Below are 575132 nucleotides of genomic sequence, written 5' to 3'. Positions count from 1 at the left end.
GAGCATGTGCAGTTAAAGCTGTTCTTCTGTCACCACTAAACAACTCTTATGCTGGATAGGATGCAATGATTCAACCTTGGAGGTAGTGACTTCCAGAAGGACCTGATCCTTAGAATCACACCAGGGACAATTAAACACTGGATGTCAATTTCCAGAAGTATTTGATCTGGGGCATCCCAAGAAGTCGGCCCACTAACTAGCAATTTAGGGGAGCATTAATTACAACTTTGATCCATGGGAACATCCTTCCTTTAGTTTCTGATACTGAGAAGGAAGTGATGTTAAGTAAACCCAAGAAGAAATGGTTACAGCTTGTGGCTTGTCGAAAGGAAGACAAACAATGAGCCCAGGTTCAGATGACTCGTGGCTTAGCTGATGGTGGCACAGCAGCAGGAGGAGGGCAGCTGTGGCAATTTCTCTGGAAGCCCACATTCTCACGCTTAGGCATGGGTCATTGCACGGCTTTGGTCAAGTCACCCTCTTCACTTACAAAGTGGGAATAATAGTGACCTTGAATGTATCACTGTAATGTTGTAAGGGTAAAAATAATTTTTAAAGAATTGGAAAGATCTGCGCAAATTAAATGTCATTACAACAGAAAGAGTTAATATTTAACAATTATGCAGATTGTGTGGTTTTTCATATATAGTTGTTGGTTTTTAGGGGTTATTTCTGTACTGGGGTTTTATTATCACTGGGTACTATTGTCACTAAATGAAGAGTGTGATTGCACTGCAAAATGAATATTGTTGTTTTTAATATTGAGGTGAGGGGCATTTATAGGGTCGGCCAGGCCAGTTTCGTGTTCTGCCCAGCACCGAGGCTTGACTCCTTTTCCCTGCCACACACAGAGTGAGATCGATAGCTATGTGTAAGTGTAATATTTCTCTTCTCTCGGGTACAAGACAGAGAGGGAGGTTCTTACAAATCTGGTTCCCACTAGACTAGAGCGGTACTGGGAACCCTTCCCATCCTCCTTTGTACCATCTGCCTGCCAAGCTGTCATTTGGGTCCCAACTGCTTACAATCTGCAGGCATGAATACAAGAGTTATTTATTTCTTGAAGACTTGGTTCTTTTCCTACCACTACAGTCAAGGACAGGATAGTATCTCCTGGCCTAGGCCCTTCCATCTGTCCCCCAAATCCAGAGAGGGGAGAGATCTTGCCATTTCCCTTAACAGTGCTAGCTTGGGTTAAGACAGAGTTGGAAACTTTATTATGCATTTCATGCAACACCTATTTTGGGAAGTGTATATTCTCATCTCCTCCTGTATTTGCCACCATTTTCAGACAGAACTCCTCTTCTTAAAAGACTGGATGGTAGGCAGAAATTCAACAGGACTAGCCCTTGGCCAATGCAGAAAATGTGATGGGGAAGGAAGAAATTGCTAGGTTTCTGCTTGTGTGCTGTCAGCCAGCACATGACTCCTGCCAGGGGAGAAAATATGTGAAACCTACGAGATTCCTACATCTTAGTAGTCTCTTGTCCCACAACCCTTGCCTATATACTTTCCCTTTCCTTCCTCTGGAGTGTCAGAGACAGAACATTGAGTAGAATGGAACTGCACCTTGCAAAAGTTCCTTCAGTATTACATTCAAAGAATGTTGTGTGTAATGGAGACTGCTTTGGTTGCCTTCGTGGATGATCTACGTTACAAAGTGGACAGAACGCGTGTGTCCCTGTTCATTCTGCTGGACCACTCAGTGACTTTTGATACCATGGCATCCTTCTGCACCACCTGTCTAGGATGGGACTTGGAGGCACAGTTTTACAGTAGCTCCAATCCTCCTTGGAAGAGCAAGTTCAGAAGGTGGTGCTGTGAGATACTCCTGTGGCCAAAAGGGTCCCTTTGGTTTCCATCTTGTCCCCCTTGCTATTTAAAACATGCATGGAACTGCTGGGAGAGGTTGTCTGGAGTTTTGGCATACAATGCCATCAGTATGCTGATGACACACACCTCTGTTTTTCCTTTCCATCAAAACCCTAAAAATGCTACCACTGTTCTAAATCAGTGATTGATTGCAGTAATGGGCTGGATGATGGTGAACAAGTTCAGGACAAGACAGAGGTGCTTCTGGTCAGTTGGAAGGTGAATGAGAAAACAGGGCTTCAACCACTGTTGGATGGGATTACACTACCCTTAATGACTCAGTTTGGGTGTGCTCCTGAATTCTGCCGTGAACCTGGATGCCCAGGTTTTGGTGATGGCTTGGAGTTCACTTCCACAATTTTGGTTCCTAAACCAGCTTGTGCCTGTTCCTTCCGATGTCTGATCTGGCCACAGGGATGCACACCTTAGTTGCATGCTTTGCACAGGGCTGCCTTTGAAAAATATTCAGAATCTTCAGCTGGTCTAGGGTGCTGCAGCCAGATGGCTGACTGGGGTTGGTTACAGGGAACTCCCTTGTTGAAATAACTTCACTAGCTACTTCATGGTTGGTGGTGGTGATGCAGCAGAGAGCCTTTTCTGTAGCTGCTCCCTTTTTGTCATCTTCCCTTCTGTTCTGCAAGACTGTGAAGCTTATTGAGGAAGCTGCATGAGAAATACGAAGTGAGTTGCCCTAAATAATGTGCTTGTTTTCCTTTGGCTCCTGAACCCGTAGGGTCCTGCCTATTTGGTTATTGGAAGTGAAGGGTCCGGATAGGGCCAAAATGCGAATCCAAGCAAATCCACCCTATTGCAATGATGTTAATTATTGTTAATAAGTAAACACAGACCTGCCCAGCCAATTTTCCCAGCGCTGCCCCATCTGGCTCTCGAAAGGCCAAGGGAATTTGGCTGTGGAGGCGCAATGAGAACAAAAGGTAGATTGTCGCAAGCAGGGCTCTGCAAGATGCTGGCTCCCCCAGGCGTCCTCCCCACTCCAAAGCATTTCTGCTGCTGCCCAGCCATGTGGTTTCATCTCTTTTTGTGCCAAGCCATCTGGACAAGAGATTATAGGGTGGCGCCCATGGGATGGCCTGCCGTAATTGTGTATAGCTCATATAGTCCTAATAGATAGGCAGATCTTGGAGGCCAGTTAGGTGTGGCTTAATCTAAGCCTGCATTTAGCCCCGAAAACCATTTCCCCCAGTGCCCATGGTCAGTCCTGAAGCATGCAACTTAGCTAAAGAGTGTGTGAGCTGTGAACCAGGAGATTTCTGATTCAAATCCCACATCAGCCATGAACTCGTGAGGCAAGCCATTATCTCTCATCCTCAACGCCTGCTACCAAATTGTCAATACTGAGAGGGTAATACTACCCTTCTTTATAGGGTCATTGTTAGGTTTACAAAGATAATATATGGGAAGCATTGTGAAATGCTCAATGTGATGATATAAGTGCTATTATGAAGAATATATTTTTGAGTACTGGGAAAGAACTTTAACCCTCTCCAGTGTGTAAACAAAACCAGGCCTTGCATAGAGGGTGCTTAGAGATTCAAAACGTTTTCCACGTCTGTGTGGGGTTGATGACTGGAAGTATTATTAAAATATTACTCTGCCTGCAAAATATTATTTTCACTGTCAGAGGCAGAATGCTTATGAATTCCAGTTGCTTGTGGGCTTCCAATAGGTATGTGACTAGCCTCAGTGAGAACAGGATGCTGTTGTATATTTTGTCTTGTGCATACACCTGACCTGAAGATCTCCCCCCACCCAAAAAAAAACCACCACCCACCCACCTAAACGCACAGCCAAGCCTGCTTTATTCTGGTCATTTGATACCATTTCTCCCTTGTTAAGTGCCTCGTTCCACCATCACTGGGAGAGAAGCATGTGATAGTGGGTGTTTTTCTTGTGACATCTACCAGTAGTTTCTACCCTACGAAGGGTGTGTCTTGGTAACAGCCCCCTGTAATTGCAGTCCATGGCATTCTTTTCAGACCTGTCACAGTACACCAATAACTGTCCCTGCTGTAAGGGCATCATCTGAGTCAGAGCTTACTAAGAGCTCTGGGCCCCTTTTTTTGGATTTGCATTGAGAGAACCTCTAGGCAGGTACAGAGAGGAGTTCCTGGCCTCCATCTTAGAACCTGAAGGGGATGCTGAGTGGGTGAGCTGAGCCCTATATGTGTTGCCTAACAACTCCCTACATCTCTATAGAGAGCCCAGTCCCCCAAAAAAGTCTGGAAGTGGAATCCAGCTCCAAAAGGCTAAGGGCCTTGCTGTTTGTGCTAATAGGTTACGCTGGTGATTTTGGGCCTGTAGTGTAGCTTGATGACGGCAACGTTGCTCTTTGGGAACTGGAGCTCCTGTTGCGCCACCGTGAAAACATATTCTGCTGCGCCATAGACCAAAAGCAGGTTCGGCTGCGTGTTTACTTGGAGGTGGTTTGAAACAGGGCACCTGAGAGAGGGAGGAGGTAGTGAATGGCAGAGATGGAGCAGGCCGCCAAAATGGGTGCCGTGACTGACTTCCATGACCCCACTCTCTCCCCCGCTTGCCCCCACATAACTCGGTGAAGCGGGGTGGTGCGGGCGGCAGCTTCTCGAGCTGATTCTCCGCTGCCCCAGGGGACAGCATTTAAAACTACAGTATATGCTTCCCGAAGTCTATAAATTTTCATTTGCAGCAGTGGCGACCCACGCCAGTTGCGGTGTGAATGCTAGATGGGAGGTTTTGTTTTTTGTTTTCTTTAAACACAATTGAGTGAAGCAAGAGCAATGGCAAGATCTTGTTTTCTTCCCGCAGTCACTTTCCCAAATTTTACTCTGAGAACCGGTTGCCAGGCAACCGGCTTTAACATGGCAACACACATAAAGGCGGCAGGAGCTGATGTAGGCCCCATCCTCCATCTCTACATGTCAACACACATTCTGTTCCCACCTCAGAGAGGATTCTTCTCCGCCCCTCAGCCCTTCCACTTGTTTGAAACGGAGCTCCAGTGGACATAACTGAGCAAAAAAGCCAGAAGAGGCAGTTCCTATCTGCATTTTCAAAACACTCTTAAATCCGTGAAGTTTTATCAAGTTTACATGCTTGTTAAATTCCTCTTCCCTCCCCCTCCCCCCCCAAAAAAGGACAAAAGAGGTTTCCTCACCACATATTTCAGTGAAGCAGAAGGGGAGTAGTTTCAACGCAAAGTCAAAGCAGCAGTACCTTGAAATACCCCAGGGAAGGGCCCGGGTTCAATGGCAGAGCATCTGCTTTGCATGCAGGTCCCAAGCCTTATATATGAAAGATCAAATAAAAAAACATTAGGAGATAATTTGTAAGATTTCAGCTGCCTAGGGGCCTCCACAGGATTTAATCCAGCACTGGTATAATTTAGTAAAAGGTAGATTTCTATGGTCCGAAATTATTCAGAAAATACTATACATGAAATGAATTTTTGTGTTGTTTATCGGTACCCATATATTATAAAGCTTTTATTGGGGAGAAGGGCAGGGTTGTTACTGTTATTCTACATCAGGCACATCCAACAGGTAGATCGTGATCTACTGGTAGATCACTTGATGTCTGTGGTAGATCATTGGTAGATCACCGGCTCCCCCCAAACAAGCTCAACAACTTTGGCTCCCCTTAAAAAAAGTTCAACAGTGTTGGCCTGCACCACCAAAAAACAGGGCTTTCCTTCCTAAAAAAAAAAAGCTCAACAAAAAAGGGGTTAGATCACTGCCAGTTTTTAACTCTATGAGGTAGATCGCAATGTCTTGGGAGTTGGCCACCCCTGTTCTACATGTTCAGTTTCCTTGTGAGGAGAACACTGTATTTTTCCGTCTATAAGACGCCCCCATATATAAGACGCCCACTATTTTGGTGGACTCCAAATGAAGAAAACACCCCTCAGCACTACCGGTGTATAAGACGAGCTCCAATTTTAAACCTAGGTTTTTGGTTTAAAAAAACCCTAGTCTTATACACATAAAAATATGGTAATATCAGTTTACACATTTTCAAACTGAGTATGAGAGAGCAGCTAAGTGTGTTAGCACCTACACAACTAAAACAGCACCAGCTGCTCAAAAGCGAACCGTATATGCTTGGAGCCTTCCCTCCCCCCCCCCAAATATAATAATCCAGGATTGCCTACAATCCTCAGTAAACCTCCCTTTCGGTGACTCAATTCTGCCACACCACTTCTCTAAGCATCCTTCCACCAGCCAGCAGAACAGGTGGGATGGGACAAGTGGCCATAAACCCTCAGAAGTTATTGACCAAACATCATCTTGCTATTAATGCCCATGTCAGAAGCATTTCTAGCTATTCATTAAATGAAAGCCTCAAGGAAAGCTCATTTTCTATGTCGAAAAAATGATGCTTAAAAACAATAGGGTTTAATGTACAGCAGGCATGCAAAAAATAATAATAAAAGGATCGTAAAACCAAAGTCTTGAAAGAGAAGCGAGATGTTATTTATGAGTCTCGCCTTTTGCTTTGTCCCTAATTTCCTGGCTTGTAGGATTCTGGAGCTGCAGAATGAAGCTCAGCTGTTCACGGGAAGGTCACCTGCTGTCAGACACCCATGAGGCGGATCTGGAGGGGGGGGCTTTTAACTCTCTGCCTCCCAGAGCTGAGGAAAAAGGCAGGCTTGTTCTTTGCTCAATATTTAATTTTTAAAACAGAGGGGTGCGCATAGCTGTCAACTCCCGGATATGAAAGTAAGGGCGCTGAATAAGGGACTTTCCCGCAAAAAAGGCAAAGTTGACAGCACTGGCCGTGGTGGTGATAGGTTTGAAATTCCCTGTCCTTTTGACCCTAGGCAAATTTGAGGCCTGCCACACTGAGGAGTTGTGTTCTTAGGTATAGTAGGTCACTCTGTCCACGTTCAGAGGTGCTCGTTTCTCCGGCCAGCTTGTAGAAGCAAATGAAAAAAGGAAAACAGGGTCAGGAGATGAGTTATAGGGAGTTTAGAAGTGAAAGGATGTGAAGTGCAGTAAAGTTCAACTTTTTCTTGAGCATTGGGGGCTAGTTCCTTTCCTGACCTATCTGCTTCACCTCTGCTAGCCGTAATACCACAATTGCCCGGTGCACTTGCTTTTTGGCTACTCAGACTGAATAATCTGGCAGCCACATTTAAGACCCTTAGTGTCTCACACAGGACTCTGCTGGAGGCTGCTAAGACATGTAGTAAATACATTGCCCAAGATGGAATATTGGTGGTTGGTTCAAATTTCAGCTCAGCTAGTGGTAGATTTATCATTCAAATTATAACAATTGAACTCTCTCCTCTCCTAGAGAATCTTACCCAGGAGTCCTGTTCTGACGTCTTCCAGCCATCTCCCGTGTGTGTGTGCGTGTGCACGCATGCTGGTAATTCAAGGCCATTTGCTTGCCTGTCACCTGTGTGTGTGTCACACCATTCCTGCCTCTCCCTCTCCCTCCCTCCCTCTCTCCACTGGCAGCTCTTTTCATCTGCATGGATGCTTTCTCCTGCTCAGCCATGCAGAGGGAGATTTTATGAGGCAGGCAGCCAATGCTTGGGCTATGGACAGTCTTAAATTAACCGATGTAAACCCTGTTGCTCCGCACGCCCCTGAGAAATCACTCCTGCCTAAACACTGCCTCTTGATGGACCGCAACCGAGACTGCAGATTCCTCAAGCACCTATTCCCTGTGTCTTAATAGCATCTGACCACAAAAAGGGCTGCACTCGTTTCGTTATCATGGCATAGACTGAGAGAAACTCAGCCTCAAAAAACCTTTTTCCAGTTTCAAAGCTCAGTCTGGGGACAGGTTGTGAAACACTAGAGCAGGAATAGCCAGTGTGGTGCCCTCCAGATATTTCTGGACTTTAGTTCCCATCAGCCCCAGCCAGTGTGGCCAATGGGCAGGGATGATGGAGTTGCCGTTCAGTGTCTGGTGGGTGCCATGTTGTCTACCCTTGTAGTAGGTGAATGGTGTGTTTCCTTTGGGTACAATAGTTGGCCCCTGACTCATCTGGGGTCAGAAGGCAGGACATTTCTGCACCCACCAGATAAATAAAAATAGAAGAATCCATCTGAACAAAGCTTTTCATAAGAAGAGCTACTTTGGGTGATCTGGTGAGGTGGGTGCAGGAATTCAAGTAGATTAGCATGCATTTACTGTGATCTAAAGTTTAAAACGAGCTTTGTTTATTTATTTCCAGTGTTTTTGAGTGTTTAGAGAAATAATAATAATATAAGTATTATTATTATTAGTGGTAGTATTTATTAAGCATGTAAGTACAGTATTGTGCAGTCATAATACTACAAATTAGCATTCTAAGTCACAGAAAACAAGAGAAGAGAAAGAGAATAGAAATACATGTTCCATTAACAAACAGCTGTAGTGACAAGTGGAAAGATATTAACAACATCTGATTCTTTTCACTAAATTCTAACTTATTTATTTCTTATTTTTTAAAAAATTTAATAAAAAATATAGTCTCAAAGTATTCTCATCAATGCATATGTATTCATAGTTTTATGTACCTTATTGCACCAGTATTTAATAAAAATATTCCATTCTTCAGCAAAATTCCATTCTTCAGTAACCAAGATGGTGTCCTCCAGATATTGTTGAACTCCAACTCCCATCAGACGCAGCCCACATAGCCAAAAGTCAGGAATGAATTATTAATTTTTAAATTTCTATCCAACCCTTCCTCCAAAGAAGAAAGTTGTAGCCCAACAATATCTGGAGGATATCATGTTTACTACCCCTGCTGTAGATGGAAATTGGGAATAACAGGGATAAACCTAGGTGTCAGGGACTGGCTGGATGTATAGGAGTGGTGGGAGGCACAAGCTGGGGAACCCGCAAGGGAAAACCCAGAGGAGGAAGGCTCAGAGCCAGGGGATTGGTGGTGGGACACTAAGGAGAGGTCAGATCGAGAAGATGGGGAGGAGGAGTTGGATGCTGAAGAGGCAGCAGGGTATAGTGAGCAAGAAGAGCTGGTGACAGGGAGCAGTTCAGACTCTGAGGCTGAAGCAGACGAGGGGAGTCGATATGCTGTTGAATAATCCAGGGAGTCTCCTGCTGCGATAGGCTCTCCTCCTGCCTGATCTCCAATAACTTCCTGAGTAATGAGACTAGTGCAACAGAGGCCAGAGGTGCTCAGACACAGTTTGAAACCGCTTGGGGAACTTGGGGAACATCCTGGAGAGGAGGAGCCTTAGAGAGGGTGGAGGTCAGGTATTAGTCCTGGCAACTGCTCCATAGGGGCAAGAGATGCCTTCTTGCATATAACCCATAATTAGGGCTGCTATGTGTCTGGATTTTCCTGGTCATTATCAGGATTTCAAGGGTGGAATTGACTTCGGGGGGGGGGGTGGATTTCCCAGATGCGGTGCTTTGTCCTGGATCTTGGTGTTTCAGTTCTGGCTTTTACTTTTTTAAATATGGCAACCCTACCCATAATCAGAACACCTAAGAAGAGTTTGCCTTCGTTCATGTGAACACAATATCAATCACATATGTAAGGTCTGTGGAGCATTAGCAGTATACATTGTTCGAAGTGTATTTTTATCTGACAAAACATTGCAGAGTGTGCTCTGCTGTTCAAGGGCTTTTTGATTTAGTTCAGCTTGTATGGAACACTTTTGGCTAAAAACTGAAACAGACGTTTAGTTTCCATGGCTGCAGCACATTTGGGGGGGTGGGATGTGGTTGGCCAGCCGCATGTCGTAGAAACACATTGCAGAAACACAAGTGATGAAAAGTGTCAAAACAATTTCTCCCCGGAAAACTTTAATCCTTTTTTTAAACTTAACTTTTGTCTTTTTTCAACAGTTTTGCAAAAGACACTTCTACAGATCTTGTGGTGGAAAAACAGAGAGGAGCACCAAAAACAGCTGTGCAGTAATTAGGTGAGTATAAAATAATGTTGGCTTCCAACTTTCTGTTCTTGATTTTGCTTAAAACATTGTTTTTATTCTTTCTGATGGTATTGACTAGGGTAGATAAAAGCACAGCAGTTTCAGGTTTGTTTTTAAGGCTTTAAATAGGAGCAACTCTTGCTAGTTACCTGCCTCCAAGTGGTCTGCTTGAACTTTGCATTGAAACATTAAAATTCAGCTGAAATATGGAACTTTTGATGAAAACAGTAAAAAATATTTAGTAATGTGCTTACCATATTTATAGCACTCCCTCCAAGTTTCTGGAGGTGGTATATATATTTCCACATTAAAAAAACACACACAGGTAAACAAGTTTGAATATACATAAAACAAATAAGTGGGTATAGAAAGAATCATTACACTTTCATTATATAGTCAGCTAGACCATACAGATGTCATAAAGTTCCCAGTAGTAGGTCTGCATTATCTTGTAACTTATTGCACCAAAAAACACTCAACGTCTCCACCAAAGGCTATCAAGTTGTCATCCTTCTCCAACTCTTACCCTATTAGTTAACTTGCCCTTACATGCAATGCCCCATGCGTTAATAATCTATTCTTCCAAAGTTGGTATTCTCACCCCCCCCCCATTGTAATAGATAGTCTCACTGTTTTATCCTCACAATAACCCTGTGAGGTAGGTTAGGCTGGGAGACGGTGATTGGCCCAAGGTGACCTTCATTGAGTGACCTTCATGGATGAGTGTGGGTTTTAATCTGGATCTCTCTCTCTGGTCTGAGTTCAATGCTTTACCACACTAGCTTGGCTATGTGATTTAAACAAAAAAGCTGCTGACTATGTGTCTATAAATTCAAGATGGCTATCAACTGATAAAATCAAGCATTATAAAGACTGAAAATAATCTGTACGCACAAACCATTAATAACACAAGGGTGAAATGCTCAGACCTTGATTAGCCTTCTATGTAGTGCTTTCCCTGTGTTTCAAATCTACATGGGGATTCTGCCAACAATAATAAAGAACACTGGGGCCACAGGAGAAAAGACCCTGCTCTGTTCTATAGCTCCTGCACAGGGAGAATTTGAAACAGGGAGGTTCTCCCTAACTCTTGAGCTTAAGCATTGGCTAAGTTATCATTATAGCTATTTTACAGATAGACTATAACTAAGGCATATCTATATGTGCTGATACATATCCTGGCCGTGTTTCTGCTCTACTGATATACTGTACAGTACATGTCTAACAGTCATTGCATCACCCCAGGGAACTGCAGTTCTCCAAGTGTAGTTCTCAGCTGAAATTACACCATAAATATGTGTGATATAGATATATATGGAGGGAGGGAGAATTGCTGAAGGTGGTATAGTGAATCCAGTGGCATTTTGCTGCAGTTTGCCTCCGATCACATTGCTCCACCTAGGGGCCTGTGTGGGCCCTACTTTTCCTTCCCACCAGTACCTGCTCTGCTCTGCCTCTGCTTGGCCGCCGTTGCCACTAGGTTCCCCTGGCACATCTCGCTTGCACTGCTTGCTGGGGCTTGCTGGCCCTGTTGCTCATCCACCTTGACATTCCGGTTCCCCCACGCCCTTGCCTCATGGGGGCACGCAACCACCTGTTCTGCTTGGCTCCGTTCACCTTGCAGGAGAGGAAAGCCCAGAAGCCAACAAAGGAGGCTGAGGCAGGGACAGGAGCTGCCTCAACCTGCTCTTGGTTGGGAGATGCCGTGGAACGGCCAGGGAAACAGTAACAGGGGGAGGAGAGCTGGCAAATGGAAAGGATTATCCAGCTCAAGCACATCTTTTCTCTTTGTCAGAGCAGAAAGGATACCAAAGACTAGAAAGTGAGCTTTGTCAACAGTGGTGCCCCACAATGTGGAGTTTCCTCACTGAGATGTTTGCTGTGCTCGCTCCATTATGATCGTTAAAAAAACCCGTAAAGAGGCTTTCTGAAAACTATGGTTGCTACTGCTGCTGCTAAGTGTTTGTGAATTTGAGTTCTGTTGTCTGAACTGTGTTCTGTGAATGGCTTTGGGAGCTCTGATGGCCACGTCAATAAATCTAACTCCAAAATACAGTGCAAATAAGATCATATTTGTGTGGGGTGAGCTGTTAGGGCAAACCAGCACATAATGCTCTAGAAAGTAATGACTCTTCTACCCACATGGCTCTAAATTCCCCTGAAAGCGGTTAATTTATGCAGGGAGTTGCAGGGGATGTGATGTCTCAAGCATATCTCAAACTCCTACCCTATGAACTGGAAACCTTAACCCATAAATTCCTGATGAGGGTGGGGGAATGACCCTTAAAAGCTTATACCACCTGGAATGGGAGGGAGGGAGGGAGAATCAGAGTCAGCTGCTGTAAGCTCTTAAGGGCTCCGACCTCTTCAAACTTAAGAGTTCAGAGGGGAATTAATTTCAGACCAGAGGGAAAGAGTCTAATGCCACCTGCCTCCTCCAAGATACTGTGGGTTGTTGGAGGTTCAGTCAGGCACACATGGCTTTGCTTTTGTTTGTTTTCCTTTTAACTGAGGCTCTTCTTTTTTTTACTGTCTACCATGAGACAGTGAGCATCCTCAGTCTCCATAAGGATGTTTTAGAGTTTTTATTTTATTTTATTAAATTATTCCACACCTGCATGTACTTGGGGAAACTCACAAGTAGGCTAACTAGGTGCAGGACTACCAAGCAGGTAGGGGACCATCATCACTGGGTACCTGGGAAGGCCTACTATACATTAAGAAAATTTTGGTGACCTACACGCTAGGGGGATTTTGCCCATCAAATCTGAAGAACCAGGCACTGCCGTCAAGTTCACTATTGAATATAATGAGAATAATAATGGTGAGATGATGACGTCAACCAGGGATGGGGTACACCCAGCCTTCCGGATGTTGTTGGATGCCAACTCCCATCAGGCCTGGCCACCCTGGCCAATGGGCAGGGAATGATGGGAGCTGTAGTCCAAATATATCTGGATGGCCACAGATACAGATTAGCAGAATCATCCTTCCATTGAACAGTGTGTGAGTTAAAATCAGTGTTTTTTTTCTGAAAGGTGTGATTAATAAATCAAGCAGACAATGATCTGGATTAGAAATGGCCACAACTTTATTGATTACAGATATAGGTGGATTTTTAGCTCAGGCATTGGGTGTATAGCTGTTCCTGCTGCCCCCTCCTGACAAAAAGAATTTAATTATTTAATTTTAAAAAGGTAAGGGGAATTCAGTTTCCCCGTGTTCCTGCTCAAAAAACCCTGCTTAATATGACTTGTATGTTTGCAAGGATTCTTGTGGGGAGGTGTGCCTCTCTGTAAGCTGCAGGATAGCAGTCGGATGCGATCCTGTGATGTGTAGGTTTTGCACTCGTTGCAACATTCCTCCCAGGTTAACCTCTATACGAATGAATGTGAGTGCTAAAATCCTTCCCTATGGCTGTTGACTGTAGCCAATTTAGCTGCATAAACCCACCATGGATGCTGTTTCTTGGTCATGCTTGCTGGAGTGTGACAGAACGCTGGAAAAGGGGCCTTGGATGGCAGGATGGATGGATAAGTTCTTTGACCAAGACTATATATACTCTGAAGCAACCTTCCTCAACCTGTTGTTGTTTAGTCATTTAGTCGTGTCCGACTTTGTGACCCCATGGACCATAGCACGCCAGGCACTCCTGTCTTGCACTGCCTCCTGCAGTTTGGTCAGACTCATGTTCGTAGCTTCGAGAACACTGTCCAACCATCTCATCCTCTGTCGTCCCCTTCTCCTAGTGCCCTCAATCTTTCCCAACATCAGGGTCTTTTCCACGGATTCTTCTCTTCTCATGAGGTGGCCAAAGTATTGGAGCCTCAGCTTCACGATCTGTCCTTCCAGTGAGCACTCAGGGCTGATTTCCTTAAGAATGGATAGATTTGATCTTCTTGCAGTCCATGGGACTCTCAAGAGTCTCCTCCAGCACCATAATTCAAAAGCATCAATTCTTCGGCGATCAGCCTTCTTTATGGTCCAGCTCTCACTTCCATACATCACTACTGGGAAAACCATAGCTTTAACTATACGGACCTTTGTCGGCAAGGTGATGTCTCTGCTTTTTAAGATGTTGTCTAGGTTTGTCATTGCTTTTCTCCCAAGAAGCAGGTTTATTTTAATTTCGTGACTGCTGTCACCATCTGCAGTGATCAAGGAGCCCAAGAAAGTAAAATCTCTCACTGCCTCCATTTCTTCCCCTTCTATTTGCCAGGAGGTGATGGGACCAGTGGCCATGATCTTGGTTTTTTTGATGTTGAGCTTCCTCAGCCTGGTGGCCTCCAAATGCCAATAGGGGTTGGAGCCAGCATAGCCAATGGTCAGGGGTGATGGATGTTGTGTTGTAGCGAGCTGTGGGTGGCACCAGGTTGCAGAAGGGTCTTTTGAAACAGTAGCTTCCATACTGTGGCACTGCTAGGGCATTCTACCACAGTAAAAGACATCTTAGTTGGGTGGTGGGGGAGAGGGTATGACACTCAGGTGTGCATTGCACCCTGACTCTAGTTGTATCCTGTGGGTAAGACTGAGGAAGGTGCCATTCATGGTGCTTTTCAGACTACCTAAGCTTTATCATGAATTTCAAAACTGGGCGTGTGCACGCTGTTCTCTTTACAGGTATGGGCAAGTTGTAAAAACATGTCCTTTGTTAACATGTTCAAAAATCAGGAAGGATTTTAGGGGGGTGGATAAGTACATTTCCCCATCCCCTGTCTGTCTCTGTGTGTTTCTGTCTGTCTGTAGTTTTGGCGTGATTCAGATTTTAGTTTTCCTTTTTTTTGTCATGGATGCCGTTTGGAAAATATTTAGCCTTACAGAAGCAAAAAGGGATTGCTGACAATGTAATGGTCTTTTATTGTATACGTTACACTGAGGGCTGGCCACACACGCAACCCACCCAGAAGTTCTCTTGGGACAGCCTCTTTGGAATACATAGGAGCTATGTGTTGCACAACCATGCAGTAAATAATTTCAGCAAAGGTTGTGCAAGGATAACTTGCAGGAGGATTGCAGCACTGTATATTTTTAGGTATATATATCTAAAACGTTTTAAGGGAACGGCTGAAATGGCAACTTGTGAATGTGCTGAACGAGTGTGTGCGAACACATGCATTATACGATTGGAGTTGGTTTCCCTGCCTGAGTGTACATTTAATGGCAAATGTACATTTGGCGCTGTGTGCATTGGCGGTCCAACCAGGGTGTGTTTTTCATCAACATTATTAGTTTTCATCTTATTAATTCTTAATCTTGGTTGATTATCTTGGCTGATTGTCGGATTGCACCACACTGACGGAGGGCATTGCTTCACAGTTGTGATGCCTGCAACCTAGACAGGGCCACCCCAGGTCTCCGTGAGTGAAAGTGTCTGGTGTAGGTTCAGCGGGCTGTCCATAATGGAACGCCCAATTCCTTGTGCAGAACAGACCTCCTGGTATCTGCAAAAGGTCCTCTCTCTTGCAGAGTACAGTGCTTGATTTGGTATATAATGGATGAGGCGATATTTTTTAATTATTATTTTTAGGTATCTTTGTCCCAAGCTATATAGGGCTTTATACCCTAGAAGCAGCACTTTGAACAGCTCAGTAGCTAATTTGATGGTGTGTGCTCATAAAGGCACTCAGGCAATTATATGTGATCCTGCTTCCAATAATGTTTGTGCCTGCAAAAGTTCCTGGGCAGACATACTGCTTTGTTTCTGGTCAGTGTGTGTATCTTGTAACTTCCTGCTGAAATCCTCAAACTTTTTATATACCACAAAAGTGCCCAACCCAAGATTGGTGGAGGTTTTTTTTTTTCCTTTGCAGGTGTGTTCTGCAACACGGCATTGACACAGCAATAGTACATTAGTGATGGATTTATACTGGACTGACTCCACATCATACTGCTTTATTAGTTGGTCCACAATGCCCAATCCTACCACATTATTGCCACGAGGGGGGGGGGGAGGGGAGGAACTCTTGCACTGCAGCACAACAAGCATTCCAGAACACCATCATGAGTGCAAATAATCATGACCGCGTAATAAAAAGGGCATGGGGGGGGCCACACATTCCTGTTCATGTTTCGGCCCACTTTTGTTGCTTTCCAGGATGCATTCCAGACACTAGGCTGCCCTCATTCTGCCATCTTAGAATACTGTAGCTCTTATCACCATTAGGGATGCCCTATCTCTCTTTAAATCACAATGCATTCGTGGTTTTCCGCACATCCTGTTGCAGGCAGTTCCTCAGGTTCACCTGGCTGGTTATTTTGCTGCCACTCCTTTTAATTGAGTGCACTTTTATATTGCAAGGAAGGAAGGACCTACTCCTCAGAGATTACCAGCTTCTAATGTTTGATTTCTCCCCATCCCCACACCTCTTCTTTTCCTTTTTTTTTCTTTGGGGACCTAACCCGTGTGAGCAGCATAATGCAAAGCAATCGCTCCAGGCTTCTCAGACTGGTCCATGGTGATGTCTGTGGCCATTTAAGTATTGCTTCATAGCATAGGCAAACAGTAGAGAACTCACTGTACCCTTGGCTGTTGTTTGTCTGCTAGTGGCTCATAACCCACAACCAGGTCACGACCTCAGGACCATTTTTCTGAGCTTAGTGCAAAATTTGTACTCTCCTAACCTCTGAGGCCCTGGCTCTGTGTAAGCGACTGCTGTTGCTACGAGCTTTTGGAAGGAAAATGCAGTAAAAAGGAACTCGGAAAGCTGATTCATACTGAGTTGGACCTACTGGTTCACCTAGTTCAGTATTTTCCGCAATGGCTGGCAGCAATTCTGAAGTATGGTAATTGAATTCAATGGTGCTTCCTCCTAGGTAAGAAGGGTTAGGAATGCAGCATTATTCACTTATTTGTTAAATGTGTTAAAACCAATTTAACAAATTTGATGTGCAGATTCCTCTGTGGCTCCTACTGTATGAGGGCACAAACACTTTCCAGAAGGGAACACGTTCTAATTAAAATGTTTTAATAGAATAATGATAAGCAGGACTTTATCAAGGCTGCCCTAAGTAGGGCAGATAAAAATGTCAGGTATTATGCCTCCAATTGAAATGCTAGTTTGAACATCTTAAGATGTAACTATGTCAATGAACAGTCCCCCCCCCCACCCAAATAGCACTTATTCATCTTGCCCCCGAGTATGTTGCCCAAGAGGTATGTTGAAAACAGGCACAGAAAATATCCAGTTAAAAATCAAACTATAATGGATAAAACAGATCAGGAACAGTATTAGCAATAAAAACAACAAAGAGTCTTGTGGTATCTTTAATACATTTATTAAGGTATAAACTCTCATATACATTTTAATGTATGTGAAAACTTATGCCATAATCAATGCATTTGCCTCAACACTATTCGTTGCCTTTTGCTGCCACAGAGTCACAGCAACCGTTCTGGAAACTGTTATTCAGCCATGGTTGTGGGGCGGGGGACAGGACCGACCCATCCCTAGGAGGCAGCAGGTGAATTGTGTATGGATGCCAAAGGCACAGATCTCTTGCCAGTTTCATTTGTGAGGGTAATCTCACAATCGTTGAGGTGTAAAGGAAAATAAATACTCATAATACACAGACACAGACACAGACACAGACACAGACACACACACACACACACACACACACACACACACACACAAACTTGAATATATCTTGGTGAAAGCCTTTAGACTTTGACGAGTATCTCCCCTCCAAAAAAAACCCACTCCACTGTGCCTTTCTGAAGTGGTGCCCCTCCTTTGGTGGTGGTCCCACAGTTGTGGACTGTTCTGTCTTGCAAAGCCCTCCGTGCAACACCATCCTAAGCTTTAGAAGACTGCTGAAAGCCTAGGCCTTCCACCGGGCTTTGATGGATAATTATGCAACCTTCGTGCTCTGTGCACTGGGGCTTGCGCATGTATGTGTATAACAATCATATTTACGTCATTTAAGAGAAAGCTGTTTGGAGCTGCCATCCAGGGTTTTGGAGCACAGTGTCATCAGCATGTAGGTGACATTCAGCTTTATTGCTCTATTCCCTCTGAATCAGGAAAGGCTGTGCAAGCGCTAGATCGGTGTTTCCAGTGATGGATTGAGGCAGACTCCTGATAAGACGATAGTGCTGTGCTGTGGTGTGGTGAGGCCGTTCTCATGCCAAGGAACTTAGAGAGACTACCTGTTCTGGATGGGGTTGCACTTCTCCTGAAGGAGCAGGTGAGTTTTAGATAACTCACCCCGAGGCCCAGGTGGCTTCCCTGGAGTTCTATGACGAGCTCCAGCTGGTTCATCAGCTATGGCCATTCCATGGACCAGGATAGCTTGGCTTTGGTAGTCCATGCTCTAGTAATCTCACAGCTGGACAACTGTAATATATTTTACATGGGGCTTCCCTTGAAGACTGTCCGGAAGCTGCAGCTGGTGCAGAATGGGGCTGTTAGGCAGGGCAGCAGGATGAAGCACGTCAGCAATCCTGGAAACACTGCACTTGTTGCCTGTGAGCTCTGGGCCCAATCCGTGGTTCTGTTCCTGTTGTACAAAGGCCTGAGCAGCTCAGGGCCCCAATACTTAAAGGAACACCTCCATCTAATATCTACTGGCCTGTGTTTTGAGATCTGTGGGGGAGGCCTGGTTGGTGCTGATGAGTATGGCTCGTGGGGCAGCAACTCATGGCAGAGCTTTTCCCCATGGGTGGGGCCTCTTCCCTGGCACTCCCTCCCCAGGAGTGCGTCCATCCCCAACACTGATGGCCTTCAGGTGCCAATTGAAGAAGACATATCTGTTTGCTTGTGCTTTTGAAGCATGAATATTGATTGGCATTTCAGCAGCTGGTGTTCTTTTTTTTTTTGCATACGTTTTGGTTTTAGAGGTGCTTTTTCTATGTTTTAATTATTGTACAGCTTGCATTTCCTTCGTTGTTCACTGCCCTCGGCTCCCACAGGGAGAAGGGCAGTCTAGAACTGAAATAACATACAATAAATAAATAATATCCTACCTTTTGGTCCTGCAGGGTCCTTACATTATTTCAAAAATAATATGCAGTTAAAATTGTAACATTAAAATCGGGGGTGGAAAAAAACCTTCCATAAAGCAACCTGCAATTATTACCAATTAAAACCTTTTAAAAAACCCAGAGCCACTTTAACAGATTAGAACAGAATTCAACAGCATTGTTATGATTTTATATGTGGAGCTTAGTGTTGATGTGGTTTTCTTTTTGCTTTGTGACAATATGACTTACTTTGTACTGCATGCTAAGCATGTGAAAGCAAATTACGTACTTTAGATGTCTTCTGCCCCCAAAACCCATACAAGATAACATCTATTAACAAACAAACTCAGGAGTCCAGTGTTGACATTTGGTGGGAGCACCAGTCCATGTTAAGCATTTTTTAAAGGAAAGGTTGAGTCCACCTGTTTAGATATTACCCAGTGGCAGATCACACATTTTGTGCGCACATTATCTCTGGTTCAGTCCTCAGCATATTTCACTAAAAGGATTGCTGCTGGCAGCAGGGCTGCACAAGATCTGCACATGGTGCCTGACACCATGGAGAGATGATGTCAGTGCCAGAGAGTAGACAACACAGGGCTAGAATAGATAGACCAATGAGAAAGGGCACGTAGCTCGGTGCTAGAGCATCTACTTTGCATGCAAAAGGTTCAGTCCCCAGCATCTGCCTGAAACTTTGGAGAGCCACACTGCCAGCCAGTGTAGACAGCAGAGAGCTAGGTGGGCCAGTGGTGGTATTGCATGGCACCTTCCTGTGTTCCTTCCTATAAGGCAGCTGAGCTTCATATGTGTATTCATTTGTGTATTGATTAATTCAATTTATTTCTTGCTCTTCCTCCCTGAAGGGTGCCCTTTCTCTTATGTATTCAGAAAGGAGCCCTATAAATATAGACATAAATAAAGTGAATAGGGTGTGTGAGTGTGTGTGTAGTAATGGGGCTTGCCAGCTGTAGTGACATTCAGATGCATATATTCCCGAGTAGGAAAAAGGCAGACATTCAGGGTCACACACACTGTTGAATAAAGGTGATTTAGAACTCTTTAAAAAAGAAGAAACCACTGCTATGAAATTATCTAATGTAACCAATACAGTATTTATCCACCAGGGCAAAGAAAAGAGTCTGAATGTATCAGAAATAACCAAGAGACTTGTGAGCCCTTAAAGCAGGCATAGGCAAACTCTGGCCCTCCAGATGTTTGGGACTACAATTCCCATCATCCCTGACAACTGGTCCTGTTAGCTAGGGATGATGGGAACTGTAGACCTAAACATCTGGAGGGTCAGAGTTTGCCTATGCCTTCCTTAAAGACTACAACATTTCTTTTGCAATGAGCCTTTCTGTAGGTTTTCTTGAAGATAGATTTCCCTCGCCCACCATTTAAAAAAGCATCCTGAAATTTAAAAGTTTATACGTTGTTGGTGTCTGTGCGTGCAATTTCCGCTTGAACCCATTAAACACACACACACACAGTGGCAGAGAATAATTAAATAATATGAAATTGAGTGTGCAATAGAATAAAAATATTTAATAATTCAGCCGGCGTCAACGACCCAAAATAAATCATCTGACTTTCACTCCAAGCAAGTTGAGGGCAATGTTTTGCATCAAGATGCAAATAAAGCCCCGATTAATCTTGCAACATTGCCCAACCAGCCTGATTTCTCACCATCATGCTTGTTGTTTTTAGTTGGTTCCCCCGCCCCCCGCCCTCGGTTATAGTCCAAGATTAAGGTGCGGATTTTTGGCTTCCTTGCCCCCGCGTAACAAGTGCAGGCAAAATTAGCGGGTGGGTGAGGAACCGGCGCAAGGGCGGGGGAGGGGCCGGAGGAGGCGGGGCGGGGCTCGGCTTGCTCCCCTCTGGAGGAGAGGCGGCGAGGGAAAGAGGCTGGCTGGCTGCTGCTTTGCGAGAGAAGCCTGCCGACTGGCGACTCCGCCTGCTTCTTTCCAGGCCAAGAGGCACGAAGGAGGAGGAGGAGGGGGGTTCCTGCAGGAGGTGGCGGGGGCGGTCAAGCAGAGAGCCTCCCCCATGCAAACTCCCCGGCAGGCAGGCAGGCTTCAGCCCCCGCTCCTGCTGCCAGTAGCTGCCTCCCCCGCTGTCATGAGCATCCATAAAGGAGGATCCCGCTCGCAGCGGCGGCAGCAGCCTGGCGAATAAGGGCGCGCGCGCGCAGGGCGCACGGAGTGGCAAAGGCGAAGGAGACGAGGCAGAGGCTGCGGGCTGGCGGAGGAACAGGAGAGATTCAGATTGCAAGCCGGGACGCTCCGTCGGCTTCGGGAAAGCCCTGCGGGGGCCGAGGACACGCGCCTCGCTTTGCTGGACGCACAGGTTGGGGAGGGAAGAATCTCTCCAAAAAGGGGATTTACGCTCGCCACGTTTCTGGCGCGGCCGAAGAGAAGACTGGGCTGGACGGCAATCCACCTGTCTGCCTCTCACCGCCTACCACTTCAGGAGGGCCGGGCGTCAGGACGCGAAGCCACCGGAGGCGCCTCTGGTCACTCCCCCTGCAGGACCCCGCGCCCCCCGCCCCCTAAAGCCTTTCCACGCTCGGTAAGGTGGGCCAGAGCAGCGCCCCCGCCCCTCCTCCCAACGCCGGACACGCTTCCCTTCTCCAAAGAGGCAGCTCCCTGCCACCTTCTTGGCCAGATCTTCGCCCGCCTTCAACATCTGGCATAGCCATGACTCTCTGATCGCACGTCTCTCCACCCCCGCCGCAGGCACGCAGAGTGCTCCGCCCCTGATCCCCAATTTTGGCGTAAGCTGAAAAGGGCACATTGGATCACCCCTCGTCCTGGGGCCCAGCTGAGCCCCTGGGTGCCCCCACTGCCGTCGGCGGGATGAAGCCTTTGGAGAAATTTCTGAAGAAGCAGGGGTCTCACTTGGCTGCCCGGGCTGGCCCCGGGGCTGGTGGGCAGCTGCCTCGCAGGCAAAGCGTCTCCAAGATCCTGCTGCCCGGATTCCTCAAGGAGCCCCCCGAGGAGCCCCCCGAAGGAGGCACGGACACTGCTGGTGATGGGCGATGGCTGGAGCTGCGGCCCCCCGATTCATCTCTGCGCTCCCCAACGTCCTTCTCCTCCGAGGAGCTGTCCCCAGGCGGTGGCGGAGGAGGCGAAACGCAGCTCAGCCCTGAGTCTGTACCCACCTGCTGCTGGGCACCGCTGGCAGAACCTGAGAGCCCCGATCGACTGCTGGGGAGACTTCTGGAGAGGCTGGGAGGCGACCCGACAGCCCCCCATGGGCATGGCTGTGGTGCAGGTAGGGGAGGAGGCTGGGACCCTGGAACAAGAGTGGGAGGTGCCAAGCTAAGGAAAGGAAAATTCACAGTTCTAATATCAGGGGCTGATAGTGCCATAGGGAAAGGCAGCAGCAGTGGCTGACATTTTTGCACAGAATACAGGTGGATGTAGGGACTGGCAAGGCTAGGATCAGATGATGAACATGCCTTTACTTGGGCCCTGGAAGTTGGAATCAATTTATCTGGCTTGATAATGCCAAGGTTTGATAATGCCAAGGTTGTAGGTTTGATCCCTGTATGGGACTGCTGCATATTCCTGCATTGCAGGGGGTTGGACTAGATCAGGCATCCCCAAACTTCGGCCCTCCAGATGTTTTGGACTACAATTCCCATCATCCCTGACCACTGGTCTTCTTAGCTAGGGATCATGGGAGTTGTAGGCCAAAAATCTGGAGGGCTGAAGTTTGGGGGTGCCTGGACTAGATGATCCTCAGGGTCCCTTCCAACTCTAGAATTTTATGATTCTGTGAATCAGTCCCAGAACATGTGGCATAATACAGGAGTGTGTCTCTGAGCATGTGCAAAGTGCCCTTTCCTCAGTAACTGAATCCCGTCTCCCTCCCGCTTCTCCAGAATCCAAACTGAGCGAAGAGCTTCCAGGTGTGATTTCCAAGCAAGCATGAACCTTCCTGTTACCCTATGTTTGAGAGGGTCTGAAGGGCCTCATTTTTAGGGAACAGAATCAGGTAGCAGGATAATGGTCTTGGAATGATCAGACTCTATCACCTTTCCATCATAATCAGCTGGTATCATCTCCGTTTGGGATCTTTGATCCGGAGAAATAGGTCCAGCATGGAGGAAGAATTTTTATGGGTGGGGGGTGGGGCAGTGAAGGAGCGGGGAGGGCAAGAACAAAGTGGGGGGGGCTTCCCTCTCCTTCACCCTTGTGATTGCACCTGTTTAAGGGATGATGGCAAACATAGGAAGAGCAGACAGACTGCTGATTGCACTCTCTGCTGGCAGGAATGCTGCAGATGGAGCCTTTGCGTTGGGCCAGGGGTGGAGAGCCTGTGGTCTTCAACATGTTGCTGGACCGCAACTCCCATCATCCCTGACCATGGACCGTGCCAGCTGGGGTTGATGGGAGGAGGAGTTCAACATCTCCTAAAGGGCTCCAGGCTCCATATCCCTGGTGTAAGGGGTACTTGTGATTGGGGTTGGGTGGAATTATGATGTTGAAGGGTTGCCTGCTCCTGGGGTTGCCTAGAGGAGTTCACTGGAGACTATGTCACAAGATCAAACTTTGGGGGGCTTAAAGGTGAAAGTGGATGCAAAAGAGCTTCTGCCACAAGGTGAAGTTTCCAGTGACAATTATAACAACAACAACAACAACAACAACAACAACAACAACAACAACAATTTTATTATTTATACCCTATCCATCTGACTGGGTTTCCCCAGCCACTTTGGGTGGCTCACAGCTAGTTGTATGGTAGGGTTTTGGGGAAGAAGGTCTGGGGTCAAAGAGAAAAGACATCTAGGAATGGGTAAAGGAGGTGAGTGGCTTTTCAAGAGCTTAGTACTGGAGCTAGTGGAGTTTAAAGAGGATGAGCTCTCAGCTAGAAAGTGCCAGGTCTGTTCGATCCTAGAATCATTGACTAGCATCAAGCAACGCTTAGCTTCAGCCCCCACTTCTATAGGAATAGGAACAATAATCTCTGGTCTCCTTTGCTGTGTTTTTGTAAGGTTAGTGAATGAGGATACAGTATGTAGGGTTTTGAACCCTTTGGCAAAAAGTGCTATATAACTGCTAAATATTTTGTAATGATTAATTTCGCTGTAATTAGGTTTTTGTTTTTAAGTACAAAATGTATTACAGTACAAGCGACTATTCTCACATCTGTCCTGCCTCGTGAGAGAGGTTGATTTTTACTGCAGGCTTGTAAATAACTGCTTGACAAGTCACCTGTGGTGAGTAAGAAACGCTTCTACAAGCATCCCCAAACTGCGGCCCTCCAGATATTTTGGCCTACAACTCCCATGATCCCTAGCTAAGAGGACCAGTGGTCAGGGATGATGGGAATCATAGTCCAAAACATCTGGAGGGCCGAAGTTTGGGGATGCCTGCGCTTCTAAGTGACCAGAAAGGAATGTGTTTGTAGAGATGAGAGAGAGAAGCCCTCCCCCCCATCTCTTTCAGACCACTGAATGACTAATAATAGGACTAATTTGAAATGTGGAGTTGTAAACTTTGTGATCTGAGTTGCAAGGCTATTTTATCCTTGTTTTGCACATGAAGGAACAAGGTTGAGAGAAGGAGTCAATTTCTGAGCAGGCATTTGAACTCAGGCTTGTTCACACATGCATGTACATCACCACTGGCAGCCAAAAGTGTGAACTGGCTCCATTGCAAAGCGTTGTGTTTGAGGTGATGCAAAGTAACATCAAAGTTCTTTCCATTGCATTAGATCCATGATGGTTCATTCACACATGGATTGTGGTCATTGCTGGATGCTGCAGCCCTTAGTTGATGAATATTGGAGAGAGAGATCTGAAGTGGCATTGGGACATTGGCACAGTTTGCACGTAATGCTAAGGCAAACCATGGCTAACTGTGAACAAGCAAGCGTGTGGGTAGTCAGAGAGAACTCATGGCCTCTTTGCTGCTTCCTAAGCCTTATTTCTGCTGCACTATGCAGAGCTAAGCCATGGTTTGGTTTAGCATTAAGTCTGAACCTGGGTTCATGGTTTGTCTTCCCAGACTGGTGCAACGCTGTGCTAAACCATGGCTTAAGTCTAGGTAGCATGGCAGCAGCAGGATTGAAGGAGGAGTGAAGCCGCCACATTTTTTGCTTTGGGCACCTGTACATTTGTTTGTTCACGTCAAGCCATAGCCAAATAAAAACCACAAATTTTGATGAGAATGCATTAAAAAAGAAATAGCTATCTGTGTGTGTAGGGCTTACCTTCAGTGTTTGGAATATCAAACCTAGAATTATATTCACAGATGTGAAACTCTGGTGGTGAAATTTAAGAGAAATAGTTAAAAAAAATTTTTTTGATGTGTTTGTACTGTGCAAAGCTCTTTAAAAAAAAGGTCTGTACATGAGCCATGCATTAAAATGCTACCATCTTCCTTACTTGTCTGTAAGGTAACAAAAAGTTAAGTATTGTCAGTATGTTTCTGTGTGTGTGTGTGTGTGTGTGTGTGTGTGTGTGTGTGTGTGTAACAATTTTGACATTCAGCTGCAGAGTAGGCATTCTTGGTATCCAACCATTATTTGTGTTTGCTACTTGTGGTCCCTTTGCCACAAAGTCTTTGGCACATGCACAGGACCTGGGAGAAGGGAGGCCTCAATCTCTCACTTCATGCTTTTAGCATACTTACGGTAGCTTAAAGGCCCTTAGAAGTGTCTCCAAGGCAGAAGGAAATAAGGACTGCCTTTGGTAAACAGAAGTAGTTGGACTATAGCACACTACACCAACTCCCTAATGAAAGTATCCTCCAAGATACTGGGGAACAATTCTCCATTTTTTGTTGAGGAGAGCCAGACTTTCTACTCACTGTTTAAAATTTTTTAGGAGTGTATGAATTTTAGCAGTGAGATCATTTTTCTGGCTGGATTTTTCATGCCTAGTACTTAAGCTCAGAACAGTTGTTGCAGGCAAGAAAAGAATAAATATACAAATTCTTTCTGGGCATGTGCAAAGTGCTTTTGGGTTGTGTGATTGACTACACATCTGAGACTAGAACGCAGAGCTTCCAGGTCAGATGGCACAAAATTTTCAGGCAAGGGTGGACATGTAAAAAGGTACATGTATATAGGGAAATGATCTATAATGAATTGGAAAAAGGTTAAAATTTTCTTTCCACGGAAAACCAGAGTCCTTTTTGTTGGGAATAACCCAGACAGAAATTCCTAGGTGTCAGAAAAGGTTATTTATGTATACAACGACTGCGCAGAGGAGAGTTAGTTGCTCCGGCACCCAGAGCAGCACACATGTTGTGCCCGCGGGGGCGGGGCTAGCATTCCGGGGGGGACGGACTGCGATGTCACACACCCTGGATGACACCCAGGGTGGTCAACACCCACCGCACCCCCTTCCTCCACCACTGCAACTGTGGCCTGTATTTTGTTAACCCCAAAACTGAAAGTGACCGAGGTCCCAACTAAAGAGGACTGGCAACATAAGTTGACAGAATATGCAGAACTTGCAAATCTAACACATAGAATAAGATAACAAGAAGAACATATATTTAAAGAAGACTGGAAAACATTCATAGATTATATGGAAAATAACATTATACAGCTGAAAACGCTGGCAGCATTAAGATAAATTCAACAAAGTAAATAATATTTCATTGATGTGAAAGTGGAAAACTGATTTGAATGGCTATAGTGAAATATGCAGGAATATATGATGTGTAAAATGAACCATGGAAGGAGAAGAAGGTAAGGCATTGGATATTTTAAAGTTTGCAAAATATTTATTTTGAAAGGTACAATTGAAAACTTAATAAAAATTATTACTACATATTAAAAAAACAAAATTTCCAGACAAGCTTGAGGTCTCCTCTAGGAGATTGGCCTGTGGGTGGTGAATATTTCAAATCTTAAGCGGAAACTTGCAGGCGACTGCAGTTTAAATGGACCCAGTGGCGGAGCATATGTCTGCGCTGCCCAGAGCTGCGCTGCTCCTGAGGGGGGTGGGACGCAGAGGGTGCCTTCCCAGGCGTGGGATAGCTGCTCAGGTGCGTCCTGCAGCCAGGGGTGGAGTAAGCTGCTGATGGCTGGCATTTGGCGCGCTGCCTGCCTGCGACTCCAAGCGTACCCTGAACCATTGGGGGAAGGGGGGGGGAGGTCTGCTGTTTGGCCGGCAGTGCTGGCAAAGCAGTGCAGTTCGTCCTCTCTCTTGCCTGCCTCTTCCAGTCGGGAGCGCAGGGCAATGGCACGCTGCCTGCCCGCAACTCCCAAGCGTACCCCGCCTGAGGGGGTGCACCAAATGTCACCCCCCTCAGGGATGACACCTAGGGCGGACTGCCCCCACCGCAACCCCCTTCCTCTGCCACTGAATGGACCATCGGGGCAGTGGAAATCAAAGTTGCCTGGAGTGGGTGGCTACATGCATAGGTCCTTCAGGTACTGTTTGGGCACAATAAAAGATCAGGTGGGCACAAACTGTATCAAGCCAGATGACTTGGAGTGGACTTTGGTTTCAAGTCTTCTGTTGTATGTAACACAGATATCATAGGCTCCAACTCCCTGAATTTCTCTGTTAATCTTTAACACCACTCCAATGCTAAGTTTAGTTAGTAGGAAAAGGAAAAGGCAGAAACGGCCTATGCTCTGTCTGGGAAAGGATGCTCATTAAACAGAGGCCCCTTTCAGGTGTTCATTTTCTACCTGTTGGTGGATTTTTTTTTATGTCGCAGCAGCGCTCGGCTTATGCCCCTTCCTAGTACTCAGCAGAGAGTGTATTATTCCTTTCTTGAGTTATGTGTATTTGAAGCAGAGGACTGCAGGAATCCTGATGGTACAAAGGTTAAAACAAAAAGGACACACTCAAGAAGTGAAAGTGAGAGCTGTATTGTGTACTTCAGACTCCTACATATGGAATAATTGCTGCTTCAGACTTTGATTGTATTGCATTATCCTGTGGGTGGAGTTATGCACATCAGGTGGAGTGGAACAATATTGAAATAGTTTCCTGTTCCCAACTTGTATCAGAGGTGTGGGCAATTTCAGGAGAGCTTACATGGGGAGTTTCCTTGTGATATTACGAGAGAGAGAGAGAGAAGTTGAATGTGAGAGCAGGGGAGCGCCACTACATCCTATCCAGCCACCTGCAAAAATCCAAGATTCTGCTTTCTGCCAAGGCACCCAAATGCTTTCTTTCTAGCCCTTTGCCAAAAAAAGAGGGAACACTATTCTCAGCTGAAATACTTTTTTTACTTTCTGGTAGCCACTAGTCATCAAAAGTCTATTAAAGATGCATTGCTTCATGACACAATGAGGGAATATTTTAAGATGCTAGCTAAGCCAAGAGCTACCTCAATTTTAGGACAGGAGTGCTGTGGCGGAATTGTACACACCCACCACGCAGTTCCACAGCGCCCAGTGACTTAGCTGAATGTGTGAAGTGCATCCCTCGAAAAGTATTTGGTTTCAGTTGGCATTGAGTGCTATGAAAATTCTCTCTCTGCCAGTTAATCCGTGCTAGCTCCTTCACACATGTCTGTCTTGACGCTCCCATTGACAAATCCAAAATGTATATGTCTGTACAATATATACAAGAGAATGTTCTTTCCAGCGCAGTGCAATAGCTTCTTTATCTTTTAGAAGTGTGATACCGTCTGCTGAGCATAGGGGGCATATGCCATGATTTATTGGCCCATAGATGGTCTTTGTGGCTTTAAAGAAACTCTGTGCATCGTGAGTGTCGGCTAAGTGCTGGATCTCGAGCTTTTTTTTATTCACCAGGTGTTTTTTAGTTCTCTGGTTCTTCTTTGAACCTCAGCCTTAGCGTTGACATAGGTTTTTCTTCTTCTTAGTAGCACAGGTTCTATCTCTTTGCCAGATCTGAACGGCCTTCCTTTTATTGTCAATCATGCATTCAATCTCACTGTCATTCTCATCAAACCAGTCCTGGTATTTCTTGGTTTGGTATCCAATAAGAAGAAGATACAAGAGAAATGCTTAACTGGTGACAATGACCCTTTCTGGCCTTCTGTTGCTTATTCTTGCTCCTTTCTGCCACTTGCCTCGTTCCTCTTCCACCCAGACCTTGGATTGTCCTGTGAGCTAAAACCTCTACTTTGGCTTCCAAAACCAGTAATGGTGCTTTTTATTGCTCAGGTTGATCCAGCAACTGCCCTGAGCTGTAGACGCAGCTCGGCCTTAGACACTGCTCTCTCCTGGGTCGTTCGCAGCCCCAGCCTGACCTTGACATGACACATTCACAGCTTGAGAGAGTGGGCAGGCAGCATTAGTTTTTAAAGCAGTGTCAGTTCCCCTCAAATTCAAACAGCAGCCCCTAAGCTAGCAATAAGTGTGTGTGTGTGTGTGTGTGTGTGTGTGTGTGTGTGTGTGTGTGTGTTTTGCTGGCTACATTCCACCTCCTGCCTTGGTGGAGACAGGTAGAAATTAAAGAGGGCTGAAGCTTGGGGGCTGAGAGGACTCTTCGGTTTACTATGCATATATCCACTTTTCAAAACTAACACATGGATGCCCCTCCAGTGTGCGTGTACGTAAAGCCAGGGATTAGATTTCCGCGAAAAGAGGCAGAATTATTTGAAGATGTCTTTTTGAGCATTTAGCGGATAAAGCTTGTTTTGAAAACATTTTCTCAGCCACCATGAGAGCTGGAAACTTGCTTTTAAAAATAGCAATAATTACAATCAAATCTGAGATTCTGCAATACTGTGTGATGGAAAGGAGGGTGGGAAGATAGCTTTTTTTTTTGGCCTTGTGGGGAGGCTGTTAATTAACTAGACTAGAGCATTGATCTTCAGGGATGAATCCTGTGTAAAAACAGCGCAAACCCTCCACCCTAGCCCAGGGCTCTCAAATTGTGGTAATGGTGAGTATAAAAAGCAACTTTATACATTGACTCAGACCAGTGGGTTGTCTAGCCCTGCAGTGGAACTGCTGGTAGCCTATCTGAAACCCAGTTTTGCAAGGCAATGGGCAGAATCCCCCCCCAGCCCTAACCAGGGCCCTTTAACTGGAAATGCTGGGAGATGAAAATAGACTTCCAGGAAAGCAAACTTGGCTCCCATGAATAGTGGGATGAAAGGAATTGAGGGTTCCATGCTCAGTTTTAAAGCACCTGCAATGTAGAGTACAAAATACATAAATTCACCCTAAAACGGTAGACTCCTGTGGACAGGAGTCTGTACTGTTTGATATTTCTGCAAATCAGCAAGTTCTGACCATCGGGTGCACGTGTTCAGAGAAAACATGGTGTGGTGAACAAGGGAGAAATGGATACACCCAGCAACAGTGATCACAATTGCAGTGGGGGAGGGGAAAAGTAGAATTTCTCTGAGCCTGTGCAGAGTGCTTTTCAAATCTTTGCTGGCGAAACACAGTCTGCTCCTCCTATGCATTTTGGATTAGAAGGAAGTGGGGGCTTCCGGGTCATGGTGGGTGGCTTTCAGAGAGGATTGTGCCCCAGAAGGGCTCCTTTCAGAAGCCTAATTGCATTCCCCCCCCCACAGAGTCTCCCCTTTCTTCCCTTCCTCCCCCACCCATTGCTGTGGGCACCCCTTCTCCTCCTCTGGCCGAGGGTGTGGAGTGCAACCTAGAACTCTTGGCTCCAAGACCTCTTGTTGTTAATTTATTAGACTCCAGTCGTCCCTGCTCCCAGCTTCCCACTCCAACCACTGGAGACACAACCTCCTTTTATGTTGTTTCCCCCTTAGGATATAATTATATGCCCTTTCTCTCTCCCTCTCAAAAAGAAAGGCAAGGCTTGTAGGCTTCTGAGGGCTGGCTGAAATGTTTGCACAGGCCTGCCACGCCTGGGAAAAGAAAGAAAAAAAAACACGAGGCTTGCTTTTTCCTTCCTTTATTGTTGCGCATCCTTGCTAATTGCAGGACCACCCCAGCCGCAGAGCATGGCTCCCCATTGTGGCAAGGATTTCCTTAATCCTCTCCTCATTGCGCTGCCTCCGCCGCTGCTGCCGTCACTTGTCCAAGATTCCCTCCCCGCAAAGCAGCCCAGAATCGCTTTGATCTGAGCTTGACATCCAGGCCTGTGCCTCTCTGCTGGAGCCAGGAGGATTTCCCATGCCTCACTGCTTCTTTCCCTCCCGGTGGCTCACAACCCACATCACCGGTGAAAGAAGGGTGGCAGCTTCCCTCATTCGAGCCAGAGAAGGCAAGCAACAATCTTTTTGCTGAATCAGGCCAGAGATGCATCTGGTCCAACTGCACCCTGGTCAGCTAATGTCCTTGGGATGCTCAGAAGCCAGGCATGATGGAGATCATTGATTTGCCCCCCTCCCCATGGTCTAATAGGAGACAATTGGCCTTGGGGCATCCATTCCTCACCACTTTCCTTTTAAGACTGCCCTGGCTTCCTGCCCTCTCTCGCTGTCTCCCTCTCCCTCTGTGCCATAAGCATCCATTTCTCATTTCCCGAGCTCTCCCCTCTCTGCTTCTTGCATGTACTTCCTTCATCAGCACCAGAAACCACATTGCCTTGCCTGTTAAGCCTGCCCAAGTGACTTGGCCCTAAAAATCTATATTAGCTTGCCCGTCCGAACATGCCTATCTGTTCGTGGACAAAAAGCCCAGCTTTGGTGAAGTTTCTGGAGGCAATTCTCAGTTGTTAGGGGCTGCCCGGCAGGATGACTATTAACATGCCTGCCATATTCCCCTTCCAGTTCTCCCATGAACTCATCCCCCACCTCCTCGCTTTGCCCTCTTTTCCCCAAAGTCTGTCTGTTCGTTATATCCAGGATAGCCTTTCCATTCATTGAGCTGTTTCCTTCTCTTCCTTTGGAGGTCTTTCCTTGAGATCCTTTTCTCCAGCAGAAGCTTTGCTGAACTACTTTACCTGCATCTTACCTACACCGACTCTCCCTGATCTCATGCTTGCTGCTTATTTGACCGTCTGTGACTGCTCCTCTCCCTACCCTGCAATCAGACTCGAATATAGGCTGTGCACACATTAATGGTTTAAACTGCAGTGAGGTCGTTTCTTCCCCGTTGCTTTTCAAGTCATATTTGCATGTTGCTGTGTACACACACACCAGAGAGGGGGCAGGGGATGTCTTCACCCCATGTGCATTATTTGTTTGGTTTCCCCATGCCTGCAACCTCCACCCCTGAGCTCTTATTCATGAAGTGGTCACCCGGGCATGAACTGTCATCTGCACATAAGCAGTGACTGTCCCAGATGTACACACCTGAGTTTAACAGCAAAGCGAACGTACCTTGCATTTTCAAATTGGATGAAAGCTGGTTTGAGGGGGAAATGCACCAAGCGGCAGTATTTCTCAAGAAACTACATGATTGGTATGGATTGTGGCTAATGTCATGTGTACATGGTTTCAAGAACCCCTAGTGGGAGCGCAGCGGAGTAAGAGTAAATTGTAATGTGCACACAGCCATAGATTGCAAGCCACCTGGCACTCTGTTGGGGCTATGTAACTATTCAGGAGTAAAAAAAAAGGGTGTGTGTGTGATTGCTCCCTGACTGTTATCTAGTCTGCAGATGGGGGAGAAATTAATTTATTATTATTATTATTATTATTATTATTATTATTATTATTATTATTAATACCCCACCCATCTGGCTGGGTTTCCCCGGGCACTCTGGGCGGCTTCCAACAAATACCAAAATACATTAAAATATCACAGGTTAAAAACTTCCCTAAACAGTTTGCATTTTAATGTGAAACTACCTGGTTCACCGTTCTCAAACCAATGCACAAACTGAAATTTGCAGCCACTGCCAGCACGCTCCCCCCTAGTAAAATGTAGGAAAAAACAAGGCTATATTGGGGAAAATGTGCACAGAAATGTATATGTTAATGAAAAAATGTGAAAAATGCAAGAACGTGTATATTAGTTGAAGAACATGCAGAAGTTGCACAAACTGAAATTTGCAACCACCGCCAGCATGCACCCCCCCCCAGTAAAATGTAGGAAAAAAACAAGGATATATTATGGGAAAATGTGCACAAAAATGTATATGTTAATGAAAAAATGTGCAAAATGCAAGAACGTGTATATTAGTTGAAGAACATGCAGAAATGCATACAAATTTTCATGCAGACTTTTAAACAAACATTTTTATTGAAGATTTCTTGGTTTACAAAAGCATGTGCAATGTCTCTTTTTTCAAGTTACATTTTCTACAGATCAGTTTCATTTGTTGAGACATTAGTATTACATTAGGAAGAAAAGGGGGAAAGAGGTTGAGGAGGGCATGGTGAGTGGGGGTGGGGTCAGGTGGCAATGTTTCCATTTTCATGCAGACTTTTTAAAAAATGTTTGCAACCAGATGCAGAAATGGGCCAAGCTGAATTTAAAACTGGGAAAATGGAGAAACTGAAACTGACAGGTTCACCTATCCCTAATCCAGCCACTGCTGTCTGTCTTCATCTTTTCCTACTCCTCCTTGGACCCTGCCTAATGCTAAGCATTCGTCTCTAGGCTTCTGTGCCCTGGAGGCAGCTGGCAGCATGCTGTTCCTTGCAGTGAAGGGGGTGACTCTGTGACACTTATTCTTGCCTGCTAATCCCTCCCCTGTAGAGCAGTCTCGGGAGCCTGTTGGCTTGCTCTCCAATCTCTGAGTAGTTTCTGTGCCAGAGTTGGCTGGGCACTTCAATGTCCTTTTGCTTATTAATCACATTGGGCTGGCATTGCTGAGCTAAGAAAGCCAATATCCAGGGCTGTCGCCCTGTTCTGTGATTTGCTGTCAGGATTGCTGTTGCACTTGGCGAATCGCTGTCCCAACCTCACGTCATTCCTCCTGCTTCATCTGACTGGCCATCCTTCTTGCCTGTGATTTTACACATAAACCATCCCAGACCGTTAGATTCTGCTGACCTGGAACCCTGAATTCTGTCATGTATGTAAGCTCTAGTTTTTTCGCAATTCATGTTTTTCACTTTTCGCTAGAGCCAGAGCCGCTGGGGGGGGGGGGTGACAAAAAAAATTCCACATCGGGTACCACCTGGGCTTGCTACGCCTCTGCATAAAACATGGGGGAAACCCACCGCTGGATTGCACTGCTTTGTATAGCTCATGTGACACAGTAGCTAAGAGACTGAGCTGTGAGTTAGAAATAACTTCCTTCTCTTGGCGGTTCACTTCCTCAGGCTCATCCCATCCATCTCCTGCCTAAGGATAATAATACTGGCCTGCTCCACAGGGCTGACCACTTTAAATCACTTTTAAAAATACTAAGTGTTATTAACAGTACTCCTTTGGTCATATTGTGCCCATTTGCACAGACCGTTCCAGCAAAAGGTTGTATGGTGGTATCTCTTGTTTTGGCTCTGGTGGTTAACATTTAAAGCTCCCAGCTCTGTCACAGGCTGAAGCCCAAAGGACCCCTGGACTTTGTGGCCCGATCTATAAAACATTTGGGCTGCAAATTGCAGGAGCATTTACACCAACATTCCCATAATTATTTTGGGTGGGGGAAATTGTGCTTGAATGTATTTAGTTAGAGTCACCCAGTGAGCCCCAAGACTAAATGGGGATTTGAAATTGGTTGTCTCCTCTTCTCATCCAGTATTTAACAGTTCAGAGCCCAAATTCCTCTGATGAACATACTGGTATACTGGAGGCAAACACAGACAATGGCTGTCTCTCATCATGCTGTCATGCTTGTGAAGGTCCTCAGATGATCTGGGTATGCCTTGATTGCCAGACTTAGATGGCTCTTTCAGTCTGATTTATGGAATCAGATCAAATCACATGTCCTTGGGCACAATATGAAAATAAAATGAAGACGCTGGGTGAACTTTTCTGGGCGATAATTTCCTCCATCATTTCACAGATGGAAATCAGGACAAGTCTGCTTGCGTCATTCCTGACTCTCACACCATGGCTCACTGTGCGAGTCTGTAGTCCTCATGCCTCACACCCCCCCACACCTCACTTGCTTTGTTAATTTACAATAGCCTGTCCTGTGCTGGTTTTTTTATGCAAAAAGCAAAGCAAAAACAATATGCAGGCTATCAAATGTATTTAAATAAACGTGCAAAGTGGGCCTGCAGGAGTGAGAATGTTATACCCCCCCTCCACACCATTTAGGTTTCCCTCCAGCTCATGGAAGGCGACTGTTATGAGTTTGTGGGTGCCAGACTCCCCTAAATTTCTGGGTCCAGTAGTTGTTAGAATTTAATCACGACTTGGGGAGTTGAACTGGATGCCAGACTCCTAATTCATGGACCCAGCTTCTTGTGTTCAGGAGATCATCTGGGAGATGGGCTATTAAGAAAGCCGAGGAAATGTAATGTGCCATTAAGAAAGCAAAAGCTCTGGGCCAGGTGGGTGGAGCCCCTCCATCATTTCAGAGTTAGTTAGGAAAAGAAAGCCAGGGTTGAGAGTTGGCTGTTATGTGACCTAGGAGACTAAAGGTTGCAGGCTGGAAAAGATAGCGGGCAGAGCATGGACATAGAATTTTTAAAAAATCATAGAATTTGATTTCTGCTTGACTCCAAGGCTGCAACTATGGGAGAAACAAGACACATTTGAGGTGCTGACGCTGTAAATCCCTCCATTGTAGGTTCAGGTTGTATATATGTGCAAATAAACTATATATCCTAAATACACCACAGCCTCTGCTGTGCCTCGTTTCCAAATGGAAACACAAACCCTGGGTGAGTGCCAGGAACCTTGCACCTGGAATCTAGCACCACTCGGAGATTGGGGTGGCGTTCAACAGCAGCCTTCCATATCCGTCAAGGCTCCTCACACGTTTTGGAGCCTTGATTTTTCAGAATTCTAGAATGCATGGGGAGCTTTCAGGAGTGCAGAATGCTCCGTACTTCAGAAGGTCACCTTCCACGGCTCCCTCCAGATGGCAATAATGTGGTGACATTGGGGAAGCCTCACAGAACAACCAATAAACCAAAGGATATGTGGTGGACAGTCAAAAATATCCACCACTGTTGTTGTTTAGTCGTTTAGTCGTGTCCGACTCTTCGTGACCCCATGGATCAGAGCATGCTAGGCACTCCTGTCTTGCACTGCCTCCCGCAGTTTGGTCAGACTCATGTTGGTGGCTTCGAGAACACTGTCCAACCATCTCGTCCTCTGTCGTCCCCTTCTCCTAGTGCCCTCAATATCCACCACTAACACATTGTTATTGCATCAATTACACTGTGCGGAATACACCCTAAAAACCAACCCCAGTCTGGAGGGCCCTAAAATCTTGTGAGGCCAAAAACAGCACGGGGGGACGTGCCAGTTTTATGGCTGCTCAGACCACCCTTTTGGAAAACCTCGACCTGCTTCCTGGTGCTGCCCTATTGTTGCATCAGACAAGACTCCCTGTTTAAAATCTACTCCTGTAGTATAAAACCCTTTCATTCCTTCCATTATTCTGTATGCAGCAAATGCCGTATTGGCCTGAATATAAGCCACACTCCCCGCCCCCCCCCAATTCCGACCATGAAAACCTTACCAAAATTATCCAGTATGCACCCAGGATCATGGGGCAAACAGCGCGGCAAAGTGGCACTTGCCCCGTGCGTAGTCCCCCATCCTCTCCCCCAAGGCTGGGAAGGGAGAAGGCGAGGAAGGGAACGGGTTATATTTGGTTATTTCCCCCCTCTCCCCCCCCCTTGACTTTTGAATGTGCAGCTTATATTTGGGCGAGGCTTATATTCGGGCCAATACCGTAGTGGGAAAGTGACAACATGTAACCATTAGAAAGATCCCATCGGGGTATGTTCATACAGGGGAAAGTACATGTCCATTTGAGAGCACTGGCTGCCTCTTTCCAAAAGCATATTCCTACCATAACACTAGGTGAGTTATTCCCAAACAGTGTGCTGCAAGATAACAGTTACTGTATCATGAAAAGGCAAGAAAAAATGTAAGGCTTGATATCTCTCTCTCTCTCTCTCTCTCTCTCTCTCTCTCTCTCTCTCTCTCTCTCTCTCTCTCTCTCTGTGTGTGTGTGTGTGTCACCCACGCCTACACCTACATCTGTATCACTGCATGATTTGCTGCTCTGGTCTCAATTATTTCCAGCCATCCTCTGCTGTAAGTTGTTAATATTCTGCCCCATCTCTGCATCAGGTATGGGGCCAGCTCTGCTGTTGGCCAGATTGAGGCAACTTGTTTTGAGTGTCATGAAAGGACAGCCATGTACCATACCAATAATAACGTCTTAATTATTTTATTTTTACTGCCAATGAGAGGGAGAGGTCCTTGTGGACTTTTCTGCCTCAGTTTCCAAAATAACTCATTTGGCCTGTAGTATTATGTACTCTAACATGGAGGTGGGGACACAAACAGCATTTGCTCCCCACTCCCAACCGACCCTCAAACAGCAAGATTCCTGGGCCTGTCAGGTGTGGTCAGATCATTCAACCAACTCACTCAGAAGTCTTTTCTAAGGGCTGGTTGTTCTTACTACTTTTTCACCACCTGAAAGTAAGCTCATGAGGGTACAGTAGAGAAAGGTGCCTCCAAGTATAATTCAGAAATGAATTAAGCCTTGGTTTTCAGTTTGGGAGATGATAGACTTGGCTATCTGCACGTCTGACTTCTTCCTTCCCAGCAACTAGTAAGAATGAGCAAATGTGACAATATCGGTTTCTCCTAGTTTCTAATTTTTTCAAGTCCAGTTCTCCACATTTCCACATCAGTACGCAATATTTTTTAAAGTCCTCATGAAAATTTCATTAGCAGTGTGAATGTCTCCTGATATACAATTTTTTGTACGCAATTTGGCCTTACATGCAGGTTTTTGCAAATCACTTTTCCCATATGCAATCCATTTCTCTATGTTATTTTCACTAATGTGTGCATCGTTGTGCACGTTACCTTTCTGGAGAAACACCCTGCAACATTTGGAGAAGCAAGATTTTCAAAGAACCGCTGTGTTTTGGTTCGTGTCTAGTTTTGGAAAGAGCTTAACCGGGTGGATTCGCCTTTAAACGCAAAAACTGAATCAAATTCCTCTCCCAGCAACAAGTCAGTTTGGCTGCCACATTGGTGCTTAGCTGACTAGGCTGAAGTGGGCATCAGCGACGGGGCATTCCCTTCTCTGTTGCTAATCTGCACCCTGGCCAGTTTGGCCTGGATTCTTGCCTCGCTCAGGCTTTTATCATCCTTTCTGGGATACTGTCTGGTGCAGTGGAGAGTGGATCTCTTTCCCAGCGTCACTCTCCACGGACTGTTTCTCCCTTTCCAATTAATTAAGGCTTAGCTCAGTAGCAGGCAGTTAGCCAGCTTGGCAAGCCCACTGGATTGCAGGGTTTGTGATCAGCTCTGCTGAATGAATGGTGTTTAGCCGTGGCCGGCGCTTGCCTGAGACCTTCTGCCCTTCCTAGGGAAGGCGCTGGACCCCTCTCCACGCTGGTGAGCAATACTGAAAACACCTTTTAGTGGTGTGATGACTATGTCAGTGAATGTCCTGTGTGAGTGCCTGGAAGCGGTTGGAGGATGGATGGCGGCTAACAGATTGAGGTTGAATCCTGACAAGACAGAAGTACTGTTTTGGGGGGACAGGGGGCAGGCAGGTGTGGAGGACTCCCTGGTCCCGAATGGGATAACTGTGCCCTTGAAGGAAAAGGTGTGCAGCCTGGGAGTCATTTTGGACTCACAGCTGTCCATGGAGGCACAGGTTAATTCTATGTCCAGGGCATACCCTACCTGCCTGCAGACTGTCTTGCCAGAGTGGTGCATGCTCTAGTTATCTCCCGCTTGGACTACTGCAATGGGCTCTACGTGGGGCTACCTTTGAAGGTGACCCGGAAACTGCAATTAATCCAGAATGCAGCAGCTAGACTGGTGACTGGGAGCGGCCGCCAAGACTACATAACACCAGTCCTAAGAGACCTATATTGGCTCCCAGTACGTTTCCGAGCACAATTCAAAGTGTTGGTGCTGACCTTTAAAGCCCTAAACGGCCTCGGTCCTATATACCTGAAGGAGTGTCTCCACCCCCATTGTTCAGCCTGGACACTGAGACCCAGAGCCAAGGGCCTTCTGGCGGTTCCCTCATTGCGAGAAGCAAAGCTACAGGGAACCAGACAGAGGGCCTTCTTGGTAATGGCGCCCGCCCTGTGGAACGCCCTCCCATCGGAGGTCAAGGAGATAAACAACTACCTGACATTTAGAAAACACCTAAAGGCAGCACTGTTTAGGGAAGTTTTTAATATGTGATATTTTAATGTATTTTGGTATTTGTTGGAAGCCGCCCAGAGTGGCGGGGGAAACCCAGCCAGATGGGCGGGGTATAAATAAATAAATAATAAATAAATAAATAAATAAATAAATAAATAAATAATAATAATGTCTCTAGCCAAAAGGCCCTTGTGTGCACTGTAGCAGTGGGGTGTTGGTTCACAATATCTCCTTTTTATTAAACTGCAGTAACTATGCATTGCCCCCCCCACCCCACCATGTATCTCTATCCTTATGATCGCTTACAAAATCAACTCTTTAGAAGATGTCCTCAAGCTCTCTTGGCAGGAGTTAATTAGCGGCAGCATGGGTGACATAATTGCCATAATTCGTTTTTGTAGTGTTTCTCAGCCTATTGAAAGTGTTGTTTAATATATTCTATTTCTTAACGTGTGTGTGTGTGCGCGCGCATGTAACCTCTGACAACCTCTGCTGCAGAAGGAATATTAATAGCAGAAATCTAAATGATTAAGAATACCTTTTATTATCTCCTGAGTTGCACACCAGCTGATTGCCACACACACACACACACACACACACACACACAGTATAAACACATATCAATGGCCAGTTCAGAAAGCAACTATCTTGTGGCCAGGTGGACATAGACTTCTGTGTGCGCTGACAATGTGCATAGCTGCAGTGCTTGCAAAATCTTTCCCGAGCTAACTGGGTGCTGCATTTGATGCACCCAGTATTGGGTGTCTGGGTGTGTGTGCACGACATCATGCACATTGTGTGCGCGCATGATGACTGTTGCCTCCTCCCTATGCAACATTCGCATGCCAGGCTGTGCTGGTTGGCCTGGGACAACATCCCAGCAGGCCCTTCTTATGTTCTCATGATTTTCCCCACTGGAAATGCACACCCACTAGAACAGAACAATATTTTTCACTGGTACAAAATAAGGAGCTGCTACTTGTTGAAGAGGAGCTGTCAGTGAAATTCTGGATGTCTGGACATTTTGAAGAGCCCCAAACGGGGCCAAAAGGCGAGTCAACTCTACATAGTTAGACCACAATATGGCGGGGAAGAAGGCTAGCACCCTGCTTTGTGACTTAGGGTGCATTCAGGCAGAATTTCGTTTTGTTTTTCTGAAGTTTCCTTACCTGGTGATGTCTGGAAATCTAGCGGAATCTAGTGGAGGTTTAACACTTTATTTCTTTGTGAATCACTTCCAGAAAAAAAAACAAAAAAACAAAATCCATTTCAAACCCTGTTAGCCTGGAAAATCCATGGGGATTTTCCATTATGATTTTCCCGCCATTTACACGGATCACGATAAAAATACAGGGCGGTATCCTGGTGTACAGTTCTTTCCTGACATGGGTGAATCCTGGGGGAACAGAAGCACTCATGTGCATGAAGGGTGGTGGAATGCCCAACGACGCCTGCTGCTATGTCACGCCTGGTTTGAGTGACATTTAGTGTGATGTGGCAGTAGATAGATAGATAGATAGATAGATAGATAGATAGATAGATAGATAGATAAAAAGGCACAGTTCCATCATGCAACCGGTACTGCAGTGTAAATGCAGCATTAGAAACTGTGACATATTAGAACCAGGCATGCTAGCACAATAACCTCCTAGTCTGAATACATCCTTACTTAGCACAGTGATTAATCCAGCCCACCCTGAGGCATTCTGCTCCTGATATAGAAGCTTGTGTACGTTTTAACGGTTTATTTAGGGGGTGTCAGCCTTGGATTAGAACTCTGTTGCTAGCAAAGGACAGCACAAAGGTGGCCAATTAACTTCCTCTTCTTCTTCCTCTCCCTCTCCCTCTCTCCTAGTCAGACAGTTTTGATTGTCTGGGAGCCTGGCTCTGAAGATCCCGCTGTCTTTTGATGTCTGGCTGATGCAAGGGATTAACATGCTGGCCTCCTTTCTCTGTCTCTTCCCTGCCCCCAATATACTGAAGTGAATCCAATAGGATTTTCTTGCTCAGGAGGGCTATGCTAAATTTGCCAGGAAGCAATAAGTTCACACTACTCCCTTTCCCGTGTGTGTGTGTGTGTGTGTGTGTGTGTGTGTGTGTGTGGTGCTGTGCTGTGCTGTGCAGAGGAGGTAGAGATATGGACAAATTAAAACACATGCTTTTAGGCCAAGCACTAGCCACAATCAGGTGGTGTTGTCGGGGAGAAAGATGCACAAGAGCAAACATCCCAGGTGTCTCTGACTGGAACCTCTTCTTATTGTTTACTTAAGCAACCCATAGTTTAATGGTAGGGAATATGTTTTGCATATAACTTGACACCGCATGTACACACACACACACACACACACAATCTCCAGTAGGAGAACTGAGAAACAACTCGGAGGACAACACAGGAGGGATAGAAAGGTTATACATCGGTGTCTATTCCTCTCCTCTTCCCTGGGAATATATAGGGTTGTGGTGGTGAAACATTTTCAGCTTGAGGGCCACATTCCCTCGTGGGTAACCCTCCACATGTGGCCTTGGCCAGAGGCAAAAAATGGATGGAGCAACAGGTGCAACTCTTACCTGTGTATTCCAGCAGCCAGGCACAACTACACCAGTCTCTTCATCCAGACAAGCAAGAGATAATATCATAGTGTGAAGACACATTCCAGCCAGGCAGAAGCACTTGAGGGTGCAAAGCTGGGCCGGTGAAGAGGTGTGTGCTGAGGATCGGATAGAGAGGCTGAATTTGGTCCCTGGGCCTGAGGTTCTCCACCTCTGGTGTAAAGAAACAAGAGCATACCCTCCAACATTTCTCCAATGAAAACCAAGACGTCTTATTCCATCGTCATCATAATTTTATTACTTATACCCCGCCCATCTGATTGGGTTGCCCCAGCCACTTTGGGCGGTTTCCAACATATATAAAAACATAATCCTATATAATAAAGTCCCTGTGTCTCTGCGTCCAAGTTGTCCCGTGTGTCCCTGGGTTACTGCGCATGTACCCCAGGGACACAGGGATTGGACAGAGAGACAGGACGCACACATGTGCGCGCTCTCCCCCCCCCACCTACCGTTTCCCTGCGGCTGCCAACCGCCGCTCCGGGCTGGACTGAGCGTTGGCGGGGGGGAGCGCGCACGTGTGTGCGTCCAGCAAGGACAGGTCCCGGGGTTCGGAGAAGCGCTGCGCAAGCGCTTCTCCGAACCCCAGGATGCCTCCTTCCTGTCCGCGGCTTGGGGAGAGGAACGGAGGAGGAGAAAACAGCGCTTTCTTCTCCTCCGTTCCTGTCCCCCTGCCGCTGACAGCAAGGACAGGTCCCAGGGTTCGGAGAAGCGCTGCGCAAGCACTTATCCGAACCCCGGGATGCCTCCTTCCTGTCCGCGGCTTGGGGGGAGGAACGGAGGAGGAGAAAGCAGCGCTTTCTTCTCCTCCGTTCCTGTCCCCCTGCCACTGACAGCAAGGATAGGTCCCAGGGTTCGGAGAAGCGCTGCGCAAGCGCTTCTCCGAACCCCAGGATGTTCTAGCGCCCGTTATTGAACGGGCTGAAATACACTAGTAAAACATAAAGCATTACAAAAAAACTTCCCTATGGAGGGCTGCCTTCAGATGTCGTCTAAAGGTTGTATAGTCACTTATTTCCTTGGCTTGTGGGTTGCATACCACCACCATAGCTGTCAACCCTCCCTTTTTTGTGGGAAAATCCCTTATTCCAAACCACAGCTGTCAACTTTCCATTTTTTTGCTGGAAATTCCCTTATTCCAGTGCCATTTCCTGCTGCTATCCTGGATTGTTAGATATACCATAGACTGTCCCCGGGACAGGTGAAGCTGCTTATCCCTTATTTTCAAATCCGAAAGTTGACAGCTATGAACACCACACCCTTCAACATTTCTCTGATAAAAATAGGGACGTGCTATGGAAAAGAGGGACATTCTGGGATCAAATCAGAAATCAGGATGGCATCTATAAATCCGGGACTGTCCCTGGAAAATAGGGACACTGGGGGGTGGGGGTCCTGCAAAAGGCGTGATATGACCTAACCCTCATCTAGGCTTTAGCAACTTTGTTCTCTGAAGGAACATTCTCTCCGGCCCATGGTAAAACGATGTTTTCATTTTAAAAAAACCTAAAAAGGACCTTGATTGAATGTCTGTTACCTCCTACACTCCATCTTAAGTCTCTTACTAGATGCAAACATGGGTGGTTTGAACACAAGCCAAAAAAAGCTACCTCCTCCTTTTTTAGCTTCTCACTTTCAGCTTCATCATGCATCTAGCTGGATGAAGAATTCTGGAGAGCTCACAAACTTGCATATGGTTTTCTAACATTTTGGTTGGCCATTATATGGACAGTGAGAGAAGACTCAGGATGGTTTCTGATAGAGGGGAGAGAAACAGACTGAGGAAAACATGAGGAATCAGACTCTTTTCAGGCTCAACCGCTAGATGCTTTGTTTCTGATTAGCATCCTGCTGATACATTAGCCAAGCTGTAAGATAATAGCTTTCAAAATTAGTGGAGCAAATGTTCTGGGAAGAACCTGGTCAATTGTTAAAAGAACTCTGCTGCTTAATTGTTATCAGATCTTTCCCCCTCAGGCATTTTAAAGAGGAGGCAGCTAAGGCCTTATTACTTTCCTGTTTTACAACAAAAATCAGTTGGTTATAGGTGGGGGTGAGGGGTAGTTATTATATAGGTGGAGGAAGATGTAGTTAAGCTTTGGTTTTTAGTCTCCTTGTGGGCGTGATATGTAGACTTAATATTAACAGAAGAATTTTAGGAATGGATGGTTAGGGAGGTCTTATGAACTTTGGTGGATTGATTTGCAGACTTGTTCCTTGTTAAAGGTCCCTGGTTCACTTAGGTATTCCCTAGCATCTCTGGGTAGGGTTGGGAGAAGCCCCTGTCATAAACCCTGGGAGGCCACTACAAGGCAGTGTGGACATTCATAGCTGCCAAGTTATCCCTTTTTTAAAGGGATTTTCCCTTATGCTGAATAGGCTTCCTCGCGAGAAAAGGGAAAACTTGGCAGCTATGGACATTACTGATCTTCATCAACACCTGGAGCCAAAAGGTTCCCCACACCTGTCCTAAAAGTTGCTCTCTTTGATACCCTCACGTGAAATACACAAGAGCTGATTCTGGTTCATTCCATGCTGCCTTACATAGACACTATTTTGCCACATGTTCAGAGACAACCTGTTCCAGGTGTGAGGCAGGAATAGTTTCCAGGTTTGGGTCACCACAGCACACCACTTTTCTGACGGCGTGAAGAAAGAGCTAACAGGAAAGCGGGAAGAGATTCCATTTCCCTCCTCCGTATTTGAGATGAAAGTTTTTGCAGCACTGTCTACCCTGAAAGCCTCCTCTGTCCCCAGTGCTGGGATACAGGAGGCGGGTCCTTTGTAACCAGTTGGATTGGGCCTTGTTATAAACTCCTTGTGACCATGCTTATCTGCCTACGTGCCCCATCCCGTTACACCACTGAAAAGGAAGGGTGGACTGAATTCCTTGTCAGTGCTGTTGCCTTGCACTCTCAGGGCGGGACAGCAGTATAATCCCTCTCTTTCCTCCCTTCCTTGTCTTTTCTCAGACCTGCTGCTAGACGACATCGTCCTCACCCACTCGTTGTTCCTGCCCACAGAGCAGTTCCTGCACCAGCTGCACCAGCAATATCCTTTCTGCGTGATGTTTTGGAACGTCCCATCATGGTTGAAGGGTTGGGGGAAGAAGCATTGCGGGGGGGGGGAATGCATGCCATTCTGACACATTTACCTGCAGGAGAAACTCTGTTCGCATCACCTCATATTTCCCGTTCTTGGTTTCCGCTGTTCGACGGGGTTATATTTATTAGTTTTCTTATGTAAGAAAGGTTCATACCTCGCATTTCACTGTGTGTCTCAAAGCACCTTGCAGAAGAAGAAACAAAACGTGCAAAATGTACAGCACAGATTTTTACATTAAAAAAATAGAAAACATTAGAGCAAAGTTATATAGTGCAAAGGCCTTCTGAAATGGAACTATCTGCAATGTAACAGTGATGGTGCCTGCCAGTTTTCTAATGGGAGGGAATGGGCAGAATGTGCTAGTGCATAAATTTGGCTTTGGAGAACAAATTTAACCTCTTGAGAGAGTGAATTCTTATTGTTGTTGTGCGAAGTCACCCTTTCTGGTCCAAGCAGCACGTTATAGCATTTAGCAAGACGTGTGGGGGAACCACTAATCCACATATTTTCCAGTGTGTGTTTTGGTAACGTGTAGTGGAAATAAAATATATGATGTCACAGCATCTCTCCACTTCCTGCTTCGCTTTATTGGCTGCTGCTTGAAGGAAGCAGGGAAATACCAGCATAATGACATCACGTGGGGAGATGTGTGTTGATGGTGCCCACAAGTCCCCACTAACTTGCGCTTTGGCTCTTACCCTAAGCAGTCTTAACAGGATTGCTTTGAGGATAGCGTTAGATGCCACAGTCCTAGATCATTTCCCCATGTATGTGTCCTTGAACTTTTTGGAGTTTTGGTGGTCATGGTGATGGGAACCATACACCTAATAATAACAACCTTATGAAGAAATCTGCTCAATCCCACATCATTTGCCAGGCAGATTAAATCTCAGCCTCTAGTGTGTTGCATTTTGGGGTCTGCCGATCAATCTTCCGCATGTTTACTCGCAACTAAGTTCCTCTTCCTTAGGGTGTATAGGATTGCAGCCTTAATCTCTCTCCTTTAGCCTCATCTGTCAACTTCTCTTGTCACACAGAGCTCTCGAGAGAATAAGACAGCTCTGAAAAAATAAACAACCTGGGTGGACTTTGTTAATTTCAGCCAACAGGTAGCAATTAATCTGCTCCTCCCTGTTAACAGCTCCCACCACCATCACAAATACTGGTATTGATAGATGGAAGGGGGTGTGGATGTGGGTGTGCGGAATGTGACCTTCTCTGGTTCTGTGAGTTTCTAGTGATGACATACTCACAAACATACAACACTGCGTAAAAAATCAGCCCTGTTTATTGCATTTCCTTAGGAGCGAATTGTACATGACATTTTTGTCTACTCTTATCAGCCATCTCAGTTACCCCTATTTGTTTGTTTTCCATCTCATCTCTGCAACCACAAAATCTCAAAACTTGCTTTCTTTTCCCCCCTCGTGGAAACAGTTGAACTTAAATAAACTGAGATTTTCAGGCTATGTAGCTTGCAGGGACAGCCATTGTTGCTTTCATTTACATTTACATTTCTTCCAAAGAGCTCGGATAGTTTACATGGCACTTCTTCCCATTTTTGTCTTTCCTCACAACAACCCTCTGAGGTAGGTTAGGCTAATGGAAAGTGACTGGGCCCAGGGTCAGGTGGTGAGCTGGATGTCTAGGATGGGGGTCTGAAGCAGGTCTCCTGGTTCACGTTTGAAACGTGAACCACCACACCACAGACATAAATTGAGATTCTCCGTATTCTGAATTCTGCACCAAAAGATACCAAAGTCCACAGCCTCCTGGATGGCTGAGGGATATGCAAACTTGCCATCTTGCTGTCTGGACCCAGAATCAACCCAGCCCATTCCAAACCTCTTCATTTAGGCTGTTATCCTTTCTTCCAACCACTCCCTTCTGTGGCTGCATCCCCAATATTTTCCCTTGACTTCCATGTGGTCACCTTCATGACAGCGTCAACAATCCCATCACCGCCATGTTGGAAGGAAGGCGAAGTCATGCACCGAAAGCGAGCGGTTTTGGTTATTTTGCTTCACTTCCTCGAGACGTACAAGGGGATCTTGCAGGAGGAGGAGAAAGCAGGCAAAGTTATCAAGGTACATCATACAACCCCTACCCTACTCTTGTTAGAACGAGAAACTTGTTAAGAAAAGAAGAATAGCAACAGACTGCAAAGTATTATTCCAGCCACAGCTCCCCCACCCCCAATGTCATTTTGCCTTGCTTGGTGGCAAATAGTCCTAGATCCAAGGGGCCCCAAAATAGAAGGTTCCCCCTCATTTTATAATCAGAGCATGATGGCTCAGGCCACTTTCTCTTTTCTCCTAGGACCTGTATCTGCTCATTATGAAGGACTCCTCCCTCTATCACAAACTGGAAGATGAAATTTTGAAGCTTCATCAGCTTGTGGAGACAGTTGAACTCAAGTAAGGGGAGAGTGGGGGAGTTGGAATATGGAATGTAGAATTTCACCTGCATGGGGAAACCTCTCAGGCTGCTTTTCCCAAGTGCATTATGTTACTCCAGGAATTCAAACTTCGACGTCAGTAGTTGGTCTCCTCATGCAACCACGATCCCTCTCTATCTGGAGTTATACATGCATACAGTGGTAACTAAGTAGAACGTTTGAACATGGTGTTTGGTGGCGTGCGGGGCCAGAGCCCTCCTCTGTGGTCCTGCGACACACACACACACACACACACCCCTACACACTTTATTTCTTTGCTTAGAGGGGATGATGTAAACCTCCCCAAAGGTTGCAAACTAAGAGGTCATCTCCTTGGAACCAGAAATCAAGGAGGGCCATGCTCTTAACCACTATGCTACACCTAGTTCTGAATAGTGGAAGCTATCATGAAGCCGAGGTCATCACAATGCTTGTTACCTTGCAACACAAACAACCTACTTATACCTTTCATGGTACTGATGTATATAAGAACATCGAAAGCTGACTTAGGGTTTTTCCACATTTACCTTTCGCCCTGTGCTTTCCAGGTCCAGGAGACAACTCTTGGGGTAAACGTTTAGACTCTTCTAATAGTGGCCAGCTGTCTAATAGTGGGTTGTTACAAGCAGCAGCCTACTCTCACGCAGTAGCGGAGGAACCCTCTACGGCACCCAGGGTGGGACGAACCGCCCAGTGACACACACGCGGTGACCGTATGGGCAGCCATGCGTACTCCATACGGGATGCCGCACATGCGCACTCCGTATAGGATGCTACTCACGTGTGGTGCCCATATGGGCTGCCTCTCGCACTGCGACCGTATGGGATGCCACGTGTGTGCACTCCGTACGGGATGCTGCATATGCGCGGTCTGTATGGATGCCACGTGTGAGCAGCGCCCATACTGACTGTGCATGCCCTCGGCCGCTCAACAGCTGGGGGGAGGCAGGGGCCATCTTGTCACTCCCCCCAGAGTGGCATCCGGGTCGGGTCGGCCCCTCTGCCCCCCACTTTGTACACCCCTGCTCTCACGACGATCTCCCTGGCCAAACTGAAATCCCTAAATCAGGATTGGGGAACCTGTGGCCCTTCAGATGTTGTGGGACTCGCAACTCCTATCAGCCTTAGCCAGCATGGCCTAGTGGTTGGGGATGGTGGGAGTCAAGCCACATCTGCAGGACCCCTGGCTCCCTGCCTCTGCCCTAAATGCTCCTTAGAAACTGCACCCAGAAATTTGGACTCCTTAACCCCTCACAGAATGGCACGGATGCCCTGCTCCTCTGAAAATTTCCCACATTCTGGCCCATGTTGCTTGCCCCTTTTCTAGCTTCTAAATCTTGCCTTCTTGGTTGCAGGGTGACTGAAGAAAGCCACCCCCCCAGCAAGCAAGTCAAACCCCTTTTCAGGCATTTCCGGCGCATAGATTCCTGCCTCCAGACACGGGTTGCTTTCCGTGGTTCAGATGAAAGTGAGTATTAAAGGAGATGGGGGCGTTGGCAGCGGTTGTGTTGGGGTTCCCGCTTGGATTGTCTTTAAAAGGGCTGAGGAGTGCAGCTGCAGGCATGGTTCTGCAATTCCACCCATAAATCCTCCCCCACAAATAATAACTATAGGAAGCTTTGGCAGCACACAAATAATAGAACAGAATCACTTCAAAAGCTTGAGTGAAAAGGTAAACCTTTATCTGGTGCTGAAAGCATCAGCCGGACCTCACTGGGGAGAGCCTTCCACAGACTAGGAACCGCAGCTGGAAGGGGCTGGAGGGGGCTGGAGAAGAGCCTCTGGGAAGCCCCTCAAGGTTGTGAAGATGAGTCGACAGAGGGGATTGAATCCCACAGCGACAGTAGGCCGAATCCCCTCCATATTGCAGGATGATGGTTATTTTTAGTTTCCCCCAGACTGAGTGTATTTGTTCACCATGGCTGTCCTTTGCTGGCTACAGATTCCAACCTCCAGCCTCTCGGCTCTGTTTCTTTCTAGTCTTCTGCCGTGTTTACATGCCAGACCACTCATATGTCACCATCCGCAGCCGCCTCTCGGCCTCCGTGCAGGACATCCTCGCCTCAGTGACTGAGAAGCTCCAGTACTCAGATGAGCAGCCCACCCGGGAGGAGGCTCTCATCCTGGTGGCAGTAGCGTCCTCAGGAGGTAACTCTCCCGAGAGCTGGGGGGGGGCAAGGCAACAAGGGCAGAGCGACAATTCCCAGAGCAATTTAAGGATCAGTCCCTCTTCCCAGGGAACTCTGGGAATTGTAGCTCTGGGAAGGGAATCCGAGTCTCCTAACAACCCTCCACATTCTGAACAACCTATAGCATCCCAAACAACTATAGTTGTTTAATGTGGTATCATAATGCTTTTCAATGTATGTGTGAATGTGGTTATAGTCCAACAATATCTGAAGGGGCCATGGGTTCCTGACCCCCTGCCCTAATAGAATCCTGGCCACATTGCACTGTGAGAAAGTGCACTATTTCCATACGCCTCAAAGAAGTGATCTACGTGCCAGAGCGGAAGGGGTGTTTTGGGGTGGGGGTGGGGCAGCAAGAGTCCCTGTCCAGTTTGAACTTGAGGGAAAACCCTTACAGACCCTGAACATAAACAAATATATATATAAACAACATTTCCACAATATAAACGATAATATGCCTCTGCTTTGAGATATGTTACTGCTATTGCTCCAGATTGTTCAGGAACTGTTTCTTTCCTTGGTTTTTGCCAGAGAAATCTGTGCTACAGCCCAATGAAGAGTGTGTTTTCACCACCCTGGGGATAAACAGCCATCTCTTTGCCTGCACTAAGGAGAGTTTCCCATCGCTGGTGAGTGAGCTTCTTTCTTCCGCTCTGCTCCTCCCTTGGCTGGCAGGGACTTTGAGGGTGCTGTGATACGTTTCTTGGTGTAAGCAGTAGTTTAGAGGTAAATTTTGATGTGCAGGAGCTCTTCATGACAGCTCCCATAGCAGTATATTATGTAATACCCAATTTATCAGGCTCAGCTGACAGTCATAGAGCATGTTAGGGATGCGGCTGGTGCTGTGGTCTAAACCGCTGAGCCTCTTGGGCTTGCCAGTCAGGTCGGTGGTTTGAATCCCTGTGACGGGGTGAGCTCTTTTTCTCTGTCCCAGCTCCTGCCAACCTAGCAGTTCAAAAGCACGTCAGTGCAAGTAGATAAATAGGTACCGCTGCAGTGGGAAGGTAAATGGCTTTCCCGTGCACTCTGGTTTCTGTCACGGTGTTCTGTTGCGCCAGAAGCGGTTTAGTCATGTTGGCCACATGACCCGGAAAGCTGTCTGTGGACAAATGCTGGCTCCCTTGGCCTGAAAGCGAGATGAGCGCTGCAACCCCATAGTCGCCTTTGACTGGGCTTAACTGTCCAGGGGCCCAGGTGGTGCTGTGGGTTAAACCACAGAGTCTAGGGCTTGCCGATCAGAAGGTCGGCAGTTCAAATCCCTGCAATGGGGTGAGCTCCCGTTGCTCGGTCCCAGCTCCTGCCAACCTAGCAGTTCGAAAGCATGTCAAAGTGCAAGTAGATAAATAGGGACCGCTCCGGCGGGAAGGTAAACGGCGTTTCCGTGCGCTGCTCTGGTTCGCCAGAAGCAGCTTTGTCATGCTGGCCACATGACCCGGAAGATGTCTGCGGACAAACGCCGGCTCCCTCGGCCTATAGAGCGAGATGAGCACCGCAACCCCAGAGTCGGGCACGACTGGACCTGATGGTCAGGGGCCCCTTTACCTTTAACTGTCCAGGGGTTCTTTACCTTTAGTTAGCTAGCAAAGGATGGTGTATTGATAGTACTGTATGTTGGAATTTGGCTGAGGAGACCTGGGTTCACATCCCTGATCAGCCAGTTGGCATGACTACGGTCCTATGCATAATTACCCTGAGAGTAAGCGCCATTGAACTCAGGGCCGCGTACTTCTAATTGCACAGATTCAGCTTGTAGAACACATTGAGCTTTAATGAAAGGCCTTCAGCCAGCTGACATGCAACCTTTAGCTTCTAATTAGCAGTGCAAACAACCCTGCAAAGAAGTGTTACCAATTAAATTGTAGGGGGGAAGCAGGAACCCTATCAAGGAAAGGGGGAAAAGTGTTCAATCCCTGCTTGATTATTTCCCCCCACTTCCTCTGTCCTAAACCATCACTAGTAAAATCTGAAAGCCTTGTTATTACCTCATTCGCTTTCCAGAACCAGGAGGTCCCCTCAATCACCCTGGTGGGGTCTGGTAGGTGGCATTGTCTCTCTTGCACTGAAAAAGATCATAGAGGTTTCCCTGCCGCCCCAATTCCCAGCCCCTGCCCCACCGTGAGCTTCTGTGCCTCTGTGGGATCAGGGAGCTGCAGTTGGCAGAAAGACACCCCCCCCCCCCGCTCTAAAAACACCTTCCAGGTTTTCTTGGTTCTAACACACACATTGGAATCTATCTCCCTGCTCTCCACAAACTCGGACTTTCTCTCAGGTCCCTCTCCCTGAGGAAATCCAGGTGTCGCCAGGTGACACGGAGATCCACCGGGTTGAAGCCGAGGATGTGGCGAATCATCTCACAGCCTTCCACTGGGAATTGTTCCGCTGTGTCCATGAGGTAACAAAACCGAATGTGCCCCGTAGCTGGTGAGCAGGGAGGAACCTGGGTGAGGGAGCCAGATAGGAAGTCTGAAAATGTTGCAATTTAAGAAGGATGTGCATGTGCTTCAGAAGTGATTGGCAGGTAGGTCATAGCTGCCAAGTACCCCGTTTTCCCCAGGAAACCCCCGTTTTTACTTACCTTTTCCCGGTGGTCCCCCGTATCACTTCGTCTCCCGTTTTTCTCTGTTATTTTGTCCTGCCGGCTTCAAAAGTAGCTTCTACGCATGACCGGAACTGCATCGACGCAACTTCCGGTGTCGGCCCGCCCATCTATGGGCACAAAAAATGGCCGCCGCCGACACCGGAAGTCGCGTTGACGCACTTCCGGTCATGTGTAGAAGCTACTTTTGAAGCCGGCGGCGGACATTTTTTGTGCCCATAGAAGGGCAAAGTGACACCGGAAGTTACGTCGATGCAACTTCCGGTGTCACACGGTTGCCGGTCCCGGATTCTGCAGTCCGGGACTTGGAAGGTAAGAGGTAGGTTAGGTGCCAATGTTACAGGCTGGATGCCCTAATTCAAGGGGGTGAAGAGTTTGTTTCAGCATGAGGGCCGCATTCCTTCATGGGCAACCTTCAAGCAGGGGTGGGAGTGGGGAGCAGTCACATGACGATGGTGGGCGGGGCAGAGGCAAAAGTGGGTGGAGCAACAGTTGTGAGCCTTACCTTGGTTCAGCAAAGAGGTGTTTCCTTACAGCCACGCACAAGGCAAAGGCATTTGAGGAAAGTGCAGAGTAGGGCTGGTGATGGGTGTGGCTTGGGGAAAGAGTCCTAAGGGCCAGATAGAGAGGCCTTTGGCCCCGGGGTTCCCTATCCCTGCCCTAATGGGGTGGAGCATTAGGCCTGCCTTCATATTCAGAGCAGCCGCAGATGAAGGATCAAACTGCATGGGATGTTAATCGCATGGTTTGCCCTCAAGTGCACAATTCATGAGACAATTGGCATGTCAGGAAAAGGGATAGCTGTCTCCTTGGCCGCTAGCTTTCTACGTGGAAGGAATTCCACCACTGCCCCATTGCAAGGAGCGTTCAGTCACGGGAGCCCCTCACCCCTCTGAAGTGGTGCAGCCCAGAGACATGGTTTGATCATCTCAATGAGAACTAGGTCCTCAATTCTATTATTCTTATGTTCCCTCTGTGTAATCTCCCCTCTGCCCCTTCTCCATCCTTGATATATATGAAAAGGACTGAAGGATAAAGCCACTCATTTTAACTAGATAACTGGTGTTGTGGTTATAAGGCAGGGACACTCAACGTGTCCCCCTGTCCAGTGGTGCTGAACTACAATTCCTGTCACCTTTGTCTACTGGCAGTACTGGCTGAAACTGATGCAAATTGTAGACCAGTAATATATTTTTTGGGGAGGGGGGGTCACCACATTGGCTACCCCTGCTGTGTAGAGCGAGGGGTCCTTTCCATTCACTACAGGCCTGGGGAGGGCTACAGGCACGCAGGCTATTAACTTCTGCTCTGGCACCCTTGTTTGTAGCTGGAATTCGTGGACTACATATTCCATGGGGAACGTGGTCGGCGGGAGACAGCCAACCTAGAGCTGCTGCTGCAGCGCTGCAGTGAAGTTCAGCACTGGGTGGCCACGGAGGTGCTGCTGTGCGAGTCGCTGGGGAAGCGGGCCCACCTTCTCAAGAAGTTCATCAAGGTGGCAGCCGTGTGAGTGCCGCATCTTAACCTCTTTCTGTCCAGGGCCCGAGTAGAGACAACCTGAACAGCTTCTCTTCTTTCCCACAATGTGTTCTGAAATATTCCCCCCCCCCCCTTTCCCCAATTAATGGTGGTGTCACTAAGTTACGGAGGTGTGTAAGAAGCTATGCAGGCTAGAAATGTTGCTCAGGTGTACCTTTGGCTTTCTGATATTTGAACAGGAGCTGGTCACACATTTTCCAGCATAATAAGGACTAGGAACTTTACTAAAGCTGAGGTTCTGCACCTGCTGCGCCTTTTCTGCACTCCTACAGAATCACATCGCACACCCAGCCTCGAGTTTACAAAGTAGCTTGCAGTAAGAGACACAATTTGAGAAGTCTCTTTAAGTGGCTGCTACATAGCATGTATTAGAGAATGTGTGCCTTACTTGCATGGGGTGCCAGTTTCAGTTCTGTCCTAAGTGGGGGCTGTTCTGATAGGGCAAAAGGGGCACTGTGTCATCAACCTCAGTCTGCTTTAAACCAATCCCTGCCTTCCCTACCTTCTTCCTTAGTCCCAGTGTTGCCCTTGTAGAACTCAGCAGGGAGGAGGGTGGGGACAACGCTATACTTAGTTGGCTCTGCCTGCTATTGGCTCTGGCGCTGCCTACTGTCAGTCTGCCTACTGTCTTCCTCCTCACCAACCCCAATGGCCGCCACTGCCTGTGCAGTAATTTGGGCTAAATGTAGTTGGGTTTACCAGCTTAAATCTTTCCCCTAAGAATGGACTATTATATTTTATTGAGCAAAAGTGCCCCACACACCAGTAGAGTAAGTTACTTTCAAAGAAGCCTTCAAATTCTGTTTGCCACCCCCTTTTTCTATCTGAGGCTCCTGTATCTTTAAGGGCTGCATGATAGGCAGAGAGCCATCACAGGGGGCATTTCCAGGCACAGAGAGGCAACAGTGGGGGGAAATTCACTTGCCTATTCCACTGCTGCTCAAAGCATTGGAGCCCTACCAAGAAAAAGGTGTCAAATCCCACTCAGAAGAATTGTAGCTATCTGAACCCACAATCATCTACCCACTGCTTCCAAGTCATCACCGTAGTTTTGGTAGTGGCAGCGGCATCAAATGACTGAGGTGGTTTTGGCAGCAGCAGTGAGAAAGCAAGTGGCCACCATTGAGAGCAGGTTGGAGTGCTCTGGGAATGCGAAGAGGCACTCCAATTTCCTCCAGTGTTTCCCAAGGGCTGCTGAAACACTGGAGAGGATCAGAGTGGTTCTTCCTGCTTTCAGGGTGTTCCACCAGCCAGCCATGGTGGCGGCTTTTCTCAGCTTTGCTACAGAACTTGCCACCCATCCCACCATAACTGCAGTAGTGGCGGCTTGCTCAGGGCCACTGTGTCTGTGTGGTGAGTGTGGATGTGTTTATATGGGGAGGATGTGCTATGCATGTTTGGCATTTGTGGTGCATGACTTTGTCTGTATGTGTGGCAGCCATGCCCACCACTTGGACATGGCCCTCAGGGAGTTAGGGAGCTATCAGTGCAATCCTTGGGTTGAAAAGGATTTACTTTGATTAACACCTGGAAGCATTAGCTTCATTTGCCTTACTACTTCCTGCTTAGCACACTGGTGAATTGCCCCTTCATTTCCCCACAGTCTGTCCTGTTCCTCATGTGGGTGGGTTAATTCCTGAGTTTCTCTTACCTTTTGTAACAAAGCAAAGGATGGTCATGAAAATAAGACTGTAATTAACCTATTTATCAGCAGTAGTTACAGGTAGGTAGCCGTGTTGGTCTGAGTCGAAGCAAAATAAAAAAATTCCTTCAGTAGCACCTTAAAGACCAACTAAGTTTATATTTTGGTATGAGCTTTCGTGTGCATGCACACTTCTTCAGAACGAAGCTCATACCAAAATATAAACTTAGTTGCTATTTATCAGCAGATAGGCATAGGAATGGATTGATTAAGGGGAAATTAATCAGTAATAGCTTGGCTGCACTCAAGAGAAAGCAAATTGGAAGCAGAAACTGCACAAAGGAAGCTTCTAATTAAAGCTGTAGGGTGTTTTTGCTGAACAGGATTTAACTTCTGAGTAAATGGTATAGAAATATATTGATCTGGGGGTCTGGCTTTGTCCTGTTATATTAAGTAGCCTATTGAACCTCCATTTTCATTCCGTTTCCAGGCGACTGCATAAAAGTTAATGCCTCAGCATTACTCAAGTCCCTTGTCTGTCAAACTGCTTATAACTAGGGCAGGGCAAAATTTGTGTTTGGAATTGATAATGAAGCATAAAGTTCATTTGCATAGGCTTGGTTTGCAAAGTTGTAATCTGAAACCTTTGAGGAAAATGAATCCATGGAGAAGGAAATGTTTTGTTAAGATGTGCAATTGTTTGCAAAGAGGCTATAAGGAGCTTCCTTATTCTGAGTCAGACTACCAGAGTGCAGTGTCAGAAATCCGTGGGAGACAGGGCTGAACAAGAATTTCACTGGATGAAGATTGGGGTGGGGCTTCAGCGCCCTGCAAAATAGAGGGGAATTGCAGAATAAGTTGTGCAAATGTACTTAATTTATGTAATTTTTACATGTTGTAGAATTCAGAATTTTAATACTTGTTTGTTTGCTTCGCACAAAGTACACATGGCCCCAGCCATGTTCCTTCCCCAAGCTCAAAGCCTCAGGGTGGTGCCTGTCAAAACAGATCTGAGCATGGTGGCATTTGGTGATTAAAAAAATAAATAAATCTCAAGACTCTTCTTCTAACTGTATTCCAGTGCAGGATTATGGCATTGCTCTTTCCCAAGTGTTTTGAAAACATTGGCTGCACTAGCATAGGACACTAATCTATGGTTTGCTTCCCCATGACTTGTTCAACAAACCACAGATTTCACAGATAAGCAAACAAGCCATGCCTTGCTTCTCTAAAGCTTGGCTTGCTTCCCAGTTGCTTTTGCCTTGTGGCTCTGTAGCTTGGTGAGTGTATTGGGGGTGAGGTGGGGTGGGGTGGAAGTAGCCAAACAAACCATAGTTAAGCATAGTTTGTTAGGGGTCAGCCATGCCAAGCCATGGTAATGACCTCATGGTTTGTAAGCCAACCACACACCATGGCTTCACATTATGACTTGTAGCCAGAAATACAAGCCATCATTAGGCTGCTGGATTGACTTCAAACATTTGGACAAGCCATACTTCAGCTAAGCACACTGTGGCTTTGTGTTATGTATGAACCTTTATGGGCAGCCGTTTCCTAGTCACTCTTTCCCACCAAAAGGAAGGGAAGAAAGACAGACGAAAGAGAGAGGGAGACTGAAAGAAGATACTGGGGAAAGGGGGTGGGTTAAGAGTTTAGTATGGGGGAGAAACCATGAGGCGGTATAGCCAATGGTCTGCAAATGCAGGGAAGAGATAGTGTGGGGCTTCGTGAGCAGAGGCTACAGGTGACCACCTTCCTGTGTGGTTCCATATTCCACGTACTGTAGTCAGCTTTTGGTCACCTTCGAGCTCTGTGAATTCACCCTGAAATATTCATGTATGCAGATGCCCAAAGTCTGTGCCTTTGCATGGCAAAATTGCTGCTACTTTCCCCTTCCTTCCCATCTTTGCTCTGGTCTTGTTGTGTTCAGCTGCTGCTGGGAATCCCTGTCCGCCTTTCCCCTGCACGCTCAGGCTGCCTCCCGCCTCCCCTGCCTCCCTGGGCGCAAGTGGCTGGTGAAGTCACAACCTTGACACCATCACCCAGAGTGTCTCTAACAACCCACGACAGCTGTATTGTTGCTTTGGCTTCCTTCTCAGCATGCTTTCTGTATTGAGGAGTGGGGAAAGGAAGCCAGAAAGGCTGGAGGCTGGAGTGAGGAGCTGAGCAGAGCCATGTACTTGGAAGTGCGTTTGGTTAAGCTTTCTGGTCTTGAATACTATGAATCAGAAGTGCTTGGGTTGTAGAGAGGCCCTGTGGCCTCCTGGTTTTTATTTTTTGCAGTGGCCCCGTTTTGCTACAGGTGGTGGGAGCTATGGGTTGGGGCTTGTGGGTTTCCTGAAGGGGAACCACTCCTGCACCCTCCATAATTCGGTTGCTACTGTTTTGCATTTGCTTTCTGTCCAGAGGATGCTAGGTGATGGATGCTGAATGTAGGAGCAAAGTGGCTGCTGTTCTAGAGAGCTAACAATGGTTATCCCAGCAGAGGTTTTTGGAAGCTTGAGCTTTATCAGTGTCTGACTTCTTACCTGCCCCCTTTCTCCCCGCCCTCCCCACAGATGTAAACAGAACCAGGACATGTTGACATTCTATGCCGTGGTTATAGGGCTCAACAACGCACCTGTCAGCCGTTTGCGTCTCACCTGGGAGGTAAGAAGAATCAGGGAGCCTGATTTGTTCATGTATGTATGTTGGGGGTGGGTGGGTGGGTGGGTGGGTGGCGGGGCTATGTGTAATCCTGCCCAACCCCATCCAGATTCTGCAACTAAGCAGTTCCATTTCTACAGCCAGACCCCCAAAATCTACACATTGGTTTGTTGGCTATTTAAAACACCAGCAGCTGGTTTGGTGGGGCGGAGCTGTCCTCTTAACATGGCTGTCATTGTAGCTTACCTAGGCAGAGTTGGGGTGAGGCCGGGCCCTGGTAAGGTCAGGGCAGTACCTACTCTGCCCTCAACCTCATCACTGTCCTGCCCCACCCCAGCGTCATTTGCCCTCTCCCCACTGGCTGCTGCTGGGGCGGGGAGGTTGTGGACTTTATCCTACGAGATCCGACAAGAATAGGGCCTTGTGGCAATGAACAAACATAAAACACGTGTAATATAATAAGCACCTTAGAAACAATGCAGAAACGCTGGAAAACCAAAAGCACTTCTGCAAAACCAGGGAACTCGAGATGAACCAGCAGGAAAAGCAAGGCTTCAGAGACACTAAAAGGATCTAATTGTGGAAGCAGCTATGCTCTTGTGTATACTTTAGAAAAAAATAATTAAAAGCGAATAAATGCAACACTGTATGTTAACACCCCAAATAAGAATAGATTCTCAGAAGCCAAGGTGGATCATAACAAGGCAACACTCACAGCTCTCAGGTTGGTATGTGTTGGTTGGGTTCAGTTTTCCAGAACACACACACACACACACACACACACACACACACACACACTTTAATATCCACCCACACTCCTTCCTCCTCTCTGTATTTCCAGCCCTTTTGCAATTGCCGTCTTTCCTGTTTGCCAGGAGTTGTGGGTGCACGTACTTTTATGAAAGGGTTTCCCGCTCCTTTCCTTTCTTGTGCTCCTCCCTAAAAATTCACACATAATCTCTGCCATCAAACTGGGTCATCATCCCTGAGGAGGGAGATAAACAAGGAGCCGTCAGGCTTCTGGAAGCAACAGGATCCTCCCCCTGTGGGAAATGGTCCTGATCCCAGCTAAACATAGCTGGGCATTCAAGAAGCATTGCTGCCTCCAGCTGTGGAGGCAGGTCATCGCCTTCAAGGCTAGTAGCCATTGATAGTGTTATCTTCCATGAATTTGTCTAATCCTCTTTCAAAGCTATCCAAATTGGTGGCCACCGCTGCCTCTCTGAGTGAATTCTATAACACAAAGTGTTAGGTAAAGGTAAAGGTACCCCTGACCATTAGGTCCAGTCGCGGACAACTCTGGGGTTGTGGGGCTCATCTCGCTCTATAGGCCGAGAGAGCCAGCATTTGTCCGCAGACAGCTTGCGGGTCATGTGGCCAGCATGACTAAGCCGCTTCTGGCGAACCAGAGCAGCGCACAGAAACGCTATTTATCTTCCCACTGGAGCAGTACCTACCTATTTATCTACTTGCATTTTGACGTGCTTTCAAACTGCTAGGTTGGCAGGAGCTGGGACTGAACAATGGGAGCTCACCCCATCGCGGGGATTTGAACCGCCGACCTTCTGATCGGCAAGCTCTAGGCTCAGTGGTTTAGACCACAGCACCACCCGCGCCACAAAGTGTTATATTGCCTCAAATGTGGACAAGCCTGTGGAAGCAAGATTCAGCAGCCGCTCCAATCATTTTCTGTGTATGGAATGGGGAAGGGACAATTTTCTCCTTTACCTCAGGCGGGGAAATGTGTTGGATTGGCCCCGTCACCATATTATAATATGCTTTCTAAGCTTGGGTGTCAAGTGAATATATTCTTGTTTGGCTAGGTCTTTACCGGTAGCTGTTGCACCGCCAAAGCCAGCACTTAAGATGGCTTGTAGGATAATATCTGTATTTACCATGCCACTTTGAGGGCGCAGCCCCAGCCAAATCTAAGAACATTTAAAGTCTCGTTGATTTCTTTCAGAGAGAGTTAGGCAACTGCTTTCTGATGAAAATCAATGAGACTCAAAAGAGCTTAAGCGTTCACTTGGAGGCCGATAGCTGTGACAAATGAATGTCACACGAGCTCCGTGTATAGGGGCAGAATGTTTCTGAATGCCAGGTGATTCTGGAACATCGTTTGCAGAGCTTGGTTGGGGGCTCCAAGAGGCATCGGGCTAGCAGGCTGCTGTTAGAAGCACAACACTGGACTCAGTGGGAAAGGATGGATTACCATATTTTAGCATAATAAGTTGAGGTGTGAATGAGCTTTTGGCTCAGGGCCGGCCCTGTCATTAGGCAGAGTGAGCTGGCTGTGTCTGGTGGCAACTGCTGGGGGTAGAGGGGTAGGCAGGAGCAGTGAGGTGTGCCACACAGCCTGCCTTGCACCCTGTCAATTCAATCCAGCTGTCAGTCTGGTTGGTGTCTGCACACAGAACTGGGGCAGGATGCTATTTTCTCCTTCAGGCAAGTGCTTTTGCCTATACATACACCCCCTTTTTGCTCTCTTCCTTTTTACACGAGCCACCAAACAAATCAATAATTTCCCCACTGATTTTAGTTTCCCGTTTTGCCCAAACTCTGTGAAGCACCCAGTGAACTTCCATTAACAGGTGAAACATAAATATTGCAAATAAACAAATAACAGCAGCAGCAGCAGCAGCTTTGGAGGATCATAAACCATGGCTTGAAGTAGATTTAATAGCCTGGATTGTTCCAAAGCTGTTTCCAGGCTTCAGTGAAATGTGAAACTGTAGTTAATGGAAGAGTTTGTGGTGTCTTTGCTCACTTGCAGGGAGGTGCAAAGGGGCTATATAGGCAAAAGAAGACCCATTCATAAGGGATTTGTCATATATTGGCATATTAAGCCAAGGTATCATCAAACGTCATCAAAACCATCCGATTCACAAAGGCAGTTCTTAGGTTTTTCTGGATTATGGTCATGTTTGTTTATTGCTTACTTAATCGTATTTATTTATAAAAGCATTTCCGTACCTCAGTATCATAAAGTATTATACATAACATATACAACATTAAAACGTAAGGAACTATTCAAAACAATACAGATAATCATTAAAGTGACTGGCTAATAAGAAGAAAGAGAAGTTAGCTGCAAAGGCCTGTTGGCATAAGAAAAGTCTTCAAGAGATGCTTGGAAGTCAAAAGCGAGGGTGCCTGTCGCATCTCTGCTGGAAGTGTGGTCCATAACATGGGACCATTGACACTAAATGCCTGGCTTCTGGTTGAGGTCTCTATAACATGGGGGACAGTGCCCCTGCAGGTGCTTATGTTGCTTAAAAATGTATGTATGTATACCCTTGGGTGGCTTTTTAAAGTGGAAATACAGTATGGAAAATGTTAAAAGATTTGGGAGAAAAAATATTTCACAATCGCTCAAAACATGTTTTGGTGCCGGGGAGTCCTGGGTTTCCTTTCCCCTAAACTGAGCCTGCCACACCCTTGAGGGCTGAGGGCAGTGCCTGCTGTCGGGCAAGTCGCTGCACATTGCATGTGCACATTCCATGTGTACTCCCAGACATGCTGCCCATCGGGGTTAGTTCAGCACCAACACCTAGGCTGACTCATTGCATGAGACAAATCATGTTTGGCACATTTCCCCAGGTTGGTTCATCCACTCCCCAAAATATGCAACGAGGTTACTGTGAGGCAAATGGGAGACAGGCCTTCCATAAGAACCTAAGATGAGCCTTGCAGGATCAGACCAAAAGCCTACCTGGTTCTGCATCCTGCTTTCACAGTGGCCAGTGAGGTGCGAATTAGCCCTCTGCTGCTAGTGTTCCCCAACAAGTGGCATTCAGAGACATGGTGCCTTAACTAATACTGAAGGCAGTATATAGCCACAATGACTGCAGTGGGCATCGATAGCCGTACTCTCCGTCAAGGGCGTACCCACCACGGGGCAAGTTAGGGCAGCTGCCCTACTCTAGAAGCAGGGCTGGTGGGCAGAGGCGGAGTACAGCCCGGCGGAGCGCGAGTTCGCCATTCCCGCCGCACCGCGCCGCACCCTTCCTCCAGCTCCCTGGCGCGCCCTCAGGCAAGGCCAAGCGCGGCGGGGAACCAGAGAGCGCGGTGCGGCGGGCGGGAACGCTGAACTCGCGCTCCGCTGGGCTGGGCTCCGCCTCCACCCACCAGCCCTGCTTCTAGGGAGGGGCACAGCCCGGCGGAGCGCGAGTTCGCCGTTCCCGCCCACTTTGTGGCCCCTCCCCTTCCGTGCCTTGGCCCCTCCCCTTGCCCCCCCCCTAGTTTTGATCCTGGGTACGCCCATGCTCTCCGTGTAAATTCATCACATACATGTCTGACTGCTCTTAATACCAGGCATAACTGTGCAACATTGAGGCCATAGACTTGTTATTTACCCCCAATCCAGATCCATGGAATGCAGGTTTTCCAGTCTCATTCTGGAACTGGAATTTTGGACTTGAGCTCAGACCCAGAGTTGAAGCCTGTACTGCAGCTAGCCCAACTCAGGACCTTCATACGGCCTGCCCCGATGTTGCACACCCCTGTTAGCTCCTTGGAGGAAAAGAAAGTATTGTCAATCTAATAAATAAATAAGACCTACCGAGTCACTGTTTTGAACTGAGTTTTTTTCATTTGCTTTTTTTCTAGAAGCTTCCAGGGAAATTTAAAAACCTATTCCGGAAATTTGAGAACTTAACGGTGAGCCTTTTGCACTTCCTCTGTTTAGAGCTAGAGTAAAGTAGAGGCCCACACACACTCTAAATATTCTCTGCTTTAACTATTTTCTGTCTAGCGTTAAGCAAACCCTTATCTCTCCTCTTATGGTGCCTCCTGACTGTCACTGTTTTGTGGGAATGAGTCACATGTGGACCAGAACTTTAGGTTTGTGCAGTTGAAGTGGATTAAAGTTCTCTGTTCCAGAAGCTCCACAAATCCATTTTTTAATAAAAAAATAACAATAGACTTTTGCTGTTAGGAAAGTGATGTAGAAATGCATTGAAAATGTGAGATTAACCAATAATTAGCGGGGAGACCTATAAATATCCCACAACCAAGTGATGATGGATGCAGGATGAAAGATCACTGTCATGTAACTTAGGGTTTCCATATTTCAAAAACTGAAAATCCAGACACACAAGTTGTGTCAAATTGAAGTTTTTGAGCTAGTTTTATGGAAATTCACCACAATATACACTTCCGACATGGGTTGCCACACGTCCAGATTTTCCTGGACACTGTTTCCGATGGCCGAATCCCGGCTATGTCCAGGAAATTCCAGACGTAGGGCAACCCTATTTAACTACCCTGTAAACAAATCAGAAAGAATGTTGAATCAAGATCAGACATAGTCTAACAACCTTGTCAGCTTTGTGCAAGCAAATGCTAAATAAAGAGGCCTTATTTTATATAATATTTATATTTCAGGATTGTGATAACAATCACTGAGATACCTCTAGCATTTTTGATCCAGTTAGGAAATATACTATGTAAATACAAAGTTGTATTGCTATTCCATCCCCAACTATCAGGATAAGGCATGGGTCTTTTGCCCTTCGATGATCTCAGATCTGTGGTGTGAAATGACCTATCAACCTACTGCTATCCTCTAGCAGAAAATAACTTTTCTGCTTCCTTAATGCAGCAGTTTCCAAACTGGGGCTCTTTGGAAGCTCACTGGAACTCCTTATGGAGAAGATTGGGGACAGTAGAGAAATTCCCTAAAAGATAGGCCCACTACTTCTGATCTTCTCCTGCACAACATGCAGTTGCGGAAGATTTCTAGGTTTGTTCTAGGTTACAGTCTCAGTACAAATGCAGCGAGAGCAGGGAACCTGTGGCTCTTCAGACGTTGTTGGACTAAAACTCCCATCCGCTTCAGCCATCGTGGCCAGTGGAGAGTTGCCTAGTGTGAGTCCAGCTTCCTCATCTCTGAGGTAGGGCAGTGAGCGAAGCCCAAGAGGCCTAGCGCAACTGAAGTGAGTGTCCCCCAAACATGACCTTGCATGCTCTGCCAACCATGTATTGGTTCCACAGCATGCAAGTTAGTGTGAAAAGAGTTCTCTGCTGGTAGGGAGATTTGAAATCACTGCCTTGATAAATTAACTAGTCAGGGAGATGGGTTTTCATCATCAGGGGTCACAGATAAAACAAAGATTGTGACCATTCCCTTCTCCTTTCCCCCCCGAGTTTCCTTTTCTCACCATCCTTTTTTATTTTAAAGCCCGGTGTTTCTAGTCCAGACTTTCTTCATATTTAAAAAATAATACTTTAAGAAGTCCCAAATCTAGATGCATCTCAGTTATCTGAACTTAACAGTGTTAATTTTTTGGTATTGTGGCCCCAGCTGTACTTCTGTTTTTCTGTGTCTTCCTCCAGCCAAGAAGCAACAGCATCTTTTTCTCTCTCTTTCGCCTTGCAGGACCCCTGCAGGAATCATAAAAGCTACAGAGAAGTCCTCTCGAGAATGAAGCCCCCCATGATCCCCTTCGTTCCCCTCATCCTAAAAGGTGAGTGACACCCTGGGGAGGGGGGCGTGTAGAAAGCTTTGTCTTGGATATCCTATGGTAGTCGGGGCTTAATTTGAACTAGGGGCAATAATAATAATAATAATAATAATAATAATAATAATTTATTATTTGAAAAAATCTGGCTGGGTTTCTCCAGCCACTCTGGGCGGCTTCCAACAAAAATTTAAAATACATTAAAATGTCACACATTAAAAACTTTCCTGAACAGGGCTGCCTTCAGATGTCTTCTGTCAGGAAGTTATTTATCTCTTTGACATCTGATGGGAGGGCGTTCCACAGGTTGGTGCCACTACCGAGAAGGCCCTCTGCCTGGTTCCCTGTAGCTTTGCTTCTCACAGTGAGGGAACCGCCAGAAGGCCCTCGCTGCTGGACCTCAGTGTCCGGGAAGAACGATGGGGGAGGAGGCGCTCCTTCAGCTAAACTGGGCCGAGGCCGTTTAGGGCTTTAAAGGTCAACACCAACACTTTGAATTGTGCTCAGAAACGTATTGGGAGCCAATGTAGGTCTTTCAGGACCGGTGTTATATGGTCTCGGCGGCCGCCCTCAATCACCAGCCTAGCTGCCGCATTCTGGATTAGTTGTAGTTTCCGGGTCACCTTCAAAGGTAGCCCCATGTAGAGCGCATTGCAGTAGTCCAAGTGGGAGTTAACTAGAGCATGCACCACTCTAGCAAGATATAATGTACCTCTGCAGGAAAGACTCGCTTGCAATGTTCCGTCACACTGAAGTGTGACCAAGAAAGAGAATCCTGAACCAGTCTAAGAAGATGAAAGGGCAAAATAGAGCCAGGCTCGATTCCCAATGAAAGGGGTGACCATGTCTGACTCACACGCCAGAGGTGATCGCGAGTGTATACTCTCTTTCATCCCTATACATGAATGTTTTCTGTTTACTCCTGTGGGAAAGATAGATTTGGGGTTTGTGTTGTGATGAGTTTTTAACCAGCCATCACTGAATGGGATAGTGAGTGTGTGCAAGTGCACACACGGTGTGTTTCAAACACTTCACCTCCCCTGTCACATGAGTCCTTGCAGTTTATAAGCCCTCCCTACACTGTATACAGCCGCTGTCATAAGAGCATGTGCAGAGTTCCCCTTTCTCTCATTATTTAATTGCCACAAACCATCCTGGGTGCCTGGGCTTGGAGGGAAGCGCTTCCAGGCCATAGTTACAACCAGGCACCTTTTAAAAATTAGAATTTAACTGTTGCCAGGCTACCGCTCCTCCTCTCTCCTCTCATAAACATTTCCTCTTCTTTTCCCCCCTTCTAACTCTCAGATCTGACATTTTTGCATGAAGCTAGCAAAACCTTGTTGGACGGACTAGTCAATGTAGAGAAGCTGGTAAGAACATCCCTCCCCTCCAAGTCTTTTGCCTCTGCATGTTCTTCTGTCTTCAGTGCCGTGCACAATGACTTAATCTCTACAATGGGAATAATAACCAGAGAACCGGGAGGAATCCAAAAGCCATCTATTCCAACCTGTTGCATGAGACAATCTGTACCCCAAAGCAGAAGGCTGTGGAGTTAAATAGGAAAGCAGTTATCCGTATGATAAAGGATCGGGCAACAATTGCAGAAATAGGGACGGGAATAAGCTGGAACAAGGCTGAGTACCTGTTGCAGAAATGAGAGGTTCATCCCCAGAGACACTCCTGAGGGCAGCTGCAGATGTTTATTTTCAGATATGGGGGGGATACAGAAATTGAAGGCAATCGAAGATAGGAGGTGTTGTAAAGAATTGTCTGTCTGTCTTGCAGATACCCTTTCATCTCCCTGGTGATAGTATCGAATAATACTGCCAATAATACTGCCTGAGCCTCAGGCTCAGGGGTCAGATTTGACCCCCCCCCCACCCAGCCTTTTTTTACCTGACCTCTGGGGTTTTCCCCCAGCCACCCTCCTCTCCCCCAAGGCCACACCCACACCCCTCCCTTTTCCTGTCCCACGCCCTCCTGACATGAGTCCTTGAGCTGTGATAATGTTGTTGGCTTGGCAAGACAAGGTGTGTGTTTGTCTGCGTAGAAACTAGAAACCTCTGGCTTTTGCCCAGCTGGAATGTTGCAGACTCTACAAAGCTAAGAGTTATGTCTGTGGTTCCACCCCCTTTAGCCCCGGGGCCCCACTCACCACCACTGGCATGGTTGCCCATGGAGGAAAATGTAGCCTTTAGAATGGAAAGCTTTCCCCACCCTTGTTTTAATGGTAGCAGGGAAATATGGCCTCTCCTCTCCGTAGAACAGGCATCCCCAAACTGCGGCCCTCCGGATGTTTTGGCCTACAACTCCCATGATCCCTAGCTAACAGGACCAGTGGTTGGGGAAGATGGGAACTGTAATCCAAAACATCTGGAGGGCTGAGGTTTGGGGATGCCTGCCGTAGAACATCTTGCCTTGCATGCAGAGAGGTCCCAGGTTCAATACTGTACCCAGCAAATACAGGAAGGGCTGGAAGATAACCCCACCTGAGATTCTGAAGGGCCGCTGCCAGTCAGTGCAGACAGTACTGAGCTAGATGGACCAATATAAGTCAGCCTCCTAGGTTCTAGTAAATTGCATTTATATGCTACCTCCTTTGGTTTTGAGTTGGTGCCAGATTTCCTGCTGGGCTCTGGGGTATGTGTTTGGCTCCACTTTTGCCACGCTTATAGTGCAGAAGTTCCCCTCTGGATGACGGCCCTGGAGAAGCAATGCCAAGCTGCTTGTGAAATGGAGCAATTTGCAGACAGCCCAGGACGAATGCACCGCTCATGCACTGTGGTTGCACCAATGGCACGTTGCAGAAATTTTTTAAAAAGAAAAGAAACCCCCAAATCAATCAGGAGGAGCCTTTTGTGTTTTAGCTGTGTGTCCGGAGGCCTTCCTCTCCCTCCCCATCCTTCAGGGGAAACTGATGCGATTTGTAGGAGACTGTGGCCCTCCTCCTCCTCCTGTTGCCCCTTTCGCCCATTCGCCACCCCTTTCCTTCTCAAGCTGCTCACCCAGATCTTTAGCATGAATTTTGTCCCTGCTGCGTGTATGGGAAAGAGGAGAAATGGCATGGCAGGCTTTAGCATTGAGCTCTGCTGGGCAAATGCAGCGTGACCTTGTGAGGATCTCCGAGCTGCTCAGGTGGTCTCTCTCACCCCACCCCCACTGCCATCTCCCCCTCCCCCCCCGCAGTGGTGGTGGTGGGGATTAACTAGCGGTTGGTTGGTCCTCTGTATGGTTTCTAGCCCAGTGGGACAGTCGGGTTGCCATGGCGATGGCTTCACAGAAGCTCCTCCAGCTCTCCTTGTCAAGAGACGAGTGTGCGTCTGTGCATGTGTGTGCGTATGTGAGATCAATGCTGGAGTTGGCCCAGATTCTCCTGGCCTCTAGGGAGGAGGGGATTGGGGGGTGGGGGGGGAGGGATGAGGCTACTCAGCTGAGCTCTAATTTCCTTCCCACCCCCACACTGTGCAGAACACAGAATTATTCCTGTGCTGAACGTTCATATCCTCCAAAAAAGTCATATAATTATTAATGTATTCCAAACAAGGGTACTGTATTTCTACAAAAGTGCTTATTTTACAAAATGTGACAATTTATCTACTTTTTCTTTGAACCTGTTTTTTTCGTGTGTGTTTTTAAATAGGTGGGGTTTTTCTGGTAGGGGGAAGAAACTGGATAGTGAATATGGGAGAAGCAGCAAGGAATTCTTTAGGAAGAAGGAACAGAGAGGCTATGTGGGAGGATAAGGGATTAAAAAGAAAGAAAGAAGGGAGTCATGCAAGGCAATGGCTCTCCGTTCTTAGGGTGCTAGAGGCACTTTGCTTATAGCTTGAGCAATGAGAACTAGAAACCTGATGTGTAAATCATAAAACTGTAGGTCTTCAGTAGTTCAAAATATGTGTTGGACAGCTTCCAGGAATCCTTTTTGCTGGGGAATCGTAAGAACATAGTTACTTTGGCTGTGGCACCTCAGTAATTCCCCTAAGCACAGCATTCTGTCTTCAAACAACTAACTGAGTCAAACTTGTGCCTTAGACTGTTAACAGACCATACAGTGGTACCTTGACTTACGAATGCCTTGACTTACGAAGGTTTCGACTTACGAAGTCGGCAAACCCGGAAGTATTTTTGCCCCGCACGCGTTCTGCGCCTACGCAGAAGCGCAAAATCGCGCAAAATGGACGCTTCGACACCCGAAGGTTTCAACTTATGAAGAGCGCCGCGGAACGAATCGCCTTCGTAAGTCGAGGTACCACTGTATCTACTCCTGGTTAACCCCCAGCATTTGATAGCCAGAAGTGGGGCTTCATTTAAATCAGGGTTTCACTGGAGTTAAGTTGGGAACCTGATTTTCTGTACCAAGGCTCAACCTGTAAAATATGTGATGCAGAAATATAGAAGGCTGACTTTGTGGGTATGCAAACCCCTTATGCCCTTTCAGTACTGGAGGGATCACAGCCAAACCTACCCTCCTCAGTATATCTTAGCAGCTGAAACATGGAAACACGGCCAGTTAATCCCAGCAATATATATGCGTGTGCACTGAGGAAGACATCTCTCAGGAGAAAAATAATATTTTACCAACCATAAATAGTCATATTTGTTGCAGAGGAAATGCAGTCCTCTTTTCCCTCTCCTAACTTCTTTTACAGTTGTGTGTACTGCATGAATATAACACAGAAGATAAGTAGATATGCATAATTAATTATGCTTTCCAGCAGTTTTCCTAGAGCAGACATTAGGCAGGCCGGCCTGTAATTTCCCAGATCAGTGTGTTTTTCAAAAGGATTGGCCGGTTTTCCAGGCCCTGTGCAGCAAGACTGATCTTTGGGACAAGTTACATATTTCTGTAAGGAGATCAGCTATGACAACATTAGTTGTCCTCCGTGAATAATGCTCTCAGCTGCCAGGAGCAGAAACTTGCTGGTTGCAAAGTTCTACAGAAAGGAGCCATTGGTACAGGTCAGAAGCAGTGCACAACAGCACTGTCTTTTTACAGCAAGCCAGGTGCTGGCTCTCACCTAGCAGGAGAAGCAGCAGAGGGAGAAAAGCCCGTGATTGGGTTGGGGTGGGTGGGTGGTTAGGCAGTGCCTGTTTACATAGGCATTCTCTTGATCTCTGTACCCGAGCCTCCTGCTTTAATTAATGTGTTGTTTTAATGGGATTGTTTTATTGTGTGTTTTGATTATGCACGTCTAACTGGTTTTTGTACTTAGTAAATAGCTTAGAAGCCCATTTTGGCATTAATGGGTTTTCTTTATTTGGTGGTGAGGCATCTCCACGTCCGCCTCCCTCAAGAACTCTGAGAGCACCATCCAATTCTCTTCTGCACATTGTAGGGATTGCTTGGGGTAGGTGAGTGAGACAGTCTTTCAGCAAAGCTTGTCCACTGATCTCCCCATTGAGGAACCCCCTGACCAGCTTCTGAGGACCCTGTTGCAAGAGAGGTTTTAAAAAAAACACAAACAAATCACTGCTTTAACCACTGGGTGTTGTAGAAAATCACAGCAATTAAATGAATCGGCTTCAGAATACAAAAGTAAAATGTGGTTCACACCCCCACACCCCATTTAAAATGTTTTTGGTTTTCTTCACACACACTGGACCAGGGGTAGGGAACCTGTGGCCCTGCAGATGTTGTTGAACTACAACTCCCATCAGCCCCAAGTAGCATGGCCAGTAGTAATGGGTGTTGTAGTCTGGAAACACCTGGAGGGCTACATCTTCTGTACCCCTGAAGTGGTGCAATGAGTGAGGGTAGTGTCTTGGTTTTTCTCACCTTCCCCCACCTTTTGAAAGGTTTCTCCCCGTCTTCCCCCATTCTAAACAACAAGTTAGGAGTGTCTTCTTTTTTTCAGACTTATTAAATTTACTCCTTGGAATCTGGTGGCAAAAGGAGCAATATATCCAGCAGGCACAATTTCAAATAGCTTGATGGAAAATAATATCGGCATAAAACCTCTGCCCAGTGGAGAGTTTTTCTCTGAACCACTTAAATGGGGTGGTGTTAGGCTCCCTCTACTGGTGCAGAACTGTAAAGGCATTTTCTTTAGTCTGCTGAAAAGCCTTCGTCTCTCAAAGCCCTTATGCATATAAAAATAACTGTGCAGAGATTCAAGTTTTCTGGCCAGCAACTAATTTTACAACAGCTGTGCTTTGAGGAAAAGATAGGCCATCCTCAAAAGTAGACTGCCAACAGGTTCTTTTTTCCAGAACCACCTCTTTCTCCTCTCTTTGCTTTTGGGTGGCAGCAGTTCTACTGCTACTATTCAGGGGGCCAGATCTGCCCTTCGGGCCTCTATTTGCTGACCGCTAACACAGTACAATTTTGAGGCAGTTAATGCATATTAATAACAAAGTGTGATTTATTTCATTCACTGAAATCCCTATCCTATTGGAAACTACAGGCCGATTAATGCAAATGAATAATTGAAATTATATACCCTTCAGTATATTTAAAAAAAGCAATTTCCTTATTATACTAACTCTCCCCTACTGAGAGTTATTCCTGTGTATTCCATGAAAATTATGTTTTACATTTCACCCGGGAAAGCTAAACTCTGTGACCTGTATAAATTCTGCAAATTCAGAGCAAAAGATGTGCATTTTCTTAATTTGCAGAATCTATTCAGTTTTTCCACCTTTATTCTCTGGTTTTGTTAGTCATGCAAAGTGGCCCAGAGCTATCCAGTCCCCTAAATCCAAACTCTCGACAAGTAGAAGTTTTAATCAGCCTCCTCAGCATGTTCTTCTTACATTTTTATAACGGACCATTTGGACACATCCATTTTTTTCTCCTGTCCAACTCACATACTAGGTGCTTCTGTGGCTGTGAAATCTAGCATTTTCTCCGTGGTGTTACTGAACAGATGGTAAATATTGATGGAAGATGTAAAGCAGTGCCAGGTCATTTGTTCATTTATGACATTTATATTTAGCTCAAGGTGGTATGTGAACATGGTTCTTCCCCTTCCCCTTTAATCCTTACAACCACCCAGCGCAGTAGGTTAGGCTGAGATAAAATGACTGGCCCAAGGTCACCCAGTGAGCAGGGAATTGAACTCTAGTCTCCCAGCTCCTAGTCCAACACTCTAGCCACTGCACAGCACTGCTGCTCTCTGTTTTAGATCTTAGCTACAGTAACACCAAGGTTCTTGCAGAATGGGATTCCCAGCTGCAGATTTGAAGGTCTGGTGCCCTGGGACAATGAAGCATCTCTCTCTCTCCTCCTCTCTTATGCAGCACTCAGTGGCAGAGAAAGTTCGGACAATCAGGAAGTGCCGGAGCCGGCCCCTCTGTGAGTATCCATGCCCCCACTAAGGATGCGAAGGGAAGCCAATGCAATTACTTCACTGCTACTCTTTTTTGACAGGTGTTCAGTACCAGCAGCATGCTAGGTGCTGCAGAGCAGTACTAGCCTGCCTGTTTGGTATGGCAACCCACAAGACCAAATTCACTTGGTATGGTGATCCATTGTTTTATTGTCACATGAATAGGTCTCCAGGAGCTGTCAGTTTTCTGCATTATAACTGCGAGTTTGCCTATTTCATAACCCTTACTTGAGGCATCTAAGCAAAAAAATTAATCAATGTGTTGATTGTCCAATCTGTTGAAATATGTGCAGTACTTTAAAAGTTATTCACAGTTATGTTTATGGGAATAAGAACACCAACCATCAGATTGGTCCAACTGATATGTCCAACTATGGATATTTGTGATAGTTTTGTTCATAATAAAACCCATTTTAGCAACTGTTGTGGGGGTGGGGTGGTGAGCTTGCCTTTTGCCACTGAGTCGTTCTGTTGGTTCTCAGACATCATCCCAGATCATTATGGACACATAGGATAAAGGTGTTACAGTCGTACCTTGGAAGTCGAATGGAATCCGTTCCGAAAGTCCGTTTGACTTCCGAAACGTCCGGAAACCAAAGCGCAGCTTCTGGTTGGCTGCAGGAAGCTCCTGCAGCCAGTTGGAAGCTGCAGAAGCCCCACCGGACGTTCAACTTCCAAAAATAGTTTGCGAACCAGAACAGTCACTTCCGGGTTTGCGGTGTTTGGGAGCCAAAACATTCGAGAAGTAAGCTGTTCGAAAACCAAGGTACAACTGTATTTCTTATTTTTGCTAACCAAATCTCGAATCACACTTGGCTTGACTATTAACTAACCCTGGCAGCAGATCTGTGGATAGCTTACCATAAAGTCCTCATAGAGGGAGTTGCTTTGAGTAGTTATTATTACTCAAATGGCATCAAAGGTTGTAATAGTCACTCAAAACAGCTCCCTGTAAACTGTAATTGGCTCTGCCACCAGCTGCCAGTAAGCAGTTCCCAAGTGTTAAGGTGTAAAAATTTAGCCTTTCTGATGTTCAGTTACAAGCGTCAACGCAGTATTGTAATAATCCAACAAAACAAAAAATTGCACAAGGTATTCATCATACTTGTTAAAAATCGAAAACAATAATTACTTAGGGTGAAGCTCCCACTCACACAGGCTTTGTGAACCATTTGCGGGTCACAAGCCACAAGTTGGAAAATGCTGCTGTAGAGAACATAGAAGAAGCATGGTCTTTTCCCCAGAGAACTTACAGTCTACTTAAAGCAGAATTGCGGAATCACAGAATTGTAGAGTTGGAAGGTACCCATGAGGATCATCTAGCTCAACCCCCTGCAATGCAGGAATCTTTTAGCCCAACTTGGGACTCGAACCCACAACCCTGAGAATAAGACTCTCATGTTCTACCAACTGAACTAATCCCAGGTGCTTACAAACAACAACAGAGATGAGGAGATTTTGGGGGTTGGCGAAGTTGTCACGAGATTTCATTTGGCATCGATGCCCATATATCACGTTTTAAGTCCGTCTTTGCAACTTTGAAGAAACTTGCTTTCACTTTAAATATGAGTTGCAGATTTCCTTAAGATTCTGCACCCCACACTCAGTTCCATACTTGAGCGATGCTGTAGATTTGCCAAAATACACATCACCCTGGGTTTGTCTGGCCAGCTGTGTTTTGAGTGTCAAAATCCTCAGGATACGAGCGTCAAACAAATGAGCAGAAGTCCATACCCGAGGTACCTATCTATTGTTGGGTGGTACCATTTCATTCTTCAGGCATGGGAATCGTGTGCAAATGCTCCCATCATATTCTCATTTCATGTTACAAAACTATCATGTCAGAGAGAGTCAGACATGAGTCTTCTGATCCACAGGTCTTGGGTGTGGAGGGGAATTTTACGTGGGACACACATTCATTCCCCTGCCTTCAATATGAAATAATTCGGGACAGCAAGATCTTATCAGGTGCGGCTAATGCTGGACTCCTTAAGGAACAGATGGGGATTCTGTGGCCCTCTGTGTATTGGACTACAGCTCTTAAGGTCCCTGTGTGAGAATGTTGGGAGATTGAATGCAATAATATCTGGCAGAATATCAGTTCTCCATTCCTGCTTTAGAGTATCTGCTTATGCTAGGCATGATGGTTGTGTTTAGCTGAGAATGGTGTCTCTTCCCGAATGACTGTCTTCTCCTTCCTCCCCCAGGTCTGGAAATGGAGTCATCTCCCCAACAGCTGCAGACGAAAGCTTACGTCCGGCAGTTCCAAGTTATTGACAATCAGAACCTGCTCTTTGAGCTCTCTCACAAGCTGGAGTCAAACAGCCAATGAGGCAGCTGCCCACAGGGCAGGCGTCACTAGCAAAGAATGTTTACTCTGCGCAATACTCGAGCACTTTTTGGATGTACAGGGGTTCCTCCTTAGGGTCTGACCTTGTTGGAGAGGAGAGCACGGAGTCGCCAAATGGCAGGGATGGCTAAGCTTGGTGGGGGTGTCCCGTCCAAGAAATCCTGGTGACTGGGGTGCAAAATCAAAACGGCACCTTGCCTTCCTACGGTTTGAGCTTGGGACACAATTCGCCGCAGAGTTCTCCTGCCAGGGCTGGCCCTGAGATAATTTTGATGCCAGAGATTGAAAATCTAACTAGCACCTTCCTGTTCCCTTGCCTCTTCCCCAGCAGTAAAAAAGCAAACAACTATATAAGTAACCGAAAAATGTGCTGCTCTTTTAACCGTGCCCCCAAATCTATTGCCTTTGCCTATTGGCAGAGCTCTCTTGGTCTCCTGTGCAAGCTTCATTTAAGGGAAGGGAGACTCCGCCAGAGCATCCCGTGAGTGGGACTTGCGCAGAAGAATCTCCCAGGGAGTATTGGGGACCCTTATCCCCCCATCTGTCCGTTTCCCTCTCTGCCACCTGGAATGGCGCTCCAAATTGGTTGCCTGAGGTGACTATCTCACTTCGCTTCACGGCAGAGTGTAGAGCGGTTTGGAGGACTGAACCCAAAATGGCCCGAGGAGATGGAACAGTGTTTTGTGGAGGTCAAGACAAAGCAGGATATCTTGGATTGCTTGTGGGACAACTCACACTAGCGGCCAATGCCCTTTCCAGCAGTTTCCCTCCCCACTATAACTGTAATCGAATAAGTCCTTGAAAACAAACAGTTTATGAATCAGAAAAATAAGCTTCCGGTGTCATGAGTTGGACGTAGTAGAGTTGCCAGAGGCAGTGTGTGCAGAAACGTCAAGAAATGACAGTTTTCTACCTTTCATTTCTCCTATTTCTACACTATTATCAGTGGGCATTTTTATTTTTGTATTAGAAAGGTTTGATGTGGAAACTATTATTATTATTAAGAATAAGAATAATTCACAGGAGACTCTCAAAAGTATTTTTATGGTTCTGTTCTAACAGAACGTTGCTTTGTTTTTAAAAAGCTAGTCCAGGTAAACTGAAGTGGGAACATATTTCCCCCAGGTATTCTTAAAATTCAGTTTTGATTGGCTCTGACAGATAAGACAGTATTCAACGATTTCCATTCTTTGGGATCTGAGCCACAGGGACTTAAAACAGGCACTGAAATTATAAGGCTGTCATACTCGTAGTTCCTTATTGAGGCAGAGCCAGTGCTGTGTAATAGTTAGGAGGCCAGGGTTCGAATTTCCACTCAGGCTCACTCAGTGACTTTGGGTCAGTTACTGTCTCTCAGCCTAACCTACCTCACAGGGCTGTTTGTTGTGAGGATAAAATGGGGAGGGGAGAACCACCGCCTTGAGCTCACTACAAACTGAACTGGCCTAAAAGTCATTTCAGGCCCCCACAGTACTGTGGTTCTCTGACAGGGACCTAGGGGTAAAGATTTGCCTTAACAAAGAATCCTAGTCACTTCCCCCAAACTACAATTTCCAGGATTCTTTGTGGGAAGCCATGACAGTTTTTAATTGTAGTCTAGATATACAGAGTTTCTGGTTTTGGCTGCTGTCCGAATGTTTTTTGTCTCTTCCTCTTGAATTGGGCTCTAGATATAGGTCACTCTTGAGTCCTGGGATGTGTCTTTCAGTAACTTGGAAGAGCCTCGGAGAGGCAGGGAGATTTCCATCTCAGGATAGGATAGTGGGGTTTCCCCTCTCTATAAAATCACAGGGATGTTCACAATAACACTTAACTACATTGTCCCTTGTTATTCCCAGAGTTTTGATGGTTACACAGTGATAAAACAATTTTTGTTCTCACTTCTCCAAAGTGCCTTTAAAGGATGCAATGTGTCGATTTCAATCTATCTTCACGTTAATCTGGAATAAACTATCGAGATTAATACAAGACTGGGGAAGATTTCCATAAACTTTGATGGAAACAGCATGTTGGAAGAGGGAATGATCTTTTTCTGTGCTCCCCCTCCAATTGTGTGAACAAAAAGTTGATTTGAAGTGTACTGTACGAATAAGGTCAAGTGACCTCAAGAAAAGACTTCAATTCTCAAAAGTGTTGAATTTAATCCATGCTGGTAATTGTGAGATCAGAACCAGAGATACTGTTTATTTTGGATTATTTAATCTGGGACAACTGGATAGAATTTAGTGGACCCTCCCAATAGGTTTTAACCAACTTTCTGTGACACAAATTGCCAAACACACATATAGGCCAGCCCTTCCCACATAGAGAATTTGTAATCCACCCTACAGTTGATTATGAGGGTCAGCAGTGGGTTGCAGTGGCATAGTCCTGCTATCTTGCAAAAGTACTGAACCTCCTAGCATCTTTCAAGAAACACAGGTGAATTATTTATCTTCGTTATACTTGGAGATCTCTAAAAAGTTGCTTTGAGCTTAGGGAACCTCTGTGATACAAAGGAAAAACTCTTGGTCTTGCCCAGTCCTCTAATTTTTGCATGGAAGAATCATATCTCAGGGCTATGTCCCAGAAGCTGTGTGTTCCCCCTGGAATTTGTTTCCAGTGCCATGATCCAATCCTGGAAATGTGAAGTAATAATAAGAATGCCTCTGAGCCAGTCCAGAGTGCATTGTCCACACTACTGAATAACCACAGCCCATTCCCACACATTTCTTGATTAGGGGGCAGGGATTTCAGGGTCAAAAGAGAAAGGCGCCTGCTTCTCTTTTTAGAAATGGACTGCTTTCCCTACCATGTTTCTAACAGCTTTAATATTAGGTCAAAAATTGATATCAAAGAGCAGGTGTTGTAAAGAATTTATCTCGTTGTTGTTGATTTTTTAAAATGGCTTTTCTCTTTGCTGACCTCCTCCCTTCTCTTTGATAAGGGTTGTTTTTATTTGTGTGTCTTGGGGGGGGGGGTTGTTGCCTCTTTCACAGGGGTGAGGAACCTGTGGCAATCCAGATGTTTCTGAATTTCATCTCCTATATCATTGTTGCTGGCCATGTTGGCTGGGGCTGATGGGGTTCCAGCAACCTCAGGATGCCACCAGGTTCCCCATACCTGATCTAGTGGCTTTCTGTTCAGGGACTTTTCATTTCAGGGTCTCTCGCTTTTGTCTATATTTCTTTTTCTCTCTCCCGGTGAGAGTTTCAGGTCCTAATGCGAGGATGTGTATATATTTATATATATTTTTAACAAGACACTCTTGAATTGTACATTTATTTTTTAAAGAAGAGCCTTGTATCATTGGACAATTGTACAGTGAATTTTCTACTGTTGGAATGAGGGGATCGCTTGCCTACACAAATAACCCTACAAGCTTCCGCGAGGTGGAATGTAAGATGTATTGTGTTGTTCTGGGGAAGCTTAGGTATTTTTTTGGGGGGGGGGAGGTCTGGCTGTTGTTGATATTATTCTTAATAATAATTATTGTTGTTATTGTTTTGGTACTGCAGCACTTGGGTGAGAAGCCAATGGTGGAAATAAATAATTGTGAAAAATAGAATCAGTGGTTGTCTTTTGTACAGATTATTATGTAAAATTCTTTTATATAGTCTCATCAATGTGCGTGGCTCTGTACACAAGCCATGCAATCTAAAAAAACACAGATACAATAAAAATGAGTAGTTTAAAATGCAAAATTCACTGGAATGCAGTGAGCTGGCAGCAATATTGTGACTTCTTCATATGAAATGTGAGTGAACAAAGGATGGCAATTTCAGACGGGTTGCTTCCACGTTAGAAGTTTACCTATGAGTTGATAATAGAACATCCATCTTTCTTGTATAGAAATCTGTTTGAATTTGAGTGTGACACTAGCTTCTGGTTTTAACCCAGAAAAGGAACTATGCCTAGGTATCACTGCTGTGCTTCTAAGCCAGGCATGTCAAACCTGCGGCCCTCCAGATGTTTTGGCCTACAACTCCCATGATCCCTAGCTAGCAGGACCAGTGGTTGGGGAAGATGGGAGTTGTAGTCCAAAACATCTGGAGGGCCGCAGGTTTGACATGCCTGTTCTAAGCACTCAAAGAGCCCCTCAGTATGAGAACAACTCCAGCACAACAGGGAATCCTCCTGCTTGCAACTATGGGCTTTTAATCAAGGCCTCTGTCCTCCAGCCTTTCACAGATGCAAGCCGGGCAGGCTAGCAACACCCCTATTCTCATACCAAGACCAGTCTGCTGCATTCATTGAATGAACAGCCCGTCTTTCATTGTTTCAATAATCATGATGGTGCTTATTCTACAATCTGCTATCAACTGTTGCAAAAAGCCACACCATAGACAAATCCATAGAACTGTGGAGTTGGTAGGGGGCTTGAGGGTCATCTAGTCCAGCCCCCAGCAATGCAAGAATCTTTTGCCCAACCCCCAAGCCTGAGATCAAGAGTTTCATGCTCCACCGACTGAGCTAGGCCAGCTGTTGTTGTTTAGTCGTTTAGTCGTGTCCGACTCTTCGTGACCCCATGGACCATAGCACGCCAGGCACTCCAGTCTTCAGGCACAAAGTAATGGGCAGCATAATACCCGCTGTAGTTTATACAAAATATAAGGCACCTTTTAGGGGACGTTATCTTCCGTTTGCCAGCACGTCGGACCGGGTGATCTTTTGAGATCCCTGTGATTTCATGACTCTTGTCCATCGGCGTGGCTACTTCGATGTGGTTAGATGTTTCTAATTGACACAACGCCTCCGGACTACATTGCAGGGTTGTCGTGAGCCACCTTCCCCGCCTAATCCTGCAAGGCCTTTTAACCTGCAAAGTGGAAAACAATCCAGAATTGCCGCAAAACCCCGTCCAACATCTATCCTACACTTTAAAACGGTGGGGCGGCAGGGAGAAATCCCCTTCACGGGCGCTGGAATTACGAGCCTGAAAGTTGTGAGTCTTATCGATTTCGTGTTTCCATTGCCCTTCCCAACATGGCCGAGCGCTGCACCGATTCTTCTGAGGTCTCTCGGACCTTCTTAATATGGCGACCCAACCAGCCTCACTTCCTCCCACCTACCCCAAACGGGAAAAGGCGGAGCCACGTTGCGCGTGCGCGTTGGCCCCGGGGAGTGCTCTTCGACGCCATTTTGCGTGGCCGCCGGGCGGGCACACGGCTGTTTCCGGGTTGCAGGCCCCGGAGCAGAGAAAGAGAGAAAGAGAAGACCAGAGAGGCAGAGGAGCTTGTGGGTAAGCGAAGAGGGCTGCGAAATCCACAACAGGGGGAGGCTGGTTGAGTGTGGGATACGTGGCCTCCTTGAGAAACCTTTGGCCGAGCGGGCGGTTGAGTGGGTGGGCGGGCTGCGCTTTGACATTTAACCCGTGTTCCTACGGAGGTCACGGGGCTGGGGAGTGGGCGAGCAGGGGCGGGGTGGAGAGAGGGGGCTCGGCGGTGAGGGGCCAACGGGATGACGGGAGGAGGGACTGGGAATAGGGGGGAGGAGGAGGAGGAGAGGGGTGGGCCCCATTGGCCTGTTGTTGAAGGGGGTGGGTGATTTGGTAGGAGCCCCTGTGCTCTGGGGGAGGTGAGGGGGGAAAGAAGAGGGGTTTCTTGGGTGAGCAAAGGTAAGAGGATACTAGGTGAGTGCTGGGAAGAAGATACTCGACTTTGATACGTTGACTAGGAGAAATCAAGTATAAAGAAAGGGGCCTGGAATGAGGAGGAGAGATTGGAAAATTGTATTTAGATTCCCCCCCCCCCAATGTCGCCGCTTGTTTAGGTACTGGGGCTATTTCAAGCCAGGGGTTGGGAAAGAGGAGTGGGGGTGTGTACAGGCTGAGGGTATTGGGAGGGTTGCGCAAGCGAGAATTTATGGGAGAGGTGGGTCGAGAGCATTGCGGGGCTTGGTTAGCACGGTTTGAAATACTGTAGTTGGTGCTGAGCTGGTGCTTTCCGGGGAAGGGGTGTGTTGCAGCGCCAGAGGTTTTTGTCTGCGGGTGGTTGAGGATTTAGACGTAAGCTGAACAGGTGAAGCAGATAAATATGTGGTGGCTTATGTATCTGGGTGATACATTGAGGGTGAATAAAATGGGAGCAGGTGACAAACTGTCAGGAGGGAGGGAGGTTTTCATAAACTGCTGTGAATTTTGTGAGGGCTATACATGTATATACTTCGCTGCTGAAATGGTGGCATTGAGAAGTATCTGTGGAAGGGGGCTAGGTTATTTATAGGGTGAGTGAGGGTGTGGCATTGAGGAAACTGCCCTTTTTCTTCCTTATTCTTCTAAGTCGCTGGAAGTTGAGGGTCAGACACAACAAGAACAGGTGACGAGGAGGGATACGAGTTTCTTTGGAGTGTCACCCATAATATTTTGCTCTTAAGCTCCAAATAAGGTACTTGAAACTTAGATGTGCACAAAGATTGAGGGAGTTTTAGTATGTCCTCTGAATATGAGCTGAATGCGCTTGGGATCTGACATGCTTACAGGCAAACTGCATCCGCTTACTTCCCACAGTCCTCTATTCCTTTTTGCTCTCTTCCAAACCAGGGCCTCTTCCGGATTATATGTTGTCTTTCCCTTTGCTGTAAATGGCCGTTTGGGCATATGCTGGGTGTGGTCTCCTTTTCATTCCTCCTTCAGAGGTATGTGTTGTCAGTCAGTGAATAACCTTAGTTCAAGGATCTGTGCACTCACCTTTCTGCAGGTGGAGTTGCCTTCCTCAGTTGCTTTTCTTAGAATGTTATCAGTGCTTGTCTGACTGTAGTATTTGTTCACTAAATGTGTGGTTTTCAAAACTCTCAACATACTTGGAAGTGGAGAGTGCAGAAATACCTGCAAGTTAGGTGGGGTGGGATTATGTATTAAGACAGCATACTGGCATACAGCTTTCTCACTGAACAGTTGTTTACATATACCTTTTCCCCATAGAGCTTTCTCTTTCAGTTAGATTCCTCCTTCATTGCAGTCCTTGCTCACTGGGGATCATGTTCTGCTTCGGTTCTATGGTGGCCTGCTGGAGTAAAATGATGGATTTGGGCAATTTATAATTTTTCAGCTTCCCTGTATTCTAAATTGGATATGCCCTTGGCTTTGCAAAGTATTGTGCATTTTAAGACTGCAATGTAAATTGTTCCTGTTGCGGTCAACATTGCATGACACTCCTAGTTTGCATGTCTTGCCCTCTTAAATGTATTGCTATTTGCATGCCTGTGATGGGTAACTGTCATTCCAAAATGTGTGGAACCTTCTTTGAAGTTTTATAAAACAAGACAGATTGTACAATTATCTGTCGGGGATTACTTTTGGTACAGGATAACCTGTAAACATGAGAAGGCTCTACTGCAGAGATGGGGAATCCAGTGCTTTCTAGACGTTGTTGGACTCTCTAATTCCCATTAGCCCCAGTCAAAATGGTCAGTAGTTGGGGAGGATGGGAGTTGTAGTCATGAAAAGCATCAGGAAGGCTCCATGTTCCCTGTTCTGCCCACCCGGCTAATGTAGTTTGGTCCCAATTCTGGGTTTGATTCTAGCACCTGCCTGCCAGAGTATTGCTGACCAGTGACACGGCCTTTTCAGACCCTGGAATGCGCTCCTTAGTGAGGTGTGTGCTCTCTCATTAAACTGCTTTTAGATATTTTTTTTAAAAAGTTTTGCCATTACTGTGTCAGCCGTCCTGGGATGTAAATCCAATAAATAAAATAAACTGTATTTGGAATAATGCATGTGTTCTGGAATAATGCATGTGTTTCTTTTCTGAGCAGTAACTACAGTATCTCCTTTCTACATTCTGCTTTCTCTGTCTGCAGTCTTGTCCTTGTCCTTTCCATTTCCCATCTTCCAAAATCTGTTGTATAGAGAGGCTAGTCCTCCTTGTTTCTGATTACAGGCAGAAGAGTGGAGGAAGAGACAGGCCTCAAGGTGATTAAACTTGATTGTGGGGTTCTGGCCAGTGTAATTGGTACAACACTGAGAAGGGAGGCCAATTATTCCAACAGGTCTTTAAGAACTGACTGGAAAAGGGCTTGTGCTGTGATGTTTTGTTTTCTTCCTCTTCTTCTTGTTAGCTATATTTTCAAATACCGGTATATCTTTTTGTAGTATTTCAATTCTGTAAGTGTGTAATTACTTTTAATGTCCATATTTTCTATGTTTTATCCTGTTTTATTTCTAAGGCACCTGGGGAAAAGGCAGGATAATAATAAGAAATACTGTGGGAAGGATCCATTGGATAGGGTCATTTCAACATTACCTCATTGAGATGGAAGCAACTTCTGGAAAAGCAGATTAGCTCCAGTAATTTTTAAAGCAGGGGTCAATAAATTTGTGGCCTTCTAGATGCTGTTCACCTGGTCAGTGACCAGGGATAATGGGAGTTGTAGTGTAGCAACATCTGGAAGGCCACAGGTTCCCCCATCCTGATTACTTTTGGCATGTCACTCACAGTCTCTGTTTCCCCTGTGATAAAAGGTAAAGGTAAATGACCCTTGGATGGTTAAGTCCAGTCAAAGGTGACTGTGGGGTTGCGGTGCTCATCTCACTTTCAGGCCGAGGGAGCCGGTGTTTGTCCACAGACAGCTTTCCGGGTCATGTGGCCAGCATGACTAAACCACTTCTGGTGCAACGGAACACCATGACGGAAACCAAAGCACACGGAAACACTGTTTACCTTCTGCCGCAGCGGTACCTATTTATCTACTTGCACTGGTGTGCTTTTGAACTGCTAGGTTGGCAGAAGCTGGGACAGAGCAATGGGAGCTCACCCCATCATGCAAATTTGAACCGCTGACCTTTTGATCAGCAAGCCCAAGAGGCTCAGTGGTTTAGACCACAGCGTCATCCGTGTCCCCTGTATAAGTCTCTGTTTCCCCTATATGCAATATGGGAATATTGATTATGTTCTTGCCGATAGCAATAATACGTAAAAATGTGCTTCCTGGAGAAAAAGTTTATTAAATACCATTTTGGCTGGTATTGGATGATATTCCGTGCTCGTGCTACGCAGAGTAGACCCATTGAAGTTAATGTATGTGACTAACTGGTTCATTAATTTTAATGGGGCTAATCTCACCCAGAACTTAGTTGAATACAGCTCATTGTATCCATTCAATACGTTACTAATTGGATTTATAAAATAGTTCATTTTTAGAAAAAAAAATTCTGCGGGAAAATATAGCTGTTTCTGCGGAATTATCCACCTCAACGTACTGCATTAAATAAGCTTGGGTTGTTTGCTGTATTAAGTGTGATACAGCAGAACTGTAACTTATGAATGCCTGAGGGATGTTAGCTTTGCATGAGGTACCTGTAAAATATTACACCAATCCAAATCTTCAAATTATACAGCTTGTTGTACACCTTCCCCCTTGTATTGGCTCAGGGCGGATAACGGTACTTGACACGAAAGCAAGTGAAACTAACAAAACAATATTCTCACTAAACCAGTGACTTTCAGACTACCTGGGGAGCCCTGGGTTTCCTTGGAAGCTTATAGCAGCGATTTCTCAAAGAGTAAATCAAGACTAGCAGAGAGGCTTCCCCGAAAGGCAGCTTACCAACCACTGCTGATTATCCCTTAATACACATCTGCAAGTGAGTATTGGGTGTGTTTCAGGCGCTCTCCTATAATGACGTCCTACAAGCCTGGGAAGCGCTTTCGTGGACTGAGGATCTGTTCACATCTTTCAATCCTCTGCAATGTGCAAGGTTTCTTGGGGGAACGGTGGCAGACAGGTCAGTATGGAAGTGATTTACAGAGATGTAGAAAGCTTGCTAACTACTACATTGAGCCAGAACTAGCATTGATTATACCAACAAAAAACTAACCCTCAAATAAGACTACTGTAGTACTTTCCATCTCTTACTGCGTAATGTTTCATGTGCTAGAGCCTGCATCATTGGATATAGAAGGTGCTTTCTGCATTGTGGATAATAGTCATTTATGTAAAGGTATGCATAGGGAACAGTTGGCTTACAGTGTAAGGTGATTTCTAGGTAGCTTTCTTTTAAAATAGCTGTGGTACCTAGAAAATAATACGTTGCTGTTAGGTAAAGCTCAAGTAAACGGTGGAGTTGGAGAAGGTGAAAATCCTGATGAAGCCTCTTGAGCAGCTCCTTAGCATGAGCCTAAATTAGAAATATACCCGGTAAGTCATTAATGGAAAAGCTATGGTTTTCCCAGTAGTGATGTATGGAAGTGAGAGCTGGACCATAAAGAAGGCTGATCGCCAAAGAATTGATGCTTTTGAATTATGGTGCTGGAGGAGACTCTTGAGAGTTCCGATGGACTCCAAGAAGATCAAACCTATCCATTCTGAAGGAAATCAGCCCCGAGTGCTCACTGGAAGGACAGATTGTGAAGCTGAGGCTCCAATACTTTGGCCATCTCATGAGAAGAAAAGACTCCCTGGAAAAGACCCTGATGTTGGGAAAGATGGAGGGCACTAGGAGAAGGGGACGACAGAGGATGAGATGGTTGGACAGTGTTCTCGAAGGTACCAACATGAGTTTGACCAAACGACTAAACAGCAACAACAAGAAGTCATAAATATATTGAGGCGTATTAGGTAAGGCGGATGGTAACTTTTCAGGAAGCACTGTTGTATGTCAACCGTAACAAGTTTGCATAGTGTAGTGATGTGTGTGCTCATTTATCCACGAATGTAATGTGGATATGTGCATGAGGATTAAGCACAACAGTTCCGTGGCGGTATGAGCTGTTCTGTGTGGAATGATCATGGTTGCCTGAAATCCATTCACATGGCCATCTAGGCATGTCATGATTCAGCATATATGGTGGTGGTTACGGTTCTTCTTAGGAATTTCCGAATGTTAACCTCCTTTATAGCACTGATTTTTGCAACCCCTGGCCTATGAATTTTTGGTACCGGACAAAAAGTGTCAAAGGGTTTTTGTGGAGTGGTAATTGTAGTGCTGCCTCGTATTGGTAGACAAAATCCTTAAGAGTGATGGTAATTTTGGGCTCAGGCCTGAGACTGAGGGCAGTCTGTGTAACAGCCTAGTCTGGGATTACATTGATGGGTTTGGATCACTGAGTAGCTGTGTGTGAGGGAAATGAATTCACAAGTTGTGAAAGAGTGACTCAAGGTCACCACACACTTATGATACGTCAGGTTTAGGGCGGAAGGATGGGCCACAATGCCGGATAAGTGCTCTTCTCGAGTAAATTGTGTGGCTTGATAGGTTAACGTTATTTAGAGCATTTTGATTCCTTTGGCACTTTCTCAAGTTTTAATCAATCTCCTTCTTGAGGAATATGAAGTGGATGTTTCATTTCCTCCTGTGTTTGGATATATACTGATGACATCAGAATAAATTGAGTAAATTGATCCAGTGAAGTGTTTACATCTGGCTTGCATCCTTTATTTTAAGGATAGCTTTAGTTCTTATAAGAACAAGTATGAACAGCACTGACTGATTGCATTTCTTCCCTGTTCTGTAATTGTAGGAGAAGGAGTCATTATTTGAATTATTTCAGTTTAACAACTGCTAATGTAGTTTAATTCTTGTTGATTTCAGGGGGGGGGGAACCACTGTATACTCCTCCTAGGACTTGGGAATGCTGCTAGGGACTGCATGTCTATTCTCTGCTATCAAAAAATATGTGCCTTCACACTTAAGGTTGGATGCCTTCTCCTTCGTGTGCTGGCTTTTCACAAGTGTGGAGCTTTTATGAGCGAGTATTCAACCTTTTCTCCTCTCCTTACGTTCTGTTCTGAAATATACAGTCTGCAAAATGTGCTTTCTGAGATTGGGTCAACAAATGTGGCAGAATAAGGTGGACTTTTCCACTTCAGAATGCTGGTGGGGATAACATTTTTTGAATGCTTCCCCCCACTCCCTGCAAATTGAAAACAAGCAAGTTTTCTAGCCTAGCTCCTTGCTTGCTATTCTGTTTTTATATTTTCAGGGATCTTTTCCCATAGGAGAGCATAAAAAATGTGACACACGCCCATACAGCGCACACAAGATACCTGCTGTCCATTCTACTGAATGAATAAAGGAGAGATTGCTGTTTGAAGAACATGTCCTTGTACCTTGGAACAGTTATTTAAATGTTGCCAGAGTATAAAAAGTTAAGTCTGCTGTGACCCTTTTCAGGGTCCACCATAAAGAGGGAGTAATAGCGTCGTCCTCTTCAGAAAACCAAATGGAGGAAGGCCTTGCTTGACTGAACACAAGCAGCCTTGTGAGGAATACATTCCTGCGTATAAAGAATGCTTAAGCAGAAATTCTGTGCACATCGTAATCCATGCAGAAGTATCTAGCACCGTTTATATTCCTGCCAAAGGTAGTGTGGGAAATACCGTGTATAAATAATAAACACGTTTGAAAAGTCTGTCCTATTTTGCAGATTCCTTGTAGATCTTGGAAAGGGTCTTAATGTAAAATACGGGAACGATGTGAATGAGCAAAAATTTTAGAAGTGAATGAGCCAGCTTTTTTGCTCCGTTTTGTCGCTGCCCTAACATTTTGTGTAAAAGGAGACGAGGCAGTTAATAGCACTAAATTTGGAGTGGGTGAAGCAGGTGCTGCTTCCTTGGAGTGTTACCCTTTCCCCTCAATATTTGGTTTAGGGTGTCCCTTGCAAGATGCTGTGGGTTTTGGCACCTGCATCCCAAAGTCCCCATTTAACCTTTCTCAGGCCATGCTTGAGAAGCCATGTCTGTTCATGCGGCACCTCTACCAGCCCGTGACAATGCTGCCAATCCAATCATCCCTTTGTGTCGCAAGCTGATTCAATTTAAGCCACAGCGGTGCCCTACTTGGCATGTTCAGATCAATGTGAGAGCTTTCTCTTGGGCCCTGCCACCTTAGCTTGTCTCCTACAGCACTTCCATTGTGGGCTGGTTTTGTCTTCTGGCTTGGAAGGCCCATCTTCCTCATGTTTCTAGCATTCCAGGTCTGTAGGTCAGCCTTTCAAAAAATAAAGTAAAATTGTGTGTTTTTAAGAAATGCCAGATGGCCCCCATGCTTTTACCTAGATGTTACAAGGCAGTTTCAGGTAAGGATCCAGTCAGTTACTTGCCCTGGGCAAAAAGTTAATGGGAAGACTGCTATGACCTATTCATGTCTTATAAGTGTTTTAGCTCCTCTTACTATGCAGTTGTAAGAAATTTGCCCCAACTGTCCGTTCAGATAGCATTCTTAACACTTTCCATACCACAGGCTTTGGGGGAGAAGGTCAGTGATATGTTAAAATACTATAATGTGTGTTGATTTTGATAATTGTACTTCAACTTACTAATGCTGCTCCTTTTACTGGTTTGCATATGCACTAATCACATTACCATCACTGTTTTCTGGCCTTGCTGTAGCTGCAGTGTTCTTAAAAGAATGGTTAGCATGTGCCTGGACTACAGGATTGGTACCTGGGGAGGAGGGAGGTGTACCCTGTTCAGATATTTCAGATAGGGAAGGAGCAGATATGGCAGAGGGGGGCAAACAAGCCATTCCAGGGAAAGGGAGATCAGAGACATAAAAGTTGCCCCGCTTTCCACTACCTCCCCCACCCTCCTGAGTTACTCTATCAACAGATGTTGCTGTTAAATCCCAGGTTAATAATAATAATAATCATCATCATTACATCATCATCCGTTCGACTTCCAAAACATTTGAAAACCAAAGCACGGCTTCTCATTGGCTGCAGGAAGTTCCTGCAGCCAATCAGAAGCCGCTGAGGTGCCGTCGGACGTTCAGCTTCCAAAAGAACATTTGCAAAGCAGAACAGTCAGTTCCGGGTTTTGATCATTCGGGAGCCGAAATGTTTGAGAACTAGGCTGTTTGGCTTCCAAAGTACGATTGTGTTGTTGTTGTCAGCAGCAGTAGCAGCAGCAGCTAATAAAGAACATAACATTTTCTAAGCAATCTACAGATGACTAAAAGATAAGACCCAGACCAAAGGTCCTCAACATTAAAGGAAGAAGGAATAGAAGAGAAAAAGAAAGCAATGGAGTTTATATATGGGATCAGCTTGGTCCAGGAGATGGGGGCATATGAAATCTCCAGTGGCTCCTGTTCCCTGGCCAGGAGCAGAGCCCAGGGCATGCCTGCTTTTTTATTCTAGCACTTGATCCTGGCATGAATTACCAAGGCATGGATAGACAAGCTGGGAGGTAGTGTTCTTTTTCAGCTCTGTCTACTTGGTTTCTTGGTGCAGCAACAACAGACTGGAGGGCTCAGGAGGGGCGTGTGACAATCTTACTCGGCTACAAGTGATCGCCAAAGAAGAAGAAGTAGTGATTCATAAGGATGTAGTCTTCATCTCTAGAGAAGCCCTAGGTTTGAGTGTTTGTACCTGGTGTTGAGCAGTTTGGTTAATTTCAGTAAATGCGAATTCTCCAGAAGAGGCTGCCTGAGGACATTCTCAACAGAGGTAGAAATACATTCCATTATGCTGACCACATTGGCAACATTTTGCAGAAGATGTTTTTAATATATGAGCTAATCTTACAGTGGTATAATGCCCCCAAATATTGCAAATTCCCCCTGCAATCAGAGTCATTTGCGGCATCTCCTAGGTCATTTCCCCAACACTCTTTTAGATCACGAGACATAAATGTTCTGTATCGTTTAGATGTCCATCCTCTCACGTTAACAAACAACACTTGAAAGTACAAGCTGTTCAAAATCTTTGAGAGTGAGGGCAGCTTGAGTCTTTATTTCTTGTTGTGATATAAAAGAGGTGGTTTGTTTCAGCACCAGCCAATTACAACCCAAGGTTCCAAGTTTCTCTTGCAACACCCTTCCTCCAAGTGGCTCAGAGTTTCAAGTAAAATTCATTTAAATGATATAAACCTTTTCCCTACCCCAGCCATAACAATACTGAAGCATGTTCTTATTAAAAGAAAAAAACGCATTTTTATCCTGTATTTGCATGCCCATTAAAAGAATAGCATCTATTGGAATTCCCATATTGTGTGTTTCTTCCATTTGAACCAATACCTTTCATGTATTGCTAGTTATTAGGAATGTAGCCTGCCTTAACTCTTTGGCTTCATAATACAGGTTAATTTTGGGTGTCCCCCAGCCACCTGTTTTGCCTGTTTCATACAGATTAGATTTATTCACCCAAGCCTTTTTACATCCATATATTTCAATGGCCAAAATTTGGGCTGAAAAATCTACAGGAAGAATTTTGAAAAGCGATACCGGTAATAACGTAGGCAGACAAGCTTTTTTTTTCTTTTCTTTTTTTTACAGAAGCAATTTTTCTCAGTATGGAAATATTAAAGGAAGCCCACCTTCTAAAATCACTTTTAATTCTTTTTCTACCATCAGGGTGAAGTTGGCCAGAAATAGTTTCTTTGGGTTCTTGGTTACCCAAACTTCTGAATATTGGAAGCTTTATGACTGGTGCTTCTATCAAAGCTATTGCCTCTTTGTGGAATACAGAGATGAGTTTCACAAACGACACCGTACAATATATTTGTAACTGTTCCATGCTTATACTTGGATTTCATAAGTCACTTCAAATATAGACTGCGAGGGTATGCATAAGCGAGCAGCTGGGATTAAAGCAAAATTCATCTTGGTTTATCTAAATCAGAAGGCAGTCCACATATGGTCTTCAGAAGCATACTGTTGCTTTCAGTTCTAATGGCAATGATTAGCATTTACCTTTAATAATAAAACATTGGGCATTCATAAAAAAATTCCTTCAGTAGCACCTTAAAGACCAACAGTTTATATTTTGGTATGAGCTTTCGTGTGCATGCACACTTCTTCAGATACACTAGATACATTGGGCATTCATTTATCTTTAGAGTGTTCATATTTATTTTACCACAATTCTGTTGCCGTTCTGCAGCCTGGTGACTGAGGCAGAGAGAAAGGACTTGGTGAGCTCATGGTAGATGTAGAATTTTGTTTGGGGACATCATGGTACATAGTTCAGTCCCTTAGTCCCCATATAACACCAGCTCCTGAGGAGGGAAGTTCTGTAATTGAGGACTGTCAGTGGGATGGCTCTTGGCATGTCATCGCTGTCCAAATGTGTTGTTTTAAGTGGCATTCAGAGGATGCTCTTGGCTGATCTTGGTAAGGTATAGGAAAGGCATAATCTCCTGGCCCCAGTCATTTAGCTGGGTGCCTTTATGGGAAGTCTCACCCTGTGCTTTCAGACCTCAGTTGGCATTGTTAACAGGTATTAGCAATTTGGGGATTTGAGAGTGCTTAGGGTGAACAGCAAGCACTAGGAAGAGGTTAAAGCAGGTGTAGGCAACCTAAGGCCTATGGGCAAACAAGCGGCCCACAAGGGTCGTTTAACCGGCCCCCGAACCAAGCCGCCTGCTCGGCAAGTACCCAGGCGCTGCGCTAAAGTGGTGCAGCACGGTGACTCGCTTCTGCGCTGCCGAAAATCGCGTCTGCACATGCTCAGATGCCGAAAATCGCGTCTGCACATGCTCAGATGCCAGAAATTGTGTCTGCGCAGATGCAAATGCCGGAAATCGTAGCCGCGTGCGATCCAGCCCACAGAGGGATCTCTGCTGGAGTGAACCGGCCCAGGCGAGGAAAACCTTGCCGACCCCTGGGTTAAAGCCTGCTCCCCATGTCTGAGAGATCACTGTCCCCATGTTGCTACCAGCTATTAAATAGCTGTTAATAGCTAAAAGAGAGAGGAGGCGTTTTACCAATACTGTACAGTTTTGCTGCGTTTATCACTCCCTTGCTGCTGCCATTCACAGAAGGTTGCATTGTGGGAGTAAACATGTTTGCTTGGTTCTGTTTAGGGCATATGAGGCACGCAAAAGGCGACCATCGTTAGGAAAGTAATTGTCAATATCGTAAATGCTGGGCAGAGAAAACAGCATCTTGTTTCTGCAATAATGAGGGCGATTATATCTGGCTCACTGTGTTTCTGGGAAGTTAATGAGCCAGGGCATCTGTTATGATTAAATCACTTCTATTCCCACAGTAGCAGTGCTATAGCAAAATAAAAATAAAAATTCCAACACAAGTCACTAGTAAGCGTCAACGTGGTGGCATAGTATCTTTGTGGGTCATCTTTGGCACCTTCAAGGCTGATCAGCACATTGAGATACAGGCAACCCTCCCATTTACGCATGTTCACTTTGTGCGTATCACGCCAGACCTGGAAGTGACATGAAAACATCACAAAAGGGGCAGAATGGAGTGTTTGCATACCTTTTCAATGGTGTTTCAAATATACGCGATTTCACTTGGTGCTTTTTGTAAATTCTAAAACAGGGGTCAGCAAACATTTTCAGCAGGGGGCCGGACCACTGTCCCTCAGACCTTGTGGGGGGCCGGACTATATTTTGACAAAAAATATGAACGAATTCCTATGCCCCACAAATAACCCAGCATTTTAAATAAAAGGACACATTCTACTCATGTAAAAACATGCTGATTCCTGGACTGTCCGAGGGCCGGATTTAGGAGGTGATTGGGCCACATCCGGCCCCCAGGCCTTAGTTTGGGGACCCCTGTTCTAAAACCACTTCAGATCCTTCCCCTCCACCCCAGTAATCATGTGCACAGTTTAATAACCAAATTTTCACGAGCCAAAAGCAGAGGAGACTGAAGGAAGTTGCTCCACAGTTGCTTGATTCAGTGTTTTGCTTAGGAAAAAACCCCAGTGTTTTACTACATACAGCAAGCGAACCAATGGGCCAAACTCCATCAGTCAGTCAAGGGTTTTTCATGCTAGGCATAGCTCCGGCTATCTTTGCCAGCTTACATGTCTTGCAGCACATGCATTCCCAGAGACTGCGTGATTAATTGAGTGCTTGCTGCCTTTGGACCAGTCACTTCCCATGCTTTGAAACTGTCACACCGCCCCCATAACATTGTAGTCACATCATGGGCATGTACATCTTTGCATGCTTGTAAACCCAAGTGTGTGACTGCACACTGGGATGAGAGTTGGAACAGGAATGGAATCGGAGAGGCAGAGCTTCAGTAGATGAAACAAACTAAATTGTGTTCTATGACTTCTTGATTGAAAGCTCCTATCTTAGGTATGTTTTATTTTCCATCCAATTTTATTCCCTTTCAAGTAGTTGCGAGGATCTTTTAGTACTTCCATCGTACAATGCTATGAACTTTTTTTTTTTAAAGGCATGGCTGAGTGGTGGCAAATATCTAGCCTTGGGTGTACATTTCTCTGATTTGATTGCTTTCATACTGAATATGTTAGTATCAAGCATTTTTATTCCTAAATTGGAGATCTGAGTAAATAAGGGGATCTGATATTCCAGGCAGAGAAAAGAAGCTCTCTGAGGACAGCTGCAGGTTGGGCTAGACTGCCTGTCCTTTCGGCACCAGTGAACTTGTAGACATTGACCACAAGTAATGAGGCAGAGGGTGCATAGATTCTGGTAGCACGAAATACTTATAACAACAGCTGGTTGGGGCAGAGACGTCTGACAATGAATTGACATTTGTTTAATCGGGTTGCAGTTCTAATAGCTAGCCTGCTCTAAACAATAAAAGGTAGAGGCGCCTGATTTGCAAACAAGTGGGGACGGGAAGAAGGAAAATAAGCAATGGAAAGAAGCGTGTATATTCTTGTGGAGTATCGCCCAGCCAGCTTTAAGGGAGACCGACTTAAACGTCAAACAACATATCACTGGTCCAAAAAAAAGGACTTGACATTAGGGAGAGTGTTTCCATTTCATTAATGGTGTGAAACATGGTGGCAACACTTCTCCAGGTTTGTCTCTTTGAAGCTCAGTCACTTTGCCAGAGTTTCGGGTGCTTGGTTGCGCCATCTCTTGTCAACTGCTGCTGTCTTACCAGGCAGAGCTGAGATTTCCAGTGATGACTTCTAGACAGCCTGTCGCAGTTTAAGGAAGGTTGGCAGGTAACCACTAGACCAGGGGTCAGCAACCTTTTTCAGCTGTGGGCCGGTCCACCATCCCTCAGACCATGTGGTGGCCTGGACTTTTTTTTGGGGGGGGGGAATGAATGAATTCCTATGCCCCACAAATAACCCAGAGATGCGATTTAAATAAAAGCACACATTCTACTCAAGTAAAAACATCAGGCGGGCTCCACAAATATCCCAGAGATGTATTTTAAATAAAAGGAAACATTCTACTCATGTAAAAACATGCTGATTCCTGGACCGTCTGTGGGCCAGATTGAGAAGGCGATTGGGCCGCATCTGGCCCATGGGCCTTAGGTTGCCTACCCTGGCACTAGACAGATTGTCTGTGGCAAACAGGAATCTTCCTTAGAAGACCAAGTAGGAAAACATGAACGAAACACTTCCTCCTTCCCCCCCTTTCTTTTTTGGGGGACCACAAGTAACTAGCCAAGGGTGTGTGGAGGCAAACAGGCTGGCAAAACATCCGATAGGCTGGTGATTTTAATGACTTTATTTGCAAGAACTGTTTAAGGATGGGTTGTGAGACCATCTTTGCAAACTTGGATTGTATGCTGTGGGGTGCTTTGTTGCATTGTGTTTCACCCCCAGTGCATTTATTGTATTATTCTGTCTATAAGACGCCCCCTATTTTTGAGGACTCAGATTTAAGAAAATTGGGGGGGGGATGTATCCATGTATAAGATGCCCCCTAATTTCTGACATTATTTTTAAGGGAAAAACCTAGTCTTATACAATAATTCTCTGTTCCTGTACAGTCCTGTGTTTGTCATTGCTGTACTTAGGGAAAGGACAGCAAAACGATTTTTCTAGAGGAAATGCTCCTGCCTTCCACCTAGCCTGCGTATCTCTTTCCGTGAAAGTTGAAATTGGAAGCACCTAATATTTTCTGTTCCCTGGATATTTGAAGCCAGAGATAGGCAAGGTGGGTCCTTCCAGATGTGATAGTGGACTGCAGCTCCCATCAACCACTGCCAGTGTGGCCAGTGATCAATGATGCTGAGAGTTGTAGTCCAGCAACATCTGGAGGGCACCACTTTGGGAATCTATGTTTTAGGGGAAATAGCTGATGCAAGCATCCTCTTTCACATCTCTGTATCCACGAAGGTCAGAAGCATTTCTTTAAAAACAAAGTTTTTTTCTTCTTCCAGGTTTGGAACCTGCAGGTGCCCTAGAGCATATCCAGAATAGATGTGTGTTCTTGCAGCTTCTGTTAATTTCACGTATGGGAAACGTTCTTAGTGGATCATGCCTTTCGACTGGGAAATGCCTACTTTTCACAGCTGTCAAGTTCTCCCTTTTTTTAAGGGAAATTCCTTTAGTCTGAATAGGCTTCCTCGTGAGAAAAGGGAAAACTTGACAGCTATGACTTTTGCCTGCTCTTAGGGGGGTGGGGGGGGGTGGAGATGCCTGGAGTTACGGTCTTGCAAGCTTTTTTTCATTCAGTATTGGACTTGCTTTTTGGCCAGTATTTTAAAAAGCTTCACATCTCCTCTGGCAGAGCTGGAGTTTGGCAAAGGTATCCGGTCTCTTAAGTACTATTATGAATTGCCTTGCATGAGGGTTTCAGGGGAGTCAGCTTTCTTGGCAACTCCTTCTTGGTTGGAGTTCATCAGAACTCCATTCCTCTGCTTTGCCTCAAGCTGCTGCAACTCCCTTCCTTGGGCAGGCAGGTGCTGAAACCGGGTGCATTCCACTAGCATTAGACTGGCTTGTCTGTAATAGTTCCGACTGGTAATTGGATGTCATTGGGCTTGTGCTTCTGACAGGTATCGGCATTGTGTATCTAGGGTGAGTCACACCACTTCTTCCTGTATCTGCTTCGTCCGAAGTATGTCTGTGGTGACGTGGTGGCGGATGTTTCTGCCTGTCAATCAGGTTATGCAAAGCCTGCTATAGCACCGCCAGCTAATGCAGTGCTGTATTAAAACTGAACTGTTGTTCACTTTTCCAGGGTATAGGTTGGCCCGCACTTGGACGTGTCAGAAGCATCCTTGCACATTCTTATTCCCAGTTATAGGATAGGAACATGTCAAATTCTTTTAATCCCCTCCCCCCAACCAGACTTGAAGTGCTTTCGATCCTGGGAATTTTCCAGGCTCACTTACTATAGTTGTGTTCATGAAATATATTCACCGAGGGACGGTTTTCATTATGAGTCAATCTGCTCTACAAATCGAAACCAGTTTTATATCACTTAAATGGTCACGGCTTCCTTCGGAGAACTGTCGGAACGGTCGATTTGGGAGAGTGTTGAGTATGTTGTTAAGAGACCTTCGGTCTCTTCACAAGACTATAGTTGCCTGGGTGTTTCCTTGGTTGGGAACTGTGGCAATTAAATGAGTTTCTTTCAAACCTGATTAAATTTGTAGTATACCTATGTTCAGAGTGTCACTTTTTAGGAGGCTATTTACCGTACTTTTCCATCTGTAAGATGCCCTCGTGCATAAGACGATCGCCAGCCCAATTGCCACAGCGTCAGCCAATCAACACCACCCATTGACGCAGCAACCAACCACACACACAATAGCTGCTAACAGACACAGCAGCAACCAATCAAACATCCACGCTATTCACTACCCATCTATAAGAAGACCCCAATTTTTTAGCATGATTTTTCAAGAAAAAAATATAGTCTTATACATGGAAAAGTACGGTACCTCTGTATGAGAAAGGGTTTTAAAAATAAATGAGAAATCTGGGTACCGTAGCTAAAATGCTTTATATTGTACAGAGGTATGAGCACCCTTGACTTCTACCTGCCACTCTTTTCCTTTATCCTTCCATTTCGTTGGCTAGTTCCGTGGCTTATGCAAAAGATGGTAGAGAGCAGCTCAGAATGCCAGCAATGTTAAATGACAGCACAATATAAAAAGGTCCTTCCTTAATCTTATTCTGTGAACTGCCCTGAGACCTCTGGGTATAGGGCATAGTGATGTTAAATTTTCGAGAATATTCTCGATTAATGAGCATATTAGAGAATTTTAATTTAAAATAGGAGAACATTCATTTTAATGCATTAAAATGATATAATTAGTTATTATGCATGTTCATTCATGGGTAAACGTGTTTAGATGGCAACCAAAAACTGTACAGATACTTTTATTTAGTGGGGCAATGCATTGAATTCACATTTTTTTGCACCAAACTTGAAATTGAAAATTCAACGTGAATGATTCATGTTAATCACTAAGCCTGCCACTAACTTACACTACTTACACTGGCAGTATCACAGCTTGACTTTTTATTTACTAGATTTTTAAAATGTTGTAAAACTGGTTCTTACATTAGAATTTACAGTTTGTGGAGAATATTCTTCGGAGAATTTTCCAGCAGAGAATATTCTCACCCCACATCACTAATAGGGCGGTATATAAATTCAATTAATAATAATAATAATCTCTGTTGATAATCCAGTAAAAAGTGGGGTGGCTTTGTGTGTGTGTGTTTGTGTGTGTGTTTGTGTGTGTGTGGAATATTTGAGTTGTCATTTTTATTCTTAAACTGCATTTCACTTTTTCAGTTAAGGCAGATAATTTTGATTTACCTGTTGTCCTCCATGTGTGCCCCTATGTTGTCTTGAATTTGGTCTGTATTGCATGTGTGTCTCCTGGGTCTGCGGCTTCAAAGCTTGCTTGCAGCTACCTTCATTTCCCCTCGCCTTTAAAGCATTTTAGTTCTTATCCTGGTGTGTTAATTATTATGTAGTGGTGCTCCTGCTTCTATTGTGTTTATTTTCTCAACTGCCTTGCAGTCATCTTGCATGAAATACTCTTTTTTAATCGGCTGAATAAAATACATTCCTCAATGGCATTCTCTCGTGACAGCTACGGTAGTGAAGTGGGTATGAAACTGCAACAATGCCCACCAGGTTCCGTCACTGCCTCCTGCTATTTCATTTGCTGTTGTTTCTCCTTTGTAACAGTTTTCTGTTTCACCCCTGTCATTGCAGGTTTATGAGTGACCAAAAGTTCTTTTTACGCTGAGTCGGCAGGGCGTGGGGCAAAGATGCCTATACCTCCTCCCCCTCCCCCTGGACCACCCCCACCCCCAACTTTCAATCAGGTAGGTGGTCCTCCTGTCCCTGCATGCTTCCCTTCTGTCCCCATACAAAGAGCCCTGCTGAAAAGCATTCACAAGAACTACTCCTATGCTTAGCTTCCCTTTCTCCAATTAACCTGGTTGCCGATCTTCTCCTTTCAGGCTAACACAGACCCTCCAAAACTGAACAGGGATGAGCAGCGAGGGAGGGGAGCCTTGCTGCAAGACATCTGTAAAGGGGCCAAGTTGAAAAAGGTGACCCAAGTCAATGACCGGAGTGCACCCATCATTGAGAGTAAGCATGGGGTCTGGGGCAATTGCAATAAGATCTTTTGCTATCTAATTGGGAAAGTTCTCGGTGATCTCCCCCCCCCCCCAATTTCCAGATGGTGCTCAGCCCTTCTGTTGAGCGTTCACTCTTAAAAGAATTCAGCATCAGGTATGGGAGGAAAAATGGCCTAGAATCTCTACGGACAGAGGCATCAGGTGAGGCAGGTGGGGAGGGAGAGGGCTGTGGCCCATAAGATTGCCCTTGGAGTGAGGCTTTTGCTTACATTTGTCTGTTGGATACGCTGTGTGCTTGATCTGGCTTTGTGCTGTATGAGGAGTTGGGGAAAGACAGAAGGGCCGGAAGGGGAAGACTCTTCCTCCCCGTGCACTGCCGCATGTGGCTGGGTTCACTCGCTTGAGTTACCTGGAGTCATTTGCTGGCATACGCCGTGAGTCATTCTCAGCCTGCCAGCCTATTTCCCCACTTAACTCCTGAGCAGAACCTCAGAACTGACTGCCCTGCTCAGGTCACTTCTCAGCAGGTACCTTCTGTGTTGAACTCACTCATAGCAAACTGGGTGGTCTGGATTGCATACCGTCGTGGAATCATAGAGTTGGAAATGATCATGAGAGTCATCTAGTCCAACCCCCTGCAATGCAGGACTCTTTTGCCCCATGTGGGACTCAAACCCACGTCCCTGAGATGAAGAGTCTCAGACTCTATGGACTGAGCTGTCAATAGCTCTCTCCCTTGATCTGTTGGGGGAAAGGCTCTGCAGTCAGTCCCTTTGTTTTGTGACTGAGGCCATCGTTCCCTCTGGCAGCGTAAAGCATAGAAGCCTCCTAGTTTGGCAGCATGAGTTCCTGCATGCCCCCCCCTCTGTATGCCAGCATAAGAAGAGCCTTGCTGGATCAGACCAAAGGTCTAATCCAGCATTCCCATTGTGGCCAGTTAGATGCCTCTGGGAAGCTCACAAGCAGCACTCTCCTGTCTGCATTTGTAGTTGCAAAAAATGTTCTCTTTGTTCTCTGAAGAAAGGCAGGAAACTACTTCCTAAACTGCACAGGTCCCAGTGGTGCAAACGCTTGAAATAAAGTTTTGCAGTTAGCAGTAAAATAGAACTGGCAGCTGCACACTTAAATCCTTGGAAACAGGTGTCTCTAAATCCTGGCGTGAAGGTAAATGCACAGCCTATGATGTATTTGTGCTTAGCTCTTTAGGCAGCAGCCGCTGTCTGATACCCATGTGATCTTGAGCAGTAAAGTTATTACCTTCTCTGCTTTCATACTGCCACTTCAGGAGGAGATGACTCCAATATCATTGGGTCTTTGCCTTGCCCACGTGCTGAGAAGCAGCATCTTGAGTAAAAGAATATGGTGGAAGCTGCCTATGTAAAGCCCAGAAGAGAAGAACCATGGCTCAGTGTAGTGTAGAGCAGAGTGTCTCTTTAGGGCATCTCTCGTGTACAGTAGAACCTCTCCTTACGACCTCCTCTACTTGGGCCCGATCCAAGTTGCGACCACGGTAAACCTGGAAGTAAATACCGGGTTTGCCGCAATCCGCGTATGCGCAGAAGGGGCTGCCACCATCTGCACATGCACACAACAGTGCTTCTACCAGCGACCCATGTTGCCTAAAGGACGGGCCACCAGAATGGATTATGGTGGTAAGTAGAGGTTCCACAGTACTTAGAAAGCCCCAGGGTCAATCCCTGGCACCTGCAGTTAGAGCTGAAGGGAATTCCTGCCTGAAACCCTGGAGGAAAGCACTGCCCGGCGCCATAGACAGAACTGAGCGGCTTGGATCTACGGTCTGTCTCAGAATAAGGTAGTTCCCTATGTTCCTAAGGCGATATTTTTTAAAAAATGTGTTTAGAAACTAAATAAATAATCCAGGGGCCTTTTTCTTCCAGAATCCAAGGGCAGTGGTGGCTACAACTCTGGCGCATCCCCTCTGCCACCAAAGGGCGGCCTCTTCCAGGGTGGTGTCCCCAAGCTTCGACCTGTCGGAGTAAAGGACAGTTCAGGTGAGGACCACAGAATATTCACAGACTGAATAAATAATGATTTGTGAAATACCAGACATTGAACCTTCTGTTTGAGTAATCAGGCACCCTAGCTCCTGAACTTGGTTTTGAGAGCAAGTCCACGCCTTATTGAAATGATCAGGAAAATTTATGTCGGCTTGTAGTGGCACTTAATGCCTGTGGAGCTGAGACTAGTGAGGCTTAATATCAAGGGTGGAAACCATGTCTCCTCCCCCATCTGTCTGCCTGTGTGTATTACCGGTGTATTACAAGACTGTATGCTTCTACGTGAACTTACTTGGACCTCTAGATCTTCTTCTGAGGTTCCCCTTTGGATACTCTGGCCATCTAAGGTGAAGCTGGTGGTGGCCAAGATAGGGTTTTTGAGGGTAGGGGTGAAGGGCACCCTGTCTATGGAATGCCTTCCCCAAAGAGACATGTTACCTCTGATAAGTTTCTGTTCTGAATTTTAAAATTGATCATTTGACTTGATTATTTAACCTGTTGGCTGCTGTGAAAATCCCTTGGGGTTGAACATTGTCATTCAGTTGCTGTCATTACACACACACACACACACACACACACACACACACACACACACACGTGTGTGTGTGTGTGTAAAATATTTGTTGACCTCCCCTTCATATGACTACAATATAAAATAGTATTTAAAAAATGGAAAATAATTTTTAAAAACTGACCCAATGGAGAAAAGTATAAGCAAGTGAATAGGGCCTGGAAGAGATGATAGAAAATTACCAGCAAGGAGTCCTGCTGAATCTCTGCTGGAAGAGCATTCCACAGCAAGGGACCAGCCACACTTAACACCTGACTTGTAGTTGAAGCCAGTCGGGCTTCTGAAACATGGGGGGAAAGAGAGAGAAGTTAAGGGGCAACAAGGATCTTGAAAGCTGGGAATCCAGTGAGGAAAAGTTGCACTGGAAAGTAGGAGCCGCATGTGGACGTAGGGTTGGCCAAGGATAAAGTGCTGGAAGTGAGGACTTTCACAGTGCTTGGAGATGAGGGGTGGTTGGTGTGCTGTTGATGCCGGGAAGGCCAAGTGGGTTGAATAGGCAAGGGAATCAGAGGACCCTTGTTCAGGAAGCTGTAGATGTAGGAGGTTAATGGACAGAATAACAGAATTTTGCACCCCTAAATGAGTGAATTGTCCAAAGCTTTAACTGCCTGCCAGGATTACATTGGCAATCAAGAAGTCGCCCTTTTCTTTCCCCTGATTTCCCATCTATGCCCAGCAATTAAAATTTGACTTGCGTCGTTCATCCCTTCTGCTGTGGGAAACATTTGTGTCCAGACATCTGAACACCTCCTGGTCATTTAGAATATAGGCTCTGCATGAACAGTACATCACTGGCTGTGGTCTCAGTACAAGGACAAACGTCGTCAGTTTCCACTTAATTGGATGGTGGTTTTTGCCAAAAGGAGTTGGTTTATATTGGAAGGAGATGTTGATCTATTTCGCTTCTCTAATAAGCAACTCTGTGCTGGCTTTCCTTGGTTTCAGAAAGTCCCTCTGGGAAGCAGTCCCTCCAGGTCCCTGGGTCCAGATCAGCGGCTCCGCGGCCCCCAGTGTCTGCAACCAGCAGTCGGCCCCAAGATGACGCTGACCACAGCCGGGCTTCCCCTCCGGAACTTCCGCGCATGCAGAGACCTTCCTTGCCAGATCTCTCGCGGCCAAACACCGCCAGCGGCACCGGCATGAAACACAGCTCGTCGGCTCCGCCGCCTCCGCCCCCGGGACGCCGAGCCAACGCACCCCCTGCCCCTCCTCCCATGCACAGCAGCAAAGCACCTTCCTACAACCGCGAAAAGCCCTTGCCACCAACGCCAGGACAGCGGCTCCCAGGGAGTCGGGATGGACCGCCGGCTCCTCCCCCTATCAAGCCGCCCCCTTCCCCAGTGAATATCCGAACGGGACCAAGCAGTCAGGGCCAGTCTCTGGCGCCCCCTCCTCCGCCTTACCGCCAACCCCCCGGTGTACCCAACGGCCCCGCCAGCCCCACCAACGAGTCCGCTCCCGAGCTTCCGCAGAGACACAATTCCTTGCATCGAAAGACACCCGGGCCTGGGAGGGGTATGGCTCCTCCCCCACCCCCTTCAGCCTCCCCTTCTTTACAGAGCAATCGGCCCCCACCTCCTGCCCGTGACCCTCCAAGCCGGGGCGCAGGTAAGAGCATCTCCTAGCCCTTGTTTATGAAAAACTGGAAGTGGTCTTGGCGTTGACAGCCTCTCGTTAATCTCTCAAGAGAAAAAAATGCCTTCTTGTCCGTAGTCTCCGATCTTGGTGCCAGGATGGGTATGCGGTGGGTTTAAGAAGGTTAGGAATGGGCTGGTATCATGCTCTGTAGCATAGCAACTACGAGCGAGCTGTGAATTAGGAAGTTTTCAGTTTGAACCATACCTTTGCCACAAACTTGCTAGGTGTCACCTGGCCAAGCCACAAATTCACAGTCTCAGTTGTCCCCAAAGGCACACTCTTCTTCCATTGTCTCCCAAGGCAGACGGATGCCAACAAAGAGTTGTCACTTCTCCTAAATCTGCGGGTGAAACATTTGAAGGCTTGAAAGCGCTCTACAAAGACAGGGATGATGGTGTGGATGTGCAGTTTCCGCCGTTTTAAGTTGTGGCCAATTTTTGGCCATAGGCCATGCTGGCTGCGGCTTGTGGGAGTTTTGAGACCAACTCAGCACCCAAAGGACCAGCTTCCCCATCCGCATCCCAGGCCTCTTGTGCAAAGGATACTGCCACCATAGCATGTTAATGATGCTTGGAAGACTAGAATATAAATTCAATTTTCACATCGAGAGTCTTTGCTACCAAGACATGTGGGATCGAATTTAGTTTTCTGTGTTGTGCAGAAGAGTATGCCTTGCCCTCGAAACAGATGACTTGCTAAAAAGGACCCCACAACTTCATAGTTATTAAAAAGCTGGTCATTAATGAGTAGATGCTCGTGCTTTTCGGAACAGCGACAACAAAAAGCAGGTATTACATTCGTGCCCAACTAATAAGCCAACCCGTTTAGTGTGGCGTGTTTGTTGCTGTGGAGCATGATCATCTGAGCAGCCTATTTTGTGCCCAGATCATGACTCCCCATGGCAGCTGCAAACCCTCCAAAAAGAAGCAGAGAGGACAGTTGGTGCAGGGACGTGGTGATCAGAATGCAGCCATTTTACGGTCACTTCAGCATGCGCACAATACTCACCAAGGGCTTGGTAGCCTACAACTCGCCATGCTAAGGGCCACATAGGTGAATTAGCCTCTTCAGTAAGTAAGAAAATTCCTTAACGGAGTTGGGATATCAGGGGGGGGGGAACCCCCCAGAATCCTATATAGCAGGTGCAAGAAAAGGACAAGGCTGTCAAGGGCCTGCAGAGCCAATGATGTTGATGGAAGGCCTAGGGCTGTTTGCTTGGCTACCTAGGGAACTCTGCTTTTCCCTTTTGTTTTGGCTACTAAGCTAGCTCATGAAATCGTGACCTGGGAAATTTCCATTGCAGCCCCTCCACCGCCGCCACCCATGATCCGAAATGGCGGTAGAGATGCGCCTCCGCCTCCCCCACCCTACAGAATGCACGGGACGCCAGACCCTACGAGCCGTGGGAAACCCCCACCCCCACCCACCAGAACGCCAGTTGGACCTCCTCCCCCTCCCCCACCCATGAGAAATGGACACCGGGACTCTATTTCCACTGTCAGGTCTTTCTTAGGAGGTGAGTGGAAAGAACTTGCTGTTACCTTAAATTATAGGTGTCAGGTGCATTTAAGTTGGCTTTGAGACATGCGCTGGATTCAAAGGAAAACCAGCCTGCCCAGAATTACGATACTTCTGCTGGTTTGGCTGGTATCGGTTAACTACAGTGGCATTAAAAAATACTGTGATCGGCCAAGAAGAAGTGTGTGTGTTGGGGATGAAACTTCAGTCGTACAAGCTTAGGAAGCAGCTCTAAAATGAAAGACACTGGCATAGACGTGTTAGCATAGACTGCAAAGTCATACTATGGCTTGGCATGAATGAGTGACCCTGTGGGTTCCCAGATAAGAGATTGCTGTAGTTTTGCTCTTCCTTTCTTCCTGCTGATGCTGCACTGCAGTGAGCTGAGCCATGGTTTCCCCTAATGCTATGTCCAAATTTGGGTTCATGGCTTTTCTTGCTCTAGACCAGGGGTCAGCAAACTTTTTCGGCAGGGGACCGGTCCACTGTCCCTCAGACCTTGTGGGGGGCCGGACTATATTTTGAAAAAATATATGAACAAATTCCTATGCCCCACAAATAGCCCAGAGATGCATTTTAAATGAAAGAACACATTCTACTCATGTAAAAACATGCTGATTCCCGGATCATTCGCGGGCCGGATTTAGAAGGCGATTGGGCCACATCTGGCCCCCGGGCCTTAGTTTGGGGACCCCTGCTCTAGACAAACTCGGCGTGTCCAGCCGCAGAACAAACATTGCCAACATCTCATGGTTGGTCTGAAGCAAAATAGACCAAATGTCTGAAGCTAAGCCAAACTGTGGCTTCACTTCTAGCAACCCCGAAAAGGATCTGGGAACTTCCTCATTATCCTTCGTTGGGTTTGGCTTAGCATGTGTACAGATGGCGTCACTCTCTCCCTTTTGGTGTTGGCAGCTTGTTAAGCATCTGATGCTTTGAATTATATATTCACTGGATGTTTTTATTTATAGTCTGTACCGGTTTATTTTAGGTACATTTCATTTTGTATAGAATGCCCAAACTGCTACTTGGAGAAGCAGTGACACAAACTATATATATATATATATACAGATAGATCTATAGGAATGTTGAAATGTTGACACTCATGCCCATTCTGACACTGCACAAAGCTCTTATTACCAGGTGACTCTGACTTCCTGGTGGATTCTGCCCCCAGTCTGTCATCTGCATATAATGGTGACCAAAATTTGGCACCTGGAGAGAACTTTCAGGGTGGGGCTGCTTCAAGTTTTGCCATTTTAGCCATGGTTCCAGCCTCAGGGCTTTATGGATGCAAAAAGTAGGGCAGTGGGAATCCTTCAGACCAGAAATGGTTTTCAGGCCTTATTTTCCTCCTTTTCTGCAGATGACTTTGAATCTAAATACTCCTTTCATCCAGTGGAAGATTTCCCAGCGCCAGAAGAGTTCAAGCACTTCCAGAAGATTTATCCCAGCAAAACGAATAGAGGTGAGCACTGATTTGGCTCACATCTGCTTATTGGTCTCCCAGGTATCTGGCTGATTGTTCATAAAGCAAACTATTTTCAGCTCCGTGCTTGAAAATTTGGCAAGTTGTTATAAGCAATTTAATTCCATGGGGCTGAGAATATGGCTTGCCAGCATTACGAGTGAGATTATTTTATTTAAAATCATCAACAATTCCTTCATTCTGCTTCTGGACCTTTTCAAATTATGCAAACTATGCAGTCTTGCATACATTTAATGCTGGTTCTGATTTAGACTTGTCCAAGTTCATTGTGCTTTTGTGAGGAAGAGGGAATGCAGGAGGTAGCTACAAGGACGCAGGAGCAGCTGCAGAAGCAGACTGGCTGGGGAGCCCCGGGGGTGGGAACATGATGACTCACTGCTCTTCATGGCAAAGGATTTGCTGGAATGGGCTGAACAAGATGCAGAAGCCCAGCTACCTGGAAAACATGAGAACGAGGTGCAAGTTTGAAGTGGCACAACAGGTTAGCTTGTCTGGCTGTTAATCGATCGGTGGTTTGAGCCCACCCAGGGATGGCTGTGGGCAGGATTCCTTCACTGCAGGGGGTTGGACTCGATGTCCTTTGGGGTCCCTTCCAACTCCAGAATTCTATGATTCAATATGATTCAGTTTTAATTTTTTTTTCTCTCGGCGTAACTCAAATCTGCATCATGCAATGGTGGGGAACTGAATTTGGCTAGCGCGGCAAATTATTATCTTCCCCCATCCCACGTGGACCAAGTTTTATAGATTGACAGATCCACCCACCTGTAAGTCACCTGATGTCACAGTGGTGCCAGGTCATCCTTTTTTCACACAACAGGTCTTACAAAGCACTTTACAAGGGATTTCAAAACACTTGACTGTCAGCTGATAGCCTGGCCTTGCTGAGCACTTTGTATGGGGCTTTGCAATCCCAGCTGATCAGTAGTGCCTGCAAAGCCCCCTTCAGCTGAGCTAGGTTATTACTTGCCCTGCACTTGATGTCATATGATGTCAGGTGTAGGGCAGGTGGATGCAGCTTGGCAAAAAAAAGCCTCCTGGGCCAAACAAAAAGCCTCCTGGGAGGCTTGGTGGGTCTAATGAGGTCTGCACCTGGAAGTTCCTCGGCCCTGGCAAAATGACTACCTAGGGATAGTGATAGCAGTGTGGAAACTTCATATGGATTATTGGGAGGTTATTGATTTTGTTTTGTTTTGTTTTGTGTTTTGTATCTGATTTTCTATTGTGAACTATCCTGGTTCTCATTTTCTGTTGTAAACCATCCTGGGATCTTTGGATGAAGGGTGGTATACTTACTACTACTACTACTACTACTACTAATATTACTAATAATAGTAATAAATATCTCTTTTGCTTTGTGATCAGCATCTTTGTAGAGCCTAACTTCTTATGGTGATGCATCTGTGGCATTAACGGTCTTATTTCTTTTTCAGCTACACGTGGGGCCCCTCCTCTGCCTCCCATCCCAAGGTGAAAAACAGCAGCTGGGCATGGTTCCACAGCACCAAAAAAAATGGACCTGTGTTCTCTGATTTTCCCCTCCCTTCCTCTCCCTCAGAAACCTGCATGAAAAATACATTCCTGCTGTTGATTCCCCCAACCCCCAAACTGTTTCAAGAACCCGGACAAACCTACCATTACTCACTTCCATCTATGCATTTCACACCTGGACTTAAAAGGACGTCTCTTGGCACAGCTGGGTGAGAACCCTTTCCTGCAGATCTGTGTGGGTCTCCCCAGTTCATAAACAACTACTGTTCAAGATCAAGGGTCCAGTGGATATTTCCCGGAAACGCAAGCCAAACAGGACCGTTTTGGATCTCTGGGCCAGTGTGAAGCAACTGATCTTTGCCTAGCTTAGGGGAGGGAAATGCCTGCGAAATGGGGAATTCTGGTTTTTTTTTTTTAAAGAGGTGAGCATTAGAAGGACTGAAATAGCTATTCCATTTTTGAATGCAGACACTACATACTAACGCGTTAAAATTGTGGTTAACTTGAAGAGAGGAGGGGAGGAAATCAGTATAAACAGCATCGCTTGGAGCAAATTCTATATGAGGAAAGCTATACAAATGTAGCAGCATCCATGGTAGCACAAGTGAAATTCAGGGTGCAATTTACACTCCATCGCTGCAGCGCTCCTTGTCCTGCAGATCTGAAGATGTCCTCTTTCCCTTGAGTGTCGGCTGCTAGCAATCCAGTACAAGCCCCTGTGACTCCTAATCATGCCGATTATAATCTGTCGGCCGCTACTGACACATGTATGGCATTGCCAAGGGCGCAAATGTCGCGGCCATGCAGGGCAGAGTGCACTTTAGGCCCCAAGTTGTTGTTGTTGTTTGTTGTTCAGACTGTGACATTGACTGTCTTGCCTCTTCAGAAAGATCACTTCCTACTGTTTCCACGAATGAAGTCACGGCCCCATCTTGTCTCCTCCAGCCATGGGTAGCTTTGAGAAGGAGTTGCCCTATGTATTAATGCCCTCTGGCAGCAGGCGTGTTTTTGGGGTTTACCATTGTGCTGAGGGTTGAGTGGGTCCCGGCTGCCTGCCCACCCTGAGGCACCGGAAGGAAGTCAGATGGGGAAGCATTCAGCTCTGGTTATGAGTGGTATCCTATTCCAAGCAGCGGCCCCCAGCCAGTGTGTGCAAATGCAAATGCTTAAACGGTAAATTGATTGCTCCTAACTCGGAGTTGATCGTTGTGACGGTTAATAACCGACTCCAGCAAAGTAGCTACTATGGTTGGGGGTGACTAGAGAGCCCCCTTCACGCAGTATATTTTGTACACAGAATATCATGTTCTCGGTGCTTCTTGCACATGAGGAGGAGGAGAGTTGCCATCTGTGCACATGACCATTGGGTGCTTGTTGCTCCTCCTGTGGAAGTGTCGCCTGTGCAATCTAGGTGTCTTGGTTGTAGCACGGAAAACCTGGCCTGCCATCGGAGGGAGATCTCATAGTGCTTGTCTTGGGGCTTGAGGTCAGAGCAGTGGCATTCTCATTTGCCTTTTTACCAGTAAGCAAGAAATACACTCCATTTGTAGATTGCACATGTTCTTCTTGGTGTGGCTTTGTCTCCATGCGTAGTGGCCTGTTCGGAAATCACTGCTACACTGCTTCCCAGAAGTAGATGCATCCTGTTCTGTGCTGAACACTATTGATCCTGAAACAGGCAGAATTCCTGTCATCTTCTTGGCCCCTGCTCTTGTTTATACTTGATGCAGATGGTTATAACATCAGACCTAGCTAGCTAGCTGGTTGGTTGATATATTTTTTTGCCTTACACAGTACTTCTGTCATGTGATTGGTACCAGATTTGTTATAATTATTGTGTATATTTACTCTTGAATAACTTGCGGGTTGGGAAATACGTGTTATAATCATAAATATTGATCTATTTTGTATGTTGTAAAAAGTTTGTAATATAGGATCAAGGTAGGCTTGCTGGCCATACACTACAAAAGCTCCCTCACCTTCTACTTAAACTTTTTTTTTTATGATGATGGAAATTCATCCACTTTTATGTTAATGACCAGGCAGTCCCTCATGTTGAGGGCTAATGCTTGGTTGGAGGAATTTCTTTTTTCTTCTGGAGGAAAATTAAGTCTTACCCAGCATAGCTTGCTGGGGAGAGAAGTTAAATGCACTGTGCATTTTTGATGTGTGTGTTTAATTTTTATTAAAGATTATGTTCGCTATAATGTTAGCTTCCCGTAGATAAATCCTTTGTGAAGCAACTGTGAAGGGGGTTCCTAAGTTTAAAATGGCAGTGGAATTAAAACTTCTTAAATGAGGCACCTATGTTATACTTGCACGTTCTGGGCCAAAGCACTGCTTTCTTCCTCCTTCCTTTTTTTCCATGTTAGGTCTGTTTTTATTGCCTTGGGGGGACGGGACAGGTTGGGGTTGGGATGGCTTTGCATTTCCTTATTGACCAGGTGTGTTTGTACAAGGGGAAACTGGCACACAGAGAGACATTTTCCTATTTCACCCTGTCCTAAAACCTCAGACCAGGTTTATATAGCATTTTAAAAACCACAAATGTGAAAGTCGCATCACCCACTACCAAGATGAAAACCTCAAATTTGCTCTCCCAACTCCTAGACTCTGCCAAAAAGTATGTGAGTTTTGCTGAAGGTGGCAGACATACTTTATGCCTGGAGACCCTTAGCAGTTTTGTTTTTAGCAAAATCAAGCAATGAAGTTTCTTTCCCCTGGGCTTTACCATTTCAGGCTGCTGATGAAGGAATCACATAATTGAATACAATTCCTTATAGAAAAAGTTTATGTATGTTAAAAACCATGCTCAGCCATCTTCTGGCATGGGTTTTTTGTTTGTTTGTTTGTTTTCAAATAGAGGACCAAAGCGTGTCTCTTTATGTATACATATTGAAGAACAGTCCAGGATAAGCTTTTATTGTTCCGAATATTTCCTTCTCTGAACAAAGATTCAGGAATGGTGATCAAGATACCAGTTTTGATTTCATTTCCACAGCTGTCCCTATTGATACCGCCCCCCCCCCCAGGATTAGCTGCAAGAAAATGCATAGCGGCCTGATTCGCACATCATATTAAACCATAGACTGTGGTTTAATGTGAACATGCAATGTGCTACCAGGCCCTGCTGAAATTGTGGGTGGTTTGCTCCTGCACTCCTGGTGTTGCTATGGCTTACCATTACGTCGAAACCCACGGCCATGCTTTGTTTTACTCCAAACCACCAACGATTGGTAATCAAGGTTTGTTCTCGGCTAACCGCTTGTGGGGTGGGGAGAGAAACCACGAGCCTGGGTTCAGACATAACACTAAGCCATCATTTAAACCGTGATTTTAACTCTGGCTTAATATGGAAAATATGGACAAGACCAATCTTAAGAGCTTAATGCAGGTTGCAGCTTTTAGGTCTCATCTGTCTGGTTTCTTGAAACAGTTGCCTTACAGATTTGGATGCTGGGTTGATAGCGCATAGCAGCACAATGCAGGCACGCAGGAGCCTCTATGTTGTGAAGCTGTGAAAGACACACATGCTGCCAAGAATAACTGCACCATATTGGAGATGCAAATTCAGAGGACTGGCTGCCTGCAGCTCTGAATCAGTAGTACTGTGTGTGCCATTATTCCATGGAAGTGCAGGAGATGCTCACATGCCCTGGTGCAGAACTCTTTTCTGAGAATGGACCTGGACCATTTTTTGGGAGTAAAAAATGGTTCTAGTCCTTTGTAGCCAACAAGAGGTGTTTGAAAACGTGTGGGCAGTGCCTAGTGGAATATTAACCAGTGGAACAGCTGGAGAAGCTTACTGGTGGTCAAGGGAAAGAGAAGCCTTCGTCGTTCTGTGTGGTTCATTGACACTAACACATGACCAGCAGCATTAGAAATAGAAAATGGGGCAGAAACAGAATCATGCAAATTGGCTTAATTTGTATAATAGGTTGTAGAATTCCACATTTCTTGGTATAGGATTTGAGTTATCTTGGCTCAGTTCTTGTGTGTGCAGAGAACACCCAGCCCTTCTCTTACTAGTCTTCCATTGTAAATGAAGTGTGAAACTGCATGAGTGTGCCAGGGCAGAGGCTGTTGTGGAGGGTGCAACACGCCCATTGTTGAATAGAAAGATTTCAGAGTTTCACTCACTGTGCCTTATCCTCAGGTGGCTCCCATTGGGGGTTTGTGTGTGTGGGATATTGGTCAATCTTTAGTCTCTTGCAAGCTTATATGCACTCTGTATCCTATGTTAAGCTTTGGTTTAACAGTATCATTACTGTTAAGTGAAGAAACACTACTGAGAGCCACTTCTTGTGGTTTCAATAACGAGAATTTTGGTCTCTTGCACTGTTACTTTGCTTCAAGTCTACCCTTTGCCTTTAAGATAAAACTGTCCTTTCGTTTGCCCCATGTCCTTTGCTTTGCTTTTGTAAAGGTTTCGAAAAGCTTCATCCAGACTGCTTGCAAGTGAAGAATCCCAGGATTCTTGAGTCGTTTGCTGTGAGCAGAATCATGTGGGGCATCTTTCATCGTTAGGGTTATAACATTCTTACACAATTTGCTTATCCCATTACAAGATAAGGAACTGTGAGAACTTTTAAGATGTTCTTGATGTGGCATTTGGAGAAACCCTTGGTGTTTTTAAAAACCTTTGGTTTGGTGTTTGTTTTTTTGCCGTTAAAATGGTCAGAATGCTTTGAGAGAGTCTTAAATTCCATGAACTGTGAGCTATCACAATAAGCACAGACGGTTTTGGTATTCTTGTATGAATGGAGTACGTGATCAGTTTTTATACTAAGCATCCCTCTTCCTGAATTTATTTCCTAATGGGAGCTTCAAAGAGCAATTCCTGCCAGTTTCCTCTTAAGGCTTATTTGCAGAGGGGCAGTAGTTTAAGATCTGAGTTAGCAGCAGCAGCAGCTGTATGCCCCTGTTTCACAAAACTGCTGGTAGAGGGCTTGTGAGAAGGGTTAGTGCAGGCATCCCCAAACTGCGGCCCTCCAGAAGTTTTGGCTTACAACTCCCATGATCCCTAGCTAACAGGACCAGTGGTCGGGGAAGATGCGAATTGTAGTCCAGAACATCTGTAGGGCCGAAGTTTGGGGATGCCTGGGTTAGTGAATAACTGTGCTACGAAACTTACCTCGAGACTTCCAGTACAGCACAGTATCCTGCCCACTCTGCAGAGCATGTTTGTTTTCGAAGTCAGCTACTCTCCCTCCTAACTCCATATCATTCATCATACAGTAATCCTATCTTTGTTTTTAATGAGGAAATGACTAGTCCTCGTCATTTCCGTAGAGATGAGGGTTTAACACATGAAGGTGGTATCTGCTGAAGCCTCTTGAGAGGCTGGTTGAAGAGAGGGTGGAGGGATTTTACTCTTGCTCCCAACCTACTATGTTTGATAGTGCCTCCTTCTCTTTTACTATTTCAATACTTTGCAAGACACTGTACCTGACCCACAGTAAGTGGTGCTGTCTTTACTAAAATTGTAACTGCGTCTGCTAATGCAGAATTGAGTCTGTGTCCATGATCTAATAAATTAATTAAATACAAACAGTGGTTTATATAATTTGTTCTCTGCCTGAAAGATGCATATTGCTAATTGAACGTGTAGAGCATGAGTAAGCACAATGAAGCTTTTTAAAAAAATACTGATAATCTTTATCTGTGGACTCAAGGCTACTTGAAATTTCACAAATATCTGACTAAAACCCTTCAGAATTTCCAAGCACTATGCTAGATATGGGTGCCTTGAAAGAAGCAAAGGAAGGGAAACAAACATATTTGCTTCCCATTCACTGACACCTAGCCCTTTTCTCCCACAGGTCAAGGTTCTGATTCCCACCCAGTGATCTAGTCTCTCAGGTTATCCTACCTCACAGGGTTGCTTTGAGGATAAAATAGGGATGAGAACCTTATACACCACCTTGAGTTCACTGAAAAAAGGTGGATATAAATAACAAAAATGCATGTATTTATTACATGGTACACCCCATTCTAGTTCCATGCTCTCTCTCTCTCTCTCTCTCTCTCTCTCTCTCTCTCTCTCTCTCTCTCTCTCTCACACACACACACACACACACACACACACACACAACCTGCTTGAAATGTGAGACTGTGAACAGAAAGACCCCAAGGCCTCAAAAGCATACCTAGGGGTTGGTGAAACCGTCCATGCTGAGCTGAGGGCGTAAAAATCATCTGTCAGACTCTGGAATTTATTATGTATACGTGTGTGGCAACGCAACAGCGCTACAGTGATGGAGATCAAACATGGGAGACGCTTCCCATCCTCACACCGTGGCCCAAAGTGGTGCAAACTTTTCACCCTTCTCAACCTCACTCAGGAAGCTTTGAGTACTTGGGTTGCGTAAAATGTAGTAAATTATAATGTGGCTATAGTGGTATTTTTGTGGGGTGGGTTGCCGATACAATTCCTTGTTAAGGGCACAAGGGATCCCAGGTGTGCCTCTGCAAGACCTGGACTGCGCCCTTTCTTTCAATAAATTGATTGAAGCAGCGGTGTAAGATTGTTTAGGGCTCATTCACCAAGCTGCTTTCCTGACTTGATTGGATGTAAAAGGGCTACTGAGGGGAGAAAGGATTGGAAGCAGCTCAGTAAGGAGATGGAACCAGGGTGATGGTGCCTGTCTCAATTCCTTCTGCTCCGCTTCTTAGGTGGCCCTCAATTATGTTACTGCAATTGAAATACAAAGCAACTGTTAATCCACCTTTATAGTGTATTCTAGTCAGTGCTATGCAGCACATAGAAATGTATTCCTATCCCTCATTTGGGGAAAACCTTTCATGTGCCTCACCGGCCACAGAAGAGGGCTTAGTAGTCTATCTTTAAAAGTGTGTTATTTCCTTTGCTCTTCCATAAGCCGTGGAATTCAAGAAAGCCGCAGCCACGGAATTTAGTGTGCGTCTGCTTCCCCAGCCTGCAAAAACAAAAACGCCGCTCACGTATTTCCGGACAACATATCCCAGCGTACTTCTCCCAACATCTCGCTTCGATGTTGCAGCAATGCTTTCTGGGGATTGGAGTCCGCTGATGGGGCAAACGAGAGCTTTGAGGGCGGGGGAGAGAAAAGGCTTTATCAGAAGAAGCCGCCTGAGTCTTAACTGTGGAACTTGGCGGCTTTGGAAGCCCCGCCCAGAACGCGAGATGAACGTTCCAAAATGAAACCGGAAGTTGGATCCCCTGTGCGCTGTTTCGCCCCTCGGAAGGAGGAAGGGAGGGAAAAAACCAACACCAGGTCCCTATAGGAGAAGCCCGAGCGATACGGGAAAGAAAGCGATTGGTTGGAACGCCCAGGGCGGTTGCGGCGGGATGTAGTTGGGCCGACGGAAGGTTTCAGGTTTGGCGCGGAGAGCGACTATTGGCTGGGCGGGTCCGGTGCGCGCGCTCTGGGGAACCAATGGGCGGGCCGGAGCCGGTTGGCCACGCGCGGGCAGGCGGAGTTGCTTCATTTAGTCAAGCGGGTTGGTTGCGGGAAGAAACCTCGCGCCCCTTTGGTTCCGCAGGTTCGGGTTGACGGTAGGTGCGCATGTTGGCGCGCGAAAGAGGCTCCGGCTGTAAAGAGGCGCTTGGAACAGAGAGGGGTTTCGTGGGTTGCGCGGGGAGCTGAGGGGAGGCGAAGCGGTTATTGCTGCTGTTATCAATGAAGTAATATTTTTAAAAAAATAGGGAAAGGGCAGGAAAAAAGGGGGGTCGTCTGTGAGACGCCCGGCTGCAAAGGCTTCTTATTTTATAGCGCTGCGGCCCTAAGGACACGCTCGCCAAGGAGCAGGATCCGCTCAATTTGCTTCTTCTGAGGGGTGTGAGACCCACCTGGCTCACTTTTTCGCTTTGGGGTTAGAGTCATTTAGAGCGGTAAAGCGCGAGTGGGGATATTAAAACATCTCCCCCGAATCCACTCCCATTCTGACTCAAAGCCCTCTGGTTCCTCCTCCCCCCGCCCGCCGTAATTAAAAGTTGGGAGATCTGATCACAGATCTCATGGGCCACCTTGTCCTTCAGTGTGGCTTTTGGAGACTGGCCAAAAGTTACTGAATAGTGTTTTTTTTTTTTAAATGGCGGGATGGGTGGTTGGGATTTGAAATTGCATTTCTTTTCTTCCTGTATTTCCAACACTTTTATTTTTGAAATCAGCAAGTGGACACCCCCCCCCCAGGCCTCGTAATTCTGGAAGGAAGGTGGGAGAGTGTAGAGAAAAACAGGCAACTCTGGCATCAAAATTTACTGCCAGGCCCTTTTAAGGAATGGATACTAAGGGCTTTTCTTACTCACCACCTTCTAATTTCGTTCCAGAACTGGTTGCTTAAAACAGTTAGAACACATGTGTGCTGTATAAGCTTATCTGTTTGGTAGCCTCCCTCACCCCATTGTGGAGCTCTCCCACAGTAGGCATTTCGTAATTCTAGCCTCAGCATTTATTGGAAGCCTGTAAAACTGCTTGGTAGCCTCTGGGGGAGGGGTGTCAGAGTTGCGTTGGAAAGCAATATTTTTAGGGAATCCATTAGGGGCACTAATTATATTTCAAAAATTATTGATAGGCCATCATTTGGGGGCATAAAGCACTAGGTGGCTCACACATCATAAAAAAGTAAAGATTCAAATTGCTTAGTTAGCAGTATTAATAACCATTAAAAAACATAGGCTACAGTACTTTGTACAGGTGAGTATTTTTTACGCAGTACGCCTCTGCTCCTGGAACAGAGAGTGAGGATCCAGCAGGAATTTGGGTTTGGAACTATTTCAGCCAACAATTTTTGTTAGGTGGTGAGTAGGTTTATCACCTTGACAGTCCTCAGTGTTTCACCTTGAGCTGACCTTCAAGGTATAGGAATGGGTGAGGGGCATGTTGTGAACAAAGGATGGGAAATAAAGAGCTTGTGCTGGGGTGAGCATGATGAATCATTAGGGGCAAGGGCGTCTGGCAATAGTGAATAACTTGCTAAAAAGAGAGGTGTGGGTTCATAGACCTGTATGGGAGCCTAGCCCCTGAAGCCCAAATGTGAGACTTAAGCTGCTTTTGGTGAATAAGAAGGGGAAAGTACTCTGTTCCATTCAGGTCTTTATTTTGTTAATCACCTAGTGGGAGGAAAGGGATTGCTGGGGGGACAGGGTAGTTGTAACTGTTAGAGACTATTTGTGAAATTTAAAAGTGTGTGTGTGTGCACACTTAACTGAAATCTCTTTCATTTGCTCTCTTTGGACTCTAGTGTTCATCATGCCTTCTACCAGATCTCAGTCTGAAAGCCAGAGCACCATCAAATTCCCTAAGCGGAAATCGATTAGGAGGTGTCACAAACCTCTAGAGAATGGGGAGGCTTCGAAGCTGGACACAACCCCACTGTCAGTTTCACCCCAGAAGCAAGTCTTGCCTCTCAGCCCTCGTAAACGGCTTGGTGAGTTGCCTTTCTCTTCATCCAACCAAAATATCCTAACACGTTCATATAGAGAAAGCCTGCTCAGCCATTCCGCTTGGCACTACTAAACCAATGAATGGGACTTTGCTAAGTGACGCCAAGATTTTCGCAGATTGAACACCAGAGCTAAGAACACAAAGCTGCCTTATACAGCTTCAGACCATGTATCCCAGTATTGTCAACACTGACTGGTAGTGGCTGCAGGGTTTTGGACGGATCCTACCTGGAGTTAGTGAGTGGAACTGAGACTTCTTTTCTTGCAAAGCATTTGGTCTATTTCCCATAACTCGAAAGATAAAAAGTAATTCATGGGTAGGCCTGTTTGTGTACTGCTGAAGACTCTGCTTGAAATAATTGCTCTGCTCAATAATATTCCCACAGACAGGCTTATATACAAAGATTGAAGTGGTTGTTTGTATTCTGAACCCAGCATTTGGAGCTTTTGCAGTAGTAAGTTGGAACAAGTAGGGTTGATGCAGTAAGTGTACATTGCAAAGGGTCCATAGGGAAGGAGCAGGCAGAGCACAGGAACGTTCCTCTGAATAAGGGGGCATTTGACAGGCCCTGCTTCTGCTTCTTCTAAATGATGCCTATGATAATAAGAGCTCTGAAACTTTAAATGAAATAACAAAATGCATCTTAAAGGCATCATGTTGTATGGCAGACATGAACTCTGTTAAAATAGAGGACAGACAAACTTGTCTTTTACATCTGGGTTCTTGTTTGTATTTCACATTCATTTTCTTCTGCTGCTGCTTTCTTCTAAACTTGGCATGGTGTGTCTTTGTTTCCCACAGGAGATGACAATCTCTGCAATGTCACCCATTTGCTGCCTTGCACCCCGAGTAAGCAGGGTAAAAAAGAGAATAGCTTTCCACCCACTTCTCCCAAGGGCCAGGCTTTAGTCTTCAACGAGTGTTCAACTCCCAAATCTCCAACTAAGGGTAGCAATTCGGTTCCCTCTCCCTTTCGTGGTGGTCAAGAAACCCCTAACACTTCACAGCAGCATCGCCACCCAAGGAAAGAACTGGTGTGTACTCGACTCTTTAAGCAAGAAGGTATGTAACAGCATCGTGTATGGTGGAAGAACTGGGTACTACATCTTCTGTGGTTGATTTGATTTTTAAAAATGGGTTTATAAAGAATTCAGTCTCTTAAGAGCTCAGAATCCAAAGCCAGTTCATTGTTATTCCCACAAACTGAGAAAACTTAAGGCATGGCTGTGTCATAAATTCAAAATGGTTTTCAGACTTTTTCAATTGTTACATAACCTGTAGGCAAGAGCTGCTGTGGTTCCATGGAAGGGGTTGGAATATTTCTCACCATTCTCAGCAACCTCATAAAATTACAGTTCCTAGGGTGCTTTGAGGGAAGCCAAGGAATATAAACCATTGAAATTGGTGGTTTAGATGTGATCACATAGGGGCTTGGCATACTGCTTTCCATCTTTAGTCATTTATTGCTGGTCAAAATATTGCAAGTAAGTTTTATTAGCAACGTTAATGTTAGAATGGCGTCCTTTCTTGAACATGCTTATTTGATTCTTATGTCGGCAATCTTAACAACTACAGGCAGTGTTCAAAAAAGCAAGGCAATGCATCAGTAGTGTAAAACAGAGCAGTACAAGACTCGCCTTGCTTGAATAGGCAAGGGTCTATATCAAGCATCCCCAAACTTCGGCCCTCCAGATGTTTTGGACTACAATTCCCATCTTCCCCGACCACTGGTCCTGTTAGCTAGGGATCATAGGAGTTGCAGGTCAAAATATCTGGAGGGCCGCAGTTTGGGGATGCCTGGTCTATATAGTCTAGCAATCTGCTTTCAGCTGCAGCTAGCTGCAACTATAGAACAGCTCAATAAAAGGTACTTTTAAAAAGAGACAGTAAAAGTAATCTTTTATTTACAGTGGAACCTCTGTTTATGAAAGCCTCCGTTTACGAACACCGCGGACCCGGAAGTGTTTACATCCGGGTTCCGTGGCATTGGATGCGCAGATCGCGCATGCGCAGAAGCGATCAGTGCATGCGCAGAAGCGTGCCTTCGGGGAGCGAATGCCTCCATTTATGAACGCCTCCGTGGAATGGATTGCGTTCGTAAACCGAGGTTCCACTGTATTGTAATAGACCTCTTCCTAAATCCAGTTCAGTTTTTGTCTACTGTTTCGTCTGTTAGAAGAAAGTTGTGCAATTGGTATTTGTATAGTTTTTGTTAGGTATACTGAGGTGTTTTTTTGTGTGTGTTGTTGTTCTAAACTTCTCTCCATTTTGTTTATACAGGCACCTGTTACCAGCAGGCAAAGAGTCTCCTGCACACGGCTGTTCCGGACCAGCTGCATGCAAGGGAGAAAGAGGCAGGTGTTCTACATAGATTCCTGAGGGAGCATGTCTCCAGGGAGATCCCAGGAAGCCTTTATATCTCTGGAGCTCCAGGCACTGGGAAAACTGCCTGCCTCAACAGGGCCCTGATGGACTTGAAGGTAAAACTGCTGGATTTGAATTTGGATGCTGGTCCTCTTTCAGACTTTTGCTATGAAACATGATGCCGGTAGAACCATTGCCCAGCTCTGACAAATGGCATTTAACATTACATGATACACCTTTGGGTCTACTCTTCTTTCAGAATTCTCCCATATCCCATTAGGTGTGGGGGAACTATGTGAATTTGGAGCCCAGTGAGAACCGTTTCCTGCAATCATGCTCCAATTCCCATAAAAGACTTTTTGCCTATATATCTTGCACTTTTAACATTCCAAAGCAAGGTTAAGGAAGCTTTACTGTGGTTTGTATTTGGCCAGCAAATCATATCCCTGGTTTAGGATGGGTATAGGAACCTTGGTTTTGTGTTAACTACAGTTTGGTGTGGTAGCTGAATTGACAAACCATAGGGACAACCATTGTTTTGTTTCCAAAAGTAGGAGTGAACTTAGGAAGTGCTGAAGAAGTGGGGAAATGAAAGCAGACAAGCAACTCTAAACCGTAGTTTAGCTGAACATTTGGATGGTCAAACTGATATGAGGTTTAAGCTACAGTTGGCATAGACCAGGCATCCCCAGACTTCGGCCCTCCAGATGTTTTGGACTACAATTCCCATCTTCCCCGACCACTGGTCCTGTTAGCTAGGGATCATGGGAATTGTAGGCCAAAACATCTGGAGGGCCACAGTTTGGGGATGCCTGGCATAGACCATGCTTTGGTGTGCTGCCTGAATTGGAAATATTTTGCCCCTACAAGAAATATGTGAACACGTGGCTATTCCATGGGTTTCAAGGACCTGCCTTTCCAGGGCGGTATGCTTATAATTTGTGCCTGATGTGGGCAGCTTAGCAGTTTTGCCTAAGAGAATATATCTGACCATCCTGCATGCTGGATTATTGGTCCCCAGGCACAAGAAAGTTGTCTCCTGTAATTTCCTGTCCTCCACGGTTTCCTTGCAGGTACTTCTGCTCAGTGATGGTCTGTGGAATTGCTGTCTCTCTTTTGCACTACTTGTACTCTATTGCAAAGTTCGATTTACTCTAAAACACTCCTTTGTCTCTCTGGCAGATGGAGCTCACTGGGTGTCAGACCATAGTCCTAAACTGCATGGCCCTGAGAAGCTCCCAGGCTGTGTTCCCAGCAATGGCTGGACAATTGGGCCAGGCTGGAGCAGACAAAGCAGCCAGGGGTGACGTGATCAGAAGGCTGGTGAAACGGTTGACATCAGAAAGTGCACCCATGGTGTAAGTACAAGCCGTTTCTGGTGGGAGGGGGGCATTCTTAAAACTAGCCAGTTTTGAGCAAGTCTGTCATAGGATAGCCATAACCTTTATCGGACAGGCATCCTCACGTCACTGTTGTGTTTTGAGTGGCAAGGCAAATTTTGTGCTATAAACCTTTCATAAAAGTCTCTTTATGAGGTTTTGAGAAATATGGGTTTAGTGTGAATGGTCATTCTAGTACTTCAACAGCTATAATATCTAAAACCTATTATACTGGGCACTTTCTCTTTGCTATGCACTTGGTGCAGTATATGTGGCTGAGCCGTAAACCTTGCTCTCAGAGAGAGTTTAGCAGTGTCAATCTAAAAGCCCATATTTTGATAACAGACTGGGGGGGGCACTTAGTCTTTTGGATAATGGAAAATTTGATTCTGGACCTAAGAATTTGAGAGATTAATTCAGTCTTCTGCAGGGCTAGAAACATCATCTGCTTTTCTTTTCTTTTTTTTAAAAAAGAAGGTAGTGATTATAATTTGAAATATTTTACCCCACCCTGCCTAAATAGCATAGGGTATCTGGCATGAGAGGTGCATTTTCAGCCCTGTGACAAGGGTGCCATGGGGCTACCTGCATTTGATGGGTGTTTGGATGCTGCGACAGTGTGGCAGAAAAGATGTTCTTAACACAGCACATTGCTGAGGTGGTGTTCACGTGCTCATGTCTTTCATTTTCACAGTTTGGTTGTATTAGATGAGATGGATCAGCTGGACAGCAAAGGGCAGGATGTGCTGTACACGATGTTTGAGTGGCCTTCCCTCCCCAACTCCCGGCTCATTCTCATCGGTGAGTGTTGAGAGTTAATGACGCCCAATCCTATGTTTCAGGAGAGAGGAGAGCATGACTTCAGGACTGGCATTGTGGGGTGGCTGGCACAGTTGGAAATCTTCAAGCACCCACACGCTGACAGCCACAGTGCCCTCGCTACTGCCGCTGTCCCTCCCATTCACCTGTCCTCTCTCTGTGGCCCAGAAGACACAAGTTTCTGGAAAGCAGAAGCAAGCCACCACCTTCCTAGTCACCTGTCTGAACCCGCTAGTTGGAGGCAAGGATTTTACGCAGACTGGACCCATCTTAGCTACATGAATATGGCATGTTGAAGGCAACAAGGCCAGTGAACGCCGAGGGAGGAGGAACAACAGGAGGCAGTGAGGAGCGTGTGGACCTGCTGAGGACATTTGGCCTGAAGGCCTCCCCAAACCAGATCAGGCACTTGCTCCAGTAGGATTGTACCCACCTCACTCCCTTTAGTGGAGGAATGAGTTATTCGTTAATCAGTTCAATGCATCCTTTGACAGAAATCGAACATCTGAAGGGAGACGGGAAAGCCACCTGAGCAAGTTCCCTGTACAAAATCCAGGACCACCCACCCACCAGCCTTCCATTGACTAGCCTATGGGATACAGACCTAGGGCTGAGCAATTGCCTGAAGCCCAGGATCTCCAGGTGGCTTAATGGAACGTGCAAGTTTATCGCAGCATGCCACAAGAAAGTAGCTAATACTTAAACCAGGCATCCCCAAACTTCGGCCCTCCAGATGTTTTAGACTACAATTCCCATCATCCCTGACCACTGGTCCTTTTAGCTAGGGATCATGGGAGTTGTAGGCCAAAACATCTGGAGGGCCGCAGTTTGGGGATGCCTATATGAGGTCTACAGTTCTCCATCATATTCATTGGCTAGGCGTTGATGGAATATAAGATCTTTTCGTGAACTTCTTTTGTGAGTCTGGGGGGTCCCTCAAATGCAGAGCAAAGTATGAGGAGCTATATTTCAGACAGCAGGTGCAAAGTCAGCATTCTAGGTGAACACTTCAAGCTGTATGTGAATTCTTGTTTTTGTTGTGTTATCTCCTTTTTTAAGAGTGCGGTTCCTTCATTTCTGAGGCAAGCTATATGAGTGGGAAACTATGTGGTAGGAAGGATAAAAAGGTATGGAAGAATAGAAATTGGGTGTCCCCAAGGCCTCTAAGTACCTTTTCTCATTGGTAGGGATAGCCAATGCTCTGGACCTCACAGATCGCATCCTGCCCCGCCTGCAAGCCCTTCCCAAGTGCAGGCCACAGCTCTTAAACTTTCCCCCATACAACAAAGACCAGCTTGCCTCCATCCTCCAGGAACGCCTTAAGCAGGTAAGATCTCAGAAGCTGAGTTCCAAAATTCCTGTCCTGTTGTTGCTGTTATTGTTATTGTTGTAAAATTTGTATTCTGCCTTTCATCCGAAGATCCCAGGGCGGTTTGCAATAGAAAAATACGAAAAGAGAATAAAAAAATACACCTAAATGACCTGTAGAAGGCACAATCACTTCTGCTCTGGAACCCTGCTAAATATTTTATTATCTTAACATGCAAAATATCTACCTCTCCTGTGCCTTGGCCCTAGGGGCGCTTTCCAGGTTCCCTGCGTTTGAGAACCAGCCCACTTTCTTCCTTGAGGAGCAGTGGCTACTTTGTCAAGTGAAGGAAGGCACAGAATGCTAGTAATTTCGGGGAAATGAGATGCTGCTATGCCATAAAGAGTTACAGCATATAAAAGAGTGAAACGGTGGGGTTTTGTTTTTTAAAGATAAAACTGACAATTCAGTAATAAGAGGGTCCAAACCTGTGGATCAGGGAAAGCCTGGGCAGAAAGGGACAATGTATTTACAATACATCTGAAACCAACTGATGGATGATGACCTTGAACATGGCGTGGTAGCAGATCGGCAGTCAATTAAATTCCCTCAGTTTTCATGCAATACATGCACATCCAGGAGCTCCATTCAGCCCCCCTGCTGCAGGATGCTGACATTGTATTTACTGATAAATCAGTCCTAGCCAGCCTTCTTGTTTGTTACTATGTCTCTATGCCCCTTCCTGGTGGCGACAAATAAGGTCAGAAGTCAGGTGATGGGATTAAGGACTGTGAGTTGGACAAAACAAGAGCTCTTGGGCTGTTACAAAGGAGCTGCCTTTACACATACCCCCAAAACCCTTTTGGTATTTTCTTACTGAATCCAGGAAAATGTTGCACAGCAGAGCTTCCAAGATTGCTCTTGTAGCTCCTGTTTTCTTCTCCTTGTCCCTTAGGTGTCAGGGGAGCAGGTGCTGGACCACGCAGCCATCCAGTTCTGTGCTCGGAAAGTCTCTGCCGTCTCTGGGGATGCACGCAAGGCTCTGGACATCTGCAGGTGAAGAATATATAGCACTCCTAGAAACCCAGCTAATTGCAGCGCATGTGGGATGTGATTTAAAGCTTCATTATGCTGTTTGGTCCCCCTGCCTGGGAGGTGGGGGAGAGGGAGGGAGAGCCTTCATGCCTTTGTGGTGAGAGGGGAGGGTGCTTCCTGTTCCTGACTGTGTTAATGTCTGGAAACGTTCACAGCCCATTACCTATGAAGGGTGAGAGGAATTGGTCCTCCCTGCTGCGATTATAGATTGGTTAATTACATTTGGATTGCAAAAGGCTCTCATTAACAGTTCTCAAGCAGACATCTTTATGGTGCTTAGAAGTACTTCCTTTTCCCTTGCAAGTTGGCTTCCTGCCTTCCTTGACCTTGTCCAGGCATTTGCTTTGTGGCTGCCTCTTCCTCTGTTTGACTGAACAATTTTGGGGGGGGGGTAAAAACATGTACAGTCATACTTCGACTTCCGAAGGTTTCGACTTCCGAAGTCGACAACCCTGGAAGTCTTTTCGCCGTCTGCGCACTTTGACATCCGAAAACCTCGACTTACGAAGACTGCCGCGGAACGGATTGTCTTCGTAAGTCGAGATACCACTGTACTTTAGCACAGGCTGATGATAGACATGACCCCTTGGCAGAAGGAAGGGCAGGACTGTTACTTTTCAGGGATGTTGGCACACATCTTTCTCGCGTCTGTGTGGAATAGAGTTTAGCTGCTCATAGGTTTGGAAAGGAAATAAGACCATGGTAGGAACCTCCCTGCCAGACCTCAGAGGTTGGCTCATCAGCTCATTTGGGAGGAAACAGTGGCCGTCTTTCTTGGGCCCAACATATATGATGTCTGGTGCAGGAAGCGTCAAGTTTGCAACTTGAAACTTACAAGCCACAGTTAAGAGATAGAAGAATCGGGAGTGGAGGCCCGATTCTTGGATTGTAGCCCTCCTCCCCAAGTGCCAAATTCTATTGGAAGAAAAGGGTCGTGGACCACATACCATGGTATATGCAGCCATTACATACCACTTGCTCTTGCTCTCTCTGACATATCAAAATGGACCTGTCAATTTTGCAAGTAACAGTTTCCTTAGTATCTACAGCAGAGCAAACAGGTGTGTGTGTGTGTGCGTGAGAGAGAGAGAGAAATACCAACCAAAGAACATAAGGGGAAGTCACTGCTTGCCTGAACCGTGCTCAGAAGATAGAATATTTCTATATTCTGAGCACGGTTGAGGCTTTGTTGCTGCCTGTGTGTGTCTTTCACTTTATGGTGGAATGTGGTTGGCAGACCAGCGACTGGGAGCGGCTGCCAGGACCATATAACATCAGTCCTAAAAGAAGTGCATGACTCCCAGTACATTTCCAAGCACAATTCAAAGTGCTGGTGCTGACCTTTAAAGCCCTAAACGCCCTTGGTCCTGTATACCTGAGAGAGCGTCTCCACCCCTATCGTTCAGCTCCGAGGTCCAGCTCCGAGGGCCTTCCAGCAGTCCCCTCACTGCAAGAAGTAAAGTTTCAGGGAATTAGGCCAAGGGTCTTTTCAGTAGTGGCACCCACCCTGTGGAATGCCCTCCTATCATATGTCAAGGAGATAAACAATTATACAACTTTCTGAAGACATCTGAAGGTAGCCCTGCATCGGGAAGTTTTTAATGTCTGATGTTTTGTTGTGTTTTTTATATTCTGTTGGAAGCCACCCAGAGTGGCTGGGGCAACCCAGTCAGATGGGCAAGGTAAAAGTTGTTGTTTATTATGTTCTTCTCCCAACACCTTCCAGCTAGGCATGTTAGATCCCCACCTTTGCATTCTTGTAAGAGGCAGATTATCCTTCCACACAATTACAATTTGGTCTGTTGGTACATTGTTTCCATTTGCTGGGCTTCTTATAAAAGCGTTGTCTCTGGCAGATTTTAATTTCATTTTGACTTGGCCATAGGTCATAACTATCAACACAAAGTAGTTTGGATGCACAAACTTCCTAAAATAAATTACATTTCTTTTAAAAAAAATCAAATACATGAATAATCTTGTAAAATACTGAAAACCTGTAGGAGAAATACATAAATTCATTAAAGTTGATACAAAACCTATCAAACAACAGATTCCAGGGGAGCATTTAGCCAATGTTAAGATCCCATTGAATTTAATGGGAGCATTAAATATATTATCTTTCCCTAAAATAAATGAAAACTAGAAGAGTTTGATTTGTCTGGATCATTCCCTTTGACGTATGGCAAAGCGGGTACCCTTAAAAAAAATCCCCCAAAAGATGTCCCAAAAAGTCCAGCAACTTTGACCTTAAAAAAATGTTGGGAGTATGGCAACCCTAGTTAGGGTGTCCAAACATCTTTAGTTTTGGCTAAGTTTTATTTTAGCTTAGTCTGATTTGAGTATTTGTCAACTTAAACAGATTTAACCGTGCTCCGCACCACCCGTGGGGTGCCCAAATTAGACAGTGGTTGGCACTGGGGCTTCGGGTTGAGAGCTGCCTCCAGCATCGCTTCCACTACAACAAATAGAGCGTTAGTCTCATTAAGAAGCAAGATTGTAATGAGCTCCCATTAATGGGCCATGCATGTGCCACTCCAGGTCTCCCATGTGTGTGTGGTGGGGTGGGGAGTTTGCTTGCATAGTTTTCCCTCTTGTGACTTTTCAACACTGCTTTGAGAGCAGGATTGGGGTGAGAAAGACAGAACAGCCACATGGTATGATAAAATTACGGACTGGTTAGGTACCGTACCTTCTAGACAAAAGCCTAGAAACACAGTCCTTCTAGACTGTTGGTTTTCATTGATGGGTCAGGACCCATAACCGGTTACATCAAGGCACAGTCTCCTCCCTTCTTCTCTCTGTCTTTTTGGGCAACTGCTTTTGAAGATACGCTTAATCGAACCATTTGCTCCCTACCTCCATAGCTGTAAAGGGATGGGGAAGCAGGACAAAATAAGGACACTCAAGCACAAGTCCTTAAAATGCTAGTTTCTTACAAATGAGCCGCCAGAATGGAAACGGGAGAAGCCTAACGGAGCTGCTGAAATGGGCCAGGGGAGGCTGGCTTGGCATATGCTCCACCTGTCATGGAACTCCAACTCCCAGCAACCCTCGCCAGCATGGCCAGTGGTCAGGGATGATAGGTGGCATAGTGATCAGCAACCTCTGGAGGACCACAGGGTACGCTGCCCCTGGAATGGGCCCTGCTTTCCATGCCTCCCACTGTTGCCGCCTGCTGGAATATCTGCTGCCAGATGGGAGATGATTATTACTATCATTACTATTATTAATAATATTTAAAAGTGTTTCCCCCCAGTCATACAAAATAAAGTGGGAAAAAGTGCTGTATCATATATCTTCAATATTGTACCAACCATATTCCGTATAACCTTGTTCCAAATAGCAATATATTTGTCCAAACAAACCTGTGTCTATAAGCAGTCTGTTCATATGTTGTGAGTGCTGCCTTGTCTTCCATCCATCGATTCAAGGGGACTAGATGAGAGTTGAGGGATGGGTAGCCCAATGGAACTGGCCTTTCAGTGGACAACCTAATGAGAAAATCTGGAGTAGCCCTGTGTTGGGGGATTGATAAAAAGCATTAGCAGGGAACTAACGCCTTTGTCTGAAATGTTTCTCTCGTCCTTAGGAGGGCCATTGAAATTGTGGAGTCAGATGTGAAGAGTCAAACTGTGCTTAAACTGCTGCCTGCCTGTAAGTAGCTTTCCTCCCCGCTCTTCCCCCTGAGCAGGTCCTAGGCTGCTGTGCCGTGCTGTCATGTTTCATTAAATGCTTTCCTGACCCTAGTTGGTAGCATTTCTTCCCAGGGACTTGTTCAGGCCTTGCTGAGGGATGTGGGGGGCAGCGGTGAAGGGAGACAGAGAGGAATGTGCAGCTGGCTGGTACGGGAAAAATCTTCTCCCTTCCAGCAGTCAGCCCTGCAGAGGGAGGCGAACACCTGCTCCTTGTCTTTCCTGCACTGGCTTTAAGTGTAACTCGAGCAGTGCAAATGCAGGTGTGAATCTACTACTACATCCAGGGAGCGGGGAAACAAGCGATTTCGGTTTTCAAAGCATCTCCCAAAATGAACTGAAAATCTGTGCAACCTAGGGACATTTTGCTCTGAATTTGCAGTGTTGCAATAGCTTTGGGTCCACCTTGCCTCATCTTTTTCTCATTTGCTGTAATGTATAAATGGCACAGACACCTGTTACTTCTGCTTCAGAATGGGCAGGATTGAGAGCAGAGACACTGTTTTAAGTCTGTGCTATGCGAGTTGGTCTGGGTCTGGTCATTTCCTGAGTATGTGACTGCCTAGGAACTCTAGCTATGTCACTTTGAACTCTTTGGCCAAAAGACAGCATATAAACACAAGAAGATTGTATACATTACAATAATCGTATGGGAATGAAGCTTTGCCTTTTGAAGATACAACCCATGCCAGGATCTTCCTGTTAAGCTCTAACTGCACTGCCTTACTCTCCATTCAGCTGCTCACTGTCTTCTTTCTGACTTATCCCGTCCTCAGGCAAATCGTCTTCTAAACCAGCCACAGACTCAGCAGTACCCCAGCGGGTGGGACTGGCCCACATATCCCGGGTGATCTCTGACGTGTACGGTGACCGTTTGGCCTTAGGTGAAGGCCGTGGCGATGCCAATACCTTTCCCTTGCAGCAGAAAATCTTGGTCTGTTCTTTGCTGCTCTTAACCAGGCAACAGAAAACCAAAGAGGTCACACTGGGAAAGGTGAGTGTGCAGATTCTCTCTGGCCCCCCCACCCCCACCTCTTCAAATTGCCACTGCTAGTGTATTATGTCAGTCTTACTTGGCAGGGGGCTTTGCTTTGAATAGCAGCACAAGAGTTCGTCTCTTAAAACTAGAGTCCTCAGGAGCACAAAGGAAGATGTGCACAAGTAGTTTTTCTGAGTCCTACCATGGACCCACTTAAACATGTTTGGCTGTTTATGTGGGACGTGCAGTACACAAAGAACTAGAGTCCCCAAAAAAAACCCTTCAAGGGAATTGGCTCCATCTCCCGTTCTTGTTTTTTGTTTGTTTTTTAAGCCCATGGGAGTTAATGAGAACTGTTTGCTTATAGACGTAAGTTTTATGTATGAACTGAGTGGAAGATGACGGCTTGGAATGTCTTTTAGTAGTGTTTGGTGCAGCATAGGCTATATGCATTGCACCCTAAAAACCTCTGTCTTGTCTTTGAGTATTATTCTGCCCATCCTAAACTACTGTGGGGTGGAAGGGTTTTGTGTGTCTGGATAGTTCACTCGGTTGGAGCATGGTGCTGATAACACCATGGTTGCAGGTTTGATGCCTGTACGGGACAGCTGCATATTCCTGCATTGCAGGGGGTTGGACTAGATGGTCCTTGGGGGTCCCTTCCAGCTCTATGGTCTGCCCCCCCCACTTGCTGTGGCAGCGTGGGTTGTAGTAGCAGTGCTCATATGCCAGAGGTGTGGAGCAGCACTTGTGTATTGTTTTGCCAGCAACTTTGGCTAGGCTGTGCGGGACATGAACAGGAGACCTATTATTCATTTAGAAGGCACAAAGAGGGATCTAGCTAGCCCCGGGGCACTTGAAGGAAGCCCTAGAGAGCAAGTTACATTATGCACACTTTTCTGTTTCCTCTACTCAAAAACGCTGTGTTTTATTCAATGGCATTTCCTCCTAGCTGCATGAGGCCTACAGCAAGGTTTGCCGCAAGCAGAAAGTAGGAGCCGTTGGCCAATCAGAATGCCTGTCACTTTCGGCTCTCCTGGAATCCAGAGGCATTGTGGGTTTGAAGAAGACTAAAGAAGCGCGTCTGACTAAGGTACTACTGCAGACCTACTTTTGCTATGGCCTGGACTCCAGCAGGGGTGGGGAGGGCAGTATCCAAGGGCCCCTTCGCCCCTCAGAAAGGGCCATAATCTGGTGGTGGAACACATGCTCTGCATGCTGAAGGACCCATGTTCCATCTCAGCACCTCTAACTAAAAGAATCCCAATGCAAGGAGAGCCACCACCACTCAGAAAGGACTGTCTGTACTATGGTAGATGAACCCAATAGTCCCACTCCATATGCGGCTGCTGAATATATTTGATGGGGCAGTTTGCTAGTAAACGTCAGAACTAAATTGTGTGCCGAGATCCGAAATTTTTTGCGTCCCTCAGCAAATTACAACAAACCTTTGAGAAAGGGGTATGTGCTTTGCCATGGAAATGCATGGCATTGGAATTAGCCCCCTGCCTTTTAAAGTGGTTTTACTTTTATTTATATCAGTGTTTGCCCAAACCTGGGTCTCCAGCTCATTTTTGGACTACAACTCCCATCATCCCTAGCTAGCAGGACCCAGCGGTCAGGGAGGATAGGAACTGCAGTCCAAAAACAGCTGGAGACCCAAGTTCGGGAAACACCAATTTAGATTAAGAATATATTCTCTCCCTAAGGACTAAGTGTGCAGCGTTTCCTTATTTCATTGGTCCTCAGCACAGTCACTGGAAACATGTTGATTCCACCACTCCAGTATAGTGGGAGAAATAACACTGAGCAGTGATGATTTGCCCCAGCAGTTCATGGTCCCAGCCTCCTGTGGAAAACTTTGGGTGCCAGGCTGCTTTGATGCCTGAAAATTCCCTGCTGGCTTCCTTGGATGCATCTGTCTCTCCCTCCTCGGCCTGCTTTAGGTGTGTTGGTGGGAGAGCTGCCACATCTTTCTTGCTCTCCTTTGTTTGAGCTCAGCAGGAGAGCCACAGCGTCCAGCCCCTCCTGTCAGTCTGACAAAAGAGGCTGCACCCTTCTATAGGAGGGAGAAGTGTAGAAGCAATGGAGAATTAAATGTTAGCATTCTTGCACATAGGTGTGCCCAAAGGGGGGGGGGTGGAGCAGAAGCGCAAAACCCAGAGGTTCCTTGCCAGGTCAGTTGACAGGAGCAAGCCAGCAGAAATTTGCCACCGAGTAAGCTGGAGATAACTTTTTTAGCAAGACAGGATCTGCACAGGAGTGTCCAGCCTAATGAGCACAGCAACTCTGGTCTTGCCCTCATGAAGCAGATGCCAAGACTAAAGGTCCCTGCCTCCCCATGGTCAGCAATGTCTCCTCCTCTCCAAAGTTTTTTTCCAAGCAATCAGAGACTCCCCACTTCATGCCTCTCCTGGTTCAGGGAGACAAACGGGGGTGGGGGTGTTGGGGAGCTTGTCGCAGCAGGTGGGAGAGACACCCATGCCTCTTCACAAGCCTGACTCACCTCTGCCTCTTGGCCTCCCTCCTCTCCTGCTTCAGCTTCTGCCTCTGATTCTGGACTGCTCTCTGCACAGACACTTCCTGCTCCCTAAGCCCTGTTATCCCTTCACCTTCTGAAACCTCCTCTTCCCTCTGACCACTCAGCATTGTTGCACCATCACTCCCTGGGCTCTGAGTTTTCTTCCCTTGGGGTTTCCCCAGGTGGGTTCCTCCCACCACTCCTCTGCGTCCAACCAGGCCCTGACATCAGTTGATCTGCCTGTGTAAGATCTGCCAGCACCAGTGCAGCTGTGAAAAGACTCAGGAGCATCACAGGGCACTTTTGGGACTGTCATGGCATCATTGGCTCTGCTGCACCTGAGATAATGGAGGTCCCCCCCCCCCCAAAAAAAACCTTAGCCCTGAGCTAACGAAGTTTCAAAAAGGTGGGGAATGCTTGCCGCAGGATGGCATATTATCTATGCAAACAATGGAAATCCTCCTGTGGAGCAAGGAACTGTCAAGAGAAGAAGCCGTGATGGTTGAATTTTGTTTGATGGCCAAAATTGGTTTGTTCTGCAGCTTAAGGAAGAAAGCATGTGCTGGATGAAGGAAGTATAAAGATATAAGACTCCCATTGTACCTGATGGTTTTGGGCCCTCCTCCCTCTGCCCACAAATGTTCCACCTCTAGTGGTGCAGCAATAAAACAGCTAGCACATTTGCAAAGCTAAGCAGGGTCTGGTATGCTTTCAGATTGGATGGCAGGCTGTGTGTTGAGATTCTTGCCTTGCAGGGGTTTGGACTAGGTGGCCCCTTGGGTGTCGCTTCCAAATCCTATGATTCTACGACCTTGGGAATTGGCAGTGGGGGAAATTCTGCAAGAGTCGCTGTACGATTTTGCTGCCGTTGCAATGCAGGCTTTGGGCACTGGGTGGAAGCGGAGCTGTTTGGATGGCATTGTATATAGCAGATGTGCCTGTATTCCCTCCCCTCATCTTCCCATTACGGAGGCCTAGTGATTTCCAGCGTCCTACAAGGAGTGGCCTCCTGTAGAGACCATGCTTTTTGCAACGATGGATGCTGACTACCAGTTTCCAGCCTGACAAATCCTTTTCTTCCCAGGTCTTCCTGAAGATAGAAGAGAAGGACGTGGAAGATGCCCTCAAGGATGGAGCTTTGGTTGGAAGCATCTTGGCTGAGGGAATTTAAGAGTTCTTGCTCTCACCTCCCTTCTTGCACAGAATGTTCCTAACTAATGGACCGTAACTTCTTGCCAGAAACATTTCATGAGACATATCAGTGGGTGGACAATTATGATTATCCCTACTCCTCCCCCCCACCCCCGCCGGCCCCAGCAGCATCAGTGTTATAAAGATGCCCTGTCTATATTTCCAATGGGTGTTTTTTTTTAAACTGCAAGGTATCCTAAGCGGTGGATGGAATGGAGCTGACTCAGTTAATTTTTAGGAGCTGGACTTCCACCCTTCGCCTAGGTATCTCCCCTTTCCTACACGTCCCGTTTTCTTTTTATGAATCCCGGAGGGAGAAACACATGCCAACGGTGTTAACATCTCTCCCTCCCCCCCCCCCGCCCTCCACCTGCACACGTACTGGGGCTGCTTGTGTCACTCCTGGGGCGTCTGCCTGTCTTAAGCACCCAAGATGAAAGAGGATGAAGGCTGTCAGCAAGAGAGCCCATTTGCCAGAAACAAAAACCATTAACGTCACAGGAGGAAATAAGGAGGCAGCAGCTTCTCTCGCAGGCTCCTTTGAAGTCAAGGCTGTTTCCGCGAAGCAGATGTCAGTCATGCTGAGGCTTAGCATCTCAGGAGCTGCAGTGGGGCTTAGCGAGAGAGAGAGAGAGAGGCACACAAACCTGAAGTCTCCAAGCGTCTTAGCGTTTATGAACTGTGGATGCAGCCTTAGAGCTGGAGCTGGTTGCGGCCTGGGGCAAAGAGCTGGTCTGTTTCGTTTCTGAGCCACTTCTGCGAACTGCCGGCTGCTTAGTTTGATGCCTTTGTGTGGAACTCAAAAATTCTTATAGTTAACATGAAATGCTGCCATGGGTTTCCACGCTGCGCCCCGAGTGGCTTGCAGCCCTGGTGAGGGAAATTTCAGAACATCTCTTTCCCACCCCACCCCATGAGTTTATAGTATTTGAGATGTACTGAAATGTGTATTTACAGCCAGATGTTGGTTTTTTAAAAACAGATGGATTATATTCTCAATGCTTTTTAAATTTTTAATAGATTAAAACAGTCCTGATTATGGTTTTGATGTGTGGCGTGTGCGTTTTGTTTAGTTGGGGCTCAGATTCACAACTTTGTGTGTTGGTTCCTTTAGGCAATGGGGTGGCGCAGATTCTCTTGCATAGGATTTCTAAGTTGCATCCTTTGTGTCGTGTGGTGTGCTGCGTTCCCCAGTGGTGGCTTCGTAAGTGAGGGAGCACCCAGTGTTAATCTCTTGTCCGTTAGAGCAGGGCTGCAATTATGCTTCGAGTATCTTCAAGCAGCAACCGCTCAAGATTTCCTATACACAAGCGTGCACGTTTCGGGGGGGTAATTCTACATTGGCATTCATCTAGAAATGCAACAAGCCCTGTGGATTGTGGTTTAGTGCTCACTAGGCTCTTGTCATGTGTCGCCTTGAATGTCACGTCACAATGTACTTGCAAGTAGTGCCTTTACGTATTCCGTATGCCGCCCTTGTCTTCTTCCAGATTTGTGCTTGCATTCAGCATCTGTTGTGGTTGGTTATGTCTGACTTCAAAGTGTGTGTGTGCGAGTGATACAAAATATTAGGAGCATTCACCCCTTTGCAAATATTCTAGCTAGCCCCCAGGTATGGTTGAACTGCCAAGGACCTTCAATTTTATCCATATTGTCCCCTAAGTTTCCATGCTGCCCGGTACCCTAGTTTGTAGAACTTTGCTTACAGCTGAGTGGCAGAAGCCGGGAGACGTACGACATGCATTTTTTGTAATTTTTTGGCAAGTCAGAGTGGCTTTGGCAACTTGCTTGTTCAAACACAGCAGAGTGGGTTGACTTGACCCATCTGCAGCCCTGATGGCTGGCTCCTGTAAACCACAATGGCATCGGGTGTTAAAAATCCGTGACAGTGTTAAGAGAAACCAGCACAGTAATAAAAAAGGGGGGGAGTGGGATTTTGTGGCTCTGTCTCCTAGTCTAACCCTTAGGTGGTTAACCCTTTGCAATACCCTCTGGAATAAACTGCTCAGGCCTATCGCCACCAAAGTTCAGTATTGCAGACCTGCGAGATTCCCAATTTTCTTCCCCCCTCCAGTTTTAATAGCTGTGCTGTCCTCTATAGGGCCTAGAGAAGCACACTGAGACTTTGGGCTCCTAACGTTGTTAGTAAAGCAAGATTGTGCACCACGGCAAGCCAGCTTTCAAAGAGTTAAAGGCCTAGAGCATTCACGGCTAATAGAAAGCAGGCTTTGGGAAGGATTGAGAGCAGATGGGCAGCTGCATTTTAAATCATATTTTGCTAGCTACTAGGACCTTGAAAGCGAGACAGCGCTTCGTACAGCATGGGCATCTATTCTCCACCCCAGGGCTGTATGTATTTTGAGTGAAAAGAAAGCGGGGTGGGGAGAGCCGGCAGATAAACAATGTGATGTTTTTTCCATCTGGAATTCATGTTTTCAGTCTATGGGGTTGGGAGTGGATAGGAAAAAAGATATATGAAAAGTGCCCCCAAAGACTTGAATGAATGTTAGCAGGGTGTGTTAGCTAAGGGAGAGGAGCACATGGGTTCAGTGAAGGCCCACTTTCTGGGAGAGACTTAATTTTCTAGTGACTTCTCAGGACATGTTCAAATGTTTTTGCTATGGGGCAGGGGGGAGGGTTTTTCTGTAAGATAACACACAGCCAGTGTTTGAAATTAGCCAGGCTAATTTTGCAACTGGTGCAGGTCCAATTCCGACCATCTCTGGAAGCCAGGTTGGCGACTGACATCACCATCTGGCTAGCCTCTCCAGTGTTCTTAAGCAGGTGAGCTTATTCATTCCATTTATATCCCACCTTTTTCTCCAAAGAGTGCATGGTTCACATACACACACACACACGGTCTCCTCAGTTAATCCCTACAACGACCCTGTGAGGTAGGTTAAGCTAAGAGGGAGGAGTGACTGGCCCAAGGTCACCCAGTGAGCTTCATGACTTGAGTGGGGATTTGAACCCTGATCTAGTCTGACACCACTATACCGTACTGGCTTCCTAAGTACTTCTGCTATGGAGCAGCTATATAAATTAAATGGGTAAATAAATATGGGGAAAGCAAAATGTCATTTAGAGAAGAACCTGAATTTTCTTTTGTACTTGGCTCTTTACTCTCAAGGCATTTGCATGAATTCACCATAAGTTTGATTAACCTTTCATGGAAAACACTGAAAGTCCCAACTCTGTTGCAGCGTGTCTGCCCACATCAAGAGACAGAAATCTCCCTGGAAAATTAATTGCAGTGGAAACCTAAGCAGGACTTCCCCACAAACCCTGGATGGGGTGGTCTTGCTTCTGTCCACTTTCTGCTTGTTTTCTGGGAACAAGATAGCAAGTGGGATCTTCATCTCTCTTTCCCTCTCTCTCTCTCCTCTCCCCCCCCCCACAACATCCAAAGCCCTTAATTGGGTTCTGAATCACATCAGCTTGCTTTGATCTCTCAGCCGGTTCCCACACAGCCTCAAGAACAGCCTCATCAGCAGTTTCTAATGAGCGGGGCTGTTGGTCTTCTCAGGCCCTGGCTTCCCCAGTAATGAAGCTGCGAAAAAGAAATCTAGGGCTCAGACATGCCTCTGGCCGTAGCCTCGGCAATCCAAGTGTAAAGTTTGGAGCGGCTCCGTGTCCCCCTTGTCGGAAGGCAGCAGACAAATCAGGTTGCTCTGAATTCCTCCTACCTTGGTTTACAGCGGCTGCTGGTGTGTGCCGTGTCGTTCATGCGAGGTCAAGCCCTCCTGGTCTGCCTTAATCCAGAATAAATGCCCATCGCCCAATTATTTGCTCCCAACTCAATAATTTACATGAGATCCTGCAGCCTACTCAAAGGCATGCATGGAGATTGGGAAGAAGGGAGATGCTGCCTTAACATTTGTTACCCTTCCTGTGAGTAGGACAAGGAGGTTAAAGGGCAGCTAATCAGTGCTTTAGGTGTTCACCATTAACTACAGGATATATTGGAGTCGCTGATGAGTTGTACCTGCTGGCTACAGCCCTGCTTGGGTTATCCATACTGTGGTCACATGACTGCAATGTGTCACTTTGCCTTTGAACGCTTCTGTTTGTCCAGAATAGCAAGACTGTTTAATGGGCTCTTCGTGATTTGAACATATTGGGCCATTAGCATCTGCGTTGGCTTCCACTCCTGATTCAAAGTGTTGGTCTCGGTCTCCCGTGTACTAAAGAGTTTGAAAACAGGTTACCTGAAGAATCACTTCCCTCTTGTATATACAGTACCTCATGTTACGTCCGCTGCGGGTTAACGTCTTTTCAGATTGCGTCCCATGCCGAAGTCCTGGAATGGGTTACTTCTGGGTTCGGTGTGCGGGCATGCGCAGAAACGCTGAATTGTGTCACGCGCGTGCGCAGATTCGGCACTTCAGGATGCGGCCTTTTCATGTTGAGAACGGGCCTCCGGAACGGATCCCGTTTGCAACCACTGTACTCGGACCCTGAAATCAGTGGCCCTTCCATCTCCACCATGTGAGGTCTCCCAAGGAAAGGTCCTTCTCAGTGGTGGCACCCTGGTTATGGTCAAGACAGCCTTCCCCAACCTGGTGCCTTCCCAATATTGGACTGCAACTCCCTTCAGCCCAGACCATTGGCTAGACTAGCTAGACTGATGGGAGTTGTTGGCCAAAACAACTGGTGGAGTCAAGGTTTGACAAGTCTGTGGTGCACATTCCCCAAAGAAAGACATGCTAGGCATTGCATTTGTGGTCTTTATAGTACCCAGTGAATACCTTTCCCCCTTCCTCCACCTGCCCACGACTTGCAAATTTTGTACAGGCAACCTTCCCACTTTAGCAAGAGTTACATTCCGAGGTACCATGCACGTCAGTGAAATTGTGTATATTCGAAACACTATTGGAAAAGCCTGCAAACACCTGGTTCCGCCCTGTTCCATGATGTTTAGGGGTCACGTCCGTGTTCGGCGCGATGCACGTGTGTGCAGTCACGCACATATTGAGCATCTGTAAATGGGGGCGGGGTTTATCTGTATATCTGTGATGGCCAACTTGGTGCCTTCCTGTTGTAGTTGGACTACAACTCCCATGTTGGTCAGGGGCTGATGGGAGTTGGAGTCTTACACTCTGCTGCTGGCAAAAAGATGTGTGCTGTTTTTATTCAGGGATTTGTAAGCCACCTATTTATAAGAGGGTGAGAGAAATGGCTCCAGGGTAAGAGACTGGAGCAGGAAAGGGAATCTAGGGTGAGAGACTCATCAGCCTCGTTTCTCCCCTGGGTGTGGCCCCGGAGGCATCATTTGAGGCAACCTGGGGTGAGAGTCTGGGCAAGTGAGTATGGAGTATTGGTCACTGTGCCTGAGGGGCGCAGGGGTTGCGGAGTGATGTGTGCCTATTTTAAGAGCTGCTGGTCCCATGGATTTTTTTTTGTCTCCAGATTATTGCACTCCTTGTTGGAAACAGAACGTCCCTTGACTGCTGTCTCTTTTTGTTTTATCACTATGTGCCCGGGTGGCAGAGGGGAGAGGATTTAGGGGTGCCTTAATTCCAACTGTTACAGGCAGGAGAAGAGATGAGGTGGGCAGGCAAAGAGAAGTGGTAGAAACTGGATGGGATTCAGAAGGTGCCTTCTGCACAAATTGGGGGCCCCACCAATCTCTCCTTTATTATTGTTGTTGCTAATAAAAACTTGCCAGTTGAAATAAAGCATGTTGAATTTCATCCCAGAAGTTAATTCTGAGCCAACATAAGGGAGATGTTGGGAAAACTTTCGGGGGGGGGGGGGGTTGCGTTAAGGGAGAGGACCAATGCGATCTTTCCCCAGAGATAACAAACTTAAACTCACCTCATTTCAAGTTGGAGTTCAAACGCAAAAATAAAAATAAATAATCTTTTTTAGGGAAAAAACAATCCCTCCATCTGCCAGACATTAAAAAAAGAAAGGAGCTGAATTTGATTACTAAAAGCCCAGAGGGGGAGAACGGGCTGAATCCTTCCTTTAACAAGAAGTGCCGAGGGTGTGGTTGCACGGGGTTTTTGGTGATTGTTTTTATTGCGTCTGTGTCCCAATTGCTGCAAGATCTTGAACTGGATCCACGCTGGACCTTAAGCGCAATCATGCGGAGATCGGAGCGTGATGCACGAGGCCCCCTGACGGCTTAACCAGAGGTACGTGGATGGGAAGTTCTGACCCTGAAGGAACTTTTCCCGTCTTGGTATTATTTTCTATAACGCTGCCAACATGGTTGCATGCGGTGCTTTGCACAATAAACGAAAGGGGGAAAAGGAAATGGTCCTGCTTCGTGGAGCTTGCACTCCCAATTTTGGCTGGGAGAGAGATGAAAGGAAGAAGAATGAATGGAGGAAAGGAAGAGAAACTTGATACCGTAGAGAGGACTCTTCCACAACTGGAATATTTTCATAAAAACCCATTGTACCAAACCAGTTGAAGGGATATTCCCTGTGTATACATGTTGTTGTTGTTGTTGTTGTTTAGTCGTTTAGTCGTGTCCGACTCTTCGTGACCCCATGGACCATAGCACGCCAGGCACTCCTGTCTTGCACTGCCTCCCGCAATTTGGTCAAACTCATGTTCGTAGCTTCGAGAACACTGTCCAACCATCTTGTCCTCTGTCGTCCCCTTCTCCTAGTGCCCTCAATCTTTCCCAACATCAGGGTCTTTTCCAAGGATTCTTCTCTTCTCATGAGGTGGCCAAAGTATTGGAGCCTCAGCTTCACGATCTGTCCTTCCAGGGAGCACTCAGGGCTGATTTCCTTAAGAATGGATAGGTTTGATCTTCTTGCAGTCCATGGGACTCTCAAGAGTCTCCTCCAGCACCATAATTCAAAAGCATCAATTCTTCGGCGATCAGCCTTCTTTATGGTCCAGCTCTCACTTGCATACATCACTACTGGGAAAACCATAGCTTTAACTATACGGACCTTTGTCGGCAAGGTGATGTCTCTGCTTTTTAAGATGCTGTCTAGGTTTGTCATTGCTTTTCTCCCAAGAAGCAGGCGTCTTTTAATTTCGTGACTGCTGTCACCATCTGCAGTGATCAAGGAGCCCAAGAAAGTAAAATCTCTCACTGCCTCCATTTCTTCCCCTTCTATTTGCCAGGAGGTGATGGGACCAGTGGCCATGATCTTGGTTTTTTTGATGTTGAGCTTCAAACCATATTTTGCGCTCTCCTCTTTCACCCTCATTAAAAGGTTCTTTAATTCCTCCTCACTTTCTGCCATCAAGGTTGTGTCATCTGCATATCTGAGGTTGTTGATATTTCTTCCGGCAATCTTAATTCCGGTTTGGGATTCATCTAGTCCAGCCTTTCGCATGATGAATTCTGCATATAAGTTAAATAAGCAGGGAGACAATATACAACCTTGTCGTACTCCTTTCCCAATTTTGAACCACTCAGTTGTTCCATATCCAGTTCTAACTGTAGCTTCTTGTCCCACATAGAGATTTCTCAGGAGACAGATGAGGTGATCAGGCACTCCCATTTCTTTAAGAACTTGCCATAGTTTGCTGTGGTCGACACAGTCAAAGGCTTTTGCATAGTCAATGAAGCAGAAGTAGACGTTTTTCTGGAACTCTCTAGCTTTCTCCATAATCCAGCGCATGTTTGCTATTTGGTCTCTGGTTCCTCTGCCCTTTCGAAATCCAGCTTGCACTTCTGGGAGTTCTCGGTCCACATATTGCCTAAGCCTGCCTTGTAGAATTTTAAGCATAACCTTGCTAGCGTGTGAAATGAGCGCAATTGTGCGGTAGTTGGAGCATTCTTTGGCACTGCCCTTCTTTGGAATTGGGATGTAGACTGATCTTCTCCAATCCTCTGGCCATTGCTGAGTTTTCCAAACTTGCTGGCATATTGGGTGTAGCACCTTAACAGCATCATCTTTTAAAATTTTAAATAGTTCAGCTGGAATATCATCACTTCCACTGGCCTTGTTATTAGCAGTGCTTTCTAAGGCCCATTTGACTTCACTCTCCAAGATGTCTGGCTCAAGGTCAGCAACCACACTACCTGGGGTGTACGAGACCTCCGTGTATACATAGACATAGAGTTCATAGACAAAGTTCAGGAATTAACTTTTGGAATTTACTGCCACAGGATATAATTCTATGTGTATACATAGACATAGAATTATATCCTGTGGCAGTAAATTCCAAAAGTTAATTCCTGAACTTGCTACCAATACATTTCAGTGAATTGTCACATGCGTTTTGGTAGTGAGAGATAGCCCCCCCCCCAACCCACCCACTTCCATTATTCATTTTTTTCTATACCTATAGCCTTCCTTTCCTCCAGAGCTCAAGATGGCACACACGGTCCGTCCGTCCCCAATTTTATCCTTACAACAACCCTGTGAGCTAGGTTAGGCTGAGAGATGGTAACTGGTCCCAAGCTCACCCAGTGAGTGCTGATTTGAGCCCTGATTACCCAGGTCCTAGTCCAGGCATCCCCAAACTGCGGCCCTCCAGATGTTTTGGCCTACAACTCCCATGATCCCTAGCTAACGGGACCAGTGGTCAGGGATGATGGGAATTGTAGTCCAAAACATCTGGAGGGCCGAAGTTTGGGGATGCCTGTCCTAGTCCAACACTCCAACCACTGCACCAATATTATTTTCTTTGCATCATTTCACTGATGTAAACCTCTGCCTTCCTGTCTCACCCCAGTAATATTTATCTGAATCCTAGAGCTTAATTGGGAAAGTTCCCGGCCTTCCTAATAATTTCAACTGCCCCTTTAACAAAATTTTGGAGAATTGTTGCATTTGCCCTTCATGAGAATATATCCTGGGTTGGGTCACCATAAGCTGTACCAGCTATTCTAATTCCCTGGGGAAATCTATCCCGGGGGGGGGGGGCACCCAGGTTTGCATGGATCTAGGAGGGTGGCTTTCAAGCTTCCTGCACCTGCTGCAGAGGAATCTGCATATTGCAAAGATTCTGGGTGCATGCAGGGGACAGACACAGCATCAACCCGGATGAAGCATAGGCCAGGCTCGCTTGGTGGTCTCATTGTCTCACGCAACCGCCTCTAGAGCAAGCCCCATTTCTGTGACTGTGAGCTGGAGCTGGAGATGTTGGTGAAGGGTTGTAGCTCAGCCGTAGAGCATCAACTTTGCATGCAGAAGAGTCCCAGGTTTGATCCCCGGCATCTCCGTGTAGGGCTACGAGGGTCTCCCGACTGAAACAACAGGGGGGGGGGAAACTGGAGACTTGCTACCAGTTTGTTTTGTCAATACTACGCTGAATGGACTAATGGACCGACTTGGAACAAGAGATTTTCCTATGTTCCTAAAGTAACCGATTTTTCTCGTTGAGTTTCAGAGGAACTCAGGTTTTACCGGAATACAGTAGGAAAGCCACTGCTATGAGATCATATGTAGAATGAAACTTGGGAGGGAAAGCCCTAGGATTCTCAATAATCAATGGAGCCCTGCGTAAAGTGATTCATAATTAAGCCCCTGTTTTGCCCGATGAAGTATGCGCTGAGCAACTCTGGTATTTGCAACAGTCCTAGAGGGCCAATCTAATAAAATAGATGGAGCTGTGCATAGAACAAGATACAAAGGAAAGATGTTGCACTGAAGATGCCGGAGCCGGAAAAGACAAGGCGCAAAATGCAGAAAGTTCTACAGCTGGAGCTTTAATAGACTGCCATCATCTCATGCTTCATCCGTTTCACAGAACAGGGTAGACAAAGAGTATTTTCCCATGTGCACCTTTGTTGCTTGATGTCTGCAGCAACAAGTGGGGAACTGCATGGGCGAAAGGAACCGTCCCAGAAGGAACTTCCATAATACAGTGAATGCAGCATCTCACCCAAAGGGTGTTAATAATAATAATAATTATTATTATTATTATTATTTACACTCCGCCCATCTGGCTGGGTTTCCCCAGCCACTCTGGGCAGCCGCAACAAAAGATTAAAACACTGGGCAGCCGCAACAAAAGATTAAAACACTAGTGATTAAAAACTTCCCTAAACAGGGCTTCCTTCAGATGTCCTCTAAACGTCCGATAGTTGTTTATTTACTTGACATCTGGTGGGAAGGCGCCACTACCAAGAAGGCCCTCTGCCTGGTTCCCTGTAACCTCGCTTCTCACAGTGAGGGAACCACCAGAAGGCCCTCAGGGATGAACGATGCGGGTGGATCTCCTTCATGTATACTGGGCAGAGGCTGGTATTAATTAATTAAGGGGCAAATAGTCCAAGTTGCTGGGATTTTATGTAGTGACTAAGCCACCAATAAGTCCTCCCCCCAAACAGCCCCCCTTACTTCAATCTCTCTGTCATAAACTCCCATTGTTTGTAACATAATTTCTCTGTTTGCAGCCCTAAAAACCATCACACAGCCCTCCCAACTGTCTCATGTAAACACAGAAAAAAGTAGAACAAAAGCTACTTTAAAATGCAATAAAACTGACAACAGCATAAAACACCAGTTAGCCTTAGGCAACTTGTGCTCTTTCTTAGGCCCCCACTCCATGTGAAATATGACGGTAAAGCTGACCAATATTGCAGGGTTTGTTTTTTTAAAAAAAAAGAGTATATTACAAAAAGACAAATTGTACACAGACCTGTGTATATTGTTAACTGTAACTGAGTGATATGCATGCATGTGTGAACTAGTTCCAGTTACAACTTATGCGCTAAGTTAAAATACAGAAGTGTGCAGAACCAGCTGACGTAGCTCAAGCTACCGCTTGCGAAATACGAAGTTAATAGGGCTGCAGTGAACTCTGGTAAAGAAGCACTTCAAACAATTGCTTCTAGTTTGAACTTAGAGGTGTAGGAAGTTGCCTTATACCGTGTCAGACCTTTGGCCCATCTAGCTTAATATTACACACACAAACAGGCAGCAGGCAGCTAGGGTTTCAGGCAAGGGACATTCCCGCCCTACCTGGAGATGCTGGGGATTGAACCTGAGCCCTTCTGCATGCAAAGCAGGTGTTCTCCAACACAGCCCTTCCCGCTTGCTTAAAGGTAAAGGTACCCCTGACCATTAGGTCCAGTCGTGACCGACTCGGGTTGTGTGCTCATCTCGCATTATTGGCCGAGGGAGCCGGCGTATAGCTTCCAGGTCATGTGGCCAGCATGACAAAGCCGCTTCTGGCAAACCAGAGCAGCGCACGGAAACACCGTTTACCTTCCCACTGTAGCGGTTCCTATTTATCTACTTGCATTTTGACATGCTTTCGAACTGCTAGGTTGGCAGGAGCTGGGACCGAGCAACGGGAGCTCACCCCGTCGCAGGGATTCGAACCGCTGACCTTCTGATCGGCAAGCCCTAGGCTCAGAAAAGGCTGAATTGTGATTCTCCTTCAACGTGCCCCCCTATTTTCCCATCACCGGTGAACAGGGTGCTAGAAAAGGGGATAAACTCTCCCCCACCCAGGCAGCACAAGGTGGGACAGGATTCTTAATTAAGACCCTTCCAAGGGGGTAATCCTAACTCTCTGCTTCCTCCTCTGTTTCAGTGTGGAATTCAGCAGAGGCGAAACTAGAATGAGTTTGCTCTTCCTGCCATTAGCATTGGCTCCACCGCACTACTGCGCTTAACCGCTTCTGCGGTTCTTATTTCGGCGTTCCCAAATAATGTTTATAGATGGTGTGGTGAATTCCCAGGGAATTCTGGGAACTGTAGGTGTGTGTCGTGGACTGCCTGGACACAGAGGAATGAATGGTGGGAGGAACCAGTTGGGGAACCACTAAGGGAAGAAGGCTCAGAGTCCGGGGAGCTGTGGTGGGACAACAATGAGGGGAGAAGAGGAGGAAGTGTTGGAAGTTGAGGAGGTAACAGGGCTTAGTGAGAGGGGAGAGTTTGTGGCAGAAGAGTGGGATGAGGGGGACCAAGAGTCAGGCTGGTGAAAAATCATAGGTGTCTCTCTCCTGCTGCAACAAGCTTCCCTTTACCCTTGTCCCCCAGAACCAGAACAGGTTGGAGGAGAGGTTGGCTGCACACATTCTCCAATTGCTTGGAATAATAATAATAATAATAATAATAATAATAATAATAATAATAATAATTTATACCCCACCCATCTGACTGGGTTTTCCCAGCCACTCTGGGCAGCTTCCAACAAAGAATGGGTTTCTGAAAAATAAGTCATGTCAGACTAATCTGATCTCATTTTTTGACAGAATTACAAGCCTGGTAGATGAAGGGAATGCTGTGGATATAGCCTATCTTGATTTCAGCAAGGCCTTTGACAAGGTGCCCCATGATATTCTTGTAAAGAAGCTGGTAAAATGCGGGCTAGACATTGCTACCATTCAGTGGATTTGTAACTGGCTTACTGACCGAACCCAAAGGGTGCTCATCAATGGCTCCTCCTCATCCTGGGGAGTAGTGACTAGTGGGGTGCCACAGGGTTCTGTCTTGGGCCCAGTCTTATTCAACATCTTTATCAATGACTTGGATGATGGGCTTGAGGGCATCCTGAGCAAGTTTGCAGACGACACCAAATTGGGAGGGGTGGCTAATACCCCAGAGGACAGGATCACACTTCAAAATGACCTTAACAGATTAGACAACTGGGCCAAAGCAAACAAGATGAATTTTAACAAGAGAAATGTAAGGTACTACACTTGGGCAAAAAAATGAAAGGCACAAATACAGGATGGGTGACACCTGGCTTGAGAGCAGTACATGTGAAAAGGACCTAGGAGTCTTGGTAGACCACAGACTTGACATGAGTCAGCAGTGTGATGCAGCAGCTAAAAAAGCCAATGCAATTCTGGGCTGCATCAATAGGAGTATAGCATCTAGATCTAGGGAAGTAATAGTACCTGTGAGGGACAGGGGATATCGCGAAGTCCCTCCCCTCCTAAGTTCAAGCCAATCCCCGAGCACAGGGGGAAGCAGAGAGAGTTCCGATTCCAGTGGGGAAGCAGGAAGTCGTGTCCGAGGCTCAGGCAAGGTAGAGGAGCCAGGGTCCCAGGTGGGACAGGAAGGGGCGAATAAGGGCGGGAGACCCATCCCCCCAACTCCGGAATTACGCAGAAAGAGGAGGGGAAAGAGGATGGGTCTGCCAAAGCTTTTGTGTTGGAGAAAGACGCGCCAAAAGCCATTAGGAGGTTCTGAAACCGACTGACCACATCACTCCGTGTAAATAGCAATGACTTGAGCACTGTAAATACGCAGCACCAATAAAAGAATAAAATGCAGAGCTGCGTAGCGTCGTTACTCTGAAGTAGTCCACTCCGGCCACTGTGACAGCAACCTCCTAATCCTTTTTGGGCTACTTTGGAGTTGCCGGGATGAGCGTGTCAGAGGCGGAGAAATGGCGGCAGATCGCGGAGCAAGCCCAGCAAGAACTGCAGCAGCTGTCGCTGCAGGCGCAGGGGGAATTGAAGGCAGCTAAAGAGGAGACTAAGAAGGTCCAGGATGACCGGCTACAACTTGCGGAACAGGTGAGAGCGCTTCAGGAAAAAGAGCAGCAATTAAGGGCGGTGGCGGTAGACCTCCAAAACAAGCTGGATGCAGAGAAAAACAAGGCGGGAGGGGCACCCCAAGTCCAAGTGCTGCCAGGAAGGAGAGCCGGGACCCTAGTAAGCAAGTTCAATGGAGACCCGAGGGAATTTCAGGGCTTTGAGACTGAGATTGTGTATGCTCTTGAGCTGCACCACGATGAGTTCCCTGATGATGAGCACCGGGTAGCGTTTATTGTGGAGCACCTTACCGGGGCAGCCAGGGAGTGGCTAAGACCGTTAATTGCAACAAGGAATCCTTGCATGAAGAATGTCAAACTATTTCTAGAAGGTTTGAAAACGATGTATTCGTCCGATAGTCATATGGACCAGACTAAGGAGGAACTTCATAATTTACGCCAAGGAAATATGACAGTTCGCGCGTATTGGGCGAAATTCACCATGCTGGTGCACAGATTGGGGTGGGAACTAGAGTCCCCCCCAATGCAAGCGGCGTTCTACTTGGGGTTGCATGAGGAGGTGAAGGATGAGCTCTCGAGAGGTCCAAAGCCCAGTAATATGGATCAGCTGAGCAAAGCGGCTCTGGCGGTGGGGGTGAGACAGGAATCCCGGTGGAGCGACAAGCAAGCAACGCGCGCAAAGCGGGCTTGGTTCCCACGGTCGCAGGAGAAGCCACTCCCCCAACAACCCTTTCAAGCCACGCCTGGGGCCAGTCAGGACCAGGAACCCATGCAGATTGATAGCGCGCGCGGGCTTTTCAAACCCCAGCGGCGCCAAGACGCAAGGAGGGAAGGGGTGGGAATTGCTTTCTCTGCAACTCCCCCCAGCATCTCGTCAGAGACTGCCCACATCGCAGGGAGTGGCAAGGAAAGGCGGGAACGGTTGTGCCCTCCCCCACTGACGCAGCACCACAGCAGGGAAACGGGAAAGCCTGGCTGCAGGAGACAAGGGGCGGCAGCCAGGCACAGTCAGCAGACAACAGCCCCAGCCCGCCCACCCGCACAGAGAGGAGCAGAGCCAGCCCACCCCTCCCAGAGCAGGAGTGGTTCTAGAAGTGACGCTCACGCTTCCAAATGGCTATCCCCTGACAGTCCTCGCCCTAATTGACAGTGGGGCGTCAGCGAACTTCTTCTCGAGAAACTTTGCAGAAGAGCACCAGATCCAGCTTCTGCAGCTGGATTTTCCTCTGCACGTGGCAACCATTGACGGCAGAGAGCTGCTGGGAGGGGCCATCACTCATCAACCCCCCCCCCATGAGAATGACGGTTGGGAGGCACTCAGAGACACTGGCATTCAACGTCACCACCATCTCCGACCCCCCCATCGTTTTGGGCATGAGCTGGCTGGCGCGCCATGACCCCTCCATAAGTTGGCACCAGAGATGCATCACTTTTGGATCGGACTTTTGCCTGGAACATTGCATGCAGCACCAACCAGGGGAGGGGCCTCCGATAGCCACGGTGGCCACCATGCACGTCAAAGGGGGTGAAGCGATACCCAAGCCGTACTGGGACCTGCAGGAGGTCTTCAGCGAAGCGGAGTCCGACCACCTACCCCCACACAGGCCTTTTGACTGCCAGATCAACCTGGTGCCAGGGGCAACTATACCCCCAGCCAAGCTGTACGCCATGTCAGACCAGGAACTGGAGGATCTGCGCGCTTTCATCGACAAGAACCTCAAGCGGGGGTTCATCAGAGAAAGCAAGGCAGCAGGGGGCAGCCCGGTCTTCTGGGTGGACAAGAAAGACACGCAACAGCGCCGTCTTGTGGTGGATTTTAGATGCCTGAATTCAGTGACAGAGCCAGTGGCTTTCCCCATGCCCAGAGTGGATGATCTCCTGACAGCGGCACGCAGGGGCAAGATTTTCACCAAGCTGGACCTGAGGGGGGCGTACAACTTGATCAGGATCCGGGAAGGCGATGAATGGAAAACCACGATGTTCACGCCTCTGGGCTCTTTTGAATATCTGGTGATGCCCTTCGGGTTGCAAGGGGGCTCAGCATGCTTCCAGGCCTTCATGCACCACGTCCTGGGGTCCCTCCTCTTCAGGAAATGCTTGGTCTTCCTGGATGACATCCTTATTTACTCCAACGACCCAGTGCAGCACGTGAAAGATGTAAGGGAGGTGTTGCAGCGCCTGAAGGAGAACCACCTGTATGTGAAGCTGGAGAAGTGCAAGTTTCACACCAAGGAGGTGGACTTCCTGGGCTACAAGCTGTCAGACAAGGGGCTGGCGATGGACAAGGACAAGGTGCAGGCCATCCTGGACTGGCACAGCCCCAGGACGCGCAAAGATGCCCAACGCCTACTAGGCTTCGCCAACTTCTACAGGAAGTTCATCAAGAACTTCTCTCTCGTTACGGCTCCCATCACTGACTGCCTGAGAGGCAAGCAGAAGTTCAGGTGGACACCAGAGGCGCAAGCAGCGTTCGAAAGCCTCAAGAGGGTGTTCGCCTCAGACCAGAACCTGTTCCACGTGGTTCAGGACGCGCCCCTACGCGTGGAAACAGATGCTTCTGATAGAGCTGTGGGCGCCATTTTGTTGCAACTGGACGCCAACCGAGAGTGGAGACCCTGTGCCTTCTTCTCCAGGAAATTGACTCAGCCAGAGCGAAACTACACAGTTTTTGATCGGGAACTTCTGGCGATCCACGCTGCGTTCCAGCACTGGAGACACTTCCTGGTGGGCGCCAAGCACCCCATCCAGGTGTGCACAGATCACAAGAACCTGGAGTTCTGGAGAACTGCCAGGGTGCTCAACCAGCGGCAGATACGGTGGGCAGAGTTCTTCTCGAACTTCAACTTCTCCATACACTACATCCCGGGAGAGCAGAATGTCAGGGCGGATGCCCTCTCCCGCAAGCCGGAGTACATGGAGGAGGAGGCGCCACCGGCACCCAGGCACATTTTCCCCCCGTCAGCATGGTCCTGCGGAGCAGCAGTGGTGAGCGAGGCAGAACTCACAGCACTGACGGCAGCGGATGAATTTGCCAACCGCATCTTCAGAGAACTGAGAGGGGGGGGGAGCAGGCAAAAGACTTTGCAGAACGCAGGGGGCTGCTTTTCTACAAGGGTGCACTGTACCTGCCCACCACCCAGCTTAGACGTACGGTCCTCAAGCAGATGCACGACAACCCGACGGCGGGTCATTTTGGGAGGGACAAAACCACTCACCTAGTCATGAGACACTTCTGGTGGCCAGGGGTGCGGGAAGATGTTCGAGACTATGTACGGGGCTGTGACACCTGCCAGCGGGCAAAGGTGGTCAGAGCAGCGCCACCGGGATTGCTGGAGCCCTTAGCCACGCCACACAGGCCGTGGGAAGTGGTGTCCATGGACTTCATCACAGATCTGCCTTCTTCCAGGGGCAAGACCGCAGTGTTGGTGGTGGTGGACCTCATGTCCAAAATGTGCCACTTTATACCGTGTGCCAGGGCGGTCTCGGCAGAAGAGACAGCCAAACTGTTTGTGGATCACGTATTCAGACTGCATGGATTACCCTTAAGGGTTATTTCGGATCGTGGCCGCCAATTTGTTTCCAGGTTCTGGCGGCGGCTCATGAACCTCCTGCAAGTGGAGGTCAGCTTGTCGACGGCTAGACACCCGCAGACCAATGGACAGGCGGAAAGGGTCAACGCCATTCTGCAGCAGTACCTGAGATGCTACGTCAGCCAGAGGCAAACGGACTGGGTGGATCGCCTGCCACTGGCAGAATTTGCCTACAACAATGCGGTGCACGTCTCCACAGGGGTGTCGCCCTTTAAGGCCAATTACGGGCGTGACCTCAGATCTTTCCCTGAGAGGGAGGGGGAGGAGGAAGAGGAGGGCCCACAGGCTGAGGATTGGGCAGAGGAACTGGAGACGGTGCACCAGCAGCTCAGAGAACACTTGGAGAGAGCCAAGGAAGCGTACAAGAGGGGGGCAGATCGCCACAGGCGACCGGGGGAGGTCATTAGGGTGGGGGACAAAGTTTGGTTGTCCTCGGAGGGCCTTCCCATCAGAGGGCGATGCAAAAAGCTGGCGCCCAGAAGGTTGGGCCCCTTCACGGTCACGCAACAGGTCAACCCGGTGGCATACAGGCTGGCACTGCCAGAGGACATGAGGGTGCACCCAGTGTTTCATAGATCGCTGCTGTCGCCGTACAGGGAAAGCAGCAGGCTCCGAGACAGCGAACAAACCCCTGAGGGAGGGGGGGAGAGGGAAGGCAGGGAGCAACTCAATGAGGCCACAGCCATCCTGGATTCAAGGTGGGGGGTGGGGGGCCTGGAGTACCTCATGGCATGGGAGGATGCTCCACCGTCCCAGAATGAATGGGTCCCAGCCACTCAGATACAGGAGGAATTCCTGGTAGAAGAATTTCACGCCCTTTTTCCCCATAGACCCAAGCCCTGGCACATGGAAAGGGAGGGGGAGGGGGAGGAAGCACGGGAGAGCAGTTCACCATGGCGCTGGGAAGCGGAGTTTGAGGAACCAGAGGATGAGGTATGGGTGTCACCGAGATCCACCCAGTCAGAGGAAGGAGCAGATTGGCAGAACATTTTTACCCCCACCAGCTCTGACGCCACAGACTTTTTGGGATTCCCGTCCTCCCAGGCGGAAGGGGGGGGCTTGCAGGACTGGGGGGAGGTGTTCACACCAACGGGCTCGGAAAGCACTGAGTTCTTAGGCTTCCAGTCGTCACCGACACCTGGGGGGGACCTGGGGAGGGGTGAAGGAGAGCTTGGGAGGGGGGTGGATGTGAGGGACAGGGGATATCGCGAAGTCCCTCCCCTCCTAAGTTCAAGCCAATCCCCGAGCACAGGGGGAAGCAGAGAGAGTTCCGATTCCAGTGGGGAAGCAGGAAGTCGTGTCCGAGGCTCAGGCAAGGTAGAGGAGCCAGGGTCCCAGGTGGGACAGGAAGGGGCGAATAAGGGCGGGAGACCCATCCCCCCAACTCCGGAATTACGCAGAAAGAGGAGGGGAAAGAGGATGGGTCTGCCAAAGCTTTTGTGTTGGAGAAAGACGCGCCAAAAGCCATTAGGAGGTTCTGAAACCGACTGACCACATCACTCCGTGTAAATAGCAATGACTTGAGCACTGTAAATACGCAGCACCAATAAAAGAATAAAATGCAGAGCTGCGTAGCGTCGTTACTCTGAAGTAGTCCACTCCGGCCACTGTGACAGTACCACTGTATTCTGCTCTGGTCAGACCTCACCTGGAGTACTGTGTCCAGTTCTGGGCACCACAGTTCAAGAAGGATACTGACAAGCTGGAATGTGTCCAGAAGAGGGCAACCAAAATGGTCAAAGGCCTGGAAACGATGCCTTATGTGGAACGGCTTAGGGAGCTGGGTATGTTTAGCCTGGAGAAGAGAAGGTTAAGGGGTGATATGATAGCCATGTTCAAATATATGAAAGGATGTCATATAGAGGAGGGAGAAAGATTGTTTTCTGCTGCTCCAGAGAAGCGGACACGGAGCAATGGATTCAAACTTCAAGAAAGAAGATTCCACCTAAACATTAGGAAGAACTTCCTGACAGTAAGAGCTGTTCGGCAGTGGAATTTGCTACCAAGGAGTGTGGTGGAGTCTCCTTCTTTGGAGGTCTTTAAGCAGAGGCTTGACAGCCATATGTCAAGAATGCTTTGATGGTGTTTCCTGCTTGGCAGGGGGTTGGACTGGATGGCCCTTGTGGTCTCTTCCAACTCTATGATTCTATGATTCTATGATTAAAAGCTTCCCTAAACAGGGCTGCCTTCAGATGTCTTCTAAAAGTCTGGTAGTTGTTTTTCTATTTGACATCTGGTGGGAGGGCATTCCACAGGGCGGGTGCCACTACTGAGAAGGCCCTCTGCCTGGTTCCCTGTAACTTGGCTTCTCGCAGTGAGGGAACTGCCAGAAGACCCTCGACACTGGACCTCAGTGTCCCGGCAGAACGATGGGGGTGAAAAAGCCCTGGTGAGGAGGTGGGGAATGTCAGTTTCGGCAAGTGGTTTTCACAGAGGAAGACCACCAGGAATGAGCTGCTCTGCTTGTTAGGCTTGACACTCAACCAACCCTCCGGAAAATGAGTCCCCCCCCCCAATAAAAGAGTAAACTCCTCCTTTGAACTGTGTGATTACTGATGCTCCTGTGACCAAGGAGTCTCCGAACAAATCTCAGCACCTGGGGGGAAAGTCACGACTCCTTCAGGTGGTACAATGCTGCTCTGCTCTGCAGACGGGGCCAGTTAGAAATCCCAGCAACCCCTAACAGACGACAGTGCCCCGAATTCTTTTGAGGAGGAGATAAAAGTGTGTACATGGCTTAAGATGATGGCCCCAGTGACTCCTGCGTGCACCTTAGGGCGAAGAAAGTGTGTGTTTTCTTCAAAACTGCTGTTCTTCCTTGTATGCAAATTTATCAAAATTCAGTTACAGAAATCTCCCACTGACTAATCCATGTTTTAAATAGGTATCGGGCAGTGGAGGGCTGGTGCCCATTAAGACTTGCAGGGCCAAGGGCATGGAGCCCACTAAGTATTGTTCTGCCTGCTGAGTTTTACGAGAGCAAAACTGGGAAGAGGAAGCTGGCATGCAGAGCCAACCCCTGAAAATCAGAAGGCAGGCAGGCGAAGGCTGGCTGAGGCCAGTGAAGCAGGGCCCCATTTGCCATATTGGGCTATAATGGTGGGGCAGGGTCCCCTTTGCAATAGCTTTCCACTGACAGTGCTAAATTTAATTTATTACTACTAGTACTACAGGAAACCAGGTAGAGGGCCTTCTTGGTGGTGGTGCCCACCCTATAGAGCGCCTTCCCATCAGATGTCAAAGAGATAAGTAACTATGCAACCTTTAGAAGACACCTGAAGGCAGCCCTGTTTGGGGAAGCTTTTAATGTTTAATTCTGTTTTTATAGGATGACCCACTCAGATGGGCAGGGTACAAATATATTATTATTGTTGTTGGGTATTTTTTTTTAAATAAACCACCATGCCAATACGAATTTCATTTAAAAAAACGTTTTTAAACCATTGGAGACAACCAAAAAATGCTGAAATGGTGCTTTGTTTCGAATTTGTGTGAGCTCCTCCCACCCGTTACTCCACCTGTGAGACCTGGGTTCAAATGTCCCCACTCAGCCAATGAAGCTCCCTGGGCGACGGCCACTCAACTCTCAGCCTAAGTTACTTCAGGGGCTTGTTGTGCGGGTAAAATGGGGAGCAGAAGAACATTATGTGCGCCGCCTCGAGCCCCCTGGAGGAAAGGCGGCGTCCGCATGCAATTGAATAAGCAAGTAAGCCTTCGGATTCGCTCCGAGGGGCGAATAATGCGCGGAGCGGCGGCGTCCCTTCCGAGGTGGATCCCGCCCAGAGGAAACGCCGCTTGCTCCGCTTGCCTCCTAAGCCAGCCTGCAAATTCGGTTGTAGTTGCAGCAGCAGCAGCAGCTGCAGCACCTCCTCCTCCTATCGATTTCCGACTCTGGATTGTGGCAGCGAACTTTGGACTCTCCCTTGCCCTGCCCCGCCGCGTCTCTTCCCGAGCGACCTTTGGCGCCGAATTGGAAGTTTCCAAACAAACCCGGCGCGGCGTCGTTTCGCCGCCCCGTCGTCGCAGCTGTGGGGAGCGCAGAGGGGCCTGGGCGAGGGAGAGGAGGGTGTTAGGACCCAGAGGGAGCGGACTTCGCCTTGCAGCGTGTGCAGACAGTCCATGCGCTGAGCGAGACAGAGGGGGAATCCTGCCCGCCACCAAAGGAGGGCTTCCCCCAGGACCTGAGGAGACCCGGCTCCCTGGACCCGGATAAGGTAAAAAGAAAGCTCAGCTCTGTGTCTCTCGCTCCTCTCACATGCCAACCCTCCCCGCTAAAATAATATATCCCTCGCTGCATTAAAGGTACAAAGAGAATGCTTTGCCATTAAAAAAAATGTTTTAAACCTTGCTTCTCCCCCCTCTTGTCTGATATTAGCTTCCACAGCCCACAGGGCATCCCCTATTTCCAGTCCGCAGATGCTGGCCCTGCAGAGACCTCTTCCCGCTTAAAAGTTGCGCACGGGAGGTGAGTAGCTGAATCGCTCCACTTTTGCGTCAATTCCCTCTCCTCCTCCCCTTTAAATTCAGCCATGGAATCCCCTTTCAGCAGGGAATCCGATAGATCATCCTCGGTTTAGTTGGGATAATGTTTTTGGGGATTTCCCCTCCTGGGAACTCAGGTGTGTTTGGTGTTGAGAACTTTGCTTAGCACCTATAGTTTTTCCTAAGGTTGGTGCTGAGAAAAACAAGTGTCCAGGCTGGTGGCAGTTATGGTGGGGAGTTGACCTTAGAACTGGGTTCAAATGCCGCTCGTCCATTCATGGTGCCTTGGGGCAGCTCATGGTCTCTCAATAGACTGGGGTGGGGATAGTAGCCTCATGCACACGCTTGGGAGGTACGGCAAGATCGGTGTTCGAAACTCCCATATTTCTGGACGCATTTTGCGAAGTGGAATTTCATTAGCACAAGCAGTTTCTGAGCTCTGGGCTCAGTACTGCGCCTAAAATTTCAGATTAAAACTGCAGAATGGAAGGAAAGGGGGACCTTTTTCTGCCTCCCCACTTCCAGCTACTCTCTGAAGACTGGAGAAGAGACCCTCTTAAGAATAGGGGGGGTGGGCAGGGGAAGGACTAGACCCATGTGAAAAATGAACATCATATTTTAGCTGCAGTTCATTCATTTTCAGCTTTATATTCTTGCTATAAAAAAGCATGCCTAAACATTCCGTTGCTGCTCCCATAACCCAGGTTTAAGGTGCCATTTAGCTCCAAGCTTTCGTATCTCAAGTTTCTAACACTGGAAAAGATGTACCGGTACATTAAAAAGGAAGAAAAAAAAATCATAGGAGTGGCTAGCCTGTAGCCCTCTAGGTGTTGCTGAACTACAGCTCCCATGAGTCCTAGCCAGCATGGCTAGGGTTGATGGGAGTTGTAGTTCAAATGTGTCTGTAGGGTGACAGATTAGTCACCCCCTTTCAGATGGGGAGCTTGAGGCCAGTGTCCCACATGGCAAGTTAGCAGCTGTTGATCAAGCTCCCATGACCAACTCCTAAGCTACTTAGACCTCACTTGAGCCCCATTTGCCCTATACAGTGGTACCTCTCAAGACGAATGCCCTGCAAGACGAATTTTTCACAAGACGAATGCGTCTTGTGATCTGATGGTGACTCGCAAGATGAATTCGTTTTGTGAAAAATTCATGTTGCGAATCGCGGTTTCCCATAGGAATGCATTGAAATTTAATTAATGCATTCCTATGGGCAAAAAAAAAAAAAAGAAATTTCAATGCATTCCTATGGGATACTGCGATTCGCAAGACGAATTTTTCGCAAAACGAATTGACTCGTGGAACGAATTAAATTCGTCTTGTGAGGCACCACTGTATATGTTTTAAAACACTATCATACAATTTTTAACAGTTGTGGATCTTCTCCCAGAGAACCTTAAGGGGGCTGAGAGTGCTTAGGAGACCCCTGTTCCTCTTACGGAGCTACGATTCTCAGAGTTCCCTGGGAAGAGGGATTGACTATTAAAACACTTTGGAAACTGTAGGCTAGTTCTGTGAGGGGAATAACAGTCTCCTATCATCTCTCAGAAAGCTTAACAAACTACAGTTCCCAATATTCTATTATTATTTTTGGAGTGTGGGGAGAAGATCCACGACTGCTTAAAATTGTACCGCACTGCTTTAAATGTGTTGTACAGGTGGAGGCCTGCGTATTTTTATTGGCTGTGTTGAATGGGTTCAAATCCATTTCTCATCATAGATTGCTGATGCCATTGGGCAGGCCCCCTCTGCTGGCCTCAGTCAGGGCCAGCCCTTCCATTAGACAGAATGAGGTAGCTGGCTCAGGTGGCAGACGTTGTGGAGGCAGAGAGCAGCACTGAGGGGTTGTAGGAAAGCGCTGTTGTGCCGCACCCTGCTAAACTAGCCCGCTTCCCTTAGGGGTGGTCCCCATCGCCAGTGTTAGAAGATTCAGCTGCTAGTTCGGTTGGCTTCTGGATGTAAGATATGCAGGAGGGGGAGCAGTGCTGCAACCTTCACCTTTGCCTCAGGCAGCAAAATGGCTTGGCTCCAGTTACCTCATCTGCAAAATGCCCGATTAGTTATGCCCCACTCTTTGTAGGGTTTTTTGCAAGGCGACCCAAGATAGAGGTGCTAAACACATTGCCCAATAAAAGTGATTTTTGTAGATGACTCAGCCTCGTGAGATGGGAAGGCGAGACACACAATGTCTGCAAGAAGTGCTGACTTATACAATGGCCTGGTTTGTGCTCAGTGTGTGTACTCCAATTTCCACCTACACACCCTGGCTTCATACTCTGCCCCCCCCCACATACAACCCCCCCCAAAAAAACTAGCACCATATTATTTGTAATGTTTCCCAAACTCACAAATTTGTACTAGGGGCTTCCTAGCAGGAAAGAAAAATCAAAATAATCCCCAGGAGTCAATAAAATAATAATAATAATAATAATAATAATAATAATAATAATAATAATTTATTATTTATACCCCGCCCATCTGGCTGGGTTTCCCCAGCCACTCTGGGTGGCTTACAACAGAAAAATGAAATAAAATAATCTATTAAACATTAAAAGCCTCCCTAAACAGGGCTCGCCACCACCGAGAAGGCCCTCTGCCTGGTTCCCTGCAACTTGGCTTCTCGCAACGAGGGAACCACCAGAAGGCCCTCGGTACTGGACCTCAGTGTCCGGGCAGATATTATTATTATTATTATTATTATTATTATTATTATTATTATTATTACTACTACTACTACTACCAGTATGCCACCCATCTGACTGGGTTGCCCCAGCCACTCTGAGTGGCTTTCAGCAAAATAGAAGAACACCATAGGGGTTATTCTCTGGTAGTACTGGTTGGAGTTGATGGAAACTGTATTCCAAGGCATCTAGAAGGAACGTGGTTGCTAAAGGAATGGCTAAATAATTTGGGACTTTTGGAGTTCTGGGGTTAGGGAGAGGCAACAGCAAATAATATGAAGGGAGAACAAGATGAAATATGGGGGAGAAAAAAAGAAAGAAGGAAGGAAAGAGGGAGAGGCCTTGCGCTGGGTGCCTTCAGCAAGTAAAGTGAGAGAAAGAGAGAGAAAGGGCCTTTTCCGTGGTGGCACCTCTTCTCTGGCTTTGAAAATATCACAGAAATGTAGTACTGTAATGTGAATCCTTCTTCAATTCAGATCTTGCGTTCTCTAGGAAATGTCATCTGACGTTTTGCGGTTTATAACTGCCGCTATAAACCAAAGTCCATGATTGTAATATTTTGTGGTTTGCTGTTATGTAAAATATCAAAACACAGAATGTTGGCTTCTCCCCACAGAGGCATACCTGGTGCCTTCTTTATGAGCATTCTGGTGCTAGACTTTTTTTTAAAAAAAATCTCCCAGTTCTTACTTAACCAAACACAATCAACTATGATTTTACTGTTTTGAACCACTGTTTATCTGCTGTGTAACATTTTCTTTGACCATCTGGTTTTATTGTCTCTTCTTAATTTATTTTTATTTTTTTTAATTCTGCAAGCAATTTTATGATACGGTTATTTTATGATGTATTTCCATAGTATTTTATACTTCTAGGTTTGTGAGCTATACGGAAAGCAGTGTTATTGGGTGAGCGTATGCAAATTATAGTAAACGGATCAATTTTCTCTCCCTCATAATGCAAGAATCCAAGGTCACCCAGTGAAGCTGCTGTTTCTCCCCCAGGATGGCTAAAGTGAAGCTTTTCTTTCTGTAACTTATATTCTTATCAACAGCTACCCTGAGAAATGGTGAAGGCCCCTGCTTAAGATATCCTTTCTTAAGGATAATATAAAATTGTACCAGTGGCTATTTGCTATGGCAGCTAATGGAGATTCCATTGCAGGAACATCATACCTCTGAAGCCTAGATGCTAAGGACAAATAGTTTTTTTGGGGTGGTGGTGGAAGAAAGTCAGTAGCTGAGAATACATAACTGAAAAACTTCAGTTGTTTGGGGTGGGGGGTGTTGGTTGAACGGGAATGTTGAGGGTTGGCTTTTGGCTTCACCAATCTTCTCTTTCCATAATTTTTTGCAATGTCTGCTGAAGTCTGTGTTATGATACTCTACCTCTGTGACGTGTAGATAAACCTGTAATAGTGACATGAGCTTGTGGTTCTGATCAGAACATCTGGTGTGTGTCTTTTCCCTAAATTGTTATGATCGAAAGCCTCCATCTTCTTCTTACCCCCTGCTTCTATCATATTTTGAGCCAGCGTGGTGTAGTGGTTAAGAGCAGTGGACTTGTAATCTGGTGAACCGGGTTCACGTCTCCACTCCTCCACATGCAGCTCCTGGGTGAACTTGGGCTAGTCACTTCTCTGAAGTCTCTCAGCCTCACTCACCTCACAGGGTGTTTGTTGTGGGGGAGGAAGGGAAAGGAGATTGTTAGCGCTTTGAGACTCCTTAAAGGTAAAGGTAAAGGGACCCCTGACCATTAGGTTCAGTCGTGACCGACTCTGGGGTTGCGGCGCTCATCTCGCGTTATTGGCCGAAGGAGCCGGCGTGTAGCTTCCAGGTCATGTGGCCAGCATGACAAAGCCGCTTCTGGTGAACCAGAGCAGCACATAGAAACGCCATTTGCCTTCCCGCTGTATTTATCTACTTGCATTTTGACGTGCTTTCGAACTGCTAGGTTGGCAGGAGCTGGGACCAAGCAACGGGAGCTCACCTCGTTGCAGGGATTCGAACCGTCGACCTTCTGATCAGCAAGCCCTAGGCTCAGTGGTTTAACCCACAGCGCCACCTGCGTCCTTTGTTTGAGACTCCTTAGGGTAGTGATGAAGCAGGATATCAAGTCCAAACTCTTCTTCTTGGTTGGGGGGATGGAGGAGATGGTAATGGCTCCTTAGAGAAGTGGGAAGAACCTACAAATCAGAGCTCCTCCAACTTCCACTCTTTAAACATAGGTCACTTCTAGGCAATCTGTTTATCGACCAGTCAACCCGGTTCGTTTGCATAAAGTTTGCGGGAAGGCTAGACAGCACTGGCTATTTATTGAACCTCCGGGGAGGTTAAGCAATTGTTATCTCACACTTTCCAGTGCAGTTTTCCCATCACTTGACATATTGCAGAAGAAGGAAGGTTGGGATTTCTTTGTGGGGGAGTGAGAGTGGGCTTGTTGTGCAAGGATGCCAAATCAGCTTTAATTGCTCAACCCGAATTTGTCGGAATCTGACCCCCCAAAGTAGTGACAACCTGGAAGCGCACTGATTCACTTCTACATGAAAAATCACTGGATTTCTCATAGCTTTGCCTTGCCAAGCAAGGTGTGCCGTGCTTCGTCACTATGTGGTTTTAGGTGGCTGGTGAAGACATGTTTTCAATGTTGTTCTTTTTTTTGGCGCTTGGTTGTGTTTGAATTATTAGCGTGGATGATTTTGAGGTGCTTTTTAATATAACTGGGTGTCCCTTGTAAATTGCTTCACATTTGAAATATTGTTTTTGGTGCTTTGACTTGCCAGCTGTCTTGAGTTCCCTGGAAAGGAGGCAGTATCATAGCTGCCAAGTTTTCCCTTTTCTCGCGAGGAAGCCTATTCAGCATAAGGGAAAATCCCTTAAAAAAAGGGATAACTTGGCAGCTATGGGCAGTATATAGGTTCGTTTTTAAAAAAAATTATTTGATGCTTGACTTATCGCAGTTGTCTATGTGTTTGTGAAGGGACTCTACAGAAAGCCAGAACTGTGAGTGATGGCCTCTTTTGACCCTGTTTCTTCACTCTGCCAAGTGACCTGTGGCTTCATCAGCTTACACAAACAGAAAGTCCACTTCTCAGCATCCTTTGTATTGTGGTGGTTGCCACATGTGCGCATGGAGGGCCTTACCTGCGCCTCCCCCCCCCCCCCGCCAGTCCCTCCACCCTTGCAAAGTGGACTAGCTACAGCCAGCTCCAAACTGTTGTTTTGTGGATAGTGTGATGGTGTCTGTGTCCTGCCCCAGCTGGCTGGGAGGGTGCTCCTGTGCATTTATTTATCCCTCCGCTGACAGCGGCAGAAGCTTCCTCTCCTCCTCCTCCTCCTCCTCCTCCTCCTCCTCCTCCTCCTCCTCCTCCTCCTCCTCCGTGTTGTCATCATCATCCTGCGAAGCCACAAGCTGCTAGCGGCAAATCTGGGTCATGAAGATGGGGGGAAGCAAAGAGGCCTGGCTGCTTTTGTCAGTGGAATATAGAGAAAACATAAGTGATAGGGATGGCTGAGAGTGGGGAGCCTGGAAGGGCAGCTGTTATCATAGAGGCAGCGGACCTGTGGCCGTCCACATGTTGTGGACTACAACTCCCATCATCCCTGACCATTGGAGATTCTGAATAGGGCTGCCTTGAGCTGTCATTTAGCAGCCAGATGGGCGGGGTAGAAATAATAAATTATTATTATTATTATAAAATTATTATTATAATAACTTCTGGAGGGTCACCAGTTAGCTATTCCTACAGAATTAATCCCTTCCAATAAATGTACATCCCACCATGTACTGAGGGGAATTGAGAGTTCAACAGCTTCTGCAGGTTCCACAGGTCAGCCAGGGGGCCTGTTTGCTGATTAGAAGGTCAGTGGTTCGAATCCCTGTGACAGGGTGAGCTCCCGTTGCTCGGTCCCAGCTCCTGCCAACCTAGCAGTTCGAAAGCACATCAAAATGCAAGTAGATAAATAGGAACCGCTACAGCGGGAAGGTAAACGGCGTTTCCATGTGCTGCTCTGGTTTGCCAGAAGCGGCTTTGTCATGCTGGCCACATGACCTGGAAGCTATACGCCGGCTCCCTCGGCCAATAATGCGAGATGAGCGCGCAACCCTAGAGTCGGTCACGACTGGACCTAATGGTCAGGGGTCCCTTTACCTTTAACCACCTGTTGGAAGACTCAGAAAAGACAAAGGAAAGTACTTCTTTTTCCCCACTATGCAAACTTAAAACCATGGCATTCACTCCTATGGGACGATGTGATGCCCACCAAATTGGATGGGTTTAAAAGGAGATTGGAACGAGTTTCTGGATGATAAGGCTCTCATTGGCTACTAGCGATGATGGCTTGATTCCATCTCCACTTTCAGAGGCAGCATATCTCTGAATGCCAATTGCTAGGAAAGCGTTAGTGGGGTTAGTGCAGTTAGGTTCTGTAGAGCCTCCCATAGGCATCTAGTAGGCCACTGTGAGAACAGGACGCTGGACTAGAGAGGCCTTTGGCCTGACTCCGCAGGGCTTTTGAAGTGTCAGGCATAGCTCTAGTGGCTTTAGCCCAAACGTAGCAGAGTTATCCTGCACAGCGCAGAAGCTAGTTGAGGTGGAAATGACTAGTCGGCTAGACACAGAATAACTATTTACAGGATTTATTAAAAGAAAATAAAAGCAGCAGAGTTTCTGCATACAAAGCAAAGCAAAATAAATCCTCTCTGTCTCTCTCTTTCCAACCATACGCAGCACTCCTACTCCTAACACCCAACAAGAAACAACTGTGCTAGCATTCCTAGATAACAGAGTTCAGTGCTGGTCATTAACCAATCAGAGAGTAGTTTCCAGGCCAGGCAGACCTTGGCTTTCTGCCAAAAGTAAATTGACACTGCCTTGAGTTAATTGTATGAAGCAAAAATCTGTAAGTTTCCCATGAGAACCAATTAACAGAAACTGAACATTTTTGTACATGTTTTATGTTATTTAGCAGCTCCCGCAGTCCCAGGGATCCACTGCACTTGCCAAATAAGGGGGTCTTTGACTGCCTCCCCCCCCAAAAAAAACCCTGCAGTCATTTGTGGGATTTATGGTAGGGGACATATTTCTCTAAGACCTGAATTCAAGTACTGTACCCCTTTGAAACCTATAGCTTTCCACCTTGGCCTGCACCAAGAACATGCAAGAACATACAGGGAGACGGACAAAGTGATTTTTGTGTGTGTGTAATTCCAAACCATTGTCAGCCATCCAAACACCTCTCCTTCGCATGTCTACGTGCACGTTAATTTTACACCACCTTAAAACTCCAGTAGACAGGTATGCAAGCCAGTGCAAAGCATCCAGGTTAGGATAAGTTGCAGGTAGGTAGCCGTGTTGGTCTGACGTAGTCGAAACAAATAATAATAAAAATAATAAATCCTTCCAGTAGCACCTTAGAGACCAACTAAGTTTGCCATAGCTATGAGCTTTCGTGTGCATGCACACTTCTTCAGATACACTGAAACCTCTTTTAGCCAGGTCTTAGACTGAGTGGCCACATTCCCTCCTCTTGCATTGCTGTTCTCTGCTACTGTTTTGTTTGTTTCGGTTATTGCTTCATTTTGTAGTTTCATTCTTTGATTTCAATATAATTAGAACTTGTGTAAATTGGGGGTGGTTTTTTTTGGGGGGGGGGTTGGTAACCTGTCCTGGGGACCTTTTGGCAAAGGGTAGGCTTACAAATTTAATCAATAAATGGCGTTGGCCTGATGCATTTGGCCAGTTGTACGTTGGCCTTGTGCTGCCATTGGGGACAGGATGCAGCTAGGGTTACCCTCAGTGTGTGTGTGTGTGTGTGTGTTTATTCTGCCCTAAGTGAATTAAAATCTACCCACCGCTTCCCCTGACATGTCCTGTCATATGCCTGGGGGGCCCCTGGGACTCTCCCCAGAACTCCCCTCTTGCTAGCCCTCCTTCCCACTTTTCCTGAGTGCTTTTGCCTAGCTGGAATATGTCCTAGAACACCCAAAATGTATCTTGCGTGCCTGGACAGAGGGGAGGATGTGACTTTGTGCAGCAACTAGCCTACTGTTGTACAAAGGCAACTGTGCCTCTGTGGCCATCCACCAGTGCTGAAAGCTGGCCCAAAGCGAAAGCCCTCAGCGCTGCCGATAGGACGTACTTAGCTCTTCTGTATATTCCTGTTTCCATAGGACAGAGCCGGCATACTGAAGGCTTGTGGGCCACCCCCATCCCCCCTGCACCTGGTTCACTAGCAGTGGCTGACTCAGAGGTGGCCTCTCCCATGTTGCCGCTCCCAAGCATCACTTGGGTCCACTGCTGCTAAACACAAGGTGCTAGTTTCTGAGCTGGCAGAGTAGGCGTCCATCTTTCAGTCTTCCCAGCTCTGGAGAGAAAGACACCTCTGAGGCCTCTGGACTCTGCAGGAGCCCTAGGGACGTTCCTCCCTTCAGCATCAGGAAGACTGAAGGATGGCTGCATGCCAGCTCACAATCGGTATTACTATCTTGGTTGCGTTGCATGGAGTGTGGGCTGTGCGGTTTCACAAACATATTCCCCAGAAAGCCTTACAGGTCAGTATTCCCCACCCCGGTCCCCTCCAGGCCTTTTTGGACTATAGATCACAGCAGCCTGAGCTGGCTGAGAGAGATGGGAGTTGTAGTCCAAAACATCTGAACTCTATTCAGTAGTTGAAACTCTTAATGGAGCTTTCTTCTGCTGCTGGTTTTCAAAACCGAATGAATCTTTTTCTGTTGCGCTGCCTGTCGCTGAGAAAAGCAAGTCAATAAAGCATTAGCAATAGTTTCCGCCAGAAAGTAAGACAAAGTTGATTGTGAAAAAGAGTCTTCTGTCTTGAAACCTTTCTCCAGTAACCTCCAGCTGTGTCTCAGTGGCTGCAGCCATGGTGGTATTTGTGCTCTGAGTGGAATAAGCTGGGGTTCCTGTGGGCCACACTCTGAAGATGTGTGCTCACGATTTCACACGTTTCAGAACTGAATCCTGGCTCTGGATGTAACCCTCATCTTGAGCGTGCCTGACCAAGCTCCGTTGAAAAGGCTTTCTGTCCGAGGCAGCGAGGAAAATCCCAGTTGTGGTCCTTGCTCTTCCGTGGCTTATTCGGGCATGAAACTCGCCAGGCGATGCTGTAGCAATGAAGGGATGTGTACTGCTGCAACGGGGGCTGATCCATTGAGGCAAAGGGAGCCCTGCCCCACCCACCTCACGCTTGATTCCTCCAAGCCCATCTATCTCCTTACTTCCAGTAGGTTTCCGAACACAATTCAAAGTGTTGGCGCTGACCTTTAAAGCCCTAAATGGCCTTGGTCCAGTATACCTGAAGGAGCGTCTCCATCCCCATCGTTCTGCCCGGACACTTAGGTCCAGTACCGAGGACCTTCTGGCGGTTCCCTCGTTGCGAGAAGCCAAGTTGCAGGGAACCAGGCAGAGGGCCTTCTCGGTAGTGGCACCCGCCCTCCCATCAGATGTCAAAGAGAAAAACAGCTACCAGATTTTTAGAAGACATCTGAAGGCAGCCCTGTTTACTTAGGGAGGCTTTTAATGTTTAATCAATTATTTTATTTTATTTTTCTGTTGGAAGCCGCCCAGAGTGGCTGGGGAAACCCAGCCAGATGGGCGGGGTATAAATAATAAATTATTATTATTATTATTATTATTATTATTATTATTATTATTATTATTTATTATTCCAACCAGTCCAAAAGGTTGTCCTGGCTGCCAGCTTCCCCCCCTCCTTAATCTTGCTGTGGAACTCAACAGGCAGGAAGATGAGGATGGGGACGAAAAGTAGAATTGTTTGTGTCTTGTTCTCATTAGCTCAGGTTCTGCATTGTTATTGGCTGTGGCTCTCTGGCCTGCCTGTCTCCCTGCCTTCTGCCCCAACATCCCCAAAGAGCAGCAGCCACCGCTGATGGTCAGATCTCAAAGAGTGGTCCAAAGCGAGGAGGGGAGTGTGGCTGAGCTGGGTGGTGGCCTTTTTTCCCCCAGCTCTCCTCCTTCCATGACCCACTTTCCCCTCTTTTCTGTGCCTGAGAGTGTGTTGGAGGGGAAAGGGCTTGCAAAGTCCTGGCTCTTTCCACCACCTCCTCCTCCCTTGATGTGGAGCAATCCTCCTCTCGCCACTAGTGCTAAGTGGAGGCTGTGTAGAGGGTGTCCTCTTGGGTGCCAAACTCCCTTCCTTGGAAGGTCAAAGCTCTGCGTCTTCTTGTGATAGAAAGAATGAATGCGAAGCGGGAGGGGAGGGATGAGATGCCAGTTATCCTGTCCTCCTCCCCCCCACCCTCCTGCTCGGCTGCCCGCTTCTGTGTCCCTGTGGTTTCAACCGACCAATTGAATGTCTGTGTGAGCTAATCAGATCTGACAGCTGAGAAAATACTATGTTGGCTTTTAAGGCCAGAAATTGACAGAGAGAGTGGGGAACGGGTGGGGTGGGAGGCATGGTACGAAAGGAAATGTATGTTTTGTGTGCAGACTGATCTTAAAGGGGGAAGGCTTGCCCTGACTACTTGGTTATAGAATGCTATAGAGCAGGCATCCCCAAACTTCGACCCTCCAGATGTTTTGGACTACAATTCCCATCATCCCTGACCACTGGTCCTGTTAGCTAGGGATCATGGGAGTTGTAGGCCAAAACATCTGGAGGGCCGCAGTTTGGAGATGCCTGCTATAGAGTCTACCTTTAGGTGCTGAAAGTTCGAAGGAGAGGAAATTGGGTTTGGATACTTGGAAGGCGAGGCCCTGCGCTGTTTCTGAGCCCAGGCACCACTGCCTCCTGCAGTGGGGAGTTCCAGTGGTTTACAAGAGAAGCATCCCCTCTCAGGTGGGATGGGTGCTGGGCAGCTGGTGTAGGAAGGAGGTTGGGCAATAAGCAGAGAGTTGAGGAACAAAGAGGCTGTCGTGGAAAGCACCTCTTTTCTCCTGCATTCAGGTCACTGCCATACCGTACATTGAAAGTTCACGGCTTCCCTCAAAGCATCCTGGGAACTGTAGTGGCAAAGAAATATAGCAATTTGCCTCTGAGGCTTTGCAAGAAACAGGCTTTCCCTTGCTCATCAGTTTCTTTTATATCATTTAATCTGCCTTCACCCAGAGGTGGGAGGACTTCAGGCTTGTAGGATCTACTGTTGCTTTTTTTAACTAGACCACCAAGATCCACCAACCAGTGCTTGTTGGAGAATAAATCCATTTAGAAATAACACATTCTGAGCCCATGGACTTGTTCTGAATATCGGGATGGAGTAGAGTGCTCAGTCTTTTCACACCAAAGTCAACTCCTGGTTTTCCCTCTATACACACATGCACACACACTTCATTCATTTCAGTGTGTTATTTGGGAAATTTCACAACAATTTGCATTGTTTCTTCTGGAGCAGGAGTTCTCCTGCTGCCTGCTAGAGATGATTTCCGAGGTGTCTCCTATTGTTGTGCATAAATACACAGGTTATTTATTTCCCCTCCAAGACCCGGAGGAATATAGTTATCTACTATCTGTGTTTTCTTGTGCAGCTAGAATAATAACCAAATCATGCTTAATTATTTCCTTTCTAGTGAACTGACTGGGGAAGTAAGATCTCGACCTTCAAAATTGCGAGCCTTGCCAACCAAGGCTGTCTCTTTTAAGCTAGAAATACGCAAAATAGTTGTCTCTGAGCATATATAGAGTGTTCTTCTATTGAATCGGACACCAGCCACTTGGACATTTGGGGGAGCTAGACTTGACTTGCTGATATTAGGGAATTGAGCTTGATAGCGGGATTTAGCCCTGGCACATTAAACCTAGTAATAAAAGAACATAAAAACCTGGACTGAGAGACAGCAATATCTGAAGGTGCGGGAGAAAGTGGGTTGGTGCTGTGATAAAGCAGAGTTGCCACTGGGTGTCGCCATTACTCAGTATAAGAGAGAACTGTTTTGGGGTAGACACCCTGGGTGTGGACAAGGGTGAGAGCGCAGTGTGTGCCGGACACAACCAGCACCTACCAACCAACATGCGGTGCGATGTCCAATTCTTCATGAGTGTTGTTTGGGGTTCCATGGCCTCCTCAGGCCATAGTGGACTGAAACCCAGGCCTGGCTCCCCTGTACCAGGGCTACCCCTCCCCTTCCCGCTGGCAAACTGCTGATGTCTCGCTGACCTTTCGCCAACTTGGCAATGAGCAAAGGTTGTGGCTTGGAGCCTGATTGGAGCGGGGGCCCTGGGGAGATTTCCTAGCCAAGGATTAACTAATGGCTGTCCAGGTGGGGGAGGGGGGGAGCCCTTTTTCAAATAGGACCATCCAGTATAGCCCCTCTTTCCAGGAATGTGAGGCTTTCTCTTCTACCTATCAAAATTTCCTGGGCTTTCAGAATAGTTTGCGTTGAATCACTTGCTCTCCCCCCCCCCCAAAAAAATTTCAGCCCTTACTCTAGCCCAGGCATCCCCAAACTCTGGTCCTCCAGATGTTTTGGACTACAATTCCCATCTTCCCCGACCACTGGTCCTGTTAGCTAGGGATCATGGGAGTTGTAGGCCAAAACATCTGGAGGGCCGGAGTTTGGGGATGCCTGCCCTAGCCCAATAGATCACATTTGCTTTCCAGGGGATTCGGGAAAAGCCCCCTCCATTTAGGTTCTCCCAGGATCATGAAGTTCCAGTTTTTTAAATTATTATTTATTTATTTATTTATTTATTTATTTATACCCCGCCCATCTGGCTGGGTTTCCCCCACCACTCTGGGTGGCTTCCAAAAAATAGCAAAATACATTAAAATATCACAGATTAAAAACTTCCCTAAACAGGGCTGCCTTTAGGTGTTTTCTAAATGTCAGGTAGTTGTTTATCGCTTTGACCTCCGATGGGAGGGCGTTCCACAGGGCGGGCGCCACTACCGAAAAGGCCCTCTGCCTGGTTCCCTGTAGCTTTGCTTCTCGCAGTGAGGGAACCGCCAGAAGGCCCTCGGCGCTGGATCTCAGTGTCCGGGATGAACAATGGGGGTGGAGACACTCCTTCAGGTATACAGGACCGAGGCCATATAGGCTTTAAAGGTCAGCACCAACACTTTGAATTGTGCTCGGAAACGTACTGGGAGCCAATATAGGTCTCGTACTGGGAGCCAATGTGGTCTCGGCGGCCGCTCCCGATCTAGTTTTCTAGATCTGTTTCTACAACTCTACGTCCTTGGGGGAAGCAGAAGTATTGTCCCCAGAATCCTTCGCTCTGTCCCCCTGGACAGGTATTTCCAAAGGTGACTTTGCTCCCAGGGCCCTTTGCTCTTACCGATTCCACCTACTCCAGAGCACTCCCAAATCCCAGCTCCTGCATGCCTCGCTGTAATCCATTATTCCGCTTCTCTCCCAGAGCTGCCGGGAGAACCCAGGAGGAGTCCTGGCTGCTTCTTCCCTCCCCGGATGAGCTGCGCGCGTTCCCTCCACACCCTCCACGACTAAGCAGATAACACCCCCCCAGTGGCTATTTATAGTCTACGGTCCCTAGTGTGTGTGTGTGGTACGTGCTCGGCAGCATAAGAGGCTGCCACGGAGGGAGGGAAATGTGCGCCAGGTTCAGATCAGGATTCTGGCCTCTTCAAGGAGCATGGCTTGTGTGCCAGCTGCTTGGCACATCCTCCAATCCTCCATCTCGTTGCTATGGAGACTGGCTCTGCCCTAGGGAGTCCCCGGGCGGTGCAGTGCCTCTTGTGGGGTGAAAATGGGGGGGGGGGGGAGAGAGGCAGTGGACTGGGGTTGGGGGTGCCGAACACACACTTCCTTTCCTCCAAGACATACTTAGTGAGACAATGTTCCTGAGGTGTGTTGACAGTGGCCACTAGTTAGGCCGAAGAGGGCCCTGCCCCACCACCCTCCGCCCGGCCTGAGACGCCCTCTTCCTTCCTGACGTTCTTGCTTATATCTAGTCCAGGGGGTGGCACTGCTTGGCAGCTTTTAAGCATCAGGGTTGCCCCCTGTGGAACTGTGCAGGAAGGAATGGGATGGGGAAAAGAACTGCAATGAGTTAGTTGGCTGTGGCTCTAGCCTACTGCCATAGCTGTCAAGTTCTCCCTTTTTTTTAAAGGGAGATTCCCTTATGCTGAATAGGCTTCCTCACGAGAAAAGGGAAAACTTGACAGCTATATGCCTACTGCTGGCCTCTCTGCCTGCTCCTGTACCATTGGGCATCAGCCCCCACTGTACCTTAGGAGTAGGTACCGGTAGATAAATCTATAGGTTTCATAGATAGCAGCCTTTTTCTTTGGCATAACAGCTTTACACTGAGTAGGCAGGGGTACCGAGGGCTGGCAAAGAGAGTCAAACGCGAAAGTGCATTGGCAAGATGGGGAAACGATTGTTTCAGAACCAAAGCAGCTTTGGGGGTGGGGGGGTGGGGTGAGATAAAAGAACATTTTCCCATCTCACTTCCTGCTTTTAGCCAACAGGTTTAAGGGGTGGGTAGGTGGGTGGGGAAACTCAGTGGCAGAGCACATCATTTCAATTAGCCCCTGGCATCTCTCGTCAGACAAGGATCTCGGGTAGCGGGGATTTCTTAAAACCCCCTTTTGCTGAGACCACTGCAAAAAGTACCTGACGCTACTGGATTACGCGAACCAACGGTTTTTCTCGTTCCACTTGTTTCCAAATGCAATGTTGACCCCAAAGGACAGGTTTTCTGGTGTTGTCATAACCTGATAGTTCCTACTCACATCATGCCATCCTAAAAACAACACTACTTGGGAGTAGAGGGGGAATCTTGCTACAATGGCACACATTGGAAAGGCCCAGTTAACATTACCACAAGGTTTTGTACATGGATGCAGAAACATCAGCTGGTGGTCAAACTTGGGGTGGTTAGAATAGACTGAATATATTTTGCCACTATGCAATTACCCTAACTTAGCAACCAGCATGGTTCTGGGTGCAAACTGGAAAATGGTAGTCCAAAACAGAGTAGGACAAGGGTATCTGAAGGACCATCTTCTATCTTGGATCTGCCTGCCTGCTGTTGATTAGAGGCCCTGCTGTAGATTGTGGAACACCTTCTCAAGAGACATTTTGCTTGTAGCTTATTCTTTTCTCTTTTAGGTGCCAGATCAAATTTGTTTTATTCCCACAAGCCTTTGATAGCCATTCTGGTATATAGTGGTTAAAGAATGCTGGACTACGACCTGGAAGATCAGGGTTCAAATCCTCCCTTAGCCATGAAGCTCACTAGGTGACCTTGGGCCAATCACTTTTTCTCAGCCCCAAACCCTACCTCACAGGGTTGTTGTGTGGATAAGATGAGGAAGGGAAGAACCATATATGCCACCTTGGGCTAATTGGAGGAAAGGTAGGGGTATTAATGGGATAATAAATAAATGAATGTAAAATTTGACATCCTGCTTGTTTTTTTTTTTACTCTGCTGCTAGACTTGCGTTAGACTTCAATTGTTCTTTTTCTTTCTTTCAAATATGTATTTGGGTTAGGTAAACGTAAAGGGACCCCTGACCATTAGGTCCAGTCGTGACCGACTCTGGGGTTGCGGCACTCATCTCGTGTTATTGGCCGAGGGAGCCGGCATACAGCTTCCAGGTCATGTGGCCAGCATGACAAAGCTGCTTCTGGCGAACCAGAGCAGCACACGGAAACGCCGTTTACCTTCCTGCTGGAGCGGTCCCTATTCATCTATTTACACTTTGAGGTGCTTTCGAACTGCTAGGTTGGCAGGAGCTGGGACCGGGATTCAAACTGCCGACCTTCTGATCGGCAAGCCCTAGGCTCTGTGGTTTAACCCACAGCGCCACCCGCCTCCCGTATTTGGGTTAGCTGTTGTTTACGTATTTTGAACTGCCTTTTGGGGAGAACTAGTGGAAAGGTGAGGTGTAAATATTTTAAATAAATGAGTAACAACCAGGGCAGCTTATTATAAGGAAATAAAATGGAGCCATGAATTAGTGCCACCCTCAGAGTTACTACTATTGCAGCCAAGCTTCTGGCCCTGTGCGGTTCTCCTTCACTTTGTTCGCATTTCCAGACTATATTGCAGGTGTGGAGAATCTCAGGGCCACATTCATTCCAAGGCAGCTTTTCAGGGGCCACATGCCCAGCACTGGGCAGGGCCAGAAGCAAAAATGGGTGGAGCAACCAGCGTTCATTCATTCATACCGTACATCCCTCTCTACCCTCCATCCCTGCAAGTGAGAAATATCATCAGAATTCAAAGAAAGAAAGCTCTCAAGGGGGTTGCAAAGCAGGGTTGGTGAGGAATGTGGCCCAGGTGAAGAGGCCTAGAGAGCTGTACTTGGCCCCCACCCCACCCCATTCCCTATGCCTTCCTACCATGCTGTCTTTACCTCTTTGCTTTCAGCCAGCCCCTCAACCTGTTCTGCGCAATTGCTGTACCCCCAGAGCTTGCTGTATTAGGAAAGTATGTATTTGCTTATTATTGTGGAGTGCTCTTCAATCTTGTTCTCCCGTCTTATTCTTCCTTGCAGCTGCTGTGCCCCTTGAGGTGGATTGTTATTTTCTATTTTAAAGAAAAAGTTGCTCGGAAGTAGCAGTCTATGTGCAAGGCGTTCCTGAGGATCCATAGCAGAGGAGGGTGGGGTTTTGGGGGGTTTGTTTTTAGTGCAGATTCTCAGTGCCATCTGACTTACCTGTTATTATTACACCACACTGCCTCATGTCCACTCCCCCCCCCCCGGCTCCATCTCCCTCCATCCTCAATTCTCTCTTTGGTTTTCTCAGCTAGTCAAGTTCTTGCATGTTGGCCAAGGCTGACCGCTCCATGTATTTGTTCCAGATTAGGAATGTCTTCACTCCCCACTCCCCAATAATTCCCAACACTGATTGCAGCAGCAACAACAACAGGAAGAACAATAACAATTCAAGTTCAGGCCCAATACCCCTGCCACCTTCCTATGTCTAGACAGGGCCTGAGGGGGCCTAGGAAATTCCTCCAAGTCTTTTTTTCAGCCAGGCTGACATCCAAAACCCAAGCTCTTGGGAGATAGCAGGCTGTAAATTTAAAATGAATTAAATAATGAATTAAACAAAACTTCAAGTCGGTGGGCCTAGGTACCTAGACCCTGCCCCTAGTCCTAGCCTCCTCTCCTGAACTTTAGATCCTGTTCTAGTTGATGATAACACTCTACAACCTTGCCTTGCAGTTATTACCGTGTCTACCCCATTCTCCTCAGAGCTCCAGCAACGCCCACCAAAGCCCTCCAAATTGTGGCGGCAGTGGGAAGGGATCTAGAATATCTGATACATGCACAGCCCTAGTGTGTATATGGTGGAAGGGTGTGTATTGTGTAGGGGTTCTCTTTGTGGCCAAGCCTGGTGCAAGCTGGCTGACCGCAGGGGGATTCATCTTCCCGCCATCCCCTCGGCTCCCGTTTCTGCCGCAGTGCGTGAAAAATCGATGGCGCAAATTGATTCACTCCCGCCGGCGGCAAAGCCCTCCCACCCCACTCCCCCCTTCCCACGGGAACCGTTAATCAATTCCCTCACCAGAAGCTCATAAACAACTGTTCCCTGGAGGGGGAATATGTTGTGGGCTGGGAGGGGGAGGAGGCTACGGAGAAAAGACTTGCCTTGCCCCACAAATTTGTGTATGGATCAAGAGGCTGGCTGGTTTGGTCTATGAGGCACAAGCCTAAGTGGGGGAGCGGTGCTTGGGCAATTGGGGTGTCGTGTGTGTCCCTGTGGTGAAATTGATGGATATCTGGAGCCAGTATCCAAATCACGGTGGTAGAGACAGACAGGCCGCATTCACATCATATATTGAAAGCGCTATAAGACCACTCTAAACAGTCCCAAAGAATTCTGGGACCTGTAGTTCATTAAGGGTGTTGAGAGTTGTTAGGAGACTCCTATTCTCCCCTCCCAGAGCTAAAATTTCCAGAGTTCCCTGTGAATGCCTCCCTTGTTCTCTTATGATGGCAATGGTGCCCACCTGAGAGGTGTCGGAACTGAGTTCCAGTGAGTTCCAGCTGCAAAAAACCCCCCCTGCTCAGCACCCTTGGCAAACTGCAACTCCCAGAATTCTTTGGGGGAAGGGCCTTTAATGTTTGGAATGATATCATCACAGTGAATTGAATATATGTTATGAAAATGATCTTAAGAGACTTCAAGCAGCTCAGTTGTAGGACCGATTGATTCAAAGGATAATTGGAAAGGGTCCTCAGTGAGCAGCACATGTCAAATAGCAAGGAGTATTTTGTGTGGAAAAGCACTGGGAAAGACGAGAATGTTTGGCTGTTGTACTAGACCGAAGTCAGGGCTAGGAGTTATGCTGTTCTGCTCCTGTCTTGTGATGTTTGCAAGGCACACTGTTGCCTCTGGCAAGGATTGAGGAGCCTATGAGCCTGAATTTCAGCCTGCCTCTTCTGGGCTGTTTGGTCCCCGATTAAGTGGGCAAGAATCAAGCGCGACCACAGAGAAGCTGCAAATGTGCTGTATTGACTGCCAATATTCCGTATTCTGGGTTTGATTTGTAGCACAGTGGCCCCCAAATCCGAGTACCTCTGGGCTACGTCATGCAGAACTGTGACTCTCTGCCCACTTCTGGGGCTTCAGCCTAGCAAAAACAGGCCAAAAAATCTATTGGGGAAAGCCCTCTAGCTGTTGCTAGGCAACACTGAAGTTGTGCCTCTCCCTTACCCTCTGCAACTGGTTGGTAGACCCCCACTGTGATCATGGTCCTCTGTCCCCCTCTAATGGTGGCTACTCACCTGCACAGAGAAACATGCAGCTGCCTCTCTTTCACAGTAGTTAATAAACAGCAAGCTATGGCCCCCTAGTTCCCTTGGAACGGCCCTCGCTGTGCCTCCACAAGACAGCTGTGGCCCCCTGTCCTTCTGGGTTGCTAGGCCAGACACAGCAATGCTTGTCTTTCTATACCTCTGACTGTGGCTTATCTCGGTCTCTCTCTCTTTCTCTGATCTCCCTACAGCCTCCACAAATCCCTTATCTAGACCCGGGCTCCCAACTCCAGCCGCCGCGATGGCATCTGCGCCACGCCAACCTGCGCCCAACCTCATCGCGTTCCGTGCGAACGCAGAATGTGGCGAAGGTTGTTTCGGGTGGAGTGAAGAGCTCTGGCCCATCTGCCTCGTGGGGGAGGAATCCCCGCATCTCCCCCCCTGCCCCACCCAACAAACCACCTTGCAGTTTCCAAGAGTGCCCCCTTGTTTCTCCGCGCCTCTGCCAGCCTCTTCCTCTCCATCCTGTCCTCCCCTGCCCTCCCCTTACATAAGCTGCACGTGGCGATGTCACCGGCTTGGCCCAGATTTCTTCTGACAGCAAGCGTTTTCCACACGGCTGGGCTTGTGCTGCTGCTGGAGGAGCGGCGGTGGGGGATGGGGACCCCGAGTAACCCCCTTCAACAAAGGAGAATCTAGCTCCCACCCCTTGCCGTTCTCCAGTGAGGAGTCAGTTCCTGGGGCTGCGGTAGTGCTTGTATGTGTCTCCTCCTAAAGCAACGTGTGCTTCTTTCCTTCCTGTGATATTGCGATATATCCAGATTTGGGGGTGTGGGGGACCAGGGCTGGCCCATAGGATAGGAACAGGGAGTGTTTAGAAGGATGTGAGTGCTTTCAAACTATTGACTTCTCCTACTGCCAAGTCTAATGGGTGGCTTCTTTGGAAGCCATCACTCACGACTTTGCAGGACGGTAGCAGGAGCAGGTCGGTATCAACTTCCCATATTGCTCCCAGCTGGGCCACAGGCCCCCGTGCTGCAAAAGGGGCAGCGGGTGGGCGGGGAGGACTACTGAGGCTCCCCCTCCCCACACGCACACTTTTGTGTTCACTCCTTGTCCCTGCAAATCTATTCCAGCTGGTTGAATTGTGTTTGGACTCCAGATGGAACCAGGAGTTGCCAGTTGCTGGCGGAAGTCGGCAGGCTGTGTTCCCTGGCTAGCTGGCTGGCTGGCTGCAGGAGACTTGACAGATAACGTTCGGGGCTGATGCAGTCCTGTACCCCCTCCAAGGAGCCTCCCCTGCTAGCTTTGGTTGGTCTCAAGTTCCCATCAGGAAGCTAGAAGAGGATGAGCTGCTGCAGCCAATCAGATAATTTCAGCTCTCAAAAGGGGGGGGGATCACTACGGTACTATATTCTGGGCTAATTGTGTCAGGCATGTGATCCCTGTCCTTAATTTGAGTGGGAGCAGTGTTGTGGAACTTTTGTGCGTGTCAGGGGGTTAGCCCCAGGGTATGAGGAATAATTGTAAGGGGAAAGAATGGCCTCTGAGCATGTGGAGAGTGCAGTTAAGTATTCATAGCCAGGACCCTACATGGTTGAGGTTTAGGAGAAAGGGCCTTTGAGTGGGAGGGAATAGCTTTCAGAGAGGCTTGGACCCCAACAACTCTTTCTTTTCCCTGATCCAGGATTTGGGGTTTTTTTCTGCTGCTGGTGGAAGAATTGTGTGTGTGTGTGTGTGTGTGTGTGTGTGTGTGAGTGAGTGAGTGAGAGAGAGAGAGAGAGAGAGAGAGAGAGAGAATATGAGATAGACACTGGGATCTGTTAACTGTCTGCTTACAGTGATCCCCAGGCAAGTAACATATAGTTTGGCGAGGGTCATCTCGGTCCAGTCAGAGAAAACTGGTTGCTGTGTGCAACCCTTTATATTACAACTGATGTTTTCTGAGGAAAGACCTTTTAAAAAAACAAAACATGACAAGACAAAACACACCTTAATTTCAACCCTTCACCTCCGCCTCTGTCCAATATCTCCTAGATCACAGGGATGTGCTTGCCCTGGGATTATTGCTGGCAGGGTTGGGAAGGGGCAGCAACACACACATCTGGCAAACATTTGGACCATTCCTAGATGCTGAGCACATGGTGTTGATGGATGGATGGGCCTGGGGAGGGGGCTTGCATTGCAGAAGGGGATATAGTGTATCTGTCTGTCTCTGCTTGTTCATTTGGGATCTCTTCCCCCTGGTTTCTGGGAATAAGCCCCATTCCCCCCCCCCAGCTGTTTCTCATATTGGGAACCCCGTGCAAAAATATGGAGGGTACAGTCTCTGGGGCAATGGGGTCCTTTCTGTATATTTGTTTCAGTCTCTTAAGATGTACTAAAGCACTCTGTCCTGGTAAGTAAGGCTTTTGAGCTCTTAGAAGGAAACAGAACTCTGTACCAATTTTCGCTACGAAGGGAGAAGACAGTATTCTGCGTTCCTTTACTCTTTCCACTGGCATCCGTCACAAAATGGAAGCTAAGCCTGTCACATACCTAAGATCATATTATTATGCAAATGTTAATCAGTTCGGAATAGCTAACACATTTTGGCTCTCTGTTTGCAATCAGTAACAGAGTTGGGATGCACAAAATCCACAATTAAGCCTTGTAAATAGCCACTTGCCCGATCACCTATTGCCGAGTAAGGATCTCATATGCTACTCAGGACTGGTTACTTTTAGGGCCACCAAGTCGTCGCTCTGTACTTACATGTAGAATTTCAAGTGCGCTTCCATACCTAGGGAGTACATGGTATATTTGTGTGAAAACTTGCCACTATGTTCCATCCAAACTAGTGAGTAAGGGATACCTGTTTGTGGGGAGCAAGTAGCAATGCAATCATGTTAGTTTATCAGGCTATCCGCTTTAAAATTTGCACTAAAATGCTATTAATTCAAGTGTGCTATTGCAAAAACACCTTAATGCAGGTGTAAAAGCTTTTTAGTGCAAATTAAGAGAGATTTAAAACACCACTTAAAGAGTACTTAACAGTTTCCTGAAGTGGAGATAGGCTCAATCACACAAAATGTCACTGCACATGTGAGAAAAGGTTTAAAGCAAAAACAAAAAAATGGAGAGTAGCGCTCAGTTTATTTATGTCTGCAGATGTCAGGTTACCATTCCATTCTTTTTTTAAATTGACTGGTACAGGTTGTAAAAAGTGTGAGTAAACGAAGAGTGAATATTCCAGAGTGCAAAAGCACCCAAGGAGGTGACTGGGGAGGGAATCTTTTCTAGAGTGGAAGAGATTTGGTTCCATTCTTCTTCCAGGCAAATCGCATAGGCAGACTGGCTGGTAAGGTTTGCAGGCTGGGCCAGTAAAGTTTATGGACTTATTTGCAAGTAAAGTCCATCTTGGGTTCGTAAAGTTCGTGGCCTTATTTGCAGAACTGCCGTAAACATGCGCAACAGCAGATCAACCCTCTTACCTTGCTTCTTGACCACACTGATTGGGTGTAGGAGAGCAATTACAGGGTGGAAGAGGCAAAGGACATGCTAAGTGAGAGCTTCAGTATGAACACTTAGGAGGAATGAGAGCCAGGAATGAAGTGCAGAGGACAGCGTAGTGTGTTAAAAGGCATGGTGCTGATGGACACCAGCATTTTCCTTCCCAGAGGCTGGTGGTGAGCCAAGAGTCCGGGGTTCCTTCCTCTTCTGCTCCAAGACAGCTCTTTTCCCTCTTGTGGGCTCACGAAGAAGAAGACAAGCCGTTCTTACGGTGGTTGTTCTTCCAAAAAATATTTTTCATTACAGTATTATTGTTTTCGGCAGGGGCTTGGGGTGGTAGTTACTTGAATATAAAACAAGGGCTTTCTGAAGGCAGGAATTCTTTGCGATCTGGATGGGGAGAGCATGCAGTGGTAGTGGGGGGGACGGCGTCAGCTTGGGGGGGGAGGGGGGCTGTTCTAGCAGGCTCTGCTCTCCAGCCAGCTGCCCTCTGCCTGGGCCCCTCTGCTGGCTTCAAAGGGTCCCGGAGGCCCCTTGCTTTGTAGGAAAAGATAAATCTGCCACTCTCCCCTGGCTTCATTGGGTAAGGAACTTGAAGGCTGGGCTCTATCAAGACTGACAACCCAGCTTGTAGGGGTATTAGCAGGGTCTTTTAATTGGCTGATGGAAGAGTGGCCCATTCTGCTGGGATCCAGTTGCTTGTGGGACGAGAAACCAAGCATTGAGGGAAGAAGTTGAAGTGGAGCAGATCAGTACTGGGTGCAGTTAAGTATGCACCAGGGAGGCTAAATGAACAATCAGGACACTATGCCTTCAGGGAGGGGTAGATTCAGAAACTGTACTCTACAGTCTTAATACTGGATAGTATCCTAGAAAGATTTGGAGGGTTGCTAAGAAGATGATTACAGTACATTTAAAAGGCTAGATTAAAATTGTCCATGCCCCTCTGTTAGATAAGCTGGTGCATCTGCCTCTGAGCAGTGAGAGCGCCATAATTTAAGAGCATGGCTATTGCAGTTGCCGCTGAATCCATCTGAACCTGTTTGCTGTGATTTCCGGGTTTGGAGAGTTTTGTGCCAGATCTGAAATTTGTTCTAGGGTGTGCAGACTTCAGAATTTCACCTGCAGAAAGCGAACTGCAGTCCTGATCTCATGCTTATAGAGACGCGTTTGCTGTCAAAGGGGGAATCAAACATATTGAGACCCGCGTGACTACATACCGTGTTTCCTTGTCTGTACGCTCCCCCCCACCCTGCACCGCCACACACAAAAGTTTTCCCCCCGTTACATTGCTGCTTCTTTACAATAATAATTTCAGGTTCTGCAAGCATGGTGAGTTATGTCATGTGAAAGCACACTTTGCATGGTTTGAGAGAAAGCTCGTGTCAGTCTGATACGGTAAGCGCCTGGTCCCTTTGGAACTGGAGATCTGAACTACAGCGCTCATCCTAGCTTGCAAAAACAATATTCAGAATATATGAATGCTGTATCTTTAAAGGCAACTCTGGATGGGCAAGAGGGTTTTGTTTTGTTTTTTTTAAAAAAGATTGCCTTTGGGTTTTAACACGTGACCATTTCTTAGCAAAGGACCCGCCATTCCTTCCCTTCCCACTGCTCATTTTAAATAAAATGTACCGTGTTTTTCTGTGTATCAGACTAGGGGGGGGGGTTTAAACCAAAAAATTAGGTTTGAAATTGGGGCTCGTCTTATACACAGGTAGTGCTGAGGGGTGTTTTCTTAATTTTCTTATACATGGAAAAATACGGTACATACTCTGATCAATATCGCAAAGGAGGAATAGATTTTGAGGAAGTCACACTAAGTCGGTGTCAGAGGGCAAGTGGACAATTAAGTCCTGCTTCTTAGCCATGTGCTGCTCAAGCCTTCCTAGTGTCCAGAGTTGTCACAATTTGCCGTGGTGAACTTTGCTGGTCAATGAATACTGTCCAAGGCTCCTGCATGCCACCCCTTGAGCTGCATTTGGCCAGCTGTGTGCATCAGCATGGAAACCTAGAGCAAAGTATGTGGAAAGGCAATTCAGATAGTGTATTAGCTGCAAACAGAGGAAGGAAAAGCAGCCAACTGCAAGAATCATGGCGGTTGCATTGCGTTCATCTTGTTCCTGCCTTTGTGGGGCACGAGAGGCAAAGGAGGGCGCAGTTGTGTGTACACCCAAGGGGAAGAGGAAAGAGTGGGGTTGCATGAAAGCACACCTTGCTCTGAAGGGTCTTTGTAGAGTAAACGAGTGTTATAAAGGGGAGTAGAGGGGTTCCCTCATTAGCTACCCAGCACTAACACGTAGCACAGAGGTCGGAGGGCATAGCCCATCTGTCTTGCCTTGAGCACATAGGGGTATATGGGTTGTCCCTGCCTCCTAGTTGGATCAAGACACACCTTGGCAAGGGCCTTGCGCCTTTCCTGGCAAAGATCTGTACCTCCCTAGCGACTCCTGCTGTGCGCTGCGAAAAACCATTACGCTAGGCCTGAATTCCTTCCCAGAACTGGGGAGGGGAGAGCAGGGGGAAATAAAACCTAGGAATCCTAGCTCCCAGACCCCATCCTTGTAATGCAGGCAGAGGCACTCTGGTTTGCTGGCCACAGGAGCCAAATGGATCTAGCAAAATGCTCCCCTCCCCAATCTTGGAAAAGCATTGCTGTTCCTCATCAAGATGCAAGATGTCCATTTCAGACCATCTCATCTCTGTTTCTCTCTCTCTCCCTCTCCCTCCCCCTCCCGCCCATCTTGACGCCCAGAAACTCCCGCCTGGGACTCCAGGCCATAAATCAGGCCTGGACTGAAGGGGGGGAGGGAGACTTTCCCCTCCTGCTTCTCTTCCCCCTCAGATCCGTTTCCGGTCCCTTTCTGGCAATTAATATAAATGGACAGCAAGGAGCTTGGCAAGTGAAAATGCAGCCTTTGCCAGTGTGTGTGTGTGTGTGTGTGTGTGTGTAACTGGAGTTTTGCTTGGGAGGGGGAGTTGCTCCTTGTGCAGACAGTTTTCTTCTGCTTCTGGCAAGGACAGCCAGACCCACCCCTTAGTGCAAGCTAAGTTTTGGCTTTGGGATAGCTTCAGAGCTAAAGACCCAACAAAATTGATTTCCCATACATTTTTTGTTTTAAAGGAGAAACAATGCTTTTGGTTCTGATCCTGGGATTATTCCCATTTTGCATGATCCTAATTAGGTCCCCTAATGAGGGACATGGGTGGCGCTGTGGGTTAAACCACAGAGCCCTACGGCTTGCCGATCAGAAGGTCGGTGGTTCGAATCCCCGCGACGGGGTGAGCTCCCGTTGCTCAGTCCCAGCTCCTGCCAACCTAGCAGTTTGAAAGCACATCAAAGTGCAAGTAGATACGTAGGTACCACTACAGCGAGAAGGTAAACGGTGTTTCTGTGTGCTGCTCTGGTTCACCAGAAGCGGCTTTGTCATGCTGGCCACATGACCTGGAAGCTGTACGCCGGCTCCCTCGGCCAATAATGCGAGATGAGCGCGCAACCCCAGAGTTGGTCACGACTGGACCTAATGGTCAGGGGTCCCTTTACCTTTAACTAGGTTACCTTTAGGCCCCAAAAGGTTGGTATCTAAACTTTATTTTTTAAATGAGGATATAATTAGTTGCGTCAGTGTTCATTCCTGGAACATTGTGCTGGAGAAAAAAAGAGGACTACCTTTGAGAGCAAGTCTTATTTTCTGCCTGGTTTAAGAGATTCTGCTGTTCATTCTGCTCCCGTGTTTATCAGGCCCAACAGTGGGGCATTAGGCAAAACTAGACTCTACCCCAGTGGTAGGGATCCTCAGGCTCCCTCAGGGGCTGAATCTTGTGCGGGGGGGGGGGAGAGTGTACTGCCCTAAATCCAGCGCTGATCATCCTCTGTCCCCATAAGCCTCTGTTCTGTGACACGCAACTCCTTTCCTCCCAGGCTCTGTCCCATGAGAGTCTGAGCATCAGGTGACCTGTCAATCTCAATAATGTAAGCATTTCCACAACTTTGAGAGCTAGGTACAGTTCTCTCCGATACCTGATAAAATTTCCTTTTTAGAGGAGTGGTGGGGGACCCCTTTTGGGGGCCTTATCAACGACACGATACAGATGTCCAGTGGGCAGCGTTTTGTGAGCTCAGGGAGTTTGGCTCCGTCTACCCACTGCGAATGACCGAACTGATCACTAATACAGTGCAGAGAGATGTGGCAGAATTACTTGCTCTCAAATAGAGGCTGATTGGATGGAGTCAACACTAGAGCAATAAATGATGTGGATGCAGCAAGCAACGCCCTCTGTGGATCATAGAATCATAGAAATGTGGAGTTGGAAGCGACCACGAGGGCTATTTGGTCCAATGCAGGAATCTTTTGTCCAACGTGGGGCTCGAACCCGCAACTCTGGGATGAATGTTTCAGTTCACAGAAGCTTGCAATTAATTAATCAACTAACTTGTGGCATGCTGGCAGCTCCCTCACAGCACAACAGCATCCCTTGACTTACAGGATATGAATTTTGGATAAGCAGAGATGGGCATCTCTGACAAGTTTCTGGTAGATACCCAGGGACTTGCTGGTTGTTTAGGATTCTGTAAAAAAAAACACCAACAACCCACTACGCTGGGCTGAATGGATTTTCGTCTGCAAAACACTTTTTCTTAAATGTGTGCATAATTCAGGATTGGGTTAACACAAATTATGTCTTAAAGTGTGAAGAGATTCTGAGTATGCACTCTTGCTTTGTAAATTAAAAACCAATCTTGGGGATTTTATTTTTTAAAAAACAAAGCATGTGGACCACCTAAGACTGAAGTCTGCCATCTCTAATGTAAGAGTCTTAACTTCTTGGGCTGCAGAGAAATGAATGCTTAAAATAAACTGTTGGAGTTCTCTTAGAAAAAGACGCCACGTGGATTTTAAGCCTGGGCACCATGACCTCAACTGGACTTAATTGAATTCATTGATGTCCCTGCACGATTGCGAGCCTACAGCTGTTTCCCAGTGAACCGGGGATAGAGAACAGGTACCTGCTCTGCAGACATATGGCTTTAGTAGAGCTGGGCTTTTAGATTCATTGTTCCTTTAACAGAAACTCATTTCAAAGTTCAGCTTTCCCTTCAAGTACGGTACTACCTTGGACAAAATAACCAATATAGTTGGATCTTTTATTTAAAGTTGGTGTGCACTTTGTTGGAGTAATGTTTTGGTTATTTTTACTGCTGGATTTGATTTCTTCCATGCTTTTATTTTATTATTCTTATACTTATGTCGTACCTATACACAGTCACTCCTTTTTATCCTTCGAGGTAGGTTGGGCTGAGAGATTGTGACTGCCCCAAGGTCACCAGAAATTCATGGCTGAGTGGGGGATTTGAACCCTGGTCTCCCAGGCCCCAATCCAACACCCTAAACACTCTTTTCTTTGGCAATTTGATTTTCTTCTTCTACAAATGCATTATCTGTGCTTCTCCCCACACAGCTCATACACATGCCATTCACAGGTACCTCGCTTTCCAGGGTTGCATATAGCTCAGTTGGTAGAGCCTGAGACTCTTTAATTTCAGGGTTGTGGGTTTGAGTCTCATGTTGGGCAAAAGATTCCTGGGTTGGACTAGATGACCCTTGGAGTCCCTTCTGACTCTATGGTTCCTTTTGCAGCCTAAGCAAGGCTCTGCTGTGGAACCTTACAATTTTCCTTTTTAAATAAAAGCCACCCTCAGGCTGCAATCCTGTCCTCATGGAATAAGACTAGTTGAGCTCCATGGGGCTTCCTTTTCAAGTAGGCATGTATAGGATTGTGCTGTTAGTATCAGAACCTACAGAAGCAGCGCAAGAAGAGCATGTGCGCTTCCTCATTACCAGTGCCGCACAGGTGACTTACCTGCGGCACCTCCATGCACTAAGGATGGCTGGAGCTGGTGGGAGTTTGGAGTACAGCAACATCTGGAAGGCCACAGGTTAGCCACCCTTGCCAGAGGGCATTTACCATGGTGGCTATTTCTCACTTTTATAGCTTGTTTAACGCAATAGAGCAATGTGAATTTAATTATTAGTGCCGGCATCCTCAAAACATCCCTGGGCAGAAAAGTTAGCCCAGGCACCCCCAAACTCGGCCCTCCAGATGTTTTGGGACTACAATTCCCATCATCCCTGACCACTGATCCTATTAGCTAGGGATGGTGGGAGTTGTAGTCCCAAAACATCTGGAGGGTCAAGTTTGGGGATGTCTGCATTAGCCCTTGTTTTACAGGGAGGGGAAATGGATGCTGAAAGAGGGATTTCCTCCAGTCTACACAGGGAGTCCACAGCAGAGATGGGATTCGTAATCCCTGTCCTCCTACATTCAAATCCATCACTCTTGCCGCCCCATCCTTCAGTTACCTGGTTCACAGATCAGCCTCTTAACAGCTGCCCACCATCTTCCCTGGCACCCCGCTCTTTAGAAATGTCGCGCTCCCTTTCCAGAAGTTGCAACTCCTTCCTTCTGCGCGCTTTCCCTGGGAGTTAAAGGCAGTGCGCAGGGCTGCGCTGCGGCGATCCTCGAGAGAGAGCAACGACCGTGTGTCCTCGCGAATCAGGGCAGCGATTCTGCAAATCCCCACCCACCCACGTTACATGAATTAGCTCCGCTGCGGGGCTGACTTCTGAACAGACGCGGGCAAGGCTTGCACCGTGCGCCCCAGCTGTGGGCATGCACATTACAGCCTTCGGAAGCCAGATCCGCGGAAGCCCGCGAGTGTTGCTTCCGAGTAAGCGCCGCCAGTCTCGGCTGAAAGTTTCGCTCCCCCCTCCCTCCCCGTCTCCCAACAAAGCCGGAGACACTTCAAAGGGTTACTTCTGCTGAACCGCCAAGGGCAGCTCTTCCACCCTACCCCGCCCCCCGCATTCTCCTCCCTCCCGTCTCCCGCAGCAGCGTCATTGGCTGGGAAAATGGAAATGGGAGTGGCCCGGCCCCCCTTGGTCTCCTCCCCCTCGGTCTCATATCCTCCCCTCCCCTCCCCGCCCCATCCCTCAGCCCCGCGCTCCAGTGTAAAGTTTCACCCAAGCACATGACTGGCTTTAATGGCTGCTGAGCGCCGGGGCGCGCGCCCTGGCCAGCACAACGTTCCATTGCCTCCTCCCCTTCCTCCTCCCCCCGCTGCTCCGTCCCAGTCCCCGCACGAGCAGGGCTAGCAAGCAGTTCGGTGCGACTTTGCAAAGCTGGACGCGCAGGGTTGCCTGTCTTTCCTGGTCTTCGCGGGAAGGAAGGCTTCGCTTCTGAGTCTATCGCGCGCAAAGGGGGTCGGGGGTCGGTGGAGAGTTTCGTGCGCGTCCTGGAAGCCGAGAGGACGACCGAGGGGGGGAAAGGAGACCTGCTTCCAGGTAAGAGATCCAGCGTGAATACCCGCCTCCCTTTCTTTGGCAAACTTTGCTCGGGGTGTGTTTGGGAGACGGTGGGCGTAAAAAGGAGGGTTGCTTGCGTTTTCTTTTATGCGCGTTAAGTTGAGAGAGGGGGCAGGGAGTCTCCTCTTCCCTTTCTTTCTTTCTTTCTTTCTTTCTTTCTTTCTTTCTTTCTTTCTTTCTTTCTTTCTTTCTTTCTTTCTTTCTTTCTTTCTTTCTTTCTTTCTTTCTTTCTTTCTTTCCTTCCTTCCTTCCTTCCTTCCTTCCTTCCTTGTTTGGTTCCTGCTAGATTCCGATCGAAGTCTAGGATTACACTGCAAAACCCCAGCCGCTTTCCTCCTGCTCCCTCCTCCTCCTTTTCCAAAGTTGTGTTTTGATTCGGAGAGGATCGCCCGTCTTTCTCTCTTTCCCCGTCCCTTGGCACCCCCTCCCTCGCCAATGACATCTCTCATCCTCGCGTCACCCCTCTGAACTGCAGCCGTTGCGCTGAAATCAGATGCGCTCCCCAAAGTAATTTTTAAGGGGCACCCTCCTGGCGCAAGTTACAAGGTCCGGAATTGCTGCCTTAGTTTGGTGAGCAAAGCTGCGGGCCTGATATTTCGGGGTGCCGTTTTGAGGGGTGTGTGTGTGTGTGTGCGGGAATTATTCAATTTCAGTTCCAACCCCCCCATCCTTCTCTCCATGAGGCTGCTTAATAAAACCAACTGTTGCTTCCAGTAGCCCTGGCCAGCTGTCACTGGGGCTGTCCGCTCCCCCCCCCCAGGCCACCGCCTGCGACAAGGGTGGAAGGGAAGAGGTTTCCCTCTGGTCCTGTAAAGCCCCACGTTCTTCTGGAAAAGCACCCCTATCCCCCCCACCCATTTTCTATTTTCGTCTCTCCTACTTTGACTTACTTTCTGGAAGAAACGTTTCATGTGTAAATGGGGGGGGGGCATGCTCTGGTCATATAGGCATCCCAGGGTTTAGGTTGGTGGTTCTTCCTGACTTTCTCATCACTAAATGCTTTTGCAGCACCTCCCATTTAAGGATTTTTTCCTGTTGTTTTTTTTTTAGAGGGGGAAGAAGTCTTTGGACGGGTTGCTGCACATTCTTTTTAAAAAAATCTGTGGGCCTTGTGGATCTTTCTCTCTTTCCGGAACTTGGAAGAAAAGGCTGATATGTTTGCTCTGTGCCACGTGTGGGTGTGGTTGGCGCTTCTGGTGCCTTCAGAAGTCAGCTTTGCAGTTCGCTTTATATTATTAGTGGGTGGCGGTGTGTGTGTGGCGGCAAACCCAACCACCACTTCAGTTTCATCGCCGCCATCCCCTTTTCTTTATTTCAAGATAACTGTCGGAAGAAATGCCTTGGGTCATGTCACCTCCCTCGGCAAGATTGCAGTCACTGTCCTTTGCAGGGAATCTCGGTGTCCAAATAAAAGACAGCGGAGCCAGCGGCGTCCGCCTTGCCAAGCTGCCAGCGGTTGGTCGACCCGTGGGTGGAAAAACAAGACCGTGGCTTAGCTTTCAAGAGGACGTTTCCAACTCGGTCTGTGTTTTTGCAAAGTCTGAGCAGTCTTGTGGGTGTGAAATTGGAGCCGTGGCTCTTGCATTTTTGTGCCCAAGTCTCCATAGCTTGGGAGATCCAGTCTTGCGGTGCTGCTGCTGCTGCTGCTGCTGCTTTGGGACTTGGTGGCCAGTTGGGGAGTGATTTTTGTGTGCATCTAGTGCCCGATGGTTGGCATTGTGCATGGCCCAGGCCCACAAAGAGCGTGCAAGGTGGCTTTTGCAAAGGGTGTGAAGAATAGCTTCCTTGGTGCCTGGGTGGTGCTTTGTTTTCTTGAGGTGCTCAGCGGTAGGGTGCAAGCTTGAGGCTGGTACCAGTTGACTGCTTTTCTGTTTTAAAGAAATGAAAGAAACCAGACTCTGGTTGGGTGCTTAGCTGTCATCGGGGAAAGGTAAACCCTTAAGAAGGGGAGCAGCCATCCATTGAGATGAATTATCAGCTGGCAGGACTTCAAAGTCAGGAGGAAAAAGAAAAGCATGCATAGTGTGTGGACATGCCTGTGCCTTTTTTTTTTTTTTCCATATCAGCCTTGGAACTTTGCTCAACTTGGTTGTTAACTATATAACACATCCTAGTGCGTTGAGAAGTCCAAGTTCTAATCATGCTGCGTTTCCCTTTCAGCCCTGCGCACTCTTTATCGTGGTTTTTTTTTTTAATCTTTCGTTGTGTTTCTTAATAATGATAAAGCTTAGGACGTATGCAGTGCTTCAGAGCGTTCAAAGTGCTTCAAACCATGATCCTTGCAGCAGCCCTGTAAAGTCAGTTTTGTACCTATGTGGCAGATGGGGAGGGAGGAAGAACGCAAGCTTGCCTACCAAATTCTGTCTGGAGATCTGAACCAAAGGCACCTTGCATTCTTAACCACTTTCTGAGGAATCCTGAGGTGGAGGGGCTTTCTTTTTTGGGGTGTGTGGGTTGGAGCAGAAGGGACGGATCCAGTGGTTGAAGAATCAGTACAGTGGTACCTTGGGTTACAAACACTTCGGGTTACAGACTCCGCTAACCCGGAAGTAGTACCTCAGGTTAATAACTTTACCTCAGGATGAGAACAGAAATCGCGCAACAGTGGCACGGGAGCAGCGGGAGGGTCCCATTCACATTAGCTGAAGTGGTACCTCAGGTTAAGAACAGTTTCAGGTTAAGAACGGACCTCCGGAACGAATTGAGTTCTTAACCAGAGGTACCACTGTACAGTACTTCTATCAGGCATGCCAGCTTGCTCTGTCCAAGGTAGGAGATGGGTTTGGAGAGGATTTTCTCCCTTTTCCTTGCTTCCTGTTTTTTGCTTTTAACCGCTCCCTCGTATTGACATTCATTGGGTTGGGAATCACTGGGCCAGCTCCAGGGTTGATGTGTGAACGGGTTTTTCCCCCCATTCTGAGGTGCATGTTGGGAATTCAGGGCCTCCCATTGTCTGCTGCCAACACCCAAACCCTATTGTTTGTGCCCGTGAGGTTTTTCCACTCGAGTTCTGGATGCGAGTGCTGCCCCATTGATGGCATTCCTTTCCACATGCTAAGTGGCACTCAAACTGGATCTTTAGGTCCCTCCTAATGTAGCTTTAGGGACCCAGGTGGCGCTGTGGTTAAACCACTGAGCCTAGGGCTTGCTGATCAGAAGGTCGGCGGTTCGAATCCCTGTGACGGGGTGAGCTCCCGTTGCTTGGTCCCAGCTCCTTGCAACCTAGCAGTTCGAAAGCACGTCAAAATGCAAGTAGATAAATAGGAACCGCTACAGCGGGAAGGTAAACGGCGTTTCCGTGTGCTGCTCTGGTTTGCCAGAAGCGGCTTTGTCATGCTGGCCACATGACCTGGAAGCTATACGCCGGCTCCCTCGGCCAATAATGCGAGATGAGTGCGCAACCCCAGAGTCGGTCACGACTGGACCTAATGGTCAGGGGTCCCTTTACCTTTTAATGTAGCTTTACACTGCATTCTACAAACTACATTATAAAGAGCTCTTCTGCTAGTTCTATTCCTCTCCCATCCCGTTCTTCTCTTTAAAAAGAAAGAAAGCCTTCTTTTCTGTTACTTTTCAGGTAGTTCGATAGGACCCAGAAGAGTTTGAAACGATATGTTCTATATATTTTTTTATTCCATGTGTGTAGAACAGAGTAAAGCAGTAATCTTCCAGGTTTCAGGGATCTCTTCTCCAGACAGCAAAACATTTTGCTTTTTTGTGTTTCGTTCTTTAAATGAAAATGACCGAAGGGGTGTTCGAAATAAAACACGTACCAATGGAACTGTATACAGTAGTGCACATTGCACGAAAACCTTCAGAGTCATATTTGGCACCTGAGCTCCTAAGGAAGGGCCTGCATTTAGCTGTCTTGAATATGCGAGACCCCAGTGGGGAAGCAAGTGCCTTTCGAATCAGTGTGGCTTGCTTCCTCTTAATCCCTTCTGAGATTGCAAAAGAAACCAGCTCCTTGTGTGTTGAGCTGTGTGACCTTGCGGGATCAGTTGAGTTAAATGCTCACAATTTATGCCAGTTATGCACTTGGTTCATACCATAAAGGCAAACAAAAAACATGAGGCCATCAAAACAGCCTTGTGGACTGGTATCAATGGTCCGTCTAGTGAGTCTAGCACTCTTGCTTCCAATGGTGTGGCTAATAGCTAGATACTCCTTGGGGGAGCTCACGAGGAAGGCAAGACTGAGATGGCCGTTCCTGTTTGTTCCCGATGCCTTTTGATTAGAGGAATAGTGCTCCTAAAGTTGGATGTTCCATTTTCAGCTTTCATGGGAGGCATAGGAGTAGAGTGCGAAAATACAAGCCTGCCCAGGCTGCGCAGAAACACAAACCAAATTGGGAATGTCCTCTTGAAAAATAGAAGAAGCCGCTGTTTTCCATGATTTTGTCTAATCCTCCTTTTTCTAAAAGGCGTGTTAGTTTGTGGCCTTCATATGTTGTGGAAATAAAATCCATCAGCTAATTAATTATACGCTGTATGAAGAAACACTTCCTATTGCTTGTCTGACAAGTTTGATTGTGTGTGAAGAATATTCTTGGAAAGAGAGGTCCACAACTTCTTTCCAGAAGACCCAATGCCAGAAGGTTCATATAGGGCTGCATTTACGCCAAACATTTAAAGTACAGTGGTACCTCTGGTTATGAACTTAATTCGTTCCGGAGGTCCGTTCTTAACCTGAAACCGTTCTTAACCTGAGGTACCACTTTAGCTAATGGGGCCTCCCGCTGCCGCTGCGTGATTTCTGTTTGCATCCTGAGGTAAAAGTTCTTAACCCGAGGTACTACTTCCGGGTTAGCGGAGTCTGTAACTCGAAGTGTTTGTAACCCGAGGTACCACTATACATTGCATCCACGCATAGAATCCTGGGAACTGTAGTTTACCCTTCACAAAGCTATGCTTCTCAACTTGCGGGGTTGTTTGTGTGCCACCAGCTCCCTGGGTGCAGAATCTCTATCCCCTCACCTCTTTTCCTAATTTTTATTCAAACAGACAGACAAAAACAGCAAGCTAAAGGTAATAATAAAGTCATAAAAGCAGGGAGAATAAAAATACAATATCTTAATTTAATAATAATCGTACAAAACTTTAAAAAGAATAAGTGGCATAAAGCAGTGGTCATCAACCCCCGGGCCATGGACCGGTACCGGTCCATGGATCAATTGGTACCGGGCCGCCCAAGGAACATTAAATACAATTAAATTAAAATTATTAAATCAAAACAATCTAAATAAAATATAAACAATCAACGTCCCCCCCCCCCCAGCGGGCCGCAGTAAAATTACCAAGCGTTGACTGGTCCACGGCGATAAAAAGGTTGGGGAGCACTGGATAAAGTATATTCCGCGGTGAAATACAAGGTTCACATTTGAACCAAACATACCAAATATTAATGAATGTTGCCAAATAAACTCAAATTCAGTGAGATTGGTTATATAAATCACAAACGGGGCCACCAAGCAAAAGCAAAGTTGGAGGGGTCTGCCATCCCCCCTGCTGGCACATGTTTTATTTGTCAGGATTTTTTTTCCAGAAATGACAATGAACATGCCTTTTTTGAAACCATAGATCCATAGACTAACAAGATGTGTCCTCGCACCCTTGAGAGATCGCTAGGCGAGCGGCAAACAACAGGTACAGAATTAATTATTGAGAAGTAAAGTCAGCATTGGCACTGTCAGAAATGGGTAAGAGGCACAACTTAGTGTCCAAGGTGACCTGCTTGTCAACAATAATACTAATCTCTGTTACAACCTCCTTCCAGAACTTGTGTACATATTTACATCCCCACCACATATGCAAATATGTTCCTTGTGCCTTACAACCCCGCCAGCATAAGGGGGGGGGACCAGATCTTACAATATGAGCTAGTTGGAGCGGGGTTTAAAACCATCCGTAGATGACCCCTCTTCTGCTATTTCTCCATGGAGATTGCATTTGTTGGAATTATTTTTGGTGTTTGGGTGTTTAAACCCTGCCCTTCCTCCATGAAGCTCAAGGGGTGATACTCTTATCTTTGTCACAAGGCAGGTTAGGCTGAGACGAGGTGGTTTCCCCCAGGGCGGATGTTGTCATGGTGTGGAGAGCTGAATCTTAGAATGAGACATGGGAAATCAAAGCCCACCTGTAGCCTGGTCATATTTTGTGATCGCTGTGCTCTGCAGGTGAGGGCCTCCTTGCAGGCGCCATCTTATCAGGAGGTCTGTTCCGCACAATATAGGAATCAGGCCTTCAGTGTTGTGGAACCTTCCCTTGGGAATTCGCTCCTGTTCAATATTAGATGAGTGCCATCTCTGTTGCCTTTTTGGCGTCTTCTGTGAAACCCTTCCTCTCCCAAAGAGGCTTTTAAGTAGAGATCTTTCCCAGTCTGCATCTGGATTGGACTGGTGGTTGTTTTAAGTGTTTTGTTGTCTGTGTGGTTGCTTCCCTGGGCTCCTTTGGAAGGAAGGTCAGGGTATTCATTTAATAAACTATGGTAATGAGACTGTTGGGTTGCATGGGCAAGTGTCTACAGATTCCTGTGTAATGCCTTCAAGGTGTGTTGAGGTGTGTGGGTTTGTTTTGGTCATGTGAGAGGTCATCGTGACATTGTATTAAGTACTACTGGGTTATTATTTGATCCTGCTTGAACAGATGTTCCCTCCTGCCACACACCCCCCCTCTCTCTCTCTGTGTGTGTGTGTGCAATATCATGATGTGGCTATTGCTGCATTTAAGAATTGAAAGGCAGTGTCATATAGTGGTTAGAGCAGGCATCCCCAAACTGCAGCCCTCTAGATGTTTTGGCCTACAACTCCCATGATCCCTAGCTAACAGGACCAGTGGTCAGGGAAGATGGGAATTGTAGTCCAAAACATCTGGAGGGCCGAAGTTTGGGGGTGCCTGGGTTAGAGCATCCGGCTAGGACCTGGGAGACCAGGGTTCAAATCCCCATTTTGCCACTGGGTGACCTTGGGCCAGCCACTGCCTCTCAGCTGAACTTAAATCACAGGGCTGTTGTCTACACAACACCTTGAGCTCCTTGGAGAAAAGTAATAATAAATGTAATAATGTAATAATAAATGTAATAATATGTAATAAAAAATCAGTAGAAACAAAACAAAATAAAACCTGCTCATCTCTGCATGCCAGTGCAGTACTCCATGTGTCCCGGGAGCTGCTGTTTTGCATTCAGAAATCTGACTCTTTCCTGTTGGTGCTGTCTGTCGGCCAAAATTCCTATACAAAGGCAATGGGACTGAACCCCTAAGTACCTCTCTGTTTGTAGTTTGTTCCAGAGACAGTCCTGTCTCTTAGGACCTTTACTACTCTGTTCCCTCCCATATGCAGATCTGAAAGGGGATGCCCCATGAATGAGCAGGCAGCGTAAACAGTGAAGCAAGGAAAAGAGCTATGAGGTAGGACCAGTGAGAGGAATAAGCTATGTGTTGGGTTTCCCTGCCTTTAAATAGGGATTTGTGGTGAGGTTCCTCTGGGTGCATCCATCTGCTTGGGTGTAAGGGGGAATAATTCTTCTTTAGCTTTGGGAGGTTCCAGAACAGGGGTGCAGAACCTGTTGACGTCCATATGTTGTTGGACTGCAGGTCCTGTCATATCTTGACAGTTTGCCCTGCTGGCTGGGGCTGATGGGAACTGGAGTCCAGAAACATTTTCCCTGTTCCTGGTTTAGAAGGCACTTTACTCCCATGCCAACCTGCCAGTTTCATAAGATTATTTGCTAAAGCCTATCTCCCATTCGTGGTAAGAAACAACAAAGAACAATGAGGGCTTTTTGCGGGGGGGGGGGGCAGAAATACCCGCACCTGTGGAATGCACTTTTCTTAATGAGATTTGCCTAGCATGGCTGTCTTTTAGACATCCCTTTTTATTTACACAGGAATTTTAATATTTTCAGTCAGGTGGCTACTAGTCTGTTGTTGTTGTTGTTGTTGTTTGTTGTTGTTTTAAAAAAGGATTGATTGGCTGCTTTGGTGAATGTGTTTTATTGTATTGCTTATTTTTTTTGTTTTGTACACCACCCTGAAATCTGATACGGCAAAAAGTGCTGTAAAAATAAAAAATTGGCAGAGGGGGGCTTTGCCAGTCTGAGTGGCACACTCAAAACAATGTCTGTGGCTTGGTTCTCGTTGAGGCAGGAAACCCGTGTCTAGGAGGGTGGCCACTTAATGCTGCCTCAACAAAGAGGAAATGTGTCACACACACACGCGCGCACACACACACACACAAAAGAGGACACATATTTGCTTGGAGTTTGCATGTGCTAATGTAGGTGCCAATTTGTTTGTTTGTGTCATTATACCTTACCTTTTAGTCAAAAATCAGCACAAGTTTGCAGTCTAGAAAATCTAGGCTGTGAATCTAAATCAAATAACGTAGAGATAAGTACCACAATTTACCGTAAATACAGATGCAGCGCATCTCACTGCAGCAGGGAAGCCCGTGATGAGCCGATTCAGTCTACTCACTGGTTGCTGACTGTTGATGGGTAACTTCAAGGCCCCTCCTGCTCTCCCTTCTTCTGGCTATTTAGCTTTGAAACGGACCGGACAACCTTTCACACAGAGAACATATTTACACCAAAGGCCTTACCATGTGAAGAGTGGGCAGCATGGCCACCTAGGTTGTTGTTCTTCATTCTGCAAGTGGAGGGGATCATGACACAGTATTCCTTCATAAGGAAGCCAGTGGTGGTTGGTGCCCATTGGGGCAGAATGCCTGGAGGCCAACAGTAGGGGGAGCCAGAGCCAATGTCCAGCAGAGCCAGATAACTCTAGTTTTCTCCCCTGCTGAGTTTTGCATGGACAGCACAGAGATTGGGGAGAAGGAAGCAGACAAGCAGAAGTAAGCTGACCCAGGGGACTGGGTGAGTGCAGACTGAGGCTGGTGCGGCTACCACCACTACTACTTCTCCTCCTCCTTTTCCTCCTTCTCCTTCTATGGGAAAGAGTGTCAATCAAATGAAGACATCTTTGAACAGAAACACATCATGACACCTGCTCCTTCAAGGGCTGGGTGCAGTGTTAGAAACTCATATATACAGGTGAAACTCGGAAAATTAGAATATAATTTATTTCAGGAATGCAACTTATTATTTTTTTATTTTAATTTTTACAAATGCTTTCTTTTGGAAATTCCACAGTAATAAAACAAATAGTTACAATAATACAAAAATAAACATCACTATTACATTTCAGTACGTTTCTGAGCACAATTCAAAGTGTTGGTGCTGACCTTTAAAGCCCTAAATGGCCTCGGTCCAGTATACCTGAAGGAGCATCCCCACCCCCATCGTTCTGCCCGGACACTGAGGTCCAGTACCGAGGGCCTTCTGGCGGTTCCCTCGTTGTGAAGCCAAGTTGCAGGGAACCAGGCAGAGGGGCTTCTTGGTTGTGGCGCCCGCCCATCAGATGTCAAAGAGAAAAACAGCTACCAGATTTTTAGAAGACATCTGAAGGCAGCCGTGTTTAGGGAGGCTTTTAATGTTTAATAGATTATTTTATTTCATTTTTCTGTTGGAAGCCGCTCAGAGTGGCTGGGGAAACCCGGCCAGATGGGTGGGGTATAAATAATAGATTATTATTATTATTATTATTATTATTATTATTATTAATTACATTCCATTTATAATTGACCCGCCTAACAACAAATAATTACAATTACAACAAATAAAGGCTTGACATATCTTGCTTTGCATGTAGTGCATCTATCTCATATATATTGGTTTCACCTTTTAAGTTGCATTACTGAAATAAATGCACTTTTCAACGATATTCTAGTTTTCCGAGTTTCACCTGTATATGTATATAAGCTAATCGCCAAAAGCCACCTTTAAACTCAGGCTGCTGTTGGCAAAACAGAATGTCTGGTCGCTGTCCCCCCCCCCCCCGATGTTTATTATTCATTTTATTTCTATGCCGCTGTATATTTTAAAGAAATACAAAGTGGTTTACAACACATTAAAACATCAAATTAAACAATCCAGAATAAAACAAGTTCAAGCTTTGAGGAAAATATTTCAGATCCTTCTCTTAAGTGGCATTTTGCTTTCTCCATATTTATTCACCTACTTAATTTATATAGCTGCCCCATAGCAGAACAACTCTAGGAAGCCAGTGTGGTGTAGTGGTTAGAGCAGACACCCCCAAACTGCGGCCCTCCAGATGTTTTGGCCTACAACTCCCATGATCCCTAGCTAACAGGACCAGCGGTCGGGGAAGATGGGAATTGTAGTCCAAAACATCTGAGGGCCAAAGTTTGGGGATGCCTGGGTTAGAGTGTCAGACTTGTTCCTGAGAGACCAAGGTTCAAATCCCCACTCAGTCATGAAGCTCACTGGGTAACCTTGGGCTAGCCAGAGCCTCCTAATCTACCTCACAGTGTCGTCGTACTTTTTGGGAGAAAAAGGTGGGATAAAAATGCAATAAGTAAGCTCTTCTGCTTAAGAAAGCTGGAGGGCCCAGCCAGATGGAGACGTCAGTTGCCAACCTGCCACCCAGAGAGCTCCACGTTGTTGCAGTTGGACCCTGCCAGGTGCAAAACCACACCTTGACACCTGAGGAATTTATCCAACCATTCACAGCAATCCCCACCCCACAGCCAGTCCTGAATAACGAGGACCCACTGAAACGCTGTTCACATAATTATGTATGTGGGTTTCTACTCAGGGGACAGGCCACATACCCATTAGCATTGAACTTGTGAGCCAGCTGCTGTATGGCAACTTCCGCAATTTCTTGAAGCCCTGAAATCTGTGGCTGAGCTCATTGTGGTTGCCAGATGAGTTCTGCAAGCTTCTGTGTCACATGATGCACCCATCACTCTCCCAAGTGGGTGTGCAAAAAAATACGTATGCACATATTAAAAGTGACCCCCGTTTTGTTTACGTGGACCAAATCTGAGTTGCCTGAAGGATCCATCCCCATAGGGCAAGGTGACAGATTAGAACAGCCTTCCCCAACCTGGTGCTCTCTGGCCATGCGCTGGTCCAAAATCTATGAAGAGCACCAGGTTGGGAAGGCGGGATTAGAGTATGGTCAAAGCAGGCATCCCCAAACTTCAGCCCTCCAGATGTTTTGGACTACAATTCCCCTCATCTCTGACCACTGGTCCTGTTAGCTAGGGATCATGGGAGTTGTAGGCCAAAACATCCGGAGGGCCGCAGTTTGGGGATGCCTGGGTCAAAGCATGTTGGGCAGCCCCACGGTCCAATGAGGTCGTAATTTTTTATTCAAGCAATTTTCATCTTCGTTTGAACTAAAAATGAAGGAGAAGCCATAATTCATAGGGCATTTCTTTCAGCATGCCCTTTTGTGTTAAAAATATTAAGACAATGCATCACACAAGTGTCTTTAACGGGGGCTCAGTTGCATAAGAGCAGCATTGAGCTCCCATCATTTTTTTGTTTGTGAAAGGTACAAAGGAACGGCATCTCTCCTTGACACAGTTTCCATTTTCTTGTTGTAACTAAGCCTGTTTCTAAATGCAGATTTTTTAAAAATAGCATTTTTCAAAGCCCTTTTTATGTTCTTTGAAACCTGCTTGTGGAAGATTGTAGCTGTTCCCATTTTACAGACTGAGGGTGGAAAGAGTGGAATGACTTGCTCGAAGCCCAAGAAAGCGTATTTAGCAGAGGTGACCTCCTAGGGCAGTGATGGCCAAACTTGGCCCTCCAGCTGTTTTGGGACTAAAAATCCCACCATCCCTGACCACTGGTCCTGTTAGCTAGGGATGATGGGAGTTGTAGTCCCAAAACAGCTGGAGGGCCAAGTTTGGCCATAACTACCCTAGGGCTTCTAGGTCCTGCAGCTCCAGGTAGACCTTTGTGCATTTTTTTATCCATCCTGAGGGATTTGTTGGAATGAGGTCTCTTTGCTGTGCTGTTCCTGGAAGCCGATTCTCTTGCTGTCTCCTCTGTTCTGCGGAGCATGGGTTGGTCACCGCTGAGCTTACCTTTCACCTGAGTTGCCCATTCTTCTGTTTGCTTAGATCAAGGGTTGCCAACCTTTTTAGACCACACACAGAGACATCCTGATGCTGTTTCTGTTGATAACAGCAACAGGGAGCATTCCTGCAAACCAGGAAAAATATACAAGGTGTACACGCCACGCTCACTCTCATTTCATTTTGAAGGCACCTCCACATTTTGCCCCATAACTTTCTTTTCATGTGGACTAGAAACTTGCCCCCACAAAAAAAAAAGAATGCTCAGAGTTTTGGCCACCTGCCAAGGAGCACCAATGAAAACCTTCTTGGCTTTTAATGCTGGCTGGGGCCAATGGGAGATTGACAGCCAACAACACCTGCAGTAGCAGAGGCTTCCCATCCCTGCTTTTAAACTTGGAGGAGCAGGAAGTTCATTCGTTTTATTTGTATGCTGCTTTTCCAGAAATAAATATGCTCAAAGTGGCTTACGGCATAGGAAATGGGAATGCATTTTGAAACCCAAGAAGCGGTGCAGAAAACAGTTTCGCAATACAGGTAACAGCAAAATAACACAATAACAAATATAATAACATACCAAAAATATTTCAGTATTATAAATATAGCAAGATAACATAAACAGCACCTAGCATCCCAATAGCAAAAATAACAGGGGAGTTTTACAGTTTCACCTTGGTCCTAGAAGAAAACCTTCCCATGATGTTGCTCTCAATTACCTCTTCCCAAGGGTTGGGGTAGCTGCAAATGTTCATAGAATCGTAGAGTTGGAAGGGGCCTGAGGGTCATCTAGTCCAACCCCCTACAATGCAAAAACTTTTGAGTCTCATGCTCTACCGACTGAGCTATGGTGGTAAGGGGTGGGGTGCAGGGAATAACCAGGTTGGTCCAAGCCTCTTCAAAGACCCAGGCAGGTCCCTGCCTTCCCATTTCGTGGCATTGGACCTCTGTAGCTGTGAACGGAGTCCAAAGTTCCGTGTGCTTTCAGATCTGCCTCACTTGCTTCCACGACATCAGGGATGGGGAGTGTCTCTCTCCCCGCCCCCGCCCCCCCATGTTGTTTTGCTTCAACTCCCATCACCCCTGAGTCAGAGTCTTACAAATATCTGGAGGTTTGCAGTTTCTCCACCCCTAAGCTCAATTCTTTTGCAGAACTGGGGACTTCAGTGATTGCTTTTTGAACTGCAATAACCAGGACAAAAGGGAAAGCAATTGGTCACTTCCCTTTTTTAAAAAACAAAAACAAAAAAACCCCACACCAAAACACACTCAAAACAGCTATCGCCTTTGCAGCTGTCTGTTGATAGGGTTACAGTGACAACAACAAAAAGGAACACTTGTTGGGTGCCCTTGGGGAGTTTGTGTGCACGTGGGCCATGGGCCTCAGCGGAAGAGAAGGGGCAGGACGGCTTGGTGCTCCCTGCTGCATGTCAGCAGGTTGGTGTTTTGCACCATGTCCAGTTCTGCCAGCCACCCAACTGTGCAACCGCACCCAGCACAACTTGTTGAGTTCTCAGTGGGTCACATAGGCGGCAACTTCCGGATAAGAAAATAAAGGAAAATAAGGGATCAGTGTCCAGACATGCGCAGAAGCGACTTCTGGTGTCGGGCTGCCCGTGTCCACATGTCTGGGCACCAGAAATCGCTCCTGCGCATGCTCATGCATGCGTAGAGGCGATTTCCAAAGCCAAGTGAGTGAGCAGCCAGTCAGGACCCGAGACATGGCTGCCGGCGCTGGCAGGAGCTGCAAATCTGGGGGATTTACGGGATATTTTTCAATTCGGAAGACCAGCGAGGAAACGGATTTAAATCCGGGGGTTTCCCGCGAAAAACGGGAGACTTGACAGCTATGGGTAGGTCAGTTGAGGCGACGATGGGCGATCCCCACCTTGTGGTTTTGTGGTCTGCCTTGCAACCATGAGACAGCGAGAGTGAGAATGGATTTGTGGGGAAAGCTTTTGCTGTTGGTTTTTGCCTTCTTAAATACTGTTTCCGATAAAAGGCACCTAGCCACTGTGAATTTGGCTGGAAAGGGGATGAAAGCACCTTGGCTTGACTTAAGTGGGGTTATGGAGCTCTCTGAACGGGGCAGTACAATTCCTGGGTTCTCTTCCCTGTGTTAGTTGTGCAGAGCCCACCCAGCTCTTCCATCGATCTGGGGAAAGTGCCGTTCCAAGTCCCTGGGTCTGTATGCAGGCAAGGAAAATGGCTGGCACTGGGAACTGGGACTGAAGGTCAGCGTCTGTGACTCTTTGCACAAGGGGCGAGCTAAGAATAGCGGAGTCCTGACGTCACAGTCTGTTTAGCGGAGGCCTTTCCCAGCCCTTGGCTGGGTACCTGCCTGGCACTTCCAGGTCTGATGGGCAACAGGGAGTTGGGAAAGGATGCCATGTGACTCTGGTGGTGTAGGAAGTGTTAACTGTTAATAGCTCGGTCAATCCTCTCCTTGGAGGACCCAAGACTGGGAGAGCTTTAATGCTTTGTTTGGCTGGCTTAAGTGAAAGTGGTTTTGTGCCATTGTTTCATCATGTGCCACTTTCCAAGGAAAAAGCCCGCACTGACTTGTAGCTGCCTCTGCCCATGGCCAAGCTGATTTCAAGTATGCCCTGCCCCTTAATTTGACTTTCAAGCACACCACTGCGAACTAGTGGAGATGTGCTGAAAACCAGACCCAGCCTGGATTCACCCTGCCAACAGCGCTGTCTCCAGTTTGGAGTGGGGTGTTTGGACAACATGGTCTAAAAAGCCTCTACATCTAATAGTGGAGTGGAAGAAATTGCAAGCCAAGAGAACATCACAAGAGACCTTGGGTGTGTGTGTGCATTTTAGCCCTCTGCAAGACTAGCAATAGTGTGAGCCTGGTCATGTTGCATTGTGCCCTGAGCGCTCTGGTGCCATTGCAAAACTTCTGTGGCTAGCATATTTATTTAATAGATTTATACCCCACCTCCCCATGCAGTGAATGTGGTGGCAATTATCAGTGGCACAGGTCTTGGCTCAGTTGGACGAAGTTGCTTTGGGTTGCCCTGGGCAAGATAAAGCAACTAACAAATTTAATTAATTAATAATGCTTCTGTTCAGGCCAGTCCCCTTGCCAAGTGAGAACCAAGGTGGTGCCATTGCTTCCTGGCAGGTGGACCATTTAACAAACCAGTTTCCTGGCAGTTGACTAGATTTTCTGACCTCTGGTGCTGCTGGCGATGGCTGGCTAGGCTTAGGATGGGCTAATGATCTTATTGAGGCCGCTGTTCGTTGAAAATGAGCAAAAGAGTAGGGTTGTGTTTAAGAGGGCCAGAACCCACAGTTCTTAAAAGCCATTTGTATCCGGACTTAGACAAGTTTCTTTGTTGTTTGAGTAGGACAGCTTTCCCCAACCTGGTGCCCTCCAGACCACAACTCCCACCAGACCCCTGCCAGCATGGTCAATGTCCAGGGAGGGTGGGAAGGCAAGGGATGTGGGAGGGGGCACCAGGTTACAAGAGTCTCCACCCCTCTTCTCCACCCCTCTTCTCAAGTGTGGGCTGCCCAGTTCTAGGGGGAAAGATGACTTCTAGAACAGTTTAGGGTGTTCCAAGCTATGGACTGTGAATTTCATTTGGGTAGTCCCCATGTGAAAAACACATGGGGGAATTTTGAATCCTATCAAATTCAAATGGTAATTCAGCATCATACAGTTAAGCCTGCAACTTCCACGCGTTTAACTTGTGCATATTCTGCTCTAGGCGCTTGGTAATTCTTTTTATTTATTTATTTTAAAAAACGGTGAAAAGGGGGTGGACGTCTAGGGGAAAAAAGACATCGGCAATCTTACCCCCATTGCACCCAATGTGTTTTGACTTTGGCTTCAGGTGAAATCCCTGCAATTTAATCCCCCCACCCCCACCCCAAAAAGGTTGCTGGCTTTCTGTATAAGAAGCAATAAAAAGACAATTGGAACTCCTGCTGTGCCTAGCACAGTGCATTACAATTGCTACAACAGGTGGTGGTGGTGGGGGATGTAACATAGTCCTCCAAGAGACTCAGGAATGTTCATGTGGTCAGTAGAGGGGAATGCTTGGGAACCCCCATCTGAAAATACAGAGCAAAGGGGAACTCTGGGAAATCCCCATATCAGCATCACCGGATATCAACACAAGGGTATTCTCCCATGCCTAGACAAGTGGAGGAGTGAGATATTTGTCCTTGAGGAACTCTGGCAAAAATACATAGCATTGTTTGTATTGCTTTGTGTAAAACAAACAACAGAAACAGAGGGAGGAGTAAAAACCCTTGCTCTGCTCCTCAAAAATGATAATTCATTGGTGTGTGAACTGCCTAATAAGTTCTGATTAAATTTTTAACAATCACTGAGTACTCAAGTGATTTCATTTTCAAATATATTCCATGTTAAAGGAAATGAAAAAAGCTGCTGAGTGGACCAAATCGTGTTGGTGTCTCTTGATCTAGGAAAGTAGCCTGCATATTCTTCTATCTGCTTTTCTCCTCCCCTGCCTTTTTGTTTTTAATAAAAAGAAAAGACATTGAGAAGGGGAAAATATGCCTGAGAGAGTTTGTGTGCAGGTTTGCTGCTGTTTGCGAATGACTCCCCACCCCACCTCCACCTCCACCCCACCTCCAGTCTCGAGTTTATTGGATTCTGAGCCAAGTGGCACCCCTGCCTGTTCCCTGGCATAGGAATTTCGCCTGGAGACTGATACACAAGTGTAATTTACTTCCCAGTTCCCGCCCTGTCTTTTCCCCTTGGGACTTTCACAGCCAGGGCTGTGGCTGATGTCTGTATGACTGTATATGCAACTCTATTGATCTCTCTCTAGGAATCGGTTGGAGAGGGAACTCACAGGGTGGCGGCTTGACCTGATGGGGAAGCAGTTCTATGTGAGGCGGAGTTGAGAAGAGAGAGGGAGAGAGAGAGAAATGGAAGAACTCTGTCCTACCCGAAGGCAGGCACCCCCAAGCTTCGGCCCTCCAGATGTTTTGGACTACAATTCCCATCTTGCCCGACTACTGGTCCTGTTAGCTAGGGATCATGGGAGTTGTAGGCCAAAACATCTGGAGGGCCGCAGTTTGGGGATGCTTGCCCTAAGGGCTTGTCAAAACATTAACTTCTGCGTGGACCAGGCCTCTTAAATTTGCACCTCTAAAAACTGCAGTCTTATCTTGGAAGTCAAACAGTCTAGTTCTCGAACGTTTTGGCTCCCGAACGATTGAAACCCGGAAGTGACTGTTCCGGTTTTCGAATGTTCTTTTGGAAGCCGAATGTCTGTCCAGGGCTTCCGGGGCCAGGAGCTTCCTGCAGCCAATCAGAGGCTGCACTTTGGTTTTCAAATGTTTTGGAAGTCGAACGGACTTCCGGGACAGATTCTGTTCTCTGTTTTAATGAGCATGAAGGACCTCACTGCAGGGATGTGGTACTCCAGATGTTGCCGGACTTCTCCCATCTGCCTCAGCCTGTGCGACCAGTGGTAATGGATGATGGGAGTTGTAGTCCAACAACATGAGAGCACTAGGTCCTCCCTACCCCTGCTTTCAAACAATGTTGACTGCAGAGATGGGCTTTGCTTTGGGGGCAGGGTGGATTTGATTTAAATCAAACTGATTTAAATCACGATTTAAATCACTAGTCAGGAAGGCTTGATTTAAATAATAGTTTTCTACATAAAGACTAATTCTTGCTGGTATAACTTTAATATGCAAGTAGATGAAGATTTTTAGAATAACAACTTTTCATATTAGTTTTTTATCCCCAGTTTAATAGGTTAATCATTCATATTTGGACAACTTTACTGTTGTACTTAGGAAGGAGAAAAATAATCATTACCTTAATAATAACAATTTAAATAAATTTATTCAACTGAAACAATAACATTACAGCATATGTTATTTGCTTAAACAAACATCCTTGTTTGTTAACTAATTTGGCTAAACAAAAACAAAATATATACCCTGTTTCTCATATTTTAAGACATACCCATAAAATAAGCCATAGCAGGATTTTTAAGCATTCAAGGAATATAAGCCATACCCCGAAAATAAGACATAGTGATAGGCGCAGCAGCAATGCCGGACGCGGCAGGAAGAGGAGGAAAAAAATAAGACATCCCTTGAAAATAAGCCATAGTGTGTTTTTTTGAGGAAAAAATAAATATAAGACATGTCTTATAATATGAGAAACACGGTATATTTTAAGAAACTTAGACTGTCAGCCCAGCCTACACATGAAAAACTTAAATACTGTCCACTCGAAACAATCAGAAAAATATTGTTTCTATTCTATTCACTGAACTTCTTGAAACTTAGCACTAAAGGGGTTGTTTCTGTATTCATAGGTTTGTAGAACAATAGGATTAAGGTCTTTTTCTCAACTCTGTTCATGTTATAACATTTTTGCTGTGAAGAGGCATGTGATCTCTGTTGAGTCAAATTCAGTTTTGAGAACTGCAAAAGTAAACCAAGCATTTGTGATAATATCTTGTAGGCAGAGAAACTGCCCAATAATCTTACAGAAACCTCTGGAAGAGCATGACATTGTGAATGGATTAATGGAATTTATTTACCCAAAAAATTAAACATATACAACCTTATTCTACATAATTAAAAAAACTAATCTTTATTTCATGATGGAATAACCTTTGGATGGTAATATATTTTCCTCAAAAAGCATTTTATTTTAAAAAAATCCGATTTAAATTAAAAAAAATCCGATTTTTTTGATTTTTTTTAAAAAAATCATTGATTTTTATCCACCCTGTTTGGGGGCAATGCCTGGTGAAACCTCAGAAGCTTTCCATTGATCACAGCCTACCTTTATCCTCTAGAGCAGTGGTGGCCAGCTTCCAAGAGACTGCGTTCTACTCTCAGAGTTAAAAACTGGCAGTGATCTACCCCCCTTTTGGGGGGTTCAGGTCAAAGTTCTTGAGCTTTTTTTTAGGAAGGAAAGCCCTGTTTGGGGGGGTTCACATAAAAGTTGTTGAGCTTCTTTAGAAAGGAGGAAAGCAACATTGAGCTTTTTTTTAAGGAAGAAAAGCCCTGTTTTTGGTGGTTCAGGTCTTTTTAGGGGTGCAGGGCAAAGGTGTTGAGGTTTTTTTTAGGGGAGCCAAAGTTTTTTAGCTTCTTTGGGGGGGAGCCACTGATTTACCAGTGATCTACCACAGATGTCCAGTGATCTACCGGGCAGATCACGATCTACCTGTTGGACATGCCTGCTCTAGAGTAAGTGGAATAGTTTAAGCAAATAAATGAATTGAGGTTTTGTCTCTGTCTCTGTCTCTGTCTCTCTCTTTCTCTCTCTCTCTCTCTCTCTCTCTCTCTCTCTCTCTCTCTCTCACACACACACACACAAAAAAAAAGATTTTGTGAAACACAGTAGCATGGAATGTAGCATTTGACACAAACTTCAGTTTCCAGAGACTCTTAGATTTCATTTGTTTAAAAAAGAAAGCAAGTTCCTTGCTGTTAGGGTTGCAAATATATACTTTTTGACATACTGTATAAGATTGCCAGGCTTTGTGTCTTAAGCATCTTGCATAGTATACTTCCCCTCCCCGTGATTAGGAAAATCAGAGTAAAGTCTTCAGAATAAAGAGATGTGTTTACTTAATCATGTAGTCGGGTGAAACTATCTGCTTGTCATAATTCCAGCATTCAAGCTGAGTTTTTTTGCCCCTTTTTAGATGACTGAAAGCCGCTTAAACAGCATGTCTAGAATGCCTGCAGCTTTAGACAAAAGATTTCGTTTATTCAGATATAATTTATTTTCTCTACAAAATCGGAATGTATCAACCTTAAATTTGTATTTGTTTCAATCTGTTTTAATTGCTCTTTTTCTACTTTTTGTGAAATTGAAAATTGAAAGAAAAACATGTGCAACCGGAGCAAATGTACATGTTCACATATGCCACAGATTTTAGCTTTTCTTGGAACAATTTGGCATTGCAGTCTGTAAAATCTTAGCATAACACAGAGGATCCACAGCACTGAGTATGCCCTACCATCAGTGTTTGAAATTAGCCAGCCACATTTTGCACCGGGCTTCCGACTTCTGCACCGGGCTTCCAACTACTTGTCACCAAGTGATGATGCCTGGATGCCAGAATGGTGCCTGACAGCTCTGCTGTCTGGAGGTGCATGCCTGGGAACCATAGGATCTGGACTGTTTTCAAACACTAATGCCCCATCCTGTAGAATTCTGCCAGTTACATTTTACCTGCACAATCGGAATGAATTGTGCAGTAGGGTGGGTCATAAAAAACTTTTTTTGGGAAAATGTTTCCTCCCTTGATCTTATATCAGGCGTATGGTATAAACATAGTCAATTGCACTATTTCAAATAGTACAATTTATACCTAAGTAATTAAGTATAATGTGAGTGGTGTTTTATTGTTTAATGTTTTTGTTTACTTGTTTAGTATACCATTTGCTTAATTGTTCCATATAATTTGTTCAAAACCATTGGTTTTTCATGTACATTATCAACATGTTTTATCTTAAATAAATAAATATTGCAGAAAATAATAGTATGCAGCTATTATTGCTCTACATGAAACCTAAAATTTATGTTTATTAGTTCACAATTTAACATACTGAGAATAAATGAGTCAAATTCCTATATGTTTTCATCACTCGTAGTGAGGCAAAATTTCAATCTGTAGGAGGAGCAGGGTCTAAATATTAACCGATTTGTCCCAAATTTGAAATTTGACTATGTTTAGACCATACGCCTGATATAAGATCAAGAGAGAAACATTTTGCCAAAAAAGTTTTTTATGACCCAGCCTATTGTGCAGCCTTAGCAGGAACAGTCACCATTAAGAAAAAGAGATCGGAATAGGCCAGTTTATATGTGGACTGTCCCTGGATCAAGTGGCTTTTCTTCTTTGTTCTCAAAGCTCTTAACCCAGCTCAAGGTTACCACCTGAACCATACAGATGTTTAAACTGAGAATCAATCACAGCCGGTCCATCATTTGAAAAACAAAACTTCCGAGCCTTCGTGCCCCAAAATGGCAACTTAGACATTCCGTTTTGGCAACTATAACCTTGGTTTAAGGAGCCATTCGGCACCTAGCTTCTGTATCTAACTTTCTAATGCGGCCTACCCCCTGTACACAATGTTGAAAAGTTGCTGGTCTCTGCCCAAGGAAGGAGCTAGTCTGCATTTAACAAACAGCGTTCAAGGAATGTCATCTGGTACTAGGAGTTGGTGGAAATAAAGTCATAGCCAATGTAACAAAGTGAGGCTGGTGTGTGTGTGTGTGTGTGTGTGTGTGTGTGCGTACAAGTAGCTATTGGAAGTCTGCTGCATGCGCATGTATTTCACACGGTTATTCCAGGTGGCCTCTTTGCATTTTCAGCTTTTTCTTTCTTTTCTAATGTCAGAAAACCAGAGGCTCTTTTTTTCTTACGGTCATTTGTGCAGCAAATGTTCCGTAAGACATAAACACGCATTCCCATATTCTAGCCAATGAAAGCAAAGACACTGGGCAGATTTTTGAGCACTCGGATACTTTTAACAACTGTATTAAAATGTTTGCTTTATTGAGATAATTAACTTTTAAACACACGAGACTTATTTGCATTTGCATTTTTCTGTTTCACATTAACTTCTGAGGGTCCCCGGCTTTCAGTATACATTTGGTTTTAGTACCTCCACTAGTTTCTCAGAGTAGGCCCCAGTCTTTAGTAAGGACTGAGGTGATGGCGGTTTAATGATTCGTGAGGAGTGACATCAATGAGAACTGATTATCGTTTGGCAGAAGCTGGACTCAGTGAGTGAGATCAGTCCACTAATAAGCCCTCACACTCAATTCTGATATTCCAATTTTTTAGTAATAATTTATTACAAGTCACTTTGTCCATATATCTCAAAATGCTTTACTGGCATACCATAAAAATAGCTAAAAATAGTCTTAAAGCTGGTCCAAAAACCATATGAAAATGCATTTAAAAGTTATACAAAATGAACACCTAAGGCAGAGAGCTTTTTATCCAGCTGGAAAAGCTCACTGGAGCAAAAAAATTTTTTTTTGCCTCCAGTTGTTTCCAGAAAGTACAGAGAAGCCTGTCTTATCTCAATAGGGATGCTGTTCCACAGAACACGGGGAGGGAGCCACAGTGAAAGCCATCCCACATTTGATATTTCTGGGACTTGAAGTAGAAACTCCAGAATTCAATGGTTGACAGGGTATCTTACAGTTTGCTTGTGAAACATGGACCACTTATAAACACCATCTCCAACTCCTCGAAAGGTTCCATCAACGGTGTCTCTGAAAATTTTTACACATCACTTGGGAAGACAGGCGAACTAATGCCAATGTACTGGAAGAAGCAAAGATCACCAGTGTCGAAGCAATGATTCTTCAACATCAACTTCGTTGGACTGGTCATGTTGTTCGGATGCCTGATTATCATCTTCCAAAGCAACTATTCTATTCCGAACTTAAAAATGGAAAGTGTAGTGCTGGTGGTCAACAAAAGAGGTTGAAAGACTCTCTCAAGGCAAATCTTAAAAAATGTAGTATAAACACCGACAACTGGGAAACACTGGCCTACGAGCCCTCCAATTGGAGAACAGCCTTTACCAAAGGTGTCATGGATTTTGAAGACACTCAAACTCGGGACGCAAGGGAGAAACACCCTAAGAGGAAGGCACACTTGGCAAACCCTCACCATGATCAACTCCCGCCTGGAAACCTACCGGTATGTCCCTACTGTGGAAGGACGTGTGGATCCAGAATTGGCCTCCACAGTCACTTACAGACCCACTGTTAAAGTTGTGTTTATGGAAGACAATCTTACTCAGCTACGAGTGATTGCCAAAGAAGAAGAAGAGGGTGATCTCTTAAGGAACCTGGTCCTGAGCTATTTGGGGCCATATACACTAGTACCCAAACTTTGAACTTGCAGGTTGGCAGCCAGCTTCCCTTTTCTTGTTAGGTATTCACCTCCTCTTGTTGAGAAGCTGCCTATTGCAGCGGTTGGTAAATTGGGTGAGAAGGCTGTGATGTTAAAGTTTCTGTTCTCTCTCTGTTGCTGTCCTGGCCTGGCCCAGCCTGCCTTCCTATAGCTGTTCCTCTTTAGGTGGAATGAAACCACCATGTGGGTGACATCAGGAAATGTTGCGTCAAGGCTGACGGCTGATTCTCGTCACTCGATTCTTTCTTTCTTTTAAAAAGGGAACTTGGGCTTCCCTGGGAAAATTGTGTTACTGGGGTTGGTGTGTGTGTGTGTGTGTCAGAGAGAGAGAGATTAAATCAGATATTTGTGAGACAATTAGTGGGGACATTTCTGAGTATCATGCTTTACCCTCGTGGCTGGTTGGTGAACATAAAAAGTAAATGTTACTTCGAAAATGCCATATTTAACTGGGTTACAGTGGTACCTCGGGTTGCAGACCCGATCCATTCTGGGGTGCCATTTGCACCCCGAAAAGTCTGCAACCTGAGTGGCGCATGTGCACGTGGCGAAACCCGGGTCACTTCCGGGTCCGCTGCGTTCGTAACCTGGAAAAACGCAACCCGCAGCAGACGCAACATGAGGTATAACTGTAGTATTTTCTGGAGCTATTTCTTATGTGAGTACACACAAGAAAAAGTACCATGTACCTGTGGAACTCTTCGCTACTAGATGCTGTGATGGTCATTACCTTTTTTTTTTTAAAGGATAAGAAACATACAGCGCTGGAAAACGTCACACAAGACCTTGGGCAAGCCACTGTCTCTCAGTTTAAGCTACATTTCAGGGGTTTGTGAGGATGAAATAAATAGATGAAGAACCTTGGCCATTGTCTTGAGCTCCTTGGAGGGAAGATGGGATGCAAAACGTTGATAATACTAGGGTGGTGGTGGTGAAATTGGGGCCCAGAATCTCTTCCTGCTTCTCTGTGCACAGCTAGTAGCTAGAGGTTTGTTGTCGATTTCTAGGAATTTGAACTATCTTTTCACTGTTTTTTGTGGGAGAGTGAGGGAGCAACTCTGGTGGCTGCTACAACTAACCACGATCGCCAGAAGTTTTTCAGCGACAAAATGTTTGTAACTATTGAATGATGTGGGACTCTGCGAGGATAGTTGTTGGCGGGATTCTTTGCTGCTGCTTGTGGATTTCCTTGGCACTTCATTAACTGCTGTTGTAGGCACAAAAGTCTGACCTGGGTGGATTCTTATCAGTCTAATTGTAGCCATTATTTCACCGTGTCCCTGTTAGATGTGTCGTTGCCTTTTCTTCATGCTCTTAATGGCAAATTAATTTTTTTTACTTTTAGATTTGTACCCTGACTTGGCATTTCATAACAGAAAGCTCAGCGTGTCTTTCTTTCTTTCTTTCTTTCTTTCTTTCTTTCTTTCTTTCTTTCTTTCTTTCTTTCTTTCTTTCTTTCCTTCTTTCCTTCCTTCCTTCCTTCCTTCCTTCCTTCCTTCCTTCCTTCCTTCCTTCCTTCCTTCCTTCCTTCCCTCTCTCTCTCTCTCTCTCTCTCTCTCTCTCCCTCTCTCCCTATTTAAAAATAACATTACAAACAAAAAATGCAGCAAAAATACAAGAGTTAAGCAATTTCTGGGGGAGCAGTTACATTTTTTTTGGATCCAGCTAAGTTATACTCAGAGTAGACCCATCAAAAACTGTAAAGGGACACCTGATCATTAGGGTCCAGTTGTGACCGACTCTGGGGTTGTGGCGCTCATCTCGCGTTATTGGCCAAGGGAGCCGGCGTACAGTTTCCAGGTCATGTGGCCAGCATGACTAAGCCGCTATTTATCTACTTGCACTTTGACGTGCTTTCGAACTGCTAGGTTGGCAGGAGCTGGGACCGAGCAACGGGAACTCACCCCGTCCCGGGGATTCCAACTGCCGACCTTCTGATCAGCAAGCCCTAGGCTCTGTGTTTTAACCCACAGTGCCACCCGTGTCCCATCGAAAACAGTAGAACTATGTTAATCATGCCCACTAATTTCAGTAGCTCTGCTCTGAGTGTGTGTGACCCCATCTGTTCATCTAAAACAGGTGTGGATGATTTTTGGCTCTCTAGATGTTAATGAACTACAATTCCCATAATCCTTGGCCATTGGCCATGCTTGCTGGGGCTGGTGGAAGTTGCAATTCAGCAACATCTAGAAGACCAAAGTTTTCCCTCACCGGATCTAAAACAAAAGGCCACCCCCTCCCATCTTTTTCTCTTGTTACATCCTGGGTAAAAGTCGGACCAGAATGTTGGAGAAGTATGTTAAAGAGGAAGTATACCTTGATACATCAATTCTGGGTTGGTGTTTACCTTTTACAGTATTCCCTCTCTAATATCCCCTTCTCCCATAAGTAGTCATCTGTAGGTAAAAGGGTTCCACCTCCTTACCAATCATGGTCTAAAATTATTATAATTGGCCCGATGGGTAAAGGGTGTTAGGGGGCAATTTGTCCTCATTCCGTGACTTCGCACATGCTTTTCCTCCTCCCCTCCAAAGAAGTCATAGCTTTGCAAGAGGGCCTTGGACCGATTTCCTGTAATTCTAATATGTTATTCTAATATGTTATTCTAAAATGATGGTTTCTTGGGACTTCCTTGCATATGGGTTGCTACATCGCCACACGAGTGTCACAACCCAGCAAAACAACAGGGATTTCAGTTTAAGGGTAGTGTAGAACTGAACAGTGGATTTTCATGACCAGAATCACAATTTCTTGACTAGGGCCTGTTTTGGTGAGGAGGATCTCATGCAAACCATTAACGGATCCTGTCATTGTTGATGCCTGCTGAAGGAAGTGTCCTTTGGTCCAGGGCATTCTGGAGATAATGTTTTGTATACGACTGGTACTTAAATAAGGAACATCTTCATTTTCCTGGGAATGATAGATCACTTGGTCTCTTGAGAACCAAGCAAGATCCTGCTAGATCAGGCCAATCGCTCATCTAACCCAGGATCCTCTTCTCACAGTGGCAGATCAGCAGTGTTTGAAATTTGCCACCTGGCTATCAACCACTTTTCAACAACCTCAGATATGCTGATGACACAACCTTGATGGCAGAAAGTGAGGATGAGAATTAAAGAACCTTTTAATGAGGGTGAAAGAGGAGAGCACAAAATAGGGTATGAAGCTCAACATCAAAAAAACCAAGATCATGGCCACTGGTCCCGTCACCTCCTGGCAAATAGAAGGGGAAGAAATGGAGGCAGTGAGAGATTTAATTTCTTGAGTTCCATGATCACTGCAGATGGTGACAGCAGGCACAAAATTAAAAGACGCATGCTTTTTGGGAGAAAAACAATGACAAACCTAGACAGCATCTTAAAAAGCAGAGACATCACCTTGCCGACAAAGGTCTGTATAGTTAAAGCTATGGTTTCCCCAGGAGTGATGTATGAAGTGAGAGCTGGACCATAAAGAAGGCTGATTGCCAAAGAATTGATGCTTTTGAATTATGGTGCTGGAGGAGACTCTTGAGAGTCCCATGGACTGCAAGAAGATCAAACCTATCAATTCTTAAGGAAATCAGCCCTGAGTGCTCACTGGAAGGACAGATCCTGAAGCTGAGGCTCCAATACTTTGTCCACCTCATGAGAAGAGAAGACTCCCTGGAAAAGACCCTGATGTTGAGAAAGATCAGGAGAAGAGGACGACAGAGGACGAGATGGTTGGACAGTGTTCTCGAAGCTACGAACATGAGTTTGACCAAACTGCGGGAGGCAGTGGAAGACAGGAGTGCCTGGCGTGCTCTGGTCCATGGGGTCACGAAGAGTCAGACACGACTAAATGACTAAACAACAACAATTGACCACGTGCGACCAAGTGAAGATGCCTGGACACCAGGATGGTGCCTGACATCTGCACGATCTGGAGCTGCATGCCTGGGGATCATTGGATCTGGACTGCTTTCACGCACTTAATACCCCACCCTGTAGATTTCTATCCATTATATTTCATCAGCAAAATCAGAATGAATTTCAGGGACCAAAATGCTTTTTCTGTGCAGCCTGAGCAGGAGCAATGAAGAACGTTATATTTAATTGTTGTAGCTTGTCTTCACTTACCCCAGCCTACTTCCCTGCTCACAGTTGTGAAGAATATCCCCACATTATGAATGGTCCATGCCACCATTAAGAAAAAGAGGTAGGGACACAGGCCAATATATATGTGGACTGTCCCTGGATCAAGGGACTTTTCTTCTTTAAGTTCTCAATGTTCTTAACCTAGCTCAGCTAGCCTGATAAAATCATCCTGTGAATATAATTATCCTGTGAATTGCCCTGAAACTTGTGGCTATGGGGCAGTATATAAAATTAATTCATCTTCATCATCATCATCATCATCATCATCATCATCATCATCATCACAGTCAGTCCTTCATTTGAGAAATAAGACTTTAGAGCCCCCTTGCCTGAAAATGGCAACTAGACATTGTTTTGGTGACCGTAACCTTGGTTGAAGGAGCCAATTGGTGCCTAGCTTATATTATTTTGAGTTTCTAACACTGCAAACCAGATGCCTATGGGGAGCCAGCATACAGGACCCGAGCACAACAATGCTCTCCCCACTTGTGTTTCCCACCAACTGGGGTTCAGAGCACACTTCCCTCCAACAATGAATGTAGAATCTAGCCGTCATGGCTAGTAGCCTTCTCCTTCGCGAACTTGTCTAATCCTCTTTTAAAGCCTCATGCTACTCCTGTGGGGTAACGGTTGCGTGCCAGCATGTGAGCATGGCAAGCTGATCGGACAGATCTTTGCCCCCAAGCATGACAAGGGAAGGAGCATACAGGAGTCCAGACAGGTGCCCTCCTTGCTGTTCCTTCTTACGTACCTAGGGGGGATGTAGGTTCACTCTTGTAATACAGCTTGACATGGATATGGAGCTGAGCAGCTCTCTTTCCCCCTGCCCCCCTTTCCCTCCCATCACTTGGCCATTGTGACCTTTAAATGGGAAGGAGTAATACTCGGCTCCTCACGCACCTGGGGGAGGCCTGAGCCAATGTGGAATGTTGCGCGAGTCATTCCTGACTTGCACCTTTGCAGCAAACTGAAGGGATGGCAGAGAATCCAAAGGCCATCACGTCTAACCTCTCTTTCTAAGATCACATGTCGGCTCCCATCAGCGTTAAGACACACTGCCTGGGCCACGTTTTATCACAAGCAAGGAGCTCTTGTCCGTGTGCAGGGATGTGCATGTGTGAACAGAGGGAGGAAACCCAACAGATTGTATAGTTCCTGGCGGCTTGTGTGCAAGCGAGCTGAGCGGCACCTAATCGGATAGGAAGTAACTAGGATAACAGAAATAGCCCCAACCCTTACTTGCCAGACCGAGACGATAAGATAAACAAACGACGCTCAACTGTACTTATTGCTTTAACCCACAAAAAAGAACCACCCCACCTTCAAGCCCGGGTGCCAATGGTGTAGGGTGTGTGAACCTTTGGGGAAAAGGGATTTCTGTAGAAATATGAATCGGCATTTCAGGCAACAAATAATGGTTGTTTGGAATGCAAAACTCCCTGTGGACCCCCAGCCAGCACCGCCATCCTGGGGTTGGTGGGAGTTGTAAGCCACTTTGGTACATTTTTGTGATGCCGTGGTGTGTGTGTGTGTGTGTGTGAGAGAGAGAGAGAGAGAGAGAAGGAAAAAAACATCTGGAAGCCACCAGGTTGAGTGAGATTATTTATTGCTAGATACATGATTTTGCTGCTAGATACATGCAAGTTTCCTGCAGAAAGTTGTGGAAATCTTAAAAGGGTTTTTATTTGTGTTCTCTTTAAAAAAAAATTGCTGCATGTCTTGACTCTTAATACTGTTTTAAAATATCAGGCTGCTTTCAAAAGAGGGGGAGTCAAAAGATGGCATTCACAGCTCCACCGAGGCAGACGTTTAAGCAGCGCTCTGTATTGGGGATTTCCCCCTTGAAGGCTGGTACTATTTACATTTTTCATGTTTCTGGAAGCCGAAGGTATTTCCAGTGTGTGTTAGCGAGCGCAGAGGGACAGCAGTTTGCTGTAATTAATCATAGCTAATTTCCAAATGCATTCTGGAAAGGGGGAGGGGTACCCTCCCTTCACCCCTGCCATAATTAAGGCCAGTTTGCACCATATGTCACCAATAAAGAGACTTCCTCAGGTTAGCTGTTCTCTGTCCTTTGAGCAGGGATGTCTTGTCTGCTCAGTTCTGCTGTGGTCAGAGAGAAAGAGAGAAGAGAGCGTGTTGGTCTTTCCACAGTACCAGTGAAGCAATATTGGGGCTGGTGTTGGGGATGGGAATGGGAAGCAGTGTGTTTAATCCTTCCTGGAAACCTCCCATGCCCCCAATTCTTCACTGGGTGCCTTCTCTAGGCATAACTTCAGAGCAAACGTTTCCAACATGCCCTTGCCTCCTAACCTCATCTACTTGGTTGCAAGCAGTGCTTTGTTAATCTCTCAATCTGGGGTAGTGGTGGGGAGAGAGATTTGCTCTGAGATAAAGTCTTTAAACCTAATGATAGTTAGGGCTGAAGACTGGGGGTGGGGGTGTGCGGAGTTGCTTCTTCACCCAGCTGTTTCTTCTTCTTCTTCTTCTTCTTCTTCTTCTTCTTCTTCTTCTTCTTCTTCTTCTTCTTCTTCTTCTTCCTCCTCCTCCTCCTCCTCCTCCTCCTCCTCCTCCTCCTCCTCCTCCTCCTCCTCCTCCTCCTCCTCCTCCTCCTCTCCTTCTCCTTCCTCTCCTTCTCCTTCTCCTTCTCCTTCTCCTTAAATGTTTTCATCCTGCCACTGGCAACAAGCGATATCTCTATGTCTCCAGGCTTTGCTTTGCTCTGGCCGATCCAAATAGCACAAGAGGAGGTGTTGAACAAGCAAGTTTAGCCTTTGAAGGAATCAGGTGGGGGTTGTGGGTAAGGATGTATTGGAAAATACGCCGTCTGGCCCCCCAAATGATAACGAGGCATTCTGTTTTGGCGACAGTAACCCTGGTTTAAGGATCCATTTGGGCCTAGCTTATATATCTGAGATTCTAACACTGCTTGAAAGTATAGGGGGAGAATACCCAAGAATGCTAGGAAGTTTGATGGGGAGAGTGGGGTTTCCCAGTGGTCAGGGGGCGGAGTTTGCATGTCGCATAGTTTTGTGCAGGTCCCCATGGTTAGCGAAAGCAAGAATGCATTATTCAAAACAGGGGAACACATGATTTTTGTACATTGGCTGCAAAATTCAGCTTCTGTGGAGCAGACTTTAGGCTGCCTTGGCACATAGCATGCCCAGCAGTAGCAGAGGAGGAACAAAGAGTTGCCCTTGGGCAACTTTCCCACGCAATTTCCACACGTTAAAACAGTGATGGGGAACCATCAGGTGTTGTTGGACCTTGGCTCCCATCACCCTGATCATTGGCCAAGGCCCTTCCCCCACATCACCATGATAATCAAAATGGCCATGCCCAGAAACTTCCCATTTTGATTATCCCACTGCAACCCCACCTGCAACTTTCCTATACCTGTAGCCTCATTCTGCTTTGGGTTCCTGACACATGCGAAACTTTCCATTTTTATGCAGGGTTGGAATGGGGCTGCAAGCATCCAACAGCGCCGGATTTAGGATGGTGTGGGCAGCTCCCCCACATAGGGTGCCACGTAGAGGGAACGCAAAACTGAGAAGGTCCTTAATTGAGAAGATCATTTGGTGGTGCCAAATTTTGGCCTTGCTCAGACCGCCCCTTCTTCCCCCTTTTTATAGTGGAAGGATGAGGAACAGGAGGGACATGGGGTTGGCAGTCAATGACTTGTGCAAAACTTTCCAGTGAGTCGGAACTCTGCTGAATATTACTAGTATCAGGAAGAAGAGGTGCAGTGAGCCTGGGAGAATTGGGTTTTCCCCTGTCCCCTCTGATTTTCCCCTGGCCCCTCTGGTTTCTCTTGACCCCCTCCCTCCTCAAGTCACCAGTGTACATTTTCCAGTGAATATGTGGCAGAGAATAGACATTAGAAGCATTTATGAATTGCCTTTATTCCCCAAGGCTACGTACTACAAACACACATTTTTATATATGTATATACATATGCAAAGAGGAAAAGCACCAATTAAACCACAACAATGCAACAGAGCGATAAAAACACCATTTAAACCGTGACAGTACAATAGGTCGATGGAAACACCAATGAAACCATAGCTATAGGGGGGGAAAGTTAGTAACACAAAGCCCGGAAGGAGCTGGCTGAAGAAATTAGTGCTTTCTCTCCAGCGCGCATTTCATGCAACTCAACTCTGTCTGAGAGTTGGGAAGAAGAGATCATTTCGAAAGCGCGGTATCTTTGCTTATCATCGGAGGGTGGCATTTCTCTGCCGTCCTCTCCGCGCTGGCGGGCGCAATTGCGCGCGGCGGCGCGAGTGGCTTGGTGGGTGCGGAGCCAGGCGGCGCTGCCTTGCGCGCCGAGCCTTCCCGCCCGGGGAAAGGGCACGGATTCGGAGCGGCACGACGGCCGCCGCCTTCCCAGGTGGCCCCGAGCGCTGGTATTTACGGACCTTTCTCCCGCTGCCCGCCACCGCTCGGCGTCTCTATTTATAACCGGGAAGCTGCTCCTGTTGCCATGTCGCTGGTCGGCTCCCAGGCAGATTGCGCCGCCGCGGAGCGCTCCTCTCCTCCAGCCTTCTGGCATCTTCCTCCCCAGCCCGTTTCTACGGAGGGGAAATGGTTTTCTTCCCGCCCCCACGCCAAGCGAGCCAGAAATATATATATGATATTCCTAGCCTTTTTTGCTTTCTCTCCGCCGCCTCCGCCCCCACAACCGACGAAGAACTGGCGGGGGAAGTGTCAGCGGCTCTGATTTAAAGAGGTGGCCGGGCGCCAGGACGCCTGGGTTCTCTTTCCCAGCTATAAGAAGGGGAATTGGGTTTTTAAGGGGGGGGAGCAGTGAGCAGGGGAAGGGACTTGGCAGCCCGGACCCTCTGAGTAGCTCGGTTGTTTTTTGAGCGGATGTTGGAGCAAAAACCATACATTTCAGGGTGTTTTCCTTCTCTCCAACACCAAGTCTTTATCACACACATTTACCTCCAAAAAAAGGTAAAGGTAAAGGACCCCTGACAGTTAAGTTCAGTCGAGAACGACTCTGGGGTTGCATAGGAAGCTCCTATTACCCAATGCAACTCTCCCCACTTCTAGTTTTTAAATGCAATGTCTTAAACAAAAAAATCTAGTATGTTGAAATGTCTTTCGCACCCACTGTCCTTGATTTTTTAAAAAACAAAAACAAATAAACCCTTAAGATCTCATTGTTTGATAGGTTTGGGGGCTAGTGGCAAACTTTCAGTGACTCATTGGGTCTCACGTGAAGACATATAGGAACCTTCCCCCCCCATTTTATAGATGGGGGATGGAGTCTGTTTAGAACTGTGACTAGCCTAGTAAGCTTTGCATCTAAGGTTATCTGAATTTGTGACTCCGCAGTAAAAGTCCAAGACTTAATCCCTCTCTGAAGTAGGGTTACCATATTTCATAAAGTAAGAATCTGGACACAAAAGTTGTTGAGCTTTTTTTCTTTTTTTCTTTCTTTTTAACAAAATCTCAAAAAAAAGACAACTTCTGACATGGGTAGCCATATGCCAGGATTCTCCTAGACATTTCAGCGATTTCTACCCGGACACTGCTTCCGACTGCTGTATTCCGACTGTGTCCGGGAAATTCTGGACGTAAGGCAACCCTAAATATGCACTTTTCTATAGTAAACTGTGAAACATCCCTCTTTGAAACTACAGGAGGCTGGTCCAGGATTTGGGGGTGGGGTGGGGCATCAGAGACCTAGTTTGAGTGAAGCAATTAACCCTTCCATTGGTTCCCTTCCTTGTAACTGTTGTGTCTTGAGCAGAAACTCCCCCTTTTTTTGCAAGCCTTCTTTGTAGCAACAAGGACTAGAAGCATGCATATCTTAAAGGTAGTAAATAAAGCTAAGCATGTTCTCAGTAGCCCTGTGGTCTTTTGGCTTGCATGTTATGATTCTCAAATGGTCTCATAGAACTGAGTTGCTCTTAGAAAATTTGTCAATTTGGGGTGTGTGTGTGTGTGTGTGAGAGAGAGAGAGAGAGAGAGAGAGAGAGAGAGAATGAGAGAGAGTCTCCAATCTTGTGTATGCAGAGTTGCATTGATCCTGCTGCATCTTTCTATTCCCCTAGCTATTCTATTCCCCTTGGCGTCAGAGTGTTTTTTTTCTCTGGTGTGATCTTGAAGTAAATGAGAACTGAGTGAATAAAGTGCCCCGCATTAACAAGATGTAGGCAGCTCGGCTATCCCCAGAGAGGGAAGGAGTAATTACCTGTCCATTCCTCCGCTGTGCCCCCCCTCCCTGTTCTCCTCTTTCCCCCTCCCCCCCTCCCAACCGGCCACTGCGCACCCACACGGGCAGCAAACCGTAATCACTTTTATGGTGACAAATGTGGTTATTAAAGAAAATGGGTTAATCCGCCTCCCACTGTTGGAGGTGGCTTAGTGGGGATGGAGAAAGGGTGTGTGTGCGCTTCCTCCCAATATCAAAGGGGGCAAGCAGAGTGGATGGGGCAGGGGGATCAGTGAGTGGCCAGCTTCATTAACCCCCTTGGTATTGCAGGCCAAGCGAAAGGGAGGAGGGGATTGTGTTAGTGCTTCAAAGAAGTTCACCTCAACGGTTTTCCCGCACGGTCCCTTTCTCTCTCTTCCCCTGCGATCGCATGCCTGTGTGTCCTGAGTTCTTGCCTGTCTCCCTTGCACATTCTTCAAGGGAAAGGGGAAAAAAAAATCTTGCCGAAAGGAAGCTCTTTAGAAGGGGGTATTTGGGTGGAGGGCATCCCCCCTCTCCTCCTAACACGTTAACAGAGCCAGCCGGTTGGGCGATTGCACACAGGCTATGTGTTTTGGAGGAAGGATGTATGAGTCGGCAAGGGACCTGAGAGCCAGGCTTGGATGGAGGAGGTTTCTGTGGTTTGAGGCCTAGGCCCTGCCCTGCTGCTGGATATGGGGTGGAGGCCAGTCCTGCCTGTTGCACAATTCAGCCTCGCCTGTTGTTGCAAAGTGCATCTTTTCCTTCAACAGTTGTGCTGTGCACATCTGGAATTTCTAGCCCGGTGAAGACCAGCTCAGAGGCTTGTGGCCAGTGCCTGGTGATTTACCTTAAGGGGGAGAGGGGCTGAACAGGATTTCCAGTGGGGGTGGGGTGTAGCTCTTTCTTCTCCTCCCGCCCTTCTCCTGACTATGAGAAGCAGGATAAATTATGCAAAATGTGAAAACATATGCAACATTGCTTTGCATAATTTATGGCTATGGCCAGATTTGGCTTTTCTGGGCTGTAGTGTCAGTACTTCATCTGGACACTATCTGGGTCAACTGCTTTGCTATTTAAAATGTGTTTTGTCCAGGGTTGTCGCTGGGGTGTAAGAACCATCCCAATTGTGTCAATTTTAAAATGTTGCTGTTTTTTTAAAGTCACAAAGGGCTAAAATAGGAGTGCGTGTGTTCAGGTGTTATAGTATACTTGTGCAGAATTATTTGCAAGTCTACATCAAGAGTGTAGCTTTAAAAAAGCCAGGCCACCTGTTTTATTTACCCTGTCTGCACACATCTACCTTGTGTGTTACTTATATGGAAAAAAATGCCTAAGGAAGGCATGCATTCTCCATTACTGAGGAACCCTTGTTATGAGATGGGACCACCTTTTGTTCTGGGCTATTTGCAAGAAGGTCAGTTTTTGTGGCCATATAGAGTTCTGGTCCCCAGACTGCAGTTCCTAAAAAATTGAACTTCCCCTGAAAATCCAAAAGTTGTCCACCCTTGCTTTTTATTTGTTGAACCACATCAGCCTTTGTCAACCTGGCACCCTCCAGATGCAGTTGGACCTCTAGTGTTGTAGCCCAGTGACATTTGGAGGGCATCAGCTTAGCAAAGTGCTATATATTGAATGTGTTAATATCTCTCCTTTTCCCCACCCCTGTCCCTGTGCATTTCTGACTGGGTTCCCTGCTCCTCGACGTCTGGCGAGGCTCGAAAAATATATACAAGCATTCTTGGGCATGTCTACACAACAGATATAAACTGGTTTAGCTTCCATGGCATCATTCTGTTAAAAGGAGAGGGGATGGCCTGATATCTCTTTAACTCCTGGCACACTTCCAACATTACAATCTCCAGGGCTCCCTCGGGATAGCTAAGCCAGTTTGAAACTGGTTCAAGCTTGAAGTGCAGAAGTGCACGCCGAGTCTCTTAACGCAGGGCTTGTCCCTTGCGGAAGCTGCACAATATGCCAAAAACCTTGGTTTTTATGGGGTTCTTTTTTGGGGGGGTGTCAGGCTGCAGTAGGAGAGAGCAAGAAAGCACAGCAGAACCCCCCCCCCCCGGTAAAAGCTGCTTTCTCCTTGCCAGCCGAAATCCCCTTATATTGCTTGGTTGCTTTTCCCCCCCAAGATACACACTATTATAACCCCTACCCTTCCAAATAGCCATAGTCTTCCCCCCCTCCTTCCGAAAGCATGGAAGGATGGGTGGGGCCCCGCCACCTGTCGCTTGGACAGGATGGCGCGTCTGGGCCTCCTCTAGGGTAACCGGAGTGGCGCATTCTTAGCGTAATTTTAGCTGCTCAGGCTGAGCTGCTTCAACAGGTGGAATTTCATTTTGTCGTTGAAAAGCCTGTTGTTGGGAAGAGGGTGTGTGTGTGTGTGTGTGTGTGTGTGTGTGTGTGTGTGTGTGTCTGCCTGTGCCTGCTTGTATCCTCTATGCTGTGGTTGGGGTGGGGTGGGGGTGGGGGTGGGAGAAAGAAGAAATAGATATGCAATTTATTCTGAACATTAAGACCCCAGGGTAGGGGTGGGGAGAAGCAGGGTTGCCTCCGCTTCTGTGGCATGTTGGCACCCAACCCTCTTCTCTCTCTCTCTCTCTCTCTCTCTCTCTCTCTCTCTCTCTCTCTCTCTCTCTCTCTCCTGAATTTCCTAGAAATGTAACAGCTATGGTGTGTGTTGCAGGATATCTATAAGCTGCATACTGTAATTCCAAACAAGACCCAAGAAGGGTCTGAATCATAATGTACATAATTTCTGTTTGGTTTTTAAATATATTTTGAAATGTATGCAAAAGCACCTTCAACTGGGCAGGGCATTTTGCAGCAAGGTTTGCTTGCTTTTAGTATGAAAAACGGCAAATGCAGGTGGCATCTTGGGAAAGAGGGCTTTATCTCGCACCCGGAACAGAGTGTCTCTTCTTGGATGGCACCTGTTGTGAGTGGTGGGCATCCTTTGTAAAAAGCTGATTTATTCATATGCAGATTTATGTCTTTCTAACCAATCAACCAAGGCTGCAATTCCTTAAGCAAATTTACTCAGTCTTACTGAACTGAGTGGGATTTCTGTGAGTAAACATGCAAGACTTGAGTTGTAACATTTAACTGGATAACACCTCTAACTTTTAGAATTATTTTGTCAAAACATTTTTATGGTCCTATGTCAGCGAGCAATAGTCCTTAGCTGCAATGAAAGTGGGTACATTTCCCCTGTTGTATGTCTCTTACAAATATTATGACTTTTATAGATACACACGGTGCTTTTTTTCTTTAAAAAAATGTTTAGGGTTACTCTCATTTTCCTACTCATTGAAATACTGTACTGCCCCTCAATGAGGCCAAACTTAGATTCACAAAATGTTTAGGAGTATGCATACCCCTGTGTCCCCCCCAGGAAAAAAAGCACTGCATACACAGACACACACACACACACAGACACACACACACACACACACACACACACACACACACACACACACACTTCTTTTATAGGCTTAAATACATATTTTGAAAATTTCGGTTGTACCTGCAAACATCTTAATAATTTACTTCAAAGTATTTATAACTCCCTTTCCCACTCCCTTGTCCCCAGTGCAGCTTATTCTGTAAAGCAGTTAAGCAGCAATAATTAATTAAGTAGTTAATTTAAAATGTTAAAAAATTAAATAGTTATGAACAATATAAAGCTTCATTAGCAATATTTAAAAAAAACCAAAGCAAAACCCAATACTTAAAAATAACAAGAACAAGAAAACTGCAACAAGAAGAAGCCAAATTATTTATCACATGTTTGGGAAAGTAAGATAATTTCCTATGAGGATGACAAAGCAGAGCTCCTGCCTCCATTCATTTTCTGCCTTGTCCATACATCCTCACCTAGACAGCATCTTAAAAAGCAGAGACATCACCTTGCCGACAAAGGTCCGTATAGTTAAAGCTATGGTTTCCCCAATAGTGATGCATGTATGGAAGTGAGAGCTGGACCATAAAGAAGGCTGATCACCGAAGAATGGATGCTTTTGAATTATGGTGCTGGAGGAGACTCTTGAGAGTCCCATGGACTGCAAGAAGATCAAACCTATCCATTCTGAAGGGAACCAGCCCTGAGTGCTCACTGGAAGGACAGATCCTGAAGCTGAGGCTCCAATACTTTGGTCACCTCATGAGAAGAGAAGACCCCCTGGAAAAGACCTTGTTGTTGGGAAAGATGGAGGGCACAAGGAGAAGGGGACGACAGAGGACGAGATGGTTGGACAGTGTTCTCGAAGCTACGAACATGAGTTTGACCAAACTGCGGGAGGCAGTGGAAGACAGGAGTGCCTGGCGTGCTCTGGTCCATGGGGTCATGAAGAGTCGGACAAGACTAAACGACTAAACAACAACAACATCCTCACTGCAACTTTGCCTTTTAGTTGTGGCTCCCATCCTTCTTACAATGGGTCAAGGAGAAGACAGAGTCAGCAGGCAACCTGGTTTTTCCTTTTGGGGTGCTGCTTATCTTTGCAGGATCGTAGTCATACATGGTGGTTTACAGAGTCACCTAAACAATCGTTTTCGAACAGGGCAGTTCCTGCTCTTTTTCTCTACAGATGCGTAGGCTGGATTCTTGTGCCTGGAGGCTGAGTTTTAACATCTAGCACTTCCCAAGGCTTTTTTTTTAATTGGAAAGCCTCTACTTCCCACCTCTGTAAAACTTGAAGCTTTGGTATCTACGAATGCCTAAAATCTGCAGGGGTGTGCCTTCCTTGCCCAGGGCCTGTGGTTGTTTATCTGCATCAAATTCTGGCATGACTGAACGAAAAAAGAAGGGGGGGAAAAAGAATAGGAAGGTGTTGCAATCAAAGGTATCTCAGTTGCTGAAGGTGAACCCATGTGACCTTTTTCGGGAGGAAGGGATAATTGGTTGTGGGGAATGCAAAAGTAATTAAGGAATATGGAAGTCAAAGTGGGCAAACTGATTCCTCCTATAGCTCTGTCTCTCTGGCCTAAGGAAAAGCAACACTGAGCCCTGTAAGCTGAGCAAAACAGAAAAGTAGTTCTGTAGTGCAGTTTCGAAAGAGGGAGGGGAGATAGTTTGGTAGCATCTTAAAGATCAGTACACTTAATGGCACAAGCCTTCAGCTCGTATCTGCTGTCCACTTCATCGGTTGTATGAAGTAGTGAGCCTGAGTTATAGGTGTATTTACACAAGGGTTTTCGTTTGTTTTTGCTGTGGGGTGGGAGGGTTGTGAACGGTACAGAAAGCGAATGTGTAAAGCCCAGGCAGTGATAACTGGAGATTGAAAGTTACATTTCAAATAACTTACTGTATTTTATGCTTGTGTGTTTCGGTTCACACAGGTATCCTAAAGCATTCCATCATTTTATGTGGGATCTCTTGATTAATTAATTAGTTTTTCTCTCTCCCAAAATGTCAAGTTTAGACACACAACACTTGTACAGACAGGGGCACACAACCACACGCTTCCTTCTGTGCGCACAACCATCTTGGGTTACTTCGTGCCTAGCTTAACATTTTAAATAAGGGATCTGCTTGGTATGCCTGCTGAATGGAGCGAGGATAGGGGAGGCTTACAGACTCCACTTATTTACCCCACTGGGGAAACTGAATAAAGCGAGCTTTCTCACCCGTGTGTGTGTGTGTGTGTGTGTGTGTGTGTGTGTCTGTCTGTCTGTCTGTCTGTCTGTCTGTCTGTCTTCCAAGCAGATGCCAACTTCCTCAGTCCTCTTGAGGTACCCAGCGAAGTCAGGTTCCCCTTCTCATCCTTTTACCCTCCTGTCCTGTGAACCAGTTGTGAGAGCCATGTGCAGAGACCTCGCTGGGTGGTGGTGGGCAGAAAATCCGGAGTGATTCATGCCCTATTCTCTCTCTCGGTCACCCTCCCCCCCCCATTCAGGAACATGACTATGACTCAAACATTGCCGCTCGAAATGCCACAGAACTGTGGGGCACATGCAATAGTGTCAACTCATTTTCCTGATCTACCGGCTCATTTTTTGCTTTCAGGCGTTGGTGTCCTCTACTCATAAACTGATGGCATTGTGGCCGTGCATCTTTTACCTCTTTCACATTTTGGGGTGGGTGCGTGAGCCACGGGTGTGTTTCATTGTTGGGGTCCTTGGATCTTTGGCTCTCTCTTCTCCTCTCCCCACACACTGGCGACGGTCACGTGTGAGCCCAACGCCAAGAGCAAGAAGGGAAACCGCAAAACTGCGACCACACACCAGATTTTCATCATACTTCCTGCCTTGTCCCCAGTTCACACTTACCAGGAAGTGAGCGGCCAGGAAAAGGGGGGAGCGGGTTTGGCGGCGAAGAGGATGGCACTGTCATAGCAACAAGTTTATAATAATTATTGCGGTGTTAAACCTGCCTTATCTTTTGCCAACTGAATACTCAACTTGCCAAATGGCCTTTTCAGCTCTGACCTACGTGGGTCCCAGGCTCACAGGCAGTAGCATCAGAACCCATTTATCAAGTGTAAAACAGAGAAAGTGGTGAGAGTGCTTTTGGGAGAGTGCAGAGTGCCTTACCACAGCAGCTGGATGCAGACATGTTGGTTGGAAATCAACCTTAGTCAGGTTTTCAAGGTGTGAGAAAGTAATATCTCTTCTTCCCCACCATTTACCAGAGGTTGAAAACTAACCCTTGATCTTAGTTTGCTGAAGTGGGTTGAGGTTATCTACAACAACAACAACAACAACAACGTTATAATTTATACCCCGCTCATCTGCCTGGGTTGCCCCAGCCACTCTGGGTGGCTTCCAACACATATAGACACTGCTTTTTTTCTGGGGGTACGCATACCCCTAAACATTTTGTGAATCTAAGTTTGGCCTCATTGAGGAGCAGTATTTCAATATGAGTAGGAAAATGAGAGTACCCTTAAACATTTTTTAAAGAAAAAAAGCACTGCATATAGAACATAATAAAACATTAAACATTAAAGACATTCCTGTACACTGTACAGGGCTGCCATCAGGTGTCTTCTAAAAGTTGTGTAGTTCTTTATCTCCTTTGACATCTGATGGGAGAATGTTCCACAGGGAGGGCGCCACTGCCGAGAAGGGACCATGGTGGTTGCTAAAGGGAAAGACCCCAGGGCACACGCTTGTCAGGCATAAAAGGCACTGTTATATCACTTCAACAGCCCTGCAGAATTCTGGGAACTGTAGTTTGTCAAGGATGCTGGGAGTTGTAGCTCTGTGTGGTCAGCACCCATCACAAGCAACGCTTCCCAGGAGCAGCGGCGTAGCTGGCCGCTCGGGTGCCCGGGGTAAGCCACCCGTTGGGCAGGGCACACTGCACAGAGCCTCACTGCCACTTCCCCTCAGCTGTAGGGCAGCCGAGGGAGAAGCGGCGGACAGATACAAGCCCCATGCGCAGAGCCTGCAGGTTCTCGAGCCACCGCGTCATTCCCAGAAGAGATACCTGGCTTGGGTCCACTGCAGGCCCCACATTAAGTGCCTCCCCCTGCAGTGTGGCGCCCAGCGCCCTTCGCCCCCTCTGCCCAGGATTTTCCGTGGCTGTCAGAAAGGTGTAATCATGCTTTAGATTTGTGGTGCAGATGTGAGTAGGGGACACCAATGCCCGAACGCAAAAATGAGCCGGTAGAATCCCAGATGTGAATCCCAGATGCACGAGGCCCCCAGAGTCCTGCAAAAGAAAGAGGAGGAGGAAGCAGCTGCTGTTGGTGGTGGCACAAAGCGAGGAGCTGATATTGTGAGGGAAACGGATTCTCTGCACGTCAGATGTGCTCTCACAATCATTGTAGGTCATCCAGGGTGCCGATTGCTGGCATTGGCCAAAAGAGTTCTGGGGCTTGGCGCCTGTACCAAAAAGCAAGCCAAGTGGCTCGAGGCTGAGATTGGTGGGCCTTGTGCGGCTCGAGGTTATAATTTGCTCTGTGGCCCCAGACCCTATCTTCACCTGGGCTGGTTAATTCTGTCCTCCCATAGGCCATTTTATCAGCGTCTGATAAGCACAGAATCGGGTGGATGTCATCCTTGGAACCAACCTCTCTGCCGGGTTATGAGGAGAAGTGAAACTGGGCATCGCTGGGAATCGAAATCAGCAACGGGGAAGTTGCGGGGTGGGCACGCTCTGGTTGCAGGCCTGACAGGAAGTCCTTGGTTGGTGTCGTGCTTAGGGTGTGCCACAGCTTGTTTGTCTGGCAGCTGCTTTCAGGGCTCACAGGCCTAGGGTATGTTCTGATGTCCCAGTGAGAGGCGTGTGTGTGTGTGTTAGAATTTGCCTCTGCAGTTCTGAAGTGAACCTCTGACTTTCTGAGCACATGGTCTAGCTAGCTTTTACCCTATGCTCCCAATATTTTTAGGCCAGATTGAAAAAGCCTTGCAGCTGAATCCTAAACACATACTCTTTCATAGGGGCCAACTCCTTGGGGCCAGGGGGTCTTCACCGCCCCCCATAAAATATTTGAAGGTGCTGCCCCACCGCCCCGCTCCCAGTTGATGGGTATTGCATAATGGAGAAGGAGTCCTTTGGTATCCATGCAGCCAGAAAGTATCTAATAATTTCAAGTGTGCTGCTTTACTTTGAGTCTTTGTATGGTAGAAATTTAGTTACTGTATTGGGATCCCCCCCCCCCGGTTATTATAATAATATTGGCAATGTGCAGCGGCAATGTGCACCAAGTTACTTCATTTGGTACCCATGTTCCAGTAGCCCCAGCAATGTAGAAGGATTCACAAGTTCCTCAGCTGGTCTCTCCTTGAGGAAAAAAAGATTTTAAAAATTGCTGGTTGTTGAAGTCACTCTTAAACATTTTGGAACAGAGATGAGTGCCATATGAAACCAGTATTTGCCAGACTGGGAAGTAAATACCAACCATTTGTCTTTATGTTTTAATTCCCCTTACTAGGCCAACACCTGGGAACAAAAACACTGATTTCTCTCCTTTTTCCCCCCTTCCCTTTTCTTCTTTCTTTTCTTCTTTCCTCTTTGGGCATACACAAACCCCAAAGTGAATTATTGCATCCTTCATGCTTGGCTGCAGCTCTGCTCCCATTCTAGTCTCTCATCCATTACCAGGGTGGCAAAAGACTTCCACAGATAGACCTAGGCATTAAGCAGTCAAGCTATTGCCAGTAAAAGTGTGTGTGTGTGTGTGTGTGTGTGTGTGTGTGTGTGTGTGTGTTTCAACCAATAAAAGGGGTGATATGATAGCCATGTTCAAATATATAAAAGGATGTCATATAGAGGAGGGAGAAAGGTTGTTTTCTGCTGCTCCAGAGAAACGGACAGGGAGCAATGGATTCAAACTACAAGAAAGAAGATTCCACCTAAACATTAGGAAGAACTTCCTGACAGTAAGAGCTGTTCGGCAGTGGAATTTGCTACCAAGGAGTGTGGTGGAGCCTCCTTCTTTGGAGGTCTTTAAGCAGAGGCTTGACAGGCGTATGTCAAGAATGCTTTGATGGTGTTTCCTGCTTGGCAGGGGGTTGGACTGGATGGCCCTTGTGGTCTCTTCCAACTCTATGATTCAATACTTGCAAAAGCACCAGATTTTCAACATGCTGATCCGTCAGCTCTCTGTAGATTTGCTGTCTGGAGGATAAAAGCAGGTGGAGGAACCCTCTAAAACAACTCCCCACTGGGCTGCATCCATAATTTTTCACCAAAATGTTGGTTCCACCTGAATTCAAGACTGGCGTTTCTGAGTTCTAATTTCTATTTGATTTCTGAACTTTTGGAGGCCTGCCTGTTTTTACAAGCAGAGGTTGGATGGGCCATCTGTCATGGGTGCTTTTGTTGAGATTCCTACATTTCAGGGGGTTGAACTAGATGGCCCTTGTTGGGGGGGGGTCCCTCCCAACTCTACAATTCTATGATTCTACATATTTAGAACTTGGACACACTTGGACCACAGGATCAATCATTCCCACTGGCCAAGACTGCTATAACTTGGGGCATGAACAGCCCTAGAAACACACAAGATATGAGAGAAGGTGATTCTGACCACAATTTAGGCAGTAGCAAATGAGTCAGCCGCTCTGCCCTACTGAGGGCCTGAGCTTCCTGGCCACGAAGCTGCTTTCAGTCATATTTTTTTGTGGAAAGTGCCAACAGGTACATGATAAAGCCTTCAAACTTTACATCTGACTCCCCTCTCCCACTCCTAAAACCATAGTAGTATGCCTGCAAGGGAAGTTTCCATAGACTACGTAGGTATATGACTCACCTGGAAACCACACTCACAGCAATGGAGCATGGGCGAATGTCTGGTTCTGTGATTTCCTCCCCTTTCACTTGGTGATGGGCAAGTTGCTAGTTCTTATGAGAGCAGAGGAAACCCGTGGGCAGTTTTCTGTAAAATTCTTAGAATCAGAAGGATGTGAGTCTTCAAATAGTGGCTGCTGTCTTGAAGGTAATACTATGCACAAGAACTTTAATTGCCTGTCTGCCTGCCCCTGCATACCCATGCCAATCATCATTTGTGGCATATGAACAGCCAGATAGAAAGACAACACTCTCATCTCAAACCAGTTCACCAAAGCTTTCCCCACCAGCTTATGTGGAGGAGACATTTCCTGCTCCTTGCAGGTGAGTATTTATTTAAAAGTCTGAGCCAAAGCATGGTAGAATGCCATGTAATGCAGATCCCAGCCTTATGGACTCATTCCTTCCCTGTGATGGCTCTGAGGTCTCTATAACCTCTTTCGTGACATTCTGCAAAGTCTTGTGTTTTGGGGAGGGAGGGAGAGAACAACTTAAATATTTCACCAGTGTGAAACAAAAAACGAGAGTCACTGCATTTGCCAAAATGATTCCAACTGCAGAATCTGGAGTTCCTGGGTTGAGAGGGGTGGGTGTGGGTGTGGGTGTGGGTAAAAATGAAGAACTCTACTCCTCAGGAGTGTGAAAATCAAGGCACCCAGTGGCTCCTGGCACCTCAGAAAAATGAGTCCAACAGCTGGCATCTAGGTTGTGGGCAGAGGGCAGGAAGCAGGTTTTTCCTCCTCTTTGGAGGAACATAGAAAATGTTGATAGCCCCTGCTGCATTCCTGCCCTAATCTGTAGACAAGGCACCTGCATGCAATGCATTGTGGGTACAACTAGCAGTGCTGGAGTTGCCTCAACACCAAACCACCACTTGTAGTTGGTTGCAACTGTGAAAACGTTGGAAGTTCCAGAGGGGTGCGCATACCGTATGATTTAATGTTTCCCCAGGCGTAAACATTTCAGTCTGTTGCAGCAAAAACAGCAGAGTTTTGTGGAACCTTGAAGACAAATTTATCATGGCATAAGCTTCTGTGGACCAGAAGTCTGCTTCATCAGATGCACGGAGTGTTATTCTGGGATGGCAGGCACATATACACATGGTGGAGGCGAGGAAGAGAGAGGTTGGGGAAGTGGAATGTAGACAATCGTTGGCATCCGTCTGCCTTGGGGGACAACAGAGGAGTGCACGTTTGGGGCTGAGGTCAAACTGTTGGAAGGTTGCAGTGCCTGCTGTGGCTGTAGAAACCGATGCTGGAGAGACATGTTTTGTTGCAGCTGGGGCAGATGAAGGTGTCCAGTTGTGCTGTTGCAGATGCACCATGGCGTTTCTTTTCTCTGCGCAACGACTTAAATATATGTAAAATGATTACCACCCACAAGGCAGTGTTGATGGTTACGCAAACCCTCCTGGCATTGGTGAGAAATGGGGGCATTTATTTGGGGACCTGCGCTTTTGCCAGGGTCCTAGGACAACGTCTTCGTCCTCGCTCAAGAATTGTGGAGTGTGGATATTTATTTATCCAGAACATCTATAGACACATGCCACATGAACCTGCATGAGTTAAAGCATTCTTTGTGGCAGTTCTGACCACTCAGGCAGCCAGAGGTATGGCCACACTGAGCAACAATGGTGGAGAACCTGTGGCTCTCCAGCAGCTGTTGGGCTCCAACTCTCACCATCCCTCCTCATGGTGCCATGCTGGCTAGGAGCTGCAGTCGCAACAGCTCTTCGAGAGCTAAAGGCTGCCTGCCTCCGACCTGCAACCACATGGAAGCCAAAGGGATGGTGGAGTAGCAATGTCAGGCTTACTTCTTAGGCAGAGGCCACAGGCTGGTTGTCCATGCCATTTGAGCTGGCACATGGAAAGGTTTTTTAATTAAGTGGCTACCAGCATGTGGAATGAGGCTGTGCATTTCCAGCTTCTCAAAGGCCGCGTGCCAACACCAGCAACTTCATAGAGTGTCCCAGGAGGAACAGTTTGGGAGTGGTGTATGCGTGCATGCAGTATTTTGAGAGGAATGGTAAAAATATCTTAGGACAATTCATGATTAGGGAAGAGGGGAATATGCCCCCTCCCGCAATGGTTGCTTCTATGGCATGGTGCCCCAACGAAGCGTCTTTGCAATTGCTTGGGCCCTGTTGGGGTATCTCCTTTCTTCCAGGTTGGCCTGCAATCTGCTTTCTAGCGCCAGGCGAAAGACACACTGCAGCCAACTCTCCTGCTTGGCCAAAGGGAGGAAAAGTCTGTCATGCAGCAGCCCTCCTGCCCCAGGCCAAAAAGTAAACCTTTGACGCCCTGGGAAAGGGGAGAGTTTCTCTTATGGAAACAGTTCTTGTCATTTCCAATGTGTGATCCAACCCCATCCCCCTTTAACTGGGAGTACAATCCTACACACCCCTTGGAACTTCTTCATTCACCTAATGAATGATTTAAATTTTCCCCCACCAACTCTTCTGCAAAATGTTTAATTTCTCCCTTCCTTCTATAGACATAAAAGTGCAAGGCTGTTGTCAGGCTGCAGTTTGTTTGGCTGCCAATAGGGGGCTGCACCAACTCCAGCCCAACAACAGAATGGCAGGCAGGTGAGCAAGCAAATTGGGGGGGGGGGTAGGCTGCCCAAGCAAGCTGCTCAGTAGAAGGGAAAGCACTTCGGAGGGGCTGGGGGAATAAGTGAAGGGGGTGGGTGAAGTGTAAAGGGAGTCAAGTATAAACAGAGGAGGGGTTGGGTTGGCAAAGGGGTAGGCAGGTAGGCGGGGTTGGCAAATAGAGGGAGCAGAGGTGGCAACCTAGCTTATGATGGCATTGGGACACTTACAAACGATTTCACTTTCAATACGGTCCGTGCTTGCGCATGGTTTGGGACTGGTGCGCTACTTCATTTTCAAATCAGTGCATGTCCTGTAATTTCCTGCTGGAGCCTTGTAACTTCTTATACCACAGGTGTTTCGGTTTATTTTTTTCTCCTCCCACTTTTATTGCGCTGCAACGCAAGAACGCCCCTCCAGACGGCAATAATGTAGTAACACTGAGAAAGCATCGTGGAAGAATTAAGAAAGTGGAACCCAGTCTTAATCCACCTGCAATGCACTCTTGCTGTGTCTGTGACATGTTGCAAAAGACCCTCAAATAAAAAGCCCAGACTGGAATGTCCCTTGGTGGGTGAATCTTGTTTTTTGTTTAGTTAATTTTTAATTGAGATTTTTCAACATAAGATACAGTTAAAGCTCAACTAATCTAAAGAGAGAGAAGAAACAAACCAATAAAATTAAAAATAAGAAAGGAAGCAAAGAGAAAAAGACAGAGAGACTGTGTATATACAGTGGTACCTTGGTTCTCGAACTTAATCCATTCCGGGAGTCCGTTCGACTCCTGAAATGGTTTGAAAACCAAGGCGCGGCTTCCTATTGGCTTCAGGAACTTCCTGCACTCAATTGGAAACCACGTAAGCCGCGTCAGATGTTCAGCTTCCAAAAAACATTCACAAACCGCAAGCACTTACTTCCAGGTGTTTGCACACACTTTCAGGTGTGTGGCGTTTGTGAGCTGATTTGTTCAGGAACCAAGCTGTTCGAGTACCATGGTACCACTGTTATGCCAAACTCTCTATCACAATTATATCTTAACCCTTATTCCACACACCGAATAGTGAACCCTCCCAGCTCTCACCTGGGAGCTTCCCCCTCTTCCCTCAGCCCCACTCCCTGAGGCAGCCCCTCTGGCCTGCCGCTCACGGAAGTCTCTCCATCCTCTGCCCTTCACCTTCCTGTGTGTATCTTCATTTATCCCCAAATATCAATCTTCAAAAACCAAAACATACATGTAAATAGAGTTAACCGAGAGCTCGCGTTAAAAGTCACAGAAAAAGCAAGACTAGGAGAGAAACGGAATGTAAAAGTCAGCCTTGTGATTCTCTGTCTGCCAATTATGTACATACAGTAACAGTTATTCAAAATATTTAAAGTACAGTGGTACCTCGGTTTAAGTACACAATTGGTTCCGGAAGTCTGTACTTAACCTGAAGCGTACTTAACCTGAAGCAAACTTTCCCATTGAAAGTAATGGAAAGTGGATTAATCCGTTCCAGACGGTCCACAGAGTACTTAACCTGAAGCAAACTTTCCCATTGAAAGTAATGGAAAGTGGATTAATCCGTTCCAGATGGGTGCGCTCAGTACTCAACCTGAAGCGTACTTAACCCAAAGTATGAATGCAATTGGTTCTGGAAGTCCGTACTTAACCTGAAGCGTACTTAACCTGAAGCGAACTTTCCCATTGAAAGTAATAGAAAGTGGATTAATCCGTCCCAGACAGGTCCACGGAGTACTTAAACTGAAAGTACTCAAACCAAAGCGTACTTAAACCGGGGTATGACTGTACACACTCCAGAAGGAGATTCTATCTGGATTAATAAATGTCCTTAGTGGGCAAATTTGTGTTGGGGTTGTACTTGGGACCGTGCAGACGATGTGAGCAGAGCTCTTTTGGCACAGCAGAGTTGGGAACTGGCCAAGCCGGCTATGGGGCCACAGTCTGTTGGAAATTCTCCTGCATAAGCACCGTTGACATTAACAGGAGCCGTGCAAGATCGCCTGTTCGTTTCAGTGGATCCCGAGAAGGAGAACTTCCCAGCGGGGCATGCTAAAAATGAATTGGAAGTATGCTCATTGGAAACGACGGGAGCTGTCGGAAGGCCCATTGCAACAAACATGGCAACTGCAAATGCCCATTGACACGATGAGTCTTGATTGAAATAAAGGAAAGCTTTAAATAAACCAAGGAATTGATCGCTTTCTCAGTGCGTGGTGCGTTGCCATTTCATATTTTCTGCCTCTGGCACCAGAATGTTGTGGTCCTGCCCTGATGGGCTGTGTATATACATAAAAAATATTAAGTGTGCAGCAGCATGATAGAGTACGGCTAGGGCAGAGAGGACCCCCCCCCTTCTATTCAAAGTCTTCTATAGGAATCAGCTTCCTCCATCTGCTTCCTTGGGGAGGGGGGGAAGGTAGGAGACCTTTTATTTTGTTTTTCATTAATCAGCATTTCCCTTAGTGGTCTGCACTCCATTCTCTCCCTCCCCCCCCTTTTCCCGGTGATTTATGGTTCGGCAGGGGCAGCAGGTAGCCCAAACCTCCCGACCTCCAACTCATTTGTCTGGAGGGGCTGGGCCACCTGTCACCTCCTGTCAAGGGAGAGCAATAAATGGTCTCCCGTGGTAATTACCCACGGAGGGGAGGGGTGGAGATTGGGTGGTGGTGGTAGTCGGGGCTGGCTGGGCGGCAGAGACCAAGGGGAAACGGCACCCAAGCTTTGGGGTGCAGGAAGAGAGTCTTCTGTGTGTGGTGCCTGAGACCAGGGAGCAAAGATTCCTGACCTCTTCTGGATTTCCCTCTCAGATTTGGCCAGAGCTGTGGTCCTGTTGCTCTTCTGCACCTCCTCCCCATTCCACCTATCCCCCCCCCCCTGGATGGAATGACAGAATGAAAGGGATCTTCTTTCTCTTCTGGTGTGACTGTGAGGTGGACTTGCTTCTGCAGACGTCGTTGGAGGGGGAAGTTCCTGCATGGGCGGAACAGCAGAGTATATAGGAGAGCAGGGTAATGTTTGCTCACCGAAAGCTCTCCTCTCAATGCCAGTTTGCAGCGCATTGTCTAACACTTAATCCTTCTCAGTCCTATAGAATTCAGTGAGGGGTAGGCTGCTGCCATGTAAAGTCAACGGGAGCCACGTGTATTGAGAGAGAGTGTGTGATCAATATTCTGGATCAAGAGCACAGCAGAGCAGAGAGATACCAAAAAGGCAAATCTGATGTATCAACTAAAATAGCAGTGGGGCTTAAGTTAGACTAAACATTCGGGCCCCTTAAATTTTATATATTTTGCACTTGGCGGCATAAGGGGTGTGTGTACAGGAACATCAGAAGTTATCTTTTACTGAGTCACATCAGTCAATTGCTCAATATTGTCCACACTGAAAGCCTCGTGTGTGTGTGTGTGTGTGTGTGTGTGTGTGACCCCAAATATTTCTACAAGTAAGGTAACATAAAGGTAAAGGTAAAGGGACCCCTGACCAGTCGTGACCAACTCTGGGGTTGTGGTGCTCATCTCGCGTTATTGGCCGAGGGAGCCGGCGTACAGCTTCCAGGTCCTGTGGCCAGCATGACTAAGCCGCTTCTGGCAAACCATTTACCTTCCTGCTTGAAGCGGTACCTATTTATCTACTTGCACTTTGACGTGCTTTCAAACTGCTAGGTTGGCAGGAGCTGGGACTGAGCAACGGGAGCTCACCCCATCCCGGGGATTCGAACCGCCAACCTTCTTAACGGCAAGCCCTAGGCTCTGTGGTTTTTTTTAATAGAATCTTAAGAGTTCGAAGAGGCTCTGTTATGGTTTGGTGCCTCAAGTCCTCTCTCTCTCTCTCTCTCGTTTTTAGAAACAAATTCACATGTGTTGTCTTAATTAAAATGCACAGATTAACTATGTTTGCTAGACAACATCTGAACCAATGTAGTATCTTAATAGCAGCTAATCATGAAGGTCGTGTACTGCCTCGAGTATTGGAGAATACAGTTGGGAGGGTTACAGCACTCATGCCCTGCTTGGGAGCTGAAGGGGCACTATGGGGTCAGGATGCTGTCCAAGATGGGTCTTTGGATCGGATACCTTCCAAATCATGATGAACTGCAACTCCCATCAGTCCCAGCCAGCGTTGCCAGTGGTTAGGCCGGGTGATGGGAGCTTTGGTCCAGCAGATATATAGAGGGCTCCAGAATCTGATTTGCAGGGAAATGCAATTCAAGATACCGTACTTAGAATTGGGTTTCCTTGCATTTATCTTTGGAATAAAGCAAGAAGATGATCCCTAGCTGGTGCAAAACGAAAGGGGTGTTCTGGGCAACCATTTCTGCACAATTGCCAGAGGTTCCCGCCAGTGTGGCTCAATAGTTAGAATGTTGGACTAGGACCTGGGAGAGCAGGGTTCAAATCCCCACACAGCCATGAAGCTGAGCTTGGGCCAGTCACCATCTCTCAGCCTAGCCTACCTCACAGGGTTCTTGTGAGGGTGAAATGGGGAGGAGGAGGAGAGCCATGTGCACCAACTTAAGAGCTCCTTGGAAGAAAAGGTGGTTTGTAAATGTAACAAACACGAACACACATACAATGCCAGTGCCTTGCTCACTTTTCACCCTTCTGTGTTTACAGCTCCAGTTCTGACGTTTGGAGTGGACCTGTTTGCCTTCCCCTACATGCCTGCTTTGGAGGGCCTCACTCAAGGAGATCACCTTTGAAGCCTCGGTGCTTGCTTCTTCTTGCGTGAGCGGTCAACCCGTGGACGGAACGTGCTGGGTGCCCCCTGCCTGGCCCCTCGGAAAGGGAGGCTGCACTGACGCCGAATCGAGTCGTTGGCAGTCCTGGATAAATAAGACTTCAGTTGCAATTGCTCCCTACTCAGCCCCTATGTGAATCCCTTTGCCCGAGGATCAGGCCTGCGGAGTGTACCTGCCATGGCGAGCAACAGCAGCTCCTGCTCCACGCCGGGGAGCGGGCATCTCAACAGCTACCCAGTCCCACACTATGCATTTTTCTTTCCACACATGATCGGGGGTCTTTCGCCTCCGGGAGCTCTGCCAGGGATGCAACACCAGCTGCCGGTCAGCGGGTACAGCACGCCTTCACCAGCCAGTAAGTACCCTACGCTCAAGAGTCAGGGGCTTGTGGGCGCCCAATATGTGCAAAGAGAGAGAGATGGGTTCACTTGGCGCCAAGGCAACATGTTTAGAGCAGCGGGAGCCAGTTTTGAAAGCTGCCATGCTGCATTTCGTAGAATGCACCTTTCTTTACCTGTCTTAGTTTGATGTTTTCCCGGGAAAAGCTGGCTCTGTGAGTTTTCTAGGAGGGACAGCTTTAATTTTGGGGTGGGGGTGGCGAAGTAAGCTTATGCCACGCTTGCGTCACCAACACGCACACACATGGGCTGTGCATGCAGAAGGTCCCAGGTTCAATTCGCCAGCATCTCCAGGCAAGATTGACAGGTGTCAGGGTGATGTGAGGAGAGCTCTGCTGGACACCCTGATGCATTGCTGCCTTTCAGAGTAGGCAATACTAGCTTAGATGGGCAAGTAGTCTATGACTGATACAAAGCAGTGAAACTTTGCACTCTCTGGCCTCCAGAGCACTTTTGCTACTTTTTTTAAAAAAAATGTTCATGATTCTGGGGTGAGTGCACTGTGAGGAAGACAATCAATAGTGGATCTGTAGCTGATGAGGAAACGTGTATTTCTTTAAAGTTTTTTTGACAGAAGAAGCGGATAGCCCCCCTGGCATGTTAGGAGAGAAGCAAGGTCAATTCCGGTATTCAACTTAGCGGAATGTCGGTCTTCAGAAGGGTAGCCCTCCAGATGTTGCAGACTACAACTCCCATCGTCCCTGATCATTGGCAGTGCTGGCCGGGTTTGATGGAAGTTGTAGTTCTCTATATTTGGAAGGCCAGAGGTCTATAGTGCAGGTGACAAAACAGAGCACATGCTGTGTCTTATCTTAAACACTTGTTTTTACTCTCCGTAGAATGGTCTCTTCTTGGCCATTTCTTTTGGTTGGTTGTAGCATTCTTCCCCTTCATCCAGAGACCCTGTGAAGTTGTGTCTTGTTGCTGCCAGGCCTCTACTAAATTTGGCATGAAAACCTAACACAAAGTTTTTGAAGCCTGGCGCACTTTCTAGCTTTTGAAAGGAGAACACTTAACACTTAACATTTTGGAGTTCTAATCTCTCCCCCCCCCCCCGGTTTTAATGTTTACCTAAAAATTGAGATTATAACAGTTGAGCTGTTTCAACATTCCGAAATTAAATAACAGCAAGCTTTGCCAACTTGCCCATAAAATCCACAGTCATGTGACTTGACACACGCCCAGGCTCTTCTAACATGTTCAGGAATTTTTTATTTTGACTGTGAAGCGTGTTTGATACACCATTTAAGTTTTGAAAACAAGGTTCTTTGGGCTTCTATCCAAGTTTCAGCACCGAGATACAGTAATTGATGTATTATATGCATATGAAAACTTGGGCAGGCAGCCCTGCTAAACATCTCGACACTCCCATGAGTACATATCTATTTATTACATTTTGCACCCCACCTTTCCTCCAAGGAATGTGAACCGATGTTGTGAACTGACAACAACCCTTCCAGGTAGGTTAGACTGAGAGTCAGTGACTCGCCAAGTGAGCTTCGTAGCTGAGAGAGGATTTGATCCTTGGGTTCCTCCGCCTAAACCAGTGCTATAAGACAATGGTTCCCAATTGGTAGTCCGTGGACCCCGGGGTGGTGGTGGTCTGCGTAACCCACCCAGGGGTTCTGTGGCACATGCCCATCAACTGTATGGGACATCTCATTCTGGAGGCGCCCCAAAATGTGCAAGATCGCGGTGTCCGAAAACGTGTGTTTTGGGGCACCATGGTGTCTTGCGGGTCACATGACTTGCATGGGATGCTTGTCCCAAAGGACCCACCATCAACTGTTGCACGACAATTGGACACTTTCAAAATGGTTTCCCCCTGTATGTAAGTTAATAGGTGAAAGAAAGCCAAATTTGAATTTGTTGTTGTTGTTCTCCACTCTTAGATACTGCTTGCTCCTGGGCTACATATGGAATACCGAAAACCTGCTACCTTTTATATGGTTTTTCTTTTAAAAACAACAACAACAAATTCAAACTACTGCACAAAGATATAATCCCAAAATGCATACCAAGGCAAGCTCAATTCTGAGACCAGTAAATATTGTGCTTGGTAAGAAAGGTAATATTCACTTTCTGGTTGCAGAATTCATACTGTTGAGAGTCATGGAGAGAATAAAAGACATGCAGACTTGGAAGCCCTGTTTCCTGACTCCTAGAAATCTTGCTCGGGGATTCATGCACCCTGTCTCCAGTGCATTAAATTTCAAGTGGCATTGTTTTCCGTCTCCTATCTTCTGAAGCCCTTAAAACGTAACGCTGAATTTCTTGGGAGATGCTAGCTGCTCCTCTCAATACCAGGCCTCTCACCTGTGCAGTAAAATTATGGAATACACCTCAGAAAAGGGGTGCAGAGCAGACTTTAGTTCTCCTAGATTGGCTTTGTGGGGTGATAGTGCTGCCAACCCCACCCTGGGACAACCGGGCAAAACGCGCTTGCTTTCTATGTCCTCACAACTGACTGCACCATCTTGCTTGCTGTGTGTTAGACACAGTGCTCTGCTGTGGAAGGAGGAGTTGGGGGTGATCTGAACAAAAGTGTGGAAGGAGATGGATATGGAAATGAGGTCGAGAGTGAAGTCTTGAAATTCAGATTTGTTTACCAAACGGATTTGGTATTACCAAACAAACGGTGTGTGTGTGTGTGTGTGTGTGTGTGTGTGTGTGTGTGTGTGTGTGTATATATATATATATATATAAGATCCCTTTAAAATTTAGCTTTTAATTTAATGTTGGGTTGCCTAGCAGGTTCCGTGCTCTTGCGCCCAATTCAAGGCTGACAACTTAATCCTCAAATCGCTATCCTTGAACACGGAAAACTCAAGTCAGCCATACAAAAACTTTGGAACTGTGAAAATATTTCTGCTCTCTGCGTAATTGCTTCCTTCTGTCTGATTGCTGTTTTTCCTTGTCTCGTTTCCCACCCGACCTCCCCCCAACTTATCCCTATAACCATCAGAACTAGAAACTTAGATCTCATGCAAGTGTCATGGGAATTATATATATTGTGTGCCTCTAAGCTCTACACCTGTTTTTCTTAACATGGCCCAACGCCCAGTAGACTAGCACCTCCCTCCCCCTCCCTCCAATCCAAATAGGAGGTAATAGATTTCTTTGGGGTCCTGCCATGAAGACTTGTGAATAACTAAGCTTTGAGGTATCCTTGCACACAGCATGTGGGTTGAAAACTACTAACAAAACATCTCTTCCCTTCAGTATGATGCTGCACCCACTGAACCTCCCCACCCACCCCTTCCAGCCCCCCAGATTTTGGCACATGCTAGATCTCTCTCAATATAACTGGTGATGCAACTTGGGAGAAGCTGTAGAGCCGGAGGGCAAGGAACATCATTTTGCAACTAGGCAGGAAATTAAAAAAAAACAGGAGTTGAGTGAGCTGCTGCTTTGCCAGCAAATCAAGAGGCAATGAAGGAGCCCCCCCAGTCTTTATATGCTTTGAGGCAGCTCCTGAGCTCTGCTCTTGACTATTGCATCCCCTTCCATATTTTAGAACTTACGGCTGTTGTTAAGGAGTCTTCTTTCTGAACAGAGGGTTGTCTTCCATGTGCCCTGACGCTTTTTGCTGGGCGGTAGTTGCCGCACCACATTGCCTCTCGTTTGGGGAGATCTTTTGCTTTTCAGCACCAGGGGTGTTTCTAACAAATGTTGTGTGGTTCAAACAATGCAGTGGTTCCCTAGAATTCCTTTGATTGGGGAATCACTACTCTTAGTATCTTGGATGAAGAAAATGCTTCTAATCCAAAATGTTTCTCATGAAGAAAAGCGTGGATATTTAGCCAATAACTGAAGCCATTTTTGTTTTGCGTTTTGGGGTTTAGTGCTCCACAAGGTTCTCTGAAATTTTCTGTGATCCTTCCAAGTCTTTGGACCCATTTCCTTGTACATATTGTTATGGAAATCACGGGGGGGGGGGGAGGCACATCTTTAAAGTTGTTAAATGTTATAAATATTATGCATAAATGTATCCTTTCGACTTGACAGCTCAGGGAAGTTACCTACGGTAGTTTTAAAAATCATATAAAATCAACTCCAGTTTCCTCCATTCCAACGCTATTTTGCCCTTGCTCCCAAACTCATTTTAGTATTAGTAAACTAAAAAAAATATTTTACAGCACTAGGCTTTACGTTGTTTCTTGTTCATCCTCATAGCAAACCTGTGAATGGGAGGAGACAGTGGTGGTTCCAGTTTACAGATGGAGAAAGATTACGTGTCCAGTGCCACTCTGCAGGTTTATAGGAGAGGCTGATGTTTGTGTCCCCAACAATCCATTTTTTCAGTCTTAAGAATATATACAGGGAGGTTGTGAATAACCTTAGCTACAAATCTGCAGATTTTGCAGGAAGGAAAGCAGAATCTTGAAACCTGTAAACTTTATAAGTATTTTTTTAAAAATTGCTTACTTTAAATAGTCTACGCTACTCATTATGGGATGGAGCAAGGAACTATGTGGGATATTGAATTTCAAATTCCTGATGCATGGAAATCTTGCTCAGCCTTCCCCTCCCCTCCAAATAAAAAAGTGTTACCAGGCATCACCTACACCTTTCCAAGCTTATCTTTGCAGTCTTAAGGACTAGAAACATCTATTTTTCAAAAGGAAAAAGCTGTCGTCATTAGGAGTGAAACTTCATGTTTTTGCAGACACTAGGCTTTAAAAAAACAACAACCAACCACAACTTTCTAAGCAGTATAAAGTTCAAGGCAAGCTTTGTATGGTTGATTTCCTTTGGAGGGGAGCCAGGATGTACTGTGTGCGTGTTTGGTGTTCTTGTAAAAATGTTGATTGCAGGCTACAAGGAATCTTAAGGATGTATCCAATGCAGAATTGTTGCAAGCCAAGCATCCTACAATCTCAGAGCAAACTTTGCTTGTTTCTTTCAAGCTCTGCAAGCCAGTTGTCATTATTTTTAAATACTACTATTTTAATCAATATTTTTAGTACGTATTTATTTAAAGCACTTTAAATACTGCCATTAAATTATAAATTTCCAGGGCGGTTTATAATTGATCTTCTAAGACACAATAGAACATCACTCAATATACCGTCCATCAACAGTAAAACAGTGTCAGCAAAATAAGAGATTCATCAGAGGTAGACAGCAGGGGGGGGGGAGTGAAATGGTCTTTTCTGTATCTAGCTGGAGCTTTATAAAAAAATTCCTTCAGTAGCACCTTAAAGACCAACTAAGTTTATATTTTGGTATGAGCTTTCGTGTGCATGCACACTTCTTCAGATACACTAGAAACAGAAGTGTCAGACCCTATATATATACAGAGGGTGGTGGGGGTGGGTGGGAATGGGAGATGGGCTGATGGGAGTGGTGAACCTGTAGATGGGTGTTAATGGCTGCTGATGGCTGCAATTAGTCCTGGGCTGAGGTGCTAAAGAAAGCTTGATCATGCATAATGAGATAAGAATCCGATGTCTCTATTCATCCCAGGTGCTTCCATGGTTTTAAGCTTGGTAATGATTTCCAATTCAGCAACTTCCCTTTCCAGTCTGTTCCTGAAATTTCTCTGTAATAAAACAGCTGCTTTGAGATCTTGTATAGAATGTCCTGGGAGATTGAAGTGTTCTCCTACTGGTTTTTCAGTCTTATGGTTCCTGATGTCAGATTTATGTCCATTTATCCTTTGGCGTAGGGTTTGGCCTGTTTGTCCAATATAGAGAGCTGAAGGGCACCGTTGGCATTTGATGGCATACACAATGTTAGAAGATGAGCAATTAAATAGTCCTGAGATGGTATGTTGGATGTTGTTGGGGCCAGTAATGATGTTGTCGGGGTGTATGTGGCAGCAAAGTTGGCATCTGGGTTTATTGCAGGATCTGGTACCAGTGTCCATGTTAAGTCTGGTGGTTGTATTATTGTGGGTGAGGAGTTGTTTAAGATTGGGTGGCTGTCTGTAGGCAATGAAAGGTGTAACTAGCTTGAGCTTTGTTTACATTGGCAAGAGTCTTCCCCAGCCCTAGCTGGGTCAAACCCTTGTATCTTTTGCAAGCAACCTGTTGGGCGCAGCTTATTCCATATGGCTAGCCAAGACATATTGCAAGGGTATTTTAGTTGCCCTTGCAGAAATTAGCCTTCTTGTTTGCTGACTCTAAGGCCAGCCAATATTCTGCCTGCAATATGGGAATGACGCTTCCCTTCCTTTATAACAGGCATGTCCAACAGGTAGATCGTGATCTACCGGTAGATCACTGGACATCTGTGGTAGATAATAATAATAATAATAATAATAATAATAATAATAATAATAATAAATTTTTATTTATACCCCGCCCACCCCAGTCAAAAACCGGGCTCAGGGCGGCTGACACCAACAGAACCACAATAAAACATAAAAACAATTAATTAAAATACAGATTAAAATACAATATTAAAATTTAAAGTGCAGCCTCATTTCAAGTAGGCCATAAATCCAAGCCATGAGGGAGAAAAACACAGGGGTCAGGCTGAGTCTAACCCAAAGGCCAGGCGGAACAGCTCTGTCTTGCAGGCCCTGCGGAAAGATGACAAATCCCGCAGGGCCCTGGTCTCCTGGGAAAGAGCGTTCCACCAGGTTGGAGCCAGTACTGAAAAGGCCCTGGCTCTAGTAGAGGCCAATCTAGCCATCTTATGACTCGGGATCTCCAGAATATTATTATTTGTGGACCTTAAGATCACCGGTAGATCAGTGGCTCCCCCCAAAGAAGCTAAAAAAACTTTGGCTGCCCTAAAAAAAGCTCAACATCTTTGCCCTGCACCCCTAAAATGACCTGCACCACAAAAAACAGGGCTTTCCTTCCTAAAACAAAAAGCTCAACGTTGCTTTCTTCCCTAAAGAAGCTCAACAACTTTTATGTGAACCCCCCAAAACAGGGCTTTCCTTATTAAAAAAAAGCTCAACAACTTTGACCTGAACCCCAAAGGGGGGGGGGTAGATCACTGCCAGTTTTTAACTCTGTGAGTAGATCGTTGTCTCTTGGAAGTTGGCCACCCCTGCTTTATAAGGTTGCTGCAAGGATTTACTGACCAATGCAGTTGACGTGTTTTGAACATTTAAATTACAATATATAAATGGTAAGAATTCAGTTGTGGTGTTGGCGTGTGTTTGGAGCGTCCTGTCTGCTTTGGAGACTGGGGCTTATATATTGCAATGATCCTGGGCATGCATAAGAAAACTCTGCATGTCTTCTGCATGCAAACCCACCCATCTTGTGCATGCCCCTTTGTGGCATCCCCAGCAGGGGGGGTGGGGTAGGTTTTGCTCCTAACACAGTTTTCACCCCAAAGCTCTGTGTTTTTACCCTTCCCCAGTGGGTCATTCATGTTTGTCGGAGGAAAAAAATAAAAGGGTGCCCTTGGGGACATTGTGGGGGTGGGAGGCTACATATTCCTTGTGAACCCCAACCAGGAAGAATAAAAGGAGACATTCAGTGTTAATCAGGCTTATTGTAGGGGCACATCAGCATTTCTATGCTGAATAGTACCAGCCAACAGAATTTGCCCCTGGAAATCTGCATTTCCCAGAGGAGCACAGGTTTGCTTCATTTTAGAGCTAGGAAGGGAAGTGTGTTTTGGCATATGTCTTGCTTACGGATTTTGTGGGGTCCTTTACTATCTGCGTCCATGGCAGTAAGTGGTACAGCATTAAAACTGCCAACACATTCGCAAAGCTAAGCAGGGTCCGTTATGGTTTTTCAAATTGGATGGGAGACCTCATGTTGGGATTCTTGCATTGCAGGGGGTGGGACTAGATGACCCTCTGGATACCTTCCAACTCTACAGTTCTATGAAGAAGCTGTATCTCTTGCTAGTCGTTTATTTTCTCTCCCTTTCCTGTTGTTGTTGGGTTGGTGTTGTGCTTTTTGTTTGTTGTTGTTGTTGTTTTTTGCTATGCCCTGTGGGGTGAGAGGGCCAAATGGCATATCTCCCTGTTTCTACAGGATGGGAAGCATGGAGGAGCCTGTCTTTTGGATAACCTTGGAAAAATAGCTTGAATGGAATTCATCCCTCCTCCATCTCCTCTTCTTCTACTAGCTTGAATAGAATCCAGCCCCCCCCTCTTCTTCTTCTTCTTGTTCTTCTTCTTCCTCCTCTTCCTCCTCCTCCCCCACCTCCTTTTTAACATTTATCTTTCACTCCCTCTTATTTTTCTCTATCTCCTCCCCTCTCCACTTTCCAGGCAAGAGAGCCCTTTTTATAAATAACTTGAATAACAGGAAACAAAGGTTTAAAAGGAATAAACAAACCTCTTGACATATACTGAGGCCAAGGAGGCGCAGTTTGGGAGGGGGTGTTGGTGGGGGCTGCATAGTTCAAGTGAGAGCCTGCATTGATCACTCACCTCCGTTGCCCTCTGTTTGAGGGTCAAGATCCCTTGGTTCTATTTCAGCAATTTGCGTATAGAGTTGGGAAGGCGGGTAGGATCCTCATCCATGGGTGCTTTTTCTGTTTTGATGTTGAATTTTAGTCTGTCCAGTTTGCGGCTGGAGTAAGATTTCAGGCGAGGTATGGGACCAGGAAAATTAGCGTGTTTGTGTTTTTGTGTATGTTTAAAAACTCAGCTTTCGGTTAAGTGTTTTGTTTCAAGCACAAGTGCAATTTAAAAATAAACAAAGGCATTGACAAAATAGCCTTGATGATAGTAATAGAGTTTAAAACGTTGAAACTAAAAGCAAAATAATTGTCAGGACAACATCAATGTCAAACCGTATACAGTACATTAAAGCAAACTGTAGAACCAGATTGATTTAGTTAACAGAACAGCAAGCACACGGACCGAGAAGGCCAAATCTCAAAATTGGTTAAAGTGATTTATAAAATAAAATAAAAATACTGCTAAATGCAGGTCGTTCTCTGCTTTCCAGGTTGCTACCTATAAAGACCTCTGGCATAGTCAATAAAGAGGTGAATTCACATTTTGTTAAGTGCATCCCTATGATATTTAAGCATGCACTTGAAAACGTGAAGTGTGACTGTCAGGTGTGGATACATGTAGGGTTTTAAAAACCTCATGTGTTATGTGCATTCTCTTCTTGAGGAAATGCAGCCAATGCTTAAATCCCTGTTGGCTGAACCTAGAACTTGGGTTTCTGTTCGTTCTGTGGGAAATGCTATGTTCTTCAAACCTCATCCACACGTCTGCTTGCCCTGCCTCTTTCCCTCAGGGAAAATTGGATCAAATGTCAATCAGGTTTTCTCCAGGTTGATGTTTGCTCTGATTTAGCAGGAAGGAGGAGGCAGGGTGGCAGGGCAAAGGCAAAACTGCTTGGGCGGATGGCTAGAAAGCACGGGGCAAGTGGAAGGCTGCCCTGACCCTGTTTTTTAGGCACAGGAGAAGCGGGAGTGTGGGTAAGCCCTTTCTTGGTAACAGCTGATACTTAAACCCGTTTGCTCTGGCGTGAGGTATGGAAGCTAGTCCCTTTTCAGTTCTCTTGACCGTCTGCTTCCCTCTAGCCCACTTTAGTTTGGACTTTATAGTAGAAGCTGCAAACCTACCAAGCAGCTTCTAGGATTGCATCCCAGGGAGAGCCATGTTCAGTGAATGAGGAGGCCCAGAGTGGGTGGGTGTGAAATACATTGGCTGATGTGGGTACCCCTAAGTTGGGCTGCCTGGGACCTGCGACATTGGATCTGAGACTCCCAGGGGTTATTCTGTCCTCTGTGCAGCCGGACACCTTGGGAACATGAGCTTCTGCATGTTCTAGGGCTTGGCACTGAACTTTGATATATCCTGGCTGTGGTTGATTTTGAGAGTTTTTTTTATATATTTTAAACAAAGGGATAGTGCCTCAATCTGCATGTTCTCATTAGAACACATTGCGTAGAATTCATGTAGTGCTGGTTCTCAAGTACAATATGCAACAGGCAAGATTCTGAGGACTGTTGAAGCAGCGTTGGCCTGTAAGCACTAAATAGCCTCAGGAATTTCAGTGCATAACTTAGGGGGGGGGGAACAGTGCTTAAATTAAGTCTAGTGTGCTGCAGAAGACCACAATTCACATGCTTCCTAGCTGCTCCCTTTCACCCCGCAAATGCCATTAGACTCCCCTCCTCCCAGCCTGGAATCTCAGGTCATGGAATTCTCTCCGAGTCCTGGCTCCCTGCCCTTCTCTCCACCTACTTGCCTTCTCTGTCTAGCACATTCTTAGCATTTGCTCAGTGGGGCAAAGTTCACCCACCTCAGCTTTCCCAGAGCTGACAAGACTGGTTCCTTTTGCCTCAAGGTTCCAAGTTGCGCTGGCATGGTGCCAACGTCTTCTGGGGCCCAATATGTACTTGGGGGCGTTTTTGCATGTGCAGTTTCAAAACTGAGAGGTTGCACAAATTAACACCTTCTGCCCTGGAAATCACAATGACTGGTTTAACTAGGTGACATGAATGCACTTTGCACATGCTCAGAGGCTCTGCTTTCTATCTCCATTCCCATCATTCAGCCCAGACACTGTGATTCAGCTCCAAGGGCCTTCTGGCAGTTCCCTCATTGCAAGCACAGTAGTACCTCCAGTTACGTAAACTTCAGGATGCGAAAGCGGCAAACCCGGAAGTATTTGACCGGGTTTCACTGCACACGCATGCGCAGAAGCAGTCCTCAGTTTGTGGAAACCTAGGGATCCAACCGGATCTCCGGAATGGATTCCGTCCGCAACCGGTGGTACCACTGTAGTGAGGTTACAGGGAACCAGGCAGAGGGCCTTCTCGGTAATGGCACCTACCCTGTGGAACGCCTTCCCATAAAATGTTGAGTTAAGTAACTATACAACATTTAGAAGACAACTGAAGGCAGTCCTGTGTAGGGAAGCTTTTAGTGTTTAATGTTTTATGATGTTTTTATATATGCTGGAAGCCGTCCAGAATGGCTGAGGCAACCTACTGGTAGTCAGATGGACAGGGTACAAATAACAAATAATCAAACTGTTGTTGTAGTTGTAGTTGTTTCAGAGCCTTGACGTTAAAAATTGGATTGCAGGTGGTCTTTATAGCTGCTGCTGCTGCTGCTTCTCCTCCTCCTCCTCCTCCTCCTCCTCCTCCTCCTCCTCCTCCTCTTCTTCTTCTTCTTCTTCTTCTTCTTCTTCTTCTTCTTCTTCTTCTTCTTCTTCTTCTTCTTCTTCTTCTTCTTCTTCTTCTCTTCCCTCCCTCCCACAGGTGTGCATTTGAGTTTTGAGGAGCCCTGAATTTCTATACCACTTCCCTCTACTATCTAAGGGGAATGGTTAATATCTGAGCTTTCTGTCCGGTCATTTTGGTCCTCTCATGTCTTCTTCCACACTGGTGGAGTCATGAGGTGCTGTCAGTTCAAACCTCAATAGAAACCAGGACTTCCTCCCAGAACATCTTTTGGATGCCGATGCCCACCTTTAAATGGATGAAGTACCAGTTTAGAAAGCAGGATGGGATCGGGTGCAGTAGAATGTCAGTTCAAAAAAATGTCCTTTTCCTCATTTAGGCCATGTCCCCAATAGTTGGGCACCTGAGCAGGGCCAACCCAAAATATTTTTCCACCTGAGGCTGAAGGGCAAGATGTGTCCTCCTGCTCCCAACCCATGCACAGAAGCTGCCAGTCTGGACATTTCATCAGCACTGGGGACTGGGCAGCATCTTCCAGGGAAATAGCTGGGGGAAGGGTTGAAGGGGACACCTGCCACTGCTTCCCTCCCCCCCCCAAAAAAACCCAGCATCTGTTGCTGGAGGTAGCTGCCCCGCTTCCTAATAGTAAGCAGCAAATCCTAGTGAGGCCTACCTCCACCCTTTATCAGGCACACCTAGGCCTCTCCGGCCTAATGGTGAGGGATGCAAATCCAAACACTGCTCATGCCGCAATAAAGTATTTCGTTGTTTACATCTCTTCCCATCCTGTTAATGTAACCCCCCCCCCAAAAAAAATCACTCTTGGAATCCGGAATCAGCGTTTTACAAAACAGTCTGCACAGTCTCTCTCTCTCTCTGTGTGTGTGTGTGTGTGTGCGCGCACACATGCAAATTTTACACACAAAAATTGTGTAAACTCCCTTCCATCTAAGGGAGCTGCTGCATTCTGTGTCATGTTGGAAGTACCGTAGCTTTTCCTAACTTGTGTTTATGGCTTGCCATGGAAGAAGGTGGTTTTGGGTGGTTTTTTTTGCGTGTGTGGGGTGGAAGATAGTAGGGGAAAGTAGATGTCATTTCAGTGCAACACCTGATTCAGGCCTTGTGCCCCCCCCCCTTTGCCCCTTCCAAACTGCCTTTATTTGATAATTGCAGTGTTTATGCCTCTGCCACATTAACGGCCCGGCTGGATCCAGTTAATACGGATGTAGTGAAGTAGGCCTTGTTTTAATTAGCAGCGAATAAGGCACAATAGCAGGTAGGGGTGGTGGTTGGGGTGGAGGGGAAGAGAGGAAAAAGTCTGGTTTAGCTGGGTGCTAGCAAGATGCGAGACAGTGGGGCATGGAGAAAGAGGTTTATCACTTCTGGTGAGCAGAGGAGGAAGTCCTTGGAGTGGTGCTTGCCCTAAAATCCATTCTTTGTTGGTGGGGCACATGATTTTTATACATAACATGCCTTTCTGGGAACGGTGGTGGTGACCCATCAGCCGCAACCAGCAGGACCAATGGTCAGGGATGAGGTGGGTGTTTTTTGTATTATTATTATTACTATTATTATTAGAGTTTATATACCACCCTATACCCAGAGGTCTCAGGGCGGTTCACAGAATAAACTCAAAATATAAAACCACAAAATACAGAATCAAAATAAAAACAACAACTTAATAACACCCCCCAAACCCACATTGTAAATGGGTTTGTATAGCAACACCACAGGTTCTCCACCCCTAGCATAGGGGCAAGACTCCTAGATTCCTGCCCAGTGATGGGGCTGTTAGAGCTTGCTAGCACAAAATGGGTGCCCTGTCCCCCCCACCTCCAACCATTAATTACTCAGGGTATTTTCCAGATTTTCCTGTGTGTATGTTGTTTTGCTTCTTGCAGTTGTTAGCTTTGCTCGCATTTGCTGTGGGGAAATTGTGCTTGAACTGCATGCTGGGAAAGAGCGATGCACTTCCTCCCCCCACATTTCTGGTAGCCCCCCTGTGCATCTTGATCTGCAGAAATTGAGCAGGGAGAAGGAGCTTCTTTTGTCAGCTCTCCCTCCGTGCTGGACATTCTTCACTTCAGTGTGTCAGGCTGTTGTTAAAAAGTCACAAGAGTCCGGCCTGGGCAAAGCATTTGGCAACCTCACAACAAGCACAAGGGCGAAATGTGGTTGGGTAAGTGAAGCGGGAGCTTTCCGCCCTACTTTGCAGACTTGGTTTTGTGTAATTTTCATCACTGGCTGCATGAAAGAATGGAAGATAGAACTTACTGTGCTCTGCCCATTTTAGTAACCAAATTGCAGCAGCCCCCCTCCCCAAACTTCTGCCTTAGGACTTGCATTATGTGTGGACAGGATGTTCTGCCACTGGACTGGGCTAGCGTTATCCATATAACATGGATAAGAAAATATGGCTTTCCCCCACCCACCCTGTTTTGTCCAAAAGGCCAGCATCGCTAAGAATTGGCAAAGAAGCGCTGGGTTGAAAGGAGGAATTTTTAGTTTGGGGAGTAGTTCAGCAATGGAAGAGGCTGATCCTTTCCCTCAGAAACAATAGGTTTTTGTTATAGGGCATTGATTTTTAGGGGAAGGGGATGAGGCCCCTTTCTATCCCAGGACTTCTGTTTGGTTTCCTAGTTTCTGTCCTCTTACTTTGAGGCCAGGGTACTGGGAGGAGCCTGATGGTTAGTGCAAGGACAGTCCTGGGCACTTTCTGTGTTGAGGTCCGAGAAAGCTGGACTTTCAGATAAGGGCGAGCATGTGTGGAATAAATGGGAACCAACACTTATAGGGTTTTGGGGTGGAAGAGGATGGAGACTAGAGGCTGGTGCCTTTGAGAAGGGACAGTAGGATCCCAGAGCTTGGAATCTGGACCTGGTAGTACCGGTATCTCTTTCTCTTAAACAACAGAAGGGAACCCTCTCTTGTTCTAACTGCTTTGGGTCCTGATACAGCACGTGTGTGCACAGAAATGGACACCCCCTCCCCGCTCTCATAAATTGCCACGTCTAGTTCCCCAGGCCCCCCTCTCTTCTCCCCCCCCGCCCCCAAACTCCCTTACATACACTCTCTCTGCTTCTACCAAATTTGGCCTTTGATGCAAACTTCTGGGGTCATGGCTTGAACCATAGAGCTGATTAAAAGCACATGGGCTTTATGATGTCTCCTCTCCCACCTCACAAAAATTCCTCAGAGTGATTTCTTCCTCCTCCACAGCATTGTGATTAGCCCGATCCTGTTTTCACCAAAGCACCCCTTTCTTCCACCCGCCACCCCACCCCCTGCCGCCGCCCATATTAAAGTCTCCTTCATGACCCAGAGCATTGGTTCTCTCCCTCTCCCTCTCCCTCTCCACCCCCACCCTATCCCTTCACCAGTGGAGTGGAGGCCCTCCTTGCATTCTGTTACTTGATATATTTTTCTGCTGGGTCCTCTTTTCCCTCTACAACCCCCCCCCCTGAACTCCATGAGGGCAAAGAAAAACTTCCAAGCAGTATGGAGACACTGGTTAAATTCTAAGAAGGAGCGCTGCACCTCCTGTCTGTTTTGAAAGCCTTGCACCCTTCCCCATGGCTATGCAGTGGGTGGGAGGGAGGCCCTCTGCCCATGCTCAAATTGCTTCGAATGTAAATTTGAGCCCTGCCCCAAAATTCAGGCGAGCAAAAAGCCATTTTTCATAGGAAGGTGATTGGGCCTCCCGTCATTTCCTTATTAAATGAGTGGAAATAAGGTCCAGGGTCGGGACCGTGATGAAGGTCCAGTAAAAACAAAAGAGAGGTGCCAGAGTAACACACAACAGAAGAATTAAAGAATATGGGAGGGGTGGGTGGAGAAGCTTTAAAAGAAAAGAAAAAAGCAATACTGTATAGAAATTTGGCATCTAGCAATCCATCCAAGTTTCAACTGAAAGTCTTTGGGAATTAACAGAACCCAGAAGAGGTATAAGCAGTATGTGAGCTGCTGCTGCTATTATTATTATTATTATTATTATTATTATTATTATTATTATTATTATTATTATTATCTTATATAAGAGGCCAGGCATTCCATAGCATTTTAATACGTACAAGCAGTATGTGGGACATTACATGCTGTCTATGAGTGTATGTCAATGGAATGGATTGCATGTAAAGGAAAAGAAAGGCGGTTTCTCAATTGCTTTAAAACAGGTGTTGCCAACCTTTCTGGAATGTATGGGGTATTAGGGGACGGGTATTACCTCTGATGGCGAACACGTGCTCCTTCTGGTCCCCACCCTGCACTCAGTTCTCATCTGTTACCCCTAGAAGATATCACCATGCAACAATGACCAGGTGAGGGTAGTAGACAATGGTTCTCAAACCCTCGGTGAGTTGGGACTTGCCCCTTCATGCAAAGACAGGCTCCGGGCAGATTGAGCAGACAAGACCCATAGTGGGTCCAAGGGTCAAGAAGGCAGTTTCTGCACATGCTGTAGAGGGAAGTGAGGGGCAGATGGGGCTCGTCCGCCTGGGGAGGGAGCACATCCTAAACCTCCGCTGCCTTGTGGCTATACTCATTCATGAGAAAAGCTTCGGGAGTAATAAATAATAATAATAATAATAATAATAATAATAATAATAATAATAATTTATTATTTATACCCCGCCCATCTGGCTGGGTTTCCCCAGCCACTCTGGGCGGCTTCCAGCAAAAAAATAAAATACAATAATCTATTACTGTAAACATTAAAAGCCTCCCTAAACAGGGCTGCCTTCAGATGTCTTCTAAAAATCTGGTAGCTGTTTTTCCTCTTTGACATCTGATGGGAGGGCATTCCACAGGGCGAGCGCCACCACCGAGAAGGCCCTCTGCCTGGTTCCCTGCAGCTTGGCTTCTCGCAACGAGGGAACTGCCCTGCTTCCCTGCTAAACAACTTTGGGAGAAGAAAAGGCTACACAAATCCAGAGAGGAGTCGCTTGTATGCCTCCTTCCAGCAACTCCTGCAGCCAAGCTGGTGCCACACATATTAATTACTCTGCTTTCCTTTTGGACGTTTTCAAGGGAGAAAAAGGTAACCGTCTTCACACACACCTGCCACAACAAGGTGTGGGATGGACTCCGAATTTTCAAGGTTGCCAGAGGAAGACCTCAGAGGCAGTGTGACGCCCGTGGGCGCTCTTTTGACTCAGACTTGATTGTCACAAACTGCAGATGGGGTGGTAGATCTGTTCCTTGATTGTAACAGGCAGTAATTAATTGTGCAGTAGAATGTTCTCCATACAAAACCATTCCCTGTGCCTATAAAAGTGAGCTGGAACCCTTTTCCTGACACCATAGTTTCCTATGCACGAGGTTTTACTTTGTGTGTGTTTGTATTTAGGAACATTCAACCATGCAAGCCTGCTTACCTGCAGTCTGCAATGCCACAGTCCAGAAATGGGGTTATTTTTGAGGGAGTTTCTGCCTCCCTCTATTTCCAGACAGGAGGGGTGGGCATAGAAAAGACACTTTATTGTTGCTTCACATGTTGTGGGCCAGCCTCCCCATGCTAAAAAAACCAACCTTATACTGTCTGCATATTACCTCAGCTTTCGTTGGTGTGTGCTATGCAGCAGAATATATGTGTGCCATCATCAGATATATAGAGAAATGCCACGTGAAGGAGCCCTGGGGTTGGGGGTTTTGTTTTGTTTTTTTGGCCCTGTAGCTTTCTACCACGATACCTTTGCATAGAGAGGCATTTAAATCAAAGTTATTAAAATGGTCTGGTCAGGTTCTTTTTCTCTCTAAATAAATGTAATGTTGTTGTTTTTTAATCCAAGGAGCTCAGAAAGGTGGCCTAGGTGCTTCTTGTCCCCTGCCCCTCGTATCCTCAAAACATCCCTGTGAGATTTAGAGAGGTTTGGGGAATTAGAGTTCGTTAAGCTGTGAGGTAAACTGAGAGAGACTAGCCCAAGGTCACCTCATGATCTTCTTGACTGAGTGGGGATTTGCGCCTGGTCTGTCTCCTCCAGACTAGCCTGACATGTTTTTCTGCTGGGGTTCTTCACTTGGTGGGGTCTGTGCCATGATTGTTTGCTTGACAGCTGACATGGGTCTTTCTCCCTGAGACCCACCTTTTTATGTTGTGACTTAAGCGTTGCTATCACTTTGAGGACGGACCGGAAGCGGGCAAGGCCTGAATGCTCAGGTCCATTTCGCACATTACGGCAAATACCGTGTAGAGCATCCCTGATCACTGGTCCTGTTAGCTAGGGATCATGGGAGTTGTAGGCCAAAACATCTGGAGGGCCGCAGTTTGGGGATGCCTGGTGTAGAGTGCACAGCACACATTTAACAGCAAGCCTCACCCTGCCCTGTTGTCTTTCTGGAATATGCATGTTTTCATATAAACCATGCAAAGCTGCTGAATACTTCACCCCACAAACACCCGTTTCCTCTCTTCATATTTCACAAACATAGATATATGCTTGAAACCAGGCATCCCCAAACTGCGGCCCTCCAGATGTTTTGGTCTACAACTCCCATGATCCCTAGCTAACAGGACCAGTGGTCGGGGAAGATGGGAATTGTAGTCCAAAACATCTGGAGGGCCAAAGTTTGGGGGTGCCTACTTAAAACAAATGCTAGATGTCCATATAGAAACCATAACATATGAAAAGTCTCTCAGTGTGCTCCGGAGATTTGATTGTGGGAAACCGAGATTTAAAGTTGAACTGGCTACTTACTCCTGTGGGTGAGGCCTGGCCACAGTTTTCCATATCTGTAAAATGGGAATCGTCCCAGAATTCCTAACAGGAAAAGCAAGAAGTTTCTGGCACCTTAAAGGCTGGCCTAGCTATTGTGGCATGAACTGTTGTAGTGTACAGCTTGCTTCATCAGATGCATTACAAAACTGCTGTGAGACGAGAAAAAATAATTTATTAAATTGTTTTGCACAATTTAAAGGCTTCTAATAAGTGATACTGATGCATACAAATGACGGCGCATGTTTTGAATTCGGAGCTCGGTTTTTTGCCTGCATCCTCCACCCAATGTTCTGAGGAAATCTTACCATTTCTCTTTAAAAATAATATCACTAAATTTCATGAGGAATAGGGTCGTTTTGGCAGTAGCCTCACACCTGTGGAACTCTATTCCAGTTGAAAAACACAAAGCCCCATTACCGCAGGCCTTTAACGGGACTCTAAAGACCCATTATTTACTTACCTTACAGCCTTCTCTTAAATGAAGATTTAAATTACATTGTTGTAGTGTCTAATTATTTGTCTGCTTTTCTTATTTTCAGTGGGCTGAATGTTGTTGCTTTCTGTCCCGCCCCCCCGCCCATTGTTTTCTTACGGTGCTATGTTCGTAAATGTTGTTATTGATTTTCTAATGGGAATTTATATGTAGGAAGATTTTTTTAGGGGGGGTGCTGATCCTAAAAGGTGGTCAAAAATATTTTTAATAAAATCCCCTCCCCCACTTGATTTTTTTTTCCGTTTTTTTGTTTTTTGTTTGCCCTGTGCTGACAATTGAGATGGAGGAGGAGAATCCACACAGGCTGTTTTATCCCTTCCCATTGTTGCATTCCTTATTTAAATTGAAAGATTAGTTTGGCGGGGTGTCTTGAAAGGGGGGGAGCAGTTAGGGGAAAAGAAGAAGAAATAATGCCACCAAGCCTTGTGTGTGTGAAGGAGGGGGAGACCCCCAAGACCTTAATTATGCCTTTAAATCAATGTGTAAAATAAATTTAGCCCAGAGCGAGTAACGCTGGGATGATAAAACTCTTTGATAAAAACTCCACGCTCTGCACAAATGACAGAGGTGGACAAAATAGCACCACCCCCACCCCAAATAAATAAGTAAATAAAAATGCGGTGCTCTTTTGCCTTCACTGCTCCCCTCCCTCCCTCCACGATGCCCCAGGACTTTGGTGGTTATTAATGGTGTCTTTTGTTCAACCTATAGTGTTCCCCCCCTCACTTAGCACCACTCCCCCCCACCCCACCCCCCATTCCAGCGTCTGCTTGCCTCTGGGCCCCTGGAAGCCGCCCGATCGGTAAAAAGTGATAAATACAATAATCTTGTCTGCTTCTGATTAAATTTATTCCTGACAGCATCGTTTATCACAAGAGGCCGGGATAATCACAAACATGCTGCGAAGGGTCTGCATAGTGTGTGTGTGTGTGTGTGTGTGTGTGTGTGTGTGTGTGTGTGCAGGGCAGGAGGATGGGGGGGTGTGTGGTTTGGCAGACTGCCTTTGCTGGGGGTGTGGTGGGGTTAAAGCAAATGAGAGTGGGAATTGGGGTGAGTAAGACCTGGCAGGGCATTCCGTGCCCTCCAGTGTAGTGGCGTGGGTGAAACTGGGTGAAATTAAAAGTCAGTGGGGCAATTGCTGCCAAGGGGAACACAGCGAGGGACTCAGGTTGTTAAGTTCCTTAGCTATACGGCTGCCCCTTCCGGATGAGGGATGGTTTGCAGCTCACATTTATTTTCCGTGTGCATGCCCGTGTCGGCAATGGAAAGGGGAACCCACATCTCCAAACACTCAGGAGCATGTGCTGAGGACTTAGTTGTTCTGTGGCTCCATGGTGTGTGTGTGTGTGTGTGTGCAAACCCCCTTGTCTCGTCAAGTGTAAATTGGCCATTTGGAGAAGGGGAAGATAAAAGATCACTGCCATCCCAGCACTCTCACACAGCGAAAAGAAAAAAAGAAATCTCCTTTCTCCTCGCCCTCCTGCTGGTATCTCTGTGCCACAAACAGGGAGCAGATGTGCTGCTGCACAAAGGTGCCTGCAGAGCAAATAGCTCTAGGGCAAAGGAGAAATGAGGGCGGCAGGCCTGCCCCTTATAGGTATAAAGCGGTGGGGTGTGGGTGTGTATGTAGAGACGACGACAACAACAACAACAACGGGGCACCACTGGCGGGACACCACTGCCGTAACTAACCATATCTGCACCCGGTGTGCAGCATAAATTGTTCATTCTTTGTATAAACTATAAACAAGCCAAAAAAATAATAATGAAATTTGCTATATACAGTCTTGTTTTTCATTTTATTGGCAATCATAAACATGCATGAACTCTTAAAATGCATATCGTGCACAATGGAAACCATAACTTTGGTTTTGCGTCAATAGCAGCAATCTGCTGGTGTTAATACACCAGTGGGACACCCTAATATAGTAAGGGAGAGGGAGAGGGAGAGGGAGAGGGAGAGGGAGAGGGAGAGGGAGAGAGAGAGAGAGAGAGAGAGAGAGAGAGAGAGAGAGAGAGAAGGCACTGAACTTGGCCCTCCTTGCAGCACCCTCCTCCCCTTTCTGATGTTAGAACCTGGCTGAAGGAAGAGCATCTAGAAGGAGAGGAGAGGGCCAGGGAGTTATGGACGTAGGAGAGTTAGCACACTCCTTTCTCTCTTTCAATCGGGGTCTCCTCTTCCTACGTGACGGGGGCAGACATGCATTTAAATGAGATGGGTCTGCTGCCATAATGTTTGGCAGACCCATCTCATTTAGTTTGGCCTCCAGCTAACCCTGAGGAAGTGAGCCAAGCTGTGTTTGGTGGGCGGGGGAGAAAGATTTGCTCCCCTCCTTCAATATAACATTGAACTTGATCACTCAGAGGTGCTGATTTGTCAGTAGATTCCTTCACACAGTGTTCCTAATGGAATACATTGTTGGAAGGTCTGGGGATGATCTGCTAGCATGAATGGCCTTTGGGGTGGTGGTGGGGAAAGGATTAGATGAATTCATGTGGAGATAGGAAGCTGTCTATGCCAGGTTGGACTGTTTGCTCATCCAGTCCCATAATGTCTACTCTGACTGGTAGTGCCTCTCCAGGATATCATGCAAAGGTCTTCCGCATCACCTGTTACTTGAGTCTTTTGACCGAAAATGGTGGACACTCCACTTGGGGCCTTCTGTATGCAGAAGGGCTGCTTTACCACTGAACAGTGGTCCGTTCCCCGTTGTCTTCTCAGTGGCTAATGAGCATCATACCTGGAAGGAGCCTCTGTGTTCAAAGGCAGGTATACCTCTCAAATACCAGGTGCTGGGACAAGCAACAAGGGAAGATGCTTGTCCTCATGCTTTTTCTGGGCCTTCCTGAGACACCTGGCTGGCCACTATGGGCAACAGAATGGTGGAATAGTTGGCCCGATGCAGCTGGCCTGCTTATGTTAGAGGGCAACCTCCTATCTCTCCCCCCCCCCTGACAGTTGAATGCAAACAAATTGGGGGGGGGAGCAAAACTCACAGGGGTGACTAGCCAATCGAACCTATGTGGAAGTGTCTGAGAATTGGTCAGACCCAAAGCCTGAGCAAAATCCCTTAGGGAAAAGATCCCCCCTCCCTCCCTCCCTCCCATAGCTGGCTAATTTGCTACATGCATGCCTAGTCCAGTTCCCCCCTCTTCCTCACTTGTCATCTCCCCTTTCTTTCCTTTCTCCTCTCTCATCTCAGTCCTTGTCGAAAGGAATTCTAAATCATCTGAAAACCTGAACCTTGGGGGCAGAATAAATTATGCAAAGCTAATCTATGAAGTAGCTGTCGTTTGGATAACGGCTGCACATTGAATTGGGGGTGTTCTGGAGGAGGGGGGAACAGTTGCACAGTATCAAGGCGGGGCGAGGGGCGGGAAAGAGATTTCAAGTTTCTAGGCGCCGGCTTGAGTTTTCTAGGTGCCTAGGAATTTTGCTGTTTGCTCTCTATAAATTTGAGTAAGGGTGGAGGGGGGTGGGGAGATTGTTGATCAGAGTCAGAGGTCTGGAAAAAGGCATGACTCTAATCTCATATTTATTAATCAGAACTTTTCATCAAACCCTAAAAGCAAGTTAGCCGGCCTCATGGGTCTGTGTGGATGTGAGAGGTCTGAAGGATGCGGGGAGCGGGGAACTAAAGTGAATTTTAGATGTTGCATTACAAGACGGAGTGCAAGTGTAAACGCACCTCATACCTCTTGGTTTCCACTTTCTCACGTATCTCTCAGTATCTCCCAGTCTCTTCCTTACGTGTTACTGCTGTCCGTCCGTCTGTCCCCACCAACATTTTGTAAAATTTGTAGCAGATGCGAGTTAGGAAATAGTGTGACTTAGTTGTTCTGACATCAGTACTGAATTGAGGAGGGGGAGGGTGTGTGTGCACGCATACACACATGTGTGCATGATTCAGGATATTTTGTTTGGCAAGTTCGCCCAATGCTGCAAGAATAGGGGTGCTTGTAGGTGGAGCAGTAGAGGAGATATTAATTTTCTCTTCTCACCTGCACGGTGGTCCTTGGTTTGAATCCAGGCCTTTGCACAGTTGCTATTTCCGTATTGCAAACAACCGAGTGCATTTCAGTAATGTGTTGTCTGGTCCAATCCCTGGGAACCTGGAAAACCAATTTTCCGCCAACCCAGGGATTGTGGCCTTCTAGATATTTGCTGGACTACAACTCCCATCATCCCTGATCATTGGCCATGCTGGCTGGGGCTGAAAGGATTTGGAGTGGACAGCATTTGCAGGGCCCCAGTTTCCCCATCCCTGCTCTTATTCCATCCATTGGGAATTTGCACCGTGGAGAGTAACCACGAGGACACAGAAAAGGGCATTCTTTGGAGATGCGGAGAGTGATACATAGTGGGGGAGTTAATTTATTTAAACTCATTACTCTGAAAGCTGTTCCTCCATCAAGGCGCAGTGTCACATGCCAATACAATATTCATGTGCCACTTAGGGAGTCCTGGATATTCAATGCTGGGTTTGTGAACAGGATCCTTTGGCCACACTGGGGTGGGTGACAGTGGCTATAACCCAGCTGTATACCTTCTGAAGGGTTAGTGGGGGGTTTGGGGGGGGAGGGGGGAGAGATTCCAATCAGCCTGGATAAATCTTTCACCGCATCGTCACCAGTGGTGACGGGTGAGCAAATGATCCCAGCTGTCTCCATGCTGACGGCAACTCTCTTCTCCGCCAGATTCGTTCATTAAGATCCTCAATTATCGATAGGAGCCTGGGATGGAAGGCCTGCCGCACCAGTGCTGACATAACGGCCTTTTAATAATCCTCACGGATGCTTGAACTTCAGTGGGGGGTTGGAACAGGCTGGATGCTTCCTCCATTAAAAAAAAATCAAAATAAAAAAACGTGGGTGGATCAATAAAATCCTGCTCTGGTGGAGTAACACAATTTTGAAAATGGGGGCAGAGGGATTTCCCCCTCCCTTCCTCACACTCACACCTCGTTTTAACAGCCTCGATTGTATATGAAGAAGAAGCCACTCAAAGTGCGCTGACAGAAAGGTTGGGAACATGGATTTTAATCTCTTGCGTCTTTTAATATGTATTTATTTCTTCATTTATTTTAATGTGATATAAACAGTATTGCACAAAGAAAAAGAGAACAACAAAAGACAGCACTGAGCCATCGGGGCAAATGATCATATTTTGCAGAAGAAGAAAAGTTAGCTCAAGAGTTCCGGCCGTTGTCAGGCGATGTTATAAGTGATGCTCATTTGTGTACAAAATAAAATTAGAAGGCAGCAAAAAATAAAGTAAAAAATGGTGTATTTGTGCTTTTCAATGTTTGAAGGTAAAGTATAACCTTTCCCCCAAATAGCATTATTCCAAACATTCTTGTACTAAAACATAAGGTCCAAGTCCTGTAATGTTTTTTTGTTTCGGTGTGATGGACAAGCATGCATGAAAAAAATTCCTAGATCTTACAATATATGGTAACCCTCTTATTACTGTGTCCAGAAACAGGAGAGCAAAAAGAGGAGACAATTGAACCAGCTTCTTAGTAACTGCAGCTATTACTTTGAAAAGCAGGAGCCACAAGGTACCCTGTTTCCCTGAAAATAAAACATACCCATAAAATAAGCCATAGCAGGATTTCTAAGCATTTGCGCATTATAAGCCATACCCCGAAAATAAGACATAGTGATAGGCGCAGTTCTGGAGGGTGCCAAGGAAGAGGCGAGGCTGGACGCGTAATAAAAAAATAAGACACCCCCTGAAAATAAGCCATAGTATGCCTTCTTGAGGAAAAATAAATATAAGACAGTGTCTTATTTTGGGGAAAACACGGTATCTCTACCTGTGGGCACTCCCACCAGAGGTGGATGTACTTGCCCTTAGCACCACCGTCTTACCAAGAGGTGGGAGGCATAATGGGCGTCACTCACAGTTTTGCACCGGTGGGTCCTATGTTTCTGTGGTTTTCCTGGCATGGGCCAAGACATATTTTATTGGCCAACCAGACCATATTACATTCCAAACACCACCACCTACATTCTCACCTGTATCTCCTTCCCAAGTAAACTTTAAGCCCAATGTAGATCCTGTGGTGTAGGTTAGCAGTTCCGTAAGCTGCAACTGAATCGTTACCATATGCTATATTAAGGAACAGGATCACAGGTTTTGTAAGAGATGTAGTGGCCTGGGCACTGATAAACAGCCCATGCTCGGGCCAGTAGAAGCTCTTCCTGGGTAACGGGAATTTCTAAAGTCATGCATGTGAAAATAGCCCCTGTTTCTCCACATTAAAAGAACCTAGCATATGCAGTGTCATTTGTACCAGAATGGTGATATTAGGGGTGAACATAATGGCTTCTTTCCACTTCTGAAAATTGTAGGAAGTAAAAGAACTATAAATATTCTGCAGCACCATCTTAGTTATATTTTTAAAAGGTAAGGCCCAAATGGAGTCATTTTTAAACATTTCATTTTCTAAACCTATTCATTCCCCCCCCCTTATTCTTCAGCATTATTTAGCTCATTTGGAATTCCCCAGATTTTTTTCAATACATCTTTAAAGCATAGCCACTGTCTTTTACGTTGAAAAGCGCAATCACTTACTGTCCTTTTGCCACAATTTAGGAGTGATCTGAGCAAGGTGGATGGGGAAAACCTGAAGCAAGTCCAAAATTTGTGGGATAATTTTCGTGTTCTTTTGCTTTTATTCAGTTAGTGATTGTGGGAGCGGATTATGGGAATATTAGTTACTGTTGAGAAAGAAATTATCATAGAATTAATAACTGTGTAGCATTGGCGGTTGGGTGCATGTGCTATGAGTTGGCAGGCCTCTCGATTTAACCTCCTCTTGTTTGCAGGATAGTTTTAGGCAAGCCATTCTGCCAGTCCTGTTACCCCACATTACAGGTAACAATACCCGCCAACCTTTCTGGGTTATTGTAAGGATTACTGAGACAATATATGCGGAGCATTTAAGAGAAACACACAGCAAGTCAATTGTAAGCATTATTAGGAAAGCCTTCCCCACTCCTTGGTCAAATGGGGGTGTTTATGGTTGGACTTGAGATAAGCAGCTCCCTGCTTTGGAGAACTTGACATGTCTCGTTGTTCTGGTTTTGTGTCGCTCAATCATGAGCTTCCCTCCTCCCTCCCCCCAAGCACTCCAGCTGTGGCCAGATGAGACTGCAGCTGCTTTTTTGATTTTGCTTGTCTTGGCAAGTGGTTTTGAAAAGCTCTCCCTCCACTTCCATTTATCCAGTGCATTTTTTTGGGGGGGGGGAGCGAGCAGTGAGGGGAAACAACTCTGTATTGAGAAACCAGGCATTGGCAGGAGGGGCATGTATAATTTATGTTTAAAACAAACAAAACAACCATTAAGCGGTAAAGTTATGCCTATTCTGCATCAAGGAGAGGTTGGATTCTGTGATTGGTATAAACCAGGCTTCCTCAGCCTTGGTCCTCCAGATGTTTTTGGCCTACAACTCCCATGATCCCTAGCTAGCAGGACCAGTGGTCAGGGATAAAGGCGAATTGTAGTCTCAAAACATCTGGAGGGCTGAGGTTGAAGAAGCCTGGTATAAACTTTTGCACATTTGTATAAGACATCCTAGTTCTGCTAGTGATGGACAAGGGGCCGAGAGCTGTGTAGGTTTCTGAAAGCCTGTCCCTGGGAAACCCAGTCGTTCCCCCACCCACACTCCTAAGTAGGTTTCCTCAGCTGTTCCTTATTCGCTGTCAAGACTGTGATCTCAGAATCTTGAGGGCTAGAATCTGGCTTTGGGGATGGGGAAACCCCTAAAAATCGAGGTTTCGAAGACACTGAGTTCTGCATCCGGCACTGAACACTGAGCTTCTGCAATGTAATAGTCCAGGGTTCCTCAAATTTGGGTCTCCAGCTGGTTTTGGACTACAGTTGCCATCATCCCTGACCACTGGTCCTGCTAACTAGGGGTGGTGGGAGTTGTAGTCCAAAAAACAGCTGGAGAACCAAGTTTGGGAAACCCAACTTATAATACACATGGCTCTAATTATGAGAGAACAGCTAATCACAGTACAGTGATGCCTCACAAGACGAAATTAATTTGTTCCGCGAGTTGTTTTGTATTGCGAAAATTTCATTTTGCGGTTTTCCAATTTAAACAAATAAAAAAATTCATCTCGCGAAGCACGGCCATAGAAAAATTTGTCTTGCGAGTCAACAAAAAGATCGCAAAACGCTTTCGTCTTGCGAGTTTTTCGTCTTGCGAGTTTTTCGTCTTGCGAGGTGCCACTGTATATTGGAAAGATCCACTCTGAAAGAAGGCAATGAAGCCAGCTAAGAGAGAGCAGTCGCACACATGCCCTGTTCAGGTGACTTGGAGAAGGGACTACCAGCCCGAGAATCACAAGAGAAGGGACTACCACAAGAGAATCATTGGAGAAGGGACTACCAGCCCGAGAATCACAAGAGAATAGAGTTTGAAGCCTGTGCTGCTGGCTGCGTTCAACATTTCTGAACAAAATTAGGTAGGGCTTGAACTGTCCTGAGGTTGCTCACAAGTTGCTGTGCCAGCATATTGTTGCAAATATGGAACTGGAAATCAGAAGGGGTTTTTTGTGGGTGGGTGGGAGGGGGGCAGTCCTGTTGAAATCTAGTTGAACAGGATTCCCAGTGGTATGGCTTAGATTCTCACCTCCTCTAGGAGATGCAGCATTTGTGCATATATGCAAATTTTCGCGATTTATTTGGGTTGTAGAAGTTAACTACACAGCCCAGGGCTGCCACTTACAGATTGAGTGTCTCAAACCAAGCTTGATTTCCCCTTCTCCCTATGCTTTTTTACCCCCCCCCTTCATTTCAGAGATGTATTTCAGGGTGGCAGGGGGCTGAAGGGCTGATGAGATTGCTTCTCTTTGTCCTTTTGGCTGAGTGATGGGAATTGGATCTCTGCCATATCATTTCCTTGGCTTTCTCCTCCTTCTGCCCACCCCCCATTCCCTAGTTGTGCTGGGACTATGTTTCCAAAGAGATCCTGGGAGTGGCTCTACCTTTCTGTCACCTGGTGATGGTTGGGTGGGGAAGCCGCCTTCACTCTCCTGGAATACTAATTCCCATTTTATTGGCATTGTAATGAGCTTTCTGTTAAAGACAATTGCACTGTTTGGATTTGGTAATCAGTTTTTCCGCCACTCGTCCCTTTGCAGTTATTGTTGTATTTTCTTTATTCCGTGCGAGCAATTTCAGTTCCGTGATGAGCTTAATTTTCCTTTCCTTTTTTAATTGCTTATTATGAGATGCCGTCCTTCATTCCAAGAAAAAGAGATGCTGCAGGTCAGAGGTAGCTGGTGTGGTACCCTACAGGTGCTCTGGACTACAACTCCCCATCATCTCTGACCATTGGCCACGCTAGCTGGGGCTGATGGGAGTTGGAGTCCCTCGGTGTCCTTGAGAGCTCCCCATTGGCTACCACTGCTGTAGTTCAAAGGGATGCCACTGCCTCCTGATCTGAAAGTCTCGCCCCTCGTGCAAAATCCCTGAAGCACGATGCCTTTGGGCATATCTATACTAATACAAATTTGTATCTGTTTTATTCTATTTTAACTGGCATGGCTGCCCTAGGATCCTGGGATTTGTAGTTGGGAGTGGGTGCCGAAAATCCTAGTAGCGATTGCTGCTGCATGGCTTCCAGCAGTCACAGAAGGAGAAGCTATGCAGGGAGTGGGAATGGCCTGGATCACATTATCAAATCCTGACTTAATAAGCCAGGATGTACATGAACTCTGTGCACCCACACACTGCCTCTTTGCCCAAGCAGGGAAGCCAACCAGAAAAGCCACAGCTTCCTCTTAATGTGCAAACTGGGAAACTATGGTTAGAATCATAGAACTGTAGAGTTGGAAGGGACCCCGAGGGGCATCTAGTTCAACCCCCTGCAATGCAGGAATCTCAACACGAGGTTCCCCATCCAATTTGAAACCATACCAGACCCTCCTTAGCTTTGCAAATGTGCTAGCAGTTTTATTTCTGCACCACTAGGTATCCCATCCAAACAATGGCTTCCAAAACAAGCCAGGATTTGTAAGCCCGTTTTAAACCATCACATCACATTCTGTCTTGTTTGGAAGCCATTAGCAATAGTTTCCTGGTGCCTACATAGTGCAAAGCTGTGGTTAACTGTGACTTCGAGGGAGGAGCAAAGGGGCTGTGCGAAGGTGCCTCTGTAGTGACTCTGTGGATAATAATATTTATTATTTATAAAGTGCCTCAGAGACTAGGTGCTGTACAATAATTAAATGAGCAAAAAGCAAACCCTGCCTGCAGGCATACAGTCTGAGAAAGACAAGACCGTAATGGAGGGGGAAGGGAGACATAGGGAAGGGGAAGAGGAGGAGGAGGAGGAGGAGGAGGAGGAGGAGGAGGAGGAAGAGGAGGAGGAAGGAGTAGAGGTCACAGTCTCCAGGGAAGAGGTATGCTTTCAAACTCTTGTTTAAACAGTGGAAAGGAGGGAGAGGTGCAGATGTCGGGAGGTAAAAACTAGTTACTTTAACTGCATCCCATCGGGAAACCAAAGCCAATGAAGGGAATCTAATGCAGGAGAAGTGGACAAAATAAGATATTGTGGTGGGGGGAAATGCATTCTGGACTTGCTCACGGATCCTTTAAGCCACTCTTGCTGCGTTTAAGGGTTGAGCTCTGACATTGAAAACAAATCCTGGACCTGTGTCCTGTTGCAAATCATGCCCGGAAGAAATGCTTTGAACAGGTCAGGTTGGATAGAACTTGTGAGTACAGTGGTGCCTCTCAAGACGAAATTAATTCGTTCCGTGAGTCGTTTTGTATTGTGAAAATTTCATCTTGCGGTTTTCCAATGTAAACAAAACAAAGCAAAAAACAAAACAAAAATGCAAAAGAAATTCGTCTTGTGAAGCACGGCCATAGAAAAATTTGTCTTGCAAGTCAACAAAAAGATTGCAAAACGCTTTCGTCTTGCGAGTTTTTCGTTGCACGAGGCATTAGTCTTGCGAGGTACCACTGCAGTTTAGTCCTTGCCCTCATTTGCTGAGCCAAACCATGACTTGGTGCGAACAGGCAAAAAACGTACTGGAGAGGAGATTGGGACTGCTTTGTTCCTCTCCAGCTGCCATGGTTTGGCTTAGATCAGGGGTCAGCAGACTTTTTCAGCAGGGGGCCGGTCCACTCAGACCTTTGAAGGAAAAAATGAACGAATTCCTATGCCCCACAAATAACCCAGAGATGCATTTTAAATAAAAGGACACGTAAAAACACGCTGATTCCTGGACCATCCACGGGCTGGATTTAGAAGGCAATTGGGCCGGATCTGGCCCCTGGGCCTTAGTTTGCCTATCCATGGCTTAGATGTTGCCTAAACCCAGGTTTGCGGTTTTGCTGTCTCCAGATGAACCAATAACTGTAAACTCTAGGTTACAGCATTGTGTGTGGAGAGCTAAACCATTGAGGTTGAAGTTCAGACAACACACTAAGCCAAACCATGGTTTAGCTCAACACAGTACAGCAGCAAAACAATGGGTGGAGAAACCAAGTGGCTGCAATCTCCTCCCACATGTTGACTCATTCATACCAAGCCATGGTTTAGTAGTGTAATATTATGTACAAGGGACCCAGGTGGCGCTGTGGGTTAAACTACAAGAGTCTAGGGCTTGCTGATCGGAAGGTCGGAGGTTCAAATCCCTGCAACGGGGTGAGCTCCCGTTGCTCGGTCCCAGCTCCTGCCCACCTAGCAGTTCGAAAGCACATCAATGTGCAAGTAGATAAATAGGGACCGCTCCGACGGGAAGCTAAACGGTGTTTCCGTGCACTGCTCTGATTCGTCAGAAGCAGCTTTGTCATGCTGGCCACGTGACCCGGAAGCTGTCTGCAGACAAACGCTGGCTTCCTCGGCCTATAGAGCGAGATGAGCACCGCAACCCCAGAGTCGGACACGACTGGACCTAATGGTCAGGGGCCCCTTTACCTTTACCTTTATTATGTACAAACCTGGGCAGTGGGACTTACTTTCTTCATGATGTGTAGAATGAATCTTTGTAAATGGGGTGGGTGGGGAGAGAAAATTTTTCATACTCAATCCCTCAGTCTTAAGCAGACACCCCCAAACTTCGGCCCTCCAGATGTTTTGGACTACAATTCCCATCATCCCTGACCACTGGTCCTCTTAGCTAGGGATCATGAGAGTTGTAGGCCAAAACATCTGGAGGGCCACAGTTTGGGGATGCCTGGTCTTAAGGCATCATACTTAGAGTGTTATCCATGTTGTCATTGTAAGAATCCTGTGAGTTTGGCTTGGCCCAAAGACCAGCCAGTGAGCTAAATGGCTGAGTGGGAATTTGAATTCAGTTTCCCCTGTTCACACTCTACCACTTCATCTATTACTTGAAGGAATGGCCCTCTGTACATTCCCAGATTCTTAACTTTTTTAAAAAAGTAATTTAATATATTCCATGTCCATCATGCTTGATGAAGACTGTTGTGTCTCTCAAACAAGAACGATGGAAACATAAAGATAGATCCCTATTTGCAAATTATGGACATTTCTGGGTTTCACACAGTTCATCTAAAGAATGAGCTACTTTTGCTTGTATTAGGTTCAGACAAAACTATGATGATAGTCTTAAACAGCTGCAAGAGATATTGCCTTACTGTTTACCTGTAATTAATTGATCAGATAATTGCAAGCTATTTAATTGATTAAGCCTTTAATCACCAGGTCTATCACAACTACTGTGGGCTACTGCACATGTTATAAAATCCCTGTATGGAAGACACATCCACACAGTGGTAACTAGTGTGTACAGATCATTACATCAGAATACCTTGCAGAAGGGTGTTGACAAACATTGAGAAGCCTCAGTTGATTGTGGCTGCCCAGCACATGTAAACCTGAGTAGACAGTGCAATGGAAAAAAACCAAGTGTCAGACTGACCTCTAAGGGCATTTCTAAATCACAGTTATAAACTGGTTTAGCAGTCATCCCCTCTCCCCGGAGGAACCTGGAAACTAGGGAGCTAGAGGTCACCAGCAGGGAAATAAGTTAGCATGGTATCAATTCTTAGGGTTTAACATTTGGGGAAAAAACTAAACAAAACCAAAGCCACGTTATGACCCAAGGAGTCTTTGGGAGAAGCCGTGGCAATTAAAGTGATCTAAAACAGACATGCATTGGTAGGTTAGGTATGTGCTTGGGTGTGAAGTATCTCTGGGTGGTGTGTGTTGCAGGGGACAATCCCCCCCCCCCATCAGCCATTCTCACACAGAATAAAAATTTCTTTCTCTCCGCCTTAGGGAGAGGCCAAAAAACAAAACACAAAACCCACTGGTTTTTTGTCCCAAAGCAGGTTGGTGCATCCTGTGATTTGCCCAAACCATTTGTAACCTACCAGCCATAATATCGTGTTGGCAATTCCTTCCCCTCTTTATTTATTTAATACGATTTATATACCACTTGATTGCAAGAACAAACCTCAGAATGGTGGTGGTGGTGGTTGCAGCAGTTCCATATAGGCAGCCGGTATTTTCTGCTTGATGGTTCACATGTGGCGGGCAACCTGTAGCCCCTGACGCCACCTGCAGCGCCGTCTTAAGCGCCCCTGTCACCATGGTGCGCCGGATCTCTCCGGCGCCCTTCCGCCCCGTTTCCCAGCGCGGTGGGCGGGTGGGCGCGGCGCTGCTGCGTGGCGGGCGGGCAGGCACAGCGCGATCTCTCCGGCGCCCTCCCGCCCCGTTTCCCAGTGCGGTGGGCAGGTGGGCGCCGCGCGTAGCTGCGCAGCGGACCGGCGAACCGGCCGGCCAGCGGGTGGGCGCAGCTCGCGGCGCCCTCCTGGCGGGCTGGCGCCATGGTGCCCTGCGCCACCGGGGGTCTACGACGAGCCGGCCCTGGCCACCTGAACAGCTGCCCTGTTCACCTGGCTCAGCATCTATCCTGCCTTTTCATTATCTTCCTGGCTTTTTAAAGACTCATTCCCTCTTTCTATGCAGTTTCAGAACAACTGGGAGCGAAAATACTTTTATTTGATTAACAAAACGAATTGATCTCCCCACCCCACCCCTTCCCCCAACCTTGTTGGGTGGCTTGGGGAAAAGAAATGACTAGTCTTCTGCCATATTATCTGTGGGCAAGTGTGTGTGGCACACAAAAGTGTTTATAACATGCAACTTGTGCGGATTCAGCTTTACATGCTTGGCCAAAAAATTACATAAAAAATTAAAAAGGGGGAGTAAAGAGAGTGGGCATCTGGCAAGACAGACTTGGGCAGTCCTGCCTGCCGTTGCGGCCAATGTCTTTAGACTAGTCACCATTTGGGCTTTAGACGTGATCCCTATAACGTATGGTAATCTCCACGTAAGTTGAGGGCTTACTGTACCCTATTCATGCTGTGGAGCAGCAAGTGCAGAGGGCGGGGGGGGGAGGCGGAGGAAGAGCTCTCTTAAAAGGGGGCAACAGTTCGGCCATGTTTTCCGATGGACAAATACCTATTTATTTACTAAATTTTTATACTGCCCTTCATCCACAGATCTCGGGGCGGTCCACAATATAAAAATGCAACACAAAAGCACAATGTACATGATTAAAGCAAGAGTAAAATAAAGAGATGTGGCTGGACCACTAACCAGAATTTATCCAGTTCTGCTTGTGCGAAATGGGCTTTTCTCACCCTTAAAGACTTTTTAGGGCTATCCTATGATTGCACTATGACACAGGAACAAGCAGCATTTTTAGTCCCTTTTTTTTTGTTCGTTTGTTGATTCTGCTCATAATTTGAATTTTTTTAAAAATTGTGGGTATAAGACGAGCAAACATTTATTGTACATGTGTTCGCCTCTTGTAGATTCCCCTAACGAAAACAAGACACTCAAACACACAGAAAACGGCTTATTAAATAATTGCTGTGATTGTATCGGCTTGGCCCCCATGCATCTCTTGTGGAGGGTTTTTTTGGTTGGGACAGTGGGTATGAGTTCGGTAGTTGGCAGTGTTACTGTCCCAGAGAGAACAAGGCTTTGAGAGCAAAGTTGAGGTTATACTCTTGACAGACACAGGGTCAAGGGTTTTTGTGTGTGTGTGCCGTTCTAATCTGGGGGATTTGGGGCTTAGATGGGAGACGTAAGGGCGGGTGCATGTGATGGAAGTATGAAGCTTTGAGGGGAAGATACCATGCTGGTGAGACAGCGGTCTCTGGTGTCACCGTGACTTTGTCTGTCTCTTTAGGCTGGGGGTGGGTGGGTGGCGTGACCATCTAGGTCCATAGACTCTGCTGGGCGGGGGAACTCTTTAATTTGCAGGAACTCGGCGGAGAAAAACTCGGCCGGCAAATCCTCGCAGCCCTACCCTTTACCCCCGCCGTCCTCTTAGCTCACCCCCTTGCCGTCCCGTCTCCCCCTCCACCCTCTGGGCCTGGAATTGAGTTAGTTCTCTGGTTCCATCCGCCCTTCCAGGTCAGCGACACTTAAAGCGTCGCCAGTTGAACATCTGACGTGATCCAAGCTGTCAGCTGCATTCAGGGGGCGTTATTAGTGAATCCCTTGTGCCGGACAGGCTGTGGGGGCTGTATGGGAATGTGCGGGGGCGGTGGAAAAGCAGGGAGGGGGGCTCGCGCAGCAGACAGGCGGCAGTATGTATGTGTGGATGGGAAGGGCATTGGCAGCTGGCTCTATTTTTATCTCACTTCCCCCTGGGCAACAGCCAGAAAAACTGGCCTGTTGGCAGCGTGTGAGTTTCCTAAATTCCCGCAACCTGAATCTCTCTCCCCACTTATCCATGTGGGGTGGGTAACTGCAGACAGATCAGAGGCAGCATAAGACTCTCCCCCAGAGCAACTTATTCCTACTCCTCCACCGGGTTACTCAGCATCATTAATGCTGTGCCTGGCACTGGGGGGGAATAAGAACATAATAAGTGACCGAAAGGTTCATTTGGTCTAGTGTTCTTCTGAAAACCAGCCTGCTAGCTGCCTCGGGGAAGCTCCTAAGAGGGGTTTGAAAGCAACAGCAGTCCCCTGCTTGTCTGGTATTCAGACGTATGCTTTCTCTGAACAGGGAGGGCCTATATTGCAGTTAAGAGCTATTTATATACTTGTTCTCTGTGAATTTGTCTAGTCTTGGGGGGGGGCGCTAAGCCATGTGAGCTAGCTGTCATCTTGTGTTAAGGAATTCCACAAGTGATCCATGCTTTGTCCAGAGAGCTTATAACCTACGCCAGGGGTGGGGAAACCTCAGGGCAAGGGCCAAATGTGGCCTTCCAGGCCTTTGGGGTTCTTCTCCCCAAGCCACATGCCTTACGTTGCATCATCCTCGAAGTGTTTTTGTGTGTGGCTGAAATGTCGCCTTGAACGCTCACAATGCCTGGGTAGAGAGGGGTGTGTGAATGTGTGCAGAAACTAGCCTACTGTACAAGGGTAAGATTCATGTTTGTTGGCCCGGCCAACATTGATTGGCATATGGCCCCTGGAAAGTTGTCCAGAAGGAAATATGGCCCTTGGTTTCCTATCCCTGATCTGTGTTAAAAGAGGCAAGAGATGGGAGGAAAGAGGAGAAATGTGGGTCGTTCTAAATTCTTACCCTGCATGTACATGTTAATGCATATTAGCTGTAATTCATGGGTTGCAGGGGGTTGGACTAGATGACTTTTGGGGGGGGTTACTGTAAGGGTGTTGTTGCGGCTACTCTTGAGTAAAGACGCCCAAGTCCGCTCTGTCTTTAAGAGTTTAATTGTGCATAGTATTTACAGTGCAGAGATAGCAGAAAACGTGACTTCTCAGTCACTTGCAGAATCCGGGAGTGGACGTTTCCTGTTGTGTGACCAGCATAAGAGTTTGGGCACCCCGAGATGCCTCCTCCCGACCTTACGTTTGGTGGTGCGCCTTAATTCGGGCGCCGGAAGGGGCTGCCTATTCCCCTCCACCTGTTGGTCAAGGCGGTGCAACGGCTCTCCAACATCGCTGAACCCTGACACCTCCGTCCCGCTAACTTCCTGATTCCCCTCACCTGACCCACTGCTGCTGCTCTCACTGGACGAAGTGCTGGTCAGCAAGAAGGGGGGAGGCTCCCTGTAGGAAGGTCCCCTGACAGGTACACTTCCCACCCTAGAATTCTGTGATTCTATATCGAGTCACTCTGATTTTTCTGCCTGCTCCCATCTTGCCCCCCCCCTCCCCAGTTCACAATTTGCACCTCCTCATGCTTTTGTGAGTTTCCAGTTGCTGAGGGAAGGGACTTGGAAGCTCAGCTTTGCACTTCCCGAAATTGGGACAGGCCGGATTAGAGAGAGAGAGAGAGAGAGAGATTGCTGCAACTTGTTACTTTTAAGGGATGAGCCTGAGCAAAGCCTGGACAAGGGTCCACCTTGGGTGCCCAGGGATGTGGAGGAAGATTGGAAGTTCCCACCCCCAACTTCATTCACTTTGGATATCTTGGTAAAGTTGCTTTTTCCACCAGCCTGAAGAAGGTGGTTCGTTTTGGGAGGGGAGGGGGCTTAGAGGAATGTCGACACAGCAGCCACCCAATGGGGAGGAAGGCAGAGCTTGGCGCAGCTCTGGCATGGGAAAGTAGGTCAAGAGCTTATCAGGCTGCGGTAGAGTCGGTGGAAAACAGCGGCTTGGAATGTGAGGAGGTGGGGAGATTCGGAGGGCAAAAATATGACAAGAGATCTTGGGGAAGGTGCAGGGAGGGGGGGTTCTTGAGCTTTTATGGGGGGGGGAACAGTCTTCCCTCTCTTCTTATCACTCACTTTTTATTGTTTTTAATTTCTCTCCCTTTATTTTTATTTTTCAAAAGCAAAAGCCCCACCCACTGGCAACTGGCTGGATGGACCTGTTGAAGACCTGGCATTAGTTTCTTAGGCCCTTCAAAAATAAAGTTGGTGAGGACAAGAGAGAAGGCCTTTTCAAGCCTCTCAACTAAACTATGGGCTTTTTTGCAGCAGCCTCCATTTCCCCTTAGTGGAAAATAATGATGTCAAAATGATGGCCAGGCTCTCAACACAGTTGCTACCACCACTAGTTGCTATGAATGTCTGTGTGTGGCTTAGGTGGGAAAGAAAGAAGCCTTGTTGCAAATACAGTGATACTTTGGTTCCCAAACGGCTTAGTTGTCGAGCAAATCAGCTCCCAAACGCCGCAAACCCAGAAGTCAATGTTCCGGTTTGTGAACGTTTTTCGGAAGCCAAACATCCAACACGGCTTCCGATTGAGTGCAGGAAGCTCCTGCAGCCAGTCGGAAGCCGCGCCTTCGTTTTCGAACGGTTTCGGGAGCCGGACGGACTCCAGGTATGGATTAAGTTCGAGAATCAAGGTACCACTGTACTCCTAATGGTGAGCCCTGTCCCTGAGAAGCTGTAAGATAATTTATCCTCTCCTTGGATAAATTTAGGGGAATGGTTTCCTTCACCAACTTCTCTGCCAAGAAATAAAGAGTGGAGAATTTCAGGAGACCATTGGTCACCCTGAGAGAGGGCTCTGCTGCTCTACATTTTATACCATTCATTTGTTAGTTTACAGTTGTAAACCATATTGGGTGCCTTGGCAAAAAGGTGGCATGCAATGAATAATCCCCCACCCCTCAAAAATTTCCACACAGCTCTAATCACTTTCTAGTTCTGGTGTTTGAATTCAGGATTTCTTGAGCTACCCAGATCCTTTGCTCTATCACACTAACTGCATCTAACCTCATACTGGGTGCAGGGCAGAAAATAAAAGGGTACCTTTCCCCATTTCCAGCAGTAAACATATAATGCTTTTTAAATAGCTGACAAATCTGTCGCCTTTTTGTCAACGTCTCAGGAAAACCTGGTTGCATTTTGGACTAAGTGGATCTTCTGGTCTAATCCAGAAGGCTCGTTTTGCATTCTTAAGATCCGCCTCTTGAGGCAAGACATCTGGCCCTGCTTAATGGTAGAGCCGGCCCTGGGTGTGTCAAGCCTCAAATCCTTCCCATTTCTGCTAAGTGAGTAGGCACCATGCCTTCCTCCATCAACTGGATTACATGTAGTTCTCTCCCCACCTTCCCCCACCTCCCAGCCAGCCTGCCTCCCTCCTCTGTTCCCTGCCACGGCTGTTTTCTTGCCACAGCAGAAGGGGTCCAGCCAAGCGTGGCCGATAAAATATTCATCTCTCTCACTCTCTTACAAGGCTTAGAGAGTGCCGTGAACTGAGCGTCCATTATTCAGGACCTCCCATGCATTGCATGATTGTTGCTGGGCAAAGAGAAATGAAAAGGGGGTAAGGGGGGAGATGTTTGCCTCTTAATTAAGGATGGAATTGGGCGAGAGATACACGGGGAGCATTTGTGGGACCATCTTGTAGGGGGTGCAAAGGAGGCATTTCTAGAGCCACACTGGCTTCTGGGCGCAGCCTGGCAGAACCGAAGTGTACCTAGAATTCCCTTCACACTCTCTTGTTCAAAGAGGAGCTGGAACTAGTGGTTAGATGCAAGGCTATAGCTGGCCGTAAGCTGACAAAATCCGGTTTAGTATTGCGCTTATTGCAGAGTCCCTGACCACCAGCTTCTCCTTCCTACATTAAATGTACAAGGGTTAAACACCAGGGAGTGACAATCATAGAATTGCAGAGTTGGAAGGGACCCTGAGGATCATCTAATCCAATCCCCTGCAATGCAGAAATATCTGTGTCCCACACAGGGATTGAACCCGCAACCATGGCATTATCAACACCATGCTCTAACCAACTGAGCTATCCAGCTGACGACTTCAGACTTATCCTTTTCTTTTTTTAAAAAGGTAAACCTTAACGTTCCTTCATACTTAGGAGTGTGTCATCTTACGGGCTATATGTGTCCAAGAGAAAGGAGAGGACTACATTCCAGCAGATGTTTATAAAACCAATATTTCTGGCTAAATCCCTGCTTAGAAAGGGGGAAAGTGGAGGTCCCATAATCTTAAGTTCTCCTATTGACAGTGATGTCTGATTCTAGGAGGGAGGGAGAGGGATGGGAGAAAATAAGAGCCCTGCTGGATCAGATGAATGCCCAGCTAGTCCAGCATTCTGTTCTCATAGTGGTCAACCAGATCCCTCTGTGAAACCCACAGCACAACGGCACTCTTCTGCTCACGAACCCCAGTAGCTGGTTTTCAAGAACCACACAGCATCATGCTCCACAGATGCCGGCCACTTCTGCAGGAACAGACTGTGGGAAAAGATGGTGAGAACATAAACTTTGTCTCGTGGTGCTATTACCTATGTATGGGAACATGCACACCATTACCATAGAGATGTGTTTAGTTACAGGTAGGTAGCCGTGTTAGTCTGAGTCGGAGCAAAATAAAAAAATTCCTTCAGTAGCACCTTAAAGACCAACTAAGTTTTTATTTTGGTATGAGCTTTTGTGTGCACGCACACTTCTTCAGATACCGAAACACACATAGAGATGTGTGTTTACTTGTGGTTTAAATTGTGGGGCAGGTTAGCCAGCTGCTGCTTGCCACCTCAAAGGATTAGTACAGGGGTCCCCAGACTTACCGGGCTTTGGGCCGGTGCCCGCCGTGCCGACTGCGCGGAGGGCAGGGGAGTGCGCGCGCAGCGGGCCGGAGGGTGGGGGAGTGCGCGCCCGTGCGCATGCGCACACACACTTACTGGCGCGCTTCCCGGTCGGAAAAAACGCCAAAAATCGCTTGTGCGCATGCGTATGGGCCTCCCCGACCCGGAAGTGCACCTCCCCCGACCCGGAAGTGCACCGGAAATGACCTCTTCTGGGTCGGGAGAGGCCCATACGCATGCGCACAAAGGATTTTCGGCGATTTTTTTCCGATTTGGAAGATTGCCGCCGTGCTGCGCGCCGTAAGAGCGGGCGGTGGGGGTCGTCGCGGGCCGGATTGGGAGGCCAATTGGGCCGCATCCGGCCCGGGGGCCGTAGTCTGGGGACCCCTGGATTAGTACATGTTCTGGGTATTGGTTTTATGGCGGCAGCTAGAAGCATTCCCAGCTGCACTCTGACCCACCAGAAGTCCAGCTCAGACCCTTCCTTTGGCTTCTGAGATTTTCTCCAGGCGATGCTGAACCACTTCCTACCTTCCCTTTGAGCACTAGAACAGCCTCCCTCAATTTGCTACCCACTGGTTGTTTTGGACTACAAGTACCCAGCCTGTATCAAAGCATTTGGAGGACACCGTAAGAAGATAAGAAGAGCCAGTGGCCCATCTAGTCCAGCATCCTGTTCTCACTGTGTCCAGCTTAGGTGCCTGTAGGAAAGCCGTAAGTAGGATCCAAGCACAAGAGCACGCTCCGCTTCTGGCTCTCAGCTGCTGCTGGTACTCAGAAGCAATGCTGCCACCATCCATGGAGGTGCACCATAGCCATCATCATGGCCTTGATTTACACCAAGAGTGGGGAAGGCTATATAGCTGCTTCTTTTTAAAAAAGAAGAAAAGAAAAGCAAGAAACAGAAAACACAGGGATGAAAGCTGATTGCACACGAATTCCATGCAACGGTAGAATCATAGCATATGTAACCCTGGGCATTTGTTTGGCTCCTTACATTTTTGCCCTCCAAAATAGAAGACTAGGAAGAAAAGAAGGCAAGTAAAACATTACTAGCAATCTGCTCTCCTTTTGTGCCCACCCACCCCATCAGCACTCCCTCCCTCCTTTTCCTTGGGGGTCATTTGCAGCACAGTCCATTAACGCTTTCTGTCCGCACCCCTGCTTTCTTTTTTGCTGTCAACACCCTCCATTCTCATTTCACACTTACAGCACTTGCAAAATCCCCTCCAAGCTGCAGTGGTGCCACCCGCTTATCTCCCCAGTCCAACAATGGAAGGAAGAAGCAAGAGTGAAAGTGTAGTGGACTATAAGGATGCTATTCGGCTAAACCCAACAGAGCTCGACTAGTTTTGCAGGCATTCTGTACGTGCTCTTAGATCTTTTGTGGCTCTCCAGGTGTAGTGATTCTTCACCAGTACAACCCTTTTCCACTCTCAAGCTCCTCCCAGCTTTCCCAGGTCCCTCTCCCTTCTCCATTTCTATGAGAGGCATAGATCGGGCTTTTCGGGTTCCAGGCACCTGACAATGACCTTTATACTTTCTTGGAGGGAGCAGAAGACTCTTGGTTGCACACATGACTCAAACTGGTCATCACAGCCAAACCCTCTTTGAGAATCCTGGCAGCAGGTTATGTGAACATGATTGTCTGTGGCAGTACCTCAGTGGTCTCAAAAACATGACATTTTTTGTTATTTTTTAAAAAAAGAAAACGTTTAGTCCTCTTACGTGTAACAATGTTTGCATAATGTTGGAGAAGCTCAGGTGCTCCCCTTTCTATCTCACCTACCATCCCCTAAGATGTGTGGCAATGGGGTTGTGTTTACAAATCCTGCACAGAACACAGCCAGGGGTGAGGATCATTATCTTGAAATCCGCAAGATTTGTCGGCTCTTAAAAATTGTATATACCGGTACCCTGCTCCTTTCGAAATCCAAGACAACTAAGCTCATACATAATAATAATAATAATAATAATAATAATAATAATAATAATAATAATAAGTGCTAGCAATAATAAACCTTATTAGCAGTAAGTAAAAACCTATTATTAACTTGTCGAATTGCAGCCTCGAACCGTGAGGTCTTAAAGCCAGTCAGCCAACAAATACTTTTTAGATCAGATCCTTTTAAAAAGCTTCCAAGGTTCTGACTGCAGTGAGCCTCCCTAGGTAAACTATTCCAGTATAGCTGAAGGGGTTCATGACTCGGGAGGATGGCCATTTTGAAGTGGGGTGATTCATTTCTTGGAAAGCGGCTGTTTTAATCCAAATGATTCAGTGGCAGCGTGTTTTCCTTGTTCTGTGAAGCGGTGCGGGCTTAAAGGTGAGCATCATCCATTGACAATGGCAACCTTTGCCATGGAAGAATATGGTGTCCACGCTCATCTTGCAGGGGGGCGGGGGAAGATAAATGACGCACAACATTGCAGGCACTTTAAAAGTTGACGCTTCTCAGAGCGCGAGAGAATTAACATTTGCACTTGCGGTGATGCTATGTCAGCGTAGGCACCGAAAGTTAGAAAAGCCATTTATTTGTCTTTTGTGTATGCCCTTGCACAAAAGCGACCTTAGTTTTGTCTTGTATATTCCTAAGACTTGAGATTTCTGCCATCTGAAATAGGGCCTTATTCTTAAAGAGCCTCTGATATTAGTACTGAAGTATATAGACTTTTTTTAAAAAAAAGAAAACCCTGGAGGGAAAAAAACACATACATACGCAGCCGTTCTGCTTTAGTATTACAAAACTACATTCCCCATTTTTAAAAAACTTTCCCCTAGAGTGGGTGCAAATCGGTGGTAGGTTTCCCTCTGCTCTTGATTTCCACCCTTTTCTCCTCTGCCACCCCCCCTTTCACCTGCTTTTCTCCCTTTTGACGCAGAGTTAAAGATTAATTATAGCTGGTCTTCCCCAGCTGGGTTGCTGAGCGGATGGGAAATACCCATTAATAGAAGGATAGCTTTTTATCATTCTGTCAGCGGCTGGTGGTACAGGACGACCTCAGGATTCTCAGCTTGGAATTCGTTCGCCTTTTAAAAAGGGGGCTTGCCGAATTGGATAAATGAGTTTCTCTCTTTTTTTGTGTGTGGGGTGGGGTGGAATAAGGGGGAGGGAGAGAGGGGAGGCTGACGGAAGCGGCAGGAGGGGAGAGTCCCTGGAACAAAAGCCAAAATATTTCATCAGACCATTCTGGGTTTTCTTTTTCAAAAAAAAAAAATGCATAGGGAAAAGAAAGAGGAGGAGATGAATTGTACATGACAATAGCCCCCACAATGCATTTGCTGACCAGTTCCTACTTTTAGTTAAATATTTATCCCAGGCAGGGTGTGTAGCAAGGATGGATTTATCCGGATGACGAACATTTCCTTCAGATCTGCACAAAGAGAATCGCAGTCTTTTATTTTCCCTCTTGGTGTATGAAATCATTGGAACGGCCTCTTATCGGGGGTGAATTGTGGTGACGGAAGTCTTTGGTTTTGCGAAGTTAGCTGTTTTCGTTGTGATAAATGCCGACTGGAGTTTTCTTTTGCTCTCCTTGGAGCGGTGTGAATATTCCTTGGGGGAAAGTGTCTGGAATCCTTGGTGTCAACACCACTCTTTGGGGCTGGATGGAGGTTCAGGTCTCAGATACAGGACATCTCAAGGCCCTCTTGAGGGCTTTATTGAGACATTTTTTGGTGGTGGTACGATGTTTAGAACAATTTTTTTAAAAAACCACCAGAGTGTCTTTATAAACATAGGAAGCTGTGTGTTTTATACAGAATCAGGTGGCGCATCCATCTGGATCAGTATTTGTCTACATGGACTGGCTGTGGTTCTCCAGGGTTTCAGGCAGGAGTCGTTCTTTGTCCCACCTGGAGATGCCAGAGATTGAACCTCAGACCTCCTGCATGCATGCAAAGCAGATGCTCTAGCACTGAGTTGCAGCCCTTCCCTGAATCTGGAGAAACATTCAAACCCAGCAGAAGTAGCCAAGGAGCAATTGCAATTCCTGCCCGCCCTCTGTTTTTAGGTATTTCTGCATTCTTAAGTAGAGCCTGCTCGATATTCTCCCTGAGCAGCCACAAGTCTCTTGTATGTGTAAAATGGGAATGGTGGTCCAACCTATGACTCAAGAGATCCGATGTACTTTGTAAACGCTTGGGTAGGAGTTGTGTGTCTTGTTCCTCTGCTTGTATATATCTGTCCCCATAGTGTGGGCTAATCTCTGATTGGGAGGGAGTGCAGGGTATCTGTAGCCCACCAGAACGGGAGGGACAGGTGGGCAGAATAGCAGTTTTTGCCTTTTTCAGTTCTATATATGCAATTCAAACGGGAATGCTGTGTATGTCTCAGTGGGCACAAAGGTTAATGGGTAACATGCACATCGAGTGCAAATGAGTTGTATCCTGCCCCTTTTCCTGGCCTATTGCTTGCTCCAGGTCTGTAAAAAATGGAGTTTTGACACAAGGGTGCGAAATTTGCCCACCATCATTTGGGGAAGTGAGACGCAGCAGAGAATTTTTTTTTCTATGCCACTCATCTCTCCCAACAGATGGTATTGTTCAAGAGAGTGTTTCTTAGGCAATTTGGGGAAACATTTTCATGAGATGGAGGGAAAGAGGCCATCTCCAAAGGGATTTTAAATTGGAGGCATCTAAATCAAACACATACCTTAGAGATGTACTGGGGTGAGTGGGGCGGGGGACACACACACACACATTGATTCTAAAGAGATTTGGTGTCCTTTAAAAAAAAATGTTGATGGATTCCCAAGCCCGGTTCACACACTTGATGACTAACAGCTGAATGTGTGAACGGACCTGGCTGAAAAGCGTTATGTTTGGAGATGGTATGGAACAGGCATAGGCAAACTCTGGCCCTCCAGATGTTTTGAGACTACAGTTCTCATCATCCCTGACCACTGGTCCTGTTAGCTAGGGATGGTGGGAATTGTAGTTTCAAAACATCTGGGGGGCCGGAGTTTGCCTATGCCTGGTATGGAACTTCTTTCTGTACAAACGTCTTTCTGGTGCGTGTTGGGCCTGTGTCGGCACACATACATGTGCAGGTCATTGCTTGATGTCAACAGCCACCAAGCAACGAATGCATGTGTACGAGCCAGCCTGTAGGTTTTAGCGTCCCAAGCTTTGCAGGCCATGGTGATGGCACCGTGATTGCCACTCAAAGGCCCTTCATTTAGCATGGAACCCTCACCTGGCCGGCTGATCTCTAGAAAACAAATTTCACCTATCTGTTGTTGGCTCCTGTTGCCGCTGTCTTTCCTCCCAACATGCGAGCTTTAGGACACAGAGCACCAACAACAGATTGAGATCTTTGGCTCTGAACTGGCAATACGAGCTTAGCTTGTATGATTGCTAGGCACTTATATGAAAGAGAGAGAGAGATCTCGCTGCCTGCCTCTCTCTCTCTGATGCTCTTCTTCCTCCCCCCACCTCACACTGCTGCTCCAGCTCCAACCGCCTCCACCCAGCCATTCTCTCCTTTCATGCTTTTTTAAATGTTTTTTTAAATTTTTGCTGCAACGACCTTGGTTGACTAAAAGCCCAGAGCGAATTGGAGCGAAGCTTTCCCTCCTGCGTTTCACACATCCGGGGTCAGGATTTTGACTTTGCCCTAGTTTTAAATCTTAAATGGAAAGCTCAAAATACTTTTATCTTTGGTGTGTGTGGGGTTGTTGGAGGCTTGCGGTGTGTGTGTGTGTTGTGTTTTTTTGCAGCGAGGAGAGGAAGAGAGTGGTGGGACTGAACAGATCCCCTCCCTCGCCTCCCCTCTTCAGGTTCCCAAGCTTTATAGGTTGGGGGGGAGGAAGCATACAAATTCCTCCAGACGCTTTATATGGATTCCAGAGTGATTAAATGACAACATGAAAAGGGGGTTCTGAGCAGATGTAGGGCAGCTGAGATCCTGGGAACTGAACTCCTGCAGCTCGGCTTAGCTGAGCATTACAGGGTTTTGTGGTAATCTAGCTGATGGGAGATTAGTGAAACTGAAGGGATTCCCCAGTTCCCCCAGTTGCAAACCAGTAGCCAGGCAGTCATGAATTTTCTGGTTTCATTTGGTGGTGGAGCTGGTTAGAATAATTTTTAGTCCCAGAAGCTTTGGGGATAGTATTTGGGTAAGATGCTCGGGAGAGATACACATGACCCAGTGCTTTAAAAGTCTTGCAATATCCATTCTCCCATAATGTGCCTATTATACCCTCATTGTTCTCAACTGCAATCTGACTGGAGGGCAAGAGTGCCCCTGAACATACACAGTGGGCGCTTTCTCTGACTTAAAGACACCACCACTTTTCTGGGGAATGAAAGGTGTAAGCATCCCAACCCTGAGTCTTCTGTTAGCAGCATCTGTTGAGAAATACGCCCATCTTTTGCTATTACGTACGTAAATGCGCTAGCTGGAGGCCTCAGACCCGAACAGCACCACCAATGGTCCAGTACACCCAGTTAAAAGCAGTGCCCATTGCATGACTACCTTGTTCCTACTTAGCCAACCCAGTCAGGGTCTCTTAGCTGCTGAGAGTGTTTTCTCTACGGAGGGATTCAGATGACCGGAATTCACGCAGTAGCCCTTTAAGAGGTTACCTTCCATGCTTGTATCTCCATGGAAGACTTGCCAGCAGTAACCTGTGACCATGCGTAAAGCCTGCCATTAGGAAGCATCAGATGAACCTCTGCATACACTGAAAGGACATAATAGGATGGGTCAAGCCCTTGCTGACATGCACACCAGACATGCGCCCTGCTGTCTGCACATTTCGGCAGCTGTGTGAAGGGTCTGTATGCACATAACGACACACACCTGTAGGCAGTGCTGTTTTTTCCAGAAAAAGGGGTGCTGGAAGGAACCCACCATATGAATGTCTCCCTTGTTCTATTAGAATGGCAATGGCACCCACCTGAGAGGTGCCAGAACTGAGTTGCGGCTGAAAAAAAGATGCCTACATGTATTATCCCATTCTCACGGGCCCTGCCACACCCTCATGTGTTCTCTCAACCTATGAGGGGTGGTAATGTCTCCTCTTGCCACCCTTTCCCCCCACAGTGGCTCATAAATGCCCCAATGGCTGGGTCGGGGATTCTAGAGCTTGATGCTTGCCTAATGGGGGACTCTGTGTCAAGCACCATAGAGAATATAGAGGTGTGCAACATCTGCCTCTTTGCTAGACAGGTAATTTGCGGCTTCTGGATCCGCCAAGTCTGATGTAAACACTAGAAGACCGAGCTTCCTCTCTTGCTTGGTCAACAGAACAGTACCTTCTGTGTGATGTACTTCAGACTCCCAACAACCAATCTTGGGGATCCTGGCTCAGAGAAAATCCCTTCAGTGTCTGGATTCAGGTATAGCTATAGCCTAGAACAGGTGAGCACTAATGGTGGATTTACCTGCATGGCTGGAGGCTACAGACTCTTACCTCCCCTATAGGAAGCTGTTAAATTGTTCCTGGTTTCCTTAATCCTCCCTCATGATGTGGGTTTGGGGCACAGAGAATATAATCTCTGCTTTCAGATCTTAAGGGGTGAAGTTGGTGTTGGTACCCTGCTGAAACACCAGTGTGTGGCAGGCCTTTTTATTTTAACCTATCCGTTTCCTAGCGTTTATTTATTAGCTGACTGTAAAAACAATTATAATATTCTGCAGTCACACCTGGCTTTGGCTAAGCATGGGTTTGTTTTATCCGTTGTGAGTAGGAGACTTTGGTTCTCCTCTAAAAAATTAGCTTCAGGAGGCAGCTTTGAAATTGGCAAGATTAAAAAGTGGTCTAGAACACAGTACTCTCTTCATGCTTAGCCCCCCCCCCATTTTCATCTTTATATTGTTTTCCTCAATAATAGGGGGCTCAGTTTATTTTTCACTCCCTATGATGTGACCTATAAAGATGCTTTTAGAGGGATTAGTGTTATGAGACCCCCAGAGAGCAGTTTTTTAAAAAAGGAGTCTAAGGCTATTTGAATGTATTAGACAAGGTGTTTTTTGAGGGAATGGCGAAGCCCTGACTGATGTGTGTTGTGCTGTCTGCTTTAAATAAACAAGTAGGAATTCTGCACCGAGAATTCAGTTCTGTGATCTCTACATCCTACATTTCTAACCATGAATGACTGTTTTTGGAAAGCTTTTTTTAAAATAAATGCATGCAATTCTTTCTTTTGACTCAGAGCAGATCTGACTCCCAAGTTTGAAGGAGACCCTTAGTAAGATATCCTCTGGCAGGTGCCCCCAGGTGAATGAGCAGTGATGGCCACCCTCCCTTTCTCTCAGGTAGCAAGGAGCCCTCTCCCCCATGCTACTATAGCAAGAGGGCAAATGGTGGTGGTAGTGATTGCTGCTCCTGGTCAGCAACTGTTGAAGCTGTGTGTGACTGCCCCATGTGGTGGATCACGGAACTCTTAGAGGCAACCATCTCAGAGGAAAGCCTTCTGGCCTGCTGCACGTGCAGGCTGGCCATTGGATCTTCTTGGGCAGAAAGGCTTTCCGTTTCCATTGAGCTTTGCTTGAGCAACATAAGTCTTCCTGAGCCTCTGGGACATTGCTGTATATCATTGGTCCTGCTTCTTGGTTTTGTCCTCTAGTACCAACTGTGTTGGGACATGGGTGGCGCTGTGGGTTAAACCATAGAGCCTAGGGCTTGCCGATCAGAAGGTCGGCGGTTCGAATCCCTGCGACAGGGTGAGCTCCCGTTGCTCAGTCCCAGCTCCTGCCAACCTAGCAGTTAGAAAGCACGTCAAAGTGCAAGTAGATAAATAGGTACCGCTCTGGCGGGAAGGTAAAGGGCATTTCCATGCGCTGCTCTGGTTCGCCAGAAACGGCTTAGTCATGCTGGCCACATGACCTGGAAGCTGTCTGTGGACAAACGCCGGCTCCCACGGCCAGTAAAGTGAGATGAGCACCGCAACCTCAGAGTCGTCAGGGGTCCCTTTACCTTTACCAACTGTGTTACCATGTCATCCAACAACAACCTGTGTGGGAATAGGGATATTTCTACTCTGGCATCGTTTGGACTCCTCACTTGGTGAACATAGTACAGGAGTTAGGATGTTGTCCCCACCCCACCCTGCAAAAAAAAGAAATTCTTATTCTTCTTGCATTTCCTGCAACCATAAAGTTCATACTAATACCCACATTGGCTTGGAGATACACATGATCTGAAAATGCCTGTCTCCCATGTTTTTCTACTTGGTGTTAAAAATATTCACACATCCTCACAAATAGGTGAGAAAGGCTCAAAGGTGCCATTCATTCTCATGCGCTAAAATGCCATTGAAGTACCTTTCCTTAGATTAATGTGAGCCCTGAGTCCCACTGTCCCTTCTCATTTAGGAAACTTTTGCAATAGTCGTCCAACTCCATCATCATAATTTTTCATAATTTCTATAGCCCTTTCCGTATATAATTCTTATTTTTGTATTCGCCCCATGCAGCAGGTTAGGCTTAAGGTTCGTTGCTTTTCCATAGGGCTACCCTGTGTGTCTTACCATTAAGGCGGGGTTTGAAGTGGGCTTTTCGAGGTCCTAAACCCAAGGCTTCCATCTCCCTACACAACCAGCCCCCTCAACCCACCTTCTTGAGCAGTAAGTTGGAACCAGCCATTTGTGGGACATGTTGGTCTAGGAGACACAGCAGCTGACCTGAGTTATATGGATGTTGTGGTGCTGATGCGACCACATTGTGCCACTTTCCCCAACCTGAGTGAGACCTGCTCTACATGTGTAGCAGAGTGATGCAGTAGCGGGAACTGCACCACTTTGGCTTGCGGGCAAGGGCTAAAGTGCCATATGATAATTAATTCCCCACAAGTAGAAAGCTAACACGCCAGGGAGAGTGTTTCTAGCCTAGCCTACTTCCTGCTTTGCTAATTTCACGCTTGCAAGCCTCTGCCAAGTTCAGCTTCCAGTGACTGTGCATGCTCAAGCTTCATGCACAGAGGGAAGGGATTTTTTTTGTAAGACTGTTCAAAATCCTCACCGCCCCCCCGTAGTTGGGCAGGTGGTATGAAACCGCTGGATTGGACAGGTCAGGTATAAAGGCTTTCTGCCCTTGCTTTGCCAATAGATTAGTACCTTTTGCCTGCTACGGTTCAGATTCCTAGCTTTTGTTTGAGGAACCGACCTTGGTCCCGAGGCGGAAGTCTGCATCCTCCAGCCATCGACCCTTTTCCTAAATACAGTAGACTGGATTTAGAGCAAGTTAGCCATGTTCTAGTTCCATTGAAATCGCCAAGGCTTAAGTCAGTCATGACTCTTGTTCCATGGATTTCAGTGACTGACTTGCTCTTGTTCCAACCTAGTACAAACACCTTGGTTCTCAAACTCCGAGAACCCAGAAGTGTTCCGGTTTTCGAACGTTTTTTTGGAAGCAGAACATCTGATGAGGCTGTCGGCTATTGTTTCCGGGGCACCTGCACCAATCAGAAGTTGTGCCTTGGTTTTTGAACATTTCAGAAGTCAAATGGACTTCTGGAACTGATTAAGTTTGGCGCTTTTGTTTTTGCTATTTATTTTGTGTTGTGTTTTTTTTGAGGCTTTTTCGATTAATTTGTTTTTGTGACTGTGTGGAACCCTGTTTAGCTACTGATTGATTGTGTGACTGCAGAAATGGATAAAAGCCCCCCATCCAAACAATGTCTATCATCAGTTCTGGTAAGATTTTTTTAAAAAAATTAACTGGTCCATGGCATGGGGTCATGAAGAGTCGGACACAACTAAACAAGTAAACAACAACAACAACACTGTTGTTTTATAGTTTTATAGTACTATTTATAGTACAGCGGAACCTCGGTTTACTACTACCTCCGTTTATGAACGCTTCGGCGAGCGAACGTCGCGGACCCGGAAGTGTTTACATCCGGGTTCCGCGGCGTCGGATGTACAGAAGCGATCTGCACAGCGTGCGCATGCGCAGAAGTGCTCTATCGGCGCTTCGCGCATGCGCAGAAGCGTGCCTTCGGCGAGCGAATGCCTCGGTGAGCGAACGCCTCCGCGGAACGGATTGCGGTCGCAAACCGAGATACCACTGTACTATTTTATACACTGTACTATTTTATAGTACAGTACATTGATTATTGCTTTCGTTTTATGGATTAATGGTCTCGTTAGATAGTAAAATTCTTGTTAAATTGCTGTTTTAGGGGTTGTTTTTAAAAGTCTGGAACGGATTAATTCGTTTTGTATTACTTTCTATGGGAAAGCGCTCCTTGGTTTTGGAACGCTTTGGTTTTGGAACGGACTTCCGGAATGGATTATGTTTGAGAACCAAGGTACCACTGTATTCCCTGTCCCTAATCCAAAATCTTACCCTCCGCTTGCTCAGTTAACCAGAGGCAATTGCTACTCAGCTCAGGCAACCAAGTACGCCTCTTGTTGCACTCCTGCATTAGCTGCCCTGATGACAACTGCAGAAGGGATAGTAATTAGAAGAGAATGCTCTCTACGTGTTTTCGCTTGTGGTGTACCTTAGCTCCTCGTTTGTCCTCATGCCTGTTTAAAACGAGGACTGCCAAGAGTAGACACAGTCCAAGATTGAAGCCAAGTCAAGCACTACTCTCCATCCTCTCCTCATTGCTGGTCGGTGTTATGATTACTTAATGCATCTACCAGCGCTTCCCTGAATGCATGGTGGGAGGGGTGCGGGGCGGGGGGGGGACCCACAAATTCATATGTCTTCTCAGTCTCACACACAGGGGAGGATGCAGTTTGCGTGGAAACGTGAGCAAAGTGTGCAAGCTGTCTTTGTCTTGCTGGCTCTTGGAGGTGGTGCTGGATGGAAGCACTGGGCTGGGGGTGGGGGAACCGGTAGCTGAAATGGACTTCCAAGCGAGGCATTTGGTATTCGTCCTTCCTGGGAAGATGGCTGCGTTGGAAGCTGTAGTTAAGACCCTGAATTCCTACTCATTTCAGTGGGAAAATTAAGTGTGAGCGTAGTTCTCTTCCATTGTAAACAAGGGGTCTTAAAAGTGCTTAACTTTGGCTGGACTTCACCCATCGTTTTAATAGCAGGGCCAGCAGTTAGTAGGTTTCTCAGCATCGCTTGTTTTATTTATTTCCTCTCTTATTTATCTCATGTCTCATCTTTTCTCGTTGTTCCTTCTCCTCCTCATTTTGGTATAGTCTATTATTTCTCCTCTTCTCATATCTACTTTTCTCTGCTCTTGTTTTGGCTCCTCTCCTCTTCCTCTTCCTTTCTCTTTTTTATTTATGTACTCCCCCCCTCCTTTTTCATACATATCTCTGTGTTGCTCTTTCTCATGTGTATCTTTTCTCTCCTCCCATATTTAATCTCTCTCTCTCTCTCTCTCTCTCTCTCTGACTTGTGATCTTCCCCCCTCTTTCTTATGCTCTTTTTCTTTCTTTGTCTTTTCCCTCCCTTTCTCTTTCATCGCAGTCTCTTACTAAATGAGTCAAAACAGACATTTGTCATGTTCCCTACAGGAAGTACTGGGGGCTTTTGTTCGAAAAGCTGCTGGCTAAGCAGAGCCTCTGACTTTCTATTATTATTTAAACAGGCCCCACTGAGCTTTTTTCTCTTGAGCGCATGGAGCGCACACATGCACATGCAAACCGCCAATTTCTGGCAGGGTGGGAGGCAGGTTTGAAAACTCAATCTCTGAAAATAAGATTTCAGTTCCCATCAAATTGCGCGTCAGACTGTACACATTTTGAAGGATCGGAGAAGAGCACATATTAGATAGGCTTTATTCATTTATCCTTTAAAATTCTGCACTCCTGGTGTTCGTATAGAACCATAGAATTGTAGAGTTGGGAAGGACCACGAGGGTCATCTAGTCCAATCTCCTGCAATGTTGGAATCCTTTGCTAAATGTGGGGCTTGAACCCATGGCCCTGAGATTGTGTCACATGCTCTACCAGCTGAGCTCAATATTGACCATAGCCTGCATCCACACATTCCTGGTGGAGTATTTCCATTGAGGTTATTTAAGGGCAACACTCTTGCTTTGGCACAGTTCACACATGCTGTAAGTACAGGGAGAGAGAGAGAGAGAGAGAGAGAGAGAGAGAGAGAGAGAAGAGAGAGAGAAAGAAAGAAAGAGAAAGAGAGATTGCATTTAGTTAAGTCTTGTAAGGGTAAGAGCTCTCCCTGTCCTCTGCTTTTTAGAGAAGGTTTACAAGCCAGGATGGGCCTTACTCTGTGTTCCCATGATGAACGATTAAATACTCTTTAATAAAGAGAGCAGGTGCATATTCCACTTTAAGCAGAACCCCATGTTAATCGTGTGTGTGTGTGTGTGTGTGTGTGTGTGTGTGTAAAAGCCAATTATTCCATGGCTCAATAGAATTTGTGATGGAAATGAACAAATTGAAGTATTTTAATTGTCTACATTAAGAGTTTAAACTAATGACTTTTTTATGACAGCTAAGAACCTTTTTTTTAATATACTAGTATAATAGATTTCTAAATCATATTGTAGAATTGCGTATATTATCATTAATTTGATTAATGTAATCAACCTTATTAGTCCCTCCCCCCTTCCCCCACTCTCTCTCTCTCTCATTTTTTCGGTACTGGATTTAAAGAGAAATTGTGAGCTCCAATTCTGCATTTTTTTTGTTCTTTAGAATGCCCTCCCCCCCACTGTAATTTTGAATTTAAAAGGGAAGGTTCTTTTGGTGAGGGGGAGAGGATACCACCCCCCCACACACACACCAAAGAGGACCTCGTATGCCTGCTCTTCCTTCAACTTACCTTGTGGGGTGGGGTGTTGTTGTTAAAGCATTTATTAAGCAGAAATATGCCACCATCGCCCCCTCTGCAGTGAACACGGCCTCGGTCCCTCACCTGAAATTAATGTGCTGATTTGGAAGTCCAAGGTCCAGTGGAACCATTAAGATTCCTTTGAGTAGAGATGCATTTGTGGCTCAAAATAATAGCTGCCAAGTTATCCCTTTTTTAAAGGGATTTTCCCTTATGCTGAATAGGCTTCCTCGCGAGAAAAGGGAAAACTTGGCAGCTATGCTCAAAATGCAGGCTTATTTCAGTGTTTGCAGTGCTAAAGAAATATGGGTAAGGAGCCCTTTTGAAACATTCAGGGGGCAAAAGCTGGAGCTGGGGGGAGGGGAGGGTTTTGAATGTATTTTATAGTGGGTGGGGGTTGATCCCTGACCTTATCACCTTTTTAAGGGTCCTTTTTGAGAAGGGATGACAGGGCTTTCAAAGGCTTGAATTGCTCCCTATTTATTTACCTGTTACTGTTTTACCACAGTGCCATTGTCCTGTCAGAGAGAGAAAATAGCACCAAAGTGCCCTCTTCCCAGGCATTTTCTTAACAGTGCTTACCATAAACAGCAGCAACGCCCCCCCCCCCCAAAACCCAGGTTGTATATCTCATGCAAGCACTTCTCTCTTGAAAGACGATTGGGGGTTGGGGGGAGGGGAATGTGTTGGGGGGGGGGGAGATCTCAAGCCTTGAAGGTTTGATTAGAAAGAGTTTGGGGTTGTTGGGAGGGTTGTGTGTGTGTGTGTGTGTGTGTGTGTGTGTGTGTGTGTGTGTGTTTGCCGCACATTTGTAGGGCTGTTTATAAGTGCTTCCACATTGCATCAAGTAGCTTTTGACAGAAAGCCCTGGGGAGTCTCCTTATCAGTGATGAGGAATGGCTGTTATTTTCTAGCTGTGTTTTTGTTGTTGTTTAAACATCCAACTTGGGTTTCTTTTGAATTTGAAAGTGATAAGAAAGTGTGATCCTCTTCTTTCCAGCCTTCCTCTTGATGCGAATCCCTGAGTTCTTGACAAGATGGCTTAACAGCTGCCCATCATCGTATACTGTGTAAACCCAATGCTTAATTTCTAGGGGAAATGTATGCTTTTTATCCTTGAAAGCCATTCTCAAATTTAGCCACCCCCCTGTTCCCCTGATTCGGGGGGCTTTCTCTTGTTATTGTTGAGGAAGGTACTCTGTTGAGGTGCACTCTGCATGCGCTCAGTGGCGTTTTTCATCTGTTCTCTTCTCCTATGATCCTGGGTTGCACCTTGGCATTTAAAATAGGGCTGAGCCTTGTTGAGCATGGCACATATCAAGGCCTGCATATAGCACTACCCAGAGATATGCAGCCAAACATTTGTGGAACGTTTTAGATATACAGTATCAGGCATCCCCAAACTTTGGCCCTCCAGATGTTTTGGACTACAATTCCCATCTTCCCCGACCACTGGTCCTGTTAGCTAGGGATCATGGGGGTTGTAGTTTCAAAACATCTGGAGGGCCGCAGTTTGGGGATGCCTGGTATACATGAACCAAATGGCAGGGACTAAGTCACATGATGAGAACCTGAACAGGCTATGTGACTTAATCCCTGTCATGTGATTTAGAGAAGGACTGTTTAGTGGGAGAGCATCTGCTTTGCATTGAGAAGGTCCCAGGTTCAATCACTGGAATCTCCCAAGTAAGGCTGGGAGAGAACTGTCTGGAATCCTGGAGTCTGTGCAGACAATTGTGAGCCAGATGCACTAATTGGTATAAGGCAGCTTCCTCTGAGTCTGCAAGCATTTTTATATGCATAATTTTATTTATATGGAATTTTATACCCTGACCTTCTGGTGCTTACCCACGGCAGCTAACAACAATTAAGGCCAACCATAAAATATAATAACATTAAAATGATCAGTGTTTCCCAACTTGGCTCCCCAGCTGTTTCTGAACTACAGTTCCCATCATCCCTGACCACTGGTCCTGCTAACTGGGGTTGATGGGAGTTGTAGTTCAACAACCATTGGGAGACCCACGTTTGGGAACCACTGGGCCAGATGATCCTCATGGTCCCATTCAAATCTGCAATTCTATTACTCTGTAAAAAGCAAAACTACAATAGAATAAAAAGAGACAAATGTAGATCTTGTTCCATTCCCTCCGTTTGCATGGATATCTAGAGTGAAGGAGATGAATTCCTGAACACATCTTTAAATTATGTGCAAGGCAATGCCGGAATCTGTGTGGAAAACATTGGGCTATAATTGGATATGTGATGTTTGGTGGCCTCTGAAAACTTTCTATGGGAGGATGCTGTCGTTCCAGCTTTTGTTCAGGGCCTGCTGATAACATTTAGCATTGGAAAGGAGTTTGGTCTGTGGATCATATTGGCTAAGAAAACCTGATGGGGAAGGGAAAGTTGTCCAAAACACATGGCTTGTGCTCACTTCCTCAAGGCACATGGGACTCCTTTGCTTTATGTGTTTGCTTGAGCGTTCCATACCTCTTCTTGTGTCAACTGAATTATGTGCCTGATTTGTGAAAGATCCTACCTTGCAAACAGTAAGCAAAGAAAATTTTTGTTTCAAGGTATTTGGGACATTTCTGAACAGGTGAATATTTGTGCAGAAGCTGAGGAGTAAAGTACTGGGCAGGTAGAAAATGTAATGTATACAGAGCAAAAGCACTGCACTAATTTAACTCCAGAAGGCTTTCTCCTCCTGCTCAGACCACTCTTGTTTGTACAATTCATCTGTGACCCTGGAATGCAAACTTGATATGCATTCTTCTTTTTCTAGAGAAGACTAGATCAGTGCCTAGTTCTGCTGACAAATCTTCTCTCAAAATCCATGCCAGTAATACGCAGGGCTGCAAAAAACCTGTCTGTGAATATCTGAATTCTAAGACAACCTGTCAATTGCTCGTATTAATCATGTTATTATTTTAATTTCTTACTTTGAATAATTTATTTTCCTTAAGCTAGTCGTGGGTGGGAGCAAGGAGCATGCAGGATGAGACTGGTGTTTTCTCTCCTGACTGCTACCCAGGACCCACACTCTGGCTTCACCAGGCGTTGCTCGTGGACTTAAGACTCAAATGGTGTGCTCTTGCTTTATCAAATTGGAGAATCTCAGGTCCTGACCAGTACCCAATTCTACCCCTATGCAGAATTGCAAAATAGGTATTGCTGTGGCTTTAAAGTCTGCTGTAATCTTCTCATATGCTGTCTGTCTGTCTGTCTGTCTGTCTGTCTGTCTGTCTGTCTGTCTGTCTGTCTGTCTGTCTGTATCTATCTATCTATCTATCTATCTATCATCTATCTATCTATCTATCTATCTATCCATCCATCTATCCATCTATCCATCTATCCATCTATCCATCTATCTCTATCATGTCTCTCCCCTGTAAAGAGGGACAGGCTGTGGCTCAGGGATAGAGCACTGCTAAAGCTGAAAATTGCCCCGGAGAGGTCCTGCTGGTGTAGATAATGGAATCATTGAATTGTAGAGTTGGAAGGTACCAGGTACCACAAGGGTCATCTAGTCCAACCCCCCTGCAATGCAGGAATCTTTTGCCCAACGTGGGGCTCGAACCCACATCCCTAAGATTATGATTCTCATGCTCTACCAACTGAGCTATTCCATGGTGATAGTGAGCTAGATGCATCAGTGATGTGACTTGGCATCAGGCAACTTCCTATGTCCCTGAGCTAAGCCACTGTTTTCATCTTTCCCTTTGGGGAAGATTTTGGGACTGTCTCAAATGGATTTATTTAAGTTCACACGCCCTAGAGAATTTTTTACACGCACACCCCTCTCCACCCAGTTCCTAGAGCAAGGGTCGCCAACTTCTTTGCCCCAGTGGGCATATTTGCTAACTGGAGAACTTACCATCCTACCACCCCCCACCCCCCCCCCCGGCTGCTGAAACCAAGCACACACCTCACACTTTTTCTGTGGACTACAGAAGGATGCTTCTTCCAAGCCAGTTTTGGTAGGGGGGGGGACCCTGTGGGCTCCAGGGAAGGCCTTGTGGGAGCAAGCCTGCCCTGGAAGTGAAACATCTCAGATCAGGGAAGGGAAACTTTCAGGCCTACAGTGTGCATGCATGTAAATGCATGTGCTCGAACACTGCAGCACCTCTAGAATGGCCTGCTGCCATTTCACATGCTCCTTTTGGAAGAGTGTGCAGCAAGCAGCTGATAACATTATGGGGACAGTTGCGCTTTTCTGGAACACCACCCTTTTGAAAACCACACGACCAGATCCAAGCTGTCAGTAGGGGAAATTCTTTCTTGGTTGCCCAAACACCAGATTACTGTGAACCGCTTCCCCTCTTGGTAACTGCCTATCAAGATCCCAAATGTTGCTCAGTTCATCTGAGCTGTAGCTGTTCTATTGGGGGCACAAGCAGATCTGTGAGATTAAACATTTCTAGGAAGCTTTCAAGTTTCAGTGGAAAAAAGTCGGTTCATCAATTCCCCAGCTTGGTGTCAGAAACCTAGCTATTGGGAAATAATTGAATAGCATACAGCAGGCAGAGGAGGACTTTTGGAAATATGTAATGGTTGTGTGTAGATCTGGCAGCAATCGCTGGTGTGAGAATAGGTGTATGCATGAATATTAGTGAAATGTTGCAGGTTTTATGTGCTTGCATACGTTCTTGAACGTGATGTTGCTCTGTGGAGAGCCAACGTTTTGCTGTCCTCTGCCTGCAAAGTCGCAAACATGTCTATACAACTCCAAAGCTGCAAGGAGTAGAAACTTGCTACTTCTTTTAAATGAGAAATGTGATTTTCCATCGGGGCTGCTAGAATCTATGCTAGAGGCCACATTCTGCACCCCTGCTCTCTCTCATGCAGACTTTAAAATTCCTTTTCACTCTTTCGCTTTCCTTTCATTCTGGGAGTTCTCATTTTGAAGTCTTGCACATTCTAAAAACAGAAGCCAGTGCCAATGAAACAGGTGAACAGATGTTGCATAGTGGTCAGAAGCATGCGCTGTGAGCTAGAAATTCCCCCGTTTTAATCTCTGCTCAGCTCTAAATCCACTAGGTGTCCTTAGGCAAAACCAGACTACTATTCTGTACTGTGGGGATAAACATTCTGGCCTAGGTTACAGAATGGTTTTTAATGAGTCACTGTATGTAAATAGTTTGGAGCACATAAAAACAATTACATAAATCCTTTTTGCAAGTGTATTATCCCCCCCCCCCGCCAATTTCTCCTCAAACACCAGCCTGGCAAAGAGACCCGTGTGGCTCAAAAGCTTGCTGCCTACATTTCAAACCCTTGGTGGCCTACCTAAAGGCAATTGTTTGCATTTCCCACTTTGCAGGGCTCAGAGTGGCCACCGAGGTTTTCTATCCTGTTTCATTATTCAAAACATTTTCAGCATCAACATTTCCGCAGCGTCTAGTTAGCTGGCAGGTGCTCTGGGGCCAGCTGGGATTTGAACTCGCAGCCTTTGGCAGGTCTGGCGTGTGTGTTTTATTTCTTCCTGCCTTTCTAATGGGTATGTAAGCAGGCTTTTCTTCCCCTGTGTCCCCTCTCTCTCGGGCTGGCCCCTTCTCCACGGCCCCCTGAAAAACAGGGCATCTCTGCCTCCGTTGTTGCTGGTGGGTCTGGCTTTTGGCTGTGCGGTGTGGCGGCGGCGGCATGCCGGTGGCAGCCCTTGGCAGGAGGAGAGGAGGAGGAGGAGGAGGAGGAGGAGGAGGGGAGCGCCCCCGTGATGTCACTGGGAAGGAGAAGGCCTGCGAGTGGGTCATTTGGAGGTGAAGCTTTTTTGCAAGGAGAGTTCAGGCGGAGTTCAGCTGCATAACATTACGCAAATGAGGGGCGGCTGGAGGAGCAGCAGAAACCTCCCTTTCGCAGAGGGGTGATGCAGGCAGAAGGGGCCGCACTGGCCGCTGCCTTGCCACAGCAACCGGGAAAGAGGGGGCTCTCCTCCTGCTTGCCCTCCACTCCAGGGATGGAGAAGGCACACGAGGAGGATGCCGTGGCCACCGCGCCTTTGTAGCTGGAGACAGCTGCCGGAGAAGCATTTTTCTATGCCTGTCATTTCCCACCCGCTTCCATCCCTCCTCCTCCTCCCCCTCCTCCTCCTCCTCCTCCTTCCCCCCTTCCTTGATTTCATTCATTCATTTTTCTCTCTCTTTCTCCCCTCCTCCTCCTCCGCCTCCTCCTCCTCCCCCAGCCTGCGCTTTTCCGCAGTTGGCTGGGGCTGCGCAAGACACAGACCGCGGCAGGTAAGGAAAGAGTTAAGCCAGCTGAGAGGCGACTTTTCGTGTCAGGGAAGATTGTGCGCTGCCTTTAATCTATCAGTCCTGTACATCACACACACCACGCGACGTGCGCACACAGCGCCCCTCTCTCTCTTTCTCTTTCTTTCTCTCTCTCTATTTTTCCCGGGGAGAGAACAGACCAAGCAAGCAGCTCGAGAAAAATCCTCTTCCATCTAAGGAGACTCGAGGGTTCCAGGCCTCTGGCATCTCCCCAGGCATTGAGAACCTGGCAACACATTTGTACAATTCAGTTCTTCTTATTTTTCTTCCCCCTCCACCCTCTTTCTGTGGCGGGGTGGGGTGGGGGGAGGACAGAGGCAGAATTTTGATATATGTAGATAGAACCCATGAGCACAGTTTCTGTGCATTGTGTTCAGTCCTCTTGCCAGACAGGAAAAGCTATTGAATCCTAAGCAGGAAGTCTTACTTATTTTATTTTACTTGGGTGTTGTTGTTTTTTAGTGCGTGAGTGTGTAACTTTTTCTTCCCTTTTTCTGGAAGGAGTTGCTGCAAAAGAATACTCCCCCCCCTCCTTTTTCTCCTCTTCCCTCTGGTTAGTTCTGGGAAGGAGAGGGGGAGAGAGAGAATCATGGAACTGAGCAGGAGGAGGATTTGGGACCAAAATGCTCTCTAATACCAGGGAACGGACTTCTTCAAAGAACACTGCTTTTTGGAAAGGCTTGGATTTTATTGTTGTCTTTTTTTTTGAAAGGAAGAATTCCATTTTTCTTTTCTTTTCTTGGATTTATAAATATGTTTCTGTCTTGAAACGGGAGAAGCATTTCAGACTGGACTGGCCGGCCTGTTTCCCAAGGGATACGTTTGGAATAGAAGATTGAAGACTTGAATATTATCTTTTGGTGTGAGTGTGTGTGTGTTGTTGGTTTTTTTTTATATTAAAAAAAAAACTTTAAGCAAAAACACTGGTGGCCAACTCAGCCTGTTTGGCGGATTCCCCAGCCGCTTTTGGATTCCCTAAATACCTCCCCACTAGGGATTGAGAGAGAGAGAAAGGGAGAGAGAGAGATCAGAAAACAGAAAACAACAGACAAACCTCCCCTCATCCCTCTGGATTCATCATCATCATCACCACTGTAGGATTTTGCTCTTTGGTCTTTCGTAAACCAAACTTTTCCTCTTGCTTCCCTCCTTCCCGTTCCCCCACCAGCCCCCAACCCTCTTACCCTCTTCTTCCGCCTGGAGAAGATGTACGAAAGTGTGGATGTAGCTGGTTTAAACAGCAGTCCTAACCCCTTCTTCATGATGGATTTTTACAACCAGAACCGTGCATGCTTGATCCAGGACAAAGGACCCGGGAATCCCAACAACCCTTACAGCACCCCTGTCCGAAACCAGCATTGGAACAGTTCCAACCACTGTACGTATTACGAGATCTCTCCAGGGCCTGAACCAGCTGGGGTGACAAACCCCCACCGCCCCGTCCATTGCCCTTCTCCCCCCTGTTGCCAGCTTTTGATCTTATTAAGAAAGATCAGAAGCTATACCACGAGTGGTAGTGGGGAGCTGGGTAACCTTTGAAATTTGAAAGCCTTGGTTGGTTTGTGGACTGTGTCAATCCCCACCCCTGTTGTGATAGAGAATGGGTGGGTGGGCTTTAGGATCAAAAGCTGGGACTGCAGTGTGCGTCTGTAATGTGTATGTGCTGCTGCTGCTGCTGCTATACATTGCATGTTGATATCTTTTTTTTTTACTATGTGTTTTTTGAGTGAGCCAGGTTCTTCTAAGGCGTGGGGCTTCCCCTTCCACGTACTCCCTTGAATGCTTTCAGTTTTTCGCCTTTGGGTTTCCGCTTAATCTGTGGGTGTTGGTAAATATAGCTAATTCTACGTTGGCTGGTTGATTGTGTGTGCCGGTTCTGTGCAAAGCAAAGCCGTCATTGCCCATAAGAAAAATTCCCAGACACACAGTGAGAGTTTTGCCTTTGGGCAAGGCCCCCCCCCCAATCCCACCACTTTTTCTTTTTTTTCTTTTTAAAAAAGAGTGCTCATGTTAGGGGCTCCTGCCTTACTTTCCGGAAACTCAGATCGGAAATATTGTCATCCGTGTTCAGAACAGAACAAGGCAAAAACTTCCAATCTGTCTCTGCTCCACATAAACATTTTCGTTTGCTTTCTTCTCTCTCTTTCTTGCGTCTCTCTCTCCCCCCCCCCCCTCATATTCCCCAGCGGTGGATAACGCAGTCCCATGGCCTATTTAATTTCTTCTATCTGTTGTTAAGCCACTGTTTCTAGGTAACAGTTGGGAACCGCATTTGGATGGGGTGGGGGGGTGTTCTTGTGATTTTTGTTTCCGTAAATTTGAGCCTGTTTCTGAAGTGGAAGGAAACACAGCAGAGGTTTGCTGTGTCAAATAATCCCCCTCCCCTCCTCCTCCCCTCCCCTTCACACCCCACCCCTCCAGCTGGGTGTTCAGTTCCCAGCTCCTGATAAGGTCTCTGACAAAATCCAATTAACTAAATAGTACACCAAGCCTTTTTAATCTTTCTATATATACATATGTGAACGGCCTCTCTCTGTGGGTGAGTGAGTGGTTGGTGAGCTGGGGGGGGGGGCGGTTTGGAGAGAGCGAATGTTGGCATGGAAAATAGACCGAATTTGGGGTGTGGATCCTTCAGGACCTTTTGCAGAGTGATGCCTTTAAAAAAGTGTTGCATCTTCACATCCCCCCAGAATGGACAAGCCTCACTGTAACCACAGTTCATTCTCTGCAAAAAAATCCTCAATTCCCTGTGTCCTCTCTCCCCATCCCCAAATCCCTTTCTGGTCCAAGTAAACCTTATTGTTCTTCCTAAACCTCTCCCTAATTGCTATCCCAGGCCCCTTCCTGGAGTGTGTGGATTTAATCTCTCTGTTATTTGGATTTGAGTTATCTGTCTTCCCTTCCTCCCTTCCAATTTCTCTCCCTTTAGTTATTTTCCAGAGAATTATGTGTAGGATAGGGTAGGGTTGCTTTTGAAACTCTAGTTTCTCTTGCAAAGGATTGGGGGGGGGGCTGGACCCTTGTGCACTCCCACCTGGGAAACAGTGCAGAGGGTGAAATTTGCAGTGATTATTATTATTATTATTATTATTATTATTATTATTTTAACCCCAAACTGCATAATACTTAGATATACTGTCCTGTCGGTTTGAAACTTCAGAGATGGCTGCCTGGGCCCGAACAGACAAACTTCTCAAACTTTCTCCTAGTAGAGAGCCACCCTGAAAAAACACCATGACTTTCATGACTCCTGTCACTTTTCGCAAAAATGGTGACTTTAATTTAACCCTTAATGCACTTTTAACTTCACTTCTGCTCTCTTATCTGGAGAGGAGTTGAGCAAAGAAGGACTAGGATCTTAGGTGGGCATTATTAATAGGGCGGGGGGGGGGGCAGGCTCACTCTAGTTGCCTTCATCTCTTGCAAACTGGGCAGAAACGAGAATTTGCTCCTCCTCAAAAGTGTGGTGTGGTGTGCACATAAACAACAGGTATGAATAATAAGTGCTTTGAGGATTTACGTACATTCTTTTGGGATCAGTGATTGCAATCAGCAGGAAAGGTTTTACTCGCCTGTGCCAAATCATGCTAAGGGGGGTGGGGGGGGGTGGGAAGGTTCCATTTCTTAATGCTTCCTTGGGGGCAGGGAAGAAGGGGGTCTTTCTGCATACAGAAAATCCACTTGTGTGTGAGAGAAGGCTTCTACCTTAACATTCTCAGTGCCGTGTTCTTTTACTATGGGAGGGAAGAGGGATTCCACTGGTTGTCCTCTAATGGAGAGCATTCAGGTGCGCACCTCCTCTGCTTGCGGTGGAACAATCCCATGGGAACGTGGGCTGCTTGATTCTGCTGACTTTTTCAACCAGCTCCCAGTAATTCATACGCAGCAACCCTGAAACACAGGCCAACATTATTATCCCCATTTTACAGATGCAAGGCCTAAAGCTAAGAGATAGACACTTGCCACCCATGAGTTCAGGGCTCAGGTGAGATTTGAACTAGGGACATCCCCAGCAACTGATGTGGGACACTGTGGTGTAAAATAATAATAATAATTTTATTATTTATACCTTGCCCATCTCACTGGGTTCCCCCATCTACTTTGGACAGCTTCCAACCCAATAAAAACACAGCAAACGCCAGACATAAAGAACTTCATGATACAGGGGTGTCTTCAGAAAGTTGTGTAGGTTATATATTCCCTTGACATCTGATTGGAGGGCATTCCACAGGGCGGGTGCCACTACCGAGAAGGCCCCTCTACCTGGTTCCCTGTAACGTCACTTCTCATCTCACAGTGAGAGAACCGCCCACATGAATGCTATGGCATTGCTTTGCATTTATACTTCTGTTCTTGCAAACACAGATCAAGGCAAAACAAGAATGAGACTCTTAATCTCAGGGCTGTGGGCTCGAGCCCTATGTTGGGCAAAAGATTCTTGCGTTGCAGGAGGTTGGAGTAGATGACCCTCGTAGTCCCTCCCATCTCTACAATTCTATGATTCTATGAATGGGTACAACGTGGTTAGCAAATCTTACAAGGCCCAATGGAAACAGGAAAGAACTACACTGGTTAGAACTGTTGGTGGCTGAGTTAATATCTCTAAGAACGGAATCTCCTGAGCGAAATCCAAAGATTTCCATTGCCCCTCCTCAGCACAGTTAGCCAATGCAAGTCTGTATGTAACCTAGCTTATATGTTGCGTGCCATGTGAATATTGACTCTGCTCAAAACATTTATTGCCAGGTCTCTTCCCCACAGTAATATTCTGTGCAGTGACATCACAAAGCTTCTTGCCAACTCTGGTGAAAGGCACGCAGAGCTCCCAGGGCAGCTCTGCACTTTCCTGGGGGCTGCTGGCTTGCAGATGTGGCCCATGGCTGGGTAGATGCATGCAGCAAAGCGTGTGAAGAAATTACCAGTTTCTGCATAGGGTGCTGTCGCAGGGAAGATTGTCTTTTTGTGTTGTGCTGTGGGGGTGTAGAGAGCAGTCATCATTTGAACCTGCCCTGAGATACAGTATTGGATAAGGATGAATACTCCAGTAGCTAACTATGTGCAGTATTTTTAGTTTGCATGGTCTTTATGCTGTTGCTGCTGCTGTCTTCGTTATGGACAAATGGTAGTTAGGGAATTGCTCCTTCCAACAAGAGGACGTGGTTCAGAGCCCACTTCCAGCGTGACTTAGTGGCCTGTGGACAGAATTCTGGGATTGGGAGGTTAGGGTTCAAATCTCTACGGAGCTGCGGGACCAGGACACTGTCCCTCTTCCTCCTAGGCTATCCCATTTATCTCTGTTTGTGTGTTTGCGCCATGAGCTGTGTTTGTATTGAATCACTGAGGCGGAGATGTGATTGTGTTTGAGTGTGTTAGATAACACAGGCTCATAACAAGGTTGATATGAGGATAAAACGGAATAATCCCCCATGAGCCACCCAGAAGACCTTGGTGGAAGGGCAGGGTACAAAAGCAGATAATAAGTAACATTTGCGGCCATCCTCCCCTTTCATCATGTAGGAAAGCCTCTGTTCCTGTTTTATGCATATTTTATATTTCTTCATTGAAAAATAAAAAGTACATAAGGGCAAGTGCGCAGAGTAAGGTAAGACTTCTTTTGTGTGTGTGTGTCTTACCTTACTCTGTTCCTGTTTTATAAATGAAGAACTGGGGCACAGCTAAGGATCAGCTTCACTATAATGCAGGGACGAGGAATCTGTTCTTGGCACCTGCCTGTCTTGAGAGACAATGGAGTTCCTCCTCTCTGGGGCACAAGCCCTCCAGATATTGTGGGTCTCCAACCCTAACAACTCCAGCCAGTATGGCCAATAATCAGGGCTCATGGGAGTTATAGTCCAGCAACATATGGAAGGATACAGGTGAGCCTTTGGCCAAGGTGGAGCCTGAGCTCAGGTTCCTCCATGAACCAAGCCCATCAGACTAACCACTGTCTCTCATGCTTACACTGAGAGATCAGTCCATTCCCTCTTTCATGCCCCACTGCAAAGTTGAGAAGATGGGGGTTTAATCTAGGAAGTGGCTTCGCTCTGCTCCTACATCCTCATGTCTTGTGATGAGAACCTTTGCACTGTAGTTGCCCTGTCTTTAAGGGCAGTTCCATGCTTGAAAAGGCCCATCCTTCCAATTCCAGGTTGGTGCCACACCATAGAAGAAAAGGAGGCCCTCCATGGCTCCATTTTGCTCTTCTAAGTCCCTTTTATTTCAGCCACCTTTTTCAAAACTCCGAGACTGGAGCAAGTATGCATGCATGCGCACTGAGAGAATAACAGGAGTGCACACACAAAGAAACCCAAGGAGCACACACACACACACACACACTGAGGAATGTGCAAACAGAGGAACATATGTCTGGATAAGAACATATAGCTGAAAAGCCACACCCTCGAGCAGCTTGCGAAGCAGCTAAGCGGAGAATGGCAACCACAGTAAAATGCAGAATCCAACACGCTCAAACACAGTCACATTTCTGCCTTGATGATTCAACACAAAGTAAATACATGGCTAATGTTGCATCTACACACACAGGAAAGCTCTACACTGCTGTTATCACTCGCCTCCCTTTTCTTTAAACACAGAGGGCACAGGACAAGAGAAAATGCAGATGCACAGAATAGCTGTGTGTGTGTGTGTGGTGATGGAAGAGAGGCAGGAAAGAGGAATTTAAAGGCCAATATCCGGCTGCTGCTTAACATCAATGTCTGAAATTCCTAGCTGGCTTTTCTCCCCTCTCTCCCCTCCCTCCCGCCCCCTACCTTCTTTTCCCCAAAAGACTCTCTCTCCCCCCCTCTCTCCCTCCCCCTCTCTCCACCCAACTCCTGTTGTTCTCCAAAGGGACTTGGCCACATCCATCACACAACCTGGTCTACCTGTATTTCAAGCAAACCTGAGCTCCACAGGGCTCCTGCAGCTCAGTGGCTTCCTGGGGGGTTCCCTGTGAGCAATAGTTTGCCTTCAATCCTCATGGGGGCTCATTAAAGCTTTTTGGAGCTACTTTGTGAGTAGCCGCTCTCCCCCCCCCCACCTTGGGGCACCCCACCCCACCCAAATCAGTGCATCCACCTTTTGCTTGGTTAGAGAGTTTTCTTTCCTCCCCACATTTCTTCAGATTCTGGTTTGTTTCCTGGTTTGTTGAGTCTCTTCTCTCGCTGCTTGTAATGTCCTTCTTACCTTCTCCTGGCAGACCAGGAGGGTTTCCCCCCTCTTGGGGATAATTTGCTTTGCTGTTTCCATGCCCTGACACCCCTGCCTGCTGTTTGTTTTGGAATGGGGGGAAAAACTGGCACTATGAAAACAGCTTTCAGAATCTCCGGTATTATAAGGTGTTTGTGTCCGAATACATTCTAGGGGTGCCTATGTAGAATGTCAGGCTTGTTGGGGTGTGTTGTGTTGATACCTTCATCCCCAGCCCTCCCTCCAAAACCCAGCTGGCTGCTTCCTTTTGGGAATCTGCATGCTTGGCTTTCATCCTTTTCTTTTCTGGTTCCTGCCTTCTGGAGGTGGGGTGTGTGTGTGTGAAGAGGAGGATGGGATCGGCAGCAGGGGAGAGCTGCAGAACCGGAAGTCAGGGATGTCTGCAAAGGGGTTATTTATAGCTGAGGCTGGCTTTCCTGGAGCTTTGAGTGGCGCAGAAGGGAAATCTCTGGCAATTCCGTATGGCTCGCAAGGGAAATCCTTTTGGCGTAGATTTAAATGGGAGAGGGCGTTCTGCATCACCAAAAGAGGCGGCGGGCTCCTTCGGAAGCCTTGCGTACTTGTTTTCCAGGCTGGCTCTGGTTTTCCTTTCCTTTTCTCCCCCCCCCTTTTTTTTTGTTTGCAAGAGGGCACCTTGTGTTTAAAAGCACCTCCACCAAGGGCTAGAAAATATGCCAGATTTTTAAAGAGACGGCGCCCATTTCCCCCTGCGTACAGGCAGCTTAAGACTCCGGGGTTTTTACCAAACGAATTCATCACCCCAACATTTGAATAGGAAAGGCATTTATTTATGCAGTTCCACATAACTTTATAGACCAAACCAACACATGCACCATAACCCCACAGGTACAGATGAGTTCAGATGAGGCCATGGGCCAGAGTTTACAGACATGGAGCTTTTGCCATCATCCCTACCCGCCACTTCACACATGTCAGTAGCTCAGTGGGAAGCTGCCACCCCAACCCCACTGTTAGATCTGGATACCCTAGAACAGTGGTTCCCAACAGATGGTCCGGGGACCCCCAGGGGTCCGTGAGCTATGCCAGAGGGGTCCTCAAGATGCTATTAGAATAAAAAATATATTAAATATATTTCGTATGATAACAGATTTTTTGTTTTGGCCGCTTCCTGCATGAGCAGAGTCTAGCGCAAAACTAGAATTAGATAGAGGCAGTAGTTCTGCTGTATGCCGTTAGGTGGCGCTTTACAAACACTACTGTTTTGCAAAGAGGCAGCGCGCGCATTCTACTAACGCCCACCTCCCCAAGATGCTTTGCGCGCGCCGGCTTCATTTGTGCGCTACTGCGCAGGTCCCCTGTCTTCTCCATTCCCCTCCCTCCTCCCTGGCGCGCGCTGCCTCTTTGCAAAACAGTAGTGTTTGTAAACAAAGCGTTGTTTTTCGCGGAAGCTACAGTTCGCGTAGTTAAAAATGGACCGTTGGTTACAAAGTGGTTCGTTAAAACGACAAAGGCCTACAGATGAAGAGGAAGAACTGTAAAAAACGTATAAATATAAAAAGACTCTTAATTTGGCTCTCACTTTTTAATTTTAGGATTAGGAATTAATGGGGGTCCTTGTCACAATAGCGGCTCGATGAGGGGTCCTCGAGAAAATTTTGTTGGGAACCCCTGCCCTAGAAATAGAACAGTGCCTAGAATGATCAAAACAGTCCAAGAAGGTAGCCCAAGTCTTACTTCAAGGAGATCAGAATTCCGCAACTGAAATAAGCTTTGTGCTTTAAGCAGATTCGGCATAATGCATTATGTTTACAGAGATGAGATTGCGAGGCATGAACCAATCATCAAGAGGGCTGGAAGGCATGGAGGTGTAGGGCTGTCAATAATAGGGCAAAGGAAGTGCACAGGTAGCCAAAGCATAAATTCTTGGATAGCTTAGTTGGTTAGAGCGTGGTGCTGATAACGCCAAGGTTGCAGGTTCGATCCCTGTATGGGGCAGCTATATATTCCTGCATTGCAGGGGGTTGGACTAGATGATTCATAGGGTCCCTTTCACCTCTGATTCTATTATTCTTGCAGCCCCGTGTTCTGAAATTTTACTGCACGTCTTCAAGCTTATTTCCAAAGTCACCAGGACTAGAATTTAGTTGTGTTAAATCTGGTTCCATATCCCGGGTTCTATAATTTATGCGTTTTTTGATGTGGTGAAATAAAACACATTGACTTCAGCTACAGTTCAGATTCTGAAGATATGGGTTCAAATCCTTTCTCAGATACAGACTTGCTGCGCTCTCGCTAGTAACTTGGTCTGTAAGGAGGGAGTCAGATGATCATCTTTTCCCAACGGGCGTTAATATTTGCGGTTACTGAAGGGTTGGGACTAAATGAAATTAGTTTGTCTGTCTAACAAGCAATTGATTCTCCAGCCAGCACTTACTGGGTGAGCTGTGACAATATGACCAGTAGTCTTGAACTGAAATAATAGCTGAGCTATGAAAACAAAGGGAGAGAAATGACATATCATCAGTGGTGGAATTGGGCAGAGTCAAACAGCTATGGAGTTTCAGAGGAAGATTATGGAGTTCTGGCAAAATGTTTCATTTGCATTCCTCATAAGGTATAATTATCTCAGCCTCAGTTCCTTTAGCCATAAAAAATGGGCACATTAAATGACTACTTCATAGGATTGTTGTGAGAGATGAACTAAGATAAAACCTGCAAATGGAAATTGTAATAGGAGCAAATCCTGTTCCTTTCAGCAGAATTGATTTATGCATAATGAGATAATAATAATAATAATAATAATAATAATAATAATAATAATAATAATAATAATAATACAGTGGACCCTCTAGTTACGTACCGCTCTGGATACATAACTTTCAGGTTACAAATGCGGCCTTCCGGGATTCGCCACACACGCATGCACAGAATTGCTCAATCGCGCCACGTGTGTGCACAGAAGCGGCACCTCTGTCTACAGACTTTTTGGGTTGCGGATGGACCCCTGGAATGAATTTAGTTTGTATCCAGAGGGTCCACTGTAGTAGTAGTAGTAGTAGTAGTTTTTATTTATTTATTTATTTAGTTCTTTTTATCCCTTTTTAAAGAAACAGCACAATATAAGCCACAATAATACAAAATTAAAGATCAAATACCAAGGAAATAAATAGCCTTAAAAAAAGAAAGAAATGTCTGCAGGATAATACCTTACTAGCTATGTGTGGCTATTACAATGCAGGGATCAAAGACTGACCCATTTCACAATTCACAGTAAACCATAGTTAATGGTTTGCTGTGAATGTAGTGATTGCTCCCACTCCTTTCCTGATGGAAGTGGGATCAACAAACCACAATTCCTGGCTTATTGTTCTGTCCAAACCAGATATGGTTGCCTTTTGACTGTAGGTTTGAACATGTGGTAATTTAGCTCAGCTAATCGATTTTATTGGTGTGGGAAACTTCCAAAGCATATTTGAGAAGGCGCCATGTACCAAGTTGAACATTTCTGAGTAAAATTAAAACATGAAACTATTGTAGTTTTTTTTTATAAAAAAAAATAGCTGTCCAACACAGATATAAAAGAAGAAGAAATATAGTTGGGCAAATAAACTTTACATCAAGTTGTAGAATGTTATTATAATTTATTACAGCAGGTAAATTGTTCTATTGAGGATATAGATGAACTCTTGAGTAAAACGAAATTGCCAGAAATATGAGAAGATGATAAACAAGAACTGGATCTTCCAGTTTCCGAAGAAGAAGCAATTGAAGCTGTTAAGATTTTGAAAATTAATAAGGCACCAGATCTTGCGTCACTTCAGAATAACGCAGAAAGATTTATAATATATTCGCCTGCCAATTAACTGAAGTTTTCCCAGAATATACTACAAAGGACAGGATATTGAGCACATGGTAGAGTTCGTGTTTTTCTTAATTTGGGGGGGAAAACCTTAATCAGATGAGTCACGTCAACTTCCATCCTTGCTCAACATCATACAGTGGTTTAGCGGTACTGTTTTGAAGTGCAGGAGCTCATCATGTCACCTCCCATAGCTACACCCCTAAGGAGAATCAAATTATTCAGCCTCAGGAGAGTTGGGTGATCTCAGGCCACTCACTGTCTGAGCCTCACGTACCTAACAATGGGATCATATGCAAGGCCAGACCCGTCCTCCAATTCCCCAGGCTTACAACACTGTCAAATACTGCTCCAGTAGATGATGTCATTGCTCCTCATGTGAAAAAAACAACTGGCGTTAAGCTCCTCCTCATTCCTGCTCTACTACACCACTGTTGATTTTATAAAATGTTGATGTCCGTGTTAAAACTGCTCAATGGAATTATATCTTAAGTATAGATATAGAAACCAATCAGGCTTTTTGAAGGGGAGGAAAAACTAGCCTATAGCAAAAGGTTTTTGAACATTATTATTTACAGATGGCAATAATAATAAAGCTGCGTTACATCTCACTGCTGCTGAGAAAAGGCATTGGATAAGGTGGAATGGACATTTTTTATCCAAGGCCTTGATCTTAGTCGTCATCAGACCATACAAGTAAATGAATTCATCTGATTTGCAAGGTACCCACTGTAAAAGTTATACCATCAGACAAAATCACATTAGCATACGAGACTAAGGAGGCCTTTCCATAGTCTTCACCCTTAACTCTAGTATTAGAGAGGGCTCCCTGGTGCAGTTTTTAGCAGGACCAGTTGGGTTGCAAGTCAACCAAAGACAGGTTAAAATAACATAACTTGCATAAATGGTTTGTGCTAGGAATAGCCTCTCCTCCAGTCATTGCAGATTGCTAGAAAGCTTGGCCAGTGGTCAGGGATGATGGGAGTTATAGTCCAGTATATCTGGAAAAGTACCATATAGGCTACCCCTGGTGTGTATGCAAAAAAGCAAGGCAAGATTCCCTTCCAAGTCTAGTGGTTTTCACATGGTCTGGCAATTCCCATACTGACAATCTTATCGCAGTTCAGAGTTGCAGGAGGGTGCTGGGCTTCACCTTGCTACACCAGAATGCTCCCAAGAATATTGGCTGTGGCAATTTGTGCTCTTGTCCCAGAATTCTCTGCCACTGTAGGGATTCCTTTGCAGGCAAATCAACATGGAAAGGTCCCGGTGGTCTGAAAGCAGAAAGTTTGTAAATCGCAGGAAGTCCTTCCTAGCAGCATCCTATCCCTCAAGGCCATCTTCTGTAACCTAAAACAAATCCTCACTTTGATAACAAAGAAAGCTCATTGTCTCTGGAGTTAATTTTTTGCTCTTATCCCCCTGCGGTTTGACTAGATCAGTGGCCAAGGTGGTTTGTTTTAATAACTTGGAAGACTTCAGAAGGTTTTTGGGGGGAGAATGTGAGTGTCGGGAAGTGCTCCCAACCCCTTCCGTCTCCATGAAATGTTTTAACTACCATACTTGAGAACTGGTGTGGGAAGCAAAAGGGAATTCTCCCCAGTAGCTTTGAAGTAATTAAGGACTTTGGGGTGGGTGGGTGGGTGGGTGGGTGATCTTTTAGCTGTGTTCTTGCAAAGGGAGGGTCTGTGAGAAATGGTCAGTAGGGTTTTATTTTTAATCGAAGTTAGGGGGGGCTTCTGAGGAGGTGGGGGTGGCAAGAAGGGTGGGCAAACTTGGGTGCCCTCCAGGTGTGGGGGGGCAGTTGTCCCCTGCAGTTGAATCCAGATTCTAAAAGAATGTAGGTCTTTCAAGACCGGTGTTATGTGGTCTCGGCGGCCGCTCCCAGTCACCAGTCTAGCTGCCGCATTCTGGATTAGTTGTAGTTTCCGGGTCACCTTCAAAGGTAGCCCCACATAGAGCGCATTGCAGTAGTCCAAGCGGGAGATAACTAGAGCATGCACCACTCTGGAGAGACAGTCCGCGGGCAGGTAGGGTCTCAGCCTGCGTACCAGATGGAGCTGATAAACAGCTGCCCTAGACACAGAATTGACCTGCGCCTCCATGGACAGCTGTGAGTCCAAAATGACTCCCAGGCTGCGCACCTGGTCCTTCAGGGACACAGTTACCCCATTCAGGACCAGGGATTCCTCCACACCTGCCCCACCTCCTAGGATTCAACCTCAATCTGTTAGCCGCCATCCGTCCTCCAACCGCCTCCAGCCACTCACCCAGGACCTTCACCACCTTCACTGGTTCTGATTTGAAAAAGAGGTAGAGCTGGGTATCATCTGCATACTGATGAACACCCAGCCCAAACCCCCTGATGATCTCTCCCAGCAGCTGCATGTAGATGTTGAAAAGCATGGGGGAGAGGACAGAACCCTGAGGCACCCCACAAGTGAGAGCCCAGGGGTCTGAACACTCATCCCCCACCACTACTTTCTGAACACAGCCCAGGAGGAAGGAGCAGAACCACTGTATGACAGTGCCCCCAGCTCCCAACACCTCGACGGTCCAGAAGGATGTTATGGTCAATGGTGTCAAAAGCCGCTGAGAGATCCAGCAGAACTAGGAAACAGCTCTCACCTTTGTCCCTAGCCCACCTTGACAGCTGTCTGCACTGAAATGTAAAAGTGAGGACTGTTCAGTTTTTCAAATGCTTTTAGGTGGATGGTGACCAGGCCAAAAAAAAAAGCCCCCTCACCGTTTCATTACGAGGAAATTAAAAGCGCTATTTGTAAGGGAGCAAATTCTCTCTCTGGGACCTGTGGGTTAGCTATTAAAGAAAGGCAGCTTGTTTGCATGTTGGATGGCTCTCTGTGGGGAAGTGTGAGGAGACTCCTCACCAATTGATGGGATGTAATAAGGTTGCTGGTGTCTGCCCTCCCCACCCCCTTAGGTCTGTAGTGGGAAATCTTGTGTGATGAAGCTTCATCAGTTTGGAAGCTACTAAGGAACTGTTGCACAGCTGATTTAGAGCTTAGAGCAGGGGTCCCCAGACTTACCAGGCTTCGGACCGGAGAGCGGGGGAGTGCGCGCCCGTGCGCATTCGCACACGGTCGGGGAAAAAAAACGCCGAAAATCGCTTGTGCGCATGCGTATGGGCCTCCCCCGACCCGGAAGTGCATCGGAAATGACCTCTTCTGGGTCGGGAGAGGTCCATACGCATGCGCACAAAGGATTTTCGGCGATTTTTTGCCAATTTCGAAGTTCGCCGCCGCGCCGCGCGCCACAAGAGCGGGCGGCGGCAGCGGGCGGCAGGGGTCGTCGCGGGCCGGATTGGGCGGCTAATTGGGCCGCATCCGGCCCGGGGGCCGTAGTCTGGGGACCCCTGGCTTAGAGAATAAGCAGTTCTAGAGGTATCCCCAAATCCTATCATCTAGTGAGTGTGCGTGTGTTGGGGAGGGTGAAGAGTTAATCACTTTTGCATTGGTCATATAGTAGCATAGTGTAACCTACCTACCTACCTCTCTCTCATTTACTGTCTCCCCCAGGGGCGGAGGAAGGGGGTGCGGTGGGGGCCGACTGCCCCGGGTGTCACCACTGAGGGGGGTGACAGAATGCCAAGCGGCACTCACCGCAGGGCCTGCAGCACACCAGAGCCACACGGTCCGCCTGCTGCCTCCCCCCCCCCAAGCTTTAGGGTGTCTGAGTGGGAGGAGGCAGGCAGACTCCGGAGGCCCTGCGGTGTGCCCTGCCTCTATGGGTGGCTTGCCCCACCCCTGGGCGCGCCACCCCAGGCGGCTTCCTCCACTGCTGGTCTCCCCAATCCCCACTCCCTTGTTCAGGTTCATAAGAGTTGCCCTGTTTTGTTTGTTTGTTTGTTTGTTTGTTTGTTACATTTTCAGCACAGTTATAGCCATGCTTATGCAGAAGGAAGCAAAACTTATAGTTCCATTAGGAATGATTCCCAAGTTTAGGATTTGATGCAGTAGACAAGGCATCCCCAAACTGCGGCCCTCCAGATGTTTTGGCCTACAACCCCCATGATCCCTAGCTAACAGGACCAATGGCCGAGGAAGATGGTAATTGTAGTCCAAAACATCTGGAGGGCCAAAGTTTGGGGATGCCTGCATTAGACTGCCATCCTCTCTTGGTGGAAGTGTTCGTTTTTAGATCTCCCTTGTTTCTAGCACAGTATGTTTGCCAGAAAATTTTGAATTTGAATAACTTGCATGGGGTGGTTTGCATCAGAAAAATTGGGGGGGGGATTCTGATGCCCTAGACTGAGATACCTACTTTAGCATGTCTGTTTTACTTGTATTTAGTAAACAAAGCTTAACAGTTTTGAAACTGCCAAACATGCCTAATATTGCATTAACAAGTGGCATCTGTTCGCTGTTACTAATGAGCTTATGAAACGGGGGGGGGGGGAATTCCATCCCACATTGCTGCATCTCTGGTTTGTTTGGGAATCTTTTATATAATTTATTGGTTTAAGAAAAGGACATATGTCGTTGATTGAGCTTCTTATAAAATAGCAGTGTGTGCAATGAAATAACTATTTCTTGAAATAATCAAGTAGTGCTATTTCTCCGTTTTAAGAACACTATTAAATGAAATGAGGTCCGTTTAAAATAAGGCTGTCCACCCAAATGGAAAATAAAAACCCTGGCAGCAGAAAGGTGTTCTCCATAGTTATGGAGCACCTGCCAAAAGGTTTGGCCACATTCACACCATACATTTAAAGCACTACAACACCACTGTAAACAGTCATGCCTTCCTTGAAAGAATTCTGGGGGCTGTCATTTGTTAAGGGTGCTGAGACCCACATTCCCCTCACAGAGCTACAATTCCTAGAATGGTTCAACAGCCAGTCCCTCCTCACAGGGAATTGCAGCTCTTTGAGGGGAATAATAAACAAGGGGATCCCTTAATAAACAATAGCTCCCAGAATTCTTTGAGAAAACCCATGGCTGTTTACAGTGGTATCGTAGTGCTTTAAGTGCATGGTGTGGGGCATGCGCAGCTCTCCTGGAAGTTCTTGAAAGCTGCTATGACTCTAGACCAGGGGTTTTCAGTAATGGCGACAAGCTTGCCCACCACTGCCTATCTTTCCCTGCATTGCACGGGAAAGTGCTGGGTGTGCTCAGTCTAGCACACACACTATTTGTACAGGGCGGTGGTGAACCTTAGTAGGCCTGGCCAGTGCATGGACTCAAGAACACTCGCCATAATCCTCTACAACTTGCATGTGCGCCCAAGCTCTTTGGCAGATAAGTTGGTGTTGACAAGGTGCTCTGAAGCACTACTGAAAAGCACTGATCTCTAGAGCAGTCTTCTCCATCCGTTGGCTAATCTGGCTGGGGACTCAAGATGGAAGAACTCTGCTCTAGAGCACCAGCTTAATCATCTTTCACCCTCACCTTAGATCACTTTCTCACTCTCCCAGCCCAACCCACGTTCCAGCAATGGGGTGACCAGTCCTTTAGGTGGAATGGCTGCAGCTTAGTGCTGGAGCACAGCCTTTGCATCGAGAAAGGCCCCAGGTTTGATCCCCTGCATCTCCAGATAGGACAGACTCCTGTCTGCAACCCTGGAAACTGGTCTGAGTTGCCTATATACTGACCCAAGATGGGTCAGTGGTCTGGATCTATATAAGCTAGCTTCCTATTGTTATAAGAATTTTGAGGTCACACATCCTATATAATAATATGCAAGTGTCTCTGCGTCCAAGTTTTCCCGTGTGTCCCTGGGCTACTGCGCATGTGCCCCAGGGATTGGACCAGAGACTTAGAACGCACCAGCCAGACAGCGCGTCGGGGAAGCGAGTGTGGAGGCTGGCGGAGGTGAATGGGGGGGGAGGAAGGGCGCCTTTGAGGAGCCCGGTCCGGCTCCCGCAGCCGCCGCCGCGTCCCCAGAGCCCGATGCCACCATCTTTGTCCGCCGCCGCCTCCTCACAACGTTCCCTGGCCCGTGAGAGGAGCGGCGGGGCCGCAGACTTCCCTCCCTCTCTGCGCTCGCATGGAACGGAGCTTCGGAGACCTTCTCCGAAGCCCCGTCTCATGCGGGAGGTGCGCGGCGAGGCAGCGGGGGGGACGACGGGAGAAGTGCTTCCCCCCCCGCCGCCGCCTCGCCGCGCACCTCCCGCATGAGACGGGGCTTCGGAGACCTTCTCCGAAGCTCCGTCCCATGCCGGCGCTGCACGAGAGCAGCGTTCTAGCGCCCGTTTTTAAACGGACTGAATTCCACTAGTATATAATAAATGTTCATAAATGTACCAATCAAACAGTACAGGAAGACAGGCCTGAAAACCATTTTGACTCTCCCAAACGGACCAGAATTAAAGTGATATCCATCTTGTTGCAGGAATTTTCCCCACCCCACAGAATCACACGCACACATTTCCACATGACTAGCAACTTGGGAGCCATAATCCTGTAAGCCGGAGGCTCTGCCAACTGGACATTTCCTCATCAATGGTGCCAGATTGCTAGCCATCTCATTCACAATGGAAGACTCCTCCGAACAAAAGATAGTGATCAACTTTTAGGAAACTGTTAATTTCTCTGTGTTTAGGAATTCACACCTGGGAGGGGTGAGAGGAGGACTAGGAGAGGTGTCAAAGGTGCTCAGATTTCTACCTTGAACCCTCCCTTTTTGTGAGGTATTGATTATGTAGCTGTGGTGTAGGAATGATGTATTGGGGGTGTTTCTGGGTGATGGGGAAACTGATAAAAGTGGAGGTTCTCTTTTGTTCTGGGTTCATTCCTTGTTCTCCTGTGTGAGGGGAAGGACCCTGTTGCAACAGCAAAAATAAAGGCTTTGCTTCTCAAAATTCTCTGGTTGGCCTCTCCGACCGATGGAGAACCCAATAAGGGCTCTTGTGTACCCCATAAGGGAATAAGGGCAGGTTTTTGCTTATAGCACTATGTCCCTATGAAAATGCTCGAAATGAGGGTTTTGAGCTGCAGCTCAAGCATGCTGATTAAGCAAGAATACAAACAAGTCTCACACACACACACACACACACACACACACACAGACGGTGTTGGGAATGAGTTGCGGAGACATTGGTGATGATCCTTTACCACAGGGTAGATCCATTCATTTTTCAAAAGTGAGCATATGCTGTTGTTTTGTTTTGATTGCATGTCTTGCGTCTAAATGATTTTTTTTTTAAAAAAGTAAATTAAAAGGGGGAGGGGTGCTGGAAGGCCCAGCTATAGACTTGGACATTATCCCCGCCAAAGCTGCAAGGGCCATCTGTACTTGCTCAGAGGCACTTGCTCCCAAGAATTTGAAGACCAAGCACTGAAAATAAATTCCTTCTGCTGAAGAATCAAGCCCTAGCCAGGGCAGGACTTGATCCTGTGAAGAAGGGTGGCTTATAAAGGCATGGAGTCCAAAGACCTTTCCTCTGCTTGTGTTATCTGCTAGCTGCTGTTTGTCGAAGAGAGCACTCTGTCTCTTTCCAGCCAGCGCAGGAATTCAAAGCATGCAGGGGCCCTTCGCTGCCGGAGATCTTATCTTCAGGAAGCTGCACACAGTTGTTGCCTCCCAGCCACGCCCTGAGATGTAGCTGACAGGAGCCTGAAAGGAGGAGAGAGAGAGAGAGAGACCCGGGCGCCCTGCCTTAGAGACTGATCCAAAACACAAGGGCTTGGGTCCTCTGCCTTTCCTTTCCCGACTCTCTTCTCCCTACTGCATTCTTTGGAAAGGGATTTTAGCGTAGTTCCCAGGGGGAATGGGACACACAGAGCTGTCTTCAAAGTCCCACCTTTGGCTGCCATGTTTCAGTCACAGCTCTTTAAACACAGAATGGAAGTCACAGTGTTTTGTTTTTAAATGGATGGCTTTTAATATTTCCATTGCTTCTTGTTGTTTCTTGGTTTTACGAACTATTGCGAGGACTTCCGTTGAATAGCAGGGTGCAAATTCTCCTCATAAGCATGTAAACAGAATTGTTGGGAGAGGAAATTGGGTGGGGTGGGGGTGGTGATACCTTGATTCCTTTTGGAAACTGAAAGCGTTTATCAATCTATGATTAGCAGAGGTTCACGGCAGGGGTGCCGACTTGAACAAAGTACTGGGGGCCCCAGGTAAGCCCTGCCCCACATAATTGATCACATTATTTGAATGGCAATACTCATCAAATTTTATTTGGGGGGGGGGAGGCAAAAGGACAAAACTCTTAATATAATCTGCCCTGAACAGTGGCTGATAAATACTTCTAAATAGGTAAATAAACTTCTGGGGACTTTCTTGCAAGACTCACTGCCCTAGCTGCCTTCCCCTTTCTGTGCAGTACGGGCTCATTTGGATCCAGGCAAAGCCCAGGAACCTTTTGCCAGTACTGGGAGTTGAAGCGAGATACTAAAAACAGTAACAGTGAAGAAGTTGGTGCCATAGAGCATAGCCAGAGTGCCTACACAGCCAGCTCTCTCACAGTCGTGATCCAAGGCCAATGAAGCATTTACTAGTCTCAGTTCCAGCCCCAAGACCTTCTATATCTTGGAGATCTTTCTCCCCCCCCCCTTTAAAAATGTGGGTCGCTTTCTTGTCCCCCTTCCTTTTTGTATCCTGCTATTTGTTCTTTATCTTTTTTGGGGGGGGGTTGTGGTAGGGGTTGTTCTTTGAGATCGTAAGCCTGTGGGCAGGACTTTCTTGTTCTGTACAGCACTTAATTTATAGGTGCTTAATTAATAATGACTATCATTTAAAGTAAAGCACTGGGTCTAAGCAAGCCAGTTTTGCTTTCTCTCTGGCTTGGCTCCAAGCCTGCCAGTGGGTTATGGATTAAGTGCGGGGATGACGGACTGTGCAGGGACTGCTGTGCCGAGAGAGGCATCTGTTGACCCAGCTGGGAGATGTGGAGTTCCGGCAGGGACATGGTTCCTATTTATTCAGTGGCATCCTGCTGGCTCAGAGGTGGGGTTTTGTGTGTGTGTGTGTGTGAGAGAGAGAGAGAGAGAGAGTGTGTGCCGGTCAGCAGGAGTCCTCCCCCTCCCTCCAGTGGTGATGTCTGGGGTGTGTCTGACCGGGTTTCCTGTGCAAAGGGCTCAAGGAAAGGAAAGCCATGTGGATTCCAGGCTGCTGAGTGAGGTGGCCATTCCTCTTGGAAGAAGGAAGGGAAGGTTCCCTTAGAAGCTGCACTAGAAACAGATTTGCAGCTGAGCTTTCTCTTTCAGTGCTTATTATTTGTTGGGACGAAAGCAGAGTGGGTTGAAGCAGAGAATGTGGAGAATCCTTCAAGAAAAATGATTTCCACATAATGCACAACTTCATTTAATTTGTTGCATTTATAAAGGTAAAGGGACCCTTGATCATTAGGCCCAGTGGCAGGCGACTCTGGGGTTGCGGCGCTCATCTTGCTTTACTGGCCGAGGGAGCTGGTGTACAACTTCCAGGTCATGTGGCCAGCATGACTAAGCCGCTTCTGCCGAACCAGAGCAGCGCACAGAAATGCCGTTTACCTTCCCTCTGTAGCGGTACTTATTTACCTACTTGCACTTTGACATGCTTTCGAACTGCTAGGTTGGCAGGAGCAGGGACCAAGCAATGGGAGCACACCCCGTCGCAGGGATTCTAACCGCCGACCTTTCTGTTCGGCAAGCCCTAGGCTCTGTGGTTTAACCCACAGCGCCACCCACAATGCCTTTATAGACTGCCCTTTTTCCAAGTGCATTGGATTGGGAACCCTTTTCGTCACAGGGTTCCTGGCTACAGGAAGCTTCCCAAGTGTGTTTGTTTTGCTGTTTGGTTGGTTTCTTTATCAAAACTATTTCTCTGCAGCCCTTCTTTTAAACATCATAAGGCGATGTACAAAAATGCATTAAACTTACTTACAGAAGAAATAAAACAGTGTGGCCAACATGAGGTTGAAATAGACATATTTAGTTGTTACTATTATGGCCAATAGTCTGTTATCAATGGACTGTGCTTCGAAACCTCCTTCAGCTCTTCATTGTAAACATGTGCAAATCTGAACTCCCACTATTGTCAGTGTCCTCCACCCAAAGTTTGATGGCCCCTCCAGATTGGTGGGGGTTCCTGCTACGCTATAATGATGCATTAGCGGTGGATTTATACAGGGCTGTCCACACACCTTTCCACTGTATTGGTTGTTCTGCATTGTGTCATTGCACAATTGCCATCTGGAGAGGGCATCCTTAATGCTCCAGTCAACAAAAGTGAGGCCCTGCCCTCAAGATCATTTATGGTATGAAAAGTACCTTTGATAGAAAGGTATGGGACATGTACTGATTGGAAACAAAGCAGTATGACTTCTCCAAAACTTTTAGCAGGCACAAACGATATTGAAAGCAGGATTGCGTATAACTACCCTGATACCATCATGAGCACAAATAATCACAAATAAAAATTGGACGTCCGTAGGCCCTGAAACCCTTGCATTTTCCAGGCAAACACATGCATGGAACTTTGGGGGCAACCATGAGCAATCATGCTAAAATGGATAAGTGGTTGGTGCTAAATGAATACTTGATGTTTATTATTACTGTTATTTTTAAGGTTTGCTCAGATGTATTTTCCCCTCCTCCCCACCCTGGCCAAAAAAAAAAGGGTGCTCAACTGAATTGGATCCAGCAGCTATGTCACGTGCATGACTGTGGATGGAACATAGCAGGGTGAACATCTAGGAAAAGTGCCATATCCCCTATAGTGTGGGAAGTCGATTGCAGTTTTGCTTGCGGTGGGAGAGCAATAATTGATTAGCGCCAGGAGCCACCCGTCTGGAAGCAGCTCTTGTCCACATTCCGCAGCGCACCATACTTGGCCTGCAAATGAGTTTTGCGTTTCGCAAAACCTCTTTGTTTTGCTCTGTTTGGCAGGAGAAGAGTGTCCCAGCACCCCTCTCCTACCTGCCAACAACCACACTTAAGTATACAACCAAAATGCTCGTTCCATTTTTTTTTTTGAAATATGTGTTTGTTGGGAAAAGAAGGAAGGTCCTGTTTCCTCCTCACCCCCCACCTCCTGCGACATGCCACTGCACATCAGAATCTTGTCAAATCCATACTTTGCCGGTGCTTGCTCTCTGCCAAGGAAGTTCTTAAATTATATAAAAGAGGCGATAAATTATTGACACCTCTCTCCCCGTCACTTTAATGGATCCGCTTCCTCAAATGGGAGCTGTGATTTATTCAGTGTACAGGCCTGGAGGAGGGGGAGGGTGTTCAAAGCGAGCCACTACTACATGCCGGGCTTTGCTGAGCATTGAAAATGCCACATCCCGGGAGCACAGCTCCCATCCAAATGGTTTGTGTAAATTAAAACTACCGTTTTGGGATGTGAGGATGCAAGCCGATATTTTCAACCCCAAAGGCCTGTGAGTTTTGGGGTCGACTCTTAAGGGTTTCAGGAAGGATCTTTTCCAGCCCCCTTACCTGACAGACAGGAGATCTGTAGCTGGAGGTGTGTTGTGTTGAAATGGCAACCTTGGTGGTTCAGAGGGTGCCTTGTGCTACTTTTCTATTTTTCTCCAGGTGTGTCCCCAAGCCTGTATTTGCTTTGGTAACATTTGCAGGGGAGAATCGATGGGTGAGAAGGGAAGGTGCTTTATTTTTCCTGCATCTTATCAACCATCCTTTGCACACACACACACACACACACACACACACACACACACACACACACACATTTCCCCTTAGCTGCTTAATTTCAGAGCTATCACTGGCATGTGGCATTTGCAGGGGAGAGCCAGCAGACAAGGGGAGGATTATTTCCCCCCCCCTTGGTTTTATGTGGTTTATATCCTGTCCTTTGGAGAGATCTTTCCTCTTCACAAGCCTATTTCTCCCCAGCATTTTGAATCTTTGGGGTAGTTAGTATCTTTGGGGATCATTTTCACATGTTAACATGAAGAACATCAGGATACCACCCAACAGTTGCTAAGGAGAGACATGGGTGAGCCTTGGACCATGTGAAGCAATGACTAAGAGAAGAGGAAGAGCTCTTTATTGAATAACCGCAGGCACCTCCCATATCTTTTCACAGTATCCCTTATGGTACAAAGGAATCAGTGGCTGAATGGCCAGCGGTCATAGGGAAACCTGTTGCCTCACACTTGCGAAAGAGAATCCTGGGTATTAGGGGAATGTGTGTATTGTAGTAGGGCTCTAATTGAAAGATTAATCCACAAAGGCCTCTGTTGATTGATTAGTGGGGGTCCAGTTTTGATCTATGAAAGCAAATTTTAATGGCGCTGTGAATAAAGGGCACCCTTTGGATGCTGTTTTGGGTCCGCTGTGTGCCCGTAATAGGGAACGGAGAAATATTAAAGGCAGCTCTTCCTTGTGTAACAGTGGGTGGCCACTTCTGTTGAATCGCAAGCTCTCCCCACACTCTCTCCAGTATCTTACAAAGGAACCTCCATTGATGCTTTTTTTGGTCCTATGCAACTGCACTTAATTAACGGATCTAATCGATTCATTTATAAAGTGGCACATTATTAATCAGCTAAAGTAATTCCTTGTCATCAGTTGACAGCCTCCTCTCTGATATTTCAGAAAACTTTCGGCATGGCCTTGGAGAAGCAGATTTGTTTCCCCCAGCCACAATTGTATCATGAGCTCCTATTTTCCTCTGCTAAACGTTGAAGTGTGTGCAAATACAGCACTTGAGGAGCACTGGCAGAGCGGGAGCCTTTGAGGAAAGAAAGCGTTGTGACCCTATTGAACGCCTTGGGAAAACAGTCCTAAAAACCAACAAGTATATGCTAAGTCTACGAATGAGAGCCTTGCCCTGTAAAAACACTTCGTTGCCTCGACTTTTTCTTTATATATATAAGAAAAGCTCCTCCCATCTCCCACCAATTTTTATATTTCATTCCTCAATGTGAGGTGGTGGCCAAACAACTGTGGGGAAGAATCCCTGTTGTTGACTCACTTTGTCAAACAAAGGTGTGCTCTATAAACACAAAGGTAAAAAGCCCTATTTGAGGCCTCTCAGGATCCTTTGTGGAGAGAGTGTGAGAGGCAGGGGGGGTCACCTCCTCCCGGGTTTCGGCCTGAGCTTTGCCCTACTGAAATCAAGGGAAGTAGAGACTTGGGAGCAAGGGGTGGACATCTGACTTCATATCAGGTATGCAAGAAAACAAAAGGCAGAGCTGGGAAAGTCTATTTCTGTTATCCCTAACAAACAGCATTTCTCATTTAAGCTCCTGGAAGAACAAATGCCTTTAGAAACTTGGGAACCTACTGAGTCAGATGATTTCAGGCAAGCAACTTTTCCAGCCCTGTCTTTTGCAAGGAAAGCATGTTCTGTACGTCCAGGTTAAAACACTTCTTCCCTTCTGTTTTCACCTGGGGATGCTTGGTAGCAGTGCTGTAACTAGTTAAACCACAGAGCCTAGGGCTTGCCGATCAGAAGGTCCGCGGTTCGAATCCCTGCGACGGGGTGAGCTCCCGTTGTTTGGTCCCAGCTCCTGCCAACCTAGCAGTTCGAAAGCACGTCAAAGTGCAAGTAGATAAATAGGTACCGCTACAGCGGGAAGGTAAACGACGTTTCCGTGTGCTGCTCTGGTTCGCCAGAAGCGGCTTTCATGCTGGCCACATGACCTGGAAGCTGTACGCCGGCTCCCTCGGCCAATAAAGCGAGATGAGCACCGCAACCCCAGAGTTGGTCACGACTGGACCTAATGGTCAAGGGTCCCCCCTCCAAATCTGGGAGCTCGTTTCCTCCTAACAGAGCTACAATTCACAGTAACCTGAACAAATTATAGTTCCCAGGATTCTTTGGGAGAATGTGCTTTAAAGGAGCATTGCATATTGTGGCACCTGGACTAGTTAAGAATAGATTTGCCCAGCGCTCTTGAGCAGGAACAAAAACCTGCCCACCCATGGTGTCCAGTGTTAGTGTAATTTCTTTCCCCATACCAGAGTTATTCGGTGGTGGAATGCAATGAACTAGGTAAGGCTGCTGACCTAGGGACAGTGAGGAGCTATGACAGGGCCACTCTGGTTTGGTTTGCCAATAACACCAAGAACAAATCAAAAGTGAACCCGGACGTGCAAACAAATGGTGGCTTGTTTCCCCAAAGTTTAATTTGTTTTCCATCTTCTCTTGCCTCCTGCCTTTGCAGTTTGATGAGCATCTGAGGTGGAGTGGCCAAACAATCCGCAGCTAAGGTTCATAAGTAACGCCAAGCCGTAGGTTCATAAGCCGAGGTTCATAAACCAACAACAAACCATGGCTTCATACTGTGGTTTGTTGGCAGCATGCAAGCCATAGTTATGTGCAAACCTTTCCCAACAGCTTGATGTTAAGCCATGGTTTTCGTAGAACACATGCTTATTCCCATGGTGAAAAAGAAAAAGGATTCTACAGTTCACTAGTTTACTCATACGTTTTATTTATTCTATTTATATCCTGCCTTTCTCAGTTGGTAGAGCATGAGGCGTCTTAATCTCAGGGTCGTGGGTTCGAGCCCCACATCGGCCAAAAAGATTCCTGCATTGCAGGGGGTTGGACTAGATGACCTTCACGGTACCTTCCAACTCTGCAATTCTGTGATTCCTTCAAGGAGTTTTTAACAGTGTCATGCATAATTCTCCCCAGTGAGCTTCATGGATAAGTGGGCATATGAGCCCAGGTCTCCCCAGTCCTAGTCCGACACTCTTGGCAATTACAGAATGCTCTCGGTATATTAGAAGTTTTGCAGCCCTGCCTAGATTGTACATGGGGCAGGTGCCCTTAAAGTCTCCCCTTCATCACATTATTGCTCTTTCTCAGCCAGTGGATTTTGCTTCATGACCACAAGAATCTATGACTTCTTTTATTCGTCAGGCTTTTTAGTGTCCCCATGCCCCATATAAAAGCACATTGAAAATGAAGCTGTTAAAAAAAATCAGCCACATAGGTTTACCCCTTGCCAACGAAAGCTGATGCAAGTAGGAAAAGATTTTAAAGGTTTCCAGAGGGGCAACTGCGATTTTATCTTGCAGCAAAAGCAAACCAAGAGCTTCAGGGGGCTGCAAAACGTATAATGGCATAAGCTTTCATCATATGATGTTGGCCTGAATCCATGACATCATACAACTGATGATCTTTAAGGTGCCACAAGACTCTGATCTTAAAAGGGGTTCGGGAACCAGTGACTCTCCATAGGGTGACCAAGTTACAGAGTTGTAGGGCAGGAGTGGGGGCGATTGAGGATCTCTTTCTGTATGCCCTTTTTGTCTGAATATGATGTGAAAATGGATTAATTCAGAGGATGTTCTCAGCAGATTTGAGAGGCACATATTGAGTTGGGAAATGCCATCATATTATTGCCTTGACTTCTCTTTGACGTGCCACCGTCAAAGTTGAAGCTTGCATAGAACTCGGCTCATATTCTTTTCCACTTGTTTCTTGTTCATTTCTGTTTATTGCACAAGGAGGAATCCAGGTGAGCTGGTTTTAATCTTGGAGGGCTGTTGTGATGTGACTTTTCAAAAATTATTATCTTTATTGCAAGTATAACAGAAGGAAAAAAAGAAAGAAGCAACGTCAGCTAACAAACAATAAGAAAAACCCATCAATCCTAATTCGAACGTGTATATTAACATAGGCAGTCTGTGTGTCCAAATAGATATCCAAACAAGATTGATTATAATATATTTGTAGAAAGGGCAGTAATGGATGGGGGTTGCTTATCCTTCCAGCCTTGCAATACAAGTCTTTCTGCAAACATAAGGGCTCTCAGGATTAACTTTAGTTGCTTGTCCCCACATTAGAGGAATATAATTTAAATGTTTGTGAACATCAGCAAACACCAAGGATTTTTCCAAAGCAGAAATAACGTGAATAACAGTTTCTGACTCAGAAGAAGACACTTCAGGTCCTGCCTACATCATATGCCTCAAAGAGGCACAATCGCCATTATACCACCAGCATCTGTCTGAACCAGCCAGTTTCTTCCTGTGAGTCCCCGGAATTTAGGATTCCTTCACACTTTTGCATGTGCCATGGCCTAGAAAGTATATGTCTATATGAAATAGGCAGGTGTGTGTCAATAAGGCACATGATCCTGAATGTTGGGTACATTTGTAGTGTGCACATGTGATAGAGAAGTCATCCGCCTTTGTTTTTGTCCAACTATATACACTCGCTTCTAGTCTTCATTTGAGATTACAAACAAGCCGCCATTTAAGCCAAGGACCAAGAAAAGCCTGAAATTCAAAACACGCCGACCAATTCCCCTTAAACAAATGTTTTAGATATATACTTATTATTGGATAATCTGACAATGATCGGTGTTTCACCAGCCCCTATTCTAATTAAGTATTTTACTGTTTTTCCAATATTTTGTAATTGGGGATTTAGAGAGTGGAAGAGAAAATTAAGTCTCAAATGTGATACATTATGGGTTTTTTTCTGAAAGCAGATAAAAAGACGAGTATTACCCAACAAACCAATAAAATATGCTGGGAACATTAGCAGGCTTTTGAACACCAGTGGCAAAACCCATGCCTCACAAGTGGAAGGTGTCTGGTTTTTCCCCTGGGATCTCCGTGAAAGAATCAGGAAGGAGGACAGAGACAGGGGCAACTAGTCTGACCTGGTATAAACCACACTGGTGTTAGATTTTCTGAGGGGTGTTTTCATGGAGATATCTTAGTACATTCTTGTGATAAGCTGCCTTGGTCTAAAAGGGTAGGGAATTAAAATATTTAAGAGTACAACCACTGTGAAATTATCATGTGGGAGTCCCGTTGAAATTTAACAAGGGATACATTAGAGAAGGTTTTGCTGGAATGTGACATAAGTAAAAAAAACGCTGGAATGTGACATAAGTAAAAAAAACGCTCTGTCCACTATAGGCACCATCCCAGTGCAAGGAAGGGGTGGCTCAGGGGTGGCCACCGCAAAGCCTAGTTTCTCCCTCCTTGGTATCCGCATGTGGGCAGTCAGCATGCCAGGTCAATTCCGGAAAGGGGGCACTTTCTGCTCCATCAAGAAACATGAGCTCCAACATGGGAGGCGTGCCCAAGCCTCTCATTCCCACACAATCTTTGTTTGCACAGTGGGTAGAAGAGCAAAACAGAGCTCTCTGTGGATTCTTCCAGTTACAAGTACAGTGGTACCCTGCAAGACGAATTTTTCACAAGACGAATGCGTCTTGCGATCTGATGGTGACTCGCAAGACGAATTTGTTTTGCCAAAAATTTGTCTTGTGAATCGCGGATCCCCATAGGAATGCATTGGAATTTAATTAATGTGTTCCTATGGGCAAAAAAAGAAATTTCAATGCATTCCTATGGGAAACCGCGATTCGCAAGACGAATTTTTCGCAAAACGAATTGACTCATGGAACGAATTAAATTTGTCTTGTGAGGCACCACTGTACTGTACTGGTGGACTAGATCACTGAACCAGGCAGAGGGCCTTCTCGGTAGTGGTGCCCGCCCTGTGGAACACCCTCCCATCAGGTGTCAAACAGATAAATAACTATATGACCTTTAGAAGGCAGCCCTGTACAGGGAAGTTTTTAATGGTTTATGTTTTATTGGGTATTATTAGTATTGTTGTTGTTGAAGACAGGAGTGCCTGGCGTGCTCTGGCCCGTAGGGTCACAAAGAGTCGGACACGACTAAGCAACAACATTATTATTGTTTGTTTGTAGCCCATCCATCTTACTGGGTTGCCTCAGCCACTCTAGGTGGCTTCCAACATACTGTATATAAAAACATCATAAAACATTAAACCAGGCATTCCCAAACTCGCCCCTCCAGCTGTTTTGGGACTACAGCTCCCATCATCCCTGACCACTGGTCCTGTTAGCTAGGGATGATGGGAGTTGCGGTCCCAAAACAGCTGGAGGGCAGAGTTTGGGGATTCCTGCATTAAACCTTCAGAAGGGTCCCTATACAGGGCTGCCTCTAGATATCTTCTAAAGGTTATATAGTTACTCATCTACTTGACATCTGATGGGAGGGCGTTCCATAGAGTGGGCGCCACTACCAAAAAGGCCCTCTGCCTGGTTCCCTGCGTTTTGTTGGTAGCCACCCAGAGTGCCTGGGGCACCCCAGTTAGATGGGGTAGCATATAAATAATAAAATCATCATCATTATCATTAATACCGTATATTCCGGCGTATAAGACGACTGGGCGTATAAGACAACCCCCAACTTTTCCAGTTAAAATATAGAGTTTGGGATATATACGCCGTATAAGAAATACGACCCGGCGTATAAGACGACCCCCGACTTTTGAGAAGATTTTCCTGGGTTAAAAAGTAGTCTTATACGCAGGAATATATTACTGCGTCAGCTTCATTCTGTTAAAAATCTTGCAGAATCCTACCACTCTCCTATAGCACGTGAAACCAAATGCAACTTTTCTTCAAAAAGAATTGTACGGATATTTCTGTAGTGAAAGTGCATTGTAATATTGTTCTGTGTGTGTATGTGTATGCTGGAGCAGATTGGGGTGTGTGGTTGTGCTCTTTTTCTGTGAGGTATGTGCTACAAAGCCATCTGCGTATGTGGTTCAGATCTGTACCAGAGTATGGGCGAGACTAGTCCGTTCCTGCATTATCGGGCCTTTCTGGCCCAGGGAGATAATAGGTCCAGCAAGATCCGCCACCCCCACCCCACCCCCAGCACTCCCCTTGACTCCTCTGCCATGACCCCCCCCTCCTCTGGCGTGTCCATTGTCGAGTGCCATGGCCCTCTCTGGCCCCACAATGGCTGCCTTTGTGCAGCTGGTAGCTTGCCTCTTTTGTCAAGTGCCCTTTTTAATGCCTCGCTTCCCCTCCTCTTGGCCTCCAGGCAGCTCTGCTGATTACCTCCACCTCCCTCATCACAGTCTAGTCCCGGCTGTTTTCCAGGGGGCAAGTCAGGGGAGATCACGTCCCCCACCGTCCATCCTTCTGGGGAGAGGGAGGAATGTCCCTCCATTACATTACGTTCCAGAGTTGTCCTCCTTTACACAGTGGATAATTAACTGGCGGAATGATGTGGCTTAAAGTGGCTTTTTCCGAGAGGATGAGAGAGAGAGAGAGAGAGAGAGAGAGAGAGAGAGAGATTCATGGAGGGTACAAATCTATCACTGGGCTGTTGCAGCTCCGGCAGAAACTTTCTGAGTTAGCTGCTCATCTGCTCCAGCTTCTCCTTCCCTATGTTTTGTGTCTTAGCCTGGCTTACAAATACAAACTCTACATTGGGGAAATGGGAAAAGCAGCTGGAGCTAAACTGCAGTTCTTTGTTTCCCGGAAGACCTATAATATAGTCAGGATGGATCCAGGAAGCTGTGTGTTGTCTCATTTGAATGCTGGTTCAGTTGGATTTTTGAAACCACAGCTGATGGGGAACTGATCTTTTTTACGCTTCCAATGGAGGGTGGACAGGTGAAAATAGAGTACTGTAGAAGTCCTGCACCTTTTGCTGTTGTGTCAGCCTATTGTCCTGCCCCCAAAGTCACCTCTAAGGCAGGTTTATTTTGCGGGGTGGGGGGAGAGCATTGTCTCAATCTGTTGGCACATTCTGGAAGCCCAGTCTTAAGTTTTTACAGTGATGCAGATTATCTAAGCTTTTAAAAAATTCAAAAGCCATTTTGGACTGTGTTCTCTCAAGGGAGTTGTGGTGGGCACTGCTTAATTTAGAGCAGAGCTGCTCTAAAAGGAAGTCATGGCCCTTAACTCTTTAAGGAGATGGGATCGGACTTCAGAGGCGAGGAGAGGGCATTTCATACATGCACAGAAGCACTCTTTTATTAGCTTGTACCTGAAAAAAGGGCCAGGGACTAGGATGGGAGCATGTGCTGCTAAATAAATGTGGCTGAACGAAGAGGGGTGGGGCTGTGCGGGTTCAAGATGAATAGGGCCTGCAAGAAATTGTTTTTACTTGCCCCCCACCCCACTGCAGTACGCTGGAAAAGATGGGGAAAACCTTTCTGACCCTAAAAAAGTGGCTCTGCACACATGGCAACAGCTCTCTCTCCCTTTTTGCAGTGTGGCCTGGGGAATTGTGACAGGTTTTCTTGCAAACATCACCCCCCCCAAAAAAAAATGTTCTGCTGGCTACATTGGGAGGGGTTGCCGGGGACTGTGACAGGGCAAGGGGGCAGCATGCTCCCTGTCTTTCGAGAGAGATTCCAGAAGCCCTGACCTCCCCCCCGCACCTGCAGTTTTCACCAGAGAATACGACCTCTGTTTGCTGCCTTTGGGTGGGAGGTGGGCACCCTTGGCTCTGGCCCAGCAAGGGCATGTCGGAGAGCAGTTAATTTGCGCCTCCGTGGGCATAATTGGGTGACCCGACAGCCGTCCTGTTGGCAAGGGGAACAGTCATCTCGTTGTTCTAGCTACTGGCTTTCCCTTTTGTCTTTGCCCCAGGCGATGGGGGGCTGGGAACAACCCATTGTGAACTGTGCATTCCCTGTTCTGGTGCCTCGGCCGGCTTTGCAGGAGGTGTCCAACCCCCCCTAACAGACCCTTATGGCAACTGCCCCGTTTTGACGAATAAGGGATTTAGGACAAGCTGGGTGACTGGGGCCAAAATATATTGACAGCGAAGGACGTCAAAACTTTCTACGGAAGCCTGAAACGAACTGAAACTTTATAGTAGGCCGTGAGATGATGGCCAGCTTGTATAGCAAAAGGGATTTGCTAGGAATGAGAGTGTCTCTTCCATGAAACTCTTGCGGGACTTGGGACCATTCTGTAGAACAGGAGAGTGCTGAGGTAAAAGCATATTATTTATTTATTTACGTTTATTTCCCACCTTTTTCTCCAAGGTGGTATACATGGGTCGTTGTCCCCGCCCCCTGTGAGGTAGGTTAGGCTGACAGGCAGTGACTGGGCCAAGGTCACCCAGTGAGCGTCATGGCATGGCTGAGTGGGGATGTGAACCCCGCTCTCCCAGGCTCTGGTCCGACACACTAACTACTATACCACACTGTCTTTCATACAGAGGCAAATAACCGTGCATTCCTGTAGAAGGGACACGATAGCTTGCAGATTTTTTTTATTGTTTAGAATAAAATGCATATATTATCCCATACACACACACACACACACACACACAGAGAGAGAGAGAGAGAGCGCTGCAGGAAAAAGCAAAACTTGGCAGTGTCTAAAAGTGTTTCACGATTAACTTGGTAGCCCTAGTGCAGGACGTGTGGCAGAACTGCAGATGTTATAAAGCAGGGGTGGGGGAGCTTATTCAGGGCAACAAATGTGACTCCTCTATCTTTGTACAGGAGGCTACATTCCTGTCAGGCAAGAGGCATTATCACAGGTCAAGGAGACCTTTCAGCACAGTAAAGGGTGTGGCCTGGGGAGACTCCAACAAGGGCGGGATGGAGAGGCAAAGAAGGCCTCATTCAGACCCCTGCTTTGAAGAAGCGTAGCTTTTAAAATTACATATACTGTACCGGTATATATATGTTCCAAGTCAGGGACATTCCTGGTGATCTCAGATAGTAGCCTTCAACATTTTCAGACCCTGGATACACCTTTTAATGCCATGTGTGCATCTGGGGACCCACTTCTTAATTTGACATAGTGTGTGCTGGTAGTGCTGCTGTTGTGGCCAGGCCCAGTTGTGGGTCTCAACCCACCAGTTGAGGGCCAGTGTTCTAGGGTGCAAACAGCACCACGGGGACTTCTAGATGCCGTTGGGACTCCCAACTCCCATCAACCCCCACCACCCCCACCATTGGCCATCCTGGGAGTTGGAGTCCATATTGGCTGCATAAGAGATGACCGAGGGCCAGCCGCGCTTAAACTTGTTTAAATGTAGAGGCGTCATGTACTGGGAGACATAAGTAGGTGTCATGGCCGAACAGGAAATTGAGGCAAGCAGGGCGCCACCACTGACTTTTCTAAGCGGAACAAAGAGGTCTAATAATGCTAAAGGTCGGAAATGGTTGATTTCTGAATAGGGCTATATGGAATAAATCTAAACTGTTGCCATTCTTGAATCATGAGAGTTGGGTCATCTAGTCCAACCCCCTGCAATGCAGGAAGGTGCAGCTGACCCTTACGGGGATCGAACCTGCAACCTTGGCATTATCAGCACCACACTGAGCTACCTTAAGCCCTGACAGTTAATACCTCAGAATGCAGTCGCTGTGTGTTTCCCTCAGGTTTCCTGGGTTTGTTCTCCAGGAATAAGAGAGCTGAGTAGCCGGAATTGTGTGTGTGTGTGTGTGTGTGTGTGTGTGTGTGTGTGAGAGAGAGAGAGAGAGAGAGAGAGAGAGAGAGAGAGAGAGAGAGAGAATTAATAGGGCTCTGGGAGCTTAAATGTTCCCCTTCCACTGTACCTTCCTAGACTCGACTCGACTTTTCCATAGCTAGAAACATAGCATAGCCGCCTCTGCTCCAAAATGTTCTGCTTTTCCCTTCTCCTGAAGACTCCATTGCCCTCTGAAAAGCACCCTCTCCCTCTCCTCGCAACAAACCAGCTCCCTTTCCCAAAGTCAGAAGCAGGCCCCAAACCCCTGCTTCCAACTGAATGCTAATTTATATCTTCAGGGAGATTCATGTGGTAAATATCTTTTCCTGGATGGTACCACTTCAGACTGAAGATGAGGTAATTGCAAAACAAAACTAGAAACCTTGCATATACAAAATAAGCATGAAAGGGGAAGTAAAAATGTTTCAGCTTGCCCTGTTCCCTGATGTGCTGCCTTTCTGTGTGCAGGGAGTGAGCGTTCTAATATACCCCACACACTCTCACACACTTCCACCTGAAGTTGTACAGTCCAGGAAAAGCTTGATGATTTGATTCTGCTAAATGTTTTACTTGGCCCTCATTAGAATCCCGTCTTGGCTTCCTGCCTGGTTCCTTGTTTTACTCATGAGTCCAACCCAACAGACTCTTTGCAGACTTGAGGAAACAACCCAGGAGTCCAGGTTACGCTGACTATAATGACAATCGTGATAAATGAGCAACTTTGAGTCAGGGCTTCGTCTCGGACCCGTTTTCTGTTCAGCAGTGGAACAAATGAAATAACAAAGGGTGTTTCTGAGCATCTGTAGAGTGCCCCTCTCTCATCACTGGCTTAACCACAACCAGTTCCCTAAGTATCTGGGATTATGAATAAAGGGGCTTCCAGGAGAGACAGTCTCTCCCTTTTGCAATTCAGCACTGGCTCCAACCTGCTGGGCTCTCGGCCTTTCTCAGAATTAGGAATAGAATCCAGCATTTTAGTTGCTCAGATAGCCATGTGCCTCTGTGTCTCCCCTGTGGTTGGCTTTGGGCCACACTAGGTTGTGTGCATGCATGTGCACATGCGTGCGCATGTTGGAACAGGGGTGGGAGGGGGAATCGGCCTTGTGAGACCTTGCATTTGGGGCCATCAGGGTGAGGACGTCATGGGCCGTGAGTTGGTGCAAAGTCCTCGGGGTGCATTCCCCAGCTGTGAGCCTCTTCCTGCGCAGAGGCCCCACTCAAACGAAACCCCTTTCATGTCTAATCTCCTGGCATGCGCCAGCCCTTTTGTTTGGCAGGCCACATCCTGGCTCCATTCCCTGCAAGGCTTTTTTTGTGTGTGTGTATGTGTATGGGGCTTTTTATTTTTTTAAAAAAAAAAGTGGTCAAGAAAGGGGGAGCTAATCAAACCCATCCTTGGGGGACTGGCCTGGAGGCCTTTCCCATCTGAAGGCCTGCTCACCCTGCGCAGGGCCAGGCCTTTTAATATCCTGTCTGACTGGTTTACTCCGGACTCCGGCTTGAAGAAAAACATCGGCAGACATCCTACAGGAAAGGGGCTGTGGGTGTGCAGCCAAGCGCCTTAACCTTTTCATGCCTGGGGGAGCGGAAAACACATCGCACATGTGCTGGCTGCGCTTCTTTTCATTGCTGCCCTTGTTTTGCGACTGTGCCCTTGCAGGTCCGCGCATTTGCACGGCACAGCTTCTCGTCTGTTTTCATTGACAAGCTGCTCGGACCCACCCTGCACAGTTTGACAACTGTGGCAAAAAAAGAGAGAAAAGAACCCAGCATTTGGTTCCCAGTCTTCCCTCCGCTCTACTCTTCTCTAGATCACAGCCTCTTCTCCCCTCTGGAGAAGGACGGCTGGTCTTGACCCCATGTCTTGTACATGCCGCCACACACACAAACACCCCTCTGGTGAGCTGTCTTGAATCCAGGAGTCGTGGGAACCAAAACATTTGAACAAGGTTGTGCCAGGGTGGAGGTGAGATCAGTAAACTTGTGTGTGTGTGTGTACACACACACACACACAGAGAGAGAGAGAGAGAGAGAGAGAGAGAGAGAGAGAGAGAGAGAGAGAGAGAGAGCACATTTCAAGGAACTGGAGACTAGAAGCTTGGAGGGTGGTTTTCCTCTTGAGTCCACCTCTCTGCTAGTTCAGATTTTCCTTAAAAGATTCCATGTGGCTTGTGGCATACAAGTTGATGGGGGTGCATCTCAGGACCTGTCGCCATGTTACGTTGGATTACAGTTAGTTTTTACGCTGCTTTCCAGCCAGGACAGCCCCAAGGCTGCACATGCAAGTTAAAAGCGAAAAATAAAACAATAAAACACCAATTAACAAAGAAGACTTATCGAGAGAGGGGGGGGGAAACAATAGTAAGCCCTGATAACATCTTAGAGAAACAGAAGCAGGATGAAATCGGGGGCCTTGCGCAATGAACACAAGTTGTTGTAAAACTCCAGATGGCAAGATGGCCTTCAGCATCCATTGGGAGGAGTGGAGGGAAGAGTCTGTAAACAGACCTTCCAAGGGAAGGAGGTTCCACAGCCTAAGGAGCCACCATGGAGAAGGCTCGTCCTTTGTACAATGGCAGGACACGGAGCAAAAAAACCCTGCAAATATCTCAATGGTCTAGCAACCTCCTTTGGAAACAAGAAGTCCTTCTGATACCCTGGATGCAAGTTGCTTTGGGATTTGAAACAAACTGGGAGCCAGAGTAGTTCAAAAAATAGAAGAGCAATGGCTTCCACTTGGTGGACCCCAGGGAAAAAGCACTTGGCACCAGTTGTAGTTTCCAGACATACTTCCATGTAGAGCTTACTAGTCTAACCTTAGATGTGACCAAAGCATGAGTGATAGTGGCTGTCTTCTTCAGGAAGGGCTGTGGTGTTGGTTTGTTTTGGGGTTGTTCTTTAATTGAGGCATTTTTATCCCACCTTCACTTCCATAAACTTAGGGCATGTTTACATTAGACTGGGAGAGAAAGGGGGGTGGAGAGAGTCTGACTGTCCTGTCACTCAGGAAGCTTCATGGCTAAGTAGAGATTTGAGCCTCAGGTCCAGTGCTCTAACCACTACACTAGGGGTCAGCAAACTTTTTCAGCAGGGGGCCGGTCCACTGTCCCTCAGACCTTGTGGGGGCGGACTGGACTATATTTTGAAGGGGAAAAAATACGAATGAATTCCTGTGCCCCACAAATAACCCAGAGATGCATTTTAAATAAAAGCACACATTCTACTCATGTAAAAACACGCTGGTTCCCAGACTGTCTGTGGGCCTGATTTAAGAAGGCGATTTGGGCCGGATCCGGCCCCCGGGTCTTAGTTTGCCTACCCATGCACTACACCAACCTGGTTCCACCTCCCCGAGCTGTGCAAAAGTACTTCTGGCTACAGCCACCACTTGAGCATCCAGGAGCACAGGATAATCCCAAAACATGTGCCAGACTCTTGAGAAGGAGGATCATCCCATCCGGAACAGGATAAATACCCATCATTAGGTGAGCTTCCCTGCTGGCCAGCAGAACCTCTGTCTCGCCTTCCATTGTTTCGCCTTCTCCTGTCCCCAGCTTCCTTTAGGCACCTTTTTCATTTTGCCTGCTGAAGGATCTATATAACTCCAGAGCTTGCGTGACTTTTATGCCAACAGATGTTCGATTCAGTAAAATTAAGCTCACCTTGTTCTGCTGTTTTTTTTGGCAAGAGGGAGCTCCCTCCTTAACTAATCCTGCAAGTTGGAATCCCTCAGAATTTTGGCTTCCCATTCCATTTGCTGTAACCCATCTCAGCCCCCTGCTTCCTTCTCTGAGATGGGAATAATATCCAGGCTTTTAGCTGCGTCCTGTTATAACCAGCCTAGAACTGCTTCCTTCTGCATTGGTGGCTAGGAGTCCAGATTCCCAGACTTTTTCTTCCTCGAGGGATCATCCGTAGGATATATTGCATTTTAAATGTCTTCTAAAAACCCTTTTCTACCTTGCGTCACACTTCTGCCCCATTTCTAACCAGCACCGAACATCTCTTTTGTCGCAACTGCGTTATCTCCCCCACCCACCCACCCACAAAGATGTGTGACATACTTTATAGGGGATTCCCTGCCTCATATCACAGGCACAAGATTGCACTATTGTAGTCAGTGTTAATTACCTTGGAGCAACCACACAACAACTATTCACACCCCTTTTGCCCTAGAAGCAAAAGAACCTAGAACCCTGGTTATTTTGCTAAACTCCATTGTTACGCAGATATGCACTCTGCGAAAGCACAGAGGCACTTTGGTCCGTATAATAACACTGTGTGTGTGTGTTCTGGCATTAAATTTCAGGTTTTGTTGTTGTTGTTGTTTTTAAGACAAGTGTCCGGATTGTTTTATCGTCCTCCTTCCCGAAAGCAAACCCCCTTCCCTTCCAGATCCAGGAATCCAGCAGCCTCACGTCACTACTGCACTGCCTCTCTTTCCCCCTCCCCACCCCACCACCCCACCCTGTTCTGTTGAGCTGCTGCGCCAAGCATGTAAAGCTCCTGGGATTGGCTGTGTCTGGCTCAATCCTACATCTTATTTCTCTGGCCTGAAAATGTCAAATCGCATATCGCTGTGGTGCTATCCCACCCTTGCGGAGAGCATGCTGGAGGCGGCTTCCAAAGCTTCCAGGCCTTCGGGCATCCCCGTTTGGGGTTACTCTTCCCTACTGGGCTGTCCTGTTCCCACTTCTCAGTGTTTCTCAGGGAGGGTATCTTACGTAAAGGCATTACGCTTGCAAAATCTGCCTGCTAAAATATGAGCAGCTGAGCAGCATCCCTCCAGGACAGAGCGCTGGGGCAGCTCAGGCTCCAATCCTGCTGTTGAAACCACAGAATGGTTTTCCCAGGAGGCCAGCTGACATTTTTACTGGGATTTGCCTCTGATTAGCAGCCGTTGCATGATCTGTGGGGGCCCACCCCACCCCAGATTTCTAAGTTCATTCAAGACGAAACCCCAAATTCAGTGCAAAGGATAAAAATCGATAACCAAGCAGCAATTGTTTTAGAATACTGTATAATCTTCCGTGCATCCTGCATTAGTATCCCTGCAGAGAATTTGGAAGGTTTTTTTCTTTTCTTTTCTTTAGGGCAGTTAATAGTAGGCAGAACCAAGTAAGATATTTTTGTGAGCAAATGTCTCAAGAGCACATACCCATGCTCCTTCCTTGTCTTGCGCCTATTTCCCATCACGTGGAAACGCAAATGTGTGAATGGACCATGTCACAGATCAAACGGCATGGACAGAGCTTTCATTTCTCCTCACATCACCTTGCATGCAATGTCCCCCCCCCCCCCCCCCGTGGAAACGGTTCACACATTCAGTTCCAGCCAAGCACTCAGTCCTCAAACATAGGGGAGACAAGTGGTGTATGAACACAAGGCCCATAAGTGGCATTATGAAAGTGAATTGGTCGGGTGATTTCATCATGTAGATTCCAGGCAGACTCAAAAATAAAAAAAGGCCGCTTCTTCTGCTTGCGTATTTAGGCCCTGAGAAGCTCACCTGATTTCTCTTTCTCTTTTTCTGCAGCCATTGAAACACAGAGCACCAGCTCGGAAGAGATTGTGCCCAGCCCTCCTTCACCGCCCCCACTGCCCCGAATCTACAAGCCCTGCTTTGTGTGCCAGGATAAGTCTTCTGGCTATCACTATGGGGTCAGCGCCTGTGAAGGATGCAAGGTGAGAACGGAAAGGGCAGCTGGGAAAGGATGAGACCTACCGTATATTCCGGCGTATAAGACGACTGGGCGTATAAGATGACCCCCAACTTTTCCAGTTAAAATATAGAGTTTGGGATATACTCACCATATAAGAAATATAACCCGGCGTATAAGACGACCCCCGACTTTTGAGAAGATTTTCCCCGGGTTAAAAAATAGTCTTATACGTATACATTGCAGGGGAAAGACATTGGGGGGGGGTGCCAATTGTTTGGGTCCTGTACAGTTTTTTAGCTGCCAAGACAGACCACAGGCCAAAGAGGGGCCATGAACATGGAACTCTTGAGAGAGGTACTGCGATCCTGGCTGGCGTGTCCCCCCCCCCCCCCAGGCCTTGTTGCTAGGCCCCATTGAAAGTCACACAAACACCCTGTTTCCCTGTTGCTACCACCTTCTCCCCAGCTATATATTTTATAGTGTCCCATAATAATTTGAGGCCACTAAGTTTAGGTTTTGCCCCTATCCCATAGGTATAGAGGGACAGAGCAGTGTTCATGCAGAGGTTAGAAGCCAAGCTCTCCATTCTTCTAGGCTAGGATGAATTTTTAGCATTATCGTTGTCATTGCTAATATTATTATTGTTAGAATTTATCACCTGCCCCTCACTCTAAGGTCCCGGGGTGGCTTACAATTTTAAAAGCCTCATTGATATTAAAGCACAATATTAAAAATAGTGCAAAACAACTTAAAATTACAAAAAACAACAAGAAGATGAGTCCTGAAAATATTACATCTCAAGTATCAAGAAGCGTGTCTTCAGCAGTCTTTGAAATTCCCCAGGTGCGTTTTGCTACTGGCATGTGTCCAATTGCCCCCACGTGGAGATTTCTGGGCACTAGGTTGGCAACCACAGTTTAAAAACCTCTGCCCTTAGTCCATGGTTTAGGCCATTTCCACTGTGTGCGTTTTTCCTTCTTGCATACTGAGACAGGCAAATTGTTATAAGTTCAGCAATGTAGTTGAGGTCATAGGATTGTAGTGTTGGAAGGGACCCCCAGGGTCATCTAGTCCAACCCCCGGCGAATAGATATTCCATCGTTGTGCCTATAGGGTTGCCATATTTTGAAAAGCAAAAAAAAAAGAGGACACACTTGCCGACTTCTACTTTTAACAATGGATTGTTAGGACGACCTTCATTTTACATACCCATGAAAAAGAGGACATGTCCTGGAAAAAGAGGACACATGCCAACCCTTATTGTTGATAGTTCTGGTTCTGCTTGTAACATGAGGACAGCTGGCATGGGCACAAGGGTGTGTTTTACTGTATTCATAAGAGTTGTGTTCACTCTTCTTTTTCAAAATTCCCGTTTATTCCTGTCTTTCTGCTAAGAGGATGAGCTCCAGTTGTTCTACCTGTGTGTGTGTGTGTGCGCACACACACACACACACACACGCACACACACACACGCACACACGGCCTCACTTGCACCGGGCTTGGCAGTGTGACCCTGCAGATCGGGCTGGAAGAGATCAGCCTGAGCGGGCAGGCGCTGTGCTATGTGCTCGGTCCCCACCAGCAAATCCCTTCCCTCTGGCTCATTAACACGAGGCCCTTTGTGCCTCTGGTAGCCTGGAAGAAAGGCCTTTCTCCTTCCCCGCCAGGAGTCTCCTAATCTCATTAGAGGGACGTGGCAATGTTGTCTTCGCTCCCCTCTGCCATTGAGTAGCCGGGTCTCTGCCATGGCCACCCCCGAAGCAATGAGCCTCAACTTCTGACTGCGTGCCTGTCCCACTTGGTTGCAGGCTCTCTCTTTTTTGGTTTAGCACTTAAGAGAACTGCTGACATTTGGTTCTCTTGAGAATGTGCAACATTGGGCTGTTTATATTCTGCACCCCAGTGTACTTTCACAGAGGAGGCGACAATCCTGAGAGTCTTGGGTTTCTAGTCTTCATGTGTAGAACAATATTTGCCCTTCCCTCTTACTCTAAAGGCCTACATTCTCTGAAGCCCTGACTTACTATAACATCAAATATATTCAATTTGCTTAGTTCTGAGAGTATAATTCAGGCTTCCTGGATTTCTTTGAGGTGGGGGCAGCAGTAGTGTGAGGGTAAAGGTAAAGGGACCCCTGACCATTAGGTCCAGTTGTGACCGACTCTGGGGTTGTGGTGCTCACCTCGAATTATTGGTCAAGGGAGCCGGCGTACAGCTTCTAGGTCATGTGGCCAGCATGACTAAGCCGCTTCTGGCGAACCAGAGCAACACACGGAAACGCCCTTTACCTTCCCACCGGAGTGGTACCTATTTATCTACTGGCACTTTGACGTGCTTTCGAACTGCTAGGTTGGCAGGAGCTGGCACCAAACAACGGGCGCTCACCCCGTTGCGGGGATTCAAACCGCCGACCTTCTGATCAGCAAGCCCTACACGACTCTGTGGTTTAACCCACAGTGCCACCTGTGTCCCTGGTATACCTAATTGCAAATTCAAATGTATCCCTATTGTGTTTTATGACTTCCTTGATATTATATGTGAGCTGGAACTGGTCTATGACCGAAATAATAAATTCAATTCATTTACTTCTGGTAAATGGGCCACCATTAGCCTCTAGAGGAACATGTCCCGGGCTTTTTAGACTCGTCTCCCCATGTGCTATCTGAAACCAAAGGAGCATATTGGTTGCCAGATGTGAAATATATTGGCATTATTTTCATCTCTCCTACCCCACTACTGTGCCCTGGGCAGGGCAGCTCTTAACATTTCAACAGCAGAAAAGGAAGAGCCTGTGGGGCCCTCTAGAGCAGTGGTCATCAACCCCCGGGCCATAGACCGGTACCGGTCCGTGGATCAATTGGTACCGGGCCGCCCAAGGAACATTAAATACAATTAAATTAAAATTATTAAATCAAAACAATATAAATAAAATATAAACAATCAACGTCCCCCCCCCCAGCGGGCCGCAGTAAAATTACCAAACGTTGACTGGTCCACGGCGATAAAAAGGTTGGGGAGCACTGCTCTAGAGGATGTTGGACTCCAAGTCCCATCAGCCCCAGCCAGTGGTCAAGGATGATGGGAGTTGTAGTCAGTGGCACCTGTGGGGGCAAGGCTGCAGGTTTCCAACCCCTGCTGTAGTAATTTTTTTTTAGCATGTGCAAAGCGCTTCATGTGCATTCTTTGTTTGTTTGTTTGTTTACTCACTCACTTGAAAGGATTTATACCCTGCTCTTGAGCCAGGAAAGCTCACTCCCAGAGCGTCCTTGCAAATCAATAAGAATAACACAGCCCCTTCCTTCAGACTTATGATATAAAAAGGCAGGACATAGAAGCAGGGTGGTGTTGGGGAAGGACACACACACACACCATCCGGTCTCTGGGGAGCCAATCACACGGCAGCAACACTGGCAGAGCCCAGTGGGGGGCTGAAAGTGAGGGAAGGAAGGGTCTGCCTTGGTCTCATGCCTTGCTTCCCCCCTCTTCTTCTCCCCCCCCCTTTTACAGGGCTTTTTCCGCCGCAGCATCCAGAAGAACATGGTGTACACCTGTCACCGCGACAAGAACTGCATCATCAACAAAGTGACGCGGAACCGCTGTCAATACTGCCGCCTGCAGAAGTGCTTCGAAGTTGGCATGTCCAAGGAGTGTAAGTGGAGAGGAAGCGAAGCTGCTATGCATCCTCTTAAAGCAGTGGTGGGCAAACTTGGGCCTCCAGCTGTTTTTGGCTACAATTGCCATCATCCCTGACAACTTGTCCTGTTAGCTAGGGATGATGGGAGTTGTAGTCCAAAAACAGCTGGAGGCCCAAGTTTGCCCACCACTGTCTTAAAGTAACAGGTCCTCACCCCCACCCTGAATGCCTTTCCACATTCGAAACTCACAAGGGCCATTGAGCAAAGTCAACGGGTTGGGGAGATCCTGATTCGAATCTCCACGAAGGCTGTTGGCCATCCTTGTTGGCCAATCCACAGGCTGTGTCTCCCTTAATAACAGTAGAGCGTTTTCATATCATAATTCAAACCAGAGTGCTGCTGAGAGTCCCCTGTGATACGGAGGTCGAAGGGTGAGGGCTATAGTAGTCCTGGAAAGACTTTGGAGGAGGAAGAGGAAAGAGAAGACCTGATATGGAACAGAGTATGTAACAGGGGCCATTGACATAGTCACTTGCAGCAGGAGAGAAAAAAAAAGAAAAGAAAAAGGCAAGGGAGAGGAGAGAGCCAGGAATTGTTCATTTTTGAAAGTCAGATTTCTAGTCCTCAGGATTACAGAGGCAAATTCAAAGTTTTGTGGTTGTGTTGGCGAAAACTTCCAGGGTTTAGCAAAGAGAGGGTCGTACCCAGTGCTAGTTGTACTCAGAGGAGACTCAATCGAAATCGGTGACTCTAAGTTAGTCATGTCCCTTAATTTTAAGGGGCCTGTTCTGAACAGGGTTTGCGTTGGCTGCAACCCAGAATGTCTGAGCCGTGCATGACTGCTACACCTTCCTTGAGGTTTCAAGGCATGGTTATGGCTTCCCTGCCAATGCGCTCTCTACTTCCCACTCGGCCGTATCTTTCCTCCTGCACGACATCTCTTGTGGAAATAATAATAATAATAATGCAATGTTTGCATTTAAAAAAATAAATAAATCATCAAATTGACCAGTGCAAATATAGCATGTTGCAGTTGTATGGATATTTAGGAATTAGGTCCAGTTTCACATTTTGGGGGGGGGGAAGGGGAAGGGTTCCCCATTCTCACTGGTTCTTGGAGGGGGGAGCTCACCTCTCCTGCCCAACATGACTGCCCTCGCCCTCCTCCAACCTCCCCCCAAAACAGCTGCCATTGATATGGAGGGATTTTTCCAGCTTTCACCCCAAAGGGATGGTGCGTGGAGCTCGCCCCTCTGCTTTGTGCTAATTTTGAGGGTGTTTCCCCGGCAACCGGTGATTAATGATGTCAGAGATAAATGACGCAGACAGGGCCCTCCTGGCGTCTGCAGTGCCTAGTTGTCATGGCTCCCGACTGTAATGGGGGCGGGGGCGGAGGGAACCCCACTTCGCCATGACAACTCCAAGGGTGAGATTAATAAACCCTTGGGGTGGGGAAATAGCAGATTGATCCAGTCGAAAGGGAGGGTTGGATGGGTGGGGAATCGGTGGTTGATCTGGGACATTGGCGACCCTGCCCTCCCCAACCCCTTTTGCCTTTTAGGTGAGAAACAGGATAATGAAGAAATAGGGTAATCAGGGTGGGGTGGGGCAGGTATTATTCTGGCCTAGTCCCGGCCTTGCTCTCCACCCATTTTTGCTGAGTAGCAATATATAATCCTGGAGTCCCTTTTTAATGACCCACAGCCCATCTGTCGGCCCTGGAGATGTTGTAGAGAAAGATGACTTTGCTGACCAAATAATAGCTGGCGGGAGGACGACTCTCGTTGAATTCAGGTACAGAGCTAAGGCAGGGCAGGAACCGATGTCTTCATGAGATGTAGAACCACTCTTTTTTCCAGGGAGGAAGGGAATTCAAGTACAAACCAAACTGAAATGTTTGTTAGGGAGCGGGCGCAGAAAATGAGGAACGCGGGGGCACCTTTCCCAAAGCTGCTTTTAAGATGCGCCAACAACACACACACACACACACACAAACATTTCTCCTTGTGCCAGCTGCTTTTTCTCCCCCCAGCCCCTATGTGATGATGGATGCAGTATTTCCCCCCCGCCCCAACTGCTTGTCTGGACTGCGCTTTATTGAATTTACCAAGCAGACATGACTGATTTCCGAATTATCCCCCTCCCTCCCGCCCCCACCTCCTCCCTCAGGCAGGGCGGTGAAATGTACCAGCCCACTGTGAGCGAAAGACTCATCTGGCGTTGCCACCGCCTCACGATTTGTATTTATTTTATTAATATATAGATATGTGTGTGTGTGTGTTTTAAGGAAAAAGAAAAGCCCAAAAGGGCGCACACCAACCATACATTCCCACATGACTTCCTCCAGGAATTATCCTACTATGGAGTCCTGTGGAAGGATATAATGCCACAAGAGAGACAAAAAACAAAACAACGTACACAAAGCTTTGTGCTTGCCTTGATAAATCCCTTCCACGCAGACGCAACGCCACAAATCTGATGCATGTGGCCACGTCTTGTTGAGCAGCCCTTGGGTCTTAGTTCTGTAGTTTGTGAACAGTTTTTTTGTTCTATGTAGGTTAATTAAATTAGTTAAGAAGCTCTTGCTTGACTTTCTTTTGTCTGCTTGAATTTCTAACCTCTTCTCATGTTTAGGGTTCCTGGCAGGTTAGAGAGAGAGAGAGAGAGGGAAGACATGTAGGAAACAACCCATTTCAGATACCTTGGCACAACACAACAAACACTTAGTGATCCGCTCCCTTTGCTAGCTCCCCACCCCCATGTGCCAATAAACAGCCTGTGCAGAGAAGGTTGTGGACACTTCCTTAAGAGATTTGGGTGTTGGCGAGTTTCCAGTGGTAGAGAATTCCACCCCTGCCTGTCCTCACTGTCTGAGTTTGCAGAGTGGATGGTCCTCATGAGGACTATGCCCTTGGTAGGTCTTAGGGAGGAAGACATTTCAGGAACTAATGGCTGAAAGTGGAGCAGGACAAACAAGACGCAGGTTAGGATGGCAGGCTAGCTTAGGTCTGGAGGGTGGCCTGTCCTCCCTTCCTTTGGTGGGGTTGCACTCCCCCTGAAGGAAAATCCTTGCAATCTCATGTTCACCTGGACCCTTCTTTTCTGTTGGGTAGATAGATTTTTGTGTGTTGTGTACGCATGTGCAGGGCCTTATCAGTGGTGATTCTCAAGCTCTGTAACATGTGCCTCAAGAGCAAACACCTCAAACTGTTTGCTTCTTGACATTTCAGCTGCTGGTTAAAGTTTCTTTTTTTTAAAAAAATAATATTTTTATTGATTTTATAAAGAATTCATAAAAGAAAAGAATTAAAAAGACAATATAAAAATAAAAAAGATACAAAAATAGAAATAAAAAATAGCAAAAAGGACGTAAAAACAAAAAAACAAAAAATGATAATAACACATTCTTGTTAACATCTTATCATTGACCTCCCCGCCCCTCCCTTTCCCGATTCTTATTTTCCAGATCTTTTATACAGCTTTCGTAATACTTATACAAAATTAAACATTTACAATTCTTATTCTTCCATCATTACTATTTCCTTTCCAAATTTAAGCACCCTCCTGACTTCTTCTAATTATATCCTTTAGCCTCTATTTACTCTCTAGGAAATATATCGTGTTCCCAATCCTCCCTCTTTTTAAATAATTGTCATTCTTCTTGGTTTTTTCCCCTACCTCTCCTGGGAGCAATTCCCTCAAAGCCATCCCCAGATCCGTATTCCTTAAACCTTAATCCTTAGACCTTTCCATTTCTTAAACCTCATTGACCGTCCTTTGATTAATACTTCATAAAAAATAATACATTTTTACCCCACACCCTCCCTGGACCTCTCCTTCCCAAACCGCTCTCCCCTTTTCCTTTTTTGTTGTTTCTTATACTCAATCTGTTTCCCTCCCACATCTTCTTTTCCTTTGTCCCCCAATATCATCAAACTTCTGACTGGATTGTGTCCCCCTTCTCTCACTAGGGAGACACAGAACCAGTCCCAATCGTCATTTTCTACCACATCTTGATTGTCTCTGACTGGGGCCTGGTCTCCCTCTCTCACTGGCAGACCAGAACCCCAGACTTTGTCCCAGTCTGGAGAGTCTTGCATCCAATAGAGTTCTTTTTCGGCCACTCTCACTGGCTGCTCTTCATCCGACTGCTCCTTTTTTTCTTCTTCTTCTTGTAAATTTCCTCCGTGATCATCTTCTTCTTGCTGTTCTTCCTGTTCTTGTGGTAGGAAAGCTTCCACTTGGGGTTGTAAAGTCCTTTTGGGATAGCACAGTTCTTCAGTCATTTCTTGGATAAAATCCAAAATCTGTTGTACGGTGATCTCTTCCCCCTGCATGTCGGTTGTTTTGTCTGGCTAAGTCCTTTATCTTCTCGTATTACAGCAGGAAGCATATAGTGTGGTTCCCAGGGTGGTGCTAGTGTCCTTTGTTTGTTATGTTTACAATAAAAAAAAAGTCTCTTTTACACCCCACGGCCAAGATTTCTTGAGTCTCAGAGTCTCAAAGTCTCAAAGTAATACAAAATCACGCTATATTGTAACTATACTTCCAAAGTTCTCCGTTGCTGATACATTCTTTCCCCTCGTTTCCTCACTAGTTTCTCTGGTAATGGCTTCCAGAGTCCCGCTCCCAGGGTCCCGGGGGGAATCGTTTAATCTCACAACGTCCTTTGCAGAGATCTAAAATAAAATACTCTCTTCCCTCGGCTCTGCCCTAAGGGAAGGGTTCAAGTTAACTTTCTTAGAAGAGTTCGTATCCTTTCGTAAACACGGCTGCAGGCTAGTTAGCTGCTGGTTGGAATATCGGTAAGGGGGGGAGCGACCTCCGTTCCCTTGTAATTTAAACTCCCCTCCCGTGTCCAAATTCAAATCTCTCAAAGCCAATTCTTCTTTCTTTTTACTCACGGTCAAATTCTATTTTTGGAGGTATCTGCCGCTCTCCTGTCGTCGGATTGGAGCTTTCCGCCATCCAAGTAGCACTGGACCCAAGGCTCCATCGCGTTCTCTCTGCTCACGGTGCCCCCGAATAGAGGCTTTCCGGGCAGCGAATCGCAACTTAATGGGGCACAGCTGGGAAATCCAAGCCCCCAGAACGCACAATCTGGGGTTCTACGGGTGGTCGCGGCGCTCGCGCGACTCACCCCTCCCTTGGTGGCGGTGGGTGTCTCGGCGCCCGAGACGAACCCCGCCGAGCGACAATGGCGGCAAACCGGAAGTCCAGCTGCTGGTTAAAGTTTCATTGCTCATGAAGAAGACTCTTTAACGGTGGCTGGTCATTTTTTATACCGACACACGAAGCACCTCTCTCTCTCTCTCTCTCTCTCTCTCTCTCTCTCTCTGCTTTGTTCTTTGATAACTATTTCTAAGCATATATGTGATTTTTTTTCTTGAAATTACTTAAAAAAACTGATGATTGAATGTGATCTCAGGTGCTGCTTTTTTGGCAGCAAGGGAAAAAAGGTATAGAAGTGCTGAACTAAACAGACTGATATTGGAAGTAAGAATATAATGGTTAAATATTTCTGGGAGCAAAGAAAACCACACTTAGCTGGATAAATGTGTGGTTTCTGTTGCTTCGGCTGCCAGTCACTGAGGTCTGGAAGGGATGCACACACATGTGGGTATGTGGGCACACACACATGCTCCATAGATGCCAACTCCCAGATTGAAAAATCCGGGATGGGCACTGGAAGCCGCGCTGCGGTCATTTTGGAACTGGGCAGAGCAGCACCGGAAGTCGCTTCTACGCATGTTCTGCCCATTTCCAAAATGGCCACAGCGCCAGAAATCGCTTCTGCGCATGTCCAGAGACTCCAGACGGTAAGAATCCGGAGGATTTACGGGGTTTTTAAAAATCTGGGCTGCCAGCGGGAAACAGCTGGAAAAACGGGGGTTTCCCGGGGAATACGGGGGAATTGGCAGCTATGACATGCTTTTTTGCACATATTGCATGCACACACATCCATCATGAGACCAGGTTGTGTTTTCCTAGCTTCCCAGGGGCATGAAAAGCTGCCACATAGTAAACAAGATGCCTCATGGCAAGTTGTGGCATCAAGTAAATGATTTGGTGAATGAATACATTCTGTTTGCATTCCAGGACTGACGAAGGTAGGATTGGGAACGGATCCAATTTACTATAGAGGCAGGTAGGGGAGGTGTCTCCCTCCTCTCCTGCAACATCTAGTTGCGAACCAGTGTTAGAAACTCAGCTATATAAGTTAGGCGCCAAATGGCTCTTTAAACCAGGGTTACAGTCACCAAAACGGAAAGCCTAGTTGCCTTTTTGTGGTCCAGACAGCTCGAAAGTCATATTTTTCAATACAACTTTTTGGCTCCTGAAACCCCATTCTGATTGTGCAGATAAAAAGATCATGGGTAGAATTTTACAGCCAAATGCACCTGGCAAATTCCGAATGCTGTTGTGATCACTTTCTTGAGACCTCAGGAGCTATTTGATCTGCAGGCCCGCTTCCAGTTTGCACACTCGTTCTCCGATGTGACACACAGTGGCATGGATTGGGAAGGCTGATCTGTCAGTGGAGCTAGGGCAGGGTGGCCAACTGGTAGAAGGGTGCTGAGAGATGGCTTTCGGCTGAGGCATTTTTGTTGTATTTGTGTGTCTTTGTTTCTTGGATGCCTCCCTCGCGGAAGGGCTGCAGCTCGGTGGTGGGAGCACCCTTCTTCATTTGCAGAAGGCCCCAGGTTCAGTGGCCACCTGTCTTAGATGCTTTAGTTGAGATTCCTGCATTGCCGTGGGTTGGGGGTCCCTTCCAACTCTTTCATTGAATCCCTGGCACCTGCAGGTAGGGCTGGGAATACCCCCTGCCTGCATTAAATCCTTGCAGTTTTGTTGACAGTAACTGAGCTTGATGGACCAGTGGTGTCACTAAGTATCAGCCATCTCCTTTGGTTTCCATTCAAGTGCATTTCTTTTTCTTTTTCCATTTGTTGTTGTCGTTACATAATGAATCACAAATAATGGCCATGGCCAAAGATGGAGGAAGGGTGGGTGGGTTCTCCCTTAAGGGCTCTTCTTGATTTCTCACTCTCTCGGAAAGCGCCGATCCTCACTTTGCGATCCTCTCTTCTTTGCTTGCCCTCCTCTACAGCCGTCCGGAACGACAGGAACAAGAAGAAGAAAGACGCCCCCAAGCAGGAATGTTCGGAGAGCTACATCATCACGCCTGAGGTGGAGGACCTCATAGAGAAAGTGCGCAAAGCCCACCAGGAGACCTTCCCTGCCCTCTGCCAGCTGGGAAAGTACACCACGGTGAGTGGCAGCCCGAGGGAGGCAGTGGGAGGGGAGGAGGAAGTGTGAGCTGGAAGTGTTGATTGGTGCAGTTGGCGGGGAGGTGGGATCCATAGGCAGTCAGCTGGTGTGGGGTGGGGAACCTCAGCTGGGGCTATGAGAATTCTGCACTTAGAATTGTAGCGTTGGACATGGAGCGCGAAGGTCTCATGTAGTCCAACCCGCTGCAGTGTGGAGCTCGAACCCATGACCCTGAGATTAAGTGTCTCATGCTCTACTGACTGAGCTGGACAACTCCCTGAAATTCTGCTACAAAAACAAAACAAGCCATAACTCTGCAACCTTGATCAATTTTGCTAGTTGAGCACCTTGGTCCTTGCTGGTTTGCTTTCCATATTTTATCCCTCTGAAACTGCCTTTTGCAGAGTCCAGACTAATTGTCCGTCCAATCCACATGGAGCAGCTCTTCAGAAAAGGTCTTTCCACATCACTTCCTTCATGATCCTTTTAACCAGGGGTGGAATATGAGATATTTGCAATGGCCCATTCTGTCTTCCGCTAGCTGGACTACGCAGCTCCACACTCCTTGCTTCTGAGTTTCCCCTGGGCGCTTGCCACATTACTTAGGCACCTCTATCCAGCCACAAGGGCAAGGAACCTGCTTGTGTTGTTTTATAAATTCATCCTGTCTTTTAGTACAGTGCCTACACAAGGCAGCTTCCAGGACTGCTCAGGTGAAAGCTGAGTCTCTCAAGAGGAGCTGCTTAGTTAGGCCAGCAGTTCAGAAAGATGGCAGAAAACAAGTCCCAGCCCAATATGTGCAGATGTGGCACTCATGAAATGTTCATTTGCATTTGTAACAGCTGTCCAGAGTTGGAAGATGCTACTTTTAAAGATAGTCCCCAAAATGACAGAGAAACACAAAACTATAATAAATTATTCTCCTTACCTGCACCTGGATTTTATGTTTTCATGCATTGTTGTACAGTGGTACCTCGGTTTACAAACTTAATCCATTCCGGAAGTCCGTTCTTAAACTGAAACCCGTTCTTAAACCAAGGCGTGCTTTCCCTAATGTCTCTCGCCGCTGGTGCCCTTCCACCATTCGGCTTCTGTTCTTAGACCAAGGTAAAGTTCGCAAATCGGGATACTACTTCCGGTTTTGCGGAGTTCGAAAACTGAATAGTTCGTAAACAGGGCTGTTCTTAAACTGAGGTACCACTGTATAGTATAGTCCAGACAGTGTAGCCGGAGAATCGATTTCTTCTTAATCTGCCACTTCAAGAGAGAGAGAGTGCGTGTGTATTGGGGGGGGGGTTGGAATCCAACCCCCACCTTTTTTGGCCCCAGTCTCAAATGCATTCAGCTCTCCCTCTTTTCTTTTCCTTTCTGTCTTTTCATGTGTTTCTGGTCTCTTCTCCTCCCTGCTCCACAGAACAACAGTTCGGATCAGCGGGTCTCTCTCGACATCGACCTGTGGGACAAGTTTAGTGAGTTGTCCACAAAGTGTATCATCAAGACAGTCGAATTCGCCAAGCAGTTGCCGGGCTTCACCACACTCACCATCGCCGACCAGATCACGCTCCTGAAAGCCGCCTGTCTAGACATCCTGGTGAGTCCCACCCCTCTTTCAGACAGCGGCAAGTCATTGGAATCCTTGAACCTGTAGGGCAGACATCTTCAGCCTCTTCAGAACCAAAGACCATGCATTGGGGGACCCTTTTCTTTTTATCATTATGGTGGCCGTGCTGCCATTACTATCCACCCTAGATCAGTCCATGGTCCAGCAGTGGGTCCCAACACATTAGTGCAGTGTCTCCCAAGCTTGGGTCTCCAGCTGTTGCTGGACCACAACTCCCATGATCCCTAGCTAAGAGGACCAGTGGCCAGGGATGATGGGAACTGTAGTCCAAAACATCTGGAGGGCCTAAGTTTGGGGGTTCCTGCTATAAGGGGGTAGGGGAGCCTGAGTACATGAGAATTGTGGAGTTGGAAGGACTCTCAAGGATCATTTAGTCCAACTGCTGCAATGTAGGAATCACAGCTGAAGAATCCTTGGCAGGTAAGCTATCCAACCACTGCTTAAAAACCTCCCTGTAAGGAGAGTCCACAATCCATGCCACTGTCGGAACAGCGCTCTCTATCAAAAAGTTTTTTCCTAAAGTATAGCCAGAACCTCCTTTCTTGTACCTTGGATCCCAAACAACTTGGTACTCGGATGTTTTGGCTCCCGGACGCCACGAACCTGAAAGTGAGTGTTCTGGTTTGCGAACATTCTTTGGAACCCAAACATCTGACAGGGCTTCTGATTGGCTGCAGGAGCTTCCTGCAGCCAATCAGAAGCTGCGCTTTGGTTTCTGAACGTTCTGAAAGTCGAACGGACTTCTGGAACGGATTCCGTTTGACTTCCAAGATACGACTGTAGGTTGAATTGATTGGTTTGGGTCCTCCTACCCTCTGCAGCAGCAGAAAACAAGCTTGCTCCATCATCTGGTTCTCATCTCCTAAAAAAAGCACACAAATGAACCCATATCCACCACCTCATAGTAACTGATGCTTTGCGGAACGTGGAAGACATTGGGAGCCTATGTGTGTGATGCATGCCTCTCTCCCGCATGCTCCTTCCTAGATCCTACGGATATGCACGCGCTACACCCCAGAGCAGGACACCATGACGTTCTCGGACGGCCTGACGCTCAACCGCACTCAGATGCACAATGCAGGCTTCGGGCCCCTCACAGACCTGGTCTTCGCCTTCGCCAACCAGCTACTGCCACTCGAGATGGATGACGCCGAAACAGGGCTCCTCAGCGCTATCTGCCTCATATGCGGGGGTGAGCACTGTTAATGGGACTGAGAGCAGGACCGAGTCCTGGACTGATGTCCTCCGTTCTCAGGGTTTGGCTAGTGGGTGTGTATAGTCATAGTCGTAGCTCTGCACTGTGTGTGTGTGTGTGTGTGTGTGTGTGTGTGTGTGTGTGTTGTCCCTCAAACGCAGGCATCCCCAAACTTCAGCCCTCCAGATGTTTTGGACTACAATTCCCATCATCCCTGACCACTGGTCCTGTTAGCTAGGGATCATGGGAGTTGTAGGGCAAAACATCTGGAGGGCCGCAGTTTGGGGGTGCCTGCTCAAACGTGAAAAGGGAACAAGACCTGATAACGAAAAAAAAATTCCTTCCAGTAGCTCATACCAATAACAAACTTAGTTGAAAAACTTTTTTTATTTTGTTTCGACTACGTCAGACCAACACAGACCAACACAACCTGTAACTAAGACCTGATAAATCAGACATAACTAAAGTTTTGCAAAACCACAACTTCTTCACCCTGGGCCGCCCAGAGTTCCCTCAGAGGACACATTGATAGTTAAACTACTCGTGAGATTTGTAGCTCTATGAGGGAAATAATGGTCTCAGCAGCCTTAACAAACTACATTTCTCTTGACTGCTTAAAGTGGCATGATGTTGCTTTAAACATTGAGTGCCGATGGGGCCCGGGGGGGGGGAACGGGCCAGATTTTCCTAGAATTCAGATTCTAGGATTCTCCTTGCACTCAGAAGTGTTAAGTCCAGTTCCCCAGTGTTGGTTTCTTAAATTGGTTTTTGTTGTTTCCCTTGGGCGAGTGTTCCCAGAAGTGAATATTTGTAGTGATGGAAGCAGTCCAAAACTGTTTGCTTGAAATGAGAATCGCTGAAGGAAGACCTAATAAAAACCCCAGTTTATAACGGTCATTGGAATCCTGTAGCAAACATTTCCCTGAACCATTCCACCTAAATTTCTGTGACTTATCTCCCATCTTTCTTTAAAGCAAAACAAAGTAACTCCTTGGTACATAGACCAAACATGTCAAGAGTCTGGTCTCGTTCTCAGCCTTGATAAGCTATTTATTCATGTGCGGGGATTTTTTTAATTGAATTTTATTTTGCCAAGAGAGCACTAATGCATGTAAAACTCCCTCATCATCTTGCAGCCTGAAGTAATGTTAAAAGACCAGGAAATCATTTGCCATTTGCAGCTACTGAATGTTAAAACTCTAAAACTTGAGACTCAGCCATGGAGCTTTGAGTCAAGGCAAAATTATACAGTGGTGCCTCGCAAGATGAATTTTATTCGTTCCGCGAGTCAATTCGTTTTGCAAAAAATTCATCTTGCGAATCGTGTTTTCCCATAGGAATGCATTGAAATTTCTTTTTTTGCCCATAGGAATGCATTAATTAAATTTCAATGCATTCCTATGGGAAATCGCAATTCGCAAGATGAATTTTTCGCAAAACGAATTCGTCTTGCGAGTCACCATCAGATCATGATTCAAATTCGTCTTGCAGGGCATTCGTCTTGCGAGGTACCACTGTATTCACATGAACATGGATGGTTGTAAGCCAGCCCTCCTCCACAGGAGGTCTATGAGTGATGTTATATTTATTTTAGAGCAAAGTATTTGGGTGCAAACCCCCCTCCCAAAAAGAACTCTAGAAACCCAATCATGTCTGCTCTGGAAACCGGAACCACTTGGATTTACCTGCCATTGTTACTTTCTGAAGGTGCTGAGAATTGAGGCCCCCTGTGCCTTTGCACCAAAATACTGTTTCTGAGGTTCCTCTGAAGCAAGGGGAGGGGAAAGGGCCATAACAGGGTCACTTGTTGCAGTGAGATAGTTCTTGAGCCTTTCTTCACCTGATATTAAGTGCCTGGAAACTTCCATTTCACTGTATCTGAAGAAGTGTGCATGCACACGAAAGCTCATACCAAAATAAAAACTTAGTTGGTCTTTAAGGTGCTACTGAAGGATTTTTTTTTATTTTCCTTCACCTGATATTGTTCCTTTAGAAACATTTTTGTTGACTACAATCTGCGAATTATCGCAAACCCTTGCACATCTTCTATTTTGCCAGGGCCTTTTCATTAGGGAACATCCCTGTCCAACAGCACCATCTGGTGGCAGGAAGTTAGTTTGGTGGGAGGCATGAAACAATGCACTTTTTTTTAAAAAAAAAGCTTTTGATGAACGAGAGAAGATTTTTGCAAGGCTCGGCAGCGGGGAGGAGAGGTGGTGTTGCCTTCATGCGCTATGAGGTTCAGAATATTTTCAAACACCAATGCTAATGACTGAAAGGTTAGAGGAAGCTTGTTCCCCACATTGGTGACAATGCTGTCATGGAACTCACATGCACTGACTTTTACTGTGTAGGGAAGAGTGCGAAAACCGCATGTGCAGTTGCAATCTGTAGCTTTTAAGCATGCGCCAGTTGCACACCATGGCAATCTTGCTGTGTGCAGGCACTGGAAAGTCACAGCTTTCCCTAGCAGGTGTGCCTTTTTGCAAAACAGCCCCATGGTGCGATCATCACATGCGGCAAGCAACATGTATGGTGGTTTTTTTGTGGGTGGTTGTGTCTTTTTTAAGAAGTGATTTGGGTGTAGGAAACCCCATTGTGGCCCTCAAGTGTGAGATGTACCCCCTTACTCTAAATTCATTTGTGGAGCCTGGGGCTTAGAACAAGAGAAGGACATCGAAAACTGAGGAAAACTGGGGTCTCGAAACGCAGCAGCACGTGTGAATTCTGCATATGGATGGAAATTTTCTAGGCTTGTCCGGAACGCAGTGGTTCCCACGTGCTCGCAAATGGTCTTATGATCATGGTGTGTGTGCTTCTTTTCCACAGGTGTGAAAGAAGAAACTGCAGCCATGTAATTTCTGCCTGTTGTGCATCTTTTTAAAATGCAAAGCAATTTGGAGGGAGGGGAGGGAATAATGCCTTTCATATAGTCTGAGAAGTGACGTGTGTGTGTGTGTGTATCCATGTATTGTGATGCATGCATTGATAAATACAGTACAACACAAATTCCTTGTTAGGTTCATAGACAATGGCTCTTATTAGGCGCGTTTTTCTCTTATTTTTTTTGTATTCTGTGTGTTGTGCATATGTATTCTGTGCCCGTTGTTTCTCTAAGTGCCTCCCCTCCCTCTGCTCAGATCGGCAAGACCTGGAGCAGCCGGACCGTGTGGACAAATTGCAGGAGCCACTGTTGGAAGCCCTGAAAATCTACGTGAGGAAGAGGAGGCCTAGCAAGCCCCACATGTTCCCCAAGATGCTGATGAAGATCACGGACCTGAGAAGCATTAGCGCAAAGGGTGAGGGCAGGGCTCCGGGTTCTGCACAGGGAGTCTCTCTCTTCATTTTGAGATGCGCACTGGGGACTTGAAACGTGCCCAAAATGCCTAAAAACTCCCAAGCGTGAATGCAACAGACAGGTATTCAAAAGCATCTGCTTGAGATTCCTTGCAGCTCCCCCACAGAGTGTGTGACTGAGGGGCAAAGCTTGGATTTGTTGCAAAGGATCAGCCCATTATTGCATGGCAAGGAGGGGAGGCTCAGCAAAGAGGTGATGTGAGTTATGTTCCCCACCCACCCAGTCATGGAGTGGCTGGATACAGAGGAGTTGGGGGGGAGGAGGCACCAGCTGGGGAACCCCTAAGGTGAATTCCCCAGAGGAAGGAGGCCCGGAGCCAGGGGATTGGTGGTGGGATGACTGTGAGCAGCCAGAGGGAGAAGAGGGGTGAGACTGGGAGGAGGAGATGTTGGAAGCAGAAGAGGCAACAGGGTTTAGTGAGCAGGAAGAGGCTGTGGCAGAGAGCGGGCTGGAGGCAGGCTGCTGAAGAAGCCAGGGCCTTTTCCTCTCCTGCAAGTACCCAGCTCCCCTCCTCCCGAACCAGAAAAGGTATGAAGAGAGCAGAGAAAAGACAGGCATTGCATCAAAATCTCAGATTGCTTGGGAAGGACCCAGGGGGAGGTGTCTTACAGAGCTGTGGGAAGGCGGGGAACTTCAGTCCTCGCAACTGCCTCCTTGGGGCAATACCTACTGGGAAGAGTTTCTGTGTTCACTAGGCCTAGTCTGCTGAGCTGCTCTTTGAATAGAGAGTTGCCTTGGCACCTACCTCTGGCATTAAGTCGCCTGTCTGCCTCGCTCCCCCTGCAGGTGCCGAAAGAGTGATCACACTGAAGATGGAGATCCCTGGATCGATGCCGCCGCTGATCCAGGAGATGCTGGAGAACTCAGAAGGCATGGACACTTTGGGGGCCTCGGCGGGAGCCCCGTCGCGCATAGGAAGCCTCGCCCCTCCGGGAAGCTGCAGTCCCAGCCTCTCCCCCAGTTCCAACAGAAGCAGTCCTGCCACGCATTCGCCATGACCGCACCGGCCACTGGGACAAGCTGCTTGACCCCCACCCTGCCAGCTGCACACTTTGGTCTTTTGCTCCCTGAGGCCGGCCTGGACAAACGTCTGAGGAGCAGGGTTGGGGCAGTTGGAGGGAGGTGGGAGCCGTGGGACAGCTGGCCGCTGCAAGTGGTCTCTCCTCCCTCCCCCTCCACGGCACTGCGTGGGCTGCCGTTGGGCCCAAGGGGGGTGGGCTTACACGTACTGTTCCATGCCAGCACGCTACCCTTCGTTCAACGGTTCCAGCAAAACAGGGTTCCACTTTTGCAATGAAGACCCCCTATTTGTGGGATGCCCCCCCCTTGGAGAGGCACAGATCAACTGATACAGGAAGTTCTGGACTCTGCAGATAAAGATCAACGAGCCAATCTGAAGGACAGAAGCTCAAAATCTAGGAGCGAGACTTTACATACATATATATATCTATATATATATATATTAAAAGAAAACCCAACTGATTACAGAAAAATTCACCTCCTATGTGGCACGCATCCCTCCCCCCCCCCTCGACACACACACACACTCTCACCCTTGTCGTGCACACATTATACACCTTCACTAAGGAGTTGCCTGCTTCTTGTTGCAGTGAAAATGAAGTGGTGTTTTTTTTCTTTTTCTTCCCGGTTGAGTTTGCATTTCAGATGTTTCAGGGGAAAGGGTGTAATGTTTTCTTGTTTTCTGTTTCCTGTTTTTTTATTTTATTGCTCCGTTTCCATCCTCTTTACCCTGCCTTTCCCCACTCCTTGTCCACCCCCCCCACATGCCTAAAAAAAACCGACACCAGCAAATAATTAAAAAAGAAAGAGAGAGAGAAGTAAAATTAGTTCTTCAGGGTTTTTCTTCTACACACAGAGAGGAGGAGGAGGAGGAGGGAGAGGAGGATTCATTCATTTAAGAAAGAAGAAATATTATATATATAAATATATATATAAAATATATAAATACATTTTAAAAGAAAACTTTGTAAAAGTTTGGAATTTGGAGGATTTCTAGGAGGAGGGTGTGGCAAGGAGAAAATCAGAGTGGGTGGGACACAGATTCTCCTACGGGCTGGGTCATACAGTAATTTTCTTTTAAAATGCTAACACCGTATTATCTAGCCACAGTTGAGTACTTTTAAAATCCGTGTGAGATAAAAGGTACTTAACTTTGGCTGGGTTTGTGTTGTTTGCCTATGGGCTTCTTCTATCAATGGACAGAACGTTTCTTCAAGAAGGCACTGAAAATATTTGCGGGGGGGGGCGGGGACAAGACTGGGTTATGAATGCTGCGATAGAAGTTCCTTTGAGCAAAAGGCCTCCAGCTTTCTGAAGGTAAAAAGGTAAAGGGACCCCTGACCATTAGGTCCAGTCGTGACCGACTCTGGGGTTGCGGCGCTTATCTCGCTCTATAGGCCAAGGGAGCCGGCGTACAGCTTCCAGGTCATGTGGCCAGCATGACAAAGCCGCTTCTGGCAAACCAGAGCAGCGCATTGAAACGCTTGGAGCAGTACCTGTTTATCTACTTGCACTTTGACGTGCTTTCGAACTGCTAGGTTGGCAGGAGCAAGGACCGAACAACGGGAGCTTACCCCGTCGCGGGGATTCGAACAGCCGACCTTCTGATCTGCAAGCCCTAGGCTCAGTGGTTTAACCCACAGCGCCACCCGCGTCCCTTTCTGAAGGTAGGGGTGTAAAAAAAAAAAACCCCAAACCCAGCATTGTGCACTGTTTCACGTTTTCACTAAACAACCCCCCCACAACACCCCACCCCCCAAATCTTAAGATTACCTTTTATAAGAATTGTCACAAAGCGTTTTGTGAGGGGAAATATCTCTCTGTTCCTGGGGCTCCTTTCACTTTGTTCTTTTCTGGGAAGAATAGTTTGTGCCTGCCCCCCCTTTTTTTTAAGGCAGGAGGGATAAAAGCCAGCCAGGACTTTTAAAGAGCCAATTTGAGAGGCTTACACAATCCCAGTAAAAGTGTGGGTCCTTTTCCCTCTTCTTTTAAACCCGCTTCACCCTTGTGCCACATCACAAACCACTTGACACCACACCTGGGTAAAGGCAGGGTGGATGGGGGCTGCTTTTCCAGAAGAGCAGCGCTAATTCTGCCATCCCTATGCCCAGGGCTAGCTGGCTCCCATTGGACTCAGTGGGATTTGCCTTTGAATAGACACAGCATTGCCCTGTAAGGCTGCCGTTCTGTACACCTGGAATCAAGCCCCATTGGGCCCAGCCACACTTGCTTCTGAGTAGATGTGTATAGGACAGCTATCTAAAAGAACAGCCCTCCTGCTGCTCAGAATGAAGTCCTGCTGGGTTGAGCAGGACTTGAACCCAGGTCACTGGGTACAGAATGGCAGCCTTCAGACCTTTGGGGTTTGTAGAACTAGTTCCAAGCTGCTCTGGATCCTGGCCGAGAAGTTTCAGACGAAAGGCAAGGAAAACTCCCGATTTATCTGTAGATTCAAAACAGAAATTGTCACCACACTTAAGAGGAAAGAAAAATGTGACTGGCTCCATGTAAGGATGAGGGATTTGGGTGGGGGATCGGAGAAGGGCCCACACACAAAATTGTTATTGATTTTTGTGTCTTTGAATCTACAAACATAAAATTGGGGTGAGGGTTGAAGCAAGAACACAGACACACACCCAGTGCTCCTTCCTCAATTCAAAGAACATGTGCTGCACACCTCTCAGATATGTATATAAAGCTGTTATTTCATATAAAAAAATACCTGTGAGCTTAAATCCTCCCATAATTGCTGCATTTGGTTGGGGGGCAGTGGTGAGTGTGAGAAAGAGACAAAATTATTTTGTTTGTTTATTTAAACAGCTGTTTTCTGAAAGTGAATTAAGTTTGCTCAGCCAATGCTTAAAAGGCCCTTTTTATTTTTTTAAAAAAGTGGGGGGTTAGCCAAGGCAGTCAAATGAATTATGGTCGTTCAGTAGAACCTCCATACACTGAACCAGCGTATCTCTGAATAACAGCTGCCAGGGACAATTGGCGGGGTGTGTGTGTGTGTAAAGCTTCAGGCCTTGCTTACGAACTTTCAGAAGTATCTGTAAAAATAGAACACTGGACTAGATGCACAATTTTTTGCATCCACCAAATGCTTTGTTCCAGCCCTGGTACGGCCACATCTGGAATGCTGTGTGTGGTTCAGCTCAATTCAAGAAAGAAGTTGGCAAGATGGGAACGATATAAATCGACAATGACAGCAACAACAAATAAAGTGTGGTAGGGAAGTTGCACCCATCCAGGTGGTTGTTGTTAGACACCTGCTCCCATCTAACAAATACCGAGGGCGCACAGGCAAGAAAAATTGTATGCAGCCTGACAAACTGAAGTTACTATTATGTCGACTTTGCAGTCTCAAGAAAACAGGCCTCTAGTCCTTCCACCTGTATATCCGGAGGGAAAGGTGCTGATGGAGAAAACACCCTGACCACACACACACACACACACACACACACACATGCAACTTTGCATGCAGCAGGAGATAGTAAGCGGAAGCCTCTAACTCAAGAGTAAGTCCCATTGAGCTCCGTGAGACTTGACTTCTGAGTAGGCACATCCTCAGATTACACACTGATGCACAAACACACCCCAATTACTTGTCGGCTTCTAATATATTGGAGGCTGATTACAAGTCAGTGCAATGTGATGAAATTAATTTCAACTTCACATGTGCATCAAAAAGGTCTAAATTGACTGTAACTGCAATAGCTACTTTGATCACACGGAGAGAGAAATCCGCTCATGGACAATAATCTGCCCAGTTTTATGCTTTTCACAATGAAGAATGCCAGCTCATCGTTGGGAACTCTTAGGGAAAGGGCGGAAAATAGCCAATGTTTCAATTTGGAAGGCTGCGAAATTATAAACGGTCTGGAGTAAGTTAGCCAAGAACTCAACACCATGCAGTGAAATTGAGTGGCAAGGCAAAAATATAGATATTCCAACGCACCATGCAACATCTGATTAATTTAAGGGTTTTATATGCACAGTATGTAGTGATCACCAGTAGATTAGCTGGCTTTTTCAGGATTATTGTTTATTGATAGCTGGTTACAGTAGTTAAGAATGGAGCCTCCACATCTAGAGATAGTATACCTCTGAAATTGCCGGAAGCAAATGGGACCCAAATCTCCATTATGTCATTCTTGCAAACTTTCCAGAGCATTTGCCTGGCCACAAAGGCAGAACGGTGGAGTAAAATGACTTTGTCCTCGGCTGAGCAAGGCAGTTCTTGTGTTCCAAAGAGATACTGCCTGGTGAAGTGTTCTGTGACACTCCAAAGCTTACGCAGCCATTTCAAGCCACCTAGATGGGTCTAAAAAAAAAAGCTCCGGGATAATGACTTCGGGGCTAGTGTCACTTGGCTATCCGAGGAAGCTGGAATTCAGATGCTAGGAGCCAAATTTTTGAAAAGCAACTCTCTTAAAAACAGAAACTAAACGTGTTTGCCCTAGATTGAGCAAAAGATGCTCCAGGGCAGGCATCCCCAAACTGCGGCCCTCCAGATGTTTTGGCCTACAGCTCGCATGATCCCTAGCTAAGAGGACCAGTGGTCAGGGATAATGGGAATTTTAGTCCAAAACATCTGGAGGGCCGAAGTTTGGGGATGCCTGCTCCAGGGCATTCCCACTCCTCTCAGATATTTTAAAAAGCAAGGGCTTCCAGGTGAGAGGGGATGCTCGATCTTGTGCATCTTTGAAAATTGTTTAAAAAACCAGGTTTCAGCAGAGGCTAAAGAGCAGAACAAATACCATATTGGTTTGAATACAAGTCTCACCCCCCCCCAATTCTTACCATGAAAAGTTAAAGTGCAGCTTAAATTCATGACCTTACAAAAAATGGATTGTACGATATCACTGCTGAAACAGACAGAGGGGGTGAGTGCCTGCGGAATTTTAAGGGAGCGGCTTATATTCGGGTATTGTCTTTCTCCCCCCCCCCCCCCTGAATTTTAAAAGGTGCGGCTTATATTCAGGCCAATACAGTATAAATATTTTTGCTCCAGTATAACCCGAGTTCTGTGTCCCAGCCCCCTGGGAATTGCATTAAGTCCACTTGAGAATGCCGACGCCCCACTCTGCTTTACACACATCCAGCCCCAAATACTAGACACTGGGTCACTGCCAGCTGAGCTTTTAATTGAGCGTTCACCCCGAGTTGTTTGCACAAAGCTTGCAAGGGTGTTAGCCAGCGAGTTAAGCAGCATGCAGATAACTTTGCGGGGAGGTTAGCCAACGCATCAAGCAATTGTTGCTTTCCAGTGCATCTCCTTACTTAAAAGGGAAGCGGATTTGCTGCACGAGAGCACCAAATCATGCGTAAGTGCACAACCTGAATCTGCCGGGTACGTGATTGAATCCCATCCCAAAATAGTTTACAGCTTGAAAGCATTCTGGGCTAGGCTCCTGCTGAGAGCAAGTGCTCCTTGACACAACTCATTGTTCAATTGCAAACTGTCTGCCGCCCTGGGATCCTATGGAAGCTTTCCTCTGCAATGGCATCTATTTGCCTAAAGTGAATTCTGCCCCCAAGTGGGGCAGGGCAGCGAGCAAAGAAGGAAGAGCAGAGCAGTGATGGCTCGAGGCGAAGTGGACCTTTAAGAGAAGCAGGTGGCTTGACAGGTGAGGAAGAGGGAGGCAGATTGAGGCGGAGGAGCCTGAGCAAAAGGGCTGGATGGAAGGAATCCAGTTAGAATGAGGCAAAAAGGAAAGGTAGGGTGAGTAAGGGTGGCTGATTATGCATTGCCAAGAAAGGAGGACATAGATTTGCATTAAATGGTGTATGAGTATTGTTATGTACAGATGCAATTTTTTTGTAATAATTACTGTAATAAGTCAAGGATGGTAGAGCTTGTGGCACTAGACCAGTGTTTCCCAACCTTGTGCCTCCAGATGTTTTGGGACTACAACTCCCATCATTCCTGACCACTGGTCTTGCTAGCTAGGGATGATGGGAGTTGTAGTCCCAAAACATCTGGAGGCACAAGGTTGGGAAACACTGCACTAGACTAGATGCTGCTGGTCTCCAGCTTCCATCAACCTTGGCCAGCACGGACCATGATCGAGGCTGAGGGTGCTTGTCATGCGGCAACGGCATACAGGAGGCTACAGCTTCCCCACCCTTGCTATAAATGGAAAGGCAGTCCTGTACAACTCTTGCCATCACCGAGAGCCAGTGTGGTGTAGTGGTTCAGAGCGGTAGACTCATAATCTGGGGAACCGGGTTTGTGTCTCCGCTCCTCCACATGCAGCTGCTGGGTGACCTTGCTTCTCTGAAGTCTCTCAGCCCCGCTCACCTCACAGAGTGTTTGTTGTGGGGGAGGAAGGGAAAGGAGAATGTTAGCCGCTTTGAGACTCCTTCGGGTAGTGATAAAGCGGGATATCAATTCCATCACCAGGAAGACTGCAACCAGGTGGCCTGTTCGCCAGCTCAGTTTGCTGTGCTGCCCAGGTACAAATTGGTACAGCCTCTGCTCTCCCTTCTTAAGAGTTCTTTGCCCTTTGAAATAGAGGGCTTCTTCAAACAGATTTGCAAAGTAGGACACTCTGCCACTCCAGAGGTCTTCACCACTGGAGAGGAATGAAAAGCCTGGGGTGGAGGTTGTCTAGAAAAAGGGGATAGGATGAGGATTGTGTTTGCCTTGGAAAAGGTGAGGTGGCTCATGACATTCTAGAGGACCAGAGCTGACACTGTTCACCCTGGCTAATTGGATCTGGCTGTAATGACGCTGAGCAGATTGATCCCATTAGTAAGGGGAAGAGATCAAAAAGCCCTTCACAGCCTCACCAGAAGGCAGCAGAAGAGCTCTGGGGGGACACTTTAAAGGACGAACACATTATCTTGTGACCTGAATTTCCATAAACGTCCTGAAAGGTGAAAAGCAATCTGGGAAAGTGGCGACTGGGGTGAGATTTGAATCAAGGGCTTCCTCGGGATCAGCTACACTAGCTTACTCTTGTATTCAAATGTGTTGTGCCTAAGCATTCTCTGTGTGCCAGTGCACAGCCGGTGAATTATGCCAGTAAGTTGTACTCCCCTTCACCACTCAAAAATGAATAAATCATCCCTTCCTTGCTGGCATCAGCCTGCAAGCATCCATACAGCAGAACATTGGGCAACCAATGTGGCTAACTATATGTTGCATTGTTTGAGGATACATCCTATACATGTGACCCAAACAACTCTCTTTTGAGAGAGAGTGTGACATACATAATGGCAACGGTGCCCACCCGAGAGGTGCCGGAACTGAGTTCCTGGTGCAAAAAAAAGCCCTGCTCCTACCTACTTTACACTTAATGCATTGGCAAAGGAGGCGCTAGACCAGGCTTCCTCATCCTCGGCCCTCCAGATGTTTTGAGACTACAATTCCCATCATCCCTGACCACTGGTCCTGCTAGCTAGGGATCATGGGAGTTGTAGGCCAAAAACATCTAGAGGACCGAGGTTGAGGAAGCCTGCACTAGACTTTAGCAAACAGAACCTCAGCTCACCATGAATTTACTAGACTTCCTAGTCACTGGAAGGACAGATCTTGAAGCTGAGGCTCCAATACTTTGGCCACCTCATGGGAAGAGAAGAATCCTTGGAAAAGACCCTGATGTTGGGAAAGATTGAGGGCCCTAGGAGAAGGGGACGACAGAGGACGAGATGGTTGGACAGTGTTCTCGAAGCTACGAACATGAGTTTGACCAAACTGCGGGAGGCAGTGGAAGACAGGAGTGCCTGGCGTGCTCTGGTCCATGGGGTCACAGAGAGTCGGACACGACTAAACGACTAAACAACAACAACAACTAGACAGAGAAACAAAACTCTGCTGCCTTTCCAACCAAATTGCTCAAGGTGGTTCACCCTAATACTATTATCTTTTATAAAATAATACATTTTTAATTATTATTTTCTTCCTTTAACAACATTCTCAACATTACAATGCCAAATAAAACTTTCCGCTCTCCCGAACTTTCGACTTCCTTCCCTCCCTCCAACAGGTAGTCTATTTCAAATGCAATCGCGCAATTTAAATCTTTATCTGTAGTCCACATTGTAGGATTTATTTCAATCCTGCTAGTGTCTTCGAATACACCCTAATACTATTATCATATACAGTGGTCCCTCGACTTATGAACTTAATCCATTCTGAATGCACATTCGTAGGTCGAAAAGTTCGTAATTCGAAAAGCAGTTTCCCATAGGAAAAAAATATTCAGAAAAATTCGTAAGTCGAGGAAACCGCATTTAAAATTCATAAGTTGAGGAAAGCGCATTTAAAACCGCCAATGGTTTCCGTTCTGAGGTAGAAAAATTCGTAAGCATGCAGACATTTGTCCCATTCGTAAGTCGAAAATATCGGATGTCGAGTAATTCGTAAGTCGAGGGACCACTGTATATATTGTGGCTGGTAACAGGGACGCAGAGGGTGCTGTGGTCTAAACCACTGAGCCTCTTGGGCTTGCCGATTGGAAGGTTGGCGGTTCGAATCCATGACCTGGAAAGTTGTCTGTGCACAAACACTGGCTCCCGCGGCCTGAAAGCAAGCTGAGCGGCACACTCCATAATTGCCTTTGACTGGACTTGACTATCCAGGGGTCCTTTACCTTTACCATTGTGGCTGGTGGATGTCCTCTAACTCCTGTCCCCTATCACCAGCTCACCAACCTCCTGTCCGCTATAGAAGCAGGGGCTTTCTTGACCTTACCAGCCCAGGTAGTGGGGCAAACCTCTCTGCTCTTCTACTCAGAGAAGTTTTGGATGACAACCCCCATATCACCCCTGACCATTGGGCCACTTTGGCCGGGACTGCTGGGAGCTGCAGGCCACAACATCTGGAAGACTAAATGATTGTGTTATAAACTTATGAATTGACCTTATTCTCAGTCAGTCTGTACTGGTCTAGCAATGCACAGCAAGCTCTTATATTGTCCACCCTGACTGACAGCAGCTTTCCATTTTTTGGGGGGGCAGCATCCCCAGCCCTACCTAGAGATCCTGGGGATTGAACCCGGGATCTTCTGCCTGCAAAGTGGATGCTCTATCACAGGCATCCCCAAACTTGGTCGTCCAGATGTTTTGGGACTGCAGTTCCCATCATCCCTGACCACTGGTCCTGTTAGCTAGGGATGATGGGGGTTGCAGTCCCAAAACAGTTGGAGGGGTGAGTTGGGTGTGTGTGTGCCTGCTCTATCACTAAACTACGACCCTCCCCGCAGTTGAAAGTGCAGAGTCTTTCGACATTCTGCTACCACAATTCATTTGCGCCACTAAGCTTCCTTCTTGTTGGCATTTCACACACTACTCGTCGGAAATTAGTTGTGTGTTGTTGTTTTTTGAAGCAGACACGTGAAGTGCATTTAAGATGCACTGCCATTTGTGTGCATGCAATCACCCCTTACCAAGTACAGTAGTAGTAGGGAAGGCTTTCTTTGAGGTGGAAACTTTCGGTTCTGGCCACCAGGTGTCAGCAGAGGGCCAGCTGCAAACCATGCATTTGCAATGAGAGTAATAAAAGAGGGGCAAATGCCACATTTCCTATGAGGGAAGGGGAAAGTGTCAGTTAGGTTGAGATTCCAGAGGATTGCTGAGCAACAGGAAGAAGTGCGGGGGTCGGGGGTCGAAGGGACAGGATGCTCAGAGGCAATGAGGTTGAAAGAAGGATGAGGAGTAGGCAATAGACTGAGAAACAGATACCTGAAGGTAATAATAATAATAATAATAATAATAATAATAATAATAATAATAATAATAATAATAATTTATTATTTATACCCCACCCATCTGGCTGGGTTCCCCCAGCCACCCTGGGCGGCTTATCACAGGCCTTATCAAGGTAAGGTAAAGGGACCCCTGACCATTAGGTCCAGTCGCGAACAACTCTGAGGTTGTGCGCTCATCTCACTCTATAGGCCGAGGGAGCCGGCGTTTGTCCACAGACAGCTTCCAGGTCATGTGGCCAGCATGACTAAGCCACTTCTGGTGAACCAGAGCAGTGCACAGAAACGCTGTTTACCTTCCCGCTGGACTGGTACCTATTTATCTACTTGCACTTTGACGTGCTTTTGAACTGCTGGGTTGGCAGGAGCAGGGACCAAGCAACAGGAGCTCACCCCATCGCGGGGATTTGAACCACCAACCTTTCTGATCGGCAAGCCCTAGGCTCTGTGGTTTAACCTGAAGGTAGTGCAGGTAAAAAACAAGACAAGACAACGACACAGGGAACTGGGATGACATGGGCTGATCAAAGGGTGATGGCAGCATCAATTAAGAAACCTCAACACACACTTATAGCTCTTCTTATAGTCTTATGTTCAGAGCAATTGGGGATGTGTGTTTATGTGAATGGGACTGAGATGTAAAAAGACTGGTCCTACCTAGAACAGACCGGCTGAGGGAGCATGTAGGCCAAAAAGAAAAGAAGATTGGTCTGACAAAAATGCATAAAGAAACCTATCACATCTTTGATTGCAGGCTGGCTGGGTGCCAAATCACCCCTAATTTCATCTGCAAATCACATTTTCTCTTGGGGCGTGTGCGTGCTATACCATTAAAGCACATTCAAAATGCACACACACACACACACAGACAGACAGAATTAAGGAATTCTGGGCCCTGTTAGGGGTTTTCTGGGAATGGTAAAGGGTGGGGGTGGCGTAAACTACAATGTCCAGAATTGTGTGAGGGAAAGAATGTGCTTCAAATGTGCTTTGAAGTCAGAGATTTAGTGACCTGGGGTGGTGGGTAGGTTGAAGATCATTCCACAGAAAGATCCATATCTCCCGCATCCTAGAACTGCCCAATCAGTGCAAAAGGGAAGCTTTTTAGGCACTGCGGCCTACAAAGCGAAGCATTTAGCAAAACTGAAAAAACACGGTGCTTCTGTTTAAAACACAACAACGGGGGCAAGATCTGTTAAGTATAATGGAACTTTGTGGTAAACACCACTCGAGATTGCGACTAAACATCAGGAGAAACTGTCAGATTGTAAGAGTTGTTTGACAGTGGAAAGAACTCTTTTGGGAGGTGGTGGACTCTCCTTCCTTGGAGGTTTTTAAGCAGAGACCAAATGGCCATCTTTTCATGGGTGCTTTAGCTGAGTTTCCTGCATTGCAGGGGGTTGGACTAGATGGCCCTCGGGGTCCCTTCCAACGCTACGATTCTATGAACCACAAAAGTTGCAGTCCAGATCATTTGCCCGTCTATGTGCATGGAAAATAGATCTAGCTGAAAGGCACCCAGGGATACCTGCATGGATAGCTGCAAAACATCCCTGATTATTATTCCTGTATTATAAGATTACTGTATTATCTTATAGGATTGTACAATTTGAGAAGGGATGTGGCAGTGAGCGACCGTGGCTGTGACTTTCACGAAGGTACCCTGAGCTTCTGAATTTGCCAATAGACCCCTGTGTCTACACAAAACCTTGAGGGCAAGAAATAAGGGGTTAATCGGGAGAGGTGGAAGATGAATGGGAAGAGGCTCCACATCCCTCCCTGTTTTTGTTTTTCTTTCTCTCCTCTTTTTTTCCAGCCACCTCTGTGGCCAGGGTCCCATCCCATCCGCAACAGGAAGCAGGTGATAACAAGCATTCTTGGCCCCAGGCCACCAGCCTCTCCCCCACCACACTAGCGTGGATGCCGCTGCAAACCCCTGGGCAGATCCCATCTGAGCAGATCCCAAAGCATAAGGAGAGAGAGAAAGAAGAGGAATTATTTATTACTAGAGAAACAAAGCTGCTCCCGTTGCCGCTTGAGATTCAGAGCCACCCAACCTCTTGGTCTGCAAGCTCTCCTACTCATCCTTTCGCCTGTCGAAACAGTGAAACAAGCTACAAGATCCAACGTTTATATCCAAGAGACAATGTCAACTTTGCAACCATTTGCAACGGATCCCGTTAATGGGTAGAAACAATCCACTTAACAGGGATTATCCTGCAACTAAAAAGGTACGCGGGTGGCGCTGTGGTCTAAACCACTGAGCCTCTTGGGCTTGCCAATCAGAAAGTCAACGGTTCGAAACCCCACGATGCGGTGAGCTCCAGCATACCAGTGCAAGTAGATAAATAGGTACCACTGTAGCAGGAAGGTAAACAGCATTTCCGTGCGCCCTGGTTTCCATCATGGTGTTCTGTTGTGCCAGAAGCGGTTTAAGTCATGCTGGCCATATGACCTGTCTGGACAAACGCTGGCTCCCTTGGTCTGAAAGCGAAATGAGCACTGCACCCCATAGTCACATTTGACTGGACTTAACCGTCCAGGGGTCCTTTACCTTTACCTACCTATCCTATGATCAGAAGGCTGGCGGTTCGAATCCCTGCGATGGGGTGAGCTCCCGTTGTTCGGTCCCTGCTCCTGCCAACCTAGCAGTTCGAAAGCACATCAAAGTGCAAGTAGATAAATAGGTACCACTCCGGTGGGAAGGTAAACGGTGTTTCCGTGCGCTGCTCTGATTTGCCAGAAGCAGCTTAGTCATGCTGGCCACATGACCCGGAAGCTGTATGCCGGCTCCCTCGGCCAATAACACGAGATGAGTGCCACAACCCCAGAGTTGTCCGCAACTGGACCTAATGGTCAGGGGTCCCTTTACCTTTACCTTTTACCTATCCTGCAACAGACAGCTCTTTCCCTTCATCAGTCAGCTAGGGCTTAATATTTGCAAGGGCTCAGACACCACAAGAGCCCGTAAGACACTGCAGCCTCTGAGCAAGAGCAACATGGCCCTCCATAGGGCTTTTTCCTCAGGTGCCGTCACTGCCTCCTATTTGACACCTGATGAAAACATTTCTGTTTCGATAGGCCCATCCAGACACAGCATTTGATTACATCTGGTCTTGCATTTGCTTTGAGCGTTTTAACATTTTCAGCTGTGTGTTTTCCCCCCAGTTTTAAAATGTTTTAAATACTTTTTCGATTAATTTTACCTGCAGTTTTGGTCATATAAGTGTTTGCCACCCTGGGCTTGTTTGGGAGAGAGGGGTGTCTGTTTTAGTAATGATTTCCAATAAGCATCCTGGTAAGGTTAACCCCCTCTACACAATCCTCATCTAGGAACTGGTGAATATTTTATCATTCTGGTTTCTCTCAGATTCTTGATTTTCCCAATTTTGTGTCCACTTCTCTACATTTCCACACTGGTTTGGATTTTTTAAAGTCCTCATGAAGATTCAAACTTCTCCTATGTGCACAATGTACACATTATTGCAAAGTAATCCCCACTAATACAGTGTCATGTGTGTTATTTTCACAGGTGTACGCATTTTTAAGCACACTTGACCCTAGTATATGCAGTTTTGCACACCTTACTTGGCTAGAGTAAATGTAAGGTAAAGGTAAAGGGACCCCTGACCATTAGGTCCAGTCGTGACCGACTCTGGGGTTGCGCGCTCATCTCGCCAAGGGAGCCGGCGTATAGCTTCCAGGTCATGTGGCCAGCATGACAAAGCCGCTTCTGGCAAACCAGAGCAGCACATGGAAACGCCGTTTACCTTCCCGCTGTAGCGGTTCCTATTTATCTACTTGCATTTTGACGTGCTTTCGAACTGCTAGGTTGGCAGGACCAAGCAACGGGAGCTCACCCCATCACAGGGATTCGAACCGCCGACCTTCTGGTCAGCAAGCCCTAGGCTCAGTGGTTTAACCACAGCGCCACCTGGGTCCCACAGAGTAAATGTAGTAGATGGCAAAATCCACAGAAGTGCAAATTTCAAAGGATCGTCGTTTCCGTTCACAAGATTCAGGTCTAAATGTGAACCGAATTGAAATTCTCCCCTCTTCCTTCACTCAGCCACATCATTTCGTCGTTTTTTGGATTCCTCACCCAAAGGACGGCAGCAAACTAAGCTCTAAGACGACCTTGACACCTTCATACACCTGAGAGTTGAAAGGCTTCAGAGAGGCTTCCTGGGGTGCTCAGTCTCCTGAGTTCCTGGAGACTGAGGCTTGGGTCTCAGACAGAGGAAACCACTACTGTACTGTATATCAAATCTCTAATGGTGGAGTTACTGTTATAAGGGGGGGGGGTGTTCTCTTTTTATTTCAAAAACAATTGGACAGGGAAATAGGGTCCCAAGAGAGGATGAGGAGGAGGAGGAACATTTGCCATGGGAAATGTTAAAAATAGTCTGGATAAAAATGTTTCCGGGCAGGGAGAGGGTTTTGATGCAACACACCCAAGGGTTTTTGGCTCCAGGGACATCACCCTGTCTGCTGGGAGCCATACTTACTTCTGGTAATGTTAACACTTTATGTGGAAGCCCGCTAGCAGGATATAAATATCCATTCGACACTATATTTTGCAGGGCAGCAGGGCAGAACCTTTTCAACCGAGGGTCGTGTTCTCTTCTGGGCAGCTTTCTTGGTGACACATGTCAATGGTGGGTGGGGCCAGAGGCAAAGGTGGGCGGAGCAATGAATGTAAATTTTACCTTTGTACAGTAGTATAGCTTCTGTACACCATGCCACTCTATCCTCTGCCCAGGGAAGCAAGAGGCATTAACAGAGATCAAGGGCACATTCCAGCAAAGGCAAAAAAAAAAAAAACCAAACACCCAAGGAGGGTGTGAATCAGGGCCAATGAGGGATGTGGCTGGGGAGGAGGTGTGGCCTGGGAAGAAACTCAAGGGCCAGGCAGAGAGACTTGGAGGGCCTGAGGTTCCCCTCCCCCAATTTTAGACCACACTTTTCTATCTTTCTGGTGTCTGGTTCTGTTGGGATAGCTCATTCTGCCTGGCCAAATGGGATGGAAAGGTATTTAATGCTAAAGTGACTGACAAGCTCCTGGAAGACAGAAGCACAACCTATGCAGGTATGGTTCTTAGCCACATGACTGTCCCACCTTTCGCTCTGGCACAGCAAAGGTCCCACCACCTGACGACTGCCTCTTTCCTGGAAGGCATAATATCCCTACCCTGTGCGAGCGACCGTAAAAATGCCAGCTATCCCACCTCCTGCTTCAACAGAATGCCCTGGAGACATTCTCCTGAACGGATCAATTCTTCCTACAAAGAGATTTACAGTCCCTTCTGGCCTCAAGAGCTGCATCCAAGCCATATCAATGTACCTGGCGTTCATCTAACTGTTTCCAACTAACTAAAACATAGTTCTTTTCTCTCTTTCAGAACACACAGTGGCTCGATGGTACACCATCTTAGCAAGAAAAAGGAATCCCCTTTTATTGCAATCTCCCCAACAATCGGTCCAAGCCCAACAGCACCCCCAATTGCATCTGGCCTCACACTTCTGTATAGTCAGGTTTGCTGCCAAATCTTTGGCCCATTCAAGCAGGAGGTGGTCATCTGGACAAAAGTTTTGTGCATTGCCGGAAAAGTCATTGTCTCCCCACTTCCACTCCTTCCGATGCGTGTAGCATCCTGACTCATTTCTTAGGGGTTTCAAGCCTATGCATCCTTTGGAACACACTATAAATGAAAGATGCCAGCCCACCCCACCCCAATTCCCCGACACATACACGAAAGCAAAACACGAATCCCCAAGGATTGGAGCAGGTCTCCTTTACAAGCTAGAACAGATGATCCGATATCAGGTCTGTTCTACTAATTTGGGCCAGGCTGCAAACACAGTTCATAGGTGTGATTATTCCAGCTGGAGGAGTCCAGCTCATCCAGGGAACAACCAGCTAGGCAGAGGAGAGAGGGAGCTCCCTGGCCTCACACGGTCAAGTCAGCTCTGGCAGAAGAAGAGCGAGAGGACCGGCTGCTCTTCGTGGAACTCTTATGGTGGAAGTGAGCCTTGGGCTCATAGTGATTGGGAATCCCACCATGAGAAGGCATCCCATTGGCACCTCCCTCTGCTGGGGCCAGGAAGTGCTGCGATTTTTTCTCTTGCTTCTGATTGGACCAGTTGTCCTGCTGTTCGTAAGAGGCAGTGGTGGGCGGGGCAATCGTGCGGCGCCTCCTGCAGCGGTTCTTGAACAAGAGGTGGGCCAGCTCCACCAAGCTGAGCAAGGCCGAAACCAGCCCCACCATGAAGTAGAACTGGATGAAGATGGTCTTCTCGGTTGGCCGAGAGACAAAGCAGTCGATGAGGTGAGGACACAGGTGATGCTTGCAGATGTACTGATACCCCACTTGGAAGCCGTACAACATCCACTGTCCGACCAGGAAGCCCATCTCAGCCAAGATCCTCACCACCACGTTGACAATGTAGAAGTTCTTGATGTTTTGGCTGCGCTGGCTGGGCTGGGGCCTGATTTTTGCGGGGGCCTTTCCCCCCGCCCGGCTGGCATCCTCCTCTCCCTCTTCCATCTCCTTCTGGTTGATCTTCGTGGTCTGGTGCATGGAGTAGATGACAAAGAGGACCGCCGGGGCAGAGAGCACCACAATGTGGAAGACCCAGAAGCGGTAGTGGGAGATGGGGAAGGCCAAGTCGTAGCAGATCTGCTTGCAGCCAACCTGCCGCGTGTTGCACTCAAACTCCTCCTGCTCGTCGTCGAAGACGTCGCTGCCCACCGTGGCCAGGATCAGGATGCGGAAGATGAGCATCACCACCAGCCAGAAACGGCCCACCATGGGAGAGTGCTCCTGCACCGCGTCCAGAAGGGAGCTCAAGAACCCCCACTCACCCATGGCTGCTGCAGCAGGGAGGAGAGGAAGGGAAATAAATCAAGAGGTCAGCTTCACTGGAGATCCTTCCCGGGACTGGCGATCTTGCTAAAGTTTGACACACATGCAGCTACTCCATGAGTCTGGGGAGGTGATGAAAGTGTTCACTTTTAAAGCCAGACACTAAGTGGGGGAAGATTGGGAAGCCTGGCTGACAATAGGCAGCTGCAGGAACAAAGTTGGGGAAGAACTTGGAAGGCTGGTCCATAGCTCAGTGGTAGAACATCTGCTTCCCATGCAGAAGGTCCCTGGTTCAACCTGGAGTATCTCTTTGTATAAGGCTGTCTTCTCTGTCTGAAACCTGTTTGCAGTCAACGTCAACAGTACTGAGCTGGACGGGCCAATGATTGGAAGCTTTGATCATCTAGTCCAGCAGAAATGATAACTAAAGAATCCCTGAGAGATAGCCATCCAACCTCTCTTTAAAAACTCCAAATCATTGGTCCATCTAGCTCAGTACTGTTGACGCTGACTGCAAACAGGTCTCCAGGGTTTCAGATAGCTGTCTCGTACGGGGATCACACCTGCAATCTTGGGGTTATCAGTACCACACTGCAACTGACTGAGCGATCCCGAGCATCTGCTTGGCATGCAGAAAGCCCCGTGCACAATCCCGAACATATCCAGACCAGACCACTGTCTGAAATCCTGGACAGCTGCTGCCAGTCTGTGCAGACCAAAGCTGTGGTCCTCTGGGTGTTGGCGGACTACAACTTCCATCACCCCGGACTGCTGGCCATGGTCTCTGGGACCGATGGGAGCTCGAGTCCAACAATTACCATGGAAGATGGAGCAGTGGTTTGACTCAGTACAAGGCTGTCCTCATGATGACTTTTATTCTTATGGCGCACTGAGCCTTAACCAGCAAGCGCAGAGCATCTATACTGGAGAGGTCTCCCTGCCCCCATGTATCAAAGCAAGGCTATTTTAATTCTGTGAAAGGGGTATGACCTTGGCAACACCGAGAGAGCTTGGGGGTTTGCTGGTGGGTGTTTTATGTCTGTTGCCAAGTTATCTGGAGAGGGGAGAAGATAAAATCAGACAGCTCAAACTGGTCCAGGCCAGCTGGAGTGTGCAAACTTCTAAGGCGACAGTTTGGTATACCAGCCGGGGACGGTCCTTTCCGCTGGGGATTGGGCAGAAAGACACAGCCCTTAAAGAAAATGAATATACTATCTTGTATTATTTGTCAAATGTCTAATAACTTAAGGACACTTAACTTCAGAACTAAACTCTTGCACCTGGGAAGACTTGCTTTTAGAACCATGTAAAGATTGCACCGCTCTTGGAAGATTGTGTTTCTGCGTGAGTATGCCACCTGTTTGGAATGAGCCATACCCGGAACAGTAACTCATTCAGAGATAAAACAGGCAAGCTCCTCTGAAAGTGGGTGACTCTGCTATGTCTCTGCATAGCACATGATCTGTTGTAGCGCAGCAGGGAAATTATCCACTGCCACCTAATTAACAAACACCAGAGATACAACAGTGATCTTGGCACACTGTTTGGGGAACTGCTGATACAGGACTAAGTACAGTACAGCTTCTATTTTATTAATTAATCTATTTTGGAAATAGGGGAAATGCCATAGTTGCAGGGATGGGGAAAGTGTGTATGTGAGCGAGTGTGTGTGTGTGTGTGTGTGTGTGTGTGTGTGTAGGGGAGAAGAAAGATGCCACTTTCTGTTTGCACTGCTGGTATTTTAATAGCTATTTGACAAGCAGAAACTCAACAGATCTATGCTCTTCCCCAGCACTGAGATGCAACGATCAAGAAAGCTCTATGCGTTGAATTGTCAGCTATTGTTGTTTTTAAAGGGAGAGGGAAGCTGAACATTCTCTTGCAAATTTCTCTCCCCTTCCTTGATAAAAATAATAAATGCATTCTAGATTCCTACCACCTTCCTTCTCTTGACTTCTCTCCCCCCCAAAAAAACACCCCATAATACTTTACAGAACCAAGGCTGCAACTTTACTAATTTAAAACCAGTACTAGTCAATTAAAAATCCTAGTTGCGGATTTTACATCATTCTCCTTCACTACTACAACAACAAAAAACCCAACATTTTATAAAGATGGCTCCAATACCTATATTTAAATCCCCCTTTAGCCACGAAACTCACTGAGGAACCTTGGACCAAGTCACTATGTCTGAGTCTGGCTTATAGAATCATAGAACTGTAGAGTTGGAAGGTACCATGTGGGGGTCATCTCATCCACACACCCCCATGCAGGATTTTTTTGCCCAAGCTGGGTCTCCAACCCACATCCCTGAGATTAAGATGCTCTAGCGACTGAGCTATCATTGGCATCCTTGTTGCGAAGATAAACTAGGTCATAAACTGGGAAGGGGAAGAACCATGGAGGTGGGATAAAGAAATAGAGAAATCAGGCAGGCAGGCAGGCAGGTACCAACTGAGATTATTAAAATAAAAAACAGAAAGGCAAAGAATGGAGCCTGTCATGGACTATTTGAAAAAAAATACTTTAGTCAAATGAAATCGCGGACAGGGTTCGAGATGAAAGCAGCGTTCGAAAAAATGATAAAATAATAGAGAAACTTTTGTGATAGGCAGAGATATAACGCAGTAGAAAAGATCTGAGTAAAAACACCTTGGAGTTGGGAAGTCAACTTATGAAACAATGTAATAATTCCATAGGATTGTGAAAACGTTTGAAAAATGTAGTAAAAAATTATACAGCAAAAAACAAACAAACAGAAAAGCTAAGGGGTTTTGTTTTTGTTTATTAGAGGTTTCCATCAGAAACTTCTTTTTAATGAAGTATGTAAACTTATGACGGCGGTGATCATTATACACATTGATTCTTACTCATTTGCACAGCACATATTTTGCAGTTATTTTCCTATTTAGCTAGCCCCCTTCCCCATCCAGCTCTCAGTCTCCTAGAGGCTAACATCCGCACAGGGTTCCAGTCTCTCCACCCCAGCCCCAGATGTTCCCTTCCTCTGGATAGTTCCCCTGTCCCCTATTTGTCTACCCTGGCAATGCCAGAGGCTGCAGAACAGGGCAAAGAAATCTCCCCTGAGGCCACGGAATAAACAATTGCCTGCAATCTATTGTGTGGGCAGCAGAATAAGATAGAAAGCTAGCAAGCTGCCTTACACCCGAGTCCACCTGATTCAGTACTGCCCACACTGACCAGCAGCTGCTCTCCAAGGTTCCAGGCAGGACTCTCTCGCAGCCCTTCCTGGAAATGCAGGGATTGATCATCTTGGGACCTTCTACCTGCAAGGCAGGTGTTCCGTCACTGAGCTATGGCCCTTCCCCCCAGGCCTCCTTTGCTTTCCTTATCTGTGCCTCCGACAATCTCCGTCAGGGAGAAAGATGCAGAAGGGGCCACAGGCCGAGTAACAGGGCGGCCCTCAACACCTATGCACAGGTGAGCGCATGGAGGGTCACAGTCCAGGTGGAGAGATGCTCCTCGCACCAAGGTAGCACACTGCCTACAGACTCTCCATTGCAGCTCCCCTCTCCAACCCCCTCTTCTTCCGAGCATAGGCATAATTTAACATGCATTTTCTCCTCCTCCTTTGTGTCTTATCTTACTCTGTGCACCTGGAATTATGTACTTTTTATAATAAAGACTTTTAAAAGAAAGAAAGAAAAAACACCATGCAAACCCACCCCTGACTTTTAGGTAGGTACATTTTCAACAGGTTGTCCCTCCTGCCAGCCGTCTACCTCGTATTTGGGTCCCCAGAGACATCACCTCTTCCTGCCACCTGTAATGGTGCCTACCTCTCCTCCTGCTCTTCTAAGGCAGCTTAGCTGGCATCCCCTCGCTCTGCTCTCCTCCCTGGACTGGGCTGGCTTCAGCTCTGCCTAGGAGAGGGGCATAGGGACAGAGGGAGGGAGAGGCAGGGCTTCCCCCTGTAGCTCTGCTGGGAAGCTTTTAAAGCGACAGGCCTGCCCTGCCTACTTCTGTGCCAGGATCCCTCTCTCAGGGCTCGGGGGGGGGGGGGAGGGAAGAGATGGAGAGGCCTCTCCAATCCCACTGGCTCTGAGGAGAAGCTGGAGCAGAGGCAGTGGTTCAGGCGTAAGGGACAAGGGAGAGGCCTGCAGTCATTTGACACACTCACCCAGTTTTTTTAAAAAAACACACACAAAGATTTCAAATTTACCAATAGAATAATCCCAATTTACAGTTCAACTGAACAGCAAAACGCTCCAGGTCAGAGCTACGGGGAACCAGGCAGAGGGCCTTCTCGGTAGTGGCGCCCACCCCGTGGAACACCCTCCCGTCAGATGTCAAAGAAATAAATGACGACCTGACTTTTAGAATACGTCTGAAGGCAGTCCTGTACAGGGAGGCCTTTAATCGATGTTTGGTGCTTTGCTGTACAGTCATGCCTCGGTTTAAGTACGCTTCGGTTTGAGTACTTTCAGTTTAAGTACTCCGCAGACCTGTCTGGAATGGATCAATCCACTTCCCATTACTTTCAATGGGAAAGTTCACTTCAGGTTAAGTACGCTTCAGGTTAAGTACAGACAACACAACAACACAAAGAGCACTTTTCCAACTTCCACTTCTGTATGTTGCATTCAGAGCTCAGACACTCATCCACTAGGCTTTTTTTTTGTAGTAACAGCCTTTAAATAGCACAGCACAGGAGTGTATAAAGTGTTGGCTGAGTCTGTACAGTCCCCCATCTCCATCCCCACCCCAGTGGAAAATCTGACAGCTCTTTCGACACTTGACTGCTTTCCAATAAACACTTTGGTCTAACTGATATGGGGCCCTGGAATGTCATTTTGATGTTTGGCGCTGGGCGGAGGGCAAGGGGGCCACACCAACAGGCCTTGTCAGAAAGCATCAACACTCTGCAGCCCTACACTTTAAAATGCTGAAATATCCATGCAAGCCAAAGAGAAATCAAAGTATATCTAAAGTAAAAGTGGAGGCCCTGCCTCTTTTCCCAAAGGCACCCACACAATGAGGGGCTCATCTTCCAGCATCATAACTTTTATATGCCTGTTGTCTTTGTCCATGGATTTTTCTTGGCAGGGATACTGGAGTGGCTTGCCAGTTCCTGCTCCAGGTGGATCACGTTTAGTCAAAACTCTCCACTACAACCTGTCCATCTTGGGTGGCCCTGCACGGCATAGCTCATAGCTTCTCTGAGTTATTCAAGCCCCTTTGCCACGACAAGGCAGTGATCCATGAAGGAGCCCTGAGTGCTCACTGGAAGGACAGATCCTGAAGCTGAGGCTCCAGTACTTTGGCCACCTCATGAGAAGAGAAGACTCCCTGGAAAAGACCCTGATGTTGGGAAAGATTGAGGGCACAAGGAGAAGGGGACGGCAGAGGACGAGATGGTTGGACAGAGTTCTCGAAGCTATGAACATGAGTCTGACCAAACTGCGGGAGGCAGTGGAAGACAGGAGTGCCTGGCGTGCTCTGGTCCTTGGGGTCACGAAGAGTCGGACACGACTAAACAACAATTCCCAATGAAGACATATTCCAACCCCATTATTCCTGGACTATGTGCTGTGAACGATATACATTAATATTTGCATGTGAAGGGAGGCTCCTCGCTGTGTCTCTGCATACTTCCTTGCTCTGCCCTTGCTTCCTTCCAACTTGCTTCCACAGAAGGTGGGTAGTAACCCATGCTTTTTTTCTAGGGAGCAAAAGTGACAGTACTGCGTACCCGCAAGTACCCCCAGGGGGAAAGCACTGGTAGTAACTGTGCCAATTTGTAGCGTCGCGTCAGGTGCGAGCAATCAGTCCCAGCGCAGAGAACTGTAGAGCTTTGTACCGTCAAGAGTTGCCTGCTGTGTCCCTGCATGAGCCACTGCTCTGAGCTAGCTTGCTTCCAATCAGGAGACATGCTTACAAGTGCAATTTACGCATGGGCAGGAGAGGGGCAGAAAGACTGTTCTGCAAACAGAACAGTTTGAGGGTATGAGAACATATGAGGGTATGAAAGGCTTGTACAGTAGCTCAGTGGCAGAGCATTTGTTTTTGCATCTACAAGATCCCAGCTTCAATTGCCAGAACCTTCAGAAAGGACTGGGCAAGATTGTTGTGAAGTTCTGGAGTGTCATGGACAGATAGGTATAGACAACAGAGGGACAAATGGCTTGACTTAGTTTAAGTCAACATCTAACAGTCCCCTCAAAGGATTTTTTGAGAGCGAAAAATGTGAAGCGTGTGTATCAGACATTTGGGAAGCAACTGCTTTAAGTAGATGCGAATGGCAAGGATATAACTTGACAGTGTAGGATGGAATTCACCGACAGATAATACCGGTATTTATGGAGCAGCAGGTTTTGTGTATCCCACACCAATTCCTCCGCACTGTGATCTTTCCCACCACGGAAGACCCTATTCAAAGCACTCCTCTTTCTCTTTCTATTCTAGGACCTCCAGGAAGATGCCATACTTAATAAAAAAAAATCACTGCAGATAAGAGTTAGGAAATGCGCACTTCAAATACATTTTACTGTTTCAGCCAGCCACACAGAGAGGAAAAATTTGGAGAACTATTGTTTGGTTTAATTTTAACTGCCCATCACAGTAGATCAAATAAAAGCAAGTTTGTTCGCATTCAACTTGTGTGTTGGTATTACAAAAATAAAAGTGTGCAATTATTTCTAAATACATTTAGACACCCTAACTGATTTTTGCATTTGTCCCTAATATCTGGCACGCCTATTAAAAGTTAGAGAACTATAATCTCTAGAGTCAAATTGTACAGTAACTTTTCCATTTTATATATCTTTTTCCAGTATTTGTTGGCTCACGAGCAACTCTACCACAGACAGTAAAAAAACAACACATTTTATGGCCTGAAATTTCCAGCAGTTTGAACAATACACTTTTATTTATGTTACACTTATCAGTAGTGGACTAACACAGCACCTGATAAACCATTTTCTGACACATTTTCTCTTAATTTCCATGCATGAAGAAAGAGTATGGCTGATCTTCCAAAGATGTTTCCACACATACTTGGAGAGGTATATTAACTTCCACACCTAGAGTCCACTTTCATTACCGTATATCTTTCATTTTGCCAGTTCACCCTCCTCCTATTTTATTGTCAATATCTGCTATTCCAGAAATAGCATGACTCTCAAAACGTGTTGCATGGAACCAGAAAAAGCAACATAAAGGTAAAGGGATCCCTGACCAGTTGTGACCGACTCTGGGGTTGTGGCGCTCATCTTGCTTTATAGGCCGAGGGAGCCGGCATACAGCTTCCAGGTCATGTGGCCAGCATGACAAAGCTGCTTCTGGCGAACCAGAGCAGCGCACGGAACCGTCGTTTACCTTCCCGCCGAAGCGGTACTTATTTATTTACTTGCACTTTGACGTGCTTTCAAACTGCTAGGTTGGCAGGAGCTGGGACTGAGCAACGGGAGCTCACCCCGTCACGGAGATTCGAACTGCCAGCCTTCTGATCTGCAAGCCCTAGGCTCAGTGGTTTAACCCACAGCGCCACCCGCGTCCCAAAAAGCAACATACAAGTACTTTATTCCTTCCTCGACACATTCCCTTTTCCACCCTTGAAAACTGGAGCCAAATGCTTTGCCAAACAAAGGCAAAGGGAGTTATTTGTCAAGGATCAAAACACTAGTACTGTACTGTAGTGGAAAAAGCCTGGAATTTATTCAGCAGCAGACTTCTCATACACAAGGATAGAGAACCACTCCTTTACACAAGAGTAAACACAATAATAGACCAGTGGTTCCCAATGGGCAGTGCTTTTTCCTCCTAGGGGTACTCAAGGGTACAGTACTGGCACCTCCCCCCCCCCAAAAAATGTTAAAGTGTGGCACTTACTGCAACACCTTCATGGTGAGTACTGACACCTTCTTTCTATAAAAAAGCACTGCCAATTGGTGGCACCGTTCACATAATAAAAGCTACCAGATACCAAAGGTTTCAAAAGTAGGGGGTCCATGGTTTGGCTTTTGAAAAACAGGGGGGGTCTCCAGTACTTAGCCAACTGGGAAGCACTGGAATAAAGCAGGACACAAGAATAGGGCAGACTAACATACCAGGCCCTCCTTTTTACACAAGGATACCAGGCAAACAATCCCTTCTTTAAACAAGGACAGAACATACCTGGCAAATGAGTCTCTTCTTCCAGGTGCTGGGAACCCCATGTAGAAGCAGCACCTCAGGAGACCTCAATCTGGCCAGGCTATGCAGCACCCACGTCAGTTTAGGCCTGCATCAAAGCTCCTCCATCTCTTGCTTAAACCCTATGGCTTTTGTCTGCCCCAGTCATGAGGCTTAATTGCTGAGCTCCCTTCACCTGGCTTGATTGCTAAGCTCCCTTCACCTGGCATTTGGTAGGGGGTGTCTCATGGTCTAGGCCAAAAGTAATTAGCCTACAGCAGTGCTATCTAGACAAGGAGCACCCCTGCAAGCAACTTGAGTCATTACAGCTGGGCTCAGGAGAGTGGGGAAGTCCAGCTTCTATAGTGACATGGAGGGTTAATTGTGCAAGGCCACAGAGACCTCCTCAGATTAAGAATTCATCTTCCTCATTCCCAGGACACCAAGCAAAAGCCAGAGACGTTTCGTCCTCCTACCTGCAATGTTCTGTTCTAGTCAGGAGCAAGGCAGCCTCAGTTACTGGGAATCCCCTTTCTTGAACAACAGGACAAAGGAACAGTGTCATTTCCCCCCAGGGAGGGGTTTTGCTCATTGAAGCCTCTTTGTGGCAAGCGGAACATTCTGGAGTCACCCATAAGGGGCAGTGAGAGCTCAGAGGCTAGGTGGGTGCCAGGAGGAAATATTGAAGAGTATTGTGCCCATGGGCAACATGCTGGCAATTCCTGCTCTATACCACATCCTTTTCCCATTAGAAAAATAGGAGTAAAATAATTGGAGAAGGATATTGTTAATAAGCTCAGCTCAGGCCTTCCCTGCCACTGATAAAAGCTAGGCTTGAGACAAGCTATCAATAAGTGTAGCTTATTGCAAACCACTGTCCTAAGGAATGTTACCTTAGAAAGCTGAAGTGGCAATTTTCCAGATGCTCAGGCATCCGTTTCCCTTGATGTACTGTATGAATCAATATTGGCTACAATAAGCAACATTGCAAAAATCCAAGACAATACTTGACTCCCTTAAGAGATTTCTGACTTGACAAGATACATTTGAAATTCTGAAACTTTTTGGCACAATTAGTGTAACATTTGAGAATTAGTGTAACATCTGACAAGGATTTCAAAAATGTTCCTGGTCCTGGAGCAAAGGACGACAAAGTTTCTACAACAAAAATATTTTTTTGGAATGCAGGAGTGCCAGAATGCAGCACAGCCTAATTTCTATTGAAAACACAATGCACCTTAAGTAACAAAGGGAGAATGTTCATTTTAATATGGATCTAGGTAATAATAATAATATATTATTATTTATACCCCGCCCATCTGGCTGAGTTTCCCCAGCCACTCTGGGCGGCTTCCAACAGAAAACATTAAAAGCTTCCCTAAACAGGGCTGCCTTCAGATGTCTTCTAAATGTCTGGTAGTTGTTTTTCTCCTTGACATCTGGTGGGAGGGCGTTCCACAGGGCGGGTGCCACTACCAAGAAGGCCCTCTGCCTGGTTCCCTGTAGCTTGGCTTCTCATAGTGAGGGAACCACCAGAAGGCCCTCAGCACTGGACCTCAGTGTCCGGGCAGAATGATGGGGATGGAGACCCTCCTTCTGGTATACTGGACCAAGGCCGTTTAGGGCTTTCAAGGTCAGCACCAACACTTTGAATTGTGCTCGGAAATGTACTGGGAGCCAAGGTAGGTCTTTCAAGACCAGTGTTATGTGGTCTCGGCGGCCGCTCCCAGTCACCAGTAGAGTTAATACCATCAGAAGTGACTGGCTTGTGTTTAATAATGTGCATTAAGACCCTGACCCAAATGGTTCTACATAGGGCACTTTTGCATACATGAACCTTTTGTACTGGGGAAATGCAGTCGCTGGCCTGAGGTTTCTGCATCCCTGCTTGGACTGGGGTTAATGGGAGTTGTAGCCGAACAAGTCTAGAGTCACGGGATCCCATCTTTGGCTTAGTGTTACAGGAACATGCTACACCTCCCCACAATGTATTTTCCTTTAGCACAAAAAAACCGGTGATTCAGAAGTAGCAGAATTTCTAAGTAATGACTTCCAAGGAAAAAAAACCACATTTATTAGGATAAAAATGATAGTGAACAGTGCCAAATATTTACAGGGACAGACACAATGTTAAAACATCAAAAGGCAGACATCCCATTTTTGAACAAGGTGCTTTCAGTTCACAATAGCTCGTCGTCCGATTCCTCAAGGTACTGGACAACTTTCCTGGCCCGACCCAATCTTTCACGTGCGACAGTTGGAACAGGCGAGTCTTCATCTGAGCTTATTTCAAGGGAAAATGTCTCATCAATCTTCTTGGATTTCTGCAAAGGGGGAAAAAAAGTGGGCCTGGTAAGCTCTCATAGGTATTATGTGGGCTCAGGAATGGTCACAACTAGCCCCTCCTTATGGAACATGGAATGCATTAATGCATCAGTTGTGGGGAAGAAAAACTTTTAGTGCTCTACAAGCACCCTGACGGATAGACTAATATTCCTGGTTTATGTAGGAGAAACCACTTCAGCCACAGGCCCTAGGGCACTTCATTCCACAGCACACCAGAAATTAAATGCTACATATTAAGGGTGTAGTTTCCTTGCAGAGCACTGCAGGCTCACCCCATGTTAACTTGTTTAGGGCACTCATAAAGCAGTCACCAACACATACAGATGCACACTTTTAGCTAAGACTTCAAGGTGAACAAGACAGTATGAGGCCCATTTATGGTTGATAAAAATGATTAGAATTTGTTATAGGTTATGGAGAACACCTGTATCTGCCCATATGCCAAAATCCACCTCAGTGGCACCCTAAAACTATGGCACTCTGCCCCCCCTTCAATTCTGGCATTTAGGTATGCCTTAAAGACATTCTCCTTCCATACTAAAGGCAGCAGCCCACCGCACAAATATAAGATGTGGGACACCTGCCTTGTCAGTAGTACATGTAAAAAGGATCAAGGGAACTTGGTAGATCACAAGCTTGACATGAGGCAACAGTGTGATGCACCAGCAAAAAAAGGGGGGGGGGAAAGAAAAGCTAATGCTATTCTAGGCTGCATCGACCAAAGTATAGTGTCCATCTTCAAATATCTAAAGAGCTGTCACATGGAGCAAGCTTGCTTTCTCCTGCACCAGAGGGTAGGAACTGAACCAATGGATTTAAGTTATGGATGCTTCAGTTGAGATTCCTGCATTGCAGGGTTTGCAATAGACGACACTTGGGGTTCCTTCCAATTCTATGATTCATGGCGATCTTTAACTGGCAACAAAAAAGATGGAGAGTAATTTTAGAGAACCAAAATGGGGGCAAACAAACCTTAGTCGCTGTAGTTTTTTTAAGAGCTGGGCCAAAGTCAGAATCAGAGTCGTCAGAGCTAGAAACCTTCCTTTTAGCAGGTTTCTTCATCTTGGCAGGTGCACACTTTTGGGAGGCTGCTTCATCCGTGCTGGACTCCGAACTCTTAGCTGCTGTTGCTTTCCTGGGTTTTGCAGTTGCCTTCTTCTTAGAGAAAGCATCCATAATAGAAGGCTGATTGCCTAAGAGCAAAAGAATCAGTGAAATCTCTGCTGTTTCTTTCCCACAAAAACCTGGATCTACCACAATGTTTTCAAGCCATTGCTTCAGAAGCTCATTCCAGTAACTGTTAAGGCAGTGTTAATTGCCAACAAAGGGCTAGACTATAGTTGATAAAACCGAAGTATAGCCACCATTTTCAAATGTCAGCCGAGGCTGGAAACAACCATGTGCTTCAACGACAGGAAAGAAACATGGCTATTTAATTGTGTGAGCAACTCCACAATGGAACAGGCTCTACTAAGTAACCTGTGGAATCTTGGCTTGTTCACATTTCGGCTTATTAAGATAAAGACATGTTCAGCCAAAAATGGTTACTTAATCTCCAAGAAAAAAATTGATGTGTTAACTTCTAGGGGCAGAAGAAATGTTTAATAGAGGCCTGATTGGTTTCAGAATACCGTATATTCCGGCGTATAAGACGACTGGGCATATAAGACGACTCCCAAGATAACAATTCTCATGAAATAAACGAAGTAGTAACTAACTATAGAACTAGAATAAAAAAATTCCTTCAGTAGCACCTTAAAGACCAACTATGTTTATATTTTGGTATGAGCTTTCAGTATCTGAAGAAGTGTGCATGCACACGAAAGCTCATACCAAAATATAAACTTAGTTGGTCTTCAAGGTGCTACTGAAGGAATTTTTTTATTTTGCTTCGACTCAGACCAACACGGCTACCTACCTGTATATAGAACTAGAGTAACTAATTTGACTTCCTCTTTTCCAAACCCTTAATTTCTAATCATATCAGTGAAACCGTGAACCTCCATCATGCAGTCTCTGCTTCCACCTATGCAGTGTTAGCCAGAACCAAACACCTTTTGGGGCACTTATAGTAATGCCACTGAATACTCACCTTTTAACATACAGACATCAGTAGTAATCTTACCTTCAGCTACCTTTGCTGTTTTCTTGGCTGGAGCTCTCTTTTTGGGAGCAGGCTTGGCTGGCACATCAAGGGTAGCAGGCAGAGAAGAGGCTGCTGTAACTGGTTTGCCTGCATCATAGTCCTCAACGTGAACTTGAATAAAGAAAAGTCCCCACTAAGCTAACATGTCCTAAACATCATGAATTCTATACTGAATTTTTAAGTTTGCACAGAGAACAAACCAAGCCACTTTTAAAAGACTGTAAACATCCACGGGCAAGGATAAGAGAGTCTCTTTAGCTCTGAAACAGGGAAGGGGAAAGACTATGCAAACGTTGTAAAATGCTCCCAATGCCAGACCCATGGACTGACTGCAGTCCTCTTGCTATCTCTCTGCACCTCCCTAAGGGAATTCCAATTACAGCCACACTATTGGATACAAATATTACAGCCCACTGCAACGCACCAATATAAAAATCTCATGCAAATATAATGATGGAAACAGAGAAAAAAGTATCTGCCAGCTAGAAGTATAGCAGGTACACTATAGAAAATGGCAGTTAAAATGGTAACAAAAATGGCCCCTCTGTGATACTGCAGAAATGTGGTCCTCCTGAGTTAATAAAAATGTAAAAGTAGCCCTCAGAGTGATTTAAGATGAACATGTAGATGAACATATTCACTGCTTCTTTACAAGGCAGTAAGCCAGAGCTTTCCAAACTTTTCATGTTGGTGACACACTTTTTAGACACGCCTCATTTCATGTCACAGTAATTCAGTCTTACTAGCAAACTAGAGGTTAAACCCCTTTCCAGCCCCAGGACAAGCGTGCAACACACCTACACACTGCAGCCAACATACTAACGTGTCGTTATAAACAGTTTGGAAAGCTCTGGAGTAAGCAAAACTACCAAATATTCCAAAACAATGTGACAAGATATACCTCAAGGTTTCAAAATCCCTTTGTTTACAGAACTTGCAAAGACAAGACACCATCCAGGGAAATACCAGCACAGACATAAATATGAAAGAATTAGGCGGTTCTTTTGTATGCAGATGGAATTTCCTTCTCATTTTTTAAGTCCTTGCAATCTATCATATTACAATAATGACCACTGCTCTTAACCTAGGACTGCAGTGATTTTGGCAGCTTCATGCACTATCAAAATCCCATTAAATCTAAAAATAAAAAAGTATGTGTGACGATCACCCTAAAGTCAGGCCCGGTATAGAAGGGGTTAACAGGTAATGACAGTTAGACCCCTAGGGGCGGGGTTAGGAGGACTATATAAACCCACCCCTGGGAGGTTGAGTGGAGTTGGAGTTGAGGGAGTTGTGTGGGAGGTGGAGGAGGTGTGGCTTAGAGACTGAGGGTGAGGCATTAGGTGGTAGCTAAACAGAAAGGATAGAGTGTTTGACAGTTTAGTTATTAAAGGTTAGACCTATTACTGGTTGGTGGCAGCGGTATAATAAAGTGGTTTGTGCAGGAATCAACGGACCGGGAAACATCTGGGGGTCCTGTACAAGTGGAGACAACCGCCACAGTATGCTTTTTTCAAATTCTGGTGATACCACACTTTTATTCCATACAATTTGAGGCTTTTAAAAATCTTGCAGAAATTGCCCAGCAAATGCTTCTTGCATGAAGTGAGAAACAGTAAACCATGGGTAGGCAAAATTAAGGCCCGGGGCCCAGATCCAGCCCAATTGCCTTCTAAATCCAGTCCGCGGACAGTCTGGGAATCAGAGTTTTTACATGAGTAGAATGTGTCCTTATATTTAAAATGCATGTCTGGGTTATTTGTAGGGCATAAGAATTCGTTCACCCCCCCCAATATAGTCCGCCCCCCGAAAAAGGTCTGAGGGACAGTGGACTGGCCCCTTGCTGAGAAAGTTCGCTGACCCCTGCAGTAAACTATCTACTTTCAGCTGGGGGTGGAGATACAAAAATGAGAAAGTCACTTAACGGCAGTCCCATATTGCCGGTAGTCATGGTAACACCAATTTAATCACATGCAGCTATGGTATGATCTTGTTACTTTTACGCACTCGAACATTAATTTTTTAATAAAGAGCGATGCCTGGCTGTGTTAACAATAGATGTTAAACTTCAGTGGTACTTACTGGAGATGGTGCTCTGTACCCCTTGTGGTTTGATGGCTTCTTTGCCTTTTCGTCCCGTGGCTTTCCTAGAACACATAATACATACTATGGTGCAAATTCTCGCCATTTCCATGTGTTTGCTCCCTACGGTATAGAAATAAGACTATATAGGACTGGAAGGACAAATAGCATGGACTGTGTTCTTTGTATTGAACTGACAGCACACCCTACACACCAGACACCTCTCACTTTTTCATTTCTTTGTTTGCTTTACCCCACTATGAAGAGCTTTGTGGTAATGTGGCCAGTGCAAATAGCTTGCCACCTTTTTGAGATGGGACACGGGTGGAGCTGTGGTCTAAACCACAGAGCCTAGGGCTTGCCGATCGGAAGGTTGGGGGTTCAAATCCCCGTGATGGGGTGAGCTCCCGTTGCTTGGTCCCAAAATTGCCTGCCAGCAAAGCGAGATGAGCGCCGCAACCCCAGAGTTGTTCGCGACTCGACTGAACTGTCAGGGGTCCTTTACCTTTAACAAGAGTTACAATTTTTTTGTGTTTGTACTTCACTCACATAGAAATAGTATTCTGTTTTGCGGCTGGAACCTCTGAATTTTCATCAGATGCAGTATTCTCATCCAATTCTTGGATGTCACCACCAGTGTCACTGGGGTTTGAATCTGCTGAAAGAAACGGAAGAAAAGTAGGCTGCAACCTTACACATGCCAGCTCAGTACATGCTGCTGAGTTTGGTGGGACTTACTACTAGATAAATGTACCAGTATGTAGGACTGCAGCCTTAGAAAATGCTGTCAGGTAGAATAAACTTTCTTAATCGCTTTCCAAAGCTCCAAACTTTCCTTTTTAAATAAAAAAATTAAACCAAGGATATTTAACAAAGGCAATTTAATTATAGCAAGAGTACAGCATCAAGTAAAAGTTCCCACATCATTTTTAACCACAAACCTACCTTTCGCTGAGCGGCTTGACATGTTTTCAGGAGACAGCACAACCTCCATATCACCACCACCACCACTGCCCTCTGATTCAGAGTCAGACCAAGAGTTTTTCTTTGTTTCTTTTACTGGCTTGAATGGCAGTGTGGATTGTTTCTTGGTACCTTAAGTTAAACAGATTGGCTAAATTTTAAAACAATGTATGCTGTGTCCAAGAGAAAAAAGTATTGAGCACTCAGACAATGTATCTACACATTATTATTATTTGCTTAATACAAATACCCAAACAATCTTTAAAACCTAAATGAAGCTTAATCTACTAAAGAAAAGCTCCCAAAGAAAATGAATGACACTTGTGAGCAGGTGCTACCTGGTTCTGTTTTAAATTTCTTTGCCAATCTTTGTTTAAGAGACATTGGTTCCTTATCACATGCTGGTGCATCTTCTTCTTGACTCTTATTAGGCTCAGTTGTTTCACTCTACAGGTAAGCAAAGGGGATAATTGGTCACTATACGTACAACGGATGACAGGACAAATGTATCAAAGAAAGCGGGAATATATACATATGCATAATACACTTTAATAGCGTGCTCATGCACACATACCCCTTAACAGAGGCCAATATTCTGTTACCTTGATTTTCCTTTTTAATTTCTTCTCTGCACCTGCTTTCATCTCTTCAGTCACACGGGGGGTGACCCTCCGGCCATGTGGAGAGGGCATAATCTCCTGCAGCTTCTTTACTTTCAACTTTCCTCCTTTCCCTTTGATGGTCTTGCCTGCAGTCCCAGCCATCTCATCCTGTTTTTCCTTGTTTTCCTGCTCCTAGAGGGGGTAGGTAAAACGTGAGCTAAAGAACCAGAAGGAAGAATGGGCAGCATGGGGATTTTAAATCTCAGTGTAACCAAAGCCCAGCCCACTTCCAAAGGAAGCAAGCAAGCAAGCTGCTCATATCAGCATAGGCCAGAGGGCAATTGGCACTGGGGCAACCCTTGGCCACTGTCAGCCTCAGCAGCATTCTTACTTGTGGAGTTTCAGATTCTTTGAGATGGCAGAACTCTGCTGAAGGCTCACATTCTTCCCATCCTTCATAGAAATTACTGCTGTGATGAATCCAAATAGGCTGCAAACTGAATAATTGGCCAGCTACTCTTCCCAGAGTTACTTACTTCAAGAGCTTCAACAAAGGCAGCAAGATCTTCTCTCCATAAGTCATTAGGAGCTTTTCGTTTCAGGTTTTCCAGTTCTATTTCCTAATAAGAACAAGTGAGGAGGAAGAAATATTTAGGAGAAATAGCTGAATGCGTGTTTGAGTCTTCAACAATGTCATCTCTCAAGTTTCTCCATAACAGCTCTTCCACCTACTTTGTCACCCCTTTGCTTGCAGAGCTCATCCTTCTTTTCCTTTGTCAGGTACCAGAGTGGCATGTTCAGAAGGTAGTTGAAATCTGGGCCAGAGGCTGCAGCAGATGCAGTTTCCTTATCACTGTCTCCCTCTTCATCAATCTCTTCATTGCCCTAGAATGGAGAAAGTTGATCTGTTTGCTGAGGCTGCTAGCTATCCATGGCAATGTACCTCTTGCCCAACACTTTATTTTGGACTGAGGAAAGCAGTAGTAATTGCCTGCTCTCTAAAGGGGATACTGAACTCACTAGCACACACACACACCCGGGCAAAGATAGAATTACCGCCACTGCATCAGCCATGTCTACTGTACGGCTGCCTTTCTGCCTTAAAAAGGCCAGTCATTCTTAAGACAGTGTGAAATTCAGGATGAAGATTTATTTGGGATATTTATAAAGCACACAGGGCAATATACAACAGGGGGGAAAGCATCACACATAAATAAAAACTAAAAACATTAATAAGTATCAAAATTCTGATTAAAATATTGCCTTTTATTATTCAATATTGTAAAATTGGGATTTTTTTACTGTAATCTGCCCTGTGATCTTTGGCTAAAGGGCGGCAGAGAAATTTAATAAGTAATGCTCCCATTATTTTCGTGCTGCAGCACCTGCCATGGCAGTAGGGTTGGTGGAATCCCCTTTAAAGGACATAGAATCTGCAGTCACAAACAGCTAAATTAAAAGGAAGAGATTGAAGATACACTACCTTCTGCTGACTCTCCTTCCATTTCTTTACTGGATCAGAATCATAACCCCTCTGGATAAGGACCTGTATCAATTCTTTCTTGGGTTTATTCTCTAGGGGAAAAAACCACACACGCATTTTCAGGTCACCACATGGAATGAATGAAACCAGTTGAACAAACAACCAAAAATCAATGGGTATACATGTATCAGTTTAGCAATCTGGGCACTCTATTAGGAAAGAGCAAGGTCAATTTGCATACCACATACAGAAAATCAAAATCAAATTGACTTAACTTCATTCTCCCGTCCCATTTTCAGTTGCCTTATTCTCAAGGCATAGTTCATGTTTTATCACTTCAGGATGAATTTGGTTTTAGTTCATTTGGGGGGGGGGGTTCCACAAATAAACACTAGCATATGGTTTATTTCAAGCTGCAGCTTTAGAAAATGAGTTTGAGTTTGCCTGCCCTAGCCTCAGAAGAGGAACCAGCTGCCCTACCATCTTCAAGAAAAGAAACCACTCATGGTAAGCTCTGGCAATACCTACTTACCAATCACTATTTTGCCTTCTATTTTTTCAAGGATAAAGCGAGCCTGGTTGTTCAGTTTTGCAGATTCCGCACTCAACATCCCAACAAGCCAGTCTTTCCTTAAGCCATAATAGCGCAGCCTGAGCTCATAGAATTCCCGCAGAATATCCTCTGCAGCCTCATATTTCTTCAGGCACCCAACGTGGTCAAAGAGTACCTGGAGCAAATAGCAAGAACCCAGAAGTCTGTAACCTGCAAACCTATATGGATCAAGGCTTAGAAGGCTGCATGGAGCTCCTTTGATACTTGCACTTCCCTACCCACTTATCACATACCATGTTGTTGCAGGAAAGAGGTGTCTGAAGTTTGAAGACCTTGTGTAGACCAGCAGCCTCTGCCTCCACCAGATTCTTCTCACTCATTTTTACGATGAATTTGACTGTGGTATCAGTGTGATACTCTTTGTAGTCTGTTATTAGGGGGGGAGTCTTCTCAGTGCCATTCAGCATAGGCTCCAGAACCTGTTCTTTATATACCTAAGGGTGGGGAAAGCAAGAGGTCAGTACTTTGTAAAACCCCCCCCCCCAAAAAAAAATCAGGAAGGCTCAGGAACCTATGACTGTTGTTCTAGGAGCATAATAGAAAATTAAACATATCACCTGGGTCCATGTTCGAACAGGAAGTTCAGAAATTTCAATGGTGGTCGAATCAAGAATAGACACCTCCCCGTTGATAAGGTACTGGTTTTGTCCCAGCGCATCTATTGTCCCCTTGAAATTTTTGTAACTCGGAAGCTTTAAAAAAAAAGAGAGGAAATAGTAACAGAGTAAGCCAAACTGCACTCAATTTTGCAGTTTGTTACAGTGTGACCTAACTCCAATTCAGCAAAACCAGCTCAACCCCTTTGCAAATTTGGCCAGACAAGAGCAGTGTTGTAGGAAAAGCAGACAAGAGCAGAATTGCTGCTGGAGGGTTGTACTTGTACAGTGGACCCTCGCTTTATGTTACCCTCGGGGTAACGTAAACTTCGGGTTGTGAAAGCAGCAAACCCAGAAGTATTTCCCTGGGTTTTGCTGCTCGTGCATGCACAGTTGCGAATTCCTCGGGATGCGGCCAGACCTCTGGAACAGATCCCATTCACAACCTGAGGTACCACTGTATAGGGGAGAAAGGAGCAGGCACTGGATTTTAATGAAGAACAAGAGGGACTTCTTCAGAATGCAAAGGTTACTCATCATTTTATAATGTTCAAGACTGTGTCACTAAAACTTGAGGAGTAAACTTGAGGAGTAAACATTCACTATCAACTTGCAAGGGCTGAAATCTAATGGCCCACAAATTGAGGTGCTTAAGTATCATGCTAGAAAGCAACAATCTGTCCTTGCCCTGCACATGCCAATTAGCATTTCTCTTATGATCAGCCCTATTTCACTCAGCCATCAATACATTTGCATTACCATTGGAAGCGGTTCATCTCCATCTAGCATGCGCCGAATGTTATTCACCACTTCTCGGACATCATAGTTGGGAATCTTGCATGACCAGCCAGTTCCAATGCCCTCAGCACCATTGATTAGCACCATAGGAATGATTGGAATGTACCACTCAGGTTCAACCCGTTGGTTGTCGTCATACAGAAATTTCAGCACACTGTCATCCGCTGCTGGGAAAGCCAAACGTGCCAATGGGCTAGAAAAGAAAGTGGCTTGTGCTTAAGCAGTTCTGAGATAGGAATCCTGGAAACAGGGAAAGTGCCAGGTTGGGAAGGATAGAGGACCATCTTGCTAAACCTCCTGCTGTAGGGCATGCTATATCAAGATTATTATAGAAATTAGACTTAGGAACATGTTAAAACCACCATTTTAACTTTCAAAACAACCCAGGCAAAGCCAAGAAAGCACAAGTTGGACAGCGAGTTTCTAACCTGAGCATTGTGAAGATGTATCGAGGGCTGGCAGAGTCTTTCCCACCATGCAGCCTGGTGCCAAACTGGCCAATGGGCTGAAGCAGGTTGAGGTTGTTGCTGCCCACAAAATTTTGAGCCAAATTGATAATGGTCATCATCAGTGAGTTCTGGAACCAAAACATAACAAGCCAAAGCTGAAAGCATCTCCTTTTAAAATGGGGACAAGGCCACTATCCTGGGACTGAAGAAATAGTGCTGCAAAGGCAAGATTACACTGGCCACAACCATCAACCAGAAGAACAGAAACTGACAGAAGCTTTCAGCATTTGTGCATGCTGCTCAGACCGTTTGGGACAGAGCAGGGTTAACATTTAATAACATCAATATCATTATAACTATAAAGCAACAGCAAATACAAGTCTGATTATGTCAACACTGAGCAGTAGGACATACTGTTTGAGCAGTAGGACTACTGCTTCCTTGCCAGCTGATGGCCATTACTTGCCCAATCACCACCCTTTTTTCCTACCTCTCCATGGTGGTAAGAGGACATCTCAGCTATTGATCCAGCCAACTGGGCAACCTTCACCTCCCGCTTGTCATTTCGTTTGAAGCATGTGAACAGAACTTTCCTCTGACCTGGTTTCAGCCCTGAAAAGAATGACAAGCAGCTTGCTTCAAGTCAAGCAATATTCTTTCCTTTGATAACCACCACCTCTCAGTTAAGGCAAAGGATGCCAGTTCACCACTCAACAGATTCCCCTGGAAACTTTCTTGCTAGTTTAGTGCCTATAGACAAATGCTGCTCCCACATTTTAGTGGTTATTGCTATATTTTTTAATTTTGTTTTTATTCTTGTGATGTATTTTGTTTTTTTACTGTACAGGCTGCTTTGGATAAATTTGTAGAAAAGTAGGATAAAATAAACTGAACTCCCTCCAATGCTGCATCACTTTGAATACTTAGGTGCAAACGGAAGTGCAGTAAGTTATTTTTGTTCTTTTACCACTGGTTTTCTATACACCCACACACCCCTTATATCACAGCAAATAATTAAAGTAGTTTACATTTTCAAATACTCTGAATTCTGCTTCAGGCAGAAGTGTTCAAAATAAAATTGTACTTTTACACCTGCTGTTATTATAATGTCCCCCCTGCTCAACCTGCCCTTGTTGCCTGGGTCTGCTAATAAAATAATGACAGCTATGTTTATAAGGGGAACTATGTTTACAACTTACCATCAACCAGTGATGGGATGGATCGCTCATTGTCAGAATTTGAGAAGAGGACAAGTTCTTTGTTGATAAAATCATTGTAGGTCAGGTAATTTGTATTTTTGCCATATAAGTAAACCTACGAGTGACAAAGCAAGATTAAGTTATCAAACCTTCAAAACTGCTGCCTCTACTATAGTAGCCTTCAAGTGTCATCCCCATCATAGCATAAATGAAACAATATACTCTGATGCAAACATATATAGGTACTGAGAACTGCTGGAAAAGGGCAGATTCAGAAATGCAGTCATCATTTTAGCTCATCACTGCTGACTCCCAAGTGAAAATGTTAACTGCCTGCATTGAGGTCTTATGTTTAATATGACAACTGCTGTGAAAAGCTTGGTCTGTGTTATCAGTTTAGGCCTGCAACTGGGTATTTGTTGTTGTACAGTGATGAACATGCATGCAACAAGAGGGCACAGGGAGAAATTGCAAGAAACTTAAATTGTTGTATGCTAGCAGCACTTTAGCCCTTCCTCCTTTACTTCCATCCTAATCCATTACCACACCATAAAACAAGCTTCTTTCTCCTTACCCTTTCACTGAGGGACAAAGCAACACACGGTGTTAAATGTGACAGTTTTTAAAGCAAAAACACAGATGGATCTGATCAGGGCTATGGTTACATAGTTTAACCCTCCCTCCTATTAACCAGCTGCAATCTTAAGAAAAACCATCAATCCCCCCCCCCCAACTGTTATTTGCGTTTGGAAGCAAACTTTCATTAGCTCCAAAGCAGTGAAAAGAAAAGTGACGGCTCTATTGTCCTGCATTTTACCCACAGTGCATTAACCTCCTGGCTAACTACTGAAATAATGCTTGACTGTCAAAAAACCCTAGCCTTTTAAGAAGGTGCCTTATATCTGGTCTGTTCCCTCTGACTGGTAACAGCTCTCCAGGGGTCCAGGCAGAAATCTCTCTCAAGTTTCCTGCAACCTGCCAATGCTAGGGATTCATCCTGGACCTTCTGCTTATGAAGCATGTGTTTTGCCATTGAACTAGTCCTTCCCCAAACCACGTTGTGAGAATCCCATACTGCTCTAACGGCAACTCACATCTGGAAGGCCATGAAGCTTCCTCTGCCTTCGATCTTGCATGAAGTTTGTCAGCCACTCCTTTCGGTCATCAACCTTTTTTTTGCTAAAGGCCTAGAACATTAACAAAATAATTAACTCAGAGACTAGTCTGGGATGAAGAGTGAGAAAAATATTGACACTTATCAGTTTCCACTAAATTACCCACAGGCTTAGGTTGCCAGTCTAGAACTCTTTCTCAGAGCTGGACAGTACCTAAGTCCACTAAGAGGAGTTAGTAAAGTCAAATTATTGACTTAAATCAAGAGGCATTCAAGATCCGGAATTCAGGAATATGGACACATACAGTCAGACACCATGGAAGGCCCTTGAGTTAGAGGGCTTATCTACATTGCAGCCAACCATAATGCAAATATGTGCAGCTATGGTAATTGAAGGGGTGGCTAACTCACTCCACTGTCAATTAAACTGCCATAAAATCTTGAAGTCACTCCCTGCCCGCCCAATGCTGGGCTATCACATGCCAGAAAGACATTTTCCAAACTTTGATAAGTCAAACACCACCAAACTTTGCTGGTGTTGAATGGTGGGAAATGGCCAGATTCAGCTACCAGAAGTTTCTGAACATTTGTTTCCAGGTTATCTAAAGTGTAGTGATTTTGTCTATTCTATTTGACTCTGGAAGCTTCTCTGTGTGATGCAAGCTGGAAGCTTCTAGCTGACACACAAGATTCTATTCTGCCTAGAAACAAGCAGAAGGCTCCTGATGTTTGGATATTCCTTCAGAGAAGCTGAACAGCTTGTTTAAACTGGTTCTGTTATTCACATGTCATGCTGACCATAGTAATAGGCCAGAAGGAGCCTGGTTTTCACCATTTCTCTTTCCTTCTGATGTGGTGTTCTTTACATAGTATGCTTAGTGTTAAGGTTTTAGACTTATTATAAGTTATTGTAAGTTTAAGTTAAATCTGCTGCAACTGGACTTCTTAATGATAGTGCTAATCCAGATGTATCTGATTTGTGACCATTATGCACATTTGCCTTCAGTAGCAGGAAAGCTCTGCTGGATAAAATATTTATTGCCTCTGGTCTTTTTTTAAAATCCTGCAACATGTCTAAGTCTTTTTTTACTCTAACTATACATTAGAATCTGCTCTGGATCAATATTGAGCAGAATTCTTGACACATTTGTCCAGGGACATATAAGATAGTTCCAACTTTTAAAAAGAGAAAGGGTTATTTCTGGTAGGATCACTCAACATTTTAAAAGCAGATAATGATTATTGCCGAACTATTGTGCAGGTGTAATCCCGAAGCAATAGAGGACAGGAGCAATTTTGTTACCAGAGTAATCGCAGCATCATCTTCAGGGCCAGAATACTTGAAAGGTATTCGGTGCCTTGTCATCTCTGCAAAGTACTCTTTCGCTTCTTTTGCTGTGCTGGTACCCAGACCTAGAGAGATTAATGACAGATAACACCACTAAGATCCTCAAATAAAACCTAGGCAATTTAACAACATTCTCCACTATGTGTACAAGTCTCTCTCTCTCTCTATATATATCTTGAAGCAAAGCACAGTTACATAAATCTGGGGTGGCTAACTTTTCTCACATATTGTTGGATTCCAAACTCACATCATCCTGATCATTGCAATGCTGGTTTGGGTTGATAGGAAACCAACAGCATTTGGAGGATGACAGGTTAGCCACCTCTGAGATAAAAAACCAAACCAAAGGCTGCAGTTAGTATCCCATAGCTATTAGGTGCCATGCTATGCAGTTTATTTTCTTTGTATAATCTACAACTGCAGTTCAGGTCCAATATTAAAACAGTGCATCAACCCAATATAGAGCACTACAAAGAGGAAGGAGAAAGCTGTTTTGAAAGAATTGCAGCAGGGAAAGTGGTTTAAGTACAACAGCAGGATTCCTTTTTCATGTATGTCTAGTGTAAGCTTATCATAACTCTCTCTAGCAGACACAAAAATGTTAGGTAAGTACCTTATTTGTTGAAACTTTGGCAATCAAAATGCCAGTCCATACAAGATATAAAAATATATTAGGTTTCTAGTAGACCCCAACCCCCAGGATAAGGGAGTTCCAAACAGAACACCAAGGTTACTACAGGCGGAGACTATTTTGGGTGAATCCAATTGTTGCATGACCAGCAATGTGAGGGTCCTTTTGGACGAAATGGAGGGCGAAATGGGGCAGGCTTATATGTGCTTGGCTGACATGTGGGGGAACCCCCTCGCAAAATGGTCACTGCTTTCAGCTGACCTTGGGGTTGCTTAGGGTAAATTAAGTGCTCCAAGATATCCCTTTCACATTCTCTGTCTTTTCTACATAGAAACTGGAAATGTGGTTATAGATAAAGCCCTTCAATTGCTTTTTCTTCCAAAGTTTACATGGAATATTTCATGTTTCCTCGGAGACTGTTTACTAGTCTTAACTATCTACGGTAGCACAGTGTTTCCCAACCAGTGTGTCTCCAGATGTTTTGGGACTACAACTCCCATCATTCCTGACCACTGGTCTCTAGCTAGGGATGATGGGAGTTGTAGTCCCAAAACATCTGGAGGCACACTGGTTGGGAAACACTGATCTAGCAGACACACAACACTTCCCACATGATTCAAGTTAGGTAAAGGTAAAGGGGCCCCTGACCATCAGGTCCAGTCGTGTCAGACTCTGGGGTTGCGGCGCTCATCTCGCTCTATAGGCCGAGGGAGCCGGCGTTTGTCCGCAGACAGCTTCCGGGTCATGTGGCCAGCATGACAAAGCTGCTTCTGGCGAACCAGAGCAGCACACGGAAAACGCCGTTTACCTTCCCGCTGGAGCGGTCCCTATTTATCTACTTGCACTTTGATGTGCTTTCGAACTGCTAGGTGGGCAGGAGCTGGGACCTAGCAACAGGAGCTCACCCCGTTGCAGGGATTCGAACCGCCGACCTTCTGATCAGCAAGCCCTAGACTCTGTGGTTTAACCCACAGCACCACCTGGGTCCTTCAAGTTAGCTGTGTTAAAAAAGTTTTAAATCAAACCTTTGTAGTACTTGATCTTCCAGTTTTTGTAGTTAGGATTGCTGGCTTTCCATTCTTCATATTCAGGAATGCTATAGAAAGAAAACTCCTCTTTGTTTTTGGAAACCTAGTTTGAAGTAAAAAGAAACAATGGGAAGGCATTTTAAGACCTAAGATTCTAACCAGTGGAATTTAGGGGAAATGTTCTCAATTGGCTCAAGAGGTCACTCAGAAAGGGGGGGGGGGAGAGAGAGCAAGCTTACCTTTACAATGGGAGTAATGAACTCTTCCAGGAAACGGTGTCTCAGAAGAGATGGCCAGTTATGGTGTATGAAGTTAATCAGCAAGCCTTTGATGTGAGAACCATCTTGATCCTAAAGTGTTTCAGAAGACAAATTTTAGCCACTGGCAATGTGAAAGTAGAACTCAAGAGCATGCAGCACCCATCTTTTCAGTGACCAATGCTAGCCAACAACTGATCATGATTACCAGCATGATCAAACACTTGGCCTTGGACTAGTTCTAACTCACTATGGTTTAGTCAAGGGACCTTCTTACATATTCAGCTGGATCTGTACATTGAAATGATTAAATAAAGGATAGCAGGTCCAACGTAGCAAAAGGTGGGTTACATGATGGAACAACTCTGTTGACAGGTGTTTAAAACACTCCCCGAAAGGGCCCATCTCCAGTCTTCCTTTATGTTTCTTTTAAAGGTGCTCCATCAGACATTTGGGGATGTAACTAGAAGTGTGCATTTATTGTTGCTTCATCTTTTGAATTTTCATAATAAAATCAACAATTTAAATTTGTTTTATTAAGAAATTTTGAGTTATAAAGCAATACAGAAGTGTGGTAACTAAAGATAAGTACTGCTGCATGCTGATAGCTCTTACCTGTTGTTCCTAGAAGGTGAGTGCAGGGTAGGGACCAAAGGTGGACAAAATTACCCCAGGAGGAGCATGACATGTCCCCCACCAGAGGTTCTACCCCTCTCCTAACACCTCATACACCCCCAACCCTTAAATAGTTATTATCAGCCACACATGCAAACAAAATGTTTCACAGTACTGTTACTGTTGGCAGAAGATGTTTGCCTATGAGAAAAAGACTGACCTGATCTGTCATTATCATTATTTTCCCATAACGCAGACTCTTTAATGATTCTTCATCATCATAGCTCTTCTTATATTGCAGGCCAACTATCTTGATAATGTTGTTGATTTCAGCATTCTCCATTATCTGAAAAGGATCAGTTTTTCTCATTCAGTGTACGAACTATCAACTTATGGACGCTGCTGCCCATATAGGCAGACACTGATATCTTGCTTTTAAACTTGGCTCAACCCTTTTTTTCTAAAAGTCTGACCTACAATGGGCGAGTTGAGATCCACTAGTGGGTTGCAATAAGAGCACCACCACCAGGCAAATATGTGGTTGGAGATGCCTGGTCTAGACTGCCATAGGTTACTAGGCTCGAAGTGCTTAACACATCTTAAAAGCACTTTAACCAAGCAGATTTTGCACCTCACAATCCAGTGAGCATCCACTGAGCAGAGCACAAGTTGCCCTTGTCAAAAGCTTTCATTGTGACAAGGTTTGGAAATGCAATCTCTTTCCTGATACAATTTAGAAAATAGTTGACAGCTTTTATATACAATACCTAAAGCAAATCAAGGCCAAATAAGATCCATGATGGAGTTTGCAAAATACTGCCAACTCACCTGTTTGTGGGAGGCTTCCCGAACATTAAGCAGCTTTCCACGCAGAGGAAACACTCCAAATTTGTCCCTGCCCACAACTCCAAGACCAGAAACAGCTAGAGTTTTAGCTGAATCGCCTTCCGTCAGAATAAGGGTACAGCTGGTAGAATTCTTGCTCCCTGGAATGAGAATTGAGCACCTTAATCCAGACAACTCCATTTACCTATATGCTCATCCTGTTTAATCAGAACTGGCTGTCAAGTTTCTGATTGCAAGAGTAGATCTGTCTCATGTTTCAGTCAGGCACAATTAGCAAAAGCATACAGTATTGGGCAAGATAGCAGACAGCAGCTTTACCCATGATGAAAGAGAGCTCTATATGCACAGAAGGAAGGATTTGGCTCTTCTTCCACAAACAGCACCTTATGTGGACGCAAAGCTGTCAGTCCTTTTCTCTCTTCATGTCCTTAATCATAAATCAGGCCAGTTGCCACCTACTGGTCAGGAATCTGGGTTCCTGTACAGAAGGGTACAGTGGAACCTCGGTTTATGAACACCTCAGTTTACGAATTTTCAGTTTACGAATGCTGCGGACCCATCTGGAACAGATTAATTCACTTTCCATTACTTTCAATGGGAAAGTTCGCTTCAGTTTATGAACGTTCAATTTATGAACAGACTTCTGGAACCAATTACACCCATGCTTCGGGTTAAGTACGCTTCAGGTTGAGTACTCCGTGGACCTGTCTGGAACGGATTAATCCACTTTCAATGGGAAAGTTCGCTTCAGTTTATGAACACTTCAGTTTTAAGTACTGTGCGGACCGTTTGGAACAGATTAATCCACTTTCCATTACTTTCAATGGGAAAGTTCGCTTCAGTTTATGAACAGACTTCCGGAACCAATTGTGTTCATAAACCGAGGTACCACTGGATTTAACTTCTTTAAAGTATCAAAAGGCTTTTATGCTTGTAACCATACTGAGATACATACCAGCATCATTGGCATCATCTAGTTTAGGTATCCCTTTAATTTTAGTGTGTTTTACAGAAGAACATTTCTTGTTCAGCTGAGCCTGGGCTTTAAATCTGACCCAGTTCAAAATGTTATCCACTATGCCACAACTGCTTACCTAGAAAGAAAGAAAAAGCTGTCTGTAGAAGCAAATCTGATACAGAACATAAGGCTGAATTCTTTTTTGCTTCTCAGTTTGTTTTGCACCCAATTCCAGCTCAAGACCTCTCCAAAACAAACAAATGACAGCACAATGCACCTCAAAGCACTTACCCCCTTGACAAACTTTTCACTCAACTTGCATGTTGAGCCGAAGCTCTTTGCTTGAAGGGTCATGTTCTCCTTTGTTTGGGAGTCAAAAGTTGGATTTTCAATCAAGCAGTTTACAAAGACCCACATGTGATTCTTCACCTAGAATTAGATGGAGGTGTTATAAACCACAAATGTTTAGTTTATTGGACAACCTCATCTCTCTAAACTTCCCCAGCTGCAAATGTGATATGTACCCATGTTGTTAAGTTGGCTAACTTGGCATTCAGTAGAATCTATTCCCAGGTTATGAAATTGTCTTCCAAAAGAAGGATAATCAAGTTTATTTAAAAAGTGATGGCAGGGAGGGGTGTCTAAAGCAAGATGCCTTCAAACAAGATAGATCATCATGACAGAAATAACTATTGCGTAGGAAGCAGCATTTTTACCAAGTTGAGCTTCTCAGGCACAGGTACAAAAGCTGTATCAGGTAAGTTTTATACAATAATGTTCCATTTTCTTTATAATAATTAAAGGTACAAGAGGCCCATCTACCTTAGCATCTAGTCATGCTTTTATTTAAGGATTTTTTCCCCTGTTAAAACTATTGCCTAATTTGCAACTAGAATTGTAGGGTGCTGTAAGAGAGCAAAGACACAAACTTTCGAAATGAGGTCTAAGAAGCCTACACTTAAACAGGGAAATCTGAGATTTGTACCTGGAAAGGCTTCACTGTAACTCCAACTTTGTTCTTTTTCTTTACCGTGTCAATGAGTTTGGTGATAAGCTGGTCAGCAACATAGTCTACATGTCTACCACCCTATAATGAAAAGGAAATCCAAGAATTGATAAAAGTTTTACGGAGAGCCTACCACAACTTATCATGAATATGCAAGGAGTTTGGGGAGTCTTAAAGTGTGTACCTTAGCAAGCAGGATTTGTATTCAGAACCTTTAAAATTAGAGCTCCTGGATGGAGTCAATTCCTGCTGATCAGCCTGACTTGAGTTCAAGCTGGACTGCAAAAGAATGATTGGAACATACTCCCAATCCTTTCCTTTGAAGGCCACTCATCTGACTTCATGGCAATGTCACGTGACTGACAAGCGGAGAGCCTCATTAACTTGTCAAAATGGCCTATGGGGGAGCTCAGGATCTGGTCCACAGGTTCTCCACCCCTGCTATATCTAGTAATTAATTAGATAGAGAGGTATATTGGCTGAGGAATAAAAGCTCCAAACCAGCTGCAAGAATGGATCTGGCCTATAAGTTAATGGCCCCAATAATATTATGTAATACAGTAAAAACATTTACAATGCTTCTATAATAAATCAAGGAGACTTGTTAGGTTTAAGGTCTCATTTCCAAATCCAATAGCTACCATATTAGATTCTCACCCCCTTCAACGGATGATTTGTTTACCTATAATTTAGCAATAACTGTTTAGCCATAAACAAGACAGATTCAATATACCCAGACTACAGCACTGTAGCTGGTTACCTTTGTTGTAGCAATGCTGTTGACAAAGCTGACTTGCTGGAAGCCCTTTTCACTCATTGTTACACAGACTTCCCACCGATTATTCACTTCTTCATGGACTACTTTCAGTAAATTGCCAGTTTCATCCACCTTGTCCTTTATATACATATCTACATAACTGCGGAATCCGTTGACCTGTAAATGAGATAGGTATGTTGCAATGTTTGCAGAAAGCTTTTGCCTCATTTGTTAACATGTTAGGTGAAGCTGGCTATAGACATCCAATTAACTCTAAAACATTTTAAGACTGGTTTCCCCAAATCCCAACCCAACACCTCATTGCCAAAAAGCAGAAGAAAAACAGTGAAAGTCATTCACTCACGAGTAGCTTCTTTCCATTCAAGAAAACTTTGACACCTTTACTTGATCCTGCAATATCATAAGCTCTCCGAGACATTAGAGCCACAATATCTTTGTCCAGTGTGGTCATTTTAAATTTTGACAGATCGGGTTGGAAGGTGATACATGTGAAGTCCTCACCATCAAAGTACTTCAATTTCATCTCTCCAGCCTTAGACATATTATTAGTCCAAGTCTGAGGAAGAAAACAGTTTACAATTTTATGTACCGAAACAACTAGATGAATTTCTTTAGCTACAGCTGATAGTTCCTAATCAAGCATATAATTTTTTTGTGGGATCTACTTTTAGCTTAGTCACTTTTGCACTTTTCAGTTAAGTACTGAAGATGTACAAGCACAACAGTTAAAAATACAGACCAGCTGATGCCCAAACCTCCACAATATGTGGAGTAAATTTAGAAGTTGTTTTAATGTGCACATGCACGTGTCCATGTATGTACCCAAAGCACATTTGAGCCCAGCATCTTAAAACTGCACAATACATATCCTTACAAGGTTCTATGTACCTGCTTAAAGTGCTTCTTATATTCTCCACATGCAGTTTCCACAGTAAATTTGGTACTGAAGATGTTGCACAGTTTTGCTCCATAACCATTTCGGCCACCTAAAACAATGTATAAAACAAATCACGTTACTTACACACCATGAAGCTTTGCAGACTTTAGGAGGTATACAGTCCGATCCTAGGCATGTTTACTCAGAAATAAGTCCCACTGAGGGCACTAGAAGCTTACTCCAAGCAGGTACACAAGGCCACAATCCTAAAGATTTACTTTTTTCCCCCAAGTGGGATTAAAACTCAGCATTCAAACCTTAAATGGAGTGTTCCCATCTTCCAACAAGAAAGCCCACATATGTGGCCCATTTCTATATCCTTCCCTGTAATATCAGTACAGTATTGTTCTATGCCACTAAGGGTTGGTACCATCAGGCACTTTGAAACTTCAGTTCCCTCATCTATACCTCAACTCTTGCCTTTAGCTCAACAGTAGTAAGTTAGCATAACTTTTCCAGTATACTGATTTCAGGAAACAGGGGAACTGCAAAACACGGGTTACATATTTTTAAATAATGCATATTAATTCAACTCTTCCCTTCAACCACTCTTCGGCACATAATGAAAGAGACAAAGCTGTAGTAAATAGACAGGTTTTTCCACTCCTTAAATGCCTGCCTTATTTCCAATGGAGACAAGAGTTAAGGTTTTTCAAAAGGGCTAGTCCCTTAAGACATAATTTCCCAGCTGGTTAATATTTTCTATTAAGGTTTTCCTCTACCTGTGACTTTCTTCTCATCATCATCATAATTGCTGGAGGTTAAAAGCTGTCCAAAAATAAGAGCCGGCACATACACTTTCTCTACTTTGTGCTCTACAACAGGAATCCCTTTTCCGTTGTTCCACACAGAGATTGTGTTATTCTCTCTAGAAAAAGAAACCAAACGCTTTATGAATCAGGAACACAAAAAACCACCCTGTTAATGGAATTAGCTCCCTATTCTACACAAGCATTAGTAAGCAATGACTGTCTGTCCACTACTCCAGAAATTTCTCATCTTTAAAGACCCCAAACAAGATTCTTATTCACCTTATGATTTTCAGCTGCAAACCCACTTTTCGGTTCGTTTACAAATACTGTACAGAATTCAAAACTAAGCCCATCATAAATAACTGACATGAAAGTCATATTTATATACAAATTCTGCAAAAATGAGCAGACAACAGGGGGCAATCTAAGTCTGCAATTCTTAAAATAGTTTACTAGAAAGGATTTGAATAGGACTTACGGGTCAATCATAACTTTGATACATGACATGTTCTTATCTCTCTGCTTGTTATCAGCAGCATTGACTGGGAGAAAAAGAAAACACGAACAAAGCTTGTTAGTAAAAAATGAAGCACTTAATGATATTTCTTAGCTTGGTATTAAGAACCAGTCCCAGCAATCACAAGTTTGTAATTGTGTCATTCACTACAGTACTGCAATTCCCATTTTATGGCTATGGTAGCAACTTGCTAAAGCACAGAGCTTATTGATAAGCCAGAAAATTCACCAAGCCAACTTAACATCAATTGCAATTCCTCTGTAATTCAATCCACTGACAATCTACTGAGACTAAAAGATGTTGCTCTCACCATACCTAAGATTTCGTCAAATATTTTATAAAGGCCAGGTACGAAGGTAACATCCCTGCAGTTCAGTCCAGCATCTTCATCAAACACCCACATTTGCTGAAAAGATAATTAAAAATAAGATACTCAGTAAAAAGCAGATACTTTTACTCTGCTCATTCAGTGAGCACAAGAAGTCAGAATTGTCCAGTGATTCCCATCAGCCATGTGACCTGATTGGAAGTGTCCTGAAATGCCATGACCTTTGAATAAAATTGTGGAAAAATCACCTTCTCAACTCCCCAAATTAGAACAGTCTAAGCTCTGCTTTGTGATACTAGAATTTTATCTGCAATTAGCAAAACAAAGCAATCAGAAAAGCTCCCTCTCAATCAATCCCTACCTTAACTCCCCAAACAAAGAGCTTTTTACCTGAGTCACTTCTTCCACAGAGCCAATGTAGGTATCAGGCCGAAGCAATATATGCTCCAGCTGGCTTTTCTTCTGGTATATTCTTTCAACAGATAACCTCTTTTTTGAATCTCCATCCGTGATCTTACCCACTTTAGGGTTTGCATCTACTGGCTGAATGGAAGCAAAATGAAAACATCATAAGTCACTGCATAAATGAGCTAACTTGGTGCGTTTATGTAACAACAACAACACTAGGATGGAAATAAAAACACACAAGACATGAATTTACCACCAAGCTAGTTTTGAAAGAAGGAATACAAACAGATATTGTAGGCATCTGTCTCAAGAGACAACGGACTGCACATTTGGGGGTGAAGTCAAACTGCTGAGTTAGAAGCACTAAAGTGACCTCCGCAGGGAGCAAATCTGGTCAGTGTTTATGGAGGTCCTGGGCTGACCAGATCACCATTTTATTTGCATGCCACCTTTCCAGTTAAAACAATGCTCAAGGAGGCTTACAATATGAAAAGATGTACATAATTTCAAATATAGCAAAGTAGTCATAAAAATAAATAAAACACATTAAAAACTACATAACCAAACTGAACAATTCCCACATAAAAATATGACTAGACCCTCTCTTCATCTTGTTGGAAGGAGGCAGACAAGGCACCATCCAGCTTCATTAGGGACTTGTGCAGTGCAGGGTTTCGGCTAGCCTTTTCTTCTCCCAAAAATATCCCGCAAGGCAGCAGAGGTTTAAGACCAGAGTTTTCCTTCTCCTAGATGGGCTTCATTCCCAGGTTGAGAAGCCCCAACTGCCTCTCACTTCCTTCTACAGCACATGCAGAAACCATCTTCCTCCTGAGCCTGTCTGCAGGCAGGGGAAGACCCCCTCACCTATTTAGCAGGTCCACCAAAGGTACAAACCCTCCCCTAACATCCCATACACCTGAAACTGAGCTGAGAAATGGGATTAGAGATGTGTTTTTCCGGAAAAAATTCAGGGGGGGGGGAATAGATTATGGAATGTTTTATTTTAACATGATGAATAAAATATTTTAAGATAAGGGGTTCAAATATTTTATAAATCATTTAAAAAAAACATGTATGGTATCAGATTATTCTAATTTCTGTGAGGACAAGCAAGTCCTAGGTTACAAACTGAACTCTCCAATGCAAGAACAAGATACATTTCTTCCTTTAGGAGGTACTGTTGTCACCAGAAAAGAACAAGGTTTCAGTTTTGTTTTTGCATACGTGTGGTATGCATTGGTTCTGTGAAAGGGTAAAGAAGCTTGTTTCAATACGAGCAAACTTTCAGTTTTTAGAAGTCCATAAAAACTTTGATAATGACAGACATAACAGAGTATATGCAGAACCAGAGACTGAAACTGATCATTACAGCTCAGAAAATGATTCTGATTAAATTTCATGCCCATTCACTGAAACTTAGTCCCACTTCCTTCTTCAGTTCTTTTTATTAGAATGTTTTTTTTAAAATACTGTGGACAGGAAATATGAATAATTGTTATTTCTGGATTTTTAAAAATTGTTTTGTGGAGTTTTTTTTGTTCCATATAAACTAGTAAACAGTTCAGGTGACTGTTGCTCCATTTGTTACAAATAAATATTATTTTAAAAGTAAATTCTGTTTGTAATAATTGTTTGGATACACTAAATTTTTACTAAGCTAGTTGTGATAATTTTATGCCCATTAAAATTGTCATAGAATCATAGAGTTTGAAGAGACCACAAGGGCCATCCAGTCCAACCCCCTGCCAAGCAGGAAACACCATCAAAGCATTCCTGACAGATGGCTGTCAAGCCTCCACTTAAAGACCTCCAAAGAAGGAGACTCTACCACACTCATTGGCAGCAAATTCCACTGTCGAACAGCTCTTACTGTCAGGTCTTACTAACAGTCCATAGTTATATTTTATGTTTCTAAAGCAACAGAATGACTTTCAATCTGGAAAGGAAAAAAGAAGTGCTAATGTAGCATTTTTTTCAATTTTTCCAAAAATTTTACATCTCTAAATGGGATAAAAGGTTGTGCTCGCCTTTTACAGACAACAGCCTGAGATTCAAGTCATCTATCTCTGAACATCAGACTGTTCAGACAAAGAAATTTCTCCATGTCACGCCTGTGATATTTGGCTGGCCACTCTTAAAAAGAGGAAGCTAGAATAGATGGATCTCTGATGTAATCCAACAGAGCCATTAACATAGTCTTACATATTGGGATGCTAATCTCTACATTCAAACGAGTTTATAATATTTGCTCTGCCTAGAAAGAAGACCTATTATGTCCAGCATCAGCAATATACTGAAGCCACAGAAACACCCACAATCAAAAGTTGTAGCGAATTTGGGTAGGAATTTGCCCTCCCATGCACAAAAATTATTGAAAAGCATTGAAAAAACTCCATGAAGTGAGGTTCTGTACCCCCTCCCATGAGAAGCCTGTCCCCACCGTAATGCCTCTGTAGGATAGACCTCAACCAGTATTTTTTTGAGGGGGGGGGGTTTGGAGATATAAGAAGGAACTGCAGATCATGATGGGATTGTTGTAACACATATTAAGCTCAAATTAAAAAATAGGAAACGATAATTGGAGGCATCTATGCGGACGGTGGGGTTTTTTTTAAGATAGAGAAGTAGTAAAATGGTTGGGATTAAGAATGAATTAGAAGGGTCCAGCGCTCGAGGGCAGAGGTTAAAGGCCGCCACTAATTAAGGCCTGTTTAATTTCAATGGGGCTGTCCTGAATGAAAACCCCCTCAGTCGATAGAGTTAAGTGGGGCTGGGAAGACGGTAAGATGGCGGGTGTGTGAAATAAAGCTTTTTTGGGGGGGGACTCACCTTGAGCGGGGAAAAGGAGTCTTCCAAGTCCATGGTGGACCCGGTCGGAGCGAGGGGTGTCAAGGAAACAACAGAGCTAGCGGGGATTGTGGGGGTGGGAAGCCGCCGTTGAGAGGGGAGCAGCGGCCGAGTACCTCAACACCGAGCGCTGTGAGCCAAGCGGCTGCGAATGAGGCCCGACAAAGGCGGCAGGAAACGCTTCACATAGAGAGAGAGAGCGCTTTCGAAAAGCTTTGCCTCAGCCCGCTCAAACGGCCGCGACCAATCCCCGCCAGCCTGCTCTACCTGCCGGGCCAATCGCCATTCGACACAGGGAAATACGTATTACGGAGGCGGGGAAGGAAAGTTCGCGCAGCCAATCCGAACGAAAGTCTGAGCGTTCAAACAAAAGAAGAAAAAAACACCCGAAAAACACCACACCGCTCGTCAAAAGCATAAACTGTTATCTCCCAGATTTAAAAGCGAGGGCGGGCGCACCGCTCAGTTCCACCAATAGACGTGAGGAATGGCGTTGACGGGCGTGGTGCTGGGCCAACGTGCCCGACGCCAGCGCGATGGATTGAATTGCACGTTATGTTTTGTAGGCTCTTGTTAAAAGTTATCGTTCTTCTTCGTTAATGGTTTGTTAGATGTTTGCTGGCACTCAGCATGTAACAGTGCAATGATTTCCCCCCTTTCTCCCTCATGCATTTAAAGTCAGTGTGGCGTAGTGGACATGGAACCTTATCTGACTTGGGCTCATAGCTGTCAACTTCTCTCTTTTTTAAGGGAAATTCCTTTATGCTGAATAGGCTTCCTCGCGAGAAAAGGGAAAACTTGACAGCTATGCTTGGGCCACAGTTACCTGAGGCGAGCCACAAAATGGTGCCCCCCCCACCTCAGGGGAAGAAGGGGGGAAGGCGGAAAATGGAGGGAGGAGACGAGCTGTGCCTCCTATTGTCCAAAAGGGAACTGTAGAGGCGGCATGGAGGGGGAGCAAATTGGCTTCCAATGAGTGCACCACAGCAGCAGTGGGTGATTCATTTCTTGGAGGCTGGATCTGGTGCCCCTGTGGATCCTGCTGCCTGAGGCCGTCGCCTCACTTTGCCTCATGGGTGGGTCGGCCCTGGCCTCTGTTATTGCCTTTTGGCCTAACTTGCTGAACACCATACATATAATCTTAAGGTAAATCATCCCCACCATCATCGTGTCTTATGTCATGATGGACGTTTTCATGCCATTCTGAAGCCAGTTACTGTTTTCCCCAACTCCTTATTCACCAGTAAAGTTTGAAGCAGCCTCATTGTTAAACTTGGTAGGAAACTAAAGGTGCACCCCAAAATTTGCTTTGTATGATTTGTCTTGGTGACTGGGAAGCTGCCCTGTTGACTTCAACAAAGGAATCCTCTCCATTCAAAACCACTGTAGTTTTTGTTTTGGAAACGCTCATTAATGTGTGGTGACCAAAAAGAGTAACTCTGGGTATGCTAAGCTTTAGGTCTTCACAAATGATACACACATGCATATCTCCAGGAAAGCGTCCTCTAAGTTGCCTTCAACCTGTTTGAATTCAGGACCCCCCTTCAAGCCAAACATGCATTTGGGGACCCATTTCTTACAGCTTTTTTTGGCCATACATTTGCATGACGGTAGCACTGCTTTTGTGACCCACCTTAGATCAGCCCATAACCTAATAGTGGGTCCTCCTGACCCACCAGTTCAAGACCACTGCTCTAGGAGATTTGTGTCTTGCCCAATATTTCGTTCCTTTTGGTGTAAGACACTGGACTTGTCCACACTTAGCTTGTCTCACGCCTAGAAAGCCAAGACCAAGTGGTTTTCTGTTTGCCCCACCACTTTCCCTTGGGAAAACTCACTCTTTATCACTGAATGCACGGAAAGCCCAATTGATGTGTGTTCTGATTCAGCAGTAAAGAGTGGGTTTTCCCAAGGCAAGTGTGGACAAGCCCACTGTCAAGCATGGCTCCATCATGCCAATATTCTTCTAAAAGAATAAGAGGTATGCACACCCCTCAATAAGCTCTGGGCTACCACAAATCCCCAGGAGAGACTCCCCTGTGAGACTCCATTGAACAGTATTTTTATGCTGTTTTATGGTTGTGTTATGCATTAACTTTGTTAATGGTGCGCTATAAAAGTCCACAAGTAGTTGGATGCTGACAGTTAAAAAGACATGGCACAGAAGCAAAAGAGAATGACAAACGAACAATTTTTATTTCACACCGGACCTTCTCCATCATGGAGACTTATTACAGTGTGAAAAAACATGTCAAAAGATGGATGGAATTAAACCCCCCTCTAACCAACTAAGCTATCCTTTAAAAAAAATCGTTGAAAAATATATTGTGCTAACATAAATTAACCTCCTTTTATATATTGTAAACAAATGTACAGTCAGTAAAATGACTTAAAACAGGAGTGAGGAAACAGAGAATAGATTCAAAAGTTGAAGGTGAGAGGAAATAGGATTGTAGGGAGGAAATTACACGTCCAAGCTGCTGGGACGAGGGAACTGAAAAGAGGACGTCTCCAGAAGTTTCCAACAGTTCTACTAATGTTGTTAATGGTGCATTGTCTCAGAGAGGGGGCCTACTTTGAAGGCCTGTAAGGTATGTATGTTCAAATATTTCTCGCTGTCTGATTTCTGTGACCATTCACCAAACTTTCTGGTCACACCGTGTATAATAAACCAAGCTTTCTTTGTTTCTTCATGCAGGAGCTTCTTGTGGGCATAAGATTAAGGGTTAACACACATCCATAACAAGCACACGTTGTAACTCCAGCAAAAGTTCCTAAACGTCTCTGCAGTGTGTATATGAGCATACTGTACATGAGTGCTGATGGTGCACATTTACGTAAGTCCAGGTACACACATTGTAACAAAGCAGAAGCCCCATTTGCACCTGCCTGCGTGAGGTGCTGATTCTACACATCAGCACACATGACAGCTTGCTGAGGTGCAGGCGATGCATAGCTTTCTTTCCTCTCAAACATTCTTTCCCAGCTGGGGTGGAAAGATGGGTACCTGCATTTTCCACCTCATGTGTCTTAAGGGTCAAAGGCTTATTTCATTCATCCTGATCCAGCCTTTGTAGCAACTGGCTCCTTCTGCTGTTCCTTGCTGATCTGAAGCTGCGCTCATCTCAGAAGGCATTTTCCACGCATAGAACAACCAGGGAGTCTGAGCAGCTATGTGCGTCCGCTGTGAGGAACTTGCCTCCGGCTGGAGGTGAGGCAAGGCCTTTGGACTGGCTGGAGGCTGTTCGCCACTCCTGACAGTCTTGATTTTCGGCCTGGTGGCCTCCCAGTTGTTTGACACCATGCCAGACTGCCTTCTGTCTCCTGAACATACAAACAGCAGGGACATACAAAAGTGGATAGCTGACGTCAACTGCATGGCACAAAAAAGCACCCATCCGGTCTTGTCTCAATCCATTATTCCCAAGGGCCAAACTAGCCACAATGGCCGTGGTTGCATGTGCTTAAATGTTGAACTATCATACCAATAGCATAGAAAGAGGTTGGATCTGAATTTAACAGCAAAAGGGAAGCACACCCTAGTGTTTCCTGCAGATTCCATTTACACCTCCCAGCAGTTCCTCTGCCCAGGTGTTTTTCATAGATAGGTAGACTCTACACACACGTTAAGAAATGCTGTGAAAATGCTTTTTTTTTTAAAAAAAAAAAGTTTTGAAAAATATTTGCCATAGTTCACAGTCGCCATCTAGTGTCACATTTGTGAATTGCACTTTGCAGCACACTGAAAACGTTTTATTTGCAGCTGTGTAGCTGAGTCCATAGTCATGGTTCCTTCCATTACTCATGGTAAGTGGAGAAGAAAAGCACATGGAGAGACAAGCTGTGGAGCAGGGGAGGTACGTAATAGGCAAATGCAGGTTCTGAACTCCTCACCTGTGTGCTTAATAAACCTTCCCCAGAAATTTAACATGTTTGACAAAGTTGACCTCATTACCCTTTCTGGGCCTCCTGAATATTCCCTACCCAGATATTCCCCAATTAGGTACAGTCCCATTTATAGGGGAACTGGTGAATATAGTTTGGGATGCCCTGCTTTCCATCCCATACGATCACATATACAGATACTTTCTCTCCCCACATGATACTCACCACATAGGATCCGTCATGACATTGCGCCCACTGAAGGTGTAGATGGGGAACTTTGGGGAATTGAAACGAGCAGCACTACTGAAGAGCGAATTCCAACTCTTTGCCAGCAGCTGGCCCTGCAACAGAAAGAATGCTTTTCAAGCTAGAAAAGAGTCAACAGAGGCTGCAGGCCCCACAACATTATTCTACAACCAGAGTGCCTCAGCCACAGCAGCGGAAGGCACAAGAATCCTGCCCTTCCCAAAAACATCATCACTTATCCATAAGAATTAGTTGGGCAGTTGCTAAGCAAGCACCACATGCCTTTTTTACCAGGTACCAGTGCTCTCCCCAGAAAAGATGTCTGCATCAAATTAAGAATTCAACAGGATGTTGCTACTAGCCTTAAGGTTGACAATAGGCAGGCTCCTGTCAGTTCTCTTCACGATGGAGACTAGGCTTTGAGTGGGTGATGACAGGAAAGCCCGGAAAGTTCCACGCAGCTTCGCCTCCTGTGATTGCCGATAGCACCGCAGGTCAACGCCACCAATCCCATTCATGCCACCGGTCAGGGGGATGTTGAGGGCCGCTAGGCGGAGCTAGAAAAATTAAGGGATTTTAGTTAAACACCTGACACCTAAGGAGGACAACAGGGTGGAGTAGATCAACCAGAGGAGCGGCGTCAATCAACCAGTCAGGTTCTTGTTATGGCCTTGCCAGGTTTTGCATCATATCTTCAAGGGGGCCTCCAGAACGAAGAGATTGCTACAGCAAGGTCTACCAAAAAAGGTAAAGGTAAAGGACCCCTGGACAGTTAAGACCAGTCAAAGGCAACTATGGGGTTGCGGCGCTCATCTCGCTTTTCAGGCCGAGGGAGCTGGCATTTGTCCACAGACAGCTTTCCGGGTCATGTGGCCAGCATGACTAAATTGCTTCTGGCGCAACAGAACACCATGACGGAAACCAGAGCACATGGAAACACTGTTTACCTTCCCGCCACAGCAGTACCTATATATCTACAGTGGCACCTTGGTAGTTGAACGGCTTGGCCCTAAACAAATCAGCTGCCAAATGCCACAAACCTGGAAGTGAGTGTTCCGGTTTGTGAACGTTTTTCAGAAGCCGAACGTCCAACGCAGCTGCCGATTGAGTGCAGGAAGCTCCTGCAGCCAATGAGAAGCCACGCCTTGGTTTGCAAATGGTTTTGGGAGTCGAACGGACTTCGGAACAGATAAAGTTCAAGAACAAAGCTACCACTGTACTTGCACTGGTATGCTTTCAAACTGCTAGGTTGGCAGGAGCTGGGACAGAGCAACGGGAGCTCACCCCGTAGTGGGGATCTGAACCGTCGACCTTCTGATTGGCAAGCCCAAGATGCTCAGTGGTTGTTTTTTTTTTAATATTTATTAAAAAAATTCCAATCAAACCAAATTATATATTCCAAATTATACAAATTATCCAATAATCAAACAAATCCCAATGTTATGCCTAATTATAAATTATTATTATTATTTAGCTGACTTCCCATGCTTTGAGATCGGATGGAATCCTAATCATCTCATATTTCTACTGCATTTCAAAATATTACAATAATTCCCTTAATACATTCTGATGTTAATCCTTCATTATTTCAGCGGTTTAGACCACAATGCCACCCGTGTCCCTCCCCACCCACTGCTGCTAAATTCTTTGTCTGAGACAATCACTCAAAAACAAGAAGAAAAAGGCAAGCTGTTGTGCCAGCAGCTTGTCTGCCTTACACTCCTCTCCTGTTGAACTTACTGAAGGGATCCTCTGGGGGATGCTAGGTGGTACAGTCTGGACGGTTGCTTGGCTCTTGTCGTTTTGGACCTAGGAAGACAGGATACATGGTGAAACAAAACAATTATTTAATGTGACTCAGCTTAAACTCAAATACTGTGTCGAGCTCCTAGAATGCATGCGCACATAAACTGCAGCAGAGTATAGCCACCCCCAGACACCATCTGCCCCTCCTACTAGCTATGCACGGAGTGCAAGAGAACTAGGAAGGAGATGAAGGTGCTAGCAGCAGAACCACATGCAGCCTATTCCCAGTAAGAGTTTTCTGCCTGTCCGTAGCTGTGATGGGGCAGTTGTTGAGAAGAATTAAATAGACCCGCTGAGGCTGGAGTAAGGGGTTGTTGGTGTGTAGAGGTTTCATCATTACTTTATCCAGCAGTTAACTATGTTCTTCTGCGAGTGCAGAATGGGTATACTGTAATATTTTATGGGCTTTCGGTTTCTTTGCGCTCCCCACTTTCATCCCTTTAACTTATGCCAGAGCAAAACTCAGGAGACCTGCTGAACAGGCAATGGCAAAGCATTAGAAGTTGGAAGAAGTCCACACCTGATTTCTCTCTGTAGACACCGAAGGGTCATCTCCAACCAGTAAAGACTCTGAATCCTCCAGCTGATCAAGAGACAATAGAAACGTAACAGGGATAACTTAAGGCTGGACCGAAACGTGTAAAAAAAGAGCATTTGTTCTCATGTGCGAAAAGTTTTTTTTTTAAAAAAATGCCATCAGGACAAGCATTGCCCAGATAGCTCAAGCAAGCGAGCCACAAAAGCATAACTTAATATCATCCTGATTTTTAAAAATAAAGAGAGTAGCTGAGCAGCCCTCTTGGATCACGGCAAAGGGTCTAAACAGTCCAGGGAATTGTAGAGCAGTCCTACCTCCTGCTGATGCAATAAACCCACTACAACACCATCCCTGGTAAGTGGCTGCCATTCTCCTGTTTCATATAGTGGCCAACCAGATGCTTGTGTATCAGATATTGAGCGAGTCATGCACATTAGTGTCCCAATGTTTTCCTACCAGAAGCCTGCTCCATCCCTTGGGGGTTCGGAAGAAAGCTTCATTCCCTTCACTGACGTAAACCAAGCTGCCTTCAGGAATGGAGGAGGCCGATTTGAACAGCAGCTCTTTTGACTTGAAGATCCACGTGGAGTGCTGGAGAGTAAAGAAGAGCAGGTGTCTTTATTAAAAGCACACTTACCCTCAACTGGTGGAAGGCTTTGCAATTCAGCGATCAAGAAACCTGTCGGTTAAGGCTATCTTGTGCTGCCTCTCAAGCTCCACAAAGCCAGGAAACAGGAAGCTAAGGCCGATGCTTTAAGAAAAATGCTGCGACATCAGTTGTGCCACACCACAAGCTGGGCTCGCTTAAAATTTGCCATCCGTGTCCCCACGTTCTTCTTTGGTCTCTCAGGCCTCAATGAAGTGCCTGGACCTACAAAGATGCTCCACATTGTTTTGGCCTTATGAAATACCTGAGCCTTGCCGTATTGCTACAGGAATCCTTCAGTGAGTGAACTGTCTATGCCTGGGTGGAGTGTCTGTGGTGTGTGTGTTTCTGTGTATGTGCTGGGGTATATAACCAGTTTTTGGACTCTGATATACATCTAGATATAGGCATTACCCGCCTTTCCAAAGATCACAGATGCAATTACTCAGGGCTTTGCTTAGCCCTGGCCACAAAGCGGAGGGAGCTGCTGATATTAAATGGTAATAAAGAGGGGGTCACCGAGGGGAAAATACTCACTTCACAAAGTTTGGCGGTAGCATCATAGACTATATTCTAATCTCAAGATGTGCTGGGGTATGTGGGGTAGCAGTATGTGTGTGTGGGGGGGTGTTGTGAAATGTGCACATCATGTTCTTGGGGGATGTGTGCGGTGCCCACAATAACTTATCAGGCTTCCAAATGTGACCACAGCCTAACAGGCTGGTGTCTCCTGGTCCTTCCCACAACTAAAACAGGCATTACACATCCTATTCGCTAGGTGGCTCCCTCTGCAAACACTGAAGAACGGTCAATGAATATTGCTTCACTATTTATACGGCACACACATCATATTATTTTACCAACAGTGGCTATTACAGGCCTTAATGGGGCAATAAAACCATAATAACATTTGAAGTGCTCCTCAGAACGTCATGAAACCAATGAAAACATGTCTTCAAGGAGCTTGAATTACTTTCATAGCTTCCCACCAAAATTGGAAACAAATATATGACACGATTGTATAAAAATTGGAGTAAAAAGGGTCAATGTGTCAATTTTCAGCACTTTTTAACTTACTGTATTGTTGGCAATTTTCAGTGGATTATTTTGAAATTTGGCACAAGGCTAGACTTTATCAGGTGGATGATTTATGCCAGGGGTCCACAAACTAAGGCCTGGGGGCCGGATGCAGCCCGCGCGAGCCAATTGTGCGGCCCCCGACAACCCCCGCCACCGCCCGCTCTTATTGGCACGCCACAGTGCGGTTGCCCATCTCCGGCACGGTGCCAGAAACAGCTTGTGCGCAGGCTGGAGGGCGAGGGAACGCGCTCCCATATGCACGCACACAAGCTATTTCTTGTGCCGCGCCAACCTGAAAGTGCACCGGAAATGACGTCTGCACATACGCAGAAGCCATTTCCGGCGCCATGCTGCACCAGAAAAAGTGAGTGCGCGCGCATATGGGAGCGCGTTCCCCCACCCTCTGGCCCGCCGCGCGATCAGCGCCGGAGGAACCGGCCCAAAGCTGGGTAAGTTTGGCATAGCTGCCAAGTCTCCCGTTTTCCCCGGGAAATCCCCATTTTCCAGCTGTTCCTAGCTGAAAAAATGGATTTTTTTGTTTTTCCCTGGTTTATTCTGGTGCGGCGGCCATTTTGGAACTGGGCAAAGCAGCATCAAAAGTCACTTCTGAGCATGCTCCGCCCAGTTCCAAAATGGCGGCAGCGCTACTTCCGGTCTGCTATTTCCGGCCCGGCCCCTTATTTCTCTGACAGCAACTTGGCAGGTATGAAGTTTGGGGACCCCTGATTTATGCCATGCTTTACATTTTCAGTTCAACTATTGTCATTTTGATAAGTTACAGATGTTTTAGGTTTATATTAGCAAAATGTATTGTTTGGTTTTTGCTACTCACCTTAACGAAAGGGGTACTCCCGAGCCACTTCAGTGACGCTTGGATTATAATTGTAGAATCTAGTAGCTAGTAACCTAACACTTAGTAGCTGTGTATTGTTTGAGCAGAATTTATAACTTTTGTTCCACCTGCAACCCCTGGCTTTCAGATAAGAAGCATGTTGTCTCAGGACAGAGAAAAACATTTCTCTGATAGCTGAGAAATGAGATAGCTGAAGGAGATTTCATTGAGGATGTGAAGAAATCCAGATTATTTGAAGTGAATTTCTAAATCTCATGTGTAGAGGAGCTGCTGCTGGTGGATAATAATAATAATAATAATAATAATAATAATAATAATAATAATAATAAATTTATACACCACCCATCTGGCTGGGTTTCCCCAGCCACTCTGGGTGGCTCCCAACAGAAAAAAACAGAATAAAACATCAAAGATTAAAAACTTCTCTAAACAGGGCTGCCTTCAGATGTATTCTAAAAGTCAGGTACAGTAGTTATTTCCTTGACATCTGATGGGAGGGCGTTTCACAGGGTGGGCGCCACCACTGAGAAGGTCCTCTGCCTGGTTCCCTCTGCCTGTACTGTACTTGTTCAGTTCTTTACCCTGGACTAACTATTGGAGGGAGTATCAGAAAGGAGAAGAATGAAGGTGACATACCTTAAACCCATACTGGTTTTCATTGGAAGAATCCTTCAAAGACAGCCCATCATCTGCACAGCAGAAAAAGGACAGAATGATCTAACCAGCCACCATCCATCCCTTTGTGGCAGGAAGCAAATATTCCGTCAACTGTACAAGAAAAAGCTCCCCGCCCACTGCCCCCCCACCCCAAAAGAGGAGATTCTGTAAACAACATCCTGAAGTGCTGCATATTAATGGTTCTAAATTAGAATGGCTGGCAGACAACAATTCTTCCTTACTGACTGACTTGGCAACACACTCACAGCTCCAACTCCAAGACCAATATGCTGCCAGTGGTGGAAAGAAAAGACAGTGGGAAACACCCAAACAATCCACATTGCATGCAGTTTCTCTTCCCTTGTAAAGGTGGTAAAGAAGGGACTGGGCTAGGGCTAAACGTCTACTAGAAGCCTATATACGCAAGTCCTAGGCTAATATTGTGTCATCCACAGGCTGCATCTAGCAAAGAACCGGTGGAACAACAGAGAAAAACCCTCTGCAGACTACATCCTCCCCCTTCAAGTGGCTGCTGGTTGGCCATCTCCGATAGATATGCAAGCCACATCAAACCGCAGTAGAACAGATACACAAGAGAAATCGCACATTATTAGCCAGAGAGAAAACGGCTCGCACCTGAATCCAAAGATGGGTCCTGGCTCAACTGGAAGAAAACAAAGAGCACAGAGATGAGCACCACATTAGCCAAGTTATAGAGACAAATGGAGTGTGCAGAAAACACCTTGCCCCCCAGTTTGGGGTGGGACTCAGTGAAAAATGGAATCAAAAGGTTTTTTAAATCAGCCTCCTTGCTGAGGAAGGGACCCTTAACCCACAGGGCTGCATCTTACATGTGGGTTACATCTTACATGAGCTTCTACCAAGTTCAGGGGTCAGCAGCATCAATTTTGTCTGCAGACCAGCACTGCCTTGCCTGTTTACACACCGTCTGTTGTACCCAACCATTTTTGTAAATTTTGGTTGTGGTTCACCTTATGGTACTTTGTATTTTAAATTATTGCAAGCTGCTTTGAGTCCCTTTTTTATTTTTTAAAGAGCAATTCATGAATGAAATGTATTTGCCAATTATGCAATAAATACCACCATTACTACTACTACTAATATTTCAGCCAAGGCTGCTGCTACACCAGAACCAACCATTTCTGTTTGTTCCGCACAGGAAATATTCCTTTGGCCTGTCCTCTCAGGCAGCTGAGTCTTGGATTGCTGAACAATGCTTTTGCTGGTGCCTGGCGCTACTTGTCTTTGCAAGACGTATTAGAGAGCAGCAAAAAAGCAGCCATTTGGCCCTGCCAACTCACCGGTTGCTTGCAGTGCCTCCTGGGTGGGATAGGGATCACCCTCTGGAAATAGACAGATGGGAGGCGGGAGAAGGAAAAAACACAGGTTAAAGAGGAAAGGGGGATAGCTTTCAGTATTAGATACAAAATCCCACAAAGCAAGTATTATAAGAATTTTTAGATAGGGTTGCTTACGAATTTTCCCGTTTTCAATGCATTCCTATGGGAAATCACATTTCCAATGGCATTTTTCGACTTATGAAGGCGCCTTCGGAGCGGATTAAATTCGTAAGTCACTTTCATAAATGTACCAAGCAAACACATATATAAATATATAAACTACATGTCTGAAACCCATAGGAAAAGTCCTAAAGCCATTTTGACTCTTTCAGTCACCTCAAATATTTCTCTACCACAGGCACGTCCAACTCCCAAGAGACTGGAATCTACTCCCAGTATAAAAAAACTGGCAGTGATCTACCCATTGTCATTGGAGGGAGGAGGAGCGTGCGTAGGGTGGGTGGATTGCCCAGAGTTGTTGAGCTTTTTTGGGGGTAGGATTGCCCAGAGTTCTTCAGCTTTTATTTGTTAACTTTATTAACAAATAAAGTTTGTTATTTGGCAAACTTTTATTTGGCAAACTTTATCTAATCCCACAATCGATAAGGGTCCCGTGATCTACCAGGATCAGTAGATCACAATCTATTGGTTGGACACGCCTGCTCTACAAGGTCGAAGGAAACGCAGAAACCTCCCCATTCTCTCATGTGGCTGATCCATCTCCCCTAACATTGAGGTGGGTTTTTGGGGGTGGGGTGGGGAATGAGGATCACTTACATTAAGGTAAATAACTCCTGGTGGTCCAGGAGGGCCTGGGGGCCCAGGCATGCCAGGATTTCCTGCGGGGCCTGGAGGACCCTAGAAGAAGCAGGGAAGGGAACAGAGACACTGGGTGTTATCTGCGTTCTGAAGCTGAACTTTGCAAACACCATTACATTTCACAGCTTTACGTCTGAATGGGCTGGCAAATAGCTTGCCTGCTTGCACAACTGTTTCTTGTGCAAGACTCGGGTGGACTCCAGTGCTCTAAGAAAGTCGGCCTGGGATCTTTGGTTCCATACAATGCTCATTTAGTCTGGGGAGGTGGGTGGGTGGGTGGAAACTGGGGCCAAGGGGTCGAATGCAGAGCCCTCTGGGGCTCTCTACCTGCATCCCATCACCAAGCCTTTCTTGGGTGCTTTCGCCTGGCTGGACTGTGCCTTGAACTGTGATTACTCCTCCTGCTAGCAGGACCAGCCTACTCATGAGCCTAAGGGCAGCAAGCAGATACCGTAGCTGGGATGGGGCAGCAGATCCGGCCTCCGATGAGCACACTGCTCATGATCTTCTCCCCCGCCCCCCACTGTACACTCGCCGTCGCATGTCCATGCGTGCATGCGACAGCGGGCGCCTGCCAGGCAGGTGCATGGTGGGTGCACATCAGCATGCAAGCAAGCAGCAGCAGAGGGGAGAGGGGCAGCAATTTGTGTTTTGTGTTTTGCCTCTAGCGTCCTGGCCTGGCCTGGATGGAGGGATGGTTTGCATGCGTGTGTGCTGAAACTTGTGATTTTGCATGGCTGGAATGTATCCTCCTGTTCAAAGGTAGGAGTCACATCCATTGCTCCACCCACTTTTGCCTCTGGCCACACCCACCACATGGACCCCATAAAGCTGCCACGAGGGAAGCCAGCCCTCAGACTGAAAAAAGCTCCCTACTCCCAATTTAGGCAAAAGTGCTTCTTTTTATCTGTTCTGTTCTGTTGTTGTTTTTAAGGAAAAGGCCAGAAGATGGCACATTCTGAAGGCAAGATACAATTAAAAAACAACAACCAAAACCAAACCAAGGTCTGTTGGAGAAGATGAAACGGCTGGCTTACACGGCTGGCAATTGAGCCATATATCTCAAGGTCTCCTTTGCCATTCTGGAGGAGGAGGAAAAAGAAAAAGATGCCAACTCAATATCCTGGTATTGTTCACGGGCACATCTTGCCCACCCATGTCATTTTTACTTAATACATAATCCTCACACACCCCTGCCTCTTCTCCTATTGACTGCAGAAATTCAGGATGTTTACACCCATATTTTGGAACCCAACCACCATTAGCAAAGGCTGAGAGAGTCTCCTGACACTGCACTTTTGGCTCTTTTTGTAAACCGCTTTGAGGTTTCGTTACAGTCAACCGGCATATAAATCTTGCGACATGAAATAGTAAATAAATAAATAGGCCAGTAACGGTGGCAACATTTTTTTTTCTAAGCCATGCCTAAAGATTAATATTGGCATCGCTTTGGAACATGCATGTATCAATATGATGGAACTCTTGGGGATGAGGAGAAGCAGTGGGACATGTTCAAGAATTGTTGGTTGATTTTTTGGGGGGGTGTTTTTTCTACAACCTGTGTGCACCCTAAGAGGAGATCCTGGGGAAACGCCTCCTTCAATATGGCCCATGACAATCCAGACTAGCACTGAAAGCCCACTAAAATACATTTCGCCCTACACGGGCTTCCGCTTTTGTTTTTTGTTCCTCTATAGGCAAAGTCTTGTACCAGATACCAGCACAAGGTTCCCCTTAGATGATCCTTGGAGGAAACACTGCCCTGTGCACTCAGCGATCCTAAATGGCAGGGTGGGGGCAAACATTTTTCAGTGTACCTCTTGGTAGGTAAAAGGTGTCCAGGAGTCAGAGTCAGCTTCTGTTGCTCGAGGGCAGTTGCAGCAATCCTGGGTAAGAAAACACAATGAAGGGCGTTAGAACAAGTTAGAAGAAGAAGAAGAAGAAGAAGAAGAAGAAGAAGAAGAAGAAGAAGAAGAAGAAGAAGAAGAAGAAGAAGAAGAAGAGGAAGAAGAATCCATCACAGTGCTTTGAAGATGTGGGCCCTCTTTGCACAACTACGTACCCGTTCTCCAGGTTCTCCTTTTTCACCCTGCAAGGGGGAAGAAAAGAAACCAAACGGGAGGTCAAATTGCAAATCACCACGACACACTTATAAGTACATCCAGGGACACAGTGACAAGCTTATTCATAAGCTTATGTTATAACCAGGAACAGCAGCTCTCAAGCTAAAGAACGACACTCCTGGGGATGGTCCTTCCCCCCCCACACACACCCAATTTCGGGAAGAAAACAGGGTGGTTCACCGACTCAAAGGAGACTTCAATGAACATGTGGGCAGCGCTGCCTGAAGCTGATGGTTCGGGAGGACTCTAAATCACCCCACATTTAGAATCTCTAGGTTCAAAACAGGCCTTTCTTTGCAGCAGCTTCCCCTGCCCAGCGTACAAACTTGCACTGCTAATTCTGTTGGGGGTGTGATGAGGCTAACAGGGTTATTAACTGCTGCTTTGTCCCAGCTCCTGCCCACCTAGCAGTTCGAAAGCACGTCAAAGTGGAAGTAGATAAATAGGTAAACAGCGGGAAGGTAAACAGCATTTCCGTGCGCTGCTCTGGTTCACCAGAAGCAGCTTAGTCATGCTGGCCACATGACCCGGAAGCTGTCTGCGGACAAACGCCAGCTCCCTCAGCCTATAGAGCAAGATGAGCGTGCAACCCCAGAGTCATCTGCGACCGGACCTAACGGTCAGGGGTCTCTTTACCTTTACCTCTGTCCCCTACGTTTCATTGCAGCTCTTTGCTTCTGAAAAGATTGTAGGGGAATACATGGCTGGAGTAGTAAACAGGCTTTTGCCACAACCCAACAAAGCAGATCTAAAGTTGCAGGCAACTTCTCCGCACCTTAAAGTATGAACTCAGGACGTCTGTGGCCTTGTAGTCAAACACCCAAAAGTTCTTACAATCGGCTATTTTATACTGCTCTTCACAAGGAGAGAACTCTCATTCCTTGGAGGTTTTTAAGCAGATGTTGGATGGCCACCTTGCATGTCTGCTTTAGCTGAGATTCCTGCATTGCAGGGGGTTCGACTAGATGACCCTCAGGGTCCCTTCCAGCTCTGCAATTCCAGGATTAATCCATGATTAACTGATTAGAAAGGCCCCTGCGGGCATGAAACTAAGGGCTTAGCTATACTTCCTTTTGCACTGCACTTTCCCGGCACAGGTCTGTGCTTTAGAACTCTATGTAGGAGCAGGGAATTTTTTTCAAAATTTGTCCCGGCACTTTCCCATTTTACCGCTGAATTGGAGCAAACCTTGCTGCATTTTAAAGCACTAATGTGAACATACGCAAGAGGCAAGGCAGAAGCAGAGGAAGGTGGAGGGAAAGGGAGAGAGAGCTGGACAGACACCCAAAGTTTGTAAGTACCATTTTTTAAATTTTTATTTATTTTAAAAGAAAAATTTAAGCCTGGAGTCCCTCACCTCTGACTCACACCCGCTCTGCTTTTGATATTACAAGGCAAAGCAGAGACCAGAGAAGCAGGGAGAAGATAAGACGGCAGGAATATAAATGCTGAAGAGACAAACAAAAGGATTTTTTTTTCCTGGAGGAAGAGACACGTATCACGAGAGGATATGAGCAAAAATAAACACAGCTACAAACAAGGATGAATAGAATTTGCGGTCATGAGTTCCCTGGGTTTCCCACTTTTCCCATCCTTTCAGCTCATGATAAAAACTTTGAGGTAGGCTCAGTAAGCGAGGGCTCCTACCGCATCCTTCTGAAGAAGGGGCATCAAGGAGAGGCAGGCCACCACCCATCTCTCCACTCTTCCCCTTGTAACTGGGGGGCGGGGCGGTGAAAGTGAGGAAGTAAAAGAATTTCCAGGGTATCCAAAGTCAGCTCTAGTCCACAACCTAACTACATGCCATTGTCTTTGCAGTGGTTGCCCACACACAGAGATATTGGATGCCCTGCCTGCTGGTATGACAGGGATGGGGTGGTGGTGGTGCTGTGGTCTAAACCATTGAGCCTCTTGTGGTTCGAATCCATGTGACGAGGTGAGCTCCTGTTGCTGTGTCCCAGCCCTTGTCAACCTAGCAGTTCGAAAGCATGCCAGTTGCAAGTAGGGCTGGGGAACCTGCAGGCATGGGCGTACCCAGCGTGGGGCAGGGGGGCAGCTGCCCCCAGAAGCAGGGGCGGCGCAGCCGTGGGCGAGAGCGGCGCTGCCAGCGGGCCTGGTGGGCAGAGGCAGAGCACAGCCCGGCGGAGGGCGAATTTGGCGTTCCCCCCCCACCGCACCACGCCCTCCCTCCAGCTCCCCGTCGCGCCCTCCGGCAAGGCCAAGCGCGGCGGGGAACCAGAGAGCGCGGCGGGAAGCTGGAGGGCACGGTGTGCGCACACACACATCCACGCGTGCACACTCCTGGATCAGAGTGCACTTTGGGTTTCGCAGTGCTTGAGCATGAGTTCCAGCTTGTTAAATAAAATGAAGAACTGTCCTAGACAGAGGCGTGGGGCGTGGGGGGGGGCAGAAAACCCAGGAGTTAAATGTGTGCCTTCAAGAGAAGACACATTGCCCTTCTGCTGTGGCTTTAATTATTATTATTATTCTGATCAGAATTGCTGGATTATCGGGAGGGGGAGGAAGAGGGGAGAGAGAAGAGGGTGAAGGAAGGATGTCAAATCTCTCCAAGGCCTTAAAAGCTTTTCTTGGGGGTCTTGAAAGCACCCTCTCTAATAATGGGTGTCATTCAATTTTTTTTTAAAAAAAGATGGGGAATTCTAAGCTGACATCTTTTTTTTAAAAAAAAGGCTTTGTGACAATCTTAGTGTGAGGCTCCTAATGGCAGACAACAGAGGAACACTTTGAAGTCTGCAAAAAGCTTCGCGGCGCCTAGGTGAGACCGGAGTCAGTTTCACCTGGGCTCTGTAGCCCCGCCCATGTTCCCACTTTGTGGCCGCTCCCCTCCCGTGCCTTGGCCCCACCCCTTGCCCCCCAGTTTTGATCCTGGGTACGCCCCTGCCTGCAGGTATCAGGTTACAACCCCCATCATCCCTCCACCACTGACATTGCTGGCTGGGACTGAAGGGAGTTGGAGCCCAAGAACATCTGGAAGGCCACAGCTTCCCCCCCCCCCATCTCTGCCATGCCGCTTGATAGGCTTCATAACTCACCTTAGGACCTGGAGGCCCAGGAACTCTTGCATGAGTGTTGCACTACAAAGAGAGAAGAGAAGGGCATTGATGCAACCCATAAGCAAAAGCACCCAACAACTGTCCACGCACAAGTGACAAATCCTTCGGTCCTGTGTTCTTGGCAGACTTTGGGGTTTACAGGTGAAACTCGGAAAATTGGAATATCGTCGAAAAGTGCATTTATTTCAGTAATGCGCCTTTTTATTTTTTATTTTTCTTTTAATTTTTACAAATGCTTTCTTTTGGAAATTCCACAGTAATAAAACAATTGTTTACAATAATACAAAAATAAACATCGCTATTACATTTCATTAATTACATTCCATTTATAATTGACCCGCCTAATGACAAATAATTACAATTACAAATAAAGGCTTGACATATCTTGCTTTGCATCTCATGCATCTATCTCATATATTGGTTTCACCTTTTAAATTGCGTTACTGAAATAAATGCACTTTTCCACAATATTCTAATTTTTTGGGTTTCACCTGTATGTGCCAATTAAGAACAATTTTTGCACATACCTGTTTGTATTTTTAAAACACATGTATAGTTTTCAACATCCATTCATCTTCCCTTAAGAAAAAAAAAGGATTTTCTCCTCTCTTTTTTGCAACAACTGGGGGAGTGGAAGGCGGAAATGGAAGGGGCAAGGAAGAATAAAAAGCAGTCCCGCATGGAGGGGCAAGGGCCCAAGGAATATGGTTACCAGAGTTTTTTCAAGGAATCTGGGGGCACATTTTTCTTTTGGAATTTCATGCTTTTTTTTTAGGAAAGGGTTACAAGGGAAGAGTTCTTGACCTTTTTTTAGGGGGGGGACCCCAAAGTTGTTGAGCATGTACCTTGACACATGGCAGGCGGAGAAGCCCATCTACAACACACAAACACCAAAAAAAGAGGTTGGTGGTGGGGGAGAGAGATCAAGTAAAGGCACTCACTGGTCTTGGGAAAACACACATTAAAACACACACACAAGGCACCGGCTTCCCATAACCGGGAGACCACTGGAAGGCAAGTGCAGTCTTTATGGAGATTTAACTGGCGTGATGGTGTCTCATTACCAGAGGTGGACATTAATTAAAATCCGGGGACATTCCGGGGACAGATTTTGTCCAGGGACAGATTGGTGAATCCGGGGACTGTCCCCGGGAACCGGGGACATCTGGTAACCCTACAATAGGAAGCAACGGAAGCCTCGTAACTATCACAATTCCAGGTTCCATTTGGCTTCTAAAATGTAACCAGGATCACCCTATGCTTTGGCAGGCTCATGTCTGTGGTCATAATGTCTTGAAAGTTTCTATGAAAGTGTAAGTTATACACAAGCTTGCCTTTGGGGCCATCTCACCCCACTTCTGTGGGATAAGTAGCCTCATATAACCAACACGCTTAAGTCTAATTAATGCACGAAGGCTTTAAGACCATAGAGCAAGCTGTCTTGCCAGGCTTGGCTAGGTCACGCCTCCTTACCTTGGGTGGAAGGATTATCATGTGAACCCTACCTGTAAGGAGGTCTAAGTTGGATGCTTCAAACTAAGGCTGTGTGGCTTAAGCAAGCTATCTTTGGGTTTCTATACAAATAATTTAGAAGCTTTTACCACTTTGGAACCTACGTTTTACTGCCTGTGTTTTCTTGCCTATGTATGGAAAAACACATGAATATGACTGTTGAAGAGATTGTAAGTAAACCACTTACATGTGGTCTCTTTCTATGCCAAGGGAAGAGGGACCAGAAGCGGTTTAAGGTAGCATGACCGGTATGGTCACACTGGGCTCTGCATTGCAGGGGGCGCTAAAACAATGCTTTAGAATGGAGTGCAAGAAGCAGGGTGTGTGCAGAATTTTAGTGTTGCACATGGTGCTACTGAAATTTGAGAGCCCAAAGTTTGCCACTGAGGGGAATTTTGGAAGCAACTTAGAAAGGATTCTTTTTAAGATCTAATAGTCTATATTTCCACTCTTCACTTTGCTGCACATTTTGCGATTTTAAATCTCTGCTGGGTTCCTCTAACCAAAGAGTACTTGGCCCAAACCTGGATCTAGGCATCCAGGGAATACTTATTTGATGTTCTGGGGAGGCCCCCGGTGGATCATGCAGACGGAAGTTAATTGAGAGAGGGGAGAGGAGGAGGAGAGGAGGGCAGATCGCCCAGAGTGTCTATGCTATAATTTACAGCCAGCTCCTGCTGGGCTAGCGCCTGCAAGCTGAATGCACAGTTCTGTTAATAATAATAATTTTTTTATTAAAGGCACTCCCATCCACCTGGACATTCAAACCCTCCACCTGCCACCTGGATGGAGGGCAGGCAAACCTGGGGACTTCGGGTCAGACCTGGAGGCCAGGCAACCCTAATGCCTTCATATGGCTTTCATGATCAGATGGAAGCTGGTTTGGGGGAAGAAAACATGTCAGAATGCAATGTTCCTCAAGACACTACAGGACAGGTGTGGATTGTGGTTAGTTTCGTGTGTATTTGTTTTCACAAACCAGCGGTGGGAGAGCACTGGATGCAAAGTAAGCAGGAATGTGTACATAGCCTTAGTGTGCCATAAGTATGCAATCCCAGATGGGTATCAGAGAGCATGCTAGCTCAGAGCAAAGTGCATTTCTACTGACCTGATTCTCACCAGGAGGACCCATGGGCCCAGGTACACCCTGAGGCCCCATTTCACCTTTCACACCTGGATTGCCAGGAGGGCCCTGTAGGCCGACCTCACCTTTCTCACCCTGCAAGAATAAACCATGAACATTATCACAAGTCCTAAAACATAAACCATAGGTTTGTAAACGTACAATGGTACCTCGGCTTCCGAGCATCTCAGAAACCGAATGTTTTGGTTTTCGAATGCCGAAAACCCGGAAGTAATTGCTTCCATTTTCGAACACACCTCGGAAGTTGAACAGCTTCTGCTGCATGTTTTTAGTTTTCTCAACGGAAATTGCAGACGGCCCTTTGCGCCTTGCTTGTCGAATGTTTTGGAAGTTGAACAGTCTTCCAGAACAGATTACGTTCGACGACCAAGGTACCACCAACATTTTTAAAATTATTTTTATTATTTTTATAAAGAGAAATGTAGGCTTGGTGTCCCCTCGCCTCTAACTCACACCCACCCACTCTGCTTCTGATTCAAGGCAAGCAGAAACCCACCCAAATCACTTTGGAAATTCAGGCATTTATCTACCAGCTAGCAAAATACCTGTCATTATTACAGGGCATAGGGAGGAGGAGGCCTGCAAGTTTGTGTCCCTGTTCCTGCCCATCTAATTTAGCTTTCCCTTCTATCCTGCCCTTCTCTGCCTCCATTGGCCCCGGAATGCCTGCAGGCCCTGTGGATCCTGCTGGGCCAGGCTGGCCTGGAGTACCTTGTTGACCTTCGTGCCCTGGAAGGCCAGGGGGTGAGAGTCGCTGGCTGAAACCTGGGCTGGGCTGCAAGCGGAAAGTGTGTGAAACAGGGCAAGGACCTAATTGTCTATCTAGAGAGTTTATTTTAGCATTTCAGCTCAAGCTTAGAGAGGGATCTTTGCTTAAGAGGCTGCAGGGTGGGTGGGGACACAGAATCTCCCTTCCCTTCCCCCTCAACAACAACAACAACAATAATGGTGATTAAAAATAATAATAATAATAATGACCTCCTAATGAAAGTTTCAGTCCAAACCAAATAACATCACAGCTACAGGTGAGGAGAGAGAGAGAGAGAGAGAGAGAGAGAGAGAGAGAGAGAGAGAGAGAGAGAGAGAGAGAGAGAGAGAGAGAGAGAGAGAGAGAGAGAGAGAGAGAGAGAGAGAGAGAACTCCTGCGTATCGTTAAGTTCAAGTTAGTCAAATACAATATGAAACATAGACTTTTTTAAAAAAAAATGGGGCAAAGTGGTAGGGATTGGAGAGTGGTAGGAGAGAGATTTAGGGAGTCTTGATACAGACAGGTTGCTATGATGCCCCCCCCCCATTTATGGTTACCTATTCAGAAGGGTTATGGGTGGAGAGATGCTCCCAAAGTGCTAGAACCCCAAACTTAGCGGCCTTCCTGCTATTAGGCTGCACACCTCTGACAGTTCACCCATGATCCCAGTTTCAGTACTGCTTACCTTTGGCCCGTCCTTCCCTGGAGGCCCTTCTTGTCCCGGAGGCCCTTTCTGCCCAGGGGTGCCTGGTGGTCCTGGTGGCCCCATGTGTCCTGGAAGTCCTGGGTGCCCTTCAGGGCCCATGGCTCCGGGAATTCCCTCTGCCCCCATTGGCCCCGGAACACCTGCAGGCCCTGTGGATCCTGCTGGGCCACGCTGGCCTGGTGTGCCAGGGAGGCCTGGAGTACCTTGCTGACCTTCGTGCCCTGGAAGGCCAGGGGGCCCTTGGGGTCCTTCCTGACCAGGGTATCCTGGAGGTCCAGGAAGACCTGGGTATCCCATTGGACCAGGGGGCCCCTCCATGATGCTGCCCTCCTAGGAAAAATGACAAAAGAGGCACGAGCTGTATTGCTGATCTTTTAAGAGGCAGGAAAAAAAATATCATTCGGCATCTTTGGGAAGTTGGTAATGCACTTGTCAAGATTTCTGACTTCATAGGAAACCAAAGCTAAGATCTAGTTCTTCCCGAGAGGATATACCTGTGTCTGAGTTGGATAACTTCAGATGGGAGGTGGGAACAACGCAATAATATTTCCCTCCACACAAAAATGATAAATGCAGAAAGCTAGCATGTAAGGGAGGAGGCTGGCACAATGTGCAGGGAATTTCTTTGTACAGATGCCTATTCAACCATGAGAGCTCCCACCTGCAATCTGTAGAGTCTTGATAAAAGCTTATCGCTTCAGTAAGAACTAGGTTTAAGAGATAAGCAAGACACGACAGGGCTGCAATTCCATGTCTACCTTGTGCTGATATAATGCATGTGTGAGTGCCTTAGGGCCAAAGCAGAAGAGAAGCTGTTCCCCAAAAATAGCAGCTGCATGAATGGCTTTTTTAAAATAAAATGAACAGCAGGCGTTGGGAACTTGGCAGGGAGGACTTTAATACTTTCCCCCTCCTGCAGTCCCAATCTGGATTGGACATCTCTCCTATGCCTGGAAGAAAAGCTCCAGTTAACACAAATGGAAACTTTTCTTTCCATGCAAATAGCAGCTGCTGCCTCCGCCAATCCAGATTGGGACTGTAGCATGGGCCAAAGGGTTAGAAACCTTCCTGAAAGCCTGAAAACCTTTGCTCATAAAGTTGATGATACTTCAAAGGGCTGGAAAAAGATTTTAACACACACAGCCCGGATACCCCTCTGGCCCCTGTGCTTCCAAAGTGTTGCCATCTTCCGCTGTGGAGCAATCACATATTGGCACATTCTGGTTGCCCAATTAAAGTTGATTTGGTGCTGTTGCACAACAAACACACTCCCCTCCACCCCAAAAAATAATCAATCTTTTTTTGTGATAACCAAAGTGATGGGAAAACACACAGGAAGGTGTGTGGTGATATATGCTTGATGTGATGTCATAAACCCCACCCTACCCCAAATAAATCAGAATGAGTGCTCAGAGCTGTCTAACCTCTCCACAAACTTTGTGGAAGCCAATCAGGATGAATGCTCAACAAAGAACTCATCAGGAAGTGACCTCAGTTCTCTCCCCCTGGCCCAGTCTCACCTTTTCATTTCCACCATTGGCACCACCACATTCTGGTGCTCCTGGAAGGGACTGGCCTGGTGACCCCGGGGGTCCTGGAGGTCCAGGTTGGCCTGGATTGCCTGCTAGCCCTCTTTCCCCAGGAAGTCCTCTTTCTCCTGGAGGACCCTGGTCACCTTTGTCTCCCTGCCATAGGAAAGAACATGGGATGAGAGACATGTGCTGTGGATTCAGTCAACAGTCAATATCGACAGCAAAGGTCTGTGCTGATTCTCCTGCTGTGCAAAGTGCTTCCCTTCTCTCTTAGAAACCTCTGGAGTCCTGGACTTGATTAGATGGGCAGACTGGAGCCAACGCCAGCAGGCAACTCATGGCCTGCTTTTGGCACACTTATTTTGAATGGCTTCTGGGAGAAGCTTATGCACACATATTTTGGGAAAACTTAAATGTATGGCTGGAGATGGGGCCATTGTTGTTCCTTTAGGGACAAGTCATCTTAACTGGATTCCACAGGACTCTTGGAGGTATTTAAGCAGAGGTTGGATGGCCATCTGTCATGGATGCTTTAGCTGAGATTCCTGCATTGCAGGGGGCTGGACTAGAGAGCCCTTGGGGTCCCTTCCAACTCTACAATTCTTCCATAAAGAGTGAAATATTTCTCAGCTCACTGTAGGCAAAGAGCATAAGGAGAGACCTGCTGGACCAGGTCAATGGAACATCTGGTCCAGCATCTTGTTCCTATGAGGAGCCCACAAGCAGGACCTAAGTGCAATAGCATCCTTCCCACTTGAGATTTATTTGGGTTGCTGTCTAGCAGCTAGAGTCCCCATAGTAACACAGCATCCGGCCAACCAGGTGCTGTCCTCCAGATGGGACTACAACTCCCATCAGCTCCAGCGCCAGGATGCCCCTTAGTTGAAGGCTGGACTAACAGCTCCAAACAATAGATCAGTACAGCTCAACAGCATGAACACTTCTCAGCAAGGAGATACAGAGATGGGGGACAGTTGCAGCTTTTGGATGCCTGGTTAATGTGGCATCCTGAAAAGGCACAGATTCTTTGGTTTGGGTGGGGGGAGGTATCAATCATAGTAGTATAGATGTGGCCTTCTTTATGGCTGGGGAAGCCCAGTAGGTTTTCATTTGCCTTATGCATGTTCTTCAAGACGGTGTTTGAAACTGCCTTTTGTAGACTAGACTGGCCTGGGGGAGAAAGCTTAGATGCGCACCTTTGCACCACGAGGGCCTGGTGTTGCTGGACAGACACACTGGGAAAGATTATGCATCTAAGGAAAACAGAAAAAGTAGTTAGCGATAGATCATCTCTCACCAACGGAGCACAAAGAGGAAGGTCATAACTCATAGAGCAGGCATAGGCAAACTCTGGCCCTCCAGATGTTTGGGACTACAATTCCCATCATCCCTAGCTAACAGGACCAGTGGTCAGGGGTGATGGGAATTGTAGTCCCAAACATATGGAGGGCTGGAGTTTACCTATGCCTGTCATAGAGGCACTTGCAGGATTTCTTTTTCTTTATGTAGAGCCAACATTCAACCAAAAACAAAACCCCACATTGATAAAATTATTAGTCCCAAACAATAGCTAAAGGGGGGGGGGGGACACAACCTCACAAGTGCAAGAAATTACATCTTTTCCCTATTCCATTTCATCAGGATTCTGGTGTGCAATCCTGCCACAGCCAAGATGCTCCCCTGTTGCTGTGAGCCAGAGCCTTTTATCAGCTTCAGCTGGTATGTTTGTAGCAGGTCTTCCTAGCAAAATGAGGCAGGGCCTCTGCCCTTAATGGCCTAGTCACATACAAATTGGATGACTGCCCTCATTTGCATGTCACACTAAGCCAACACCAGTGCTTAATTGCAAACGTGTCTGTTCCCCTGCAGGTGCAATGCATAGTACAAACAAACCACAGTATATTGTGTTGTACAAACCCAGATCATAGTTTGTTTGAAGCAAACAAATCATGAGTAATACTGGAAATAAGGGAAGGTTTCTTCTTGGCTTATTTCGGGCTTGACTGCTCATGCTTTGTGGGAAGCAAACAAACCACAATTCATATGGTTCATATGGAGAGACAGCCGTACCATGGCTTCTTTGTGCTACAGGAGTCACCCAAAGGATCATGATTAAGCCATGGTTTAAAACAAACTATGGTTTAGTGTGACATGTGAACTAGGCATCTGCCTTTGAAGATGTCTCAGAAACTCCAATTGAATCAGAATACAGGTTATAGATTAATCTCTTGAGTCAAACCATGTTATTTCTATATTTAATAAGTAATATATCAAGCTATCTACATTTCTTTCTGGGCTCACCACAAAGTGCTACTGTTGACCTATAAAGTCCTAAACAGCCTGGGATTAGGATTAAGTAATACTGACTTTGAGGTGGTCAGTGAAAACAGATGTTTACATCTTTCCTCCCACAAAAATATTTAAGGTTGCACGTTTCAGCTCCCTAAGGGCTCTTCTCTCCTGGATAGAGTTACATCAAAGATGCTTGCTGGGTAGTTTCCTAAAGGTAAAGGGACCCCTGACCATTAGGTCCAGTCGCGGACGACTCTGGGGTTGCAGCGCTCATCTCGCTTTATTGGCTGAGGAAGCCGGTGTACAGCCGGTCATGTGGCCAGCATGACTATGCCGCTTCTGGCAAACCAGAGCAGCACACGGAAACGCTGTTTACCTTCCCGCCGGAGCGGTACCTATTTATCTACTTGGACTGCGCGCTTTCAAACTGCTAGGTTGGCAGGAGTAGGGACCGAGCAACGGGAGCTTACCCCGTCGCGGGGATTTGAACTGCCGACCTTCTGATCGGCAAGCGAAGAGGGAAGTTTCCTTACCTGGTGAAAATATGTTTTCTATGCACATCTGAAAAGTCTGTGGGTCCTCTCCACAGCTCTCTTTATGAAGGTGTGCCACTGAACTACGGTACAATTATCACTCTGTGAACACAGTGGACAGCCAAACTCCAGACTACCTGTTCTGCCACAGGGTCCTCTCTTATGATTTGCTGAACAAAAGGCATCAAATGTTTACTGGCCTTCTGGATACAACATGTATTTTCTAAGAGACATCATCTCCATCTAAAATCAGGTCTCCTCCACAGAGCACATCCCTGCCCAAAAAACATACAGTACATGCATGCATCTTCTTATAATGCAGGAAGACCCAGCAGCTACACAGTGCACACATCTGTCTGCTTTCAAAATGCCAGAAGCAAGAAGAGGCCAAAAGAAGCCTAGTGGGCATTAGCTTTATGGAAAAGGAAGGAAGGGCAAGGCCTCTAAGGGGTCAGGGACCAAGGAAAGGCCCAGCAAAGAGGAAATGGGAACAAATGGATATGATTGGTTAACAGCTGATAGGAGGGGTGCCAAAGGACAGTGTGTCTATGGGATGGCTTGCTGGGACGGAAAGATGCCAAGCAGCAACATGCTCTCAAGAACTTGGCTGGAATTTGCCCCGTCAGCGTTTCCCTTTTTTACCCCAATAATGGAGGCAGTGGCTGTCTTGGGAGGGGAAATGGATGAGGTTTCCTCTTTTGTAATCACCTGTCAAAAAGCCAAAAAAATAAATAAATTACACATTTAAAACTTTTTTCACCAGGTCAGGAATCTAGGGTTGCCATACATCCGGGAATTCCTGGACATGTCCTCTTTTGCAGGTCCTACATGCCCATCCGGGGGGAATTTTACATTTTAAAGCAAATGTCCTGGATTTTTTGTTTTTTTTTAAATGTGCTTGGGTGGCTCTGCTTCAGGCTCAGGTTCTGGCAACCCAGGCTCTGGTTTAGGCTTGGCAGTGTGATTGCACTAAAAAAGCTCAACCATTTTTTGTGTCCGGATTGTTACTTGAAATATGGCAACCCTAATATAGACACACCTCAAGGCCTCCAGGGCCATATCAGAGACTTTAAAGCAGTCTCTCTCTCTCTCTCTCTCTCTCTCTCTCTCTCTCTCTCTCTCTCTCTCTCTCTGTCGTGTGTGTGTGTGTGTGTGTGTGTGTGAGAGAGAGAGAGAGAGAGAGAGAGAGAGAGAGAGAGAGAGAGAGAGAGAGAGAGAGAGAACTCACCCCCACCTTTCTAAATCTCCCCTATTATTTCATCCCATCAGAGTTCCTTCCTTCTGGATCATTTCCACCTAATTATTCCAGACTTTAAGAAAACATTCTTCTTTCCCTCTTTCCATGTAACTGTAGAACTGGGAGGACAATATTTTATCTGACAATATATTATCTTACTGGGTGACCTTGGGCCAAGTTACATTGTCAGCCTGACCTACTTCACAGAATTGTTGTGAGGATTAAAAAAATGAGAAGGAGAACCACATATGTCATCATGAACTTTGCGGAAGAGAAGTGGGAAATAAATGTCACAATGTTGATGTAAAAGAAATAGTGCTGCCATTCTAGGCCTCTCTGTCAGGCTGCCATAATTCTCTCTAGGCTCCTTCTTCCACAGCGACATTGACTTCTTGATCGCGACCTGCCTCCATACCTCTTTTGCCACAGAGTCCCCCCTGACCACAGTCTGGTGAACAGAAGGAGTCGAGAGTTGCGGTTCCTCCTGAGATGCAAGATGACGACAGTTAGGAAATCGAATAACCTCCCTGCCATTTTACATTGCTAAGGCTCATTGTTACTTTCCATGTAACTGCAGATCTGGAAGGGACAGTATCTGACAAAAACAAGGCTCCATCTGCAGTACACGCTTAAAGCAATATTATAGCACTTTAAACAGTCATAGCTTCCCCTCAGAGAATTCTGGGAACTGTAGTTTGTTAAAGGTATTGAGAGTTGTTGGGAGACTTGTTCCCTTCACAGAGCTTCAAATCCCATAGTTCCCTAGGGAGAGGAGCCGATTGTTAAACCACTTTGGGATTGGTAGCTCTCTGAGGAGAATAGGGCTCTCCTACAGGGATCTCCCTGGAATTCTTTGGGGAGGCCATGACTGCTTAAAGTGGTATGGCCTTCGGAGGTTTGCCCAGAAGGGAATGCGGCCCTCAGGCTGAAAGCTGCCACCCCCGCCATCTTGAGTGTATTGCTTTGCAAAGTGAAGTTTGTGTTAAAATGTGAACCAAACCTACCAGTAAACCTTACCTGCAAAACATACACATATACTTTCCAGGAGGTTGGTATTGCAAACATTGATGGTTCTGCTTTTCCTGGTTACTGTCCCTTTAGTTGTTTTCCCCATTCCCCCCTTCTTCCATAGTGGCAATGACTTCTTGATAGCGAACTCCCTACATACCTCTTTTGCCACGGAGTCTCCCCTGCCCACAGTTTGGTGAACATCAGGAGTCAAGACATGTGGGTCCTCCTGAGACACAAGACAATGACAAAAATCAGATAAACTCCCTGCCTGTTTACAATGTTAAGGCGCACATTTGTAAGGAAAATGTAGTAAGACCTATCAAGATAACCATTCATATCAATCTGGGATTTGATGAGGGGCGTGTTGGTCAGAGGTCATAGAGCTTGGTCAGAGAGTCAAGGCCTGGCATTGACTAAGCCAGCATGACTAAGCCGTTTCTGGTAACCAGAGCAGCGCACGGAAACACCGTTTACCTTCCCACTGGAGCGGCACCTATTTATCTACTTGCATTTTGACGTGCTTTCACACTGCTAGGTGGGCAGGAGCTGGGACCGAGCAATGGGAGCTCACCCCATCGCGGGGATTCGAACCGCCGACCTTCTGATCGGCAAGCCCTAGGTTTAACCCACATCGCCACTCGCCACCACTCATAGAATCCTGAAAAATACACCATATTGTTTTTGAGCAAAGCTGTGTCTGTCAATGTCTCAGTGTAAATGACTGTGTCAAGTGAGTGGATGGGCCTTCCAAATAACCAGTACAATGTCTTTCAGTATATCTTCCTAATTCCCCAGGGAGGTCCTGAAATATTTCAAAAAGCCCTGGACAATATACCTACAGAGCAGTAGCTGAGATTAACTGTATTGGTGATGCTGCCTCACAAACATATGCCATGGCAGGTGTGGAGGACTCCCTGGTCCTGAATGGGGTAACTGTGCCCCTGAAGGACCAGGTGCACAGCCTGGGAGTCATTTTGGACCCACAGCTATCCATGGAGGTGCACGTCAATTCTGTGTCCAGGGCAGCTGTCTATCAGCTCCATCTGGTACGCAGGCTGAGACCCTACCTGCCCACGGACTGTCTCGCCAGAGTGGTGCATGCTCTAGTTATCTCCCGCTTGGACTACTGCAATGCGCTCTACGTGGGGCTACCTTTGAAGGTGACCCGGAAACTACAACTAATCCAGAATGCGGCAGCTAGACTGGTGACTGGGAGCGGCCTCCGAGACCACATAACACCAGTCTTGAAAGATCTACATTGGCTCCCAGTACGTTTCCAAGCGCAATTCAAAGTTTTGGTACTGACCTTTAAAGCCCTCAACGGCCTCGGTCCAGTATACCTGAAGGAGTGTCTCCACCCCCATTGTTCAGCCCGGACACTGAGATCCAGCGCTGAGGGCCTTCTGGCTGTTCCCTCACTGCAAGAAGCCAAGCTGCAGGGAACCAGGCAGAGGGCCTTCTTGGTGGTGGCGCCCGCCCTGTGGAGCGCCCTCCCATCAGATGTCAAAGAGAAAAACATGTACCAGATTTTTAGAAGACATCTGAAGGCAGCCCTGTTTAGGCAGGCTTTTAATCTTTAATCGATTATTTTATTCTTCTGTTGGAAGCCGCCCAGAGTGGCTGGGGAAACCCAGCCATATGGGCGGGGTATAAATAATAAATTATTATTATATTAATTATTATTATTATTATGGATTTACCAAACCAGGAAGGCCATAGCCCTCTATTGACTCACTTCAGTCTTCTGAGGATGCGCCTTTGTAACAGTCACCGGAGGCCACCATGATTTTTCCGTCACTGGCTTTGCCTGAAAGGTGCACAAAGGAGCCGTTAGTAGACATTCTGGGAGGTTTAAAGAAAAGCATTTTCTAACTTGGCGAAATGAACGAACTGAGAATTCTCTAAATAGAGCATCTCTGATGATGGTTGCTATTCAAGACCAGCCCCTTTGATTCTATCCATACTGCAGGTTAAAACTGGCTTAACAGTAATTCAGTCTGTCTCCACAAGGAACCTTGGGAATTGTAGGTCTCTGAAGGAAAGCAAGGATTCTCTAACAGAGAATTTTCAGTGAGTGCCTCAGCAAAAAAAACAAAAAAAAGCGGGACTCAAAATGGTGGTTCCCTGTTGCACTTTAGTGCTATATATTCACCACAGCAACCCCACACACCAGAAGGCAATAAACTATGTATGTTTACTCAGAAATAAGTTCCATTGAATAAAGGACTTGCTTCTTCTGGTTTCCAAAACGGCGTTTCTGTGCGCTGCTCTGGTTTGCCAGAAGCGGCTTTGTCATGCTGACCACATGACCTGGAAGCTGTACGCCGGCTCCCTTGGTTAATAACACGAGATAAGCGCCGCAACCCCAGAGTCGGTCACGACTGGACCTAATGGTCAGGGGTCCCTTTACCTTTACTCTTCTGGTTACTATCCCTTTAACTCCCCCCACCCCCTATTCCTTTCTTTCTTTTTCCAGAACAAAACCCCAAATGCACCTCTTTTGTCTCAGAGTCTCCCCGGATTGTGGTTTGGTGAACTAAAGACATTGAGGGTTTTGCATCTCCCTGAGATAACAAGATGGTGACAGTTAGGAAATCATATTTTGTAAGACGCCAACTAAGACGCCAAGTCTCCTCCTCCTTGCCACTGAGCAGGCCCCCCGCCCCCCAAACAAAGTCCTGCTATCTTCTTATGGTGTAGGAAGACCTAGGAGCTACACAATGAACACATCTCTCTGTTTTTCAGAATGGTAGCCGATTCTTTAATTTGTTGCTTTCTTCACTCCTGGCATAGGTTTTGGCCCTTTGCTTAGTCGTTTGCAGAGGTTTTCCCATGGAATGCCGTTTGTTTCGATTGAACTTTAAAGAGCAGGTTTCCATGGAGAAACACCTGGAGCAAAAAAAAAGAGAAGGCGCTTGAACACTGAGCTTTTCTAAAGCATGGGCCATTCCTGGAAAGAGCAGAGATGTAGATAAGCCCTAAAACTAGGTAGGTAGCAGCTGCCGCGTGAGACGGCCTTCAGGGGCAGATGAAGATCTCTAGATTACAACAACTCAGTTGCTACAGAAAATAACAGAAGCGTACCAGCCCAGTTGACACCCCCTTCCCCAGTGCTGTTACTAGGCTGTGTAAAAATTCATCATCTTCATCCTCAGTGCTGCCTTCAAGGATGGTTTGAAAGGGAAAATCCATGCCAGGAAACACTTCCTCCTTGTCAGCTGCAGAGGTAGCCTGGGAGGGGAAAAAATGGAATTTGTGGGCACACCACAGCCTAACATAATGTTTGTGGGATAACCAGTCTCATATAACCAACATGCTTCAGTCTAATTCAATGTTTCCCAAACTATGTTTGGTTGTTTTTGGACTACAACCCCCATCACCTCTAGCTAGCAGGATCAGTGGTCAGGGATGATGGGAATTGTAGTCCAAAACCAGCTGGAGACCCAAGTTTGGGAAATGCTAGTCTAATTAATGCATTGAGGGGTTAAGACCATATATATGAATTTTGAATCCCTATAGTCCTCTTCGGGTTTTTCCCCCTCACACAATTATCATGTGAGGGGGAATAAGGCCCATGTTCCCCAGCACCCCCGATTGTTTTGTTTTTTAATTTTGTTTTTTTATTAGCAAACAAAAGTGTAAGCATAACAAAAGGGGTGGGGTGCGGTCTGTAACGAAGGACAAAAGTACAGCACAGCTACAACTGGATAACAAAGCATTCACTCATACAAAGATTCACTGTACAGATAATAAAGATTTATAAAGATGAAAGCATTCTCCACCTGCGAGATCCATTATAGCTGAGAATAGAAGTTTGTTGTTGAACTATAACCACTTCTGCAGTGGAAGATCTGGAGAGTCTATGGGGTGGGGAAAAGGCTCCCCAGGACAGAGGTTCAGTCCTCTTGGCATGTGAGGGGCTGTGGGGGCAGCGATGGCAATGAGAGGCAGTGAGGGGCGGCAGGGAGAGTGCTCTCCCCACTTTCCTATTCATACGGTGTTAATAACATGGGATTGGGAGAGGAGAGAGACACCAGAACTGGGCTTATGCCTAACTGATACTAACCACAAAGCAAGCAAAAAATTCCAAATCATAATCAATTCATCTGTATGCCACCTTTTCACATACACACAAAACCAGGGGTCAGCAACCTTTTTCAGCCGTGGGCCAGTCCACCGTCCCTCAGACCATGTGGTGGGCCGGACTATATTTTGGAAAAAAATAATGAACGAATTCCTATGCCCCACAAATAACCCAGAGATGCATTTTAAATAAAAGTACACGTTCTACTCATGTAAAAACACCAGGCAGGCCCCACAAATAACCCAGAGATGCATTTTAAATAAAAGCACACATTCTACTCATGTAAAAACACCAGGCAGGCCCCACAAATAACCCAGAGATGCATTTTAAATAAAAGCACACATTCTACTCATGTAAAAACACGCTGACTGTCTGCGGGCCGGATTGAGAAGGTGATTGGGCCGCATCCGGCCCATGGCCTTAGATTGCCTACCCCTGCACATAACTGTGCTGAAAGTGACAATCAGGGCAAACCAACAGATTGCAAGAATAATTTAATAATAGCAGCAACAACAGTAATAATATAGCAAATGTAGCAGCATACAAAAATCCTAGAACTTAAAACGTAGCAACATTACAGATGACACTAAAGGCTCAGTACAGTATCTTGTTGTTGTCAAACAAGCCTCACCAACTTAGGGAATGACCGACGATGCTCCTAAAGATGATCTCAGTGACTGAGATCAGGAACATCTGGTTTTTTAATTGCCTTGTTCTTGGTACTGTTTTGTATGACTTTCATAAAAATTCCAATTTTTATTTTATTTTTACAAAAGAAACCACACACAAACCCCCCAAACCTCTACTGGGATATAAGGGTTAAGGCAGGCATCCCCAAACTTCGGCCCTCCAGATGTTTTGGACTACAATTCCCATCTTCCCCGACCACTGGTCCTGTTAGCTAGGGATCATGGGAGTTGTAGGCCAAAACATCTGGAGGGCCGCTGTTTGGGGATGCCTGGGTTAAGGCAACCCCTGAGATACCCAGGGCTTTAAGTTGTTCAGGGCTTTGTAAATCAACACAAGAAGCTCGGACCACTCTCAGCAGCAAGTGGGCAGCCAGAGGAGCTGTTTTAACAATGGTGTCACATGTTCTCAGGTGGAAGCTCCTGGTCTGGCCATTGTATTCTACACCAGCTGTTGGGGGGCACCAGAAACTACCCATTTGACAGGATTTTTAAAAAGGCAATGCTCAGAACCACCACCATCCAAAACAGGCAAAGCACCACACTTCCTCCAAACAAATGCAGGTGAAACTCGGAAAATTAGAATATCGTCAAAAAGTGCATTTATTTCAGTTGTTGTTGTTGTTTAGTCGTTTAGTCGTGTCCGACTCTTCGTGACCCCATGGACCATAGCACGCCAGGCACTCCTGTCTTGCACTGCCTCCCGCAGTTTGGTCAAACATGTTCGTAGCTTCGAGAACACTGTCCAACCATCTCGTCCTCTGTCGTCCCCTTCTCCTAGTGCCCTCAATCTTTCCCAACATCAGGGTCTTTTCCAAGGATTCTTCTCTTCTCATGAGGTGGCCAAAGTATTTATTTCAGTAATGCAACTTAAAAGGTGAAACCAATATATGAGATAGATGCATGACATGCAAAGCAAGATATGTCAAGCCTTTATCTGTTGTAATTGTAATTATTTGTCGTTAGGCGGGTCAATTATAAACGGAATGTAATTAATGAAATGTAATAGCAATGGTTTTTTTTGTATTATTGTAACTATTTGTTTTATTACTGTGGAATTTCCAAAAGAAAGCATTTGTAAAAATTAAAAGAAAAAATAGTAAGCTGCATTACTGAAATAAATGCACTTTTTGACGATAGTCTAATTTTCTGAGTTTCACCTGTCATCTAGAGTTAAAAAAACCCGCAGCAGGAAACATTCGTCGCCGTCCCCGCCCAGACAGGCAACACCATCCCAACCAAGCAGCCCAAATAAAGTAAAAAACCCACACTTAAAAAAGTAATGTTTAAAAATTAGGAAGAGGACGGGCACTTTTCAATGGAAGACACCATTAAACAGAGCAGCATCTCCTGGCAGCCTTTTGAAACAGAGGACTCTCCTCTGTAAAAGCAGGACACACAACCCTTGCTTGGGCTGGTCCCTTTCTAGCCATTTCCCTTTGGCCAGTTAAGTCCTGTAGATGTACTGAATCCAAGGATTTGTTGTGTCTGACAGGACCTTGGTTGCTGATAAAATGGAGAGAAAGGGACCGAGAGAGAACAGCAAGCAATGGTGTGTCTCAGGGTGGGGGAAGCTGGCCTTGGGACTTTGGTCTGCCTCTTCCACATCGGGAGCATGCTCAGATGAGCAGCCGTCTGGCCTGAATTGCCATAAGCCTTGGGAGGGAGAGCAGTGCAAAGGAGGACGATGTACTTTACAGGGAATGTGCGTGGAAATACAGCTGCACGTATCTTCCTGAGCTGCCGCTCACAACCCCTAGAACTCAAGAATTGCCTTGTTGGATTAGACCAAAGGTCCGTCTCGCCTTGCCTTCTTCTTGCAGGCAGATGCCTCTCTCTAAGCACTTTGGCTATGAGCACAACATGGTGGTTAAAGGATAACCGATCAGCCTGTTTATGTGCTACGTTACATTTGCGCATGTAAACATTCCCCATTTCCTCGGACTACCGGGTGGCAGGGCGGAGAGACCATAGCTCAGAGGTAAAACAAATGCTTTGTATGAGAAGATTCCAGGTTCAATCACAGAATCGTAGGACTTTAGAGTTGGAAGGGACCTGAGCATCATCTAGGAATATGCAGCTGTGCCATACAGGGATAAAATCTGCCACCTTGGCGTTATCAGCACTGCTCTCTAACCAACTGAGCTATCCACTCCAGTGCTGATTCAATTGCTGGGTATCTCCAAGTAAAGATGGTGAAAGACTTATTTCCAAAGCCCTGGACGGTTACTGCTGGTGTAGATCAAAGATGGGGAACCCCGGCCTTCCAGATGTTGACGAATGACAACGCCCACCAGCCTCAGCAAACAAGAATGGTGGAATTTGTAGTCCAGCAACGTCTGAAGGGTCAAAGGTTGCCCACACCTGATATAGACCAAGGATGGGGACGCTGTGGGCCTCCAGATGTTGTTAGACTACAGGTCCTCTCCCTGGGGAGATAATACTCAGCCAGACGAATCAATGGTCTTGCACAGCAAAGAGCAGAATCTCCATGTTACACTGAAGTGGGTTATCACTTTTCAAGTTCCTTATTTCCATGCCAGTTCCATCAGTGAACTTAACAGAGGAACTGTTTGATTGCTGTGTATCCTTCAGGTTTTCTTCATTGCTCACGGTCAAGGGCTCCCTCCCCTCTTTTATAACTGAATGGAATGAGGAGGTGGTTGCTCCTACAGATTAATTATTACATACAGGATTGCAATCTTGTATATACGCCCCTTCTCAGGTAGTAATGAGACGACATGTGCTGAAAGCTGCAGCTTCACGCAAAGGCATGCAGCTTTCAGGTCACCAATCACTGAATAGTGTTCATGGATATACTTCTAAAATCTTTTCTGCTCAGGGAGTGAAGGACTTGCAAAATGATGAAACTTCTCTCTCTTTTTCCAACCCCAAACCCCCCATATATTCTCCCATTCTTGCAGGTGAAGTGTGAACATGAAGCATATCCGTAATTATGGAACGTTTAATATTGCACTAGACCAGTGGTGTCCAAACTTTTTGCAGAGAGGGCCAGATTTGATGAAGTGAAGGGCCGTGGGGGCCAACCAATGTTGTTGAGCCTTTTTTGAGCTTTTTTAAGGATTGAAGCTGCTGAGGGTTTTAAAGGATTTTACCCCAGGAAATAAACTGACACACGGGCTGGATTAAACTGGATTTGGGGGGCCGGATTAGGCCCCCAAAACAGGCTTTGGACACTAGACAAATTCTTACACAAGTGTTTGAAAATGAAAACGATAGGGTTGTTGGTCAAGATTCTGGGTTGTTCTTTTAGCAAAAGCTTGTTTATGCCCTTCTGGAGGCCAGAATATACGCAGGGTGATCTCTCTGGGTACAATTTTATTCTTATTTCCGCTACACACTCACCCACTCACTTGTGAATTCACACATCCAGATTCAGAAACAAACTTATTTCGCACGCAAAGTCAGACACATCATCTCCAGCTAGTGCAGAACGTTGGCTATTGGCCTGAAAGTCCTCAGTTCAAATTGTGCTACGGACATGAACACACACACACACACAAAAAAAATACATTTAAAGTGCACCCACCCCAAACTCTGGGAACTGTAGTTTACCCCTCAAAAAGCTACATTTCCCTGAGGCCAGGGCTTTTTTTTCCCCTTAAAAAATGTTTACTCTCATTTTGACTCAAGAAAATCACTATTTTATAGTTCAGATCGGGGAAAATAAATTCAGTAAATGGACAAAAGTACAAAGATTCACAAAATGTTTAGGGGTATGCATATCCCTGCGTACCCCCAGAAAAAAAGCACTGCCTGCGCCCATAGCAAAATACAGTTCCCAGGATTCCACGTGTGTGCGCACACAGAGGGCATACAACTTGGTAGCCATAGTTCTCTTCTGTCAACCTACAATACAGGGGGGATGATAGATTATATTCCGTAAAAGATTACGGAAATTACGCAAAACACTACAAGTGATTTGAAAATGCTACATAAACGCGAAGTGTTATTTTGTAAAGTGATTTAAGGTGTTTCTTTTTCTTTTCTTTTTTATCATCAAGAGGTGTAGAAATTTTATGATATAAAATATATAATGAATTGCTCCTATTACTGCCAGGGTTCGAAATCCCCACTCGGCCATGAAGCTCACTGGATAACCTTGGTTACAGGTAGGTAGCTGTGTTGGTCTGATGTAATCGAAACACAAACACACAAAATACCTTCCAGCAGCACCTTAAAGACCAACTAAGTTTTTTATTTTGGTATGAGCTTTCGTGTGCATGCACACTTCTTCAGATACACTGAAATAGAAGTCCCCAGACCCTTATATGTAGAGAAAGGGTGGGGAGGGGTATCACTCAGAAGGGTGGTGGAAATGGGTGATTGACTGACTGATAGCTGTTGACGACTGTAAACGACTGCAAATGGTCTTGCATGAAAAAGCAAGGGGTGAGATGGCTGAAGATCGCTTTATCATGTATAATGAGATAAGAATCCAACGTCTCTGTTCAAACCAGGTCTTTCCATGGTTTTAAGCTTGGTGATAAGTTGGATAACCTTGGGCTAGTCACTGCCTCTCAGCCTAACCTACCTCACAGGGTTGTTGTGGGGATTAAATGAGGAAGGGGTGGGGGAGGGAATCTTTTGTGGCACCTTGAGCTCCTTGGAATAAAAAAGGTGGGATAGAAATGCAATAAATAGAAGTAAAATGAAACAAATATGCACCCATATAAAATGAAACAAATATGCACCAAACACACGCCTTTGCAGCTGCGCTCTCCCTTCATAATGATTTTACACATCCGTCACAGGCACACTGTCACACTGTCAAAACCTTGCTTTATTAGGAAGCTTTGGGGAAGCCAGAAATCTAGGAGGTGAAAGCTTTATTCTGTATAGAAATATAGTGATGTCTGGGGAACGCCTCGACTCTCTACTTGCCACACTGCTCTTAAAGTGGCGCTGTGGTCTAAACCACTGAGCTTCTTGGGCTCGCCGATCGGAAGGTCGGCAGTTTGAATCCCCACGACGAGGTGAGCTCCCATTGCTCAGTCCCAGTTCCTGCCAACCTAGCAGTTCGAAAGCACACCAGTGCAAGTAGATAAATAGGTACCACTGTGGCGGGAAGGTAAACGGCGTTTCCGTGCGCTCTGGTTTCCGTTGAGCCAGAAGCATTTTAGTCATGCTGGCCACATGACCCGGAAAGCTGTCTGTGGACAAACACCGGCTCCCTCGGCCTGAAAGCGAGATGAGCGCCACAACCCCATACTGTAGTCGCCTTTGACTGGACATAACTGTCCAGAGCTCCTTTACCTTTTACCTTCTTAAAGGCATAGGGGCCTTCCCAGATGAAAAACAAAACCAAACCCTGCTCACTAGCATGAAGATCAGGGGTGGGAAGCCTGTGACCCTCCGGAAGCTGCTAGAATATAACTCTTGTCATTTTTAGCCACTGACTGAGGCTGATCTGAACCAGCGCCAGACAACATCTGGTGGGCCAGAGGTTTCTCATGCTGCAGTGCAGGGACAGGGAACCTGTGGCTTTCCTGGATGTTGTTGGACTCCAGTTCCCAGAATCCCCATCCAGTATCTCCAGGGGTGTTGGGAGTTGTAGTGCAGCAACATCTGGAGCGTCCCAGATCCCCCATGCCTGCTGTAACAGTTTGATGGCCTACAAGCTCTCTCCAGTTCTAGAGTTCTGCTAAATTTGCTAGATGATTCGCAACGAACATGGGTGCTAGACATGCCCTGGCCTTACCCAGCCATCCCACGGCATCTGCTTACCAGGCCTGGTGTTGTTGCTTCAGAGGAGACCGCCACCTCCTCTGTAAATGTCCCTGGTGTGTCCCAAAGGATGGGGGTGCTCAGGACCGTTTTCTCAGTGGGTTCTTCCACATCTGCTTCCGTGGCTGGGAAGGCAAAATGAAACCGGGTTAGGAGCTTACCACCACATCAGAGCGCCCAAAATGTAAAAGAAAACCGCTCTTGTTTCCGACATTTGTTTTCCAGAGCAGGGGAGTCATGGAATCATAAGAGCTGGAAGGGATCACAAAGATCATCTAAGTCCAACCCCCTGCAATGCAGGAATCTTTTCACCCAGCATGGGGCTCGAACCCATGGCCCTGAGATTAAGAGTCTCATGCTCTATCAACTGAGCTATCAGGGAAGAAAAGCCAAAGTTAGGAGAATGCCATGTTTGTTTTATTTCTTATTGCTGCATCCAATTGTGAACCGCCGAGACCTACAGGTATATGGTGGCATACAAATTAAGTAAGTAAGTAAGTAAGTAAGTACATCCAATTCTTCCTCCTTCTGTGCTCAGGGTAGGGCTCACAACAACCTTGTGAGGTAGCTCAGGCCAGAGACCAACCTGGCCAATACTGCTCTTGAAGCATCAGATCTAAACAGAAATTTGAACCAGTCTCCCCTGTCAGAGTTTAGCATGCTATCCACCACACAGCACTCTACCCAACTTTCCCTGGCAAGGCTCCTGTAGCTTTCCTAGCGGCAGAAAAGGCAACAATTCAACAAGCAGACCCCATGTGCTGTGCAACTCTTGGGAAAGCTGTGCATCTCACTGCATCTCCATGCAAGGGAAAGCAGCACCTGTTGAAATCCTGCCTGCCACACAAACTATATGGTGGTCGCTCTAACCCCACGCAGCTGCAGTCCAAACACCTCCCGTTGCAAACTCCTAAGCCCTTTCCCCCATCTGTACCACCTTGCTCTATTTACAACCCAACCGAGCAGTTTTAACTGACTCCAAGCCCTCTCTGCTCCCAACATTTGAGATTAACCTTTCTGGAGCCTTCTGCATTTCCAACCCCTTCGACGCATAGAAGAGCAATGGAAAGCGGGGTGGCAGGAAGCCTTTTGCACCTACCTTTGGGGGTTGTTGGCATCATTGCAGTTGTGGTTTCTTGGTGACGCCAAGACCACCAGTACTGGGCAGCAGTGAGGGGAGCCAGCCCCGCCAGCACCAGGAGGATGCAGAGCCAACGCAAAGACGGGGCTCCCCTGAGGGCGCCCATTGCAACTCTGCAGTTCTATGATTCTGCGATTCTGTCTGTGTCCTTCCCAGCGCTTCCCAAACTCAAGCACACTCTCCTCTCTCTCTCTCTCTCCAGGCCAACCTTTGGCACTTCTGATCCAAGCTCTTATCTGCTTAGGATGCCCGCCCACCAGGCGCTCTCTGCCAATCAGCTGGCATATCACACCACAGCACTGCTTGGTACTGCTGAAGACACTGCCCAGAAGCAACCAGCATTGGACGGTGGCCACAGATACCTCAAAGCCGTCTCCTTTTCTGGGGGAAAAGGCAGGCAAAACGTCAACATGGGAACGTCAGCTCTCTCCATCAGCATGGTGCCTAGGCTCTGCGTCCACAAAGGCAGTAACGGTTCTGAATACCAGTTGCTGGAAATTGCAGGAGGGTAGAGGGCTCTTGTGCTCAGGTGCTGCTCTTGAGCTTTAGTTATTTGTTGCATTTATAGCCCACCTCTCCTCGCACCCGCCCACCTACCCAGGGGCTTAAGGTGGCCTACATGGTTCTCCCCCTCCTCATTTAATCCCTACAACAATCTGTAGAATCATAGAAGAATTAGAAGGGACCCTGAGGAGCATCTAGATGAACCCCCTGCGAAGGAGGAATACGCAGCTGTCCCATGCAGGGATCGAACCTGCAAGCTTGGCATTATCAGCACCACGCTCTAACCAACTGAGCTATCCAGGCAGATGTCACACACAGGGGTCGGTGTGCCTTTAAACACCACTGCACCAGAAGCCGGGAAACATAGGGGAAAGCTCACATTTCCTACTAGTCCACCAGTGCTTAAGGCTTTGTGGACATTTGTGTTAGATGAGTTCAACACATTGCATCAACTTTTGCCAATGTACTGGACTACAACTCCCAGCAGCCCCACCCAGAAAAAGCGTATATTGCTGTATCCCAGCTTGATATTTTATGAGAATGTGGTGTATAGATATAAAATAAATAAGAGTCCACAACATCTGGAGGGGGCCAGGACGACGAAGGCTGCATTGCATGATTGCTATTTTTTTTTCAAAACCCTGAGACATCCATCATAGTTTGGCGAGCTGCTCTAAGTCAGGGGTTTAATAAAACACAGAATTAAAGGGGAGCCCTAACTGCTTCCCTGGTACCTAGGAAAGTAAAAAGGTAAAGGACCCCTGGACAGTTAAGTGCAGTCAAAGGTGACTATGGGGTTACGGCGCTCATCTTGCTTTCAGGCCAAGGGAGCCAGTTTTTGTCTGCAGACAGATTTCTGGGTCATGTGGCCAGCATGACTAAACCGCTTCTGGCGCAATGGCACACCGTGATGGAAACCAGAACACACGGAAACACTGTTTACCTTCCCGCCATAGCGATACCTATTTATCTACTTGCACTGGCGTGCTTTTGAATGGCTAATAATAATATTATTTATACCCCGCCCATCTGGCTGGGTTTCCCCAGCCACTCTGGACGGCTTCCAACAGAAATATTAAAATACACTCATTTAAAAGCTTCCCTAAACAGGGCTGCCTTCAGATGTCCTCTAAAAGTCTGGTAGTTGTTTTTCTTTTTGACATCTGGTGGGAGGGCGTTCCACAGGGCGGGTGCCACTACCGGTTGGCAGGAGCTGGTGCCACTACCGGTTGGCAGGAGCTGGTGCCACTACCGGTTGGCTAGGTTGGCAGGAGCTGTGACAGAGGAACAGGAGCTCACCCCGTTGCGGGGATTCGAACCGCAGACCTTCTGATTGGCAAGCCCAAGAGGCTCAGTGGTTTAGAGCACAGCGCCACCCGCATCCCTAGGAATCTGCTTTATAGTAAGTCAGACCAATGGCCCATCCAGCTCACTACTGTCTACATCAGGCTTTCTCAAACTGGGGTCTCCAGCTGTTTTTGGACTACAATTCCCATCACCCCTCACCACTCGTCCTGGGAATTGTAGTTCAAAAACAACTGAGTCCCCAGTTTGGGAAACCCAGAGAGAAATCTCTCCAGGGTTTCAGGCAAGGCAAGGGTCTTTTCCAGGGGTCCCCAGACTTACCGCGCAGTGGGCCGGTGCCCGCCGCGCCGACCGCGCGGCGGGCCGGAGGGCAGGGGAGTGTGCGCGCAGCGGGCCGGAGGGCAGGGGAGTGCGCGCCCGTGCGCATGCGCACACGGGCGGGGAAAAAAATCGCCGAAAATCGCTTGTGCGCATGCGTATGGGGCTCCCCCGACCCGGAAGTGCATCGGAAATGACCTCTTCTGGGTCGGGAGAGGCCATATGCATGCGCACAAAGGATTTTCGGTGTTTTTTTGCCGATTTTAAAGATCGTCGCCGCGCCGCGCGCCGTAAGAGCGGGCGGCGGCAGCGGGCGGCGGGGGGCGCCGCGGGCCGGATTGGGAGGCCGATTGGGCCGCATCCGGCCCGGGGGCCGTAGTTTGGGGACCCCTGGTCTTTTCCAACCCTACTCGGAGAACTGGAATGAACTGGGGACCTATAGCATGCAAACCACGTATGCTCCTTTCAGAGTGAGAATTCCAGTCCTCACTGTTCTTCATAAAGGGCTGGTTTAACAGAGAGAAGGTTCACTCACATTAAAGGGTCTGTTTGAGGTTTGGGGGGAATCATGGTGAGGATTTCTTTCTCACAAAAGTTCAAGGAGCAATGCAATATTTGGGGTTGGGGCAAGAGAAAAAGAAGCGGTGTGGAATGGGATCAGTGATGGGTGAATAGCAGGTTAGAACCGGGAAGGGGGTGGCTACCCATCACGGATGCTTTAGTTGAGTTTCCTGCATTGCAGGGCGTTGGACTAGATGGCCACTGGGGTCCCTTCCTACTCTACAATTCAACGGTTCTAATATTTAGTCCCCCAAAAGTTCATCTCCCTGCCCTTTGCCCCTGTCAATGAGCATGTTACCCTACAGACTAAACACCATCCCAGTGGGTGATAAAGTTTTGATGCAGTGAGGGTGCTTGTTTGGGTTTTTTTTGCAAACAGCTCAAGGCTGCCTGACAAACTCTTCTGTCTTCTGAGAGGAAGGGCAGAGGAATTGGGGAAGAGTTCACTCCAATAACTGTTTAAGGAAGAGCATATTTCTTTTGTGGAAGTTTCTTCAGTGCATGGCAAAAACATATCCCACCTCTCTCTTTCTTGAAAAACAAAATATTAAAAAGAGCAAAGAAAAACCTAAAAATACCTGACACATATATCATTCCAAAAATGCCCCAGCAAACATTATCTTACTGCTGCCCACCTTCATGAACATGGACTTCTGTTGATTAAATTCAGAGATCACAACTATGTATTCCATATTTTTATGCTCCAGTAATACATGTTTGATGGCAATGTCTTGTTTTCTTCTTCTTCATTTGTCGGCAGCTGAAAATAAATCCAGTGTTTTCTAGCATCTCTTTGAAACATCTTAAGACATAATCCCAACATAGTGTTGTGATTTGGGGTGGGGAAGGGGGTAGGGTAGGCTGTATGCTTGAGTTCCTGGATCCAACTGGGATTCAGTTGCGGAAATAGCCAGGCATGTTTCTTGGTACGAGCCATTAAGGTAACAAAGGAAGTGACTGTGTGCTAGAGAACAAAGGGGTGGGGTCTTCTCCCCCAACTTTCTGGTAGTTAGAAAGACAAAAGGCCAGAGTGCAGGTGTGAGAGCTAGAAGCAGGAGGAAGCAAGCTGGGAAGCCAGAGAGACAGAGCCATGCCTGATCTCTGCTTGAATCCAAGGCTGTGGGAGACCAGGCACAGCAAGCTTATGTCCCCCAGTGCAATGTGAAATCTGCCTAGCACCTACGACAGCCTTGCCCCATTCTCGTCTGCTACCATTCTCGTCCACTCCATTTTAAGAGTGTGGCAAAATGCAGACTTTGTGCCTTCAGCATCAAGCCAGCTTTCTCTCTCTCCCCACCCACCGCCCTCTGCTTAACATCCAGCCTGGTGAAAAGTTCCACACCCACAGGCGTTTCATTTGGGTATGCGCCCAGGGATTTTAAAATGGCTTATGTTTCAGTGAAGGAAAGACAACAACAAACAAGGAGAAGGAAGAGGCAAAGAGGCCAAAAACACACAAAACAACCGCAAGAGCGGTCAAGAAGCCCAAACAGGAGCTTTTTCCTGCAGAGGAGGAGATCCCTGCCAAGCTGACCAGAGGAGCGCTGAGGGCAGGGTAGTTCCTCTTCCTTTAATGCTCTGGACAAGCCTGCACTGCAGAAAATAACCTCAACAGCCAGGGGGTTGGGGCTGTTGAGTAGGGTGGCAGACTCATGGCGCCTTGCAGTTTGCTGGTTGACCCAGGGTCTGTCACTATTAGCTGATCCACACCCCTCTCTGTTTGCCCTGCTAGGGAAACCCAATCTTTAGTTTTGAATAAGAACAACTGGCAATCAGGTTTTTCCGCAGATTGCTTGGCTCATTCCGATTTAGTGCTAAAGAGCAGGTTTTCTGGGGGAAAGAGGCAGGGCAGAGGCAAAACCACCCAGATCTGTGCCTACAAAGAGTGGGCAAGTAGAAAACCGCTAAGATCTGCACCCACCTTGTGGAATGCCCCCCCCCCAAAGGAAATAAACGACTATCTGACTTTTAGGAGACACCTGAAGGCAGCCCTGTCTCGGGAAATTTTTAATGTCTGATGTTTTACTATTTTTTATATATGCTGTAAGCCAGATGGGCGGGGTATAAATAAAACAATAATACAACCACCACTACCACCACCAATTCTCAGCACAGGACAAGCGCAAGTGTGGGAAAGACCTGCATCTCAGCCTAATTCAATTTGCAGGGTTGTTCTCAGACTTAAAATGGCAAACGAAAACAAAACCCGCATGTCCCCTGGCCTGAGCATTTTCAAGTAAGTGTGAGATATTGATGTATTAAATTATGTAACTTATTTGGGCAATGTCCTCGTCATTTACATTTTAGTTTTGATCCGCTAGTCCAGGGGTGGCCAACTTCCAAGAGACTTCCAAGAGACTGTGATCTACTCACAGAGTTAAAAACTGGCAGTGATCTACCCCCTTTTGGGGGGAAGGAAAGCCCTGTTTTTGGGGTTCATGTAAAAGTTGTTGAGCTTCTTTAGGAAGGAGGAAAGCAACATTGAGCTTTTTTTTAAGAAGGGAAGCTCTGGTTTTGGTGGTTCAGGTCATTTTAGGGGTGCAGGACAAAGGTGTTGAGTTTTTTTGGGGGGAGCCAAAGTTTTTTAGCTTCTTTTGGGGGAGAGCCACTGATCTACTGGTGATCTACCACAGATGTCCAGTGATCTACTGGTAGATCACGATCTACCTGTTGGACATGCCTGCGCTAGTCCATTCTGTTTCAATTTTCCCTCTTCAATAGTTCCCCACCCCTGCCACTGCTTGCCTCCCCAGTCCCCCCCCCTAGTTATCAAAAGTTGTTGCTAGACATGGTCCATTTTTGAATTTGGCTGACTAAGCGGGTCCGGGAGGTGGTGGTGCTGTGAGGCCTTGTCAATGGGTATCACTCTCTCTGGGGCAGGGAAAACAAGGCCTTTTGGCAGGTGGAGCATGTCACACCTTAGTGCTTCAGGGCTGAGGGGTGCTCAAAGCATGGGAAATGGGGTGGGTGGGTGTTGACGTCTGTTGCCAAACCAGGCCCAAAAAGATTTTGGCAGAAAATTATTTACCGTTGCCATTTGTTTTCACATTCCCTCTCTGCCTTGGTGCCCTCATGTGGACACCTGTGAAAATGCAGGAAACGGAAATGCAGAAAGTGTGTTTGTCCAATACCCAGAGGGGTCTAGCTCACCCCTGGGATATTCCCAGACCTCACCTTCTGCTCTGTCAGTCCATAGCACCCCTGAGGTGTATTAACTTGTTCTGAAGGAGAACTAGGAATCTTGGGGCACATTTAGACATCACCACTTAGAATAAACACAACGCTTCACAGATTTCCAAAGCACGCTTACCTAAGTGAAACAGCAGCAAACGCTGCTGGAGAGATGGCAGAGAAAACCTCGAACTAAATCTGATTAAACACAGACTAAAGCACATTTTAGGCCCTAATTTGTGGAGATAACTGTTTTTCTGCCCCCATTGCACTTGCAGCGATTTCCGTTTGTTACCTTCTGGCCTCCTGAAGAAGTCCTCTTCTTCCCGCTGTGAGACTCTTTCCAAATAAAATTGCTTGCACCCGACCCTGCCTTGATTTTACACTGAATGGAACACCAGTGGAGACATCATTCACATCTGCTTGTCCAACGTCTGTGGATATTATTTTTCTCCATTTGTGAGGCCTGCAGATGTGGTCAGAATTCTTTAGAAGTATACAGCTGACCACCTGTGTGCACTTGACCATTCCCCATTCTGGCTGGTTAAAGTAGCCAGAGAAGGTCTGGCCAACTGGACTGAAAATGATATTAACACTCCCTTGTGGGAGGGAGTGGTCCCTTTACAGCATCTTGTTGCATCTGGTCATTTTATAATCTTCTGCGCTTGCTCAAAGTGCTTGCTTGACTCAGCTCTGGGAATCTCTAGATGAAAACAATTATCTGGGACTCTTTTTTAGCGTCGCTTCCTATCTGGTTGCAGAATTCAAAACCACCATGCCTCTGGTGCACAGATGTTAGCCCAGCCCAGCTGGCTTTCTTTTCATTTGGATGCCGTTTCTGAAGCTTGCACTCCACCTGCTGCATTCTTGGCCTGCCAAAAGAGACTTTTGTTAATTTTTCTCTAACACATTTCTAAGTGTTAGGCTATTGCAATACAGTCATACCTCGGTTTAAGTACACTTCGGTTTGAGTACTTTCAGTTTAAGTACTCCGCGGACCCGTCTGGAACGGATTAATCCACTTTCCATTACTTTCAATGGGAAAGTTCGCTTCAGGTTAAGTACGCTTCAGGTTAAGTACTCCGCGGACCGTCTGGAACAGATTAATCCACTTTCCATTACTTTCAGTGGGAAAGTTTGCTTCAGGTTAAGTATTGACTTCCAGAACCAATTACACTCATAACTTCGGGTTAAGTACGCTTCAGGTTGAGTACTCCGTGGACCGTCTGGAATGAATTAATCCACTTTCCATTACTTTCGATGGGAAAGTTCGCTTCAGGTTAAGTACAGACTTCCGGAACCAATTGTGTACTTAGACTGAGGTACCACTGTATATAATTTCTCTCTAATTCTGAGGGATGCATTTTGGCCACAGTGCAAGAGGCACTGGAAGTCTTTTTGTCGTCCTATATGGTTCTATCTATGTATCTCAAGTAGACATACAGTACATAGTTCTCCCCCCCTCCCCATTTTATCTTCACAACAACTCAGTGAGGTAGGCTAGGCTGAGAGTGAGTGACTGGCCCAAGGTCACCCATTGAGCTTCATGGACAAGTGGGAATTTGAGCTCTGGTCTCCCAAGTCCAAGTGTAACCCACTAACCACTACAACACAGCGACTCTTACATTTCGTTACATTAGGAATAACTGAATGGAAACCTTTTAAGTAACACAGAGTGGCTGGGGAAACCCAGCCAGATGGGGCGGGGTATAAATAATAAATTAGCATTATATTATTGTTACTCTGAAATATGAATTGCTTACTGGACTGAGATGCTTTATGACTCTTAAGCTTTTGGACTGCATAACTCTTCAACTTGAAGGAAAAAATGGGGAAATGAACATACCCTCCAACATCTTATTATTTATACCCCGCCCACCTGACTGGGTTGCCCCAGCCACTCTGGGTAGCTACCAACACATATAAAAACATAATAAAACATTAAACATTTAAAAAACCTTCTCTATACAGGGCTGCCTTCTAAAGGTTGCATAGTTACTTATTTCCTTGGCTTGGTGGTCGCTTAACCCGATACCCTCCAACATTTCTCTGCTGAAAATAGGGACACCCTAAGGAAAACCAGGACATTCCAGGATCAAATCCAAAACCAGGATGGCTTCTGTAAATCTGGGACTCTATCCCTGGAAAACAGGGAAACTTGGAGGCTCTGAATTAATCAGGGACACCCTGATTAATTGCGGGCACATCTGGAGATTGCTGAGCTAGTGGGGCCTGCTCACATCTGTACCCAAAATAAGGAGTAATCTTTAAAACCTCATGAGGGCGCCATTCACGAAGACTTGAAGGCTGGCAGTGTGTAAATAATATATGATACATGAAAAGCAGGTTATCACATAGATACCAGGCATGAGTTGTCTTCCCCGTTGTGCCTGCCAGTTGGATCGATTGCTGGCTTGAGGTACCGTATCAGATTTGGCTTGATCAAGCAAAGAAGAAAGGGAAATCACTGGAGAATATTTTGTATTAATGGAAGGTCATAAGGAGGGTTGGAACAAGTTATTAAACTGAGGGGGGGGGAATGTAAACTTGGCGGATGAGAAAGAAGTTACTTTAAAGTGACTTTAATCTCTCCCCCTCCACAAAAAAAGCCTAAACAGTCTTTTAAGAAAAAGCAGGATGGAAAAGCTCAATTGCAAAGTGAGTGTGGCTTAAGTTTTGCTTTCGGGTTGAAGCTGGTTTGAGGGGAAATGCACCAGATAGCAGAATTTCTCAAGAAACTACAGGGTTGTAGGTAACGCCATGTTCAAATGCCAGCTGCGGGAACTCACTGGACCCAGAGGATACGGTAAGGCGCACACAGCCTAAATAACTCTCGCTGGTTTCTTCCATATTCCAACTCTTAATTAGCAGCAAAGGCAGGCAAGGTGATGATCACAGGCTCTTTTTATATGAGGCTGAAGTTGACATTATGCATCTTTTGCTCCTAAAGAAGGTAGAGTCATTTGTGATGCAAATGTGCATTTTGGACAATGCAGGATATACATTTAGTTCACAAAGGAAAAGCCACTTTAAGCCTTATGTATGAAGACACTGTCAATAGCTGCACTTCAGCTTTGAAACATTTGAATTCCAGGTTCTCACTCTGTGATTCAACTGTTTTAAATGTCTGGTTTAACAAAACAGGGTGGAAGGAAGGAAGGAAGGAAGGAAGGAAGGAAGGAAGGAAGGAAGGAAGGAAGGAAGGAAGGAAGGAAGGAAGGAAACTTTGCCAGTGCCAATCTTACGTATGCTTGATCAGAGAGTAAACTCCTTTGAATATATTCTGAGTAAATAGGCACGAGATCAGACTGTTTCACATGATTATGTGTTTTCAACCTGTTACATACCCTTGATAAAAGTAGGCACGATATCATTTCCTAGTTGGATCAATTAAAGTTATGAAAGGCGTATGCAAGCTTGGATTTTTTATTTTTTATTTAAGTGCTTATTAGTTTTTCAGAAATGACAGTAGACAACTCGAAGAAATAACAGTGGAACAAAGAACTTAGGAAAGTGTCAGTCAGCTGCACTTATTCTAACAAGAGAAATTCTGAGAACGGACCCACTATGAGAGTGCCTAATTTGACTACAGAGGCAAGAAGTCATGTGTTAAGCAGGTAGGCTTGGCATGTGTTGCTGGGTGTAAAAACACACTGCTATTGTTCATGAAACATATGAAAGGGAACAAAGAACTCTGTGTTGGACAGAAGAGTTCTGCTGAAGTCAGAAGCTCACATACACCTGTAGAAACCTACGGTGGTCTATAAAATCAGGTCTCACCAGGTTTTTGTCCTGGAATTTATTTTCAAAGCTAGAGCAAGTGAAGTAGCAACACAGAACAGCCCACGTTTGAGTTTTGAGCAGCATGCCTCTCCTTGATCACCACCAGTTTTTATACATCTGAAATGGTCACTAAGGTCACTTAGCTCAGAGACATAACTCCGAGTCAAGTTTGAGCCCCCAGGGAACTATGGTTTTTTTAATTTTTAAATGAAGTATCGTCATTATGAGAGATTTTTATTTTAGCTTATCTATATATCATCTAAAGTTCAAATCACACAAACATGTCTGAAGACACCCCCCCCCCCAAGGTGGTGCAATTCAGAGTAGGCAAACAGTGGACTTGAAAAGAATTAATAGAATCATAGAGCTGGAAGGGGTCACGTCTACTCCAGATCCCTCCAATGGAGGAACCTTTCACCCAGCATGGGGCTCAAACCCACAAGCCTGAGATTAAGAGTCTCACCTCCTACCAGCTGAGCCATCCCACAGTTGCTCCATTACTACTTCTCACCTTTCTTTATTCTTGTCCCAAGCTGGGGGAAAACCCCATCAGGTTGTAGCAGGGGTGGGTAACCTTCCAGACATTATTGGACTCCAACTCCCATCAGCCCCGACCATTGGCTTTGGTGGCTGTGGCTGATGGGAGCTGGAGTCCAGCAACATCTGGGCAGCCACAGGCCCCTATCCCTCGGCTACAGTGGCTTGGAAATGTATGTGTTTGCCCTAAATGGGAGGTACACAACCACCCCACAAGTTTGCACAATGAGGGAAAAGGTGGAAAGAGTGACTATCCTCTCTCTGGAATTATCCAGTGGACAAACACAAGGAAATGGTGCTCGCTTTAGTGCAGGGCCGTCTTGAGCAGATCGCGCGCCCTGGTGCTGAGGGGCGGAGATCGCTCCGCCGCCCGCCCCGCCATCGCAGGGCGCAATTGGTTTCCCCCCTTCCCAGGCCGGCGCCCAGCTTACCAGCCCCGCGCCATGGTGCACTGCGCCACCGGGGGTCTACGACGAGCCGGGCCTGCTTTAGTGTTTAAAGCAGTGTTTCCCAAATTTGGCTCTCCAGTTGCTTTTAGACTACAACTCCCATCATCCCTAGCTAGCAAGAACAGCGGTCAGGGCTTATGGGAACTGGAGTCCCAAAACAGCTGGAGACCCAAGTTTGGGAAATATGGCCTTCAGTGATTTACTGGCCCCCAAGAACCTCCAACTCCATCCCTACTGACCTTCTTGGGGGTTAAGTTCAGCAGAGGCGAACCCTCAGAAGCGAAGGGAATTGTGGCTTCCTCTGTGGCAGCCCCTAAATGTTGCACCCCCCTCCCCACAGAGATGCATCTAGTGTCTTTGTTGTATAGCTTTTGCTCTATGCTGAAGACGTGTCTCTTTACCCAGATCTTCGACACTTAAGGTACAGTGGTACCTTGGTTTAAGAACAGCTTAAGAATGCTGCAAACCCGGAAGTAGGTGTTTTGGTTTGTGAACTTTGCCTTGGGAGCAGAGCATGTTCCGCTTCCTGTTGAGTGTGTTCCATTTGTAAATTGAGTCCCCCGCTGTTATGGGAAAACACACCTTGGTTTAAGAACGCTTTGGTTTAAGAACGGACTTCCGGAATGGATTAAGTTTGTAAACCAAGGTACCACTGTACTTGCTCCATGGGACCCACCTCTTTTGCCGAATTTCTACTCTCCTGTTCCAGCGGGAAGGCTTTTGTTTGTTTTCTTTGAACTGTGCATTGCATTGTTGTAACCCACTCTGGGACCTTATGCTGAAGGACCAGTAAAGGCCCTTACAAATATATAATAAAGAACTGCTTCTTTATGAATACATGATTGTCTTGGAGCGGCTTCAGACATTCTCGCAAAGGAAGCAAAGCACACGTGTAGTAGATCGGCCCATCTGGTTCTCCGTTTTCTGCTAGAATGCAGGAGATGCACAAAGTCCCCACCTGCATGCGCCTCATGTGGAAGCAAGGAAAACCAATGGATACGTTATTTGCGAAGTCCCCTTTTCTCTTGTCCAGGTAACCTGCAAAAACAGGAATCGTCCATTTTCTGAAATATCTGGCAATGGCCACTAGCATATATCAACCACTAGACACCATAGCTGCTAAGAATGGAACTTCCACAGCCAAGCGCAGTATACCTCCGATTCCTGGATGATTGGAATAAACAACAGGAGCTGGCCGTCCCTTTTAGAGCCTGCTTGTGAGCTGGCTACTCTTAAGAGGCTAGATGGATCCATCATATCACCCAGGCAGCGGTGCCATCGGGACAGGACTTTAGGGCAGGCACTGAAGGCCCCACTCAGCAGAATGATCGGGAGGTTCCCCAACAAGCCCACCAGAAGTGGCCCACCACATTTTTAAATAAGCAAAACAGAATTTTTTTTTACAGCCCCCTTCCTCTTCCCAGAGTCCTATTAAAATCCAAAATCTAAAATTACCTAACCGCAACACCGGACCCAGCATGACCATTCTCATGTTTTGAGCCTAATTAATGCAACGCCTGTGTGGCCACAACCTCAGACAAGGCATGCATAATATAATTGTGGCATTATTCTTTCTCTCTCTCTCCCCCCACCCCCAGCGCAGCCTCCCCACCCTCCCTTTCACAGAGAAACCAAAACAGGCACTGGCAAAGCGCACTCGTAACTCACCAAAGTAATAGGAGAAGCATGGCTGGAGGGCTGCTGCTATTTTCCAGTCCCGGCACAGGTTTCCGTCTTTGCAGCAGCTGCAAGCTCTTTGTGCTTCCTTCCTCAGGGCAAATGAGGTCTTTTCTCAGCTGTGGGGCAAGCTGCCTTGGTTGCTGCTGCTGCTGCTGCTGCTGTTCTCCTTTGCCTCTCCCTCCAACAGGGAGGTGTGGCCAGAGAGTGGTATAAAGTCCAAAGAAAGAGCTTCTCCCCCCTTCAGTACAGAGTCCCCCTTTCTACTGGAGATCAGATTCTCTGCTCTGCCAGCAACACAGTTATTATTTGTATTTTTGCAATCGCCTTGCCTGTTGGCCCCTTGCTGCCCTGTAACACCTGCCTGCCTGCCTGCCTGCCATGCACTCGGGGACTGCGCCCATCACTCTGCTGCTCCTGGTACAGGTGGGCTTTTCGGTGAGCCTCGACGCCATCCAGTGCCCGCCATGCTCCGAGGAGAAGCTGGCGCGCTGCAGGGCGCCCACCGGGTGCGAGGAGCTGGTGCAGGAGCCTGGCTGCGGGTGCTGCGCCACTTGCGCCTTGGCCAAAGGAATGCCCTGCGGGGTCTACACGCCGCGCTGCGGCTCTGGGCTGCGATGCTACCCGCCGCAGGGAGTGGAGAAGCCTCTGCACACACTCATGCACGGCCAAGGGGTCTGCATGGAGCTGGCTGAAGTGGAAGCGATCCAAGAGAGCATTCAGTCCACAGGTAAGTAGGGGGGGGGGCATCAGGCTCTCAGGCACACAAGCCTGGCAGGCAGGTCTACTGGCCACACCAGTTGTGGCGCAGAGGAAATGCTGTACTATGGTTTGTATGTGGGGAAGGGTGGATTTGTTTAGGGGTACCTTACCTTTGTGGGTAACGGCTTGCGTTGGCAGTCTTCAAGTTGCCAGCTCTGAAAACGGGCACAGCCATAGCTATTGGCCAGTACCTGGAAGGAAACTGACACCACATCAACAATCGCTGCACCCTTGACCAATGCTAGATTTAACAACTTCACACACTCTCTTGGGACCCTTAAGAGAGCTTCGTGCTGCATGTCAGGCTCACAATATGCTTCTTGGCTGCCAACTTGTAACACAAAAATAACCTGCGCGCATGTTCAAAACGACAAGTGGACAAACAAACAAACAAACAAAAAACTGTTGCAGGTCGAGTTTCCAAGGGCTGCAGTTTACCTTTCGCATTGTCTTCTGTGGCAAGGGAAGTGTGCTCCCATGTGCGGGTAGTGATGGTGGTGGGGAGATCATCTGCGCTGTGGCGAAAGATTTGAACGCGCATTTCGTATGTTCTACTGTTAGTGCTGCATGGTTCGTGGGTGGTAGTCCTTTTCCTATGCGTGAATAGTTGGGGGATAGAATGGGGCTGAAAATAACTGGTATTTCAAGTTCCTTTTGTTTATCTCCAAAGCTCTCTCGGCATAGGTTTTGGCACATGGGAGAACCAGAGCAATTCAGGCAGGAGCTTGTACTTTTGCAAACGGGAGCCCTTCAGATATGGCAAATGGGTTGTTGGCAACATGTGGCAGTGGTCCGTCCCCCCCCCTTCGTTTTAACTTGCTGGATTGTACGCATTTCAGACGTGATGCTGGTCAAACTTGGGATGGGGAAAGAAAAACAAATATTAATACAGCCTGTCTGCATTTAGCTCGGTCATTAGAACATGAGACTCTTTAATCTCAGGGTCATGCGTTCGAACCCCATGTTGGGCAAAAGATTCTTCCATTGCTTGTGGTTCTCCTAGATCAGGGGTTCCCAACAAAATTTTCTCGAGGACCCCTCATTGAGCCGCTATTGTGACAAGGACCCCCATTAATTCTTGATCCTAAAATTAAAAAGTGAGAGCCAAATTAAGAGTCTTTTTATATTTTATATTTATATGTTTTTTACAGTTACAACAGAGTACTCCATCAGTATACAGTTAGTTTTAATTTTCAGTTCTTAATGAGATGAACCACTTTTTAACCAACGGTCCATTGTTAACTACGCGAACTGTAGCTTCCGCGAAAAACAACGCTTTGTTTACAAACACTACTGTTTTGCAAAGAGGCAGCGCGCGCCAGGGAGGAGGGAGGGGAATGGAGAAGACAGGGTACCTGCGCAGTAGCGTACAAATGAAGCCGACACGCGCAAAGCATCTTGGGGAGGTGAGCGTTAGTAGAATGCGTGCGCTGCCTCTTTGCAAAACAGTAGTGTTTGTAAAGCGCCACCTAACGGCATACAGCAGAACTACTGCCTCTATCTAATTCTAGTTTTGCGCTAGACTCTGCTCATGCAGGAAGCGGCCAAAACAAAAAATCTGTTATCATACGAAATATATTTAATATATTTTTTATTCTAATAGCATCTTGCGGACCCCTCTGGCATAGCTCGCGGACCCCTGGGGGTCCCCGGACCACCTGTTGGGAACCACTGTCCTAGATGATCCTCAGGGTCTCTACAATTCTATGATTCTTTGACTACAGCAAGGCATGGCTGTTTAAGCAATGGCTTGCACCTCTCTTGTTTAGTTTTTCCACTGTTCATTTTTAGGTAGTGTGTTCATTACTTACTAATGAAAATTATTAAAAATATATGGGGGGGGGCAAACGCTGACATTTTGATGCTTACAGCGACACTGTGGGTACAAAGAGCAACTGAACCCCACAATATCTAACAGGAGGCTTTTCCAGCCTCCCGATCCACCTACCCCCTCCAGTACTGAACAAGAAGGTGTTTTGTCACTTTATTTGAAGTTGTTTCCTAAAGATCTCCTAATGGAGATCAGATGCGCCTGTGTAGATTTCAGCTTCCTTTTCCTTTCAGCTACAAAAGGGGAGGTGTGCAAAGCAATCTTGTACACATCTAATTCAGACATACTTAAATTCAGTGGGAAGGGGTTCCCAGGTAATTTGCATGTACAGAGAATTGCAGCCTAAAGTATATAAGGGGTAACTGAAGCTGCAGCCTGGGAGACGCAGGTTGGACTAGACAGCTCTTGAGACCCTTTCCAACTCTGCAGTTCTATGATTCTATGTGGGTTTTGTTTTTTAAAGAAAATCCCAGTGGTTTTTTTATTTCCACACAAATAATCTCTACTTCAGTGTTAGCATAAGTCCTTCACATCTAATTGCCCCAGTAACAACTGTTTCAGTGCACTGATCCGATATGCAAACATGCCAATACAAAACCTTTCTCGAGCATAGGCTGTGCCAAGAAGTTACACACAACACGCGTCAAGGGCATGTAAATAGTATTCAGCCATGACTGTTCATTGCCTCTGACCTGGAATGTCTTGGTGTGCTGCTAGTGTCAATCAGGACCACCTATTTCAGCCGCATAGAGCCACATCCTTAAAGAGAGAAAGAATGGAAGGTCGATCTTGGAGATAAAGTGAGGAATGATTTTTTTTTTCTTTTGAGACTGGGAGGAAAGAAATTTCAGTGAAGAAATTTGGTTTTTTCGAAGCAATGCACAAAGCTTCGAGATGCACAAAGAATGGTGTTAGAAGTCATGTGAGTGATATCTAAATGTTTCACTATTGTGCAATCATGTTGTAAAAAACAACAACACCAGTGCACATACTGGTACAGAAAGGTGTACCCACACCTACATACAGGGGTGCCAACTTGAATAAAATATTGGGGGGGGGCAAGAAAGCCCCATCCTTCATAATCGATCACATGGTGTGGTGCATGCACACCATTTATAATAATAATAATTTATTATTTATACCCCACCCATCTGGCTGGGTTTCCCCAGCCACTCTGGGCGGCTTCCAACAGAAAAATAAAACACAGTAATCTATTAAACATTAAAAGCCTCCCTGAACAGGGCTGCCTTGAGATGTCTTCTAAAAGTCTGGTACGTAGTTGTTTCCCTCTTTGACATCTGTTGGGAGGATGTTCCACAGGGCAGGCGCCACCGCCAAGAAGGCCCTCTGCCTAGTTCCCTGCAACTTGGCTTCTCGCAACGAGGGAACCGCCAGAAGGCCCTTGGTGCTGGAGCTCAGTGTCCAGGCAGAATGATGGAGGTGGAGACGCTCCTTCAGGTATACTGGACCAAAGCCATTTAGGGCTTTAAAGGTCAGCACCAACACTTTGAATTGTGCTCGGAAACGTAATGGGAGCCAATGTAGATCTTTCAAGACCGGTGTTATGTGGTCTCGGCGGCCGCTCCCAGTCACCAGTCTAGCTGCCGCATTCTGGATTAGTTGTAGTTTCCGAGTCACCTTCAAAGGTAGCCCCACGTAGAGCGCATTGCAGTAGTCCAAGCGGGAGATAACTAGAGCATGCACCACTCTGGCGAGACAGTCTGCAGGCAGGTAGGGTCTCAGTCTGCGTACCAGATGGAGCTGATAGACAGCTGCCCTGGACACAGAATTGACCTGCACCTCCATGGACAGCTGTGAGTCCAAAATGACTCCCAGACTGCGCACCTGGTCCTTCAGGGGCACAGTTACCCCATTCAGGACCAGGGATTCCTCCATACCTGTCCCACCTCCTGTCCCCCAAAAACAGTACTTCTGTCTTGTCAGGATTCAACCTCAATCTGTTAGCCACCATCCATCCTCCGACCGCCTCCAGGCACTCACACAGGACCTTCACTGCCTTCACTGGTTCTGATTTGAAAGAGAGGTAGAGCTGGGTATCATCCGCATACTGATGAACACCCAGCCCAAACCCCCTGATGATCTCCTTTGTGGGGCCTGGCCCCCTTAAATATTTTAGGTGGGGGGGGGGCTGAAGAACCCTTAGCCCCTAGGACAGGCAGCCCCAAACTTCCGCCCTCCAGATGTTTTGAACTACAATTCCCATCATCCCTGACCACTGGTCCTGTTAGCTAGGGATCATGGGAGTTGTAGGCCAAAACATCTGGAGGGCCGCAGTTTGGCGGTTCCTGTCCTAGGAGTTGCCTGTATATGCCCAGAAAGTAAAACAAACAAACAAACTTCGGAGGGGGTGTGGGAAGAGAGGAGAGGTAATCAAGGCGAAGCCTGACTCTGTACCCACTGGAGTGGACAGGACATGGTGGTGAGATGTTTGGTGTGGAGAAGGCACTGAAAGGATGCAACTCATTCTATGCTGTGCAAGGTGCGCTGCGATTGCAGCATTCAGCAAATAGTGGGAAATAAGAGACTGGTTAGTGCCAGAAGGTTCCTGTCTGGAAGCAACCATTGGCTGGTGTTCTAAGAACGTGCATGGCTGCAAGACAGGTTCTGCAAAAAGTGCCCTGGCCTAATCCACCTGGCCAGCTCTTCTGCCTTTACGAGCAGCCAGAAGCTTGACAGGCAGCCACTGGCAAGTGACACTTCCACAGCGTAGAAAGGCAGAATATCATCTCCTAAGTGCGACTGATCCATCCGCTAAAAAGCACAGCTACGGGGCTGACATGAGAGTCAGTTGGCAACCTTGGATTATTTAATGGGCTTTAAATGTGCTACATTTTCAGTGACATAAAAAGAGACACCATACTAAGGGATCTCGTGTGGTGTCCCTGGAGTCCTGTGTCCAGTTCTGGGCACCACAGTTTAAGAAGGCTTTTGACAAGCTGGAACGTGTGCAGAGGAGGGTGACCAAGGTGGAAACCAAGCCTTATGAGGAACGGTTGAGGGAGCTGGGTATGTGTAGCCTGGGAGAGAGGAGACTGAAAGGCATATGACAGCTTTCTTCAAATACCTGTTGCACGGAAGATGGCACAAGCTTGTTTTCCGCTGCTGCAGAGGGTAGGACCCAAACCAACAGATTCAAATTACATGAAATGAGTGCCTGAATAAACGCCAGGAATAACTTTCTGACAGAGCTGTTAGACAGTGGAACGGGCTACCTTGGAAGGTGGCGGATTCTCCTTCATTGGAGGTTTCTAAACGGAGAGCATATGGACATCAGTAATTCCTTCAGGGGGTGGACAATAACCTTTTAGTTCCTTCCCAACTCTACAGTTCTACAATTCTGTGTGTTTTTCAAAAACCCACAGTGTTTCTATTTTTTAAAAAAACACTGTGCAAAATGTTGATACACAGGGGTACCAACTTGAATAAAATATGCAGGTCCCAGGTAAGCCCCACCCTGCATAATCAATCACAAGGTAAAGGACCACTTTACCAAAGCGGTACCTATTTATCTACTTGCACTGGTGTGCTTTCTGCTAGGTAGGCAGGAGCTGGGACAGAGCAACGGGAGCTCACCCCGCAGCGGGGATTCGAACCGCCAAGCCCAAGAGGCTCAGTGCTTTAGACCACAGCGCCATCCGCATCCCTCCAATCACAAGACCACACACACACTCACACTATTTGAATGGCAATTCCCATCAACTTTTGGGGTCTCTGCCCCCCTCAGTTTTTTGTGTGGGGGGAAGCAAGGGGACCTTGACCCTAGGAGTTGGCTCCAATGTCTGAACTTCAATTTCTGTAAGCTGCCTGCTGGAAATCTATGCTCTATAGATATCCCTGCCCTTTGGCCTGACACCTATAAGAAAATAAGCAGCTTGACTGGGGTGGGGGGTACAGACTGCAGACCACCTACCTGCCTCTGGGCCTGCAAATACCAGATCCATTAACTCCTTCCATCTTGTCCATAGCTCTGCTGTGCTATCAGGTTTGTTGTGTTGCTCTGTGTGAAGGCCACGGTCCACCAAACCTCTGACACCATGTGTTGTCGTGTCCTGTAAGAACTCTCCACAAGCTGTGTTAATGCAAATTCAAACTTTATTCTTGATGAGGCTTGGGAGCCTGCACCCAGCAGTAACTAACCAGGCCAGGCCACCCCTCTGAGTCAGCTGCTCTCCAGGAACTGGCTTCCTGGGTCATAGCGGTTTCTTTTTGAGGGCCCACACATACTAGATGTTTAATTGATAATGCATACATCCCGCTCAGAACATTTCTTTTTCTAAAATCACTGTTGGCAAACTGGCTCTCTAGTTAAGTTTTTTGTTGTTGTTTTTTTAACTTGCCATGGACATAGAACTAGTTGTAAAGCATAGATTGGCAGGGGAGGAAGTGTTCAGTTGTGTGCCTTGCAAATGGAGGAGAATATGCATGGCCATTTAAGGTAAAGGTAAAGGGCCCCCTGACCATTAGGTCCAGTCGTGTCCAACTCTGGGGTTGCGGCACTCATCTCGCTCTATAGGCCGAGGGAGCTGGCGTTTGTCCGCAGACAGCTTCCGGGTCATGTGGCCAGCATGACAAAGCTGCTCCTGGCGAACCAGAGCAGCGCACGGAAACGCCGTTTACCTTCCCGCTGTAGCGGTACCTATTTATCTACTTGCACTTTGACATGCTTTCGAACTGCTAGGTTGGCAGGAGCTGGGACCGAGCAACGGGAGCTCACCCCATTGCAGAGATTCGAACCGCCGACCTTCTGATCAGCAAGCCCTAGGCTCTGTGGTTTAACCCACAGCACCACCTGGGTCCCATCTAGCTCCTCTCAAAATACCATTAAACTCGGATCCTCCAAGAGTCTCTATTTTCCAGGGACTTTTCTGATTTAAAGATGCCGTCCCGGTTTCTGATTTGATCCCTGAATGTCCCACTTTACCTTAGGGTGTCCCTATTTTCTTTGTAGCATTGTTGGAGGGTACGGAGTTATCCAACCCCTGAGCCGCCTGAAGGCAATCTTGTATAGGGAAGTTTTAAAAAAGTTTTTTTATATATATGTTGGAAGCTGCACAGAGTAGCTGGGGCAACTCAGTAAGTGATGTGGGGTATAAATAGTAAAATTATCATTACAGAATGGGAGGACGTCCCTATTTTCATTGGAGGGTATGTAAGCTTAGACTCTGGCTGTGCACCATTGATGGAAACATACACCAAGTGTTGCACAAGTGGCAAAAAATAATAAAACTTGGTAAGCTATTGGGAAGCCAGACGAAATTGTCTGTATGCTGTAATTGCAGTGCACCTTACATACCACAGAATGCATTGCATTCATTTCAGGGTCGTTCTCACCATGTCCTGTCCACTCCAGTGGGTGGGATTGATTGCCAAAGTCTCTCTCTCTCTCCCCCCCCCCCAGATGCCCACCTCCTTTCCAACCTCTTTTATTCATTTATTTTGCCAAGTGCGTAAAGCTGAAGTTAAATGTGCATATGTTGCAGCCTTCCTGTACTTAACATCTTGAGCTCCTTGGAACACGTGGAAAGCACCTTGAGCTCAACCTTGTTGTCGGAAAAGTGAAATGCAAATACCAAACCAAATCAAGATCAGACAGGATGACCCTCGTGGCCCCTTCCCAACTCTACCATTCTAGTATAAATCAAAAAGCAGACCGTGGCAAAGATAAGAGGCCTTGTTTGCAAGGCAGATTTGTATATGAGCCATTGGGTAGGAAATGCAACTCATTCCCTACCGTATGTGTGGCCTGGGGATCAGGTAACTGGGATCACTTTCCCCTTTAGCATGGCCTGGTGTAAGGGCCATCAATCAGGATGCAAGGAGATTTAGGGGGGGGGATTGACAACAGGAGGTTGCTAGATGCTCCTACTGTCTGCATTTTATCAAGGTCACTCCATATTTCCTGGTACTTGTCCCTGGCAAATTGCTGTCTCTGTTATGCCTTGGGGGAAGGGATACCTTTAAAAGAACGTGCTGGTGGAGGGCTCACATGTACACTATCTTAGTTTCTGCCAACGCACCCTAGAGTGTTAAGGTTGCTGGATGTGTTCCGATTCTGCAGCGAGTGCCATCCGATCCATGGCAGGGTGGAACATTATATTAAACTTTAAGCTCTCACAGTTCCAACTCCAGCCCCAAACCCTGACCCCTACGGCCAGCTTATTAACACAAACTGCTTCAGATGCAGTGGCTATCCTACCTTTCCAAGTGTCCTGATTTTCCAGGGACCGTTCCAGAATTATGAAAGCCACCCCGGCTTCCGATTTGATTCTGAAATGTACCCATTTCCCCCACCAGTGTTGTCGTCGTTAAGCTCAGGAAGGAGGGTGAGCCGGCCCTTGTCCTGAGTGGCAGCAAGGGAGCATCCCAGGGCCACTGCTGATGGCCTCCTCCCTTGGGCAGCTCGTAGTGGATATGGAAGCGAGGCTGCCGCCACCAAGGCCCAGCTCTGCATGATGCAGCAGCTCTGAGATGCAAACAGAGAGCAGGGCATGAAGAAAGGGGAAGAGGAGCACAGCACAAGGAATCTTGAATTATTGTTTTAATGCTTTGCGTCTAATCTGACCCCTTTCTAAAATGTATTTATGGTGTGTGTTTTTATTTTGGTAAATCTGCACATAATAAAATCAGGACTAAGGGGTTTTCTCAGGACAGTGGAAGGCATGTGTGCTGGGTCCTGTTGCTGTAGTGTTGGTGGCATTCAGTGGATTTGTAACTGGCTGACTGACCGAACCCAAAGGGTGCTCATCAATGGCTCCTCCTCATCCTGGAGAGTAGTGACTAGTGGGGTGCCACAGGGTTCTGTCTTGGGCCCAGTCTTATTCAACATCTTTATCAATGGCTTGGATGATGGGCTTGAAGGCATCCTGAGCAAGTTTGCAGATGACACCAAATTGGGAGGGGTGGCTAATACCCCAGAGGACAGGATCACACTTCAAAATGACCTTAACAGATTAGACAACTGGGCCAAAGCAAACAAGATGAATTTTAACAGGGAGAAATGTAAAGTACTGCACTTGGGCAAAAAAGAAAGGCACAAATACAGGATGGGTGAAACCTGGCTTGAGAGCAGTACATGTGAAAAGGATCTAGGAGTCTTGGTCGACCACAAACTTGACATGAGTCAACAGTGTGATGTAGCAGCTAAAAAAGCCAATGCAATTCTGGGCTGCATCAATAGGAGTACAGTGGAACCTCGGTTTATGAACACCTCGGTTTATAAATTTTCGGTTTATGAACGCCGCGGACCCATCTGGAACGGATTAATTCATTTTCCATTACTTTCAACGGGAAAGTTTGCTTCAGTTTATGAACGCTTCAGTTTATGAACAGACTTCCGGAACCAATTACACCCGTGCTTCAGTTTATGAACGCTTCAGTTTAAGTACTCCGCGGACCTGTCTGGAACGGATTAATCCACTTTCCATTACTTTCAATGGGAAAGTTTGCTTCAGTTTATGAACGCTTACTCCGCGGACCGTCTGGAACGGATTAATTCACTTTCCATTACTTTCAATGGGAAAGTTCGCTTCAGTTTATGAACACTTCAGTTTATGAACAGACTTCCGGAACCAATTGTGTTCATAAACCGAGGTACCACTGTATAGCATCTAGATCAAGGGAAGTAATAGTACTACTGTATTCTGCTCTGGTCAGACCTCACTTGGAATACTGTGTCCAGTTCTGGGCACCACAGTTCAAGAAGGATACTGACAAGCTGGAACGTGTCCAGAAGAGGGCAACCAAAATGGTCAAAGGCCTGGGAAACGATGCCTTATGAGGAACGGCTTAGGGAGCTGGGTATGTTTAGCCTGGAGAAGAGAAGGTTAAGAGGTGATATGATAGCCATGTTCAAATATATAAAATGATGTCATATAGAAGAGGGTGAAAGGTTGTTTTCTGCTGCTCCAGAGAAGCAGACACGGAGCAATGGATTCAAGCTACAAGAAAGAAGATTCCACCTAAACATTAGGAAGAACTTCCTGACAGTAAGAGCTGTTTGACAATGGAATTTGCTGCCAAGGAGTGTGGTGGAGTCTCCTTCTTTGGAGGTCTTTAAGCAGAGGCTTGACAGCCATCTGTCAGGAATGCTTTGATGGTGTTTCCTGCTTGGCAGGGGGTTGGACTGGATGGCCCTTGTGGTCTCTTCCAACTCTATGATTCTATGATTCACCCGTCTTCTGATAGGAAATTATTTGCGGGGGGACGACAAAAAATGGGGGGGGGTGTTGAGGAGGGTCAGTTGCGGAGTGAGGAATTGAGATATGTCCCTATTTTCATTGGAGGAATGTCAGAGGGTATAGGCTACTGTAGATTCAGGGTGCTTCCAGGCTTTCGCTCTTGGGGGTGGGGCCTACCAACAAATTCAGGCCCTGCCATTATAGCTGATGGTGAAGTCTTGCTCAAGAAACCCGTTTCCCTCAGCAATCAGACTTTTGCCAAAAGGCAAATGCATAGCTGCCAAGTCTCCCGTTTTTCGTGGGAAACCCCCGGATTTTAATCCGTTTCCCGCTGTTATCCCGAATAGAAAAAAATCCTGGAAATCCCATGGATTTCCTACCTGCCAGGGAGGCTCCATTTCGGGTGCCGCTCTGCCCATGCCTGGGCACTGGAAATCGGGCCGAGCGGCACTGGAAGTTGCTTTTACACATGTACAGAAATGCTGCTGATCCTGCATTTTTCAGCGGGAGACTTGGCAGCTATGCAAATGATGGGGAAATGCCCTTGGCTAGCACTTTCTTTGACACGACGTCATCTAACCACCCTCCTTGCAAAACAGATCGCGATAAATACTCGGTAAACAGGTGGTTTGGAAGCACTCTCAGGGTAAAATAAATAGCACAGCATACGGGAATCAGAAAAGGGTTTCATCCGAACTGCGGGTGATTTGTGCGGTCTCTCAGGCAGTAATTCTTGGAGTGAGGCTGTGTGCCCTTTACTCTGCATCTGGCATGCTCCCAACCACAGTTTTGCAGAACATTAGCCACACTCCACATCCATCCTGTCACTTCTTCAGGAAATGCCGCCTTTTGATGCATTTCCACCTCGAACCGGCTTCAAACCGAATTGAGAGAAAGAGCCACCTCGCTGTGTTTAAGCCAGCAATGCGTGCACAGCAGTTTTAGTTACAAATACACAGGAGGCGCTCTGTGTTCATTTGTGAAATATGAGGGAGGGTGAGGGTTACCACTTTCTGGGGTGTGTACATGTGCCTCAGAGCCAGCCCAGGATATTTGGCTGTGTGAGGCAAGAGACAAGCTGGTGTCACCCACTCTCCTTATTCCTCGTACAGATGCAAGCCAGTTGAATCTGAATTCTGGCACTGGCAACACAACAACATCCTCTATCCACTTGAGGGCAATAGGCCACTTCAGGGGACAAAGGGCAGGCCACACGGCACACACCTCTCTTCTCCAAAGCCTTCCCACTGCCACTCGGCTCTGCAGCAAAGGCCAACCAAGGTGGCTGCTTCACTCTGCTTTATGGGAGGGCTGGTCCTGTTGGTATGCTTCTAGCAACAGCCTGAACCTGCAGAAATTTCACACCCACACCCACACCTCAACAGGGTAGAAGGTGTCGCTTGCTAAATTTCTGTCCTGAATCTCCCAACATTTAGTTTCTTTGGATGTAATTAGTTAAAGAACTTAAATGTCTACATCCAGGGTCCCGGATTAATTTGAGCCTAGAGAGGTGAATTCAGGGCTGGCCCAAGACATCTTGCTGCCTGAGGTGGACAAAATGGTGCCTCTCCCATTCCATGTAGAGAAGTAGACTGGAGCAGCAATTGATTTTTAGTTCAACACTGGTGATGGGATAGCACACCTGAGGGAAGGAGGCTCACTTAGGGGGCTCTCCTTCAGCATCTCATTGCCCTTCCCTCTGTATCTGCTACCCAAGGCAGCTGCCCCACTCTGCCTAACAGTAGGGCCAGTCTTGTGTGGAATGTAGGGATGGATAGATCTATCAATTTCTGTTCTCTCTCTCTCTCTCTCTCTCTCTCACACACACACACTCTCTCTCTCTCTCTCACACACACACACACTTCCAATGTTAAATTCAGTTACCCACACTTCTGCAGCAATTTTTGATTTATAAAAATAAATCACGAAAATTTGCCAGCATATTAGTGTGAATTTCACCTAATAAACAGGTTTTTGTATGCAGTTTTCAATAAGGTAAACACTTTTGCAAGGACTTTCCCCCTATGTAACACATTTTTATGTATGCATTTTATCCACACTTTCCCCTAATACAAACATTTCTGTAAGCAATGTTTGGTTGGAGAACTGCGCTGCAAAATTCAGAGTAGGGCGAATTTTGAAGGATTCCTGTATTTTGGTTCACATATTGTTTCGCAAAGTGTGAAATAGTTAGGTTTACCTTGGGCATCATTGAGGTCATACTATTTCAGACTCAAGCTGGGATTCCAGCAATGGTCTCCTCCACTGCAACTCCTTTCTCTCACTTCAGCATACTTTTACTTCTAGATTGGGATACTGAAGAGCCTCAAACTCTTCAGGGCAGCTGATGATCTTAAAAGATTTAAACCAGAGGGCTGGATCCAGAAGTGGCCAAACCACCATGGGACATTTTAACAGATAGAACTGACTAGGGAATGTGCCTCTCTAATGTGGTAGTTAACTGAAGACGGAAGAAAAGGATGTGATCTTGTACATCAGTGGATCTTCCCATGATTTTAAATACATATTTAACCCTCCTCTTCTGTCTTCTACCCATAGCTGCCAAGTTATCCCTTTTTTTAAGGGATTTTCCATTATGCTGAATAGGCTTCCTCGCGAGAAAAGGGAAAACTTGGCAGCTATGCTTCTACCTTCCATGTTTCCCTTATGTATCTTCACTTGCTGCACCATTCAGAAATATGTTGGCTGGCTCATTGGCATCTGAATTGTTTTAATTAAATAATAATAATCCCCTATTCTTAGCCAGGACTTCTGCATCTTTTAAGAGCAGGATGACAAGCAGAGTTCAAGAGGTGACATTTCCCATCACTTCATTTCCATCAGGGAAAAACATCTTCATAAAGGCATGCAATTATTTAAGACTGACCAAGAATGCTTCCTGGTATTGTTCTCTAGACAGGGAAAAACCTAACATTGCATTGACAGCACACCTAGAGACTGCAGCTGGTTTTTTTAAATGAAAAAACTAAATTAATGTTCACCAATGTAGAAGGTTATGAATCCTACTGAAATTAGAATTACTTCTGAGTTAATAAGTTTTGTATTGGAGTACTAGTGTGACCTCTTGAGGATTTATTTTGTCTCCTTTTTGCTTCCACTGATGGCTTTTAATGTGTGTCCTGGTGAGCTGAGGATGCATGATGGGGCGGGGGGGGGCACCTCATGACCATTTTGCGCTAGATTCAGCTCCTCTTACTTACTAACACACATTACACCAGATGAAAAGAAATGTGCTGTTTGCCTCTGAATCTTTTACTGGCAGCTGGCCAGAGGGCTGCAAGTCTTCTACACAACCCCAATCATTCAACACAATAAATCAACTTCTTCCTTTGAGGAAAAAATATATAATTCAAATGGCTGCCTTTAAGTACCCTTGAGTGTAGATATGTGTGATCAAGGGCTTTCAAAAAGTCTTCATGGATTAAGGATCCAGGGAGTTGAAAGCATACAGGTGGGGGCAGAGGTTAGCATCCCGAGAATCGATTCCTGGCTTTGTAAAACTGTTTCTAGTTGCTCAGAGTCTTGAACGTATGTGGGCAATGCCTGGTGGCATCACAGAAACGGGGGTGGTTTCTTGATGTGATTTCCACTAGCCAGGTGGGGCTTCAGAGCCGCGCCAAGCTCCACACCAGATGGCAGGATAAGAAATGCACGAACATTTGCTTAGCTAACACACTTTGTACAAGTCACAAACGCAGGGTCACTTTGGCACAGGCTTGCCTTGTCGAAGATGCCATCTTGCCAGTAGCTCAAATAATTTGGCCTAGCATCTGAAATCACTGTGGAACCGTTTCTTATAATGCAGGCATTGTGAAGGCCTCTGTTGGCTCTTCACCCCCATGACTTTTCTTGATGACACTGTATTTCCCCATGCTAGATAGCGTGCGGGCACATATCTTCCTGATTTTTGGCTCGAAGAGAGCAGAAGCCCAGCTGGTTCTCAGACTTGAGTTATCATGAAGGTTTTGTTTGGTTCGAATCATGGCATCCCAAAGGATGCAACCCTGGAAATCGCAGCAGGAAACTGGCTTCCCTGCCTCCAGTGGAAACTGGGAAGACAAGGCATCCGGGAAACAGCTGAGGCATCATAGGACCACACTTTCTGTGAATGAAGGCTGCGGAAAGACTTCCTCCATCAGCGGACAGGAAAAACTTTCCCATTACTTGTTGGGATTGAGAAGTGAGCTAAACTGCACATTGTGGTAAGTCAAAGTGGCTTACCATGAACGAGCAACTGTACTCATGCACATGCCATGCTTCTGAAAACAAACCAGTGTTGTCTTAGCATTGTGTGGAAATCATTACTTGTGATTTCTCGCCAAATGACGAGAGCTAAGAGCAAACTTTGATTTTAACCGATTTTGACTGCCAGTTTTACCTATTTCTTTTGTGCTAAGTGTTGCATTATCATTATCTCATTATTTAAAACAATAACAAATCAATAATAATAACAACATAGAACAACAATTAATATTTATTTGTGTGTGTATAATCTGCAATCTGCCCTAGGCTCAGGAAAGATGAAGGGTATGATAAAACTTTCTAAATAAATAAAGTTGTGTGCTTGCTTCCCTTCCAGTTTGTCCTCTAAACTGAACAATGTAACGTGCTTAAGATGTAAGGTCCAATTAAGACCTGCAAACTGGATACTATCATTATTATTATTTTATTAAAAAACATTTTGAGGTGAGGTGAGCAGAACTGTACACAGTATTCTAAATGTGGTTGCACCATGGATTGATATAACGTCAGTTTTATTTTCAAATCATTGTAACGATCTGAGGAGAAACCAAGGTACCTTGGTACCTTGGTTTCTTCAGATCGCATAAATCTTTTGCTTTACTAAAGATTTCTGTGGAGAAATCATTGTAACAGGGTTGGCAGCTACCATAAATTCTCTTCCTTCCTTCCTTCCTTCCTTCCTTCCTTCCTTCCTTCCTTCCTTCCTTCCTTCCTTCCTTCCTTCCTTCCTTCCTTCCTTCCTTCCTTCCTAATTGATACATGTGTGAGGGGATAGGTCTATTGGTGGCTCCTACTTTTGAGAGCCAAGGACGTGGGTGGCACTGTGGGTTAAACCACAGAGCCTAGGGCTTGCCAATCAGAAGGTCAGCGGTTCGAATCCCCGCGACAGTGTGAGCTCCCGTTGCTCAGTCCCAGCTCCTGCCAACCTAGCAGTTCGAAAGCACGTCAAAGTCCAAGTAGATAAATACAGCGGGAAGGTAAACGGCATTTCCGTGTGCTGCTCTGGTTCACCAGAAGTGGCTTTGTCATGCTGGCCACATGACCTGGAAGCTCCCTCGGCCAATAACGCAAGATGAGCGCCACAACCCCAGAGTCGGTCACGACTGGACCTAATATTAGGTCAGGGGTCCCTTTACCTTTTTAACCTTTTGAGAACCAGAAGATTGTATTCTAGAGTCTAACAACAAGAGAGATTTGCAGACATTTCCTGCGATGAACATCCCTAGGATGTCCGGCTGCCACACAAGACAGTGTGCTCATCTAGAACGCATACCTGAACTTTACATGGATGAATGGGATTCTCCTGGACCAAACTGCTGATTTCTTACTTGTATTTTCTACCCAGCAGACACTGCTGGGTGAGTAGGTTAATGTGTAGCCCAGAGAGTAAACATTTTTGCCTCGGGTGTCTCCTCACTACCAGGAACAGAATCTCCTGAAATTGTTATTTCTGGCTCTGTCCTTTGTAGGGTGACAAAGGGTAATCGGTGCCCTTGGCAGTGGTGGTGAGGAAGGAGGCAGAGATAGGAAAGGAGGAGGGTGCTGGGGGAGGGAAGGAGCAAAGGTGGTTTAAAGGCACAAGTTGGCAAGAGGGTTGTTTTTCTAGGAATTTTTTTTTTAAGGCCCGTGTTTTGGGAAGAAGGTTCTTTGTCTACCTGTTGCTGACCCAAGTCTGATGTAAAGGGGAAAGTACTTTGTGTCACTTTCGTTGGCAGTAAGCAACGACAACCAATTAAGATTAAAAACATGCCTTTAAATGGGTATTGGTGATGGCGACGGAAGAAGACATTAGAAAATTCTGAAGGATGGGACAAAACACAATCTCCGCCTCATACCTGGGACTTTGGTTGCTAGGCAACAGAAAAGCTACAGTGCTTCTCTTTCCATCTTATGGTTTGCCAAGTAAAAAAAATAAGAAAAGGAAGCCCCAGGATGGAGTGCTCCATTCATTTTAGTTGCCAGGCAAAGAGCCTACAGCTAACTGGGTCCCCCTCTTGTGGTGGTTACTAACCATTGTAAGTATTATCAGGTACAGTGGTACCTCTACTTACAAATAACTCTACTTACGATTTTTTCTACTTACGAATAGAGCTCCGTCCGCCATCTTGGATGCGGTTTAGATAGGATTTTTTCTACTTACGAATTTTTAGATAGGGTTGCTTCGACTTACAATTTTTTTCTCCCAATACATTCCTATGGGATTCGACTTACAATTTTTTTCTACTTACGAATGTGCGTTCGGAACGCATTAAATTCGTAAGTAGAGGTACCACTGTATTAGGGTTGCTTCTTTAATGCAGGGCTGAGGAACTAGCGGCCTTCTAGATGATAAAACTCACACTTACCTCAGCCCCAAACTATTATAGTCAATGACATGGGATGATGGGAACTGTAGTCGAGCAACATTTAGAGGGCTGTAGGTTTCCACCCTTGATGTACCGGTAGTAGAAGGCACTGAATTTTGTCTTTTTCATGGTGTGGAAACCTGTATTACCAATTTGGTTTTGTGCTTTTTCACAAATACTGTCTCTCTACCGCCCCAAATGTGTTTTAATTTCCCTTTGTCCTTCCCCCTCAGCCAGGCATGGTCTCCCTTGCTGGCTTTGATGAAACAACTGCTGACTTGTTCTCTCTACTCTGCCTCCACTTTCATAATCAAAGGCTGAGGCCTTTCTGTTTTCCCAGTGAATATTAGCCAAATCTGCCTAGGCCAAAACTGTGATGAGATATTAATAATAATAATGTTTTTTTTAAAAAAAACCCCCAACAACTACTAGATAAATAAATAAAGGGCAGGTGTGCTGGTGGTGCTTAGCCATCCAAACCAGATGGGCAGTCTATAATAATAATAATAATAATAATAATAATAATAATAATAATAATAATAATAAATAAATAAATAATTTATTATTTACACCCTGCCCATCTGGCCAGGTTCCCCCAGCCACTCTGGGAGGCTTCCAACAAAATATTAAAATACAGAAATCCATCAAACATTAAAAGCTTCCCTAAACAGGGCTGCCTTAAGATGCCTTCTAAAGGTCTGGTAATTGTTGTTCTCTTTGACCTCTGGTGGGAGGGCGTTCCACAGGGTGGGTGCCACAACTGAGAATGCCCTCTGCCTGGTTCCCTGTAACTTGGCTTCTCGTAGCGAGGGAACCGCCAGAAGGCCCTCTGCGCTGGACCTCAGTGTCCGGGTAGAACGATGGGGGTGGAGACGCTCCTTCAGGTATACTGGACCAAGGTCTACTAGCAAGGAGTCTACTACTCAAGCAGCAGTTGTTTAGGGAGATGATTCTGCGTGGGGTGGTCGTATACATGTAGCCATAAATGTCATCTGAGGTTGGCCACGGGATTTTTTGCATTGTCGTAGAAGAAACGAGTATGATGTTCAGATTTTCTGCTGACACTGTAAAAGGGCCAAGTGTGGACCATTTGGAATCTGCAAAGACAACTGAGCCACTTGCCAGTAGTATGTCTCTGACAGGAATGGCCCATCATTCAAGATCTTGCAAGTCTGATAGTTGTTGAGGGAATTTCATGCGGTGCCAGTTTGACATGTCTCAATGCTGCCAGGCTTTGAAAATACGTTTTTGCCAATTCCCTCCTCCTAAAATACATGACTCCTTTTGCTGAAAAGTTTCCTCGGACTATAGAGCAAGATGAGCGTGTAACCCCAGAGTCATCTGCGACTGGACCTAATGGTCAGGGGTACCTTTACCTTTAGGTAGCTTCCTGCTTGGGAACCACACTTTGCAGATCCTCCAAGTGTCCCTATTTTCCAGCGATGTCTGGTATTTAGAGAAGCCGTCCCGGTTTCTGATTTGATCCCGGAATGTCCCATTTTTCCTTAGGACGTCCCAATTTTCATTGGAGAAATGTTGGAGGGTATGGCTTTGGTATTTTTTTAGAAAGCAGAATTTTGAGTTTCTGAAACTCAGCACGAAAAACCATGTTAAAGCCAGCATCTTCATGTGGACCTCCTATCTTTGCTGGGAAAGAAGCATGCAAATTTGCCAATTCCAAAGAGGCCTCATTCACAGCATTGCCAACTTTGTTTTGTTTCTGACAAGGGCTTCTGTGCCTGTAATGGGAAGCAAACCATTAGCTGGTGCCGTTTTTGCCCCCTCAAGTGCATCTGCATGCCGGGAGAAATTTCATTTGGTGAATTTACATTTTCCATCTGTTAAAGGCAGAAGAGCTGTGTGAGGGGAGGAAAGGCGGCAATGCTAATTATTCAGACAAAAAATGGCAAAGCAGTATATTTTGTTACAGCAGTTAAAAAAATGGTGAGCTACTAATTCAGTGGTACCTCCGGGTTACAGACACTTCAGGTTACAGACTCCACTAACCCAGAAATAGTACCTCGGGTTAAGAACTTTGCTTCAGGATGAGAACAGAAATCGTGTGGCGGCAGCGCGGCAGGCCCCATTAGGTAAAGTGGTACCTCAGGTTAAGAACAGTTTCAAGTTAAGAACGGACCTCCAGAACGAATTAAGTTCTTAACCCGAGGAACCACTGTAATTGGAGTACAGAGTACTGGATTTGACAGACATATGGCATTTTTTGGTGTCGGCCACCTTCACGCAATATACGGTATATTTATATGAAGGGGAAAGGCCCTGTTATAAATACGAAGTATTTTGGCTTTTTAAAAATTGTCCTATGTAACTTGGTGACTCCATATCCGGGAGACTTTTCTGAAACCACTAGACTTTATACATTTGGTCTACGAGGATTAAAATAAAGGGGGGGGACACACACACACACTCTAGTGACTAGTTCTTTTTAAGCTCATACCTATATCCCACCTAGGTAGATTGGTTCTGTGACGCCAAGCCAGAAAACTGTTATTTCTGCTCTTGAATCCAAATAACGTTGCTTAAAGAATTGGCATGTGAGACTGCTGACTTTTGCAGCATGAGGAATACTGACAAATTGGGAATCGGACCTTTGTCATGGTGCAGTCTAGGAAATTAGCTTTTCCTTCCAGATCTGCATCTGTGATCAAATTTCCTTTCCCAGTGGCCAATTCCTCCCTCCTTCCCCTCCTCCTTTCCACGTTCCAGTGACCTTACTTTAAAAAGGTTCTGTTTGTATCTGGCTTCATTCAAAATGTTTTTATTTGCTCCCATTTAAATTCAACACCCTTTGAGATTGAGAGAGAAAGGGAGAAACTTCGATTTTTTGCAGAACAAGCCAAGACCACTTCCTCTGCCCCAAGCAGTTTCCATAATGGGCACCAGAAACGCAAACATTTCTGCATGTTACGCAGTTTGGTCAGGCTGGGGTTTGGGGGGGTGCATTTGAAGCTTATCCCACAATCCCACAAGGTATGTAGCCACTCTTTTTAACCTACCCACTGTTTCTGCAGCCTGACAAGCTTTGTAGTGTAGAAGTTCAGCAACAAGTTAAACTCAGGCTAACTTCTAAGGCTAACTTCTGTCCTCCAGCATGTCAAAAGCCACCACATGGATTTAACCTGGCCTGGAGTTGTTTCGGCTGCTAAGGCAGACCCTCCAAGTATCCCTATTTTTCAGGGATAGTCCCGGATTTACAGAAGCTGTCCCAGTTTCTAATTTGATCCTGGAATGTCCTGCGTTTCCTCAGGACACCCCTATGTTCATTGAAGAAATGTTGGAGGGGACACTGTGGCTTCCCTGAAAGGCTCCTGGTAATAGTTGTATACACATGAAGCAGAGGAGTTATTGAGAAACCCTTAGCCTGGCTTTCGGCACTATAATTCCCAGGTGTGTCTTGGCAGAAGGACATAAAAAGGAAAGGCAGCCGTGCTGGTCTAAAAAACTCCAAAATCCACAGCTGGGAAACAGCATTATTTAGAACCAACCAAAAATGCCGCAAAATACTGAGGGAGCTTTCATATTTCAGAGGGAGGGAGGGAGGGACCTTTCGATCATTTGACATTTGCAAGCGTAGGCTTTGACAGGCCTCTTGGCTGGTATTCTGGAGGGCAGCCCTTCTTTTGAAGATTCCTTTCCATGGGAAACAATGAACAGAAGGGGGAGGGGAGGGCAGGCCGAGAAAGGAAACAGCAAAAGAAATTTTACCAGCTACTTGTACCAGACTTTAACCCTGAGGGGAAGCGGGCGACAGCAGGGCAGTCCTGTACCTCTCTTTCAGTGCATCTCAGAACAGGGAAATTGATTTACAACAGACATGGCCATCATTTCAGTTTCACCTCACATCTCCTCAGGAATGCTTACTTCTCTAAGAAAAGCCACAGCTTCAAGTAAGACTGGGGTTGCTTCCAGATAGGACATCTTGTGTTGCTCCTGCCCACAAGTGTTTTTTACCCCCAGTGCACACATGACATTGTTGCCCTCAAATGCCAACCCATAGGCCGCTTTTAAAACATGAAATCAGGATTTCCCCTTGTTGCTTCATGTCTGTAAAAACCGGGCCCTGAGGTAGTAGAGTTGAGAATGTCTTCAACCTAAGAGAGAGAGACTGTGTAGACCAGGCACCCCCAAACTTCGACCCTCCAGATGTTTTGGACTACAATTCCCATCAGCCCTGACCACTGGTCCTGATAGCTAGGGATCATGGGAGTTGTAGGCCCAAACATCTGGAGGGCCGCAGTTTGGGGATGCCTGGTGTAGAAAGTTTCAGGCTAGATTGGCCTTCTCCAACCTGATGGCCATAGTGGGTTAGGCTGATTGAAATTAGGAGACTAGGAAGCTGCCTTATCCAGAGTTGGACCATTGTTCCATCTAGCTCAGTATTGTCTACACTGACAGGCAGCAGCTCTCCAGGGTTTCCCAGCCCCACCCAGAGATGCCAGGGACCAAACCTGGGACTTCCTGTATGCAAAGTTGATGCTCTGCCACTGATGTATAGCTCTTGTCAGCCAAAACATCTGGAGGGCACCAGGTTGGGAAAGGCTAGGCCGAGCCAGATTGTGTGCCCAGGGAAAGATACCAAGCTTACTTCACACCTAACCAATAAACAGGTTACATCCCACTTCTGGGATTGCGTTTAACCCAGAATAGAATCCCACACTTAGTTTTAGTCTGGTTTAGTAGAAGGCAATGATCTGTTTCTCCTAAAGTTAGAAACCTCGGAAGAACACAGATGAAGCTATTTGATAAGAAGAAACATAAATTCAAGGCACAACCAGTGCTCAGTTGCCTGAGGAGCCCTGTTCTTGGTATATCTTCCTTTTTTTTGCCTCTCAGTTTCCATTTGCTCCACACTGAAATCTTCAGGATAAAATGGGATACCCGTCCCTGGATAATCGAGGGTTGTCAGCTGTGTTTTTCTTCCAATGACTTCTAGACGCATTATTTCAGGCCTACCCTCTGCGGAGCTAGCCTACCTCACTCAGACAGTGCTAAAAACATGTCCTGTAACGTTCAAAGGCTTCCACAGAGGGGTCCCTGTTCAGTTTCATTCAAAAGAGCTGGCAAGAGGCCTGGGGTTCTTCTGGCAGACAGTTTTGTTTCAGTCTGCCAGGGTTGCTCATCCTCAAAGCAAAAGCGCCACGGAACTCTCTTCGTTTGCAGAGATCGATAATTCGATGCAGACCACAGCGGGCGTGGGAGCGTGTGCTTCGCGCCATGACATCTCGACCTTGCAGCTGCAGATAAGTTCAGCAGGAAGAGCGGAGGAGAACACGCGCGCGCGCGCACACACACACGCACACACACACACACACACACACACACACACACACACACGTACTGGGGAGAAATAATGTTTACTCTACCAAAATATGAAGCTTTAAATGCCCTGGCTTCACAGCATCCTGGGTTTGCTTCCCCTTTCAAGAAATGTCAAACTAAGCAGATGTGCTCTCTTGACACTCGCCTCCCCGTCTGCCAACATCTGGTTATTCCACCGCTGGAATCACATTTAACCCAGAAAGCTTGTTGCCAAGACTGTATGCGGCTGAAATTCGCTTTTGGTTTTCCCCCCTCCCACCCAGCTCCCCTTTCATGTTGTCAAACAAGCTACGGTTTGCAACTTGCCAGGACTAAGCATGGGGTTCCTTGACGCTTACCTGTTCAGACTGTGGTGCAATGGTGGATCTCCTCAATGGCCAAGGAGCCTGGCCATCCAGGAAACCAGGGCACACAGGAGGGATAGCTCAGTTGGTAGAACATGGGACTTTTAATCTCAGGGCCGTGGGTTCGAGCCCCAGTTTGGGCGGAATATTTCTGCATTGCAATAGGTTGGACTAGATGATCCTCGTGGTCCCTTCCAGTTTTATGATTCTATGATCTATAACCTGACCACTGAATGTGGAAACATCCTACCCTGGCTCTCTGAAAATATGGCTGGTGAAGAAATGTCGTATAAGGGGAGTGAAGCTACCGATCTGACAACAGAAAACACAGAGAGCTCACAGAGACAGTCCCCAAGGACAGTCAAAAAAACGCAGGCAGCAGAGTTGGTCAAGATACACCTGTCTTTCTGCCTGTGTGTGTATTTGTGTGTGTACACACACATGCATATACTGTACTTACCAAAAAGTAGCAGTACATTGCATAAAATCAAATTTATTAGGGTTAGCCTGACTGCCATGCTGAATGCATAGTTTCCTGGGAGTAAAATGCACTGAACTCTGTTGTGTTTACTTCTGGCTGCATAAATTCGGCCTGCAAGATACTTCAAGCTTTGACAAAAGGTCTCCAGCCCGTGGGTGGCGCTGTGGGTTAAACCACAGAGCCTAGGGCTTGCCGATCAGAAGGTCGGCGGTTTGAATCCCAGTGACGGGGTGAGCTCCTGTTGTTTGGTCCCAGCACCTGCCAACCTAGCAGTTTGAAAGCATGTCAAAGTGCAAGTAGATAAATAGGTACTGCTCCAGCGGGAAGGTAAACGGCGTTTCTGTGTGCTGCTCTGGTTCGCCAGAAGAGGCTTTGTCATGCTGGCCACATGACCTGGAAGCTGTACGCTGGCTCCCTCGGCCAATAACGCGAGATGGGCGCCGCAACCCCAGAGTCGGTCACGATTGGACCTAATAGTCAGGGGTCCCTTTACCTTTACTTCCAGCCAGCTGAATTGCAAGCTTTAGCTTTGAATTAGAAGTGCAAACGCTCTCACAAAGAAGCGCTGTTATTTTAAACTGCTAGTGCGAAGTCAGATCCCTGTAAAAGGAAAGAAGTACTGTATCTTGCCTCTTCTTGATTATCCTCCTCATTCTCCCATTTCATTATCAACTTTTTATTTGTATTTGTATTCTTTGTATATTGTATTGTTGTTTTATTGCTATGGCCAATGGGATTCATCCATTCGTTCCCATTTCATCTATGCTAACCTGCCACAAGAGACCTGAAAGCCCCATTATCACCTCATTCCCTTGGCAGAGTAAGAAGGGTCCTTCAATTACCCTGATGATCACACAGATAATGCCATGCCCCTGGTTTTTTTGGGGTGGGGTGGGGTGGGAATAAGTCATTGAACTTTGCTGCTTTGTGTTCTCTTTCCATGGAGTCCTGCTCCTGTTGTTTTCCCCCCCTCAAGGTAAAGGTAAAGGTAAGGGGACCCCTGACCATCAGGTCCAGTCGTGTCCGACTCTGGGGTTGTGGCGCTCATCTCGCTCTATAGGCCAAGGGAGCCGGCGTTTGTCCGCAGACAGCTTTCGGGTCATGTGGCCAGCATGACAAAGCTGCTACTGGCGAAGCCGAGCAGCGCACGGAAACACCATTTACCTTCCTGCCGGAGCGGTCCCTATTTATCTACTTGCACTTTGATGTGCTTTCGAACTGCTAGGTTGGCAGGAGCTGGGGCCAAGCAACAGGAGCTCACCCTGTTGCAGGGATTCGAACCGCCGACCTTCTGATCAGCAAGCCCTAGGCTCAGTGGTTTAACCCACAGCGCCACCTGGGTCCCTAATTGGAACTATACTGCTTCCATATAAGGAGGTTCTCCTCTGTTTTTATGGGGTTTTTTTCCTGTTTGTTTAACAATTCTAGCCTTATTTGTAATGCTTTCCACAAATTTACTGTGGACAGGCAGGTCTGTTATTTCTTGAAATACCCGCAAACGCTTAAAAAGCAAACAGACTGCTGTTAACTTTGGCCACTTTCCAATTACATTGCATTACTTAATAGTTCAGGATGAATAATCAAACCAGTGGTTTTCAAACATTCTGCCTTCGGGAAACCTTTTCCAGATCGATTTCCACATTGATTCTGGGGAGTCCTCTGCAGAGTCATGCAACAGGTCATCATACTAAGCCACCACATACACATCATCAGCAGAAGAAGAGGAAATGCATCACCAAAAAAAGAAGTCAAAAGGATACCAATTTACATGAAATTTGCATGCAGTGATTCATATGTATAAATGCAAATGGGAAAATAACTAATTTAAACAGAAATGCAACACATAGCGGGAGAAGGGGGAACTGTGACCAAGTTGTTGATGGGCAACTTCAAGAGCTCTGCTCTCCTTTCTTAGGGTTCTATTACACCAGACAGCCCTTGAGAGATCTATCCTTTGCATGACTAGCACTGTGCCCTGGAATCCACTCAACTCAGAGAGAGACAGTGTGGTGTAGTGGTCAGACTGTTGGACTAGGACAGTATAGGTTCAGATCCCCATCTGGCCATGACTATGGAACAGGTACTAGGTAGCACCTTTAATAGTGCCTGTTCTGCAGATCAAAGTGAATAAGTGGGCATAAATGCTAAGAGTACACCACCTTGAGCTCCCCAGAGGAAAAAGTGGGATATAAATGCGAAGAACAAATGACAAAATAAACTTTCTCTGGAGGGGAAAACTCTTAAATTTCAGACAAGGTGTCTTTTAGAAAAAAACTTCTCCTCCACCGCTCCTGCTCATATGACAACCGTTCCCAAAGGACATCAGGGTTCCTTAACAGTTTCTGAATTAAATCAACCAAATAAAAAAAGAGGAAAAGTAGCGACAGATACCGGTAGGCTAAGCTAAGCTGATCTGCCCAAATCCACACAAGGAAATCTGTGGCACTGCAGGGATGTAAGCCTGCTATGCCCCCAGGCAGCCTGCAAGCACCACATGCCAATCTCCACTCAACAGGGATCTGCTTCAGGGCCTTGGTGGGAGACCGCAGTCTCCTTTAAACTTCAAGCAGTTGTTTCCCCGGCACAGTGCCTTCTGATTGCTATGGTTTAAGAGGCACATAAATAGAAGTAGGGGAGGGAGGGAAGCAGGTGATGGCTTTTACAATGGTTACCAAGCTTTTTCTGGGGTAGCTGCTGAGCACCCTTGACCTACAGCCAGTTGGGAAAGGTGTTTGTGCCAAAGAGGCTTGTTGATAAAAGCGCCCTTTGGCCAAATTTGCCCTTTGCCTGAAAGCAGTGGAAGGGAGCAGCCACACCATCTGGAAGCTGGCTGCGGAGCCACCTGCACAGAATCCAGAGAAATACGAGCATCACTCTGTCAGGTCCAGTATTACCTGCTCTGCCAGGGAAGGAGTCTCCAAGTTCTCAGAGATCCTTTTCCGCTCTGCTGATACATTACATAAAATTGGAGATGCAACTTGGGATCTCCAGGGTTCGATGCAGAGGCCCTGCCACTGAGCTGTGGACCCTATCCATATGGAGTGCATATGAAGCTACCTTATTCAGATTTGAACCATTTGTCCAACTCGCTCAGTACTGTCTGCTCTGGCCGGCTGTGGCTCCCACAAAAGGGTCTTTCCCAGCCCTGCTGCCACCCCACAACCCATTTTAGCCTAAGATGCTGGGAGATGACCTGGGACCTTCTGCACTGATCACTGAGCTAAGCTCATTCTTCTGCAAATCACCAACTTCCAGGTTGCCTAGACACTAGGCAAGGGTAGCCAATGTGGCACCCTCCCAACATTGGGGATCTGCAACTCCCATCGTCCCTGACCATTTGCTAATGGACGGGGCTAATGGGAAATCCTGCCCAATAGCAGCTGGAGAGCACCAGGTTGGCTACCTTTTGGCAATGAGAATACAGTAAAGGGACTGGTTGGCAGGGCCGACCCTATCATTGGGCAGAGTGATGCAGCCGCCTCAGTCAAGGAACGTTTGGGACAGGGAGTAGCAATGATGTCTTGGAAGACAAGGTTTATGTGTGTGTGCCCCGTAAGCTTAGTCTGTTGCTCTCAGGCCTGTTGTTGTCCTGCAGTTGAAGTAAGGTTCAACTGCTGCTCCAGCTGGCTTCTGTGTGTGAAATTTGGGGTGTGGGTTTGTGGGGCGCCACCCTGTCCTTAGCCCCGGGCAGCAGCATGTCTTGGGCTGATCCTGCTGCCTGGTTAAGCCTAAATCAGCTTTAACAAGATGTTTCCTCTCCCTCCACGCCTCCACTTCTCCCAAAGCCATCCAAAGCAGCTGCCGCTAAGTGTAACTGATGCATTCCTCAAGTTGTTTTAGGGTGTTGCTTCCTTACCCCTCCCCTCTCCTCTTAAATGCTTTTACCACTTCCTATATTTAGTGTTTTTAATTTTGCTCTTAAATTTGAGCAATTTCGCCACATTGCACGAGCGCCAGTTAAAAGCTGCCTCCCCCCCCCAACTTTTTTTATTATTGTTCAGTGATCTAAAAGCAGAATAAGCAGTGAACTATTCATAAGCCTAGTTCTGACAGGTGAGTTCTTTGGCCAATTCTACCACATTTTTGCTTGAGTTGAAGGGATTACATCTGAAAAACAGACAGATGTCTTCCAAGACTAGAGAAATATGGCCCTCCTTTGCTGCAGCTTCCAGAAATTTATACCCCACTGAAGTCAAATCCAGGGTTCTCTTGTTGGAACCTTTCCAGCACCAGCTTCCTCTGCATCTGGTTCTGGAACCAAGGATCAGCAGCATACTCATTCTCAAGCAAAGAACGCCAACCAATTCCCGCATCACCGTTGTTTTTTTGTCAAGGCGATTCGTATCAGTTCCTGGCTCTCTAGTGTACATGTTGCTTCATCCTCGACGCTCCTTGCGCAGGTCCCCTGCGGCAAGTCCACCTCGATGAACACCTCTTCCATGGTCTGGTACCAGTGGCCCCAGGGGGGGTCGGTGCACGGCACCAGCCCGCTGCGCTCTTCAAACGGTGCCGACATCCACTCAGCGGGTGTCTCGCCTCATTCCCCCCACCACGACCCCAGCTCCCTAAAAGCCGCCTTTTAAAAACATTGCAGGGTGCTAAAATGGGGACTTGTCTGGAGAGAAATCAGGGCAGAGAGTGCAGCAGGACACCACCGCAAACACATATGGACACCTCCGCGAGCACATATGGACTCACCCACCAAAAGCGGGAGATTGGGGGGGGGGCCACCAAGCCAACAATAATGTTTATGAAAGCCTGTCGCCTGTGTTGTTAACTATTCAGCTTCTGCTGGGAATCTTAACTCTTTGGCTGCTTTTTCATCCTTAGTTGAAATAATGCACGATGGTTTAATTTAAGATAGATGGTTTTGTGCCAATTAAATTCAACAAACAGAGACACAGACTATTGTGCTAAAATGGCCAAGGATAGAGCTCAGAGGGTTAAATGTGGCCAGGCTCCTCAATTTGGCCCTTGGGACCCTCGCCAGCTGCTGTGCCTTTCTCTAGGCTATCACCCCTCACCAGTCTTGCTTCCCACCCTCCTTGAGTGTTTTTGCTGGCCTGAAATGCGTCCTTGAATTCGGATAATGCTTCTTGCTTGTCCGGTTGGATGACAGAGAGGGAGGTTTGGGTGCCTGCAGAAAGCAGCCTACTATACAACAGTAAAATTCACCTTCATTGCTTTGCCTTCTTTTGCCTCTGGCTGCCATTGGCATGTTGCCCCAGAAAGGATGCCTAGAAAGGAATGCAGTCTTTGTTTTGAAAAAGGTTTCCCACCTTTTGTGTGGAGGGAAATGAAAGCTCATCCAGGTGAGGAGGTGAAGAGGCATGGTGCCAGAACCTGGCCTCCCAAAATGTCAAAACTCCACCTCTTCATAGGCCTCATCTGCACTATACATTTAAAGCATCATCATACCACTTTGCATAGTCACGGCGTCCTCTGAAGAATCCTGGGAACTGTAGTTATTAGAGGCTGCTGAAAGTTGTTAGGAGAACCTTGAAGACTCCCCATCTTTGTAGGAGGCAAGTCAGAGGAATTAAGGCAGACAGTGGTGACAAGAGATGAAGTTCAAGGCTTAATAGCCAAAATTTAAAACTGGCAAATCACCAGGTCTGGATGGCATCCACCTGAGCGTTCTCAAAGAACTGCAATGTGAAATTGCTAGTCTTCTAACAAAATATCTAACTTGTCTCTCAGATCAGCCTCCATCCCTGAGCATTGAAAAGTAGCCAATGTAACGCCTTTGGGTTAGTTTAACCTCCGGTTTGCTAGTAAAACTGAATTGCGAAATGATGCGGGTTTAAAAAGTATATCACCAACATGAAAAACTTGGAAAGTTCTGTTGTACAATGTCATGTCAAGCGATTGCCACCCTATGATTTCCTGTGCATTTTTTCATCACAGAAAGTCTGTGGGTTGTTTTTTTAATTAAAAAAGAAAGAAAAGAAGTGGGTTTGTTGGGCAAAAGTGCAAAATCCACTTTAATTTCATAACTTGAATTTGCCTGTATCCGCTTGAATCCCAGCAATAAAATAGCAACAGGAGCCTAGAATGTAATATTATTAGTTGCTGGTATGCAAGACTTTTCAAGCTGCATCTAATTCAACTTCATTATAGCACTGGTAGTTGGAAACTGTGTGGGATGTTGGAGATTTTTCACTGTTTTTGGTGAGAGCACCCACTGAAACAGACTTATTGGGAACAGATTTCACAAACACACGGCTTTATTCTACATAGGCCAACACAGAAATATCCTAACATAGTTCTGTTTCATTTGCTGCCATCTGAGAGCCCACTGCTTCCACATAAAGCTCTATTTTTCAGTATTTTGTTGGCAGTCAAAGTGGATTTAGCTTGTAAGGGAAGTGGTTACTTCCTCTACCCCGAACCGGTAGATGGATTACGGGATATAATAATTATGCTGGTTAACTTGCCAGGTTTGAAGAATGAGGGGACAGGGAGGAATCTGATTCCTTTTTATGAGTTGTGGGTTCCATTTCCCACTCTTCTGGCAGCCCAAGAAGGCAATATCCATGCACTCCTGACAGATTCAGATTTATTTCTCCTCACTTAACGGAAACCTTATTATTAATGCCCTTCATCAGTCACTGGCTCAAAATACATTGCTTTTTCTTCCGGATGACTTCTTTTAGTTATTAGTTCAGTCTGAGAACGAGTGCATTGTTTGTTAAATTGTACTGCTGATATCAGGTTTTTGATGTGAGATATTATGGCCCACTTCCACACATCCCACATCCCACCCCCCACCCCCGCTTTAAAATAGGTTTGCTGCTTCCCCACTTTCCTTCCTGATTGTCTTGCACCCAATCACAAGCATTTAAATGCAACTAGTGCCAACAGAAAACCAAAAATGGGCTCTCCGTAAACAGACAGTGTTTACATGTAATCTTAGCCAGAGGCATTATCAATACCATGCTTCCTTGTTGTAAAGTCAGAGCACCTTAGGAAACCTTGAGTCTTTCCAGAGAGACACAGCTTGGGCTTTATCACCTAAGGAGAGTTTTAGGATCCCTAACATTTGGCACTAATGGAAGTCAAGTGCTACGCGAAAGAGGCTTAGATCCTGCAGAATAAACTCTGCATGTGGCTTATGTACTGTGCTTTGTACTGTACCATTTGTACTTTGTACTGTACCATTTATTTTGTTTCCCAGAGCCAGATTTTGGAGACTGGGGCGAAACGGAGGAAGGGGGTGGTCTGAAGATTGTCAGCAGGTGTGCCGCTAGTATAGAAGCCAGCATCCAGAAGCTATGCAGTTCAGTTGAGTGACAATCTATTCCATGTCCACTCCCGCATACCCACTTCCTATGATGTCAGTAACTGTTTTTCTCCCGTAACCACTAACCATGTGGGCTAGAAGCTTATTTTTCAACAAAAGCTAAGATGCTGATGCTGCCGCCGCCACCACTATTTCCAGCACCATCAACATGCATAGTGCTTTGCAGAGTCCTGCTCTCTGTCTCAAATTGCCTGGGATTGTCCCGACTATTTGCTGATAATCCTAGGTGAGTTGCTGTTGCAAGGAAATCCTTTATTTTTTTTTTAACCCTCCCTGCAGGTGGTAGGTAAACAGATTCCTAATATAGAGCTGACTCACCTACCCCCATGGGTTGATAACAATCAACTCATTGTTGATAGCAAGTTGATAACAATCAATGCGGGTCTCACTATGGGCTGGAGGAGAGGCAGAGCTGAGAAGCCAAGCCAGTAGCAACACTTTGAGAAGTGCCCCAATTCCTGCTGAATTTGGCGAGAGCTGGGGCGGAGTGTGCCAGGAGGCAGCAATTCCTGTTTTGCCTCAGGTGGCAAAATGGGCTGGGCTGCCCCCAAGGAGAGTAAGAGAAAGCAGATGCTGAGCATGCAGACATTTCAAATGTGCACTATCCTGCCAGGCTGCCAGTCCTCTTTCTTTCTCCAGTGCCAGTCTGATCCCAGCCAACATGGCTTCTCTCTTTGGGCCTGGGGTGGGAGTGGGTAGATCTACAGTCAGGAAGACTCAGCTGGACGTGCCGTTGAAAAGGAGCAGGGAGGGAGGATAATGGCAGCACATGTAACAGCAACGGGAGGAGCCAAAGTAAACCTGCAGCCACTGCTGGTTTTTGGAGCCTGGTGGTGGCATAGATTTGAGATGGCCAACATAGCCCATATAAGCCACTTACAATGCCCACATTACTCTGGTCCCTTTCATCCCCTCTCCAGGCCAGCTTGGGCTTGCAAGATGCTGCTTCTCACCCGGCACTTGTGGAAAATGAAAGGCAACATCTCGTTTCCTGCTCACTGGCTCCTCGGGTGCTGATTTTGTCTAGCTAATGGCACTTCCTCAACCATTTCACTCAGAACATGAGGATGTGTGGTCCAGCGGGGGGCTACAATTGTGCAGTTAAATGTTGGGTGTAGGTGTAATGTGACCCAAGTAGCACCTCCAGGGCCCAGAGCAAGGCTAACCAAATTTGCAACGATAATTTACCTTCAATAGCTTTGTAGAAGAGGGAATGTATGAAATACGTGTAACTTAGCTTCTTCATTCCTATTTGCCTCAGGCTTCTTGTACCCTTAATTCTGGTCTGTCTCTCTCAGGTTATATGAGATATACCTGTTTAACATGAGGCAAAATAATAGCTCCTCACAGCAGAAGAGAGCAAAGTGCAGAGAAAATGTCCTTTCATGAGGCTTCGGTGGCTGAGTTGGTGTGTCTCATTAAACCAGGCACCCCCAAACTGCGGCCCTCCAGATGCTTTGGCCTACAACTCCCATGATCCCTAGCTAAAAGGACCAGTGGTCGGGGAAGATGGGAATTGTAGTCCAAAACATCTGGAGGGCCGAAGTTTGGGGGTGCCTGCATTAAACACTCACACATGTGACCCATTCCCTCATGAAAACATGCACTTCAACTTACACCTTTGCCTAGCGCCTAAATAGAATGTACTGTATCTGTTAATTTAGCAAATACAAATGACTACCCTCCCTAGAGCAACATAAAGGCTGTGTAGTGTGTACACACTCCTGTTTACTCTGCATTCAATGCACTCCCATTGCGGTCTTGCAAAGTTGGCCACAACCCACATCTATCCTGTAGTTTCTTGAGAAATACGGTGTATTGATGCTGTTCCTCTCAAACCAGCTTTAATCCGATTTGAAAACAAAAAGCCATGTGATGGCATTCAAGCCCCACCACTACCTGCTGGTCTGGACAGGCAGCAGGTGGCTTGTAAGCACATTCAGCTACACTGATGTGCACAGTCACGTGCAAATGCGATTTGAAACACAGCAGGAGGAAACAACCTCGCTGCATTTCCTGCTGGTTATGCGTACGCAGTCTGGCTCCTGAATAGCAGAATTTTAAGAATTTGAAAGCTCAGCATATATTCGAAAAAAGGATGAATGTCTCATCAAACCTGCCCCATAGATGGTGGATAGTGATTCTGAACAGGCCTTCTCTGGCTGTCCTCAGTGGGAGGCTGAGATCTACAATGCATCTCAACTAAGTGGCTTTGGAGGTTATAAGGTTGGGGGGGGGGACAAGGAAGGGCATAGCAGCTGCGTCTTTGTGGAGGTGTACAAGCAGGAACGAGCCACAGCAAGCCTTGGGCTCGTCCTCAGGAGCTCAGGAGCTTTTGATTTGGATAAGTTACATCACTTGCAATGACAAACTCCAGTTTCTATTAACTATGGTTAGTTTCAAACAAGCCAACTTCAAACCGTGGTTTCTGAGGCTGACTGGTTGAATTTAACCACCATTTATGGTAACTGCAATTCTGGGTCGGCTGTACAGCAGGAACAGAACACATTAGTATTACAGTACATTTATTAGTTGCTTGTTGCATAAAGAGACATTAAGTGACTTACAAAATTTGAAGAGTGTAAAGCGCAAGGTAAGTTCCAGATATCTGAAATAACACCTCCTTCCCTACAGATCATCTTGTGGAGGCCCTGGGAAAGGAGGCCCCGATTCCTTCAGATGCTGGGGAGAGGTCATTTCTGTGGCAGCCCCTAAACTGTGGAACTCCCTCTCCGTAGAGGTGCAACTGGCACCTTCACTATACAGTTTTTGGTGAATGCGGAAGAGTAGGGCTGGACGATGTATCATCCAAAACTGGTTTGAAGTCCATATTGTGATATTGGTTTCATAATTTTTGACCGGGCAATGTATTATGATTCATGTGTGTGTGTGTGTGTGTGTGTGTGTGTGTGTGTGTGTGTGTGTGTGTGTGTGTGTGTGCACTATGCAAAAAGCACAATGTGGGAAAAACCGTAAAGCCAGCCAATGCCTCTACATAAGTCCACCCTGATTTCAAACATCGTGATATATCGGTATATTGTGATGTTTAGTTGGTGATATATATCACAATGTCGAAAACCAGATATCGCCCAGCTCTATTTATTCTGGTCTTTTGCACTTGAGATGTATAGTTGTAAGATCCACTCTATTATTGTGATGGTGATTTGTTTTAAAATGTTTTTAATGCATTGTAAATGGTTATGACCTGACTTGAGACCTTAGGCTGGAAATAAATGATAATAATAATATTAGGAAAAAAGAACCACCTATTACCATAAAATACATGCAATAAGAGAACCAATAAAACAGCAGCAAAAACATATACTGTAATCATAAAGCAAAATCACCATTATCTATCAAATGCCTAGGAGGAGGGAGTTTTTTGTTTTTTTAACTTGGCACCAAAAATAAGTTAGGGATGGCACCAGGTGGACCTAACTGGGGAGGGAATTCCACAGACGAAGACCTGCAACTGCAAAGCCCTCCCCCCCCTTACCACCATCCTTCAAGCCTCCCTCAGAAGGGGCACCCAAAAGAGGGTTCAGATGAAGAGCTGGTCTTGCTTCTGCATGCCATGATATAACAGGGGTTGGAAACATTTGGCCCTCCAGTTGCTGTTGCACTATAACCCCCATGGTCATGCTGGCTGGGGCTGATGGGAGATGTAGTTCAGCAATACTTGAAAGGCGAAAGGTCCCCTGTCCTGTGCCAAACCATAGTTTAGCATGATGTATTAACATGGTCAATGTGAGTTCTCTACAGAGGAATCGCCTCCTAAGGAGACTACTGAATCTGACAAAGAGTTGTCACTCAAAACAGGTTAGCTGTAATAACTGAAAGCAGGAGAGCTTTTGTAAAATAGACTTCTATCCTATTTCTTCAGCCTCTCGTGAAGTTTGCCTCCTACGGTGTTGTTTTTTTTTTTTTTTGAAGGAAACAGCAGAGATATTACCTGCAGGAAAAACCCTGTTCCCTTGCTCTACAGGCAAGCAAAGCCGCATCTCCAGTGTTTGTTAGCTGACGAGAAATTGATCCAAAGTTGCACATAAATGAATGGAAACTTGGATGCGGCCCATTTGGAAAAGAGGGATTAAAGGGAGAATAGCCATACTTTGGAAACTCAGAGGGAGCCAACTGGGCAGGCTTTAGAAGAGAGAACGGATGGAGGGGAGGGAGGCTGAGGCAAACCATGAAAGGCTTGTGTGTGGGCCAACTCAGAGCAGGGTTGGCAAAAAAATACCGTTCGTGGCCCAGTTTGCTAGCCACACATCCTCTCTAAGACTTGATTTCAGCCAAGACACAGGCCCAGCTCCTCTTTTGATTGCCATCGCTGGAATATGTCAAGTATTAGCCTCTGAGCATGTCCAGAATGCCTCTGCCTCACCACTCCAGGAGTGCTTGCTTTTGAGAAAAACCTCAGCAAGGGATTAGCTCTGGAACCTGCTTTCAATGCTGGGAACATGCAGGGATAATTTGCTTTGCACCCCAGCCAGGTATGCAGTGGTGGGCGAACAGGGCAAGGTTTCTCGGTCACAGGCCTTGAACCTGAGATTTGATATGCTTGAGCATATCGCCTTGTTTCAAACATGCAGGACCAGCTGGTCCACACGTCTGATAAAGGTCAGCATGAGCTGCGTGGTCAATGTGCCTGGCTTCCTCATGGTGAGAACTGCAGGGAAAGAGGAGAATCTTTTGGAAACTCAGGAATCAGTTTGGGTGTGTGTGTCCTTAAAAATGTGTTGAGACTGCTCTTTGCAAACTCCAGCCCCTAAAACAAATCCCCTCTGGCAATTATTTTCATGCCGCTGTGACTTCATTCCTATTTAGATCCCGAGGAGGTTGACCTCCCGCCCACCAACAACTTCAGCCCCTGCAGCATGCAAGACAGAAAATGCCGCCAGAAGCAGCAAGCAAGGAACCGCGAGCGGATAAACACTGTTGTCAAAATGAGGACCAGTGGGAACCTGCCCATCCGGGAGGACATCCGGCCAGTGGTGAGGTGTCCTGGTTTCTCTTCAGGGGTGGGGGGGACGAAAAGCCACCATCTGAGCAGATTAGGTACCTCCACTTCTGTTGCCCAACTTTGCTGTTCCTTTAAACCTTTGCCCCTCCAGATGTTGGACTCCAAGGTTGCTTCCAAATGAGCCGTTTAATGAACATTTTGTCCTTCAATGTGCTTTCAGATCAGGGATTATGGCCAGAGTTTGTGGGGAGGTGAAATGGCAATGGCTCTTTACTGAGCCTTTTTTCTGATTTGCTTGAGGGGAGGTTATATAGTGTTGCCACAAGCGTCATCCTGCACTACCCAGTGCATTTGCACATCTCTTTCCTTATTGTAAAAAGTCCCTATTTGGAGGTGGGTGCAGGGTTTGTTGTACGAGAGCTCTGGCTCTACTTCAACCTGAATTTGCCAGTATATGACTGAATTCCACCCAGAAATGGAAGCACCCCAACTCCCATTGACCCCTGACAGCATAGCCAGTGGTCAAAGAGGTTGGGAATTGTAGTCCAAATGCAGCTGAAGGGCCACACGTTCCTTATTTCACAGCAGAGCTAAGAAAAGGAACATTTCTGCCAACTAGGGCTGGCAAATGTCTGGGTTTTCCCGGACACATTTGGGAATCAGGCAGCAAAATGGTGTCTAAGCGGATTTTCGCTGAATTGGCAAAATGTCCGGGGAAACCCAAACGTATGCCAAGTAGGGCAGTTTTTGTTTTGTTTTGTTTAAATAATTCTAAATAATAATAATCCAAGAAATCTCCAGTGCACTTTGAATGAAGCCATGGAATTTTTCTAAATCGCATGTTAATGTTAAAAGCGAGGAGCATGGTTCTGTAGAAATGTAGAAGTTGTTGTGGAGGTGGGATGATTTACATAATCAATCCTCCTGGCAAACTGGGAATATCCCCTCATTCGCCCAAGTTTAGGATATTCCACCCTTTTTCAGCAGTTTCTTTTTCTTTGAACAAAGTAAGTGGCTCACATAAACATAAGCAAGCAATAAACTGAGAGAAAACTGTAACAAAATAACATAATGTCTGAGAGAAACTAAATGCAGTATCATGAGGCAAGTGTGAAGCAAGAAACAAGAAGAGGCAGTTGGTCCCTCTTAACTGACATTCTTAACGGAACACACGCTGAAGGGAAGGGCCAATTCCGGAGCAGGACACACAAGCCCCGCCCACCAGATACCAAGCACTCTACTACTCAAATTAGGCCCCAATGTTTTTCTTACCGTTGTTGCTAAAATAGGATGTGCAGGCCAAGAGGCAGCGGGTCAACCCGGAAAATTGTAACTTAAACCAGAATGGGTATGTCACTTGTGCATATTTGTACCACAAAGAGGAAGTAGTTCTACAAGCAGGCCTATGAATCTCAAGTTTTTATCACCATATCCCATTGAACAATTCAGTAGCAGAGTTGCGAGAAAGGCTGTGCAAGAGAGAACGTAGAAGATTAAAACAAATGTCATTGGGAGGCTTTCCAGCCTTTTGCAACACAGCACCGTGATTTGGTTCACATATGTGCAGCACAGCTTATGTGACCTACCAAGCAGAACACAGGTCACCAACCATGTTTACAGTACATGGTTACAATTCTAGGTAAGGCAGCAAAATGGGCTTATCAGGCCTCTGATATGAGATCATGCACGCCTGCTAGGCTGTGTTCAGGTTGGTGGGTCACCGCTTGTGAAGATCCCCATCAGCCTTTATCCAAATCAAAGCCACTCTCACACAGCAATTGCCTTCATTTGATTCACAACCCCAGCTTATGTTTAAGGTAGAGCTGCAAATAGCTGGGAAGCAGGGTGTTTTTGCTGCATAGCATTGATATATTGTCCTGCGCTGGAAAAAAAGAGGGGTGCAGTTCAGCCCTGGAGATATTTCCATCCTTTACAAGTGGTACTTCTGCTTGGGGCCTCCACGCCTTCTCCACTTCTTGCCATCCACATTCTGACTCCGTTGCCTCCTACTGTTTTGCTAACAGGTCCAAGGCTCGTGTCAGAGTGAACTTCACAGAGCGCTGGAGAGATTAGCAGCTTCCCAAACCAGAACCCATGAGGACCTGTACATAATCCCCATTCCCAACTGTGACCACAATGGGAACTTCCACCCCAAACAGGTAATACTGGAGCACTGGCTCAAAGATGGGTGGACCTCAGTTTTGTGTTGTCTGCCCTTTGATTCATTCACCGGCATCATTTAGTGTATAAATTATGAGCATATGCTATGCGTTTACTAGTTAAGACATAACCATGCTGTGTTAAGTGAGCCCAAAGTATGCAACTTCTGCTTAAAAACATAATAAGTCTTGCAAAGCCATAAGTATTGAAGTACATCTTCAGCAACTGCTGAAAGCTGTTTATTGAAGGCATCAGATGCATCCCTGTGGGGAGAGAATTCCACAACTTAGCGGCTGCCATGGAGAATGCCAGACCCTACAAGTGTCCATATTCCAGGGACAGTCCTGGATTTACAGAAGCCGTCCCAGTTTCTGATTTGATCTTGGAATGCCCCACTTTTCCTTAGGACGTTCCTATTTTCATTGGAGAAATGTTGGAGGGTATGGAGGTATGCAACCCCTGAGCCAAGGAGATAAGTAACTATACAGATAAGCACTATACAGGAGTGCCTGGCGTGCTATGGTCCATGGGGGTCACGAAGAGTCGGACACGACTAAACGACTAAACAACAACCTTTAGAAGACACCTGAAGGCATCCTTGTATATGGAAGTTTTTTAAAAATGTTTAATGTTTTATTATACTGGAAGCCACCCAAAGTGGTTGAGGCAACCCAGTCAGATGGGTAGAGGATAAAGGTAAAGGTAAAGGCCCCCCTGACCATCAGGTCCAGTCGTGTCCAACTCTGGGGTTGCGGCGCTCATCTCGCTCTATTGCCCGAGGGAGCCGGCGTTTGTCCGCAGACAGCTTCTGGGTCATGTGGCCAGCATGACAAAGCTGCTTCTGGCGAACCAGAGCAGCACACGGAAACGCCGTTTACCTTCCTGTCAGAGCGGTCCCTATTTATCTACTTGCACTTTGATGTGCTTTCAAACTGCTAGGTGGGCAGGAGCTGGGACAGAGCAACGGGAGCTCACCCCATTGCAGGGATTCGAACCGCCGACCTTCTGATCAGCAAGCCCTAGACTCTGTGGATTAACCCACAGCGCCACCTGGATAAACAATATTATTATTATTATTATTATTATTATTATTATTATTGAATAAGTTGTCACTATTTTCATCGGAGAAATGTTGCTTGAGAATACATTCCTCCAGTCACATTTTTTGTTTTCTTTTTCTTTTTCTTTTTCCTTTTGGTTAAAAGACATGTATGGACAGATAGTTGGGCGGTTGTCCTCCTCTGTCTTCCCTCATTGCCCCGGGGCTCACCGGTGGCAGGGGTGGGCTTCGGGGGGGGGGGAAGGGGGGAGGAGATAGGCCCGGCTATAAAATGAAACGCCTTCGACCGTCCAGCCTTCATGGGACTCTCTCGTGGCAGGAGGGGGCTTGTGGGGGCGGGATGGAAGAGGGCGAGAGAATATGAAATGTATGTCTTGTTTTATTTTATAAAATTAATAAAAATTATTATATATATAAAAAGAGAGAGAATACATTCCTCCCTGCGGCTCTAGGTGGACACAGGTGGTGGATCAGGTACTTTTAAATCCTAATAAAGAACTGTCAATTTTAATTTTATTCCTCTGCCCTTTCAGTGTCATCCAGCGTTGGATGGGCAACGAGGGAAGTGTTGGTGTGTAGATCGGAAAACCGGGGTCAAGTTGCCGGGAAGCCTGGAGCTGAAGGGAGACTTGGATTGCCACCAACCTGCAGATGGGGTGCAAGAGTGACTTGAATGAAGAGAACAGGGCGCCGAGGCTTTCCTTGATGAACTGCCATAGTGCAGTTTGATGAACAGATGGATCACAAATGGGGATGTTACCACAATGCTCTCTTTTTTTCCTCCTTTTTGGTTCCTTGGGGGGAATGATAACGGCAGTCACACCTGCCCCTACCCCCTCACAACTACATTAATCTAAGCCTGACATGACCTAGCCCATCCACATCCCTCTGGTGTTTAATTGGGTAAGAATTAGCCCCCATGGTTCCTTCTTCACAGATTCTCTGGAAACTACATTCCATTTGACTGGCTATCATTAAGGGGTGGGGTGGGGAGGAGAAGTAGTGTAAGCTTTAACCTTAAGTACTTGGATGGGTCTTTTGAGAGTGTTTGCCCCCAGGTAGCCCACTTCTGCTTTTGGTCTCTAGAGCAGCGGTAGCCAACACACCGCCTTCCAGAAGTTGTTAGACACCAGCTCCCATTTCCTCAGCCAACATGGCCAATGGCCGGGGATGGTGGGCGTTGGGCCCTAACGCTCAGAGGGCACCATGTTGAGTGACCCTGCTTTGGAGAGAGAGATCTAGAGAGGACCACCAATCTCCATCATCAGAGTCCTCTTCACCCTCCCACCCCAGCAAACAGGGGGATGTGGCTTGGGAGAGAGGCAGCCACCTTCCTCTTTCTGACCTCTAGTTGGTGTCAACCCTGTACATCCGTTATGATCCATCTCTTATGGGTTTCAACTAAGGGCTAAAGTCTACATGTGACTTTATACTTCTGCATGGCGACTCTTCTCGCCCTGCCTCTCTACCAGGCTTCCGCGTGCAATTAGTGCTGTGATTATCTGCTAATATATTGGTCGCAATGTTTTAAAAATTGCTGTGAATATTACGGTTCTTCATTGTTTATTGAAACTTCTTCTTTTTTAAATGTTATGATTGTCATACATCGCCTAGTCTGAGCATTTCTTGGGGAAGCTATTTATAAATGGTAAAATAAGCAGCACACAAATAAAAAATCAATCGTGACGGGTGTGGATCGTTTCCACACCAGGAACATCCAGCACAACAAGGAACTGTCCGTAGACTTGGTACACTTCTTATTAGCAAGCTAAATTGGGCTTTGCAGTGGGGGTGGGTGAGAGGAGAACTGACATAAAGAAAAGCCTCCTTTTGGTAACCTGGTTTACCTGGTCTCAATGACTGTGAATTGGTCTACTGCTATGGTTTTGCATGAAGACACCCAATGACAGTCAGGTATTTTAAACAAAAGGATCCTAATGCTTGTTAAATGAAGAGGTGGAGACAACCTGCAGCTCTCTCTAGCTGTTGCTAGACTACAACTCCCATCATCCTTGACCATTCGGCCATGATGGCTGGGGCTGATGGGATTTGTAGTACAACAACATCTGGAGGGCAGCAGGCTCTCCATTCCAGTTTTGATGGCTGTGGGTATTTTCTGGACAATTCACCTGAAGGGGTGGTGGTGGTCTTAGACCAGTACTCTGAAAAGCAGGTATGTGGTGGTGGGTGTGTTAGAGAAGCAATTAGATCCAAACTAGGTGTGTTGTTAAATGTGCCTTTGCATTTAAAATGCAGGATTTCAAGTCTCGGTTGGTGGGCAAGGAGAAATTACTGGGATTCCAGCAGACACAGAGGGGGAGTTTAATTTTTTCATTCCCTGCTGCTGTCCTCTAAAGCTAATATTTGGAGAAAACCTCCCCATGTTAGCACCAATGGGGGATTTCCTCCCAATGTAAACTACACTTTTAGAGGAGGGGTTTTGCCACAGCAAAGATAAAAAGCTTAGCTGTACATAGGCAAGCGAGAGAAGGAGAAGAGAGTGTGCAAACTTAAAATTACTCAGGGCATGGTCATCGTGTAACAGCAAGCCATGATTTTGTGTTGCATCTGAGGATTTTTATGTGGAGTGAGCTGAAATCTAGGAATGCCATTTTGGAGAGCTGCTCTCCGAAAGATATTCTACCTGCAGTTGGAGTGCCTGTTTGCTTCCACTTATGCGCTGCTTGTATATTTGTAAATAAAGGAAATGTCACAAAGATATTGCAAGTCTCCTGCTCTCTCTCTCATCCGAAAACAAAAACTAAACTCAGTACTACGAGTAGCCCTGGAAATGACCGCTGCTTCCACTTAGAGAAATGGGAAGCTCCTATCATTGCCCTGAGGTGGGGAGCCTGCATTCAGGGAGCCCCAAATATAAAGCTGAAGAGCAGGGATCACGTATCTGGTCAGGGAAAGAGAGTCTTTCTCTCTCTCTCTGTGAGGGACAGAAGAACAAAGGGTCTCCTGTAGTTCAGTTAGCTTCACAGGCTGAAACACTACTGGCTGAAACCACTATTGCTGAAAGCCACCTAGGAGGGGAAGCTTAGAGCTACCCTATACCTGGCTTTGCAATTCCTACTGTCTTCCCCAGAAACCATCATCTCCTGCCACCTGCCGGGAGTTCCCTCCTGCAACCACCTCTCTGCTGCCACCTGCTGGTTGGAGTTCCTCACTGCACTACTCTCAATTTCTGCATACAGAGGAGCTCCACTGATGGTTTGCATCCCTGAAGGGATTGCGAGGAAGCCCTGAGGGATACCAAGCACAAGGTGGCTGTTAGGCACGTGGAAAATGCCAAACAACGACTTTGTGCGTGTATTGGGGGAGCACGAGCTACCTGGCAATTATCTGATGTCCTAATGATGCTAGGGACCAGTGGGTTGTCCCATCCACCGGACAAAGTTGGCCTCTTGGGGTGGGGATTGATTCTGGCTGGCTGGGCCAAAAAGGTTCCCCATCCTTGCTCTAATCAATGTTTTCAGATCACTACAGTCAATTGGGCCCAACACTTCATCTGCTTAGAGTGGCCTTTTTGTGCCAGGACTCAATTGATCAAAAATTATAACCCTATAACCTTTACTGGCAGTGCCTACTGCACAACAAGCTAGTCTCCCTTTCTCCCCCATCGCCCTGCTCCCCAAATCTGGCTAAATAAATCCTGACCTGCTTGTTGAGCTTTGTGTTCGCTGTGGTGGTGGTGACGGTTGTGGTTGTTATAATTGAGCAAATGGATTGTAGCGAGGCTGCTGCGGAAAATAGTTAGATTTACAACTCTCCGCCCTGCCTTCGGTGCCAACTCATAAGGAAGATTCTGTGGGCCTTCACACTGGAATCATTCATTTTAATGACTCTTCCATTTGGGAATGACGTGCTGATAAGATAAATGCTGTTTCCAGCTGCTCCTTCGTTTTCTTGGCAAGCCAGTCAAGAGCACTCGGCCTGTTTGTTTCCCCCTCCCGCCCTGCCCCATCTTTCTTGTAGGACTCGGCCGATCAACACACACAGAGAGGGAAAGCTGCACAAGATGGAGGCAGCTGGCCAAGGGCCCCATCAGCATGAATCCTGAACAAAGGCCAGCCGCTTGCTAAGTCTTCTCGTTTCACCTCTGGCAGGCTGTCCTGCCTCTTTGAGCATATCGGTTTTCTGAAGACTGAGGGATGGAGAGGAGAGGAGACAGTGAGATCATCATAGAGTTACAGAGGCAGGGGTAGAAAGGCCTGGAAAACACACAGCTGCCCCCTCCCTCTCTTGCAAGTCAATTTCAAGAATTCTGTGCATGCCAAATAGGAATAAAACATTTTTATTAGGCAACATTCGACCCACAAAACAATCGTCCTTAGCTCTTGACAAGCAAGGGGCATTGGTGTCTCCTGAACTCGCTACACAGGAAGCTGCCACGTACCGAGTCAGACCACTGGTCCACCTACTGTAGCTCAATATCATTTGCACTGATTGTCAGAGGCTCTCCAGGCTGCAGCTGGAGATGCCAGGCATTGAACCTGGGACATGCTCTACCTTGTTGTTTTTGTTGTTCAGTCGTTTAGTTGTGTCCGACTCTTCGTGACCCCATGGATCAGAGCATGCCAGGCACTCCTGTCTTCCACTGCCTCCTGCACTTTGGTCAAACTCATGTTCGTAGCTTCGAGAACACTGTCCAACCATCTCGTCCTCTGTTGTCCCCTTCTCCTTGTGCCCTCAATCTTTCCCAACATCAGGGTCTTTTCCAAGGAGTCTTCTCTTCTCATGAGGTGGCCAAAGTATTGGAGCCTCAGCTTCATGATCTGTCCTTCCAGTGCGCACTCGGGGCTGATTTCCTTCAGAATGGATAGATCTTCTTGCAGTCCATGGGACTCTCAAGAGTCTCCTCCAGCACCATAATTCAAAAGCATCAATTCTTCAGCGATCAGCCTTCATTATGGTCCAGCTCTCACTTCTATACATCACTACTGGGAAAACCATAGCTTTAACTATACAGACCTTTGTCGGCAAGGTGATGTCTCTGCTTTTTAAGATGCTGTCTAGGTTTGTCATTGCTTTTCTCCCAAGAAGCGGGCATCTTTTAATTTCGTGACTGCTGTCACCATCTGCAGTGACAATCCAACCAATATTTTCTTTATCACCTCGCTACAGGAAATTCAGAAGCCCAAAGAACGATGGGAGAGGGTAGTGGTGATGCCCTAGGACTCTCTGACATCAGGCCAGCTGTGCCACAATGGACTTGCATGAGTCACTTCCACCCTGAGATTCAGCCCTGCCTCTCAGGAATGGGCTTGTTCTGTTGCCAACCTTCCTCTTTCAGTTTTTTGGGGCGGCGGGGGCGGGGGCGGATCCAGTCAAGATATGCATTCATTCCCAGCCGGTGTTTGGAGAAGGGCCAACATTTGGAGTGACAGAGCACATGTTTGGCATTTAGGAACTCTCCCGTTAAATCCCAGGCATCTCCAATTAAATCATCTCATATATCTGGGACAGGAAAAGACCCTTCCTACTTGAGACTCAATCGCTTTTCGAAATATGTCTACCTTCGTGAAACGCTTTCCCAAATGGATTTGTCTGCCAAGGAATCCCTGTGGCTGTGTCAAAGATTGCGGGGCATTTTCTAGGGCAAACACTGAAGGCGATTTGCTTGCATCCAGGAAGAGAAGCCTAGAGCCGATTCCAAGAAGGAGCACAACCAGAGGGAAGGGGACAGATTCCTGTGTTGGGTCTCAATGAGCCTCATCAGTCTCCTCATCGCTCTCCAACGTGGGCATCTCGCCATCCGTAACACTTGCTTCAACTAGGGCTGACCCACGTGAAACTTTGCTCGGAAATATACCCCACACTCTTCGTCATCAGCACATTGAAAATAAGGTTGGTCCTGGTGGGAGGGCTGCCTTTCAAGGAAACTTGCCCATTGTTACTGGTCTACTGAAGGAACCAAGTTTTCCCAGAGCAGTTTGAAAAGCAAAACTAGGCTAGTTTCATGGACTGGCTGGACACAGAGAAATGGTGGGAGGCACCAGCTGGGGAACCCCCAAGAGAAGGCGGCTCAGAGCCCAGGGAGTGTTGGTGGGATGAGTGGTCAGAGGGAGAAGACTGGAAGGATAAGGTGTCTGAAAATGAACAGGGATTAGTGAGCAAGGAGAGTCTATGGCAGAGAGAAGTCCAGAATCAAAAGCTCAAGCAAGAGAGGAGGAGGGCCAAGAGGCAGAGATGAGTCATGCTGGTGAAGAAAGGTGTTTCCTCCTTTTGCTGCAACAAGCTCCCTTCCCACCTGGGCTCCCAGAACCAGAAGAGATATGAAGAGGGAGGAACAGAGACAGGCTTGTTGGAACACTATCAGATTGCTTGGGAAGGACCTGGGGTGGTGGTGGTGAGACTAGGCAGCTGTGGGAAGGCGTGGACCTTCAGCCTCCCCCAACAACTGCCTCATGGGGCGAAGCCTGCCAAGAATAGTTTATGTGCTCATTAGGCCTGGCACTCCTGAGCAGGCCTTGTTTCTTCTAATAAAGAGTTAACTTCACTTACTCTGTGTGATTTATTGGTGGTTGGCTCCAGACAGCTAGTTGGATCAATCACCTGATCCACCATAAGTCATCTAGTAAACTTGCACAGCTCCAAAATCCAACTCATTATGCTGCCTCTCATCATGTGGTATTACGTAAATGTTATTCACACAGGCTTGGAGATAGCCAACATGGAAATCTTAGATTTTACCTTTTGGGAATTTTAGATTTCCAGAAGGTGTCTACAAAAACAGCATTGCTGTTTTCACCCAGCAGGAATGAGCTTGTGTGTTTTGAATCCCACAGGCTTCTACATTTAGAATGCAGGAGAGTCAACCTTTCTTGGTCTATTAAAATCACACCCTTGGCCCTCCACCAGCTTGTCCAGTTATCATCTCTGTGTTGAAGGGTTGCTACACAATTTCCAAAGGGGGGGGGGGAGAACCCACCTAGTAGGTTGGCAATAACATTTAGATTCTCTAACTTTTAAATCAAGGTGGCTTTCTGAAACAATGGAATCAATACAGAAGAAGCTGTTCTCAAACCACCACCACCACCAGCAGCAACAACAACAACAACAAACAACAACAACAACAACAACAACAACTTATTATTTATGCCCTGCAACAACAACAATTTATTATTTATGCCCTGCACATCTGGCTGGGTTTCCAATACTAAAACACAATAATACATTAAACATTAAAAGCTTCCATAAACAGGGCTGCCTTCAGATGTCTTCTAAAAGTCTGGTAATTGTTGTTCTCTTTGACCTCTGGTGGGAGGGCGTTCCACAGGGCGGGTGCCACTACCAAGAAGGCCCTCTGCCTGGTTCCCTGTAGCTTTGCTTCTTGCAGAGAGGGAACCGCCAGAAGGCCCTCGGCACTGGACCTCAGTGTCCGGGCAGAACGATGGGGGTGGAGACGCTCCTTCAGGTATACTGGACCGAGGCCGTTTAGAACTTTAAAGGCCAGCACCAACACTTTGAATTGTGCTTGGAACTCCACTCATGTGGAAATAAGACAATGATGCATCGTTCTTGTACAAACAGTTGCTGCATGAAATACAGAAACACTGGAGACAGTGACCTGCTACGAGAAGAGCCTTCTGCGTGCACAAATAGATTCTGGAAGCAAATACCCGTTGCTGTCAGCACTAGCCTTCTGAGGCCATCCACTTGTGGATTCCTCCTTTTTATTTTTATGCCAAGCACATAAAAACACACGCGACTTTTGGTATGGTGCTATGTTATTTCAGAGATCAGGCCAGGCGAAGTTGGATGCTTCACAGAGGAACAGCTTTATTGCAAACAAGAATGGTCGGTCTAGAGCAGGCATAGGCAAACTCCGGCCCTCCAGATGTTTTAGGACTACAACTCCCATCATTCCTGACCATTGGTCCTGTTAGCTAGGGATGATGGGAGTTGTAGTCCCAAAACATCTGGAGGGCCGAGCTTGCCTATGCCTGGTCTAGAGCAGCAGCAGCAGCATGACTGAATGCCTCAGCTGGACACAGTGCCACCTGTAGTTGGAATAATGTATAACAGTTGACTCTACATCACATAGGTTTCTTTCACTTTCTGGTTTTTTTCCATTCAAGTCATCTTCTCCACCTTTCTGCAACAGTTTACTCACAAAATTTTGTCAGTGTTTTAGTGTGCTTTTCTCCTGGGCATCCCATTTTGCCCAATACACATTTTGCAATGAATTTTCTCCAATTTTGCATGTGTTGTTTCCCACAAATTATATACGTGTCTATGCACACTTTCCCCTAATACACTTTTTGTTGTTGTTCAGATTATTTGGACGTATTATTTCAAAGACTGCTGCAGTTCAGTTCCTGTATTGTTTTGGGAAGTATCAATTAAGTAGATGGCACCCACTTGTCTCGGAAGATAACAGAGGAGTGTGCCTTTGGGGGTGAAGTCAAACTATTGGAAGGTTGCAGCGCCTGCTGTGGTTATAGACATGGGAGAGACATGTATGTTGCGGTTGGGGCAGATGAATGCGTCCAGTTGCATTATGGTGTTTCTTCTCTCTACGCTCCTCCCAGCGGTCAATCCTCCTCTGGTCACTGCTATGTATACATGACCTTAGTGTCTGTCTCCAGGCACTGCAGTTGTCTGCCAGGGATTCTCACTGGTGGGGTTGATACCGCCCGCCTTCGTGTCATGTTTGCAGACATCTTTGTAGCACAGAGTTGGTCTGCCAACGGGCCAGATGCCTGAAGCCAGCTCCCCGTAGAGCACGTCCTTGGGGACCCTGCCATCTTCCATTCGGTGAACGCGACCAAGCCAGAGTAGACATCACTGAGACAGGAGTGCGAACACGCTGGGAATGTGGGCTTGAGAGAGCACATTGTCCATGAAACTCTGTCCTGCCATATGATACCCAAAATCTTCCTGACACAGTGCATGCGGAAATATTGGGGGGAATTGTTAATTTGCCCAAGACTCACTTCATGTAGGTTCATGTTAAAATGTAAACCAAACCAAATTTCTCCCCATAGAGAATTATTATTGTTTTTATGTAAATTGCTTAGAGATTTTGATTATATTGAGCAGCATATATTATTTTAAAAAATAAATAAATGATCTATTTACAGTATTTTTTAGCCACAGGAAACTAAACCCCAATGCACCACCGCTTGACTTCTCTTGATTTAGGAAAGTGGTGAGCATATGAAAAATATTGTTTCTCATTAGTGAGAGAAGGGGAACTTTAGAGCCAAGAGTACTTAATTGACATAAAATGGGTTTTCTCCATCCCACAAATATATAATTGTTTTACTCAAGTGATTCTACAGACATCCATCCAAAATGTGAAACAGCTGCCTAAACTACAGGCTGCCTGTAGTTTGCCAGGTATCTATAACATGGACTGAATCCAGAAAGAATCCAAAATTGCTCTGAGGCTATATCTTTTATGTACATTTCTGCCCTACTGCTTCCCAAGACCTGCAATGCTTTAAAATCAGGGTGAACCCAGATAGCCTAATTTAAAAAAACCTAGCCTCAATGTTTTGATGGGGGTGGAGGGATGGCTCATATCTACTGAGAACTCTGCATTCTGTCCACTAAGAACCAAATAAATTAGATTTAGGAAAATTTGGGAGGGGTGTGTGGAAATTATAAATCTAACTGCATAGATGCAACCTGGAGAATTAACTATAGAGTAAAGGTAAAGGGACCACTGACCATTAGGTCCAGTCGTGACCGACTCTGGGGTTGCGCGCTCATCTCGCATTATTGCCCAAGGGAGCCGGCGTACAGCTTCCAGGTCATGTGGCCAGCATGACTAAGCCGCTTCTGGCGAACCAGAGCAGCACACGGAAACGCCGTTTACCTTCCTGCTGTAGCGGTCCCTATTTATCTACAGTGGTGCCTCGCTTAACGAATGCCCTGCTTAACGAAATTTCCGCTTAACGAAAGGATTTTTCGAGCAGAGCTTGCCTCGCTAGACGAATGCGTTTTACGAAAAAATCATCTAGCGAATCGCAGTTTCCCATAGGAATGCATTGAAATTCAATTAATGCGTTCCTATGGGCAAAAAAAATTCAAAAAAAATTCAGTGCATTCCTATGGGATTCGCTAGACGAATTTTTCGCTATAAGAAAAGACCCGTGGAACGAATTAATTTCGTCTGGCGAGGCACCACGGTACTTGCACTTCGACGTGCTTTCAAACTGCTAGGTTGGCAGGAGCTGGAACTGAGCAACGGGAGCTCACTTCGCAGGGATTCGAACCACCAACCTTCTGATCAGCAAGCCCTAGGCTCTGTGGTTTAACCCACAGCGCCACCTGCGTCCCTATTAACTATAGAAATAGCGACCAATTTGGTACCTGAAGTAACATATATCAAAAGAGAGATAGGGAATGTCTAATATAGGTTTAAACCAAAAGCTGTTGTGAGCCCAAACCTTATAAACTAAGTTGTGGAGATAAATTGTATGTTTCATACTAATACTTATTGATTACAGCTGTTTCATGTTTTTCTTTCTTTCTAAGAAAGAACAAGATGCTTTGTATTATGCTATTGACGTTTGCTTATAGGAATTGAACAAAATCAAGAAAATTGATATAAGAACATAAAAACTTTCAATACTATTTCCTAAAACCTATATAAGAAGAAACCACAACTGCTGATGCCGTCTGTAATATCTGAAATGAGCATTGTTGGGAGCAAATAGATAGTCCTACAGCTGGCAAGAAACTGCTAGTCCTTTATCAGGTTTCAAAAGAGAACGCCTGCCGTCCAAGGATGCTTTAGTTGTCGTCAACACAAGCTAAAACACCAATCTAACCTCTATCTCCATCTTAGAATCTATGCCACCCTCTTCCTTCTTCCCTCCCTCTCTGACACACAATGATTGTAGGTAAATTTGTCATTCAGGAAAATAACTCCAATCATTCCCACCCATTCAACACCAGCCATCCCCGGCTATTAGCAAGCAAAAAACTGAAGAGAGGCTCGGCGCTCAACTGTGTAACCAATACCAAAAATAGGGAGGAAAGAGAGAGTTAAACAACTGCGTCTCTTCCTCTGATCCAAGCAACAAAAAGTTCTATGTGAGAATATGGTTCCTGAATCAGAACTCTTATTGGGCAAACTAGATATGTTAAATATGTTAACACCATTTCCTCAATTTTCTTCATGAAGCTGTTTATTTGCCCTGAAAGGGTAGCTGCTATCCCCCCCCCAAGCTTATCCTTCCTGCAGCAAACATCCAGTTTTCATCCAGGAAACACTGTGAAGGAAGAAAGGTTCAACTCCTCCCTCCCACACCATAGTACCGTATGGATTGGGTCCTCTGGTGGCAGATTTTGGTTGTCGTAAGAGTATAAAAATATAAGAAGAGCTTGATGGATCAGGCCAACGGCCCATCTATGTCCAGTATCCTGTTCTTTAGGAAGCCCGCAAGGGGAACTGAACACAAAAGCATGTTCTCCCCTCTCCCCAATGGTTTCCACCAATTGACACTTGGAATCCCCTTTTAAAATACTATTTTAAAGCCATCCAAGATGGCGGCCACCACTGCCTCCTGTGAGAGGGAGTTCCGCAGTTTAACTCGGTGCTATGTGAAGAAATACTTTCTTTTATCTGTCCTGAATCTTCGAAGTGTGTCTGAAAGGGGCCCTACATTCCTATCTAAAGCAAATACAGTCACTGCCCCGCCATGACATCGCTGGCTTGAGCCCAAGATGACTCCCGCCCCCTTTGCAAAGACGCCAGCCGACCGGCCGCAGCAGGACCCCTCGTCTTCACCAAGCTCCCGTTGATCTTCATTGGGGTTGGGGGCACTTCTTTGTTTGACTTTAAGTACGAGGCTGTGAAAACAAGAGATTCAGCAGGGGACGCGGGCCTGTGTTTTCATAATGGCCGCTGCAAGCACCACTCAGAAAATTCACGCCCCACCCCCCATCAGATATTACAAAGAAAACAGAAGGGGGAAATGCAGGAAACGATATGAGGCCTGGGTCTAGAAATCGTGTGAGCGCCAACAGTAGCAAAGGAGGAGGACTATAGCAGGATGAGAACAGGACTGAGGAGCAGAGCCAAAACAAACGAGAAGGGCCCCCTTTTGCCTACATAGTTAAAGGGGCTCGGGAGACTGTCTAAGCCCTAGGCCTCCTTTCTTCTCAAGTCCTTTATGGGCACATTTGTACCAAACCCCAACGGTTCATTACTGGGATTTCTCAATGCTGAGTTTAAAAATCACCAATAAGCAGCTGCATGAATGTCATGGAACCCACCCAGACTCCACCCCAGCCAGCAGGCATTTCCACGGCAGGGGGAACATGCCATGGGTCAGCATTGATCCCAGAGCGCCAAGTAGCTGCTCAATGGCAACCCTCCCTCCAGAAAGAGCTTATAGTGGTGGGCATTTGACTGATGTTGTTGGCCTCCAACTCCCAGCATTGCTGACGTTGGCTCTACTGGCCTGGGGCTGATGGATTTTGGAGTCCACAACCCCCAGAGGGCCTCTCCATTGACTCTCCTGCATAACCAGCAACTTTTGGCGCCACCTCTCCCGATGGTTCTGTACCCACTGGTCACTACAAGTGTGTAACAACTAAGGGCTAGCAAGCCTGAGCTTGCTGTTTTCCTTTGAAAACATTGCACTGGACTACTGCAATGCGCTCTACGTGGGGTTACCTTTGCAGGTGACCCGGAAACTGCAATTAATCCAGAATGTGGCAGCTAGACTAGTGACTGGGAGTGGCCGCCGGGACCACATAACACCGGTCCTGAGAGATCTACACTGGCTCCCAGTACGTTTCCGAGCACAATTTAAAGTGTTGATACTGACCTATAAAGCCCTAAACGGCCTCGGTGCTGTATACCTGAAGAAGCGTCTCCATCCCCATCGTTCAGCCCAGACACTGAGATCCAGCACCGAGGGCCTTCTGCCGGTTCCCTCATTGCGAGAAGTGAGGTTACAGGGAACCAGACAGAGGGCCTTCTCGGTGGTGGCACCCACCCTGTGGAACGCCCTCCCATCAGATGTCAAGGCAATAAGCAGCTATTTTACTTTTAGAAGTCAACTGAAGGCGGCCCTGTTTAGGGAAGTTTTTAATGTTTGATGCTGTACTGTTTTTAATGTTCAGTTGGTAGCCGCCCAGAGTGGCTGGGGAAACCCAGCCAGATGGGTGGGGTATAAATAAATGAATTATTATTATTATTATTAGTAGTAGTAGTAGTACTATTACTCCCCTTTAACCAACAGCTGTCCCTTTCGTGTCAAGCCATTTTTAGACGGGACAATCCCAGGCTCACATTTAGATCTGTCTGGTGCTCTGGAAAACCTCTTCTTTTTCTTTGCCTAAAAATGCTTTGAAACAAACAAAACTGAAGGCCTATCGATCAACTATGCCACCTCTAAAACAGACCGGGGGTGGGGGGTGGGGGATACATCAGTAAGACAGAGAGCCAACAGTCTGTTTTGTTTATGGGATTGTCTGGTTGGCTTCGTATAAGGTTGCCATATTCTGAAGAGCAAAAAAAACAGAACACCTCCCCTCCCCCATCCTGCATCTCCATTGCTCGCCCCTTCCCTGCCACTGACCGCTTCCTTGCCTGTCTGCTCACCCCCTCCTTCGTGTCCCTCTTCTTACCTTTGCTGTCTTCAGCCTCCTGCTCAGAAGATGCTGCGCGGTACTGGGAACGTGGCGCAAGGCCTGGAGACCACTCAAAACAGGGGGAGGCCTTGCATACCCCAGGAAGGGGCCTGCCAGGCCCTGGGAGGAACCCAGGGCGTAGCACATCCCCGGGAAGGCTGCACAAGGCCATCCGATGCAGCGTTTCCCATTTCAGGACATGCCTTCTGAGCATGTGTGTGCCCCACCCCAAAATAAATAAACCCGAAATCCAGATAATCCATGAAAAATCCAAAAATCCGCCCAAATGGGCATGCTGACCTGCCAAAAGAGGACATGTCTGGGAAATCCCAGACGTATGGCAACGCAAGCTTAGTATAACTTCTATTCAAACTAGTTTCCAGTTTTGGTTTGGAGAGCACATGCAAACTATGGTTTGCCTGCAAACTGGCAGCCAGCCAGGGAGGGAACTGGAACCCAGAAAAGGGAGGAGGGCATGCTTGAGCTGAAGGCTGAAACTATTGGGATTCCTGCATTGCAGGGGGTTAGGACTAGATGACTCTCAGGGACCGTTCCAGCTTTAAAATTCTATGATTCTATGAAAACAGACTGTCCTGCATTGGCTTCTGAAGCCATTTGCATTGCTGAACTCTATCTCTATATAACACACACACACACTTGTTAAAGAGCTTGACAGGATGTTTCATTGTCTGGTCATTGTGGCTGCATAGATGTCTCCAGACGAGGCTTTTAATGTGCAAGCATCATGCCTCCTTCAGGCAGTTTCATGGATGTCCAGGCAAACTTTCCCCAATCTACAGGCTCCCAACCTTAATTAATTGCTTCCTGGAATGTGACGCTTCCACAACCCACACACTTTAGTTGGTTATTAATTTGTTGGTTACATAGAAAACAGCAGCAGGTACAGCTGTGTAGGTTCTGGCTCTAATCCTGACAGGCTACCGTTCTGAAGCTCTGTGCTGCAGGTGCTACTCTTTATTTTATTTTTCTGATTTTAAATTGCAATTGTGCTGCGGCAGAATAGTGAAATTAACAAGCCGGGGGGGGGGGGGGAACCCAACCCTCTGTAAAATTGACTCCATCCACGTGTGAAACTGAACAGACAATTGTAAAGCTTTAGACTTGCCAACTTGGGTGGAGCTCCAAATATTTATATATTTACACCAGTTCCATACCGCTTAATATATATAAAAAATCTCTAAGCGGTATAGAGAAACCTACAGCAGCAGCAGACAAATCAACAGATATTACAAAAAATGCAGAGTTAACGTCTCAAAATGTTACATTACTACAAAATTAATAATAAATATAAGCCAATATCAATTCTTCAGCCTTTGGACACACCTTCCACCTTGGCAGAGGCTACGAGCTGCGCCCAACATTGGGGGGGGGGGGTCCTGTCATGCACATGTGACATCACGGGCATCGTGCGCCAGGAGGCCGCCAATAACAGGAGGAGGCCACCACCACAAGGCCTTGCAAAGCCCCTTGCTACTGTGAGGCCCAGCGGGGTGGGGCAGGGGGCTTAGCCTCTTCCCAACAATTTTTGGGAGGGGGGGGGGCTGAAAACACCTCAGCCCTATGGAGTTGGCGCCTATGGCCCCGGCACTCATTCAGGTTCCAAACAAGTTCTCAGCTCACCTGATAAAAGCCTCCCAAAAGAGAAGGGTTGCTTCTAACATCACCCTAGTGCAGGCACCCCCAAACTGCGGCCCTCCAGATGTTTTGGCCTACAACTCCCATGATCCCTAGCTAACAGGACCAGTGGTCAGGGAAGATGGGAATTGTAGTCCAAAACATCTGGAGGGCCGAAGTTTGGGGATGCCTGCCCTAGTGTCTCCCTCCAGGCTTGGGCAGGTCTGAGGTGGCTAGCTCTTCCTCAGCCTGCCCACAGCTGTGTCCCATTAAGCAGTCAGCTGCACTGTCCCATCCACTCCCAGGTCCAGTAGGTGTGCTGAGTTTCTCAGGGGATCCTAAGGACACAAAAAGTCCAGCCCAGCCCACCCCCATTTTTCCTCCAGCCTCTGCCCTGTTCACCACTAGCAACTGGGAGCACAGGCCTGAGCCTCTGGGTTCGGAAAGGAGGTTAAGAATGAACTTCTTCCTTCCCCTTTGGAGTGCTGATTGCTATTAAATGAAAATTGTGTTCACATTTGTTATGTACTGAGCTGAATCCTAGAACAATAGGATTCAGAATCAGTGGGAGCTACCCAATCCAACTCCAGGTGGAAGTGAATCCGCAACCTGGTTGGCCTGCTGGAGCAGCCAATCAGGCGGCTGGCAGAAGTGAATCTGCTACCTGATTGGCCTGTAGGAGCAGCCAATCAGGCTGCAGGCAGAAGTCAATCCACAATATAATTGGCCCACAGGTGTAGCCCTGAAGTAGCCAATCACGCAAGGCCCATTGTGTAAATAATGTATATAAGCAGATGGTTTTGGGAAAAGAGCCATTCGTCTTCTCTTCTCCTCCTTGATGACTATGAGCTGAATAAAGAGCATGAAATTCACTCTCGACTCCGAGTATATTTCACTGGCGACGAAGGTGGGATCCTGCTGAGCTGACCGCCACCACGCACTGCACCGCAGCACCGCCACCTGCTGCACCGCTGCATCGCACCGTGCATCCAGGCTTCAGCTCCAGGACCCAAGGAACCCAGAATGGCAACCGACAGCAGCTTCTCGCCATTCAAACCAGCATCAGGAGACTGGGAAGGGTACGCCGCCCGTTTCAACTTCTTCCTGCAAGCGAAAGAAGTCACCAACGATGCCATGAAGAGGGCAACATTCTTCAGCGTCTGTGGAGAGGAGACGTTTGAAATCGCCCGGGCTCTCCTTGCACCTAGAGATGTCGCTACCGTCTCTTACAAAACAATAATGGAACGGCTGAAGGAGCACTTCTCACCACAGCCCTCGGTGGTAGCTTGCCGAAATGCCTTCTACGCAAAGCGGCAAGCCCCAGGGGAAACCATAACTGGATTTGTGACCTCCCTCCGCCAAGCCGCCCGGTTATGCAACTTCTCAGAGTTGGAAAACATGCTTCGTGACCGCCTCGTCGGTGGCCTGAGGGACGAGATGTTACAACGACGCCTCTACGCCAAAAAAGACCTCACGTTCCAGATTGCTCTGGAGGAAGCCCTGGCAACCGAAGCAGCCGAGAGGTCAACGCAAGAGGCACGACCGGCCCCGCCATCCCAACCGAGGGTCTACCACGAAGACCTCACCGACGAATCCGAATCTGACAGGGAGGAAGTACACCGAGTACAGCGGCGCACTCAAGCAGCACACACACCACAGCAGCCTCGACGAGAAGGAGGGAACTGTGCAAGCTGCGGGGAGAACCACGAGAGGAGGACCTGTCGTTTCCGCAACGCAGAGTGCAGGCAGTGCAGAAAATTGGGACACATCGCCCGGGTGTGTCGGGCTCGACTCACCCGTCGACAAGCATCAGATGACCGACCCAGGAGCCCCAGGTCACACGGCACCATGCACCAAGGCAACTCGACGGAGATCACGGACTACCAGGTATTCCAGTTGCCCCATCCCAGCACAGAGAAAATTTATATAGAGGTACAGATAGAGGGAGCCCCATGCCGCATGGAGCTGGACACGGGTTCAACTCTATCCATAATCTCGGCCCGAACATTAAGGGAACTGTGCCCTAATGGGGGTCCCAAACTAAGGCCGGCCCCATTCACCCTCCGGGACTTCCAGAAACGTAAGGTCCCTACAATGGGGGTGGGGACCTTCAGGGTGCAATATCGAGGGCGAAAGCAACAATTGGACTTGCTCGTAGTTAAGGGCCCCTACGTTAGCTTACTGGGACTGGCATGGTTTGGACCTCTGGGGCTAGCCGTTACCGGGGTGAACCGCACTAGCTTACAAGTGGACGTGGACGCCATATGCAAATAGTTTCCAGGGGTTTTCGATGGGGCACTGGGACGATATACAGGACCCCCCATTGCCCTACAGCTAGACCCCGCTGTACGACCCATCAGGCACAAGGCCCGCCGGGTCCCGTTCGCCCTGAAACCCCGCATAGACGAGGAATTGGACCGGCTCGTGGAGCAAGGAGTGCTGGAGCCGGTGCCCAACGCCCCCTGGGAAACTCCAATTGTCACACCCGTCAAGCCTAACGGTTCGGTCCGCATCTGTGCAGACTACAAATGCACCATAAACAAGGCTCTCACGGCCCATGCATACCCAGTGCCAGTGGTCAGCCATGTCCTCGCCACCCTGGCTGGGTCAAAAATCTTTGGCAAACTGGACTTGGCCCAAGCGTATCAACAGTTGCCTGTGGACGAAGCCACAGCAGAGGCTCAGACGATTGTGACGCACAGAGGGGCATTCAGAGTAAAGCGGCTGCAATTTGGCGTTAGCGTGGCACCAGGCATATTCCAGAATCTAATGGACTCTCTCCTTAAAGGGATTCCTGGCGTCACCCCCTTCTTCGATGATGTACTGATCGCCGGGCCCACACCAGAGGAATTTGAGGACCGCCTCCGCTCCGTCCTGCACCGTTTCCAGACGGCGGGCCTCAAGGTGAAGCGGGAAAAGTGTTTACTGGGAGTGCCGCAGGTGGACTTTCTGGGATTTAAGGTGGACGCAGAAGGGGTCCATCCAACCGGTGACAAGGTACGGGCCATTTGTGAGGCCCCAGCGCCCAAGAGCAAGCCCGAACTTCAGTCATTCTTGGGACTATTGAACTTTTACCATGCCTTCCTTCCCCATAAGGCAGCGGTAGCGGAGCCCCTACACAGACTCCTAGATAAAAGGGCCCCTTGGGTGTGGGGCCAGCGACAAAGGGCCGCATTCCAGGCAGTCAAGGACTTGCTCGTCTCGAACTCGGTCTTGGCACACTTCGACGAGAGGCTGCCAGTGGTGCTGGCATGCGACGCCTCTCCCTATGGCATCGGCGCTGTCCTGGGACACCAACTCCCGGATGGAAGAGAGGTGCCGGTGGCATACTTCTCCCAGACGCTTGCTGCAGCCGAACGAAACTACTCACAGATTGACAAGGAGGGTCTGGCAATCGTGAAGGGCGTAAAAAAATTCCATGATTTCTTGTACGGGCGGCCCTTTACCATAGTGACTGACCACAAGCCGTTGCTTGGCCTGTTTGCCCCCGAGAAGCAGACGCCCCAAGTGTTGTCTCCACGTGTCCTCAGGTGGTCAATTTTCCTTGCCGGCTACCAGTATGCACTAATCCACCGCCCTGGGAAGGCAATGGGCCACGCAGACGCCCTCAGCAGGCTACCACTACCAGAAACAGGCCCCGACCCAGCGCCTGCGCAAGAGGTTATGACCCTGGAGCTGCTTCCCAACCGACCCATTCAGGCACAAGAAGTTGCGCACCATTCCACAAAAGATAGGGTCATCTCCCGGGTCCTGGACTGGGTGTGGCGAGGATGGCCCAGCAGCAGCCCCGGGCCAGAATTCGCTGGCTACACAAACCGCAAACATGAACTGTCGGCCCACAAGGGGTGCCTGTTATGGGGAAGCAGGGTTGTTGTTCCCCAGCCCCTCCGCAAAAGGGTCCTCACAGCCCTACACGAGACACACCCAGGGGTAGTGAGGATGAAGGCCCTTGCCAGGAGTTATGTGTGGTGGCCGGGGATTGACAGAGAGATAGAGGCCTGGGTCCAACACTGCCAGACCTGCCAAGAATCCCGCCCAGATCCCCCAAGGGCCCCAGTCCAGCCCTGGGAGTCCGCCCGACATCCATGGTCACGCTTGCACGTGGACTTCGCTGGCCCCTTCCAGGGAAAAACATTCTTCATAGTGGTGGATTCCTACACCAAATGGCTGGAGGTCGCACTGGTACCGTCCACTTCTACGGCGGCAGCCATCCGGGTACTACGTAAGCTGTTTGCAACCCACGGGCTCCCTGACACCCTCGTCTCGGACAATGGAACCGCATTCACGTCAGAGGAGTTCCAGACCTTCACAGCGCAGAACGCCATCCGCCACATCCGCTCAGCACCATTCCACCCTGCCACCAATGGCCAAGCGGAGCGCATGGTGCGGACCACCAAGGACAGCCTCCGCCGCATGACACAAGGGGACTGGGAATACCGCCTTGCCGCATTTCTTCTAGCACAGCACAGCACCCCAAGCACAACGACGGGCCGGAGCCCAGCTGAACTACTAATGGGCCGGCGCCTTGCAACTAGACTGGACCGACTTCACCCCGACAGAGCTCAGGATGAGTTAGTGGTGGGGAAAGGCAGGAACCCCCGGACATTTGTGGCCCAGGACCCAGTGTATGCAAAGAATTTTGGGGCAGGCCCAGCATGGGTACCCGCCACAGTCACCAAGGTGACCGGTCCCGTGTCGTACGAGGTACTAACGGAAGGGGGGCAATGTTGGCGCCGCCACTGCGACCAGCTACGGCGACGATTCCCAGGAGGAACCCGGGAGGAGAGCGGGACAGAGGGGTCCCAAGGGGACAGCAGGGCAGTGAGGCCTGTAGAGCGAGAGGGGTGGGCAGGGGAAGCAGAAGCAGTAGGCACAGAGGGGCACCCCGAGGCTGGAAGGACACCGGAACCAGAGCTACAACCTAGTGGTTCAGTGGCGCCAGACCAGACAGCCCCGGCACAGCCAGCAGCCTCGGAACACGAGCCAGAACCAGAACCCCTGACCAAGGAACACCCCAGGCCACAACGCACACGGAGGCGGCCAGCAGACCTTGGGGACTACGAATGCAACTTCCCGGGCAGGACTGGAACTTAGAGGGGAGGGGTGTTATGTACTGAGCTGAATCCTAGAACAATAGGATTCAGAATCAGTGGGAGCTACCCAATCCAACTCCAGGTGGAAGTGAATCCGCAACCTGGTTGGCCTGCTGGAGCAGCCAATCAGGCGGCTGGCAGAAGTGAATCTGCTACCTGATTGGCCTGTAGGAGCAGCCAATCAGGCTGCAGGCAGAAGTCAATCCACAATATAATTGGCCCACAGGTGTAGCCCTGAAGTAGCCAATCACGCAAGGCCCATTGTGTAAATAATGTATATAAGCAGATGGTTTTGGGAAAAGAGCCATTCGTCTTCTCTTCTCCTCCTTGATGACTATGAGCTGAATAAAGAGCATGAAATTCACTCTCGACTCCGAGTATATTTCAACATTACAACCTTAAAGTGCAGTGAAGTTGTCCACCATGCATTTCACAGCTCTTTCCTCCTAACTGCTTACACCAGCATGACTTAATTCACTTTTGTGTGTGTGGTGCCTTAAGCCTTTTCGCATGGCTCTGACGGTTCACACTCTGGCAAGAGGTGAATTAGATTACAAACAGCTTCAGGACTGTGTGAAGCTGCTTTGAGAAACGAGGCATCAAATAGCAGCAACCACAACAATTGCCCCTGCCACTCTGCGCAACTTCCACCATATATAGAAACATCATAAAACATCAAACATTAAAAAAAAACTTCCCTATACAGGGCTGCCTTCAGGAAAGACACGCATTAAAAACAATATTTGAAAACAATTCTATAAATTCTATGAACATCCTTAAACAAACCAGGAGGCAGCAGGGCTTTCTGATGAACCAATTTAGCCTGGTAGGAAGAAAATTGTTGTTGAAGGAGAGAGGAGACAGTTAAAGCCAAGAGGGAGAAATGGGTGCCAGGAATGCAAAAATCCAGCCTTAGAAATTCATGCCAACCCAAGCCTCTGGCATTTTTATTTTGAATGAAACAAGTCCAGAAAAGAAATATGAAAAAGGGGAGAGAGGTTATGATTATATTATTATTAATGCTACCACCACTGCTAATAGATTTCCTCCTCACACAAAAAAAAATTCTTTGACCATCCGAAAGGAAAATTATAACCACAGCCATTAGCAATAAGCAAAGCATTAGTAACTGGATATTTCCTGCAGATGTTAGGAATCTGAAATGGTTCACACGGATGTCTGTTTTGCTGGAATGATCTCCAGGTGGGTGACTTCCGGCGGGGGGGGGGGAGGACATACATGAGCAGTGAGACGAACGCATCACAACCTTGGCATCTCCACCTTCCAGCCCTGAGCATCAGATTGGCAGCAAGCAGGAACAGCGGGGATCAGACATCCCAGAATTCCTGGATGTGGCTTTTCTTGGGAATACAGTGGTACCGTGGTTTACAAACAAAATTGGTCCCGGAAGTCTGTACTTAACCTGAAGCGTACTTAACCTGAAGCGAACTTTCCCATTAAAAGTAATGGAAAGTGGATTAATCCGTTCCAGACAGGTCCGCAGAGTACTTAAACTGAAAATACTCAAACCGAGGCGTACTTAAACCAAGGTATGGCTGTACACACACTCACACTGGACTCAAACTGATGGCTACTGGTTATATCTCACCAGTCCTTCTGCTTCAGCAAATAGAAAGATTTGACAGAGAAAAATAAAATATTCCATCAGGCTACAGCGGGGGAAGGAAGAGAAGTGATTCTGGCTCCCCATACCCTAGCTTTGCTAAGCAGCCAACCTTCCTCCGTCCATCCACTGTCACCTGTTAGTAGCTCATCTGAGGGTGGGCTGAATGGGTGGGCTGTGGCAAGGGAAGCAGCCTGAAAGGGAAGGGAACAATAGTAGGAAATCAAGATCCACTCACAGATTTTCCAGAAAGCTCCGGTCTACATGCACACAGACCGGACGGCCCTGTGATGAGTGCAAATCAAAGCATGGAAGTGGGGGGAAAGGACCAGAAAATGCTTTGCTGGGTCAGATGGAGGCACAGCTTGCCAAGCATTCTGCTTTCGGATGAAGGGATGACCATCCTCTGTTATTTACACCCGGCTTCTGGTACTCAGAGATATTTTGCTTCTCAATGTGGAGGTCCTGTTTAGATCTCCCGAATTTATCTAACTCTGTTAGATACTACCAGATACTCTAATGTGGAGAAGCGGAACTTGTGTGCTTCCCCTCCCATAGGTTAGTTCAGGCATCCCCAAACTGCGGCCCTCTAGATGTTTTGGCCTGTACTGTTTTTAATATTTGGTTGGAAGCTGCCCAGAGTGGCTGGGGAAACCCAGCCAGATGGGCGGGGTATAAATAATAAATTATTATTATTATTATTATTACAACTCCCATAATCCCTAGCTAACAGGACCAGTGGTTGGGGAAGATGGGAATTGTAGTGCAAAACATCTGGAGGGCCGAAGTTTGGGGATGCCTGGGTTAGTTGGACTCCCAACTCTCATCATCCTTCCTTGCTGGTGGGAGCTGATAGGAGTTGGTTGAACAATCTCTGGAGGTCCACAACTTCTTCGTTTGTCGTAGAATCTCTGGAAGAAAGACCAGCAGCCATGTTGAAACAGAAACTGAATGTCCTCTTCTGGCGTACCCAGAGATGTATCCTGCTTTGTAGAGCTCCACCTCACTTTCTTCTTCTGACCCATGAAGAATCCTAACAATGTTATGTCACAGATGGTGCCACATCAAGAATCCTGTGACTTAATCAAGCATTGAACAAAGAAGTGCTCCCTTTTGTCAGCCCTGAGGTCTGCCAGGTGTTGTTGGACTCAAACTCCCATCAGCCCCAGCCAGCACAGCCAACGGCCAGGGATAATGGGAGTTGTAGCCCAGCTGAACTGGTTCCAAACCACTAACTCACAGCTACTGCCAATTGGCTGACCTGATTTCTCATAAGGCTTTGTACACACAGTACTGAGGGCCTTCTGGCGGTTCCATCGTTGCGAGAAGCCAAGTTGCAGGGAACAAGGCAGAGGGCCTTCTCGGTGGTGGCGCCCACCCTGTGGAACGCCCTCCCATCAGATGTCAAAGAGAAAAACAGCTACCAGATTTTTAGAAGACATCTGAAGGCAGCCCTGTTTAGGGAAGGCTTTTAATCTTTAATTGATTATTTTATTCTTCTGTTGGAAGCCGCCCAGAGTGGCTGGGGAAACCCAGCCAGATGGGCGGGGTATAAATAAATTATTATTATTATTATTATTATTATTATTATTATTATTATTATTAAACCAATGGAGACTGAGCACTCTCCCCCCCCACACACAAATAGTCCGCACGCTGTCTAGATGTATTACATATATGGTTTTTTTTGCCCCTGAAAAGTGTCTCTTGAGAAGCTGATTGCATTCTGGAAATAAAAGCTGATTGCAGATTGATTCTGTATTACCCTACAGCCTGTCCATTTAAAAACAGGTGAATGTATCCACAACAGCTCAATGATGTGGGCATATATCAATATCACAACCTCCACATCCTTCTTTTGGGGCATTTGCAGGGAGGAAAAGGGTTTTTTTCAAAAGCACACACACACACACCCTTGTGGGCAGCAGGATCTAGAATCACTCTTGACTGAAAGCAGCATGCTGGATGGAGAAAAACTACGTTTTTTGTGCTACATATAAGTTGGTGTGTATACAGTCACAGAGAGCAGTACTTTAGCACCAATATTAATCCAGGGATAAAGTGCAATTGCTTTTCAACATTTTGTGCATGTGAGAGTGCATGCAAGGTTTAGTCAACTCTTGCTAAAGGAGAGACCCTCCCCCTCTGCCTTCACTTTTTCAGTTCCTGTTTATATGCATGGAATATAATCTCATCGGTTAATTGGACGAAACAAAGGTGAAGCCTTTCTTGAATGCGCACACCATGGCTTCCTAGCTGAGTCAGGGACAATATGAGAAATGCTACCCCAGGCATTATATTATGGCTTCTGGTCCCCACTGGGCCTCGAGTTGTTCCAAAACAAACTCTTGCTCACCCGGCGCCCAACACAATGCGTGAGGCATCAGAGTTTGTTGTTCGCAGTTAACAGCCTGTTCTTTCCCCAGATACATTTTTGGAGACAGGAGGGGAACACGCCGTGACCCTCGATCCCGTAAACAATCGGAGCAAAGCAAGAGTGAATCAAATTATAACTCTTCTTCCTCGGCCTCTCCTCCACCACCCCCAAATCCTTTTGCAAGGCATTTTGGCCAGGAGTAAAGTTTTCAACTGCTGCGCGCTAGTAGAATATTAAAGGAAGCAGAAAGTTTGAAGAAAAGCTTCCAGCGTCCTAAGGATGCCAAAGTTCTGTATCGAGGACTTTGGGGCCAGGATGGTGGAGGAGGAATTCAGATCGACGTGAGCAAAATATACGACAAGAATTTACATACATTATTCTTTGCTGCAAAATCGAGCATTTCCCTTTGCAACAGCTTTTGGCACATTTTCTGACAGAAATTGTAGTAGGTAGAAAGGATGTATTGGGTTTTGGGGTACAAGGAACATAGGGAGACCATTAGGCCATATATTGTCTGCACTGACTGGCAGCAGCTCTCCAGGATAGCAGGCAGGTCTCTCTCTCTCAGCCCTAACTGGAGAGGCCAGGGATTGAACCTGTGACCTTCTGCATCCAATGCAGATTTTCTACATTGCAGGGCAGCTTCTCATTTTCCTATCTTATGTTTATGCACACCTGAGGATGGAAGGAACTTGACCACTTCGATTTCCTCAGTTTCTCATTTCTCCAATCTTAAATTATATTTGCGACCCATTTATTTCTTTTAAAAAAAGCTTGTCATGAAAATTCATCACCATTTAATGCAGATTTCTCCTAATACAGGTGAAACTCGGAAAATTAGAATATCGCCAATAAGTAATGCAACTTATTATTTTTTCTTTATCTTTTAATTTTTACAAATGCTTTCTTTTGGAAATTCCACAGTAATAAACCAAATAGTTACAATAATACAAAAATTAACATCGCTATTACATTTCATTAATTACATTCCATTTATAATTGACCCGCCTAACGACAAATAATTACAATTACAACAAATAAAGGCTTGACATATCTTGCTTTGCATGTCATGCATCTATCTCATCTATTGGTTTCACCTTTTAAGTTGCATTACTGAAATAAATGCACTATTTGACGTTATTCTAATTTTCCGAGTTTCACCTGTAGACATATTTTTATTTGCAGTTTGGACTAACGTACACATCCTTATAAGCCATTTCCTCCGAATCGAGTGCATTTCTGCATGTTGTTTTCACTAATATCTCGATGCATACTGTCCCCTAATAGATGCATTGTTGTTGGCTGGATAAAGGCAAATTTTGAAGGATAGCTGAGTTTCGGTTCACAAGTTGTTGTGGAAAATGTGAATTGGAGAGATTCGGCTTTTTAATGTGTACTGGAACGAATTTCCCCTCCCCTTTCGGAGGTGATGGCATTGGACCCAGAGGGAGAGGCTAGTAACTGGATGACCCTTGGAGGTCTCTTCCAACTCTCCAATCCCATGATTATGTGAATGAGAAAGGCACTTGGCTGACAATGGTGAGGAGATCATCCCACTGAGAGTATCTTGTCCAATAAAATCCTAAAGCTGTCCTAAGGCAACCTGAGAAAGGGATGCTGTTGTTTCACGTACCCCAATCTCTGAGATGTACCGTAGGCTTCTCTGAAACAAGGTTCTTTAAGACATACTGTAGTTCTGTGATGACAGATTGCCAGGGTCTGGTTGGACGCAGAGGAATGGTGGGAGGAACTAGCTAGGAAACCACCAAGGGAAGAAGGCTCAGAGCCCAGGGAGTGGTGGTTGGATGACAAAGGGAGAGAAGGGAGAAGACTGGGAAGAGGAGGTGTTGGAAGCTGAAGAGCTAACAGGGCTTAGTGAGCAGGGAGAGTCTGTGGTAGAAGTCCGGAATTAAGGGCAGAAGCTGAAGCAGGGGAGGGGGGAGGCCAAGAGGCAGAGTTAAGTCAGGCTGGTAAGGAGTCACTGGTGTATCCTGCTGAGACAAGCTCAGCTTCCTGCTTTTCTCCCAGAACCAGAAGAGGCATGAAAAGGGCAGAGGAGAGAGTGTTTTCACACAGGCATGGTCTCCAATTGCTTGGGGGAAACCTTGCAGAGGAGGGGACAGACGGCTGTGGGGAGATGGGGACTTTCAGTCTCAGCAACTGATCCATGGGGCAAGACCTACTGGGGATCAGCTGCTCATTAGTCCTGGCACTCTTGTCAAGTCTGTGCAGATTGTGTTCCTGCTAAAAAAGAGTTAACTCTAGCTTGCTCCTAACACAGGGTGCTTTTTTACACAATCACACACACACAGGCTGAACATAAGTGAGCTGGACAGCATAAAAACTCCAACAAATTCTGCCTCGCAAAGCGATTCTCCAGTTCTATAGCGTTCACTCATCACAGAGCATCTCTCTTGCTCCGTCTCCTTCAGATTCGGTTCCAACACTGCTGGTCTATTCTTCTCTTTCACCTACATAGGCACCTGAATGACATCACCTCCATCCAGGGTAAGAGGTAGAGGGGGAGGAAGGGAGGGAGAGAGGAGGGGAGAGGAGAGGAGAGATAGGGGGTCCTTTTCCAGAAGGGTCAACTGCCTATTTAGTTTCCATGACATCACCTGTACTTGACCATCTCTTAAGCTATGCAAAAGCCCATCCTCGCAACAAAAGGGGATGTCAAAAGCCATTTCACCTAACAGGCCTCATTTCGCCACACTATGATTGCTAGGTAACCAACTGTAATGACTTCCCTCATCCCGTCTAGTAACAAGATGGCCGAATAGAGGAAGGAAAACGACTACCGTATCATTCAGCGTAAAAACAGAAAGGAACGTTTTCCTGGTCATCACATTTTCTTCCTGGGAAGCCCTCCTCCCTCCCCTCCTGGTTGTGGCTAGGCTACTCAGGAATGGAAGAAAAGACACTCTGCAGTTGCTCAGAGGCGCTTCCTTCTTTATTGTGACTTCAGATGTTTGCGAGGCCGAGTTCCCTGGTGCTGACCAGGCGGTGGGAAAAACATTGTTCCTAAATCATTCCCTTTCCCTCACTCCTTGTCCCCAAAAGAGCAAAGGAACTGAAGTCCAGAGGAGGGGGCGGGGTGGAGATTTTATTTTTAAACCTCTAAGAAGTGTTAGCAAACTACAGTGACAAAAGAAAAAGCAGCACAAGCTGCAAAGTGAGAGGCCCGTCTATTTTTGCAAAGAGCCCCTGGAAATTGGATCCGCTTAAAAGCCTCTCCACCCGCCTTTCCTCCCCTCGCAAATGTTTTCCCTGAGCTGAGCCTTTTGTGGCAGGGCGATAATGGAGTGGGGGGCCTTGGCTCGGCCTCCCCTCCCAAAGTCCATCTTTACACTGTTTTCTTTTCCTTTTCAAAAAGCAATTAAGGGGAGTGTGAGGGCAGCCGAGAGCAAACATTCCAGCTCGGAAAACCCTTGGACTCCGCTTCGCGATCCAAACCTGACAGCTTTTGTCATCATTTTTCAATTAAGCCTCCAGGGCAAAGGAGGCCTATTCCACCACTGCCACACACGTGCCAGGACGTGGCACTGAGACTCCCCTCCCCGGATCCCTCCCCCTTCCCCCAGTTGGCACCTGACAACCATTTTTCCACTGAATAAATCTGTCTTGGCGAGAGGATTCTACTCCTTTTATCAGCACATGCAAAAGGCGTGTTGGGTGCCAGGACATCTGGGGGTCCATGTGCATATACATAGGTGGGCTTATCATAATAAGACGTAGGGCCTGATCCTGTGGCTGCAGTGGTGGCTCTGCCTCTGATGTCCACATGCCAGGTGTGACGACCCTGGTCCCACTCTACCTTACTATCACTGCGACACAGGAATCCAGAGGGGAAAACACCCACCCTCTGCTCCTGCCGCCTCAAAAATCAACCCCTTTTACTGATGGGTTTCTTAGTAAGGAGAGCCTTCCAGCTTGCGTGACCTGGTACCTTAAGAAACTCTAGGCTGTCCCACGGAATAACCCCTTTGCCTCCAGTAAAGGGTCTCCCTCAGTTGGATTCCCCCACTGTAGAAGTTTGCCCTAGGCACTCTGGCAACTTCTTGGCACCTCAGGTTACCCTTCTAAGCCTCCTCCGTGTAACTTCAGGACACAAACCACCACCTCCCTGCCTGAGGTGAGTTTGGCCCTCTCTTGAGTCACCACGGCTGTGAGTCCTGGTACCTCGCTGGAAAAATACAGACGGACCTCTTGTTGGCAAAAACAGAGATGAAGTTTTATTGTGTTAAAAACATAAGTGATTCTTTAACGTGTCATTTATTAATTAGTTTTGTTCCAGTTGTACAAAATAAACTCAGTCAAACATTTAACTTTAAGTTGTCCTAGCCTCTTAACTGTCTTCATACAAGCCACCACATAACACCACACCACACCTTCCTCCCTCTCCCTCCTAACTGACCAAACCGACTCTCCCTCCTTTCAAACCGGGCACAGTCCCGCCCCCATCAGAGTTCTAAGTCAGTCAGGCTGGAGGTGGGTTAACTCTTTGCCAGCCGGGCAGAAATAAACATTTTAAAAGTGCTTCAATTTGTCACATATCTCCCCCACCACAAAGACATTGCGTCGGCTTGCTCTTAACTAACTAGAGCAATGCCAAAGCAATGGGCTTGGGGTTAAAAATACTTCAATGCATTCTATAACATTCATATTACAAAGTCAACTAAATTAACATCTCATAAACTTGTACACAGATAAACCATGTTTGGCATGTGTCAGACTATAATGCCTAAGCACAAATGTTCTGCTAGGGTTATTACCGTTTCATATAATAATTTGCACCATCCTATACCTCTCAAAAATACCTGGATAAGGCGTCCGCTATGATGTTTTCCTTCCCACTTATGTGTTTGACATCAAAAGTGTAATCCTGTAACTGCATGCTCCACCTGACTAACTTACTGTTGTTACCCTTCATTTGGTTTAACCATTTCAGTGGTGAGTGATCGGTATATAGGGTAAACTTTCGGCCCCACAGGTAAGGCTTCAGTTTACCTACGGACCACAAAATCGCTAGGCATTCGAGTTCTATGGTAGAGAGGTGCTTTTCCCTCTCTAACAGCTTCCGGCTGATATATAACACTGGGTGTAAAAAACCTCCTTCTCCCTCCTGTGCCAGCACTGCACCTAAACCAACACCTGAAGCGTCCGTCATTAAATTAAAAGGGCAAAAGAAATCAGGTGCTTTTAAAATGGGCTCTGTCATCAGAGCAGCCTTTAAAAGTTCAAAAGCTTGTTGACACTGTGTGGTCCAGATAATCTTATCCGGGCGGCTTTTCTTCGTGCAGTCACTCAACACAGCCGCGTGAGTGCTGAACTGGGGGATAAAACGCCTATAATAACCTATAGCTCCTATAAAGGCACGCACCTGCTTCTTAGTTTTGGGAGCCGGCCAGCTTCTGATGGCTTCCACTTTGTTAGTATCTGGCCTGATCACTCCCCCTCCGAGAACATGGCCTAAGTATTTAACCTGTCTTTTCCCCATCTGACACTTAGCCGCTTTTACTGTTAAACCTGCCGCTTTTATCCTCTGGAAAACCACACTTAGGTGTTGTAAGTGATCTCTCCACGATGGGCTAAATACCGCTATGTCGTCAATGTAAGCAAGGGCGAACGTTTGCAGACCCCTTAGCATCCTATCGATGAGTCGCTGGAACGTGGCTGCCGCGTTCTTTAATCCAAAAGGCAACACTTTAAATTCAAACAACCCATCTCTAGTGATGAAAGCGGTTTTGGGCTTGTCTAAGGGATCCATTTCCACTTGCCAGTACCCTTTTGTTAAGTCAAGTGTAGATATATAATTCGCTTTTCCTATGGTCTCAACCAAGTCGTCCACCCGTGGCATGGGGTAAACGTCCGGCACGGTCACCTGGTTCAACTTTCTGAAGTCTACACAGGGACGAAAGGTATTGTCTGGCTTCCTGACCAAGAGCAGGGGCGATGACCAGGGGCTGTAAGAGGGCTCAATCAATCCCAGTGCAAGCATCTCCCTGATCTCTGAAGAGACCAAGTCGGCGTGCTCCCCCGTCACTCTGTAAGGAGGGGTAGCTATGGGTCTTGCTTCCCCCGTATCTATTTTATGAGTTGCTAGGCTGGTCCTCCCTGGGATGTTTGAGAAGATCTGAGCAAACTGAGCAAGGACTAATTTTAACTGCTCCTTTTGCTCTGGGGTCAGACTTTCATCGAATGACACCTCTGCTAGAGTTGTGCCCTTACTTAGCTCTCCCCATCCAGTTAAATGAATTCCTTGGGTCACCTTCCCCTTTACTTGCAACACCAACTTATTTCTGTCAAAATAAGGCTTAAGTAAATTTACATGAAAATTCTTACATCGGTTCCCTTCCCCATCTAACTCTACCAAATAGTTCACCGCTGATATCCTCTCGACCACTTTGAAGGGACCGTCCCACGACATCTCCAACTTCTTTCGACGTCTTGTTCTTAACACGAGCACACTGTCACCGGGCTGGAAAGATCTGTCTCTTGCGTGTGCATCATACCACTGCTTCTGTCGACGCTGTGCCTGCTGCAAGTTGTGAGCAGCTTGCTCCCGTAGCTCTTGAAGGTCGCTCTGCAACTCCTGTAGATACGTCACAACATCAGGGCTGTCGATCTGCTCCTCCCCCGACCACGCTGCTTTCATCAAGTCTAGGGGTCCTCGTGGCTGTCGTCCAAATAGGAGTTCAAAAGGACTGAACCCTGTGCTCTCCTGCGGCACTTCGCGATAACCAAATAGGAAGTGTTGCAGCCTCTCATCCCAGTCGTTAGGATGATTGATGGAATAGGTTTTTAGCATCCGGCTCAGGGTCGAATTAAATTTCTCCGTCAAGCCATTCGACTGTGGATGATAAGCCGTAGTTTTAACATGCTTAATCCCACAAAGAGTTAAAAGCTCTTCCATGGTCTTGGACGTGAAGGATGTCCCTAAATCTGTTATAATTTCTTTGGGGAATCCCAGCCTTAAGAATACCGACATGAGGGCTTTTGCTACAGTCTTGGAATCAATGTCCTTTAGAGGTATTGCTTCTGGATAGCGCGTAGCATAATCCACGAGGCATAAAATAAATTTATTCCCCCTTTTTGTAACTCTGGAGATAGGCCCGAGGATGTCCACTCCTACTCTGGAAAAGGGCTCAGTAATTACAGGAATAGACTGTAACAAGCCTCGCGTTTTGTCCGCTCTTTTGCCTGCTTTTTGGCAGATCACACAGGACTTGCAATACTCTTTGATGTCCTTGCCCATCCCAGGCCAGTAAAATCTTGCTTGGATTCTATCACTAGTCTTTCTAATGCCTAGATGCGCTGCTGAGGGTGCGTCGTGTGCCATTTGTAGCACTTGCAACCGGTAAGCTCTTGGCAACACTAACTGTTTCTTCCTTTCCCAAACCGCAGCAGTTTTCCTCCTCCTAGAAATTCTATACAGTCTTCCCTCAATGGTGGTAAATAAGCAGGGGTTCTCCACAGTTACTTCTGCAGTAGGACTTTGTGCTTTACCCCACAGCTCTTTTATAGTTTCATCCTCTTTTTGATCACTCAAGAATTGGGCACCGTGCTCCTGGACCACTGGCACGCTAATCAGCCCTTCACCCTCACTAGGATCTATGGGTGACTCTATAACTGCAGGAGGATTACTCTCAGTGACTTGAGACTGTGACCTAGTTATCACTTGAATACGGTGCTTCTGACTAGCTAGGTCATTCCCTATTAAAAAGGGTACCTCCAACTCATTTAGGATTCCTACTCTCCACTTGCCACAAAATCCTTTGTAGGTAATATCAACTTCAGCTAATGGTACTTCAAAATGTGGGCCCCATATGCCTTTTAAACTATAGGACTGACCCTTGAGGTACTGCTCCTTTGGAACAAATTGGGATTTAACAAGTGAGACTTCTGCTCCTGTGTCCCTCAAACCTAAAAAAGACTGACCATTTAATTCAATTGGCTCCATGTAATCTTGGTTGCACTCCTGCTCAGCCCTCCAGACCTGTAAGACCTTAGAAGTAGTCTCAGCTGAACTGTCTGCTTTCTCTGAGCCTTCTGTCTGAGGCGAGCTATTTTCCTGTGACTGCATTACCAGTTTTACTTGTTTAGCTGCAGTAGGTGTAGTTTGCGACTTAACCAGCAGGGGGCACCTGGCACGTACATGGCCCTCACGATTACAGAAAAAACAAGTGATTTTCTTAGACCCTGTCTTGTCAGAAACTGATTCCCTGACAGGAAAATTTTCTTGCCTGTCTTTATTTTCTCTGTTTCTCCATGGATTACCCTTCTGTGAGTGTTTTGGGAATGCTATTTCATTGAAATCTCCTTGTAGTTCGTCTAAGACCTCGGCAACCCGTGCCACAGTTTTCAGTTTTTTATCCCTCAAGAACCAACGTAAATTGCTAGGGATTTGCTTAAAAAATTGTTCTAAACAAATTAATTGTTTTAACTCATCAAAGTCCTTCACTCCACTCCCTTGAATCCATCTGTCAAGTAATTTATCTAAGCGGCTAGCTAGTTGGGCATAAGTCTCTTTATGTTCCTTTTTTGCCTCACGAAAAGCCTTTCTGCTTTGTTCAGCCGTGAGTCCACATCGAACCCTGACCCTTTGCTTAAATACTTGGTAACTTGACAGCTCTTCTTCCCTCAGGTCAGCATAAATTTCACTTAGTATCCCACAAATTTGAGGTCTTAAATAAAGCATCCAGTTCTCCTCAGGTATTTGAAATTCCACACAAACGCGTTCGAAGGTAAATAGAAACGATTCGACATTATCGTCTTTTCCAAATTTGGGGAACCTTTTTAAATTAATTGCGGTACTATCATTGTTAACTGGGCTACTAGTTAATTCTGATCGCAAACGTATCTCTTCAAGCTTCATTCTGTCCTGTTCTAATTGAACCCTTAACCTCTCGGACTGCATTCTCTCCTCAGCTTCCATTCTAGCTTTTTCCCTCTCACTTTCAGCTTCAATCCTAGCTCTTTCTCTCTCACTTTCAATTCTAGCTTTTTCCCTCTCACTTTCAGCTTCAATCCTAGCTTTTTCTCTCTCGCTTTCAGCTGCTATCTTTTCCCTCTCAGCTTCAATTCGGGCCATCTCAATTCGTAGTTTCATCAGTTCTACCTCAGAACCTGGGCTTCCCTCAGCCCCTTCCGTTCTTTCATCTCCTTTTGCCTCTCTGGGTTTTCTTACGTGAGTCATTTTCCTCACAGGAAAATCCTGACAGACTCAAACCAAACTAGGCGCGTGAGCTTTTAATTTCGATCCCACCGCTGCCACCAAAAATGTGACGACCCTGGTCCCACTCTACCTTACTATCACTGCGACACAGGAATCCAGAGGGGAAAACACCCACCCTCTGCTCCTACCGCCTCAAAAATCAACCCCTTTTACTGATGGGTTTCTTAGTAAGGAGAGCCTTCCAGCCTGCGTGACCTGGTACCTTAAGAAACTCTAGGCTGTCCCACGGAATAACCCCTTTGCCTCCAGTAAAGGGTCTCCCTCAGTTGGATTCCCCCACTGTAGAAGTTTGCCCTAGGCACTCTGGCAACTTCTTGGCACCTCAGGTTACCCTTCTAAGCCTCCTCCGTGTAACTTCAGGACACAAACCACCACCTCCCTGCCTGAGGTGAGTTTGGCCCTCTCTTGAGTCACCACGGCTGTGAGTCCTGGTACCTCGCTGGAAAAATACAGACGGACCTCTTGTTGGCAAAAACAGAGATGAAGTTTTATTGTGTTAAAAACATAAGTGATTCTTTAACGTGTCATTTATTAATTAGTTTTGTTCCAGTTGTACAAAATAAACTCAGTCAAACATTTAACTTTAAGTTGTCCTAGCCTCTTAACTGTCTTCATACAAGCCACCACATAACACCACACCACACCTTCCTCCCTCTCCCTCCTAACTGACCAAACCGACTCTCCCTCCTTTCAAACCGGGCACAGTCCCGCCCCCATCAGAGTTCTAAGTCAGTCAGGCTGGAGGTGGGTTAACTCTTTGCCAGCCGGGCAGAAATAAACATTTTAAAAGTGCTTCAATTTGTCACACCAGGCATGGCATTTGTGAGGGAAATACTTCTGTGAGTGTAGGCACATCACGCAGGGTCCTAGAACACAGAAATAGCCAACATGTGTAGGCTTTCGCTTGCAGAAGTCAGTACATGTCTCACATAATAATAATACAGTGGTACCACGGTTTTCGAACATAATCCGTTCTGGAAGTCGGTTCGCGTTCCGAAAGGTTCGAAAAGCGAAAGCGAAAGCCTCAAAACACAAGCCGAAAGTGGAAGCCTCGAAACGCAAGCCACAATACGAAAAACTCAAAATGGAAGCCACGCTTCCTGTTCGAGTTCTGAGGCACATTCGGAAACCGAGGTACTTACTTTCGGGTTTTCGGCATTCGAGTTCCGACACGTTTGAGTACGGAGGCGTTCGAAAACCGAGGTACCACTGTAATAGTAATTTATTATTTATACCCCACCCTAAAATTTAGGTGTCATAGTGCTGCAAGGCTTGGGAGGCAGGGACTCAGAGACACAGCCCCACTGTCTATTTTGGTTATTATTATGCGGCTTAGGACCCTCGTACCTACGGGACTGCCTCTCCTGGTATGCCCCGCAGAGGACCTTAAGGTTCACAAATAACAACATTCTGGAGATTCCGAGCCATAAGGTCGTTAGATTGGTCTTGACTAGGGCCAGGGCCTTTTCAGTACTGGCCCCGACTTGGTGAAACGCTCTTTCACAGGAGACCAGGGCCCTGTGGGATTAGTCATCTTTCCGCAGGGCCTGCAAGACAGAGCTGTTCTGCCTGGCCTTTGGGTTGGATTCAGTCTGACCCCTGTGTTTTCCTCCCTTATGGTTTTGATTTATGGACTACTTAAAACGAGGCTGCATTTTAAATTTTAATATTGTATTTTAATCTGTATTTTAATGAATTGTTTTCTTTTCTTTTATGTCTTATTGTAATTTTATTGGTGTTAGCCGCCCTGAGCCCGGTTTTGACTGGGGAGGGCGGGGTATAAATAAAATATTATTATTATTATTATTATTATTATTATTATTATTATTTATAGACTTCCCTTCATCCGAAGATCACAGTGCACTTCACAACAAAAAGCGAATGTATGCAGATTTGCCTAATATTTTTGCAAAGCAATGCCCCCCAGTATAATGCATTTTGGGTGTATGTAGTTTTCATTAACATCTGCAGTTATATGATTTTTGGTTTGTTTTATATGCCCAATTTGTCTCAAATGCTAGTGTAGCATTTGGCTACACATTGCTTGACTGGATTGCTGGAGTGCTGCAAAATTCGGAGGAGTGCGAATTTTAGTGGGGTGTGTTTCAGTTTGCGCATTGTTTCAGAAAGTGTGGATTACGTATGTTCACCTTTAAGTGTGAACAGACTCACATTTCTCGCCCACCCTTACCTACAACCCCATTATCAATGCAATTTGATGTGCCGCATGTGCAAAATGCGGGGGGGGGGGGCTATGGCAAGTGATGCTTCAGTTTTGCAAAAGTCCTTCCATTGCCACAAGATGCATGTCCTTGATATATCATAAAGGTGCACAATGCAGTTATGTTTAATGATCTTAAAGAACATTGTGGCCCTGCCAACCCATCCCAAATACGCCTTTTCCTCAAAGCTAATTTGGCCCTCCAAACAGTTAGAAAAATGTGGCTTAAGGGAATCTAGGCACATCTTTGGGCTGCGTCTCATTGCTTCATCACATGCCCAAGTCCTGGTTTTTCTGTGGTGCTAGAAACCCATAATTCGAAAAAGAAAAAGGAAAGGGGGGGGGAAACCCTGTAAATATTATATATCAAGGAACAAGTGGGTTTTCCTGATAAACCACATGTATGTAATTGTGTACAGCGCTATTATGTTTAATGGCTGTTAAAGAACATTGTGGGAGCTGCCAGGCTAACACCAAATGTGACTTTCAAAAGCATTAGTTAGAAAGGCTGATCCTCCAAAAAAAGAGAAAAGGCTGTAAAATGAACTTTGGAGAGCCATTGCAATGGAGAGAACGAATCTTGAAACTGAACTTGGTACATCTTTAACCATAGACTTTCTATTTATAGTCTAGCAAAGATAGCAAAGGACATATGCAAAATTTAGAAGAATTGCAAAAAGAAATTATTTTTTAGATGACAAGCAGACTAACATAAGGAGCAATATACGAGCAGTTGTGATGGCTGGCTCAGTGCAAGAGGAGTATTTCACCCCTGGTTGCCCTGCTGGCAACCTTTTTAACAGGGTGGGAAGGTCAGACCCTCCAAGTACCCCTATTTTCCAGGGACAGTGTTGGATTTACAGAAGCTGCCTCAGTTTCTGATTTGATCCCAGAGTGTCCCGCTTTTCCTTAGGGCACCCCTATTTTTATCGGAGAAACATTGGAGAGCACGCCTCTCTTTTCTTCAGAGAAATGTTGGAGGGTATGGAAGGGGGTGACCTCTCCAGGCTACCCCACCCTCTGTGATAGCCACAGGTTCCCCAGCCGTGATCTAAATGCTATTAAGCAAATGTGGGATGTAGTTTGAAAAGGAGGCCTTTTCTTTTTTATGTCTTGTTTTACGGTTTCCGAATTTATGCAGCATTGCTACTAAGCAAAACTAAGAGCAGACCAGATCCGCAGCCCCCCCAACTCTGCAGCAGAAACCTGACCGCAAGTGCCAAATCTCCCATCCGCTGCAAATTTGGGATAGTGCCTCAGAGGCCATTATAGGAACAGAAACCAAAATCCAAGTCAAAGGAAAGGAAAAACCGACCAAAACAAAAAACGAGAAGGCAAACAGCCAGCCTAGAAAGTGGCCCATTCTTCTGTCAGCTGGGGAGCCAGAGCGTTCGTTTGCCTCTTCATAGCCCACTTTGTGATGATAAATGTGTTTCCACGGGACAGAATTGTCATAAATATCTGCGAAATTAAAAAGCAGAGCCTTGTTCACAGATTGCATAAGAAGCTTTCCAGGTTCCCTCGGAGACTCAGCTTGCAACGTGGCCAGGAAAAAGGAAAAAAAGGAAAGCGAAGTGAACATTAACGAGAGTGATTATGTTTTTGCTTTTATCAAAATAGGCCTGCGCCATAATAGGCCTGACCAGCCATGTAGACCCTTCCTACGCTTTGGACTGAGGGTGAGCAAATAAAAAGGAAAAAAAAAAGGGGGGGGGAATGCAGCTAAAATCTGACTCTTTGGCACCACCTGCAGCTCAGGATAAATCAGGCCCCCTTGCCAGTGGGAGGCTGTGGCCCAGCCCCAGCTCGAATGAGGGAAAAGAGCAAAATGAGGAAAAAGAGTAAAAACTTCAGAGAAATCTCACTACCCAGTCGCTTCATAAACATCTCCAGCAGAGGGGCCAAGAACACAAGAGCAGCCCCCCCCATTATACTCAAATCATTGCCGCTGGCGATACTGACGAACACAGAAGGTCAAATTGGGTCAGTCACATGCGGCAAAAGAAGGAGAATCAGTCGAAGAAATGCACTTCAACTCTTTTGTTGGGAGAGTTATTTTTGTGCCACTGCTTCCTAAAAGCTGTTGGCATCATTCTTTCGGAGCCTTTCAGAGGATCGTAAAACCCTGGTTTTATACATATCGCAAATGCTAGCCCAGAGCCTCCGAGTATCCCAATTTTCCAGGGATGTCCCTGATTTAGAGAAGCCATCCCAGTTTCTGATTTGATCCTGGAATGTCCCACTTTTCCTTAGGACGTCCCTATTTCCATTGGACAAATGTTGCAGGTTATGGAGTTATCCGACCTCCGAGCCATTGACGATTTTGATCATTTAGCCCACACTTCAGCCGCTCTTAGTTCCAGTGCAGATTACAGTAATAAGATTCATATAGAAGTTATTGATATGTCCAGTATATATTTAATAAGAATAATATACAGTATCAAAACAACAACACTACGGCAGCCATGTTTACAGTTGGCCCTCTCAGCTCAACCCTCTTTCAAAGGCTGGGTGAAAAAAGGGTATATTTACGCAGCAACAAAAGTTGAATAATGACGGTGTTGTCCCTATAGCGAAGGGAAGTGAGTTCCATAAACAGGGCCTTCTCCGTAGTGGCCCCCTATCTCATGTCACTGCATTGTGGGTATCCCCTAACAACGGGGCAACAAGAAGGGCCTCTGCTGCTGATCTCAATTACATGAGCAGGCTGGTGCCGAACCACTTAACACTGACAGCTGCATTCCGCAGCAACTGCAGCATCTCAATATTCTTTATAAGTATTTACACATTACAATAGTCCAGTCAAGGGGCGAACTGAGCATGGATCCCTGTAGTGGGTTTTCTGTTGGCAGAACTATTTCAAAGACTTGCTATTACCAAGGCAAATCAGTACAACTTTGCATGTTGCAAGACTATCTTTTTTCCACAGGGTAGAAAAACACCTTTCTGATCAATTGGCCTACTAAAGAGTATTCTGGTTGAAATAGGAGCCCAGAAATTACACGGTTGGCCTTCCTGTAGACCAGAGAGAGAATCCAGTCACTGAATCATTCCTGCAAAGACATATAATCTGCTGCTGCTTCCCATTGCCACATTTCTGTTGCAGCCCTCACAACACTCATACAGCCATGGTTTGTCTCCAGAGCCTTTTCAAAATGCAACCCAGAGAGCTTTCAAAGACCAAGAGCGCACTGTTGTGCTTATGGGGCGGGGCGTATAGGGAGCGGTGGGGCAGCATTGCTAGGAGACAGAGGACCCCGGCATTTGGGCAATGTTAAGCAGCAGGTAGAAGTTTCTTGATGAAGTCAACAATGTGGGAAGCCGGATGCACTGCGTCATATTCTGCAAAGAGGTGGCAGATATTCTCGGAGTCTGCTGGGCTTTTGGCAATGACACCGAAGATCCTGTGGTGAGAAACAGAGAGTAAACAAATCCCTATGTGATAGGTTTACGCTCATGAAAAAATGCTCAAGCATGTAGACTTGAACTTCGGACACACCATGATTCCTTAAACCGCAGAGAAACACACCAACCTCTGGCTGGGCATATTAAAACACACTTCCTCCCCACCCCCAATACTATTTTACCCCCAAAACTATAACTCCCAACACCTTTAATGAACTACAGTTCCCAATGTTCTTTTTTGTGTGGGTGAGGAAGAAAAGGTGCTTTAAATGTGTTGCATATGCACAGCCAGAGGTGGTGTGTGTTACTCTGTGGTTTAAGGAATTTTCCAAGTCCTCATTTTGTAGAATATATTCTGCCTTTGGTAGTTATGGGGAAGGGCAAAGAGTTACAAAAGGCATTCCCCCCCCCCACCTTTCTCTTCCATTCCTTTGTTCAAATGGCATCTCGCTTGGAACGCAAGGGGCTGGGAGGAGGCAACGCCCAGGGTGACTCACCTCCACTAAGTGCCCTATTTCTCTCCCCACACCCACCTCCATTCACCCCTGTAATCACTTTGTTATATAAACTGTTTTAGAAAAGTTACAGGTAGGTAGCCGTGTTGGTCTGAGTCGAAGCAAAATAAAAAAAATCCTTCAGTAGCACCTTAAAGACCAACTAAGTTTATATTTTGGTATGAGCTTTCGTGTGCATGCACACTTCTTCAGATACACTAGAAACGTGTTTTAGAAAAGTAAGGCTCAGAAGATTAAGGTCCGAATCCAAAATGAATGAAGAGCCATAAAAAGCAAAGGGACATGAGCTGCAATCTTAAGCACATGTCCTCAGGTGAAACCCATTCAGTTCAGTTCAATTCAATTCAGTTCAGTTCAATTCAATTCAATGGGACTTGCATTCAAGGAAACAGGGGACTGCCAGATAGGGAATGAATATTGTAAATGACTTGGTTCAGTTATCAGGAATAGGTGTGCGTTTGTGACACAATAGCTCTCCCCCACTTTATTTTTTAAAAACTGGATTTTCCCAGAAAGGAAATCCAGATTAAATGGGGGGGGGGTTAACCTGTTGGCTTGTTGATGCCAACAGCTGTGAAAAAGCATGCAGAGAAGCCCCTACCCCCCCCACAATAAACCCCCCATTTGGAAGCACCCTTAGCAAGCATCTGCTAGCTTACCATGAGGGTATCTATCAAACCTCAATGCCTTTTAGTTGAATTTCTGTTGCTGCCTTTTTCTCAACCCTTAGCCTGCAGTCCTATACCATACACACATTTAACTGGGAGCCAGTCCCACTGAATTCGGTAGGACTTCCTTCTGAGCAAGAATGCATAAGATTGTGCTGCTGCTACTAATAATGCTTTACGGGGAAACAATCGCCCTAACAAATCTCTAATTCCTCATATCATCGTCTAGCCTCTGTGTATTTCATGAAGCTTCTCACCCCATCCATATAGCTTACCTGGAAATTTTGGAAAATTTCTGCCACCTTTACAAAAATAAAAAATAAAAATGAGAAAGAGGGGAAATTAGACTTCATATTCAACAAATCATTTCATTAGCTTGCTTCTTTAACGTAACAATCTGACTCAGTATAAGGCAGCAGATCTCGATGCAAATCTTTGTCCCTGCCCCGCTTCCTGATACAGATTTTCCTGCAGCCCTTATTCCCTGGCGGGGAGGGGGGGCGCCATTTGGGGGTCTGTGTCAGGTGCCAAAATGTCTTGGGCCAGCCCTGATCCACCATGCTATAACAATTAAACTTTGCAAGAAAGTGCTTAAAATACAACATTTGCACTTCCCCTTTTTGATTCACTCATTCTTTTTTATGAGGGATTCAGGCTAGGTTGCTGCCAAACTACTGCAACCCAGTGTTTTCTAGATGCAAGCAAAGAATATGGTACGTAGGTTGCTAGGAAATAGTCTGGAACATGGGTGGACAGAAAGTGCATTGGGATCTACTACTACCGGTAGTAGATATCCTGGTGATTGGCAGCAGATAGGCAAGGGTGTCTGGCTCCCAATGGTTTAGCAACAGCAAGAACAACAGCATTAAGATACATTCAACAATGTGATTAACATTTGAATGATATAAATTGGAGAACTGACTAAAAACGTCAACAGTAAAATATTCAGGAATGGTAGGCAAGTAAAATGAACCATGGAAGGAGAAGGAAGGAAGTCATTGGATATATGGTATTATGTACAATGTTTATTTTGATATGTATAATTTGAAAACTTAATAAAAACTATTTAAAAAAAATCAATAGCAACAACAAATTAACTTTTCTCACTTAGTGAAATGAAGAAAGCTAACCAGGGTGGAATCTAGACACATATTTTAAAAATGCTGTGAAAATGCTTTTTTTAAAAAATGTTTTAAAAGTATATGTTGAATTTGCCATTAGCGCACCATCGCCATCTAGTGTCACATTTGTATAATGCACTTAAAACATTATATTTGCAGCTGTATAGCCGAGTCCCAGAAGTGCAGTTTGCTGTGAAAAGGCTGTGAGCCCAGTTCAGTTTCTGGTACTGAGAAACAATTCCTTAGGCTAATATGGCACCCTTTTTCTTCGATTCTAACTCTATGACTTTTGCACCTGGCTCCGGCTGGTAGATCTTGTGAAACAAATAGGCAGAGTGGGTCTGACAAGCTTGAAGTCTGCCCACCCTTTTAGGAGTAGCCATAGAGAGCCATTATTATTTCTGAAGGCAGCCCTGTTTAGGGAAGCTTTTTAATGACTGATGTTTTAATGTATTTTTCATCTCCTGTTGGAAGCCGTCCAGAGTGTCTGGGGACACCCAGCCAGATGATGGCGGGGTATAAGTAATAAATTATTGTTATTGTTATTGTTATTGTTATTGTTATTGTTATTGTTATTGTTATTGTTATTCAGCCTCCTATGGCCAACCACATGGAGAGAAAGCACTGGCCCTAAAAGACCCTTGGGAAATAAACTGTGTGGGTGAGATGGGGAGAAATCAAAATTGCTGCATGTGGCCTTCTGTTAATGCTGGTAGCAATACTGGAGGAACAGCTTGGTCACTTACTTCCGGTTTTCGGGGTCCATGTCACAAAAGCTGATGGCAGTCAGTGGATAGTGCCGCCGGAAGAAAACCCTGCGGAGAGGAGGCAAAATCAAGCACGTTTCTCAAACTTCTTTTAAAAAAGGAAAACACCCAAAACAAAACCAATGTGTTACTTAAGAAGTCAGTTCAAAAATGGCTATTCCAGGGTAGGGATGTAAAAAAGGGCTATTGTCATCTGTTCCTCCTTGTATATGCACTATTCAGCACAGTTTCTTTTCCGCTGCACTGAAAAAAAACCCCTGCATTATTTGTCTTGCCCCTAGTGGTGAAATTACGTAATTTATGTAATTGAAGCAAATTACATTATGGTTTCCTGCCAACCTAGCAGTTCGAAAGCACATCAAAGTGCAAGTAGATAAATAGGTACCGCTCCAGCAGGAAGGTAAACGGCATTTCCGTGCGCTGCTCTGGTTCGCCAGAAGCGGCTTTGTCATGCTGGCCACGTGACCTGGAAGCTGTACGCCGGCTCCCTCGGCCAACGAGAGATGAGCGCTGCAACCCTAGAGTCGGTCACGACTGGACCTAATAGTCAGGGGTCCCTTTACCTTTTACGTTATGGTTACGTTACTCCACCCCATTCATCTCTTTTTGTTGTTGTTTTAAATAATTCCTTTATTTCCACCCCATTCATCTCAATGCAAAGGAAACAGAATGCAAATGTGTGGTGGCGGCGGCGGTGAGGATGTAATCAATCATGTAACATTTGTGGACAGAAAGCCACATCTGTCACGGATGCTTTAGTTGAGATTCCTGGAATCTCAGGGTCCCCTCCACCTCTATAAATCCATGTTTCTGTGGACGACAACAGCGGCGAATATTGGTCGTATTCACTGGTTTGCTTCCCATTCTACACATGGGATGGACCGGCCATTTCCGCTCCTGTCGGAATTCTCTAATATCCCCCTTGGGCAGAAATCTCCCCAGTTCCTGCGCATCGGGAGCACCTCTGCTTTTGTCTCCGACATTGGAAAAGGTCTGTCCTCTTTCCCACCCCCAACAATTTAACAGAGCAGGCAGCTCTGTAATAAAAGGTCTCCTTCCCCCTCCGCCACCCACTGTCCTATTCAGCTTCCTTACTTCCGCTGGATGTCTGTCAAGGTGATCCCTTGGTCAGTCACTTTGAAGTGGACGATGGTGGGCGTAGGCGGGACCTCCAGTTCGAAAGTGGCAGAGACGGCTTTCCGAACTGCTGCTTTGCCAGTGAGCGTCTCCATGGTCAGGGAGTGGAGGTACAGGAGATTGCAGACTGTTAAGGCCAGAAGGCCGAGAGAGAGACAGAGAGAGAGAGAGAGAGAGAGAGAGAGAGAGAGAGAGAGAGAGAGAGAGAGAGAGAGAGAAGAAAGGATGATTGATGACCTATTGTGGCTGCTGACCTCTGGGGGTGGTGTTAATAAATGTAAAAATGAAATTAAACTCTCTCCCCCTACCCAAACCCCTCCAAATGGCTGTGATGGGAAAGGTGTTCGGGTTGGTAGTGTTTCTCACTTCTTTTTTTAAAAAAAGGCCAGATGTGCATTCCTGGAGTTGGACAGCGCACGCACACACACACACAGAGTAAGTGGTTAAGGCATGCTGGGGAGAAGAGCTACCATCCCTCCTCCAGCCAGGGCATCAACAAACCCGGTTTTGAGGTATCAACACTGGAGAAGGATGGGTGCTGCCTGCCCTGCGTGTCATCCCTGGAGAGGGTGTCATGCTCCGGGTGCACAGCATGCGTGCCACTCTGGCGCCCCACTCTGGTGCTGGAACAGCTAGCTCCGCCTCTGGGTATCAATTACTCAGTTTGGAGAGCACTGCAAAACCTTCCTTTTCAGGCAGGACTTTGAAAACTAAGGCGCAGACGATGCAGATCACTGGGCTGCTGCTATCAGGGCAATTGGTACTTTAACGCTGGTTCAAAATGTGTATTTTCATTATTGCTCTTAACTAGATTGTTTCCATTACTTCGTATTTAATTTTCAAAAAAGTTTTTTAAATGTTGCAAGCTGCCTTGAATCCCAGTTTGGGAGAAAGGTGGGATATACTGTGCATTAAATATTATTATTATTATTATTATTATTATTATTATTATTATTATTATTACAGTGGTGCCTCGCTAGACGAAATTAATTCGTTCCACGGGTCTTTTCTTATAGCGAAAAAATTCGTCTAGCGAATCCCATAGGAATGCATTGAAATTTTTTTGAAATTTTTTTTGCCCATAGGAACGCATTAATTGAATTTCAATGCATTCCTATGGGAAACCGCGATTCGCTAGACGAATTTTTCGTAAAACGCATTCGTCTAGCGAGGCAAGCTCCGCTCGAAAAATCCTTTCGTTAAGCGGAAATTTCGTTAAGCAGGGCATTCGTTAAGCGAGGCACCACTGTATTATTATTATTATTTTGCAGGCTACTAGCTTGGCTAAGTTTACTTATGAGGCTGGTCTGAGTGATGGCAAAATGGGGTATCTTCGCAGCAGAAGCTGCATGTAGACAGAAGAATAGATTTGAATGTACAATACTCGGCTTCGATACACCAAGCAGCCCCTACTAACTGAACATATAGGTGTGCATGCTCTCGTTTCACTCACCTGCAGCTTTCATTGAAACTGGAAGAGTGGCTTCTGAACCCACAGCAGGATTTTCTCTTCCTCCAAAGAAATCTGAAGTGAGGTTGGAGGTGGGGAAATCAAAGTAGGAAAAAATACCTAATCAGACTAAGGGCAACAATGCACCAATGGCAATCCATATTGTTCTAATTTTCAGTTCTGGTGCACAGGGGAACCATCACACCAGTCTTTAAAGATGCATACCAAAATCAAAACTAAAGCCAAATCATAAAAGCAGGAGTTGCTTCATTATTCTTCTCCTGCAGGATGAAGCAACCTCTCCCTCTTCACAGTGTCACTAACAGTCACATTTACTACTGATTCAAATGCTGATTCAATTGTTACCTAGCTATCCCCACCCCCACCCCGTCCTGGTGCTTTAGGTGGGCTGTTTGCCTTTTTATTTTTTGAAAGTGGTACTTGTATTTGTGAGAACTAGAAGATTTTATCATATCACACCAATTTTGCGTCAGTTGAATTGGCTTGAATTTACGGCCTCAGCTTAAAGCACTGTTACAAACCGTTACGTCCCTGAACAATCAGGTTGCTTGATGAACAGCCTATATGAACCTGCCTGAGCCCCAAAATTGGCCTCAGAGGCCCTTCTAAGATTAATCATGCTGGTGGGCACTGAAGACAAGGCCTTTTCAAAGGATGGCCCCACATATGTGAAATTCCCTTCTCCAAGAACCTGTGGCTGTCCAGCCCCAGCCGGCACGTAAATCAGGAGAGCCTTAGATTCCCTCTCCCACTCCTGTGACTAGCATGAATACTGATGGTCTACAGAGCACACCATTCCTTTCAGCGCTTCAAAAATTATTTGCTTCAGTTGCTAAACGTACCTTGGCTGGGGATAACCAGTCTGCAGGGCAATGCTAAAGGCATGATGGTGTGTTGATATACAAACGCCGAGAGACTTCCTGTAACAAAGAGATAGAGGAAGAAGTTTGTACACGGTGTTCTTAAACCTCTGAACCCAAAATCTCTGCCAAAATTCTCATTTCCCCCCTGCATTCTGCCACTGATTAACAGCTGCACTGAATGTTTGTTAACGAACTAGAGAAATTATTATAGGGGAACCAACGAAGAACTAACAGAAAACAGTTTTCAGAGATAACATGTTGTCTTTTTCGGGACATTGCGAGACAAACCAGAGTTTATACCATGCCTCATATCCATCCTTGCTCCTCCTAGGGTTGTACATCCTTGGAAACCAGTCAACTCATTACTTTGGGGATCCATTCCATATGTTTAGCAAAAGCCAGAGTGGGAACAAGCAGAATGGCTTGCTTAGTAAGAGTGTTAACATTGGACTGGATGGAACTTTGGTTCCATCCAGTTGGGTTCTTCTTAACAGCAAAATGCAGTAACTTCAGAAACACTCACGTTACACACAGCTTCCTAACAACAAATCCTGAAGCAACTGTAATGACATTTAACAAATACAGTAGATGCATCAGGAAGGCTGTCTTACCAAAATAGGGTTCTTCTTCAGCGCCCTTAAGGTGCACTCCTCGGGCAGAAGACTCAATGAGGAAGTGCCTGATAGGATCACTGCCATCCTCCCCTTTAAAACAAAAACAAATAGTGCTGAAACAAACTTGAAATGCAACCCTTCCAAAACAAAAGACCTTGCACCAGAGACTTTGAAAAAATGCAAAAACTGGACTGGATTTTAAAATTTGGCTCGTGTCTTTGCATCCTCTTCTGCTTTCACTTTCCACTCCCTTCTCCTTACTCATTTTAGTGCTATTTCACATTTTTTAAAAATATATATATTTACAAATTATAAATCACAAGTAGTGATTCGTAAATAAACCCATTAGTTTCTGAACACTGTTTTGTGTATTCTTTGTACAGAATAAAGAACTAAAACAAACATAGCAAAGCATATTCTGTTCCTAAATTCTTGGCCTTTTGTTCTTTTTTAAATCACTGATGCTATGTCTATGGTACAACATCAAACCAGCTGGAGAGGGAGAATTTACTATTTGGCTCACCTACCTCCCAACTGTTTTAGCTCAAGGGTTGTGTATAATGGGGGAGACACAATGGCATCATGTTACAGACATGGATTTCATTTTATTTTAAACCCAACAATTTATTGTCTCTCATGTCTATCATAAAGAAATGATAGAAATAAAGGTTATACCATTTCAAATACATTCTCAATGTAAACTGTTTAGTTGGAATCCTGAATGCAAAGCAAGAGTTACATAGGTAACATCCTATGCACAGAGACACATAGGCAACACCCATATCAGTGTGGTGTAGTGGTTAAGAGCGGTAGACTCGTAATCTGGTGAACTGGGTTCGCGTCTCCGCTCCTCCACATGCAGTTGCTGGGTGACCTTGGGCTAGTCACACTTCTTTGAAGTCTCTCAGCCCCACTCACCTCACAGAGTGTTTGTTGTGGGGGAGGAAGGGAAAGGAGAATGTTAGCCACTTTGAGACACCTTAAAGGTGAAGGAACCCCTGACCATTAGGTCCAGTCGTGACCGACTCTGGGGTTGCGGTGCTCATCTCGCTTTATTGGCCGAGGGAGCCGGCGTACGGCTTCCAGGTCATGTGGCCAGCATGACTAAGCTGCTTCGGGTGAACAAGAGCAGCGCATGGAAACGCCGTTTACCTTCCCGCCAGAATGGTACCTATTTATCTACTTGCACTTTGACGTGCTTTCGAACACCTTAGGGTAGTGATAAAGTGGGATATCAAATCTAAACTCCTCCCCCTCCCCTCCTCCTCCTCCTCCTCCTCCTCCTCCTCCTCCTCCTCCTCCTCCTCCTCCTCCTCCTCCTCCTTCTTCTTCTTCTTCTTCTTCTTCTTCTTCTTCTTCTTCTTCTTCTTCTTCTTCTTCTTCTTCATAGCTTCCTCCAAAGAATCCTGGTCACAGTAGTTCACCCTCAAAGAAACTACAACTCCCTGCACCCTTAAAGAACTACAGTTCCCAGGATTCTTCTGAGAAAACCTTGTTTTTTAAAATGGGTAGTGCAGATGTGACCATAGACAGTGGGCACCTTTTATTCTTTCACACCCTAAAACCACATCTTTCCAGTTGCAAGAGTGCTGTGTGGTTCCAGTTTTATTATTTTATCATTGTTTTTAAAGTGCACCCCAGCCAGCAAAAGCTTGGGGAAGACACATATTCCTATCTAATTTTCTATCTTCCCCTTCCTTTATCTATATTGTCAACACTAAGACTGGGAACCTCAGGACAGTAAAGCCCGAGGCAGGTATTAAAATCCTGCAGGAACTTGCAATAGAAGCTCCTGAGCACAGTGGTATGCAGTGAAACTTTTCATAGGGGAACAGTTAGGGCCAGAAGTGCTAGCTTGTGAGGGATTTGAGGGGGGTGGCGATGTTGCACACATGAGCATCGCGCCTCCCTCCCTAAGCTGCGCAGAAGCTTCCCGGGCTTTGGGAAGAAGGTGCCAGGGGAACAATGCATTGACCGCACACCACTGCTTGAGCAAGACCAACCCGCTCCCCCCTGCTAAGGGAAGCCTCAGTACCTGTTTTGCCGCTGAAGACTTTCATGGCCAAGCCAAACGAGCCGCGGTAAGATGTGCTGTCCCGCATGATGAAAGTGCCAGGGGGTTCATCAGCTAGCATCTGGACAGCTGTTTAACGACACACAGTAGGCAAAGCATCGCCATGACCAAAGAAGGGCGTTATTTTATGAAGGCAGGTGGGTTGGCAATATTGTCAACAACAACAACAGTGTGTATGGTGCTTTCTAGTGTTCAAAACATTTCACATGCATTGTGTAAATTCCAGGGACACATTTCTGCCAGGCAAAAACCACTTTGGATGCACAGGGCAAGAGCAGTGTGGGGGAAGGGGCGGCTGTGGAGATAGGGTGTGGCCCAGGGAGAGTTCTCTGGGCCAGATAGTTCTCTATCTCAGCCTGGAGGGCTGCTTTTGACTGAAGTTCCCTGCCCTCATTGTGTAATCCTTGCAAGAACCCTGTGGTTGGACCTCCAGATGTTGTTGGACTCTGGAAGTGGTCTGTGGTCTGGGATGATGTGAGTGATGTGGCAGGCATCAGGGGGGCTACAGGTTCCCTATCTCTTGTATATGTGGACTTGCATGTGTTCTTTTCTCCTTAGTACTTTCAGAATAAGCAAAGGAGGATTCTCCAGCCTGTGCTTACCTCTGATTTGTAAAGCCAAGGCAGGGTGGTGGCGTTTGCTGGGGGAAAGCAGCGCTCAGGAGAGCATCCTTAACCCTTCCCCCCCAACCCCCCACCGCCAATTGCCCAGTCGAGTTAGGAAAAGTGACTGGCTTGAGGTTTGCAAAGGAGAAAGCAGTGGGCAGGGTAAGGGTTAAGAAACCCTCTTCCCCATTTGATGTTTCCTCCCCTTACAAATGCACCCTCTGGCCTCCTACGATCTTCATTTTGCCCAGGTTGACTCTGGGCCCTGCTATTCCAGAGGAATAAAATATGGCTGCAGCTTTACCCAGTGTTTCTTAAATTCCCTGCTATTCCCTCACCTCCCCCAGGACCACCATGCCTTATTTTACCTTGGTCCCTTGTGATGCTAGGCTTGAACCAATACTTGGAGGTGTCCATCACAAACTTCATCGTTGTCTGGGTTTCTTTTGAATAGCCTGCAAGAGGGAAGAGGATACAGAAAAAGTTGGAGGCAATGTCCAAAAAGCAACTGCAATGATCAGAGAGACTGGTCGTTCCTTTAATTTTTAGGCTAGAAAAACAGGTGGCTGAAGTGGGGTCTGAAAGGGACTTATGAAATCATAAAGAATCAGGGAAAGGAGACACTATTTGAAATGAACCAGCCATTGAAATGGCTAGACAACAGATTTATGGAAATAAGAGGAAATAACACAAATTAACCTATTGAATTCATTGCTACAGATGTTAGCCATGGACTGAACTATACCTGAAAGTAGTTCCCTTAATGCCGGGTGAACGAAAGGTGAATTAAATTCATTTTGGGGTAGATCTTTTAAAGATATCTAATTCATTTTCACATTCATTCTTTCCTTACCCTCTGCAGTAGGACTGAATACTTAGCTTTCATTTTTTTATAAAGAAAGTTAGAAAGCAAAAAGTGGAGGCTATTCTCTAAGGCTTATTAGGCAGACACAGAGGTGTTGCTGCTGCTAAGATCTCCAAGTCAGTTAATCGCTGCTGCTAAGCAATCAGAAAGAAGGAATGTCCAGCATTTCTGGTATTGTCTGTGCTAAAGGGATTTTCCCTCTTCCAACAGGAGTAGCTTGCCGTAAATAGTACAGGAAAAAGCCTGTGATGCATTGTGCCTTTGACATGTGTGTGGCTGGTACAAATTAAACAGGGCAAGTCTTTTCTAGTATGGAAATAAAATTGTGGGGAAAGCTTCACCAGCTGACATTCTATCTGTCAAGATATCTTTTTACTTGTGCGTGGCCCCCAATTTGCTTTTGAACTGCTTACTTGAGCACAACCTGTTTAGGGAAGTTTTTAATATTTGATGCTGTACTGTTTTTAATATTTGGTTGGAAGCTGCCCAGAGTGGCTGAGGAAACCCAGCCAGATGGTTGGGGTATAAATAATATATTATTATTATTATTATTATTATTATTATTATTATTACAACAGCTTGTAATATTCTGAATGTTGGATTTTATTTTTCTGAAGACAAACCTTTTATAAACTAAAAAGTTCATTTGGATGAAATTGAACTGTTTAGTTAAAGGATGAACTCAAACTGGTTCATTATCGATGGGACAAACTTGAATTAGTTTTTTAAAAATAAACATTCCAAGCACTGATCCTTCCTTTCCATGTGCCCTATTTGCAACAAAGTTGTTTTGAAATTATATATATACAGTATATATACACACACTAGCTGGCCCGGCCACGCGTTGCTGTGGCCCATCCCTGTGCTTCCCCCCCCCCCGCCCTGTCCTGATCCATGACGTATCCCGTCTCCTCCCCCCTCCCCCCCCGGCTCATCCCTGTGATTTTCCCCACCCATGACCCATGACCTATCCTGCCTCCCCCCCTGTCCCGACCCATGATGTATTCCGTCCCCTCCTCCCCCCAACACCCACCCAGGCACCCCATCTCCATTTGGCCTAGTCTGTAAAGGTGCTGTGGAGAGGGAAGGTTTTCTAGCTGCAGTACCAGTGTAGCCACCACTAGAGGGTGCTGTTTTGCAACCTCTTCTGGCTTCTTTTTCCCAGCATGTACCGTCTTTTGGGTGAGTTGTGTTGAAACACGGGGTTCTGGTTTTTTTTACCTTGTGCAGGTGTGACATATCTCTACGCAAAAGGTATATGCTTCCTCTCACAGTAGCATGGGACGTTGTGTGCAAATTTGAACGCTATCAGTCAAGCGGTTTTGGTGAAAAGTGGAAACACACCCACATGCCCTTTTTACATTATATATTTATATATATGTTCTATTCACAGGGGTAGGATGACTTACTGTCCAGAGACGAAGAAGACGAGAGCGAGCTCTCTGAAGATGTTTTGTTGGAACTGCTGGCACCGGAAAATGAGCCAGAACTGGGCGGGGGCATCTTCTGTTTGAAAGAACCTGGGTGATTCCTGTAAGGTTTGGAGGGCATCTCACTGTCTTCAAGACGGCCATTGATAAGCACAATGGGCACATGGGATGGGGAGCTTGTGACGGGTGAAGGAGAGCAGCTATTGGTCTGTCCCTTCTGGAACGGCTGAGGTAGGGGAGAATTCCCTTTCTGGGAGCAACTGACACCAGGGTAGTAGGAACCTGAGCTCCAGGAACCAAGGGAAGAACCATTGAGGGATCCAACAGAGGAAGGACTTCCCGTTGACCTGGTCTGAGGAGTGTCGGGCTCATTGTTGGACAGTGATTGGGAGCTGCTGCAAAAGACGAAAGGAAACACAGGAGGAGGTATTAAGGAAGAGGCATAAAATTATTAGCACCAAATCAAGGCCTGCAGGTCTTTCTGGCCTGAAGGGCACCATCAAGTCACAAACTGTGCTTGCAGAAAGAAAGGAAAGAGAGCACACTTTCCTCAGAAGCTTAATGACTTGACACCATGGTAATTGACAGGTAGGGTCCACTTGTCACAATGACCTGCGGGGAGGTGGTGAAGCTCAGGATCCAGTCTGTTCGACCAGATCCTGTTTGCTACCCTGTCTTAAAGTATGTGGTGCCTCTTATCTTCCAAACTCAAAAGTCCCAAGTAGGCAAGGGATCTGCAAAAAAAATGTTGCAGTGGGGAGTGCTCCAGTTCAGGATTCCAACCAGTCCCTTTTCCTCCAGGATACTCCATTCTATTCCTAGTGCCCAGATGATAGAGCTTCTGTACTTTTGATAGATGTGCATGACAAGCTCCCACCTAACTTCTACATATCTACTGCTATAAAGTACAGAAACCTGAATGAGTTAACTTTTAGATCAGGCATAAAGGATTCCCAAGCAACAACTTTACCTTCCAAGGATGTAGCTGGTGTCCGACCCTGGACTTGTCGAAAGCAGAGATGCCTCGCTGCATCGCTGCACCATCCTCCCATGCTGAGACAGCTTCCGTAAGTTCTCAAAGCCTGGGGAGGAAGGCAGCAGGGAACTTGACCTGTAGCCTTTCTGGTCCTGCTGCGGAATGGAGATGCTTTCGGAGACCCGGATGCAAGCCGGCGACTGCCTCCCTGTGGGATACTGGGGGCCACCAGGATCGTGGCCAACCATGAAGGTCATGTGGCCACTGGAGTGGGTTCCTCCATGTGGAAACAAAGGGCAGTGGTTTGGGGGAGACGTAGACTGCGGAGCGCAGGATGGACTCTCTGAGTTCTGCCGAGACTCCTGGCACTTTGGTCTGGCAGGTGACATTTCAATGTACTTTATGTCTGGCAGAAAGAAACATCGAAAACCTCAGAATCAAAAAAGAGCAACAGATAAGATGCAATAGAGCTCAGCAAAGCTTAGTCTCCAACCCTGTTTTTTTTTAAACAATATACCTGCTTCACGACACTAAGAAGCAATATGTATTTCCACATCAATATATATATTTGCGTTTTGTTCTGTACTTTTGTAAATTGCCCTGGAAGCACCATGGAAGGTCTCTCTCTCTCTCTCTCTCTCTCTCTCTCTCTCTCTCTCTCTCTCTCTCTCTCTGTGTGTGTGTGTGTGTGTGTGTGTGAGAGAGAGAGAGAGAGAGAGAGAGAGAGAGAGAGAACATTGCAAAAAGAGCTTCACACTGTTTCACACTATTCCAGCATATGGCAGGAGGCTGGACTAGATGACCCATGGGGTCCCCTTCCAACTGAACAATTATGATTCAGTAATCCTTGCAGCAAAATCATCACCACCACTGCTCTGTAAGGTGGGGGAAAGCATCCTTCACGAATTTGACTTTCAGCAACTGTGAAATGCTAGAGGGGCGGGACAAGTTTGGCTACTCTCACCCTTAAAGCAAATTCTGAGAGGCAGTTAGATTTGCCTTGGGAGAAATCTTGGAGAACCAATTCAATGCTACAGCATCAAACTGGAAGCAGCTGCACAGTGACGCTCCAAATGTTTATTGTTGCTGAGTCTTCAAAGCCGCATTCAAACCAGGCCTCTGTCTTTGAACTTGTTTTCAATGCCAGGACCTGGCGCTGGGATACACACAGAAAGCAAAGCAGCCAAGAGCGAGACTCTGGGCATATGCAGAGTGTAGTGATGGGGAAAGATGGGGTTAAACAGTAAGTGCATTCACTATGTTGGGTTAGAGCTAAAGATTCCACCTGCAGACAGTTCTTGCAGTTACTTTAGTTTTCCTATTCAGTTCTCTCTTTGCTCAATAAATAAGTATAGGTTTTGAGATCTACAAAAAGACAGGGAACTAAACAGGAATAGCTGGGGTATGGGGCAATCCATCTGGCCTATCAATAAGAAGCATTAGGCTGATTGGAACTAGGGACAGAGCTTTCTCAGCGATGGCCCCATATTAATGGAATTCCCTACAGCCATTTCACTGGTGACGTTAGAAAGAATTTGTCAGCTGGTTTAATTACCGTACTTGTTGATTATTTTTACTGCTCACTTTAAGGAATGTAATGTGGCTTTTAATAGGCTTTAAATGTTTGCTGTGTAATTATTTTGTACCCCGCTTGTGAAGGCAATGGCCCTGAAATGCATATATACCGTATTTTTCCGTCTATAAGATGCCCCTATGTATAGGTAAAGGGTAAAGGGACCCCTGACCATTAGGTCCAGTCGTGACCGACTCTGGGGATGCGCGCTCATCTCGCATTATTGGCCAAGGGAGCCGGCGTATAGCTTCCAGGTCATGTGGCCAGCATGACAAAGCCACTTCTGGCGAACCAGAGCAGCACACGGAAACGCCGTTTACCTTCCCGCTGTAGCGGTTCCTATTTATCTACTTGCATTTTGAGGTGCTTTCAAACTGCTAGGTTGGCCCCTATGTATAAGTCCCCCTTATTTTGGGGGACTAGGATTTAAGAAAATTGGGGGGGGGGGAGAGAGATCTATCCATGTATAAGACGTCCCCAAATTTTGGACATTATTTTTAGGGGGAAAACCTAGTCTTATACACAGAAAAATACAGTAAATCAAAGGTCACTCCTGGCTTAATTCCTGGTACTTTCCCTTGCCAGGTACAAATGACCTCCAGGATCTGGAAGGCAAACAACCCTGCCAAAACACGGGTTATATAGAGTCATTCCAGTGATGATCATTGAGACATTACTTGTTGGCACCTGTATGGGAGAGTGTGGCTGATGCTTTAGTTTTTCTCATAGGTCCTGTCTGTACCTGACTCCAGATGAAAAACATATGGTTGACGCCCCAAGAATACATCAGAGGCAAAACCACACCTCAGCGTTGGCAATGATCTTGAAATATATTTTTCTGATATTTCTTATATTCTCCAGAGGTGGAGAAATCTGTGACCCTCCATATGCTGTTGGACTTCAATTCCCATCATCCTGACCACGGGCCATTCTGACTTAAGCCAATGGAGTCCAATACACCTGGAGGGCTACAGGTTCCCCAACGTTGTTATACACAACTAGTCTCATTCAGCCCGTTAAGAAAACGGGCGCTAGAGGTGCGACGGGGCCGCGGCCTTCCCTCTCTTTCTGCGCTCGGCCGCAGGGCGCGCCAGGAACGCAGTTAAACAAAGCGCTCTCCCATCGTGTCCCGTGGCCGACCGCAGAGAGGGAAGGAAGGCCGCAGCCCCGCCGCTCCTCCCACGGGCCAGGTAGGGTTGTCAGGAGGCTGTGACGGAGGACCAAGATGGCAGCATCGGGCTCCAGGGCCGCGGCCCCGGAGCCCGATGCCGCCATCTTGGTCCACCGCTGCAGGGGGACGGGAGGCAGAGGGTTGAGGGGGGGAAGAGAACGCGTGTGTGTGTACGTCCCGCCTCTTCGTCCAGTCCCTGTGTCCGTGGGGCACATGCGCATTAGCGCGGACACAGGGACTGGACGCAGAGACACAGGGACTTTATTATATAGGATTACATGCATATACAGTACATAAAGGTTTCCTTTTTTTAAAAAAAATGGGGGTCTTTACTATCACAGCATCAATGAGTTTGTGCAGTATTTGCATAATGTTAGCACCACTTTACCAACCCTGGAGGAATAACCGGGGGGGGGGGGGCGACCGCACCAAGTTTGACTTTATTACCAAGTGTGTGACACATTTGTTCAGTTTGGACATGCCCACGTTTCTCCGAAAATAAGACACCGTCTTATATTTATTTTCCCTCAAAAAACACACACTATGGCTTATTTTCAGGGGACGTCTTTTTTTTTTTTTTGCTCCTCCTCCTGCCGCGGCCGTCATTGCTGCTGCGCCTATCACTATGTCTTATTTTCGGGGTATGGCTTATATTCCCTGAATGCTTAAAAATTCTGCTATCGCTTATTTTATGACTACGTCTTAAAATAGGGGAAACAGGGTAGAGGCACAAAAACTCCCAGTGTTTTTCTTTGCCCAGTTCTTCTGGGAAGGCTTCCCATTTCAATCTTTTCTCTCCACTGCAATTTATCTCTTTTTAGAGATTAGATTGCAATCTAACAACTGTAATCTGCACTGAAGATGTTGATTTTTTCAGTTATTTTGGAAGTACAGAAAAAGAAGGAGTTGTGTTAAACAGGAGGCAAAGTTCTAACCACTTTGTATAACCACTTTTTGAGTGCTCTAAGTACTTCACATATAGCCGGTGTGTGGAGCCTGTAGCCCTCCAGATGTTGCTGAACTCCAATCATTCAAGTTTGGTCAATACAATTATCCTCACATGGGCAGAGGTAGGAGGAAGACAGAACCTGAACGAATAGAGAAGTGTTTCCCAAACTTGGGTCTCCAGCTGTTTTTGGACTACAGTTCCCATCATCCCTGACCACTGGTCCTTCTGGCTAGGGATAATGGGAGTTGTAGTACAAAAAAAAAACACCCAGCTGCAGACCCAAGTTTGGGAAACACTGAAATAGAGATACAAACTACTTATTACTTACAAATCTTCAATTTTTCCCACCTCAAGAAAAAGTTCACAAGCTGCTTTTTCTCCAATAGCAGGGAAGGGGTACCTGCAGTTTTCCATATGCTTGTTGGACTCAATTTCTAATGAGTTCCAGCTAGGATGGCCAATGATCAGGGATGACGGGAGTTGTAGTCTAGCAACATGAGGAGGACCACAGGTTGCCCATTGTTGCCCAACAGGGTTCCAGGTGCACAATTCGCACTTGTGAACCTCTCCTGATAGCCAACTGCATGTTTTTTTGCAGGAGGGCAACATAGCAATTTATAACCTGTGCACACCCTTTGTGAAATGATGCGATGTGTCTGTATTTTGTACTCTGAAAGTAGTGCTAAAGTACAAAACCTAGCAGGGAGGTGTGAGTCATGTTGCCTTGTTATGCAAGGTGTCTCTGCCTTTCCTTCAGCCTTTGCATTACACAGTCATTGATGGGGACCAGAAAGCTCTAATGGGCAACTAGCTGGTTCAAGCACCTAGTGGGAGCATGATAGCCACCTGCCAGAGTGAAGGTCATCAAATCACAGAAGTGTATTATTATTATTACGCTGCTCATCTGGCTGGGTCTCCCAACTGTGGATTTGGAAGGGATCCTGAGTTTCCAACCCCCCACAAAGCTAAAATAAAACTGATAAGTAAACCATATAACAACACATTTAAAAGCCTGCCAGAACAAAAATGTCTTAAACAAGGAGCAGGTCTAATCTTCCTTGGTACAGAGTCTTACAATTAAGGTGCTACCACTCCAAAGGCCCTGTTTTACATCCCCGCCATAGACACCTGCCTTGACGGCAAAGTGCAGAGTAGGTGCTCCCTTTGAAGATGACTGCAGTTGATGAGTGCGTTCATGCAGGAAGAGGGGGGCCTTCAAATTCCCTGGTCCCAAACCATTTAGGCCGGGCTTTATATGATAAACTATGCCTTCCTGAATTTCCTGGGTGTTGCCAAGTGGGTTCTGGGACATCATCCAGGAGATCTTGTGATGTGGGCTGAGACATCATTGGTTACATTTCCATTTTAGATAAGAATATCTATTGTGTGTGCAAACCCTTCCAGCAACATAAAAAAGCAGCGTGTGGGATGGAAAGAAGCAATTTATTCCTAGTTTCCTGACATGCTTGGTTATTGCAGCTCAAAGATAAATCAGGGGGGGAGACAACAGTTAATCTCATGTTGCCTTTGGCAATCATTGCAGGGAACACCCTCTGAGACATCACCACTAAGTTTTTTTTTAAATGACTAAGCACACTTGTCTCAACAGGCTCCCCACCCCCACCCCCGAAGCCCATGTCATGGGCAAAACACACAATGCTGCATTTAATTGGCGCATCTAATCCAATCAAGAAAAATCAATCAGGTGTGTTAGAGGGAAGAATCATATGGAGTTTAGATTGGGGGCGGGGCGGAGAAACACCACAAACTAGAACAAGTCAATGGATGCATCCTACGCCTAGTGGTAACAAACTGCCAGTGAGGTGGTCAACACCATCTGAACTGAACTTTGACAAAGGTCCCACCTGCACTGCACATTTAAAGCAGCCTCCTACCACTTTAAACAGGCCTGGCCTGCCCCAAAGAATCCTGGGAAATGTAGTTTTTGTTAAGGCCGCTGAGAGTTCTTAGGAGGCTTCTCCTCACAGAGCTACAATTCCCAGAATTTTCCTTAAAAATAGCTCAAAAAGTTCTCTTTTTTGCAAATTTGCTCAACAAGTTTGGCTAAAAACATGGGATTTTCACTGTTTGAAATATGGGAACCCTAGTTAGGGTTGCCAGACTCAATAGAGGACAGGACTTCTGTGCCTTTAACTGCCCTGCTCTCTTTTGAGTCTGGAAACCTTAAAGAGAAACCAGCAGACCCTTTGCTTGGAAATTAAACAAAGGGTCTGCTGGTTTCTCTTTAAGGTTTCCAGACTCAAAAGAGAGCAGGGCAATTAAAGGCACAGAAGTCCTGTCCTCTATTGAGTCTGGCAACCCTAACCCTAGTGGTGTGGGGTGTGTGTGTGTGCGCGCGCAGCCGCACACACACACATGCATTGTGGTGAAGCATTCAATGATGGCCCTGTCTACAGTCCGAAGAAACACAACCCAGATCAAGCCTAGATTAAAGGCATGGAAGACCAAAGGCTAATACTGTACTGTACAGTGGTACCTCCGGTTGCGGACTGGATCCGTTCCAGAGGTCTGGTTGGATCCCGAGGTTTCCGTAACCTGAGGACCACTTCTGCGCATGCGCGCGCGGCGAAACCCAGTCAAATACTTCTGGGTTTGCCGCTTTCGCATCCTGAAGTTTATGTAACCAGAGGGTTACATAACCGGAGGTACGACTGTAGAAGACTATCCACTGTGTTGGCTGGGAATGATAGGAGCTGTAGTCCACAACATCTGGAAGGCAACACATTGGCTAGCTACCCCTGTACTGTACACATTGCTAGATATCTATCATCAAACAAATTAACAAATGATTTCAAATTGAAGATAAATCAAACGTAAATCATTCACCATGCTCATTTGTTCAAACGCCACACCCTCCCTTTTTTTTTGGCTGTGGCAGACATCTATTATGACACTTGCCCACAATGCTCAAGATGGCCACACATACATGGCTTTCCTATCCTTCCGCTATTCTCGGACACAGCAACCTATAAGGAAGGGAAGCCTAAGGGCAGGTGACTAGCCCAGGGAAGGTCAACTTCATTGGCTAAGCTGAGAAATTGAAAGCCTAAAAATTATGTGGGTTTAAGGGCTTAAGGTTACAGCTTTATTAGCCTCGTGGTTGATCTGGCCCTGAGCATCGTCATCGCATCTGCTGTTTGTCAGAATGGTGAAACATTCACCACTACAAGTTTATGGAAGTCGCTTTTGGGTGAGAGCCAAGTTTCCAGCGATTAGGGAGAGTGAGAGCTCCTCTGAGGGGCACCACACAATAAACTCCCCTGGGGGCAGGCAACAGGGAGAAAGGTCAACCCTCTGTGATTTGGCCCTCTCATCAGCTCAGCAGACTGAGCCCTGTAACTCAATGAATTCCACACCTTACCTGGGGATTCTGGCTCCTGTTTTTGGGCCACTGCTGTGCTGCTTTGTGGAACAGCTTGGTTAGGACTCTGGCTTTGGATCGGATTCAGCTGGAGAGGCTGGAAAGTGGGGTCAATTTCCAAGATCAGGCGGTTCAGTTTATCAATGGACACATCCAAAGTGGGAGAGAATTCTGGGCAGCTGTCATTGCCTGTTTCTGTTGGCTCCTCTGGCAGACATTTATCCCCCAAATTTGGGGATTTCATAGGTGTGGCCTCTGCCAGCTTACAGGAGTCATAGAGTTCCATCTTGGGCAGTGGACCTCCTTTGCCTTGGGTCAATGAGATCTGTCTGTCCCAGCCTTCTACAGAATAATATAAATACTGCGGTGGTGAAGTGTGGCAAGGCGAATAACCGTTAGGCTGCAAGCGAGCATGGTCTTCTTGGGATGAAACACATATTGTCTGTCCGACCCTAAGCACATGGTTTGGCATCACCCTTGACATCCTTTGGGTGTGAAATCTTCAAGGATGGTTTATCTTCTCTCTCTCTCTCTCTCTCTCTCTCTCTCTCTCTCTCTCTCTCTCTCTCTCTCTCTCTCTCTCTCTCTCTCAGCAGCCAAGATGTTGCAAACACCTGCAAACTTTTCCTGGAGCCTGTCACATCAAAGGAGAAAACCTGTGCAAATAGAATGTTAAAACAGAAGATAAATGGTTATGAGCATTCTGGTAATGCACTTTAGCTGCCGAATGGCAGGTAATGGGGCAGAGAGGGAGCTTACTTATTTAATTGTAAGCAGAAGAATGACAGAAATGCATTTCTTCCAGGCAGTGCTGGTGGGGAAGAAAACAGTTTGTTTTTTTAAAAAAGAAAAGACATGGAATCCTTGAGCAAAGTAGAAACAATAGATGCAGAGCCCAAATTTTTATTAGTTTGCCTACCCATGCTATAACATCTGTGATTCCTTGCAAGTGGACAGAGAATAGAGACCAGTTTTATTAACAGGCACAGAAAGGAAAGGGCAACTCTGGGAAGGGCTGGAGAAGGTGCAGCAGCAAAAATAGGCAATTGCTGTGATACACAGAAACATACACAAAAAGTGGACAGAGAATAGAGACCAGTTTTATTAACAGGCACAGAAAGGAAAGGGCAACTCTGGGAAGGGCTGGAGAAGGTGCAGCAGCAAAAATAGGCAATTGCTGTGATACACAAAAACATAGCACAGATAGGAAAATGGAGCTATAGATTAGCAGCCAGGAACTTTCAGCCCACAGGCTTAATTATGTTGGGTATAAGCAACCTTGCATGGCTCCAGTCAGTAGAGGGCAGGATAGAGACTATAAGATACATTTTTGTGGTTTCCCAGTAAAACCCTCCCCGACCGCAAGCTTTGCTGCTTCTTCCCATTATTATAACTTATTATTATTATTAATGCTCCACCTTTTCCCCTGATGGACTCAGGGCAACACAGATAAAAACAAGAATTGCTAAAAGCAGAAAGAACTACCATTGAAAAAACAATTAAACATTAATAAAACAAAAACTATATACACACCTGTATATAACATCTGCTTGCAAAATACAATAAAAGTAGCACGGCACCGGTTCTTTAATTAAAAGAAGAAGGTATTCAACCTGATGGCAAAAGGACAGTAAGGAAGGAACCAGTCTAGCTTCTCCAGGGAGGGAATTCCAGAGACTGGGAGCAACCACCGAGAAGGCCCTTTCCTGCATCCCCACCAAACATGCCTGTGAGAGGGGCAGGACCAAGAGAGGGGCTTCTGCTGAAGATCTCAAAACTTGTGCAGGTTCGGGTGAGCAAATGCAATCTTTGGACTTACTGTAATATGTTTGCACTTAAGTCATTTGGGGCTTTATAGGTACGTAATAATCAGCACTTTGAATTGCCCCTGGAAAGTGATGGGTAGTCAGTGGAGCTGTTCTAGCAAGAGAGTTGTATACTCCCTATAACCAGCCTTGGTCAGCAAGCCGACTGCAGCTCTTTGAGCCAATTTAAGTTCCTGAGCACTTTTCAAAGGCAGCCCCATGAAGACCACATTACAGTAATCCAAATGGGATGTAACTCGTATCAGCTAACACCATGCTCTTCTGCAGGTGGTCAGAACAACTGTGGAAAGGTTCACCGCTATGTATTTCTTTGTTTACCTAACTTTCTTGTTGGACCTCAGGTGCACCCACAAAGTTAAGTTTGTGCGAGCCTGCTTTAAGTTACTCCAAAGCTTTCCCCAGCTACTGAAGCAAGCCCTTTCAGGAACAGACAAATGGGTGTCAGGCTAAGTTTATAGCTTAGGCTCAAGGCAGGGAGAAGGTAAGGGCTGCAATTGCTGCCATACGTCATGTCTAGCAAGTGTTGACTTACTGCCCTGAAGGCTGACGAGAGAGGCAGATGAAAAAAGGCTTGACGAATAGCCAGGACATTATGCTCTGGAAATTATATAACTATTGGACATGAACAAAAACGGCTCCTTTCTGTTCCCCTTTTCTCTGGAAAGGAAACTAGAGACCAATGCATTTCAGTGGACTCCCCCCCCCCCACACATAATAGCTGTTTCTGCTTTGGGAGAAGGCTTAGTGCCATTTCACATAGTAGATATGTAAGGATCTGCACAATCGAGGGTGGGGGGAAAAGGTTCTCACATTTTTTTGAACGTGTTCCTCTTTTAAATGTGATCCATCTCCTGCCCCTTCCATACCAACGATCTGTTTTACATGCACGGTTGGAAGCAACCCAAGAAGAAAGAAAACTGCGTTACATAGAGACTGACCATTGCTCCATCAAGCTTTGGACTTAATATGTTGTCTACACAGACTGGCAACAGCTGTGTAGGGCTAAGCCAGGAGACTTTCCCAGCCCTTCCTTGAGATGTTGGTGGACTGAACCTGAGCTACAGTCTCCCCCCAAACCTGCTGCCTGCACAGAACTTCTTTTTAAATCTAATACTGGCTACAGAAGAAGACACCTTTGACTGTTCCTTTCATAGGTACTACTTAATAGTCCAGGATATTCACCAACTGTCTCTTCAATAGTAGGAGCAAACCTATCCATTCTGAAGGAAATCAGCCCTGAGTGCTCACTGGAAGGACAAATCCTGAAGCTGAGGCTCCAATACTTTGGCCATCTCATGAGAAGTGAAGGCTCCCTGGAAAAGACCCTGATGTTGAGAAAGATTAAGGGCACAAGGAGAAGGGGACGACAGAGGACGAGATGGTTGGACAGTGTTCTCGAAGCTACTAACATGAGTCTGACCAAACTGCGGGAGGCAGTGGAAGACAGGAGTGCCTGGTGTGCTCTGGTCCATGGGGTCACGAAGTGTCGGACACGACTAAACAACAAAAGTGTTTTGGAATGCCCATCAGATGCTGGCAAAGATTGCACATCTTCAGATGAAGGTGAAGTGAGATCTCATTGAATGTTAAGCTTGGAAGGGAGCCTAGGGGTCATCTACTTCACTGCTCTCCCAAGCAAAAAAAACCAAGCTTGGGTACAGTCACTCCTTGGAATTTCCAACTATAGTTGTACCTCAGAAGTTGAACAGAATCGGTTCAGGAAGTCCGTTTGACTTCCAAAATGTTTGACTTCCAAAGCGCAGCTTCTGATTGGCTTCAGGAAGCTGCGGAAGCCCCGCCGGATGTTTGGCTTCCAAAAGAACGTTCAAAAACCGGAACAATCACTTCCGGTTTTCGATTGTTCGAGAGCCGGAACGTTTGACTTCCAAGGCATTCGGGAGTCAAGGTACGACTGTACTCCTAGATCTAAGGAGTGCTTCACAGCATCACTACAACAGAGCAGCAGTCGCCACCCCCCAGCCCTTTTCTGAGAACAACACACCAAATAAAAAATAAGGTTGGGATGATTGGGGGACTGAGTGAGAGTCAGGGTGAAGTAGTGGTTCGCATGTTGCACTAGGAGTGGGATAACGCAGGCTCAAATATCCCCCCACCATTAGACCATGAGACTCATCGAGTCCCCATTGAGCCTGTCACTATCTCTCAGCTTGGCCTACCTCTCAAGGTTATTCTGGGGAGCTTCGTGGAGGAAAGTCTGGATATAAACGTCACAAATGAATAAATAAAATTCAGACACCCTCACACATCCAATGTATATGGGTTGTTGTTGTTGTTGTTGTTTTGGAAAACTTTGAACCACAACAATTTCCTATGCAAATCAGGCTAATTTGAATAGAGTAATCTACATTGGAACTTTTTCCGTTTGCATCAGATTTTCTTCTTCTTCTGATGCCTTAGAGAGCAATCTAATATAACCCATTTAATTTGCTTGTAGCAAAACACATGCCCCAATATTTTATTTGTGGTTGGAACTCGCTCATTGCTGCTAACGAACTTGTGAAATGGAAAACATTCTCACAGAGAAATGAAACACTGGAGAAGTTCCCACCGTACGTCACTGATGTGTGCATAATTCAAAACAACAACAACTGAGCACAGTACTAGAAGGGGAGGAAAAAACAGCGGGGCAAAACCTTCCTTCCCAAGAGGTTTGCCAAGAGAGCCTCTTCAACTGCTAAACAGTAAGGGAATCCTGGTACTGTATTATTTCTAGTGCTTTTAACAACTAAGCAGTGTTCAGAAGCTAAAAGGAGATGAGCCCTGCCTGCAGACTAACAATCTGATAGCGACATACAATAAAAACAAAACAAAACAAACAAACAAAAACAAATGGAAAGGAGGAAAGGTGCAGGCCATAAGATCTTTTCTTGGAAAATCAGTGAGAAGGAGATGAGTTTGCCGCAGGTGCTGCTTTAAATAAATAGGGGGAGATGGAGTAGTGCAAATGTTAGAAAGCTGGAAAGTGGGAAGAAAGCGAGCAAGAGAACACTAAAAATCTGAAGAGCTTTGCACAGTAAAACGAAGACGATGTTGCAAGATAGACGAGGAGGAGCTAAAGAAAATAGGTAGAAACATAGCCCTTTGCAGAAGATTTTTACAACATTTTTACCCCACTTTTCCTCCAAGGAGCTCAAGGCAGCATGTCGCCATTTTCATTCTCACAAGAACCCTGCAAGGCTGGGAGAGAATGACTAACCCAAGCTCCCCTTGGAGAGCAATTGATTTGCAAAAGAAAGATTTCCTTTGCTCATGGGGTTTCAGGCGATTGACAAGTGGGTGGATCAAAGTGGGACATGGGGTATGTGGTGGGGATGTCAGAATCTGGCCTGCTGTTGGGATCCAGTTCCCCATCCCTGGTCTACACAATCTGTTTGACAGAAAAACACACACCACTTTTAGCTAGCAGACCATGTCCTGAGATTCATGCTAAGGAATTAAATGTCTGGGAAGAGTTGAGCAACAATAAGAAAAGGGAGCCCAGGTCGCTTGAAACACAGAACCTTCATGGGAGACATTTTGCAAATGCTCAGTATGCTTCATAGGCATATTTCCTGTTAACCTTACAACGGTCCTGCAATTTATGCCAGTACTGTATTATTATCTTCATATTGCAGATAGGTAGCTGAAAGAACAGTGGCTTATCTGGAGTCCCCTAGTAAGTTCAGGGCCAGGGTGAGATTTGACCCAGAAATTTTCCACCAAATACTCTTAGCCCCTATACTAGACAAGCTCTTTTTAACTACCTGGCGGTTAGTGGTTTACTAGAAGTGTCATTGACCCATAGCTGTCAAGTTTTCCCTTTTCTCGTGAGGAAGCCTATTCAGCATAAGGGAATTTCACTTTAAAAAAAGGGAGAACTTGACAGCTATGCATTGACCAGTTAATAAAATAAATGGGGGGAGGGCAGAGATGATATTTATTGTGAGTTGCCTTGGACATTTTCTTAAATGGCCTCGGTCCAGTATACCTGAAGGAGCGTCTCCACCTCCATCGTTCTGCCCGGACACTGAGGTCCAGCACCGAGGGCCTTCTGGAGGTTCCCTCGCTGCAAGAAGCAAAGCTACAGGGAACCAGGCAGAGGGCCTTCTCGGTAGTGGCGCCCGCCCTGTTTAGGGAAGCTTTTAAGGACATTTTCTTAAATGGCCTCGAACCAGTATACCTGAAGGAGCGTCTCCACCTCCATCATTCTGCCCGGACACTGAGGTCCAGCACCAAGGGCCTTCTGGCGGTTCCCTCGCTGCAAGAAGCCAAGTTGCAGGGAACTAGGCAGAGGGCCTTCTCAGTGGTGGCGCCTGCCCTGTGGAACGCCCTCCCAACAGATGTCAAAAAGGAAAACAACTACCAGACTTTTAGAAGACATCTGAAGGCAGCCCTGTTCAGGGAGGCTTTTAATGTTTAATAGATTATTGTGTTCTATTTTTCTGTTGGAAGCCGCCCAGAGTGGCTGGGGAAACCCAGCCAGATGGGCGGGGTATAAATATATTATTATTATTATTATTATTATTATTATTATTATTATTATTATTATTCAGGCTATAAATGCCTGTCCCTTATTACTAGCCCTTTTCACATGAGCAGAGCTTCAAACAGGACCAGCCAAGACAATTTGCTTCCTGAGGTAAAGTGACACCCCCCCCTTACTCCAAGTCAAGCTGTCCATGGATGTCCATTTTATTTTGACACCTGAGCCTGAAAACACCACAAAAACTGCCCTCTCTGGCAGTAAACACATAATATGGATAAATTGAATTAACTGACCATTCACTGCCCTTTTATGATGCCCCAAATCAACTGCTTGAGGCGGCTGCCTCACCTTGTCTAATAGGAGGGCCAGACTCCTGCCATGAGGCCTACAGGCAATCACCCTGGGCCTTTCTAAAGCCACACAGTCTTGTGCTTTGTGTCTCCGAGTACATGAGGCATATTAACATTAGGCTGTGTGACTGGTAACATGGCTTATTGTTACTTCAGTCAAAACAAACAAGCCTCAGTATGGCAACGGTATCCTGCCATCTCCCCGGCACACCCTCTTAATCCAGGTGCGCCACAAAGGAACCCACTGATGATTAAGGAGCGTGTAATCTGTGATCCGGCCTTCCTTCCCACGTTATTTCTAGGATAAGGAAATGGGCTTGTTTGCTTTTGCAGCTCAAATTTCAAGCGGGAAGAACAAAAGAGTGACTAAATAGTCAGCTTTGAACAAATGTTGGCCCCCACTGTTAAACAGGGATGAAGTTATTAATGTCAGTTTCTATTTTTTTACAATCTTCAATTCAGTCCTTTCCATTTTCACACATGTGTTTTCGAGGTTTGTTTGTTTGTTTTAAAGTCTTAAGTTGAAAATTTGTACACATTTCTCCTCGTCTACGCATTTTCTTTCGAGGGGGGAGAGCATTTTTTTCCCTTGTAACAGCATGGATTTCAGCATATTTCCACTAATCAACCAATCACTTATTCTTCTGTTTGCAGCCTTTCCAAAATTCAAACCACGTGCAAGGCGGTTTACAACGTATACAAAATTAAATAGCTACGAACGTAACAAAACTAGTCATTAACAATAAAAAAATAGAAAAGTACACAACCAAACTGAAAAATTCCACATAGATCACAAGATCCAAAATATAGATATAAAAAATTAACACCAACAAGATAAACAACACCCTCCAGAAAAAAACCCCTAAACAACACCTCAGCCCCATCTTTTCACAATTTTGCAAGCATTTTTCATATGACATGAATTTTTGTACACGTTCTTGTGGTTGGAGAACTGCATTGCAAAATTCAGACCAAGTCTGAAGGAGATCCTGCTTTGGTTTGCATATTGTTTTGGAAGCGCAAATTTGCAAACAACCCTCCCTTCCTAATGGTACTGGTAGGTCAGTGTTTGATGCAGCAATACTGTTCTCAATAGCTTCCACAGCTTGGATCAAAACCTAGTGTATCATATCCAAAAAACCCATGTCTGTTTTTACTCTGGTCCTGTCTGCAGCCCTTTAATTCCATTTCCCCTATCTAGGCCATGATTTCCACGACCCTCCAGCTTTCCCTTTTTTGCAGTCAGCGACTCTGTGGTTTACCCCTCACAGAGCTACAGTTCCCAGCACCCTTAACAAACTACAGTTCCTAGGATTTGCGGGCAAAAGCTTTAAAGGCATGGTTAGGGTTGCCAGACTCAATAGTGGACAGGACTTCTGTGCCTTTAATTGCCTTGCTCTCTTTTGAGTCTGGAAACCTTAAAGAGAAACCAGCAGACCCTTTGTTTAATTTCCAAGCAAAGGGTCTGCTGGTTTCTCTTTCAGGTTTCCAGACTCAAAAGAGAGCAGGGCAATTAAAGGCACAGAAGTCCCATCCTCTACTGAGTCTAGCAACCCTAGGCATGGTGTTTGGATTAAAGTGGATCACAGCACTCCAGCGCTCTTATCTAACTAAGAGTGTAAATTTAAAGCATATATTTTCCCTCACAGAATTCTGGGCACTGTGGTTGGCCCCTCACAGAGTTAAGAGTTGCTAGGAGTTGTCGCTCTGTGACAGGTAAACTGCAGTGCCCAGAATTCATTCAGCAAAAACGTGCTTCAAATGTATTGGAAAGGTATAGTGCTTACTTAGCCGAACCCACTTTAAACAGAAAACAGCTGCAAGGCGTTTCATTGTTAGGAAAATGGCGGGAAAATGCAATGAAAAGCGTGGGCGGAACAAATAATTTGCGGGAAAACATATAAACACTGCACAGACAAATCAGGATAAACACTTATTGTTGTATAATCTCCCTGCAAATAAATCAAAAGGAATGCCCAATAAAGGCTAGCCATAGTCTACCCTCCACATAAGCTTTGTGCAAGCAAATCTGGGTGAATGTTCAATAAATATCATCTGGAGGAACCCTGAGAAAAGACAGGATGACAATGACAGGATGATGGTGCCATGTGGATGCCCCATAAAAAGTGAGCCAACGAAGCATGCCAATTCCATACTAAATCCCTGATAGTGAAGCAGCCCAGGTTTTGGAAGTGCATAGCTAGCGTTAGGGCTCACCCTGTCCAGCAGTAAGCAGGATCCCCCACAATTTCCCCTGACAAGCCAAAACCCACTTAACTCTTCCTCTGCACATCAACCTATATTATCCAGTTTGCTCCATGAATAAAGGCCAGGTGCAAGCCAGGCTGTCCTCCCAGCCTTGTGCCAACAGCACTTGCAAAGGTTTCATAGAAGAGAAAAGTGAGGTCAAGAGTCGAAAACAAGCAACATCAGTTCTTTCGCGTACGTTTTGCATGCTACATGCATGATGAAGAGCGTGACTGCTCTAGAACCGAAAGGATTCTGCAGGGTTTGGGGGTTTCTTTATCACAGTGTTCTAGATCTCTGGACCCAAACCAGTCACAAGAAAAAAAATGCAGGGATCCCACATTTTACATTCCAATCCATCAGACATTACATATCATTATGCAACTTAATACGGGAAAAAGTTGCAACCGTAAGTGAAGAACAGGGGGGAAACAAAAAAGAGAGAATGAGAGAAAGAGAGAGGGAGAGAAAGAAAGAGAAAGAATCCTTCTATTACCTAAGCTGCAGCAGTGGTTTTCTGTGATATACAGTACTCAGTCTCCGAAGTGTGGCAAAGGGAAAGTGTGAGAAGATATGAGTGCCTTGAGGGTGCTGTTGCTTTAATGGTCGTCCCGTCCCGCCTATGCCAGGTGAGCTCATGGCAGCCACACCTGGATTGCTAAGGCGTGTCTCTTCGAGTCATGTCCAGGAGTAATGAAAAAAAAAGCCCAATAAGTTGACTGTGGAAGCTGGCAACCGGCCAGGCATGCTCCCTCCACCGCAATTCGTTGCTTCACTTAGCAGGAAGACAAATGGCTGCATAATGTAAAGGGGAAATGAACAAACAGAGAAATAAAGAAGTGAATCTGGGCATTTGACAAAAGGAGGTTGGGGGGGGGATTTTATCTCGATTTCTGGTAAATGAGGGGTGGAGGGAGAACAATTCCCCTCTAGTGCCCTCTGGCTGGCACCCAGGCTCCCTCATTCGCAGTCTGGAAGTAGATACCTCTGCACCCAGACGGAGAACGTTCCTAGAATGTGCAGGGCGCCCTTCACTCATCAACAAGAACTTGTGTGGTGAAAAGCAGAGCGTTGCCCCAAGCACAGTTTTTCCCCAGGGTACATTCTGCCTCTGCCAGCCCTGTGCTGCTTTGCAAATCGGATCCTACATCCCAGCCTCGTGAAGCAGCGTGGGCTGGCAGGGCGTCAGGAGATGCAACAGGCATGTGCCTTCCAATTAGAGCAGGCATGTCAAACCTGCGGCCCTCCAGATGTTTTGGACTACAATTCCCATCTTCCCCAACCACTGGTCCTGCTAGCTAGGGATCATGGGAGTTGTAGGCCAAAACATCTGGAGGGCCGCAGGTTTGACATGCCTGAATTAGAGCAATTGAGTGTGCCTGCCCTGCTGTGTCCTCCTCATGTCATCCTCCATGCTCTGCCCCCCCCCCCCGTGCGCTTACCCCAGGTGCTGGGAACCTACCCTCCAACATTTCTCCAATGAAATAGGGACCTCCCAAGGAAAAGTGGGACATTCTGGAATTAAATCAGAAACTGGGACGACTTCTCTAAATCAGTGACGTCCCTGAAAAATAGGGAGCGAGGTCCCAACGAAGGAAGAATGGAAACTTAAACTGATGGAATATGCGCAGCTTGCAGATCTAACGTATAGAATAAGAGAACAAGAAGAACATACGTTTAAAGAAGATTGAAAAAGTTTTTTGGACTATATTGGGGGGGGGGAAATGTGTACACTTGAAAACGTTGGCAGCATTAAGATAAATTCAACAGTGTAAAAAAGTTTTGATGGATGTAACAATGGAACACTGAACGGTTTAAGGTAAAGGTAAAGGGACCCCTGACCATTAGGTCCAGTCGTGACCGACTCTGGGGTTGCGCGCTCATCTCGCGTTATTGGCTGAGGGAGCCGGCGTACAGCTTCCAGGTCATGTGGCCAGCATGACTAAGCCGCTTCTGGCGAACCAGAGCAGCACACAGAAACGGCGTTTACCTTCCCGCCAGAGCGGTACCTATTTATCTACTTGCACTTTGACGTGCTTTCGAACTGCTAGGTTGGCAGGAGCTGGGACCAAGCAACGGGAGCTCACCCCGTCACAGGGATTCGAACCGCCGACCTTCTGATCGGCAAGCCCTAGGCTCTGTGGTTTAACCCACAGCGCCACCTGCGTCCCTGTAACCTGTAACAATGGAACACTGAACGGTTTAGTTTTTGTAAAATATGTAGGGATTTACTGTATATTCCTGCGTATAAGACTACTTTTTAACCCAGGAAAATCTTGTCAAAGGTCGGGGGCCGTCTTATACGCCGGGTCGTATTTCTTATACAGCGCGTATATCCCAAACTCTATATTTTAACTGGAAAAGTTGGGGGTCGTCTTATATGCCCAGTCGTCTTATACGCCAGAATATACAGGGTATGTTATGCAAAATGAACCATGGAAAGAGAGGAAGGGAAGTCGCTGATATTTTAAGGATGTTTAAATGAATATCCTAATTTGTAAAACAGAAAATTTAATAAAAAATTTAATATAAAAAAAGAAAATAAGGACACTTAGAGCATCTGCAGGAAGACAGTCTCTGCCACTGCTCCCAGCCAGGTAAGCCTGCTGGGGCTCCCACTTGCATATCATCAGCACACACACCAAATTCAACATAGCCTTTTACTTGACACTGCTCTGGATGTGGATGCGCTTAATTCTCAGCTAATGTAGCTGGGGTGGGGGCGGGGGGGGCGGGTCTGGGACTCAGCACAGGCTGAGCATCTATATTCCTGCAGTCACCATGCGGAAGACTTGATTCTTGCAGCGGGCCTTATACTGCTTAGCAAAGTAGCACGATGTGTGCAAGAAGTCCAGCCTCTGCCCAGTATACATATGCTGGGTGTTTTTCATAGAATTGTAGAGATTGAAGGGACCCCGAGGGTCATCTAGTCCAACCCCCTGCAATGCAGGAACGTTTTGCCCAGTGTGAGGCTCAAACCTACAACCCTGAGATTCAGAGTCTCATGCCATGCCGACTGAGCTATGCCTTCCTGGGAAAAGCTCCTATTTATAGCCTTCCCTCTTGCCTCCTACTGCTCTGCCCTCTGCCCCTATCTCTGTGCTCTGAGTTCTGCAGAACTCCAAGGTGTGATATCCAAGATAAGGGCCTGATCACTGTAATGAAACAAGCCAGCAATCTACATATAGGAAACCTTTATGGCAGGGCACCTTAGAGACCAACTAAGTTTGTCAAAGAAGTGTGCATGTACACGAAAGCTCATACCAATGACAAACTTAGTTGGTCTCTTAGGTGCTACTGGAAGGAATTTTTTAATTTTTTATTTTGTTTCGACTACGGCAGACCAACACGGCTACCTACCTGTAACTAGATTTATGGCAGGGGGTTTTACGAGGCTGCTTTTCATACTAGCTGTTCAAACAGGAGACAGGGAAACAGGCACAAGTAATATGCTCCGCTGGGCCAGTAAACGCATAAAGAAGCACGCTTTTAAAATATTGAAAACTCTTTGGATAAACAAGAGGTCTGTTAGCCAGCGGCGGAGCAAGCCGATCGGGCGCCTGGGGTGGCGCGTGTGCCCTACGCCCAGGGGTGGGGCCAGCTGCCCATGGGGCGGGGCAAGCTGGGACAGGACGCTCTGCGGGGCCTCTGAGGAGTCTGCCTGCCTCCTCCCACTCAGCCGCCCTACAGCTGAGGGGGAGGCGGCGGGCGGATCATTTGGGGCAGGGTGGAGCCTGCGGTTGCCCAAGCCACCACGTCACTCCCAGGAGAGACATGTGGCTTGGGCGTGCTGCAGGCCCTGCAGTGAGTGCCACCCGACATTTTGTCCCCCCCCCAGTGGTGACACCTGGGGCGGCCTGCCCCCACTGCACCCCCTTCCTCCGCCCCTGCTGTTAGCTGGCTTCGATCCCTTTGTCTGACACACTGGAAAAGTGATAGATGCTCTGCACTAGAGAGAGATGCTGTATATATCAATTCTTATATTCGTATTCGTATCAGTGGTGTAATTACAAACCATTTTCACATTTCTACTATTCTCTTGCCTTTCTCCAGAACAAGCAGCACATTTCCCTGTTCTGTACTACAACATTCAGTAAGAAGTGTCGGGGGCTACTGGCCTTACCCAAGCATTGGTCTTCCATCGTAAGCTACAAGCAGAATTGCAATAGGCTCCTCATTGTCCAGAGTATTGCACTGTTCCTGTCCATGTTGTGAACCCCTCTACGTTCCATTCACTCTAGTGAACTGAGCATGACATAGCTGCTGAGAGTAGGTCACAGGGTCACTTGAAGCTCAGCACATATATGCCCTAGAACCTTTGTACTTGCATGGCATTTTATCACACCATGAAAACCAGGCCTTTGGCCAACTGACATCCAATGCCCTTTTAAATGTGATGTGAAAGGGATTCTGTTCTTACTTATATTTTGTGTCTTTTTTATATTCTAATTTTATATTGTGAACTGCCCTGAGATTTTTTGGGTAAAGGGAGGTATAAAAATTTAATTAATGATAGTAATAAATAATAATAAAAAAGGCAAATATTTATTTCAAACAGTACTAAAATACATTTCTCACTATAATGTTTAACCCATTAGTGCGTACTACATAGATAATAGAGGGTTATATCATTATAACACTATAATGGTAACACCCAGTACGTTTCCGAGCACAATTCAAAGTGTTGGTGCTGACCTTTAAAGCCCTAAAAACGGCCTCGGCCCAATATACTTGAAGGAGCGTCTCCACCCCCATCGTTCTGCCCGGACACTGAGGTCCAGCAGCGAGGGCCTTCTGGCGGTTCCCTCACTGCAAGAAGCAAAGCTACAGGAAACCAGACAGAGGGCCTTCTCGGTAGTGGCACCCACCCTGTGGAATGCCCTCCCATCAGAGGTCAAAGAGATAAACCTGACATTTAGAAAACATCTGGAGGCAGCCCTCTTTAGGGAAGTTTTTAATCTGTGACATTTTATTGTATTTTAATCTTTGTTGGAAGCCGCCCAGAGTGGCTGAGGAGACCCAGCCGGATGGGTGGGGTACAAATAATAAATTATATTATTTATGATGATGCTGCTGCTGCTGCTGCTGCTATTTTTAATTTTTCTTTTTTTAAAAGCATCAACATCCTGATAATTGATTCAATTGTTAAGCTACACATAGGATGCTTGCAGACCATCACCATTTTCAGTTGGGATTCAATCACATGCCAGCCAGTTCAGGTTACACAATTAAACCTCACTTCCCCAAAAGATCAATTTTTGTGGTAATAAAAGTGAGGGGGGAAATGCCCTGAAAAGCAGGGAACGGCATGTGCTTTTACACAACGTCCTCTAGCCTTCCCACAAATAACTCTGAAAGAAGATTGATTTAAACAGCCAACGTTCTGATGAAAACAAATCAGGACAAATGTTCAAGAATCAGGTTCCCTGGAAGTGCCCTCACCCTTAATAATAATAATTTATTATTTATACCCCGCCCATCTGGCTGGGTTTCCCCAGCCACTCTGGGCAGCTTCCAACAAAATACATTAAAACACCAGTCATTAAAAACTTCCCTGAACAGGGCTGCCTTCAGATGTCTTCTAAATGTCAGATAGTTGTTTATTTCTTTGACATCTGATGGGAGGGCGTTCGGCAGGGCAGGCACCACTACTGAGAAGGCCAGGGCAGTCTCGAGCAGGTCGGGTGCCCCAGCGCTGAGGGGCGGAGATCGCTCCGGCGCCCCCGCCCTCGCAGGGCGCAGCATGGTTTCCGCGTGGCATGCTGCACCGCGCCACCAGGGCTCTACCTAGAGCTGGCCCTGGAGAAGGCCCTCTGCCTGATTCCCTGTATCACTTCTCACAGTGAGGGAACCGCCAGAAGGCCCTCGGTGCTGGACCTCAGTGTCCGGGTTGAACAATGGGGGTGGAGACGCTCCTTCAGGTCCAGGCCTCGGTCCAGTATACCTGAAGGAGCGTCTCCACCCCCATCATTCTGCCCGGACACTGAGGTCCAGTGCTGAGGGCCTTCTGGTGGTTCCCTCGCTGCGAGAAGCAAAGCTACAGGGAACCAGGCAGAGGGCCTTCTCGGTAGTGGCACCCGCCCTGTTTAGAGAAGCTTTTAAGGTTTAATAGGTTATTGTATTTTAATATCCTTCTGGAAGCTGCCCAGAGTGGCTGGGAAAACCCAGCCAGATGGGCCGGGTATAAATAATATATTATTTTTATTATTATTATACTGGGCCGAGGCCATTTAGGGCTTTAGGGTAAGGTTACCAGATTTTTTTTCAATGAACCCTGGGACACTTTTCAACTTCCTACTAAATAGATGGATTTTGTCAGGGGACTGATTTGTAAATCTGGGGAATGTCCCCGGGAAACAGGGACGTCTGGTAACCTTACTTCAGGGCTTTTAAATGTTAGGGCCTTAAAATGTTTCCCCTACTGAACAACTGAACCCTACAACTTGAACCCAGTTACCTGGGGCAGCAGAGAAGGTGCACACGCCATATACCGGTAGCAGGCATCCCCAAACTTTGGCCCTCCAGATGTTTTGGACTACAATTCCCATCATTCCTGACCACTGGTCCTGTTAGCTAGGATCATGGGAGTTGTAGGCCAAAACATCTGGAGAGCCACAGTTTGGAGATGCCTGCCATATAGCTTTAGAGCACATTTGAAACACATCCTTTCCCTCAAAGCATTCTGGGTACTGTAGCCTACGCCTCACAGAGTTACAATTCCCACCAGCCCCTTAATAACCTACAGTGGCCAAAATTATTTGAGAGGGGGAACAGGCTTTGAATGTGCTTTAAAGGTATAGTGTGTAACAGAGCCTAATCATCTTTGTGACAGCCCTTTGGAGATTTGAAGAGTGCCATCAAGTCACCTGTCAGTCTTCTCTTCTCCAGCGTAAACAAATCTAGTTCCTTCAGCCTTTCCCCATAGGCCACGTTTTCCATACCAACTTGACCATTTTTCTTACCACCTTTATGAGCTACTGTAGACTGGACAGGAAGACACCCTGCACTCATACCTTGAGATACCAGGGATTGAATTTGGAATATTCTGCGTGAGAAGCATAGGTTCTACTGCCAAGGCACAGAGAAGGTTGTGCTTGGTCAAGGTAGAGAATGGTACCTGGTGATCAGAGGAGAACCTGATTGGGCTTTGTATTTCAAGGGGAAAACCCTCAAGGAATGTAGAACATAGCCTGTTCCTTGCCAGCCCTGGCCCTGCCCTTAGACAAAATGAGGTGCTGCTTCAGGCAGCAGATACTGTAGGGTGGAGGGCAGCAGCAAGCTGTGGGGAGACAGAGTCCCGTAGAGCATAGGGCCTGCCCTCTAAGCTAGTCTGCTGCCCTTTGTGATGCAAAAATGCTCTCGCATTACCAACGCTGAACAAGGATTCAACAATTAGCTTCTATACACTGGATGTTGTCAGGCAGGATACTATCTTGGACCCTGTACTGTATAAGTTTTACAAAAATGCACTGCAATGTAGGGAACCCTGGGATACCAGGATTCAAATCCCCGCTCAGCACGAAACTCATTGGCTGAGCTTGGGTCAGACACTGCCTCTCAACCTCATCTACCTAACAGGGCCGTCGCAAGGATAAAAATAGGGGCGGGGGGGCGGGGGAAGAACCACACACTTCACCTTGATCTCCTGGTAGGAAAGATGGGATGCAAATCTAATAAAAAATGGTGTATTCACTCGAGTCTAATGCGCCATCAGCTCTAATGCACACCTCAATTTTCAGAAACAAAATAAAAAAATTCTTTCCAGTAGCACCTTAGAGACCAACTAAGTTTGTCATTGGTATGAGCTTTGGTGTGCATGCACACTTCTTCAGATACCTGAATCTGAATACCAGTATGTGAAGAAGTGTGCATGCACATGAAAGCTCATACCAATGACAAACTTAGTTGGTCTCTAAGGTGCTACTGGAAGGAATTTTTTTGTTTTGTTTAGACTACGTCAGACTACCTACTTGTAACTCAATTTTCAGAACACTGAAACAAAAAAAAAGTATTTGCTGGCGAATATAAATGTGCCATCAACTCTAATGCATACCTTAATTTTCGCAATGTAACATGGCCAAAAAAGTAAGCATTAGACTTGAGTAAATACAGTAAATTGTAAGCAACAGCCACAACCTGATCCCTCAATCCTATAAATCAGTGATGGGCAACCTTTTGAGCTTGGTGTGTCAAAATTCGCCAAAAAACTGAGCATAACTCGGGTGGTGTGTCACTTCGAGAAAAAACCCCATAATTTCACAATATTTATAGTTTAAATAACAAAAATGTATAATCGTAATATATAACTGTATTTAATAAACCAAAAACTAATTATTTAACCTAACCTAACAAAAAACCCCTTATTTATCACAAAGTGCCCAGAGTTGTTGAGCTTTTTGGGGAGAGCTGCTGACCAAAGTTTTGGAGGTTTTTTGGGGGGGTGCAAAAGTTGTTTTGCTTTTGGGGGGGCGATGCCCCAAAGCTGCTGCGCTTTTTTTGGGGGGGAAAAGAGAACAGAAATAAATTATGAATAATACCTTCGCTGGAACTAACACGCAGCACCAACATAGTCTGCCAAAGCGCCAAAAAAACCCAGCACAGAACGGGTTAAAAAAACCAATCTCTGGCTACCAGCAACAACAACAACAAAAAAGGACCCGGGTTTTAACAGCAGAGACAAGCTGTAGCGGAGACAAGCTGTAGGAGGAGCAGGAGAACAAATGGGAAAAACAACAACAACAACAACAACAACAGCGCGAATGGGCCGATGGGGCGCGTGCCAGCAGTGAGGGCTCTGTGTGTCACGTCTGACACGCGTGTCATAGGTTCGCCATCACTGCTATAAATGGTATATCAATAATAATGCCAGCAGCAGCAGCAGCAACAGCAGCAACAACTCTTTCCCTTGCCTTGGGAACCTGGATAGCTCAGTTGGTTAGAGCGTGGTGCTGGTCACAGGTTCGATCCCCGTAAGGGACAGCTGCATATTTCTGCATTGCAGGGGGTTGAACTAGATGATCCTCAGGGTCCCTTCCAACTCTATGATTCTATGTCCGAACCCAGAGAAGAAGGCTAAACCCCTGAAACAAAGTCAAACCCTGAGACTTCGCAACCCTGTTTTAGATAGTTTAGAAAGGAAAAAAATCTGTTCCTAGGAAGCTTGTAGGTTCTGCTTGCCCCCTTTTGCTTTTCAAGTGACTCACTTTTTTTTCTTTTTCTTTTTAAATGGGCTGTAAAACATGTTGACTCAGTGCAAGACAGACAACCAATAACCCCCTCCCCCCACAGCCTCCCCAACCCAACCATGCATTTTTCAAAGTTCCTTCATGGCTTTTCCTTTCTTCTCCAGCTGCGGTTGAACATATCAGTGACTTAATTCTATAAACCTTTACAGGAAGCTGCCTCCGACTCCCAGCCTGCCCACTCTCTCTGCCCTGAGGCTACCACACCCAGTTCCACAGAATACCAGGCTGATAGGGAAGGCAGTTATGAAATGCAAGTCAAAGTCTTAACAGGGGTCAGTAAGTGCTAGCATTTCACAGGTAAAATTAGAGGCAAGGTTTCAGTAGCTTCGTTCTCGCTGCAAAGTGTTAACAGCTTCAACTCGCATCCGGATTGTTGAGCATTCATTCTGACTGCAGGGGCGGGCTTTGGCAATCTTTTCTAACATGGTGCCCTGCGCAAGGCCAAAATTTTGTGCCCCCAAATTATGAATCTTCTAAATTCTACTAAAATGCGGGTGATTTTTTTCACGAGGACATTTTTTGAGAAGGCAAACTGATGCAATGGCGTGGAGAACTGAATTTAAGACTATGCAAAATAAACAAAATTTGATAGATTCGTCCATTCTTGCATACAAGCATTATTTTTTTAAAAAGAGCCCTCCCCACATCTCCTAAAACAGGTATAGGCAAACTCGGCCCTCCAGATGTTTTGGGACTACAACTCCCATCATCCCTGACCACTGGTCCTGTTAGCTAGTAGTGATGGGAGTTGTAGTCCCAAAACATCTGGAAGGCCGAGTTTGCCTGTGCCTGTCCTAAAAGGTAAAGCATGAAGAAAATGGAGCCACTGATTCAGGCTGAGGGATTGGTGCCTGATAAATGGGCCACAGGTGGGAGCATATGCTGGAAACGAGCCTTTTGAGAAGGACCAGGATAAGGAAGCAAGAAGCAATGCTCCACAGTTTGTTCTGGCATTATAGCAGGCATCCCCAAACTTCGGCCCTCCAGATGTTTTGGACTTCAATTCCCATCATCCCTGACCACTGGTCCTCTTAGCTAGGGGAGTTGTAGGCCATGGGAGTTGTAGGCCAAAACACCTGGAGGGCCACAGTTTGGGGATGCCTGCATTATAGGTTCATCCTTAAGGGGCCTATTTAAGCTGGGCTGACAACGCTGGAGCTTTTACCACTCTTGAATTTTTATGTTCATGAGGTGAGTCAGAGTTGAAGCGAGTTGACAAAGAGCCCCTGCAGTTCCAGCTGTCCCCATTTGCCGTAAAGAATCCTGATCTTCTGGGGCCCGTTGCTGGTAAATCACTCAGATGGTAATTTTACAAGACCATTTATGTGGAAACAAATACTTAGTGCCAATAACTTTCAGGAGCAAGGCTAGTAATTACGAGGCAAAGCAGCGTTTCTCCGTGAGATGGGGAAGGAAATATCCATAATACTTCACCTCAGACGTGAAAGAAACTGAGATTCCCCATTCCTGGTTTGGAAGATGTGTGTTGGTATTATATATTATATATATATATATATAATTTTGAAAAGCAGGTAAGATGAAACTAAATATAACGGAAAATTCCTTTATTTTATTTTATTTTTTATAAAAATCACATTAAAAAAACAATTTGAAACTCTTATTTTTTTAAAAAAAATCATTGGAATTTCATTGGAGAACAAGTAGGCTCGTTGAAATCAATGCACTTAACAATGGTGTACAGTCGTACCTTGAAAGTTGAACGGAATCTGTTCCGGAAGTCCGTTCAACTTCCAAAACGTTTGGAAACCAAAGCTTCCTGCAGCCAATCAGAAGGCACACTTTGGTTTCCAATTGGAAGCTGCGGCAGCCAATCGGAAGCTGCGGAAGCCCTGTCGGATGTTCGGGTTCCAAAATAATGTTTGCAAACTGGAACAATCACTTCCGGGTTTGCAGCATTCGGGAGTCAAAACGTTTGAGAACTAAGCTGTTCGAAAACCAAGGTACGACTGTACTTAACAATGGCCATGTTAGATATCATCTTCCTTTTTAAAAATTCACTCTGTACTGTATGCCTCTCTCAAACCACTTTCAAATGATCATGTTTCCAAATTCAGTTTCAGTTCTTCCCTACCTCTCTTATGGTGATAACAACTTGAGTGAGTCCTAGCACTGCTTCTTTATCTTGTACATGGTACTTTTACACTGCAAGCCTATGCACGCTTACTCAGAAGTAAGAGCACCTCTGGATGCATTTGTGCTTGTGCTCGCGATGGTTTTGGAGCAGTTCTGCACAATCCCACTTTGAATACTTTTTGGGGGATATCATTTATCTATTGCCTTTACATCCCACCCTTTCCTCCAAGGAGCTCAAGATGGAACCCATGGTTCACCCCTCTTCTCGTTTAATCCCTGCAATAACCATGTGAGACAGGTTAGGCTGAGAGGCACAACGACTCTGGCAGTACGTGCCAAAAGGATCTAGGAGTCTTTGTAGGCCACCAGCTTAACATGAGTCAACAGCGTGATGCAGCACCAAAAAATGCTAATGCTATTCTAGGCTGCATCGACAGAAATATAGTGTCCAGAGCAAGGGAAGTAATAGTACTACAGTCGTACCTCGGGTTGCGAACACCTCGGGTTACGAACAACCCGGGTTACGAACTTTGCAAACCCGGAAGTATATTCCCCGCGCGTGCGTGCGCAGAAGCAAAGCGTGAAAATAGCGAAAATAGCGCTTTGCGCATGCGCAAAACGGCGGTTCGGGCCCTTTTCGGGTTACAAACTGCGACCCGGAACGGATCGCGTTCGTAACCCGAGGTACCACTGTACTCTATTCTGCCTTGACCAGACCATACCTGGGATACTGTGCCCACTCCCAGTTCTGAGTGCCACAATTTAAGAAGGATGTTGACAAGCAGGAATGGGTGCAGACGAGGGCGACCAAAATGAGCAAGGGTGTGGAAACCAAGCCTTATGAGGAACGGCTGAAGGACCTGGGTATGTTTAGCCTGGAAAAGAGGAGTCTGAGAGGAGATGTGATAGCCATCTTCAAATATCTGAAGGCCTGTCACATAGAAGAAGGAGCAAGCTTGTTTTCTAGCTGCCGTGGAGGGCAGAACTCGAGGCAATGGCTTCAAGTTACAAGAAAGGAGATTCCGACTAAACACCAGGAATAACTTTCTGACCGCAAGGGCTGTTTGACAGTGGAACGGCTACCACAGGAGGTTGTGGACTCTCCCTCCTTGGAGGCTTTTAAGCAGAGGTTGGATGGACATTTAGTATGTTCTGATATATGCTGTGAGCAGCCCAAAGTGGCTGGTGAAACCCAGCCAGATGGGCAGGGTATAAATAATAAAATTATTATTAGTAGTAGCAGTAGTACAGTAGTAGTAGTAGTAGCAGTAGTCGTAGTCATGGATGCTTTAGCTGAGATTCCTGAATTACAGGGGGTTGACCCTTGAGGGTATCTTCCAACTCCTTCTATGAGTGGTCTAAGGTCACCCAGTGGTGGAGCCCTGTGGATACATGGTGGAGTGAGGATTATGAACCCTGGTCTCCCTGGTTTTAGTCCAACACTCTAACCACTACACCACACTAGCTCTGCTTTGTTTCCAATCAGTGCACATCCCATAGCTTCCTGGTGAAATACTGTAACTTTGTATATCACAAATAGTTTGGGTTGTTGTTGTTGATGTGCTTTTGTTGCACTATAGCGCAGGAGCACCTCCCAGCCAGGAGTAATAAAGTAACATTGGGGAAGCATCCCATTAAAGTGGAATGACGTGTGGGTGGTTCAGTATAAACCCACCACTAATGTGCTCTCATTGCATCATTGACATGTGACAGGACACACCTGCCAAAAATACCAGTCTGGAGGGCCCCCATTTCTCACCAAGCTCAGTTAGCTTAGCCTTCATTTGCCCGATCTGTTTGCCTTTGGGGAACTGTTGGGCGAAGTCACTGTTGTTTTCCAGCTGAGGAGGATTGCGGCTGAGGAATAGTGATCCACCAGTCACCACAAAATTAGCCCTGCGTGGCTGCTGGCTGCAGGGAGAAGCCAGGTTCCCCTCAAATGCAAGCCCAGCCTTTCCTGCTCCTCCAGGAGAACCCACCACTGCATGCCTATTCCTTTGCATCATCAAGTGACGATGTGCTTGGGTGAAGCAGCCAGCGTGATCAATAGGCAGAGCTCCTCCGTTTGCCTCAAATGAACTCAAACCCAGCGCTTTTTGAAGGAAGGCTATTGATGCTCCCAGCTGCAAGTAATCAAGCACTGAGTCACAGAGAGGGACGAGATATCAAGCGAAGCACATGCCCATGTAAATCAGCTTCCTGGTGGCGTCTTAGAATGGGCTTTTCTTCTTTTAAATTTATTGGTTTTGAAAGGGAAAAAAAACATAGCACAACAAAGAAAAACAAATCAAATATGTAGTACTCAACAAGAAGCAATCCGGAAAAAAGGTTACATTTCTTACATCCAAAATCGAGTTAATTCTTCACTGCTTCTAGTATGACTTCCTATCTCCCCACTGTGTTTCCTGGGCTTTTCAAAGAGTCTCCCCTACTTACATCGCTGTGCCGGATGACACAGCAATGCAGACCTCCTCCTCTTCGGAAACGGGGACGTCATCGCACGCAGGACTCCTGCTACAGTTCCCAACACGTCCCCCTGTTTATGTAACTGTGCAGAGGGGTGAATCACACACCGGGTTGTGCATTGTCTGTCGCCCTCGGGGAAAAGGTTGTGTTAGTTTATGTGCAATACAAGACTAGAACGAGCCACTTCATCTTTGCCAGGTGCCCTGGACCCCACCTCTGAGTCTCACAAAGGTAGGAGGCTATATAAGGAGTTGCAGTAGCTAGCAGAGCCTTGCACTGAGGGGTCCAGGGAGGTTTGTACATGCTGAGGCTTGTCTACACCTCACTCCTCAAAGTCTCTTCCCCTGCTCATTTTCTAAAGCATTGAGTGGATACACACAGGCACACTGGTTTAGTGTTATATCTGCACCAGGGAATCATGGTTCGTTTTGCTCCCAACAAACAATTATCTGTAGTTTAGTTTGGTTTAGACATGCCACTGAGCCCCTGGGATCCTGGTGTCAGGAGCCGGAGTCAGGGGCACGTCAGCAATGAAACACCCAGTGTCAGTGACGCTAACTCTTTATTCAAAGAAACCAAAACAGCGCAGGCCCAGTGATCACAGCAATTCTTCCCAGTAGGTCTTGACCCAAGGAGGCAGTTATGAGGACTGAAGGTCCCTGTTTTCCCACCGCTCTCTAAGACTCCTCCTCCAGGTCCTTCCTCCGCAACCTGAGGCTCCTCCATCTTCAGGGCCGGCCCTACGTATAGGCTGGGTGGCGCAGGGCACCATGGCGCCGGCCTGCCAGGAGAGCTCCATGAGCTGTGCCCGCCCGCTGGCCGGCCGGTCCGCCGCGCAGCTGCGCGCTGCGCCCACCCGCCCACCGCGCTGGGAAACGGGGCGGGAGGGCGCCGGAGAGATCACGCTGTGCCTGCCCGCCCGCCCGCCCGCCGCGCTGGGAAACGGGGCGGGAGGGCGCCGGAGAGATCCGGCGCACCACGGCGCGAGGGGCGCTTAAGACGGC

At 46.4% G+C, this 575132-nt stretch overlaps 9 protein-coding genes, 1 non-coding gene and 1 pseudogene across 22 annotated transcripts; 5 read left to right on the top strand and 6 right to left on the bottom strand.

Moving 5' to 3' along the window:
* Positions 1-20604: 20604 nt before the first annotated feature.
* Positions 20605-77631, top strand: RAPGEFL1 (Rap guanine nucleotide exchange factor like 1). Its single transcript, XM_035137043.2, has 15 exons — positions 20605-22005; positions 44397-44475; positions 46463-46616; positions 46849-46946; positions 48322-48434; positions 48947-49114; positions 49687-49784; positions 51425-51547; positions 53079-53257; positions 57491-57581; positions 62187-62237; positions 63958-64045; positions 65345-65409; positions 71279-71333; positions 73575-77631. The coding sequence occupies exons 1-15, from the start codon at positions 21588-21590 to the stop codon at positions 73697-73699; spliced, it is 1905 nt and encodes a 634-aa protein (XP_034992934.2). The 5' UTR covers positions 20605-21587; the 3' UTR covers positions 73700-77631.
* Positions 77632-77782: 151 nt separating this feature from the next.
* Positions 77783-110249, top strand: WIPF2 (WAS/WASL interacting protein family member 2). The gene is made up of 8 exons (XM_035137044.2): positions 77783-78938; positions 96512-96624; positions 96763-96895; positions 98784-98897; positions 100420-101082; positions 102416-102628; positions 103997-104098; positions 105553-110249. The coding sequence occupies exons 2-8, from the start codon at positions 96568-96570 to the stop codon at positions 105591-105593; spliced, it is 1323 nt and encodes a 440-aa protein (XP_034992935.1). The 5' UTR covers positions 77783-78938; positions 96512-96567; the 3' UTR covers positions 105594-110249.
* Positions 110250-113070: 2821 nt separating this feature from the next.
* CDC6 (cell division cycle 6) lies at positions 113071-130409 on the top strand. The gene is made up of 12 exons (XM_035137041.2): positions 113071-113147; positions 114836-115021; positions 115840-116100; positions 117319-117518; positions 118585-118760; positions 119476-119582; positions 120788-120927; positions 121865-121965; positions 125594-125658; positions 126473-126690; positions 127628-127768; positions 130281-130409. The coding sequence occupies exons 2-12, from the start codon at positions 114844-114846 to the stop codon at positions 130365-130367; spliced, it is 1674 nt and encodes a 557-aa protein (XP_034992932.1). The 5' UTR covers positions 113071-113147; positions 114836-114843; the 3' UTR covers positions 130368-130409.
* A 20898-nt stretch (positions 130410-151307) lies between these two features.
* Positions 151308-354667, top strand: RARA (retinoic acid receptor alpha). Of its 7 annotated transcripts, XM_060281491.1 has the most exons (11): positions 151308-151571; positions 151733-151822; positions 187610-187675; positions 232644-233123; positions 330638-330786; positions 334272-334413; positions 341511-341671; positions 343086-343262; positions 344280-344484; positions 347628-347786; positions 348632-354667. In XM_060281491.1, exons 4-11 carry the CDS (start codon positions 232946-232948, stop codon positions 348841-348843), a joined length of 1383 nt encoding a protein of 460 aa, XP_060137474.1. In that variant the 5' UTR covers positions 151308-151571; positions 151733-151822; positions 187610-187675; positions 232644-232945; the 3' UTR covers positions 348844-354667. The 7 variants fall into 7 exon arrangements, with proteins under 7 accessions (XP_060137474.1, XP_034991649.1, XP_034991650.1 ...); XM_035135758.2 differs by lacking the exon at positions 187610-187675; XM_035135759.2 differs by lacking the exons at positions 151308-151571; positions 151733-151822; positions 187610-187675 and adding an exon at positions 181688-182009.
* Positions 354668-364412: 9745 nt separating this feature from the next.
* Positions 364413-365444, bottom strand: GJD3 (gap junction protein delta 3). The gene has a single exon (XM_035136248.2). The coding sequence runs from the start codon at positions 365442-365444 to the stop codon at positions 364527-364529; it is 918 nt and encodes a 305-aa protein (XP_034992139.1). The 3' UTR covers positions 364413-364526.
* A 10193-nt stretch (positions 365445-375637) lies between these two features.
* On the bottom strand, positions 375638-401396 carry TOP2A (DNA topoisomerase II alpha). Of its 2 annotated transcripts, none has more exons than XM_035135557.2 (35): positions 401204-401396; positions 398357-398509; positions 397954-398044; positions 397600-397663; positions 397092-397237; positions 396321-396418; positions 395776-395988; positions 395415-395588; positions 394634-394735; positions 393940-394077; positions 393646-393784; positions 392673-392830; positions 392065-392190; positions 391212-391322; positions 390970-391075; positions 389269-389378; positions 387946-388038; positions 386852-386966; positions 386143-386264; positions 385632-385780; positions 385165-385396; positions 384367-384501; positions 384043-384243; positions 383729-383924; positions 383197-383288; positions 382446-382598; positions 382250-382333; positions 381714-381905; positions 381450-381558; positions 381094-381243; positions 380698-380806; positions 380149-380213; positions 378046-378177; positions 376893-377113; positions 375638-375898 (listed from the first exon to the last, which is right to left on the bottom strand). In XM_035135557.2, exons 1-35 carry the CDS (start codon positions 401234-401236, stop codon positions 375755-375757), a joined length of 4656 nt encoding a protein of 1551 aa, XP_034991448.1. In that variant the 5' UTR covers positions 401237-401396; the 3' UTR covers positions 375638-375754. The 2 variants fall into 2 exon arrangements, with proteins under 2 accessions (XP_034991448.1, XP_034991449.1); XM_035135558.2 differs by having other exon boundaries at positions 380698-380803.
* Positions 401397-403270: 1874 nt separating this feature from the next.
* On the bottom strand, positions 403271-453136 carry LOC118094852 (collagen alpha-1(XV) chain). 6 transcript variants are annotated; one of them, XM_060281486.1, is made up of 28 exons: positions 452980-453136; positions 452270-452349; positions 446838-447414; positions 439543-439667; positions 432109-432255; positions 431520-431588; positions 430760-430831; positions 429182-429250; positions 428429-428497; positions 427419-427484; positions 425148-425204; positions 423940-424104; positions 422399-422749; positions 420930-421040; positions 418289-418330; positions 415175-415201; positions 414930-414998; positions 414150-414194; positions 413071-413151; positions 412255-412296; positions 411569-411596; positions 410912-410964; positions 408153-408287; positions 407679-407741; positions 407093-407161; positions 405715-405909; positions 405332-405447; positions 403271-404545 (listed from the first exon to the last, which is right to left on the bottom strand). In XM_060281486.1, the coding sequence occupies exons 5-28, from the start codon at positions 432214-432216 to the stop codon at positions 404347-404349; spliced, it is 2301 nt and encodes a 766-aa protein (XP_060137469.1). In that variant the 5' UTR covers positions 432217-432255; positions 439543-439667; positions 446838-447414; positions 452270-452349; positions 452980-453136; the 3' UTR covers positions 403271-404346. The 6 variants fall into 6 exon arrangements, with proteins under 6 accessions (XP_060137469.1, XP_060137470.1, XP_060137471.1 ...); XM_060281487.1 differs by lacking the exon at positions 452980-453136 and having other exon boundaries at positions 452270-452887; XM_060281488.1 differs by lacking the exons at positions 452270-452349; positions 452980-453136 and having other exon boundaries at positions 446838-447642.
* On the bottom strand, positions 441417-441490 carry TRNAI-GAU (transfer RNA isoleucine (anticodon GAU)). Its single transcript has one exon. It is a non-coding gene; the product is annotated as a tRNA-Ile (tRNA).
* A 99-nt stretch (positions 453137-453235) lies between the features above and the next one.
* On the top strand, positions 453236-494756 carry IGFBP4 (insulin like growth factor binding protein 4). Its single transcript, XM_035135458.2, has 4 exons — positions 453236-453718; positions 488680-488846; positions 490840-490974; positions 492569-494756. The coding sequence occupies exons 1-4, from the start codon at positions 453370-453372 to the stop codon at positions 492701-492703; spliced, it is 786 nt and encodes a 261-aa protein (XP_034991349.1). The 5' UTR covers positions 453236-453369; the 3' UTR covers positions 492704-494756.
* On the bottom strand, positions 480651-481065 carry LOC118094512 (nudC domain-containing protein 2-like; annotated as a pseudogene).
* A 34789-nt stretch (positions 494757-529545) lies between the features above and the next one.
* Positions 529546-561066, bottom strand: TNS4 (tensin 4). Its single transcript, XM_035136075.2, has 13 exons — positions 560820-561066; positions 551415-552070; positions 544334-544745; positions 543343-543758; positions 541437-541523; positions 540425-540532; positions 538387-538479; positions 537755-537832; positions 536895-536966; positions 535400-535568; positions 534284-534352; positions 532692-532718; positions 529546-531232 (listed from the first exon to the last, which is right to left on the bottom strand). Exons 2-13 carry the CDS (start codon positions 551896-551898, stop codon positions 531103-531105), a joined length of 2145 nt encoding a protein of 714 aa, XP_034991966.2. The 5' UTR covers positions 551899-552070; positions 560820-561066; the 3' UTR covers positions 529546-531102.
* Between the last annotated feature and the right edge of the window lie 14066 nt (positions 561067-575132).

The sequence above is a fragment of the Zootoca vivipara genome, chromosome 13 (genome assembly GCF_963506605.1).
Source record: "Zootoca vivipara chromosome 13, rZooViv1.1, whole genome shotgun sequence".
Lineage (NCBI taxonomy): Eukaryota > Metazoa > Chordata > Lepidosauria > Squamata > Lacertidae > Zootoca > Zootoca vivipara.
Note: the sequence above shows the minus strand (reverse complement) of the source record. Positions and strands in the feature narration are given on the sequence as shown.

Bases quoted from the DNA above. Each gene is read 5' to 3' on its own strand.
- RAPGEFL1 (XM_035137043.2), top strand. From the start codon at position 21,588: ATGAAGCCTTTGGAGAAATTTCTGAAGAAGCAGGGGTCTCACTTGGCT. The intron at 44,476-46,462 runs ATATCCTTTCTG...CCATGTGGTCAC, and splicing joins CTGCACCAGCTGCACCAGCA to CTTCATGACAGCGTCAACAA. The intron at 46,947-48,321 runs GTAAGGGGAGAG...TCTTGGTTGCAG, and splicing joins GTGGAGACAGTTGAACTCAA to GGTGACTGAAGAAAGCCACC.
- WIPF2 (XM_035137044.2), top strand. From the start codon at position 96,568: ATGCCTATACCTCCTCCCCCTCCCCCTGGACCACCCCCACCCCCAACT. The intron at 96,896-98,783 runs GTAAGCATGGGG...TTTTTCTTCCAG, and splicing joins GAGTGCACCCATCATTGAGA to AATCCAAGGGCAGTGGTGGC. The intron at 98,898-100,419 runs GTGAGGACCACA...CCTTGGTTTCAG, and splicing joins CGGAGTAAAGGACAGTTCAG to AAAGTCCCTCTGGGAAGCAG.
- CDC6 (XM_035137041.2), top strand. From the start codon at position 114,844: ATGCCTTCTACCAGATCTCAGTCTGAAAGCCAGAGCACCATCAAATTC. The intron at 115,022-115,839 runs GTGAGTTGCCTT...TGTTTCCCACAG, and splicing joins CAGCCCTCGTAAACGGCTTG to GAGATGACAATCTCTGCAAT. The intron at 121,966-125,593 runs GTGAAGAATATA...TCTCGTCCTTAG, and splicing joins AAGGCTCTGGACATCTGCAG to GAGGGCCATTGAAATTGTGG.
- RARA (XM_060281490.1), top strand. From the start codon at position 291,622: ATGCCGTGGCCACCGCGCCTTTGTAGCTGGAGACAGCTGCCGGAGAAG. The intron at 293,291-330,637 runs GTACGTATTACG...CTTTTTCTGCAG, and splicing joins TTGGAACAGTTCCAACCACT to CCATTGAAACACAGAGCACC. The intron at 347,787-348,631 runs GTGAGGGCAGGG...CTCCCCCTGCAG, and splicing joins GAGAAGCATTAGCGCAAAGG to GTGCCGAAAGAGTGATCACA.
- GJD3 (XM_035136248.2), bottom strand. From the start codon at position 365,444: ATGGGTGAGTGGGGGTTCTTGAGCTCCCTTCTGGACGCGGTGCAGGAG.
- TOP2A (XM_035135557.2), bottom strand. From the start codon at position 401,236: ATGGACTTGGAAGACTCCTTTTCCCCGCTCAAG. The intron at 398,045-398,356 runs GTAAAAAGCTCT...TTATCTTTTCAG, and splicing joins CTGTGGAAGAAGTGACTCAG to CAAATGTGGGTGTTTGATGA. The intron at 380,214-380,697 runs GTGAGTGAAGTA...TATGTGTTCTAG, and splicing joins AAACAGAATACTATTTCTAT to GAAAGCCACGGGACGAAAAG.
- LOC118094852 (XM_060281484.1), bottom strand. From the start codon at position 440,789: ATGGGCGCCCTCAGGGGAGCCCCGTCTTTGCGTTGGCTCTGCATCCTC. The intron at 430,832-431,519 runs GTGCATTTGGGG...TGCACCTTTCAG, and splicing joins GAGACTCTGAGACAAAAGAG to GCAAAGCCAGTGACGGAAAA. The intron at 425,205-427,418 runs GTAAAAAAGGGA...TGTTTTCCTTAG, and splicing joins CCACTGCCTCCATTATTGGG to ATGCATAATCTTTCCCAGTG.
- IGFBP4 (XM_035135458.2), top strand. From the start codon at position 453,370: ATGCACTCGGGGACTGCGCCCATCACTCTGCTGCTCCTGGTACAGGTG. The intron at 453,719-488,679 runs GTAAGTAGGGGG...ATTCCTATTTAG, and splicing joins AGAGAGCATTCAGTCCACAG to ATCCCGAGGAGGTTGACCTC. The intron at 488,847-490,839 runs GTGAGGTGTCCT...TTTTGCTAACAG, and splicing joins GGGAGGACATCCGGCCAGTG to GTCCAAGGCTCGTGTCAGAG.
- TNS4 (XM_035136075.2), bottom strand. From the start codon at position 551,898: ATGTCAAGGGTGATGCCAAACCATGTGCTTAGGGTCGGACAGACAATA. The intron at 538,480-540,424 runs GTACTGAGGCTT...TTTGTTTTAAAG, and splicing joins AGTCTTCAGCGGCAAAACAG to GGGAGGATGGCAGTGATCCT. The intron at 535,569-536,894 runs GTGAGTGAAACG...TGGCCTTAACAG, and splicing joins AGTTTCAATGAAAGCTGCAG to TCTGCAATCTCCTGTACCTC.